General features: G+C 41.8%; 1 protein-coding gene and 3 non-coding genes across 12 annotated transcripts; 3 read left to right on the top strand and 1 right to left on the bottom strand.

Moving 5' to 3' along the window:
- Nucleotides 1-90,965: 90,965 nt before the first annotated feature.
- On the top strand, nucleotides 90,966-91,103 carry LOC119925970. Its single transcript, XR_005449890.1, has one exon. It is a non-coding gene; the product is annotated as a small nucleolar RNA SNORA7 (small nucleolar RNA).
- A 51,446-nt stretch (nucleotides 91,104-142,549) lies between these two features.
- NEDD4L (NEDD4 like E3 ubiquitin protein ligase) lies at nucleotides 142,550-573,572 on the top strand. Of its 9 annotated transcripts, none has more exons than XM_038743601.1 (32): nucleotides 142,550-143,001; nucleotides 257,274-257,347; nucleotides 369,361-369,442; nucleotides 372,232-372,270; nucleotides 375,396-375,449; nucleotides 468,650-468,700; nucleotides 481,562-481,623; nucleotides 481,709-481,811; nucleotides 484,236-484,402; nucleotides 487,336-487,468; nucleotides 490,048-490,224; nucleotides 497,569-497,643; nucleotides 500,098-500,154; nucleotides 509,158-509,289; nucleotides 510,162-510,281; nucleotides 514,198-514,395; nucleotides 518,077-518,202; nucleotides 521,420-521,497; nucleotides 524,675-524,729; nucleotides 527,278-527,336; nucleotides 537,017-537,082; nucleotides 538,388-538,617; nucleotides 543,594-543,715; nucleotides 547,275-547,345; nucleotides 550,211-550,306; nucleotides 553,465-553,538; nucleotides 556,692-556,752; nucleotides 558,396-558,455; nucleotides 560,403-560,510; nucleotides 563,427-563,523; nucleotides 565,064-565,136; nucleotides 569,867-573,572. In XM_038743601.1, the coding sequence occupies exons 1-32, from the start codon at nucleotides 142,954-142,956 to the stop codon at nucleotides 569,967-569,969; spliced, it is 3,051 nt and encodes a 1,016-aa protein (XP_038599529.1). In that variant the 5' UTR covers nucleotides 142,550-142,953; the 3' UTR covers nucleotides 569,970-573,572. The 9 variants fall into 9 exon arrangements, with proteins under 9 accessions (XP_038599529.1, XP_038599527.1, XP_038599532.1 ...); XM_038743599.1 differs by having other exon boundaries at nucleotides 500,095-500,154; XM_038743604.1 differs by lacking the exon at nucleotides 490,048-490,224 and having other exon boundaries at nucleotides 500,095-500,154.
- On the top strand, nucleotides 345,038-345,175 carry LOC119926099. The gene has a single exon (XR_005450009.1). It is a non-coding gene; the product is annotated as a small nucleolar RNA SNORA7 (small nucleolar RNA).
- On the bottom strand, nucleotides 362,165-362,304 carry LOC119926232. Its single transcript, XR_005450124.1, has one exon. It is a non-coding gene; the product is annotated as a small nucleolar RNA SNORA7 (small nucleolar RNA).
- Nucleotides 573,573-576,716: the final 3,144 nt, after the last annotated feature.

Raw genomic sequence — 576,716 nt, 5'->3', positions numbered from 1 at the left:
GTTACATTGTGAGGGTTCCTGTGTTTGCAATCAAAACATTTCTAAGTTTCAAAACTAACTTCCTTATTTTTTTTAAGGCAAACTGCATCATTGCAGACCTACTATGTCTATACAATTTTGTCCTCTCAGTACTATCTGTACTATTCAGTCCTCTCAAGCACAAATCCTTTTCTGAAGTTGTTCTGGCTGGCTGGTTGCTTTTATTTGACTGGCCACTACCTTTCCTCCTCTTTTAGATTTCCTTCTTTCTGGCCCAAATGTTTATTCAGGAAAATGAACAGAAAATAAATATAGAAAGCAGCAAGATGTTAATCTATTTCAAAAGGAACAAAAATAATTAAACAATTCATTCTTCTCTGATGCACAAGGGGCAATGTGCATATTTTATTTCTCTTTTTCTGTCCTTCTCCCACCCCAAAGTAACCCAAGCCTATGCCTTCAAGTCATGACGAGCAAACAGAAAAGTTTAAGGGCCCTTTAGGATCACCTGCCAACATGCTCTTTCCATTAGAAGTTATTTTTTAGTTTGCTTTTCTGAGTCTTATTCAGAAAACAGCATTCTTCCAATGAAGGACAAGTTTGATTAGGCTGGAATGTGAGTAATCCTTTATCGCGTTAAGACAAGGTAATAAAAAAAGAATAGCATTCAAAGTGTTCTACAAAACTCTTAAAAAGATAGAGCACGGGCCTGGGAGCCAGAAGGACTTGTGTTCTAATTCCTGCTCTGCCACGTGTCTGCTGTGTGACCTTGGGTGAGTCATTTAACTTCTCTGTGTCTCAGTTATCTCATCTGTCAAATGGGGATTAAGACTGTGAGCCCCACATGGAACAGGGATCGGGTCCAACTTGATCACCTTATATCTACCCCAGCACTTGTTTATTTATCACAGTACTACCAGTGCTTGGCACATAGTAAGTGCTTAACAAGCTCCATTATTATTATTATTATTAACAACTCTTCCAACCTCCATCTAATGAAACACATTTTATTTTCTATATTGTATGATGGGGGAGACATGGAGGAGAATTTTACAAAGAATGTAACTGCTAGTTTAAATTTGAATTTCATGTTCCATTGAAATTCATCATTGAAACTATCATTGAAATTCATGGAAACCTGACCCAAATGAAGCAGGCCTGAAGTAAATAAACTTCAAATACCAAGCTTCACTTTTTCTCAAAAAGTAAGAAAAAGAAAAAAATAGGAATACTCCTGTAATCAGGAGGAGGGAAAGAACAGATATAAGGTTAAAGGGAAATATTACTATTGTAGAATAATCATGAAGTTATTTTTTGACCTTTTGGTGTGATATTTGTATAAGGCAGCTACCTAGTTGTAGGTGTGCTTGCTCTCCTTGGTACAGTGAAGCTCCTAAATAATGTAAGAAATGTCATTGCTGGGTCAGACCAATGATCCACCCAAGCCAATATTCTGTCTCCAACAGGTGCAATATGATACTTGAAAGAATGTTATGATTTCTCTCTTTTGCATTTGTCCTACAATAGCTAAAAGGACACACTGTCTAAACACCCCTAATTTCCCCCTCTATAGAACTCATTTAGTCTCTAGTAACTCATTATGAACCACCCATCCATGAATTTATCCCAAACCTGCCCACATTTGGGAAACTTCCTGTTGCAACTAGTTCCATATGTTTTATCACCTGCTGGGTGAGAAAAGATTGATCCTTTGCTTGTGACAGTGCTCACTTCATCCTCCCTCCTGCCTGGAATTTCCTTCAGCTTCATGTCTTAAATTTATCCTTGCATGCCTTAACTCTGCCCTCTCCTCTGCCTGGCAAAATTATTTTTCCACCCTTATTTTCACCCAGGCCCACTGCCCTCTCCAGTTGTTCCAGACATTTTAACCCCCTCCTCGGGCCCCCTGTCTCCCTGCCTTACCCATCCCTTGCCCCTAGTGACCTGGCCACCTGATTTATTTAAAAAATTGACACTTTCAGGTGTGAGTGACCTAAAATCACCCCTGCCTCTCCTCAGTCCCTCCCCCTTCCATTGTCCTCTTTAACTCTCCCATCCTTCCCAGCAGTATCTCTAGAGTTGATCTTCTGCCTCCTCTCAGGAGCCACTCAGAAGCAGCGTGGCTCAGTGGAAAGAGCACGGGCTTTGGAGTCAGAGGTCATGGGTTCAAATCCTGACTCTGCCACTTGTCAGCTGTGTGACTTTGGGCAAGTCACTTAACTTCTCTGTGCCTCAGTTACCTCATCTGTAAAATGAGGATTAAGGCTGTGAGCCTCTCGTGGGACAACCTGATCACCTTGTAACCTCCCCAGCACTTAGAACACTGCTTTGCACATAGTAAGCGCTTAATAAATGCCATTATTATTATTATTATTACTCAATCAATCAATCGTATTTATTGAGCGCTTACTATGTGCAGAGCACTGTACTAAGCGCTTGGGAAGTGCAAATTGGCAACACATAGAGACAGTCCCTACCCAACAGTGGGCTCACAGTCTAAAAGGGGGAGACAGAGAACAGAACCAAACATACCAACAAAATAAAATAAATAGGATAGAAATGTGCAAGTCAAATAAATAAATAAATAAATAAATAGAGTAATAAATATGTACAACCATATATACATATATACAGGTGCTGTGGGGAAGGGAAGGAGGTAAGATGGGGGGATGGAGAGGGGGACGAGGGGGAGAGGAAGGAAGGGGCTCAGTCTGGGAAGGCCTCCTGGAGGAGGTGAGCTCTCAGCAGGGCCTTGAAGGGAGGAAGAGAGCTAGCTTGGCGGAGGGGCAGAGGGAGGGCATTCCAGGCCCGGGGTATGACGTGGGCCGGGGGTCGACGGCGGGACAGGCGAGAACGAGGTACGGTGAGGAGATTAGCGGTGGAGGAGCGGTGGTTGCGGGCTGGGCAGTAGAAGGAGAGAAGGGAGGTGAGGTAGGAGGGGGCGAGGTGATGGAGAGCCTTGAAGCCCAGGGTGAGGAGTTTCTGCCTGATGCGCAGATTGATTGGTAGCCACTGGAGATTTTTGATGAGGGGAGTAATATGCCCAGAGCGTTTCTGGACAAAGATAATCCGGGCAGCAGCATGAAGTATGGATTGAAGTGGAGAGAGACACGAGGATGGGAGATCAGAGAGAAGGCTGGTGCAGTAGTCCAGACGGGATAGGATGAGAGCTTGAATGAGCACTCCCTTCACCTGCACATCCAGCCCCATTCCTTAGCATCTTATCAAACTCTTGCCCCCTCCCTTCCTCCCTCTGTAAAAACCATCTACAACTGTTCACACTCTAATGGCTTCTTCACCCACTATTTTCAAACATGCCCATGTCTCCCCTATCCTAAATCAAAAAAACCTTCAGTGATCCCATGACTCCTTCCACTTAGCGCCTCATCTCCCTCCTATCATTCCTCTCCAAACTCCTTGAGGAGTCACCTACACCTGCTGCCTCAAATTCCTCTACTCTAATTCTCTCCTTGATCTCCTTCAATCTGGATTCTATCCCCTTCACTCCATAGAAACAACCCTCTCAAAGGTCATCAATGATTTCCTTCTCACCAAATCCAACGGCCATTATTCCAACCTAGTCTTACTCAGCCCCTCAGCTGCCTTCAACACCTTGGACCCCCCACTACTCCTGGAAGACTGTGAGCCCGTTTTTGGGTAGGGACCGTCTTTATATGTTTCCAACTTGTACCTCCCAAGCACTTAGTACAGTGCTCTGCACACAGTAAGTGCTCAATAAATACGATTGAATGAATGAATGAGTAAACTGACCTTGGCTTCACTGACACTCTCTTATCTTGGTTCTCCTCTTATCTCTCTTGCTGCTCCTTTCAGATTATCTCAGGGGCTCCTCCTTTGCCTCCCACCCCTTAAATGTGGGTATCTTTTAAAGTTCAGTTATGGGTCCTCTTCTTTTCTCCATTTACACCTTCTCCTTTCAAGAACTCATTCACTCCCTTGGCTTCGACTACTACCACTATGCAGGTGATGGCCAAATCTACCTCTCCAGCCTTGCTCTTTCTCCCTCTCTATGGTCTCGCATTTTCCCTTGCCTTCAAGACATTTTTACTGGGATGTCCTCCGGTCATTTCAAGCTTAACACGTCCAAAACAGAACTCCGTGTCTTCCCACCCAAGTCCTGCCCTTGACTTAACCGTCATGTAGATGGCACCACCACTCTTCCTCTCTCACAAGTCCGTAACCTTGGTATTATCCTTGACTCCTCTCTGTCATTCAACCCACGTATTTAATCCATCACTAAATCCTGTTGGTCCCTCCTTCACAGCATAGCTAAAATCAGCCTTTTCCTCTCCATTCATACTTCTACCACAGTAATATAATTACTTATCCTGTCCCACTCAGATTACTGCATCAGCCTTCTTCCTGACCTCACCACTTCCTGTCTCTCCCCACTCCAGTCCATTCTTCACTCTGCTACCCATATAATTTTTCTGCAAAAACATCTAGGCACATCACCCCACTCCTCAAAAAACAACAGTGGTTGCCATTCCACCCCCTTATTGAAAACAGCTCTTCACCATTGGCTTTAAAGCACTCCATCACCTTGCCCCCTCCTACCTCACCTTACTTTTCCTCTTCTAAAACCCAGGCCACACACTTCACTCCTCTGGTGCTAAACTTCTCAATCTCACCTATCTCCCCGCCAACCCCTAGCCCCTGTACTGCCTCTGGCCTGGAATGCCCTCCTTCCTCTAATCTGACACACAAACAATCTCCCCAGCTTCAAATCCTTATTGAAGGCACATCATCTCCAAGAAGGCTTCCCAGGATAAGACCCACTTTTCCTCATCTCCCACTTCCTTCTGTGTTGCTCTGAACTTACTTCCTTTACTCTTCCCCACTCCCAGTCCGTATGTACTTATGTACATATCTGTAATTTTATATACTTGCATTGAGGTCTGTTTCCCCCACTCCAGACTGTGAGCTCATTATGAGCAGGGAATGTTGCTGTTTATTGTTGTATTGTACTTTCCCAAGTGCTTAGTACAGTGCTCTGCACACAATAAGCGCTCAATAAATATGTTCTTCAATCAATCAGTGGGAGACTATAATAGAGGAGAAAACACAAACCTTCTCCTGAGGGACCTTCCAATCCAGTGGGGTATAATGACAGTAGCTATGGTATTTGAAAAGCTCTTACTATGTGACAAGCACTGTACTAGGCACTGAGATAGATATAAAATAATCAGGTTGGCCCCAATCAACAGTCCCATTTGGGCTCTCAGTCTAAGTAGGCAGGAGAACAGGTATAGAATTTTCATTTTACAGATGAGGAAACTGAGGTACAGAGAGGTTAAATAACTTGCCCTAGGTCACAAAGCAGGAAAGTGGCAGAACTGGGACTAGCTGACTTTTTCCACTATCCTCTAACAATTTACAATTTGAACATTTTTTCCACTTTACTTTTTTCTTCAAGACATCTCCCTACATACCTCACCATACTACTTCTGGTGTAATCCACCAACTGGGCCTCTTAATTATACAATATCACCTCACTTTTTAGAGTTGCCGTGTGCTTGTATAGTCTGTAGGGCACAACTAGTTATTGACAAAAGTACCGGTGCCTTATATTGTTAATAGAGAAGTTTTTAGGGTTTGTTTCCTGAAAAGATCAGGGGGAAATTACCCCTGAAATTCCCCCCGGCACCAAGCACCTCCTTTAAATTTACCTTTGTAGACTAGGAATATGGGGAAATCCACCACGTGTGAGTTAGGCCTTTTACCAGTCCCAAATAACCATTACAATTCTAGCAGTTACTATGGTCTAGTGCACTTTCCATATAATCTTGTTGTCTCCCCACTCAAGGCTCAAATGTCTAGTAGAGCACTTGTCTAGCATCTTTGAGCTGGGCAAACCTCCTACCACTTCTGCTCTTCAAGGCAATGCAATTCATGTTACTACTGCCAGTAGCTCATGCCATCTTGCAGTATAGTTTTCTACTTTGCCAACTTTTTAGTACATAATTCTGGACAAGCCCCAGTCTCTTGAAGGGTTTTGGGACAGGTCTATTAGCAGAAAATTACCAGGCCCATGAAACTCTAAATATTAAATGTTTAATTGGCCTTTTAATTTGTATGTTTCATTTGTCAGCATACATAAAAAAGTAAACTAGCCACCCACGGCTGGGTGCATGGAAGGCAGACTAGGGCTCTTGCTCCCTCCCCACCAAAGTCTGGAAAAGCACACTGGGGAAACAGTCTAGCAGAAGTCTGTCTGGGTGTCGGGACTCTGTTTCTGCCTCCTGCAGGATCTTGCTGCCCGTGGAATAGTGAACATGATGGCCTTTCCATGAGATGGGCCTCATAGAAGTGTGGGAGAATTCCTGTAAGGGGGGAGAAAGAGAGAGGAAGAAGGAATCAAAATAAAGAGAAAAAGACAAGCAAAGAGGAAGAGAGAGGAAAAGGGAGGACATATGTAGAAAAAAGGGGGGGGAAAGGGGGCTGAGGGCAATGAGGTTATTGAAAAGAGAAGGAAACAGAGAGACAGGAAAAGAAACACAATGAACAGATATGTGGTCTCTCACACACAGTCACAAAACACGAATGCACCAGACACATTTATTCATTCATTCAATTGCATTTATTGAGTACTTGCTATTTGCAGAGCACTGTACTAGGCTCTTCGGTAAACAGACACATTCCCTACCCACAAAGAACTTACAGTGTAGAGGAGGAGACAGACATTAATGTACATAAATGAATTACAGGTATATACATAAGTGCTTTGGGGCCAGGAGGAGGGGTGAATACAGGGAGCAAGTTAGGGTGATGCAAGGAGTAGGAGAAGAGGAAAGGAGTGCTTAGGCAGGCTTCTTGGAGGAGATGTGCCTTCAATAAAGCTTTGATGGGGTAGTTGTCTATTGGATTTGAGGAGTGAGGTCATGCCAGGCCAGAGGCAGGATGTGAGCAAGCTTCGGTGGTGAGATAGAAGAAAGACAGAGATAGAGGTACAGTGAGAAGGTTAACTTTAGAGGAGTGAAGTATGTGGGCTGGGTTGTAGTAGGAGAGTAGCAAGGTGAGGTAGGAGGGGCAAGGGGATTGCGTGCTTCAAAGGCAATGGTGAGGAGGCTTTATTTGATGCAGAGATGGATGGGTAACCACTGGAGCTTACTGAAGAGTGGGGAACCATGTCCCGAACGTATTTGTAGAAAAATAATCCAGGCAGCAGAGTGAAGAATGAACAGGAGTGGGGAGAAACAGGAGGCTGGAAGGTCAGTAAGGAGGCTGATACAGTAAGCAAGGTGGGATAGGAGAAGCAATTGTATTAATGTGATAGCAGTTTGGATGGAGAGGAAAGGGCAGATTTTAGCAATGTTGTGAAGGTGGAACCTACTGGATTTAGTGATGGATTGAATATGCGGTTGAATAAGAGAGAGGAGTCAAGGATTATGCCAAGGTTAATATTGAATATGTGGGTTGAATGAGTGAGCAGTCAAGGATTACAGACTTGTGAGACAGGAAGGATGGTAGTGTCGTCTCTTAGGCTGTAAATGGTTTTGCATGGAAAATTCTTTTGTGGGTTTCCTAGTGGGCTGCATCTTTTCCCACCTGCTCACTTGTGGGAATACTTCTCAGTGGAAACATGACCTGCAGGGATGAGAATGGGTGTGGCATAAACCATCAACATTATACTCAGGACCTTTCCTCAGGCTCTTGTTCCCAAAGTTTTAGTAATAATAATTGTGGTATTTGTTAAGTGCTTACTATGTGTCAAGTACTGTACTAAGTTCTGAGGGAGATAAAAGACAACTAGGTCCCACAGTGGGCTCACAATCTAAGTAGGAGGGAGAACAGGTACTGAATGCCCATTTTACAGATGAGGGAACTAAAGAACAGAAAAGCTAAGTGACTTGTCCAAGGTCACACAGCAGGTAAGTGGCAGAGCTGAGTTTAGAACCCAGGTCCTCTGACTCCCAGAATAAGGCTCAACTGTGTCTCCAATAGGGCCTGGAATGCCCTCCCTTCACACATCCTCCAAGCTAGCTCTCTTCCTCCCTTCAAAGCCCTACTGAGAGCTCACCTCCTCCAGGAGGCCTTTCCAGACTGAGCCCCCTTTTTCCTCTCCTCCTCCCCATTCCCCCTGCCCTACCTCCTTCCCCTCTCCACAGCACTTGTATATATTTGTACATATTTTGTACTCTATTTTGCTCGTACATATTTACCATTCTATTTATTTTGTTAATGATGTGTATATAGCTATAATTCTATTTGTTCTGATGATTTTGACACCTGTCTACATGTTTTGTTTTGTTGTCTGTCTCCCCCCTCTAGACTGTGAGCCCATTGTTGGGTAGGGACCATCTCTATATGTTGCCAACTTGTACTTCCCAAGCGCTTAGTACAGTGCTCTGCACACAGTAAGCACTCAATAAATATGATTGAATGACTGAATGAATGAGACACTGTCATCATAGTTTAGAATGCTAGAAGAATATCCAGTCACCTTAATCAAGCCACACTGCTTTCCCCCTCCTCCCTTGTGAAAGAAGAGGCAGGCACCTGGAAGACTCAGAAATAGGGTGGCTATTTGACCAGGTTTATACTGGACAGTCAGGTTTTCAGCATATCTGTTCTCTGTCTGGTATAGATTCAGTATCAGGTGGCTTTGGGCTCAGTATTTTTATTTTCAATACTCAGCTTCCCTCTGCTTTAGCTCCTGTTGCTCAGTCCTGTGGCTTGGAAGCACGGACTTGTTTCAGAGAGAGCTTGGGGGTGGGTGGGGGGGAAATGCTGAGATTTGGGAGCAAGTGGGAGCTTCAGGGGTGCCCTCAGAGACAATCTGGCTTCAAGTAGGTTCAGAAGGGCTTCTGTAAAATATTGTGTTTGGTGTCATTAGAGTGATGCTGTTTGCTCAGAATAATGCGTGCACTTGATGATGATGGCACTTGTTAAGCGCTTACTATGTGCAAAGCACTGTTCTAAGCGCTGGGGAGGTTACAAGATGATCAGGTTGTCCCACAGGAGGCTCGCGGTCTTCATCCCCATTTTACAGATGAGGTAACTGAGGCACAGAGCAGTTAAGTGACTCACCCAAAGTCACACAGCTGACAATTGGCAGAGCCGGGATTTGAACCCATGACCTCTGACTCCAAAGCCCGGGCTCTTTCCACTTAGCCATGCTGCTTCGAAGAGGAAGAGGAGGGAGGAGGAGAAAAGGAGGAAGAGGAGGAGGAGACAAGGAGAAACGGAGGAGGAGACAAGGAGAAACGGAGGAGGAGACAAGGAGAAACGGAGGAGGAGAAAAAGAGGAGGAGGTGATTCTCAGTTTTCAGCATTTTGGAAAATTGTCGGTAGTGAGGCATCCTGGTCTCACAAAACATTAATACTAATAGTAATAATAATAATTATGGTATTTGTTAAGCACTTACTATGTGCCAGGCACTGTAATAGTGCTGGGGTGGATACAAGCAAATCAGGTTGGACACAGTCCCTGTCCCCTATAGGGCTCGCAGTCTTAATCCCCATTTTACAGATGAGGTAACTGAGGCACAGAGAAGTGAAGTGACTTGCCCAAGGCCACCAGCAGACAAGTTGGCTGAGTGGGGATTAGAACCCATGACCTTCTGACTTCTAGACCTGCACTGTATTCACTACGACATGCTCCTTCTCTAACCCTGCAACAATCCCATCTGCCAAACTCCCACACAGTGACTTTTTTGCAGCCAAGTTTATGGAATTGAAATTTTGAATACACAGGAAAGAATAAGAGTAGACCACCCATTAGGCAGGGACTTTGACAAATTGGGCAAATTGCCAATGCTGGGTACAAGAGGCATTGCGGGGGTAAGATGCTATGGCTCAGCATAACCTAATTTTAGTGCCGGGAATCAACCATTGACCTTCCTTTATCACCTCGCAAGGCAGAGGATTACTTTGGTATCAAGAGAAAAATCCTTGGGGATGTTTATCTTTTTGAGATTGTGAGTTGGGTTCAGGTGATTCATAGTTTGAGTTAGAGAGGTTACAGGACTTTTTATATGCTGATTGTTAGACTGCTCTCACTTCACAGAATAGACTGAGAGACCATTCAAAAATTGCTATCCATGTGAATATTCCCCGAAGATTCATTTTGGAAGGAAGAGAGAGAGATTCTTAGTGGTTGAATAACATGAAAGTGATTCCTGCTTAAAGGGGAACCATGAGGTAATCTTTCTACATGCTGATGATTGTGATCTCTTACGTGATTCATGTTTAGTGTACTCTTTGATTGTCTTTTATGTATGCAGCTCATTCTTTTAACAAGGAAGGTCTAATGTGCAAATCTATTTTTGTGTATAACTGTGTTTACTGTTGTGCTTATTTTCAGCCAGTCATCATCATCATCATTATTACCATCATCGTCGTCACCCTTAGCCAGAAGTATTTGAATACCCTAGGTGTCCAGAGTATTGTATTAGAGGCCAGGTGAAGGCTTTAACTAAGAAAAAACACAATCCTGCCAAAAAGGAGTTTATCATTTGCAGTGAGTTAAACAATCTGTTGTGCAGATTGTACTACCTTGATCCCATCCCCTGCCAAAGTGGTAAAAAAAAAACCCATTTTGGCCAACATAATGACTACCCCTCTAGATTGTAAACTCACTGCGGGCAGGGAAAGTGTCTATCAACCCTGTTATACTGTACTTCCCAAGTGCTTAGTCCAGTGTTTTGCACACAGTAAGTGCTCAGTAAATATGATTGATTGATTCACTGACTGATCGATTACCCTGACAAATACTCTGCGGAGATAGAAGTACCACACAATTGAGCAGCACGGTTAGGAGGGAGATGCAGTTCATTAATCCAACAAGTGAATGCAGAACCAACAGCCTATATACATATAGCGAGCCTTTGTATTTGAAGAAGATATTTGTCTTATGCTTTCAGGTCATTTCCGACCCATAGCGACTCCATGAATGCATCTCCCCCAGAACCCACCAAGTCCATTTGCAATCATTTTGGTAATGTCTCCGTAGAGTTTTCTTGGTAAAAACACAGAAGTGGTTTACCACTGCCTTCTTCTGCGAAGAAGATATTACAGATGGCGAAATTCACCTGTGACTGTATATAATCAATCAATCAATCGTATTTATTGAGCGCTTACTGTGTGCAGAGCACTGTACTAAGCACTTGGGAAGTACAAGTTGGCAACATATAGAGATGGTCCCTACCCAACAGTGGGCTCACAGTCTAGAAGGGGGAGACAGAGAACAAAACAAAACATATTAACAAAATAAAATAAATAGAATAAATATGTACAAGTAAAATAAATAAATAAACAGAGTAATAAATACGTGCAAACATATATACATATATACAGGTGCTGTGGGGAAGGGAAGGAGGTAAGGCGGGGAGGATGGAGAGGGGGAGGAGGGGGAGGAAGGAGGGGACTCAGTCTGGGAAGGCCTCCTGGAGGAGGTGAGCTCTCAGTAGGGCCTTGAAAGGAGGAAGAGAGCTATCTCGGCGGATGGGCAGAGGGAGGGTATTCCAGGCCAGGGGGATGATGTGGGCCAGGGATCGACGGCGGAACAGGTGAGATCGAGGCATGGTGAGGAGATTAGCGGCAGAGGAGTGGAGGGTGCGGGCTGGGCTATAGTAGGGGAGAAGGGAGGAGAGGTAGGAGGGGGCGAGGTGATGGACAGCCTTGAAGCTGAGGGTGAGGAGTTTCTGTCTGATGCATAGGTTGATTGGTAGCCACTGGAGATTTTTGAGGAGGGGAGTAACATGCCCAGACCATTTCTGAACAAAGACAATCCGGGCAGCGGCGTGAAGTATGGATTGAAGTGGGGAGAGACAAGAGGATGAGAGATCGGAGAGGAGGCTGATACAGTAGTCCAGACAGGATAGGGTGAGAGCTTGAACGAGCAGGGTAGCGGTTTGGATGGAGAGGAAAGGGCAGATCTTGGCAATGTTGCGGAGCTGAGACCAGCAGGTTTTGGTGACGGCTTGGATGTGAGGGGTGAACGAGAGAGCGGAGTCGAGGATGACACCAAGTTTGCGGGCTCGTGAGATGGGAAGGATGGTAGTGCCGTCAAAAGTGATGGGAAAGTCAGGGAGAGGGCAGGGTTTGGGAGGGAAGACAAGGAGTTCAGTCTTGGACATGTTGAGTTTTAGGTGGCGGGCAGACATTAAGATGGAGATGTCCCGAAGGCAGGAGGAGATGCGAGCCTGGAGGGAGGGGGAGAGAGCAGGGACAGAGATGTAGATTTGGGTGTCATCAGCGTAGAGATGATAGTTGAAGCTGTGGGAGCAAATGAGGTCACCAAGGGAGTGAGTGTAGATCGAGAACAGAAGATCAGAGAACAGAATGAGGAGAATATTTGGGGCACACACTCTCAGCCACACTGACTCTTGTTGTGTTGCCATATTTGATACTTGCAGCACCCTGTAACTGTTATTTATATATTTTTCTCATCCCTTTCAAAGAGAGCCACTCCTTTCTTGATAGCAGTACATCATGCTGGTCAAAATTCAACTCCTTGTTTTCTGGGGGAAGCAGCTTTATCCGAGACTTTGTTTCATCTTATCCTTAAAACCTTTCTCTCTGTCTTCCCTGCTTTTGCTTTTCCAATTTCAGTTCTCTCCACAATGGTTCTTTGAGTGTCCTGATGTCACTCAATTCTCTTCAAGTGATCCATTCAGTGTCTTGGTGTCAAGGTGAGGAAGGTTTCAGTGATAGAAAACTATGTCCCAGAATGTTATTGTTCATGACCTTGTCTTGCCAGTTGATATACTCAGCATGGCCATAAATGATGCTGGAGGAACTGCTCAAGGAGCACCTGTGTGTGGTCCAGGTATCACAACATTAGAGAATGTTGGGCAGCATTGCCACTCTGTGGACCTTTAGTTTTGGCTCTGGAGTTGTGGCCACTGCTCTCTGTTTGACAATCTCCCAGGGAATGTGATGGCTTTCTTGATTTGGTGTTCTGTTTCATTATTTGTCATTATGTCATTGTCTGTGTATTGTCCAAGGAACAGAACTCTATAGCAGAATTTAGTTCTTATTCACCAATGTGAATTTGTGGTTGTGTATACATGCTGAACCAGTAGGTACTATCTCCTGCTGCTTTCCTGCCTTACTGAGAGAGGCTAATTGCAGTTGAGGCTGCCATCACCTGCTGCTGTTTGCTGTGCTTCGCTATGGGCTAAACCAATCCATCTATGACTGTGAGTGTTTGTATGCTTGCTGTGTTGTGCTTGTACATTTTTTGAGTGTGCTTCTGTGCTGCATATGTGTATTTGTGTGTGAGCAAGCAAAAAGCAGCACTACCTAGTGGATAGAACATGGGCCTGGGAATCAGAAGGACCTGGGTTCTAATTCTGACTCCGTCACTTGTCTATTGCATAACCTAGGGCAAGTTAACTTCTCTGAGGTTCAGTTCCTTCATCTGTAAAAAGAATTACAACTGTGAGCCCCGTTTGGGCTTAGTACAGTGCTCTGCTCACAGTAAGCACTCAATAAATAGGATTGAGTGAATGAATGAATGACAGGGACTGTGTCCAACCTGATGATCTTGTATCTACCTCATCATTTAGTACAGTATCTGGCACATGGTAATTGCTTAACAAATACCATAGAAAAGCAGGTGTTTGTCTGCCTCCCCTTTTCCTGCCTTTTTCTCTCATCTCTGAACACTTGGATTATTGGTCTCTCTCCCTGGAAACCTCCTCCCTTCTTTCCTCCTTCTCCCTGTCCTGCTTTTGGTTCAAGATATGTTATCATCTTAAGGAGACCAAATGAATGAACCAAAGAGGGAAGGAGGGAGAGAGTATCAGAGGGTGGGGAAGAGTGAGACTGAGAAATGCCAACACATACTAACACACCCAGACAGTATACTATGAGAACAGATTGTGTGGGGTGAGTGGAGCGCGGAATATGCTGGGTGGTAAGATGATGGAGAGGTTAATAATGTTGTGGAATGTCAGGTTTCAGTCCCTTCCGACTGCATTATATATTCAGGGTTTGATCTCTGGCCTCCTGCCAAATAAAGGATTGCTGCAATAATATTATGCCTACCTGTTAAATGCCAGTACCAAAGTGGTGTATTTGTCTTAACTCAGGAGGTAGGGATTAAGAAGGTGCAAGGTCACGGCCAATGATTACCTCACTGTTAGTTCTTATTTGTCATGGGGAGGGTGATCATTAATGTCAAAATCACATGCATGGCTACTGCTGTGGCACCTTGGGTAGAGAAGTGGGCTTCCGCTTCTCCCTCTTTGACTACAGCTAGCAAAAAGCCCTGAATTCACTCTGAAATTTTGCATTTGTCATATTCCTGCATTTCTTATCTACTCAGGTGTCAAGCAGACTGTTTTGATCCAGTTTTTCTTGTTAATTTAAAAACAGAAAGCCCAGGGGAACAATGGGCTATGAGAAGTGAGCACGAGAGGGTCAGCTGTTGCATGTTGTTTGTCATCTAGGCATTTCCACTTGAATCCTTCCTGCTGTACTCTAAGAAACCCTAAGAACAAATGGAGGTGAGGAATCATCCCATGACACCACCTCACTGAACCTTGTCCAGTCTGCTTTAAAGTTTGTCATCGCTTAATGCTTCTTACTAATTGGTTTGCACGTGACAGCATTCATTCTTTCTGAAATTGTCGTGATATGATCCCCATTCGGCACAAAGCAGGGCAGGGCAAATTGACAAAAGTTCGGCAAAAGGACCAAGATCTTGGAAAAACCAGGATAGCAAGACTGCAAGAAAAGGACATATGGCTGACAGGTGGTAGAGTGTGGCCTAGTGGATAGAGTACGGGCCTGGAAATCAGAGGACCTGGGTTCTAATCTCATCTCTGTCACTTGTCTGCTGTGTGACCTTGGACAAGTCACTTAACTTCTCTGTGCCTCAGGTACCCCATCTGAAATGTGAAGGTTAAATCCTACTCCCTCCTACTTACACTAATTCTAATGCTAACCTTCTCACTGTGCCTCATTCTCATCTATCTCACTCCGACTCCTTGCCCACGTCCCACTTCTGGCCTGGAATGCCCTCCCTCTTCATTTCCAACAGACAATTACTTTCCTCACGTTCAAAACCTATTTGAAGATGCATCTCCTCCAAGAGGCCTTCTCTGACTAAGCCCCTCTTTCCTCTTCTCCTACTTCCTGCTGCGTCACCCTGATTTGCTCCCTTTGTTCATCCCCACAGCTCTTATATGTACATATCTGTAATTAATTTATTTATCTTAATGACTGTCTTCCCCACTCTAGACTGTAAGCTCATTGTGGGCAGGGAATGTGTCTGGTTATTGTTGCATTGTACTCTCCCAAGTGCTTATTTCAGTGCTCTGCACACAGTAAAAGCTCAATAAATGCAACTGAAGGAATGAATAGACTGAGTTCCAAGTGAGACAGAGCCTGTGTCTAACCTGATTAACTTATATCTACCCCAGTGCTTAGAATGGTACACAGTAAACGCTTAACAAATACCATCATCGTCATTCTCTGGGCCTCAGTTACCTGATCTGTAAAATGGGGATTAGGACTGTGAGGCCTACATGGGACAGGGACTGTGTCCTACTCAATCACCTTGAATCTACCCCAGCACTCAGTATAGAGCCTGGCACGTAGCAAGTGCTTAACAAATACCACAGTTATTATTATTATTATTTTTTCCCTGGGTCCCAGTGTGTTTTTTCTCTCACTGGCAAAGCAGGCTGTGAACCTTCTTAGCCTGAGGCAACTCTTGCTGCCAGCCCTTATAAGAGCCTAGTTGAAGTGCTGAGAGTGAACTGGCCCAAGCTGGCCCTTACCTCACACTGCCCAGACAACAAAACTGGGGCCTCCCTGCCTCTATAGATGATCTGGGGTCTCCTTCTGCCCCTAGCCCCACTCTTGAAGCAACATAGATTTCTCTCCCTAATAATAATAACAATAAAAATGTATTATTATTATCATTGCGGTATTTGTTAAGTGCTTACTATGTGCCAAGTTCCGTACAAAATGTTGGTGTAGATACAAGTTAATCAGGTCAGACATAGTGCCAGTCCCCCGTGGGGCTCATAGTCTATGAGGGAGGGAGAAAAGGAATTGAATCCCCATTTTACAGATGAGGAAACTGAGGCACAGAGAAATCAGTGACTTGCCTAAGGTCATAGAGCAGGCAAGTGGCAGAGTTGGGATTAGAACCCAGGTCCCTTTTTTCTAGGCACGTGCTGTTGTCACTAGCCCTTGCTGCTTTCCTCTCACAAGTTTATAAGACGAGAAACTCTTTTTCCCCTCAGTCTGACCCCAGAACAAGGCAAAGTTAATAGGGACGGGCTAAGGCTGGACTTCTCTAGGTCCAGGCTTAGCAGACATATGAATCGTGGCTCTTTAGGTAAGTTGGGGACTGCTTTTCCCCTGGCCACTCTCTGAACTCTTCCTTTTTTGGTTCACAATGATTGTGGTATTTGTTAAGCGCTTGCTAATAAAGGAACTAGTAGTCAAGAAATATGCCAAAGATTAATGTTAGGAAGACTTGCTGTGAAGAGCCTGGAAAAAGTCATTAAATGTGCTGATGTAACAATTGCCACAAAAATACAAATTGTTAATTCTATAGTGTTTCCAGTGAGAATGTATGGAACAAAAAGCTGGACAGTGAAAAAAACAGGGTAGAAAGCTCATCGATTCTTTTGAAATGTGGTGTTGGGGAAGGCTTATGTGAATGCCATGGACTGCTTGAAAAACAAACAAATGGATTTTGTAGCAAATTAAGCCAAAGTGGTCTTTGGAAGGCCAAATGTCTCGATTTAGATTAGCATATTTTGAACTTATAATCAGGAGGGCTTAATTCTCTGGAGAAGACACTAATGCTAGAAAAAGTCCAGGGAAAGTGTGGAAGAGGCAGACCAGCAGCTAGATGAATAGGAACCATAACAACGATAATGGAAGGTTATGGATTATGGCCCAAAACAGGACTTTCTGGAGAAAATATATCCAAACAGATGCTATGAATTGGAAACGACTCAACGACACGATAATAATTGTGTGGCAAACACTGTACTAAGATCTAGAGTAGATGGAGAATATCCAGATCATAGAGGCCCACTTCTGGAGCTCACTTGGGGCTTCTCTGTACTCCACTGGCTTCTGACCTAGGTTAGACTTTTGTGACCCCAAAGTTTAGGTACTGACCCAAACCTTTTGGTACAACCGTGCTGTTTGGGGGAACTGGGGAGGGTTCTCTCTCTTTCTCTCTCTCTCTTTCTTTACCTTTAAGCAAAAACTAGGTACTAGGCTCATCAGATACAGGCTCAACAGGTTGGACAAAGTCTTTGTCCCACATGGGGCTCACAGTCTTAATCCCCATTTTACAGATGAGGCAACTGAAGAATAGAGAAGTTAAATGACCTATCCAAGGTCACAGAGCAGACGAGTGGCTGAGCCACAATTAGGACTCAGGTCCTTCTGACTCCCAAGCCTCTGCCTTTTCCATACTGCTTCTCAAGACTCTTTCTATTTTATCTCTCTTTCTATTCCCTTTTTCTCCTAGCTGTAAATAGTTTTGTATCTGTCAAAACTATTTACAGTTAGGAGAAAAAGAGATGGATAATATTAGGTAACAATAGCTAGATATTACTGATAGATTGATTCTCTCCTCAACTGCTCTCCAGACAGGTAGGAATTTTTGCTTCCTGCTAGAGGCCTGGAGGACTTCTGTCCCTGGTGGCCATATCCTCTTGGAAACACCCCTTCTTGAAGTCACACCCTCTTGAAACTTCATTACCCTTGAAATTCAATCATCTCAAAGCTTTGCCTTAAGTTCACCCCAACGTTTAAAATGAAACAGTGGCACTTCTGTGTCTTTTGGTAGTCTTCACTACTAGCTACTTTGCCTATTTTCCCAAACCCTTCAAATCAGACACATTCCAGGCAAACAGATTTGTTCTGAAAGTGCATAGGGCTACATTTTTTTTACTTCCTCAATTTCACACATCTAATTCATTTTTATGACTCCTGAAGAGGATGCTATTTTTAAATCTCTATATAAATGGTGAAGGAACTTTTTCCTCTTCTGAATCATTCCATTAGAAATGTTGAGTCACTGTTACATCCCAGCCCATTATATAGGGAACAAACATAGAGTAGATCAGTATATTCACTTCATTTATTTCATGTATTTATTTAATTTTCCGCACTCTTGCCATTACCAGTTTCATCTATAGTTTTCTTCCTGCTCCCACCGCATTCAAGCAATTCGTGTCGATTTGTTTCCTCCATTAGACTGTAAGCTCCTTTGAGAACAGGACCTGTTTTTTACTTTTATTCTAGTCTCCCAGAACCTAGTATAGGTGCTCTGCCTTCTATAGGTGCTCAATAAGAATTATAAAAGCTAACTCATATGAAACTATACTTAAATAATGAAGCATTGTTTCCCCATTGACTAGCTCACTCACTTCAACATTCCTGTGGGAAGGGATGAGGAAACTGAGGCACAGAGCTGGTAACTAACATGTGCACCAGTGGTCACAAAATGGATGGAAAATCATCACTTTTCTCCAAATCATGTGTCCATCACATTAGCCTTGTGATTTCAATAAGATTTTACATCTATGTAGAACTTTTCAATCATCATTTTCTTCATCAACAACAGTGTTTTAGGAATGCCTTCTATGTGCAGAATTAGACTTATGGGAAACATACAATAGAAGGTAAAGATGTGTTCCCTGTCCTCAAAGAGTTTACAGTTTAATGGCCAGTCAGGGATTACTTCAAGAAGGGTTAGAATTCCCCAAATCAACTAGCAGCTAGTAAGTGAAACTAGGGCTCGAGGCTTCTATTTTCTCTTCTTAACACTACTATTGAGGGCAGAATTAATTGAATATGAATGCAACAGTAATAAACTTATTATAGGCCTCCAGACTGGTAGGAAGAATTTACCTGTAAGCATGTATTATCTGATATTCCAGTACAGTTGTCTTGCTCTCACCAAACAGTCATTGTGAGCAGACACTCTTCAAAGAGTTTATTACAGGCCCAAGGCCATGCAAATTCACTGTTGGCTCCTAATCCATGAAAAGAGACACCTCTTGTTTCTACTTGTAGTTTTCCCCCTTTCTCACACACCTCTGCAACTATATTTTAAATGGGAGCATCACAAAAAAGATAAGCAGGTAAGCAGAGAGAACAGTATCATGGCAAATGGCTGATGGGTCCGCTCTGCACTGTGGTTAAAGCAGCCTGTCCTTTATTAGGATGACTGAATTTGTGGTTACGTGAAGGAGCAGGTTTAAGGAGCTAGATCAATGTGTGCGTGTTGTCAATTAAAGGAATTTCACTGTTAGTCTCATGGTTAGCCTGTAAAACCTCAAGTACTGGTATCTTGAGACGTTAGTGCTGTTTGAGTTGTAGGAATTTCCAGGAGTGACGTGTTAGGGCATGATAACCCTAACCCTTGCCCTGTAGCTAAAGAAATTATGGTCAGTCTAAGGTAATAACTTGATTGCTGGTTAAAAGCAAGAAATTCCCCATACCTGTGATGTTTCATCACCCTAAACATTTGTGTTTCATTCCAGCCTGATAGGTCTTTGTCAGAATGCAATAGTTAAAGACCTAATGCTTCCACTCTCACATTAGGTCATGGGCCGTGAGGTCATGGGCCGTGACGTGAGCGTCCTCGCCAACAGGGAAATTGTCTTCTTCAGTTTTAGGTTCCACGTGGTTTATGCCTAAGAAGCTGAGTAATCAGACATGGTTTTTAACATCATAATTTAATCACATGTCTGAATCTTATTTTCCCCAAACAGCATAACTTTAACCACTGTTTGGGGACAACTTTGCTCTCACAACTTCAAATCAGTCAATATTAAGTTCTGATCTTGTGCTGAGCATCGTAATTAGCACTTCGTGAAGTACAATAAAGGTAAGAGAGATATACAAGAGAAGCATATATAAGAGAAGGTAAGAGAAGCAGCGTGGCTCAGTGGAAAGAGCCCGGGCTTTGGAGTCAGAGGTCATGGGTTCGAATCCCGGCTCCACCACAAGTCTGCTGTGTGACCTTGAGCAAGTCACTTAACTTCTCTGAGCCTCAGTTACCTCATCTGTAAAAATGGGGATTAAGACTGTGAGCCCCACGTGGGACAACTTGATCACATTGTATCCCCCCCAGTGCTTAGAACAGTGCTTTGTACATAGTAAGTGCTTAACCAATGCCATTATTATTATTATTATTATACAAGGAAAAAGCACTGTTGCAGCAAATGAAGAAATTTAACAATGTGGATCTCAATTCAAGAAATTCCCTGGGTAAAATGTTAGATAGAAGGAATAATAGAGTTAAAAATTCCTTTTTAAACAGTGTGGGTCTCCTGGGTCAAAAGTTTTAATCTCTTCAAAGTGTATATATTTTTCCCCCTTTTCCTTTCCTTCTCTGATAACAGATCAGCAAGTCCCTGTCCTGAGTGGGGCTCTAAATGAGGGTACAGTGATAAGGACAGTAGTAACAATGGTTTACATTGCCAAACCAAGCCCATAATGTCAAGACAACTCAAGGAATGAATCTTGGAGGTGAGAGTCCTCAGACTCCTCCTCACTGTTCCAGGTATAAAGTTCTTAGTTATAAACCATAAGCAGCCTTTCCAAGATTGAAAAAGCAGAGGAAGCAGGTCCAGACAAGCAGAGCAGGCCCAGTTCCATGTGACTGTAAAGTAACCCCCAATAAATTCATTCATTCAAATGTATTTATTGAGCCCTTACTGTGTGCAGAGTACTGTACTAAGCACTTGGGAGGATACAATACAATAAGCAAGCACATTCCCTTCTGACACCAAGCTTACAATCTGGTAGGGGGGGCAGACAGCAATACAAATAAATAAATTGCAGGCATATACATAAGTGCTGTTGTGTTGGAAGGGGGGAAAAGCAAAGGGAGCAAGTCAAGGTGATGCAGAAGGGAGTAGGAGATGCCATTCTCTCCTCTTCCCTCACAAGTGGCCTCCTCTCTTGCTTCCTGGACTCTTTCTGGGTTTCCAGTAACGCATAATGGGAAAGGGAGCACAAGACAGGACACACAGCAAACAGTAAGTTCTCTGGGATAGTAATGTATACCTCTTCCTATCTCCGAAGGATATTTTTTTTTCTGTTTTTGTTTTATGGTACTTGTTAAGCACTTACTAAATGCTAAGCATTATACATTATACATTATACTAAGATAGGATAGATACAAGTCAAGTTGGACACAGTCCCTGTCCTGGTTGGGACATAGAAGCAGCATGGCATATTAATAGAGCACCAGCCTGGGAGTCAGAAGGTCATTTGTTCTAATTCTGGCTCCACCACTGGCCTGCGATGTGGCTTTGGGCTAGTCACTTCACTTCTCTGGGCCTCAGTTACCTCATCTGTAAAATGGGGATTGAGAATGTGAACCTCATGTGGGACACATACTGTGTTCAACCTGATTCGCTTGTATTCACCCGAGAGCTCAGTGCAGTGCCTGGTACATAGTAAGGACTGAAGAAACACTGTTATTATTGTTATGGGTTCACAATCTAAATCTGAGGAAGAAGGAGTTCATCTCATTTTACAGTTGAGGTAACTGAGACAAAGAGGAGTTGAGTTACTTGCCTAGGGTCACACAGCAGAAAAATGGTGGAGCTGGGATTAGAACCCAGGTCTTCTGGCTCCCAGCACCAAGCTCTTTCCACTAGCTCATACTGAAAGCATTAGGAAAAAAAAAGGACTATCCATATTGAAATAATTATATATCCTTGAATTCTGTTTCCTCTTTGACTTGACAGTATCCAGGTGTGTTTTATAATCAATCAATCAATCAATCGTATTTATTGAGCGATTACTATGTGCAGAGCACTGTACTAAGCACTTGGGAAGTACAAATTGGCATCACATAGAGACAGTCCCTACCCAACAGTGGGCTCACAGTCTAAAAGGGGGAGACAGAGAACAGAACCAAACATACCAACAAAATAAAATAAGTAGGATAGAAATGTACAAGTCAAATAAATAAATAAATAAATAAATAGAGTAATAAATATGTACAACCATATATACATATATACAGGTGCTGTGGGGAAGGGAAGGAGGTAAGACGGGGGGATGGAGAGGGGGACGAGGGGGAGAGGAAAGAAGGGGCTCAGTCTGGGAAGGCCTCCTGGAGGAGGTGAGCTCTCAGTAGGGCCTTGAAGGGAGGAAGAGAGCTAGCTTGGCGGAGGGGCAGAGGGAGGGCATTCCAGGCCCGGGGGATGACGTCGACCGACGGCGGGACAGGCGAGAACGAGGTACAGTGAGGAGATTAGTGGTGGAGGAGCGGAGGGTGCGGGCTGGGCAGTAGAAGGAGAGAAGGGAGGTGAGGTAGGAGGGGGCGAGGTGATGGAGAGCCTTGAAGCCCAGGGTGAGGAGTTTCTGCCTGATGCGCAGATTGATCGGTAGCCATTGGAGGTTTTTGAGGAGGGGAGTAATATGTCCAGAGCGTTTCTGGACAAAGATAATCCGGGCAGCAGCATGAAGTATGGATTGAAGTGGAGAGAGACACGAGGATGGGAGATCAGAGAGAAGGCTAGTGCAGTAGTCCAGACGGGATAGGATGAGAGCTTGAATTAGCAGGGTAGCGGTTTGGATGGAGAGGAAAAGGCGGATCTTGGCAATGTTGCGGAGCTGAGACCGGCAGGCTTTGGTGACGGCTTGGATGTGAGGGGTGAATGAGAGAGCGGAGTCGAGGATGACACCAAGGTTGCGGGCTTGTGAGACGGGAAGGATGGTAGTGCCGTCAATAGAGATGGGAAAGTCAGGGAGAGGACAAGGTTTGGGAGGGAAGACAAGGAGCTCAGTCTTCGACATGTTGAGCTTCAGGTGGCGGGCGGACATCCAGATGGAGATGTCCTGAAGGCAGGAGGAGATGCGAGCCTGGAGGGAGGGGGAGAGAGCAGGGGCAGAGATGTAGATCTGGGTGTCATCAGCGTAGAGATGATAGTTGAAGCCGTGGGAGCGAATGAGGTCACCAAGGGAGTGAGTGTATATTGAGAACAGAAGGGGACCAAGCACTGAACCTTGGGGAACCCCCACAGTAAGAGGATGGGAGGGGGAGGAGGAGCCTGCAAAAGAGACTGAGAAAGAACGACCGGAGAGATAAGAGGAGAACCAGGAGAAGACGGAGTCTGTGAAGCCAAGGTCAGATAACGTGTTGAGGAGAAGGGGGTGGTCCACAGTGTCAAAGGCAGCCGAGAGGTCGAGGAGGATTAGGACAGAGTATGAGCCGTTGGATTTGGCAAGCAGGAGGTCATTGGTGACCTTTGAGAGGGCAGTTTCCGTGGAATGTAGGGGACGGAAGCCAGACTGGAGGGGGTCAAGGAGAGAGTTGTTGTTGAGGAATTCTAGGCAGTGCGTGTAGACAACTCGTCCAACCTTTCCTTGGTGTTTTATCATCATCATCATCAATCGTATTTATTGAGCGCTTTCTGTGTGCACAGCACTGTACTAAGCACTTGGGAAGTACAAGTTGGCAACATATAGAGACAGTTCCTACCCAACAGTGGGCTCACAGTCTAAAACGGGGAGACAGAGAACAAAACCAAACATACAATCCAAATAAAATAAATAGAATATATATGTACAATAAAATAAATAGAGTAATAAATATGTACAAACATATATACATATATACAGGTGCTGTGGGGAAGGGAAGGAGGTAAGATGGGGGGATGGAGAGGGGGACGAGGGGGAGAGGAAGGAAGGGGCTCAGTCTGGGAAGGCCTCCTGGAGGAGGTGAGCTCTCAGTAGGGCCTTGAAGGGAGGAAGAGAGCTAGCTTGGCGGAGGGGCAGAGGGAGGACATTCCAGGCCAGGGGGATGATGTGGGCTGGGGGTCGATGGCGGGACAGGCGAGAACGAGGTACGGTGAGGTTTCATTTATAGTTTGTTGAGTCTTTAAAGCATTGATCATTGGTAGACTTTTGATGGACATGCTATTCTTCCTTTGGAAATATTATCTAACCTTAGTTTAACAATCAATCAATCAATCAGTCGTATTTATTGAGCGCTTACTATGTGCAGAGCACTGTACTAAGCGCTTGGGAAGTACAAATTGGCAACAGATAGAGACAGTCCCTACCCAACAGTGGGCTCACAGTCTAAAAGGGGGAGACAGAGAACAGAACCAAACATACCAACAAAATAAAATAAATAGGATAGAAATGTACAAGTAAAATAAATAAATAAATGAATAAATAAATAGAGTAATAAATATGTACAACCATATGAACATATATACAGGTGCTGTGGGGAAGGGAAGGAGGTAAGATGGGGGGATGGAGAGGGGGACGAGGGGGAGAGGAAGGAAGGGGCTCAGTCTGGGAAGGCCTCCTGGAGGAGGTGAGCTCTCAGCAGGGCCTTGAAGGGAGGAAGAGAGCTAGCTTGGCGGAGGGGCAGAGGGAGGGCATTCCAGGCCCGGGGGATGACGTGGGCCGGGGGTCGACGGCGGGACAGGCGAGAACGAGGTACGGTGAGGAGATTAGCGGTGGAGGAGCGGAGGTTGCGGGCTGGGCAGTAGAAGGAGAGAAGGGAGGTGAGGTAGGAGGGGGCGAGGTGATGGACAGCCTTGAAGCCCAAGGTGAGGAGTTTCTGCCTGATGCGCAGATTGATTGGTAGCCACTGGAGATTTTTGAGGAGGGGAGTAATATGCCCAGAGCGTTTCTGGACAAAGATAATCCGGGCAGCAGAATGAAGTATGGATTGAAGTGGAGAGAGACACGAGGATGGGAGATCAGAGAGAAGGCTGGTGCAGTAGTCCAGACGGGATAGGATGAGAGCTTGAATGAGCAGGGTAGCAGTTTGGATGGAGAGGAAAGGGCGGATCTTGGCAATGTTGCGGAGCTGAGACCGGCAGGTTTTGGTAACAGGTTCTCCTAACTCTCTGGTTGCTTCTTCTCAGTCCTTTGGAACTTTGAAAGCTTTGGAAAGTTCTCTGGATGCCAGAAGAGCCTAGTAGAGATCACAGTCATTCTTTGAGAAGCAGCATGGCTCAGTGGAAAGAGTATGGGCTTGGGAATCAGAGGACATGGGTTCTACTCTCTGCTCTGTCACCTGTCTGCTATGTGGCCTTGGGCACTTCACTTCTCTGGGCCTCAGTTACATCATCTGGAAAATGGGGATAAAGACTGTGAGCCCCACGTGGGACAACCTGATTACCTCATATCTACCCCGGTGCTCAGAATGGAACACAGAAATCACTTAACAAATACTATTATTATTCTTTGGATGCCCAGAAACAGGTGACTAGTGTAGCTGGCTCTTCTGGGTTAGGCTCAGGTTGTTATGGAAACCCACCTGTTCGTGCTTATATCTTTACCATTCCAGAGATGTAGGGCAGGAAGCACCAGGAAAAAGTGGGGATGCAGGAAAATCATACACATTGCTAAGGAAACTATAGCAGGGTCATCTCCATATCATCCTCGTTACGAGAAATCATTGTATTCCATCCCATACTCTTTGCATAGACCAAGTCAATTCCAATCTCCCTCTCATGGTAGCTGTGGGGAATAAATATGATAGTCATGATGATTTTGTAATTATAAACTGCTGTGTAATGAAATCAAAAGAATAATTGCACAAGCAGGGCATACTAATTATCTGAAGATTAAGAACATTCTATTGAACTAGAGTCAGGGTTTTCATGCCAATGGCATATTCTTTATTCTCTCAGTATAAGTTCCAAAATCCTTTGAAGTTATGACTCACTGCCCAAAATAAAGGAAAGTAATTGTTAAAACCAGTGTTCTATGCTGGGAACACAAAGTTGGACTTTGTGTTCATTGATCTGAGGTAATGATGGGAAAGATAGGATTTCAGAAACTTGCCATGGCTTATGGTTGAACAAAAAACAAAATTATTACTGATTCAAAGAACTTACTACTCCAGACTATTTTATCTCTGCTTTATTCTTTCCTCCAGGGCTCTCTTCTGCTTCTTCTGGGCATGCTTATATATTTCGCCCACTTCAGCCGATCAAATTTGAGGATATCAATATTCTAGCCAAAAACAATTAAATAGTAAAAAAAAAAGATCTGATGGCATTCCTGCAGACATCTACGAGCAAAAAGGGGGGCTATGTTGCTTAGATGATGACTTAGTCTTTTCTTCAACATCAATAGTATGTATTGTGTGCTTACTGCAGAGCACTATACTAACTGCTTGGAAAAGTGCAGTATATTAGAGTTGTTAGACATGATTCCTGTCCAGAAGGAACTTATGAAATAAATTACAGGTGGGAGAAATAGTGGAAAATAAGGACTTGTATATAAGTGCTGGAGTGATTATCAAAGTGTTTAAGGGAATGCTTAAGGTACACAACAAAGTACATAGGCAACCCAGAGGGAAGAGTGAATAGGAGAAATGAAGGTTTAATCAGGGAAGGCCCCTTGGAGGGGGTGTAATTTTAACAATGCTTTAAGGTGGGGGGAATAGTTGTCTATTATATTAGATGAGGGAGAGAGCTCCAGGCCAGACGGAGGACATGGGCAAGGGGTCAGTGGTGAAATAGATGAGATCAAGTTATCTTAATCCTCTTTGACATCTCAGCTGCTTTCTGCACTGTGGACATCAATCAATCAATCAATTAATCAATCGTATTTATTGAGCGCTTACTATGTGCAGAGCACTGTACTAAGCGCTTGGGAAGTACAAATTGGCATCACATAGAGACAGTCCCTACCCAACAGTGGGCTCACAGTCTAAAAGGGGGAGACAGAGAACAGAACCAAACATACCAACAAAATAAAATAAGTAGGATAGAAATGTACAAGTCAAATAAATAAATAAATAAATAAATAGAGTAATAAATATGTACAACCATATATACATATATACAGGTGCTGTGGGGAAGGGAAGGAGGTAAGACGGGGGGATGGAGAGGGGGACGAGGGGGAGAGGAAAGAAGGGGCTCAGTCTGGGAAGGCCTCTTGGAGGAGGTGAGCTCTCAGCAGGGCCTTGAAGGGAGGAAGAGAGCTAGCTTGGCGGATGGGCAGAGGGAGGGCATTCCAGGCCCGGGGGATGACGTGGGCCGGGGGTCGATGGCGGGACAGGCGAGAGCGAGGTACAGTGAGGAGATTAGTGGTGGAGGAGCGGAGGGTGCGGGCTGGGCAGTAGAAGGAGAGAAGGGAGGTGAGGTAGGAGGGGGCGAGGTGATGGACAGCCTTGAAGCCCAGGGTGAGGAGTTTCTGCCTGATGCGCAGATTGATCGGTAGCCATTGGAGGTTTTTGAGGAGGGGAGTAATATGTCCAGAGCGTTTCTGGACAAAGATAATCCGGGCAGCAGCATGAAGTATGGATTGAAGTGGAGAGAGACACGAGGATGGGAGATCAGAGAGAAGGCTAGTGCAGTAGTCCAGACGGGATAGGATGAGAGCTTGAATTAGCAGGGTAGCAGTTTGGATGGAGAGGAAAGGGCGGATCTTGGCAATGTTGCGGAGCTGAGACCGGCAGGTTTTGGTGACGGCTTGGATGTGAGGGGTGAATGAGAGAGCAGAGTCGAGGATGACACCAGGGTTGCGGGCTTGTGAGACGGGAAGGATGGTAGTGCCGTCAACAGAGATGGGAAAGTCAGGGAGAGGACAAGGTTTGGGAGGGAAGACAAGGAGCTCAGTCTTCGACATGTTGAGCTTTAGGTGGCGGGCGGACATCCAGATGGAGATGTCCTGAAGGCAGGAGGACATGCTATTCTTCCTTTGGAAATAGTATCTAACTTTAGTTTAACAGGTTCTCCTATCTCTCTGGTTGCTTCTTCTCAGTCCTTTTTGCAGTTTCCTCCACTGCCTCCCACCCTCTTAGTTTGGGAGTCCCTTGAGACTCAGTTCTGGGTCCCCTTCTATTCTCCATCTACACCCACTCCCTTGTAGATCTCATTTGCTCCCACGGTTTCAATTACTATCTCTCCAAAGTTGATTCCTAGGTTTTCCTCTCAACCCTGACCTCTCTCTCCTCTGCAGTCTCAAATTTCCTCCTGCCTTCAGTCAACTCTGTATGGATGTCCTGCCAACACTTTGGATTTAACATGTGCAAAACACAACTTTTCACCTTCCCACACAAACCCCTGTATTTCCCATCATTGCAGAGAACACCACTATCCTCCCTGTGTAAGACAAGCCCATAACCTTGGCATAATCCTCAACTCATCTTGCTCATTCAACCCACATATTCAGTCTATAACCAAATCCAGTTGGTTCTACCTTCTCTAAAATTCATCCTTTCCTCCCCATGCAAATTGCTACTCCGCTACCTAATCCCTTATCATACCCAGGCTTGATTTTTGCATCATCCTCCTTACTGACCTCCCTCTCTCTTCCCAATCCAGTCCAAATTTCTCTCTGCTGCCTGGATCATTTTTCTAAAAAATAATTCAGTCCATGTTTCCCAACTCTTCATGAACCTCCGGTAATTGTCCAACCACCTCTACATCAAAGACATCTAATTGGTTCTAAGGCTCTAAGCAGTTCTCCTCCTCCTGAGTCGCCAATTTCCTACTACTACCCAGCCTGCACATTTAACTTCTCTAACACCAACTTACTCTCATCCATCTCTTCTGATAATAGTTGTGGTATTTATTAAGCAATGATTATGTGTCAGGCACTGTACTAAATGCTGGGATGGATACAAGCAAATCGGGTTGGACACAGTCCCTATCCTACTTAGAGCTTCCAGTCTCAATCTCCATTTTAAAGATGAGGTAACTGAGGCCCAGAGAAGTTAAGTGACTTGCCCAAAGTTGCACAACAGACAAGTGGCAGAACCGGCATTAGAACTCAGTACTTTCTGACTCCCAGTTCCCTGTTTAATGCAGTATGCCATGCTGCTTCTACAACAACAACAACAATCAATCAATCAATCATATTTATTGAGTGTTTACTGTGTGCAGAGCACTGTATTAAGTGCTTGGGAAGTACAAGTTGGCAACATATAGAGACAGTCCCTACCCAACAGTGGGTTCATAGTTTAAAAACAACAATAACTATCCCTACTATTTCATTATTTCCTTCATTTCGGAGGCTTGTTCAGTTTTTTGCCAGATTACTATTCTCTGATTTGAGGCTCTAAACTGATGAATGGCCCTTGTGGTTGGAGAATGACAAATATAGGTGTAGGCAGTAGGAGTGCTTCCTGTGGAGTCCATTAGGCAGTGATTTCCTTGATCTGATATTTCAAATAGTAAATATTTATCTGCTGTAGAGCCATGCTTAGGGAAGCAGGAGGCCCAGAACAAATCAGCCTGCATGGGGCCTCTGAATATTTTTATCCAGGTGAAATGCAGGTTCTCGTTTAATTTGGGTAGGGACCGTCTCTATATGTTGCCAACTTGTACTTCCCAAGCGCTTAGTACAGTGCTTTGCACACAGTATGTGCTCAATAAATACGATTGAATGAATGAATGAATGAATTTCCATGCTCATGCCTCAAAACAGGGAGGCAGCATGGCTTGCTGGAAAGAGCATGGGCTTGGGAGTTAGAAGTTCTGGGCTCTTATCCCCAGCTCTGTTTTTGGATTTCAGTGTGATTCTGTCCAAGTCACATCACCTCTCTCTGCAAAAGTTTTCTCATCTCTAAAATGGTGAAAAGTTTTTGCTTAGCTTCATTCATTCAAACTTATTCAATTGTATTTATTGAGCACTCACTGTGTGCAAGGCTCTGTACTAAGCACTTGGAAGAGTACAATACAACAATAAACAGACACATTCACTGCTCACAAGGATTTTACAGTGTAGAGGGGGGAGACAGACATTAATGTAAATTAAATTAATTATAGATATCTACATAAATGGTGTGGTGCCAGAAGCGGGGAAGAACACAGGGGGCAAATCAGGATGACTCAGAAAGGAGTGGTAGAAGAGGAGAGGGGGTGTTTAGGAAAGGCCTCCTCTAGCAGATGTGACTTCAATAAGGCTTTGAAGGTGGGGAGAGGATTGTCTGTCAGATCTGAGGAGGAGAACCTTCCAGGCCAGAGGCAGGATGGGGGTGAGGGGTTGGCCTAGAGATAGGAAAGATCAGGGCATAGTGAGAGGTTAGCATTAGAGAATCAATCAATCAAGCAATCGTATTTATTGAGAGCTTACTGTGTGCAGAGCACTGTACTAAGCGCTTGGGAATTACAAGTTGGCAACATATAGAGACAGTCCCTACCCAACAGAAGTATACAATAGTTGTAAGCCATGTGAGATTTGATGATAATGATCGGGTTTGGCATTTAGTCAGTGCTGAATAAATACCATTAAAATGTTACATATCTGCAACATACATGCATATTCTGATGAGGTGCAAGAAATCACACTGGAATATTTAGGTCCCACCAAAGTTCAGGGCCCATAGCAGGGTTATTCCCATTTTCCTTTCCCTAAGGGCAACAGTTATCATCACCCTATAGCAGAACTTCAAACAAATAACTGAGTAGGCAAGGAGCCGCTGTGATTACAGGAAGTTCTAAATGACTTGATTGCTTTCATTGTTTCATTATTAGATTAAAGAAATAAATTTAAATGTATACAAATGACATATGGAATTCATGGTTTGAGTGAATTTACATAAATTTAACAGCATACTGCCCCCTACTTTGTGGTTTTCTATTCATAAACAATATACATACATATGTGCATACATATGTATGTATATCATGCATGCATGTGTGTATGTGTGTGTGTGTGTGCTTGTGTGTATGAATGAATTCAGAATATTTAAGACATGTAGAATAATAAGGAAAGTAGAGATGTTTCCTTGACTTTTTTTAGCTTCTGCTGAAGGTATCCGGCTATAATATTTGGACAGTACTTAGAATAACCGGTTTGATGAGTTTTGCTGACATGCCTTTAGGTAGTTCTTGTTGGAGCACATACCCGTTTTATGATTCTAGTTTTTTGATAATAAAATTACCCATTTAAGGATCCTAATATAAGAATTGTTTTGGTTACTTCTGAATTAGGAAAATATGAATTTGAGGCAATGTGGCCTTATTTCTCACGGATTTAAGGGTTTGTGGGTGCCGATCTTTTGGGTTCCTTATAATTCAGACATTGAAAGCACAAGCATGGCATGTCTAGGTGCCGGAGGGCTAGGAAGAGGAGGTAGGAGGATCCACCCTCAGAGCCTGCTGCTCAAGCCATGTACAGTAGCTGGATTGTGAAGGCCTTCCCACACTGAGAGGGCTGACAGGACAGCCAGCTGCCTGCCTCGGGCAGGAGATGGCCAGGAAGCCCTGGGTGATTGAACTACTGGCCACTCGTTGTCGGAAAGAGGGCAAGAAAAGGGGGAGTGAGAGTAGAGGGGAAAAAGACACCTTGCTCCATTTTTCTTTAGGAATTTCTGCTCTCAGACCCTTAGCTCATCATAGGCCTGAGAAAGAGGCAGGCTTGTATTTCTCTGCCACTTTCACTCCCCTTCCCAGTGCTGTAGTGGGGGTAACGCCGCATGTGGAGAATTGGCTGAAGCTGGAGATTTGTCCCTCGACTGCAGAAATGGGCAGCTAAGGCTATGAGCCGGGCCACCTTGTCGCAGAGCCTGGAGCAGAGATCTCTTAAGGAAAAAAGGGAGAAGGTGTCTACTTCCATTCCTCTCTCCTCCTCTCCTTTATCTCTCTCATTCCTTGCCAACTGGACAAAGGTATTTTCTGTATACTGTAAGCTCTTCCTGAAGACAGTAAGTCCTACCAACTCTGTTGTGTTCAATTTTCCTGAGGGCTTAGTAATAATAATAATAATAATTTTGGTATTTGTTAAGCACTTACTATGTGCAAAGCACTGTTCTAAGCTCTGGGAAGGATACAAGGTGATCAGGTTGTCCCATGTGGGGCTCACAATCTTAATCCCCATTTTACAGATGAGGTAACTGAGGCACAGAGAAGTTAAGTGACTTGCCCAAAGTCACACAGCTGACAATTGGTTTTCTGCTCACAGTAATTGCTCAATACCACTGATTGATTGATTCTCCCTCTTCCCACAGTTCCTAGAAAAGCATGCCTTACCGACTAACCGATCAATAGCATTTATTGAGTGCCTCCTGTGTGCAGAGCATGGCACTTAGCCCTTGGGAAAACAAGCTAGAAACAAAAGACACAGAACTGCCCTCAGGGAGTTTATATTGTAGTAAAGGAGGCCTGTAGACATAAATTATTCTCAAACAGTGGGAGGAGGAGGAAGAAGGCAGATGTTTAGGATTAAACAGCAGGGTAATAACTATGTATAAGTGATTAAACATATACCCAGTGCTGAGGATGGCTGTAGATACATTAGTGCCAAGGGAAGCTGTTTGGATCATGGGGCTGCAAATTAATTGGATACATTTTCTCGGAGAAGATGGAATTTTAAGAGGGTTTTGAAGATGGGGAAAGCTGAAGTTTGGCAGATTTAAAGTGTAATCAATCAATCAATCCTATTTATTGAGCACTTACTATGTGCAGGGCATTGTACTAAGCACTTGAGCGAGTACAACACAGCAGTATGACAGAGACATTTCCTGCCCACAGCAAGTTTACAGTCTAGAGGCGGAGACAGACATTAGAAGCAGTGTTGCTCAGTGGAAAGAGCACAGGCTTGGGAGTCAGAGGTCATGGGTTCTAATCCCGGCTCCACCACTTGTCTGCTGTGTGACCTTGGGCAAGTCACTTAACTTCTCTGAGTCTCAGTTACCTCATCTGTAAAATGGGGATTAAGACTGTGAGCCCCACGTGGGACAACCTGATCACCTTGTATCCCCCCAGCGCTTAGAACACTGCTTTGCACATAGTACACACTTAATAGATGCCATTATTATTATTATTATTATAAATATAAGTAAATGAATTACAGATGTGGGCTATGAGGTTGGGGAGGGTGGGTGATAAAACAAGGGAGCAAGTCAGGGGACATAGAAAGGAGTGGGAAAAGAAATGAGGACTTAGTAAGGGAAGGCGTCTTGGGGGAGATGTGCCTTCGATAAGGTTTTGAAGGTGGAGAGAGTAATTGTCAGATATAGAAAAGGCGAGCGTTCCAGGTCAGAGGCAGTACATGGGCGAGAGGTCGGCAGCGAGATAGATGAGATTGAGGTACAGTGAGTAGGTTTGCATTACTGGACTGAAGTGTGTGGGCTGAGTTGTAGTAGGAGAATAGTGAGGTAAGGTAGGAGGGACCAGGTGATTGAGTGCTTTAAAGTCGATAGTAAGGAGTTTCTGCTCTATGTGAAGGTGGGTGGGCAACCACTGGAGCTTCTTGAGGAGTGGGGAAATGTTTTTGTAAAACAATTGATCTGGGCAGCAGAGTGAAGTATGGACTGGAGTGGGGAGAGACATGCATCAGGGAAGTCAGTGAGGAGGCTGATACAGTAAGCCAGGAGTGATAGAATAAGTGCTTGGATTGATGTGGTAGCAGTTTGGATGGAGAAGAAAGGACAGATTTTAGTGATGTTGTGAAGGTTGAGCGATGTTGTGAAGGTTGTTAGGAAGTTCCAGGCAGGCTACACAATATGGACAAGGGGTCAGAAGTTAGGGAATGGGAGGTGAGCAAAATGCAGTTAGAAGGTTAGCTTGAGACAGCCAAGTGAGTGATCTAGTGAATAGCAGGTGAAGAGCGATGGAATTTGCAGAAATCTGGTGGAGAGCCTTGAAGTCAAAGGGGAGTTTCTACATAAAGTAAAAAGTATTGGGTTTCTTTGGTGTTTTCTGAGAAAGGGAGGATTGTGTGCTGAGCACCATTTAATAAGTTGACCCAAGCAACAGTGTGTACTATAACTACGAGGACTTCACTTTAGATTTCTCAGTATTTGAAGCGCAATAGTGGTGGGTAAGACATTTGTTTCTCACAGTAGATAAAATTCTAATTGTTAAAGATACAGTTTTAATTTTTAAAATTTTACATGTGGGAAGAGCATATGTTCTACTGCCAGTTTGGCCGCTAGACTGTTGTGTGACCTTGGGCAGGTTACTTAATTTTTCAGGGTTTAGGTTTCCTTATCTCTAAAATGGGGATAATAATACCTCTCAGGGATGTTGGAAGGACAAAACGAGATGAGTAGCTTTGAAGCACATAGGAAAAATAAAAGCGCAATAGTAATCTGAAGTGTTATCATTACGTTTCTTGATGGATGTACAATGAACATCTCATCATATTTTCTTTCCCAACTTAACATATTTGAATATTCATGTAGAACAAAATTTCCCACTTAAGGAGTTTTACAATTTTATGGTTAATTAGGCCACATGGGAATTTGGAAGGCTTTTTCATTTAGAAATTGTCCAATATCTAGCCAAAATGCTGAAGGAAGAAGGACCTGGTGGGCAGGGACCGAGTCTACCAAGTCATGTACTGTAGTCTCCCAAGCACTTAATTCACTAAATAGCATTGTTTGCCTGATTGGAGGAAAGGTTTCAATCCCAAGAAGCAGCCTGGCCTAGTGGAAAGAGCACAAGCCTGAACATTTGGGAACCTGGTTTCTAATCCTAGCTCTACCACATAACACAGTAAGCACTTAACAAAAACCATCATTATAAGTGCTGTGTAACTTTAGGTAAATCAAGCCATGGTTTCCTCATCTGCAAAATGGGGATTAAATGCTGTTCTCCAACCTACTTAGACTATGGACAGGGATTGTGTCGAAACTGATGATCTTTTATCTACCACAGTGCTTAGTACAATGCTTTGCACATAATAAATACTTAACAAATATCACTGTTATAGTGGTGATGATTGTAAGTGCTTAACAAACAATAATAATAATAAATAACTATATATTTTACACCCAATTAGATCCCTGTGTGGCCGGGTTAATTAGCTAAACTTCACTTTAAAAGAAGCAGCACTTTCCCAATATGTAGAGCTCCTATACATTGCTGTCTTCTGAGGAAAGTCTCCATTCCGATCCTTCCAGCCAGCAATATTATAATATTCCTGTACTGCTCTTGATATCAAGGGTTATCTCAACATAATCAGTCCCTTGCCTCTTAGACTTTTGACCCTACCTCTTCCAGTGGTGTGAAATATTGTACTTGAATGGATTTGTCATAGGGTTAACTATAGAACATGAGACTGGAAGTCAGAAGGTCATGGGTTCTAATTCTACTCTTCCATACGTCTGCTGTGTGATCTTGGACCAGTCACTTAATGTCTCTGGGCCTCAGTTACTTCCTCTATAAAATGGAGATTGAGGTATGAGCCCCATGTGGGACAGAGACTGTGTCCAACCTGATTAATTTGTATCTAACTGCTTAGAACAGTGCTTGGCCCATATTAAGTGCTTAACAAATACCATCATTATTATTATAATTATTAATTCATTGACTTTGCACTGATAACTTTAATAAGGACTTTTAAAAGTAAAATGTAAATAAAATGGATTAAATAAAATAATTTGAACCTTTTCATGTTGATGATGATTATGGTATTTGTTAAGTGCTTACTATCTGCCAAGTACTGTTCTAAGCGCTGGGGGGATACATGGTAATCAGGTTGTCCCACGTGGGGCTCACAGTCTTAATCCCCATTTAACAGATGAGGGAACTGAGAAACAGGGAAGAGAAGTGACTTGCCCAAAGTCACACAGCTGACAAGTGGAGGAGTCGGAATTAGAACCCACGACCTCTGACTCCCAAGCCCGTGCTCTTTCCATTAAGCCACGCTGCTTCTGAAATAATGATGGTATTTGTTAGGTGCTTATTATGTGCTAAGCACTGTTCTAAGTGCTGGGATAGATGCAAGGTAATCAGGTTGTCCCACGTGGAGCTCACAGTCTTAATCCCCATTTTACAGGTGAGGAAACTGAGGTACAGAGAAGTGATGCCCAAAATTACAGAGCTCCTCCTCCTCCCCTCCCCATCATGCCCCCCTCTGCCCTACTCCCTCCCATTCCCACAGCACTTGTGTATATTTGCATATATGTATTACTCTATTTTATTAATGATGTGTATATAGCTATAATTCTATTTATTTTGATGGTATTGACACTTGTCTACTTGTTTTGTTTTGTTGTCTGCCTCCCCCTTCTAGACTGTGAGCCTGTTGCTGGTAGGGACCGTCTCTATATGTTGCTGATTTGTACTTCCCAAGGGCTTAGTACAGTACTCTGCACATAGTAAGTGCTCAATAAATATGATTGAATGAATGATGAATGACAGGGGCAGAGTCGGGATTAGAACCCACAACCTCTGACTCCCAAACCCATGCTCTTTTCACTAAGCCACGCCGCACAAGACATACTTTAATTTTCTGGAAAAAAATAGACAATCTGAGGAACAGTGTGACCTAGTATAAACAGCACGTTGGTCCTGGGAATCAGGAAATGTAGGTTCTAATTCCAAAATTGCCACTTGCCTGCTGTGGGACCTTGAGCAAATTCCTTAACTTCTCTGTGCCCCAGTTTTCCTCATCAGTAAAAATAGGGATATAATACCTCTCCCCATTAGACTATAAGCCCCATGTAGGAGAGAAACTGTATTTTAGCTTTTTATATTGCTTCTACTCCAGTCCATCATTATCGAGTGCTTACTGTGTACAAAGTACTGTGTTAAGAGCTTGGGAAAGTACAATATAATAAGACTCAGTAGACATGTTGCCTGCCCACAGGGAGTTTAGTTTACGTTTTATAGTCTGTATCTCAGTATTACCCTCTCAGGATTGCACCTGGAGAGTGTCCAAAACTTTATCAGTATCGGCTATGTGAGAGGGAGTCAAACAGAGGCATATGCATTCCATTCCTAGCTTGGGCAGTGGTTAGCAAGTGGAAGGCAATCTGCTACAGGTCAAACCTCACCTGTGCTGGGCAGCAGTGGCACTGGAGAGAGTCGAGGACGGAGACTCAAGTTTACTGTGCGGAAGGCGGCAATGGTAAATCAGTTCCGTATTTTTACCAAGAAAACTCCTTGGATAACACTACCAGACAATTGCAGATGGAGGTGGGGGATACTGTGAGAGACGTGTCCGTGGAGTAGCTATGGGTCGAAGATGACTTGATAGCATAAGACAAGACCCCAGGACTGACCACAGCCCTTTTCCCATAGTAAGTGCTTAACAAATACCTTTTTTTATCATTATTACCACTATCATCATCATCAACAGCCCTCCCTCTAAGGAAAGATTTCCTTGGTTCATTTCTGTCTAGTTGTTTTCTTTTTAAAGCACTGTGATTTACTGGGGGCTTCAACTCTGCTTCCCTTTGAAGGAATTGAACTTAGTATTTTCAGAATGTTTTATTATGCCTTTGTATAACTGAAGATAAAGTGGTGACCTTTGATGTTTTCCATGTGTAAATTTCAAAGTTCTTTTCAGTGGCTGGTTGCCAAAGTGTTCTAAGCCACCAAATTTCAGAGAAGTCTTTCCCAATCAAACAATTTGGCTCTGACCTCTGCCCTCTCCAGTTTGCTGTTGGTGCTTAGCCAACATTAAATGCTGTAGCCAGGTGATTACGATAGCTGTTGATAGAGCTTTATTTCAGACTACTTAGTCTCTTGATGCGGGTGGAACTGAGATGTAAGGATTGAAAAGGAAGTAGGAAGCAGTGTAAGGAGCCTGAGAGTCAGAGGGACCTGGGTATCTAATCCAAGCTCTGACACTTGCCTGCTGTGTGATCTTGGGCAAGTCACTTAACTTGTCTGTGCCTCAGTTCACTCATTTGCAAACTGGGGGTGCAATACCCATCAGTCAGTAATCATATTTATTTATTCATTCATTCATTCAATCGTATTTATTGAACACTTATTGTGTGCAGAGCACTGTACTAAGCTCTTGGGAGAGTACAATGCAACAATAAACAGACACATTCCCTACCTACTGTTCTCAGTCCCACTTAGACTGTGAGCCCCATGTGGGACAGGGACTGTGACCAACAAGATTAACTTGTACCTATCCCAGTGTTTAGAAAAATGCTTGGCACTTAACAAATACCATGAGGGAAAAAGAAAAGAAGAAAAAAGTAGGATTGTCATCCCTGGAGCACCTACTGTCTGGGAATTACATTTCCCTCGAGGCAGTATCCTATGTTTCCCACTCCAATGGGAGTACTGGCCAATCAGCAACCAAGTGAACTGTTTAAATTCAGGTGAGAGCTGTTTCCTGGATTTTCTCTCACTCTGGATCATTTTGTATTAACCTTGCTGAATATCTGTTTCCCGTGTTGACTTGTGAGTACACATACTCAGACCTTTGTATATTTAAGGAAGTTTGTTTGCATACTCTCCTTTGTGGACTCCTCCTCTGCCTCCCATCTATTAACTGTGGGTGTCCCCAGTTCTGGGTTCTCTTTATTCTCCATCTACTCCCAGGCCTTTAGAGAACTCAGAGCCCCCAAGGCTTCAACTACCATCTCTAGGCACATGATATCCACATCTACATCTCCAGCTCTGATTTCTTACCTTCTCTGAAGTCTTACATTTCTTCCTACCTTCAGGATATTTTTATTTGGAAGTACTGCCAACACCTCAAACTTAGCCTGTTCAAAACAGAACTTGTCTGTCATCCCACTGTTTTTCCCATCACTGTAGACAGTACCACTATTCTTGCTAAATTGCTAAAATCCACCCTTTCCTCTCCACCCAAACTGCTACCACTTTAATCCAAGCACTTATCCTATCCCACTTTGATTACTGTATCAGCCTCCTGGATGACCTCCCTGCCTTCTGTCTCTTCTCACTCCAGTCCATGTTATCTACTACGCTGATCATTTTTCTACAAAAACGTCCAGGCCATGTTTCCCCACTCCTCAAGAACCTCCAGTGGTTGCCCCTCTACCTCTACATCAAACAGAAACTCCTTACCATCAGCTTTAAAGTATTCAATCACCTTGTACCTTCCTACCTCATCTACTATTGCTATTCTCCTACTACAACCCAGCTTGCACAGTTTGCTTCTCTAATGCCAACCTACTCAATGTACCCCAGTCTCATCTATCTCCCCACCAACCCCTTGCTCACATGCATTCAATTGTGTTTATTGAGTGCAAAGCCACTGACCCAGGAAAGGTGCCACCTGGAAGCTGAGGCTTTGGCCAGAGGCTGAAATGAACTGGCTAGAAATGGAGTAGCAGGACCATGATCCTGTAGCCCCAGAAGAACTGACGTTTTGGGAATAAGGTAATCTCCTCACTGTACCTCGCTCTCGCCTGTCCCGCCATCGACCCCCGGCCCACGTCATCCCCCGGGCCTGGAATGCCCTCCCTCTGCCCATCTGCCAAGCTAGCTCTCTTCCTCCCTTCAAGGCCCTGCTGAGAGCTCACCTCCTCCAGGAGGCCTTCCCAGACTGAGCCCCTTCTTTCCTCTTCCCCTCGTCCCCCTCTCCATCCCCCCGTCTTACCTCCTTCCCTTCCCCACAGCACCTGTATATATGTATATATGGTTGTACATATTTATTACTCTATTTATTTATTTATTTATTTTACTTGTACATTTCTTTCCTACTTATTTTATTTTGTTGGTATGTTTGGTTCTGTTCTCTGTCTCCCCCTTTTAGACTGTGAGCCCACTGTTGGGTAGGGACTGTCTCTATGTGATGCCAATTTGTACTTCCCAAGCGCTTAGTACAGTGCTCTGCACATAGTAAGCGCTCAATAAATACGATTGATTGATTGATTGATTGATTGATTGCAGACCACTTTACTAAGCACTTGGGACAGTACAATACAACAATAAATAGACATATTCTCTGCCCTCACTGAACTTACAGTTTATGTGGGAGATGACAGACATTAATATAAACAAATTACAGTTAAGTACATAAGTGCTGTGGGGCTGGGAGGCCCACATTCTGCCTCTGGCCTGAAATGCCCTCCCTCTACACATCTGACAGACAATTACTTTCCCCACCCTTGAAAGCCTTATTGGAGGCGCATCTCCTCCTCCTAGAGACCTTCCCTGACTATACCCATTTTTCCTTTTCTTCCACTCCCTTCTGTGTCATCCTGACATACTCCCTCTATTCATCCCCCCAATTCTATACCATTTATGTACATATCAGTAAGTTATTTATATTAATGTATGTCTCTCCCTGTAGACTGTAAGCTCCTTGTTGGGATGGATTGTGCCTGTTATACTGTTGTAGTGTACTCTCCCAAGGGCTTAGCACAATATTCTGCACAAAATAAGCACCTAATAAATACAACTGATGTTGGATGAATATCAATCAGTGGTACACCAGGTGTTTAAAGAGTACAGAGTCCCCTCCTTCCTCTCCCCCACCTGCCCCTCCCCATCCCCCCGGCCTTACCTCCTTCCCCTCCCCACAGCACCTGTATATATGCATATATGTTTGTACATATCTCTCTATTTTATTTGTACATATGTATTCTATTTATTTTATTTTGTTAATATGTTTTGTCTTGTTGTCTGTCTCCCCCTTCTAGACTGTGAGCCCGCTGTTGGGTAGGGACCGTCTCTATATGTTGTCAACTTGTACTTCCCAAGTGCTTAGTACAGTGCTCTGCACACAGTAAGCGCTCAATAAATACGATTGAAGGAATGAATGAATGAATCAAATGCCTAAGAGTTATAAGGGGAAATGAGGGCTGTAGAGGAGGAGATGTGTTTTAATAAGGCTTTGAAGGTGGGGAGGGTGGTGGTCTTTCATATATGTAGGGGTAGGAAATTCCAGGCCAGACGAAGGATGTAGGAAGATGTCAGTGGTGAGATAGAGGAAATCAAGATATATTGAGTAGGTTCGTTTTAGAGGAGTACAGAAGTATGGAGGTAGTAGCTGAGAGGTATGATTTGTCGAGAAGAAAACTAATCAGACAAGTCCTTATTTTGGTGGGGTGACTTTAGAAAGATTGTAGAATGGAAAGGGCTGGGGAAAGGAAAGAGTGGTGATCTTGCAGATTTGGCAGAGAAAAGGTTCTGGGCAGGAGGAAGGGTGTGTACAAGAGATCTGAAGGTGGCTAGTTGAGAAGGAGGCTCATTGAGAAGGTGAACTTGAAAAGAAAGACAAGTGTGAGCTGGAGTGTAGTTGGAGAAGAGAGAAAATGGAGTACCTTTGGTTTAACAGAAACGGTAGGATTTGTGGGATGACACCACAATGTGGTGTGAAAACCTGATAAGCAGCTATTAGGAGCTCTCCAGAGAAGGAGTCTTGACTTGGAACCCTCTATTATCCTGACCTTTACTTCACTTTTCCTGAAAGTCTGTGTTGTGACAGCCCCATCTCAGTGCTGCTTCTTGATGACATCAAAATGAGAAGCAGCGTGGCTCAGTGGAAAGAGCCTGGGCCTCGGCATCAGAGGTCATGGGTTTTAATCCCGGCTCCACCACTTGTCAGCTGTGTGATTCTGGGCAAGTTGCTTCATTTCTGTGTGTCTGTTACCTCATCTGTAAAATGGGGATGAAGACTGTGAGCCCCATGTAGGACAACCTGATGACCTTGTACCCTCCCTAGTGCTTAGAACAGTGCTTGGCACATAGTAAGTGCTTAACAAATACAAACATTATTATTATTATCAAAATGGAAAGAATAAAGTGAAGGTCTGTGAGATAGGCAAAAAGGGAACTCCTGTTGCATTTTGATTTTCTAATCAGGGATTTTTTTTTTTTACTGTCTTCTTTAGTAATATAGTAGTTGGATTCATTTAGTTTTTCTTTCTTTTTCCCCAAGATCCTGGACACATTTTTACATACTGGGAAATTTTCCTTGTATATTAGTCAGTCAATCGTATTTATTGAGCACTTACTGTGGGCAGATCACTATACTAAGCACTTGGGAGAGAACAATATAACAGATACATTCCCTGCTCCAAATAAGCCTACAGTCTAGATGGGGAAACAGACATTAATATAAATAAATAAATTATAGATATGTACATAAGTCCTTTGGGGCTAGGAGGTGGGGGGGATCAATAAAGAGAGCAATTCAGGGTTACACAGAAGGGGGTTGAAGGAAAGGAAATGAAGGCTTAGTCAGGGAAGACCTCAGGGGGAAGAGTAAATGCAGTACTCTTTCCCCTTTCTAATGGTTCATTCATTCAATTACATTAATTGAGAACCTACTGTGGAGCACTGTAGTAAGTACTAGGGAGAGTACAATGAAACAGAGTTGGTAGACAGGTTCCCTGCCCACATCAGAAGTATAGTTCTGTACTAGGAAATAGTATAATTCTGTACTACTTCGGAGAGTACTACAGTAAAAGAGATAATCTTTTCCTCTAAGGAGCTTGCCATATAATGTGGGAGACAAAAACAGATATGAATTATCTACATTCATGAGGATCAGGATGAAAAATTCAAATGGTGTCTTCTTCAGAGTATATTTATTTTGTTCAGCCTTTTGGCTACAGCCTCGGATTCAAGTTTGAAATGAGGATAAGAGGATATGAAATAAAATGAAAAAGTCAACAGCATTCCCCTTCCAGGATTATCCGCCTTCACTTAGGATGCCTTGTCCTTTTACTTCCTGTAAAAAAAAAAATGAATATTACTATCCAATTGCTGTTTTCTAGTCCCAGAGACTTCACTAACAATGTATACCATTTACTGCTTAATACTTGTATGGTAAATAAGCCAGGATTGCTGAACTACTTTCAGATATAAGCAAATGACTGTGAATAAGCCTCTCAGGGCCATGGTGGGGGTTTATAAAGGATTTGGCAGGGTGTCGTGACTCTGTAGGGCTTTGCTGGCTAGCCCACCCCCATCCTCTTCTGGCTGTTTAGTTACCAGTGGCTGCAGCCCAGCTTCTTCCAACTTACTACCTGCCTCCCTCTTCCTGCCCGCAAACGCCCACCACTCCAATGCCTTCGTCTGGAGCCTGGTACCTTCTTCAGTGGATGACTTGCTCCGTGGCCTTGTGGAGAGAGCATGGACCCGAGAATCCTGTCGCATATGCCATCTAGTTGTTTTCACATCTGGACACATCTCTCCCAGAACACCTCGTTCTCCACCTGCAATCGTTCTGGTAGTGTATCCATTGAGTTTTCTTGGTAAAAATGCGGAAGTAATATAATAATTACGGAATAATATGGACGTTTTACTGCCACCTTCCACACAGTAAACTCGAGTCTCTGCCCTCGACTCTCTCCCATGCCGCTGCTGCCCAGCATGGGCGAGTTTTGACTTGTGGCTGATTACCTTCCACTCACTAGCCACTGCCCAAGGTAGGAATGGAATGGGTGTGCCTCTGTTTGACTTCCTCTCCCATAGCCGAGACTGGTAAAATACTGGAAACCCTCCAAGTGCAAACCTGAGAAGGGACCTGAGAGTCAGAGGGCCTGAATTCTAATCCCATCTCTGCCACTTAACTGTTATGTGACCTTGGGCAATCCACTTAACATTTCCGTGCCTTAATTTCCTTATATGTAAAATGGGGGTTAAGTGCCTCTTCCTCCCACTTAACCAGACTCACATAGAACGGGGAATGTATTAGGCCAGATTACCTTCTATCTTTTCTTGTCTTATATCGTCGAGTCGTTTATGACCCCTAGCAAATACATGCTTTCCCAGAATGCCCCTTAGCCATCTGCATTCATTCTGGTAGTGTATCCTTAGAGTTTTCTTGGTAAAAATACTGAAGTGGTTTGCCCTTGACTTCTTCCATGAAATAACTTGAGTCTCTGCCCTCGACTCTCTCCCATGCCACTGCTGCCCAGCACAGGTGAGTTTTGACTTGTAATAATAATAATAATCATAATCATAATAATAATGATAATAATAATGTTGGCATTTGTTAAGCACTTACTATGTGCAAAGCACTGTTCTAAGCACCGGAGGGGATACAAGGTGATCAAGTTGTCCCATGTGGGGCTCACAGTCTTAATCCCCATTTTACAGATGAGGTAACTGAGGCTCAGAGAAATTAAGTGACTTGCCCAAGGTCACACAGAGCTGGGATTTGAACCCATGACCTCTGACTCCCAAGCCCGGGCTCTTTCCACTGAGCCACGCTGCTAGGAATGGAATGGGTATGCCTCTGTTTTACTCTCTCTCCCATAACTGAGACTGGTAGAGTACTGAAAACTCTCCAGATGTGATCCTGAGAGGGGACTTTCGATCTACCCAGTGCTTAAAACTGGGCTTGGTACATAGTAAATGCTTAATAAAGACTTCAATCATCAATATTATTATTATTATTATGTTCAGTCAAGTGGGGAACCTCTGTCCCTGAAAACCTGCTCTCTTGGTTTGCCACTTAGCCATCACCTCCTCTACCTCCCCCAGTTGGAACTCCATTCATTTCCCGGGTGACTGGAGTTAGTGGAGGTCATCGGAGTTTGGGTAGAATTTTTTTTTCTTTCAACATTGCTTAAAATTTCCTGACCAATTGTCTAAAGAGGAAATAATAGGATATTGAAATCTCAGTTGAGTACAGGACTACTGATGCTTCATCTGTTCTACTCCCCAGTCCTCTTTCTTTATCCCACCTCTCACCTTTCATTCAGTAGAAACTCCAGTGGTAGTTCATCATCTCCCACTGCCTATGGCCACAAACTTAAACCCAAATAGTGGAAATTGCAGTAATAGGATGTATTAGGGTGTGTAATAGGGTGAGAAGCAGCGTGGCTCAATGGAAAGAACATGGGCTTTGGAGTCAGAGGTCATGGGTTCAAATCCCAGCTCTGCCAATTGTCAGCTGTGTGACCTTGGGCAAGTCACTTAGCTTCTCTGTGCCTCAGTTACCTCATCTGTAAAATGGGGATTAAGACTGTGAGCCCCATGCGGGACAATCTGATCACCTTGTATCCTCCCCAGCGCTTAGAACAGTGCTTTGCACATAGTAAGCGCTTAACAAATGCCATCATTATTATTATGATTATTATTAAGGGCATACCATTTGTAGAACACTGCACTAACTACTGTAAAAGAATACCCATGGGTGGAAATTAGTCAGGGGACTGACCCTCAAGGGGCTCACACTCTAAGTAAATAAAGTGGGGAGAGGTGACAGGGGCAGACACTGAAGGAGAGGTGAAACAATAAAATACTAAAGCAACTTAAATGACTAGAACAAAAGGTATTAAGGCACAGTACTAGAGGAGAGAATTTCAGGCACAGTAACTGCCAGGGCAGTCATTCCTAATCTTCCCTTTCCTCCCATTCCCATTCAGTGTGATATTATTATATCATACTTTTTATGGTACCCCACATACCCCACTCATCCCAACCCCACTCCACCCAGCCAGAACTGGAAGGCAGAGCACAATACTGCAGATTGCGAACTCTGGTCTCGTCCCTGAGGCTGATGCTGGGAATCCCAACACTCTCTTCCATCCCCACCATGGGAACCCGTGAGTTGAACTAGGGCACCCGTCCTTTGTCCCTACTAGAAAAGCAGCGTGGATCAATGGAAAGAGCACGGTCTTTGGAGTCAGTGGTCATGGGTTCAAATCCTGGCTCCGCCAATTGTCAGCTGTGTGACTTTGGGCAAGTCACAACTTCTCTGGGCCTCAGTTACCTCATTTGTGAAATGGGGATTAAGACTGTGAGCCCCACGTGGGACAACATGATCACCTTGTAACCTCCCCAGAGCTTAGGACAGTACTTTGCGCATAGTAAGCGCTTAATAAATGCTATTATTATTATTATTACTATCTTTTCTGAGGCTCTGCTCTCTCCCCAGGCTCAGACTTCCAGATTCACCCCAGATGCATACCCAGAGCCTGGCTCCTCTCTGCGGGCAGTATTGGCTCGCAGGACAGACACTGAGGTGAGTCAGTCAATCATATTTATTGAGTGCTGACTGTCCAGAGAAAGCACTGTACTAAGTGCTGGGAAGAGTACAACAATAAACAGACACATTCCCTGCCCACAACAAGTTTACAGACTAAAGAGGGAGACAGACACTAACTGACATAAATAAATTACAGATATGTACAAAAGTGCTGTGGGGCTGGGAGGGAGGGATGAAAAAAGGCACCTTGGATGCCCCTGGAGCTCTTAGAATATCCACCCAGCCTCCCAATCCTGTCTTTCTCCTCCCACCAGCCTTCCTTTCCATCCTGTCTTTTCCAGGACTGGGAGATCCAAGTCCAGTGACCATCCCACGTGACAAAGGCCTGAACCTCAGCCTGAGGCCTCGTGGGAGATGAAAACTAAGCTTTGGAGAGGATGTTATAGGAACAAATAGATTTTCTGAAGCTGAGTTTACTTTGAGGGCTGGGTAAAGATGTATAAAGGACATTGATTGGAACTATGTAAATATTTGTCCTAGGACTTACATTTGTACCTCAGATGAAATTAATTGATTAATATTATTTATGATTTAACTGAGAGACAGTGGAAGAGATTTAACACACACATCGTGGGAAAGTCAGATAAATCAGTGTGATAATACATTTATTTTTGTCTGGGTAAAAACATAGCTGCTACTATTAGGTTTTCCAGGGTTCACTAGCTCTATCTCCATCTTACTTATGCCTTAAATACACATTTTTAAAGATTACCTTTTCAGCTTTAGAGCACTTTATAATCTCAGAAAAATGCTACTGCAATTAAACTACACAATGTGCAGTAAACACAGAAAGGCCCCAGAGTTGTGCTTTGTGACTTGCCTGGGTTCCACTTGGCTGATTCATTCATTCATTCATTCAATCGTATTTATTGAGCGCTTACTGTGTGCAGAGCACTGTACTAAGTGCTTGGGAAGTACAAGTTGGCAACGTATAGAGACGGTTCCTACCCAACAACGGGCTCACAACCTTCTGTTAGTAACCAACTCATCTTCCGGGCTTCCTTTCTGCTGGAGGTTTTTTAGACTCAGCCTTGGCACCTCTCACGTTGGCAGTCTGTAACCTGGCACCTGGGAAGGGCTGGGCTTCAGCTTTAGTGATACTCCACCCTCAACGCTTCACTTGGCAGCTGGTGCCCAAGCACTTCTTCCATTACAAATGAAGCTCTCTAAGATTACCTGTGTGACCCTGGAAAAATGACTTATCTGTGCCCTGGTTTTCTTGTTTTTAAAATGGGAATTGTGTGCCTTCTTTGCCGTGGGACAGGGACAGGGTCCAATCTGATTATCTTGTATCTATCCCAATCCTTAAAATGGTGCTTGGTGCGTAGTACCTGCTTAACAAATACCACAGTTATCAATATTATTACTATTTACCACATTCTGGAAGGTCCAAGGGGGATGTGGAAGTGAAGTCAAAGAACAGGAAAAGAAGACAAAGAAGGAGAGAGAAAGGCAGAGACAAAGTGGGGTAGTATGTTATAGTTATTCAGGACTTTCTGCGTGCCAAACTCAGGATAATTAGGTCAGCTGTGGTCCCCGTCTCACAAGGTGGATGCAGTCTAAGTGGAAGTAGACAGATATGATAAAGGAACTGCAGGGCTGTGTAGGAACAGGGTATGCATGCACACACACACACACACAAAAAAAAAAAATCTGAGTCAACACCAGTCTTATCATCCCTGTGGCACTATTACTGCCCCTACTGTTACAATTCACCGTCTCCCTGATTACTGGGGTGGTAAGGTTGACCAACCACTTACAACTCCCGCACCAGCCATGCCAGGTTGTGTTGTAGACATTTTTTTGGTTACCATTTACCGATTTTCAAGTCATAGATACTTGGATTCTGGGTGGGATTTAGTGGAGCTGGGGACCGTGGCAGCAGAATCACTGTAGCAGCAACCAGCAACATCCCATCCCTATTGCTCTTTTCCTGCTGTTTGGAACGCTCCTCAAACTGTACCATGCAGCTCTGGGACACATGTGGAGAACGTGTCTCCCTAGCACCGGCAGAGCCAACGTCTGTCATATGGCAGTCCTGAGGTGGGAGAAAACATGCCACCCCCTTGCAAGGATGACCGCCCCACTGTGTGGACTACTCCAGACAGGTAGTGTGAATGTGATGACTTCATAGGGAAGATTTTGTGAATGGCATTTGTTAAGAGCTTACTCCGTTCTCTGTTCCAAGTGCTGGCATAGATACAAGCTGATAAGGTTGGACACAATCCATTTCCCACGTGGGGCTCACAATCTTAATCCCTATTTTACAGATGAGGCAACTGAGAAGTTAAATGACTTGCCCGAGATCGCACAGCAGACAAGTGGTGGAGCCGGGATTAGAACCAAGGTCCTTTTGATTTCCAGGCCAGTGCTCTATCCACTAGGCCACGCCGGATGTCAACTTGAGTATAGCCGTGTGACTTTGGGCAAGTCACTTAACTTCTCTGGGTCTCAGTTACCTCATCTGTCAAATGGGGATTAAGCCTGTGAGCCCCACGTGGGACAACCTGATCACCTTGTAAACTCCCCAACACTTTGAACAGTGCTTTGCACATTGTCAGCGCTTAATAAATGCCATCATCATTATTATTATAGCCAAAACTAATAATTAATATTGTGTTGAGTGCTTATTATGTACCAAGCATTGAACCAAGAACTGGGGTAATAATAATAATACTGGTGGTATTTAAGAGCCTTTAATGAATCAAGCACTGTACTAAGCATTGGGGTAGATAGAAGAGCATCAGATCCCACTTGGAACTCATTTTAAGGGGAGGGAGAACAGATATCATTCTCATTTTTAATTAAAGAGGATACTGAGGCATAGAGAAGTAAAGTGACTTTCCCAAGGTCACACAGCAGACAACAGGCAGAGCTGTCAACAACTTAAGAATAAGAAAAATAAATCAAGTGATACACAATCTTCTAACAACTTTAATCTTAAATGTGCAGATGTCTAAATTGCCCTCTCAAAAGTTATGAATAGAAAATCCTTGCAGAGCTGTGAGGCTGTCTTGGTACTTGCTGCCTTTCTCCCCCAGGGCCTATAGGGAGTCCTGAGATGGTTGTCTGTCTGTCTGTCTGTTTCACACTATCAGAAGCCAGAGAGTGAAGGCTAGGCTAGTTATTTCACACCTCATGCTCATATGGGTGCTTCAGAAGGTCCTTTGTAAAAGATAAGTTGTCAGCTCCTGTTGAATACGATCATTCAATCAATCCATGGTATTTATTGAGCACTTACTCTGTGCAGAGCACTGTACTATGTGGAATGACAAGTTTTTATCTCCAATGGGATCATTTTACAGAAACCATTGCTAGAGGAAAGCACCAGCTTAGAGCAGGGAGGCTGCCGGCATACCTTGTATTTGCCCTGAATCATTTCCAGGGGAAAAATTCCAAGATCAAAAAAACTGTTGACTCCTTAATGTCAATGGCTGAAAATAGGAACTGATGAAATTATTGCTTAGCCTTGGCCATTAACACTTCTCCACAGAATGAGGTTCTGAAATAACTTGTGGCCGAGAAACATTCTAGTGATCACTGATCCTCCACAGTGTATTTCTTTGTGGCCGGTGATGCTCAGATACATGATCTCTGTCACTGGCCAGAATTCAAGAAAGTCAGTGAAAAGTTACCAGTAAAAATTTTGGCAGGTTCAGCAACCATTTGAGCCTCTCTCTGCCCAGTTGGTTTATTGTGTTCAAAATTGGGAGTGACCCAGAACTAAGGGGAAACTGGTGCTTCCTGAGACCTGATCAGGAATCAAACTTTATCTTGCCATTCAACAGGTCCGAAGGTGCCTCCAGATGTTTCATTCATGCCCTGCAAGGAAATTGAATTTCCATGTTATTTCCTCATTATCTGTGACATCATTAGACCCAGAGCACTGCCTCTTCGAAGGGCACCAGGTGAAAGGTCACATAGTCAGGGAAGCAGTACTGACTGGGAAAATCACTAATGAGTCATTGGCAGGTGTAATACCAACTCCAGATTGCTCACTCAAAGGCTGGTGATTGTCGTTGTCACTTCTCTAAGCCCTCTGACTGTTGGATACCGAAATGTGGGTGTCAGCTGAGGTGAATGTCAGGAATGACGAAACATATCTCCTGGCTGAATTTTTTTTAACAGAATCCACATTTTCTTCCATGTCCCTAAAATTAGTCAGGCAAAAGGAGGATCCTGGGCTACTACATTTAGGCATAGTTAAGAGAGTGCCAAAACATAGGCTGAGTTGCCCTGGTTCATGCCCCCTTGAGACCTCAGTGGACAGTCATTGCCCAGGCAAGCTGGTGACCCTTTTGTCTCCCTTCCTGCTGTTGCTAATTTGCCTTCCCTTAGGGTAGCAGCAAGATTTGGAACGGGACTGGGGGGGGGGTTGGAAAAACCTCAGATACTCCATTTCAGTCACCTAATTGACACGTTGACCTTCAGAATTCCTGGGGTGGACTCTTTGAGGCTACATAACTCCAAAATCATGCGCACCTAAATCTCAAGTAACATATAGTTAGCACCCAACATTAGGTTGCTCCAGTAGCTTTAGAGCTAAAACAAGGAATTTTTCGCTAAAAAAATTATTTAAACCCACACATGGCCACTGTATGTTGTTGACAATGTATGCCTGAGAAGAAAATATTCTTGTAAGGAACCAAGACTTAGGATAAAATTATTGTTCATTTAGAAAAAGTACTTAAATATTAGATGACAGCCTCAAATAAAGATTTTTTTGTTCTGTTGGTGATTTTGATCAGTTCCTAGAGATTGATTGCAGCTGCATGACTTGATCCCTGCTAACTTGCTGTCCTGTATTCCCCCAAATGCTATGGACAGTGCTCTGCTTACAGTAAGTGCTCAATAAATAACATTGATGGATTCATTCATTCAATTGTATTTATTGAGCTCTTAATGTGTGCAAAGCACCGTACTAAGTGCTTGAGAAAGTACAATGCAACAACAAACAGACATGTTCCCTGCCCACAAGGAGTTTACAGTTAAGAAGGGGAGAGGCAGACATTGATATAAATAAATAAATGACAGATATGTACATAAGTGCTGTGGGACTGTGATGGGGAAGAACGGGGGGAGAAACTCAGGGTGATGCAGAAGGGAATGGAAGTAGAGGAAAGCAGGTGCTTAGGCAGGGAAGACCTCCCGGAGGAGATGCCTTCAAATGGCTTTGAAGGGGGGGAGAATTACTGTTTATTGGATTTGAGGAGAGAGGATATTCCAGGCCAGAGGTAGGACATGGGTGAGGGCTCGGTGGCAAGATAGGTGAGATTGAGGCACCATGAGAAGGTCAGCATTAGAAGCAAAGTGTGTGGGCTGGGTTGCTGTAGGAGAGCAGAGAGGTGAGATAGGAGGGGGCAAGTTGATGGAGTGTTTTAAAGTCAATGGTGAGGAGGTTTTGTTTGATTTGGAGGTGGATGGGCAACCACTGGAGTTTTTTGAGGAGTGGGGTGACGTACTGAACGTTCTTGTAGAAAAATGATATGGGCAGCAGAGTGAAGTATGGACAGGAGACAGGACAGCAAGGAGGCTGATACAGTAATTCAGGTGGAATAGGATGTGATTGCATTAATGCAGTAGCAGCTTGGATGGAGAGGAAAGGGTGGACTTCAGCGATGTTGTGAGGGTGGGACCAACAAGTAAATTTCATAATCTTGAGGAGTAGCATGGCCTAGTGGAAAGAGTAGCGGCCTGGGAGTGAGAGGACCTGGTTTCTAATCCCGATTTAACACCTCTTCCCCTTCCTACTTAGGTTGTGAGCCCCATGTGAGTGACTCTGTCTGACATCCTTTACTTATATACATCCCAATGGTTAGAACTGTGCTTGACATATAGTAAATGTTTAACAAATAAAATAATAATTATGAGGAGAGGAGAAAAGAGATTGGTATGAGTGACATTTCCAAAAGATGGTCTATGCAACTACAAATGGTGTAGCTTGGAGCTTGGAGAGAGTCTGAGACTAATGAGGAGACTAATAATAATAATGATATATGTTAAGTGCTCACTATGTGCCAAGCTCTGTTCTAAGCACAGGGGGAGATACAAGATAACCAAGTTGGACACAGTCCCCGTCCCACACGGGGTTCATCCCACATGGGGCTTACAATCTAAACCCCCATTTTACAGATGAGGTAACCGAGGCACCGAAAAGTGACTTGCCCAGGGTCACACGGCAGACGAGTGGCGGAGCTGGGATTAGAACCCACCATGTCCTCTGACTCTCAAATCCATGTTCTTTTCACTAGGCCATGCTGCTTCTCTATCTAGACTAATGCAATAGTCTAGCCATGGCAAGATCAGAACCTGTTTGTCAAAGTGGCAGCAGCTTTAGTGGAAAGGGCAGAGTAGATCTAGCAGGTGTGCAGGAAGAATGGAAGGTTTTGGCAGGTTGTCTATTGAACAAGTCAGCTGAAAGGTGGGGAAGCGTCAAGGACGATACTGAGACTGCGTGCTTCTGAGGATGCTGGTCTTTATTGACTGAGGTTGGGGGAGTTAGGAGAAGGGTGGGTTTAAGGGAAAAAGTGAGGAGTTCTATTTTTTTTTTCAGTTCCATTTTAGACAGTGATTTGTGCTCTGCTCTTCATCTCATTAAAAGTCATTGAAAATTTAGGAGGGTTAGGGAGGACTGATGCTCTGAACACAGTAAGTGCTCAGTAAATACCACTGATTGTTGCTAACCTCAAGTTGGTTTTGTTTTTCTAACATTCTAAATATCCTTTAAGAGGAGTCAGCCCAGACACTTGTACAGATGTGCTTTATTAGGTTGAAACAGAACAGAGGAGGAAAGTGACTGGTAAAGACTCTGGGAATCCTTGTAATTCTTCCGTTATGCTGCAAAGTTCCTTGAAGGCATGGATTGTATCTACCAACTCTATTGTACTGTCTTATCCCAAGCTCTTAGTATAGTGCTCTGTACACAGTAAATAATCCATAAAATTATTTGATTGAATGTGATTAAAGGGCAAGGTTAACAGCGATATCATCTCTAAGAGTTGCCCCAATGGTAATTTATTAATTTATTTTTAATGGTACTTGCTAAATGTTTACTGTGCCACCATAGCACTTATGTACATATCTGTAATTTCAGTAATTTATTTATATTAATGTGTCTCACCCCCTAGACTGTAAGCTCATATTGGGCAATGAACGTGTCTACCAACTTTGTTATATTGTCCTCTCCCAAGTGCTTAGTAGAATGCCCTGCACACAGTAAGCCCTCGATAAATGCGATTGCTTAATTGATGTTCCAGACACTGTACTAAGTGCTGAGGTAGATACAAGACAATCAGGTTGGACACAGCTCGGGTCCCACATGAGCTCACAGTCTTCATCCCCGTTTAGCGATAAGGTAACTGAGGCACAGAGAACTTAAGTGACTTCCTCAAGGCCAAACAGCAAGAAGTGTTGGAACTGGGATTACAGCCCAGGTCCTCTGACTCTCAGGCCTCTTTTCTTTCCACTAGGCCAAGCTGCTTCCCATTGAAATGCCTACGTTTTGCAACAGTGCTCTGCACACAGTAAGCGCTCAATAAATATGATTGATTGATTGATTGAAAATACATTTAGGCAACAGTGTAGCACCAATGCCGTCATCCAGATATATGCAGATTTAATGTCAAATATTTGAATAAGGCTTAATTTTCCTAGGTTCATTCTTCCGCTACCCAGGACCCAACCTCAATTCCACTCTTCTCCATGGCCGTATTTTAATGCTTTTTCTAAAGGTCACTACAAAGGTGATAATCTATTTTATGAATGCTAGGACTTGAACTTCTAGTTCCTCCACATAATAAGAATTAAACCATTTATTCTTTTTTCCCTCTGAATTAATGTTATATTTAGTCTTCCTTCTAAAAAAATTCTCAGGGATCATTTGTTTTCTTTTAGAATATTTTTAGACTGAACCTAAAAACATTCAGCTGATTTGCATTAGTATTTGCTATGGTGTTGTAAAAGACTTTGACACTTTGGCATTGGATATATGTGGTTCTTAGGAAATAATAATGGTGGCAAATCATATTACCCCCCTTCTAGACTATGAGCCTCCTTCTAGACTGTGAGCCCGTTGTTGGGTAGGGACCATCTCTATATGTTGCCGACTTGTACTTCCCAAGCACTTAGTACAGTGCTCTGCACAAAGTAAGCACTCAATAAATACGATTGAATGAATGAATGAATGAATAGGCATTGTGCTCTTGCTGTTTAAAGGGGCACCCCTTTCCAGCTTCTGAAGAGGAGGACACAGGGGTTGGTACTCCAATGTCATCAATTCCCTGAGCATAGCACCTCCCAGCACCTGGACAGTGGGTTCTAGAGTTGGTGATTAGTTAATTGATATTACTGACATAATTGATATAGTCCTTGTCCCACACAGAACTCACAGTCTCGAAGGAAGGGAAGGCAGGTATTTAATTTCTATTTTGCAGATGAGAAAACTGAGGCAAAGGGAAGTGAAATGACTTGCCCAAGTTCACCCAACCTGACAAGAGGTAGTGCATCCCTGTCTTGCTTGGAGATCTCAGCAGACATGTGGATGCTGTTTTTCCCGGCTCTTACTGGGGGGCATGGCTTCTCGTGTTAATTGATTTTCTGATGGTAAAATCAGCCTCCAACAGCCTCTGTTCTGGGAGGGAAGACCTATCCCAAAGACTTATCCTGTAACTCTCTGTGGGCAAGTGGTGTTTGATGGTGCAATATTGGCTCTATATAGGGCCAGTTGATATGCTTACCATTTTTTTCTGGCTGTTCTCTGATGCTCCCTTGAACAAATGTTACTTTCTTAGGATTATATCTTGTATTTTTGCTAAATGTGAAGCTCACAATTGGTCACAGTCCACTTGCGAGCCCAATTTGAGTTCAGTGAAGCAATATCAGTAATGGAATGGCCACCAGGATCCAGATATAAGCACTACTCAACGGTCACAAATCAACTGTTAAATTTCTTATGTTGATGGTTTATTAATAATAACATTACTAATAATAATGGTATTTGGTAAATACTATCTGCCAACAACTGAACTAAGTGCTAGGATTGATATAACATAGACAGACTGGACACAGTCCCTGTCCCAGCTGGGGCCCACAGTCTAAGAGGGAGAGAGTACAGGTATTTTATCCACATTTTTATTGATGAGGAAACGGAGACACAGAGAAGTTAACTGACTAGCCCAATGTCACCCAGCAGACATGTGGTAAACTGTATGGTTAGAACCCAGGTCCTCTGACTCCCAATCCTGTGCCCTTGACACTAGACCACACTGCTTTTACTCTCTCTAGAGTCGTGGTCAAGGTTTGTGGTTCTAAACAAGTCTGTCCCTGAAAATCCACCTTAATCTCCCACTCACTGCTCAGGTTTTTTTCTCCTACTCCTTTCAAATCTGCAGGTCACATTCCTCCCCATCTTCAAAGCCCTACTGAAAATCCACATCCTCCAGGAGACGTTCCTTAACTAATTTTAGGAACGTTCCTTAACTAATTTAATCTGCAGGCTATATCAGCTCAACAGTCTCTAAGTACTTATGGTGCAACTGAATCTACCACTTCTTTTCAAGTCATCCCAAAAGCCACCTTACGTAGATCAATATGAATTTGATTTATCTTTCACATCGATCAATATGAAAACTTCACTTATTTATCAATTACTTTTCTTTACTGTGAATGTTACCAGTTGAACTGTATTTTTCCTCTTGCTTCCACCATGTATTCATAATTTGTGCCTATCTCGCACACTGGATTATAAAGCCTTCAAGGGTAGGTATTGGGAGAATACTTTATTGTACTCTCCCAAGCACCTAGTATAGTTATGCACTCCAGGAGGTGCTCAATAACTATTATGGAATGAATGATTGACTTCCACGCAACTACTGTGATTGTCAGCTGTGTGACTTTGGGCAAGTCACTTCACTTCTCTGTGCCTCAGTTACCTCATCTGTAAAATGGGGATTAAGATTGTGAGCCCCCCGTGGGACAACCTGATCACCTTGTAACCTCCCCAGCGCTTAGAACAGTGCTTTGCACATAGTAAGTGCTTAATGCCATTATTATTATTATTATTACTGGGGAGCTGGAGCAAAATTTGAATACTGACCCTGACAAACTCCCCTCCTAGACTGTAAACTTGTTTGTGGGCAGGGAATGTGTCCATGTATTGTTATATAGTACTTTCCCAAGCTCTTAGTAGAGTGCTCTGCACAAAGTAAGAGCTCAATAAAGAAGAACCAGCAAGGCACAGAGGATAGAGCTTGGGCCTAGAAGTCAGAAGGTAGTAGGTATCCCCACTCCTCCACTCATCTGCTGTGTGGCCTTGGGCAAGTCACTTCACTTCTCTCTGCCTCAGTGACCTCATCTGTAAAATGGGGATGAAGACTGTGAGCCCCACGTAGCACAACCTTATTACCTTGTATCTACCCCAGTGCTTAGAACAGTGCTTGGCACATAATAATAATAATGATAATGACATTTATTAAGCGCTTACTATGTGCAAAGCACTGTTCTAAGTGCTGGGGAGGTTACAGGGTGATCAGGTTGTCCCATGGGGGGCTAACAGTCTTAATCCCCATTTTACAGATGAGGTAACTGAGGCTCAGAGAAGTTAAGTGACTTGCCCAAAGTCACATATCTGACAACTGGCAGAGCCGGGATTTGAACCCATGACCTCTGACTCCAAAGCCCGTGCTCTTTCCACTGAGTCACGCTGCTTCTCTGCTTCTGCTTCACATAGTAAGCGCTTAACAAATACCAACATTATTATTAATAACCGTAGTATTTGTCATAGTGATAGTGCTTATTAAGCATTTACAATATCCAAAGCACTATACTAAATGTTAGGGGAGAATACATGAGTGGCAATTAAAACACAATCCCAATGGTCCTAGTCTCTCATGGGCCCCACAGTCTAAGAGTTTAAGTGGTGAGAAGGGATTGGAGACAGACACACCAGCAATGACAAAACACTAAAACATAACACAGACAAAATAGGAGCAAAATCTTGGCTGCATGGAGAGTCTAAGAGCATGAAGGAGCATGCCCAGAGCAGGGACCCTCAGAGCAGGGAGAGAAGGCAGCTGTTAACACAGTGCTTTTCTTGACCAGAATGGAAGTGTCTGCAAGTGTTCATTCATTCATTCAGTTATAGTCATTGAGCACTTACCTGTGTGCAGAGCACTGTACTAAACACTTGGGAGAGCACTATACAATAAACAGGCATGTCCCCTGCCCATAATGAGTTTACAGTCTAGAGGGAGCTTGTGGGGGCAGGTGTTATCCCTTGCCTGGTGGACACAGAGCATGCCGTTGGTGGCGGGAGGAAATGTAGCAAATACCATTGTTTCATCATGTGCTAAGCACTGTACTAAGCACTGGAATAGATACAAGAAAATCAGGTTGGACACAGTCCCTGTTCCACATAGGGCTCATGGTCTAAGTGAGAAGAACAGGATTTAATCCTCATTTTATAGATGAGGAAACAGGGCCTCAAGGAAGTTAAGGCACTTACCCAAGGTCACCCAGCAGGCAATGTAACCGAGTCAGGATTCAAACCCAGGGTCTATGACTTCCTTTTAGACTGAGAGCCCACTGTTGGGTAGGGACTATCTCTATATGTTGCCAACTTGTACTTCCCAAGCGCTTAGTACAGTGCTCTGCACACAGTAAGCGCTCAATAAATATGATTGATTGATTGATTGATTCCAGGCTCCTGCCTTCTTCACTAGGGCAGGCTGCTGTTGTGATTTCACCAGGTTTCATCCAGGGATGGGAGAAGCAGTGTGTTTGGAAATGGGTTTGGTTAGGTCCTCCCTTGGTCACAACTAAAGAAATGGACTCCCAGTGGATATGGGATAGTTTGGAGGAGCGGATAAGCAGTCAACCTTTTTTGGGCTGGGAATGTGTCTCCTGACTCTGTTATACCTTTATATTGTACTCTCCCAAGCACTTTGTACAGTGCTCTGTAATCAGTCATATTTATTGAGCACTTACTGTGTGTACAGCACTGTACTAAGTGCTTGGATGAGTACAATATAGCAGTATAACAGAACTCATAGACATGTTCCCTGCTCATAATAAGCTTGCAGTCTACAGGGGAAGACAGACATTAATATAAAAAAAATTACAGATAGGTACATAAATGCTGTGTGGTTGAGGGAGGAGTGAATAAGGGCTGAGGATAAGTGAATAAAGGGAGCAAATCCAAATGCAAGGGTGATGTAGAAGGGAGTGGGAGAAGAGATGTGAGGAGGAGATATGTCTTAATAAGGTTTTGAAGGTGGGGAGGGCATTCAATAAATATGATTGATTTTTACTACTACCTACCTTCCATTTTAATATTCCTCTGTAAGTTCTCATCCTGTTATATTTCCTGGGTGAAGCATTCTCCCTAAGGTCTTAAACTCTATTTATTTATTTATTTATTTTACTTGTACATATTTATTCTATTTATTTTATTTTGTTAATATGTTTTGTTTTGTTCTCTGTCTACCCCTTCTAGACTGCGAGCCCACTGCTGGGTAGGGACCGTTTCTATATGTTGCCAACTTGTACTTCCCAAGAGCTTAGTACAGTGCTCTTCACACAGTAAGCGCTCAATAAATACGATTGATTGATTAAACTACTCTGCATGGCAAACAGCAGCTGGATTACTTCGAGGCTGACTACTTACCATAGAAAAGTAGTCATTGCATATACTTCATATCCTGGGTTTTTAACTTTGAATATGCTTCGGGTGCGTTTTGGAGAAACTATTTTGCAGTCTAAATATCTCCTCTGTGCTTGACGTTAAGGTGCATTTTATAACTGTATAGCCACTTGAGGGCCACGTTGGATTTTGGGCTAGGTGCCTATTGGTTTAATTGGAACTTCCTTTGGCCTCTCTGAACAAAATGAAAATGGGAAAAATGGAGGAAGCAGGCAAGTCTCGGCATATATCTAAATACCGAGCAAGGCTTATTTCTGTGTACTCTTTTAACAAATACCATGTCAGAAGATCATTCTTGTTCCAGACAGAGTACGGTGAAAGAAAATGAAGAAACAATTATAGAGGAAAGCAGCAAGTTAATGAAATAATTTTTTGAGAAGCCTGTTTAGCGAGCTTAAAATTTAGAGGACTGGAATTTTTCCCGTCCATAATTGAGTTACTTATAATATTATATAATAAGAACAATAAAGAATCTAGAAGAATGACCCCCAGAGCATTTATGTTTATAGATGATTTTTCACTGCCCTTGTGCCCAGTCTAGTTTAATTTCCTCTCAACCAGTAGAGGGAGTAAAACACCACCAAGAATTCTAAATACTATATTTTCATTTCGTTGAATAATCAGTGGTACTAGCTGTATGATTTTAGATACACATTACAAATAATTTTTTAACATTTGGAGAACCACAGTAGGATTGCTCTGCACACAGTAAGCGCTCAATAAATACGATTGATGATGATTGATCAGGATGCAAAATTTCCCTAGCTCCCATCACATTTCTCTTTGTTAAGGTCTAATTTGGGAGGTCTATTCTGGCTTACTGATTGGGTTAGATAGCGTTGCTAACCCTGAAGGTCTTTTTTGCTAAATTATTATTTGGTTCTATTTAAATTTTCTGTAACTTTACAGCCATGTTGTGCTGCATGAGAAGCAGCGTGGCTCAGTGGAAAAGAGCCCGGGCTTTGGTATCAGAGGTCATGGGTTCAAATCCTGGCTCTGTCAATTGTCAGCTGTGTGACTTTGGGCAAGTCACTTAACTTCTCTGTGCCTCAGTTACCTCATCTGGAAAATGAGGATGAAGACTTTGAGCCCCACGTGGGACAACCTGATCACCTTGTATCCTCCCCAGCGCTTAGAACAGTGCTTTACACATAGTAAGCGCTTAATAAATGCCATTGTTATTAACCATGTTATAAAATTAAATTCATTTTCAGTTCTTACTGTAACAGTAAAAATAGAAAATGAAGTTTAGTACAAACTTGAAGTAGAAATAGAGAATGAATGAGGGTAGTTTACAGTCTTCCAGACTGAAAGCTCGTCGAGGTCTGGGAATGAGTCTGTTTATTGTATTGCACTTTCCCAAGTGCTTAGTACAGTGCTCTGCACACAGTGAGTGCTCAATCAATATGACTAACTGACTGACTGACTGAATGAATGGATGCATTAATTAATGAATAGTAATCCATCCTGTAAAAGCGATGAGGAAAGGAGAGACCATAATAGAAAGAGAACATGTTTTTCAACTTCTGGCTCTCCTGAAGTGACTTTAACTTTTCCAATGTAATCCTCATCTTGTTTTCTTTATTCCCGGTCATTTGGCTACACATTTGATAACACAGTAACAGGCACTCCTTTGTGTTTATTAATCCTTTTTTACCCAGAAATTATTTGGTTTGATGAAAGCCTGCTTAATCTGGCTACTAGAAATGTCCTTTTCCCCATTACACTGGCAAGGTCGCTCAAATCTGAATCGGGCTTTTGATTTGCAGAAAACTGGGCTTTTTGAGAAACCCACACTGGCTGTAGTCTGATGACTAGAATGATCAACAAATATGAAAGTTATTATTTGAAATTATAAAATGTAAATGATAAAAGCCTGATTCCAGACAACTTTTATGTAGCTTCTATTTTTCTATCTAAAAACAAATAATGACAATGGTACTCATCCAAAAGAAGATATTAGCCAGGATTCCAAGCACGACTCCTCTCCTTGTTCCCCACTTGTAAGGGACACCAGTGGTCTCTGGTACTGGATCTACTGGTTAGTTCCCATCGTCTTTTTATCCACCCAAAAGAAGCATCCATTGTATGAACAGAGCTGTATTTATTTCCTGGGCTTCTCACAGATCCTTGACCCCCAGCATAGCGCCACTCTCTAGGCAGGGAATGTGTCTGTTTATTGTTATAGTGTGCTCTCCCAAGTGCTTAGTACAGTGCTTTGGGCATAGTAAGCTCTCAAAAAATACAATTGACTGACTGCAGCAAAGTTTGGGATGAGAAGGGAACAAATTTGGTAGGGACCGTATCTATATGTTGCCGATTTGTACTTCCCAAGCTCTTAGTACAGTGCTCTGCACACTGTAAGCGCTCAATAAATATGATTGAATGAATGAGTGAATGAATTAGAGATGTAATGTGGTACATCCCTAAATGGTAGCAGGATGTCAAGGGGAGGAACCTGGGCACTGCATCTCTCTTTGCTCTTCCCAAGCCAATCTTCTTGTCCTTGACTCTTCTGCTTCCATCCCTTCAATCATGCTGTTTCTCTAGCTCAGAACGTCTTCCCCACATCAGACTGAGGACAGCTCTCTCAACTTTCGAAACTCTCCAAAAATGCCACCTCTTCCCAGAGGCCTTCCCAGATCAATTTCCCTGCACCCCGTCAGCCAACTCAAGTTCTTAAGAATGATCTATATCCGTCTTCAGTATATCCATCTTCAGTACTCTTGCACATATGTCTAATTTAGCTATTATTTATTGGAGAAGCAGTGTGGCTTAGTGGATGGAGCCCAGTCCTTGGAGTCAGAGGTCATGGATTCGAATCCCAGCTCCGCCACATGTCAGCTGTGTGACTTTGGGCAATTCACTTAGCTTCTCTGTGCCTCAGTTACCTCATCTGTAAAATGGGGATTAAGACTGTGAGCCCCTTGTGGGACAACCTGATCACCTTGTAACCTCCCCAGCGCTTAGAACAATGCTTTGCTCATAGTAAGTGCTTAATAAATGCCATTATTATTATTATTATTATCTAGGGAAGCAGTGTTGCTGGGAGTCAGAGAACCTATGTTCTAATCCTGGCTCTGCCACTTGTCTGCTATATGTCCTTGATCAAGCCAGTTAACTTCTCTGTGCTTCAGTTACCTCATCTGTAATCCTCCCTTCCACTCAGCCTCAGAAACTTAACCCAAGAAGTGTTACCCCTTATAAGGGTGACACTTAGAGAAGCAGCGTGGCTCAGTGGAAAGAGCTCGGGCTTTGGAGTCAGAGGTCACGGGTTCGAATCCCACCTCCTCCACGTGTCTGCTGTGTGACCTTGGGCAAGGCACTTAACTTCTCTGCGCCTCAGTTACCTCATCTGTAAAATGGGGATTAAGACTGTGAGCCCCACGTGGGACAACCTGATCACCTTGCATCCCCCCCAGCACTTAGAACAGTGCTTTGCACATAGTAAGCGCTTAACAAATGCCATCATTATTATTATTAAGGGTGGAGAATGTTAGGCAGAATGAAAAGCTATATATGTAGGTATAATTTAAAAAATGTTCTGTTTCAGAAAAAATTATCTGTGAGCCCCGTACCCTACAGGGATTGTATCCACTCTGAATATATTGCATTTGTCCCGGCACTTAGTACAGTGCCTGGCATTTGGAAAGTGCTTAACAAGTACCATTAAAAAAGTACATTGAACTATTTATTTTGACTAGTCCTCTGAGTATTTTTATGTTTGTGTTCTCCATTAGCGTGTCAGCTTCTTTCATTCATTCATTCAATCATATGTATTGAGCGCTTACTGTGTGCAGAGCACTGTACTAAGTGCTTGGGAAGTACAAGTCGGCAACATATTGAGACGGTCCCTACCCAACAGCGGGCTCACAGTCTAGAAGGCGGGCTCACTGTGTTTTCAACCCTTCTCCTTATATTGTACTCTCCCAAGTGCTTAGCACAAGGCTAAATATGACTGAATAAATGAATGGTTCCACTCCCAACTCCGCCACTTGTCTGCTGTGTGACCTTGGACAAGTCACTTCATTTCCTCTACGCCTCAGATACCACATCTGCAAAATGGGGATTAAGACCGTGAGCCCCAGGTGGGACGGGGACTGTGTCTATCCTGACTGCTGTTGAGGGCCAGGAGTGGGGGTGACTGGTCTGTAGCCTGTGAGGCCGGGGGCTAAAAACGGCCGGCGAGGGCCAGCTGGACGTGACTGGAAGCCCCGAGGAGGGGTCTCCCCTTCAGGCCCCCCACACAAGAGCAGCAGACAGGGTGTGCAGATTGGGGTTCTTCATACAAGAGGCTCCCCCCCAACCCAGTTGCCCGTTTTGGGGGCAGGGAACATGAATTCTTTTGTCAGCACTTTCCAAGTGCCCAACTCAGTGCAGTACACCAAGTCGGTGCTCTGTAAATGCTACCACTACTGCTACTACTACTGAATTTCAGTGTCAGAGAAGGCACACCAGGCTGCATGGGCCGTTAACCCGACCCATTACCAGCAGCCCTGTTGGTTCTGCATTCATTTGAAAAGTCATGGCAGGCAGTCAAGAAGTACTAACCAGCTGGTGGCTCCTAAGGTACATGATAGATGGAAAGATTAATAACAATAATGAGGATGGTGTTTTTAAGAAGTTACTATGTCCCGAGCACTGTGTTAAGTATTGCGGTGGAACAATACTCACCCGCTGTGGGCAAGGAACATACCTACCAACTCTGTTTTATGGTAGTCTCCCAAGCACTTAGTAGAGTTCTCTGCACACAGTAAGCGCTCAATAAAAACAACTGAATGAATGGAGGGGGAGTAAGTGCTCAATAAATATGATTGTTTGATTCTGTTAGATTGAAAACAAGGTTGGGGAGAAGGAGGAGTCCACCAAAGTTGCTCTTGGTCTTTTTGTATTGACATGCAGGTTTCCTGTTGTAGAGCTGATATCAATCAGCTGTTTTTTATTGAGAGTATACTGTGTGCATTCATTCATTCAATAGTATTTATTGAGCACTTACTGTGTGCAAAGCACTGTTCTAAGCTCTTGGGAGAGTACAATATAACAATAAACAGATTCATTCCCTACCCATAACGAGCTTACAATCTAGAGATTGTAGAGATTGTAGAGATTAGCCCTACTGAAAGCTCACCTCCTTCAGGAAGCCTTCCCAGACTGAGCTCCCCCTTTTCCTCTCCTCCTCCTCCCCTCCCCATTGCCCCCTCTCCTTCCCTTTGCCCTACCCCTTTCCCCTCCCACAGCACTTGTGTATATTTGTACATATTTATTATTCTATATATTTTATTAATGATATGTATATAGCTATAATTCTATTTATTCTGATCGTACTGACACCTGTCTACTTGTTTTGTTGTCAGTCTCCCCTTTCTAGACTGTGAGCCTGTTGTTGGGTAGGGACTGTCTCTATATGTTGCCGATTTGTACTTCCCAAGCCCTTAGTATAGTGCTCTTCAATCTAATCCTGGCTCTGCCACTTGTCTGCTATATGACCTTGGTCAAGTCAGTTAACTTCTCTGTGCTTCAGTTACCTCATCTGTAAAATGGGGATTGAATCTTCTTTCCTTCCTCCCTTCCACTCAGCCTCAGAAACTTAACCCAAGAACTGCACACAGTAAGCCCTCAATAAATATGATTGAATGAATAGAGGAGGAGCTTGGGAGAGTACAATATAACAGGGTTGGTAAATACATTCCCTGCCCACAACAGCCTGATTGAAGAATTCCCATAAACATAGCTTCTGTCTTCAACACTTGAGATTTTGTTTTAGAACATTACCAGGAGACTTGATGATTTCTGAACCACACCTTCTGAAAATGCTCAACTTCAGCATTAGGTGAAATGCATAGTTTGGATTCTCTTGAGTTTGTTAGTGCCTCCTTATCCCTGGTTTCTATGACCAATAGTATTTTTTTTTCTACAGGTCCTGGTCAGAGATGGACTCACTGTAGATTTTGAGACCCTGCCAGAATTTATATTGATGAGATTTTAGACTCAGGCAGCAGTGGGCTATGGATTTTCAAATGTCATGCAGTAAGAATATCATAATGTAATGTCATATAGCTTAGAGGAAAAGGAAAATTGAGCTTGCATCAGGGGGTTTTCCTGGCTTCCCTGTAGCATCACTTAATAGGGAATGAAAATACGACACCAACAACAACAACTATCGTTTATGTTGTTGAATTAAAGATGATGGCTGATGCCTTTGGTGTCTGATTTTCATTTCCTATCTATCTTTGCAATTGTCTTCCATCCCTCCTCCTGCAGGCTTCTTAGTGGTTATGAAGCTGCAGATTGCCAAGCTACTCCCACCTTGGACACAGACCCCTGTCGCATCCTTGGCTCATCTCCCCAATTTCGGCACATGCTGTAAGCCATTGGAACAAAGCATGATTTGAACTGTCTTTTTAAAGTGTGGCTGTGATGGAAAGCAAGAAAACAAGGCAGAGTTGGCAGCTTTGGAAAGGCATGATGAACCTGAAGATATGATAAGAGAATAGTTGGCAAGCTTGTGCCACTCTTTATAGAAACACAAATATTTTATCGTGTCTTGTTATTATTGCATTTTTAGAGTTCTGATTTTTCATGTCCTGTATGCTCTGATTTCCAGGCTCTGGACCCATGTTTATATTTTTAGATCTAAACTCACCTCTCATACCCTGCTCTTCTAACACCAACCTATTCTCTATACCTTGATCTCGTCTACTCTTCCCCCAACCCCTTGCCCACATCCTCCCTCTGGCCTGGAACTCATTCCCCCTTCCTATCTGAAAGTCCACTCCTCTCCCCACCTTCAAAAATCTCCTAAAATCACATCACCTACCTGCCTAAACTCTTATTACCCCATCTGTCCTTCCCTCACTGTTGACTATGCACTTGGCTGTGTACTCCTTAAGCACTTTGATATTCAACCAATTACACGACATTTATGTACATATTCTTATATCCTACTATTTTTCCAATCTGTAATTTACTTTAATGTATAGCTTCCCTTAAGAACGAATCAACCAACTACGTTGTATTGTACTTTCCCAAATGCTTAGTTCAGTGCTTGGCATGCAGTAAGTGCTCAATAAATACCACTGATTGATCGATCTCCTCCTGGAGGCCTGCCCTGATGAATATCAATTCCACCCCCTTTTATATTCTCCTAATAGCTACTTCAGTACTTCTGTGTAACCCAAAACACTTGAAAATGTAAACCCTCAGTAGACCAGATATCAATCAGCCACTTTTATTGAGTATGTAGTAACATGAGTAGTCAGGATGAAAAGAACTGAATAAATAATTGAAAGTATATTTGAATATGCATATGTATTTACACACATTCCCAACTCTCATGTCTTAGTGCTAAGGATGAGCAACCACTCAATAAAGACCATTAGTTGACTGATTGATTGATTGATACAACTTGCAAAGCTGGGAACTAGCCAGGGACATTTCCCTGGAGTATGTAAAATTTTAGGCAGGCTTTGAATATAGGTCGGGCTGTGGTTCTGTGGATTTGGAGGGGAAAGTAGCTCCAGGTAGAGCACATGCTGTGGGTAGGTGATCTGAAATAGAAGGGTTGAGAGTGAGGTATGTGGCTTAATTGATAGAGCATGGGCCTGGGATTCAGAAGGACCTGGGTTCTAACTCCGGCTCTGCCTCTTGTCTGCTGTGTTACCTTGGGCAAGTCACTTAACTTCTCTGGGCCTCAGTTACCTCATCTGTAAAATAAGGATTAAGAATGTGAGCCCCATGTGGGGACAGGGATTATGTCCAATGTGATTGACTTGTATCTATCCCAGTGCTTAGAACAGTGCTTGGCACGTAACAAGCAGTTAAGTACCATAATCATTATTAAGATGAGCTTGGGGGTAGTAAATAATGCAAGCTAGTGAGCAGTGGATGGAAGAAAGATGACATGAAAGAGGTGGTGGAGAGCTTGAAGCTAGAAGTAAAGAGTTCCTGCTTGGGGCAGAGGGAAATGCATAGCCATAGCTTCTCAAGCTTGTGAGAAGCTGAAAGATGTGTGCTGAACAGTGTTGTGGGAAAAAGAGTTGAATTATTTTCAAAACCATCTGTGATTTATTTTCACATCTGTCTCCTCTAATATAAGCTCTGTAAGGAATCATGTCCACCTACTCTGTTATACTCTCTCAAGCACTTAGCACAGTGCTCTGCACCCTGTAAGTGCTCAATGAATACCACTGATTGATTTATTGATAGCAGCAAATGATTTAGGCTGAAGAGGGGAGAGTTTAGAAGTAGGAAGATTTGTGAAGAGGCTAATATAGTATTTTATTTACTTGTGTTTTATTTCAAGAAAGCTTGAAACAGAATGAAGGTGGCTGTTCGGATTGAAGGGAAAAGATGAGAACGGGACTGGATTTAGCAGTTGATTGAATATGAGAGCTGTAAAACAATGAGGAGTCAAGGATGACACTAAGGTTTCTGGCTTCTGGGACAGGGAGAATGATGATACTATTTATGGGGATGGCCAGAAAGATAGGAGGAGGGACAATGTAGAGTTCAAGTTTAGACAGGATTGAGTTTGAAGTTCTGGCAGGACAGCCAAGTGGAGATGTCCTGGGGGCAAGAGGAAATGTGGGATTCTAGAGTAGGTGAGAAGTCTGGGCTAGACAGGGAGATTTCGAAGTCAACCATTAACATGATTCATTCCTTCATTCATTCAATCGTATTTATTGAGTGCTTACTATGTGCAGAGCACTGTACTAAGCACTTGGGAAGTACAAGTTATCTAACCTTAACAGCCCAAGTGCTGCAGAAGTACTGGCTATGCTGTGAGATACTTTGTCAATAGGTAGCTAATAGTCCAGATTACATCAGCACACTAGGGAATGGGCAGGACCCTTGAACTTTTTTCAATCTGGTGTCATGCTCCCCTACTCCAAGGCAGAAATGTGATAAATTGGGTCTATTATTTTAGCTTTTGACTTTTCGGCTTATACCCTTACAACTCTGATCGCTGTAGATGATCTGGAGGTCTGTTTTTCGTCTTAACATCTTGCTATATAGGGAACAGGGCTCTGTTTGGGAATTGTTTATATGTGCAGTGTGTAGCCAGAAGATCTTACATGGGCTTTCTCTTCCTGGCTTTTGTGTATTGCAAGGATAATAGAATTAGCTAACATTTTGTCTTGGTAAGGGAATAGCACAGAAATCGGTCTGGGCTGACATTATCATTATAAACTCTATAGCTGGGGCTATGTGGGGCTTTCAAAGTGAACTGGTTTGACTCATAGTACCCCATTCTCCTTATACTGTTGGTGGACAAGTAGAGAAGATGTTTCACACAAAACAGAACTGAAGCACGACCTGTTGATAGTGAATCTGTCACTTGACAGCAAGTGACTCATGGACCGTGTCTAAAGCGTGGAGACTCCATGGCATAACGACAACAGAAACGTAAGCAGATCCAGTCTGCTCTCTAACAGCCACAGCAGACACAGTTATCCTAACCAAAGGGAGATGGGGAAGTAACGATTTTTCGTTGCAATTGGGTACAGCTCTTCCTGACACTTTTCCTTTGGGCTTAGCGAGACGAGGACATATCCGAAGCTCAGAGGAGGGAGGAAATATTTTTAGGACACCATTCATCTCAGCTGAAAACTGGGAGTCAGTTGCCAAAGATAGGCCAGAGTATCATACTGCTAGGAAGAAAGGAGTTGCTATTTTTGAGCAAAGGCTTTGTAAGGGGAGAGAGAAATGAAGCAAAAGTGGAAACAATGCCAGGGACTACAATTGAAAAACATGACAACACAATAAGAGGCAGGTTATTTTGTGGGTCCTTCCTTGGTCTTTTCAGTTACAAATGCATTCACTGGTGAATTTCACTGCCAGAGATGTCTTCTTTGATTACCTGGAGAGAGAGGAAAAGAGAGAGGAGGGAGAGAAAGGAGGCATTTGGTCCATGGGATGACTTTGTCCTGATAATAGTAATAATAGTAATGATTAGGATAATTGTGGCATTTGTTAAACGCTTACTATGTGCCAGGAACTGTACTAAGCACTAGGGTAGATTGAAGATAATTGGGTTGGATACAGTCCCTGTCCCAAATAGGGCTCACAGTCGTAATCCTCATTTTACAGATGAGGTAACTGAGGCACAGAGAAGTTGTGACTTGCCCAAGGTCACACAACAGGCAGTTGCCAGAGTGGGGATTAGTAACTCTGACTCCCAGTCCTGTGCTCTTTCCACTACTTCATGCCACTGTTCCTATGTGTCTCTCTTTATTGCTGAATTGTACTTTCCAAGTGCTTAGTACAGTGCTCTGCACACAGTAAGCGCTCAATAAATACGATCCAATGAATACGTCCTGTATGTCCTGATTGTTCGAGATGGTTGTGATTGATCTTGATGATGCCAACTCTTCCTTTCCACTCTTCTCCCTTCTCTGCAAACCGCGACTCCATGCTGCTGGGCTATCCTCACCTGGAGGTAGCAGCTACATGGAGGATTGGAAAAACCAGTCAGGAAATCATATTTTTTGAGCACTTACTGTGTCCAGGGCAGTATACTAGGCACATTTGTCATCTGTGTGACTTTGGGCTAGTCACTTCACTTCTCTGAGCCTCAGTTACCTCATCTGGAAAATGGGGATTAAGACTGTGAGCCCACCGTGGGACCTGATCACCTTGTAACCTCCCCAGCGCTTGAAACAGTGCTTTGCACATAGTAAGTGCTTAATAAATGCCATCATTATTATTATTATGTGGGACAACCTGATTACCTTGTATATCCCCCAGCGCTTAGAACAGTGCTTTGCACATAGTAAGCGCTTAACAAATGCCATCATTATTATTATTATTATTATTACAATATAAACAATATAACAGACACATTCCCTGCCCACAACGAGCTCTAGGACCCATGTTCTGAAGTCGGGACTCCTGAAGAAAACTCCGAGCAGAAACTATTAATGCTAGACCCCTGGCATATGGCCTCCACATGGCTCATCCGCTGGGAGCTTTTGTCGGGGCAAAATGTCAGGCCTATCCCAGTAACCTCCCTGCTAGAAGGAACCTGGCTGAGAAATGAACCCAATTATCTTTATAAACACAGTAATGGACACCCAGTCTGGAGGGTTTTTGTTTGAAAAACAGAAGGGGAAACAAAGGTGAAGAATAGGGTGGAGCCCTGAGAACATTAAGGCACTGCCACACAAAGCTACTGGCACCTGCTTATTCCCTGCCAACTGGTTTGTTTGCCAAAGTAGTCAGGGTCTTTTAGGGGGCATGGGGCCTGGGCTACTTTAGCTGAGGCAACACTGATGAGGAGATTGAGCACAGAGGAGTTAAGAGACTGCCCAAGGTCACACAGCGGACAACTGGCAGAGCCGATTAGTCATTCATTCATTCAATCAATCGTATTTATTGAGCGTTTAATGTGTGCAGACCACTGTACTAAGTGCTTGGGAAGTACAAATCGACAACATATAGAGATGATCCCTACCCAACAACGGATTACAGAACACAGATCCTCTGACTACTACGTCGGTGCTCTTTCCATTAGGCAACACTGTCCTTCATCTTGTTCTTTCTTCTAAAAGGCACCAAGTACTTTATCTCATTCATCTTCCCAGCACCCCTGCCACCTATTACTGCTATCTTTCTTTTCTAGATAGAGAAGCAGAGACATGTGGCTGGTGATTACCTGACTCAGATTCATGGACTCTGAGAATCAATAGAGGAGTTAAAAATACATCTCGACTCTGTAGCTTGGTTAGTTGCTATTATTCCAGTGTTATTTGCTGTGGGTTAGGTTTTGTTAGTGTCTCAAAAAGGCAGAAAATCGAAGGTAAGTAAAATAACTGAATGTGATATTGGCGTTAACATGGAAGGATGCCAGGAGACATGACATCATCAATAACTCTCCCCCTCTAGACTGTAAACTCATTATGGTTAGGAAATGTGCCTGCTATATTGGGTCAGACTCTTCCAAGAACTTAGCACAGTGCACTGCACACAGTAAGTGCTCAAATATGATTGACTGAGCGATAACTATTTCATCTCCCTCTTCAAACAACAAATTCTGGGCAAATCAGCCCAACACTGATTAACTGTTACAAAGGATTTTATCAAGTAACCGGAGGTCACCTGCTAAGGCATCAATGAAGGGACCAATGAAGAGCTTAAGCTAACGGCATTGAAATTTCCTTGAGCAAGGCAGTAGGGAGCCAGTTGTGGCATCATCATTATTGGTACTATTTATCAAACACCTACTATCTGCTGAATACAGTCAGTGAGCCTTTTGCAAAAACTCAGAAAACAATCTGAATTGCCCCTTGAGAAAAGTTTGAGTTTTGTTGATCACCAAGTCAGTCTTCTCACTCTGAAAGAAAAGGAAATCAAGCCTCAAAAAGAAGTGGAAAAACTTGAATGATGACTAGTCAAGCCGTTTGACAGCAGTTAGACGATAGCACATCTATGAGCAATAATAGGTGGCCTGGATTAACGTAATCCAAATAAAACTGTTGACCTTCCTTTACTCACTGACACATTCGACACCCAGCAAGGGGCCAGTAAGAGAGCAAAGTCCCACATATATCATGGCCGATGTATGTAATGCAGTAAGCATCCTCCTATGGAGTGGACCCAGAAATGGGAGTGAGAGTTCCGAGTTCTAAACCTGTCATTGATTTACCTGCATGCTAGGAGGAAAGCAGTGATTTTTTTTCTGGTCCTATGTCTCTTAAAATTGGAAATACAACAACCTTCCACTTCCCAAACCAGCTCCACACTTCAAATAGACCTGTAAAAATAGAACTAACCCCCTCCATGGTTCTCAGAAGGTGGAGAAGAGTATTCTCTACCACATCTGTGGTTTGGGAAGTCTGGTTGTGAGCTTTTCTCCACTGTCTCTCCCAGAGTCCTCAGTCCTTGCTTCTATTCTCCCCTCTGGACCCCTTTGATAGCACAGTAATCCTGAATCAAGTATCTCTCCTTAGGGTAGGGGCCCTTTCAGGCCATATATGATGAGTTTTCAACACTTGGATCAAATTGAGGTTGCAATGCAGCTGTTAGTTCCTGGACCAAATGCAGATCATCTCAGCCTGATCCTCTGTTTCTGCTAAACCTTCCCCATCCAAAACTGAAGTGTTCCCTGGAATGACACTCACCCCTGACCCAGCTCAAATGACTCCCAGCCTAGGATTCGGGCCTCATCCTAGAATGATGAATCTTTAATGTCTACATCAAAGAAGGAGATGAGGCTGCTAATTGTCAATTCATCTTATTTACAGGTAGTACCAAACATAATACGGGATCTTAAGAAAAAGCAAAATGACTTGCAGAGTCTGTTGAAATGAATAAGTAGCAAAAATGTTAGGCCATGAAAAAGAGATGAGCCTGCAGTCATTTATGTGAATTATTTAATCGATTCATACAGGACATAGTGTCACTGCAGGATGAAGCTGCAGCTTATAGAATGCATGCATTCATTCATTAAATCGTATTTATTGAGTGCTTACTGTGTGCAGAGCACTGCACTAAGGGCTTGGGAAGTACAAGTTGACAACATATAGAGACGGTCCCTACCCAACAACAGGCTTACAGTCTAGAAGGGGGAGACAGACAACAAAACAAAACATGTAGACTGGTGTCAAAATCGTCAGAACAAATAGAATCAAAGCTATATGCACATCATTAACAAAATAAATAGAATAGTAAATATGTACAAGTAAAATAAATAGAATAATAAATCTGTACAAATGTATATACACAAGTGCTGTGGGAAGGGGAAGGAGGTAGGGCAGAGAGCAGGGATGGGGAGGAGGAGAGGAAAATGGGGGCTCAGTCTGGGAAGGCCTCCTGGAGGAGGTGAGCTCTCAGTAGGGCTTGGAAGGGAGGAAGAGAGCAAGCTTGGTGGATGTGTGGAGGGTGGGCATTCCAGGCCAGGGGAAGGACGTGGGCCAGGGGTGGATGGCGGGACATGCGAGAATGAGGTACAGTGAGGAGGTTAGCGACAGAGGAGTGGAGGATGCAGGCTGGGCTGGAGAAGGAGAGATGGGAGGTGAGGTAGGAGGAGGAGAGGTGATGGACAGCCTTGAAGCCAAGAGTGAGAAGGTTTTGCTTGATTCGTAGGTTGACACGCAGCCACTGGAGATTTTTGAGGAGAGGAGTAATATGCCCAGAGCATTTCTGTAACAAAGATAATCTGGGCAGCAGAGTGAAGTATAGACTGAAGTTGGGAGAGACATGAGGATGGGAGATCAGAGAGGAGGCTGATGCAGTAATCCAGTCGGGATAGGATGAGAGATTGAACCAGCAAGGTAGCGGTTTGGATGGAGAGAAAAGGGAAGATCTTAGCGATGTTGTGGAGGTGAGACCAGCAGGTTTTGGTGATGGATTAGATGTGTGGGGTGAACAAGAGAGCGGAGTCGAGGATGACACCAAGGTTGCGGGCTTGTGAGATGGGAAGCTGTCAGCTGGGTTCAGGAGGGCTCCAGACTCAACTGGACACATTGGGAAGCTTCGAGAATTACAGTGAGGTTGTTAGCCCTAGACCTGAGCTCAGGTCCCCTTTTTATGGTATTTAAGTGCTTACTGTGTGCCAGGCGCTGTTCTAAGTGTTGGGGTAGATACAAGATAATCAGGTTGATCACAGTCCCTGCCCCACATAGCATTCACAGTCTAAGTTGAAGGGAGGAGAACTTAATCCCCATTTTGCAGATGAGGTAACAGATATGGAGAAGTGAAGTGACTTGCCTAAGGTCACACAGAAGACAAGTAGTGGAGCAGGGGTTAGAACGCATGTTTTCTCACTCCCAGGCCCATGCTTTTTCCACTAGGCCATGACGCTTCTGTTTTGAGATGATGTTCATGAGATCTGTGCAGATCACTTATTCAGAATCATCTGGTCTGCAGCTGGCTTAACCCAAGTTGCTCATTTCCCTTTACAATTGCAGTACAACTGCTCTGAATGGAGGGGACTGTTCTTTATTTTTCTTATTATTATGGTTTTTGCTAAGCACTTAGTATGTGTTCTAAGCACTGGGGTAGATGCAAGCTAGTCAGGATGCTCTACTGCCAATTCAGGTAGAGTACAAGGCCCATCCTGTCCTAAGAATAGTGAGGGGTGCCCAGGCATTTACTTCTTGGGAACCACCCTAACCCTCATGCTCACCAGAATCTACCCCAAGAGGAAGAGGAGCCATGGGAAAACAGCAGTTACTTCTTGGGGAGCTTTTGACCCCAGAACTGCACCATCAACAGAAGTAGACTGGCAGTGCCAGTATTGGAGATACACAGAGCCATGTTGCTTCTCCCTCTGCCCTTCCTCATGCCCCTTCCATCCATTCAGGTGGTAACAACAGGGGTGATGGCTAAAGGAAGCTTGAGGTGGGGTCCTAGCACTCCAGAATCCTACCCTCTTTTCACACACGGGCTTTGTGTAGCCTGGAAAGAGCACTAGCCTGGGAATCAGAGAACCTGGGTTCCAATCCTGCCTCCATCACTTACCCACTTTGAGCCTGGGCAGGGCACCAAACTTCTCCAGTCCTCCGTTCCCTCATCTGCAAAATGGGGATTCAGTGCCTGTTTTCCCTCCCACCATGTGTTTCTGTTAAACATATTAGACTTCCCCTCTAGACCATAAGTTCTTTGTGAGTAGGGAACGCGCTTACTAATTCTTTTAGATTGTACTCTTCCCAAGCACTTAATACAGTTCTCTGCACACTGCAAGTGCTCAGTAAATACCATTGATTGATTATGAAGTAGAGTGGCTGAATGGAAAGAGCACAGGCCTGGTATTCAAAGGACCTGAGTTCTAATCCCAGCTCAGTCCCTTGGAGTTGAGTTCCATCAGCAAGTTGATATCATGCCACTCAGGAAGTCATAGTCCAATGTTGAGTGTGCACAATAGAGCTCTGTGAATTAGAGAACACCATTGCCAAGATGAAGCCACTCACAGTGCTAATGGACATCTAATTACATCTGAGCTCATAGTGTCACACTGGGATTTAAAAGGAAATCTGGGTTGGAGACGAAAAGGCAGTGTGTATGAGCCACACCTTTTTCATTTGGCTTTTCCCAGAGTTAGGTGTGGCTGGCAATTTTTCGCTCCTGACGTCAGATATCGATGACATAGCCATTCTTCAAATTACAATGCCCTCAACTTTATTCGGTGAATCAACGCAAATGGAAGGAAGTGCCAATCTCGTTGTAGACAGACATATCCATTGAGCACCAGACTCCAGTATGGTTACCTCAGATCAAGGAAGAAGTGGGAGGCAGCATGGATCCAAGGACCTTGGACTCTACTCTCCCTTGGGATGAAATAGATATTAGGGAGGCATGTTTACTACTTCAGGATATTAGAGTGCTTTTTTTTTAGAGCTGCGATAATAATGCAGTGGAGGCTGGTGTACATAAGCAATCCCATTCCTGAGTGATTGAAACCCCACCAATTCTGCTTGTTCGGGGAAGGGTGAAATGGATATTCCAGTCTTCCTAATCAGAAAGAATGAGACTGAGGTGGAGAATTATATCTGCGGGAGTTTTCGTAGCACTCTATATTATGATGCTTTAAAGGTGACCATTCTACGTTTGCTTCTGTAAGAATTCTCGGTGTCTGAACCAGAAATAGAGATCAGTTGGCTTGATCTGTTGCTCAGAGCATTTTAATTTTCTTCTCTAGAATTTTAGCCCTCTACATTTTTCATTGGCTCCTAACTTCCCATCCTGTTTCCAGTGCCACAGGCAGGACAAGCTGGGTGATGCATTGATCTGATCTAATAATGGCATTGTTTCTGTTATTCTGATTTGCTACTAGCTACTACACAGGAAACCCCAGTCTGTGTTTACATATGAGTTCTCCAACTGCCCTTGACCCAAGTCTCTCTGTTGTGATATTGCTTTCCTAGACAATTGTAACAAGTCAGGAGGATAATTTATATATTGATACAGGTGGAAGTTTCCATTGCAATAATGATGAACGGTCTAGTTCAGTCGAAAAATAGGAGTGATCAAAAAGCCCATAAGTCAGATTCTTTATAAAAGTAGGCACAAGGAGAATCAAAAGAAAATGTTGTTTCAGCCTGTTAGGAAAAGTGTCAAGGAAAAGATGATGAACTTCAGTAATACAAGCTTCAGAGGTCCTGGAGGATTTAAACAGAGGCCTTCCTGAGACCATATGTTGCATGGTACAAGGCCAAGTGTGTACTGTGAGGGCAGGGGAGATGGAGAGAGAAAGAGAGGTGAGCAAAGCAGAGCAGGAAAAAAAAGGAAGAGAGGAAGGGAGGTAGGTAGAGAGGAACAGGAAATGTGAGTATACAAGAATAGGAGAAGGACACAGAATTATAGCAAGAGGGAAAGGCAAAATCATCAAGTGATCAATGAAAAGAGGAAATGAGCAGAAGCATCAGGAAGGGCAGAGAGAGAAATAAATAGGGACAAGTATATGGAGAGAACAAAACGCAGAAGTGTAGAAGGATATTTTTTGTATACATATGGTATTTGTTAAGCACTTACTATGTGTCAGGTACTGTACTGAGTGCTGGAGTGAGTCCGTTGTTGGGTAGGGACTGTCTCTATATGTTGCCAACTTGGACTTCCCAAGTGCTTAGTACAGTGCTCTGTACACAGTAAGTGCTCAATAAATACGATTGAATGAATGAGTGAATACAAGCTAATCAGGTTGGAGACACTCCCTGTCCCACTTGGGGCTCACTATCTTAAACCCCATTTTACAGATAAGTTAACTGAGGCCCAGAGAAGTTAAGTAACTTGCCCAAAGTCACACAGCAGACATGGCAGAGCTGGGATTAGAACCCAGGTCCCTTTGACTCCCAGACCAATGCTCTATCCACTAGTCCATGTTGAGAAATGGAATGCCCTTTGGGCACCTGGAATTCACCTAAACTTCAGCACCACAGCACTTACAAGCATATCTGTAATATATTTATATTAATGTCAGTCTCCCCCTTTAGACTGTAAGGTCCTTGTGGGCAAGGAACATGTCTACCAATTCTGTCCTAATCCCAGCTCCGCCACTCACCTGCTGTGCGACTTTAGGCAAGTCATTTAACTTCTCGATGCCTCAGTTATCTCATCTGTAAAATGGGAATTAAGACTGTGAGCTCCATGTGAGACATGGACTGTGTCCAATCTGAGTAGCTTGTATTTCTTCCAGCACTTAGTGTAGTGCCTGGCACATAGTAAACACTTAACAAATACCACTAGAAAAAAAAAAAAACTTTGTTTTATTGTTTCTCCCATGTGCTTAGAATAGTGTTCTGTACGTAGAAATCAATCAATGAATACCATTTAATGATTGATTAATAAACACTGATTAATAAATGCCACTGTGGCCTAGTGGATAGAACACGGGCCTGGGAATCAGAAGAGTCTGGGTTCTAATTCCAGCTCTGCCACTTGTCTGCTGTGTTACCTTGGGCAAATAATTTAACTTCTCTGTGCCTCAGTTACCGCATCTGTAAAATGGGGATTAAGATTGTGAGCCCCACTTGGGACAAGAAACTGTATCCAATCTGATTTGCTTGCAATCACCCCAGGGCTTAAAATAGTGCATGGCACATAGTAAGTGCTTAACAGATGACACAATTATTATTATTATTAATAGTATGCATTAAGCTTACTGTGTGCAGGCACTGTTAGAAGAAAACACAGGTGGGAATTAGATACGATCTGTATTCTTTGAGGGGTTCACAATTTGATATGAAAAATTGGAAGGGGGGACTGGAGACAGGTACATAAGGAGAGTAGAAATACTAAGAAAACAGAAAGATATAGTTAAAGGTCTGAATTTCGGGTTCCTTGCAGCCCAGAGTCCAACCATCCCAACCACAGTCACAGTGAATGCCACGACAGCAGCCGCCACAATCTTCCTAAGGTTTTTGGAAGTGGGACTATGCTGCAGCTTCTTTTCCCCATCCAGCCAGGGTGATGGGAAGCAGGCCAGGTTGGATGGAGGAGAGCCGGTAGAAGAGGACACCGAGGGCCCTAGGAGACACGATGAGGGGTGGCAGCTCATCCGGAGGAGTCGCACGACTATCTGGTGGAGAGAGCAACCCGGTGTACCCTCAGCAGAGGTTTAAGAAGCAGCATGGCATAGTGGATAGAGCACCGACCTATGAGTCAGAGGGTTATGGGTTCTAATTCCGGCTCTGCCACTTGGCTGCTGTGTGACCTCGGGAAAGTCACATCACTTCTCTGTGCCTCAGTTACCTCATCTGTAAAATGGGGATTGAGACTGTGAGCCCCACGTGGGACAGGGACTGTTTCCAACTCGATTTGCTTGTATCCACTGCCGTGCTTAGTACAGTGCCTGACACATAGTAAGCACTTAAGTACCATTATTATTATTATTATTTAAACGAGTGGTGGTGCCTAGGGCATACGGGGAACAGAGACATGGGATCTGTGATGGGGGTTGACAGCCAGTACCCGGTGGAGTCCTATGGCCATCTGAGGATTGTGGGCATCATTAAAAGAGAAAAAAGCCAGAAAGATCTTCTTCTGGGCCTCATTTCAGGGAAAGACCTTTGAAGCTCTTGAGCTCAGATGTTTCCAAAGAGTGAAGGGATTGGTGGGAGGAGGAAAGGGAGGTGATGGAGTGTGCAAAGAGAACATTTCCTTCCCATTATCTTCAATATGCATCTATTAGTGCCAATGGCAAGATGCTCATTCTCTAACCAGGGATGCCAGTAATCCTCTTAATGTTGTTTAACAGCAGAGACAGTGGGCATTTTAATCTGGAGATAATCTTATTCTTCATCCCTTACAGACATACATTACCATGATCTGCCTCGTGCATAGCAAATTGTTTCCAGAACACAGAACGTTATTATCCTACACGCGTGACTGATAGTGAAACAATGGGATTCAGTCCACATACATACTTGCTCATTTGTAAAATGGGGATAAGAAAACCTCTCCTTCCCTCTACGAAATGAGATTCATAATGAATTTGGTGAAAAGTAAAGAAAATCTAGAAAGCACTTTGAATTCCTTGGGGAAATACAACTGCAACACTTTATACTATTTTCTCATGATCATTTTCTTTAGGGATTACTGCAGCTATATAGCTGGAGGAAAGCAATGAGACTGATATTTAGTTTCCACTCTAGCTAGGATTTAAAACTCCACCTTTTGAATTCCATTTTCTCTGAGCCATTATTGGCTGTGTAAAAGCGGTAGTCTCATGTAGACGGGAGTAGGATTGCAAGCCAGCTTTCACTGACCTCCTTTGGGCTTGTTACAGCTTCACTCTCCTTTCATTCTCCTTCAGCTCATTTGATTCCTCGACCAGCCCACATTCCGTACCCGCTTTTCTCCCACAGACGCTGTAGCTCATGTGGCTTTCTCCTTTCTAAGTAGTGAAATAAATAAATAAAAGCACCAGCCTAGCTGTAGGAAAGTTCACCTTTTTTTTTGTGTGCAAAGTACTTAGTAATTACTGAGCAGAACAAAGCAGGTTGTCTGAGCCAGGAAAAGGCTTTAAATGACAAATTTGTGTACATTTAGCTGTTGTCTCTGAAACCATTCAATTTTACTGTAATGAAAGGTTTTGAATAGATTTAATTGACTTGCCTGAATTTCACACATTATTAAACTAGTTTGACTTGGTTGTTTCTTTTGAGTCTACTGGACTTGGTTCAGGAAAATCAAGATTTCTCCTGACAGACGACTGCGATTTGGAGACTGAGAAAGAAGAAAGAACATGACCAAGAGCCTTTCAGCTATCCTGCTTGGTCCTGAGACTGGGAGATAGATTTCCCGAGCACCGGATGGAAGAAGTGCACACAAAAGCAGCTGAGCAAATAATGGGAGTTGGGCAAATTAGTTTTCCCTCTGCTGTGCTTTGAAAACTGAGCCCGGTATGCCTTTCCCTGGCCCATTTCATTTTAAAAATCATTTATGTCTGTACAGAATCCCTGCTAAAGCCCATCTGTTCAGAGATTATGTAAGACTACACAGAGTGTGACATGAATTGGTCCCGATGAGCATATGAATTTGAGTACTTAAAATTCTTCTAACGAATCCCAGAACCCTCCAACTTTCATGAGTTGTATACCACTGCCCAGAATATACAGTACTTTTTCCGTGGTGCTTCTGGGTCATAATCATTTTAGGATGCTGGAATCAGTGTAGCGGGTCTAAATGTTTGAACGTCACCTCGGATTTATTGTTTCAGAGACAGAGGGCTTGTTTGATTAATTGGGACGTTTATTTCAGTGGATCATCTTGGATACAGCATCAGCTTTGACAAAGCAATAGCAGAGGCAATCCACAATTCATGTTCATGAACAAATGTGAACTGTTTAGTGTAATTTCTGGAACTGTATTTCTGCTTCTTCCCTTTTAAAAAATGCTCTAGACAATTTACGATTCCATAATTTAAGGTAATTGTTTTTATTTGCAATAGAAAAAGCTAAACTTGTTTTTAAATGCAGGACAGATGGTAGAGAAAGCCCTGTTTTAAAGGTTGGATTCATAAATGTTAATAATTGTGGTATTTGTGATGTGCTTATTATGTGTAAAGGACCATACTAAATGCTAGGATGAATTCAAGATAATCAGGTCAAGCACAGTCCCTGTCCCACAGTGAATTTGCAATCTAATTAGGAGGGAGAACAGATATTTAATCCACTTTTTATATATGAGGAAACTGAGGCACAGAGAAGTTAAGTGACTTTGTCCAAGGTCACACAGCAGGCAAGTGGCAGAGCTGAGATAAGATTGCAGGTCCTCTGACTACCAAGCTACACTCTTCCTAATAGGTCATATTTTTTCCCAGTGTTAACTTCATATTTTGTGAGTGCTGTCATTTAAAGGAAAAAAAAAACAAACGTGAGAAGCAGAAAGGTAAGAGAATAAAAATGAATACAAGACATTTCCCAAAATTTCCACATCATGAGTGTTCTTTTCTCCACTTCCTCTTTCCTTAAATCATTTCCATCCTAAAATGGACTTTTATGTCTGGATTCTTCAACAGGAGACTAAAAGTCTAGAACTAATTATTCATGTTAGAATAATAATTAGAAGCAGCCTGACTTAGTGGAAAGAGCATGGGCTTGGGAGTCTGAGGTCTTGGGTTCAAATCCCAGCTCCGCCAATTGTCAGCTGTGTGACTTTGGGCAAGTCACTTCATTTCTCTGTGCCTCAGTTACCTCAGCTGTAAAATGGGGGTTAAGACAGTGAGCCCCCCATTGGACAATCTGATCACCTTGTAACTTCCCAAGGGCTTAGAATGGTGCTTTGCACATAGTAAGCATTCAATAAATGCCATCATTAGTATTATTATTAATAATAATAATATTAGCAGTCTAACAGTTGGGCATTGTAACAGTGTTTCTGACCTGATTTCCTTGGAAGTCAACTCTCCCTGATACTAAGTAGCATGTGGTCTTTGGTAGTGGTTGTTTTAGATGCCTCCCCATAACAGAAAAAGAAAAGTTCAGGTTGTAGAAGACCAGTTTTCACCTTTACTCCTCTGCTTAGTCCAAAGCTTCATCAGTTATTCTAAGACCTTTCCAAATCTCATGTTTTCCTAAAGTTTTCCGTAAAAACATTCTCCATTCCCCATTTCTCCCATCACATCTTAAAGGACTTCTTCCACTTGCTACAATCTTAACTGGCTTTTCTAGAAGTAAGCTCTTTATGGGCAAGGAACTTGTCTACCAACTCTGTTGTATTATGTTCCCCCAAGTACTTAATACAGTCAGCCAATTGTATTTATTCAATCATATTTATTGAGTGCTTACTGAGTGCAGAGCACTGTACTAAGCTCTTGGGAGAGTACAGTATAACAATATAACAGATACATTTCCTGCTCATAATGAATTTACAGACTATTGCACTCTGCATGCAGCGATTGTTCAATAAATACCATTGACTGATTGCTAAGAAGCAGTGGGGTTTTTTTGGCAAATGAATGTCTTAGATACTTTGATTTTTCTTCTTTTCCTTCTCTACTGCTCAAAATCTTTTTTCATTTTAAAATTTATTGATATTGAATTTTAAATTATTTTTAAAAATCTGACCTATTTTATGTGTCTCTTCAGAAAGAGCTGCCTAATATGACTGGTCATATTCATGTTTTTGCCATTTCTGTTTTGCATCTTAGGGGTAAAATGGAGGACAATTGGTTGGAAAGATGAGGTAATCTTGTACTCATAACTTATAATCAGTCAGATGTCCAAAAAGGCTTTTCCAAGAAGTGCATTTTGAAGGAAGTTGGAACTATATGAGGGAGGTTGTTCTAAATACCGTCTTTGGCTTCGGTATCCATACCAAAGATTTGGTGATTATCTTAAAGCAAAGGTGACACTCCCCATGACTGTATGTCATTCTCTTTCCCTGCTCCTGAGATAGGATTTCTGGAGGGCCTCAGTGCCCCTTCTCTTGAGTCTCTGGCTCATTTTTAAACCTGAAGGTTGAAGAAATGATGCCTTGAATGTAGCTTTCTCTCCCTTTTTTCTCAGCAGGTATGGTGAAGGAAGGTCAGAGCTGCATTAACACCAGCTTTATTTCCCTAGCATAGAAGTAGCCAAAAGAAGTGGCCAGCATGAGAAATACAGTAAGTAGCCTACCTCTGCAGTATATAGCTGCCCTTCACATTCAGAGAAGACATTCATTGATAGTGGAATTCACCTATAAGTGCACATGTGGCTGAAAAGGCCAGTGCAAGATGCAGAGTCTTGGAGATATTGTCCACACAAAAAGCCAACCCCTAGTTACTGTGTCATGTTAGATGTTTTCAGAACCTACCTTTGTTTTCTTTTTTTACTTCCTTATCTCTCATTCTTTTCCTTGAGAAGAGCCACTCCTTTCTTGATAGCTGTACACTATACAGCATTGTCTGAAACTTTGTTTTATTATTAAAACATTATTAAAACAATAATTTTTAAAACATTTCCTACACTATCCTTGCTTTAGCTTTCCTAATTTTGGTTCTTTGTACTCCAGTTCTTGGGTACCATGCTGTCACTCATTCTCCTCAGATGTCCCACTCAGTGTAGCTGTGTTGGGATGAACATAACTTCAGTGGTAGGAGCTTGACTATATGCCAGAACTTCATTGTTCATGTTCTTGACTTGTCATTTAATATTAAGTATGACTCATAAATACTGCCAGGGAACTGCTCGAAGAGCTGAATATGGTGCCATGTGGTGTCCAGATCTCACAGTTGTAGTGAGGGTTGGTCAACACTACAGAGCTGCACACTTTTAGTTTTGTCTGAAGCGTGTTACCATGCTGCTGCCACACTCTGTTTGACAGTCTTCAAGCAGTCTTGATTCCATTTTCTACTTCCCTTTCTATCATTGTATCATTAGGTACTTGCTGCCTAGGTACCAGAATGCTGTCACCGCTTTTAGCTCTGCATTGTCAATAGGAACTACTGGTTGTATGTCATGTAAGCCAATGGGAGAATATACCCCATGTTGCAACAATTCACAATATTCCTACATCTTCTAGGAAGATACCACCGCTGCATCATGGGGTATGCCTTTAATAATTAATATTCTGTCTCTGTTGACATCAAAAACCCCTTCACAATCATTCTCTTCACCAAGCACAAGAGTGAACTTGTAACTGTATTCTGCTAAGCAATGTAAGTTATGGATTTGATTTTTCTAACAGAAATGTCCTTCTGGAATTGCTCAGTTACAGCCTTTACCTTCCAGCACTAGCTGAATGTGGTTATACAGTATTTGTATAATGTATTGAGGAAGTCTGGGCTAGATCATCATTCAACCCTGTCCCTGGGTAGGACAAATTTGACTGAGATTTTGAATAAGAAGGAAATGGCTTGGAAACTCATCCCAACCATATAATCTTGAGAATAAATAAACGGTCCTAAATGAAAAAAACACAAACTCACTACTGTGGCAAAATGAGTCATTTGGGGGAATGGTATTATGCATGGTATTATTCAAATTCCCAGAATCTATGAATTCTTGACACAGGAATTTTTGTCGATGCTATAAGTAGTTTAGCTTTTAATCTAATTTATTCAGGACTCTGTTAATGCAGCAGGGATGTAGGTTGACTTTCAGAAACTGCTATGTATGTAATGGGAGAGGCTCACCAACCAATATCCTGCATCCTTAGGAGAGAGCCAGCTCAGAATGAAATCTGGGAGAGAAGTGTTAGGGGCCAGATAGAAATCCATACAATTATCAGGAAGGGTAGTATGGCATAGTGGAAAAAGTATGGGCTTGGGAGTCAGAAGACCTGGGTTTTCTAATTCTGGCTTTGTCACTTGTTTGCTAGGTAATTTTGGGTAAGTCGCTTAACTTCTTTGTGGCCCAGTTTCGTCATCTGTAATGTAGGGATTAAATACCCTGCTTTCCTTCCCTCCTAGACTATGAACCCCATTTGGGAGAGGGACTATGTCCAACATGATTAACTTACTTCTACTCCACAGTACAGTGGAGTACAGTGCTTGGCATTTAAGTGCTTAATCAATACCAAGATAATAATGATATTGTTATTGTGGTATTATCAAGTTCTTTGTACAGTGCTTGCACACAGCAAGCACTCAATAAATACCATTGCTGATGATATTTTTCTTATTATTACAATAATTATTTAAGAATGGATTCCAGTAGTCTAGGCATGAGATGACCAGAGGAGTCATATTTAGATAATCTCTGACCACTAAGCTGGAAAAGTTCCCCAAACCACTGGAATTGGTGACTTTCTAAGTAATATCAATCATAATGTGGCTAGAAAGCCATGTAGATGAGGATCTTGGCAGAAAACCATGGCTGCTTGACCTCATCTTCCTGAAAACTGGGGACTGCCTCATGGACCACCTGGAAAATAACAAATGTCTTCTGGAGCAAAACAGTTCTGACCAGAACCTAGAAGAAGGGTTTTCCTGTAGGGATGGTGTGGAAATGACAGATCTTATAACTATCATGGAAGAAGAAGGAATAGAGATAATTATTCTTGTTTAAGTTACATTTTAGTTTAATCAGGAGTGCCTAGTCATTTCAGCAGCAATAAGCATAGTGAACATTTAACAAATATGTGAGGGGAGTGGTGTGAAGGTGGGAAAACAATGATCCAAGCCTGGGATTCTTATTGCATTTCATTAAGGAAATCTGGCTGTGTTGAAAATATTGTATTTTTGTCCTTTCCTATATCCCTCTTTACCATTTGCAAGTCCTGTATTTGTACTCAAAATACTGGAATGAGAAGAAAACATATTGCTTATAAAAGCTTGTACCCATGGAGATCTTTTTCAGAAACAGTTCATTCCAGTCAAACAAAATGTCCCTTATAATGATTCCAAGTGTTTTAAAAATAGTAGGGTGCTGTCAAACAGTGGGGTATGTCCAATCCACCTGCTCTAGGCTGAGGTTATATAGCTTTGGTGTTCATTTTGTTAATTTTCTATTTTTTCTGAATTTTGCAACTTTGCCTTTGATCCTGACTCAGAATTGTTCAAATAGCTGAATAATTATCGGTCATTGACCAGTCCTACTAGTGAAGACTGATGATGGAGTATTCCATCGAGAATGATGGATGAGTTTCAGACCAAGGCTCGAGAACCTTTGCAAAGGAATTGATTGTAGTGATAATTGTTTGTGCAGCACCACCTGCACACTTTCATTCCCATCGATTGTGTCCCCTCTGGGGCAGAGGGTGAAACAAATAAGTAGGTGGGCAGGGGTAGTTCACATTGCAAAGTGCACGGTAATTTTTTTATAGGCAGAGCTTATTTATGGCTGAAGGGACCATGCATAGTGCCAATGCTGGCCCTTCATACCACAACACAATCAATCAGTGGCTTTCATTGAGTGCTTACTGTGTGCAGAGCACTATACTAAGCACTTGGGAGAGTCAATACCACAGAGTTGGTAGGCACATCCCCCGCCCACCAGAAGCTTACAATCTAGAGGGGATGCCTTAGTAATAATAATAATAATAATGGTATTTGTTAAGCGCGTACTATGTACAAAGCACTGTTCTAAGTGCTGGTGTAGATACAAGGTTATCAGGTTGTCCCACAGTCTCAGTCCCCATTTTACAGATGAGGTAATGGAGGCACAGAGAAGTTAAGTGACTTGCCCAAAGTCACCCAGCTAAGTGGCCGAGCCAGGATTCGAACCTATGACCTCTGACTCCAAAGCCCATGCTCTTTCCACTAAGCCATGCTGCTTCTCGTAGTAACCATAGCCTTGTTAACCAGCCACATTAGCCAACTGTTTTTCAAGGTTCCTACTGGGCTGACCCATGGCACAGAATACTCTACGTAGTTCTTCACTCAGAAACTTACACCATCATCATCATCATCATCATCAATCGTATTTATTGAGCGCTTACTATGTGCAGAGCACTGTACTAAGCGCTTGGGAAGCACAAATTGGCAACACATAGAGACAGTCCCTACCCAACAGGGGGCTCACAGTCTAAAAGGGGGAGACAGAGAACAAAACCAAACATACCAACAAAATAAAATAAATAGGATAGATATGTACAAGTAAAATAAATAAATAAATAGAGTAATAAATATGTACAACCATATATACATATATACAGGTGCTGTGGGGAAGGGAAGGAGGTAAGATGGGGGGATGGAGAGGGGGACGAGGTGGGGGGGGATGGAGAGGGGGAGCGTCAGAAGACATCTAATACTTGCAGAACTGGGGCTGGACTCTAGGGATCTTTCATTCCCAAAGCCACGATCTCTCCACTTAAACCTGTATTCAAGGTTGAGAGGCGAATTCGCAGAGCCACGTTAAAATCATTTGTGATAAAGCTTGATTTGTAAACCAGGGATTCTTAAATGCAAAAATCAAAATTTTCACCCACTGCTTTCTTATCTAGCCTTCCCTGTTCCTCATCACAGGTTTATGGGTAGGCTCGGATTGTGGCTGGGAAAGGGGAAAATAAGGTGAGGGAGGCTTGGTAAGGTTGCATATCTTGAAAGAGGGATGTGATGAAATAATCATCATTCCCTGAGCGGCCTGGGTAGTGGATGGCCGCAGGCTAAAATGGAAAGATTAAGGAGAGAGTCCAGGGAAGAGAGGAGATGGGGAGACATGTGAGGCCTAATCAATCAATCAATCAATCAATCAATCATATTTATTGAGTGCTTACTGGGTGCAGAGCACTGTACTAAGCGCTTGGGAAGTGCAAGTTGGCAACATATAGAGACGGTCCCTACTCAATAGTGGGCTCACAGTCTAGAAGAATGGAGGTCAGGTCTGAGGGAAGAGACACACTGCAGAGTGGACTCAGGAGCATTTATAAATCAATCAATGTACAACTGTAAAAAGGTTTGAAACAGCATGGCATAATGGATAGAACATTGGCGTGGGAGTCAGAAGGTCATGGGTTCTAATCCCAGCTCCACCATTTGTGACCTTGGGCAAGTCACTTAACTTTCTGTACCTCAGTTACCTCAGCTCTAAAATGGGGATTGAGACTGTGAGCTCCATGTGGGACAGGGCCATGTCCAACCTGATTTGATTGTATCCACCCCAGTGCTTAGTACATTGCCTGGCACACAGTAAGTGCTTAACAAATACAATTATTACTATTATTATTCTTTGTTTTGGAAAAAGCATGAGTTCTATTTTCAGAATTTGGTCCTTAGTTATCACTGTGTATGTAGGTCAAAAGTTGTAAGCAGACACATCCCTAGTGAGGTGCAATTCTGTTTTGCACTGGGCTTCTGAGGAAATGTCCTGTGCTCAGTTGGCTGTTGCAGTATATATATATATATATATCTTATACCCAAGCGTATGTGCACACCCAAACATACTGAGAAGAAGTGTGGCTTAGTGGAAAGAGCACTGGCTTGGGAGTCAGAGGTCATGGGTTCTAATGCCGGCTCTGCCACTTGTCAGCTTTGTGACTTTGGGTAAGTCACTTAACTTCTCTGTGCCTCAGTCACCTCATCTGTAAAATGGGGATTAAGACTATGAGCCCCACATTGGGGCAACCTGATTACTTTGTATCTACTCCAGCTCCCAGAACAGTGCTTGGCACATATTAAGTGCTTAACAAATACCATTATTATTATTATTATTATTATTATTATTATTATCCAAGGTGTGATTAAGGCACCAATGAGGGTAGAGTAGAGAGAGTCCAGGTAGCTCATCCAGGACAAAGCTCCATTTTGCACTCTATTTTTTTTAAGCAGTACTTTTTAAGCACTTACTGTGTTCCAGGTACTATAATAAGTACTGGGGTAGATTCAAGCTAATCAAGTTGGACACGGTCCATGTCCTACTTAGGCCTCATAGTTTTAATCCCCATTTTTCATATGAGGTAACTGAAACACAGAAAAGCAAAGTGACTCACCCAGGATCATACAGCAGACAAATGGCAGAACCGGGATTTGAACCCAAATCACTTCACTTCTCCGTATCTGTTTCCTCAACTGTAAAACAGGATTAAATACCTGTTCCCTCTCTTTTAGACTGTGAACTCTATTTGGAACAGGGACTGTTTCCTACCAGATCATCTTGAATCTACCTTAGTGCTTAATACAGTGCTTGGCGTGTAGTAGGTGTTTAACAAATATCACAAATATTATTATTAGTACTATTATTGGTGGTATTATTAATATATACTAATTGTCCTGGTTTATCTTGACATAGATTTATTTTTTGTATGAAATATTCCAACTTAGTTCACATCATTACTTTTCATTCAGTCATATTTGTTGAGCGCTTACTGTGTGCAGAGCACTGTACTAAATGATTGGAAAGTACAATTCAGCAACATATAGAGACAGTCCCTACCCAAGAATGGGCTCACAGTCTAGAAGGGGGAGACAGAAAGCAAAACAAAACAAGTGGACAGGTGTCAATACCATCAAAAAAATAGAATTATAGGTAAATACACATCATTAATAAAATTAATAGAGTAATAAATATGTACAAATATACACAAGTGCTGTAGGGAGAGGAAGGGGGTAGGGCAGAGGGAGGGAGTGGAGTGATGGGGAGGGGAGTAGGAGCAGAGGATAAGGGGGCAGGTGCTCAGTCTGGGACATTAGTCTGGGATGTTCTTCCTACAGTCTATGTTTGTCTGCAGTGTAGCATCAGAAGAAACACTTCTGTGCATGTATGCAACACCAGTTGGGACACACAATACGACAGCAGAAGTTTCATCAAAGGTTTCAATCGAGAACATAACTAACACAATGTAGAACTGAATGAATTTCATACATTTAAATGTTGTAGTGATAGTCTCGAGCCCAACTTAAATCTTTGTAGAAACACAGAATACAAGGGAAGCTCTACAAGCATGGGTTGAGAGGCATGTAAGCTGTCATTCTTGAGTTTCTCTGCCCTTGTCTGCTCTACACACATTTTTCTTCTTTCAAACACAGTGTACTCAAAACCAGCCATACACAGCATAGCTAAGTGGAGAGATAATGGAACTGAGAGTGAAAAAACATGGTTCTGCTAATTGCTTGCTGTGTGACCTTGGGAAAGTCACTTAACTTCTCTGTGCCTCAGTTTTCTGACTATAAAATGGGGACTAAATACCTGTTCCACCTCCTATTTAGATTGTGAGCCCCATGTGGGACAGAGACAGTGTCCAACCTGACTCCACTGTGGGCAGCGAATGTGTCGGTTTGTTGTTAAATTGTATTCTCCCAAGCGTTAAGCACACTGCTCTGTACACAGTAAGCATGCAATAATATGACTGACTGACTAACTTGTATCTACCCCAGTGCTTAGAACACTGCCTGGCACATGGTAAATAAACCCTTAACAAATACCATAATTCATGTTGCGTTGAAAGAGAAATCCAGGAATAGTTAATCATTCACCAGTGATGACTTCCCACTGGAAATTCATTTGTAATTTCATATTTTAAGTAGGGAACCCTAAACCTTATTCTTGGTTGCTAGCATTGCTTTACTGACCTGCTCAGAAAGTGTTAACAAGTGCTAGTGTTAATTACTAGCAGGTGATGCTTCTATTTTATCTCCTGCAACTCCTTCTTTGATCCTCTACGTTGTCTTTCACCCCATTCACTTCATGGTCATCAGTGATGTATTTCTGGCAAAACCAACAGACTCTACTCTATCCTAATCCTCCTCGACCTCTTGGCTGCATTTGATATTGTGAACCACTCCCTCTCCCTGAAAACACTATCTAGCCTTAGTTTCTCCCTCCTACCTCTCTAGCCACACCTTCTCTGTCTCTTTCATTGACCCTTCCTTTCTTTCACCAACTCCGTAGCTATAGGTGTCCCTCCTGGCTCAAGTCTGGGTCCGCTCAGTCAACAAGGATTCTCTTTGGGTGTTCCTTTGCAACCACAATTTAAATGACCACCTCTATGGAATGACTGAGAAGCCTACTTTACTTTTCCCAACCTCTTTGCTTCTCCACAATCTCGCATTCCTCCTGTTAACAAGGGCATTCTATACAGATGCCTCAACAGCACCTCTAGCCCAATATGTCTGATTGAACTCCTTCTTTCCCTCCCAAATCCTCTCCTCTCCTAACTTTTCCATTGCAATTGACAATACCATCCTCCTCCCCATCTTGCAAGTCCGTAAGCTTGGCATCATCTTTCACTCTTCCCTCTCTTTCAATTCCCATATTCGGTCTTACCAAACCTTTTTCGTTCTTCCTCCGTAACATTTCCAGAATCTGTCCTGTGCTGTCCATCTAAACTACCCCATGCTAGTCCAGGCACTTGTTATATCCAGGCTTGCCTACTGCATGAACCTTTTCACTGGTCACCCTGCTTCCAGCTTCTCCCCTCTCTGGTCTATACTTCATTCTGCGGTCCAGATTATTTTTCCACTTCCTTCTGCACACATCTATCCAATCACCGAAAACCTCCAAGGTTTGCACATTCCTCTCTGCATCAAGGAGATACTCCTGACCACTGACTTTATGGCACTTAATCAACTCCCTCCTACTTACCCTCATTCTTCTCCCACTACACCTACTTCACACACTTACTATTCTTTATTCTCTTGCTCCTTCTGCTAACATTTTACTCACACGCTTCTTCTGGCCTGGAACTCTCTTGATCTTTATTTCTAGCAAAGCACTGCTCTCTCCATCCTCAAAGCCCTCCTTAAATTACACCACCTCCAGGTAGCCTTCCTCAGCACTTCTGCAACACCTAATCACTTGGGTATTAAAACCTCCCACAGGCACTTTTGAACATAATTTTTGCTATATAATTTCCTCCAGTCTGCATTTTATTGTAGTATCTTTTTCTCCCATTAGATGGTAAACTCCTTGAGGACACAGATTTTGTCTACTAATTCCATAATTCTACCATACGCTGCCAAGCACTTAGGACAGGTTTCTACACATTATAGCCAGTCGATACATTCAGCCCTAGTTTTACCAATTATAATAATGATAATAATGGCATTTGTTAAAAACTTACTATGTGCAAAACACTGTTCTAAGCCCTGGGGTAGTACAAGGTGTCCCACGTAGGGCTCACAGACTTCATTCCCATTTTACAGATGAGGGAACTGAGGCCCAGAGAAGTTAAGAGACTTGCCCAAAGTCATGCAACTGATAAGTGGTAGAATCAGGATTAGAACCCACAACCTCTGATTCCCAAGCCTGGACTCGTTCCACTAAGCCACGCTGACTCTCAGTCCTCAGAAACGGTATACTAGATAGTCCCATAAGTACTAATCACTAGAGAAATGTTTTAAAAATAAGCTAATTTCCCAAAGTACATAGTCTCCCTTGATTTTCCTATTATCTTAAAGACAATTATCTGAAGGTAGCAGAAGAATAACCTCTCAGGATGGCACCTGGAGAGTTTCCAGTACTCTACCAGTCTCAACCAAGGGAGGAAGAGTCAAGTAGAGGCATATCCATTCCATTCCTAGCTTGGGCAGTGGCTAGTGAGTGGAAGGCAATCTGCTACAAGTCAAAACTCACCCATATTGGGCAGCAGTAGCATGGGAGAGAGTTGAGGGTGGAGACTCAAGTTTATTGTGCAGAAGGAGGTGATGGTAAACCACTTCCATATTTTTACCAAGAAAACTCAATGGATATACTACCAGAACGATTGCAGATAGAGGTGGGGTGCTCGAGGAGAGATATGTCCATGGTGCGGCTATGGGTCGGAGACAACTTGACAGCATAAGACAAGACAAGCAGAGGAATTGATTTTTATAAGAACAGCGATAACTTTCCAACTCTATATCTACAATTATAACATTTCCATTTCTGAACTTAAGAAATCCAGATAAGACTGTCCCAACTGCACTGTTGAACACCACTGTTCAGTTACAAAAGCACACATACGAAAAACACTAAGGAAGAATTCATAGTCATCTGTGGAACACAATATACTACCCTATTTCAAGAACTTAGTTTTGACATTTTTTCAGTTTTTTTTTAAAAAAACTGATGTGTACTTTTTGCAAGTAATCTGAATATCAATGAAGGTTTTACAAGGCTCAAGAAATGAATTTTTAGGCAGAAAAAGTGTTATAAGATAGTGTGGGTGCAACATTTAAGATTTTTTCACCCAAAGTTTCCTGTTGGTTGCTAGAACAACAGCTTGTTGTTTGATTCATTTGCCCTGAAATATTGGTTTATGATTTCATCAAAAGTGTGAACTATGACTTATGTTTCCAGCTTGCAGTAGGTGGTAGGACGTTTGCCATATCTTTTATGAGAAAACCAGGAAAATTCACCATTTAAGCTAACTCGTCTCTGCCAATCACTCTGGGTGACTTTGAACAAGTCATTAATGCCTCACTTTCCCTAATCATTAAATGAAGATAGCAGTATCTGCCATTACTTATGTGTTAGTCTGTGCTGTATTACAGTCAGTTTTTGGTGAGAACTGTGTGTGTTCAAAATATCCTGAGGGTAGACAAGGGAATTGCAGGGAAGGAGAGGAGAAATTACATTTCCCTGGAAGTGAAGGGACTGACTCACTACCCTTTTGAATCAAAATAAGCGGTGGTCCTGGATGGAGTCAAACCTCAGAGTTCTCTTGGAAATAGAGACAAAAATCTCTTGCTATTTTCTCCTGGTGCTGGTGGAATGAGAAGGGGCTTCATCTAGCTTTGCAGAGAAAGTTTCATACAGTTAAGTTGCTATCCCCTGATTATGCTGGTGGAAGTGTAGGGTAGGCCCGGGAAGTCTGATGATCTATTTTGGGGTTTCCTGGAATTAAACTCAGTTTTATATCTCTATTTGAATTTAAGTCCTTGCATTCTTTTCAATTGTACTTCCAATTAAAATATTTCTTGTTAGCAGACAGGTGCAATCAGAATTTTATAGTCCTTTTAAAGAACTCAGGCAAAGTTACCTTTTGGAGTCTGGCCAGATTCCACATCTCTTTTGTTCCATTTGAATGCTTGGATTGGTAAAGGGCTCCTAATGTTTCTTATTTTAAATTTAGCAAAGTGTCCCCTGTCTCACAAAATGTAAACTTAACACTATCTCTCAGGGATGTTGTAAGCATACACAGCATAGGTAAAAGTTTCTTTAGAGCTTTTAAAGAAGGTATAAATAAATCCAGATGTTATTATTCCACAATTGATAAAGTAGAATCTTTTTTTGCTTCAAAAGTAAGGCAGACTCCATTCCATATTCTCCCACTAGATAAAACTGAGAGCATCACCATCGAGTCAGTTAATGAATGCTATGATAGGCGACTTTACTGTGATTATTGTACAAATTGTTCTGTTGAGTACAGTAGAGTTGGTGGATATGATCCCTGCTTTCAAGGCATTTACAATCTAGTGGATCTCATGGAGTGGCATCCTTTTTGATATCTATTTTTATGTGACATCCATGGCACATATCAAAGAAAGACTTCTTTTTATGTAACTCACTCACATGACATCAAGCTCCTTCCTGAATGGTAGAAGTTGTTGAATGGCAAGGCTGCTTCAGCCAATGGGAGCAGAATCTCGTGGCAACACTGACTTTCCCCAACAGGTCCCAAAGTGTAAACCGAGAGCCCAAGAATGTCCATCCTTTCATCCTGTCCAGAGGAACATACAAACAGCTATGTCTGGAGTGAAAAACCCAATTTGGTAGGATCCTGATTCACTCCTCCTACAGCCCCACAACATTTACCTATATATCCATTTGTAATTTATTTGAATATCTGCTCCCCACTCTAGATTGTAAGCTCCTTGTGGCCAGGGTTTGTCTGTACCTCATCTTTTGTAATGTACTCTCCCACGTATACTAAAGTATAGTGTTCTGCACAGTCAGTGCTCAGTGAATACCTTTGGTTGATTGATTGATTGACCTGAACCCTTGGGGCTGCCTGGCTGATTGACCTGCCCTGTGCCTGACTGGAATAGGGCCTTGTTGTCAGTCAGCAGTCAGTCAATCATATTTATTGAGCACTTACTGTGGGCAGATCACTGTACTAAATGCTTGGGAGAGTTCCATATAGTAATAAACCGACACATTCCCTGCCCATAATGAACTTATAGCCCCTATTCAACATTCATCCTTCTATAAGTCAGGTCCAGAGACGCCCCTTTCAGTTTCCAGGAGTCCCTCATGCCCAGTTCGTCTTGGGAGCTGCTGGGAGCTCATCTGGGTGGGTACATGGACACCCTCTTCATGTGCCGAACCTCACATGTTTACAACATATGCGGTGCGGGATCTGCTTTACAGAAGCTGAGGTATCCCTCCCCACCCCCTCCCATGGGTATAGGTGACCTGAAAATGGTATATTCTTGGGCCATCATTCACTAGTTCAAGTCTGATCAACTTTTGGGGAATAAAGCCTAACATGGCCATTGGATCAGGCCCAGGTTTATGCAGAGGTTTTTTTTTAAATGGTATATTTTAAGCACTTACTATTTTCCAGGTACTGTTCTAAACACTGGGTTAGAGTCAAGCTTATCAGGTTGGACCCAGTCCATGTCCCACATGGGGCTCCCAGTCTTTATCCTCATTTTTCAGATGAAGTAACTGAGACACTGAGAAGTGAAATGACTTGCCCAAGGTCACCCAGCAGACAAGTGGCAGAGCCAGCATTTGAACCCAGATCCTTCTGACCCTCAGGCCTATGCTCTATCCACTAGACCATGCTGCTTTTCAGAGTTCTACATTCTTGATATCAGAGAGTGTGAATTTACCAAGTATTCTCTAACCCTGGTCCATTCTAACACTGGAATAAGGAAAAGCTATTAGCACTTCCACATGTAAGATAGCTTGGGCTTTGTTAATAAATCAAGTGTGTTCCAGAATCATACTGCACAGATCAGAGAAATGAACAAGCGAAGGAATGGGAGTCAGAAGACTTGAGTTCTAGTTCCATCACTTCCAATCCCGTACTGGTAGGGCTAGCTTGGGCAAGTCACTTAATGTCTGTGTGTCTCAGTTCCCTCATTTGTAAAATGGGGATAAAATACCTGTTCTTCCTCCCTTTCAGGCCGTGAGCCCCAAATGGGACAGGGACTGTGTCCGATCTGATTATTTTATAACCAACCAAGCTTAGCACAGTGCTTGGTACTTAGTAAATGCTTAATAAACACCATCATCATCATTATTATTATTTCTTATGGTATTTTAGATACAAGGTAATCAGGTTGGACATAGTTCCTGTCCCATATGGGGCTCACAGTCTCAATTCCCATTTTACACATGGGGTAACAAGCACAGAGAAGTGAAGTGACTTGCCCAAGGACATACAGCTGACAAATGGCAGAGCTGGGATTAGAACTCAGGTCCTTCTGACTTCCAGGCCACTAGTCTATCCACTAAGCCATGCTGCCTCTCAAATAACTATATTACTATAGTGAATCCGTTCAAGAAACTACGTGTAGGGGGACCAGGTCTCCCTCTCATCCATGTATGAGGTTTCATTCATTCATTCAATCATACTTATTGAGCGCTTACTGTTTGCAGAGCACTGTACTAAATGCATAGAAAGTACAATTCAGGAACAAGGTTGGATATCAGTACAGTAACACCCCAAGTTCCATTCATTCATTCAATCGTATTTATTGAGCGCTTACTGTGTGCAGAGCACTGTACTAAGCAATTGGGAAGTACAAGTCAGCAACATACAGTCCCTACCCAACGACGGGCTCACAGTCCAGAAGCACCCCACAACACGTGCAACTCGGGGACTCATGCTTATATTGTTTGCAGACATACTTCCACATTCATAAATTTTGCCCCTGACATTTTATCCGTTTGCTGCAGGATATTTATTTCCTTCCTGCCCCCTACTCTCCCTTCCTGCCTCTACTCCCACCCTATTCCTCTTTCCTTTGCCTTCCCTTTCTCTGACTCTCCCTACTCCCCTGGGCTCACCCGGATCCCATCCTACCTACTGCTCTCATCTCCCTCCCATTCTTACCCTCCTTTATTTCAGGTTGCTTTTCTGTCTCCCTCATGCCCACTTTGAGCTACCTGAGCTACTTCTTTCCTTCCCCTTTGATTCTAATCAGAGCAACTGCATTAGGCATGGAGCAGAGCTAGATGGGGGAAGGTTGAGGAGGGTGACTGGTGAAAAAACCTTTACCTTCTCTCCTCCATCTGGTCCTGAACTGTCCTATCTCCTCCCTTCAAGTTAGGGTGGGGTTGGGTGGCAGGGCAGAATTAGAGGGTTGGCAGTGACAGCCGTAGCAGCTGCTGGAGTTGGAGGTGACATTGAAAGAGGTGCCTAGGAGTCTACCAGTTTGTATTTGTTTTCTCAACTGTGAAATGGGAATTCAGTACCTATTAGTCCTCTTGTTTAGGCTGTGAGTCTTGTATGGGACAGGCACTGTGTCCAACCTGATTATCTACCTACCCTGGAGCTTAATGCAGTTCAGTGAGCACTTAACGAAAACCAGTGTCATTAACACTTTTATTACTTGTAGTTCTACTTTAAACCAAGATGCTGTGGCCCTGCAACCATATTTTTAAGCATTATATTCAAGCAGATAATTATGTTCAATTTTCTAAATCTGAGTTTTGAAGAATCTTGGGGCCTATATCCCCAGGAGTGAACATGATTAAATCATCTTCTGAGAAAGCTTTGTATAAAGAGTTACAGAGTGGTCTGACCCCAGTACTGGGCACCATTCTGACCGCTACCACTGTCTGTCTCTCAGACAGTCTCTTTACATCTTCACCCTCGGGAGGGATTTCTGGGGGTTAAGTAATGCTCTGAAAATGACTGCAGAGGAAAAAATGTTTACAGAATAGAAATGCTAATTTAAAAGGAAAGTTCTTCCTACTTTTGTAGGAGTTTTTTTTCAATGTGCTTGACAAAGCATCTCAGCATCAGAAATCAATTGGTTTTATTAGTGATTTTTTAACTCTAGCATCGAGGGGAGAAAATGCAGTTTGGGGTGCAAGTGGTCACCTCATGCAGGCATGATTTTGAAGGCAGCTCCAGGTCTGCTGTTCCAGGGAGGATGTGGAACCCAAGCCATTCTGCTGTTGCCTTTACAACAGCTGGCATTGCTACTACCCTCTTTGCTTTCATTACTGGAAATTGCAAAGTTTCAATAATATTAGCATATGCTGTTGCTCTTCATTAATGTGTAAGCTTTTCTTTGCCTGCAAATGGTCTCTTCCAAAATGTCCAACCTACAGTTCCTTCTGCCATAGGCTATTTCCCATTGGATTCTGAGTTTATATACATGTCTATCAACTCTATCATGTAGTATTCTCTCAAGCACTTAATACAGTGCTCTGCATACAGTAAATATGAATGATTGATTGATTATATGACACGTCTTACAATTACTGTAGCCCCAACAGAATTAGATCTGTTATGTAATTGAAATGGCAGAGACCTATAAGCAGGAAACTTACTACTTAAAAATCTTCATGGCCTTTCACCTTAGCATATGGCCCAAGGACTTTGAGGAGCCCAAAATCTTCAAAAAGAAAGGTGAGAAAACTGACTCCAGAAATGTCTGTGGAATTTCACTGCTTCCTATTCCCAGAAAGATTCCTGTCAGAGCTTTTTAGTGCAAATGTATTGTGATGAAATTGGTAATGAATAATTGAGTATACAAATGAAAATGCAAATAAAGTATTTTCATATGTTCTAAGTGCTGAGAGTAGGAATAAAATGCTTAAGAGCTAAGGGTGGCTACTTGCTGATACACTATCCAGTCTTGAAGAAGTTGGGATTTTAGGGCAGTACAGAAGATGGAGAGAGAGGAAGGAAGGAGAGTCTCATCACTGAGAGATGAACTGTACTACAGTTCCAGCCCAAATAACCAACTCTGCTAACAGTGATCAATTATAATCATTAGCTATCATCCCCGTTTTAAAGGCGGGAAAACAGACGAACCAAGAGGTTATATGGTTTTCTTAAAAGTCACAGTAGTAAGATTTCTTGGTTCCACTTTTCTTCTTTTAAAGTTCATCAAATTGTATTTTAGCTGGGCTAATTTGATTGGCATGTCAGAGAAATTCTCAGAGAGCTACTCTACAATGAGGTGTCTGAAATTTTTATCATTTAGCCTATTATTCAGTCTTGGGTTTCTTTCAAGACACACTGTATTTGTATTGATCATTTAAATTGGCATTTTGGTCACTGCTGGAATTCTAATGGTCAAATGACAAGAACAAAGATCTTTGAAATGGTGGAAAGTCACAGTAGTATCTGTAGCTTAGAATGTTACCATTAGCAAACAGATTTCATGCTCATGTGTGGAGCTTCCCCACCCACATATGCTGGAGTTTCACTTTGCCAATTCCCAAGTTAGCATGCCAGTTTTGCTAGGACATATGTGCTGTCGGTTAGTATCCTTGCTAGATTTAGAAGTACCAAACTCTCATGCCCTGAGGTTATCAGAACCCGTATTCCAAAATAGTCCCCTGGGAGAAGAATAAGACAAGAAACATTGGCATTGCATTGCTGCTGGCCTTGTTTAATCTCTACATTGTACCTACTTTGTTCATTCAATTGTATTTATTGAGCACTTACTGTGTGCAGAGCACTGTACTAAGCACTTTGTGTCAGGCATCTCTCTCAACCTGATCTCATGGAGCTAATACAGTGCTGACACTAACAGGAACTTTCTTCTTTATATGCTTGTGATTTAGTTTGGGATTTCTGCTTTTGTTGCCACAAACATTTTGAATTCTTGAGGAATGGGAATGGTAATTACAAAATCCATTATGAAAAACCCACCTGGGATTCCATTCTTCCATGGTCTGTGTGTGTGTTTGTTACTGCTTATTTTCGCATTAATTGTTTCAGTCCCACAGCAAATTTATTGAGCATTCAGAGAACTGAACTTTCTATTTAACATTTTTCAAATTTCACTGCGTATTATAAGCTGAACTAGACAACATCTGGTCCTGATGCAGTGGACCGCAATAGCAAAATCCCTTTCTTAAATAAGAACTCCACGTACATCCTTGACTGACACAGGCTGCGGTATATGTAGTTTCTCAGTTAATGTGACATGACATGAATATTTTTCCTAGAAATTTCTTCCCTTAATAATTGCAATTAGCATTTAATTCCCATCGCTTGAGAATGAGACTGATTGGGATCCAACAGAATCAGTGAATGAAGCTGCACTTTTTCTCTAACTCCTTGTTGTCTAAGTGACTCATCAGAACAAGATGATGGCTTAGCAGGGGGTGAGACTATTTGGAAGAAAGAGTTGATGAATAACACAACTAGCAGAGCAGCAGAGGAGAAAAGCCCTTTACCTAGAGTGAGCCACTCCTTAAAACCACATTTATTAAGACTGGGCTTTCTCCCAGGCACTTGTATATGTTAAATAAATGATGCATTCTTGCAGATAGCCATGAGAAAAGGGACAGACTGTTTTGTTTTATTTCAGTCCCTGATAAAAAAAAATAGAGGGTAAGAGAGGATTATAGGAGGCTGGGGACAACCAGAATAATAATAAAAATGATGGTACTTATTAAGCGCTTAATATATGTCAAGCACTGTTCTAAGTGTTGGGGTGGATACAAGTTAATCAGGTTGGACAGAGTTCCTATTCCACATGGGGCTCACGCTCTTAATCCCTATTTTACCAATGAGGTAACTGAGGCCCAGGGACATGAAGTCTGTAGTGGGAAGGGAATGTGTCTGTTTATTGTTGTACTGTACTCTCCGAAGCACTTAGTACAGTGCTTGGCACACAGTAAGTGCTCAAAAAATACGATTGAATGAATGAATTAACTTACCCCAGGTCACACAGCAGATATGTGCCTCAGTTACCTCATCTGTAAAATGGGGATTAAGACTGTGAGCCCCCCGTGGGACAACCTGATCACCTTGTAACCTCCCCAGTGCTTAGAAAAGTGTTTTGCACATAGTAAGCACTTAATAAATGCCATCATTAGTATTATATGTGGTGGAGCCGTGATTAGAACCCAGGTACTTTTGACTCCCAGAACCGTGCTCTAACCACTGAGCCACACTGCTTCTCGACCAGGTTACAGGCTGGAGGAGAAGCATACATTCCCATTGCCAGGGAAATGCCAAAGGTTTGGGATCCCAAGTTTAATCCCTTTGGTGTTTTCCTTTCTTTTAAAAGGATTCCCTGGTCCATTTGAGGCAGAGAAGGCCTCTTTAGACGAATCTCATCATTTACCCACAAAATCACTGCAGTCACTAAAGAACTCCATGGGATACAGGCAGAAACACTCTGGGGAGAGATGGAGCTGGCCTTTCAGGTAACACTGCATAAGGAAAATCCACCTGGAACAATGGCACACAGCCCAAAGGCAGCTAAGTCCAAAGAAAAAGGCACTAGCTTCTTCTGTGGCTGATTGTTCACCTGCAGAGTGGTTTCATGGTGTCTAGAACAGAACGACATTTGGCCTCTTTGAGAGTCGACTATTTTAGCACAATTTGACATTAATCGGGAAAGAAGCCTAGGCTGCTTTCTCTTGCAATCTTGGGTGCTCTGAGACTGAGCTGGAGGGAATCTGTTTGATCAGAGCTCTGGGTTCAAATCTCCGCTCTGCCACTTGTCAGCTGTGTGACTTTGGGCAAGTCACTTAACTTCTCTGTGCCTCAGTTACCTCATCTGTAAAATGGGGATTAAGATTGTGAGCCCCACATGGGACAACCTGATCACCTTGTATCTTCCCCAGTGCTTAGAACAATGCATTGCACATAGTAAGTGCTCAACAAATACCAAAATTATTATTATTATTATTATCTCTTCTTTTTTTGAGCATTTAGACTCACTAGTCAGATCTGAATGGGACAAGGAGAATTTTTAAAAGCCGCTTATCTAATGGATTCAGATTTGGACCAGACAAATCCAACTCTCGGAAGGAAAGAAAAGTCAGTGGAGAAAGTGCCATGAGGACATAGCTAATGCCGTTCCACCCCAGGAACTTTCCCTAATAGTCAGTTCTCCAATAACGTGCGTCTTCTCTCCATATTTTTCACAGAACACTGTTGGGGAATTAGGGAATATTCAACTGACAATGTCTGGCCTTCTGGATAGAACGTGTTGTGAGGCTGGAAGAAATGGCTCGGTGCCTCTGTGCGGTGTCGCTCGAGGCTTTGCTTAATGTGGGGAACTTAAAGAACTTAATCCTCATGTTATAGGAGAACTAAATGAACAGAGATATTCTGTATTCTCCCAGGCCCCTGTGCTATCTGCTAGATTATAACCTCTTCTCTGCTACACATAATATCCTTGAGAGCAGGGATTGGTGTTTACCTACTCTATTAAATTCTCCAAGTGCTTAGTACAGTGTTCTGCACACAATAAGCAATTAATAATTGACTGGCTAATTGCCTGCTTGAATGATTGATAGATTGTCTGCCCAGATCCAGGGTAGGCTGGCACTAATGTCTTCCTTGACTAAGCCCTTATTTCCCCTCTGTACCCTCTCCTCTGCTTCGACTATGCATTTGACTCTGTACCCCTCAAGAACTTTGGTACTCACCCGGCTCCGCAACACCTATGTGCACATCCTTATACTCTTTCCCCTATCTGTATTTTATTCTAGTGACTGTCTCTCTCCAGAAACTGTAAACTCCTTGTGGGCAGGGATCATATCTACCAACTCTGTTGTTCTCTAGCCCACCAAGTGCTTAATACAGTGCTCTACACACAGTAAGGGTTGAATAAATGCCCTTGATTGATTGGTTAATTGATTCCTGGAAAGCAGTTATCCATTGGCAGATTCCCATTTAGTTAGAAGACATGCTTAAGCACTCAATCAGGCAAAAAGACATAAAAGTCTTCATTGGCCAACAGTTTTCAGCCAGTCCCAAAGTATTTTGACCAAATTTAACTTTTTGTAGTGAATTTTTTACCCAAGTAAAAGGAAATAGGACCTATTAGTACATTGGGAATTGGGAATTGGAGATTTTGGGGGGTATGAGCACTGATTTTTTTCCACCCAAATTTGACTAATAGGAATTCCAGGGAAAGACGATTTGACAGCTTCTGGTCCTGAACTTGGAAAAGGTGGCTTGATAATAATTATGGCATTCATTAAACACTTACTCTGTCACAAGCACCATACTAAGCACTGGGTATACAAGATAATTGGGTCAGAAAGAGTCCCTGTCCCATATAGGCACTTACAGTCTTTGTTCCCATTTTACAGATGAGGTAACTGAGGCACAGCAGTTAAGTGACTCACCTAAGGTCACAGCACAGAAGTTAATTGACTTGCCTAAGGTCACACAGCACACAAGTGGTGGAACTGGCATTAGAACCCAGGGCCTCTGACTCCTACACTTGTGCTCTTTCCACTAGGCCAGGCTGCTTGATGGGTTATAATAGAGAGTAGCCAAAAGACCTTTGGAACTGATTGGATTGAAAATGAAGGCGGTGAGGGGATTACCATATAAAGGACAGGGACAAAAATTTTAAAGCTCTGGAACTAAGCTTCCTGCTAGGGCAGATGGCCAGTCAATAAGGTGACTAGGCCAGGAACTGAAGTGAAGCACTAAGTGCCATGGAGATAGGAGGAACCTGGTGAGGTGATCCACTACCCACTCTCTCAATTCACAAATTCGTATTCTCGTTATTCTTAGTACAATCCTCTGCACATAGTACGTGCTCAATAAATACCACTGATTGATTTTATTCCCCTTCTCACATGTCCCTGTGTGAAAGAGACTATCTAGGAAAGGCCTGCCATGATAAAAGGCAGAAGGTGCACCTTCTGAGTGCACCTAAAGAGTGGGTGCAGAGCAATTATCCCGATTCACCCAGCATTAGGTGTGACTCTGTGTGGGTTGAGACAGGAAAATTCTTGGATTCCCCTGGCAAGTAGGAAAAGTGAGTCATAGGGCATACTCTACACCTTTCAGCTCTGCCACCTTTCTCTTTGAATGAGGATTGTGGTAAGCGCCCACATAGATGGGGCTAGAAAGAGCTTACATCAAACATTCACAAACTTGACTTATGCCTTCTCCTCCTGGCCCCTTAACTTGCCAGTTCTTTCCCTACTGGAAGATTAAATGTTTTGTTTTGTTGTCTGTCTCCCCCTTCTATACTGTGAGTCCATTATTGGGTAGGGATCGTCTCTATATGTTGCCGACTTGTACTTCCCAAGTGCTCTGCACACAGTAAGCGCTCAATAAATACAATTGAATGAATGAATTAATTAATGAATCATTAAATGATTCGTATAAAATACCTGAAAGGCAGGTGGTCTTTCCTTATTTTGAGAATGAGGATGTCAAAGCTCAGAAAGCACAGTTATTTGTTTTCTGGACTTATGAAAATAAGTTATTCCCAGTGGATGAAGACCCACTCTTCACCTTTTTTGAGGAAAATGTGGAAGAAATTTATGGGTGGCAGGTAGGGTTGAGATTAGATAGAAGGAGATTACATGTGCTAAATACAGGAATGGATGGCTAAGAGAGGTGGTGGAGACTTTCATGTTCTCTGGAGTTCATCAGGTGCAGGCTACCCTCTCATTTTCTGCTGAAAGCAGAGAAGGGACCATCAGGGTCCTTTCTACCTAGGAGTGAAAATAAACCAAAACAAGTCAGAATTCAATTTCAGTCAAATAAATTGCCAAAATAGTGTTTCTGGTATGAAAACTACTTCACAGCAGAGGTGGATAGCGGTATGCCACTGCTCCTACCTTCTCTGCAGTGGGGAATAGTGGGAGTACTGAGCAGGAGAGCTCCAGTTTGGGAGGGGCTGTAGGCCCTGGTTCTGTTCCCAGCACCTGGCCCCAGTCTCTCTTTCTACTCAGCCACCACACCCCACCTCTCCCAATTTTACTCCATCCCCTTTAGCCTGAGGTTCTGAGTTGCAAGTTTAGTGTTGGCACATATGAGTTTGCAAGTGTCTTTACTGTTTACCCTACCGAGGCAAAAGAGCAAGTTGGAAGAGGAGCCAGAATCCACGCCTTGAATTCCAGGTAGAGGCTAAGCAGAAGAGGGAAGAAACTTGGTAAGTTTCTTCCCACCCCACTGATCTCCATATGCTCCCCGACCCAACTTGCTAGTGTGTCAGAATACTGGAGACCACTCTGATGTCCTCCAAGGAGTTAAAGATGGAAGGTCTGAATGGCTGGAAGCAGTAGCAAAGCCTAGAATTCAGACTGTCTATCAGCCTGATGTGCTGATGTCAGAGGTCTTGGCTAGGCTCTGAGGCAGAGTTAAAGGGATGCTTCTGACAAAATATTAAAGCTCTTCACAGAAGACTTTCTGCTAATGTCAGCTTCATAACCCGGGTTGGGTTGACCCATTCAGATTTGGATCCAAAGCATATTGTTTTCCCCACTGGAAAAAATCTTCCCCAAAATATGCCTGCTCCCTGTAGACTTTTGACGCAAAATCAATGCAAAGAGAAAGTGACTTATAAATGAAAAATGCCAATTTGAAAACTATAAGAAAACACATTGTTCTGAGTAAAATTACCTCCAGGATTCAGATTAATGTTGCTACGCGCTGTAAACTATAAATAAGAATTTGCATTGTGTTTTTCTTAGAGGCCTTTTAAAATGTACTTGATAGGGGAATATTTGTCTGTTTGCATAAATAAGGATAATAATAATAATAATAACTATGGCATTTATTAAACGCTTACTATGTGCAAAGCACTGTTCTAAGTGCTGGGGAGGTTACAAGGTGATCAGATAGTCCCACGGGGGGCTCACAGTCTTAATCCCTATTTTACAGATGAGGTAACAGAGGCACAGAGAAGTGAAGTGACTTGCCCAAAGTCACACAGCTGACAATTGGCAGAGGATGGAACTGCTATTTTAAAATTAGTATATTTTTCATTTCCCAGCATTTTATGTTAACATTTTGTAAATTCCCCGAAATGTATTAATTAGGTACATATAGTTTTACAACACCTCATCTAGATGTACCATTTGATTTCTTCAGAGAAAATTAGCAGTAAAAAATGTCTTTTACTGTAAAGACATAATGGGAAGCATTTGAATATTTGCCAAATTTAGGAAATGCATAACACTTAGGATTTATTGATGGGAGTTCTTAGTTCAACAATGAACACTCACACAAGTACTTTCATTTTGTAATATGCTGTTTTTCTAACAATGGTCTAAATACATGTTACAGTTTATATTTGAGGTCTAACAACCCAAAGAACAAGAGTCTCACTAGTCCTTTTAGTTATGTTCTGGAAGCATTCCAGTTTTTAATACACAAAATTACCCAGATTACTATTTTAGATTATATTTCTTAACCTAAAATATGTTCAATCAATCAAATGGTATGTGCATTAACCTTAATGATAGTTTCTCTGGCTGTTTCTGCTGCTTTGAGAACTTATAGCCAAGTTTAACTCCACTACCACTTGATGCTTGTGGTTTTTGATCAGAAGACCCTGTGGGAATGAGTTAGGGGTGGTTGGTTTTTCACGAATAATTATCAGATTCTGTGAAAGTCCAGTCTAATCTGAAAATGGCAGTTACTCCTGTTTCCCTAACATCACATGAGTTTGAATTACCTCAAGTACAGGCATATCATGTACCGCTCAAAGCAGTGGATAGAACAGAGTCTTCGAAGTCAGGAAGACCTAGGTTCTAATTCCAGCTTTGCCACTTGTCTTCCATGTGACCTTGGGCAAGTCACTTTACCCTCTCAGTGCCTCATTCATTCATTCAATCATATTTATTGACTGCTTACTGTGTGCAGAGCACTGTACTAAGCACTTGGGAAGTACAAATCGGCAACATATAGAGACGGTCCCTACCTAACAATGGGCTCACAGTCTAGAAGGGAGAGACAGACTACAAAACAAAACAAGTTGACATGTGTCAATACCATCAGAATAAATAGAATTATAGCTATATACTCATCATTAATAAAATAAATATAGTAAATACATACAAATAAAATAGAGTAATAAATATGAACTAATATATACAAGTGCTGTGGGGAGGGGAAGGGGGTAGGGCAGAAGGAGGGAGGGGGTGATGGGGAGGAAAAGGTGGAGGAGAGGAAAAAGGAGGCTCAGTCTGGGAGGGCCTCCTGGGGGAGGTGAGCTCTCAGTGGGGCTCTGAAGGGAGGAAGAGAGCTAGTTTGGAGGATTGTGTGGAGGGGGGGCATTCCAGGACAGAGGAAGGATGTGGGCCAGAGGTCAACAATGGAATAGGACAAAGCAAGTTAGCGGGAGAGGAGCAGAGTGTGCGGGCTGCGCTGTAGAAGGAGAAAAGGGAGGTGAGGTAGGAGGGGGCGAGGTGATGGAGAGCTTTGAAGCTGAGATCCTCAGTTACCTCATCTGTAAAATGGAGATTTAGACTATGAGCCGCATGTGGGACAGTGTCTATGTCCAAACTGATTAACTTGTATCAACCCTAGCGCGTAGTACAGTGCCTGGCTTGTACTTTCATTAAGTAAGCACTTAATGAAAACCATAAAAAAAAATTCCTGGTCACAACCACCACCAAGGGACCCTTCAAGAAATGTTTGATGACTTTGCTTTGCACATAGTAAACACTTAACAAACACCATCATTATTATTATCCTATGCATTCATCCGGCTGCCCCCAAAATTCTCGCTAAACACCATAGTTAAATATCAAGACCCTTTTCACTCCTTCCCTATTAGGTTCATAGAAAACAATCGACAATGAATGAATCTTGGAGAAAGCTTTGCCTGCATTTTAGGGCAGATTTACAAGGCATAGAAGAGACCCCTGAGCTGGGGTCAATGAGATACCACTCACTCATCCAGCTTCTAACAATCCAATATTATTGTTTGTTGCCAAAACACACGAAAAATAAATTATGGTCTATGTGTCACCAGCTGAAATTTGTGGTTTAAAAAGCCTTCCACCAATTTTCCAAAAAGCAGATAAACCTAAAAATTAATGATGGAAAAAGATGACCTTAGTAGAGTTCAAAGATGCAAAAAGATGTTCAGAAGGAGTTAGTCTGCTACAAGATACTTTAAAAAAGAAATAGAAAAGACTTGGTTCAGTTTTTCAGTTTGTGATGAGAAACCATCTCCACAGTCAACAAAACAAGCTTCTTCTTTCGCAGCATGCTTAAAAAAGACTCGTATTCATTCAACTCTTCACTTAAAATTTCAAGGATATGCTTTGATTGCCTTAATAAAGATTAAACAATAGTTTTAAGATAAGTATGATTATAGAAGAGAGCATGTAAAATAATTTTCTAAATTACTTCTCTAGAGGTTCCCGAAACAGATCCTAATTAATGACATGTAACTCTATGGGAAAAACATATGCCATGATTTAACCATTTCTGATAAATGACATTTTCAAGTTTCTGATTAACCCCCCCCACACACACAAATTAGCATATACAAAACAGAGTGGTTACACTAGAAACTGAGAAAGTTATTCAGAAGAGTTACTGTTGGAATTTTACTCATCCTACTGGGTCTTTGAAAAACCCAAAGTGAATGGCATAAAAATAACTCTGTTTTGATTTGGAGTTATAGCAGAGAATTTCCAGGCAATATAAACAGCTGTCAGTTAACTAATGGGAAGTCTTAACCCAGCAGACTGAGGTAGAGTTGTAGCTAGATTAAAATCTTAGTTTTCCTTTTGCTTCTCTGGTAACTTGATCATCAGGAGAGAGACTGACAGCATTATTTGGAACACATTTTGTTTGGTACCATACCATATAGCTATCCCAGTAGATCCCAATAGAAGCAATATGGTCTGGTGGATAGAGCATGGGCATGAAAGTCAGAAGGACCTGGGCTCTAATCCTGGATCTGCCACGTGGATCTGCCACGAATCTGTGGTGGGACCTTAGGCAAGTCACTTTACTTCTCTGTGCCTCAGTTACCTCATCTGTAAAATGGGGATTAATTCTTCCCCATGTGGAAGAATTTGGAATGTGGAATAATTCTATCCAACCTGATTAGCTTATACCTACCAGTGCTTAGGACAGTGCCTGTCACACAGTAAGCATTTAACAAATACCACTAATAAAATAGAAAGTGTCTTAATTTTCTATTTCTTCCTTCACAGGAGACTCCCAGGGCTATGCTGTAAATTGATTCTGAGGTTTGCTTGCTCCCACAGCACATGTTTCATGTGCAGTGTTAATTTCTTTGATGTTTTAGCCTATAAATTTTGTAAAGTCAGTATTTCAATCCATACTGAATCTGACTGCATGATGATCCTCACACCATTCAGTCAACAACTATCAATTTTTTAACTCATTTCTTCCTCCTCCTCCTTCCTTTTTAAGGTTTTCCCTTGCTTTGTTTCTGACCTCCTAATGCCTTCTCACTCAACTTTATACACTGCCTGTGGCCAAAAGGATTTGAAAAAGTTTAATTTTCTCTCTATAAATATGTAGCTGGTTCAATACATCCAATCCAATATTGATCCTACTTATCCTGTGAATCCATGAGACATTTCATATTTGGGATTAACTCAGGTTGACAAATGTTTCAGTAATGGAAGGCCCAAAAAACATTAATAAACTGGGAGAGTTCTGACATTCTTTTCAGTGTTTTAAAAGGAGCTCCAGTAAAATCTGTCAAGCTATTTTTTTGCATCACTGTCCATTTCCTTTTAGACCACCTTCATAAAATTTAGGCCCTGGGCTTGTGCATTTAGAGGTGTTTATTTTTATGGCTTTACAACTCTTATAAATGTTGCATATACTTATCAGGGATTACCTATCATTATTTTACATGCCATATGAAAAATGCTTATAAAGTGTCAAAATCCCTTTTGAAGAGTTAAGGTTAAGGGTAATGGATTTGTCCCTTACATGTCATGTGATTCAGTGATATAATTAGTACAATAATTGTCATAAACCATAAACCATAGATGTGGTTTATATTTCATAGTTGGTTGATTTACTAGACAATAGAGTCCTCTGGTGAAGTCACAATTATTAGCTTCACAATACCTCAGTTTATAGAAATCTCTAAGAGGTGAAGGCAGGTATTAGTTATGCCACTCAACTTTATTTTGAAGGCTTTGAATACTTGATTCTTTTTTTTTACCCCATATTCTAGCTTTTTCTTTATTTGTTCAATTTGTTTACATTTTGTTGTTCATTCTTTACAAATTAGTTCATTCTAGTTTGTGATGGATTAGGATTTTATATGGCCTTGCTTGACCTGGATTATATTGATTCTTAATAACCTAACAAATCCAAATTAGATGTGAGGAAAAGTCTGAGTACCATGAAGAAAATGTTCCTAATCCATAAATCAATCAATGGTATTCACTGAGTGCTTACTGTGGGCAGAAGAATTTATAATTTACAATTTGTAATTTATTTATTTATATTAATGTCTGTCTCATCCTCTAGACTGTAAACTCGTTGTGGGCAGGGAATGTGTCTGTTTATTGTTGAACTTTCCCAGGCACTTAGTACAGTGCTCCACTCCACATACATCAAGTGCTTAAGAAATATGTAGCTCAGTGGAAAGATCACGGGCTTTGGAGTCAGAGGTCATGGGTTCAAATTCCGGCTCCACTACTTGTCAGCTGTGTGACTTTGGGCAAGGCACTTAACTTCTCTGCGCCTCAGTGACCTCATCTGTGAAATGGGGATTAAGACTGTGAGACCCACGTGGGACAGACTGATCACCTTGTAACCTCCCCAGCACTTAGATCAGTGCTTTGCACATCGTAAGCACTTAATAAATGCATTATTATTATTATTATTAAATATGATTGAATAATTGAATGAGCACTGTGCTGAGCATTTGGGAAAGTACAATGTAATAGAGTTGGTAGAAGTGATCCCTGCCCACATAGAGCTTACACTGTGCAGGGAGAGAATGGCATTAAAATAGGTTAAGGATAGGGAAAATTGTAGAGTACAAAAATATTTACATATGTACTGTGGGACTGGGGTGAATATCAAAGTGTGTGAAGGAATGCAGTTTACAAAACAGTACGCTTGTAGACAGATCTCTATAGCTGACTATAGCTATAGTCTCCTAGACTGTGAGCCCATTACTGGGAAGGGACCGTCTCTATATGTTGCTGACTTGCACTTCCCAAGTGCTTAGTACAGTGCTCTGCACACAATAAGTGCTCAACAAATATGATTGAATGAATGAACCAGTGCTTAGAACAATGCTTAGCACATAGTAAGAACAATTACCATAGTTATTATTATTATTATTGTTACCTAATAGGGTGTCCATGGGTCACCTTGCCAACTCTTCTCTTTGCAGCCTTTCCTTTTTGAAGGGTTGTTTCTGTACGGATTTATCGGGGGTCTTGGGTGATTTTTCTGCCTTTATCCTGGGAGAGATTTCCAAGTATAGAATTACACAAGAATGATACTTCTGATTACCAACCACTTAATAATTAGTGCACCCACTTAGTAGTCTTTCTCTGAAAGTTTGAATAAAGGATACTTGGAGAAATAGTAAGATGGTTGCCTTTCTTGATATTATCTTCAAAGAGATATCCCAGCTATAATTACTAACTTTTTCTCTAATCTGTGGATTTATTCAATGGACAGCCCCTCCACTCTGGTAGTGTGGGATTTGGTGACCAACTTCGTGTCCACCTTGACCACACACTCCCTTCTTGATTATGAAAATAATGTAATCATATCCCCATTCAGCCTTCCAGTTTCCAAAGTGAAGATACCTATTCTTTTCTGACTTTCTTCACGTGGTACTTCTCCATTCTTCTCATCATCTTAGTTGCCTTTCTTGAACCCTTATTCAGGTTTGATCTAGCTTTCCTAAAAGGTGTGTTTTGGGTGCAGTGCATTTTTTATGGTATTAAGTGCTTATTATGTGCCAGACACTGTATTAAGTGCTGGGATAGACATAAGATAAACTGTTTGGACACAGTTCCTGTCCCTAATCGTCCTCATAATCTCAATCCCTATTTTACAAATAAAGTAACTGAGACACAGAGAAGTTAAGTGATTTGCTCAAGGTCACACAGCAGATAAGTGGCAGAGTTCGAATTAAAACCCAGGTCCCACTAAGAATGTAGGAAAATACAACCAAAGTAAGAGGCACGTACCCTGCCCAGAAGTAGCTTATACTCTAACATAAAAAGATATGGGAGACGGGCAAAAAAATATGGCAAATGGAATTAAACATAGAATTTAATCTGCAAGAAAGCATAGTTTTGTATTATGAAAAAACTTTTTTTGTTTTTTAACATCATTAATGATACACATAATTTTACTGTCATTTTTCAGTGCCACTCAGCAGTAAGCCGATGATTTTAGAAGACAACTGACAATGAATTAAAGATCTTTTTCCTGAATTGTGATTTTTACCTCAAAGTCCATAATTATATAAGTGGATAATTTTTTCCTAAATACATTATCTTTCAGTTCTCATTGACTCATTTGCCCCCTCACTCAACTTTAGGATATTCCTGGAGTTTATCCCTATGTTTATGGAGTTTCAATCGATCAATAAATCATGGTATTTGTTTAGTGCTTACTATGTGAGGAACACTGTTCTAAGCTCTTGGGAGAGTACACTACAACAGAATTAGCAGACACATTCCCTACCTACAATAGAGTTTACAGTCTAGAGGGATGAACCTCTCAGAAGTGTTTAGCATCACCTGTGAACTTGGAGATTCACTGCATAGCCCTTCTTTCTAGTTACTTATAAATAACTCCAATTCTAATGCTGATATCTGAGGGATACTATTTACAGTACTCCATCCCCAAAAGTGTCCATTTCTTCTCTGTCTTTGATCTTTTTGTCAATTTTCCATCTATGGCAGAACATTCACCCTAATCCCATGATTACTCCATTAAAATAAAAAAATCCTTTATGTTGGAAACATCAAAATTTTTTTTATCCTTATGTTTATTGAGCTCCTCAAAAAATTCCAGCAGATTACAAGAACAATTTCCCCATACAGGAAGCATGATATCTTTCCACAGAAGGGTCTATTTTTCTACATTCTTACTTGTTCTAAGATTAATTATAGTTTCTTCCAATTTTCTAGGTACAAAGGTGAGATTCATTAGTCTATAATTCTGAGTCCCTTGTGAAACACTTCTTACAGATGACTTTCACTGGTGATCTGGTAGTACTCTGTCGAGTGGCTGTTTGTAACAGTAATAGGGGTGATAGCAAAAATAAATTATGAATCTGTACCACCTTGACCTCACACACATTACACAAGGAGAGTTATGGTTATCATGGACTTGGCTGGATTATCCCAGGGACAAAAATAAAAATGGGAGAGTTGGTGCAGTGGGTGAGTGAGAGAGGGAACTAGGGATGAAGACTGTGGGAGTCTCAGTCCCTTCCAGCCTTTCATCAGGGCAGCAAGGGTCAGAAGCTGCCAGGATGGGGCCTCTATTCTTCTCCATCTACTCCCCCATGCTGCAGAGCAACTTTCTCTCTCCACAGCCCAGTGAGAGCACAGGCCCTAGGGATTGGCGGCTGCTTTCTGTATGGACTGGAGGCAGAGCCACAGTTCGGGAGGCGCAAGGGCTGTAGGGCTGGGTGGACCCCGTCTGGCTCAGAACCGAGGTTAGCGCTCCTCTAACGGCAATATCGCACCCTCACAATCCGGCCCACCTTCCCCAACAATGCTTAATCCCAGCAAGTTCCCCAACTAAGCAGACCCCCTTTCCTTGTAATATCACCATCTCAACCTTTGAAAATGAAAGGCAGGAGGTGAAACCTGTTTAGTAAGGGCTCAATAACCATTAATGGTCCCTGCAGGAGAGGAAATACCAAGCTAGAGAAAGGTAAGAGGAGGGGAAGGCTTCTGAAGGAGTTTTTAAAGACTGCCCCTACTGTCATCACTGAACTTGCACTTAGAACTCTCCTCCAAATATGAAGACTGGTGCTGCCTTGCCCCTTGGTGAAGGCAGGGTGACAATTCCATCTCTCACTTTTTTTGCCTGAACCTTGTTCTGCATTCTAGGTTGCCTGCACCACTGAGTTAAATGCCCTTGCCAGGAGTCCAGCTACTTCCCCTTCAAGTTTCTTCTGAACTCTTGAATGGAAGCTAGCTTGTATTCATAATTTGTTTACACCTAATGACTCAATTTGGTATAAATCATTCTGTGTGATTACCGTAATTTTATTTCATCCATGTGTCCTGGCTCCTAAAGAAGGCTTTTGAGTTTGGGACCCTACCTAACAATCTCTCTGGTGGAGACAAACTCGAAGAATTCACTCAGTTTTTCAGCAACCTCATTTTTATTCCTGAGTACCCCTTTTGCACTACAATAATCAAATGATTCCCTGCCCAGATTTCTGTTTTCAATTTATTTTAAGGATGTTTCATTATTAGTTCTGCTATCTTGAATGGTTCTTTTCATGTTCCTTTTTAGTCTGTCTTTTCCTGTTGCCTTCTGACCGTTGGGTAGAGACCATCTCTATATGTTGCCAACTTTTACTTCCCAAGTGCTTAGTACAGTGCTCTGCACACAGTAAGCACTCAATAAATATGATTGAATGAATGAATATGGCTTTCCTGCTTTCCTATTGAAGGTAGACTTTCCATTTTTTTAATAGCATGCCAATTTTCTCTGATTTTTTTTATTTGCCAGTTAACCACACAGGGTTCCTCTTGGATCCAGTTCTTTTTTTTTTTTCTGGGCTGCACATTTTACCTAGATTTCCATTTTGTTTTTAAACAGCCTCCGCATTGCTGGCAGTGGTTTCTGTTGAGGCAAACAAAGGTAATGGGGGCTTCAGCTGTGCTCCAGCAGGTTGTCCTTGGTGCAGAATTCTGTGACACGCATTTTTTAATTCAAGTTGAGCATTTACTTTCCTAACTTGAAGAAACTGCCTCATAGACTGCGTTTCAGCCTCTGATTTGGCCTTGCTGTTTTCTATGCCCTTATTCATTTTCACATGGTGAATAAGATTTTTTAGAATAGAATGCAAAATTTGCAGTAAGTAGGTGATCAATCAGTTGATCAATTAAACAGAAGCCTCTATTGAGCACTTATTTGTGTGGATAGCACTGTACTAAACATTTAGGAGAATACAATACATCAGAGTGGGTACGCACATTCCCTTATCCACAACGAGAAGCCATGTGGTTAGTGGAAAGAGCATAGGCATGGGAGTCAGAGGACCTGGGTTCTAATCCTAGCTCTTTCAATTGCCTGCTGTGTGACCTTGGGCAAGTCATTTAACTCCTCTGTGCCTCAGTTTCCTCAACTGTAAAATAAGGATTCAAATCCTATTCTCCATCCTACTTAGACTACGAGTCCCATGAGGGACAGGGATTGTTTCCAACCTGATTAACTTGTATCTACTCCAGTGCTTAGAACAGTTCTTGTTACATCATAAGCACTTGACACATACCATAAAAAACTCCAAACAAAAAATGATCTTACAATCTAGGGGGGCAGACATTAATATAAATGAATAATTTTCAGATATACAGAGTCATGAGCCACTTCACCCACTCTCCATGAACCTCCAATGGTTTCCCATCCAACTCCACATCAAACAGAAACTCTTTATCATCATCTTTAAAGCACTCAGTCACCTTACCTCCTCCTACCTTACCTCACTACTCTCCTACTACAACTCAGCCTGAACACTTCACTTCTCTAATGCCAACCTGTTCACTATACCTCATTCTCATCTATCTTGACACCAACCTCTCACCCTCCTCCTGCCTTTACCCTGGAACACTCTCCCTCTTTGTATTTGACAGACAATTACTCTCCCATCACTTCAAAGCCTTATCCAAGGCACATCTCCTCCAAGAAGCCTTCCTTGACTAAGCCCTCATTTCCTCTTCTCCCATTCCCTTCTGCATCTCCCTTTCTCTTGGATTTGCTCTCATTATTCACCCTTCCCTCAGCTCAGCACGTATGTATATATCTGTAATTTATTTTTATTTATATTAAAGTCTGTCTCCCCTTCTAGACTGTAAGTTCTTTGTGGGCAGAGAACATGTTTGCCAACTCTACTGTTATACTGTACTCTTCCAAGTGCTTAGTACAGTGCACTGCACACAGTGTGTACTCAATAAATGTGATTGTTCATTTGATTGGCCATCACAGAGCAATTTAATGCACATAATCAATGGCATTTATTGAATGCTTACTCTGGGCAGAGCATTGCACTAAGTGCTTGGGAGAGTACAGTACACCAGAGTTGTAACTCACATTCCTTGCCCACAGAGAGTTTACAGTCTAGAGGGAGAGACATAAATAAATTACAGATGTGTACATACATTCTGTGGGATTGGGGATGGGGTGAGTATTAAGTGCTCAAAGGGTACAGATCCCAGAGTATAGGAGACACAGAAGAGAGAAGGAGTCAGGGTAAAGAGGGCCTAATCACAGAAGAACTCTTGGAGATGTGACCTTAATAATACTATAAAGGTGGGGAGAGTGGTGGTCTGGCATATATGGAGGGGAAGGGAGTCCTGGCCAGAGGGAGAATATGGGAAATGAATCTGCAGTGAGGTAGACAAGACTGAGTCACATTGACCAAGCTGGCGCTAAAAGAGTGAAGTGTGAGAGCTAGGCTGTAGTAGATCAGTAACATAAAGAAGGAGGAGGCAAGCTGATTGAGAGCTAAAGTTGATGGTAATGAGTTTCTGTTTGATTTGGATGTGGATGGGCAACCACTGGAGGTTCTTGAGGAGTAAGCAGATGTGAACTAAACTTTTTTTAGAAAATTCACAAGAGTCTTGCCACAGAAAATAGATTTCTTCTCCTTTGGAAAGAGTTTCTATTCAATTTTCAGGAACAAAAACTTTTTAAAAAATTTCAAATCAGAATCAACCATACAAATGTGTGGGTGTACATAGGTGGTGAGGTGCCTAGATCCTGAAAGAAATATTGCCAAAAATAAATGGAATAAGGATCTGCCTCATTTATCTTGCACTTCATAATTAAATTTTCATGAACTGTTGTGTGTACCTAAAGCTAAATGTGCTCAACGTTCACTTATAAACACAATGTGTTCTTGCTTAGTGGAAGAAAATGAACCAGTGGAAAGGACTGAAGAGGTGCAGATTTATTTGAACTGATATGACCACTATTTGTAAATAATTTGTACCTGGAAGTCTCCCCTTGTAAACTGCAGGAGGACAGGTACTGTGCCATTGCTTTTTATTGTTTTCTCCCATGCTCTGCATACAGCAGGAACTGGAAAAATACCACTGATGATGATGAAATAATAATAATAATAATGATGGCATTTGTTAAGAGCTTACTATGTGCCGAGCACTGTTTTAAGCGCTGGGGGTGGATACAAGGTAATGAGGTTGTGCCACATGAGGCTCACAGTCTTAATCCTCATTTTACAGATTAGGTAACTGAAGCACAGAGAAGTTAAGTGACTTGCCCGAAGTCACACAGCTGAGAAGTGGCAGAGCTAGGATTAGAACTCATGGCCTCAGACTCGGAAGCCTGTGCTCTTTCCGCTGAGCCATGCTGCTTCTCTAGGTTGATGTAGACTGATGGTTATATGCCTCCAATTTAAATTAACAGTAGAGAGCTGTTCATATAAACCAATGAGTTGTCTAAGCACCAGCTAGCTCAGATTAAAACCAAAACAAATTTGCTGCTGAAAAAAAAAACTGTGTGGAGCCCTGATTTAAATCCATTCTTGTTGAATGCCCAAAACTTTCATAATGAATTTGTTTTGGCCCCACTAAATTTCGATAATCACTCTTCTACTCTGATTGAATTCAGCATTGGCAGCCCATGAACAAATTCAAAAAATAATGAATCCAATGCCTTCCTTCAGAGGGTTCTGGGAACTTCCTGCCTTTCCCAAATTCTCCAAGGTAGCAAGTTTATTATGCTGGAGACAAGGATAAACTCCATGAGGTCAGGGACTTGTCTTTTATACCCTCAAGTGCTAGTAAAGTGCTTTGGGAACGTTAGGTACTCATACTGATGATGATAAGCCAGAGGGAAATATACGGGGTCTGTTATGGCAGTCTCTGATAAAACCTTTATGCTCAAGATGACTGGAGAGTTTATTCAGAGAATACCTAAGGGTTCACTTTCTGGCTCTGCTGCAGGCTTTAAGGGATATGTCTTCTTTGGGGGCTCTGCAACTTTAGTTTTGCTTGTGCTCAGAGCTTTTGCATTATGGAACACTGTTGACTGTGCAGAGGGGAAGTGAAGGGTAAAAACATTAACCCTACATTCTACATCCCGGCCACTGAAAGCTATGGAGGAATGCCTAGGGCATCCCTCCACCTCTTTATGACAGATGACTCGCTGCACCGCAGGGAAGAGAATGAAAATGAATTATTTATAGCCTCTAGTACCAAATGCACAGTGGGATCTCAGTGGGTATTTGTTGATGATGACAGTGGGGATAATAATACCAAATACTTAAGCCTTTTTTGTCAGATAGTCTAAAAATAGGCATATACATCCAGTAAACTCCTTAAAAATTATTTTTTTAAAAAATATTATGGGGAGTTAGCGGGTTAGGTACCTGGAGATCAAGACATTCAGTGTTCTAATTGCAACCAGAGAAGCAGTGTGCTCTAGGAGAAAAACCACAGGCTTGGGAGTCAGAGGATCTGGGTTCTAATCCTGGATCGGCTACCTGCCTGCTGTGTGATCTTGGGTAAATCACTTTTCTATGCCTCAATTTCCTCATTTTTAAAATGGGGATTAAATACTTGTGCTCCTTCTTACTTAGTCTGTGAGTCCTATGTGGGTCAGGGACTGTGTCCAACCTGATTAACTTGTTATTCAGTCAATTGCATTTATTGAGCACTTACTGTATGCAGATCACTGTACAAAGCTCTTGTGAGAGTACAGTATAACAATATAGCAGGCACATTCCCTGTCTACAGTGAGCTTACAATCTGTACCCCATTGCTTGGAACAATTCTTGACAGCCCTTAACAAATATAATAATGGGAATGATCATAATAATAACCAGTTTGTTGCAGGGCTCTGGGAAAATCATTTAATCTCTTTGGACATTAGTTTCATCTGTGAAATGTGGGGAAAATATTGACTGAATCTTAATATTTAATAAAAAAGGGTTTTAAGGGATTTTGCTAATAAAACTAATTTTAGAAAACATATACAACAATAGTGAGAATGATGATTCATATTTCATATTAGCGTTCTAGGTTTGGTAACTGTGAACTGCTAAGATTAATGAGTGCTTATGCAAAAAAAAAATCCAATTCCAGGTCCTTTATTTCCTGATCTATACAAGATGTGCTTTGTGTAGGGTCTTAACAGCTGGTGTTCAAAGAGTGCTTAAATTAGCTCAAGTCTCTTATTTTCTTCTGGCACCTTGACAAATTAAGGCATAGGTCTCAGTGGCACTCTAGCCAGTAGCAAAAACTCAAGCTTCCAATCAATCAACCAACCCATTAATCGTATGTATTGAACCCTTACTGTATGCAGAGCACTATACTAAGCATTTGGAAGAGTAGAGTATAACAGAGTTAGTAGATAATTTCCCTGCTCTCAATGAGCTTACAATCTAGAGGGGAATACAGACATTAATCTAAATAAATTATGGATATGTACCTAGTTCGGTGGATCTGAGGAAGGGCTGAACAAAAGGTATAAAACCAGGTGGAAGGGTTATGCAGAAGGGAGTGGGAGAAGAGGAAATGAGGGCTTAGTCAGAGAAGGCCTCTTGGAGGAGATGTGCTTTTAATAAGGCTTTATTTCATGGTTGTGTAACTAGTTAGAAGAACTATGGTACTTTTGAAAAGCAAACCATAATACCTTTCCAATTCTTCATTGCAATAGTGTTGGTCCTCCCAAGTTCTAAACCTTTTTTAATCTCTAAACTTTCAACTCCACCTTTGAGATTTTGACTTTTCTTTATTTAATCTAAAGTAAATACTGACTGGAGTGGAGAGTTGATATGTTAAAGGACAGGTAATCTCAGCACTGAATGCAATCAGGTGCCAGGAACACACTTATTGATGTTACATTTTGTTATATTGGTTGTGAAGAAGTCTTTCCTACAGCTGGGTCACTGTGGCAGTTATTCTAGGAGGAAAGTGGAACAGGTGTTTTGACTTCATAAATCAATGACCATTCCCAAAGTCATTTCTGACATTTAATCACCAAATCAAGTGGCATTGAAAGGTTAAGGTAACAATGCAGCTTTCAAAATGCAAATGTGTGGGTTAAACATTTGCAGCAAGCCAAGATCTCTGATGGAGTGAATCTACCCTAGACACGTGCAATTGCAAGGCACTGCAATGGGGGGAGGGAATCCATGTGAAAGCTTGGATTTCTTTAGTGATGCATGCATATCCAAGAATTTTTTATTACTCCTTTATTTTCTTTGCTGTCACCTGACTGATTGAAAAATGATAACATTCCATTTCAGGGAAAGAGGGCCTTCCATGAGTAGTTTGTCCCCCGGAGACTCTGGAGATGGATTAGGTATCACAGGCACTTCCACTGCGGCTGACAGTAACAAGATTTTGGGGAGAGTGGTTTTGGTGATCACCAGTTTAGTATTCATTTTTCCATCTCCACGACTCCCCACCTTCCACAAAGGATATAAATATAACAGCGGCTGGAGAGTTTACCAGACTTTCTCTGACATTCTTTCTTTGGATACTGGCTGGTCTGTTCACTGTCACCCATTGGAAGAGAAAGCCATCTGAAATGATTTGTATCCCAAAATATAGCGAGGGGAGTGAGAGGAGAAACAAGGCTAAGGAGGAAAGAAATAGTAAAAAAGAATCTGGCAGAGAAAGAGGAATAGATGATAATAATAAAGAGTTTGGTTACCAGACCAAACCATAATGTCATAGGATCCAGTTACACATTTTCTTTTGAAGATCCAATCCTCTTCCCTGTAGGGAACTGAATGAAGGGGGTGAAAATGAAATGAAAATCTGGAACCCCAACTTTCCTCACTGAAGTAAAGGGAACTCCAAATGCGTTAAAGACATAGCAACAACCAAAGTAGGACTGTAGAATGAGGAGACTAAATGAAAGATTTAAAGTGCCCAGTATTAGGGTGACTGGTAACATTCTATATTCTAAATATGAGAAATAGACTAAATATAAATACATAGACTAAATACAAATACATAGACTAAATACAAATACTAAATATGGAGAATCTAAATACATTCTAGATATGAGAAGCAGCATGGCTCAGTGAGAAGAGCACGGGCTTGGGAGTCAGAGGTCATGGGTTCTAATTCAGGCTCTGCTACTACATAATAATAATAATAATGGCATTTATTAAGTGCTGCACTGTTCTAAGCACTGGGGAGGTTACAAGGTGATCAAGTTGTCCCACAGGGGGCTCACAGTCTTAATCCCCATTTTACAGATGAGGTAACTGAGGCCCAGAGAAGTGAAGTGACTTGCCCAAAGCCACACAGCTGACAGTTGGCAGAGCCGGGATTTGAACCCATGACCTCTGACTCCAAAGCCCGTGCTCTTTCCACTGAGCCATACTGCTACATGTCTGTTGCGTGACCTTGGGCAAGTCACTTAACTTTTCTGAGCCTCAGTTACCTCATCTGTAAAATAGGGATTAAGACTGTGAGCCCCACGTGGGACAACCTGATCACCTTGTATTCCCCCAGCACTTAGAACAGTGCTTTGCACATAGTAAGCACTTAACAAATGCCTTCATTATTATTCTATCCCCTAATATTCTGTCCCATTTCAACAGTGAGGTTTACAACTAGTTTTAGATTAGAAAAATAAGGGAAACAAGACCCTTGGGAAAAATAGAGAAAGATGAAAGCATGGTCACCTAAAAAATGGCATAATAATGTTATTTATTATGTTGTACAGTGTATTAAAAAGGTGAGGTGTGACATATCTTCTCCTTAGTCCCAACACACAGGTGGTATATGTAAATAAAAACTAGCAAAGAGCCAATAATAGTGATAATAATATTTGTTAAAGATCTTACTATGTGCCAATCACTATACTAGGTGCCAGGGGGAGATACTATGTAATCAGGTTGGACACAGCCCCTGTCCTACATGGGGCTCACAGTCTAAGTGGGAGGGAGAGCAAATATTTAACCCCATTTTAAAGTGAGGAAACTGAGGCACAGCAAGGTGAAATGACTTGCCCGAGGTCACACAACAGGCAAGTGGTGGAGCCAGGATTGGAATCCAGGTCTTCTAACTCCCAGGACCATTCTCTTTCTGCCACACCACACAGCTTCCCCTGTCTGAACTATAGAGCACTCTTTATTCTCTGTGGTATTATTTAGGTTTTTAAATGGTTTGAGGTTGGCCCAATCAAGTGAAGGAAATATACATTTATGTAAAGCCCTTTGAATCTCTCCATATCAGCTGTATTAAATTGAAAGATTTGCACGGGAATAAGGGGATTATAAACTAGTGAAAAATGTCTCATAGTAAAAAAATGGTACCTTGGGTAATATAGGAATAGACTACTAAAGAGTGATGCCTCAGTATTTTAATAAATAAAATCGTAACAGCCACAGGAAGAAAGCTAACTTGCTTCGACATCTCTATATATTTAGCTTGCATGGCCATTACTTCTAAAACTAGTCATAGTTGTGGGAGTCATTTCGCGTAAATATCTAGCTATTATTGGTCATATTTGCAGAGGAATTGATTACTTATAGTCTATGGAAAAACATATTACCACTTTCTGACATATTCTCTCACTATATTTAACATCTCCTGAATCAGGGATGATATTTACATAAACTTGGTTCACATGGGATTCAGGGTGGGCCATCAAAAGGTATCTTCTGAGAGCAGTGGAAATAATTTTGAAATCTATTATGATGCCCAAATCAACTTTTTTGTCCCCTTATTTTTTATCCTTTGATTGTCACTAATATCTCAAGCAATTACATTTCCATTTACTTTGAAGACTTGATTTTCCTATCTGCATCTGGTAAAGGGAGAATTACCGAGTGAAGGAAGAATATTATAAAATAGATGATGCTCAAAGATTGTGCTCAACTGCTTTCAAGCTGAGAGCAGTTATCTGAGAGTTGAAATAGGCAGCAACCAAGAAATAAATGGAATCAAACATTTCCATTCTTACTTGATTGCCATTCACTGCACTGTTTCAACCAGCATATGGCTGGATTCATGACCTGCCGATTCAGTGGCACTCATCAGAAGGGAGAAAAAGGCAACCGTATTTACTAGAACTCATTTTAACATGGCTCTAAATAGAATGCGCAGCATTGGGACCTCTTTAAATTTATTGAGTTAAAGAATCATTGTCCACATGCTTATTAGTAGGGAGTAAATTTTATTATATTAAATTAAGTTTACAATGCTAACTAGTCAGAGGAAGCTTGCCATCAGTGAAATTTATAAATGTAGAAGTTGACACATTTCCTTGATCTTCATTCATAAATAAGTCCCAGAAGCCATACACTTGTATTAAAAAGAAGAAAGGGACAAGCAATCAAACTACTAGAGAGACTATGAAAGGGATTTTCACTATGAAAGGGATTCTCTCTGTTATTGAATAGTTTGTACAGAACTCTAACAGGTCCTTAGAGAAATCGTTTCTCTGGAAATTAGCGCTTAGACAGAGACCTACTGGTTATTTTTCAAACCAAAATGACATGAAAAATTGATGAAGTTAACTTCCAATCACTTTATAGTTAATGAAAATTCATAGTGTAGGAGTAAAAAAAATCAGCTGCAGGCACTTGGCAGGGAGAATGACTAAGTTTGATGACACTATTGGATAATAATGTGGCAGTACATTTTTATCACATTTTCATTCAATTATTTCAAAATGCCATTTAGACATAAGTTTATAACTCTTAAAATAACCACTACATGACACTAGTAAACACTATGATCTCCAGTGATAAACTGAGACAGTGGTTAAGATAGATTTCCTAAATTATATTGTGTTCTTTTCCCAATTCTTCCAGAAACATCATTTGAAAGTAAAACAAAAGATTCATTTCAAAATTTTCCCATGAAAATAACTTTCTGTGTTTTCCTCTAATAAAGTGTTTCCATGGACACGTCCTTAAAAGCCACATTTTATCCTTTACATCCTTCTGTTACTTACACACTAAATTGATCTACAAACATGTAGAGGACCAGTAAAGTCCATTCTCATGGAAGCAGTGTTTGTAGAAGGAAATCAAGCTTTACCTGCTGTTTTAGGAAATGCAGTATAACACCCAGGAATGGAAGGTCATTATTTCACATGGTACTCTGTAATCACACCTTCTCTTCCCAGCTGGCTGAACTTGATTTTTTCCTTTTTCTAAGGTAAATAAACCAAAGAAAACAAATTTTCAGTCAAGATAATTTTGGAATGAAACCTTGAAAACTGAGATCTTTTTAGTCTCAACAGAATTTATCGAGCACCTAATACTATGCTCTTGACCAACATACGAAAGCAGAAGAAGCAACTAGCCTTGCCCTCAAGGGTTTTCCAGTGTAATGAAGGAGACAGTTCCCAAATTGACCAAAAAGGACATAGTGAAGAACAGGAGGTAGATATAAATAATAAAAATAAGAAAGGGCAGAGGTTGGCAGAGAATGGCAGAACTAAAAAGGGCGATAATCTACTGCCCCTACTTGCTCTCCTCAAATTATCTACTTCATTCATTCATTCAATCGTATTTATTGAGCACTTACTGTGTGCAGAGCACTGTACTAAGCGCTTGGGAAGTACAAGTTGGCAACACATAGAGACGGTCCCTACTCTACTTGATTCCTTGTAATCTGGCTTCCATCCCCTCCACTCCTTATCAGTTGCCCTCTCTAAGGTCACCATTGGCTTCTTTCTGGCCAAATCAATGCCCTAATCTCAATCCTAATCCTCATTGACTTCTCAGATGGCTTCACTGACAGTGTCCTCTCCTGGTTTTTCTCCTATCTCTATGGCTGCTAATTTTCAGTGTCGTTTGCTTGCTCTTCCTCTGCCTCAGAGTCTTCTCTGCCTCCGCCCTTGCAAAACTTCATCTTGAACAACTTCTCCCTGGGGATAAGAATTATTTCCCTGATTGACAACTTCCTCTAGACTGGAAGCTCCTTGTGGGCAGGGATGTGTCTACCAGCATGGCTCAGTGGAAAGAGCCCAGGCTTGGGAGTCAGAGGTCATGCGTTCTAATCTCGCCTCTGCCACTTGTCAGCCGTGTGACCTTGGGCAAGTCACTTAATTTCTCTGAGCCTCAGTTACCTGATCTGTAAAATGGGGATTAAGACTGTGAGCCCCATGTGGGACAACCTAATTACCTTGTATCTCCCCCAGCACTTAGAACAGTGCTTGGCACATAGTTAGTGCTTAACAAATACAATCATTCTTCTTCTTATTATTATTATTATTGTTACCAACTTGGTGGTATTGTACTCTCCCAGGCACTTGGTACAGTGCACTGCACACAGTAAGTGCTCAATAAATACAATTGATGATGGGTGATGATAATAATAATTATGGTACTTGTTAAGCGCTTACTATGTGCCAAGCACTGGTCTAAGTGCTGGGGTAGATGCAAGTTCCCCTCACAGGGTCACACCAGGAGAGTTTCCAGTACTCTACCAGTCTCAACTACTGGAGGGAGAGTCAAACAGAGGCATACCCATTCCATTCCTAGCTTGGCCAGTGGCTAACGAGTGGAAGGTAATCTGCTACAAAACTCACCTGTGCTGAGCAGCAGTGGCTTGGAAGTGAATTGAGGGCACAGACTCCAGTTTACTGTATGGAAGGAGGCAGTGGTAAACCACTCCATATTTTTACCAAGAAAACACTATGGATACATTACCAAAATGATTGCAGATAGAGGTGGGGCATCTGGGAGAGATGTGTCCATAGCACTGCTACGGGTCGGAGACGATGCGGCAGCATAAGACAAGATACAAGTTAATTGGGATGGACACAGTCCCTGCTCCACATGGGGCTCACACTCTTCATCCCCATTTTACAGATGAGGTAACTGAGGGCCAGAGAAATGAAGTGACTTGCTCAAGGTCTTACAGCAGACATGTGGCAGAGTCAGGATTAGAACTCAGGTCCTTCTGACTCCCAGGCCTGTGATCCATCTACTTAGCCACGATGCTTCCCAACCCCTAACTGTGGGAGTCCTTCAAGGCTCTGTTCTGTATCCCCTTCTATTCTCCATTTATGCTCACTCCCTTGAAGAACTCATTAACTCCCATAGCTTCAAATTCCATCTCTACACAGATGATTGCCAAATCTATCTCTCCAGGCCCAGCCTTTCTACTTCTTTGCAGTCTCACATTTCCTCCTGCCTTCAGGACATCTCTACTTGGATGTCTGCCAACAACTCAAACTTAACCTGTTCAAAAGAGAAATCATCTTGCCACCCAAACTCTTTCCTCCTCATGATTTCCCCATCACTGTAGAAATCTCTACTATCCACCCTGTCTTGCGAGGCTGTAACCTTGGCATTATCTTCAACTCATCGCTCTCATTCAATCCATATATTCAGACTGTCATCAAATCCTGTCAGTTCAACCTTCAAAGCATCACAGACTTCTGCCCCTTCCTTTCCATTTTTCATTTTTCTAAAAGAAACACTAAGTGTATGTTTCACTACTCAAAATGGTTGCCCATCCATCTCCCTATCAAACAGAAACTCCTTATCATTGACTTTGTCACATAGCCCATTGTACTTTACTTCATTAATTTCCTACTACATTTCAACCTGCATGCTTCACTCCTCTAATGCCTACCTAATCACGGTATGTTCATCTTGTCTTTCTTACTGATGACCCCTGGCCCATATTCTCCCTCCAGCCTGGACCTCCCTCCTCTTCCATATCCAACAAACCACTATTCTTTCCATCTTCAAAACCCTACTAAACTCATATCTCCTCCATAAGACCTTCCCTGACGAGGAAATGAGGTCCTCACTTCCCCTTTTCATCCTTCCTTATGTGTTACCTAGACACTTAGATCTGTTCCCCTTAAGCACTGGGATATAAACCCCACCCCAGCCTCACAGTGTTTATGTATATATCCATCTGTAATTCATTTTAATGTAGGTCTCCTTCTCCAGTCTGTAAGCACCTTAATTATAATGGTGGCATTTATTAGGAACCTACTATATGTCAAGCACTGTTCTAAACATTAGGGTAGAGGCAGCATGGCCTAATGGAAAGAGCATGAGCCTGGGAGACAGAGGACCTGGGTTCTAATCCCGGCTCTGCTACTTGTCTGTTGTGTGACCTTAAGCAGGTGATTTAACTTTGCCGTGCCTTAGTTATATAGGGATTAAGACTGTGAGTCCTATATGGGACAGGGAGTTTGATTATCTTTTATTTGCATCAGTGCTTAGTACAGCGCCTGACACAGTGGTTAGCAAATACATAAACAACATACAAGTTAATCAAGTGGGACTAAGTCCCTGTCCCACATGGGGCTCACAGTCTAAATTACTCCCAGGAAGGGATTGTGCCCACTTTATTGGTGATGGTCAGGAGTTTCATTGCCATTGCCACTGGAATTTTTGGGAATTGGAATTCCAAATTGGCATTGGAATTCCCACTGGAAATTTTTTGAAGGGGGAGTATTGTACTCAAATTAGCATTTCAAAAACAACTGTGGGCAAGAGAGACTGAAGAGAACAATAATAATAATTTGATATTTTCTAAGTGCTTACTATGTGCAAAGCACTGTTCTAAGTGCTGGGGAGGATACAAGATGATTAGGTTGTCCCATGTGGGGCTCACAATCTTAATCCCCATTTTACAGAAGAGGTAACTGAGGCACAGAGAAGTTAGGTGACTTGCCCAAAGTCACACAGCTGACAAGTGGTGGAGCCGGGATTTGAACCCATGACCTCTGACTCCCAAGCCCGTGCTCTTTCCATTGAGCCAGAAGAGAAGACAGGCTGGAGGCAGGAAGCCCAATAAGCAGGCTATTGCCATGGGAGGTCCTGGATGCAGTGCTCTTTTATCAATAGATAATAACAATAATAATAATATTAATAATAATTGTGCTATTTGTTAAGCACTTACTGTGGGCCAGGCACTGTATTAACTGTTGGGGTGGATACAAGCAGATTGGGTTGGACACAGTTCCTGTCCCAAATGGGGCTCACAGTTTTAATCCCCATTTTACAGATGAGGAAACTGAGGCACAGAGCAGTGAAGTGACTTGCCCAAGGTAACACAGCAGACAGGGCAGAGCCGGGATTAGATACCATAACGTATATGAAAGATGATATTTCTAGAGAACTGAGAAATGAGGCTGTTGTCATTCAGATAATTTGGGCTAAAGTGGGATCATTATTAATCAATCAGTCAATAGTACTGGAATTATTCCAGTTGTTGCCTTTCTACCAGACTGGGGAGAAGGAATATCAACGTAATCTGATACTGGTGATTCAATTACCTCAAATGTTGTGCCTGCACAGGTTTAGGCACTTATATATGAGGTTTGCCTAAACAAAAAGGGGAGAAAATGGAATTTTCCTTTTTGCAGATGAAACAGCTGTTGTTGAACTGCAACCCAGGAAAAGGAAGACACAATATAGGAACTGCAGGTGACATCTGTTCACTGGGTGGAAGACATGTAGGAATTAATATAGGCTTCAGTGGATGTGGGGAAGAGGCTACCCATTCAATTGTAAGCTTCTCGACAGCAGGCTGTCAGTTATTTCTTTATAATTCCCCAAGTGTTCATTTCTATGTGGTATAAAATTAATGCTATTAAAAAACAAAACAAAAAACCCCTGTGATCCTTTCCCAACAGATTCATCAGAATTCACCTCTTCAATCTTTAAAACACTCCTAAAATCTCACCTCCCCACATTTCTCCCCATTAATTCCCTACACCGTAAATTGCATCAGTACAACAGCCACCCTCAGTACTTATTTTTCTCTACTCTCAGGATTTAGGTTCATATGCATATTCAATTTTATATTCAGTTATATATCCTGACATGTACTCTGGCTTATTCTTTTTAGTACCTGTATTAACTCTGTTCTTCTTCTACTTCCACTATTTGTAAATCATTTATGCATTATCAGCTCCATTAAATCATAAGATGCTTGTGTACAGGAAATACGTCTTTTGCTTCTGTTGTACTTTTTCTAGCACTTAGTACTGTGCATTAACCTCAGTGCAAATTCAGTAAGTAGAGCGTTATGGCAGGGAATGTGTCTGCCAATTCTGTTGTATTGTACTCTCACAAATGCTTAGTACAGTGTTCTGAACATAGTAAGCACTAAATAAATACCATTGATTGATTAATCAACTGATTGTTTGATAGGTCTTAATGAAGCAAATGAATTCTGCTCACATTCCCTCAAGCACAAGGTGATTAACAAATGACATTGGCGGCACCTCAGCTTGACTAGGCTATGGGAAGCAGCATAACCTACTGCACAGGCCTGGGAGCCAGAGGATCTGGATTCTAATCCTCACTCTGTCACTTGCCTGCTGTGTGACCTTGGGAAAGTTACTCCTCTGTGCCTCAGTTTCCTCAACTTCAAAATAGGGATTCAATAGTTCTGTCTCCTACTTAGACTGTAAGCCTCCTGTGGGACAAGAACCATATCTGACCTGATTATCTTATATCTACTAAAGCGCATAGGACAGTGCTTAACATACAGTAAGTGCTCAAAAAAATACCCCCCAAAATGAGCCATAGACTCTTATTGATTTGAATTAGGTCAGGACAGGGACTTCTGACTGTGATGGACTTTCTCCGGACACTTCCTGATTGACTATAAGGAACAGTTTTTAGTGAGATGCTCATGTCTGCATTCTTGGTTTGGGCGAGGTAGATACCCACTTGACAAGGATATTTACAAATGCTCGAGTTTAGAAGTGTCCTGCTTTATTCTAAAGCTCAAAAAGAAAAATAAAAACAGCTTCAATTCCACCACACTTATGTACATATCCATCTGTAATGTCGGTCTCCTCCTTTAGTCTGTAAACTTCTTGTCAGCAGGGATTGTTTAAACCTATGCTGCTATACTATTCTCTCTCAAGTGCTAAGTATAGAGTGTTGTGCACATAATAAGCGCTTAATAAGTGTCAGTGATTGACTGATTGATGATGGTGCAGTTCACAGGTATAGGGAGAGGGGTAGGTATGATGATGATTATGGTTTTTGTTAAACTCTTACTATGTGCAAAGCACTGTTCTAAGTGCTGGGGGCATACAAGTTGATCAGGTTGTCCCACGTGGGGCTCACAGTTAATCCCATTTTACAGATAAGGTATCTGAAGCACAGAGAAGTTAAGTGGCTTGCCCAAGTTCCCACAGCTGACAAGTGGCAGAGTAGGGATTCGAACCCATGGCCTCTGACTCCAAAGCCTGAGCTTTTTCCACTGAGCCATGCTGCTTCTCAAGTATTCGAGCAAGATAGAAAAAATGAATGTGATCTGCTGAGAAAAATTTAAGCAATTTCAGGCCTGAAACAGGGGCTAAATAACTTAGAGTCTCTTTATCAAGTTGCCTTATCTTGATGTCCAGAGCATGTTGCAGGGTTTTTTTGCATTTATAATAATAATAATAGCATTTATTAAGTGCTTACTATTTGCAAAGCACTGTTCTAAGCACTGTGGAGGTAACAAGGTGATCAGGTTGTCCCACGGCGGGCTCCCAATCTTAATCCCCATTTTACAGATGAGGTAACTGAAGCACAGGGAAGTTAAGTGACCTGCACAAAGTCACACAGCTGACAAGTGGCAGAGCTGGGATTTGAACCCATGAACTCTGACTCCAAAGCCCGGGCTCTTTCCACTGAGCCACGCAATGACAGCTGTAAATTGTCAGCTGGCTTTCTGGGTCTAAATGATGTAATACAATCTGGTTGCTCAGCTGCCCTTCCCGCAGTACTTGAACTGTACTCTGGAGATTTGTATTGTCCGTCAGCATCATTAAGAAGGCTAATATCCTTTTGATCGCTCATAGACATCCATTATCCTTCGTGTGATGATGTCCCCAGAGAATTACATCTTTTAAGTTCCCAAGAAAATAAAGCTTGGAATCTCAGAGACAAATATGATGACTCAGTGTCACAAGGGCGCTAGAGATGGAGTTCCATTTGTTCTTCTTCACCACTGGAGAAGCCTCTCATACTCAGTGTCCTTGCTGAGACGTTAGGGAAGAATACTAATCTCACACAAGTGCAACAAGAAACTTGTAAGAACCAAAAGCAGTTATATTTTCTGAGGACCCCTAGATGGCCCCAAGTGAACGTAGACTCTTCTCTGCATCAGGAGTGTCACGATCTTTCAGAAACCACCACTGCCTCCCAAATTTCAAGTCATACTACGACTTTTTCCTTCTATGAAAACATCGACTGCTCATCATTTGTCAAGATAAATATTCATGAGGGTTGGGGGTGAAACAACCCACAAATATAGACTATAAATTCCTTAAGGGCAAGGATTGTGTCTCTACCAACTGTGTTGTAAAGTAGGAGCTCAATAAATACACTTGAATGATTGACTAAAATCAATCAGAAGCAGCATGGCCTCGTGGGTAGAGTATGGGTCTGGGTGTCAGTAGGATCTGGGTTCTAATTCTAGCCCCACCACTTGTCTGCTGTGTGACCTTGGGCAAATCACTTACCTTCTCTGTGCCTCAGTTTCCTCATCTGTAAAGTGGGGATTGAGACTGGGAACCCCATGTAGGGCAGAGACTGTGGCCAATTCAATTATCTTGTATCTACCCCAGCGCTGAATTCAGGGCCTGACACATAGTAAGCACTTAACAAATTCCACGGTTATTATTATTATCTTATATTAACGTTACCTAATAAGCAGGAATGGAAGTAAGGTGGAATGGCAGTTCAGGAATTGGTCTGTCCCTCAAAAACAGGTCTGCCAAGGAGCAGAATGGGCCCTGACATGAGACCAGTCTCACCTGAGACCACAGAATGTGGCTAAAATTGCATTGTCAAGCAGCCAGTTGGCTACCAGCAGTGCTGTTAGCTCCCACAGAGAGCCGGTATTTTGTCAGTGAGAGGCCAAGGCCACAAGACCACTCAGATTGGGGCTATAGAGAAGTTGGCCTGGGCTTCTGCTGTTCCCACCATTTAGGTGGGCAGAATGTTGTCTCTGGCTGTCCCAAGACCTGTGTTGTCCCCCTTGTCCATACCAGGCTGCAGAGTGAGCCGGGGTCTTGCCATCTCCACCAAAGTGGCTAGAGATGCCTTGAAATGTCCTTTCCCACCACCCCACCGTCATGTGCACATTAGCTGGGCACTTTTAAATGCCTTGGCCCCGTCCCTCATTCCAGTGTGAGTAATTATAATAATAATAATGGTACTTGTTAAGTGCTTACTATGTGCCAAGCAATGTTCTAAGTGCTGAAGTAGATACAAGTTAGGTTGGACACACTCCCTGTCCCACATGGAGCTCACATTCTTAATCCCCATTTTACAGATGAGGTAACTGAGGCACATAGAAGTTAAGTGCCTTGCCCAAGGTCACACAATTGACGGAGCTGAGATTAGAGCCCAGGTCTTTCTGAATTCCAGACCCATTCTTTAGTCACTAAGCCATGCTGCTTAAAAGCTGTCTTGCTTTGAAGAGTCTATTTTTTTCTGCTAGGATTGGTTTTAGAAGTGAGGTTGGCTGTGGCTGCTGAACAGTGAGAGTGGTGGAGGTTTAAATTACACCTGAACTAATTTACCAAAGAAAACCAGGGAAGAGCCCCAAGGGTATATGGGGAATTTCAAACCACAGTTAGAGTTGTTGATTAGACTTTAAATCTGCTATATTTCAGCATTCACCGTTTTCTCTCTGGGATTTATATTCTAGCACAAGCATGCAGGCTCTGTGAATTCTAAACCACAGATACTCTCCCTACCGGATTTGGAGGCACGAGAATACCATTCCTAATTACAAGCTTTGGGTCTTAATTAAATTTCCGCATATGTTGCCCTTCCCACTGCTTATGCTGTCCCTAAGGCTGTGTGTGGAGAGATGAAGATGAGTCTTTTCATCCATTCCTTGTTTTTCACCCACAGACTTAAAATGGCTTAAGTATGTTGCTAAACATATTTAATACCTTGTATAATCAGGCTGTTAAAAAACACAACTTAAAAAGAAACAGAACAAGAGACATTGCGTGACCATGGGGAGTAGGGTCCTGAATCAGACTCCTGACTGCAAGGGATCTCAGGAAATTCCCCTTCTAGACTGTGAGACCGTTGTTGGGTAGGGACCGTCTCTATATGTCGCCAACTTATACTTCCCAAGTGCTTAGTACAGTGTTCTGCGCACAATAAGCACTTAATAAATACGATTGAATGAATGAATGAATGAATCCAGTCCCTTCCCCATCTTACTGCCTGGACTGCACTTTTAACCATCCCTGAAATTGTATTGTTGTATTTGTCATTGTCCTTGGGGTCTTGTGTGTCTTTGTTCTTATTATTTCATCTTTGCTTATATATCCATCAATTCCTTCCAACCTTCTCATTCATTCATTCATTCAGTCGTATGTGTGCAGAGCACTGTACTAAACACTTGGAAAGTACAAGTTGGCAACAAATAGAGACGGTCCCTACCCAACAACGGGCTCACAGTCTAGAAGGGGAAGACAGACAACAATACAAAACATGTAGACAGGTGTCAAAATTGTTAGAACAAACAGAATTATAGCTATAGTGCACAACATTAACAAAATAAATAGAATAGTAAATATGTACAAGTAAAATAAATAGAGTAATAAATCTGTACAAATATATACAAGTGCTCCCTTCCAAATCTCAACAGAAGGGATTCCAGGAACTTCGGACAAATGTTCTAGAATTTCAAAACTCTCATAATCAGGAAACATAAATTCCTTATCCCTGTGCTGTCCTAAAAAAAAGAACAAGACTATCTTCCATAGTCCCTTTTTTTTACATGAGGTTTCATTATTAAGTCTTCCTTCAGCATTTTCTTCCTTTATGCTCAATTGCCTCCCAAGCTACATGCCTAACTACATTGAACACTAGATGACCCTTACGCCTTCAGACCTTGTTCATGCTTAAAATACTACCTTTCTCAGAGAATACTGGAAATTCATCCTACTTTTGATATTGACTTTTTTGGTGGTCTGAAATCACCTAATTTTTCTTCCTCAGTTTCTTCACTGACACCAACAAGGATGTTAAGATTTCATTCCTCTGGCCAAGGGGAACTTAAAATTCACTAGTTGAGTAAAACATTAGCTATCAGTTGAATCATTGTGCTCTTTAGATGAAGGGCAGATTATGGGAAAATTCTAATAAGGACATGGCTCCCCATTACTCTCTCCACCACACTCCCCACCTTCAAAACCTTATTAAGGTCACATCTCCTCCAAGAGGTCTTCCCCATTAAGCCCTCTTTTCCCCAGCTCCCTCTCCCTTCTGCATCCTTTATGCACTTGGCTCAGTGACCTTTGGGTATCTGATATTTGCCCTACCCTCAACCCCACAGAACTTATGGACATATCTATAACATATTCAAAATCGTTTATATTCATGTTTGTTTCTTCTTCTAGACTGAAAGCTCACTGTGGGCAGGCACTGTATACTCTCCCAAGCCAGAAAGCGCTGCACATAGGAAGCCCTCAATAAATTCCATCTATGATGACAGTGACAATGATAAGTATTCAGCATTCTCACAGCTCACAGGCCATGCAAAGAGAAGTAGTAGTAATGGTATTTATTGAATGCCTACTGGGTTCAGTACCTGTACTTTGAAAGTAGACTGTGTTCGGAAAGTACAATGGAAGCCCAAGGCATGTTCCCTGCCCACAAGGAGCTTACACTGCAATAAGGAAAGCAGACATAATGGCGTAGTAGATAGAGTATGGACTAAGAGTCAGAAGGTCAAGGGTTCTAATCCCGACTCTGCCACTTGTTTGCTGTGTGACCCTAGGCACATCACTTCACTTCTCTGGGCCTCAAATACCTCATCTGTAAAATGGGGATTGAAACTGTGAGCCCCACTTGGGAAAGGGACTGTGTCCAACCTGATTTTGCTTGTATTCACACCAGTGCTTAGTACAGTGCCTGGCACATAACCAAATACTATTATTACCATTCTTATTATTATCATTATCATTTACAAATGAGGTAATCAGAATAAACTGACTACAGTCACTCATACCCAGAGCTAAGAATTTCTTGTCTTACAAAGCAAAATGCACAAATGAAAGCACTAATCACGTGCGATTTTGAAGGCCCAACCTGGCCACATCCATAGGAAACGCCATTTACTGTGACCCTGGAAATATGGGCACTGATTGATTGATGAAAGGGAAATGACTCCCTTCCTTTTACAATTTCCATCAGGTAGTTTGTGGTTCAAAATGAGACCTTCTTTCAAACTCATGTAACTTTCTGGAATTGCCCTGAAATTCCTTGATAATTTGTATTTGATTAGTATTAAATTAAGCATTTATCAAGTGTTCATATATGCTCAGCACCAAACTGAGCATTCCAAAGACCATGTCTCTTGTCTCTGCTCATCAGCTGATAGCCTCTTCAAGGGCAGGGACTTGAGTCTTGTTTTTCTTTTATAACTTTCCCAAGAGCCTAATATGTATCCTGCATACAATAGGCTTTTTGTAAATGTTGTTGACTGTGGGCCAAATGATCTTATTAAATAAACCTACAACATGATGATGATGCCTCCCATTAAAAACTGTGGACAAGCCTTGGTCCTGTCAATCAATCATTCAATTCAATGGTATTTGCTGAGTGCTTACTTTGTGAGACCACTTTACTAAGTGGTTGGGAGAGTATAATACAACAGACACATTCCCTACCCAAAATTAACTTAGTCTAGGAGTTTATAGTCCAGAGAGGTTTTGCATGATGCAAATACTTAGATGTGAGCTATATGTCTGATTATAGATTATGGAGGTTAGTTCTAGTTGTTGTGGATTGCCTAAATCCTCCGTTTGTCTAATATGTTTTTCTTTTTGCTCTGTGGCAATAGGTTTGTCTTCAAAAGTCTGAAACCGAATGGAAGATTTATGGCAAGTTCCCAAACGTGTTAATGGAACATACTTTGAGGTTGGCCTTCAGTATATATTTGTACCTTTTGCTCTGGCCAATTCTCTCTCTGTCTCACTCCAATCTGGCTTTAGTCATCTTCATTCGACAGAAACCACCCTCTCAAAAGTCACAAGCAATCTCTTCCTTGCCAAATCCAATGACCTCCATCCTCCATCCTAATCCGCCTTGACCTCTCACCTGCCTTCAAAACTATAGGTCACTCCCTTTTCCTGGAAACATTATCCAACCTCAGCTTTACTGACACTGTCCTGATTCTCCTCCTCTCTCTTTGGCTGTTCATTCTCAGAGTCCTTTGGGAGCTCTTCCTCTGCCTCCCACCCCTTAACTGTGGGTGTCCTTCAAGGTTCAGTTCCGGATCCCCTTCTTTCCTCCATTTACATCCATTCCCTTGTTGAATTTATTCTCTCACATAGCTTCAACTATCAACTCTATGCAGATGATTCTCTAATCTATGTCTCCAGCCCTGATTTCTCTCTCTTTGCATGTCTTGCATTTCCTCCTGCATTCAAGACAGATCTACTTGGATGACCTCAAGTCACTTCAAATTTAAAATGTCAAAAACAGAACTCCTTATCTTCCCTTCCATACCCTACCCTTCCCCTGACTTTTACATCACTGTAGATGGCATCATCATCCTTCCTGTCTCACAAGCTCCTAACCTTGGCATTATGTTTCATTCCTCTCTTTCAACTTACCTATTCAATCTATCACTAAATCCTGTTAGTTTGACCTTCACGGCATCACTAAAATTCACTCTTTCCTTTCCATTCAAACTGCTATCTCATTAATCCAAGAACTTATCCTATCCTACCTTAATTACTCTATCAGCCTCCTTGCTGGCCTCCATGCCTCCCGTCTCTCCCCACTCCATTCCATACTTTACTCTGCTGCTCAGATCATTTTTCTACAAAAATTTTCAGTTCATGTTTCCACGGTCCTCAAGACCTTCCAGTGGTTGCCCATCCACCTCCGCATCAAACAGAAACTCCTTACCTTGGTTTTAAAGCAATTACCTTTCTCCCTCCTACCTCACCTCACTACTCTACTACTACAATTCAGCCCACACACTTCGTTCCTCTAATGCCAACCTACTCACCTTACTTTGATCCTGTCTATCTCACTGCCAACTTCTCTCCCACATCCTGCCTCCCTTTTCATATCCAATAGCTAATTACTCTCCTCTGCCTTCAGAGCCTTAATGAAGGCATATCTCCTCCAAGAGGACTTCCCTGACTAAGCCCTCATTTCCTTTTCTTCCCTTCTGTGTTGCCCTGACTTGCTCCCTTTATTCATCCCCTGATTAGCCCCACAACACTTATCTGTAATATATCTATGTTATTCATTCATTCATTCATTCAATCATATTTATTGCATGCTTACTGTGTGTAGAGCACTGTACTAAGCGCTTGGGAAGTACAAGTCGTTGCTTCAACTACAACCTTTATGTGGATGATTCCCAAATCTACAACTCCAACCCTCATCTCTCTCCCTCTCTGCAGTCTTAACATTCCTCTTGCCTTAAAGACATCTCTAGTTGGATGTCCTGCCAACCCCTCAAACTGCACATGTCCAAAACAAAACTTCTTATTTTCCCACCCCAATTCTGTCCTCCCCTTGATTTCCCCATCACTGTAGACACCACCACCATCCCTCCTGTCTCATTAGCCCATAACCTTTCGACTCGTCTTTCTCGTTCAACCCACAAAATCAATCTTTCACTAAATCCTGTAGGTTCAAGGTTCACAACATCGCTAAAATCCGCCCTTTCCTCTCCATCCAAACTGCTACCAATCTCCTATGTTGCCTTGATTACTTTATCAGCCTCCTTGTTGACCTTCCTCTCTCGTCTCTCCCCACTCCTGTCCAAACTTCACTCTGCCACTCAGGTCATTTTTCTACAAAAACGTTCAGTCCATGTTTTCCCATTCCTCAAGAACCTCCAGAGGCTGCCCATCCACCTCCTCATCAAACAGAAATTCCTTATCATTGGCTTTAAAGCACTCAATGATATGACCCCCTCCTCTTACCTCACTATTCTCCTACTATAACCCAGCCTGCACACTTCACTCCTCTATTGCCAACCTACTCACTGTACCCCGATCTCTTGTCTTTCTCACCGATGACCTTTTACCCACCTCCTGCCTCTAGCCTGGAACACCCTCCATCCTTCAAATCTAACAGACAATTACCCTGCCCACCTTGAAAGAAGGCACATTTCCTTCAAGAGGCCTTCCCTAAACCCTTATTTCCTCTTCCACTCCCTTCTGCATCACCCCTGAACAAAAGCACGGGCTTTGGAGTCAGAGGTCATGGGTTCAAACCCTGGCTCTGCCAATTGTCAGCTGTGTGACTTTGGGCAAGTCACGTAACTTCTCTGTGCCTCAATTAACTCATCTGTAAAATGGGGATTAAGACAGTGAGCCCCCCGTGGGACAACCTGATCACCTTGTAACCTCCTCAGTGCTTAGAACAGTGCTTTGCACATAGTAAGTGTTAAATAAATGCAATTATTATTATTATTGTTTGCCTACCTTTTTCATCTCTCCCTCAGCCCCATAGCACTTATGTCCTTATCTGTAATTTCTTAATTTATATTAATGTTTGTCTTCATCTATAGACTGTAAGCTCACTGTGGGCAGGGAATGTGTCTACCAACTTGGATATATTGCGCTCTCTCAGGCAGTTCAGTGCTCAGCACACCGTTAAGAGCTCAATAAATATATAGTGATTGATTGATTGACCTCACGTGACACATTTTTGAACACATCAGTCAGCAAGTCTGCAAACAGTGAAAATCAATAATGAGAGAACAAAGCTTTGCTTGTTGCCATTTCTGAAAGCATAGAGTGTGGAGAATCAATCAATCAATGGTATTTATTGAGTGTTTACTTTATTCAGAGCACTGTAATTTTGGGGAGAGCAATATAAAATAGTTGGTAGTCTTATTCTCTAACCACAGTGAGCTTACATTCAAGACAGGAAGAAGCAACCATGATCCAGAACTCTGTCATTACAATGAGGAGTGACCTCATGATGTTAGCAAACTTTCAGGATAGCCAAATTTCTGAATCACAGCCCATAAGCCACCATGATTTACTGAGGCGAAAGCCTCTGTGAGTTTGATGAAAACCATGTACTTGTTACGGTTCTGCTCTCTGTATTTCTTTTGCAGCTGTCTAGTGGTTAAAGCTCACATTACTAGTAACACATCCCGATCATAAACCAGATTGACTTTCAGGATGTAATATTTTTCCACTAGCTGATCAGTAGACAGCTCAACATGACTCTGCCTAGAATCTTTCAGAAGTGACCAGGGAGAGCTATCCTGCGATGGTTATCACATTAGAAACAATTGCTCTTTCTCTTAAACACATGGAAAAACTGCCTATCTGAATTTCAGTGGCCCTTCTTACCATTTCCTAATTATGCATTAATCAGTCAATTATATTTATTGAGCGCTTACTGTTTGCCCAGCACTGAACTAAGCTCTTGGGAGAGTACACTATAGCAGAGTTGGTAGACATGTTCCCTGCCCACAAGGAACTTACAGGGCATACATTGGAAAGCATAGCAGGTTGGAAACCTTTCTGGCTACCTTGGGGACAGCCATCCTTGTAACCTTGTACAGGAACAATACTTGAACTAGTGGCTCCTTTCTGCAAAGTTTAATTTGTGGCCTTCAGTACAAATGACTTGGTTGATAGGTTAAAGAAGAAAGCTCCAGAGTATTTATAGCGATATCCAAGTCCTTGGATGTGCAATTGAGAATTTTGTTGAAGTGTTCATCCCACCTGTCCAGGACTATTACACAGTAAGTCAGATATTATGACTCAGTATTTAGGGTGGGATTTATGCGACTGGTCTTTGGTCCATTGACCACACAGACCTCTTCAAAAGATTTCTTGCTCTCCTTGTGATTAGCTGCTGCTGTCTCCAGGACTTCAAATTTCATCAGAAATGATTCTCCTTCCTCTGACATAGATGGGAGTGTTCCAGCTGTTTGGTCTTGCTAGCATTTTCATCCAACCATCTCAATGTTTTCTCTTAGCAAGGGCAAAAACATTTATAAATATGTTGTCCATAGCATTCTGGAATATCAATCAATCAATCATTGGAATTTATTGAGTACTTACTGTGTATAGAGCACTGTACTAGAGTTTAGGAGAGTACAGTGCAACAGAGTTGGTAGACACGTTCCCTGCTCATGAGCTTACAATCTAGAGGTAGAGACAAACATAAATATGTATGAACAGAATACTATGTAAACTCCGGGTCTGTCCAATCAATCCATAATATTTATTGAGTGCTTACTGTGTGAAGAGTACTGCACTAAGCTCGTGGGAGAGTACAATATAACAGAGTTGATAGACACATTCCCTTCCTACAACAAGCCTATAGTTTAGAGCTACCAAGTCTAGAAACTGATCTATTTTGTGGTTAGCTCCCAAAACTAATGAGTGGCTTTATAGGTCAATGACAGTCCCATAGTGACATCAGCTCTATTTTCAGTCTGCTGGCCACAGGATGATGATGAGACAGCATGGTTTCTTCTCTCATAGAACATATGACCATGATATTCTTCATGCTGATGGATGATGACACCATCTATTTGGTGTCAGGGTGATGGAAGTGCAAATATATCCATGTGGTTTTGTGTTTTGCTGGCAGTTGGAATACAGTGTTTAAGACAACCAGCTGGTTACCAACACACATATGTAGAAGAAGAGTACCATTTCTGGTTGTCTCACTTACACCATGCCTACCTAAATTACACCAGGACTTGAAATTGCTACTGTCCCTGATATTGAAGTCAACTAGAATGATGAACTTCCATACTACTGGGGTTAATGAACAGGGGTAATCCTTTCTCTATGATCACAGTTGGTTTCTCTCTCATTTGAATCTAGACTTGGTCTATTCATTTGAAGAGAGATGTAGAAAAGTTGGAGAGACGCCAGAGAAACCCAGCCAGCATTGTTATTAAAGAAATTGAAAATAGGATCCATGAAGACAGAGTGGGTTGGGTTTGTTTAGGCTGAAAAGAAGAAGGCCGAGAAGCATGTTGATATAGCTTCAAGAACTTGAAAAGCTACTATTAATAACATTCTGATCAATTGTTCAATCTCTCTATAGAGATCCCAACACAAGCATTTGAGCTTAAGCTATCTATATCAGGTGAAAGTCTGGCTGGACACAAGGAAGAATGCCTTATGGTCAGACTGATTAAATATTAGTGGAAGCTACATCCCTGGAAATCTTACAAAATATGACTGACAACTATCATTCTTGGATAGCACTGATAGGTCTACATGGGGTCAGTGAGCTAGATCTGATGGAGCTAGACTAGTCAGAGGTCATGGGTTCTAATCCTGGCTCTGCCACTTGTCAGTTGTGTGACTTTGGGCAAGTCACTTAACTTCCCTGGGCCTCAGTTACCTAATCTATAAAATGGGGATTAAAAGTGCGAGCCCCATGTGGGACAACTTGACTACCTTGTTACCCCCCCCCCCCATGTGCTTAGAACAGTGCTTGGCACATAGTAAGTGCTTAACAAATGCCATCATTATTATTATTATGAAGCTCTGTCCAGCATTATGATTATATCTACTAGATTGTATGCTCCCCAAGGGTAGGGATTATGTTTACCAACTGTGTTATACCCTCCTAAGTGCTTAATTCAGTGCTCTGCACACAGGACATGTTCAATAAATTCCACTGGTTAATCAATCAATGGTATTTATTGAGTACTTACAGTGTGCTGAGCACTGTACTAAGCACTTGGAAGAGTAAAAATACAAAGTGTTGGTAGACACCTACACTGGCCACAGTGATTAATTGATTGATATGAGAACTGATGGTATTAGGAGTTTTAAAAAGTTATTTAGTTGTGCATTTTGAACATCTCTAATACCTTTAAAGAAAATGTGCAATGTCCTCATTGTTAATAATAATGATGGCATTTGTTAAGTGCCTATTATGTGCCAAGCACTGTTCTAAGCACTGATCAATGTGCTGCAGTTGACTGCTGTAGTTTTGGCAGGGCTCGTCCTGAAAAATAGATGCTCATCTGTGTTCAAAGTATGTTAGATAAATCTGTTTAATACGTAATAGTTAAGTGTTAAAAAATGAATGGATTGTTCATTTTAGAGCTAGAAAAACTAAATCCTCAGATGTGTTTAGTGAAAAACATTTTAAGACTGGTGGTAGCTTCACTATGTTCCACCTCCTTGGTTATTGCAAATTCTTAGAAAGGTGTTAAAGTTTTTAAGACAGAGGTTGATGAAATTCCATCATAACTCAGTATTTTAGGAGACATTTGCAAACATGGAATAAGAGAACTTACATTGTCTGGACTTTTATAGGATTTTAGTTGTGTGGGGAGAACTGAGAAATCATCTCCAGCTGTGATGGAGGAACAACAGCTGAGATGATTTTCCTTTATGCCCCCTAAGTGTTCTCTTGCAGCACTGGGTTTCCAAAAAAAAAAAAAAAAATGAATCTACTGTTAATCTCTAGGATGCCTGAAAGGACTTTTGTTTTTCTTCAATGCCTGTACTGTTACTGAGCCAAGTGTTCCCAAAGGTGTGAAAGGAGTGAAAGTTCAGGAACATGGGCTTCGGTAACATGAAAAGTGCCGTTGTGGTGCGTAACGATCTGTTGTGTTTACACCTTTATGCTATGCAGTCTTACAGAGTTGAATTTATCTGCCCTCCAAAATATGGGATATTGGAGCAATTAAAAAATATACATAAGCATCTAACACTTCTTGAAAAGTGTGCCTGAAAAATACCGACTTGATGTTTCATCTCACATATGCTGACTTTACTCATCTAAAGCTTCTCCTGCCTTTTCGTACATTTGAAGCATTAGATGAACCGTTCGCTAGGCAACGAACCAGGTGCCGCGTGGAAGAGTTCGGGCTGCTAATGAAAACTTTACCGTTCGCGTCTGCCAACGGCGGCCTTAATTTGGGATTTGGTATTTAATAGCGGAGCCCCAGAGGATCTGCCTGTATTTGGGGAACAACGCGTCTGTTCTAAAGAGAGGGTTTGGGTTGTGGAGTGGGCGTGTTGTGCTGTGCGTGGGGTTTTAAAACTCGAGGCCGTCACGGGCTCTACTGACTTGCAGCCGCGGCGGGGCGGTGTCTGCTCGGCCGCGGATCAGAGGGGGGGAAAAAGAAAACCGCTCCAGAGGTGGACAATGGATTTCCCGGGAATGCCAGGAATTATTTAAAGGGGACAAGAAATCCGTTGTGAACGCGATTAACCAGCATCGAAGGCGCTAAATACAAAGACGGGGGGCGTTTCCTCCCCCTGGAAGAGAAAGCCTTTTAGGTCATCCCCTGCCACTGCAAATACCTCTTTTTTTCTCCTTTCCCCACCCCACTGGAGCCAGGGGAAGCAGAGCCCCTCTCTCTTTGGGGTTGCCTCCTGCCCCCTCCACGCAGCCAGCAGCACAATAGTGTAGCACCCAGGCCGGAGGACTGGGGAAGGATTGAGGTTGGCAGACAGGGGGTGGGGGGGGAAACCAAACCAACCTAGCCCGACCGCCTTTCCTCCCCCAAGGCCTAAAGCCTGTGATTGGCCTGGTGGGCGCTTCTGCCCGCCCTGGGGTGGGTCTCACCAGCTGGCCTGGGGGAAGGGGAAGAGGGAGGAGGAGGAGGAGGAGAGTTAGGGTGAGAAGCGAGAGCAGGAGGAGGAGGAAGAAGAAGAGAGGGAAGGAGAAAAAGAAGGAAGCCAAAGGAGGAGGAGAGGCGGTTAGGGTGACAAGCAAGAGAGCTGGCAGGAGGAAGAAGGGAGGGAAGGAGAGAGGGAAGGAAGCCAAAGGAGGGAGGAGGAGGAGAGGCGGGTTAAGGGGAGAAGGGAGGGAAGGAGAGAAGGAAGGAAGCCAAAGGAGGGAGGAGGAGGAGGAGGAAGGGAGGGAGGGAAGGAGAGAGGGAAGGAAGCCAAAGGAGGGAGGAGGAGGAAGGGAGGGAGGGAAGGAGAGAAGGAAGGAAGCCAAAGGAGGGAGAAGGAGGAGGAGGAGAGGCGGCTTACGGGGAGAAGCGAGAGCTGGGAGGAGAAAGAAGGGAGGGAAGGAGAGAAGGAAGAAAGCCAAAGCAGGGAGGAGGAGGAGGAGGACGGAGGGAAGGAGAGAAGGAAGGAAGCCAAAGGAGGGAGAGGGCAGAGCTGCAGCAGTCTGTCCCGCGGGTTTCCCTCTCCCGAGTGGACCCGGGCAGGACCGACGCCCCTGCCAACTGCTCGGAGGAGGAAGGGTGACTTGAAAGCGTCCTCCCCGCTTTTCCCTCCGCCTCCCCCGGCACCCCGAGGAGGAGGGGGACCCCGCCGGGGACGGGGTCTGCCCCCAGGACAGCGGGCTGAGCTTGGGCAGGAAAAGGGGAGGGGGCGGGGTTGGCCCCGGCTTCCCCACGCTTGGGGAGAAAGGGAAGGAGACGGAGGCAGGGGGGCTTCGGGAGGAAAGGGGAAGCCCGGGGGGTCCCCGCCGCACCGTCCTGACGCCCCCCGTTTTGGGGTCCCCTCGCCCCCCGGGCTCCATGGCGACCGGGCTGGGGGAGCCAGTGTATGGACTTTCTGAAGACGAGGTAAGAAAATGTTTCTTCTGCTACTTCGCCCCTCTCTAATAATAAGAATAATGGTGATGTCGGTGAAGAAGCGCTTACTATGTGCCAAGCACTGTGCTCAGCGTCAGAATAATGATGGTGGTATCGGTTAAGCGCTCACTATGTGCCATGCACTGTGCTGAGTAAGAATAATAATGGTGGTATTGGTTAAGTGCTTCATATGTGCCAAGCACTGTGATAAGCGTAAGAATAATGATGGTATCGGTTAAGCGCTCACTGTGCCGTGCCGTGTGCTAAACGTAAGAATAATAATGGTGCTATCGGTTAAGCGCTTACTATGTGCCAAACACTGTGCTAAGCGTCAGAATAATGATGGTGGTATTGGTTAAGCGCTCACCATGTGCCATGCACTGTGCTAAGGGTAAGAACAATAGTGGTGTGGGCTAAGCGCCCACCATGTGCCATGCTCTGTGCTAAGCGTAAGAACAATAGTGGTGTGGGCTAAGCGCTCACCATGTGCCATGCACTGTGTTAAGCGTAAGAATAATAATGATGGTATGGGCTAAGTGCTCACTATGTCATGCACTGTGTTAAGCGTAAGAATAATAATGATGGTATGGGCTAAGTGCTCACTATGTGTCATGCACTGTGCTCAGCGTAAGAATAATGATGGTATCGGTTAAGCGTTCGCTCTGTGCCAAGCACTGTGCTCAGCGTCAGAATAATGATGGTATCGGTTAAGCGTTCGCTCTGTGCCAAGCACTGTGCTCAGCGTCAGAATAATGATGGTGGTATTGGTTAAACGCTCACTATGTGCCATGCACTGTGCTAAGCGTAAGAACAATAATGGTGGTATCAGTTAAGCGCTCACTAGGTGCCATGAACTGTGCTAAGCGTAAGAACAATAATGGCGGTATCGGTTAAGCGCTCATTATGTGCCATGCACTGTGCTAAGCGTAAGAATAATAATGATGGTATGGGCTAGGCGCTCACTATGTGCCATGCACTGTGCTAAGCGTAAGAATAATAGTGGTGTGGGCTAAGTGCTCACTATGTGCCCTGCACTGTGCTCAGCGGCAGCATAATGATGGTATCGGTTAAGCGCTCGCTGTGGTAAGCGTAAGAATAATAATGATGGTATCGGTTAAGCGCTTACTCTGTGCCAAGCACTGTGCTCCGCGTCAGAATAGAGATGGTGGTATTGGTTTAGCGCTCACTATGTGCCATGCACTGTGCTCAGCATAAGAATAATTATGATGGTATCGGTTAAGCACTCACTACGTGCCAAGCACTGTGCTCAGCTTCAGAATAATGACGGTGGTATTGGTTAAGTGCTCAGTATGTGCCATGCACTGTGCTAAGTGTAAGAATAATAATGATGGTGTTAAGCGCTATGTGCCATGCACTGTATCAAGCATCAGAATAATAATGACGGTATTGGTTAAGCGCTATGTGCCATGCACTGTACCAAGCATCAGAATAATAATGATGGTATTGGTTAGGCGCTATGTGCCATACACTGTGCTAAGCGTCAGAATAATAATGGTATTGGTTAAGCGCTCACTATGTGCCAAGCACTGTGCTAAGCGATGGGATAGATATAAGGTAATCAGGTTGGCCCACGTGGTGCTTACAGTCTTCACCCACATTCTACAGATGAGGAAACTGAGGCCCGGAGAAGTGAAGTGATTTGCCCAAGGTCACACAGCAGCCAAGGGGCAGAGCCGGGATTAGGGGGTTGGGGGAGTCGCCCCACGGCATTTATCTGTGTATCCATAATTCTATTTATATTGATGTCTGTTTACTTGTATTGGTTTCTGTCTCCCCTCTCTAGACTGTGAGCCTGGTGTGGGCAGGGATGGTCTCTTTTTATTGCTGTGTTGGACTTTCCAAGTGCTTAGTAATAATAATAATGATGATGGGATTTGTTAAGCACTATGTGCAAAGCACTGTTCTAAGCGCTGGGGGGGGGGGGATACAAGGTGATCAAGTTGTCCCACGTGGGGCCCACTGTCTCAATCCTCATTTTACAGACGAGGGAACTGAGGCCCAGAGAAGTGAAGTGATTTGCCCAAAGTCACACAGCAGACAAGTGGCGGAGCGGGATTAGAACCCATGACCTTCTGCCACCCAGGCCGGTGTGCTATCCTCTATGGCAGTGTTGCAGATCGCCACCTCCTCCCTGGGTTTGCTGGGTTGGGGGAGTCAGGGAGTGAGTGGTCCTCTACACCCTCCCCCTGGCCAAGGGAAACCCCCTGGGCATCGGCCCTGGCAAATGGGGGGCTGTGACTTTTGACGTTGTTGGGTAGGGATTGTCTCAATTTGTTGCTGAATTGTACTTTCCAAGCGCTTAGTCTAGTGTTCTGTGCACGTGTAAGTGCTCAGTAAATGCGATTGAATGAGTGAATGACGGATCCCCCCCGCCCCCCTGCTCTCTGGCCATTGGCATGTGCCAGCTCGTTTTCCTAATAATAGTGATGACATTTATTAAGCGCTTTCTATGTGCAAAGCACTGTTATAAGCGCTGGGGAGGTTACAAGGTGAACAGGTTGTCCCACGTGGGGCTCAGTCTTCACCCCCCTTTTAGACTGTGAGCCCACTGTTGGGTAGGGACTGTCTCTAAATGTTGCCAATTTGTACTTCCCAAGCGCTTAGTACAGAGCTCTGCACACAGTAAGCACTCAATAAATACGATTGATGATGATGATCCCCATTTTACAGATAACTGAGGCACAGAGAAGTTAAGTGACTTGCTCGAAGTCACACAGGCGACAAGTGGCAGAGCGGGATTTGAACCCATGACCTCTGACTCCAAGCCCGTGTTCTTTCCACTGAGCCACGCTGGTTCAAATGTTGCCGATTTGTTATACTTCCCAAGCGCTTAGTACAGTGCTCTGCACACAGTAAGAGCTCAATAAATACGATTGAATGAATGTCCAGCAGAGGTCAGGGGTCACGGCAAGGGAAGCCTGGGATCGGTCACTTGGAAGGGCCGGTTTTGGGGTCTGCACAAAAGCGAGGACCTCGATTGATCCGGGTGCCAATAGCAGCTGCTTTAGTTCACTCTATTAACTGTCCCTTTTCCTATTTAAAGACCTAGAAAACGAACCTTGATCTTTACTAAAACAATTTAGAAAAGTGAAACAGTCCCGAAAGCTGCTTTAACCAGTGATCAAGGCTTCGCTTAGCATTGCCAGACAACTCTTTCCTCCCCACCTGTGGTCGATCACTGCTCTAGCCTTGCAAATTTTACTCTTTTATTTTGCAAAAGTTGTGGGGGCCGGTGGGGAAGATTATGTACATATCCGCAATTTAGTTTATTTATGTTAATGTTTGTCCTCCCCTCCCCACCCAGACTGTACGCTCATTGTGGGCAGCTAAGGTGGCTATCAACTCTGATATTGTTGTCAATAAGCACTAAGTACTTAGTAGAGTGCTCTGCAAACAGTAAGCGCTCAATAAATACAGTTGATTGATTGATATTCCAGGCAGCCAGGGACGGGCAAAAGCTGTTTGGAGAAGTAGGAGAAGTTTTTCCCGTCTGTCTGTGTAGGTAGTCAGGTTGGAGAGGTAAATTTACAAAACATGGAGCATTACTCAGCAGGGAAACATTTCCTACAGTAGTTGCAAATTACGTGAAAACTTCTTAGAAATATTTAGCCATAATTGATGTGTCTCTTCCACTATCATTTCCCTTCTTTTCCGGAGAGAAAGGGTGGGGTCAGTTAAGGCTGTCATCCTGAATTTATGTGCATAATGGTCTCGCATAGCTGTGGTTGGGAGGCATTTGTGGAGACACAGGAAGGCAAGCGCTAGATAAGAAATCAAAGGAATGTTGTTTGTTTATGTTTACTTTTGTGGTTTTGAGCCTGTATAATATTTGTACAAGCGTAATGAATATCTTCACAGGAGAATCAACGTTCTAGGCATGTGTCTTTTTTGTAAACTCCGGCTTCACTCTATCTAGGAAAATGTGCTCTAAGAAAGTTTCAGTAATACCTGGTCGCCCCTTGTGTGGATGAATGTAGAATCATTTACTTTTTATTCGATTAACCCACATAAACAGCACAAACAAGTATCCTTTTTCCATGTCCGGTATTTGGGACTCTGGGCCCATCTCCTTTCTTTCATTCCCTCAGATTCTCTCCTCCTTCCCTTTTCCCTCCTCCCTTATTAAGTATCAGTAGAAAGGAGGCAGTGTGTCTCCGGACGTGGTGAGATATAGACATTCTGGAACAAAGAGCCAGGCTTTGGACTGAGGTATCGTGAAAGATAAAAGCTGCTGCAGTTCATTCTCACTTTGGATTTTTAAAATGATATACCCTTTAAAAATACCTCTACTGTTGTGTGCTATGCGTTTTGGGCGGGGATTTATTTTGGGAATTGAGTAGCTGTCACACTGCTGGGGGGGCGGTGTGTGTGTGTTTTGGGGGTGTTCAGCATGCTTTGACATCGAAGTACTAATGCCAAAATTCAACTTTTTAAGTACCAAATTTGCCAACCTTCGTTAAAATTCTAGTGTTAAGCTGTTTCTCCTTCTGCCTTGATCAAGCAAGAATATACAATAGATTTGAATCTATCAATCTATATATATAGATACATTCATGCACATTCTTGGCATCTGTCTGGAGAGCCACTATCTTGTATGTAATTTAGTGTTAAGCTCTGTGTTGAGAAAGGAATACCACTTTGTTACCTCTTAGGGTTTGTTGTTTAATTTTTAATCCTTTAATGGAATTTCGAGATCTTTACTTCACTGTGACTGTTTTTTTTTTGCTTTTGCTTGAAAAGAACAAAGAAAGAAAAATCTCCCCAATCTTCCCCTCGCTTCTTTCTTCCTTCCAGAATAAGGGGAAAAAAGAGCATAGCTGACATACCTAGCCCATTTCTTTACTATTTAATTTAGAGCCGAGTTTTTATGTAGCCATAGTGTATTTAGAAAATCAAGGAATGCTTCTTCAAATGTTAATGGCATTGGGTGGAGATTGAGGCAGTGTTGCTAGTCTATATTCTCAGAATCCCTTAACCAGTTGTTATGGAAAAAGAACAGATTTAGGATTTAAATGAGTGTTCAGTAGAAAAATGCCAAGTTATCTTCACCACCAGGTTTTCTCTGCATATTAACAATTGTGTGGTATGAGGCTATCAGTTTTGTGCCAGTACCATTATGTGCACAGTGGGCACCCAATATATTTTCACAGATGGTCATGTCTGCCATGATTTACAAATTTTACTTGAGTTAACTGACTTGAGTGGTTTCAGCAGAGTGGTGAAGAGTCCTCCCCGGGTCTGTGGTAGAGTGGGTCTAGAAAAGGTGCAGTATTCAAAGGGATGAGTTACAGTTTGGGTCAGTGACATGGCCTAGTAGACAGAGCATATGCCTGGGAGACAGAAGGTCATGGGTTCTAATCCCAGCTCTGCCACTTGTCTGCTGTGTGACCTTGGGCAAGTCACTTTACTTAATAATAATAATGGCATTTATTAAGCGCTTACTGTGTGCAAAGCACTGTTCTAAGAGCTGGGGAGTTTACAAGGTGATCAGGTTGTCCCACATGGGGCTCACAGTCTTAATCCCCATTTTACAGATGAGGTAACTGAGGCACAGAGAAGTTAAGTGACTTGCCCAAAGTCACACAGCTGACAAGTGGTGGAGCTGGGATTTGAACCAATGACCTCTGACTCCAAAGCCCATGCTCTTTCCATTGAGCCATGCTGCTTCCCCCAGGTACTTCTCTGTGCCTCAGTTACCTCATCTGTAAATTGGGGATTAAGACTGTGAGCCCCACATGGGACAGGGACTATGTCCAACTCGATTTGCTTGTATCCACCTCAGTGTTTAGCTTAGTGCCTGGCACATAGTAATCACTTAAATACCATCATTATTATTATTATCATTATCATTATTATCTGTTTATTTTTGTTAAACTTCATTTTAACAATGATCTCTTTTGCTTTAGTTCAAGGGGATGGTTGTTGGAACCAGTTCAAAGTGGTTGATTAAAAAATAATCCCCAGATTACATTTTTCTTTTTTTAGGTATTTTCTCTGAGCTTGGATTGGATAAAGACTTGAAATTTTAGTTTAGGTTCAGTTTTGACCAGGAAGAATCAGTTTGGACCAGCTTGCATTTGACAAGTTTACCCTGATGCCTTTTTTGGCTTGGGTGGCTACATTTTGGCCTGGTTTTCTTCTGAACAGAGAGAGCGTGCAGTATTTATCAGCAGAGGTCTTTCATCTTTCTGCCTTCAGATTCCATCCAGTTAGAAAGATGCCTTCAAGAAAGGGTTTTTGTTCTGGGTAACACTTAAATGGATTTAAATGAGGTGGGAATTTACAGACCAGGCATTTGCTCTCCTAAGGCGAAGTTGAGAAATCACTATCATTGACAAGAATTGAAAGATGCTGAGCACTGTAATAGGGGTCCAAGGATCTTTTTCACAGATGGAAAATGATTGTTTTTCTGGAACACTTGAGTGAGGCAGAGCGAAAACATTGAAAATGAATGGTGGCAATTTCCTTAACTTTAGCATAAAACAAACTTGTAGAACAAACAAAAACCAATCATGTTTTTTTAACTCTACTGTACAGTAAGCAGGCAATAAATGTTATTGATTAATTGATTGAAGCAAGGAATCCCAAAAGAATAGGGAAAGAATGTATATAAAATGGCCAGATTTATTTGTAAACCAGTACTTTCAAGGAATGTTTGTACCAACTTGGTTGTATTGTACTGTTCCCAAGTGCTTAGTATAGTGCTTTGCATGTAGTAAGTGCTCAATAAATATCATTGATTGCTTGACATTTTGTTTAGTGGAGAGTGTCATTATGTTTCCATTGACTTACAGAAGAATATGAAGAATCACAACATTCAGTTCCTGCATGTCCACTCCAATTTCTCTCACCCCTACCCTTCCAAGAGTTTAGTGCTATGTAAGTATTGCATCAGTAAAGCTGTGCTGTTGAGTTCATGCTAAGTTAGGTCTACATTAGCATTAACATTAGGTCTACATTCATAGGTCAGAAAAGCATTGAATTTTATGTTCAATACTTGATTTTTCAGATGACAAGCATTCTTTGTATATTATCTTTTAAAATATGGTGGAAAAATAAGCTTGATGGCCTCAGTTCAGTTTCCTGAAATGAACTAAAGTGTTCTAACTTTTTTGATCGTGTAGGATTTAACAGGCTTCCATTTCATTCCACTGGAAACCAGTGCAGTACAGGTCATCAGACGATGAGTAAGGTGGTTTTGTGTACTATACACTGGATATTGCCTTGACTTTTCAAGGACTCTAAATTTCTAAATGAATTCTGGCTTTTACAGTAATAGTATAAAGTCCTAAGTTTGCCTTGACCCATCTGCGCTTGAAGTTTTTATTTTCTCTAAAACAAAGAAATAGTGGTGGTCTTCCTCACAGGATTTCTTGGTTTTTGTAGCATGAGGAAGAAATGCTATCATGTCCTGAGTTGCAAGCAGTCAGGTTGATGAGTTTGGTGGCAAGGTAAAACTCTGTAATAGGTGCAATTTGACAAACTAGAAAATCTTGGTGCATAAGCAAGTATAGATTATAGCCAAGTAGTAAATAAGTGCTAAATTATTTGGGTTGCCTTTTCTGTGTTAGGTACATCATTGTGCTTAAGGCAACTTGCCACTGTGATTTTTTTTTTCAAACCAGTGTTCCATATATTTTGAATCACCTTGAGTACTTACAAGTGCCCAGGCTTGATGGTTGATGCCCAGATAATTTCAACCCTTTGCCATAATCTAAATTTTGCCTCGAAACAAGAAGTATTGAGGAATTTTTGAGCAAGCAAACCTTCACAGAAAATATTATTCTTCATTCATTTTATTCTTCTGATTTCCATGTGATAAGGACTATTTAACACACTGATACTATGGGGAAAGTATAGGAATAGATTGGGAAATTTAGCAACAGGGGGTTATTAAAATTGAAAGAAAGGAAGCTTTCTTCATTATTGGCCAACATTCATAGATTCCCCAAATTTTTCCCTAGTCCTATGTGCCTTCTCTAGCATACTCAAATTACCTTCTCTTTTAGCTATCTGTCTGCATGGGTAGTGTATGGATATTTGCTCCCTTTTGTTCAGTGAACAGTGATAATGCGGGTTACCTTCCCAGGTGTTAGTAGTGCCTTTCTGGTTGCTTCGTTTTGCATCACAAGGTATGAGCAGTTCTTTGAGAAGTCCCTCCTGTAAAAAGAAGATTCAGTGCTACTCACCTCTTTGCCAGTATGAACACAAGAATTGCCCTCTTCTCTTTGCCCCTTCAGAATCAGGGTCCCCTCTCTTACCAACCCTGCAACCCTCACATCATTCCACTTGTGTTGTTCTGGGCCTCCTTACTAGCATTCCTGTAAAAACATGAAGCTGAAATTTGAGTTCTTGGGAGACATAGGTGGCATTGTGATGTTCAATGAGAGCTAATTAGGAATAATCACCAATAATTTCAGAAGTAATGGAAAATTATGTGAGACTGCAACTGTAATGTTGGGCATCTGTTGTGGTCTGAAAAAGCTCTGTCGAGCTTTTTTTTTTTAATAAGTGACTTGTGGTTAACGAGGGTTAGGAGTTTAACAAAAAAAGCCCAATAGACCGGCAGCTGTCTTGATGTTAAATTGGACAGTAAGATTTTTTCTGCTGATTTCCCCTCTTGTTTTCGTTGATGTGAGGTGGTAGTGGAAGGCTAATTCATTCAATTGTATTTATTGAGCTCTTAATGTGTGCAGAGCTCTAAACTCCTTACCCTCAGCTTCATGGCTCTCCATCACCTCGCACCCTCGTACCTCACCTCCCGTCTCTCCTTCTGCAGCCCAGCCTGCACCCTCCACTCCTCTGCTGCTAATCTCCTCACCGTGCCTCGTTCTCGCCTGTCCCGGCGTCGACCGCCAGCCCATGTCATCCCCCGGGCCTGGAATGCCCTCCCTCTGCCCATCCGCCAAGCTAGCTCTCTTCCTCCCTTCAAGGCCCTACTGAGAGCTCACCTCCTCCAGGAGGCCTTCCCAGACTGAGCCCCTTCCTTCCTCTCCCCCTCGTCCCCCTCTCCATCCCCCATCTTACCTCCTTCCCTTCCCCACAACACCTGTGTATATGTATATATGTTTGTACATATTTATTACTCTATTTTACTTGTACATATCTGTTCTGTTTATTTTATTTTGTTAATATGTTTGGTTTTGTTCTCTGTCTCCCCCTTCTAGACTGTGAGCCCACTGTTGGGTAGGGACTGTCTCTATATGTTGCCAACTTGTACTTCCCAAGCACTTAGTACAGTGCTCTGCACACAGTAAGCGCTCAATAAATACGATTGATTGATTGGGAAAGTACAATACAACAATAAACAGTAACATTCCCTGCCCACAAGGAGCTCACAGTCTAGAGGGTGGGAACAGTCATCAATACAAATAAATAAAATTACAGGTTTGCATATATATATATATATATATACACACACACACACACACACACACACACACACACATAAATGTGTGTGTGTGTGTGTGTGTGTGTGTGCTGTGGGGCTGATCCATGCCCTGTTGCCACAGGTATAGGCTCTTTGTCCTAAAAGTCACCTGAAGGAATTATGAGAGCAAAAATCCCAACTTGCAAGATTCCAAAGAGAAAATAGGAAATAAAGTACCTGTTTGTTCCTTAGCTAGTGAGCTTCTCCAAGACAGTTTTAAAAGAAAGATTTCACTTGTGTTGCAAATTTTTCTTTTTGAGAACCATACTCTTTCTTTATTCCACCCTCCTGCTCTTTTGTTCAGAGAGTGGAATGAAAAGGAGTAACTTCTATCAATCTACAGTAACTGTTAATCTTAAATGTGCTTTAATCTGCACCACTCTTTTCAGGGATGTTTACAACATTTTCTTCAGTTTTTTTTAAAGAATCCAATCCTGAGAAATTGCTCTCTATCCTCTTACATCGTTCCTTTTTGTTTAAAGTCCTCAGCATATCTCTCTGGGGCCTGGTCATCTAGAAGAGAGTTGAAAGAGAAATGTCTCAGGAATGAGATCTGAAGTTGGAAACACTTTACCAATCTATGAATGTATTGAGCACTGATTTTAATACAGGTCGCTTATTAAAAACTGAGGCGAGAACCACAGAACTAAAACCTATATTCCCTGCCCTTAAGGAACGTACAGTCCAATGGGGGAAGAATAAGGATATAATCGGTCCACTCGAGGTGGAGCTTTGCTCAAAATATATCATCATCATCATCATCATCAATCGTATTTATTGAGCGCTTACTATGTGCAGAGCACTGTACTAAGCACTTGGGAAGTACAAATTGGCAACATATAGAGACAGTCCCTACCCAACAGTGGGCTCACAGTCTAAAAGGGGGAGACAGAGAACAAAACCAAACATACTAACAAAATAAAATAAATAGAATAGATATGTACAAGTAAAATAAATAAATAGAGTAATAAATATGTTCAAACATATATACATATATACAGGTGCTGTGGGGAAGGGAAGGAGGTAAGATGGGGGGATGGAGAGGGGGACGAGGGGGAGAGGAAGGAAGGGGCTCAGTCTGGGAAGGCCTCCTGGAGGAGGTGAGCTCTCAGCAGGGCCTTGAAGGGAGGAAGAGAGCTAGCTTGGCGGATGGGCAGAGGGAGGGCATTCCAGGCCCGGGGGATGACGTGGGCGGGGGTCGATGGCGGGACAGGCGAGAACGAGGCATGGTGAGGAGATTAGCGGCGGAGGAGCGGAGGGTGCGGGCTGGGCTGTAGAAGGAGAGAAGGGAGGTGAGGTAGGAGGGGGCGAGGTGATGGACAGCCTTGAAGCCCAGGGTGAGGAGTTTCTGCCTGATGCGCAGATTGATTGGTAGCCACTGGAGATTTTTGAGGAGGGGAGTAATATGCCCAGAGCGTTTCTGGACAAAGATAATCCGGGCAGCAGCATGAAGTATGGATTGAAGTGGAGAGAGACACGAGGATGGGAGATCAGAGAGAAGGCTGATGCAGTAGTCCAGACGGGATAGGATGAGAGCTTGAATGAGCAGGGTAGCGGTATGGATGGAGAGGAAAGGGCGGATCTTGGCAATGTTGCGGAGCTGAGACCGGCAGGTTTTGGATGTGAGGGGTGAACGAGAGAGTGGAGTCGAGGATGACACCAAGGTTGCGGGCTTGTGAGACGGGAAGGATGGTAGTGCCGTCAACAGAGATGGGAAAGTCAGGGAGAGGGCAGGGTTTGGGAGGGAAGACAAGGAGTTCAGTCTTCGACATGTTCTCATTTTGTCAACACCACTTTAGCAAATAATCACAATAAAGGACAATCTTCCAAGTTCTCAGTTTCAAGTTTCATAATTCCAAGAGAATGACTTGGCTCCTTTTGTTCAAAATACGACATTCCAAAATTAAGAAAAAAAAACCCAAATGTGAAGAGGAAACCCCTTTTCAAGCTAGATTTCTCTTTGCACGAAACCTCTTGTCACTCTTCAAGCCTTCCCAAGTACTTCTCTCATCCAGATGCTGCTCCTCCCACCCAAGTTCAAAAACTGTTGAGGCAGAGAGCCTAGTAGTATAAGCCCTGGAGCTTCCTAACCATCAACACTTCCAAAGACTCTTCTCTTCTCTCTCCTGTGCCTGACTGCAGGAGTTTCAATTCTCTTTGCTCACACCCTTAGACAGAACCCAGCCCAGGATCTCCGTCTGCTCTAGTGCTCCGAGAAACTGATTAACTCTTCTCCCAGTTGGCAGAGCTTCATTGTTTTGTCTGCAAAGGCAATGGAAATCCAGCTTCATCTTCTCTGAGCCCTTTGCATGGGCCAGGGTTTTTTCTTTCCTACAGTTGCTCTGCAAGGTAGCAGTGCCTCTTTCCAGACCCTGGGAAGATCAGGTTCGGTTCAGAAGCACATGGTTGTGTCCTTTATATTGTATTCCCTCAAGTGCTTAGTACAGTGTTCTGCACGCAGTAAGCACTCAAATACGATTGACTGACTGACTTTATAGTGTCTGTCAACTCGGGGAGATTTTGGCCATGTCAGTATTAAGAACTTTCCGCATATAAATGGCTTTGGCATAACAAGAGTTTTCTTTATGGCATTTAAGTGCTTATGATGCGCCAGACACTGTACTAAGCCCTGGGATAGCTGCAAATTAATCAGGTTAAACACAGTCCATGTCCCACATTGGGCTCACAGTCTTAATCCCCATTTTCAGTTGAGGTAACTGAGGCACAGAGAAGTTAAGTGACTTGCCCAATCCAACACAGCAGAAAAGTGTCATAGCTGGGATTAAAACTCTTCTAACTTCCAGGCCCATACTCTCTCCAAGCTCTATCCCCTAGGCCATGCTCTGCTTCTATGTTTATTCATTATTACTTATTATTCTGTATTTACTTATCATGCTGAATGTGAACATTGGGATGGAACCCAGTATTATGTCTTCAGAATTATAGGGTGAGAGAAGCTAAAGGGCAGATTGAAAAATAATGACATGAACCAGGGAAGAGAGATTCATTCTCATTCATTCATTCATTCAATCATATTTATTGAGCGCTTATTGTGTGCAGTGCACTGTACTAAGCACTTGGGAAATACAAGTTGGCAACATATAGAGACAGTCCCTACCCAAAAATGGGCTCAGTTTCTGAGCCCCCTCCTTCCTCTCCCCCTCCCCACCCCCCCGCCCTACCTCCTTCCCCTCCCCACAGCACCTCTATATATGTTTATACAGATTTATTACTCTATTTTACTTGTACATATTTACTATTCTATTTTATTTTGTTAATGTGTATCTAGCTTTACTTCTATTTATTCTGATGACTTGACACCTGTCCACATGTTTTGTTTTGTTGTCTGTCTCCCCCTTCTAGACTGTGAGCCCGTTGTTGGGTAGGGACGCTCTGCACACAGTAAGTGCTCAATAAATACGATTGAATGAATGAATAGAAGGGGGAGACAGACAGCAAGACAAAACATGTGGACAGGTGTCAAGTCATCAGAATAAATGGAAATAAAGCTAGATGCACATCATTACCAAAATAGAATAGTAAATATGTATAAGTAAAATAAATAGAGTAATAAATCTGTACTAACATATACAGGTGTTGTTGGGAGGAGAAGGAGGTAAGGTGGGGGGGATGGGGAGGAGGAGAGGAAAAAGGGGGCTCATTCTGGGAAGGCCTCCTGGAGGAGGTGAGCTCTCAGTAGGGCTTAGAAGGGAGGAAGAGAGCTGCTTGGCAGATGTGGGGAGGGAGGGCATTCCAGGCCAGGGGGAGGACGTGGGCCGGGGGTCGATGGTGGGACAGGTGAGAATGAGGTACAGTGAAGAGGTTAGCAGCAGAGGAGCGGAGGGTGCGGGCTGGGCTGTAGAAGGAGAGAAGGGAGGTGAGGTAGGAGGGGGTGAGGTGATGGGGAGCTTGAAGCCGAGAGTGAGGAGTTTTTGCTTGATGTGTAGGTTGACTGGTAGCCACTGGAGATTTTTGAGGAGGGGAGTAACATGCCCAGAGCGTTTCTGCACAAAGATGATCCAGGCAGCAGCGTGAAGTATAGTCTAAAGTAGGGAGAGACAGGAGGATGGGAGATCAGAGAGGAGGCTGATGCAGTAATCCAGTCGGGATAGGATGAGAGATTGAACCAGCAAGGTAGCGGTTTGGATGGAGAGGAAAGGGCGGATCTTGGCGATGTTGCGGAGGTGAGACCGGCAGGTTTTGGTGACAGGTTGGATGTGAGGGGTGAACAAGAGAGCAGAGTCGAGGATGACACCAATGTTGCGGGCTTATGAGACAGAAAGGATGGTAGTGCCATCTACAGTGATGGGAAAGTCAGGGAGAGGACAGGCTTTGGGAGGAAAGATAAGGAGTTCAGTCTTGGACATATTGAGTTTTAGATGGCCAGCAGACATCCAGATGGAGATGTCCAGAAGGCAGGAGGAGACCCGAGCCTGAAGGGAGGGAGAGAGAGCAGGGGCAGAGATGTAGATTTGGGTGTCATCAGCGTAGAGATGATAGTTGAAGCCGTGGGAGCGAATGAGTTCACCAAGGGAGTGAGTGTAGATAGAGAACAGAAGGGGACCAAGAACGGACCCTTGAGGAACCCCTACAGTAAGGGGATGGGAGGGGGAGGAGGAGCCCGCAAAGGAAACTGAGAATGAACCGCTGGAGAGATGAGGAGAACCAGGAGGGGACGGAGTCTGTGAAACCAAGATTGGATAGTGTGTTGAGGAGAAGGAGGTGATCCACAGTGTCGAAGGCAGCTGAGAGGTTGAGGAGGATTAAGATAGAGTAGGAGCCATTGGATTTGGCAAGAAGGAGGTCATTGGTGAACTTTGAGAGAGCAGTTTCAGTGGAGTGTAGGGGATGGAAGCCAGATTGGAGAGGGTCAAGGAGAGAGTTGGCATTGAGGAATTCGAAGTAGCGGGTGTAGACGACTTGTTCAAGGAGTTTGGAAAGGAATGGTAGGAGGGAGATAGGGCGATAACTAGAAGGTGAGGTGGGGTCAAGATAGATGGATGCATTCCTTTCTAGAATCCAAGGATATTCTCAATAGGGCATGAGGTCAGGGCTTGGAGTCAGATAGGAGGAATAGATAAGCTAGTAGTTTAATCTTGGCCAGGCTCAAATTTTCTGGCTCGTTATCGATTTATAATTTGAAAGTTCTAAGGGCTGCTCCACTTCTTAAATCCTCAGATAATAATGTTGTGAAATTAGGATATTATTATGGTATTTGTAAAGCATTAACTATGTGTGAGGCACCGTACTAAGTGCTGGGGTGGATACAAGCTAATTGGGCTGGATACAGTCCCTGTCCCATGAAGGACTCAGTCTAAATCCTCATTTTACAGATGAGGTTACAGGCCCAGAGAAGTGAAGTGACTTGGCCAAGTTCATGCACCAGACAAATGGCGGTTTGGGGATTAGAACCCATGGCCTTCTGACTCAACTCCCAGGGCCATAGTCTATCCACTACGCAATCCACTATACCAAGCTGCTTCTCGTGCATTTGGAAATGATGTTCCCAAGTGAAAACGAAGAAGCATTTTTTCCCCTCTACCATAATTAATGTACAGAAATATTTTAAGTATTGTTTGAGGAGGGAAGAAAAAGTAACGTCAGAAGATAGTTTTTCACAAGTGGTGAATCATTTGGAGTGAACTTTCTAACTAGAGAGGTAATTTTTTTTTAAAGTTTGCTTTTAGATTAACAAAGCTACACCGTAAAAACCTTGTCTTAAACTATAGAAGATTTTGGAAAGTATATATTGGTTGTATCTTTGAATCTTAACCCCATATGGGTAGGTGGGAGTTGGATATCTTAACAACCAGTTTTTATCATCCTCACCGCTATCCAGTGCCAGGTTTTTCTAGGATTACAAATTTCAAGATCTAGCCAGTGGAGGGCACTCTTAAAGTGTCAAATTCAAATATAAAGGATTATTTTTTTCTTCCTTCTCTGGGAAGAGAACCAGACACAGACCTACAAGTATTTACGGGACAGAGAAATAGCTAACTTCATCAACTTTGTATTGTAGTCTGCTGCTACAATACATTACATGAGACTGTTTCACTCTTTTGGAAACATTTGTTTTACTTTTTCTGCTTATGTTACCCCTCTTGTAGTGTACCATACCAAAGTGACTTGAGTATCATGCCATCACTCTTCCCACACATCCCGCTCAGGGAAACAGCATTTGACCTTGCTTCTGTATAGGATTTTTTTGGTCTCTCACTGAATCACTGTATCGTGTACTGCACAATCTGCTACGTCTGAAAAAAATGCTTTCAGACGTAAACTCAGTGTAAATTCAGTAACATCAGTAAGGAGGATATGTTTCTTTTTTTGGCATGACCTTGGATACAGCTTGAGGAAATCACTATTGCTGTCAGTAAAAAAAAAAATCCTTCTATTAGTTTCTTCCAAACCGTAAGAATATAAGATTTTCCTCGTGTTTAGCCTTGTATGGAAATGGGAAAATAATATAGGTTGGTTGCTGGTGGAGATGTGTCTGCAGTATTGTATTTGTAGAATTTATAATGATAATGATGGCATTTATTAAATAGCACTTACTATGTGCAAAGCACTGTTCTAAGTGCTGGGGAGGTTACAAGGTGATCAGGTTGTCCCACAGGGGGCTCGCAGTCTTAATCCCCATTTTACAGATGAGGTAACTGAGGCACAGAGAAGTTAAGTGACTTGCCCAAAGTCACACACCTGACAATTGGTGGAGCCAGAATTTGAACCCGTGACCTCTTTCCACTGAGCCATGCTGCTTCTCTGCTTCTTTATGTTTTAGGCTACTATATTTGACTTTTAACAGGCTGGGAAACTACTATTCCAAGTAATACACCAAATTGGTAAAGGTAAATATGCCTACTGAGCTTCAACTAAACATGCCTGAGACCTAGGAATACTAAATTCACCAAGATATTTGAAGCGGTGATCTTAAGTCCCTGGCATCTAGGTTCAAGTTTTGGGTGGTATTATTTCTCATCCTAGGGAATAATAGGAGAATGAAAAGTAGGGGTATTTAATTAAGAAAGATTATCTTTGTTGAATTGAGATGGTGAGGATAGAGGAGATGTTGATCCAAAGGACATGTTGGGTTGAGGGGCAATGAAACAGTAACCTGTTTTACATGAGAAGATGATGACACATCAGTAGATGAGAGATATGAGAAAAGGAGGGTAGGGTGGGAAGAATCTTCGAAAGACTAAGAGCAAGTTCAATCCTGTGGAGCAGTGGAGTTGTGAAAAGTGGAAAAATTCAATAAAGTAGGGAGAACAGACCTGGAAGTTAAAACTCTTAATTACGATCTGTCATAGGAGAAAAACAATTTTCCCATATCCTTCTAAAAATATGTTTTTGAAAATAGTACAAGAGCCAGATTGGAAATGTTTTGAGGCACTTAAATTTCAGAATTATACAACAGGTGTGGACTCTGCATTTTGGTTAGCATAGGATGACAGTGGAAAGACAAAAGATCATTGTAGAAGAGAATTACATCTTCTTGGTGCGTTTCTTGGGTGCTCAGGAGACCGGGGAAGAGATGGACAGATGGGTAAATTAGGTCAGAGCAACAAAGAAAATGCCCAGAAAAATGGAATGAAAATACCAGTAGAAATAGTTTAGAGAAATGAAGAATGGAAAGAAGCAGAGTGAATTTTGAAAAAACCCAGTAGATTAAAGGATTTTTGGTTCAGAGGAGATCCTGAGGTGTTTTCATATTTGTCCTTGTTTTCTTAATATGCTTTTCCTGCATTTTAATCTCATGCGCCTGCCACCAACCACATCGCATCCTCTCTTGAATTGAAAGCCCCTAAAGGGCCAGCAATTGGTGTCCAAATTATTACTCATGTACCTTTCTCTAGTGCTTTGTACACTGTGCTGCACATAAGGATTGCAATAATATGCAGCAGCAGAAATACTCAGGAGACTCAGAGTATGGAGTTGGTCACAACTGAAGTGAAAAGAGAATTGAGAAAATTACCGAAGGAGCAGATAGAAACAGTAATGGAATTAACAGCCAAACTGGAAGTGAGAAGGCAGAAGTGAGAATCAGTAGAGCTGTGGCTTTGGGTCAGGGAGGTGGAGCTTTGGGAACCGGGGGTGGGTTAATAAACCAATCCCAGCTGAGCTTTTCTTGGATTGACAGTCTTCTCTGACTGTGGAACTGGGGTCGGGGGTTGGGAGAGAGGAGGAAGTGGGCTAAATGTAGCTTAAAATATTTTTCCTTTGATTTAGCTTTATCTGGAGGAGAAAGCTAAAACAAAGAAAGAGCTTAGGCCTCATTGAGTCATATGGGAGACTGACCTCACCATATCAGGTACTGTGGCTGGGCTTCTGTTAGGCAGGACCACAGACTTTTATAAATGATAATCATAATAATGATAGCAATTATAATAATAGTAAGCTTGAGGGCTCACAACAGAAACAGTGATATTAATAATAAGCTCATGGGCAGGGAATGCGTCTACCGACTCTGTGATATTGTTATATTTCACTTTCCCGAGAGCTCAGTAGAGTGATCTGCACACAGTTTGTGCTCAGTAAATACTAATGATTAATGATAATAGTGGTATTAAAGTGCTTATTACATGCCAAGCACTGTGGTAAGCACTGGGGTAGGTAAGTGATAATCAGGTCCCATGTGGGCTCACAGTCTAGGTAGGAGTGAGAGTAGGTATTGAATCCCAATTTTGCAGATGAGGGAACTAAGGCACATAGGGGTTAGATGACTTGCCCAAGGCCATTCAGCAGGTACATGGCAGAGTTGGAATTAGATTCCAGGTCATTTGATTCCTAGGCCCTTGCTCTTTCCACTAAGTCAAGGATGGAGAACACTAGAAGGAGGTGGTTTTTTTGATAGTGGTAACCATACAGCGGTGTGGCAAACATCCAGTCTATCCACCCATATAGTGTAACAACTGGTCTTCACTTTCTTGCCATCCCTGCTTGCTCCTGATCTTATTACTCTTTGCTCTCAGATTGCAATCCAGTTTTGTTTTGTTTTGTTTTTTGAAGGGAAACAGGAGACATCTCCAAAAGAGAATTCCTCTTCTTTCCATCCAAACCCTGGTGGATCAGTGATATTCTCTGAGGACTTACTGTGTGTAGAGCACTATTCTCAGTGCTTAAAAAAGCACAGTACAATTGGTAGACATCCTTGCCCACAAGAGACTTACAGCCTAGAGGTGGGGAGACAGACATTAAAGCAAATTACAGAAAGGAGAAATGGCAGATGCAATGATATGTACATAAATCCTATGGAACTGAGGGTGGGGTGAATATTGGTGGCCTAAGGGCTACAGATCTGAGTGTGTAGGTGAGGGGAGGATGAATAGGGGAAATGAGGACTTAGGGAAGGCCTCTTGGAGAATACGTGTTTTAAGATGGATTTGAAGGTATGTGGAGTGATGGTCTGTCAGATTTGAAGGGGGAGGGACTTATAGGCCAGAGGAAGGACTAGGGCAAAGGGTCAGCAATGCGGTAGATGAGATTAAGGTACAGAGAGTAGATTAGTGTTAGAGGAGCAAAGCATGTGGGTTGGGTTGTAGTAGGAGATCAGTGAGGTAAGATAGGAGGGAGAAAGCTGATTGAGTACCTTAAGACTTTCCCTTCATGGTAAACAACATCATCTTCCCTGCCTCACAAACCAATAACTTTGACATTATTGTGAACTCATCTCTCTCATTCAACTTGTTTCAGTCTGTCACCAAATTATTTTGGCTCTATCTTCACGATAACTCTAACGTGGCTCAGTGGAAAGAGCCCGGGCTTTGGAGTCAGAGGTCATGGGTTCAAATCTGCCTCTGCCACTTGTCAGCTGTGTGACTTTGGGCAAGTCACTTAACTTCTCTGTGCCTCAGTTACCTCATCTGTAAAATGGGGATTAAGACTGTGAGCCCCACGTGGGACAATATGATTACCTTGTATCTACCCCAGAGCTTAGAACAGTGCTTTGCACATAGTAAGCGCTTAACAAATACCATAAAAAATCCACCACTTCCTCCCCATTCCAACTGCGACATGCTGATCTATATCCTGCTGTGACTACTGCATCAACTTGCTTGCTGACCTCCCTGCCTGTTCTGTCTCCCTCTCCAATCCGTACCTCACTCTGTTAGTCAGCTCATTTTTCTAAAAAAAATTTAATCCACTTCACTCTTCAGAAACCTCCATTAGTTGTCTATCCACCTCCGCATCAAACATAAACTCCTTACTATTGGCTTAAAACAGTTAATCACCTCACCACCTCCTATTTTACCTCACTTATTTCCTATTACAACCCAGCATGCTTACTTCACGCCTCTAATGCCAACCTACTCACTGTACCTCGATCTTGTCTGTTGCCACCAATCTCTTGCCCATGTCCTTTTTTTTAACAGACCACCATTCTCCCTGCCTTCAAAGCCTTATTAAAATCACATCTCCTCCAAGAGACATACCCTAAGGACTTATTTTCCCCTATTTCTCCTCCCTTCTGCTTCACCTGTGCACTTAAATCTGTACTCTATAGGTATTTGATAGTCACTCCACCCCATGCCCCACATCTCTTATTTACATAGTCTGGGAGCTTCCTTCCTTTCTTCCCTTCCTTCCCTTCCTTCCTTCCCTTTCCTTCCCTTTCCTTCCCTTTCCTTCCCTTTCCTTCCCTTCCTTCCCTTTCCTTCCCTTTCCTTCCCTTCCTTCCCTTTCCTTCCCTTCCTTCCCTTTCCTTCCCTTCCTTCCCTTTCATTCCCTTTCATTCCCTTTCATTCCCTTTCCTTCCCTTTCCTTCCCTTCCTTCCCTTCCTTCCTTCCCTTTCCTCCTTCCCTTCCCTCCCTCCCGGAAAGTACAAGTTGGCAACATATAAAGACCGTCCCTACCCAACAACAGGCTCACAGTCTAGAAGGGGGAGACAGACAACAAAACAAAACATGTAGACAGGTGTCAAAGTCATCAGAACAAATAGAATTAAAGCTATATGCACATCATTAACAAAATAAATAGAATAGTAAATATGTACAAGTAAAATAGTTATAAATCTGTACAAATATATACACACAAGTGCTGTGGAGAGGGGAAGGAGGTGGAGGGGGGATGGGGAAGGAATCATGTTTACCAACTTTATTGTCTTGTTCTCTAGCAAGCACCTAGTACAGCGCTCTGCATACAGTAAGTACTCAATAATTATTATTGATTTGCCCTAGGGATCATTACAGCCTAAGTAGTAATAAATAATGGTGGTATTTTTTTAAGTGCTTACTCTGTGTCAAGCACTGTACTAAGTGCTGGGTTAGATGCAAGGATAATCCAGGTTGGACACAATTCCTCTCACTCCTTGAATACAGTCTAGAAAGCTTATGAGTAGTGGCGGTCTCCCACATCTCATATCCGTTGCAGCCAAATTGTGTGTTTGATAATGATGGGGAGAGTGTAAGGGAAGGAAAAGGAACGAGGAAATGGAAAGTGATTTTTCTCAGGAAGTACCTCTGGAAATTTGGAGAAAGCAGCTGGGGATCAAGTTTTGTTACTGGCTAGGTTGTTGGCGGCTTTCAATAGAATAACTGTTCTTGCTGGAAGATAAATGTCTCTATGTAAAATCCTAGCTGACTCCCAGAGAAACATTTACTCCAGTCATTAAGGAGGATCAAAATATTTTCTCAAAAAAAAAAATAAATTGACCAGAGTCCTGGAGGCAATTTCCTTGATGACTGACCATACCCGAAATATGCCTGAGTAGAAATGTTATCTGTGCCAATGTTTTGTGGTTTGGATGCAAAAAATAGGCCTTTTGTTAAGTTAAACACACCACAAGTGTGCAAACAGATTGCATTTTGCAGCAGAGTCAGCCTGTGGTACTGTGTTAACATTGAGTAATTTAAGTTGTATAAACTGTCATTTAGAGTTGGAGGGTTTGGTTTATATGCCAGTTAAATGCTGTAACAGGCAAACCATAGATTTGTCACTTTGTGGATGTAGTGCCCCAGCATTTGCAAGTTTTGTGTGACAAGTATTTTTTTAGAGGAAGGCTACAGTAGATTTGAAAAACTAGTTATGTTTTAGTAGCCCATGATGTGTCAAAATACAGGCTTTGGGATTAGAGTTGCAGTGTGGCCCAGTGGAAAGAGAGTCAGAGAGTCTAGGAGTCAGAGGACCTGGGTTCTAATCCTGGTTCCGCCACTTGTTAAGTAATTTGTCAAAATGGGGATTGACTGTGAACCCCACATGGGACATGAACTCTGTCCAATCTGATTATTTTGTATGTACCTCAGCATTTAGCGTGGTGCCTGGCACATAGTAAGTGTTTCATAAGGATTCTACAAATGCCACATAAAAATAGAGACTGAAAAAGGAAAGCTGTTTTTTTCAGGAGCAATTTTTGGCGAGTCACATTTGTCCCATTACTTCAACCTCCCTCAGAATTATTATTTTGTGAAGCAGCTCCAGAGCCCTCTTGAGGTTAGTCAGGTAGAAAAAAATGATGGGTGAGTTGAAGAAAATATCTCCTGCTCCCCTACATGGTGAATGCCTTGTTTTAAAATGAAAGACCTCTGAAGCCCAGGACTGTCTTTTGCATATCCTAACAGGAGTCAAGCATCCTGCTTAGTGAATGGAGTTTAAATAGTATCAGAAGCTCTTTTCACAGCCAAAAGAAAACCTATTCTTCCTGAGTTTTTCATGTCCTGGTAATTAAAAGAACAGACTTAATTTTGGTTGCAGGCTGGATACCCACAACTAGTAAGGAGCATGGGACTTGGGTGTTCAGTTTGTGTTGAGAAAAGGGATCTATTATGCCGGCTTAGAAACGTAATATCATAGAAATCAGTGACTACACAATCTTAGTGTATAGAATAGAATCCTACCTTTATTAATGACCCTCTTTGTGACAGCCTCTTTGAGCTCCTTTTTTCTATGTAGAAAAATAATAAAATTAGCTGATATCTACTTTTCAGGAAATATTGAGGATCAAATAAGTTGACTTAGGAAAATGTTTTGAGCTCTCTAGAAGGCATTTGAACACTGGTTGAGTTTGATACGCTATGAATTAGTTAATGAAAATCCTCCAAAGTAGTACTACATTCTGATTCCAGGCATCTGTGATGACCCAGATTTCCTTAGGGCTAAAGTCTAATCCCTGGTTATTAATTGGGCACTCTAACCATTAACACTAGAAGATGGTTTGCTACATCATAGTATTCACTGCTTTCCCCAACTTTAAAAGCCCTCCTAAAATCCCACTTCCTTCTGTAAACTCTACTTGATTCATCCACAATACCCATTATCATCAGCCCAACACTCACCTTCAGCTCTTGTATATGTACGTATGTTTTTATTGCATATTTTATTTATATATTCATCAGCACATTCAATTATTTATTCAGGTGTTTCATCCTATGGTGACATTTCCTTGTTATAGTTATTTTTCCATCGACGTTCTGTAAATATATTTTTTTTCCTCTCTCCTCTACTCAATACTGAAGGTCCTTGAAGGCGTGGAATTGTCTTGTCACTCTTATGCTCTCCCAATTTCTTAGTACAGTGCCTAGCAGTTAGCAGGCCCTCAAAAAATGCCACTGGAAATTACTCCACTAATCTAAATGTTCCCTTGGTGTGGTGTTAATGTGGAAAGAGCACAGGCTTGGGAGTCAGAGGTCTTGGATTCTAATCCCGGCTCCACCCCTTATCAGCTGTGTGACTTTGGGCAAGTCTCTTAATTTCTCTGTGCCTCAGTTACCTTATCTGCAAAATGGGGGTTAAGTTTGTGAGCACCCAAGCTCTTAATACATTGCTCCGCACACAGTAAGTGCTTGATAAATGTGTTTGATAAGATCCCTCCCCCCACCCACCCACCCAACATACTGAGTCCTATCTTTCCCCCTTCTGGAGCTCCCAGAGGCCCAACAATGCATTTTCAGAGGAGCAGTTAACCCACTGTACCTATGAACTGTTGGTGTGATTGATGAGAAGAAGCAGAGGCTTGGGAATCAGAAGCATCTGCATTCTAATTCTGTTTCCTCCACTTGTCTGGCTATGTAAGCTTGGGCCTCAGTTGTCTCCTTTGTAAAATGAGGGTTAAGACTGTGAACCCCCTGTGGGGCATGGACTATGTCCAACCTTATTAATCAATCAATCAATTGTATTTATTGAGCGCTTACTGTGTGCAGAGCACTGTACTAAGCGCTTGGGAAGTACAAGTTGGCAACATATAGAGACAGTCCCTACCCAACAGTGGGCTCACAGTCTAGAAGGGGGAGACAGAGAGCAAAACCAAACATATTAACAAAATAAAATAAATAGAATAGATATGCACAAGTAAAATAAATAAATAGAGTAATAAATGTGTACAAACATATATACATATATACAGGTGCTGTGAGGAAGGGCAGGGGGTAAGATGGGGGGGATGGAGAAGAAGAAAATGCCTTCAGAACAGAACCACATCTACGCAATATTCAATGGCAAAATGGCAACTGCTGCAAACTCGCAAACACCGCAGAGTATTAGAAGGGAACAGACCACAGATTGTTAGAAGGAAATCGGCGTGGCCTAGCGATTACCGCGCAGGCCTGGAACTCAGAAGTTCCTGGGTTCTAATCCCCGCTCCACCTCTTGTCTGCTGCGTATCCTTGGGCAAGTCACTTTTGATTCATTCAATCGCATTTATTGTGCGCAGAGCACTGGACTAAGCGTGTGTAGCTTGTATCTACCCCAGCGCTCAGTATAGTGAGTGCCTGACACATACTAAGCATTAACAAGTGTCATAAAAAACAAAAACAAAAAAGAAACTGGGCGCTGTATGAAGCAGCTCACAAGGTGCTACTCCTATGAGCCCCCAAAAGAAGATAGGATGCCTCTTTATTATGTTTTTTTTAATTTCTGGCCACAAAAACCAATGGGTGTTTTGCATATATGTGAGCTTTATTTCCTTTTGTAAGAAATATGTATTTTATTAGCCCTTAAAGGCGAAGTGCAGGATTTCACTTTTAAATTCAGGTAATTTAATGGAGGAATGTTTCGTGAAAATGGCATGAAATGGAGGCAGTTTTAGCTTGTTAACTCTCATGATTCTGTAGCTGCCTGGAAGTAATTTTGGAAATATGTATGTTTGATTTGAGGCAAACAGCCTCTCAGATTACAGGTCACCACAATGAAAGATATTGGGTCACAAACCATTCTTCTACTATTTGAATTTTTTTTAAAAAATTAAGCCATGCTCCCCTCCACTCTCCCTTTGGAACAGATGCCCTAAGAATTGATGATGCCGTCAGGTTTGTGAAGATGTTATTCTACTTGCAAGATTGTTATTTCCATTGGTCTGTTTGCCTGAGGTCCCATCCCTTAAACCCAGAAAAAATAACAAAATAATAATGGCATTTATTAAGCATTTACTATGTGTCAAGCACGGTTCCAAGCACTGGAGTGGATACAAAATAATCAGGTTGGATACAGTCCCTGTTCCTCATGGAGCTCACAGCCTAGGAGGGAGAAAAGATATTTAATCGCATTTCACAGCTGAGGGAATTGAAGCACCGAGAAGCTGTGACTTGTCCAAGGTCACACAGCAAGCAGAGTTGGTAGACTTGGGATTAGAACCCAGGTCCTGTGACTCCCAGGGCCGAGCTCTTTCCACTAGGTCATGCTTCTTATTACTAACTTTCCCTGCCAATGATTCATAGCCTTAGTGAGTAGTATTGTGAAGAGTTGTTTCTCCTTCAGTTAAATTTTACCTATTAAGCATCCTTGTATATTTAGTATTAAAGCAGGGGTTGCTTTCAGTATCAAATGTCTTCTTATGTCTTCTTTCTCACTTAAAATTTTAAAGGCCTTCTAGATCCTTCCCCGTCCTTGCAGGAAAGCAAGTTGGCTATAGTATTTATTAAACACTTAATTTGTGCTAATCTGATCAGACTGTCTCCATCCCATATAAGGGTCATCATCTAAAATGAGGAAGGGGAAGAATAAGTTGGTAAAGGAACTAGTGAAAGGCGGCACCGATCAATCAATCGTATTGAGCGCTTACTGTGTGCAGAGCACTGTACTAAGAGCTTGGGAAGTACAAGTTGGCAACATAGAGACAGTCCCTACCCAACAGTGGGCTCACAGTCTAGAAGGGGGAGACAGAGAACAAAACCAAACATATTAACAAAATAAAATAAATAGAATAGATATATACAAGTAAAATAGAGTAATAAATATGTACAAACATATATACATATATACAAGTGCTGTGGGGAAGGGAAGGAGGTAAGATGGGGGGGGATGGAGAGGGGGACAAGGGGGAGAGGAAGGAGGGAGCTCAGTCTGGGAAGGTCTCCTCTAGGAGGTGAGCTCTCAGTAGGGCCTTGAAGGGAGGAAGAGAGCTAGCTTGGCGGATGTTGGGAGGAAGGACATTCCAGGCCAGGGGGATGATGCGGGCCAGGAATCGACGGTGGGACAGGCGAGAATGAGGCACGGTGAGGAGATTAGTGGCAGAGGAGCGGAGGGTGCAGGCTGGGCTGTAGAAGGAGAGAAGGGAGGTGAGCTAGGAGGGGGCGAGGTGATGGACAGCCTTGAAGCCAAGGGTGAGGAGTTTTTGCCTGATGCGCAGATTGATTGGTAGCCACTTGAGATTTTGGGGGAGGGGAGTAACATGCCCAGAGCGTTTCTGGACAAAGACAATCCGGGCAGTGGCGTGAAGTAGGGCTTGAAGAGGGGAGAGACAGGAGGATGGGAGATTGGAGAGGAGGCTGATACAGTAATCCAGATGGGATAGGAAGAGAGCTTGAATGAGTAGGGTAGCGGTTTGGATGGAGAGGAAAGGGCGGATCATGGCAATGTTGTGGAGGTGAGACCGGCAGGTTTTGGTGACGGCTTGGATGTGAGGGGTGAAAGAGAGAGCGGAGTTGAGGATGACACCAAGGTTGCGGGCTTGTGAGACAGGAAGGATGGTAGTGCCGTCAACAGTGATGGGAAAGTCAGGGAGAGAGCAGGGTTTGGGAGGGAAGACAAGGAGTTCAGTCTTGGACATGTTGAGTTTTAGGTGGCGGGCAGACATCCAGATGGAGATGTCCTGAAGGCAGGAGGAGATGCGAGCCTGGAGGGAGGAGGAGAGAGCAGGGGCAGAGATGTAGATTTGATCAATAGTATTTATTAAGCACTGTACTAAGGGCTTGGAGGAGTACAATAAAACAGAGTTGGTAGACCTCTGCTCACAAGGAGCTTTCGGTCTGGTAACAGTAATCTAGCTTTTAGGTAGTGTTGCTTCACAAAGTCAAATGAATAAAAGCAGACTGTCCCCAAGGGAGTTACTGCTTGCTCTACCCCACCAGTTGAAATGGGGCTGCAATTTTAAAGGGGTAAGGAGGGGAGGATTGGCCCTTACTTTCCAACTACAGGCCTCTGTGGCACACAATTGCCTGCTCTCTGGGAATCTTTTGCACTCCACTAGAACTTGACTTTCTAAGCTAAGATTTCCTCTAGTCATCAGAGTAGGCCTTTAGTGGTCATTCTAATTCTTTCCCTTGGATTGGGTTGGAGCAGTCCCTTGTTAAACTGATGAAGAAGCATCCATTTCCATTGCCTAAGTGCTGGTGGATCACTTAGCACACTTTTGACCATTCTATTGCTTGTGGTTCCCTCTTAGTACCGGTGGTCTTGCTGGATGGAGAGAGGAGGGATTTTGGCTTATCCTTTGCAACAGAGTTTATAGTCTACCTTTTAGAGTTCAGAATTCTACAGTTTCCAACCTTTTTGCTCCGTTTTTGCTTGCCATAGAAGCTGTGGTTCATAGAACATTGAACTCTTGCCTGAGGCCTCTTGATCACAGCACATCACTTCCCTGAATTTAGTTTGGGGTCACTAAGGATGGTAACTTAGAAACTCTCACGACTTAGAAGGACAAACAAGATAGCTCACTGATTCACTGCATGTAGACCAGCTGAAAGGCCAAAGAGTGGTTGTTGGAAGTCCCTTCTATATTACCGTCAATGGTATTTACTCTGTGTTTACTGTGTACAGAGCACTGTACTAAGCACTTGGGAGGGTACAGTACAACAGATTGGCCGGCCCATTCTCTGCCTCAATGAGCTTACAGTCTCTGTAATTAGGAGGTGTGAGTCTATTGCAGACACTGCATCTCCTTGAGCAGTTTCTAACAGCCAGCATCCCCAGTGTACATGACATCAAATGTCTAGTAGGGAATACCAGCACCAAGTTTTTGGAAGGGATCCAGCCTACATGCCCTTGGAAATGTGGCTATACTGGGTGGACCATCAAGGAAAATGGGAGACAAGGAAAGATTGCAAGCCTCTTGAGCATAATGCTTTGCACATAATAGGGTCTCACTAAATGCCATTGATTGGTTAATAAACAGCTGCTGCTAAGTGAATAGGCCTGAGCTTATGCCCATATACAGTGAGTACAAAAAGAATGCTTTAAAGATAGAATGAAACACACCTTTAATTAGGAGACATAGCTGAGGAGTGCAGGACTATCCAGCCAACCATGTGGCATTGAATAATGGGAAGGGTCTCTTTTGAAGTAGAGGATTCAGGAGAATTATGCTCGTGAAAGGCCAACTGGTAAAGCCAATTGGAAGCAGCAGCATGGCATAGTGCATAGAGCACAGGCCTACTCACAAGCTACTTCAAGGCCAGAGGGAAATCAAGCGTTCCCTTTTTGTAGAGGTACTGTGTCTTTGTGCTTGGGTTAGTATTTGTAAGAAATCTTTTCAGATTAGCAACATGTTTCTATTTTACAAGTTTGTTTTCTCTCAGTCCCTTTCTATGAGGCATCTGAAAAACTCCTGAGACTTGGCGAACTGTTGTATAATGGAAAAACATTTCTAATCAAGTTATTGAGTAGAGGGACTGTCAGAATCTATGGAGAGGTTTGACCAAAGTAGTGGCAGAGGGGCAACAGAAGTCATTGTGACCAGTTTATTTTGAATCCTAACAATGCCTGAAATGTATTGGAAAATGATTCATTCATTCAGTTGTATTTATTGAGTGCTTACTGTGTGCAGGGCTCTGTATTAAGCACTTGAGGGAAAGAGGGTTTGGGTTCCACAGTGTTCTTACATGGATCTCGAATCTACCACAATGAACTTGTGTTCCAATCCTAGGAAATTGAAGCAGTGTTGCCTAGTGGAAAGAGCAACAGGTGTGGGAGTTGGAGGGCCTGTGTGCAAATACTATCTTTGCCACTTGCTTACTGTGTGACCTTGGGCAAGTGACTTAACTTCTTTGTGCCTGTTTCCTCAACTGTAAAATGGAGATTAAATACTGGTTTTCCTCCTGCTTTGATTGTGAGCCCCATGTGGGACAGGGACTGTGTCTGACCTAATTAACTTTACATAGCCCAAGGCTTAGAAGAGTGTTTGACACATTAGTAAGTGCTTAACAAATACTATTTTTTTAAAGGAATTCATCTGTGGCATTTGGCTGATCTGACTTGCAGCAAGACAGGTTTCTCTTGAAAAACTGGAACTATAGACTACCTCAAGTTTTCAGCTTCCCCACCTGAAGTCAGGGGGAGAATTTAAAGCTGTTGGAGAAGGAGAGGGTTGAAGGGGAGAATGGGGTTTCCTATTTTTTAACATGATTGGCTTTGCTGTATGTAACTTTTTCCTAAGCAAGATAGCAATTAATTCGGATACCAAAATAAATTGGGTATATTAATAGGTACATTTTGGAATGTGTTCTTTTTTTTTCAAAATATTGACAACCAAAGTTAAACTAGCTTGTTTATCTTCTTTACAGCACCTTGGACTGGCCTTCCCCATGTGGGTTAAGCTACTTATCTTGTTATCAAAACATAGACAACAAAGTTAAACTAGCTTGCTTATCTTCTTTATAGCACCTGGGACTGGCCTTCCCAATGTAGTTTTAGTTACTTATCTTAGCATTTTTAAAATTTTATTTCATTAGTTTGTAGTGCACTGTTATGGTTCTATGTACCTGTCTTTATCCACTTAGATTGTGAGGGGGCAGTGTCTGAATAGATGATTTTGTTCATCCAGTTCTCCTAAAATGTGAGGCAGCAGAACTTTGCAAGAACACAGCCTCTAAGAAAAGTACTGCACCACTGAATCTAAATGAGCTCATGTTGTTGGATGAACATTCCCAACAGAATTTTAGCCAAAACATGGAGTTAAAACACACTTAAGGGGAGAACTGAGTGTACTTATCTGAGTGCTTGGCACATAGTAAGTTTTTTTATGGATTTGTTAAGTGCTTTCTATGTGCCAGACACTGTACTAAGTGCTGGGGTAGATAAAAATTAATCAGGTTGGACATGTCCATGTCATACATAGGGCTCACAGTCTTAATCCCCATTTTACAGATGAGGTAACTGAGGAACAGAGAAGTTCAGTGACTTGCACAGGGTCACACAGCAGACAGGTGGCAGTGGCAGAATTAGAATCCAGGTCCTTCTGACTTCCAGGCTCATCCTTTATCCATAGGCCACGCTGCTTCCCCTAATAATCAATCAATAGTATTTATTGAGCGCTTACTGTGTGCAGAGCACTGTACTAAGCGCTTGGGAAGTACAAGTTGGCAACATATAGAGACAGTCCCTACCCAACAGTAGGCTCACAGTCTAACTTAATAACTAATAACTTAATAACTATCATAATGACGACATGCCTGAGGCAGTATCTAGCCCACAGTGATAGGAAGAACACTAAGAATGGACACTCAGAGGTGAAGTTCAGTGCCATGGAAAGAATATCTTATTGACATCCAGACAACTACTATACCAACTGATCCAAGCATTTAGCTTTTTCTGCCTTGACTACTGCAGCAGCCTACTTCCTGACCTCCCTGCCTCCTGTTTTTCCCCACTCCAGTCCAGACTTCACTCTGCTGCCCAGATAATTTTTCTAAGAAAACACACAAGTATTTTCAGTGGTTGCCCATTGACCTCATCATCAAACAGAAACTCCTTACCATTGGCTTTTAAGCACTCAGTCAGCTTACCTCACTAAATTCCTACTGCAACCCAGTGTGCTCACTTCACTCCTCTAACACCAATGTACTCACTGTATCTCAATCTTGTCTATCTTGTCATTGATCCTTCTCCTGCATCCTGGCTCTGGCTTGGGCCTCCATCCCTCTTCATGTAATTGTGGTATTTATTAAATGATTATTCATTCATTCATTCAATCATATTTATTGAGTACTTACTGTGTGCAGAGCACTGTACTAACTGCTTGGGAAGTACAAGTTGGCAACATATAGAGATGGTCCCTACCCAACAATGGGCTCACAGTCTAGAAGGGGGAGAGAGAAAACAAAACATGTAGACAGGCATCAAAACCATCAGGATAAATAGAATTACAGCTATATGCACATCATTAACAAAATAGAGTAGTAAATGTGTACAAGTAAAATAAAGTAATAAATCTGTACAAATATATACAAGTGCTCAAGCACTGTACTAAGCAGTGGGTTAGAAGCAAGATAATCAGGTCCCACATGGGGCTCACAATCTTAGTAGGAGGGAGAATGGATATTGAATCCCCTTTTTGCTGGTGAGGGAACTGAACAACAGAGAAGCTAAGCGATTTGCCCAAGGTCACACAGTAGACAATTGGTGGAACAGGGATTAGAACTCAGGTCCTCTGGCTCCCAAGCCTTTGCTCTTTCCACTGGGCCACACTGCCTCTCCTCATCTGGCTATCACTCTCATCATCTTTGAAGCTGTATTAAAATCACAATTCCTCTAAGAGGCCTTCCCCGACTAAGCCCTCATTTTCCTTAATTCTTCTCTCTTCTGTGGCACCCTTACACTTGGATTTGTACCAAGCGTTTAGTACAGTGCAGTACATACAGAAAGCATTCAATCAATATTCAACCCTTTTTTCAGCGCTCCAGCACTTATATACACATCCACAGTTTATTGTAATGTCTGTCTTCCCCTCTAGATTGTAAACTCCTTATGGGCAAGGAGCGTTCCTACCAACTCTGTTATATTGCACCGTGCTCTGCACACAGTAAACACTCAAAAAATACAATTGATTGATGGAAAACAAAGCTGGTCTAGGGTAAGGAGAAGAAACCAAACTATACAGGTTCCTTGCTGGCACTATTGAAATGCCCTTAATCACCTCTTTCTCCCTTATTTACCCACTTTCTCCTCCCACTACACCCTGTTTGCATTTTTCTTCCTCCCAAGCTAAACTATTCATTTTGCCTCTTTCTTGTCTCTTCTTCAGCAGACCTCTTCTCTACCTTCACATCTGACACCATACTGCTCTCATTGTTTTCAAAACCCTTTTGAAATTACATCTCCCCTACGGAGGTCTACGTCCATTAATTTTGAGCCCAGGAGGAACTTATATTTAAACAGGGGAGAGGGACACTAAAATAAATTAGGAGGAGGAGGAGGGGGAGGGGGAAGCAACCAAGTGCACAGATATTTACGTAAACGTTACCAGGACATTGACGGGTGAGATGACTATTAACATAGGTGATTTGGAAGTGCTGAAGCGTGGAGGAAATAGAGTGGGGAGATGAGTAAGCATATAAGTACTCCCTCCAATAGCAATTATATACATTCCCTATAAACCAACTCTTGTACATATACACTTATCCTTCTACCTCCTTATCTATGATTTACTGTAATGTCTCCCAAGGATCATGTTTACTAATTTTTTGTACTCTCCCAAGTGCTTGCGCAGTGCTTTTTACAAAGTAGGCACTTCATAAATGACATTGATTTAATTTATTTTTAGTCAAGTTAGAAGGAAATTTTAATGGACTCTTTTGGCTAATTTGGGGGACTTAGATGAGCTCAATTATTTGAAGGACCAAAAGGATGCTTTGCTCTTTTTTTTTTTTCCTTGTGATAGATTGATCCTCTGGCATGCCTCTTGAGTAGTCTGTAATTTTCTATTATTGCCATTGCTTCATGGGTTTCTTTCTCTGATTTCTGATCTCCTAATGCGCTTCTGCTAATCCTTCTTATCTGTAACCACAAGATTCTTGATGATTAAACCACTGTAGTAACCACCACCCTCCCTCCTATCACTGAGGGTCCCTGCTCCCAGAAGACTCCATGTACACAGGTATAGGAATAACAGATGCTTTTGCATTCTTTTGGATTCCTCCATCCCAGCTGAGACTTCGAACCTATTTTGTATATTTATTTGTATTGAGTTTTACTGTTTCATCATTCCTGATGTGTATCTCATCACCCCTTCACCCTGTTTATACCCCCAGATTGTGAGGGACAGGGATGGTGTCTTCTTCCCACCTTCGTCTTCTCTCTCAGTGTTTTACACACAGTATACAGTGTGGAAGCAGCAAGGCATAGTGGATAGAGCACGAGCCTAGAAGTTAGAATGTCATGGGTTTTAATCCCGGCTCTGCCACCTGTCTGCTGTGTGACCTTCGGCAAGTCACTTTACTTCTCTGGGCCTCAGTTACCGCATCTGTAAAATGGGGATTAAGATTGTGAGTGCTATGTGGGACAGGGACTGTGTCCAACCTGATTTGCTTGTACCCACTCCAGCGCTTAGCATGGTGCCTAGCACATAGTAAGCGCTTAACAAATATCATTCATTCAATCATATTTATTGAGCACTTCCTGTGTGCAGAGCACTGTACTAAGTGCTTTGGAAGTACAAATTGGCAACAGAATTAGTAAAACACTTAATAAATACTACTGTCACTAGTGCTGATCTGATTTTTCAATGTATAGATAAACCCGCTGAAAACAAGGCTGTTTGCTTGTTCTAGGAGAAAAGCAGCATTATATTTCTTCAAGACGCAGTGACTTTTTCCATGATGGTGTCATTCAGCTCCCTCATCTTAGTTAAAAGTCATTATTACCAGATACAAATTTGACTTTGTGGACTTTGGGCTTTACTGTTTGAAAAATTCTTAGAAACAAAACCCATCTACCCTTTTATTGCTGTTGCTAGGGCCGTCTGTGTTCAGAAGAGGCTGAAAGAGTCGGCTTTGCACTGTGAGCCATGTGGGGGAAGTCGGAAATGAATTAATGTCCAAATCTCTTGTGATAAGATCCAGATTTTATCCATTTTGGTAAATTTTAGGGGTCAAGTATCCACAAAATTTGACAAAATTCCCTTCATTTTGGTCCTTTAAAATGCACAAGAAAAGGAGAAAAAGACTATGAAAACCCTACAACTAGGTATTTTGTCCCAAATATTCCAAGATGATGTTTCAGATGGTGAAATTAAGCCACGGTTGCATCTGGAACCAACAGTCCCGATCACACTGTACAACCACACAACAAGGTTGTCCTCTTTTGTGTGGTCATATTTATTTTTAGTAGTAACATTTATTAAGCACCTACTTGGTCTGTTGCTCTGTACTATATTCTTGGAAAGTACTAATAATGAAGTGACACATTTTCTACCCAGAAGGAGCTTACACTCTAATGGTGGAGATGAATCATAAAAATATTTGCAACCCATTTTAGTCATAATAGTAATAGTACTTGTCATGATTTTTGCCTCATAGCTTTCTGTTCAAAATGAGCCAGTTCTCAGGGCAGTCAAATTTCCCAAGCAATTGCCATGGCATAAATAGCAGGAGTAGAAGTACTGGTATGTATTTAATGATATTTAAGTGCTTACTATGTACCAGGCACTGTGCTAAGCACTGGGCTAGATAGAAGGTAGGCAGGTTGGACAAAGTCCATGTCCCACATGGGGCTCACAGTCTTAATGCCCATTTTGCAGATAAATGTTAAATGACTTGCCCAAGGTCACCCCAACAGACAAATGGCAGACCCAGAATTAGAACTCAGGCTCTTCTGACTCCTAGGCCTGTGCTTTCTCCACTGGGCCACACTGCTTCTTGAGCACATTCTAAGTAGGAAAATAATAACAAAAAAGCCTGTAAAACCATTCCCTGCCCACAAGGAGCTTATAATACGCAGCTTTTGCAGATGCTTTTGTAAGTTGTTTGGCAACTGAGAAAGGTAGACCTCTCAGCATAGCTCCCATCATTTTTTTGCAGCATGTGAGATACATGAGCTCATGTTCGCTATACCACTCCGTGATCTGAAACCACAGTGCAATTACAGGAGCTCGCAGTAAATGAAATGCTTCAGTTATGGGTCCAGTAGGGCTCTGTTGAGGATCTTTCCAACAGTGGAAATCAATCAATCAGTGGTATTTATTGAGCACTTAGTACTGTGCAAAGCACTGTACTCAGCTCCTGGGAGAGTACAATACACAACAGATACAGTCCCTGCCCATAATGAGCTCACAGTCTAGAGGCGGGGACAGACATTAATATACACAAATAAATACATTGCAGATATATACATATGTGCTGTGGGGAGGGAGGATAAATGAAGGGAGCAAGTCAAGAGGATACAGAAGGGTGTGGAAAGACATATGAGATGTTACAGTGGTTGCAGTCTGTTCTTTGACTGTGCGTGGCCAAATGGTGACAGTGGCAGTTCCTCAGGTCTCTATATTATGAGAAAAAGCAGTCTCTGTGTTTAAGGAGTTGTCCTTTCCATGCTCAGCATGTGCCATGAGATCCAAGTGCTTTGCCATTTCTCATGGCTTTACTTCCATGGCGACTTCCTCAGGAAATGGGACAAGTGCCGTGTCTTTACATATTGGTGTGCTTGCTATCACTGCAAAGCACTGGTACTCATTCATTCTGTCATTGAGTGCTTACTGTGTGAGGAGCACAGCACTATGCGCTTTGGAGAGTACAATATAATAATAAACAGAATCATTCCTTACCCACAGTGAGCTTACACTCTAGAACTGGTGCTGTAGAGGATAGTGAAGGGTTGGGCTAGCGTTTCCAGATTTATATTTGTCTGTTACAAGTCTGAAGTCCTCTTCACTCTTGAAAAACACTGTAGCAATATAGTTTCTTGAGTGCTTGGTGATCTCTTTGATTGGGCTGTGGTCTATAAAGCCTTGGATAGCTCCCATTTTTGGCATCTTATTCCTTGTTGTATTTCCTTTTAACTTTGTATGTCACCGTGTAGGTTTTTATATGCCTCTTTTTGTCAGAACAATCTTCCCCCACCCTTAATAATAATAATAGTACTTGTTAAGTGCATATTACGTGCCAGGCACTGTTCTAAGCACTGGGAACGATACAAGTTAATCAGGTTGGACACAGTCCTTGTCCTTCTTGAGGCTGACACTCTCAATCCCTACTTTACAGATGAGATAATTGAAGCCCAGAGAAGTTAAGTGATTTGCCCAAAGTTACACAGCAGACATATGGCAGAGCTGGAATTAGAACCCAGTTCCTTCTGGCTCCCAGGCACGTGCTCTATCCATTAAGCCATGCTGCTCCTCTTCAGGTGGTGATCCCCAGGACCATAGACCATGACTATAGACTGTAAGCTCCTTATGTGCAGAGAATCAAGTCTATTATGTTCTTCTCCCCCAAGTGCTTAGCACAGTGCTCTGCACACAGTAAATGCTCAATAAATACCATTGACTGACCAGTATATAACCAAGTGCCTCAGAGCAGCTACAGAAGCAGCAGGTCTGATCCCTGCAAGGAAGACCTTTCTGGGCACCACATCAATCAAGGAGCACTGTAATAACAAGTACTTGGGATACCCTGGCTAATTGGATTTGATGAGGAATAGGGAACAGTACCCCTTCTAGACTGTGAGCCCCTTGTTGGGTAGGGACCATCTTTATATGTTGCCGACTTGTACTTCCCAAGCGCTTAGTACAGTGCTCTGCACACAGTAAGCGTTCAATAAATACAATTGAATGAATGAATGAACAGATGTATCGTGGCATTAATTTTCCTTGCCCTTTCTCGGAGATCGAGTGGGAAAAGGATGTAGGGTGGACTAGTTCTCTCCAAGAATCTGGCTCCTCTAGCTTAGGCTTGCTTGGTCCCTGGGCCGATCTGGGAAAGAGGGATAGGTGGTCCTTGCCTCCACCATTCTCACAGTACTTTCCTGGGCTCTGAGGGTCTTTTGCCCCTCTGCACGAACAACAGGAGAGGCTGAGGTGAGGTTATGGCTCATAGGCAGGGAATATGGTAACCTGTAGAGTTAGATTGTGGAGGGTACTTATATTGAAAAACTGTGCAAAAAGGAAACTTTTATGAAAAGTGGGTGAGCCATACCTAAACTTTAGGATGGAATGTAACTTTCCACTTTGTTTTATGCAGAAAGAGGTCAAAGAGGAAGGTGAGGGGCATTGTACATTTGCAAATTGAAGCATCAGAAGCAGCATGGCCTAGTAGATAGAGCACAGGCCTGGGAATCAGAAGGACTTGCGTTCTAATTCCAGCTCCACCACTTATCTGTTCTGTGGCCTTGGGCAAATCACTTAAGTTCTCTGTCTGTTACCTCATCTGTAAAATGGGGATTAAGACTGTGAGCCCCATGTGGGACATGGACTGGGTCCAACCTGATTAGTTTGTTTCTACACCAGTGCTTAGTACAGTGCCTGCCACATAGTGAATGCCTAACAAATACCATCAATCAAAAGAATGAGTTCCACTTTCCTCAAATGAAGTATTGCGCCTCTTTTCTCAAGTTCTCAAAGTCTTCTCTGTTATTCAAAGAGGAATCAATTGGCTGATTGAGAACTGTTGCAAGTTTCTCCCCACCAGTGTTCTCCACTCCTGCCATCAATCACAACACCAAATAGTATTACTTTTACTACTTCCTCCCACACATTTTCAGAAGTATATATATCTGTCATGAATGTAACTAGATTATCTTTATGACATATAGGAGTTTAGGGAGGTTCGTCTGCTCTTTCAAGATCCTGGCTACCGTAATAATTGTGGTATTGTAAGTACTTATTATCTGCCAGACACCGTACAAAGCACTGGGGTAGATGCAAGCTAATTGTGTTGGATACGGTCTGTGTCCCACATGACGCTCACAGTCTTAATCCCCATTTTACAGAAGAGATAACCGAGGTACAGAGAAGTGAGGTGACTTGCCCAAGATCACCCAGCAGACCTGCGGCGGAGCTGGGATTAGAAGCACAAGTCTTCTGACGCCCAGGCCCATACTCTTTCCACTAATCCATGCTGCTTCTCATATCATGGTAGACCTTTGGCAGTATTTCCTGCAGGACCTTACAGGAGCCTAATTTATTGTTCTTTCTGATACTCCTGACATTTCCACTTTCACATAGACAGATAGTTATGTGGTGATTGAGTCACCCTAACCCAACACCCATCCTTAACATTTAGGTTTTATTCCTATCCTTAGCATTAATGTGCATATGTGATTTTATTTATATTTTAATTCGTTGATCCAATTATTTATTTCAGTGCTATCATTGGACTCCTACTGCCCTCTGAAGGAACAGTTAATGTTCCTCTTTCTTTTTCATCCTCCTGCTTTCAGTATTTAAAACTTTGGCTTTCCCCTATTGCATTGTAAGGTCGTCAAGGCCTATGTCTCTTGCGTCTGTTGATTTTCTTATTTAGTACGTTTCCCATTTGCTGGTGCTCAGTAAATCCCGTTGATTGTAGTCAGGTGATTATTGGATGTGTTCCTGTAAGATAAAACATGCTCTGGGTTCTTTTCAAAGTAAAAATGCATATAAAAATGCCATCCCCTGTTTTCATGATCAGTAGCAATGATACTGAAAGCAAAAGTAAAGACCTCAAGCCTTTTCTTTGGTTCCTGGTAAAGGCTCCAAATCATTTTGTATTTGGCATTTTTCAGCAAGCCTGAAAAGGGATTTTCTGAGGAAGGGCTTGAGATGTTTGGTGACCCTCTCTCAAGTGCTAGTTCTTAGCCTCAGAGTGTGGTGGAAGCCTACTTTGATGGGACTATTTAACACAGTAAGTTGCTCTTGAAATTTGTGAGTTTTAATATCTACTTGGGAGAACCATCCAATTCAACCTCCACCTTAAGGGTATTTCCAAATATTTTAATTAACCTCAGTAGGGAAATTTGAAGGGTACCAAGCTGTTCTTCCAGTTGGCAGTAGGGAATTGAATTAGGCAATATTGTTGAGTTTGTCAGTGAAAGGGAATATTTTACTGGCATTCAAATTCATGGACTTCTGCTCAGTTTAATGCTTTCTAGAAGATTATACCACTTGGGAATATTAGTAGGAATACATAAAGGCCATTGTCAACAGCATATTTCTAGCATTATAATTAATTTCCAGGAGCAAAGATATTGCTTAGAGGGAAAAAAAATAGTAAATCTTACAGGAATGCTATGAGCCATTTGTAGCTGCAGTGAATTGTGCAAGAGAGCACAGGACAATAGCGTGGCCTCCTAAATGGATTTAACATTTGCAAGTAAATGGTAATCTTTAGTAATTTTTGAGGCAAATGGGGTTTCCTATATTTCCATTTATTTCATATAGGAGATGATTGCAATATCTCTTTGGTGGACGGGGATACATCTACCCAATCTGTTGTATTGTACTTTCCAAGGCTTTTAGTACAGTCGCTGCACATAGCAATAATTCAATAAATACCATTGGTTGATTCACTCTGTCCACTGAGTGACAGTGTTGGGGATCCAGTTAGCTATTCACTGTTGACATTTCTTTGGATTGGCTAACTTGGAAGTGGTAACTAAAAGTAATAACTAAAAAGAACACCTAAAACAGGGCATTTCAGCAGTAAAAACCTCTCTAGGGTAGAGACCTGAATGGGCACCATGTTTGTTACTTGTGTGCATCCTACAACCCCACCAAAGCACCCATTTAAACTACCCCACACCCACAAAAAAATTCTTCTTCATCTGCAGCTTGAATGCAGGTACTCAAGGGGTGAGGCAGGTATACTGAGGGCAGATGGTCTCTCGTAGGTTTTCCCCAGTGTTCCAGGCTGATTAGAACCCTCCAACCTATTTCTTTTCACTCTCTAAGAGTCTGTGGAGCTCACAATTGCCTCCTTTCCCAGGTTGGGGCTGGAGGGTGGAGCTGGGGCATTATGCTTCAGGTTAGGTCCCCGAAAAGATGCTGTATTTCCATGCCACCATGACCATTGGCATCTTCTCTCCTAGGTGACAGAAGAATGATGGGGTTGAGAGGCCAGGGATGATGCATTGATTATTGGAGAATTTGGACCATGTAGCCATTTGAAGTTCCAAGGTGTGAACTTGGCACTGTTAATTAGTGTCGGTTCTTTGTAAGAACTACCCCTGATAATAAGGAAACACGTTATCCTAGTACCCCACATTTTCAGGTGTAGCTCAAAGTTCTAGCATGTGGTTTTCCTTGAGCTAACAACAAGTCACCTGTATGTACGGTGTGAAGAGCTTGGGGTTTCCCTGCCTGCATTTTTGAGTAGTGTTGGAGCAGTCCAGCTTCGTTCTAGGGGCTGGGGTGCCATCACCGTCCAGTCCTGACACATCCATGGCTTCTCTCTGAACATGGAGGGAGGCAGAGGTAGGAAGAAGAAGGCATAATCCTGACCTTCAGCCCATACTGAAGGTCATATCTGTAATTTATTTATTATGTTTGTCTCAACTGTTAGCTCGTTGTGAGCAGAGAAAATAATAATAGTAATAATAATAATGATGGTATTTGTAAAGCATTGACTATATGCCAAGCACTGTTCTAAGCATTGGGTTAGATATAAGATTACCAGGTTGTCCCATGCGGGGTTCACAGTCTTTAATTTCCATTTTACAGATGAGGTAGCTGAGGCACCGAGAAGTGAAGTGACTTGCTCAAAGTCACACAGCTGACAAGTGGTGGAGCCGGGATTAGAACCCACGACCTCTGACTCCCAAGCCCTAGTTCTTTCCACTAAGCCATGCTGCTTCTCACCACCTGTCTGTTCAGTCGTATGGTATTATTTCAAGTGCTTAGTGCAGTGTTCTGCGTACAGAAAGCACTCCATAAACGCCATTGCTTGATTATTCAAACGTACTTGTCCTTGCCCCCCGTTACATGGACAGTTTCAAGATTTGCAGCAATAAATTCTATAAGAAGCATAGATACAAACTCTGATTACTTTAAAAATCTAAAATATGTAATTTTCTATTGTCTTTAATTCACTTATTTCCATCTTTTCTTTCTCTTTTGTAATGAGGATAAAGGTTCATAGGTGTGGCAACTTAATACTAAGTCTCAACTTAAAGGAGAATTAACCACTTTTCTTATTTGTAGAAAATTTCCTTTTAAGAAAAGAGACTATTCATTTTTTTTAAAAAAAATAAAACCCATATATTAGGTATTTGACTTGATTTTGATGATCCAAAAATCAGATTTGAATTACGGTATTTCTTCTGTTCCCAAGTTATGCTATGGCTTGGAGACATTGCAAAATAAAACTCCGTTGATGGCTTTGTCCCCTTGCAGAACTCAAACTTTGGGTTTGGTACCAATATGAAGATAAATATGAATCAAGCAAAAACTCCTCACTTTTGGCTGCAAGGCTCTCCATCACCTCACCTTGCACCCGCACCCCCCCCCCCCCCGCCACCTCACCTCCCTTCTCTCCTTCTACAGCCCAGCCCACACCCTCTGCTCCTCTGCCGCTAACCTCCTCACTGTACCTCATTCTCACCTGTCCCGCCATCGACCCTTGGCCCATGTCCTTCCTCTGGCCTGGAATGCCTTCCCTCCGCACATCCGCCAAACTAGCTTTCTTCCTCCCTTTAAAGCCCTACTGAGAGCTCACCTCCTCTAGGAGGCCTTCCCAGACTGAGCCCCCCTTCTTTTCCTCCCCTCCTCCTTATCCCCTCCCCATCACCCCCACGCCCTCCTTCTGCCCTATCCTCTCCCCCTCCCCACAGCACTTGTATATATTTCTACATATTTATTACTCTATTTGATTTGCACATATTTACTATATTTATTTTATTAATGATGTGCATATAGCAATACTTTTATTTATTCTGATAGTATTGACACCTGTCTACTTGTTTTGTATTGTTGTCTGTTTCCCCTTTTAGACAGTAAGCCCGTTGTTGGGTAGGCACTGTCTCTATATGTTGCCAATTTGTACTTCCCAAGCACTTAAATACAGTGCTTTGCACACAAGTAAGTGTGCAATAATTATGATTGAATGAATGAATGAATTGAGGAGGCTGATGTATTAATTGAGGTGGTATATAAGTGCTTGGATTAGCATAGAAGCAGTTTGTCTAGTGTGAAAAGGGTAGATTTTAGCATTGTTTTGAAGGTAGAACAGACGGGATTTGGTGACTGAATAGTGGGTTGAATGAGAGAGATAAATCAAGGATAATGCTAAAGTTATGGGCATGTAAGATGGGGAGGATGATAGTGTTGTCTACAGTGATGGGAAAAACATGTGGAGGACAGGGTTTGGGCGGGAAGATGAGGAGTTATGCTTTGGACATGTTAAGGTGTTTGTGGGTCTTCCAAGTCGGGATGTCCTGAAGGCAGGAGAGAATGCAAGACAGCAGAAGTGGAGAGAGATCAGGACTGGAGATGTAGATTGGGAAATCATCCAAATATGTATAATCAAAGCCATGGAAGCGAATGAGTTCTTCAAGGGAGTGAGTGTAGGTGGAGAATAGAAGGAAGTCCAGAACTGAGTCATGAGGAACTCCCACAGTTAGGGGTGGGAGGCAGAAGAGGAACCCACAAAAGAGACTGAGAATGAACATCTAGAGATATAGGAGGAGAACCAGGAGAGGACAGTGGCAGTGAAGCCAAGGCCAAAGAATTTTTCTAGAAGGGGGTGTCCACAGTGTTAAAGACAGCTGAGTCGTTGAGGAGAATTAGAATGGAGTAGCACTGGATTTGGCCAGAAGTATGTCAATGATGACCTTAGAGAGGGCAGTTTCTGTGGAATGGAGGGGATGGAAGCCAGATTGTAGGGAATCAAGGAGAGAAAGTGGAGGCAGTGGATTTATTGCCTTGTCTTTAGAGTCCTGCTGTTCCCTGCCAGCCTCAGCCCTTATCTGTTTATTCATTTGTATTTATGTATATCTACCTCATACTCCTAACTATGGCTTTCTTGTCAAATTGGGAACTGTCTCATCTATTACCTGGTAAGCCCTTGAGGACAGCAGTAACTTCTACTTTTATATGTCAGTCAAGACTAATTAGGTCAAGAGCATAGTTTAGTGCTTTGCAAACTGTAGGCACTCACTAAATATTGTTGACTTTAAAAAGATTTCAGTTTTCAGGGTTTCATCACAAAATTCTTAGATTGGAAGCAATCAAGGAGAGAACTGAAGAAGAAGGGGAGACAGTGGGTGTAGACAACTCATTCAAGAAGTTGGTTAGATCCTAACTAAAATATGGCCACTATCCAAGCGTGTTCACACAGTTCTCTGCATCAGGTTTAGGATGGTTGCTTCTCTCATTGCTGCTGTTCCAGATATCCTGCTGCTGCTATTTTCTGGATGCTTCCATTAGTCTGTTCTGGCTTGGCCTGTGTGCGCCTGGTTGAAAGTGGACCTCTGGTTGGCCCAATAATGACCCTGCTGCTCATCATCAGCATCATAACACCAAAGGCACCAGCTTAGCAGGGAACAAAAAAGGCATGGTCTAGGGACTGGTTAGGTGCTGAGGCATTTTTTTTTTCCAGTAGAGCAGTTTCAGAATGCTCCCCTATGCTGAAATCCAAATTTCTTTTCAGTAGTCATGTCCATATCTGTGATTGTTTCAAGCATTTCAAATTTTAGACTTCGTAGTTGTGGTATTCTCCCCACCGAACCCTCACATCAGGGTTCAGCTCTTATGTTGTTTCCTATTCAGTGACCAAGATTATTCTAGTGTGGTGGTTGCAGCATTCCCCCATTTTTCTTTCTGCAATTTCCATTTAAAAGTAAGAGTTTCACAAGTGAGGAATTTTTAGGTGACTTTCTGCCATTGAAGCAAATATCTTTCCCTTGCCATGTCAAGATTAGCATGGTCTATCATTCTCATCAATGATATTTACTGAGTGTGTGTTATGTGCACAGCACTGTATTAAGTGCTTGGGAGAGTACAACAGAGCAGGCAGACACATTCCTTGCCCATAAAGAGCTTACAATCTACAGTCTAGTAGGAAGCAGCATGGCCTTGTGGAAAGAGCACAGATTTAGGAGTCAGAGGCCCTGGGACCTAATCCCGGCTCTGCCACTTACCTGCTGTGTGCTCTTGGGTAAGTCATTTAACTTTTCTGTGCCTCAGTTCCCTCAAATGCAAATGGATATTCAATACCTGTTTTCCCTCCTACTTTCTCTGCGAGCCTCATGTAGGGCCAGATTATCCTGTATCTATCCCAACATTTAGTACAGTGGTTGGCATATAGTAAACATTTAATAAATACTATTATTATCATTATTATTATGGACATTTCTACCCTTATTCAGAGGCAGGCAGGGATCTTGGGAGAAAGACTGGTAGCTTCACTGAGGTGGGGGCTGCTCTAAAATGGGAATGGGGGGACCCTCAGTGCTCTCCTTTTTGGCGTGGTCATCTAGTCCCTCTTCTACTTCCATTTTTCTCCTTAAGTCTTATTTTCTCCTAACATCTCTCTCCTTGTGGTAGTTTCTTGAACTCCTTAAATGAAAGGCATTGTAAAAATGAAATGTAATAATTTTAGATTAAGAAATCTTAGATGAAACGGGCTGCGTAAGTCTTCAAAAATGTCAACAGGAAATGAATAGACTTAGCAGTATTCTTTCATTTGCTCTATTTTCGCCTGTTTATCTCTGTAGCAAGCTGGAAGGATTAAATATAGGACTCTGAGAAAATCATTGTTTTATGTGCCCAGTGCTTAAAATTCACATCTCCAGTCCTGTTCACTGCACAGCTGTGTTTCATTGGGGGGTTATGGCCTTTTCTGATAGTGTGAATGATTGAATTTATTACAAACCTTTAGGTAATACATAGTTTCTGAATGCAGTTTTTGTTCAACTGGGATAATTTGTGTTTTGTGTCCAGAGTGCCGGGTGGTAGAAAGAGCAGATTCTTTGTTTTGTGTAATGAGGGCTGAGGCTTCTAATAAGTTTTTCTCAGTCTAGTCAGTGTCAAGTACCAGCTGAGTAACAAGTGACCAAACTGCCTCATTGAACTGGGCCTATCACCCTCTTTTCACAAATTAGATTTTCACATACCCAAATCAGTTGATTCATGTTGACATCGTAGTAAATCACCTTTATTCCCATTAAAGATATTTATAATGCAAGGCCTTTCTCCCACCCCCATTTCAGGTTGTTAATTTTATGTCTGGCTTATTTCTTTCCTTGAAATGAACCAAGTTTTAGAGGATGGATAAAACCTTAAAAGAAAGGATGGTTCTGAAAAAAAATGAATGACCCTTAGCAGAAAACATGGCTCTAAAAACTTGCCTTTTGCTGCATTAATTTCATCATCATGTTTCTCTACTGTTAATTAAGTGGGTTTTTTGGCAGAAGCTCTGCAGTTGAACTAATGGAAGGAGCAGTGCTTTGGGAACCAGGAGACCTCAAGGCGGATGCGGGATGGGTGAAGATGTCTGATCTACCACTGAGGGTGTCTCACGAGGTGAATAGGCCCATCACGAATTTCAAAAATTCCTGCTGGAGCAGCGAAGGACTTAGCAACTACTAAGGGACTGCTCCGTCATGGCAGTATGGTATAAAATGGGTGCATGCTGTGGCCACTTTGGCCATAAATGGATCCTGCATATAAAATACCTTAGGTGTGCACTTTGCTGAGTGCTGCACTCGTGCCAGCTTACATGCTGGTTGCACTGTGTGCCCCAGCAGGACCGAGAAAGTGAGAGCAGTGCTTTGTAAACTACTGTCACTGAAATCAAATACTCTCTTTAGGTTCTCAGAGCCGAAGTCCCATCACTGAAGCTAATTTGTCATTTCTGTTGGGATACTCATCTTCTAGTGATTGTTTTTCAGAAGTATTTCATAGTCATTTTATTCTGGGGGAAAAATGTATATTGCATCAACATTATCTACACAGTGATGATATTATTCTAGTGATAGTCTCTTAAATTGTAGAGGTACTTATTCTTTTCTTTAGCACTTCAATGAATTCAGATACCAACTCCTTGGTGGGTAGATTTTTTTTTTCACTACTTGCCTGAAGGTTTTTATATTTGTTATTGTACGTGGTTGTTTCAGGGAATTGTACTGTGACAAGGACAATATTGGAAGAAACTGTCTGCATCCTTTACTAGAATTAATTCTTCTGGTCAGGTCTTTCTCGGTATCCTTCATTGTTAGCTGGAAGCTCATTCTGGGTGTTTATGTTTATCTGAGTCATTTTAAAACTTAAAGGGATCAAGTTTTGAACAGTGTGGCCTAATGGAAAGAGCACCAAACCGAGAGTTCTAATCATGAATCCACCTTTGCCTGCTGTATGTCTTTGGGCAAGCCACTTAACTTCTCTGGACCTCAGTGTCTTCAGCTGTAAGATGGGTATTCACTACCAGTTCTCCCTCCAACTTAGACTGTAAGCATCAGGTCAGAGAGGGACTGTGTCCAACTTGATTGGCTTGTATTTACCCCAGTGCACATAGTAAGCATTTAACAAATACCATGGTGATACTACTACCAATAATAATTACTTACAAACTTTTACAAGGGAGACAGAAATATCCACTAATTTTAAAACTTGTAAGCCCAGAAATTGTCTTAACTCTTGGCTTTATGTTGGTGACTTCCCAGAGATCACCGGTCACTGGGTGTTTCAGGACAAATTTGTGTAAAGGGGACAGACTTTGAGCTGTAGATTAGAAAGCACCTTTGACAGTAGTAATGCTGCAGAAAAATGGCTGAGGCACTGAGGACCTTTGGCTCATGACTCTGGATCTGTAACTTCTTATCATAGCTGTTTGGTGACCCTGGCTCTGTTAAATGATAAAATAAGTTCATAATCATCCTAATGAGTTACTAGCGGGAAGGTTAGAGATGTTGGAAGGTACATCTATAGATGATAGGGTGAATGCCAGTCCTCCTCAGCCTTCCCTAAGGGCTTTGGAGAATGCAGTAAAAGCAAAAAATAGTGTCCTCATACTGAAAAGACTCAGAACCCAATGGAGGAGACCTAAACACAGAAATTTTTTTTCAAATGGCAAGGAGGGCAACCACACAGTTTCTTGACACAGAGACAGAATACAAGGCTGAATGGATCTAGCCCAGTAATCATATTTTTTAGGTTCTTAACCTAGTAGACAATTGCTGGGGTTATTTCTGATGTCTGAGATCTCTTATTTTAAAAAAATTGAAAAAAATCAGCAATAAACCAAAATAAAGCACCCACTTATCAAAAGATCAAATAGGTTTAAAGCTATAGCCCATTAACATGTCAAAAATTGAAATGGTGTCTGGTACCTTTTCAATATTTAATTTTTTTTATCCCCCCAATATCAAACTAATCTGGAATGGGCTTTTACCTTCATCAGGATAACTAAATGATTAATTATCATCGACCTTCCTGTTTTTCTCTGAGGAAGAAATTTGAGTATAGTTTCTTCTTATGTTTTAAGCAGTAAATCCACTTTAGCAAATCATAATCTATCAGGGGAGCAGACAGGTAGGAACTGTGGCAAGAGCAGGATTTGATTAAATTCATTCAAAAAGTTAATCAGTTGTGAAGAAAACTCCCTGTTTGTAATCAGTCAGTAGTATTTACTGAGCATACACTCTATGCAAGCAATATGGTAAGCACTTAGGAGAGTACATTAAAAGTAAAATCATTACTTACTGTGTGCAGAGCACTCTCCCAGAGTGCTGCTTGGGAGAGTAATTTATAAGAGTTGGTGGGCACATTGCCTGCCCACAGTGAGTTTGTTGCCTAGAGGGAGACTGATATTAACATAAAAATTGTGGATATATACATAAGCCCCTCTCATAGTCTCATCTGGAGAGTTTCCAGTACTCTACCAGTCTCGACTATGGGAAGGAGAGTCAAACAGAGGCATATCCATTCCATTCCTAGCTTAAGCAGTGGCCAAAAGTGGAAGGCAATCGTCATCATCATCAATCGTATTTATTGAGCGCTTACTGTGTGCAGAGCACTGTACTAAGCGCTTGGGAAGTACAAATTGGCAACATATAGAGACAGTCCCTACCCAACAGTGGGCTCACAGTCTAAAAGGGGGAGACAAAACCAAACATACTAACAAAATAAAATAAATAGAATAGATATGTACAAATAAAATAAATAAATTAATAGAGTAATAAATATGTACAAACATATATACATATATACAGGTGCTGTGGGGAAGGGAAGGAGGTAAGATGGGGGGGATGGAGAGGGGGACGAGGGGGAGAGGAAGGAAGGGGCTCAGTCTGGGAAGGCCTCCTGGAGGAGGTGAGCTCTTAGCAGGGCCTTGAAGGGAGGAAGAGAGCTAGCTTGGCGGATGGGCAGAGGGAGGGCATTCCAGCCCCGGGGGATGACGTGGGCCGGGGGTCGATGGCGGGACAGGCGAGAGCGAGGTACGGTGAGGAGATCAGCGGTGGAGGAGCGGAGGGTGCGGACTGGGCTGTAGAAGGAGAGAAGGGAGGTGAGGTAGGAGGGGGCGAGGTGATGGACAGCCTTATAGCCGAGGGTGAGGAGTTTCTGCCTGATGCGCAGATTGACTGGTAGCCACTGGAGAGTTTTGAGGAGGGAAGTAACATGCACAGAGCGTTTCTGGACAAAGACAATCCGGGCAGCAGCATGAAGTATGGATTGAAGTGGGGAGAGACACGAGGATGGGAGATCAGAGAGAAGGCTGATGCAGTAGTCCAGACGGGATAGGATGAGAGCTTGAATGAGCAGGGTAGCGGTTGGGATGGAGAGGAAAGGGCGGATCTTGGCAATGTTGTGGAGCTGAGACCGGCAGGTTTTGGTGACGGCTTGGATGTGAGGGGTGAATGAGAGAGCGGAGTCGAGGATGACACCAAGGTTGCGGGCTTGTGAGATGGGAAGGATGGTAGTGCCATCAACAGAGATGGGAAAGTCAGGGAGAGGGCAAGGTTTGGGAGGGAAGACAAGGAGTTCAGTCTTCGACATGTTGAGCTTTAGGTGGCGGGCAGACATCCAAATGGAGATGTCCTGAAGGCAGGAGGAGATGCGAGCCTGGAGAGAGGGGGAGAGAGCAGGGGCAGAGATGTAGATCTGGGTGTCATCAGTGTAGAAATGATAGTTGAAGCCATGGGAGCGAATGAGGTCACCAAGGGAGTGCGTGTAGATCTGCTACATGTCAAAACTCACCTGTGCTGGGCAGCAGCAGCAAGGGAGAGAGATGAGATCAGAGACTCAAGTTTAGTATGTGTAAGGGGGCAGTGGTAATAATAATAATAATAATAATGATGGCATTTAAGTGCTTACTATGTGCAGGGCACTGTTCTAAGTGCTGAGGAGGATACAAGGTGATCAGGTTGCCCCATACGAGGCTCACAGTCTTAAACCCCATTTTACGGTTGAGATAACTGAGGCTCAGAGAAGTTAAGTGACTTGTCCATAGTCACACAGCTGACAAGCGGCAGAGCAGCGATTAGAACCCATGACCTCTGACTCCCAAGCCCAGGCTCTTTCCACTGAGCCAAGCTGTAAACCCCACTCCTGTATTTTTACAAAGAAAACTCTACGAATACACTACCAGAATGATTGCAGATGGAGGTGGGGTGTTCTGGTAGACATATGTCCGTGGCGTTGCTATGGGTCGGAGATCACTCAATGGCATAAGAATATACGTAAGTGCCTCGGGATGAGGTACATAAAGGAAAGGTGCAAATCCAGGTGCATGGGTGATGAAGAAGGTGAGAGAGTGGGAGATGAGAAAATGAGGGCCTAGTTGAGGAGGCCTTTTAAAAGAGGTGTACCTTCACTAAGGCTTTGAAGGTGGGAGAGTGATCAACTGTCGGATATGAGGAAGGAAGGTATTCCAGGCCATAGGCAGAACATGGACAAGAGGTAGTAGGTGAGACAAACGAGATCAAGGCACTCTAGTGAGTAGGTTAGCACTAGAGAAGCAAAGTGTGCAGGGTGGGTTGTAGTAGGAAAGCAGCGAGGTAAGGTAGGGCAAGGTGATTACATGCTTTAAAGCCAATGGTAAGGAATTTCTATTAGATGCAGAGGTGAATGAGCAACCATTGGAGGTTTTTGAGGAGTGGGGAAGACGTGCACTGAACATTTTTGTAGAAAAATGATCTGGGTAGCAAAGTGCAGTATGGACCCCCGGACCACATCCTTCCCCTGGTCTGGAATGCCCTCCCTCCACACATCCGCCAAGCTAGCTTTATTCCTCCCTTCAAAGCCCTACTGAGAGCTCACCTCCTCCGGGAGGCCTTCCCAGACTGAGCCCCCTTTTTCCTCTCCTCCTCCCCATCCCCCTGCCCTACCTCCTTCCCCACAGCACCTGTAAATATGTTTGTACAGATTTACTACTCTATTTATTTTACTTGTACATATTTACTATTATCTATTTATCTATTAAATTTATCTAAACTTTATTTATTTTGTTAATGATGTGCATCTAGCTTTACTTCTATTTATTCTGATGACTTGACACTTGTGTACGTGTTTTTTGTTGTCTGTCTCCTCCTCCTAAACTGTGAGCCCGTTGTTGGGTAGGGACCGTCTCTATATGTTGCCAACTTGTACTTCCCAAGCGCTTAGTACAGTGCTCTGCACACAATAAGCACTCAATAAATGTGATTGAATGAACTGGAGTGGGGAGAGACAGGAGGCAGAGAGGTTAGCCAAGGTTGCTGATATGGTAAGCAAAGTAGATAGGACAATCAATGCAGGATAGGATAAGTGCTTAGATTAATATAGTAGCAGTTTGGTTGGAGAGGAAAGGGCAGATTTTTAATGAGTTGTGAAGGTTGAACCAACAGGATTTAGTGACAGATTGAATATATGGGTTGTATGAGAGAGAGAGGAGTTGAGGATAATGCCAAGGCTACAGGCTTGTGAGATAGGAAGGATGGTGATACTGTCTACAGTGATGGGAGGACAGGGTTAGGGTGGGAAGATAAGGAGCTCTATTTTGGACATCTGAAAGGCAGAGTCCCTGCTCTCAAAGAGTTTATAATCTAATTGGATTGTATGTGTCTCTCAAGTAAACTAAATAAAAGGCTTGAGAATCAACAGCTAGTTCAGAAAAAATATGTGCATAATTCTTAATTCCATAGTAAGTGGGAATGAACACCAATTAATTTCTATCTAATTCTCTTATATTGTGTGTCTCACAAGGAACAGGGACTGTGTTTAATTTCCACATGTGTATTTTCTCCCAGCAGTGCTCTGGACACAGTAAGTGTTACTACTACTACTGTCTATCAGATTTAAGGTTTTTTGTCCTGGACAAGTTGGCTGTAGTGTACTTGTAATGTCTGGTCTGCTTATATGTAGGATTTTTTTGAAATGGTATTTAAATGGTTACTCTATGCTAGGTACTGTTCTAAGAACTGGGATTCATACAAGATAGATCGGTCAGTCTGTCACATGCAGGGCTCACAGTTGTAATCTCCATTTTACAGATGAGGTAACTGAGACACAGAAAAGTGAAATGATTTGCCCAAAGTCACACAGCAGACAAGTGGCGGAGCTGAGATTAGAAGATAGGTCCTCTGACTCTCAGCCCCAGGCTTGTTCTACTAGGCCATGCTGCTACTTTTTTTGAAGCTTCTTTCAAAATCGGCTCTAATTTAACATGCTGACGATCATTCTGAATGTTCTCATTAGTTGAAGTTAATTGGGGACTGTAGCGGATGTTGGAGAAACAGTGAATTAAATTCCCTCCTCTAAATTTTCCGGGGAATTGAAGCAGTGTCAGTTTCGACAACGTATTCTCCTAGTTTCTTAAGGGTGTGAGTATATTCATAACCAGAAAAGAGGAATTGGAATTAGGATTTCAAGACTTTTGAAAGCATCTGCCATGTTTCCAAATATGAAAGAATGAATTGTGATCTCATTGTTTTTTCTCCATTAATAATTGGCTAGATGGAGGGAAAGGTCATCCTGAACAGTGGTGTTCAACAGTGCAGTTGGGACAGTCTTATCTGGATTTCTTAAGTTCATAAATGGAAATGTTATAATTGTAGATACAGAGTTAGAAAGCTGTTGCTGTTCTTATAAAAATCAATTCCTCTGTCTTATGCTGTCAAGTTGTCTCTGACCCATAGCAACACCATGGACATATCTCTCCCAGAACGCCCCACCTCCATCTGCAATCATTCTGGTAGTGTATCCATTGAGTTTTCTTGGTAAAAATATGGAAGTGGTTTACCATGGCCTCCATCTGCGCATTAAACTTGAGTCTCTGCCTTTGACTCTCTCCCATGCCGCAGCTGCCCAGCACAAGTGAGTTTTGACTTGTAACAGATTGCCTTCTACTCACTAGCCACTGCCCAAGCTAGAAATGGAATGGATATGCCTACACTTGACTCTTCCTCCCTTGGTCGAGACTGGTAGAGTACTGGAAACTCTCCAGGCGCCACTCTGAGAGGTTATTCCTCTGCTACCTTCAGATAATTGTCTTTAAGATGATAGGAAAATCAAGGGAGACTGGGTACTTTGGGAAATCAGTTTTTTCTAGTGATTAGTACTTATGGGACTATCTAGTATACCATTTCTGAGGATTTAGAGTCAGTGTGGTTTAGTGGAAAGAGCCCGGGCTTGGAAGTCAGAGGTCATGGGTTCTAATCCTGATTCTGTCACTTGTCAGCTGTGTGACGTAGGGCAAGTTACTTAACTTCTCTGAGCCTCAGTTCCCTCATCTGTAAAATGGGGATGAACTCTGTGAGCCCTATGTGGGACACCTTATACTACCCCAGTGCTTAGAACAGTGTTTTGTACATAGTGCTTAACAAATGCCATTATTATAATTATTATTGGCAAAACTAGGTGTGAATGTATTGATTGGCTATAATGTGTAGGAACCTGTCCTAAGTGCTTGGCAGCATGTGGTAGAATTATGGAATTAGTAGACAAAATCCATGTCCCCAAGGAGTTTACCATCTAGTAGGAGAGAAAGACACTACAATAAAATACAGATTGAAGGAAATTGTAAAGCAAAAAGTTATGTTCAAAAGTGCCTGTGGGAGGTCTTAATACCCAAGTGATTAGGTGTTGCAGAAGTGCTGAGGAAGGCCACCTGGAGGTGGTGTGATTTAAGGAGGGCTTTGAGGATGGAGAGAGCACTGGCTTGCTAGAAATAAAGGGCAAGGGAGTTCCAGGCCAGAGGAAGGGTGTGAGTAAAATGTTAGCAGAAGGAGCAAGAGAAGAAGGAATAGTAAGTGTGTGATGTAGGTATAGTGGGAGAAGAATGAGGGTAAGTAGGAGGGAGTTGATTGTGTGCCACAAAGTCAGTGGTCAGGAGTTTCTGCTTGATGCAGAGGGGAATATGCAAACTTTGGAGGTTTTCGGTGATTGGATAGATGTGTGCAGAAGGATGTGGAAAAATAATCTGGATAGCAGAATGAAGTATAGACCGGAGAGGGGAGAAGCTGGAAGCAGGGTGACCAGTGAAAAGGCTTATGCAATAGGCAAGCTTGGATATAACAAGTGCCTGGACTAGCTTGGGGTAGTTCAGATGGACAGCACAGGACAGATTCTGGAAATGTTATGGAGGGAGAACCAAAAAGGTTTGGCAAGATCGAATATGGGAATTGAAAGAGAAATAAGGGTAAAGGATGATGCCAAGCTTACAGACTTGCGAGATGGGGAGGAGGATGGTATTGTCAATTGCAATGGAAAAGTTAGGAGAGGAGAGGATTTGGGAGGGAAAGGAGGAGTTCAATCAGACATACTGGGCTAGAGGTGCTGTTGGAACTTTCGTATAGAATGCCCTTGTTAGGAGGAATGCGAGATTGTGGAGAAGCAAAGAGGTTGGGGAAAGTCATTCCATAGAGGTGGTAGTTTAAATTGTGGTTGCAAAGGACCACCCAAAGGGAATCTTTGTTGACTGAGTGGACCCAGACTTGAGCTGAGAGGGACGCCCTTAGTTACAGAGTTGGTGAAAGGAGGGACAGGCCAATGAAAGAGACTGAGAAGGTGTGGCTAGAGAGGTAGGAGAGAAAAACTAAGGTTAGATAGTGTTTTCAGGGAGAGGGAGTGGTTCATAATATCAAATGCCGCCAAGTCGAGGAGGATTAGGTTAGAGTAGAGTCTGTTGGTTTTGCCAGAAATAGGTCACTGATGACCATGGAGTGAAGGGGGTGAAAGATACTGTAGAGGGTTAAGAAAGGAGTTGTAGTAGATAAAATAGAAGCATCACCTGCTAGTGATTAATACTAGCACGTGTGAACACTTTCTGAACAGGTCAGTAAAGCAATGCTAGCAGCCATGAGTAAGGTTTAGGGTTCCCTAGTTAAAGTAAGAAGTTACAAATGAATTTCCAGTTGGTAGTCTTCACTGGTGAATGATTAACTATTCCTGGATTTCTCTTTCCACACAACATGAATTATGGTATTTGTTAAGGGTTTATTTACCATATGCCAGCCAGTGTTCTAAGAACTGGGGTAAATACAAGTTAGTCATATTATTGCGAGCTTACTGTGTACAGAGCAGTGTGCTAAATGCTTGGGAGAATACAATCTAACAACAAACCGACACATTCGCTGCCCACAGTGGAGTCAGATTGGACACTGTCTCTGTCCCACATGGGGCTCACAATCTAAATAGGAGGAGGAACAGGTATTTAGTCCCCATTTTATAGTCGGGGAACCTGAGGCACAGAGAAGTTAAGTGACTTTCCCAAGGTGACTCAACAAGCAATTAGCAGAGCCATGTTTTCTCACTCCCAGTCCTGTGCTCTTTCCACTTAGCTATGCTGTGTATGGCTGGCTTTGAGTACACTGTACTTGAAAGAAGAAAAATGTGTACAGAGCAGACGAGGGCAAAGAAACTCAAGAATGACAGCTTATATGCCTCTCAACCCATGCTTCTAGAGCTTCCCTTGTATTCTGTGCTTTTACAAAGATTTGAGTTGGGCTCGAGAATATCGCTGCAACATTTAAATGTATGAGATTCATTCAGTTCTTCCATATTGTGGTAGTTATGTTCTCGATTGAAACCTTTGATGAAACTTCTGCTGTCGTATTGTGTGTCCCAACTGGTGTTGCATACATGCACGCAACTGTTTCTTCTGATGCTATACTGCAGACAAACATAGACTGTAGGAAAAACGTCCCAGACTGAGCCCCCCTTTATCCTCTGTCCTACCCCCTTTCCCTCCCCACAGCACTTGTGTATATTTGTACATATTTATTACTCTATTAATTTTATTCATGATGTATATATATCTATAATTCTATTTATTTTGATGGTATTGATGCCTGTCTACTTGTTTTGCTGCCTGTCTCCCCCTTCTAGACTGGGGGCCTGTTGTTGGGTAGGGACTGTGTCTATATTTTGCTGAATTGTACTTTCCAAGCGCTTAGTAAAGTGCTGTGCATACAGTAAGCTCTCAATAAATATGTTTGAATGAATGAAAGAATGAATGAACGTTCTTTAATTTCCCAGAGGTATTCTATTCACAACTCATAGTGAAAACCAGCATTATGGGGAGTACTGTATATATACAGTATATGATTGACCTACAAGATACAATTTAATGTAAAAATAAATGAGGAATCAGGAAAATGGGGGATAGTAAAGAGGAAGGGTTTCTGATGTTGGAGGAAAGTCTCGGACTATTGAAGTTTGTGTGGAAATCCTGGTTTTCATGAAATCTGCTTTGGCTCCATCCTATCTATTCAAATGTCTTGTTTTCCTCCATTTAGCCCTTTAGTATTTGTTCCCAGAGGAAATTGAGCCACTTAATTTTCAGTCCTTGTATTTAATTTGACCGTAGAGGCAACCACACCATGGAAATGTAGAGTAGGAACTCATGGATATATAGAAGGAAGGTATATAATACCTTATGTCTGTAGTGTCCCTCAAGGAATTCATTTCTACTAATTTTAGAGTATTCTTCCAAGGGCTTAGTACCATGCTCTGCATAGAGTAAAGGCTTGTTATATACTACTGATTGAAATACAGTTCTGCCACAGACTCAGAAGTACCTAGGCACTACCCTGACCATTTAGAACTGCTAGCACCAGTCTTATACAAGAATTAAGATTTCTAAAGAAGGAAAGAATTTACATATCATTCTGATAGAAGTTAAGGATGGAAATACCATGCTGTTCGCACGAGGATTTTTTCAGGGAGAGCACTTGAATGGATGGACTATCGACTTGATCCAGTAATGGCATGTTTTAAAGTTCTTCTGGTTTGCTGATAAAATGCATATTGCTTTTTTAAAAGGCCATCGCAACATGCCACAACCAGCACTATTGACCTTTCAGGCAAGGCAGAGGTTCATTGAAGCCCAGCTTCGGGAAGCTCTGCCTTGCCTGAAAGGTCAGTAATAATAGTGATAGTATTTGTTAAGCACTTACTATGTTCTAAGTGCTGGGCACTGTTCTAAGTGTCGTATTGGCCAAGAAGCACAAGATGAGCTTTATATGGATGGATTCCAGTCTCGAGGCTGCTAAATCTAGAAGTTAAATCAGGAATTGCCATTCATTTTTGGTTTTCCTTTAAAATGCCAAAGCAGAAATGCTTAAATTATACTTTGGAGTGTTTGGGTTCTGAGATCTTTTTTGTTTGATTCATTGATTGAATTATGCTTTCATTAATGCAACCCTGTAATTTTATGAGTGAATATCAATATCTTTATGAGCTTAGGATTCTTTTACATTTACCTTTAACAAACCTGTAATTTTATGAGTGAAGTTCAATATCTTTATGAGCTTAGGATTCTTTTACATTTACCTTTAACCACAAACAGATACACAAAGTTCTCCTATAATGGTGGGGGGGCGGGGGAGGGTTGCATTGTTCCAAAGGCTGAGTTACGGAAAACTGGCATTGTCCAATATCAACTTTGCCTCAACTTTTCCTTCTGCCTCCAGATGCACTGTTTAATTGAGCAACAACATTATAGTTAAATCTTACAGCAGAGCTGAATGTGTCATTAAACTTCAGTCTCCGGGTCAGAAGTCATCTTCCACATTCAGGTTCATGTTACTATCCCTTCAGATGTCTGTGTAAGGCTTATTCCCATCCATGTTTAGTTCCAACCCCGGCACTGTTCCAAACTGAAATGGGAATGTTCTTTGTAGGCTTCTCTTTGCCATTAAAAATGAGGTTAGTAACAGTCAATGCTATTTTATCTATTTCATCTCTACACAAGGAAACAATAGTATGCTTAAGTGGAGAAGGAATAAACTCCTTCTGTGAAATAGTTGGATACTTTGGGGGTACAAAATAATAGGAGCTTTCTTGCTGAAGAATAGGAACATTCTGATATTCTCCTGACTTCTATCTACTTCCAATCAATTTTCACATATGGACAAAGTATTCCTCAGCCTTCAACTCTGATTCAAGAAAGCTCACTCCCTCCAGAGCAAGAGCCAGGTCCTGAAAAATGTGTGTAGGCCAAGGTAAGGCCGTTTTTATGTTTTTAATGGTTTTTAAGTGCTTGCTATGTGCCAGGCTCTGTACTAAGCGCTGGGATAGATATGAGATAATTAGGGTGGACACAGCCCTTATATCCCACTTGGGGTCTTAATCTGCATTTTACATATGAAGTAACTGAGGTCACACATCAGGCAAGTGCAGCAGCTGGGATTAGTACTTAGGTCCTCCTTGACTCCCAAGCCCAAACTCTATCCCCTAGGCTACGCTGCTTCTTCCAATATTTATGTAAATTAGGTTTGAATAATCCAACCAATTTTAAGAGTCATCAATTTTGATAGTCAATTGGTCCAGGAGGAGGTGATAAGGAAGATGAGATAAGTCTTGAGAAGAGAGTGCTAAAGTTCTGCAAGCAATCTAGGTGGTTTGACCAGGCAGTGTTTCTATTATGAGTCACAAGAATATGGGCAGCTTTCCAAACTAATCCATCAGTTACATTATTACCATTAGAAATGATTACCAACATTTGTAGAATGAAATATTTTGAAATCCATTGCCAATCATCTTCCAAAGTGTTAACCAGATCAGAGTAGGAGATGAACTCTGCATAGCCCTGATTTTTTAATCATTTCCAACTTTTCTGCTGGCTGAAACTGAGTGGATTTAATATAGTTTTGATGGCTTTTTGTGGTACTTTGAAACATTTATCCTCAGTGAGCCTGCACCTCCAGCTGAGGGACATGAACCATATCTAATTTCCATCTGTGTGTTTGATCTCTCACAGTGTTTAATAAAACACTACTACTACTCCTAGAATAACTCTCCCTTTTCCCCCCCTTCCTCTACCTCAATTTCAGTTAGGGCCATGAGAACTTCCTCTGTTCCTTCCCACAAATGGGCATGTGAATGGAAATTCTCTCTCAGTCCACTTGGGTGGTATTAAAGAAGAAGCATAGAGATGCTTCCACTTTCATATGTCTAAATTGTAGGATTTGATTCAGGAAAGGTAGAGTCAAGAAGTAACATTGCTTTGCTCAAGTACTGCAGTGATTTTTAAGATCAGCAATAAACACAACCTTATGACAACAATGCCTAAAGAGTAAGTTCGGTCCTGTATCCCTGAATATTATTCTCTGTGCTGAGATCATTGTTTCTTCCTGTTCTGTTTAGGGTTAAAGTTTCAGGTGCTAATTTAAATCAGCACCCTGTTCAGGGACAGGAAAAGGGCCAAGCCTTAATTTGCAATCCAGAATGTTTTGCATTCTTGGTAATTTGCCACCAATTTAGTTTTCATCAGTTTTAAATTTGAATGAAATACATTTTGAGTGCTGACGTCAACCACATGGACCCTGAAAGTGTATCTTTATTTAAGTGTAATCAATCACTTTTACATTCTTTAGTTCGTAAACAGCCTGTTTCTCCTTCATACATTAGGAATGATGTATGAACAATTGAACCAATTAAGACATTTTGTCATTTCAAAGAAAGGCCAGTGTGGAAATACTTTTTCACAGGATGCCCTATTGTTGCCCCATAAGTGTTGAAGGTATTTTTGTTTTGCCAGATGTATTAGGTGTAGCCACATGCCTTGTTCAATCTTAAGATTTTTAGTGGTCTTTTTGTGATTGAGCTTCTTAATGTGAATTTAAGGGTAGGCACAAACTATTGAGACTATTGTACTATTGAGACTTCCAATTCCTTAGCCCAAATGTGGCAACTAGCTCAGTGCTACTTGTAACGCTTTCCTGTTTCAGGTTTTAAAAAAATTGTTTAAAGTTTTAAAACGTAAATTTGAAAGTAAAATGCCTGTTTTAACAAAGCTCATTAAATGAAGCATAGAGTGTGATCATATATGTTTGCAAGATGTTTTGCATGTTAAATAATAGGACCTCTTAACTGGAGAGTGTGAAAAAGGTCATGAACGAAGAAAAGGTACAGGGGCACCTTCCAGGTTATAATAATAATAATAATAATAATAATAATAATAATAATAATAATAACATCTGTTAAGCGCTTACTAGGTGCAAAGCAGCAAAGCATTGTTCTAAGCGCTGGGGGTGATACAAGGTGATCAGGTTGTCCCACGTGGGGCTCACAGTCTTAATCCCCATTTTACAGACAAGGTAACTGTGGCACAGAGAAGTTAAGTGACTTGCCCAAAGTCACACAGCTGACAAGTGGCAGAGCCGGCATTAGAACCCATGACCTCTGACTTCCAAGCCCGGGCTCTTTCCACTGAGCCATGCTACTTCTCAAGGTTATGAAGGTTTTGATCATCAAGAATATTGAGGCAGCATGACCACAGGCAGCGAGTAGTTAAACCATACTGGAAAAAAGAAGGGCTCCTAGGCGATTTATCCAAATGTCATATAAAGGCCTTAAATGGAGCTTGGTTACCCTGCACCCCTGAACCTATAGAAGTAAGCAGGGTAAGTGGAAAGAGTATTTATTCAGCACTTACTGTGTGCAGATCATGGTACCAAGCACTGGTAGAGAATGCATAGGTGGGAATTAAACATGGTCCTGTCCCTCCAGGAGGCTCATAGTGTAACCTAAGCTTAATCTAAATTTTATTATGTGTATGAGGATTTCAGGGTCTTCCTGGATATTGTGATGACTTCACTTGTCCTCCATTTTTTTCCATCATGGTTTTGGCAGTCAACAGGGACAACATTCCCATAGATAAAGTAGAACTCAAACCATGCAGCTTAAAACAGATGTCCAAAGAGGTTCTTGTGATTCAGAAAATTGCAAGACTGTATGTGGTTATCGTCATTATTATCAATGGTATTTATTAAGCACTTACTGTGTGCAGAGCACTGTACTGAGCACTTGGGAGAGTGCAATACAAAGGATTTGGTAGACGTATACCTGGCTCTCAACATGGCAGATGTCAAATATTACTACAATTATGAGAGGGTTTCCCCACATACTTTATTTTTAATGTTGCAGTGAGACTATATCCATTTAACCTTAAAAGAACCAATCACTTAAATGGTTTGGTTCTTAAACCCCAGCATGAGAAACACTCCCTGTTGCACATGAGGCTCACAGTCTAAGTAGGAGGGAGAAAAGGCATCGAATCCCCTTTTTTCACATGAGGAAACTGAGGCACAGATAAGTTATGTGACTTGCCCAGAGGTTACACAACAGGCAAGTGGCAGAACTGGTAATAGAACCCAGGTCCTGTGACATCCAGGCTGTGCTTGTTCCACTGGGCCATGAGAGAGGGACTGATTATGAAATTAAGGGCACTAAATATAGGAATTCATTTGCAAGTATGTTATTTTCTTATTCCTTGTGCCAGCTCCATATGGAAAATGAGGATGATTATTACCACATTTTCTCAATCTCAGCCTTGCTCATCACAGGTGTAGAGAGGGTATCTGCTGAGGGATCTTTGAAGCAGCAGGGCTCAGTGGAAAGAGCCCAGGCTTAGGAGTCAGAGGTCATGGGTTTGAATCCTGGCTCCGCCACTTGTCAGCTCTGTGACCTTGGGCACGCCATGTAACTTCTCTGTGCCTCAGTTACCTCATCTGTAAAATGGGGATTAAAACTGTGAGCCCCATATGGGACAACCTCATCACCTTGTATCCCCAGTGCTTAGAGCTGTGCTTTGCACATTGTAAGCGCTTAACAAATACCATTATTATTATTATTACCTCCTCCCATCTGTAGCTCAGTAAAAGTCTCTGCTCCTCTTTCACCACAACACTCAAACTAAAAAGTTGGCACCCATGCTATAGACCTATTATTTTTGTCCCTTCTTTCTCCCCTGAGTGTAGTATATTCGTTAATTTATGCCCACTGCCTCATCAGTTAGACTGTCTTCAAAAAGTGTGATCCTTTCTTTGGCTTATGTAGTATGTTCTCCAGGCACTCAGGACAGTGCCCCTCACACAGTAGGTTCTCAATGAGTAATCTTCATACTTAATATATAAGGTTAATGTACTGGTACTGATTAGACTGATGCATCCTGGTTCTGGTTTCCAGATAATAATAAAGTAGAGCAAAGGAGAGTCTATATATGATTTCTAGTTATACAGCAATCTTTTCTCCCATACTAGTTTGCTGCCAATATTCTCAACACAAAACATATCTGTGTGTGAGTATAGATGTGTGTGTGTATTTTTAAAATACAGTGCTACAAATGGGTTGCCCTTTGCACTGTCCAGTTTAAGTTGTTAATATTCTCTTCAGCCCAGATCACTCTCCTTCTCTGCAGTCTCGCATTTTCCTCCTGTGTTCAGGCCATCTCTACTTGGATGTCCTGCTTGAAACCTCAAACTAAACATGTCCGAAACAGAGCACCTCATCTTCCCACCCAAACCCTGTCTTTCTCGTCTTTCCCATCACTGTGTACATCCTCCCTGTCTCTCAAGTCTGTAATATTGGCATTACTATCGACTCATGTCTCTCATTCAATCCATATATTCAATCTGTCACCAAATCCTCTTAGTTCTACCTTGATATCATGGCTAAAATCTGCCCTTCCCTTTCCTAACTGCTACTTTGCTGATCCAAGCACTTACCCTATCTTGCCTTGTTGCCTTGACTATTGCTTCAGCCTCTTTGCTGACCTCCCTGCTTTTGTATCTTCCCACTACAGTTCTTATTCACTCTGTTGCCAGATCATTTATATATATATATATATATATATATAAAAGTTGTAATCTCCCCACTCCTCAGGAACCTCCGATGATTGCCCGGCCAGCTCAGCATCCAACAAAAATTCCTTCCCACTGGCTTTAAAGTACTCAATAATCATGTCCCCTTCCATTGAGAAGCAGCCTGGCTCAGTGGAAAGAGCATGGGCTTGGGAGTCAAAGGTCATGGGTTCAAATCCCAGCTCTGCTGCTTGTCAGCTGTGTGACTTTGGGCAAGTCACTTAACTTATCTGGGCCTCAGTTACCTCATCTGTAAAATGGGAATTAAGATTGTGAGCCCCACATGGGACAACCTGATGATCTTGTATCCTTCACAGTGCTTTGCACATAGTAAGCGCTTAACAAATGCCAAAATTATTATTATTATTATTATCTTACCTCAATTATTTCCTACTACAGCCCAGCCTGCATGCTTCATTTCTCTAAAGCTGACCTACTCACTGTGCCTCAATCTCATCTATCACTTTGCCAACCACTTGCCCCCCACATGTTCCCTCTGGCCTGGAGTTCCCTCCCTCTATGCTTCATTTAATGAGCTTCGTTAAAATAAACATTTTACTTTCAAATTTACAATTTTTTAAAACTTCAAACAACTTTTTTGAAACCTTAAACTGGAAAGCAATGTAACAGACCACCACTCTCACCATCTTCAAGAGGCTTTCTCCAACTAAGCCCTCTTCCCTCCTTTCTCTCCCTTCTGCATTGCCTATGCACTTGGATCTGAGATAAGGGATCATTTCTGCTGACTCTATTGTATTATAAACTGCTAAATTCAGTGCTCATCACACAATAAGCACGCAATAAAGACCACTGATTGGAAGTCATAGTGTGAAAAGTTGAAGGTGCTGTTGCTTTGACAATTGCTGTTGCTTTAATAGTTTTACTGCTGTCCATGGCCAAGAATTGTCTAAACATGGTAAATTTGGTTTCCTTGATTTAATAATAGCAATAATAATAGTAATGGTAAGGGGTAACTATGGGTGAAGTACCTTCCCAAGTGCTTAGTACAGTATTCTGTATACAGTAAGTACTTAATAAATATGGTTGAATTGAATCAAATTACTTTACTAAGCTTTGGGGTTGATAGCAGGTAATCAGGTCGGACATACTCCCTGCCCCTCACAAGGTCATATTCTAAGTATAAGGGAGAACAAATATTGAATTCTCAGCACCTCAGTTTCTTCATCTGTAAAATGGGAAGTTAAGTGTCTTGCCCTATATGGAAGGCAAGTGGCACAGCTGGATTAGAATCTTGGTCCTTTGACTCCCACGCCTGTGTTGTTTCCACTAGGCCAAGCTGCTCCTGCTTTGGTGTGTGATTTTTAGCATCTCACTATATTCTCTTGAAGACTGCTAATACAATACTTTTTAGTTTTGATTTGGACTATTTTTTTTTGGCTAGTATTGACCAAACAAATGAAAATATAGCCTCCACCTACCAAAGATATCTGTCTGCCCCCTTCCTATTATGTGTTTGTGTGTGTGCGTGTACACACACAATGTGGTGGTGGGAGGAAAGTGGGTGAGACTTCCTTCTGAAGTATGGGTGAGTAGTAATTGTCACGGCTACTTTGAACAATTGGTCAGTTGAGTAAGACCATGATAAACAGCAATTCTGCAAATTGGCTTTCCCTCTCTCTGCCTAAGGTAATAGTTTCCATACATTTTCTCCTGCAGTTAAATAATTTGGCCTTTTTTCATTTTGAGCATTATATTAATTCCCAACTGTACCTTTCTTCCTCCAGAGTTCGAGTTTTTTTTTCCCTCGTAACAAGAAGCCATTTTACTATTTCTTGGCTTAGTCCTTCCTGCATCATTACTAGGCAATAGATGTATTTGGCATCTGTCTGACTGTTGAATGGGTGCCCTCTTTAAAGGAACTGGAGCATAACTTTCCACAATGGCCAGATAAAACAAACGCCTCTTAAATCCCAGAATCTACTCAATGGGGAAGGTTGGAAAGGATAGCACCCATACAACACAGTCAAAAAGAAGCCAGATACACCTGTCACCTAGCAGTGATGCGGAGAAGTGATGCAACGAGAAATAACTTTCTTATTATGAGGCAAAGTCAGTTCTGGATTTTTTGTCTGTTGTATTTTGTTGCTCACTTCTGATGAAATGAGCATTTGATCTCAGAGAGATCTCATCCTACTCAGGTTAAGTGAAATAAAAATAATAATAATAATAATAATGGCATTTGTTAAGTGCTTGCTGTGTGCAAAGCACGGTTCTAAGCACTGGGGGGATACAAGGTGATCAGGTTGTCCCACGTGGGACTCATAGTCTTAATCCCCATTTTACAGATGAGGTAACTGAGGCTCAGAGAAGTTGTGACTTCTCTGTGAGCCCAAAGTCACACAGCTGACCAGAGGCAGAACTGGATTAGAACCCATGACCTCTGACTCCCAAGCCCGTGCTCTTTCCATGGAAAGCAGTTTTGTTGACCACAGTTAATTGGAGGATAATAGATCCTTTGAAACCTGCAGCTAATAGAAGAGGGTGGGGTTCATTTGTTTTGGAATGTACAGAATTCCTTTTTTCAATTGTCAGAGATAATTCTACTCATTTGATAGAGATAAGATAAGTGTTGTGTTGTCTTTTTTTCACAGTAATGGGCTTTATGCCATAGTTCTCCTTGCACCCTCCCACACAAGCCACTGGATAAAAGTTGTTTTCCAAATTTATAAAGAGTGGTATTTTTTGATTTGTGGTTGCTCATGATTCTATGTGTATTTGTATAATATAAGAATTCATATACAGGCCTTGATAGGGTCCTCATGTCTTGGATTTCCTGAGGACAATAACCCTGGGATTTTGAACTATTCAGGTGTTCCATCTGAGATATCATGTATTTCCTGGATTTTAATCAATCATTTTTATTGAGCACTTACTATGTGCAGGGCGCTGTACTAAGCACCTGGGAGAGTACAACACAACAACATAACACATATTCCTTGCCCACAGCAAGTCTAGAGAGCGATTTTACCTCACACAGCCTCTTTGTTCCTAGGTGGTATTAGAGAGGAGAAAAAGATCTTATAAACCCCCAAATCCTTTGTGAGATTTTAGATAATGATGTAGTTTTAGAACATTCAGAGGTTCTGTTAAGTCTCCTTTGTCCTATGTTAACACACTTGATTTTTATTGTACAGGTGCAAAGAATCTGGTTCAAAAGATTTAGGAGATACTCAGTGATATTCATGAAAGGCTAGTGAATAGCACATAGGTTCAATTGCAGTTTAATTCAGAAAACAATGTTGCCCAACAGGCAATGGTTACCAACTTGCGTCAGATTCATTTTGAGATTAAACTATTTTGGAGAACGGCAGAGCAATTTAAAGCCATTGTGCATTTTCTTCAGGGTGTGAGGGTCATCCTTGGGTCTTTTCAGCCATACTTACACGTGTTCTTAAGATCTTTTGACAAGGGACAAATATTTAGACAGACATACAGAATTTGGTTCAGACTGATGGGTTTTGTTCTTTTAATTGCAGGTTTCTGTACCTGACTGATAGATTATCCTAGTCGCATAGGATGGGCATGAGAATTTAGCACTGACTCACTTCTCACAAAAAGTAAATGCTGAAATCATTCTTTCTGAAACCAGTCTTAGACCAAGTAGCATATTTTCAGAGGTGCTGGGAGTTTAATGGAAGGATGTTTGTGAGGTGCTCTGTCATTGAAATCCCCCCACCTTTGAGAGTTCCCTGCTTTAGTGAACATACTGTCACTTAGTAAACCTCCCTTCAGTGTTTTGCATCAAGTAGCATTTCAGTGAATGCTATTGAGTGATTGAGTGCCCCGTGGGGTTCTTTTTAGAACTAGGTTTGACCTTTGGGGTCAAGATGGTTCATCATCATCATCATCAATTGTATTTATTGAGCGTTTACTGTGTGCAGAGCACTGTACTAAGCGCTTGGGAAGTACAAGTTGGCAACATATAGAGACAGTCCCTACCCAACAGTGGGCTCACAGTCTAAAAGGGGGAGACAGAGAACAAAACCAAACATACTAACAAAATAAATAGAATAGATATGTACAAGTAAAATAAATAAATAGAGTAACAAATATGTACAAACATATATGCATATATACAGGTGTCGCGGGGAAGGGAAGGAGGTAAGATGGGGGGGTGGAGAGGGGCACGAGGGGGAGAGGAAGGAAGGGGCTCAGTCTGGGAAGGCCTCCTGGAGTAGGTGAGCTCTCAGTAGGGCCTTGAAGGGAGGAAGAGAGCTAGCTTGGCAGATGGGCAGAGGGAGGGCATTCCAGGCCTGGGTTCCTTGGGAAGACAGTCTAGCTAAGACTGTGAGCCCCTCGTGTAACAGGGACTGTGTCCAACCTGATTAGCTTGTATCTCCCCCGGCTCTTATAATAGTAATAATAATAATAATGTTGGTATTTAAGCACTTACTATTTGCCAACAGTGGTTCTAAGCATTGTGGGTGGGGGGAAATACAAGTTTTTCAAGGTTGTTCCACGTGGGGCTCATAGTCTTCATCCCTATTTTATAGGTGAGGGAACTGAGGAACAGAGAAGTTAAGTGACTTGCCCAAAGTCACAGCAGACAAGTGGTGGAGCCAGAATTCGAACACATGACCTCTGACTCCCAAGCCCGGGCTCTTTCCACTGAGCCACGCTGCTTCTCTGTGCTTCTCTGCTTCTTTTATTTTAGCAGTTAGCACATAGTAAGCTCTTAACAAATACCATTAAAAAATTGGACATGGGTTCTAATCCTGGCTCTATCACTTGTCCATCTCTTGTGACCTTGGGCAAGTCACAACTTCCCGGGGCCTCAATTACCTTATGCTAAGCGTTTAGTACAGTGCCTGGCACTGAACACTGGAATGAGTTATTAAATGAGATTAGGCTCTATCTTTCAATGGACGTCCTTAAATCAGGATGGATTCTTCTTGATGAGGGATAGGTTAAGGAGTGGTCCTGCTTAAAGGCATGGAAGTGAATTGGTTGACCTCCTAAAGATTCCTTCATGTCCTACGACTTTATGATTCATGGTGGGCTAGGCACATTGCTGCTCCAGGATCTGCTGCCCTGAGGTGCCCGAGATTTGCATGGCGTTTGACACAATAACACTAGCGGTCCCTTTTGCTTGGGTGATTGGTAGGTGTAATAATAGTAATAATGATGATGGCATTTATGAAATGCTTACTATGTGCAAAGCACTGTTCTAAGTGCTGGGGAAGTTACAATGTTATCAGGTTGTCCCACGTGGGGCTCACTCAATCCCCATTGTACAGATGAGGTAACTGAGGCACAGAGAATTTAAGTGACTTGCCCAAAGTCACACAGCTGACAAGTGGTGGAGCCGTGATGTGAACCCATGACCTCTGACTCCAAAGCCCGTCCTCTTTCCACTGAGCCACGCTGCTTCTCATGTGCCCTTTTCCATTATGCAATCCATTGTCCATTTGCATTTTTTTTTTGTGGAAGACTGTAAAAAGTAGGGCAGTCATAATGTGACAATTTAAAGGAACTATAAGTTCTCTGAATTTCTGTTCTGAATAACACGGTTTTCCTAATATCTAAACCACAGGTGATTTTTCAGTTGTACAAGCTTTCTTGTTTCATTCTCTTTCATATCATAGATACATTTATCACAGGAAATTATTCATGTTTAGAATATGCATGTTTATAGTTATTCTTGGTAGTCAGAAGACATTCTACATGGTGGATTCATACCCATATGTGTGGCTTTGTTTTAAAAGACATACTTGAAAGAGCCTCTGTTCCGCTCTGTGTCCATGTAGAGCTTGATATGTTCTCGCTGAGCAGATGGGTAGACCTGAAGGATGAATCATTTAAAGGTAGGACCTTATGTTTGCCTGCATTTCAGATGGCATGAAGATGTACAGTATTTGTTTGCCAAGCTCTTAGCTTTGCTTGGCTTATAATTTAGAGAGTTAATTTTTTGTCCAAACCACTGTTCATACCAGACATGAAAGGTAGGAAATGGAATCATTGAGTTGGATAAGGGGACTTTGTAACTGAGTATTAATAGAAGATATGCTGCGAGAAGCAGTGTGACTCAGTGGAAAGAGTATGGGCTTGGGAGTCAGAGGACTTGGGTTCTAATTCTGGCTTTGCCACTTATTAGCTGCATGACTTTGGGCAAGTCACTTAACTTCTCTGTGCCTCAGTTACCTCATCTGTAAAATAGGGATTAAGATTGTGAGCCCCACGTGGGACAACCTGATCACCTTGTATTCCCCCCAGCACTTAGAACAGTGCTTTGAACATAGTAAGCACTTAACAAATACCATTATTATTATTATTTATTATTATTATTATACACCAGGCAAAAATGTCCCACTAGTTTTTCAAATAGCTCTTGTTCACCTGGTGATTCAAGGGTGGGGATTGGGTAATAAGAGAGTTCTCTTGGATACCACGAGAAAACCTTCAAAACAAATCACCTTTCTGGGAAAACTAGTAATCATATGCTGGCTAATGAGACTGTTAATCATTTCCTTTCTGATTTTACACTTGGTGTCTGTCAGCATTTAAAAGCTATTCCTAAAAGCTTCAAGTGTGAGGTGCAAATCATTCCATAATAACCAATAAAATCCCCAGCTGTTGGTAGTTCAGTGTTGTGGTCCTAGATAAATGCATGCAAATCTTATTCATATATTTATTCAACCATATTTATTGAGTGCTTAGTGTGTGCATTGTGCTGTACTAAGCACTTGAGAGAGTACAGTGCAACATAAATAGACACATCCCCTGCCCACAACGAGCTTAGAGTCTAGAGTATTTGTGTACATTTTTATCTGTTTTGGATCGCAAGCCAGATATCTGGCTGTTCAACTGATCTTCTGCATTTGAATTGAAGCACATAAAAATGCTTAGTAAATCCTTTTTGAAGTTAATAAATTGGAATTCCTGTAGAAAAGTATATCAGTTTGTGCATTCGTGTGATAAGAAATGTATTGTTCCCACCTGCAGGGAAAGTGGACAGCCCTGCTTGAGTTTTCAGATCACCATTAAGGAATGTTCTGCTACAAAATGTCCACATTCCTTTATTACTGACTATCCAGCCTTCACTCTTAGTAATTACAATTCCTGCTCTGTGTGAATGTCATAAATTGCTCTATGATATTTTTGAATTTCATTTCTGCATATTTTTATGATGCAGAAGGATGTGCTGGAGTGCCCGAGTTGCTCACATTTCATTTTTGTTTGCGGGAGTATACACAGGGCCTCGATCAATTATATTTATGGACAGCTTTACTAAGTGCTTTGGAGAGTACAATGCCTGTAAGCTCAGAGCTCAGTTATGGGAAGGAAATATGTCTACCAACTCTGTTGTATTGTCCCACGCATTTCATATGGTGCCCTGCACACAGTAAGCACCCAATAAATAAGAAATAATTGAAACAAAAAAATAGAGCAGGTAGGTGCATGATTCCTGCCTACAGGGAGCTTACAAACTAAAAGGGAAGATAGACATTAAAATAAAGTATATAGGTGGTTATATACATAAGGTGCTATGGGGCTGGAGGTAGGATGAATATCTAAAGATTTAAAGGCCACAGGCCCAAATGCATAGGTGACCCAGAAGGGAGGATGAATTGAGGAAATGCAGCCTGTGTCAGAGGAGACCTCTTGGAGGAGATGTGATTTAAGTAGAGCTATGAAGATGAAAAGAGTGGCCGGCAGTCTGTAACACGTGAAGGGGGTGGAAGTTTCAGGCCAAAGGGAGGATGTGGGCAAAATGTTTTTATTTTATTATTTTTATAGTTTTTATTAGTAATAATAATAATAATGGTATTTGTTAAGCACTTTGTGCCATGCACTGTTTTAAGCACTGGGGTAGATATGAGATAATCAGGTTATCCCACCTAGGGCTCACAGTCATAATCCCCATTTTACAAATGAGGTAACGGAGGCACAGAAAAGTTAAGTGACCTTCCCAAGGTCACACAGCAGACAAGTGGCCAAGCAGGATTAGAACCCACGTCCTCTGACTCTCAAGTCCGTGTTCTTGCCACTTGACCATGCTGCTTCTCTCGGTGGTGAGAGATTGGGGTACTATATATAGGCTGGTGTTAGAAGAGCAAAGTTTGTGGAATAGATTATAGTAGATCAGTGAGGTAAAATAGGAAGGTGTGAACTGATTGAGTGCCTTAAAACTAGTGGTTTCTGTTTGGGGAGATGGATGGGCAACAATTGTATATTTCTGAGAAGTGGGGAGATTTGGTCAAGATGATGTCCCAGGAAACTCATCAGGGCAGCAGAGTGAACAGCAGAGACCTGATTTTTCTTTTTAATGGTATTTGTTAAGCATTTACTATGTGCCAGGCACTGCACTAAATACTGGGGTAGATACAAGATGATCAGTTTGGATTCCACATGAGGCTTACAGTCGTAATCCCCACTTTGCAGATTAGGGAAATGAGGCTCAGTGAAATTAAGTGACTTGCTCAAGGTAGCACACTTCCCCCCTTGAAAGCCCTCCTGAAAGCTCACCTCCTCCAGGACACCTTCCCAGACTGAGCCCCCCTTTTCCTCTGGTCCTCCTTCCCTCCCCATTGCCCTGACTCCCTACCTCTGCTCTACCCCCGCCAACCCCACAGAACTTGTGTATATATTTACATATTTATTATTCTATTTACCTTATTAATGTTGTATATATCTGTAATTCTATTTATATTGATGCCGTTGATGCCTGTCAACTTGTTTTGTTTTGTTGTCTGTACTCCTCCTTCTAGACTGTGAGCCTGTTGTTGGGTAGGATCTGCCAAGCTAGCTCTCTTCCTCCCTTCAAAGTCCTACTGAGAGCTCACCTCCTTCGGGAGGCCTTCCCAGACTGAGCCCCCCTTTTTCCTCTCCCCCTCCCCATCCCCCCTGCCCTACCTCCTTCCTCTCCCCAAAGCACCTGTATATATGTTTGTACAGATTTATTACTCTATTTATTTTACTTGTAGATATTTACTATTCTATTTATTTTGTCAATGATATGCATCTAGCTTTACCTCTATTTATTCTGATGACTTGACACATGACCACATGTTTTGTTCTGTTGTCTGTCTCCCCCTTCTAGACTGTGAACCTGTTGTTGGGCAGGGACCATCTCTATGTTGCCAACTTGTACGCCCCAAGTGCTTAGTACAGTGCTCTGCACACAGTAAGCGCTCAATAAATAAGATTGAATGAATGAATGAATCTCTATTTGTTGCCGAACTGTACTTTCCAAGCGCTTAGTACAGTGCTGTGCACACAAGTGCTCAATAAATACAATTGAATGAATAATAATAATAATTGTGGTATTTGTTAAGCGTTTATTAGGTGCCAAGCACTGTTCTAAGTGCTGGGGTAGATACAAGGTAATCAGGGTGTCCCACGTGGGGCTCACAGTCATAATCCCTATTTGAGGTAACAGAAGCGTAGAGAATGAATGCAGCAGACAAGTGGCAGAGCTGGGATTAGAACCCAGGTCCTTCTGACCCCCAAGCCAGTGCTCTGTCCACTAGGCCACGTTGTTTCTAAGCTGCCTGATGCAATAGTCAAGGTGTAATAAGCAGATACCTGTGAATTTTCTTTAGTTCAGTTTGCCTTCATAGCCTATTCTTAGATTGCTATTTGTCTTGAGAACCTCTAGGCACAAAACAGACAAAAAACAAACACTTTTCTTGTTCTTGGAATGTATAAGTTCAACCATGAATATGTTGAAGCCATGAGAATCCCTGTTCATCTGAATATTTTTCTAAAGGCCGACCTTTTGCTTACTTGGCCAAAAGCACCTCTCTCTAGTAAGTTTCCCATTGCCTCCTGCCTTTTTCATGTAATTAACCCATTTGCAAAGTTTCTTCATTGGTATTCCTGCTGCATTGGTGGGACTGTTGAATGACTTCTCACAATCTCATATATACGTGCTGCTCAGGAGAAGCAGCGTGGCTCAGTGGAAAGAGCCCAGGCTTTGCAGTCAGTCATGGGTTCAAATGCCGGCTCTGCTCATTCATTCATTCATTCATTCATTCATCCAATCGAATCAATCAATCGTATTTATTGAGAGCTTACTGTGTGCAGAGCACTGTACTAAGCGCTTGGGAAGTACAAGTCGGCAACACATAGAGACATTCCCTACCCAACAGCGGGCTCACAGTCTAGAAGGGGGAGACAGAGAACAAAACCAAACATACTAACAAAATAAAATAAATAGAATAGATATGTACAAGTAAGATAAATAGAGTAATAAATATGTACAAAAATATATACATATATACAGGTGCTGCGGGGAAGGGAAGGAGGTAAGATGAGGGGGATGGAGAGGGGGATGAGGGGGAGAGGAAGGAAGGGGCACAATACAATACAATCGTATGTATTGAGCACTTACTGTGTGCAGAGCACTGTACTAAGCGCTTGGGAAGTACAACTTGGGCCAGCTGTGTGACTTTAGGCAAGTCACTTCACTTCTCTGTGCCTCAGTTACCTCATCTGTAAAATGGGGATGAAGACTGTGAGCCCCCTGTGGGACAACCTGATCACCTTGTAACATGCCCAGCGCTTAGAACAGTGCCTTGCACATAGTAAGCCCTTAATAAATTCTATTATTATTATTATTTAAATGCTATTATTATTATTCTTCTTATTGGTGTCTTTTTAAAAAAAATAAAATTTAAACAGGTACTTTTTTTTTGGAGGAAAGTCAAAAGCCTGGTCTTAGAGGGTAGATTTTATTCAGACTACTCCAGGAACCCTCAGGAAAGTTTGAACAAACAAACAAACAAAAAAACTTACTATGCACAATCTTGATCCACCAATCCCTTCATAAATTCCGTACTGTAATCCTCATATTGTATTTATTCATCCATGAAACTTTGAGTGTATACTCCCCCTGGTGGATGGCCACTGGTTGTTAGGACTATATAAGTGAATTCTGGGCTGAACTGGAATTACCCAAATTTAAGAACAAGCCATTGAAACCACTTTTAAAAATTTGCAGTTTGGAGTTATTTACATTCATTCATTCATTCAATCGTATTTATTGAGCGCTTACTGGGTGCAGAGCACTGTACTAAGCACTTGGGAAGTCCAAGTTGGCAACATATAGAGACGGTCCCTACCCAACAGCAGGCTCACAGTCTAGAAGGAGGAGACAGATTTCAAAACAAAACATATTAACAAAATAAAATAAATAATAATAATAATAATAATGGCATTTCTTAAGCGCTTACTACGTGCAAAGCACTGTTCTAAGCACTGGGGCAATTACAAGGTGATCAGGTTGTCCCACAGGGGGCTCACAGTTTTTAATCCCCATTTTACAGATGAGGGAACTGAGGCACAGAGAAGTTAAGTGACTTGCCCAAAGTCACGCAGCTGACAATTGGTGGAGCCGGGATTTGAACCCATGATCTCTGACTCCAAAGCCCGGGCTTTTTCCACTGAGCCACGCTGCTTCTCTAGAATAAATATGTACAAATAAAATAAATAAACATGTACAAACATGTATACATATATACAGGTGCTGTGGGGAGGGGAAGGAGGTAAGGCGGGGGGAATGGGGAGGGGGAGAAGAAGGAGGGGGCTCAGTCTGGGAAGGCCTCCTGGTGGAAGTGAGCTCTCAGTAGGGCTTTGAAGGGACACAGGCAAGGGGCAAGATTTACAGTGGGAGCTGTATCTCAAACGCTGTTCATATTTAATAACGTAGTATAACTGTTGCTAATAATTTTGGTGTGTGGTAGGAAATGTTCTTGGAGTCACTGCTGTTGTAAGTTTTAAATGATTGTCCTGGTTCCTACCCTAAATCCTACTACTGGGAACATTTCTGTCTTTATATGTTACCAACTTGTACTTCCCAAGCGCTTAGTACAGTGCTCTGCACACAGTAAGCGCTCAAAAAACTACGATTGATTGATTGATTTCTCACCCTCTATTTTAGCTTCTCTTCTGCTATTTTTATATGGGGGGGGCTAAGCCCTCATTTCTCGTATTAATTATTCTCTCTCCCTTCTGTCTCTCCCTTTATATTAAAATGGTATTTAAGTGTTTACTTTGTGCCAGGCACTGTACTAAGCTCTGGGGTGGATAGAAGGTAATTAGGTTGGAACGCACAGTCTCAATACCCATTTTACTGATGAAGTAACTGAGGAATGGAGAAGTTAAATGACTTGTCAAGGTCTCACAGCAGACAAATGATGGAGGCAGGATTAGAATCCAGGTCCTCTGACTCCCAGACACGTGCTCTTTCCACTAGGCCATGCTGTCTTCCTTGCACTTTCATTTGTACCCTTTATTCACCCCACCTTCAGCCCCTCAGCATTTATGCAAATATCTGCAATTTACTTTAGTGTTTATTACCCCCTTTAGAATTCAAGGTGCTTTTAGGCAGGGAATATGTGTACCAACTCTGTTTATATTATAATCTCCCAAGCACTTAATACATTGCTCTGCACACAGTAAGTGCTCAATCAATACGATTGATTGATTGACTGATTGAGCACTTACTGTGTGTGGAACACTGTACTAAGTGCTTGGGAGATTGCATTAGAACTGAGTTGCTAGACTCATTCCGTGCCCATAAGGAGCTTTCCCTCTAGAGGGATGCTAATGATCTATACATTTATTTAACAGAGAGATGTGGATTGAAATGGTGTTTTGCAATGAGAGAAACCCTGGCCAAGGGAAACCCCCTGGACATTGGTCCTGGCAAGCAGGGGGCTGAGACTTTTGATGTTGTTGGGTAGGGATTTTCCCTATTTGTTTTGGAATTGTACTTTCCAAGCGCTTAGTACAGTGCCCTGCACATAGTGAGTGCTCAATAAATACGATTTAATGAGTGAAACACTATATAATAATGATGGCATTTATTATTTGGAAACTTATTACTTGGAGATATAGTACTCAACTATATGGAGTCTCCAAGTGATTTGAAAATAGAGACCAGTAGAAAAATGGTGATCAGTAGTTCATTTCTGCTCCAATTTAGGAAGGGAATCTCATTCAGTTTCATCCTTGCATTGTTGTGGCAGAAAATATTGTGACAGAGAAGTACTTTGGTGTGGCATTCTGTATGAGAATCAGGGAAAAATATCTCTGCTGAAAAAGCGTGCAACATGAACATTAGCTTTCTAAGGTGGGAATGTTTATTTTCGCATCAGTTAGCAGGCCTCTAGATAACTTAGTCCACCCAAAGCATTGTGATCTTCTGAGGCAAGGATTTGCCTTTGCCCAGAGCAATTCAGCAAGTTTGGAGCAGAACCGGGCTTAGAAGTCATTGTTTAAACTAAACCTAATGCGTCAATCCATGACCCACCTGACTCAATCTTTCCCTTTATCTAAGGGAGATCCTCCCTACCTCCCCCCACCCCTTCAGTGCTTTAAAATGAAACTGAAAAGAATTTCAAATGACATCCCTATCATTCATTCAATCATATTTTTTGAGCGCTTACTGTGTGCAGAGGTCTGTACTAAGCGCTTGGGAAGTACAAATCGGCAGCATATAGAGACGGTCCCTACCCAACAACGGGTTCACAGTCTAGAATGGGGAGACAGACAACAAAACAAAACAAGTACACAGGTGTCAATACTATCAAAATAAATAGAATTATAGCTAGATACACATCATTAATGAAATAAACGTAGTGTGTACAAATAAAATAGAGTAATAAATATGTAGAAATATATACAAGTACTGTGGGGAGGGGAAGGGGATATGGGGAGGGGAGAAGGAGGAGGGGAGGAAAAAAGGGGGGGCTCAGTCTGGGAAGGCCTCCAGGAGGAGGTGAGCACACAGTAGGGCTTTGAAGGGAGGAAGAGAGCTAGTTTGGCGGATGTGTGGAGGGAGGGCATTCCAGGCCAGAGGAAGGATGTGGGCCAGGGGCCGACGGTGGGACAGGTGAGAACGAGGCACAGTGAGGAGGTTAGTGGCAGAGGAGCAGAGAGTGTGGGCTGGGCTGGAGAATGAGAGAAGGGAGATGAGGTAGCAGGGAGTGAGGTGATGGAGAGCCTTGAAGCTGAGAGTAAGGAGTTTTTGCTTGACTCAGAAGTTGACAGGAAACCACTGGAGATTTTTGAAGAGGGGAGTGACATGCCCAGAGCATTTCTGCACAAAGATAATAATAATGATGGCATTTATTAAGCACTTACTATGTGCAAAGCACTGTTCTAAGTCCTGGAGCACTGTTCTAAGCACTGGGTAATCCGGGCAGCAGAGTGAAGTATAGACTGAAGTGGGGAGAGACAGGAGGATGGGAGATCAGAAAGGAGGCTGATGCAGTAATCCAGTCAAGTTAGGATGAGAAATTGAACAAGCAAGGTAGCGGTTTGGATGGAGAGAAAAGGGCAGATCTTGGCGATGTTGTGGAGGTGAGACTGGCAGGTTTTGGTGACGGATTGGATGTGTGAGGTGAATGAGAGAGCGGAGTCGAGGATGACACCAAGTTTGCGGGCTTGTGAGACGGGAAGGATGGTAGTGCCATCTGCAGTGACGGGAAAGTCAGGGAGAGGACAGGGTTTGGGAGGGAAGATAAGGAGCTCTGTCTTGGACATTTTGAGTTTTAGATGGTGGGCAGACATCCAGATGGAGATGTCCTTAAGACAAGAGGAGATATGGGCCTGGAGGGAGGGAGAGAGAACAGGGATGGAGAGGTAGATTTGGGTGTCATCAGCCTAGAGATGATAGTTGAAGCCGTGGGAGTGAATGAATTCACCAAGGGAGTGAATGTAGATCGAGAACAGAAGGGGACCAAGAACTGACCCTTGAGGAACCCCTACAGTAAGGGGATGGGAGGGGGAGGAGGAGCCCGCAAAAGAGACTGAGAATGAACGGCCAGAGAGATGAGGAGAACCAGGAAACGACGGAGTCTGTGAAGCCGAGGTTGGATAGCGTGTTGAAGAGAAGGGGGTGGTCCATAGTGTCAAAGGCAGCTGAGAGATCGAGGAGGATTAGGATAGAGTAGGAGCCATTGTATTTGGCAAGAAGGAGGTCATTGGTCAGTGACACTATCGGAATGTCCCTGGAGGAGCAGGTGATCTAGGGATACATTTACCATACTCCCCAGTGCTTCTGGGTTCAGAGTGCTGGCATAATTTCTTAGAGGTTTTTTTTTTTTTTTTTTAGAAAGTCTGCCTGAATGGAGAGAGTTCCTTGGGGAGTAAATGATGTACATATATCTGAAATATGAGTGAAATTGCATTTAACGGACTGAATAAATGATCCTAATATATTTGATTGTAATAGTGCTAAGCAAAGAGATGGGTGATCTTCCACAGGAAATATTCCTCAATGAAGCCCTGTTTCTCAAAGCTCCCTCTCGATCAGTCAATCAATCATATTTGAGTGCTTACTGTGCAGAGCACTGTAATAAAAGCTTGAGAGAACAATGTAACAGACAAATTCCCTGTGCACAACGAGCTTACAGTCTAGAGGGGAAGACAAACTTTGATATAAATGTTATATAGATAAGTGCTGTGGGCCTGGGGGGGCGGTGAATAAAAGGAGCAAGTCAGGACTGCAGAATGGAGTGAAAGAAAAGGAAAAGAGCATTTAGTCAGGGAAGGCCTCTTGGAAGAGATGAAATAAGGCTTTGAAGTGGGAGAGAGTAATTGTCTGTTGGTTATGAAGAGGGAGAGCATTTCAGGCCAGAGGCAGGACGTGGATGAGAGGTTTGTGGTGAGATAGGGGAGATCGAAGTGCAGTGAGTAGGTTGGCTCTGTGACCTTTGGGCTTTTGATATTCACCCAACTCTTAACCCCACAGCACTTACATACATATCAACCAATTATATATCACAAATTATTTATATTAATGTTGTCTCTCCCTCAAGACTGTACGCTCATTGTGGGCAAGGAACATAACTACCAACTCTGTTGTAGTGTACTCCCAAGTGCTTAGTGCAGTGCTCTGCACACAGTTAGAGCTCAATAAATAAATAGAGAAGCAGTGTGGCTCAGTGGAAAGAGCCTGGGCTTGGGAGTCAGAGGTCATGGGTTTGAACACCGGCTCCGACATTTGTCAGCTGTGTGACCGTGGGCAAGCCACTTAACTTCTCTGGGCATGTTACCTCATCTGGAAAATGGGGATTAAGACTGTGAGCCCCAAGTGGGACAACCTGATCACCTTGTATCCACCCCCCCAATGCTTAGAACAGTGCTTTGCACATAATAAGCTCTTAACAAATACCATTATGATTATTATTATTAAATGCCATCGGTAATAAAGATAAATGGTTAAAGGAATTAATCATTTATTGAGTGGTTGGTGTGTGCAGAGCACTGTATTAAGCCCTTGGATGAGTACAATATAACAGAGTTGGTAGACACATTCCCTACTGACAGTGAGCTTACGGTCTAGAGGGGAAGACAGACATTAAAATAAGTAAATTATGAATATTCACATAAATGGTGTGAGGAATGACTTGTTCAAAGGGGAGGAGGGAGTGTGATAAGTATTGTTCAGAACTGGATACACAAGATGGTCCAATTGGTGAATTATCTAGATTGCTCTGATAACTGGAAAATTTAGCAGTACTCATTGATTGCCCTCTGTATGTGGGGAGCACTATACTGAGCGGCAAGAGGATTTACAGAAGAACAGCTCCCATCGCAATCCCTGCCTTGGAACATTTACAAAATTGACCATGGATTTGTCACGACCCTGCTGTCCTTAGTAAGACCATACTTTCTCCCCATGTTTTTTAGTAATAAAAGCCATTCAGGGCAGCACTGTTACCAAAATATATTTTGAAGTCAGATTTGGATTTATAAAAATCTGTAAAAATGACTTCAACCCAAGCAGCCTCCACTCCTGCTACCGCCCCACCTCAATTGATCAATCACCTGCCTTTGTTGCCACCACCCACTGTCATCCCCATGCCACATTTTGGAGGAGAGCAGGGCAGCAAAGTGGCAGTAGCAGAAGTGAAGCTTCTTTAGCTGGAACTGCAGTGTTGAATTTCATGGGTGTTTGTCATTTGAAATGACTTTTGAGGGTTTGAAGTCCTCTAACCTTAATAGCAGAAGTTCTGATTTAGTCTGCTTAAAAAAACCTGATACACCCTCCTAGTAAAGACATTCACAGAATTCTAGAGTTAGAAGTGGGTTCATCTGTTCCAATCTCCTGTCTCCAAGGGGAATGATTAAACTTTCCAGGTCAGATATTTGTCGTCTTTATATTATTAGTATTATTAATAATAGCATTAATAATAATGGTACTTAAGTGCTTCCTATGTGCCAAGCACTGTTCTAAAGACTAGGTAGATGCAAATTCATTCATTCAATCATATTTATTAAGCACTATACGGTGTGCAGAGCACTGTACTAAGCACTTGGGAAAGTACAATACAACATTAAACCCTGACATTCCCTATGATGATGATGATGATGATGATGGCATTTATTAAGCGCTTACTATGTGCAAAGCACTGTTCTAAGTGCTGGGGAGGTTACAAGGTGATCAGGTTGTCCCACGGGGGGCTCACAGTCTTAATCCCCATTTTACAGATAAGGTCATTGAGGCCCAGAGAAGTGAAGTGACTTGCCCAAAGTCACACAGCTGACAAGTGGCGGAGCCGGGATTTGAACCCATGACCTCTGACTCCCAAGCCCGGGCTCTTTTCCATTGAGCCACGCTGCTTCCCTATACACAATGAGCTCACAGTCTTGAGGTGGGGAGATTGGACACAGTCATGGGGCTCACACTATTAATTCCCATTTGACAGATGAAGTAACTGAGGCTCAGAGAAGTTAAATGACTTGTCCAAGGCCACACAACAGAGATGCGGCAGGACTGGGATTAAAAATTCTTCAAAGATGGATCTCCATGACTTTCTTTGGTGTCTCACTCCTATGTGTTTTACACTGACAGTCAAATGCTTGCATACATTCTTAATATCTCAGGTTTTTTTTTTTTCCCAACTTGGGTCAACAATTCGTCACCAATCAGTAAATAGTTCTCCTCCCACACTTTTGAAACTTATGGTGTTTGTCTAGTGACACAACTGGGAAAGAAGATTTCTCCAAGGGTTTAGGAGCATGCCAGATTGGAGAGCAGTCTGGTCTCATCTGAGCTGATTTAGCTGGAGGGTGTTGGTTGGATTTACCAAATGCCCCATAGATACAGGACTACAGGACTGTTGAGATCTGGTGGGAGGACATGTAATTTCCCAGACTTGAAGACATGAGTCCTAACTCTTCGAAAGAACAGAGAGATGGTGAAGCTGATTGCAGCCTGAACCCAGATTCCCGGGATTTAGCCTAGCATGGTCTCTGGACTCTGGTGCTACGATGGCTCTAGCGTTCTGTTGTCTCCCACTTTAGGTACTTCTCTGTTGCTCTCTAATTTTTTCCCTGCTATTGCCCAACCCCTAGCCCATGTTCTGCCTGTGGCCTGGAACACCCTCCCTCTTCATATCCGACATTAGTCTCCCCCACTTCAAAGCCTTATTGAGGGCACACCTCTTCCTCCCTCCCAAACTAAGCCCCTTTTTTCCCTCTTCTCCCACTCCCTTCTACATAGCTGACTTACTCCCTGTGTTCTCCCCCCACCACTTCCCAGCCCCACAGAGCTTATGTACATATCTGTAATTTATTTATTTGCATTGATGTCTGTCTTCCCCCCACTAGACTGTAAACTCATTGTGGGCAGAGAATGTCTCTGTTTATTGTTATATTGTACTCTCACAAGTGCTTAATACAGTACTCTGCTCACAATAAGTGCTCAATAAATATGATTGAATGGAAGAATGAATGAATGTAGAGGTGTGGACTAGGTACTTGGGAATAGCCAATGAAAGAGGGCTGTAACTGTGATATTATAACAGTTGTGTTATTTGTGAAGCACTTATTGTGTGTCTAGCACTGTATTAAGAGCTAGGGCAGAGATGATGTGAGCCCACTGTTGGGTAGGGACTGTCTCTATATGTTGCCAATTTGTACTTCCCAAGCACTTAGTACAGTGCTCTGCACACAGTAAGCGCTCAGTAAATATGATTGATGATGATGATGATGTGAGCATATCAGACGAAGTCCCTGCCCCAAAGGATGCTCTCGGTCTAAGGGGGATGGAGAAAAGGCACCTCATCTCCATTTTTTATGGATAAGGAAACTGAGATGCAGAGAAGTTAAGTGACTTGTCCATGGTCACACAGTTGGCAAATGACATCCGTACCCTCAGGAACATGCAAACTGATGGGGGAGGCAAACACAGACTATGGATATCAGGAATAAGAGATGAAATAGTTTCAAATGTGAACAAAAGTAAGCAAGAAAATGAATTTGGAAAAAATATATCATCCATGAGTATGCTATAAGGCTATAAGTATGCTGATGAGAGGAAGTGACTGATATAGGGAGGATTATTTGGGGAATGCCTCCTGGAAGAGGTTGGTTTGCAGGAGGACTTCAAAGTGGCAAGAATGTGCTTGGTGGATTTGAAGGAAGAGGAAATTCCAGTCAGGTGGAAGGGTGTAGCACGGAGTCATTGATGAGACAGCCAAGAGTGAGATACTATTAGAAGGTTTGTTTGGGCAGAGTAAAGAGTGAAAGGTGAGGTGTGGTTGTGGGGAAGGGATAAAAGAGAACAGAAGGTTAAAAGAGGTGACTTCATGTGGAGAGCCCTGGATACAGTGTGGAGATAAATAGGTATACCCATTTTACAGGTAGCCGATCTGAGGCATAGAGAGGAAAATGCTAAGTGGTAGCTATGGTAAGGAAACAACTTACCATAGGCTTTAAAGGACTCAATCACGTTGTCCCCTCCTACCTTATTTCCTAGATTTCCTACTACAACCCAGCCCACACATGCCAAACTACTCACTGTACCTCGATCTCGTCTTATCTCACTGCCATCCCCTTGCCCACACCTCCTTCTTCCTATCCGACAGATAATCACTTTCCCCAGCTCCTTAACCTTATTAAAAGCACATCTACTCCAAGAGGCCTTCCCCGACTAAGCCCTCATTTCCTCTTCTCCCACTTCCTTCTGTATCACCTTTGTGCTTGGATTTTCACTCTTTATTCATTCATTCATTCACTCATTCAATCGTATTTATTGAGCGCTTACTGTATGCAGAGCACTGTACTAAGCGCTTGGGAAGTACAAGTTGGAAACATATAGAGACGGTCCCTACCCAACAACAGGCTCACAGTCTAGAAGGGGGAGACAGAAAACAAAACATGTGGACAGGTGTCAAGTCAAAAAAATAAATAGAAAGAAAGCTAGATGCACGTCATATTCACCCCCTCTCAGCCCCATGGTACTTAGGTACATATCATTAATTTATTTATATTAATGCTTGTCTCCCCCCTAGGCTGTAAGCTTGCTGTGGGCAGGGAACGCGTCTTCCAATTCTGTTTATAGTAATAATAATAATGGCATTTACTAAGTGCTTACTGTGTGCAAAGCACTGTTCTAAGCACTGGGGAAGTTAAAAGGAGATCAGGTTGTCCCACGGGGGGCTCACAGTCTTCATATACTCCCAAACTCTTGGTACAGTGCTCTACATCCAGTAAGCACTCAATAAATATCCTCAAGGGTCAGTTTTCGGTCCCCTTCTGTTCTCTATCTACACTCACTCCCTTGGTGAACTCATTCGCTCCCACAGCTTCAACTATCATCTCTATGCTGATGACACCCAAATCTACATCTCCACCCATGTTCTCTCTCCCTCCCTCCAGGCTCGTATCTCCTTTTGGGTTAAGGACATCTCCATCTGGATGTCTGCCCACCATCTAAAACTCCATATGCCCAAGACAGAGCTCCTTATTTTCCCTTCCAAACCCTGTCCTCTCCCTGACTTTCCCGTCACTGTTGACGGCATACAATCCTTTCTGTCTTAAAAGCCCGCATCTTTGGTGTCATCCTCGACTCCGCTCTCTCGTTCACCCTTCACATCCAATCCGTCACCAAAACCTGCCGGTCTCACCTCCGCAACATCGCCAAGATCTGCCCTTTCCTCTCCATCCAAACTGCTGCCCTGCTGGTTCAGTCTCTCATCCTATCCCGAATGGATTACTGCATCAGCCTCCTCTCTGATCTCCCATCCTCCTGTCTCACCCCACTTCGATCCATATTTCATGCTGCTGCCCGGATCATATTTGTGCAGAAACACTCTGGGCATGTTACTCCCCTCCTCAAAAATCTCCAGTGGCTACCAATCAACCTACACATCAGGCAAAAACTCCTCACCCTCGGCTTCAAGGTCTCCATCACCTCGTCCCCTCCTACCTCACCTCCCTTCTCTCCTTCTACAGCCCAGCCTGCACCCTCTGCTCCTCTGCCGCTAACGTCTTCACTGTGCCTCATTCTCGCCTGTCCTGCCATCAACCCCTGGCTCCCGCCATCGACCCCTGGCCCACGTCCTCCCCCTGGCCTGGAATGCCCTCCCTCCGCACATCCGCCAAACTAGCTCTCTTCCTCCCTTCAAAGCCCTACTGAGAGCTCACCTCCTCCAGAAGGCCTTCCCAGACTGAGCCCCCTCCTTCCTCTCCCCCTTCTCACCCTCCCCATCCCCCACGCCTTAACTCCTTCCCCTCCCCACAGCACCTGTATATATGTTTGTACATATTTATTACTCTATTTTACTTATGCATATTTACTATTCTATTTATTTTATTTTGTTACTATGTTTTATTTTGTTGTCTGTCTCCTCCTTCTAGACTGTGAGCCCGCTGTTGGGTAGGGACCGTCTCTATATGTTGCCAACTTGTACTTCCCAAGCGCTTAGTACAGTGCTCTGCACTCAGTAAGCACTCAATAAATATGACTGAATGAATGAAATATGATTGATTGTAGAGTACGATGTTGCGGCACTGCACTCTGTTGCTTAATTCTTAAGGACTGTGAGCTGGCCCTGTGGAGCCTTGTGCAGGCTGATATTGACCTTCTAGTTCTTTTCCTATTTTTTATGATATTCGTTAAGTGCTTACTATATGCCTCGCACTGTACTAAGCACTGGGGTAGATACAAGCTAATCAGGTGGGACAGAGTCTATGTCCCGCATGGAGCTCCCAGTCTTCATCCCCATTTTACAGATGAGGGAACTGAGGCACAGAGAAGTTAAGTGACTTCCCCAAGGTCACACAGCAGACTAGTGGTAGAGCCAGGATTAGAACCCATCTCCTTTTGACTGCCGGGTCCATGCTCTATCCATTAAGCCATGGAAGAAGTATTTCAGAGGATAGAGAAAGTGGGCTACATGCATATTCAAGTATTCCCTTATGTTTTGGCTGCTTCTCCTATTCAGTGGGAGGCAAAGACAATCCAAGAGAGGAAATTGCAATATGGATTTCTTTTAAATATTTCTGCGTCTGGAGTCATGGCAAGCTAGAGCTTTCTTAGCAATTTAGTGAGGCTAGACCCTGAATTCTTGGAGGAAAAACCAAGATTTTACTTGGGAGGATTCGACAATATATTTTGTTTTGGGATCCCCCTAAGTGGCCTGGGTGGCATTTTAGTGCTTGGTGCTGGAGTGTGAGTGGTGATGTGTTATTCCAGAATTCCTGGAAAATTGGAAACAAGAACTTAACAATGCCAGAAATGCATAGCAGAAAATGTGATTTTGGTCAGCATTTTTCACCCAATAATAGTATATACTATTCATGTACTGTTTGCTAGGCACTGCACCGAGCACTGGAAGAATTTCAGAGACCATAACTCAGATTCAGTCTTTAGCCCACAGATGCTCACAATCTAAAAGTTGAGGAGGATAGATGTGTGGGGGAAAAAATATCAGGTATATGCAACCTTTTAACAATTCTGTCAATTCAATTAAAGATAAATATACTGAAATAGTCCAAGTATTTCTGTCATAACTGAATATCTTTCTACTTGCCATATACTGGCTTGACCACTGCATAAACCTCCTCACTAATCTCCCTGAGTCCAGTTTCTTTCCTCTTCAGTCCATTATTCACTCTGTTGTCCAAATCACTTTTTTGTCTAAATTTTTTTTCCTACAATTTCTGCATGTCCCTCCCAACTCTTCAGAAACCTTCATTATTTTCCCATTTCTCACAGCGTCAGAGACTCCTGAGCTTTGGTGTCAATGCCAAATCATCTCTCTCTCCCCACTGTTTATCCTTACTCCTGCCCCATTATGCGCGAGCTTGTCTTTGTTTCTGCTCACTGTGCCTTGTACTCATCTCTCCTATTACAACGTCTTCCACACACCCTCCCTTCCTTGAACTTAGTCCCCCTTTATGTCCAACACCCCACTGCTGACCCTATCTTCAAAGCCCTTCAGAAATCCCATCTCTTCCAGGAGGTCTCCCCTGATTAATCTCTCATCTTCCTACTGTTTTACCCCCTTCATGCCACTTCAGCATCCCTTCCATCGTATTTCCTTCCCCTCTACTTCTCCCTTTTCCTCCCTCCCTCCTCATCAGATATCCCCCTCTCAACCTTTATTGAATACCCTACCCTCTGGAGGCTCCAGCTTCCCATCTCACTTTAAGTCTCTGAAAATGATTATTTTAAATCATGGATAAAAAACCAATCAGCTACAATTCCTGTCTTTCCTCTGTTTAGTCCAGTTGTCCAGTCCAGTTACTTCTGTTAGTTAACCCATTCTCAACCTTGTGGGAACACGTAAAGGGAAGGCAAAATGTCACTAATTTAATTTGTATTTCTCAAGCATCTAGTTCAGTGCACCATAGCAAGTGGCTGTACAGTAAATGCTGCTGCTGCTACAACTACTAGAATTATGATTATTACTTTGAGGAAGATGTGTGATCAATCAGTTCTATTTATTGAGTGCTTAACTGTGTGCAGAGCACAGGACTTAGGGCTTAGGGGAGTACAGTGTAACAGAGTTGATAGACATGTTCCCTGCCCGCAACCACAAAGAGCTTACATTCTAAAGTTAGAGATGTAGTTTCATTGAATATGCCTGAAATAGTGTATGTGTGTGGCCTGAGCCTTCTGTCTCTGACCAAATTGCAAGGGAGCTCTAGAAGAAGTGTGACTTAGTGGATAGACCATGGGCCTGGGAGTGAGAAGGACCTGGGTGCTAATTCCGGCTCCGCAATATGTCTATTGTGTGACCCTGGACAAGTCACTTAGCTTTTCGGCGCTTCAGTTACCTCATCTGTAAAATGAGGATAAACGTATGAGCCCCGTGTGGGACAAGGACTCTGTCCAGCCTGATTAACTTGTATCTCCCCCAGTACTTAGAACAATCAATCAATCAATCGTATTTGTTGAGCACTTACTGTGTGCAGAGCACTGTACTAAGCGCTTGGGAAGTACAAGTTGGCAACATATAGAGACAGTCCCTACCCAACAGTGGGCTCACAGTCTAGAACAGTACTTGGCACTTAGAAAGTGCTTAACAAATACCATTATTATTATCATTATTATTAGCTCTGTGGTCCTGGACCCCTGCCACCTCCCTTCTGTCATTCCAGTGCCAGTTAGAGAAGCAGCGTGGTTTAGTGGCAAGAGCCCGGGCTTGGGAGCCAGAGGTCGTGGGTTCTAATCCTGGCTCCGCTACTTGTCTGCTGTGTGACTTTGGGCAAGTCACTTCACTTCTCTGGGCCTCAGTTATCTGTAAAATGGGGATTATGACTGTGAGCCCCACGTGGGACACCCTGATTACCTTGTATCTACCCCAGTGCTTAGAACAGTGCTTGGCACATAGTAAGCACTTAACAAATACCACTATTATTATTATTATTAATATTATTATTATCCACCACCAAGTGTCCTAAGTCCTGCCCCCATGGGGAAACAGCCTTAATAAAGTAAAATATTGAGGCAAGACTTCTCTCTACTGCCTTCAGAGGCTGATGCAGAGAAGAAGGTATGATTCATTCGATCATATTTATTGAGCTCTTACTGTGTGCAGAGCACTGTACTAAACATTTGAAAGAGTGAAATATAACAATAGACGGTGACATAGCTGGGCTGTTCATCAGACCCTTCCTTAGTGACCACTGTTTCCTTTGCAGAGAGTAGTTGATATGTGGATTTACCTGTTGATATGCTACTTATTAGTAAGTTTTCCCTTTTAATTTGTGAGTTACTTGGGGATGGGTACAGTTTCTATTTTTTTCCTGTACATTACCAAGTGATGATGCAAATTATTTTCCCCTCTTTACCAATGTCATGTTTTAAGTATGAACTATTTCTAGAACCTTTGAGGACATTTAACGTAACTGACAATTTTCTATAATTTCAGACCATTTTCCAGGTTGAAACTCGAATTGGTTGTGAAAAATGTCGCATACTGTTTTGTCAAATTTCTGAGTTTATCAAGGTAGTGGATTTTAGTTCTGAAATGAGAATCGTTTCGCCTAATTTTGATTTTTCCATTTATTTTTGAATTCTAAATGAGACTGAATGGTTCACTTTTCAGTTTTGATGGATAGTCAACAACTGGATGATTTTCTAGTACTAACAATAAGTATGGTTCTTGTTAAACACTTAGTATGTGCCAGACACCGTTCTAAGTGCCGAGAGAGATACAAGTTAATCAGGTTGGACACAGTGTCTGTCCCACATGAGACTCACACTCTTAATCCCCATTTTACAGATGATGTAACTGAGCCCAGAGAAGTTTACTTACCCAGAGTCTCACAGTCCCATCATCAATCGTATTTATTGAGCGCTTACTATGTGCAGAGCACTGTACTAAGCGCTTGGGAAGTACAAATTGGCAACAGATAGAGACAGTCCCTACCCAACAGTGGGCTCACAGTCTAAAAGGGGCTCACATGAGATTCACGCTCTTAATCTCTATTTTACATGTGATGTAAGTGAGGCCCAGAGAAGTTGACTTGCCCAAGGTCACATAGCAGACATTTGGCAGAGCTGGGATTAGAACCTAGGTCCTTCTAACTCCTAGGCCCATGCTCTATCTATCAAACCATGTTGAGCTTGCTACTTGAAGCTCTTGAAATGAAGTAGAAGAACATCTACCGTAGCTAAAAAGATAATTCTCTAGCATGCTGTAACCAGAGACATAGACTCAAAGTTGTGGTGAATGACGATGGCATTTATTAAGTGCTTACTATGTGCAAAGCACTGTTCTAAGTGCTGGGGAGTTTACAAGGTGATCAGGTTGTCCCACGGGGGGGGCTCACAGTCTTAATCCCCATTTTACAGATGAGGGGACTGAGGCCCAGAGAAGTGAAGTGACTTGCCCAAAGTCACACAGCTGACAAGTGGCGGAGCCGGGATTTGAACTGATGACCTCTGACTCCAAAGCCCGGGCTCTTTCCACTGAGCCACGCTGCTTCCCCGAATGGACAAGCTGTCCGCTGAACAATTTTAAACTTCAACCTTAGTGAGCACTTTGCTGCTCCCTACAACTATATTGAATACATCCATTATAGGAGGGACTTTGGCATTCCAGAAGAAGGGTCTGAGGCTTTACTCCATCCTTCCTTCCCATTCCACCGGTCCTTCTCATTCAGGGTCTGGAGCCAACAGAAGCAAATGACAAACACCTTTTAGTACATTGAAAACATTTCAGTTGATTATTAGTACATTTTAGCCACGCTCAGTAGGTCCTGCTTTTAGGAAGTTCTGGTCTCCAAATTCGTCTCTTTGAGGCCTTTCCTGACTATGCCCTCATTTCTTCTCCTCCATGTCCCATTCCCTTCTTTGTTACCCTTGCACTTGGATTTGCAGTTTTTAGTCACCACCCCCTCAGTCCCACAGCACTTAATTATATCCATAATTTATAGTAATGCCTGTCTCTCCTTCTAGACTTTCAGCTCTTTGTGGGTGGGAAAGTGTATTGTATTGTACTCTCTCAAGTGCTTAGTATAGCGTTCAGCATACAGTAAGTGCTCAATAAATGCCATTGATTGAAGTTGTTGTAAGTCTTCCCAGGTTTTGAAAACGTTTAATTTTTCTTTACCACCTTCTCTACAGATTGTCCCCTTCTTGACGGGAGAGACTTATTTCTCTAATTTTTTCAGGTCCTTTTCATTCATAACCTGAGCTGCCCATTTTTATGAATGAAGTTCAGAGGGAGTTCTTGGAGTTCAGAGAGCAGATTTTGTTCATTCTCCTTAGTTACCCCGTGGGATCACTTTTCCCCCATAGGTAAACCCTGGGTTTGAAAAAAGTGGTTTTTCCCTGTGTCTGAAGCTTTTAAGGAATATACGCACTGCCCTCCCCTGGTAAAATCTGGAAAGAACAATCCAGGGAAAAAAACTACCCTTGCTAGAGTGCTCGTTAGTCATTGCTTGTTGAGTCAGTTTATGTGTTTTGAGGGAGAGACTGATGCAGTTAAGATAGACAAAATTCAGTCATAACCATCCAGAAACTATTGCTGATCATGAGATATTAATTTTTTTATCCCCGTCCAGCTGCAGTGGGCAAATTGCAAGCTAAAATACGAAACCTCTTCAGTTCCGCCTAGATCAGGGTTTCCAGGTTGATTTTGGTTGTTACTCTGTCTCACGTTATTGTTTTTCATCAGTGATATGATCTAGGACACAGCAAACCTTCTCCTTAGTTTTACCGGTGGAGTGGAGGGGGTTGGGATTACAATTCAAAATGACCTGAGGAGATCAATCAGTGGTATTTATTGAGCACTTACCATGTGCAGAACACTGTACTAAGCACTTGGGAGAGTACAAAACAAAAGAATTAGTAGACCTATTCCCTGCCCATAGTGAGCCTCCAATCTAGAGGAAATGATCAGAAGTAAAGTGAAGTTAGAGACAAGTACTGGAAAATCACAGTATATATCACAAATACTAGCAAAGGGCACGTGACCTAATAGAAAGAGAATTGGGCCTGTGATTCAGAGAATCTGGGCTCTAATCCCAGCTCTGCTATGTGCCTGCTGTGTGACCTTGGGCAAGTCATTTAGCTTTTCTGTGCCTCATTTACCTCATCTGCATAATGGGAATTCAGTACTTATTACCCTTCTTTCTTGGATTGTGGGCCCTGTGTGGGACAGGGACTGTGTCTGACCTGATTATCTTGTATCTTCCCCAACTCTTAGAACAGTGCTTGACACGTAGTAAGCACTTAAGAAATATTATTATTATTAATAAATGTAATGCATGATCTAGGGTTCCTGCTGTTTCAACAGATGTTAGCCATATGAAGTGTTTTTTTTAAGTACCTCCCTCGACTGTAAACTCCTTGTGGGCAGGGAACATGTCTACCAACTCTGTTGTATTGAACTCTCCCAAGAGCTTAATACATTGCTCTGCACACTATAAACACTCAATAAATATGATTGAGTTTATTAAAAAAGATTTTAAGATGTTTAAATACGAGACAGACCTCAGGTAATACTTGCATTTTGATCGCAGCTGAGGAAGGTTGAGAACTAGGAGAGGGTTTAGAGGAGAGTCACAAGGTGATTAAAAGACTGTAATTAAAGAGGCTAAAGGAAATGGGATTATTTAGTCTAAGGATCATCTGCTCTGACTGCCTGGAATAGACCAAAAGGAATTAAGGTGACCCTTCAGAATGAGAGATTGATTTAGTTAGGTGAAGGAAGAATGTCTGACTCTATTGCGGTGGCAGGGGGTGAAGTTCCCTGCAGAAGTTTTTAAGTGAAGGGAGATTCTGATATATATGAGCTGACTTACGTGAGGTTTTGCCAGAAATGGAGTAGACAGTCCCCAAAGAATCCTCCCCAGCTTTATAGAACAAAGGTGCAGCTTGGTGGCCTGATATTGTGACTTTTTGCCAAGTGTGTATAATTTATGCCCTGGGAGAAGGCATTTTAAAGGTCCTTTCCCTTTAAGGAAGTTGGCTGTGATTTGTTCATTAGAGGTAAAAGGAAAATACCAAAAATCTTTATCTTTAAACTGTTGGGTAGAATAATGTTGATGTCTGATGTCTCTTTTGATTCTACAGTGGCTTTGCTGATTTATTTGTCCATATTCACAAGTGTGATTGTAAAGTCTCATGTCAAACTTAGTGGCAGTATAGTCTGACTGCTGGTTTACTTGGACTTTGTTATTAAAGAGTCTGCCATAGCTCAGGGTCTGAGACAGAAAACAACCTGATGGCATCTATCTTTTGCATTTGTTTTGCCCCCACCACATCCTTTGTTACTTTGGCGATTTTATATTCCCTCCATCCTTGGAGATACTCTCCCTATTGCTCCAATAATGTGAGAGTGCTGCTGAAATACTAAATGGTTATGGTTGATCCAAGAAATACCAGTCTAGGTCCCCATCAGTATTTCTGCAGCACAGTTTTTTGAGGAAAAGGGCCATCTGAGGTGCTTTGATCCTTTCCCTAAGAGAACAGTTTCTAGAGTTATTTCATTCTTGACCTTTTGGTTCCCAGTGCCCTAAGACTACTGGTTGACAGATACAATTGTGCATGTACAAGGGAAATCTAAGGGAATATAATATATATTAATATAATATAAATACTGTTTTGTGTAACATACATTAACATGAATGGGAGATGAATGGCAAATAATAATAATGATTGTATTTGTTTAGCACCTTCTATGTGTCAAGCACTGTTCTAAGCGCTGAGGGAGATATAAGGTAATCAGGTTGTCCCATGTGGAGCTCACAGTCTTTAATCCCCATTTTACAGATGAGGTAACTTAGGCACAGAGAAGTTAAGTGACTTGCCCAAAGTCACGCAGCTGACAAATGGTTGAATCGGGATTAGAACTCAGGACCAGTGCTCTTTCTACAGAGCCATGCTGCTTCTCTAAAAGGAAATCATCAAATCAATTGGCCAGGGGTAGGAGGGAGAGGAGCAGGAAATTAGATTCCCTCACCAGAAGGAGATGTCCAATTAATTTTGGGTGGAATTTAATGTTGTGCAGACCCAATGTTGAGTGGAAGAACTTGTTTTGTGCAAGACCTAAATTTAGGTAAGCTCACTGTGGGCAGGAAACATGTCTACCAACTCTGTTATATTGTACTCTCCGAAGTGCTTAGTATAGAGTTTGAACATAGTCAGCCCTCAATAAATATGAATGGTTGATTTAGGTGGAACAGACCTTTGACATGTATGGGGAAGGCATAGCTTTGTGACAAAAATGTAGTACAATCCTAGGTTAGTAGAGTGCTGCTATCGAGAACCGGTGAAAATCAAGTGTTCTGCAGTTTAAAATCAAGGAAAAAAATTGAAAAATTGTGTTGTAAATTGAGTTGGTCCAAGAGGGTGACAGCATAAAAGTGCAGGGTGTCGGATGACAGCTCAACCTTTTTGTATGCGTGGCGATTGATTTCCCCTGCATTCTGGCAAAGTAAATACATAAAGAGATCTTTTCCTGTGGGAAATGAGCTTCTTGAAATTTGTGTGTTGGTGTAGAATCCAGGAAGCGTGAAAGAGAACAATCCTAGAGGCATCTGTATGACACAAAAGGTAACTGTAAAATGGATTGCTTCAGGCAAGTAACAGGAAAATGTTTTCCTAGATGGAGACAGCTATTGATGTCATTTTCAATTAATTTTTCAGTTTTTAAAGATGCTTGTGCATCACTTTCCTGAACAGGTAACTTTCCAGTAGTCTAAGGCAATCTGAGATGTCCCCGATGGAAAATTACCACGCTCACCTTTGCCTTCCAGCCCCTCCCTCCTAGTTAGAGACTGGGTGAAGGGAGGGCAGTCTCCCTCGTAGAGTGGACATAAAATATTCTCTGGCGAAGAATTAAAGCTGCTGTCCTTTCACCTGGTTACCCTGGAAATGGAAATTTACTGCTCAAGTAGGCCTGGAACTTCCGCATACTGCTTAGGCATTTGAATTTTCCAGCTGCTTAACTCTCCCATTTAAGGTTTACTCTATCTTTCTAAATGAGACATGTTGCATTCAAGAAGTAGCAATGCCATTTGGTAAGATTGTTGGGGGTGGGAAGAGGATTTGCTTAATGTGTTGTTTTTAAAACCTCTGCTAATTCATCTGTAACCACAGGGTTTAATGTTACATTCTGAAACTCATTAAGGTGCTTTATTTACTTCTAACATGGAAGAGCAGTTTTTCAGGGTAGGGAGAGAAATTATGTGTAAATTTAGAGATTTTCAGTGTGTACTGTAGGAGCAAGTTGAAGCTGTTCCAGTGGATGCTATTGTTAAAATGTAAAGATTTTAAATGATTTCTTGAGAACTTTGGGGATATGAAATTAGCTAATTCTTGTTTGCCATTTGTAAGGAGAAAATGAAAATTAATGGAAGTTTTCTTAAATTTTAGTGACTACACTTCACAGTCAAGTTGTGTGGTACACAGTGTTTTTGTTACAAATTCTCGGTTGCTTTGTGGTGTTCAGTATTCATCTGTGAGTTTGGGGGGGTTATTCCCACAGAGGAAGAATTATAGGCTTCTTTTTACCAGTAAGCTTGTTTGAGCAGGTAACATGTCTACCAACTCTGTTATTCTGTACTCTCCCAAGCGCTTAGCAGTCTACAGTAAGCACTCAGTAAGTACTATTGATCTATCCATGGTTTTTAGTATTCATACTCAATAGTTTGTATATCACGTTGGCTACCACCCTGTACATTTGGTGGCCAGTCATCTAGTTTCCTGTCAGTAGTAGCCGGCTTCTCAAGGCATTTTCACTTTTGTACTTCACTGTATATATTATTCATTTGCTCTGCAAAGATTATAGTTTTTAACAGTTTACAGTACCCAGCACTGAACCATATAGTTGGTACTAGTGAACTTCAAATTTTCATCAGTGCGATCTGTGATCGATAGTATTGTGATTTTCCTTGAACAGCATTAAAAGAAAACTAGTAGAATTTATATTTTAAATGCTATTTGTCAAGTGCTTACTTAGGTGCCAGACAGTGTATTAAGCATTAAGGTAGATACAAGATACAACCAGGTTGGACGCAGATAGTGTTCCACATGGGGGTCACAGTCCTAATCCCCGTTTTAAAGATGAGGTCACTTAGGGTCAAGTTTAATGACTTGTCCAAGGTCAAAAGCAAGCATTTGACAGATCTGGGATTAGAACTCAGGTCCTCTGCCTTTCGGGCCCATTCTTTTTTCACTAGGCTATGCTTCTTCTCCTTAAACGTAAAAAAAAAAGAATCTAATTCTGCATTTATTATGTTTAGTGCAGGCTTAGGCTTTTTTGAATTACCAGGGGCCTCCTTGAATTTCACTTGAAGTGACTGAGCTGCAGTGTAGCTAAGCCCCTCTGTCCCATTTTGACTTTGCCAAACATCAGGACTTTCCCAACCACAGAAATCCTGAAAGAAAAGCTGCTTTTAATTTATGGATTTTTAGGTTGACTTGCAGAGTTGCCACAAAGACTTGATGAATATCTAAATTTAACACAGCAGGCTTAGTTTCAAATTAGATAGGAACTGATAATGCTTATTGTGGTTGGTTGAGTGATTTTATTATTTTAATGGTCAGTTGAGCTCCTAGCATTTGTCATACATTTATTGGTAAATGCCAGAAAATATTACTAAATGAATGGTTTTAAAAATCAGAGGAATGAAACTCAAAATGCTCATTAGTCCATGTTTTGCCAGATAGCCAGTGAGCATTTGTTAACAATTTCTAGATAATGACATGTTTAAATCCACTGTAAATTCACCTCATTGAACTCACTAGCATTCCCCATGGTTAATGTAGCTTGAAGTTATTTCTCAGACACTATGACTGTAGTGCTATGTATTGCTGTAACACGGAGCCCTTGATATTTTTCAGTGCGACTAGAATACTGAGCCATTGTAACAGCCAAGATCAGGGTGGCTCAAGGAAGGGCACAGAGGCTAGGCATTTGGTGGGGAATTTTTTTTTTTTGCATCACAAATTCCTTATAGGAGAAAGGTGATGAGTCATTTTTTGAGTAGTGTGATCCCTCCTGGACTTGCAAGTGCTGTTGAAAAGCTATTTGGTTATTTCAGTGAAGATAATTACTTCCTATGAAATGTTGTTTAGTTGAGGGAGGAGGTTGACTATGAAATTGGGAATATGAAAAGCCTGCTTCCCAGTGGTAAGACTCAACTGGGACAAAGGCACACAAAGAAGATATTTTACCCGAGGCAGTACGTAAAAGTTATACGGGCATCTGGAAAAACTTAACTGCTTTATACTATATTGTACCCTCCCAAGCATTTAGTACAGTGCTCTGCACGCAGTAAATGCTCAATAAATACGATTCTAGACTGGGAGCCCACTGTTGGGTAGGGACCATCTCTATATGTTGCCAACTTGTACTTCCCAAGCGCTTAGTACAGTGCTCTGCACACAGTAAGCGCTCAATAAATACGATTGATTGATTGCTTGAATGAATGAATAATTTCCCTGGGTACAGGCCACTGGAGTATAAACTTCTGCTGAATTGCTTGCCTGAGCTTGTTCTTTTAATAAAGGAATTGACAACCAAAATGCCAATATGCAAGGAGGTCTAATGGAAGTGAATGGGGCCAGGTGCTGGTGGACCCCAAGACAAAACTGTATCCACAGGGCAGCCTAAGTGGTGACTTTGAGGGGCGGTGTCAACATGGTCTGGTGGAAAGAACACTGGTTTGGGTGGCCAGGACTTGAGTTCTATTCCCAGCTCTGCTGCTACCTTTCTGTATGACCTTGGACAAATCACTGAACTTCTCTGGGCCTCTGTTTCTTCATCAGAGAAACAGAGATAGTAATAATGATGATGATGGCATTTATTAAGCGCTTACTATGTGCCAAGCTCTGTTCTAAGTGCTGGGGAGGTTACAAGGTGATCAGGTTGTCCCATGGGGGGCTCACATTAATCCCCATTTTACAGATGAGGGAACTGAGGCCCAGAGAAGTTAAGTGAATTGCCCAAAGTCACACAGCTGACAGTTGGCGGAGCCGGGATTTGAACCCATGACCTCTGACTCCAGAGCCCGTGTTCTTTCCAGTGAGCCACGCTGCTTCTGTTGTGAAGATAGCATTATATGAGTAATGTGTAAACACTTTACCAAAGTAATAGTGCCCTGTGAATGTTGAGATAGTAGAATAGTTGCCTCTCGAGCTTTCTGGGTTGCTACTACTCCCCACTGCTTTAGTAGAGAAGATGGTTAGAAAACAGTGGTGAGGAAGCCGGGAAGTTGAGTTCTGCTCTGTGGAATGACCTCTCCCATTGGAAGTGGTATCATGGACGTGGAAGAGTCATTTCTAGACCATGAGCCCATTGTTGCATAGGGATCGTCTCTACGTGTTGCCAATTTGTTCTTCCCAATCACTTTGTACAGTGCTCTGCACACAATAAGTGCTGAATAAATATGACTGAATGAATGAATCATCACCGTGGAACTGCTTGTCTGTCTCCCAGCCACAATTAGAGCGGGGCTGGTCAGTTGTCAGCCCTTGTTATTATAAATCATGGAGTAGTAAAACTGAGACGTGCTTGAGCTGTCGTCAAGTGTATCCCTCCCATAAGCAGGCAGGAGTTCTGTCCACCCGTAAGAGATTGTTGTAAATCTCTTTGATTACTGCAGTCTCTTACAAAGAACATCCCATTGGAAACCAAGCCTAGGGGTGAACTTTCAGGAAATGTTTTTCTGTCTAACCCATAACTTTGATTCATTCATTCATTCATTCAATCGTATTTATTGAGCGCTTACTGTGTGCAGAACACTGTACTAAGCGCTTGGGAAATACAAGTTGGCAACATATAGAGATGGTCCCTACCTTGATGCTAAGCTTAAACCCATTTCCTGAAACTGTACCTATGGGTCAGAACCTAGAGCAGTGATTTTTGTTAAGAACATCCTTGTTGTATTTAAAAAGGATTCTCTAGGTTGTGATTTTGTTGTGGACAGGGAATGTATCTACCAACTCTTATATTCTTCTAATTGTACAGTGCTCTGCATGCAGTAAGTGCTCACTAATATGACTGATTGTTCCCCCCCCCCGCCCCAAACCATCCCTCAATCCTAGAAACCCAGGCTCTTTATTAAAATTTAAATTCTACTTATGAATAGTCTATTTGAATGTTTTTGGTTACATTTTGGAGATATTGGATGTTTGTTATATAATTATTAATAAAATGCTATTTAAATCTGTCAACCAGCCGGCATTATTAAAATTCTTAAAGAAGAGTCTCAGTTGTGACTCGGAGGAAAAAAGGTTAGGCACCATTAAACCAAAAATTTACAGTTCCTTGTGCCTGAAATTAAAGAATTAAAGTAATTCTCCACCTGGTTTGTTTCAGATATGAATTGTAGGAATTTATAGAAAATTAAAAATAAGAATTATTTGGCTGTAATTTCCAAAACATTCACGAATGTCCACAATATTGTTGGGTTTTGATGGTATTTAAGTGCTTATTATGTAACAGGTGCTGGGGTACATAAAAGTTAAACAGTTGGACATAGTCCATGTCCCACATGGGGCTCGAATTTAGGTGACTTGTCCAAGGCCACAGAGCAGACAAGTGGCAAAGCTGGGATCAGAACCGAGGACCTTCTAACTCCCAGGCCTATTTATTACTCTATCTACTAGGCCATGCTGCTCTTCAGCCTTTGGTCATTATTGCAGCAAGAAAGGTGAAAAAAGGAGCATTAATTTTGTTGAACCTTTCAGAGTCAATAGGAAGCCCTCCCCCATCTTGCATACTTTAAACCTCTCAGCATAGGGTTCGCAAGTTCATCTACTGTGCCCTGAGTGCTGGACTAAGTGGTTGGAAGTGTACAATAAAGTCTCTTTCCTCACTTCTATAAAGCTGTATTTTAGAGCACATTTCACCCCTCCCTAACTTTCCCATGCCTCTCCCCAACCTTCCCCTGTCTCCATTCTCCACCCACCATTCTCCAGTCTTCAGCCCCCAACTCCGTCTTAGCTGTTGTTCCTTTCAGCTGGATTTTCTCCTTCCTTCTCACCCAATAGTAGAGTAAGCCAAGAGTAACAGAGTAGTGGTGCGGCAGGGGCTTGTTAACAGCTATCTCCCTCTTTTGCACAGTTAGTGGTTGTCCTTGGTTGAACACTGTGTTTTTAATAGGCCAAATAGGTGGACTGGGAGAAAATATGTCATTCCAGAGCTTTTCTTTGTTCACAGCTGCCCTAGACAATCAATTTAGAACCAGTCCCAATCCCGTGCTCTCATTAGGTTTGGCAGTAGACACTTCTTGAGAAGGGGAGAAGTTGAGTGGGCATACCATTCACGTATATGACATTAACAGACTGTAAGCTCCTTATGGGCAGGGAACCTGTCTACCAAATCTATCAAATCTACCAAATCTATCAAATCCTGGCTCCACCACTTGTCAGCTGTGTGACTTTGGGCAAGTCACTTCACTTCTCTGTGCCTCAGTTACCTCATCTGTAAAAGTGGGATTGACTGTGAGCCCCAGGTGGGACAACCTGATCACCTTGTAGCCTCCCCAGCGCTTAGAACAGTGCTTTGCACCTAGTAAGTGCTTAATAAATGCCATTATTATTATTTATTATTATTATTACCAACTCTTTTGTATTGTACTTTCTCAAATGCTTAGTGCAGTGCTCTGCACACAGTAAGCCCTCAGAAAAATGCCACTGATTTGACATGAGGTAATGGTTAGAGCATGGGCCTGGGAGTTAGAAGGTCATGGGTTCTAATTCCAGCTCCGTCACCTGTCTGTTCTATGGCCTTGGGCGAGTCACTTCACTTCTCTGTACCTCAATTACCTCATCTGTAAAGTGGGGATTAAGACTGTGAGCCCCATCTGGGACAGGGACTGTGTCTAACCTGATTTGCTTGTATCCACCCCGGCGCTTAGTACAATATAAAGGCACACAAGATGATATTTTACCCGAGGCAGTACATAAAAGTTGTATGGACATTTGGGAAAACTTAACTGCTTTATACTATAATATATATATGTGTATATATATATATATATATATATATATATATATACACACACACACAAATATATTAATATGTATTAACTATTGAGTTAATCATTGCTTGATGTCAAAACTGTACCAGGGCCTGCATATAGTAAGTGCTTAACAAATACCTCAATTTTTAAATCAATTTCCAAGGGAAAGCTGGGTCACAACCTTCAACCCACGAGAGGAAGAATTCCTATATCTTGATGGTTTTTATTCAGTCATTCGTTTATTCAATCGTATTTATTGAGTGCTTTCTGTGTGCAGAGCACTGTTCTAAGCACTTGGGAAGTACAATTCAGCAACTAATAGAGGCAATTTCTGCCCACAATAGGCTAACAGGGACAGGATAGCTAAACACTAAAGAAGGGAGGTGGCGGTACTATCTAGGAACCGCTGAAGTACTAATAATGATGGCATTTATTAAGCGCTTACTATGTGCAAAGCACTGTACTAAGCGCTGAAATCTTAAGTTGTTTCAGCCTTTAACATAAGGGCTGAAAAATTAAGAATTTTTATGAGTATTTGGAAAATAAGCTTCTGCGGTGAATGGATTCTGTACCTGTTTTATTTGTAAATCTCCTATGACTTTATCATAATTCAGCATCAAAAGTTGCAAAGTGCTCCTATGGTAGCAGCTTTCCAAAAAGGGAAAACTTAGGGATGGAAGAAAGGCCCTGAGCCGATCAAAAACCAGGCAGCTTCCAATAGCAGGAAGGTGTGACTGAAGAGGTTAAATTGGAAGAGGGAAGAGGTTTGTGTTTGCAGTGCAACCTCTCTTGGAGGGTGTCTTGTGGATTGAAAAGGAAAACAAGTCTGTAGACTTTGTTAATCATTGCTTGATGTCAAAACTGTACAAGGTCCTGCTCACAGCATTAACCATTAATTCCAAGTCTCAGAAATGAATAGAATTGAGAATTGTTTGTCGGAGAGATTGGTTTTTCATTTGCGTGTGCCCAGTGCTCCAATCCTGATCGACCATCATAAATGAATAAAACAAAAAATGAAGGTATATAATGCTCCTCATTACTTTCTTTATCTGGTTAGCTCACAGAACCAGGAAATAAAGTCAACAAGAATTGAAAGAGGATAGGGAAATATATGCAGAAGAAATATGAATAGAGCTAGAGATTCATTCAATAGTATTTATTAAGCACCTGAGGCATGCTGAGCACTGGGGAGGAGTGGAAGATATTACATATGTTCACTGGTTCATCTGAAGAGAATTAAACACCAGTAGCTCCCCCTTATCCTACATGTTAAATGGCTTGGGGAAGCCAAGGGAATCAATCAATCAATCATATTTATTGAGCACTTACTGTGTGCCAAGCACTCCACTAAGTGCTTGGGAAATTACCATATAGCAGTTGGTAGACATGTTTCCTGACCACAATAAGCATACAGTCTAGAGGGGTGAGCTTACAACCTAAAGGGGAAAAATCAATCCATCAATCATATTTGAGTGCTTACTGTGTGCAGAGCACTGTACTAAGCATAGAGTACAATATGACAAGAGTTGATGTTCCCCGCCCACAAGTAGTTTATAGTTTAGAGGAGGAGTTTACAGCCTAGAGGTGACTCAGTTATGGAGGCACCCATTCCAGGGAGTTGAGTGATCTTTGACATGCAAAATGTTTGAAGAGATGAAGACTTAAGTTTGGAAAAAATGAGAACATTGTATTTCAGATTCTGTAAAAAAAAAAAAGTAGATTCCATAATGATAAAAATACAAAGCTATATAATATTTTAAAATATTTCTCCTATTTTATAGCTGTCATCAAATCATATATAATCATTCCCTCTTTTTTTTGAGAAAAAGAAAGCAGCTTCTCAACTCATTCTGTTTCAAATAACGTATGTAGCTTAAGTATTGGAGTTGTTTGTGCACCTCCTCACAAGTAACACACACAAGTAACATTGAGAGAGGTTCTCTTCTTATTGTAAAAGTTAAGACCTGATTCCAGCTAAAAAAATAGCAGTAGGGCAGAGTTGAGCTATTATTTATTGTTTTTGAGCTACTATTTGTGTGCCAATAGGAAAATTTTTGAAAAAAAAGTCCCAGAAGCCTGTTGTATTTTGCTCAAAGTATATGTCTAAATAGCAATAAACTATGTAATAATAATATTCTGAGGTTGTTAGCTTCTGTTTCCACATGATTGAGCCTCATTCTTATTGTCTGATTTGGTCATGTGTGGTTGAAGTAGGTTAAGCTTCAGAAATAGTTTATGTTCCATATTATATGGTCATAGCTTGAAATGATAATTTTTCTTCATTTTTCTTGTACCTTGTGAACATGAATACACCCAATTCTTTCATGATGTTTCCACTACACTCTTTTTATTCATTCATTCAATCATATTTACTGAGCACTTAGTGTGTGCAAAGCACTGCTTTTATAGATCATTGTAAGGATGTTAGGGAACGTGTCTCTTCGTAGATTTTGAGTTCTTAGGGAGGCAGAGGCTCTGTCCAAATCTTATCTGGGAATTTTTACCTATTGCTGAGTAGAGCACTTATTACTGTTGCTATTAATGCAGTTGTGAGGGCAAGGGTATTTTGGGCATGTATGTGGCGCCAGTCTCTCTCAATAGAACATGAACTCTCCTTGTCACTGAGTTCTTCAGAAACATAACTCCTGATTTTTAGGGGAACTGAGTGTTTTCTCTCTCATATTGTTGTTATTATTCTGATTACTCAATTTATCAACAGTTCTACGGCTCTCTCACCCTTTAGAATGAAGCTTTTTGTTGGCTGGGAATGTATTTTGTGTATCTACTGTACTTAAGCACTCAGTGGGCTATTGAATAGTCATTACTGCTAATAAGAGAGAGACATTTCCTTGCACTTTTAAATGCTTAAACTATGACCTTGTTTTTGCTTTGAACAACTTACCCCTTACGTTTATGCACCATTGAATAATAAGAAAACATAAACTGACATGTTGAGCATAGAGTACTTGAAGCAGCATGGGTCAGTGGAAAGGGCACGGGCTTTGGAATTAGAGGTCATGGGTTCGAATCCTGGCTCCACCACATGTCTGCTATGTGATCTTGGGCAAGTCACTTAACTTCTCTGAGCCTCAGTTACTTCATCTGTAAAATCGGGATTAGGACTGTGAGCCCCACATGGGACAACTTGATCACCTTGTATCCTCCCCAGTGCTTAGAACAGTGCTTTGCACATAGTGCTTAACAAATGCCATTATTATTATTATTATTATTATTATTACTTGTAAGATGTAGGTTCTAATTTTGCACATAGGAGACTTATTTTCTATAGATTTATTCTTGCTTCAATCAATCAATGCCATTTACTGAACACTTACTGTGTACAGAGCACTGGACTAAGTTCTCTGGAGGTTACATTTTGATTGTCATTAAACTGGATTTGATCTGTGTACATTAGATTCTGAAAGACTTCTTTATTACACTACTGCTGTGCATTTTTCATTCAATTGTATTTATGTATTATTGAGCGCTTACTATAACAATAATAATAATAATGGTATTTGTTAAGCACTTACTATGTGCAAAGCACTGTTCTAAGCATTGGGGAGGTTACAAGGTGATCAGGTTGTCCCACAGGGTGCTCACAGTTTTAATCCCCATTTGATAGATGAGGTAACTGAGGCACAGAAAAGTTAAGTGACTTGCCCAAAGTCACACAGCTGACAATTGGTGGAGCCGGGATTTGAACCCATGACCTCTGACTCCAAAGCCCAGGCTCTTTCCAGTGAGCCATACTGCTTCTCCATGTGCAGAACACTGTACTAAGTGCCTGGGAGAGTACAGTACAACAGAATTAACAGACACCTTCCCTGTCCATAATGAGCTTGCAGTCTAGAGGGTTTGACAGACATATGAATGAATAAATAATTTATATCTAAAGAAAATAGTAATAATAATAATGGTATTAAGCACTTTCTATGTGCAAATCACTGTTCTAAGTGCTGGACAGGTTACAAGGTGATCAGGTTGTCCTACGGGGGGCTCTCAGTCTTAATCCCCATTTTACAGATGAGGGAACTGATGCACAGAGAAGTTAAGTGACTTGCCCAAAGTCACACAGCTGACAATTGGTGGAGCTGGGATTTGAACCCCTGACTTCTGACTCTGAAGCCCGTGCTCTTTCCACTGAGCCATGCTGCTTTTCCATGGATGGAATGTACATAAGTGCTGTGTGATTGGGGGTGAGGTGAATCTCAAATATCCAAAGGTCATCAGAACAATAAGCTGAAGATGATGGTAGCTAGGAAGACTTTTAAAATGTTCCCTATCCTGTGGACTTGTTAGAACAGTAGGAAAGTATATAGAAGGGTAGTGAATGACAATATACAAGGAATGTCACCAGTAATTCTGGAGGAAAAAAAGAAACTTTGAGCATAAATGCGTTTTATGCCCTTAAAGCAAAAATCTGACAGTTTATTCATTTGATGGGTCTAACCCAGTTACTCATTTTCAAGTTATAAATGCAGCAGATTTGACTTAAGAAAGGAGAATAAAATCCAGTGGAAACTGAAAGGGACAAGACGTTGTTTGTGGTGATTGTGTATCCATAAGCATCAATGTCTTTAAGAGAGACCTAAATGCTTTGTTCACTTAGTGCTCCTTTTCTGGCCCCTTGCTATTTTGGTGGGCCTTGTCAGATGTCAGTGAATCCTCGCCACCTCCCCTCTCACCCCCAAATCTATTAAACAAACAGCCCTCCCCACATTCAAAACTCTTCAACCCACCTCCTCCAAGATGGTCTGCCAGATCTGACAGATATGGGCAGGTTGAGGAGTTTGAGGCAGTAGGAAGGACATGAACACTTGATTGTAAATTCCTTGAGGGTAGGGATGATGCCTACCAACTCTATAATATTGTATTTTCTTCCAACATTTAGTATAGTGCTCTGCACACAGTAGGTGCTCAAAAAATAGCACTGATTGATTGAACAGGAGTTCAGATGTAACAGTTGAGAATGAGAGCGAAAGAAGGTGAGTTGGACAGAAATGCAGACAGCATGCATGCTGATGTGTATTTGAGTGTGAGAGAGTATGCTGGTGGTTAAGGGTTTGGGCCTGATGAAGAGAGGAATGAAAAACCATTGAAGGTGTTTGAGGTCACATTTCAGAAAAGCAATCTAGTCATTAGAGTGTAGTATGCTCTCCAGAGGTAGATGCTGGAAGAAGGGAGGCCAGTGAGGAGGCTGATACAGTAGTCTTGTCAGGCTGTGACCAAGGTGTGGATCAGTTTGGTGACTGTTTGGAGGGAGAGGAGGAGGCTCATCTGGAAAATGTTGCCAAGGAAAAATGAATAGTATTTACCAACTGACTGACAACCACTCCCTCTACCTTTAAAGCATTACTAAGGTCACATTGCCTCCAAGAGGAGGAAAGTCTTCTTTTCCCCAGCTTGCTCTCCTTTCTGTGTTGTCTACGCACTTCAATCTCTGACCTTTGGACACTTGATATTCACCCCACCCGCAACTCCAAAGCACTTATGTGCGTATTTTTAAATTATACATTATGAATTAATTATTTATTCTTATTAGTGTCTGTCTCCCCTTCTAGACTTTAGGCTCATTATGGGCAGGGAGCACGTCTGTTAATTCTCTTGTACTCTCCCAAGGGCTTAGTATGGTGACCTATACATAGTAAGCGCTCAATAAATGATTGATTGAAAGAGAGCAAATAGTCAAGGATATTAAGGTGTGAACTAAAGAGATGGGGCGGTTAGTGTTTTCAACAGGGAAGAAGACTGGGCAAAATCACTTTTAGGAAGAGAGAGGAGATGAGAGAGGAGTAGAGGGAGTATATTTTGAAAGCAGATGGGAGATCTTTTCCTGAGTGATGACTTTGTTCAATTCCAGCCAGGATGAGAAGCCTCCTTTTCTCGGGTCAAGCCAGGGAAAGGAAATACCGAGAAGAGAATTGGTTCACCCTGCCTGCTGCCCCACTGTGATGTAATCCGGATCTAACCATCACATATCTTAAATTACCTTTTCACTTTTTATCATCTGCAAGTGGAACCTCAGTAATGGAACCCCCTTTCTCACCCTAGGTTTATGGTGAAATTGAGAGTCCCACTTAACTGCAAGGCAGAAAAAACCCAAAGTAGAAAAAAAACTCAGAACTGACATAAATCTTCATGCTAGGGAATTGGTTGGGATTATTATGACAAATCACTGTAAACTCATTGTGGACAGGGAATGTTGTGTCTGTTATATTCTCTTAAGTGCTTAGTACAGTGTTCTTCATGCAGTAAGTGCTCAATAAATATGATTGATTGGTGGACTGACAATTGAGCATTTACTGTTTGCAGTGCACTGTACTAAGTGCTTAAGAGAATACAATATAACAGACTCATTCCCTGTCCACGATGAGTTTACAGTGATTTGTCATAATAATCCCAACCAGAGTAGGTCAATACTAGAATAGTAGTATACTAGAGTAGGTCAACTGTGAGCAGTCCATGGCAAATGGCTTTATGGGGTGGAAGATTGAAAAGTCAAGCTAGAAAAGAGGATGAAAATATTAAAGTGTGTTTTAAAAGACTGGAAATATTTCAGTCAGCAAATCCTGGTGACCCGGTGACCTGTAGTCCACATTATTTAAAGTTTAGGCGGGGGCTATTGCAGGACTACTAGTTATCATTTTTGAGGATTAGAAATAGGCAAACGTTCTATTTTTCAAATGTAAGAAGAGGGCTGATTTTGGTAATTCCAGATTTATCTAAAGCATCGATGCTTGGGTAGGTAATTGCACAAATGATGAAGTCATCAATTTGAAACCACCTATCAGATGAAAAGATTTTTGGGAAAACACCCTATGCCATTCTGAAGAACAGATTGGGCCAGATAAATTTAATTTCCTTTTATCTCAGTGACAGATTACACAGATTGAAAGAAGCGATAGATGCAATCTGTCTAGTGGTTTTCTTTTTTTGTAAACCATCTAATCCCATCTGCAGTGGCATTATCAAGGAGAGAAGATGGGAGTGGGTGATAGTAGCAGGAGCAAGTATCATCTGTTGAACACACACCATGTTCAATATTCTGGACTAATTGGGTAGGAAGTAGAAAACACTGTGACTTCGAGGGGAGTGCACAACAGGTGAATTGACCACCCTTTGGGGGAGACCCTCAGGGGCTTGATGAAGACCTGGGGTGAATCCATCAAATGGTGGCCCACAGGCAGACGTGGATGAGAAGCAGCATCGCTCAGTGAAAAGAGCCCGAGCTTGGGAGTCAGAGGTCATGGGTTCTAATCAGCTGTGTGACTTTGGGCAAGTCACTTCACTGTGCCCCAGTTCCCTCATCTGTAAAATGGGGATGAAGACTGTGAGCCCCACGTGGGACAATCTAATTGCCTTGTATCTCCCCCAGTGCTTAGAACAGTGCTTGGCACATAGTAAGCTCTTAACGAGTATCATAAAAAAAAAAAGTTGGGAAGGGTGATCTCCTATCAAGAGACCTGAAAGGATCACCTCCAATAGCAGCCTAATTAACGTGTGCCTACCCCAGGGCTCAGAGTAGCATTTGACACATACTATAACACATACTATAAAAAACAAAAAACAGAGCAGTGTTCTGTTTCCAGCTCAGGAGCCTACCCCAGGCTAGGTGCGGAGTCTCTCTAGGAGTCAGAACTACTTTGGAGGCAGGTGATGGGCTGGAGCAGTCCCTCCGAGAAAAGCACTGTGGGAACCACCACCTGCCCTCCTACCACCCAGGGTCACAATTCCTGGGAGTTTGGGAGGCGGGGGGAGGGGGGGGGTCCATGCATGCCGAGCCAGAGACAAAACTGTTCCCACATGTTCTCAGACTCTGCTGCCATTACTGCCAAGACTGTGAACACGTTTTGCCTATTTGTGTTTAGTTTTAATGTTTCATCAGTCCTAATGCGTCGCCAATCCCATCTCCCCACTTAAACGCTTAGGATTGTGAGCCCCAAGAAGGACAGGGATTGTGTCTAATTCCCACCTGTGTATTCTCTTCTAGTGTTTAATACAGTGCTCTGCACCCAGTAATACTCTTAACTACTGCTTGTGGGGAGGAGGAAGGTGTTGGCAACCACTCCGGGTCCCAAAGTAGCACTAACTAACTACTAGCCGTTCTCCTCTCCATCTCTTTTCCATTCCCTGCCTCCAGCTCTCCAATCTGCTCTGGCTGGATTGTGTGGGTGGTTCTGCTGCTGCTCTGCCTCTCCGCAGTTTCAAAACAGTGCTCGCATCTAGTTTTGTGTGGTCTCTTGTGGTGTAAGACCAGCAGGATCCACCTTCTTGAATGAGTAGTGTATGTGAGCCCCTTCCTTCCTCTCCCCCTCGTCCCCCTCTCCATCCCCCCATCTTACCTCCTTCCCTTCCCCACAGCACCTGTATATATGTATATATGTTTGCACATATTCATTACGCTATTTATTTATTTATTTTACTTGTACATATCTATTCTATTTATTTTATTTTGTTAGTATGTTTGGTTTTGTTCTCTGTCTCCCCCTTTTAGACTGTGAGCCCACTGTTGGGTAGGGACTGTCTCTATATGTTGCCAATTTGTACTTCCCAAGCACTTAGTACAGTGCTCTGCACATAGTAGGCGCTCAATAAATATGATTGATGATGGTGTGAGCAGTTACTACATCTCCCAGGTTCTACTTCAGCACCAACTTGGCCCCCAGAAATCTACACTGTAGGTTCGTTGTGGGCAGGGAATGTGTCTGCTTATTGTTATAGTGTACTCTCCCAAGTGCTTAGTACAGTGCTTTGCACATAGTAAGTGCTCAATAAATACAACTGAATGAGTGATTGAATAATAATAATAATTATAGTGTTTGTAAGCGCTTATGCATTGGGGTGGATACAAGCAAATGGGGTTGAACACAGCCCCGTCCCACGTGGGCCTCACAGTCTCAATCCCCATTTTACAGATGAGGTTACTGAGGCACAAAGAAGTGAAGTGACTAGCCCAAGGTCACACAGCAGACAAATGGCAGAGTCAGGATTAGAACCTTTCACCTTCTGACTCCAAGTTCTATCCATTATGCCATGTTGCTTCTCTACACCTTGTCGCTTCTCTGATTGAATGAGTCAGTTCGAGGGCTGGCGGAGCCTTTGCTGTTGTCCAGGGCTCCAGAGGGGGCTGCACAGGTTGGGGGAAGCAGTTGGGAACCACAGGAGCCCTTAATCCAGGGTCAAGCAGTTGGGTTGCCCAGCAGCCATGGGGGAGGGATGCTGCTACAAATGAAGGTGTCCTAGAAGAAGGTGATCAGGGTGACTGCTGTATGAGAGAATGTGCTTGAGAGGTGGGTGTATCTTCCTGTCTCACTTTTCTGCATCTCTGTTCATTCACTCATTCAATCGTATTGAGCGCTTACTGTGTGCAGAGCACTGTACTAAGCGCTTGGGCAGTACAAGTCGGTAACATATAGAGACGGTCCCTACCCAGCAACTGGCTCACAGTCTAGAAGGGGGAGACAGACAACAAAACAAAACATATAGACATATAATCTGGCTATAGTACAGTCAACAGCAATTTCACGAAGGGAACTTGAAAGCATGTTCTCCAAAGAAGCTTATGAGACTAGAAAACATATCTATTTACCTCTTCTTTTTTCACATGATTGACACTCATAAAGCACTGAAGCAACACATCTTTAATTTCTTGACTTTCCTCCAAATCGTAATCAAAACAAAGCAATGCTGGATGGATGTGCCACACCCGACATATATCTGCACCTGTTTCACTGGTGAGACTCGTTCTTAGAAATACAATCAAAGCATTTTTTCCCAACTCTTCTTTGGCATCCAGGCCTTTATCCCACCAAGTCACACAGAGATGCTGAATGACTGTCTCCCACCTTTACCCTGATTTGGGGCCACTGTCACTGCTCTAAGTAGCCCACTATCGGCAAGAAATAATTTTGTTCATTTCAGTGCCTTCTGTATTCTATTTAATATTATTATTATGGCATTTGTAAAGTGTTTATTATGTGCCAAGCATTGGAGTATATACAAACTAATCAGGTCCCACATGGAGCTAAGTACTCATTCATTCATTCAACCATATTCATTGACGGCTTACTGTGCGCAAAGCACTTTATTAAGAGCTTGTGAGAGTACAATATAACAAAAAGAAACATTCCCTGCTCACAATGCCCTTTCAGTCTAGAGGGGCAGATGGACATTAATATAAATAAATATATAAAACAGATATGTACATAAGTGGAAGAAGTGGAGAAGCATCGTGGCTCAATGGAAAGAGCTCGGGCTTGGGAGTCAGAGGTCATAGGTTCAAATCCCGGCTCCACCAATTGTCAGCTGTGTGACTTTGGGCAAGTCAACTTCTCTATGCCTCAGTTACCTCATCTGTAAAATGGGGATTAAAAGTGTGAGCCCCACGTGGGACAACTTGATCACCTTGTATCCTTCCTAGTACTTGGAACAGTGCCTTGCACATAGTAAGTGCTTAACAAATGCCATTATTATTACATTGCCAAGATCCGCCCTTTCCTCTCCATCCAAACTGCTACCCTGCTCATTCAAGCTCTCATCCTATCCCGTCTGGACTACTGCATCAGCCTTCTCTCTGATCTCCCATCCTCGTGTCTCTCTCCACTTCAATCCATACTTCATGCTGCTGCCCGGATTATCTTTGTCCAGAAACGCTCTGGGCATATTACTCCCCTCCTCAAAAATCTCCAGTGGTTACCAATCAATCTGCGCATCAGGCAGAAACTCCTCACCCTGGGCTTCAAGGCTCTCCATCACCTCGCCCACTCCTACCTCACCTCCCTTCTCTCCTTCTACTGCCCAGCCCGCAACCTCCGCTCCTCCACCGCTAATCTCCTCACCGTACCTCGTTCTCGCCTGTCCCGCCGTCGACCCCCGGCCCACGTCATCCCCTGGGCCTGGAATGCCCTCCCTCTGCCCCTCCGCCAAGCTAGCTCTCTTCCTCCCTTCAAGGCCCTGCTGAGAGCTCACCTCCTCCAGGAGGCCTTCCCAGACTGAGCCCCTTCCTTCCTCTCCCCCTCGTCCCCCCTCCATCCCCTCATCTTACCTCCTTCCCTTCCCCACAGCACCTGTATATATGTATATATGGTTGTACATATTTATTACTCTATTTATTTATTTATTTATTTTACTTGTACATTTCTATCCCATTTATTTTATTTTGTTGGTATGTTTGGTTCTGTTCTCTGTCTCCCCCTTTTAGACTGTGAGCCCACTGTTGGGTAGGGACTGTCTCTATGTGTTGCCAATTTGTACTTCCCAAGCGCTTAGTACAGTGCTCTGCACATAGTAAGCACTCAATAAATATGATTGATTGATTGATTGATTGGAAGGAAGACTAGGTAACGAATTCTCATTTTGCAGGTAAGGGAACTGCGGTCCAAAGAATTTAAGTGACGTGCCCAAGGTCACACAGCAGATATGTGGTGGAGCTGGGATTGGAATGCAGGTCCTTTAACTCTCAGGTCCCTTCTCTTTCCATTAGGCCATACTGCTTTATCCACTAGGACTCAGTCATTTGCAGCCATATTTAAAGTGACCCGTGCATCAGCGTACAGCCATATAAGCTGCCCATACTGAAGAGTGAGTGTGACCGGCCTGCATAGCGGTGTCGTTTTACATAGGAAACGTGAATAACAGGCAATTAAATGTGGCTTTTATGCCTCCCAGATCTATTTTTGGACTTCCACGAATTAAAAATAACATGATGAGAGAACATGAAAAGTACAGAAGTCATCCAAACTACATCATTTTTCACCCTTTAAATATATTGATGATTAGAAAAATATCTCTGGAGGAAAAGCAAGATTTGTCTGAGTGACTTTGGATAAATGCATTAGGAGAAACAAGCAGGTACCAGGCAGAGATTGTGCTAAAGACAGAAAATGTCAACAAAAGGTCAGGCTTCCCAGGCATCTGATAAGCATTTATCTGTTACAGTCACACACCTTGTCACGAGTTTGTGTTTCTTTACAGAATGACACTAATCCTTATCTTTCTTCAAACTCTTTGCTTTGAGGATGGCCTGATAAGATAGGCATTCACTTCAAATCCATGGAGGGCTCCTCCCATTTTAACTGTAGATCCAACGCCCTGTCTCAGAGGGGTAGCTAGTAGTTTTCCTCCCAGGGCAAGTTCCAACATGGAGACTTCTCTTCTGCCACTTTCTACTTATCTATGTCTCTCTCTTGATGTCCTTTCCTCTTCATTCTCAGCCCCACTAGCCCGAAGGGGTTGTTGCTTTTCTTAGCCCTTTTCTGAAAGCAGCAGATCCACCTGCTTGTGATTTCCCTCCTTTCCCCCGTGAAGTGAGAGGTATGTGGAGAGGGAGAAAGAGTTGTAAAGAAAGGTTTTTTCTGCTCCATGAGTTCTGCTCTTGAAGCCATTCTTCCATCACATCAGGATGGTATTGACCTTCTTTCTTTTCTGTGATGTTGTTGTTTTTCTTTCCTCATACTTACAATTCTCTTCTGTCTCCTTCCCATTTTTTATTTCTCTGTTGTGAATTTCTCTTTTGTGCCAGTGTCTCTTGCTCAGTTCCCTTCTCCTCTTGCTGGGTCCTCTCTGTGCTTGCCTGCTTTAATTATTTGATTATTTGTTATTCGCCAATCTTCTTGCTCTGCATTTGAGCATCATGGTGTGGTGGATAGTGCTGTCCCACATGGGGCTCTCAGTCTTAATCCCCATTTTACAGGTGAGGGAACTGAGGCCCAGAGAAGTGAAGTGATTTGCCCAAGGTCACACAGCAGACAGGTGGCAAACCTGGGATTAGAACCCATGACCTTCTTACACTCAGGCCCGTGCTCTAACCATTATGCCATGCTGCGTAGCTGACATAGAGACACGGCATATAGGAAGGAGATGAGGGCTTTAGTCAGGAAAGACCTCTTGAAGGAGATGTGATTATTAGGAGGAGTTTGAAGGTGGGGAGAGTGGGGGTCTGTTGGATAAGAAGGAGGAGACTTTCAGGCTCATTGATTGTGGAGATTGAAGGCTTGAAGGATTGAAAATTGTATCTAATTTTTCACTAATTCCAGCAGGATATTCCTTAAGGACATCAGCCTTATTGGTTCAGTTCATTGTTCAGTCCCACTCTGGATCCATTAGGCTCTAAGCTCCTTTAAGGCAGGTATCATATGTGATGAAGTGATCGAGTGGTTAAGACCTCTAATTCATTGTGTCTAGAGAAGCAGCATAACGTAGGGGGATAGAGTACTGGCATGGGAGTCAGAAGATCATGGGTTTTAATCCCTCCTCTGCCACTTGTCTGCTGTGTGACCTTGGGCAAATCACTTTACTTCTCTGTGCCTCAGTTACCTCATCTGGAAAATGGGGATTGAGATTGTGAGCCCCACATGGGACAGGGACTGTGTCCAACCCGATTTGCTTGTATCCACCCCAGCGCTTAGTACAGTGCCTGGCACATGCTAAGTGCTTAACAAATGCTATTATTACTATTAATATATTGTATTCTTCCAAGCACTGAGTACAATGCTCTGTATACAGTAAGTGCTCAATAAATACCACTGATGATTCTATTACTGTGCTTGGAAGAAAAGTATGATGGTTTCCCTGAATTAAATCATGTGTTACTATGCAGGCTAAAGATGGAGGCAGTGATGCACAGGTTTGTTTGTTTTTTTTTTTTTTTTTTTAAAAAAGAGGGAACCTGTGTTCTTTAGTTACAATTTAGCTCTGCTGTCTGGATTTCAGGAAGCCACTTTTCCCTGTTCCCAGCTTTAGCCTGAGAAGGAAAACTCTTGGATGGAACTATTTGCTGGAGGGGATAAGAGGGCAAAACCCTACGAAAATGGGCTCAGAATTCTTTGCATCCCACTTACCATCCTTATCAAAACTTGGACTGGCCAATTGCTGGATAGGTTTCTGTTTCTGGTTCCACCACTGCTACTCTCTGAATGGTATTGTATCCTAGAGCCATATATTTAAACTTAGCTTCTTAATGTCTTTTGACCTATGAGTAATTAGTGGGTTTTGGTTTTGGCTACACATGTTTATTTGCAAGTGGGTTGAGTTCTGCCATAGCCATGTGTTTTCATTCCATAATAATAATAATAATAATGTTGGTATTTGTTAAGTGCTTACTATGTGCCAAGCAGTGTTCTAAGTGCTGGGGTAGATTCAAAGTTGTCCCATGTGGGACTCACAGTCTTCATCCCCATTTTACAGATGCGGTTAGTGAGACACAGAGACGTTAAGTGATTTGCCCAAGGTCACACAGTAGACATTTCATATTTTGATGAGAATATTGGTAGGGAGTTAAGGAACATTCATCTGACAGCATGGACGTGTTTGGATACAGGATGTAGCGGGATCAGGAGGATTGGCTACTGTGTTTGAGAGCAGCATAAGAATGGGGATGTATTACAATGTGAGCTTTCTTAAATGGAACATTTTGCTAGAAGGCAACCCTCACTTTACAGGAGAACCCCAGTCTCTACTTCAGAATCTCAGTTCCTTAAGACCAGAGCCCATCTACTTTGCTTGTATTAGTACTGTACCTCACATTTGTACTAAGCAAGCGCTAAGTACAGTGCTCTGCACATAGTAAGTGCTCAATAAATATGATTGAGTGAATTTGAAAAATAACTTTTAAGAAAATGGTAATTGGAAAGAGTACAGTACTTGAAATCAGGTGGCCTGAATCAAATTCTTGCCATGCTATTGACCTTCTGTGTAACTTTGGGCAATTGCTTGACTATTATGTGCCTATTTATTCAGCGGTAATATGGAGATAAAGATTCCTGTTTTCCCTTTCCTAGATTGTGAGCTCGCAGTCTTAATCCCCATTTTACAGATGAGTTAACTGAGGCACAGGAAATGAAGTGACTTGTCTGAGGTCACCCAGAAGACAAGTGCTGGAGGCAGGATTAGAGTTTAGGTCCTTTTGACTCCCTGGCTTGTGTTCTATCCACTAGGACATTGTGCTTCTCTGCTTCTCCTTGTACCAGGACTAAATCAGAAGGGCTGAGTCAATTAGTTCACAAGCCACCGTCTTGGGGGTTGAGTTAGGAGGCAGCACATATTTCCGTACAGAATGGTTTTCAGCTTCTGCCAACTCTGATTCTGGTAGTAGCAAAGCTGTAGTTTCAATTCTAAAAAGACAAATGCAATGCAAGTGTTTAGCTTCAAAATACAATATGTACTGGATGTGGAGTGCTTTGTTGGTGAGATAAAATTGCCAAGTTGAATGCTCACTAAAAAAAAAAATACTTGCTAATAACCTCTGTGTGTCTACAGCAAAAAAAGACAGTGAAATAGGTCAAGCTGGATTAATTTCAGCAAAGGTATTCAAAATGAAAACACTTCCAAGTATTGTTTATTGCCGTATAAACCTTTTGCTGAAGCTTGAATTGCCAACACATGAGCTCATGTGTTTGAGAAGGAGTGGGAATGAAAAACCATTAATCTCAGACTGTAAGCAAATTGAGTGTGGTGTTAGCCTTTGAAAACAGTTACCTTTTAACCTCTAAAGTAGCAATACTTCAGTAGTTAATGATCACCCACTGGGTGCCATGCACTATCGCTAATCACTTGGAAAGTCCAAAACAAGCAGGATATTTCCTTGTCTCCATGGAGTTTACAGCTTCCAGGGAAGAGAGAAGTAAACATATTTATAGATTAATCAAAAGAAACAATTGAATGTACAATTTAAACATATATACCTAAGTGTTGAAGATAAATGTAAGTAGAATATGGGTTTATATTGTATACTCCTTGAGGGCAGGGATCGTGTCCACCAATTCTATTGTATTGTAGACTGTAGACTCTAGACTGTAGCTCATTGTGGGCAGGGAATTTGTCCATTTATTGTTATATTGTATTACTCTATAAATATGTAAGTGCTTAGTAAATGAATGAATGAATAGTACTCACTACTGTGTTTTGCATACAGTAAGCACTCAATAAATACCATCAGTGGATTGATTTTTATTACTTGGGATACTTGAAATTAATTGAAGAAGGCATATTAGAGAAAGTGGGTTTTCAGAAGGGCTTTGACTATGGGAAGGGCTGTGGTTTGATGGATTTTGAGGGATTGTGGGGGGAGTTCCAAGCCAGGAGTGATCATGAGTAAGGGGACAGAGGCACTAGAGTTGAGATGCATGGTCAGGATACCTTGGAATAAACAAAGAGGCAAGTTGGGGTGGATTGTAAAGGTGTAACGTTTTAAGTAAGACTCTATTTTTCTTATGTCTTTCTTTTGAAAAGGGGGAGTCGCGCATCCTCAGAGTAAAAGTTGTTTCTGGAATTGACTTGGCGAAGAAGGACATCTTTGGAGCCAGGTAAGCCCTAAATTTGATAATTTCAGACAGGAAACAGGATACAGCATGGGAAAGTAATAGGAAGTTACAACCTCACCTTTCCTAGGCATGTTAATAGAAAAGCTTCTCGCTTATTTTGTGTCAAACAGTAATAGTGTGATTAAATATTGTCACAGTATCGGATTGCAGCCCTTGTGTCATTTTGGCCACCATTTTCCTGACAATTTCTTGCCACGCCTTGGGATTTCTCTCTCTCCAACTGTGCTGCCTTCATAGGATAGTTCTTACAGGAACTGGGAAATTATATACAATTTCTGCTTTTCTAGAGGTTAATAGCATTATTTGGAAGTCGTTATAATTTAAAATTAAACATCTTCACTCTTCCAGTGAATTTTGCCTTTTGAAAATATGTATAATGTTCAGTTGTATTAGATTTGCAGGTAAAATTTGAAGCAGAAAAAGGTAATGATCCTGCAGCTTTAGCAGGAAAGATCTTCTTGCTATTTTGAGAGAAAGGTTTTCTTGAAACAATATTGAGGGCAACATAGGGGAGGAAAATAAGAGTCTTGATAATGTAACTGCCTTCTAAATAGTAGATTTGGTCTCCTTAGTCTCTGAACAAACATTTCTCCACATTTTTGATAGAGGCATATTAAGTTTGGGTTATAATTTAAGAACTCTGATTAGACACTGATGAGGAGATATCCTGAGTTTGTTTGAAATACAGGGCAGAAGGTGTTGAGATTGTTGCATCCTACCGACGGTTATAGAAGTAGGTAGTGATGACAGTGAGACCCACCAGGTATCATGTAAGCCCAGTGTGGGCAGAGATTGTCTCTATTGCTGAATTGTATTTTCCAAGCACTTAGTACAATGCTCTGCACACAGTAAGTGCTCAATAAAAACAATTGAATAAATGAACGAATCTGTACCAGTTAATACCGGCTTAACCTATTGCATCAGCTAGGGCTCTGCAGTCCTTGATTTGTCCATCATGATACTTGTTGGATATAGATGTGACTAGTAAATTTTGTGATCCTTACATACTCTTGTTTAAATTTGCTTTCCTCTCCATATCCTTTCCTTTCCCTTTTCCTTCCAAGACCCAGCAGAGCAAAATAACTACATCTAAGAAGCGTCTGTCAGCCTTTCCATTAAAATCGATGGTGAAAAGATGATGTGAATGTTAGAACGCCCAAGAAATCTGGCAGGAATATCTCCCTTGAGCAGTCTATCATATTACTAATTGTCAATCACTGACAAATAATAATGATGATTTATTATTACTAATTGTCAATCTTTGACAAGTACAAATCATTGATGTCAAAAATTGAAATTCAGTCATTGACACACTTATTTATTACCAAACCTCATTAAGCGTAATTGTACTCTGATGACTGGACTTCACATCTGCCCTTGGCCAACACCCTCCCTCTACATGAACCCTTGGATTGAACAGAGACCATTGTCATTTGGCTGGAGACTAATTCCGTGTGAAAGATGGTTGGTGAAAGACTGCCGATGACCTTATAATTGATTTGGTTTGTTGGTAATTACTTGACTACAGGAACCATTTCATCCTTTTAATCTTTGTCTCCTAAAGCCATTGACTATGCTTACGAATAGAAAAATGTGTTCTTCTTAAAAGTCTCTGCTCTGGCTGCGCTGTACAGTGAGCTGTGACAGATGGGTCAAGATAATACAGTCAGTTCTCTCTTAACACCTAATTTCACTGGGTAATTTGGTTGGAACTCTGTCAGGGAATTAGCAAATGTTCTTACAGTATGTGCATCTGTCTGGATATAGCATGATCCACCAGACCTTGCAATTACCCCAGCCCCAAAGAACCTATGTACATATCCTTATACTCTTCTACTTCCCTTATATTTAGAGGCAGTGTTGTCTAGTGAATAGAGCATGAACCTAGGAGTCAGAAGGATCTTCATTCATTCATTCGTATTTACTGTGTGCAGAGCACTGTACTAAGCACTTGGGAGAGTACAATACAACAATAAACAGACATATTCCCAGCCCACAACGAGTTTACAGTTTAGAGGATCTGGGTTCTAAGCCTGGCTCTGCCACGTATCTGCTCTGTGACCTTTGGTAAGTCACTTGCTTCTCAGTTACCTCATCTGTAAAATGGGGATTAAGATTGTGTCCCAAGTGGGACATGGACTGTGTCCAACCTGATTAGCTTGTACTACCAACCTGATTAGCTTGTACTACCGCAGCTCTTAGTACAGTACCTGACACGTAGTAAATGGTTAAAAAATATCATAAAATATATTACCATCTGTTCCTGTAGATTGTAAGCTCCTTGTAGGCAGGGATCATATCTTCCAACTCTTTATGTAGTATTTTTCCAAGCAGTTGGCACAGTGCACTGATTACAGTAAGTACTTGATAGATATCACTGATTCATTAGGTGTAATATTGGAAGGAACGATTTTACCCATATGCTTGCAACATCACTTGTGGTGTGAGTACTACTAATGTGAGGTTTTTGTAGCACAATGTTCTCCAGGAACATATCCTTCATGTTGTAGGGGAATAATAATAATAATAATAATTGTGGTGTTTGAGTATTTACTATGTTTCCACACACTATACAAGACAATCAGGTTGGACAGAGTTCCTATCCCAATCCCACACAGAACTCACAGTCTAAATGGGAGGGAGTGCAGATATTGGATCCCCATTTTTTATTTATAGAAACCGAGGCATTGAGAATTTAAGTGATTTGCCCCAGATCACACAGCAGGCAACTGGTGGAGCCAGGTAAAGAACCGGAGTCCTCGGACTCCCTGGCCAAAGCTCTTTCCATTAGTTTACACTGCCTCTGAGTGTTTTTGCCTTAGTTTGAAAGCTGAATGGTGTTTTTCCTACTCCTCTTGAGAGTTTTCATCCAGGTTTTCGCTCAATCACCTAGCCTTTCTGACTCTTAGTACCTCTGTGCACTGACTGAGCAAATAGCTATCCCACAAGTGTGCTTTTAAGAGTAAGACAGTTGATTGCTAGTTGTTAAGTCCTAGTAGTTCAGCAATAATAAAGGTTGGAAAGAGATGCCGCATGTGTTCCACTTGCTGTTGGAATAGGGTTGTAGATTTTCTTCCCACAGTTGTTTCCTTGTATTGTCACCAGTGGCTTGGGTTCAGTTTGTGTAAATGTTTAACCAGGGTATGTGCTATCAAGCAATTTATGGACTTGCTCATTTTACAATAGGAGCCTTGTGTCATTTTTTTTAAAGTCACTGTAAAGACAGAGACGGAATGCAGCCATGAACCTGTTTTGCAAAGAATTATTCAAACTGCCTGAGCCTTTGGGCTTCCAGAGTAGCAGCATGGCCTAGTGGAAAGAGCATGGCCCTGGAAGTCACTGGCCTAATCCCCACTCTGGCAGTTGTTTGCCATGTGACCATGGTCAAAACCCTTAACTTCTCTGTGCCTCACTTTCATATTTTAATATTTCATGTGTCATGCCTTAACCTGTAAAGATTTCATCTTTCTACACTTAAATAGTACATTATCGGGCTTTGGTTAAAGTCTTTTTGCCGTATCATGATCAGGATCATCATTTATAGTCACTAAATTGAATCATGAAGATTCTCTAAAAAAAATTGAGACATACTCTAATTACATACTGTTCTTCAGATGATTGCTAAATACTCTTCCTTGTGATCATTTCAGGTATTTCTTTTTAAGTATTAGCACCTCGTTTTGCCTGATTCAGGGTATCAGTGTCATGACACATAAAAATTCCTGGTTCAGGGACTCATTATTTTTTAATGATTCATCTTTCTTAGAAGAAATTGGTAGGAAACCTTCCCTTCTAGGCCAGTGGAGAGTGTTTCTGTCCTCACCATTGTCATCATCCTTATCACTATCAGTAACCTAATGGATGCTATTGTAAGTGTATGCAAAATATTGGCTTCAATCAGTTTTTAATGCTTCTTCATCCCTATTACTACTTTGGCAGTGTTTTCAATCCACCAGTCAGATTTATTAAGTGCTTACTGTGAGCAGAGGAGCATATTAAGCACTTGGGAGAATCAAATGCAACAGATTCAGTAGATATTTCCTGCATATTAAGCACTTGGGAGAATCAAATGCAACAGATTCAGTAGACATTTCCTGCCCACAAGGAGCGTACCACCTACAAAGTTTAAGTATTTCTGCTTTGCCTTCTCTTTTATAGTTTTCTTTTTCATTTTACATGTAAGAGAACTCCTCCTTTTCACCTCCTTTCTAATTACCTAAGAAATGCAGCTCATTTTGGCAGTTCCCTGGAGCTGGGAGTCCCTGAGCAGGGCAGCCAGCTGCTAAGATACAGTCCTGTTGGGACACCACCCTTACACCCCACTCTCTGACCCTGGAGCCTTTGCACCCACAAAGCCAAGGTTCATTTTAGCCCCCCTTTTTCCAAGCAGCTGGTCCAGGCCATACTCAGTGCACTGCCCTTGGAAATCCCCAAGAGCTTGGCTCAGCTCTCTTCCCTCAGGCCAGACTTTCACGAGGTTTCCCTGACGTTCAGGGTGATCGGCGGTGGGGGTGGGTGGGACTGGAGTGGCAGCTTCCACACAAAACTCAGAGCAAAGTTCCTGCAGGATGGTGGGTTGCACTAACTAAAGCCCACATTTCTTGAGCCCTGTTTGGGACTGCTTCTCCTAGACCTGGCCGTCATTGGCCACTCAGTGAGCAGCCTCCCTAATGAGATGAATTTATTAGGCTGGCACAGAAGACAAATTACCATCACACTCCTGGAAGGGTTTTTCCTTGTTATGCTGGGCAAGTTTTGTTCTGCGTCTGACATATGCCAGTGTGGTAGAATTCCTGAATTTATAGCCTTGCATCTGTTATCTTTCTGTACATCTCCTGCTTGCCCCACCCATCCCCGGATTGAAAATAGGATTTTACATTAGAGAATAAATTCTAGTCCTCTTATGCCCTTTTTTCCCTCCGCTTTCTTCAATTCTTCCTTTCCTTTTTCTTTTTTAATTGCCTTTCCTTTCTAATTTCATTCTTTTTGTTTTTCCTTGTTTCTCCTTTGCCTCTTTTCAAAGGGAAAGAAAGGGAAAAGGGTATTTCAACTGAACACATTTATAAAATTGGGCTTCAAGGATCATCAAATTCTAGCATTGAAACTGGACTACAAAAAGCCAGCAAGACTTATCTAATCCTCTCCTTCACATTCACTTTAACTGTATACCAGTTGAAAACTGGACTTTTTTTTTTCCATTCCACAGGTGCTGAATTTATCTTGGTCAACCTTTTTTGGAAAACAACACTTTTCACATAGAGCGAAGTTATTAAATGCAAAAAGCATGAACTACAGAATATCCCTTCAGTCACACACACACACACACACACACACACACATTAAAGGTTCACAGAGGTACTGAGGGGGCAACTGGAAGAATATAAGTTGGAGATATTAGAGATTACTAGGGGAAATCCTCCTGGATAAGATGTGATTTTTTTCAGGATTTGTAAGACAGGGAGAGCAGTAGTCTGGCAGATGTGAAGGAATAGGGAGTGGCAGGCATGGGAAAGGGAGTGTGCAAGAGGTCGGTGGTGCTAGAGGTAATGAGGCACAGTGAATAGACAGGCTTGAGAGGAATGGATCATGCCAACTGGGTGTAATGAGAAAAGAGAGTGGATAACTAAGAGAGAGAGAGAGAGCGGATTGCTTTAAAGCTAATAGGAATTTTTGCATAATGCTGAGAGGCATGGGTGGAAATTTAGGTTTTTGAAGAGGGAGGAGATGTGTCAAGTGACTTTGAAAAATAACCTGGACAGCAAAGTGAAGGATTGACTGGAAAAGAAAGACTGAAGGCAGGGAGGTCAGCTGATGCATTTGTCAAGCCGAGACATAACAAGTTCAACAGCCAGCAAGATGTTTGTCTGGCTCATTCATTCATTCATTCATTCATGCAATCGTATTTATTGAGCGCTTACTGTGTGCAGAGCACTATACTAAACACTTGGACAGTACAAGTTGGCAACATATAGAGACGGTCCCTACCCAACAGTGGACTCACAGTCTAGAAGGGGGAGACAGACAACAAAACAAAAATATGGAGAGGTGTCAAGTCATCAGAATAAATAGAAGTAAAGCTACACGCACATCGTTAACAAAATAAATAGAATAGTAAATATGTAAAAGTAAAGTAGAGTAATAAATCTGTACAAACATATATACAGGTGCTGTGGGGAGGGGGAGAAGGTAGGGCGGGGAGGATGGGGAGGAGGAGAGGAAAAAGGGTGCTCAGTCTGGGAAGGCCTCCTGGAGTGAGTTCTCAGTGGGGCTTCTAAGGGAGGGGAGGGGAGGATGGTACTGATCCAAGAAATGTTGTGCAGGAAGAATTGACAGATATTGTTGACAAACTGAATGTGGGGGGTTGAAAGAGAGGGGTCGGGTAATGCCAAGATAATGGGTTTGAAGGACAGGGAAGATGGTGGTGTTGATGACCGTGATGGGGGAAGAGTAAGGTGGAGGCAAAGATTTTGGAGGGAAGATCAGCTCAGTTTGGATATATTGAGCTTGAGCTGCTGGCAGGGCAACCATGTAGAGATGCCCTGGAGCAGGAGAAAATGCAAAATGGCAAATAAGGAAAGAGACCTGAGTTAGTGAAGTACTTGGGAGTCATTGTCAGAAAGATGGTAGTTGAAATTGCGAGAGGGGATGAGTGAGTGTAGAGAAGGTGGCAGGGAACGTGCCTACCAACTCTATTATATGTACTCTCCCAAGTGCTCAGTACACTGTGTTCTCTGCATACAGTAAGTTCTCAAATATGACTGAGATGGGGAGCCATGATTGAATGAATGAATGAGGGATATCTACAGTTAGGATGGGGGGGGGCGGAGGTGCAGGTGGAAGACTCTGAGAGGCATTGGCCAGAGGTTAGAAGAGAACAGTATCAGAAAAAAAACCCCAAGGTTAGATAGTGTCTTAAGGAGAAGATTGTGGTCTACTGTGTAGGTCCCAAGAGCTTAGTACAGTGCTCTGCACACAGTAAACACTCAATGAATACAGTTAACTGGTGGAATGTAGCCAAGAGGTTGAGGACAATTAGGACGTAAGAATCCAGTGGATTTGGCAGGAAGGAGGATTTGGAGAGAGCAGTCTAAGTAGAGTGAAGAGGCAGTTAGCAGATGATGGACTTGGGAAGGGAATTGGAGAAGAGGAAGTGGAGGCAGCAGTGGAATTCAGTGGTGCAAGGAATTTATTCAGAGATGGGAGGAGGGGGGTGAGGTAATAGTTGAATAATGAATTGGGATCCAGATAATTATTTTTTCAAAAGGGGAGACATGGACATGTTAGAAGCTAGAGGGAGGGATCTATCAGTGTAAGTGGTTGAAGATGGCAATTGGAGGCTCACCCCAGTCCCACAGCATATAATACTCTAATATTTCTCTTATCTATACTTTATTTTAATGTATGTCTCTGCTGGTATACTGTAAACTCCTTGTGGGCAGGAATTGTATTTACCAACTCTGTTGTAATGGTACTTTCCCAAGTGCTTAGTTCAATGCTCTGCACACAGAAAGTGCTCTATACATACCATTGCTGATTGACAGTGATGGAGGGAAGAAGAGTGGGTTCAAGTGTTTTTTAGGCGATGAAAATGAAGTGAGGAAAAGGTAGATTTTGAAAGCAGATGGGAGGTTCCACATGAAAGCTGGTGAGATGGTCAAGAAGAATGCGGTGGGGGGAGATAGGGAACTAGTTATGATCTAAGGAGGTTAGGGGGAGGTTACCAATTTGACAGCAAAGTTATTTGATGGGACATCAGGGTGACAGTGATTGGAAATAGAGGTGCACTGTGAGTTTCAAAAAGGAGTAAAAAGGTTTGGAATTGTTAATGGGAACCACAGCCTTGGAAGTTGATGAGGGAGGGGAAGTAATGTTACTGAGGGGAAGAGAGGGCAGAGTTATCGGAAGTGAGGATGAATTTGAAGCGATCCGGTTCACCTTTGGGCCTGGATTCCTGCTAACAGTGCTGCATACCATTTGGGCAGAAATGGATGAAGTCTACTCTGGAGGTGATCCAGGGTTAGGGTTTGGTAATGGGAAGTCGAAGGAATTTTAGTTTGATAGAGAAGTGAGTCAAAGAATAATGAATCAATGTTTTTTTAGTGAGAATTTACTGTGTGCAGAGCACTTTACTAAATGCTTGGAAGAATACAGACAATAGAGTTGATAGACATGAACCCTGCCAATCAGGAGGTTACAATAACATAATTAATTTGGGTCCCTGGTGAATGAAACCATTCTTCTAAAAATGCAAATTATTTTCATAGAATCTGAGTGTAGGAATTAGCATATTTTCATACTTAAGAGTGAATAATTCAGTTTGGCTCTACAATGAACAAGATCCAACTGCTGGTATGAAAAACAAATGACCTTTAATTTACAGAATATAGCTGTCTTCATGCCACTGAAGGTGAAGTTTTTGTGTGTGTGTGTGTGTGTGTGTGAGAGAGAGAGAGAGAGAGAGAAAGAGAGAGAGAGAGAGAGAGAGAGAGTGCACACACCGTGGAAACCTCAGTCTCAATTGTGTACGTTGATTTACAGTAAGTGGTGAATAAAAGGTAGTTACAATGATAGAGGAATTGTGTATCAACTACCCCAGCACCGAGCACATAGTAAGCCTTTAATAATTGCCCTAATTAAAGTGACTTATGACACAATTGGTACTTTGGTTAGGATCAAGATTGCCATTCATTTTTGTTCAAGACTAGTTTACTGTTACTGTTCAAAAGTAGCCATAGAGAAACTGGCCATATAGTATCTGCTTTAAACAGTGGTACATTGTTCACTGAGAAGAAGTGTGGCATAGTGGATAGAGCAAAGGCCTGGGGGTCAAAAGGTCCTGGGTTCTAATCCTGGTTCCAACACCTAATCATATTTATTGAGCTCCTACTATTTTGGGAGCACTGTATTAAGTGCTTGGGAGAGTACAACATGGCAGTATAACAGGCACAATCTCTGCCCATAATGAGCTTGCAGTCTAGAGAGGGAGCCAGACGTTAATATAAATACATAAATTGCAGACTAGTACATAAGTGCAGTGGGGCTGGGGTGGGAGAGGGTGGTGAACAAAGGGAGCAAGTCAGGGCGATGCAAAAGGGAGAGGGAAAAGAGGAAATGAGGGTTTAGTCAGGGAAGGCTTCTTGGAGGAGATTTGCCTTCAATAAGGCTTTAAAGATGGGAAGAGTAATTGTCGGATATGAAAAGGGAAGACATTTCAGGCCCAAGGCAGAATGTGGGCGAGAGGGCAGCAGTGAGATGCGCTTAGAACAGTGCTTTGCACATAGTAAGCACTTAATAAATGCCATCATTATTAGATAGGTACAGTGAGTAGTTTGGCATTAGAGGAGTGAATTGTGCCGGCTTGGTTGTAGCAGGAAACAGTGAGGTGAGGTAGGATGGGGCAAGGTATTTGAATGCTATAAAGCGATTAGTAAGGAGTTTTTGTTTGATGTGGAGGTGGACGGGCAACTGCTGTATAATGGGGATTAATACTGTGAATCCCATGTGGGACATGGAATGTGTCCACACTGTTTAGCTTGCACCTACCCCAGTGCTTGGTGCAGTGCATGGCACAATTTAAGCACTTCAAAAATACCATTAAAAATAAAAGCAGTGTAAATGTAGAGTTTTAAATGAGCAAGCTTGGAATTAATTTGAAGCCTTGAACAGCATATTATTCCCTTAACAGATTCAAAAAGAAACATGATAATTAACAGTTTGGGAGTTTGTGTTTAAAAATAGAATCAAGCAAGCACATATGTTTTGAAATATTACAGTCGATTTTTTTCCTTTACTTTCCCATTCACTTTAAAATATGTTCTCAGTGCAAGTAATGTTTTTAATAATAATGATGGTATTTGTTAAGCACTTACTATGCGCAAAGCACTGTTCTAAGTGCTGGGAGGATGCAAGGTGGTCAGATTGTCCCATGTGGGGCTCACAGTCCTAATCTCCATTTTACAGATGAGGTAACTGAGGCACAGAGAAGTGAAGTGACTTGCCGAAAGTCACACAGCTGACAGTTGGTGGAGCCGGGATTAGAACCCGTGACCTGACTCCCAAGCCCATGCTCTTTCCACTGAGCCATGCTGCTTTTCTAAAGCTTTTAATTAAAGATTCTGAAACTTCAACTTATGACATTGTTACAACTGTGGAAGGAAGAATTCTAACATCAACAATGGTAATGTAAGACACACCTAACCCATAAATGATGGAGGCCTACCTAACATTTTCCCTTAAGCATCATCATCATCATCAATCGTATTTATTGAGCGCTTACTATGTGCAGAGCACTGTACTAAGCGTTTGGGAAGTACAAATTGGCAACATATAGAGACATGTGAATAGGTGTTACGTACTAAATCCACTCCAAAGATTGTTTGCATTTCTTGCCCTATGACAGATGTATATTAATTTAGTTCCTCCGTAGCAAGTTGATTATCGTTTAAATTCATGACTGGCAGTATTTTTTAGAGGGAGCAATAACTGATCAGCAGTGATACTTATCAAACCTATTGAAATCCTGCCATACCAGGTAGTTCCATCTTAATAGTTTGGGAAAAACTGCCAAGATCCAGTGAGTTTGTGGGCCAAGTGCTTTGTATGCAACAAAAAAGAAGTATAATTTGAGTCCTGTGCTTGTAATTTGTAGGAAGAATAGGTTTGGAATCATTCATTCATTTAATCATATTTATTAAGCACTTATTGTGTGCAGAGCACTGTACTAAGCGCTTGGGAAGGTACAGTACAACAATAACAGTGACAGTCCCTGACCATAATAAGATCATGGTGAATCTATTTTTTACAAACGACAATGCTGCCCCTACCCCCAATGCTAATGTTCAGTTGTATTTATTAAGTGCTTATTCAGTGTGCAGAGCTCTGTACTAAAAGCCTGGGAAAGTACAATACAAGAGTAAAGAATGGCAATCCCTGCCCACAATGAGCTCATAGTCTAGAACTGGGGAGACAGACCTGAACTTTAACTTAACTCTAATCCTAGCCCTCACCATATGGGTCAATGGCTGTACCACACTCCTGTTCAGTGAGGTGATTGCAAGCTTAAACTTCGTGAAAATGTTTTTTGACTTTTGACTTTTTACAGTAGATTTTTTTTTCCTTTACTTTCCCATTCACTTTAAAATATGTTCTCAGTGCAAGTAATGTTTTTAATAATAATGATGGTATTTGTTAAGCACTTACTATGCGCAGAGCACTGTTCTAAGCGCTGGGAGGATGCAAGGTGGTCAGATTGTCAATCGATCAATCAATCAGTCATATTTATTGAGCGCTTACTGTGTGCCGAGCACTGTACTAAGCGCTTGAGAAGTACAAGTTGGCAACATATAGAGACAGTCGCTACCCAACAGTGGGCTCACAGTCTAAAAGGGGGAGACAGAGAACAAAACCAAACATACCAACAAAATAAAATAGAGTAGATATGTACAAGTAAAATAAATAAATAAATAGAGTAATAAATATGTACAAACATATATACATATATACAGGTGCTGTGGGGAAGGGAAGGAGGTAAGATGGGGCTCACAGTCCTAATCCCCATTTTACAGATGAGGTAACTTTTGACTGTGGCGTGTCTTACGACACTTTTCCTCTTGATTTTCTTGCTCCTTTAGGGTGCCAAAAATGAAACACAGGATGTCACTGGCTCACTCCAAAATTGCATGGTATTTTTCCTTTTTTTTTGACCAACCTCCAAATCCCATTTTCCAAAGTCTTCTCTTTAGTCATCTACCTCACCTAGTGGGTTTTATCAGTCTGCCTTCTTGATTTCACTTAAATCAGTAAAAACTCATTTGATATTTATAAACCACTTTACTTACTGCTAGAGAAGCAGCGTGGCCCAGTGGAAAGAGCCCGAGCATGGGAGTCAGAGGTCGTGGGTTCTAATCCCGGCTCTGCCACTTGTCAGCTGTGTGACTTTGGGCAAGTCACTTCACTTCTCGGTGCCTCAGTTCCCTCATCTATAAAATGGGGATTAAGACTGTGAGCCCCACATGGTTCACACCTGATTACCTTATATCCCCCTCCCACCCAGGGCTTAGAACAGTGCTTGGCACATAGTAAGCACTTAACAAATGCCATTATTATTATTAGTGTGAAAAATTAGCACCTAGATTTAGCCCTATGGGAAAGGAAATCCGAAAGGCCTGCAAATATCGTGCTTTTATTGTTATATTTTTGAGAGTTTCAGCTCCCTCTGGTGACCATTTTTCTAGGTGTAATTTTATGCTCTGCTTCATAACTCAGAGCTAAGAACTTGTTCAAGGAAATTGTAGAGTCAAATTCGCTTGCCTGTTGTGGTGGGGGTTATATTATCATTGTTGGATGCTAAAATTTTTTTAAAGGAATAACAATCATTGCATGCCTTTTGCTATTGGATACCAAACTGGATAACCTAGTTTCTTTTTTCTAAACAAACCTTCCCCTCTTGTGAAAGAGCTGAGGAAAATACATATTTTTCAATAATTTAGAGAATAAAAAGATTTTTTTCAAATTATAAGGAATGACTAATTTTAGTGAAGTTATTTTTATCTTAAATAGAATGCATTTCATTATCATAATAATAATAAAAAATAATGATGGCATTTATTAAGCGCTTACTATGTGCAAAGCACTGTTCTAAGCGCTGGGGGGATACAAGGTCATGAGGTTGTCCCACGTGGGGCTTACAGTCTTCATCCCCATTTTACAGATGAGGGAACTGAGGCTCAGAGAAGTGAAGTGACTTGCCCAAAGTCACACAGCTGACAAGTGGCGGAGCCGGGATTTGAACCCATGACCTCTGACTCCAAAGCCCGGGTTCTTTTCCACTGAGCCACGCTGCTTCTCCAACATTATCAGTAATGTTAAAACAATTCCCTTCTTGTAGTCTGGGGCAGCTAAGTTATTTTTATTGAAAATAGTTATGCCCAATAGCCAAGAAGCCAAATAAATAGTGTAATTGAAAAACTGAAGGGCTAGGAATAGCCAGGAAAACATAATGAGGTTGATAAACATAATGTCATGTGTACGGAGGAAAATGTTATAAAAATATTCAGAGAAACTGATAATGAATGTCAAAGAAACAATGGATTGGATATCAAATATGGTCGTCATATTGTTGTGGCAGTCAAGATGTAATATTCCCTCAGGCTGGATTTGAAGTGACATTTTACCTGAAGACAGGAAACTCTTTTCCTTCAAGCACATATGGAATTTTCTTTTATAAGCCATTGTAATGGTGATAAACCCCTGAAAAACTTATAATAATATCAAATATTCAAGGCTTAAAATTGAAGTGAGGCTAATTCCAAGTGGGAATTTGGCTAATCCTCAGGCTTTGAATTATAAACTCATTGTAGGCAGGGATCTTGTCTGACAACTAGGGATTGTTTCTAACAATGCTATTGTACTCTCCCAAATTCTCAGTAAAGTTCCCTGCACACAATAAGAACACAAAAAATACCAGTGATTGATTTACTTTTACTGCCTCCACCTTCCACTGACTCCTTATACTTTCCAGTTTATAAAATTCCAGGACCAAAATGTCTCCAGTAAGTCAATATGTGCTATTCCTGGAGGCACAGAAAGCCTGATTAGAAAACTGGAGGCACAGAGAGAAGACAGTCCGTGTTCTGAAGGAACATTCACTCTGAAGCAGAGTCTAAACTGAGAAACTGACAATCTACATAAATGCAAGAGTGTATTGGGGGGAATGATGACCATGGTGGATTGGAGAATGGTGAGATTTATCTTCAAAAACAAAACTGAAATGTTAAATGGTGAGAGGAGAGAAGCTGGCAAAAGAAATGTAGAGTGAAGAGTTAGGAATTTAGAAGACCAGTGGCTGGGGGCTTGGCAAATTTGACTTGAAGGGTCTTTGGAATGACGCTTTTTCATTTTCAATAAATTTTTGACTAGACCGGACAGATTTATTTTGAAGCCATTCATGTAATAATGTAATATTATTACATAATTATAAGTCCATGGCAATCAACTGGACTTTGTTAAACACAACAGGGTGAAGGACAACAAAAGTTTTCTAGAGTAGGTGGAGCAGTGGATTTCATTTAGAAGATAGCCTATCACAAATGGAGCTACAGCCTGGGTTTGCAATCCTTGGTTAAAGAGAAGTGAGCTTCTCCTCTCCCACAAAATAAACACACACAGAGATCTCTCTCTCTCTCTCTCTCTCTCTCTCTCTCTCTCTCTCTCTCTCTCTCTCTTCCCCCCCCCCCCCCCCCCCCACTTTCCAGGGTACTATACCCACCCCTTTGATTTTTTTAGATTCCAGCTGAAATATGTATCAGGTTCTAATGCTGACTGAACTTGGATTAAGTATTCAATTAGCGTTTTCATATTGGAACCTCCCCTTCTGTGGTGTGGAGGTGGGTAGACTGTGCTTTGTTTTATATTAAGTTTTTTGGTCAGGGTGAGATGTCCATAAATGGACCATTATAATATTACCTTTATGAATAGGTGTTTTTATGAGGAATAATCTAAACACACATACACACACACACATGTTGAGAACAGGTTAAAAGCAAATAAAGAAACTCATCAGTCCATAATAATTTTAGCCACGCTTCTCATCTTCCGATATGTCATAGTAAGTGCACCACAGTACTAAGTGTAAGTTCCAGGTGTAAATAATAGTAATAATAATGACGACATTTATTAAGCGCTTACTACATGCAAAGCACTGTTCTAAGTGCTGGGGTGGTTACAAGGAGATCAGGTTGTCCCACGGGGGGCTCACAGTATTAATCTCCATTTTACAGATGAAGTAACTGAGGCACAGAGAAGTTGTGACTTGCCCGAAGTCACACAGCTGACTAGTGGCAGAGCCGGGATTTGGACCCATGACCTCTGACTCCAAAGCCCATGCTCTTTCCACTGAGCCACGCTGCTTCTTGCAGATTTACTTAAATTTTTCTTTCAATAACACCACCTTGTCCCTACCTCTTTATTTGGGATGTTTTGCTAGCAAATGAGATCATTGTATAGTGGTGTGTTTAAGATTTGGGAAATCTTACAGAAATACTTTGAAGGAGGAGCAAAAGTGAAAGCACTCCTCTGATGAAGGCATTTACAAAGTACATGCGGTGTTATGCAGTTTGGTTGTGATTTGAACTACCAATTTAAATAAGACACTTAATCAGCTAGTATTGTTTTGATAAACATTCTGAGATGAAACTCAGACACAGTATTAACAATCAATATTAACTTCAGATAAATTTTGTGTATAGCAGGATTGCCCCCGGTTCCTCCCCCTCCTCCTTCCCTCACCCCCAACGATCTGGCCTCCTACTTCATTAACAAAATTAAATCCATCAGGTCCGACCTCCCCAAAGTCTCTTCCCCCCTTTCTCCAACCCCCCGGCTCTCAACATTCTCTGCCACTCTCCCATCCTTCCCAGTGGTATCCTCAGAGGAACTCTCCTCCCTCCTCTCAAGTGCTACTCCGGCCACCTGTGCTTCTGACCCCATTCCCTCTCATCTTATGAAATCTCTCGCTCCATCCCTTCTCCCCTCCTTAACTTCCATCTTCAACCGCTCACTCTCCACTGGTTCCTTCCCCTCTGCCTTCAAACATGCCCATGTCTCTCCCATCCTAAAAAAACCCTCTCTTGACCCCACCTCACCTTCTAGTTATCGTCCCATATCCCTCCTACCATTCCTTTCCAAACTCCTTGAACGAGTTGTCTACACGCGCTGCCTAGAATTCCTCAACAACAACTCTCTCCTCGACCCCCTCCAGTCTGGCTTCCGTCCCCTTCATTCCACGGAAACTGCGCTCTCAAAGGTCACCAATGACCTCCTGCTTGCCAAATCCAACGGCTCATACTCTGTCCTAATCCTCCTCGACCTCTCAGCTGCCTTTGACACTGTGGACCACCCCCTTCTCCTCAACACGTTATCTGACCTTGGCTTCACAGACTCCGTCCTCTCCTGGTTCTCCTCTTATCTCTCCGGTCGTTCTTTCTCAGTCTCTTTTGCAGGCTCCTCCTCCCCCTCCCATCCTCTTACTGTGGGAGTTCCCCAAGGTTCAGTGCTTGGTCCCCTTCTGTTCTCAATCTACACTCACTCCCTTGGTGACCTCATTCGCTCCCACGGCTTCAACTATCACCTCTACGCTGATGACACCCAGATCTACATCTCTGCCCCTGCTCTCTCCCCCTCCCTCCAGGCTCGCATCTCCTCCTGCCTTCAGGACATCTCCATCTGGATGTCCGCCCGCCACCTAAAGCTCAACATGTCGAAGACTGAGCTCCTTGTCTTCCCTCCCAAACCTTGTCCTCTCCCTGACTTTCCCATCTCTGTTGACGGCACTACCATCCTTCCCGTCTCACAAGCCCGCAACCTTGGTGTCATCCTCGACTCCGCTCTCTCATTCACCCCTCACATCCAAGCCGTCACCAAAACCTGCCGGTCTCAGCTCCGCAACATTGCCAAGATCCGCCCTTTCCTCTCCATCCAAACCGCTACCCTGCTAATTCAAGCTCTCATCCTATCCCGTCTGGACTACTGCACTAGCCTTCTCTCTGATCTCCCATCCTCGTGTCTCTCTCCACTTCAATCCATACTTCATGCTGCTGCCCGGATTATCTTTGTCCAGAAACGCTCTGGACATATCACTCCCCTCCTCAAAAACCTCCAATGGCTACCAATCAATCTGCGCATCAGGCAGAAACTCCTCACCCTGGGCTTCAAGGCTCTCCATCACCTCGCCCCCTCCTACCTCACCTCCCTTCTCTCCTTCTACTGCCCAGCCCGCACCCTCCGCTCCTCCACCACTAATCTCCTCACTGTACCTCGCTCTCGCCTGTCCCGCCATCGACCCCCGGCCCACGTCATCCCCCGGGCCTGGAATGCCCTCCCTCTGCCCATCCGCCAAGCTAGCTCTCTTCCTTCCTTCAAGGCCCTGCTGAGAGCTCACCTCCTCCAGGAGGCCTTCCCAGACTGAGCCCCTTCTTTCCTCTCCCCCTCGTCCCCCTCTCCATCCCCCCGCCTTACCGCCTTCCCCTCCCCACAGCACCTGTATATATGTATATATGGTTGGACATATTTATTACTCTGTTTATTTATTTATTTATTTATTTTACTTGTACATTTCTATCCTACTTATTTTATTTTGTTGGTATGTTTGGTTCTGTTCTCTGTCTCCCCCTTTTAGACTGTGAGCCCACTATCGGGTAGGGACTGTCTCTATGTGATGCCAATTTGTACTTCCCAAGCGCTTAGTACAGTGCTCTGCACATAGTAAGCGCTCAATAAATACGATTGATTGATTGATTGATTGATTTATACAAGATTGGAATGAAAAAAAGTTAAAGATTTAATCTAGCTAATCTAATCTAATTTAATCTAAGTCAGATAGCTAGCCCCCTTTGGCTGTAGCTAACCTCCCACAAGCACTGATTCAGGGTTATAGAGTGAGACTTACCCATGTCCACAGTGTGAAATTTCGAGCAAAATCAGGACCCAGCTCTCAGCAGAAGGGACAGTAAGAAAATAAATTCTTGAAAGGACTCTCCAGAAAAATTATGGAAGCTCGATACCACTGAGATCAAAGGCTTTGGATACTGGGAAATGTGGAGACTCGGCTCCACTGTCTGTTAGGAAACACAGTTTTTACTTTAATTTCCAGCAGTTCCCTTGCCCAGTCTGAATTATGATTGGATGCTATGAAACACAACATAGCTCCAATAAGTGAACTAGCTGATTATCTTGCAATACACCCCATCTAAGTGAAATAATGCACACATCATCGGGCATAATGGTCTGGTTTGAAAGCAAAGATAAAATGTCACTTTTCCTAAATGGGTAACGTTCTCCTAAATTAATCCTTTTAAGAAACATCATATTGGTTCCATCCAAAAGTGCCATTGTAACATCTGGGTGTTCAAAACAATGCAGTAAAAGTACTTGAAAAGAGCCTGTGAAATTTCCTTTCTCATTGGAATGCTGCCTGGCATTAATAGTTCCTGCATTCACCCATCTATTGCTCTTTGGTTGGTTACACCTATTTGCTTTCCTGAAAGTAAAGATAACCAGGTACACTGGGGAGTTTTACAACTTCAGTAGTTTCCTGTTTTTTACCTTCCTTTCCCTTTTTCCCCTGCTTTTTATGTGTTCATATTATTAACTTTATACTGGGCTTGACTTCACTCCTCAGGTCCATAATTCAACAATTATGGCATTTATTAATTTTTTACTATGTGCTAAAAGTTGGAGCAAATACAAGATTATGAGATTGGGCATAGCCCCTGATTCAGATGGAACTCACAATGAATCTTACCCCCATTTTATAGTCGAGGAACCTGAGGTAGACACAGCACAGCCCACACAGTTTGCTCCTATTGCCAACTGCTTACTGTACTTCAATCTCATACTGCCAACCCCTTGCACCTGTCCTCTCTCAGACCTAGAATTCCTTTCCTTTCATATCAGATGACCATCATCTCCCCATCTTCAGAGCCCTACTAAAATTGTATCCCATCCAAGAAGCCTTCATTCATTCATTCATTCAACCATATTTATTCAATCAATCGTATTTATTGAGCGCTTACTGTGTGCAGAGCAATGTACCAAGCACTTGGGAAATACAAGTTGGCAACATATAGAGACGGTCCCTACCCAACAGCAGGCTCACAGTCTAGAAGGGGGAGACAGACAACAAAACAAAACATATTAACAAAATAAAATAAACAGAATAAATATGTACAAATAAAATAAATAGAGCAATAAATACGTACAAACATACATACAGGTGCTGAGGGGAGGGGAATGAGGTAACGCTGGAGGGATGAGGAGGGGGAGAGGAAGGAGGGGGCTCAGTCTGGGAAGGCCTTCCCTAATTATCCTCTCATTCCCCCTATTCACCCTCCCTTGTGGGTGAACAGCCAACATCTAGATGCTTGGATCTGTATCTGTTAAGCACTTTGATACTCCTACAGAGAGCACGTAAGTGCATTTATACTCTTATGCTTCTCTTCTCTATAATTTAAGGCCTGTCACCCCTACCAAGTTCTAAGCTCCTTGTGGGTAGTGGTCATTCGTTCATTCAGTCATATTTATTGAGCACTTACCGTGTGCAGAGCACTGTACTAAGCACTTGGGAAGTACAAGTTGGCAACATATAGAGACGGTCCCTACCCAAAAATGGGCTCACAGTCTAGAAGGGTCCTGTCTACCAACTCTAGTGTTTCATATTCTCCCAAGTGCTTGTTACTGTGCTCTGCACATAAAAAGCGCTCAATAAATACTATTGATTGTTTAAAAGTGTATTGATCAAGGTCATGCAATAGGCCACGGTAACATCTAGTGCTCAGATCTATGTGCCCTGACTCTCAGGCTTCTCTTCACTAGCGTATGCTGCTTTCAGATTTTATTCAGGGAATGTATCTACCAACTCAGTTGCACTCTCCCAAGCACTTAGTATGCTACTTTGCATGCAGTAAGTGCCCAATGAATACCATTGATTGATTGATAATTCTGGGTAGCAAACCTCTAGTTACTGGTATTTATAGTAAGTATATCTAGTATAGTATAGTGTATCTAGTATATAGTATATAAAGTAGATATCTAGTATAGTATATCTAGTACTGGTATTACTGGTATCTAGTTATTGAGGGGGTAACTAGAGTTAGGTAACTAGAGTTACCCCCTCCTTCCTCTCTCCCTCCCCACCCCCCCTGCCCTACCTCCTTCCCCTCCCCACAGCACCTGTATATATGTTTGTACAGATTTATTACACTATTTATTTTACTTGTACACATTTACTATTCTATTTATTTTATTTTGTTAATGATGTGCATCTAGCTTTACTTCTATTTATTCTGATGACTTGAAACCTGTTCACATGTTTTGTTCTGTTGTCTGTCTCCTCCTTCTAGACTGTGAGCCCATTGTTGGGTAGGGACCGTCTCTATATGTTGCCAACTCGTACTTCCCAAGCGCTTAGTACAGTGCTCTGCACACAATAAGCGCTCAATAAATACAATTGAATGAATGAATGAATGGTATGGTAACTAGAGGTGGTGTGGAATTAGTGTTATTGCTGGATGCATCCTTCTAGATTGACGGATTCTCTAGCTCTCCTGTTTCTCATGCCATCCACTGCAGAGAACACTCCTTTGGATGACTCATGAAAAAAGGACTACTCTTTAGAGTAAGTAATTGAAATTATCAATAATGCATAGAAAGCAAGGCCAAAGAGACAAAAATATATTGAACATCCACCATCTCATTGGCTAAAATAAGTAGACTAAGCTGCTGTCATTTCTTTAGTGAAGTATCCCCTACTACCTTTCCTTTACCTTTAGTAGCTTTCCCACACCCTTCCCCCCGCTGAAAACTTTCATTTGCACTATTTACACCCGGGCTTCTAACCAATCAGATTTTGTCTGGAAGTTCTCCAAAAACTAGGTAAGTACAGTTGATTTTTAAGAATCAAATCTCACCAGGGCCCCTGGGTCATCTTAGATTTCCCGTGTGCTGGCATATGGGCTAATATTTAATGCAGATTTTAGGATCACTGAAGATCCTATTCCAATCTCACTGTTTTTGTAGATCAGGAACAAATCAGTGGTATTTGAGCATTTACTGTTGGGCAGAGAACTTTAATAAGAGTTAGAAACACAATTCCTGCCCTCAAGAAGCATTCAATTTACAGAGACTCTGTGGAGGGGGCTGAAACCAGATTACAGTTGGTCAAGGAGAAAATTGAGGAAAAAGGCTCAAGAAATTTGGAAAGCTATGGTAGGTGGAAGGTGGGGTGAGAAACTCATATTTTATTCTCTAGGCACCTCATGGAGCAGGTAGAAAACGTCAGGTGAGGTGGGAGGAGATAGAAGAGGTGTAGAATAATCCCTGTTCATGGACCTGAGGAATGTTTGTTCTCTTTATAGCGTAACAAAGTTTCTGATAAAGTTAAAATATAGTTGTGATTAATTCAATCGATGTAAATTGCTTCTAAAGTATTACCAAGCAGTTATTTTATAATCTAGTGCCCATCTGTCCTATATTCTTGTGTAATAAAGGTTATAGTTAAGGAATGAGGGGAGCTTCTTAAGAGGAGTTGCTAATCCACTTGGAAGAAGTCTGTGGATTTCATTCATGTTTGAGCAGGCTCTCTAGCATGGACAGTGAAGGGGTTTTGGGGAGACCTGCCACCTCCTTGAAATTTAGCCAAGTAAACATCAGTCTGTTGATGAAAGGCAACCTTTGTAAACCAAAGTAATAAAAAGGAGATTAAGAGTAATAAAATTCCAGACTAGGGATTTAAATTCAGTGATCTCATTAGAGACACACTTCATTCATTGTTTCCCAGTGCAGATTTTTTTGCAAAATTGACCCACTTTGGCTTTAAATTCTTCATAGGTATGCTGTATGTTCTACTAAACATTAAAATATTTCAAGTAATCTGATTAATGTCCTGAGCCACAGAGTACCCTCATTTAGGAAGTGCATTACTTGCTGATATATAGTCTTAATGTTTTAAATTTTCCTCAGGCTTTATATGATAATGCCTTTTCACATATCCCTTTGTATTTCTCCCTTTGCCCCAGTGTGTGTTTAATTAATTTTCCAATTGAGAATTTCTATTTATCTTTTGTAGATGCAAGTTCAGCATCTTGTTTTAACTTGAGCATAGAATTTGATTAATTTTGTAGGAAAACAAACTCTTTGGGTGTAAACTCCACTGGGAAATCATAGTAACAAAGGATAACTTTATCATTTTCAAAACACTCGGTTGTTCCATAACACATTTCAAATAGAATGTCGTTGGTTATTATACTCTTCCAACTCAGTCCATTATGTTCAGTCCAGTGCTGTACCCATAGTAAGCCTTCTGTAAATATTGGCGAATTGATTGAAAATTTGGGAATAGTTTTTTAACAGTATACCTGGGTGGAACATGATACAAGGTTGGAAGAAATGGTTGTGCACAAAGAAGTAACGATTAAGGAGAGTATGCTATAGCATGAGTTTTTCCTTAGTGTTGGGTTCAAAGGTGTAGCACTAGTTTGGTCTTTTGGCTTGGGCAGATTGGGCAGGGAAACATTATTGAATCACTGTCAACCTTTGAAAGATCGTGAGATTCATTGTCAACTAACTAGCATACCTGTGGATATCCTACTGATAGTGTTACTGTAAAAGCATCATTTCTTTTTCTTCTTTTGGGTGTCAGCTCCCCCATTCCTGCTCATATTTGTGCTTCTGTAGAAAGAGACTTTTCCCAGAATCACTTCAATCTTTGGTGCTTCTTCTCTGAAGTTGGCATTGCCCTTCCCAATAGCAGTCCACATTTCTTTTTCTCCACTTCTAGGTGTCTCCTAAATGTACTTCCAGAGAGGTACATGCAAATGTATTAGCCTCCTGACATCATAACTTTTTACCTTTTTAAAAAGAAGGTTAAACTATAAACTGAGAGCTTCCAATTATTTCCTTATTTTTCCTCCTGAACTTCCTACAATCATATCTATTTTTTTTAATTGCTTACTATGTACAAGGATCTATTCTAAGCACTGGAGTAGACACAAGGTAATCAGGTTGGACCCAGTTCATGTTCCACAGGGGCTCACAGTATTAATCCCCATTTTATAGATGAGGTAACTGAGTCACAGAGAAGTTAAGTGACTTGTCCAAGGTCAAACAATGGACAGTTGAGGGAGTCAGGATTGGAACTCAGGTCCTTTTGACTTCCAGACTCATGCTCTATCCACTAGGCCACACTATTGTTATTGTTTCTATCATTACATTATTATTTAAATCCAATTCTGTACCTCTTAACATGATACCTTGCTATGTATGAGTTAATCTTTCTCTCGTTTGGCTCTTTTAGTAGAAAATATTTAGTAGTCTAGACTGTCTTACATAACTGCCCTCCCTTTCCTTCCAAGTGTTTTTATTTCATCGAAGTTTCCAGTAGGCGTTGTTTGTTTCCATTACTCTTGGTTTTTGTCATTCAGTTTTTTCTTTAACTTCCTGCAATATCAATTAATCAGTGTTATATTTTGAGTGCTTACAGTGTGCAGGAGCACTGTACTAAGCGCTTTATGTTTCCTCTACCTCAGTGAGACTATTCTCGAACCTTCTTCTAGACTGTGAGCCCATTGTTGGGTGGGGACCGTCTCTATACGTTGCCAACTTGTACTTCCCAAGCGCTTAATACAGTGCTCTGCACACAATAAGCACTCAATAAATATGATTGAATGAATGAATGAATGAATGAACCTGACAGTCTGTTCCTTAATGAGACTAAGGGTTTACTTTCTACCAGGAGGCATCTCTTCTGGTCCTGGGCTTTCCCTTTTAAGTCTTCCAAGCAAATGTCTTTAATTCTGGTATCCATCTGCTCCTTAGCAACCAGATGTACACCTAGCATTCATGATTCTTGTATCCTTCAGACTGTAAGCTCATTGTGGGCAGGAAAGTGTCTACCAACTGTATTGTATTCTCCCAAGTGCTTAGTATAGTGGACTGCACACAGTAAGCACCCAATAAATACCACTGATGATGATGATAATCCAATTAGAATTTAATCAAATCACTCAAACATTTGGAGATCAAGGAAACTGCTAAGAATAGCAGAGCGAGTAGAACATTTAGAAAATTGGTAAACACTAGAGATAATGAATTTTATGGTTGGTGTGTCTAATTTTAAGTGGTAGAAGATTATAGGAATGGAAACTATCTAGAGACTCAGAGAGAGAGAGAGAGAGAGAGAGAGAGAGAGAGAGAGAGAGAATTACAGCAACAGAGGGGTAGAGCCTAGAATTTATTTTGTGAATGGATTTTGATTAGTCAAATTAAATGAACTAAATTCAGTGTACATTAATCTTTTCGAGTTGTTACATCCAACCTAATACACAGTGTTTAGACATGATCAATACTATTTCTTTCCCATTGTAAATGTGCACATAATGTAGCATTTCTTATGCTAAAATGAGTTCATATTCAGAAACTGCCTTCTGGCTTGGAGTCAGGGATGACCTTTTCTCATTCAACACTTTTTTCATCAAGAGTTGCTGTGGGTCTAAAGAACATAGGGCATTTTCATTTACCTCTCTGGAGCACCCAGTGAAGTTGAATAAACAAACTTTGAAACAAAGTTCTACAGGTTAAAAAAAAATCCTTGGTCCTGTATTTAATGAGGAATCAAAGTTCATAAATTTTCTCTGCAGAAACATTGTCTTGATTGCCTACTTTTGTGTTTCCTCACAAAACCCATATTTGCAAAGTTTTTTCCTTTCTAATTACTGATTTTTCTTTCAATACATTTTTTTTCCTTCACATAGGAAGAATGGGAATGGGAGTCTACTAATAGATACTAATTCTAATCCCAGCTCTAATCCTTGCCCCTTGGGCACGTCACACTTGTATCCCTCCATTTCCTCAGTTATAAAGTAAGAATAAAACCATTTCTCCATTTCTTCTACATGATGAGAACTGTCTCACACCTGGTTATCTTGTGGGTATCTCAATTTTTAGGACAGCGGTTAACACATGGAAAACATTTCATAAATACTATAACTATTATTTTTTAAATGCAATACTTACTGTTTTCAATTCACCCCTGAACTCCAAATTTCCAGTAGGATATGCTGCACAGGATTTATTTGATAAGCAAGCCGACAACTTTACAGAATATGAGGTAAAAGGAGGAGAGAGAAATAGCTCAATAAAATATAGTGAACTCATGTCTGAGAGCTAGTGGCTCTAGTTTGCCCCCTTTTAAGATTCTGAGCTAAGTGTGGGACACAGACTGGGCTTCATTTCTTTAACTTGTAAATATACTTTGCACATATTAAGCCCTCAATAAATATCTCTACTACTTCTAGGATGCCTTAATTCAATAACATTACAAGTAGTAACAGTATTTATTAAGCACTTACTGTGTGCAGAGCACTATGCTAAGCTCTGGGAAAGAATATGCAGAACTTGGACCCTGTCTCTTGAAGTACTCAAAATGTATAAATATAGTTGGGAGAGGACCAGAGGCAGGCACGTTGGAAGCACTTAAACAGTAAAATAGCATAAAGAACAAAGGCAAAAATAATACACAAAATCAATCAATCAGTGGTATTGAGTGATTCTGTTGTGCAGAGCGGTGTACTAAGCACTTGGGAAAGTACAACAGGGTTGGTAGACACTATCCCTGCCCACAAGGAGCTTTCAGCATACAGGGGAGACAGACATTAAAATAGATTAGGGATACGGGAAATAGAGTATAAGAATATTTGTATATGTATTGTGGGGCTGGGGTAGCAAAGTGCTTAAAGGGTATACAGCCAAGTTTATAGTCAATGCAAAGGGGAGGACATATAGGGAAAATTAAGGGGTTAATCTGGGTAGGCCTCCTAGAAGGGTTTTGAAGTTGGGGAGAATGGTAGCTTGTTGGATACAAGGTAGGGGTAGGGAGTTTCAGAACAAAGGGAGGATGAAGTGTCGAAGGTGGAATGGAGAAGACCAAGGTACAGACAGTATTATTGGTGTTAGGGGAGAAGAGTGTGAGGATTGAGTTAGAGGAGGAGGTCAACTGTACCCCATTCTGTTGGAAACATTATCTAACCTTAACTGCATTGACATTAATTAGATGCCACAAAATAAAAACAAAAGTCAGTAGGGATCTATGGCTAGAGAAGCAGAATGTCAGGCTCCTCAAGACACACAACATTCCAAAGCCTCAATCAGTCAGTGGTAATGAGTGTTTAAAATGTACAAGCACAGTACTAAGCACTTGAAAGAGTACAGTACAACAGATTTAGCAGACCCGTTCTCTGTCCCCCCATTGTGTGGAGGGGACAATAGCCACAGCAATGGCTGCTGCAGCCACTAGCCTTCCCGGATTTGTTTGAAGCCTCGTGTTGCAGGTGCTGTTCTCTTTCCCTCCAGGATGGTGGAACGCAGGATGGCCTAGAGTCTCCTTGATGGGGTAGAGGGGGGATGGTGCCAGTTCCCCGGGAAGCAGCATGGCAGGCACACAGAGTCCACTTGGTGGTGGTGGAAACTGAGAGTATGTGGATACAAGATGCTTTGCTCATCTGTGGCGGTGAAGAGGGGTCGATAAAGTGCAGTAGCCGCTCTCATACCTGGCCCAGTGCACACCGAGTATTTCAGTGGACAGGCAGAGAGTGCCTTGACGACAGCCTTGGAGGGATGCTGTGGTGGGAGAGGAATACGTCTATTACATTCATGTTTCCATATTCCTTTTACATTATAGAGTTATATAATGCTGTATTCTCTCTCTCAGATGCACACACAAACATCCATACAAGTATATGTGTCCTATGCCCTACCGGGTCTTCTTTAAGTTCAACTGAAATGAAAATCCTAACCCTTTTTTAGGGGTCAAACTGAGGACTTGTAATGCAATATGTTATTTTCAAGTCAAGTTTTTTAAGTGCTCTGATTTTTAAAAATCTACTTTTAGCTTAAAAAGAACCATTCAAAAATTGGTTGGCACTGCAGGTGAGTTGTTCACAAAGGGATCTAAGTGCAAGAATATAGAATTAACATTTTCAGATTAACGAAACTCTTTTCTCTCAAAGGAAGTTACTATATTTTTCCAATTGCAGCTTAATCTCAGGAAAACTGTTCTGCCCACGTGTAACCACTTAAATGCATGTGCCTATTTATAATTAGTGCTACATTACAATTTCTAGAGAATTCCAAGCTAGATTAATTTTACCCATTATCACTCCTATACACAATTCCCCCTTTTAAAAGAGGGACAATGTTGCACTGGAATCAATGAAAACCAGAATCTAGCTTATTAAATTTTTCAATTCCTCATATTCTTCTTTTTCTCCTATCTCTTCCCTAATTTTTTAATTTTTTTATGGAACTTAAGTGCCTACTATGTGCTGGCACTGTACTAAGTGCTGCGGTAGATACAAGCTAGTCAGGTTGGACACAGTCCATGTCCCACAAGGGGTTCACAGTCTTAATCCCCATTTTACAGATGAGGTAACTGAGGCCCAGAGAAGTGAAGTGATTAGCCCAAGGCTAATCGTATTTATTGAGCACTTACTGTGTGCAGAGCACTGTACTAAGTGCTTGGGAGTGCTTGGGAGGTACAAGTCCCACTTTGATTACTCTGTCAGCCTCCTTGCTGGTCTGCTTTCTCTCCCCATTCCAGTCCATCCTTCCCTCTGCTGCCCGGATCATTTTTCTAAAAAAAAATGTTCAGTCCATATCTCCCCACTCCTCAAGAACCTCCAGTTGTTGCTCTTCCACCTCCACATCAAACAGAAACTCGTTACCATTGGCTTTAAAGCACTCAATCACCTTGTCCCCTCCGACCTTACCTTACTGCTTTCCTCCTACAACCCACATACTTCGCTCCTCTAATGCCAACCTACTTACTGTACTTTAATCTTATCTATCTCACTGTTGACCTCTCACCCACATCTTGACTCTGGCCTGGAATGCCCTCTCTCTTCATATCAATCAATCAATCAATCGTATTTATTGAGCGCTTACTGTGTGCAGAGCACTGTACTAAGCACTTGGGAAGGTCACATTGGCAACATATAGAGACGGTCCCTACCCAACAGTGGGCTCACAGTCTAGAAGGGGGAGACAGAGAACAAAACAAAACATATTAACAAAATAAAATAAATAGGATATGTACAAGTAAAATAGAGTAATAAATACGTACAAATATATACATATATACAGGTTCTGTGGGGAAGGGAAGGAGATCTCCCCATCATCAAAGCCTTATTGAAGGCACATCTATCTCCTCCAAGAGGCCTTCTCTGACTATGTCCTCATATTGTCTTCTCCCACTCCATTGTGCATCATTCTTGCACTTAGATTTGCACCCTTTATTCACCCCTTCCACAGCCCGACAATTATTATATACAAATTTGTAATTTATGCATTTATATTAATGCCTGTCTCTCCCTCTAGACAATAAGCTCACTATGGGCAAGGAACATGCCTACCAATTCTGTTATATTGTAATAATAATAATAATATTTGTTAAGCGCTTACTCTCTGCCAAGCCCAGTTCTAAGCACAGGGGTAAATACAAGGATATCAGGTTGTCCACGTGGGGCTCACAGTCTTACAGACAGATGAGGTCACTGAGGCACAGAGAAGTTAAGCGACTTGCCCAAAGTCACATAGCAAAGTGGCAGAGCCGGCATTAGAACCGCAAGACCCCTGACCCCCAAGCCCGTGTTCTTTCCACTAAGCTACGCTGCTTCTCTCCCAAGAGAACTCTCTCCCAAGCACTTAGTACAGTGCTCTGCACACAGTAAACCCTCAATAAATATGATTGATCGATTATAATTCCATCTGCTTCCTGGGTCAGAGAGCTGCTGAATGGGAATTTACTTTTGAAATTAGGGAAGGCTTTTGGAATAGCATAGTGAACATTTAGAAGTTAATTGTACTACCTAGCATCAGATTGAGGAACTGGGTTAGATTTGTATTCTAGGAATGCTTTTTCTGTTGTGGTTTGGAAGTTTGTAGGTTTTCAGTGATTGGAGGAAATTAATCACTTCAGGGAGGCAGAGTCCCACTGCAAAGAGCACAGGTCTGGGAATCAGGAGACCTGTGGTTCTGGTCTCAGATTTTCCATTGCCCTACTGTGTTATGTTGTTTAAATCACTGATCTCTGTGGGCCTTCATTTCTTCATTTGACATAGGGATTACAGTACATACTTCTGCCTTCCCCCCAAGGTTCTTCTTCACTCTGACCCGCTTAGTGCCATCATTTCCACAGCACCAGAAAGGACTTTTCACCTTTTCTTTGAGAGCCTTCAGATCAATTTTTATCATTTTTTTTCCTTCTCTCCTATCTTTTGTTCTATCACATGGCATATTGTTTCTCTATCTTTCCTGCAGTCTCCCCCTCACCCTTTAGTCTCTTTCTCTATTTCCATTTCTCTCTATTTCTGACAGCAGACTCTTGATTCTTCAGGGTTTCATTATCAAGGTGATAGATTATGCAGGCCCTTTGTTTCTCTTCTTCCTCTCTGCTACCAGCCTAGGATCATTTAGTTTGGAAAAACCCAGGTTGAGAAAGAACGTGATTAAGACTACAAAATCATGAAGAGCATAGAAGGTGACAGTGACACTTGATCACAGTAGGTTCCAAACAAACCAAAGGAAACACTTCTCCACCACGATAGTGTTATGCATATGGAGTTAGCTAATACAGGAGTTTGTGCAGGCTACAAATATCAGCAGGTTCCAAAGGACTTTGAATAAATTGATGGCTGTGATGTTCAGAATTGAGTAACTGGAGGGAATGTTAAGACCATTGAAGGAAAAGTAGGAATGCTGTGTTATCCATCCCAAACCATCACTGGGTGTCAGAGTGTAACCATTGAACAGTTACTTCAAGTGTCCTGTTGTCACTGTTGAGGGTAGAATTTGGGGCCAATGGACTATTGGTCTGATCCAATAATGGCATTGTTCATGTCCTTATTGTCTTCAATTGAGCATTTAACTGCTTATTAGCAGTTGGAAGAATGGGTGCAGGGAACCAAAAAGTCACCATCTGGATTCTTTACAGGTGTGATTGGAAACCTTCAAATCTTGTCAGAAAATTCCTGGGAGATCAGCTCAAAAAGCTTAGGAGACCAAACTTGTTATAGGCAGGGATTGTACTGCTAATTCTGCTGTACTGTACATTCACAAGCGTTTAGTACAGTGCTCTGCACATAGTAAGCACTCACTAAATACCATTGATTGACTGATCACCATCATCACTCTTGAGAAGTGTGCACTTTTGCTGATGACTGTTCTTTGGAAGCAAAAGGCATGGCTTTCTACTGAGAATCCCTACATGTAGTCATACAATTTCAGTGACCAGAGAGAGCTGAATGCCACTTAGGCAGCACACTATCCAATGCTGCATGGATTGACAAAGTAAAAAATCAAACGAAGGAAGCCGGTATGTTCTTTGGGAGGTGGCCGGAGTGCTTAACACAAAGATATGATAACAAATTGAAGTTCTTCAGAGCAGTTTTACAGTGTCCGACCTTTTATCTGCCTGACTGTTCACGACTGTCACAACTGCTTTCCCAAGCACTTTGATTGAGTGTTGCCTTCCTGTCATTTATCATCAGTTAACCAAGGCAGAATCACAACAGAAGGCACCGGTTACATAGCCTGAAAGAAGTGAAGCTGTGCCTGCTTCGTTATTTTGCTTCTCCTGTAGCATTTAACGAATACTGTTAGTTGTGAGCACTGACATTAGCATTAATTATGGTTGCAGAATTGTTTTAGCAATAGGTCTGTATCAGCCATGCAGATAAGTATGGTATCAAAAATAGACCACCCTGAAAAATGACCTATAAATCCACTCTCTCACTTTGCATTCCCCCCTTCCATCTCTGACTGTTTAGACCGCAGTATCCAGAGAGAAAGAAAAATCAATTAATCTTTGTTGTAGAGCTGGATGAGCCTTGAAGTGGACAAGTAAAACTTGTTCATAAAAGGAGATGTCATCTAAAGAATTATTAAACATAAGCAAACATGTCTTGCCAGGATAATTCACAGTTAACTTCTGTCTTGTTAGAGATTTTGGCTAGTCCTCATGACAAAGCCCATGCCATTGTTGATTACCTTCTACATAACCCTTGTATAATCTCCAAAGGACTGAATTTCAGACATCACATCAAAAAAATCTCAAAAACAAAGCCACTCCTATTTTAAAAGAGAAGCATCTTTCAAAGTCACTAGGACAATACAAAATTGACTGATTGAAGAAAACTGGTATTGTTAACCCACCCTGTTTAATCTGTTGGTGATAGAGAAGGGTGAGATCTGGATGAGCAGTCCTAATAATGATTTAAGCACTTATTCTGGGGAAGTAGCATGGCCTAGTGGATAGAGAAAGGGCATGGAAGTCAGAAGGACTTGGGTTCTAATTCCAGTCTGCCACTTGTCTGCTGTGTGTTCGTGGGCAAGTCATTTAACTTCTCTAGGCTTCAGTTACCGCATCTGTAAAACGGAGATTAAGACTGTGAGCCTCATATGGGACAGGGACTGTGTCCAACATGATTAGCTTGTATCTACCCCAGTGTTTAAAACACATAGTAAGCGCTTAACAAATACTATTGGATTGTCAGTATTATTGTTAATAAGCCCTATTCTAAGCATTGGGGTAGATAATAAAGGAGGAACTGAAGGCATCAGAAAGGATCACACTTCCCTTATTTGGGGAGGGTGAGAGAATGATTAAAAAAAAAATCCTCCATGTGTGGCCTTTACGATAGGTTGTAGCTAGATTACAAGGTCACACTTTTTGTATATAAAAAAAAAAACCAAACTTTTGAATTACTGTGTAAATGGAGCAAACAGCCCCTACCACTTAAATGAGAACGTGAGATGATGGAGGGAAAGAATGTTATACACCTGACTAATGTCCATCCCAACCCTGAAGTAATTTGGATTACACAAAACTGGTAATGAAAAGAGTCATGAAATAGTATTTATTTCACCTATTCGAATTTTTCAAAATAATCTAGCTGTTTCATTTTTATTTCATCTTGTGACTCACCGCTGGCATGCATTTCATTTCTCAAACAGTGGCAAAAAAGGTGATTGAAACCTAGTTGTAGATCGATAGTGTATTCTTAATCATAGGCACCGACATTTTGGGGGCCGTGAGACTGTGGCGCTATGGACTTGGCATCGTGGGAAAAGTGCCATTAGGTTCCCACAGCTCTCGGGATAGCTTACTCACTCCTTGGATTTGGCAAGGTATCAGAGGTGAAGGTGGCTTTACTTTTTACCCTCCAATGGCTGGAGGGTAAAATTAATAAATAGCTTTAATTCTATTTGTTCTGACGATTTTGACACCTGCCTACATGTTTGTTTTGTTGTCTGTCTCCCCCTTCTAGACTGTGAGCCTGTTGTTGGGTAGGGACCGTCTCTATATGTTGCTAACTTGTACTTCCCAAGTGCTTAGTACAGTGCTCTGCACACAGTAAGTGCTCAATAAATACGATTGAATGAATGAATGAATACAAATTATCTGGTCAGCCACAGTCCCTGTTCCATATGGGGCCCACAGTTTGTTGTCAAGTATTTGCTTCAAGACACTGTGAATGAGTGCAAATTTCCTCAATATTAATACTGATAACAACAATAAAAAAATAATTTTTGGAATTAAGTGCTTACTCTGTAACAAGCAGCCTGGCTTCCTGGATAGAGTTATGGGCCTGAGAGTCAGAAGGACCTGGGTTCTAATCCCCGCTCCACCTCTTGTCTGCTATGTGATGTTGGGGCAGGTCACTTAATTTCTCTGTGCCTTAGTTACCTCATCTGAAAAATGGGAATTAAGACTGTTAGCTCCAGGTGGGACAGGGACTGTGTCCCACCTGATAAACTTGCATCTATCCCAGTACTTAGTACAGTGCTTGGCAAATAGTAAACTCTTAACAAATACCATAAAAAGAAAGGATTCTAAGTGCTGGAGTAGAAAAAATACAATAGAATGAGATCAGAGAGAGTTCCTGTCCCATGTGGGGTCCACAGTGTAGGGAGGGAGAATATCCTTTCACACTTTATCTAGACTCTTGCCCTCTCCCTTCTTCCCTCTTTAACTTCTGCCTTCACCTGTCACTCTCCAATGACCTCTTACCCACCCCTTTCCAACGCGTTAATGTCTCCCTTATCCTAAAAGACCCTCCCTTGACCCCATGACTCCCTCCAGTTATCTCCCCATCTCTCTCCCACCATTGCTCTCCAAACTCCTTGAGCAAGTTATCTGCACCTGTTGCCTCTAATTCATCTCTCCAATTCTCTCTTTGACTCTCTCCATCCCCATTACTCCACAGAAAGTGCCTTCTCAAAGGTCATTGTTTTCTCATTTACCATATCTAATGGCCTCTTCTCCATCCTAATCCTCTTCTACCTCTCAATTGCCTTTGACACAGGACACACGCACCACACCTTTCTCCTGGACACCTCATCCAGCCTTGACTTTCCTGACACTGTCCTCTCATGGTTCTCTTCCTATCTCTTTGGCCACTCATTCTCAGTCTCTTTAATGGACTACTGCTCTGCCTCCCACCCCCTAACTGTGGGAGTCCCCCAAGGCTAAATTCTGGTTCCCCTTTTAATTCTCAAACTGCATGCACTCCCATGTCTTCAACTACCATCTCTATGCAGATGATTCCCAGAACTCCACCCTCAGTTCTGAACTTTCTCCTTCTCTGCAGTCTAGTATTTCTTCCCGTCTTCAGGACATCTCTACTTCAATTGTATTTATTGAGTGCTTACTGTGTGCAGAGCTCTGTACTAAGTGCTTGGGAAGTACAAGTCTTCAAAGCCCTACTGAGAGCTCACCTCCCCCAGGAGGCCTTCCCAGACTGAGCCCCCTTTTTCCTCTCCTCCTCCCCATCCCCCTCCGCCCTACCTCCTTCCTCTTCCCACAGCACCTGTATATATGTTTGTACAGATTTATTACTCTATTTATTTTACTTGTACATGTTTACTGTTCTATTTGTTTTGTTAATGATGGGCATCTAGCTTTATATCTGTTTATTCTGATGACTTGACCCTTGTCCACATGTTTTGTTTTGTTGTCTGTCTCCCACTTCTAGACTATGAGTCCATTGTTGGGTAGGGACCGTCTCTATATGTTGCCAACTTGTTCTTCCCAAGTGCTTAGTACAGTGCTCTGCACACAGTAAGCGCTCAATAAATATGATTGAATGAATGAATGAATGAATACAAGTCGGCAACATATTGAGACAGTCCCTACCCAACAATGGGCTCACAGTCTAGACAGGGATACCTGTATGACCTGCTGACACCTCAAACAAAACAGAACTCCTATCACTTTCCCATCACCTTAGCACCACCGTCCTCCCTGTCCCACTAGCCCATAACTTTGGCATTATCCTCGACTCATTTCTCTCATTCAACCACACGTTCAATCCGTCACCAAACCTGTCAGCTCAACCTTCGCAACACTGCTAAAATCTGACCTTTCCTCTCCATCCAAACTGCTACTAACTGCACTTATCCTTTTCTGCCTCTACTAAGAACTGCCTCCTTGCTGACCTCCTTACCTCCTATCTCTCCCTTCTTCGATCTATACCTTATTCTTTGGCCCACATCAATTTTCTAAAAAAAAAAATGCCCTACTCCTCAAGAACTTCCAGTGCTTGCCTATCCTCCTTAATTCATTCAGTCATGTTTATTGAATGCTTACTGTGTGCAAATCATTGTAATAAGTGCTTGGGAGAGTACAGTATAACAGTAAACAGACTCATTACTTGCCCATCAAACAGAAACTCCTTACCATTGGCTTTAAAGCACTCAATCACCTCACCCCCTCCTTTCTAACCTTGCTGATTTCATATTACAACAAAGCACTTTGCTCCTCTAACACCAAACCTACTCAAAGTTCCTCGTTCTCATCTATCTCACTGTTGACTTCTCACTCACTTCTGGTCACTGACCTGAAACTCCCTGCCCGTTCAAATCCAACAGACCATCATTCTCCCCATCTGTAAAGCCCTATTGAATTCACATATTCTCGTCAGTGGAAGAAGCAGCATGGTCTAGTACCTAGAGCACAGGCCTTGGAGTCAGTATAACTGGGGTTCTTATCTCAGGGCTGCCACTTTGCTGTGTGACGTTGGGCGAGTCACTAAACTTCTCTATGTCTTAGTTTCTGCATCAGTAAAATGGGAATTAGACTGAGTCCAATGTGGGACATGGACTGTGTCCAACCTGATTAGCTTGTTATATACCTCAACACTTAGTATGGTGTCTGGCACATAGTAGGTGCTTAGCCAATACCCTTAAAAAAATCAGTTATTTAGTGATCACTTTATTTGTGCTGAGCACTGTACTAAGCCTTGAGAGAGTACACTACAACAAAATTGGTAGACATATTCCCAGTTCATAATTAGCCTACAGTCTAGTTTCCTTCAAGAGGCTTTCCCTGACTAAACTCTCATTTCCCTTACTTTTTCTCCCTTGGGTGTTGCCCTTGAAGCACTTGGATTTGTACGCTTTATTCATCCCACCCTTAACCCTACCACACTTATGTATATAACCGCAATTCATTTTAATGTCTGTTTCCCCCTCTATACTGTAAACTTCTTGTAGGCAGGGAACATGTCTACCAACTCTGTTACATTGTACTCTTCCAAGTGCTTAGTACGGTACATACATACACACTCTACATACCGTGAGTGCTCAATAAATAGAATTGATTGACTGAGCAGGTATTTATTTACCATTTTATAGATGAGGAAACTGAAGCACAGAGAAGTTCGACACTTTGTCCAAGGCTACACAATAGGCATATGGCAGAGTTGGGGTTGGTCTCCAGACTCCAGTACTATGCTTTTTCTACTAGGCCACCCAGTGCATTTTCCCCTGACTTGTTGATGCTAATAGTTGGAAAATAAATATTCAATTTTTTTAAAAGATTAAGAAAGCAAATAATAATAATAATGATAGCATTTATTAAGCGCTTACTATGTGCTAAACACTGTTCTAAGCACTGGGGAGGTTACAAGATGATCAGGTTGTCCCACGGGGGGCTCATAGTCTTAATCCCCATTTTACAGATGAGGTAACTGAGGCACAGAGAAATTAAGTTACTTGCCCAAAACCACACAGCTGGCAATTGGCGGAGTCAGAATTTGAACCCATGACCTCTGACTCCAAAGCCCGTGCTCTTTCCACTGAGCCACGATGACAGTAATATTCAAAGGCATTTGAAGATTAGCCACACCACATTATATTAGCCTCTTTAGCTAATTTGCAGATGTATCAATGAGGCTTCCCGCAAGAGCCAGGAGAAAAGAGGATGGAAAGAAGACAGGAAACCTGCTAGTGGAAAGTTCACTGATCAGTTTCTGGAAGGGACAGAAGAGGCATTTTGTGGGGGTAGTGAAGAGGGCTTATGGAAAGTCTCTTTTTAAACAAAGAACTACTAAAAGTAATTAAAAGAAAACCGGATATAATAGATTTGTAATCAAAACAAAGGAATTGATTGGGTTTTCCTCTCTCAGGAGAGCTTTTCTTTCAACTCACTGGACATGGCGTAAAAATAAAGGGAAAAGTGTGTGTGTGTGTGGGGGGGTAATTCTTGTAGGCCAGGGGCTGTTTAGATATCATCAGTCTACACAGGTTTCTCACCTGGCTATCGTGTGGTTTTGCTATTAAGTATTGTGGTGTTATTTGACTGGCTGGGCCGTGCAGCAAAGCTCTAGTTTCCACTTCTTTCAGTGACTCTAGAATCCATAAAATTTCTCATAGAATCATTGGCCCTGCGGCCAGCAAAAGGAGCTGACTCCCTCTGCCCTACATTTGCATTTCAGTAAGTTCCTGATTTAAGATATACAAGCAGCCACTTCCAGTCTAGACAAGCTTAACACAGCACCAACTGGCTTAGCTCTATGGTGTCTGCCTGTTTCTCTCTCTCTCTTTCTCTTTCTTTCTCTCTTTCTCCCCCCCGCCCCCCCCCCCCCCCCCCCCCCATCTTATCTTACCTGGGAGAGATAAAGCTTGGGAAGGCATTGGGCTGTTTTCACTGCAAGGTGTTTCTTTTTTGGGGGGCGGGGGGGATAGGGACTGTTACACAGTAAAATCTGGAAGAATGAATGTGTCTGGCTTGCAGTCGAAAGGCTGAAGCTGGCAAGAATTGGGATTTACCTGCACACACGCCATTGCTGAGGGCAGCTTCCTAGTCACCTGCATCAGGGAGTAGCCTACGCACTTTAAAAGCTTTCTCCAGTCTGGTAAGTGCTTCAGTTTTCTCAGTTAGGAAAGCTTAAAATCTCAAATGACAGATTTAAAACCCTGTCGGGATTCTATTATCCTTATTGCCACATTTAGCTTGAATACGGATTTAATGTGGTGTGTTTTTTCCAATGAAAAGAAATGGTCCTTTTGTGAGCAGCTCACCCTGTATCTTGTTTGAACCCTGCTTCTTTTCAGGATCATGCCTGCGACAGAATGTTATTATTCAGATGATAGTGTCAAGTATTTTTTTTCTTTTCTGTAGGGGGGTGTAAATTGCTCCATTTGTCATCTGAATGACTGATGGATTTAAAATAGGCCCTGTGAAAGGAGCTGTCATTTTGAGATCTGAAAATCCTGTGATACATAATCACCACAGGGTGAACTAAGGACAGGTAGAGCTATATTCTTTTTAATTTGCTCGGGACCTTTATTAGGTATTGAACTTAGTTTTAAGTTATGTGTTATGATTTTAAAAGAAGTGAAAATTTTAAAACAGCTGTGAGATGTCTTAAACTGTATTTTTAAAATTGTTTTTAAATTGAATTTCACAAACCTACTGGGAAATAGAAACCTTGGTCTTAAAATTTTCCTGCTCTGCACCCAAAACATTGCAGAACATTACTATATCACTTTTCGGAGCCATTTAAGTACATGTAAATATGTGAGCTCATCCGGATCGCTGGTTTCCAAGATGAATTTATATTACCGGATTGCCATATGTGAACAGCAGTCAGGTCATTGGATCCTATGCTAGGTACTCACCTAGTAAAATATTCCTGCAGTTTTTTTTTCCGCCATACCTACCCCATCCAGGATGCATTCTTCCCTGAACATCTCAACGTTTCCCTTCCCCTTCTTGCCTAAAAACAAAGAAATACAAAATTTTAAAAAAGGAAATTTAGGCGTCTTCTACGAGTGGGACAAGAATTAATTAAAATCACAGTTGAAAAGTTATGGCACTTGTGAATTGTGTTGAAAAGCCAGGAAAGGCAAATTTCAACCTTGCATTTGCACTTGTGATTTTCCTGAATGTAATTTTTTTGCATTTAATATAATCATGTTACTAATAGCTTTCCAAAGGATTGTCTATAATGACAGCCCATCTCTTTTAATAGTTTTCTGAGAGATTGGTATAGAGAACTTGGCATTTTGCCATTGCCTAGAATGAGGGTTTGTGCTTTGATCTGGAGATCATTTTGAAGTCCTTTCCCCCCCCCCACCCCCCCACCCCGGGAATTTACTTGGGGAGAGTGGGTGCGGGTGGGGGGAGCTGGAACCAATAGAATTCATAGGTCACTGGATTATATTGAATTCAACAGCTATGTTTGCTTGTTTACATAGGTATTTTGGGGAAGGAAATAATAATCCATTTATTTATGATTTTTTTCTAAGTAATTTCCACTAACTCCTTCGAATATACCATAGATTTTTTTTTTGGTCGTTTCTGTCCTGAATGGCTTTTATTCAATTGGAGCATTGAAATTCACAGTTCAAAGTATTGTCCTTCAGTGGCACTTGCCTCTGTGGTACAAAACACTGTGTGTGATTTTTTTTTTTTACTTTAAAACAGGAAGTGGTTTGATTTCTGGAATAATTTAGAACATTTATTAGCAGATATTAATAATAATTTATTAAGGCATTGAAGAACACAGACTTGAATTTGGAGCAGATAGCATTTTTGTACATCGTAGATCTTTTTTTATCTGTTTCTCATTATGATGGATAACAGGGTATCCATCAGGGTCTGTAGGTTTGGGGCCTGCTTGGGAAGCCTGTGGCCAAGGGTGTTGCCAGTCAGATTCAGCCCACACACTTGCCCACGTCCTGCCTCTGGCCCTGAGCACTCTCCCCATTCATATCCAACAGACAGTCACTCTCCCCATCTTCAAAACCTTACTGAAGGCACATCTCCAAAAGGTCTTCCCCAACTAAAACCTCATTCTCTCTCTAGCACATCTCCTCCAAGAGGTTTTCCCTGACTAAACTCTTTTTTCCTTTTCTTCAGTGTCCATCTGTGTCACCCTGACTTGCTTCCTTTATTCATCCCCCTTCCCAGCACCACATTGTTTATGTACATATCTGTAATTTATTTACTTAATGTCTGTCTTCCTCTCTGGACTGAAAGCTCATTGTTGGCAGGGAATGTGCCTGTTATATTGTACTCTCCCAAGCACTTAGTACAGCACTGTGAACACAGTACGCGCTCAATAAATATGGTTGGCTGACTGATTGACTCCCTTCTGCATCACCCTTGCACTTGGTTATACACTCTTTATTCACTCCTCCCTCAGTCCCACAGCACGAATGTTTGTATCTGCAATAGCTCGTTGTGGGCAGGGAATGTGCCTACCAGCTCTGTTATATAGTTCATTCATTCATTCAATCATATTAAGTACTTACTGTATGCAGAGCACTGTACTAAGCTCTTGGAAAGTACAATTTGGCAACGTTCCACAGCAGGTTGGTACATTTTGCTCTACGGAATGTTATTCAGGTGGAATCCTTCAAGATGATCTGACAAATGGGTGTTTTTTAATGACTACTAATCAATCCATTTCACCTTGTGACAGGATGCCTGGTTTTCTGAGTAGGGGTAGGCACCGGGGAGCAGGGAAGCAGGACTTTACTTGAAGCCCGGAACAGGGAAGCAGGACTTTCCTTGAAGCTCAGGATGAAGAAACTCAGGCCAACCACTGTCCTGGCTCATTTTCCCAGCCTCTGGAATAGGGGAAAGGAGGAAAGCATGTTTTCCTCTGCTGTTCTGGCTCATTTTTCCGGTTTCTGTAGTGGTGGCCAGAACAGAAGAAGCAGGAAAATGGCTTTTTCTCTGCTGTCTGGCTCATTTTCCTGGGCTCCGGTTCATCAGCAGAAGACGGGGAAGCAGGAAATTGTGTTTTTCCCTGCTGTCCTGGCTCATTTTTCCTGGCTGGTCCCTCAGCAGGGGTGGGGAGACCCCGGTCCTGGCAGCCACATTTGGGGCTCTTCCGGCCAGTGGCAGAGCGCTGCTCCTCCTGCCGCCTCCACTGTGGGAGATTCTGTGGATGAAGGGAAACATAGAAAACATGCATGTATGCGGTTTCCCACTGCTGGTCCAGGGGATAGAGAGGCCACTCCTGCAGAGAGTGGTCTGTCTCCTCTCTCATCAGCCCTTTTCCCTCGCTTCAGATCAGGAAAGCAGTGCAAACTGAAGGTGCTGTATGCCAGCTCTTCAGGAGCTGCCTGAGGTCCATCTTCCCATGGGGTGGGTGGAGGAGATGAAATTAGAAGCCTCAGGTGATTCCCACTGGCCATCCCAGAGGGACTCTGTGAATAATAATAATTAATAGATGTGGTATTTGCTAGGCACTACTGTGGACCAGGCACTGTATGTACTAAATGCTGCAGGGGGTCGGGGGGGTGGAATACAAACACATTGGGTTTGGACACCGTCCTTGTCCCACACTGCACTCAGAATCTTAATCCCCGTTTTACAGTTGAGTTGACTTTCCCATCTCTGTTGATGGTACTACCATCCTTCCCATCTCACAAGCCCGCAACCTTGGTGTCATCCTCGACTCCGCTCTCTCATTCACCCCTCACATCCAAGCCGTCACCAAAACCTGCCGGTCTCAGCTCCGCAACATTGCCAAGATCTGCCCTTTCCTCTCCATCCAAACCGCTACCCTGCTCTTTCAAGCTCTCATCCTATCCCGTCTGGACTACTGTATCAGCCATCTCTCTGATCTCCCATCCTCATGTCTCTCCCCACTTCAATCCATACTTCATGCTACTGTCCGGATTGTCTTTGTCCAGAAATGCTCTGGGCATGTTACTCCCCTCCTCGAAAATCTCCAGTGGCTACCAATCAATCTGCGCATCAGGCAGAAACTCCTCACCCTCGGCTTCAAGACTGTCCATCACCTCACCCCCTCCTACCTCACCTCCCTTCTCTCCTTCTACAGCCCACCCCGCACCCTCCGCTCCTCTGCCGCTAGTCTCTCACCAGGCCTCGTTCTCGCCTGTCCCACCATCGACCCCTGGCCCACGTCATCCCCCGGGCCTGGAATGCCCTCCCTCTGCCCATCCGCCAAGCTAGCTCTCTTCCTCCCTTCAAGGCCCTACTGAGAACTCACCTCCTCCAGGAGGCCTTCCCAGACTGAGCCCCTTCCTTCCTCTCCCCCTCGTCCCCCTTTCCATCCCCCCCATCTTACCTCCTTCCCTTCCCCACAGCACCTGTATATATGTATATATGTTTGTACCTATTTATTACTCTATTTATTTTACTTGTACATATCTATTCTATTTATTTTATTTTGTTTGTATGTTTGGTTTTGCTCTCTGTCTCCCCCTTTTAGACTGTGAGCCCACTGTTGGGTAGGGACTGTCTCTATATGTTGCCATCCTGTACTTCCCAAGTGCTTAGTACAGTGCTCTGCACACAGTAAGCACTCAATAAATATGATGATTGATTGATTGAAGTGACACACCCAAAGTCACACAGCCTACAAATGGCGGAGCTAGGATTAGAACCCATGACCTTCTGACTCTCAGGCCCGTGTTCTAGCCAGTAGACTATGCTGCTTCTGTGTATGGGGCAGGCATCAGACCAGCGTCAAACATGCCCTTTGACTCCCAAGGGGAGGTCACAATGTGTTGGATAATAGTTCAGGCAGGAAAGTATGGATTTGAGGTGGACAAGGTTGGCCTGATAAATTTATTTCCACCAGCAGTACTTTGGGGCTTGCACAGGGGAGCGAAGGAAGTAAGCTTGTGAGCAGGGGATGTGTCTACCATCTCTATTATAGTGTATTCTCGTAAGAGCTAGTACAGTGTTCTGGCAAACAGTAATTCCTCAATAAATGTGATCAATTGATTGCTCTAGGGCCTTGGGTTAGTGGTAAGAGATTGGTGAAAGAATAGGGAAGTGAGCCAGTTAAGTATAGGATGAGGTGTTGAGGTCGTCAGTAGGGTCGTAAGGGAAGGTTTGGGTATGAAGACTAAAATGGGGCGTGATGACTCGAGAAAGTTGGAAGGGGTCAAAAGTTCTCTGTTGGGGAACAATAAATACCCGTTACTGATTGATTGGAACGGCAGAGATTTGTAGGGAGGGTGTTTGTGAGGAAGAAGGCATGCGAGGTGATGGACAGCCTTGAAGCCCAGGGTGAGGAATTTCTGCCTGATGCACAGATTGATTGGTAGCCACTGGAGATTTTTGAGGAGGGGAGTAACATGCCCAGAGCGTTTCTGGACAAAGACAATCCGGGCAGCGGTATGAAGTATGGATTGAAGTGGGGAGGGACACGAGTATGGGAGATCAGAGAGGAGGCTGATGCAGTAGTACAGACGGGATAGGATGAGAGCTTGAATGAGCAGGGTAGCAGTTTGGATAGAGAGGAAAGAGCGGATCTTGGCAATGTTGCGGAGCTGAGACCTGCAGTTTTCGGTGAAGGCTTGGATGTGAGGGGTGAATGAGAGAGCAGAGTTGAGGATGACACCAAGGTTGTGGGCTTGTGAGACGGGAAGGATGGTAGTGCTCGCCCCCTCCTACCTCACCTCCCTTCTCTCCTTCTACAGCCCAGCCCGCACCCTCCGCTCCTCTGCCACTAATCTCCTCACCGTGCCTCGTTCTCACCTGTCCCGCCGTCAACCCCCAGCCCACGTCATCCCCCTGGTCTGGAATGCCCTCCCTCCCCACAGTACTTACCATGGTCTGGGCACGGAGAGGCTCCTCTGGGCGTTCTTTATGCTCCTTCATCCCGGACACGCCCGGTAGGATCCCCTCTGGGGGAAGCAGTGTGGCCTAGTGGTAAGAGCTTGGGCTCAGGAGGCAGAGGACCTGAGTTTTTTCTTTTTTTTTTTTTTGATGGCATTTATTAAGCGCTTACTATGTGTGAAGCACTGCTCTAAGTGCTGAGTTCTACTCCCAGCTCCGTCACTTCACAAACTGAGCCCCCTCCCTCCTCTCCCCCTCCTTCCCCTCTCCATCCCCCCCACCTTACCTCCTTCTGTTCCCAACAGCACCTGTATATATGTATAGATGTTTGTACGGATTTATTACTCTATTTTACTTGTACATATTCTATTTATATTATTTTGTTAATATGTTTTGTTTTGTTCTCTGTCTCCCCCTTCTAGACTGTGAGCCCACTGTTGGGTAGGGACCGTCTCTATATGTTGCCAACTTGTACTTGCCAAGCACTTAGTACAGTGCTCTGCACACAGTAAGCGCTCAATAAATACGATTGAATGAATGAATGTGAGGAGGTTGAGGTCAGATAGAGGGATTTCAGATTTGGTGAGGGAAGAGATTCTACATTGACTAGAGATGTTGGGTAGGGACCGTTTATGTTGCCAACTGGTACTTCCCAAGTGCTTAGTACAGTGCTCTGCACACAGTAAGTGCTCATTAAATACGATTGAATGAATGAATGAATCAGACTGTGTATCCAAGTTGGTGAGTGATAAGTGGTGGAGCAGGAGGTCAGTGGAGTTGAGGAATGCTAGAAAGCGGGCAGTGGAAGGTGTCGTCAGGATCATCCACATGAATACTGATGTCCCCAAGGATCAGTGTCAGGGAGCAGAAAGAGAGAAGGAATGTGAGAGAGGGATCAAAATAGTTCAGAAAGTTGGAGGAGGGTCTGGGGACAGTAAATGACAGTGACTAGTAACTGGAGTGGGTGTGGAGGAGGATGATTTGGGCTTCACAGGAAGAGAAAGAGACGGATGGGGAAGATGGAATTGTGCAAAAGTGGCATTGGGGAATGAGAAGGAAGCCCACTCCTCCTTTCACAGTGAATATTAGGGAGTGAGAAAAGATAATTCTCCTCTGGAGAGAGCAGCAGGGGAGACAGAGATGGAAAGGATGGTGGTGTCATCCACTGTGGTGGGAAATAGAAATTTAGGTGGCGGAGAGGATTTGAGTAGGATGATAAGGAGTTCAGTTTGAGATGTGAGTCCCAATACAAGACCTCCTCCTTTCTCTTTTTTCCACGGTCCTCTTTTGTTCTCACTGAGGCTGTTTTCTCTTTCATGTGGACTCCCTTTACTTTTCCATCTTCCTTCCAGCTACCCACCATCCTTAGACCATTCATTTATACATCCCAGATCACGGCGGGGTTGTTGGGGGAGGGGGAGAATGCAGGGGGGAAATGTAATAAAGTGTTTTGTTTTTTGCATTCTGCCAACAATGAGTAACCTACTCTGTGAATTACTTTAAAAAATCACATTATTTTCCAATTAGCCCTAACTCTGTGTTTTATGGTGAGTGAAGAAGGCCACTGGAAGGAAGGTCAGAGGGTTCATATAGCAGCTAAGTGTAGAGCAAGAGTTGCATTTATCCCAAATCTTGAGAACCAGGACAGTGGGAAATTTTGCTAATCAACTCATAGGCCAGGTTTATTTTATGTTGCCTTCCTGTTTTGGCTACACTATTGGAATGGTTTCTAGTAATAACATAAGGAGGAAAATGGGCAACAAGTTAAAAATTGGATTTAAAGGGAAGAACAGAGGAATATTTTCTACTTTGTGAGCCCCATGAGGACCAGATTGTCTTATGTCTAACCTTGTGCTCAGTATAGTGCTTGGCACGAAGTAAGCTCTTAACAAACACCACTATTATTATGATTTATTAAACAATACTGGAATAAAAGCATACTACCAGAACTGGCAGAAATGGAAAATTTGGGGAAACGACTTCAGTGCTTTCTTTAATGTAGTTTTCCTTAATCCCTTTTGAGCTACCATTTCTGTATTAAATCTAATTTTGTAAGCATGCCCTACTGTAATAAGGCATACTTACTCTTCAGAACAGAAGAAGCACAAGGGAAAGCAACGGACCCATGAGGGGAAAAAATTGCCAGGGCAGCCATGGGATAGAAGGAAATGCAAGTCAAATCAAAGAATAGTGTTCACTAGCCTAAGGGGCCTCTCACGCCTCTTTCCTTCCACATCATCTTGTTCCTGCTGCCCTTCTCCTAAAATGACCCCAACCTGATCCTTAGGCTATGGCTTTATGTAAATGAATTATTCTATTGGGAAAGTCCCATCTTTTGCCAAAGGGTCACCTTGGTTAATTATTTTCGTGATGTAAGTAGTCCTGTGCAGTAATTTGCATTTGGTCATGTTGGCACAATACAGGTTGAACTCTGTATCACTCCATGAGTTCATGTCAACCTACTGTTGAAAACTGGGCACAGCTTGCAAGTACCTTAACCTTGCCTCTTCTCTTTTTTTTAATTTTTTTTAATGGTATTTGTTAAGGAGCAGCATGGCTTTGTGGGAAGATCCCGGGCTTGGGAGTCAGAGGTCATGGATTCTAATCCCGGCTCTGCCACTTGTGTGCTGTGTGACCTTAGGCAAGTCACTTAACTTCCCTGTGCTTGTTACCTCATCTGTAAAGTGGGGATTAAGACTGTGAGCCCCACGTGGGACAACCTGATTACCTTGTGTCTACCCCAGTGCTTAGAACAGTGCTTGGCATATAGTAAGTGCTTAACAAATACCATTATTTTTATTATTATTAAATGCTTACTATTTGCCAGGCACCATTCTAAGCCCTGGGGTAGTAATTGGGTTGGATACCATCCCTGTCCCATATGGGGCTCACTGTCTTAAAGGGCAGTGTCCAACATGATTAGCTTGTCTCTCCTCAAGTGTTTAGAACAGTGCTTATTATTATTATTATTATTATTATTATTATTATTATTATTATTATTATTAATCCTCATTTTACAGATGAGATTGCTGAGGCACAGAGAAGTGAAGTTACTTCTCCGAGGTCACATATCAAATAAGTGGTGGAGATGGGATTAAAACCAAGGTCTTTCTGATTCCCAGGTGTGGTATCCATGAAATATGTTGTGTGTGTGAAGAGCAAAATGTTTCTGTAGACATTTAGCAAAAGGAATTGTGATGCAGACTTCCTTGCTGGTTTGGATGTTCTGCAGTCATTATGCTTAGTTCAACGTCTTACATCTTGTACTGGCATTTCTCATTGAAAGTATGCCTTGACATGAGCATTTGGGTGATACTGTCACATATGTGAGGAATAGGATTTGGCTGCAGAAGGAACTCTGTTGGTTCAATTTATGATATTGCACTTTGTAAAGGTAGGATGAATGCTAATATAGGATGCCAGAGGTTGAATTTAGTGACCTGACTTGACAGAACTTTACCTATCCCACTTTTTTCTATGTCAGGGGAATTCCTTCAGTTTCTGAAGATTTCTTCCCATTTTTGGCCTGGGTTTGCCTTTGAAAGTGACAATGTAATAATAATATTAATAATGATATTTGTTAGGAATTTACTATATGCCAAGCACTGTACTTAGCACTACAGGTAGATACAAAATAATCAGGGCAGGCACAGTCCCTAACCCTCATGGGACTCTGTATAAGTAGGAGAGAGAATAGGTGAGGAACTGAAACATAGAGAAGTTAAGTGACTTTCCCAGGACCACTCAACAGGCAAGTGGCAGCGGTGGGATTAGAACCCAGATCCTCTGGCCCCCAGGCCCATGCTCTTTCCACTAGGTTGTACATTTTCTTAATATCAGAAATATATTTGTTTGCCTCTCAACTTGTCAATTATTTAATTGCTCAACTATTTGATCTAGTTTCAAGATAATCACTGGTATTTATTGAGCACTTACCATGCGCAGAGCACTGCACTAAGCTCTTGGGAAAGTACAGTACAACAGAGTTGGAAGACACATTCCTTGGCCACATAGACCTTACAGTCTAGATGAAGAGACAGATATTAAAATGAATTGCAAATATGTATAAAGTGCTGTGGGGGTGGGGGTAGAGTGAATAAAGGGTATAAATCCAAGTGTAAGGTTGACGTGGAAGGGAGCGGGAGTAGAGGAAATGAGAGCTTAGTCAAAAAGACCTCTTGAGGAGATGTGATTTTTAATGAGGTTTTGAAGGTGGGGAGAGTGCTAATATCTAGGAAACTTAGTTGATCATTTGCTTGTAAGTTATCTTAGTAGAATTTCTTTTACAGAACTCATATTCTGCCCTAGAAACATTTTTTCCACCCCCTCCTCCTCCTTCCCCCAGTATATTCACAGGCCTTGATGCAACTAAAATTTGCTAGATTCTGCGAACACATTCATGCCAAGTTGACAACACCAAGAAGACTCACAAGTTGCTTCCTAATGTTTTGGATCTAAAGCTGGCCTAGATTTTATAGCTATTGCTGGAGTCTCTTTTTCAGGTAATGTGTTGCATTATACTCAGCCAGTTTGTCTGCTGGTTACAGAATCACGTGCTTGCAGATAGCACCAAAGAATTAGACAGAATCTCTTGAAGAATTCTAATCGAGCTTCTCATTCTGGGCAGGATAGCAAGCACACCTAAACCTATTCAAGCACTAGAGCAGGGCCCTGTGAGCTGTGATATAGGGGCGGCAGTGGACGGCTGGAAGAGAGAATATGTGCTCTGTAAACAGTGATTATGATGATGATGATTGTGATAGTGATATTGACAACAATAATGCATTCATCCTGTTGATGGAAAAAGGTAAATAGCTATCAAAATTTGAGCAAAGGACTAATGCATATTCAGAATCTCAATATCACTTCTGTAAAGGTTCTTCCCTGCCTATTCATGAATCCATAGCTGTGTTTTGATGTTGGAATGGTAAGGACAGGCATTTGGTCAGAGTTTGGATCCTCTTGAGATTTATTGAAACTTCATGACCAAACCACCTACTTTTAAACGTATCATTGATCAAGTTACCTTATTTAGGCACCAAAATAGTATCATCTTAAAAAACTTGAGCTCACTGTTGGGTAGGGACTGTCTCTATATGTTGCCAACTTGTATTCTCAAACGCTTAGTACAGTTCTCTGCACACAGTAAGCGCTCAATAAATACGGTTGATTGATTGAACTTAGGTGGGCATCACTTCAATTTGGGGTGTAATTATTTAGTTGTTCTTCATGATTACCATTAATAGTATTTATTGAGTGCCTACTATGTGCAAGACACCTTGCCCTCAAGAGGCTTACAGATTAATGGAGGAGATATGCAGACCCCAAATTATTTACAAATGGTTGGTAGCAGAGATGCAGCTTGTGGTAGCCAGAGTATGGGAAAACAAATTGAATTATTATGTGAATGAATAAGCAGTACCTGGGTCCATCCCTCTTTAAGTGAAAAGCAGACTGTAATCTTCCTAAGAAATGATGGCCTACCATTCTTTTTACCTCTGGTGAGGTTTCTAGTTGTTATTTCTTTTTGGACTGTCCAATGGTTTCATATCAGGCAGTTTTTCCTAGAGTTCTTCCTGTGAGATTTCACAGGGTTTCCAGCTTCCTCTGATTCTCTGAAATAAATGGTTGCAATTTATGAAAAATCAATCATGAAGTTTTCCCAACTAATGAACATTGAATATTTGCTTTCCTTTTTTAGGGACCTCAGTAATAATATAACTCAGAAAGGGAATTGGACTTAAAATCTCATTTCAGTTGAATGTGCCTATCATGCTACCATATTTAAATATTTGCTCCCATTACTATTTGAGGAATTGGAGCCCAAAGCCCACACATTTTCTGTGCTCATGTCTTCACTCCTCTTCCTAGACTACTAATCTGCAAGAGAATGCAGGATTTTCTGGTTCAAAATCAGAACTAATCCAGTTATCTAATCTCTATGTACCAACTCCAATCACATGAGGTATGAAAGCAACAATTCCCAAATTGTCAGGCTAAAGAGGAGCTTGAAGGGAATCTTGCAAAGGAATGCCAAAGTTAGTAAAAAAAAAGATTAATCAAATATAACAATAGCAGAATGCCATTTAATGATAATAACAATAATAATTATAGTATTGAAGCACTTACTATGTGTCAAGCATTGTTCTAAGACCTGGGGGTAGATACAAGATAATCAGGGCTCCCATGGGGCTCACAGTTTAAATAGAAGGGAGAACAGACAGTGAACCCCCACTTTACAATTGAGGAAACTGAGGCACAGTGATGTTAAGTGACTTGCCAGCAAGTTGGCAGATCCGGGATTAGAACCCAGGTCTTCTGACTTCCTGACCTGTGATTTTTCCACTATAGGGAATTAGTGGGGCCACATGACTATCATGGGGTAAATGTTTTTATTTTTTATTTTTTTAATGGTATTTGTTAAGTGCTTTCTATGTGCCAGGGACTGCACTAAATGCTGGGATAGGAACAAGTTAATCAATCTGGACATAGTCCAAGTCCCGCATGGGGCTAACAGTCTTAAACCCCATTTTACAGATGAGAAAACTGAGGCACAGAGAAGTGCAGTGACTTGCCCAAGGTCACACAACAGACAAATGGTGGAACTGGGATTAGATCCCAGGACCTTTTGACTCCCAGGCCTGTGCTTTATTGACTCAACAATACTGCTTGTCAAGTTTCATTCTTTGGTGAAAAGGATATGGCCTAGAGGCTCAGTGAGTTTTTACTTCATCATTTTCACCTGCCTGGATGTAGTTTCACCAAGGAGCAAGGATTGTGTCTACCAACTCTAGTGTATTCTTCCAAACATTTAGTATAGTATGCAGTAAATGCTACTGATTGTTGGAAAAGTCATCTTCAAACTGCTACAGAGGAATGTCAATTGGGGGTTTCCTGTAATCATGTTTTTAACTATAGTAGGTGAATCAGAGGAGGTGGATCATATTGTATTGACTATACTGCATGTATGATAACTAGAAGCAAATTCTCAGGGGCAGATGATATCTACCTGAAAGTTCTGCAATAACTTGAACCAAAGTTGTTGAATGCCTGTCGAGTGTGTAAACTGTTTTTACAGATGACCACTGTATCAGAGTAGTAGTAATATTTACTGTTTACTGTGTGCAGAGAACTGTGCTAAAAGCACTGGGAAAGAATAGACAGGAGGGAAATAGACACAATCTCTGAGAGCAGATAGCTGGCCAATGTGGCTTTCATCTTCAAGAAGCATTCCAGAGGTGATCTTGTGGTCTAGTGAATACCATGTTGACACGTCACTTGGTTCCTGAAAATAGTGTCTTAAGTTGGAATGTGAGTAGGAATTGATTTTGCCATAGGAACAATGTTGTAAATGGAACATTGGCTCTTGAATCAAGGTCAGATACCCTATTTTTGCCTAAATTACCCAGAATTGTATATTGTCGATTGTATATAAATAGTGCAGCTACATACCTCATCGAAACTTTAAAACAGAGAGCTATAACGTTCCATTAGCCCTACTACAAACAATCTGAAATGCAGAGGTTAATTTTAAACACCTAAACCAGGGGCTGAGAATCTGGAGTTCACGAGTCTGTCATGGCTCTTTTTGATACCAAATGTGGCCTTCAGGCATAAGCATCTTCTCTGAAGGTGAACTTGGCACCATGATGTTGACCCCATTACCTTCTCTCTCTCAACTTTCTGGGTTGGAAGTAGCTTGACCCAATTTCTACCCCTTTGAGTTGGGAAAGAGAGGGAGCAGAATTCAAAATGTTGGCTCCATTTGCCCGCTACTTGCAGGTCATACCGTTCCCCCACATCCTGTGGGCCAGTGGGATTGGGATTCCTGCTGCTGCTCTCTCTCTCTCTCTCTCTCTCTCTCTCTCTCTCTCCCTCTCTCCCTTTCTCCCTCTCTCTCCCCCCCCCCTCCCCAACCTGTCTGTCTCTCCCTTCCTCCCTTTGGCACCTGCATATGCACCAGTGGCTCTAAAGTGGGCCATTTGATATAGACAATGCTCACCTGTCATTGCCCCCATGGGCAGTAGTTAAAAATTATAATAATTGTATTGTTTAAATGTTTATTATGTGACAAGCACTGTATTAAGTGCTTGGGTAGATACAAGGTAATCAGCCTCCATCTCACATGGGGCTTACAGTGGAAGAGGAAAGAAGAACATGTATTGAACCCCCCCCCCATTTTACAGATGAGAAAACTGAGGCACAGAGAAATTCATTCATTCAGTTGTATTCATTGAATGCTTACCGTGTGCAGAGCACTGTACTAAGTGCTTTAAAGTACAATACAGCAATAAATAGGTAATAATAATAATAATAGTGGTATTTGTTAAGCACTTACTGTGTGCCAAGCACTGTTCTAAGTGCTGGGGGTAGATACAAGGTAATCAAGTTGTCCCACGTGGGGCTCATAGTCTTAATCCCCATTTCCCAAATGTGGTAACTGAGGCCCAGAGAAGTTAAGTGGCTTGCCCAAGGTCACACAGCAGCCAAGTGGCGGAGGCAGGATTAGAACCCACACCCTCGGACTCCCAAGCTCACGTTCTTTCTAGTAAGCCATGCAAATCCCCATAACTTGCCTCAGGTCACACAGCAGCTAAATGACGGACCTGGGATTGAACCCAAGTACCTCATGTGCCAGAGTAGCAGTGGTTAGCTATTCGCCAGTCAGACTGGTGTCGGTTGGGGTGAAAAGACTAGCTCCTGCACTAGACACCACACCCCCTCCACATGACAGAGTAAAAGACTCACCCCCCCCCCCCGTGTGAGCGAGGAATGGAGAGGGAATGATTGACATACGCTGCAGCATGAAGGATGTGATCAGGGCTAACGTGGGACTGTTCACCGAATCCTTTGGTCCCTGAATGAGGTGCTGCCCACTGAAGCTGGAAAACCACAGATTCAAAGCAAGCTAAAGGAAAACCGTATTCACGCAATGAGTGGTCAGCAAACACTCAGCCTCCTGACTGCCTAATTTTTTGTTCGAAAACTCTGAGTGATTAATTTTAAAGCTGTAAACTTGTTAACTATAGTTTTTACGTAAAAGTTGGGTGAAAATTGCTGGCCGGTTAAATGGGTTCTTTATTGCCTTCTGTTGTTCTGTAGCAGACCAGCTCCCCCAACCCTCTCCCTTGCCACCCTGAGCCTATGCTCTCCCCAGTACACTTGGCTCCAGACTTGATTATCAGTGTACCAATACTCTGCTTTCCCCACAAATGTAACCCAACTTTAGGGGAGATGTGCCATAGACAACAATCGGCCTAGGTGTATTGAGGGATGTCTAGGATTAGTTCATTTTTCTGCTCCTATTCAAGACTTGTTTTCCGTTGCATTGGCTTATTGTGTAAACACTTGAAGAAAGAATGTTAGGGACAGGCTGGATGCCTGGTGGCCCCGGGCTGTTCGCTTTGGCTTGTGTCCCCGATTCTAGAATTAAGCTGGGTCTGTTCCTGTCAAGGGGGTTTTAAGAACTGAAAGTAATGATAAAGACATTTTAAAATAGTGGACTAATTAATCTCCGACTCTATGCTAAATGCTGGAGTAAAAAGCAAGGTATTCATCAGACACCATCTCTCTCATCATCTTCTCACAGTTTTAAGAAGGAGGGAGAGTGGAATGACTTATTAGTATTTACCAGAGAGGAAAACTTTGGGACAGATCGGTTAAGTGACTTATCTGAAACCATCAGTCAATCACATGGTAGTTATTAAGTGTTTACTGTTTGCAGAGCACTATACTAAGTGCTTGGGGAAAGTGTAATTCTACAAAGTTGGTCGATACAAACCCTGTGCAGAAGGAGGGTACAGTGTCCAGGAGGAGACAGACATCAAAATAGATTAGGGAGAAGGGTAAGAAGGGTAAGGGTAAGAGTAGGGAAGTATTTAAGGGATACATATCCAAGTTCTTAATTAATGCAGAGGAGAGGGCAAATAGAGGAGAGGGCAAATAAGGTAAATAAAGGGCTTAGTTTGGGAAAGCCTCTTGGAGATGTGATTTTAGAAGGGTTTTGCATGGTGGGACTGTCAGATATAAAGGCGGAGGGAGTCCCAGGCCTGAGGGAGAATGTGGGCAAGGGTTCGGTGGTGGAATAGAAGAAAAATAGGTACAGAGAGTAAGTTGGTATTAAAAAATAGAATGTGCAGCTTGGGTTGTAGTAGGAGATCAGCAAGGTTACGTAGGAAGGGGTGAGCTGTTGAGTGCCTTAAAGCCAGTAGTGAGGAATGTCAGTTTCATGCAGAGTTGGATGGACAGTCATTGAAGGATTTTGAGAAGTTGGGGCATATGGATAAAAGAGTTTTTCAGAAACCAGAGTGAAGTATGGACTGGAGAGGGAACAAATGAGATGCAGGGAGATCAGCGAGGAGGCTGATGTGGTCATTATGATCAGAGTGGGTCATTATGAGTGCTTGGATCGGCATGATAGTTTGAATGGAGAGGAATGGGTGGGTTCCTCCTATTGAACCAGTAGGATTTTGTGACAAATGGAATGTGAGAATTGAATGAATGGAATCAAGGATAAAGCCAAGATTATAGGGTTGTGAGCTGTAGGATGATGGTATTGTCTACAGTGAAGGAAAAGTTGGGGAAGTACAAGGTTGGGTGGAAAGATGGGAGGTTCTGTTTTGGACATGTTAAGTTTGAAGTGTCAGTGTGACAACCAAGTAGAGATGTCCTGGAGGCAAGAGGAATTGTGAGACTGCAGAGAAGGAGGGAGATCAGGACTGGAGAGGTAGAAACAACTTGAACTCAAAAGCACAATGAATAGGTACATTTCCCTGTGGGAAAGCCTTGCAGTCGGAATTCATTCATTCAGTTGTATTTATTGAACGCTTACTGTGTGCAGAGCACTGTACTAAGTATTTGGAAGTACAAATCGGCAACATATAGAGACGGTCCCTATCAACAGCGGACTCAGTCAAGAAGGATCTATGAAGCCATGTGGCTGTCACCTTAGGAAGTTGAATAAGATCAGGAATTCTTATCCAGACAGTCCAATGCCTTCCTTTAAAAAAAATAATGTTTCCTGAAAATGTACCAATAGCATCCAAATTATTAACATTGATGGAAGGAGGCCACTTTTTGGATTTCCCATAATTAAATTAAATACACCATATGGGGTTTTGATATCCTGGCTAAATTAATTCTTGTGAGTCTGAGACTGTAACTAGCAAAGCAACTGTGAAAGCTTGCTTTCCTCGAACAAAAATATTCTTGCTCCATAAGCTACCCTGATCTTTTTTTAGTGTAATAAGCCCTTACCATCAGAGTTAAAGCACTCAATCACCTTTCCCCTTTATTTTACTTAGCAGCTATCCTACTACAACCAGCCCGTACATTTTGCACCTCTAATGCCAGCCTCGAGCTCATTGATCTCATCTCCAGCCTCTCACCCATGGCCTGCCTCTGACCTGGGATGCTGTCCCTCTTCATATCCGACACAATCACCCTCCCCACCTTCAAAGCCTTATTGAAGGTGCATCTCCTCCAAGAGCCTTTCCCATCTAGACCGTCGTTTCTCTTCTCCCACTCCCTTCTGCATGGCCCTTGCTTTTGGATTTGCACCTTTTATTCACTCGTTCTTCAACTCCACAGCACTTATGTACGTATCCATAATTTATTAATTTATATTATAGGGCTGTTAGCTCATTGTGGGCAGAGAAAGTGTCTACCAACTCTGTTACATTGTATTCTCCCAAGCACTTAGCGCAGTGCTCTGCAAACAGTAAATGCTTAAGAAATACGATTGATTAAAAGTGAATTTTTAAATGATCTGGTTAGCTTTATAATAATAATGATGGCATTTGTTAAGCGCTTACTATGTGCGAAGCACTGTTCTACAAGGTGATCAGGTTGTCCCACGTAAGGCTCACAGCCTTAATCCCTATTTTACAGATGAGGTAAGTGAGGCTCAGAGAAGTTAAGGGACTTGCCCAAGACCACACAGCAGACATGTGGTGGAGCCTGGATTAGAACCCATGACCACTGACTCCCAAGCTCATGCTCTTTCCACTGACCCATGCTGATTCTCCTTGAAATCAACTGCTTCTCAAAGATGGTGACTTCTGTCACTGGCTGAAGTGTGTTAATGAGATGATTTATGATTTAAATGAGGCCTTTCTGAATTGCTGTGCTCAACCATTTTTATTCATTACCTTGTCATATGAAGTTTCAGCATCTCACAAAATCTAGAAGTGATTCCAGGTACGTCATTACCTTCTGCTATTTGAGCATTACACCACAGAAGGCAACAGCCTACCCATCTCATTCTGTTAAGATTCAAATTCTCAACTAAACTTGGATAGTGGGATTTAATTTTGCGGTGAGATGATGCAGTTAGGATAGCAGGGTGGATAGTGAACCAACATATTTTAGAAGTGTGGCTGTTAATGCTTGTCCAACAGAAGAAAGAAATGGCACTAAGTTCACCTGTAACATGAGGTTACACTCCTAATAAGCTCCACATTAAGAAAATCATGTATTATAGTGTGCCTTTATTGGTGTCTTGTGGATTTACTCAGTCATTTCTTCTGACATCACATCACGTTTTGTTCAGGTAGACTTAACTTCTCTGTGCCTCAGTTGCCTCATTTGTAGAATGAGATTAAGACTGAGCCCCACCTGGGATAGCCTGGTTATCTACCCCAGTGTTTAGAACAGTGCTTGGCACATAATAAGCACTTAACAAATACCTTAATTATTATATGTTATTGAATGAGCGGTCCCTAATTCCTTCTCCTTGTGCCTAGTGATAGCACATGTTACGGAAGAACTGAGCATATAAAGGAAGGTAAGTTTGGTCACCTGAAGATATGTAGAGAAATGTTCTTGATAGAAATTAGACATTGTAGTTTTAATCAAAAGGGACTTCTGTAGTGAAAAAGATTTAGGAGCTTGTAACTTGAATGGGGAGGGATCCCGGAACGAAATCATCTATTTATTCAATGAGGTTCTTGTAATACAGTGAATAAATAGTAACTTAAATCCTCCAAATGTGTGTTGTCTAAAAGATCAGGGAATGCTTAGTCCTTTGTCAGAAGTTTTTTAATCTCTCATCAGGCCAGATATTCAGGAAATTTCCTGCTTTTAGGAGGAGAAAAATGATGAAAGACATTTTTCATGTATAATATAGGAAATAATTTTAAATAACATTCGTGTGTGTCTGTGTATATATATATATATATATATATATATATATATATATACAGAAAAATACACACACACACATATTGCGGTGAGAAGCTGCATATATATATATATATATATATATATATGAGAAGCTGCATGACCTAGTGGATAGACCACGAGCCCGGGTATCAGAAGATCCTAGGTTCCAATCCTGGATCTGCCACTTGTCTGCTGTGTGACCTTGGCCAAGTCACTTTACTTCTCTGTAATTCAGTTATCTCATCTGTAAAATGGGGATTTGGACTGTAAGCCCCTTATGGGACATGGACTATGTCAACCTGATTAGCTTGTATCTACACCAGCGCTAGAACGGTGCCTGGCACACAGTAAGTGCTTAACAAATACCATAAAAAATACTAAACTCAAACATTTTGGATTTAGTAGAGAAGGTGGTTGGTTTAGTTCTCAAGCATCTTCCTTAAATCTCCTGAAATTTGTCTCACAAAGCTTTGTGCACGATACAATGTTTGTTGTGTCAGGGAGACATACCCAGATCGCTGTCTCCACTCAACACAGCCACAGACTTTTCTGACTCTCTTTGGAAACCTTTTTAGAACATTAGGCATAATTACTGTAAAAAAAAAGATCCCTTTTTAAAAATCCATACTATACACAGAAGTGAAGTGAGCTTTATGTCATCTTGTTGGTTAACATTTTAGTGTGTGGTGATTGCTATAGTAATTCAGAATACAGTGACTGGATTTCTGTGAAGCCGGTCATCTATGGGAACTGGGATCAGAGAGTGCCGGGTGGTGGAGTCAAAGAGTCTGGAAATGTTTGGGAAAGAACTGGACGTATCCAAAGATAAGGATATGAAATAGACTGGGAGAGAGAGAGCGGAAAGTAAAAAGGAAGTAGGGGGTGAAAGGAAGGAAGAAAGAAGATGGCCAGATATCTGGTTATCTTTAGCAGGACCAAAGGGGAGGGGCACATAGGGGGCCAGCGGGAGATGGTAGGGTGGAGAAAAGGAAAAAAAGGGGCAAGGATAACATCTCCCTCTTTCCCTCCTTGTTTATAGCATCTATCTCACTGTAGTACCTAACTGCACTTCAGGAGCCTTCTCCATTTCCACCTGTTTGCCTGTGACAGCAGGACCCCATTGTTGTTTCCTGGGAAATGGAGGATCTGGGCATCAGGGGACTACCACCAAGTTACAAGTGATGGGCTCATCCCTGCAGGCATGATGGTTCAGGTAGTGGAGACTCCATCGCTGTGCTTTGGGTAACTGGAGTCTTGCTGCTGTGGTCCCAGCATCGGTGAGGTCCTTACGATTCAGAACACGTGATAGGATGCGATGGCAGCAAGGTCTTTGCCTGCCTGACTGTGGCAGTGGGGCTTCCACCATGGTGGCCCAGGTGGTGATGTCTCCTAAGAGTAGTAGCTCCTGAGTTCCAGGTAACTGTGCCATTATTGACATTCACATGGCTGTCTTAAGTTTTGAGGCTTACAGGATCCTGCCTGTGGCAGTTGTTGACTCGTTCCCTTTAACACCCCCTTCTTCTCTCCTCCCCTTCCATCTCTTTTCTGGTTCCCCCCACCCCTTCTCAGTTCCTTCCTTCTCCTTCCATCCATGACCCCCTGTGTCAGCTGTGACACACAATTTCAGCTGACTACTCCTTTTATAATTTTGGAGGGCATGAAAAACCGAAAGCCAGAGGCATAACAGAGTCAGACCCTGAAATTTGAAGACTCTTCCGACCGAATCTGGATGTCTGTTCATCTTAGTTCAGAAGCCACTGTTTCCACACTTTCAAAGTTCTGAGCCAAAGGACTATCCATGTTTTGGTAATTACCTTGTTAAATAGGGGATACTATTTACTGGGAGATTATAAAACTAATTCTAAGAGGGTGGAGATATTTAATCCTCGTGGTAGGGGTGGAGCTTAGCTCAACTCCCTTTTCCACCAACAAGGATTTCTTTTTGGCTGTCTTTCACATGAGTCACCAGTATAAGTAGCAGCTCTTTGAATTCCTGCTCAGTGGTGTTAAAACTTGCTAGATTTCCGGGAGTATCAGTGGAGCTGTGCGTCGTCCTTGCTCTGAAACAAGAAAGTAAAGAAAGCAAGGAAAGTAATCAGGTGGACTCCTAAAACAGATTCATTGCAGTCATATAGGAGTCGTCGTATTTAAAATTTTTGGATAAAATAGATTGCCGATTTTGTCAGAACTTGAAGAAAATGAAAGGTAAGAACAAAGAAGTGATTGTACTTCTGTAACTTAACGTCTTGGCATTTGTCTGAGAGCTGTTGGTTGTTCCGATATTTTTGTAAACGCAGTTTAAGAAACTTTGGAATGATAAACAGGAGGGCTATCCAAATGTTTCAATTATAAAGTTCTTTTTTTCATTCCTCACAAGTATTTTTTGTAGTTGATTTTGGTTCATTTTGGAAATGAAGTGTGGGCCAAAGATCAAAATTTTTATTTTTACCGAAATCAAATGCTTTTTGCAACCACCTTCATGATGTCATCTTTTCTTTTAAACCCGGATTTTTTTCCACCTTCTTTATAAAGGTAGTTTTTGGAATTGTATAATGCAATCATTTATTTCCATACTTCCCTATTGAAAACTAGGGAAATTGAAAGCTGGTAAGTTATGTAAATATTGTTGCCTTAGAAATTCATGGTAGGAGTGGCATTTTTCTTCCTTTTCTATTTATAATCTTCTATTTCTCCTCCCTAACCGGCAAGGCAAGGGAAAAACTCTGTCCAAGACTAACTTAAATTTCACCCAGAGAAGAGGAGAGATTTTACATTACCTAATTTTTTTCCAGATTGAAAAGCTTAAAAAATGCTATTTTTTTTGTCAGTGATAGTAATGAAATATGGATTTATGACAGTTATATTTGCCTTAATTTTTTTCATACTTGGTATATTTTGCACAATTAAAAATAAATTCAGGTGATGCTAGGAGAATACAGTTACAGCCTAGAAAATGAACAATCCATGTCCCAGACAAATTTTCTCCTTTTAATCTCTTTATATCTACCTGTCTCCACGCCCTCTTGCCAGTATCTAGTTCTCCACTTCCGTGTTAAAACTTAATTTTTCTGGCTTTTCCCTTCCTATATTTTCATATGTATAAATCCAAGAGACAGTCATATTTTTAGAAATAACCTGAATTGTATATTATTTGTTTGTTAATACCAGATTCTGGTTGAAGCCCTTTGGTGTGTTTGTGATGTCACCTCTAAATTAAAATGTGACTGCAGGTTTAGGATGGCAAAACACAGCAATAAAATCTATGACTAGGATTTAATAAAGTCTGGAACCAAGTCATCTAGACCCGAAAATATCTATATATGTACACTGAATAGAATTTCTCTTTGTTAAAAAAAAAACAGCACAAGAGGTTAACTCAGAACCTAGATTGTATCCTCCGGCTGCTGAGGCTTGCCAGCAGAGAGCAGGAAGGTAAACGAATTCTGTTGTGGGAAGGTTTTCCTCTGAACAGAGCATACTGAACTTTCGTCTGACAGAATCACATGAGAAGTTGGATATCTTGGTGCAAACAAGAGGCAGGGACAAAGAAACACTTTTTTGCTTTTCTAGCGAGAGGTAGGCGACCCTTTGAATACCATCTAATTTTATTTCTAATAGTAAACCTATGTTCTATAGCTACACATATGGTGTTTTATATCACTCAGATCTGTGATCTTGGGTCATTTGATATTTGCCCTATCGCCAACCCCAAAGCACGTATGTACATATCTTTAAATTATTTCTAATAGTAATAGTAAAGCTATTTCTAACAGTAAAGCCATTTTCTATAGCTACACATATGATGTTTTTTATCACTCGGATCTGTGATCTTGGGTCATTTGATACTTGCCCTATCTTCAACCCCACAGCACTTATGTACATATCTTTAAATTATATATTACAAATTACCTATGTTTGTCTCCCCCTCTAGTCTGTAAACTCATTGTGGGCAGCGAACATGTCTCTCCATGACTCTGTTGCATTGTACTCTCTGCACATAATAAATACCACTGATTGATCGATTGATAGCAAACTTACCACATCATGCAGTCAAATAATAATAATAATAATAATAATGGCATTTGTTAAGCGCTTACCTTTGTGCAAAGCACTGTTCCAAGTGCTGGGGTGGGGGCGGGGGGGGGGGAGATAAAAGGTGATCAGCCCCATGTGGGGCTCACAGTCTTAATCCCCATTTTACAGATGAGGTAACCAAGGCTCAGATAAGTCAAGTGACTTGCCCAAAGTCACACAGCTGATAAGTGGAGGAGCTGGGATTGGAACCCATGACCTCTGACTTCCAAGCCCGTGCTCTTTCCACGGAGCCACACTGCTTCTCATCTCCAGGTAGCTGAAAGGAGAGCATTAAAATGTGTTTGACATTTTTTCCTAAATCTTCAAATTTCAATTTGCCAGTTATTTCGGGCAACAAATTTTGCTGACAGGGTAACATCGTTTCGATTCTCTACTGTTCACAGCTTTGTATGTTTCCTTAGTCACCTTCAGTGCATTGTCACTGTTGTATTTGGAGAAAAATAGGGGATTTTGGATGGATTAGGAAAGACTAATTTGGTTTCAAAGTGAAGGTCTTTGACCAAGATGTGCCTGTTATTAGTCAGTCACCAATTGCAGGTAATGCCCATTCTGTATAATAATGATGGTATTTGTTTAGCGCTTACTATGTGCCAAGCACTGTTCTAAGCTCTGGGGTAGATACAAGGTAATCAGGTTGTTCCATGTGGGGCTCACACTCTTAATCTCCATTTTACAGATGAGGTAACTGAGGCCCAGAGAAGTTAAATGACTTGCCCAAAGTCACACAGTAAACAAGTGGTGAACTCATGACCTCTGACTCCCAAACCCATGCTCTTTCCACTAAGTGAAGCTGTATCAGACGTTGCCATCTCAATCCTCTTCTAGGGACCGAAGTCCCAGAGGACTGTGGATCTTTTTGATTCCTTTTGAACACATCTAGAGACTCTGCCCGCTTAGGCTCTTGTGGAGTATGGATCATGTGTTATGTTTTAATCCTTCTTTTTCCCTATATGACCTTCTTTTGCAGTCTGGCTAGAAATTGTTTGGAGACAAAGACACTTGGGGTGGGTATTTTTCCAGGATGGTATACTAAGAAATGAAAAATCAATCAGTGGTATTTATTGAGTACTTACTGTGTGCTAGAGCACTGTACTAAGCATTTGGGGAAGAACAATACAACGGAGCTGGTAGACTCAATTCCTGCCAGGAGGAGCTTACAGTCCACATTTTAAGGACTTTCAAATTAAGCCAAATAGTTTTCCTCCTTATAGTCCATTTATAGTCAGTGGTTTAACTGGCCATCTGAACCTTAAAAATCCAGTTTTTGGAAAGTTGATGTTATTTGCATTCTCCAAATATGCAGTCATGGATTTGGTAATATTTACTCACTAAAATTGTATTATGCGTATTATATTGTCTTGGAAAAAAACAGTTCTTAACTGAAACCTTTTAAACCTTTGAAACTCCTTTTAAAGTTAGAGCTACCTGGATTATTCTCTTGGTATCACTAGTTCTACAAAGGGTTACTTGGAGTACAGTCATCAGTCAATCATTCAGTGCTTTGAGCACTTACAATGTGCAGAGCACTGCACTAAGTGTGTGGGAGAGTACAGTACATCATCATCATCATCAATCGTATTTATTGAGCGCTTACTGTGTGCAGAGCACTGTACTAAGCACTTGGGAAGTACAAATTGGCAACAATCAGAGGTAGCAGATGTGTTCCCCGCCCCCAGTGAGTTTATGGCCTAAAGGGGGAGACAGATATTAACATAATTAATTTATAAATATTTGCTGGTGTCTACTTTGTGCTACTGAATACAGAAGGCAGGCTATAACTGCGGTATTGTCCGGTCTTAAAAGGTCACTGTTTCATCCATCCATTTAGGCAGCTAATTGACCATGCCATAGATTTCCTATTTGTACTGAAAGATGATACTGAAACTGACATCAACCTCATGGTGTTAGGAGACTTGAACACTCATAGATTGCCCTTCCTGTAAATTGTCAACACCAGTTCAGATGTCATTCAAAAGTGTCATGGGATCCTTGCAGGTAATCATGAGGTGTTCTCCATCTGCTCTACTCATACCTCAAATGTTAATCACCCAAGAGATTGTTATTGGAAGAGTGGTTAAAGCTTTATCACCTCCTTGACAGATTCATAGAAAAAAATATCTTTGACTCACTCCTTTCTAAAAAAAGGGGTAATTCCGTGGGAGTATTTCTGAGGCACATGAAACCTAAGGGCTTTGTCTTATTTTTCCAATGGAATTAGGTATCACTTGTCCTATTTGGGGGAATTCCTGATCCACTGCCATCAAAGAATGCCCACCTATGAAGATGTACTGAGTCAAATAATCCTGTTTCCCAATATTCCTGCTCCAGTGTTTCATGAGTTGCCTAAATATGGGATCTACAAAGGCAGAAGATTAAGAAGGTCACATTTCCTCTAAGAGGCTTTCTTTTCCTCTGAGGCTCTCCTCGACTCCCTCTCCCTTCTGTATCATCTGTGCACTTGGATCTGTAATCTTTTGGCACTTGATATTCACCCCACCCACAGCGCTTATGTACATAGCTGTAACCTATTTATTTATATTAATGTCTGTCTCCCCCTCTAGACTTTAAGCTCACTGTGGGCAGAAATGTGTCTGCCAACTATGTTGTGCTCTCTCAAGCACTTGTGCTTCGTATAGTGCTCTGTTTATTATGGGCACTCAGTAAATACCATTGATTTGTTGATTATTCAGGCACAGGCTAACAGTAGATTTGGATATTACCATGTTCTCTGCAGTTTAGTGCTCTGGCGCTATAGGCTTATTTCTTTGATTTCTCCCCATGAGCTACTTGATCCCTCAACCTGAATTGATGGCTAGCCTGTAGGCCTTTGCATGTAGCAGGAGATGTAGAGGGAAGAGTTCTTTTAAAAAAGATCTCAACTTGAATACTCTAGTGGCAAACACAGCAAGCCTAGGGATGGTAATATCCTGGAAGACAAGGTTATTGTACTTCATTTCTGTGCTAGTTTACCTAGTGCCCACTATAATAATAATAGTAATAATAACAATAATAATGATAATGGTACTTGTTAAGCACTTACTATGTACCAAGCACTGTTGTAGGTAGGTACAAGTAAATGAGGTTTAACACAGTCCCTGTTCCACATGGGGTTCACACTCTTAATCTCCATTTTGCAGATGAGAGAACTGAGGCACAGAGAAGTTGTGACTTTTCCATAGTCACACAACAGATACGTGGCAGAGCCGGGATTAGAATCCAGGTCCTTCTGACTCCCAGTCCCATGCTTTATCCACTAAACCACATTGTGTAGTATGCAGTGCACAGTTGGGGCGCAGTTATGTGGTTGACAGTGATGATTTATTTGTTAAATTAAATACTCTCAATATCTCTCTTAATCTCCTGAGTTTTCTACACAAATTCCAGACATCAGTCTTGACCACTTCTCAGATGTGTTTACTGACTGTTCTTTCTCTTTTCACCACTTGTTGCCTGCCTGACCCCTCTCTGCCTGCCCACACTCAAACTATGTCCATAACTAAGCTATCTTTCCTCCTTCTCCTCCTAAATTTCCTGTCTGTCAATAACACCACCAGCATTTCTGTCCCTGAAGCCCACAGAGTTGGTATCATCCTTGACTCTTTTCGGTCCTTTCATTCTCACATTCAGCGTACTTCCAAATCCTACCAGTATTGCAGTATCTCTTGGATCTGCTCTTTCTTCAGCCGTCCTGGTAAAAGTTCTGAGGCTAAACTATTGTATCAGGATCCTTACTGGTCTCTCTGTCTCCAACTCCTCTTCCTACTATCTAGGATACATATTGCTTCATGGACCTTCTTCTTGAAATGGGTCTTGGCACATCTCTCCACTCCCTCCTGGCTTCCCGTATTCCCCAGCATCCAGTAAGAACTGTAAACAAGAGGTTGCAAGCTCTTTGTGGGCAGAGATCGGTTCTACCAACTCTGTGGTATTGTGCTCCCCCAAATACATAGTGCAGTGCTTTGCACACAGTAAAGCACTCAGTTAATACCACTGATTTTGATGCAAGACTCTGCATTAACTAACCCCACCATTTTCACTGTCATATTCAAAGCCCTACTGTTTTCCCACTTCATCCAAGACATCCCAAATCAATTCCCAGCACCTCAAATCATTTAAACCCGTCAGCTATTTCAAGGATCAGCTGTTATCATCATCATCAATCGTATTTATTGAGTGCTTACTATGTGCAGAGCACTGTACTAAGCGCTTGGGAAGTACAAATTGGCAACATATAGAGACAGTCCCTACCCAACAGTGGGCTCACAGTCTAAAAGGGGGAGACAAGAGAACAAGACCAAACATACTAACAAAATAAAATAAATAGAATAGATATGTACAAGTAAAATAAATAAATAAATAGAGTAATAAATATGTACAAACATATATACATATATACAGGTGCTGTGGGGAAGGGAAGGAGGTAAGAAAAGGGGGATGGAGAGGGGGACGAGGGGGAGAGGAAGGAAGGGGCTCATTCTGGGAAGGCCTCCTGGAGGAGGTGAGCTCTCAATAGGGCCTTGAAGGCTGTTATGTTATGTATATATGGCTATTCAATTGTACATTCAGTCATTTACTTTGCTTACTCTGTATATCCGTTTCCTCCATCAGGTTATAAGCTCCATGTAAGTAGAAAATGTGTCACTTCTGTGTTTTGTACTCCCCAGCTGCTTAGTGCAATGCATTGTGCCTAGTGGTTCAATCAATCATATTTATTGTTCACTAACTGCATGCAGAGCCTTGTACTAAGTGCTTGATGGAATACAGTATAACAATATAACAGACATATTCCCTGGCCACATCAAGCTTATGTTCTAGCTAAATTAATGCTATTGCTACTATTTTTATTTGTACTACTCATAGAGATGAGCTGGCTTTTTATTTATTGGTAAATATCTGAAATCTAATTTTAGACACCATTGGAAAAAAAATCATTTTCTATACTCTAAAATGCAGTCAAACCATATTTTATCCTGCCTGAGGTAACCTTGGGAAACAGGCTTATTGAAGGCCTTTAGTTCAACCCAGGTGGAGCAAGTGTATTATCAATCTGTAAAATCCTCAGTCTCTCAGAGGTCAAGAAATAGTCAGTTAACATTTTATTTAAGAATATCTAATTTTGATTTAAAGCTATTTAAAACAGCAGCCCACATACTTGACCTACCTGCATACCAACTTGACTGTGTTGAGCAAAGAATGCTGCTCTATGTCTGTGGGTAGTGGTGAAGAGAATGCTCATAAAGATGATTAGTCAGTACTATTTATTGGGCACCCATAAGGTGCAGACATCTACCAGACTTATGGAAAGAGCACAACACTGGAACATAGGAGTCATTCATTCATTCAGTTGTATTTATTGAGTACTTACTGTGTGCAGAGCACTGTACTAAGCACTTGGGAAGTACAAGTTGGTTACATATAGAGAGGGTCCCTACTCAACAATAGAGTCTTAGTCCTAATCCCAAATCCCTTATTTCCCTGCTCTGTGACCTTCGGCAAATCACCTAACTTCTCTGTGCATCAATTTCCTCATTTATAAAATGGGGATTAAATACTTGTTCTCCCTTCCCCTTTGACTGTGAGCCCCATGTTGGACAGGGTCTGTTTCCAACTTGACTATCTTGTATAATAATGATGGCATTTATTAAGTGTTTACTATTTGCAATGCACTGTTCTAAGTGCTGGGGAGGTTACAAGGTGATCAGGTTGTCCCACGGGGGGCTCACAGTCTTACAGATGAGGGAACTGAGGCAAAGAGAAGTCAAGTGACTTGCCCAAAGTCACACAGCTGACAATTGGCGGAGCTGGGATTCGAACTCATGACCTCTGACTCCAATGCCTGGACTCTTTCCACTGAGCCACGTTGCTTCTCTTGTATCTACCCCAGTGCTTAGCACAGTGTTTAGCAGTGTTTGTCACATAGTAAGCACTTACATTATCATTACTATAGTTATTAGTATTATTACCATTGCTGTTTATGACCAGGTAAAGGCAGGATGACCAGAGGTAGTTACAGTTATGGGGTGGAGTGAAAGAGTAGTTTCTAATGACTGTAAAATCAATGAATCCATCAGTGGTATTTGAGTGCTTACTGGATGCTAGCACTGAGTACTAGTGCTTGGGACTGTATAATAGATCCAATAAATCAGTGGTATTTACTGAGCACTGACTGTGTGCAAAGCACTGCGGTAAGCATTTGGGAGAGTACTGTATAACAGAATTGGTAGACATGGTCCCTGCCCTTTAGGAGCTAACAATGTTAATTGTCAACTAGAAAATTACAAGTCAAAGAGAAGTTAAATTAGCATGTTTCACTTCTTTCATTTTGACTTATAAAAAAGTGCTTAGTGAAGTGGTAGACAATTGGATTAACTGGACATATCAGTGCATCAATCACTGGTATTTATTGAGTACTTATTCAGTACAGAGCACTGTACTAAGCGTGTGGGAGATTACAACACAGCAGAGTTGGTAGATACGTTTCCTACTCTTAAGGAGCTTCCAGTGTAGAAGGGGAGACAGGCATTATTCATTCATTCATTCAATCATATTTATTGAGTGCTTACTGTGTGCAGAGCACTATACTAAGCGCTTGGGAAGTACAAGTTGCCAACATATAGAGACGGTCCCTACCCAACAGTGGACTCACAGTCTAGAAGGGGGAGAAAGTTCTACTGTGGCAGATATTTAGCTCACATGCATTTATAAATTCAGCGTGATCTGTCAAACAGTGACAGAAAGCCCAGTCATTTCACTTTTAGACTGTGAGCCCACTGTTGGGTAGGGACTGTATCTATATGTTGCCAATTTGTACTTCCCAAGTGCTTAGTACAGTGCTCTGCACACAGTAAGCGCTCAATAAATACGATTGATTGATTGATTGTCATAGGCCCATCAGCTTCACTGACACCTAAAAGACTTGCTGTCAATCATATTTACTGAGTGCTTACTGTGTGCAAAACACTTGGGAGGGTACAATATGACAGAATTGGTAGACACGTTCGCTCCCCACAATTGGTAATATCAGTGGGTCCCTGAACCTAAAGAACTTAAGCCAAAGAGAATCTTGCATCATTCACTGCCCCCAACCCTTGTCCCAGAGCCTTTGTCTCTGTGATTGTTGTTTGATATTTCCCCTAATGTTTTATATGTGTGTGGGAAGGAAATTCTGGAATAATTGGTGGTAGGGGTTTTTAGGCTTAGACTACAGAAGTGTGTGACATTAATACGGGAACCTAGCTCTGAGAACCAATCTTGAAGGCTAGATGCTTTGGTGTTCCTCAATCTACTCTTTAGCTCTACTGTCATTCTGTTTTTCTATATTTGTAAATTGTTGGTGAAGTTTAATTTGTCATTCATTTAATGATAGGATTTATTCTCTGGTGCTTTCTTTAGTTATTTAATTTTATTTACTTTTAGCTAGGTAGAAAGAGATAAAAAGCATTTTTTGTGTATGCAGGGGGAATTGTTTCCAATCATTTGTCAATGCCACTTGAGTAAGATTATTTTTTAGTGGTATTTAAGAACTTACTATGTACCTGGCACTCTACTAAGTGCTGGGGTAGATAGAAGATAATCCAGTCAGACACAATCCATGTCCCACATGGGGCTCACGGTTGTAATCCCCATTTTATAGATGAGATTACTGATGCAAGTGACTTGCTCCAGGTGACACAGCGGACAAGTGGTGGAGCTGGGAGTAGAAGCTCCACCCTGGCCAGTAGTCTTTCCAGTATACCACACTGCTTCTCTTTAAATAGCCATTTTGACTGCCGTTTTGGCACAGTCCCTTCACTTTCTTAATGCAGAAAATACACACAAATTTGAGTGGCCTTTTCTTCATGAAGGCAGTTTTTCAACTCAAAAGTTAAAGTTGTTGAAGGATTATATAACCAGGACTGCGTGAGAAAGAGAGACAGAGAATGAACATGAGAGGTGTGCGTAGGGTTCGATCTGTGTGACTGGGAATGTGAAGTGATGCATTGTCCCAGTGGAATTTTATGACTTTCAAATCCATTTTCCTGTATGAAACAGGAGTAAAAGGTTAGTCATGCTGGAGAGGAGTAGAAGTCATGCTGGAGCTTGCATCTTGCTCCCGGCAATAGCTTGCCTAAGAAAGTCACAAAACAAAGAATGAGATACAACAATTCAGCGGTGGGCTATGGAATCATGCCACCATTACCCGTGGGTGGGAATGTGAAATGGACTTCCTGACTTCCACAGTGAGATCTGATTAGACCTACCATAGCTACCTAACCAAGAATCTTATCCTCGACATAACCACTTAGCCTCTTTGGTAAACAGATGTGTGTTTGGGGAGCGGGAGGACAAATTATTGTTATTATTTCTATATTTAGACAGCTCAAAAACATGTTGCACGCTCTTAAACGGTGGCTTTCCAAACAGCTCTGTGAAAGAGTAACACCTATACATTAGAGATAGGGTGTCAGTGGAGGAAGTGGAGAGAGAAAATGGTGAAGGAACTGGGGAATCAAAACAGGGTTAAAAAGGTGAAGACAACAGTCTTGGTACTAGGTTCAGGTTTTCTGATTTATTGGTATTATCAGAAGAGGAGAGATGCTGGTAATCGTCTGATGGGTAATGGTAGAGAGGAGGAAAGTGGGGCTCCATGTTTTGAAAGGAAATCTGGCCAGATTTGATTAATAGATGAGTCCATGGCCAAGAAGTGTATGACATTTTGTGGTAGGATAAGGGAACCAGCCTAAGAAAAGGCAGCTGGGTGGTTGCCAGGTTGGTTTGATGACCATCTGCCCAGCTTGTGATTCCTTGGATGGACCTGAGAATCCTGGCAAGAGAGACAGGTAAAGTGCTGCCACATGGATGATGTCCAATGAGTTGACCAATCCCAGCATCTCAGAAGGATAATCTCATATGTTTAAAACATTGCCCGAGTGCAACACTTCTGGAATGCTTCCTTCCAGCACCCCTGTAGTACAGAAATCAGGTCAGCCTGGGCCTGGCCAAATATAAATGGTGGTTGGACTTATAATAGGCCTCAGGAAATTGATTGGATTGTACTTGTGCCAGCTTTTTTTATGTTTCTGTGAACACTTACTATGCGCTAGGCATTATACTAAGCTCAGGGTTCGATACAAGATAATCAGGTTGAATACAGTCCATGTCACACTTCGGATTCACAGTCTTATTACCCATTTTCAGATAAGGTTAGTATGTCTGCTTGTAGGAAACCTGAACACTAAAATATAAAGGGAAGCAGCATGACCTAGTGGGAAGAGCTCTGGCTTGGGAGTCAGAGGTCAAGGGTTCTAATCCTAGCTCTTCCACTAGGCTGCTGTGTGACCTTGGGTAAGTCACTTTACTTCTCTGGGCCTCAGTTACCTCATCTGTAAAATGGGGATTGAGACTGTGCGCTCCAGTTCTTAGAACAGTGCTTGGCACGCAGTAAGCACTTAACAAATACCATCATTATTATTATTATAAGAGGTCTGGGCTTGATTTCTTTTTAAATAGTGGTGGAAAAGGTTTAAAGGAAAAAAGGTAACCTTCACAACCAAATTTTTTCATGGTTCAGATTGATCATGGTTGTTTAACTGGGATTGGATTTGATCTGATATGTATAGTGGCTCAGTGGAAAGAGCCCGGGCTTTGAAGTTAGAGGTTGTGGGTTCAAATCCCACTCTGCCACCTGTCAGCTGTGTCACTTTGGGCAAGTCACTTAACTTCTCTGGACCTCAGTTACCTCATCTGTAAAATGGGGATTAAGACTGTGAGACCCCCGTGGGACAACCTGATCACCTTGTAACCTCCCCAGTGCTTAGAACAGTGCTTTGCACATAGTAAGAGCTTAAGAAATGCCACCATTATTATTATTATTATAGGTGTTTTTCAGTACAAAAAAATGTTTCCAAAGCTGTAGAGAGTTCTGCAAATGGGAGTAACAATAAATTTTCAGAAATATTGGCCAACGGAATAATTAGTTAAAGTCTCTGGATTATTCACATACGGTGGGAGTTGGGGCTTTTATTAGGATAATAGTGGCAGGAGGAAAACTTTTCCTGACAGAGAAATGTTTAAAATTTTTTTTATCAATTTTCCAATATTGTTTAAATATTTTCACTCTGAAAAGTCTGGCCAAAGTATACTATGAAAGCAGGCTGTGGAAAAACATTTTTCTCAGATTGTCATTGTTTTGGAGAACCACAACATGACTAGGTATGAGGAGTGGATTGGGAGAGGGGGAAAAAAAGAGTATTGCTCTCCTTTGTATTCCAAAGAATATGCTATCGGTCATGAAATTTATGTCTGGGCACGTGTTTGACTGCAAAGGCCTTTTTAGGATCTTAACCCCCAACCAAATTATACAACACAAAACTGTTCTTTCTTGGGCAATTTAGGCATTCCGTAAAGCTAATTCAGCAGTACTCTGGGTATGATCTTGCTGAAAGTTGAGAGTAATGACATGCCTTGAAAATATGCTGTAAATCTGATTTTTTCAGTCAGTAGTATTTATGGGATGTATACTGTGTGCGGAGTACTGTTTTAAGCACTTGGGAAAGTACAAAAGAGTAGGCAGGATCCCTGCCCTTGAGAACTTCCAATCTCACACAGGAGAAGGTACTTGAAATAATTTGCAGCCAAGAGGAAGAAATGGGAAGTTTTTGAGTTGGTGATTATATGTTATGGAGCGTAAGTTGATATGTACACTAGTGCTATGAAGCGTTTTGTGTATCTGGTGCAGAAATGTTGAAGTGGGAATTGGAAGTAAATATCCTTGGAGGAAGACTTCTTGGACATATGATTCCTGAAGAGCATTGACCACTGGGAGAACTGTGCTCTGATGGATTTGAGAAGCGGGGACTTCCAGGGCAGGGTAAAGGTGTGAGCAAAGTGTCAGAGGCAGAAGAGATGAGAGTGAGGCAGTTCATAGGTTAGTTTGAGAGGAATGAAATGGGCGAGTTGAGATAAGATTGGAGGAAAGCATGGATAGATAGGAGGGAAAATTCTGATTTAATGCCGGAAAGCCTTTCTTCTCTCTGAGGATGGTGATGAAGCCGGCGTAGTTGAGATTCCGGGAATTGCCTTAGTTTTCCATATGTTGAGGAAAAACTTGTGAAAGTGTTTCAAGGAGGGTGTTCCTTCCATACTTGTAGCTCTAGGTGGATATGCTGAACCTACTAAAAAAATGAAAAACATACCAAACTTTAATACACGACTTTTGAAGGTTTAAGTACTGGTACCTAATAAACAAGTTTGTTTGCCCCAAGGAGATTTTCTGAAAATCTAAGGATTCTGTCACTGTGAAATAGCCTGGTGTGGTACAGTGCTGTGCACGTAGGAAGTGCTCAATCGATACCATTGTTGATGATGTTGTGTCACTGTTCCAGGTGCTACTGTTAGGCCTTTCCCCATCACACACAGAGTAAGGCAAGGTGGTATAAGGCATGCATAGTCTACCATGAATAAGGACACGACATCAGACTTGGTAGTTGGTGTTAGAATATTCTGTATTTCCTCCAGGATGCTCTTCCATCTGAACTGACTGAACATCTTCAGGTGTTCTTGAATCAGTCAGGTCATATATGAGCTTTATATTCTGATGATTTACTCTAGGAGCACCCATTAAAAAATGCTGCACATGATTTTGATCAACTTTGCAGATGCCACAGAGAGCTATGGGCTAACAGTAAGCTTGAAGAAAACTGAGGACACACCCTTTCTATACCAAGGAATCCCTACACACAATCATAAATTTCCATCGGGCACCCAAGAGATAAATCCTATTAATTCTGTTCACTATGGAACATATCCCACAAAGATTTGTGGATAAAGTAAAAATCCCATTCCAGAAATCCAGTTCATACTTTGGAAGATATACAGAATGTGGAGCCAATGTTTCCACTACTTTGAAGGACTGCAGATGTTCTTTACTCAGAGTTAATGACCATCGAAATCATATCTGTCATCTAGCACAGTTGCTATGTGGTAAAACTGAAGTAGGTGGATCATAGGAAAATAGAGCAGAAGAAACATCATAAAGATACAGTATAGTACAACCTAAAGAGGCATGGCGTAGATATGGACTACTCAGAGTAATTGGCAGTAAGCACATCTGCTTTGCATGAGGCAATTATTATTTGCAGTACGGGCCCTTGAAATTCAGGGAGCTTGAAATAGCAAGAGGTACTTTGTGCAGTGGCTGCCACCAACTAGCAGAGGACAACCTCTGTATGTGCATAAGGTAAAAGAGGTTTTTCAGTCTCCTATTGCATTTTTCAGTCTTGCTAATACCCATCGGTAATATAACTAGGAGTGTCTTCTTTGAATGCGGCAGATCTGTTGTCTCCAACAGAGGATAGGTTATCACTGTGCCCCTTCAAAGCCCTCTTTTAATAATAATAATGGCATTTACTAAGTGCTTACGATGTGCAAAGCATTGGTCTAAGCACTGGGGAGGTTACAAGGTGATCAGGTTGTTTCACAGGGGGTCACAGTCTTAATCCCCATTGTACAGATGAGGTAACTGAGGCACAGAGAAGTTAAATGACTTGCCCAAAGTCACACAGCTGACAAGTGGCGGAGCCGGGATTTGAACCCATGACTACTGATTCCAAAGCCCGTGCTCTTTCCACTGAGCCATGCTGCTTCTTTTAAACCTACCTCCTCCATAAAGCAATTCCTAACATTTTCACTGGTCCTGGTTATGACATCCAACAGCTTCCACAAGCACTTCTGGATATATTGATGTGAACAATAATAATAATAATAATAATAATGGCATTTATTAAGCGCTTACTATGTGCAAAGCACTGTTCTAAGCGCCGGGGAGGTTACAGGGTGATCAGGTTGTCCCTCTCAGGGCTCTCAGTCTTAATCCCCATTTTACAGATGAGCTAACTGAGGCCCAGAGAAGTTGCCCAAAGTCACACAGCTGACAATTGGTGGAGCTGGGATTTGAACCCCTGACCTCTGACTCCAAAGCCCGTGTTTTTTTCACTCAGCCACGCTGCTTCCATTTATTTATTCATTTTTCTGTAAACTTACTGTTCCCAGTTGAACTTCTCTGGTTTCCCTTCTGCACCCACTTGGTATGCACTTTGTGTGCCTGTCTCCCCTACTGTTAAATAAGTTTTCAAGGGCCACTCTCCCATGTGCCTTGTGCCATGATCTCTAGACATTAATTGCCTGATAAATACTATTGAAAGAATGAGGCAATATGAGAAGCAGCATGGCCTCGCGGATAAAGCATGGACCTGATTCTAAAAGGATTTAAGGTTTTAATCCAAGCTCCACCACTTGTTTGCTGTGTGACCTTGGGCAAGTCACTTCACTTCTCTGCCTCACATTTCTCATCTGTAAAATAGACATATGGACTGTGTCCAACCTGATTAGCTTGTATCTACCGCAGCACTTAGCACAATGCCTGGCACATAATAAGTGCTTAAAAAATACCATTAAAAAAAATCAGTTGGGCCTGTTTCAGGTCTGACTAAAGATTTGACTTTGGAGAGATAATTAACAGTACAATATTGGTAAATTGATATTTTGGAAAATTTGTGAATGTCATTTTTAGTCAATACTTTTGTCTCCTGCTGAATGAGAGGAATGGGGTGGAGTTTGGTTTGGGTAGGTCACTCCAAATATTTGACTATTCAGTAAGCAGGCACTTAGGCTAAGAGACTTTAAACACCACCATTTAGCCTGAAAGGCTTCCAAGTGGCCATAAATATTTCATTTTATTCAAGCTTTTCGTCACCTACAAATGTCAGTTTTTGTTAGGTGGTTGCATGAGACTTAGCTCTAAAACCTAAATTGAGCTTTAAAGTGAATGGGCAAGATTATGAATTTTTATAAGGTTTTTTGCTGTTTTCAGCTCGTGACATAATTTTAAATAGTAGACTTTTTTCCAGAAGGTTCAGTTTGAAGAATATTGAAATAGAAAGCTGAACACACATTTCAGAAAGAATGATTTTTAAAATGCACTTGGAAAAGGCACTTGCAAAAGAAACTATAAGGGGAATAAAGTGTGTTCAAATGAAAGAACTGAAAACACTGAGGCCAGGGCGGTGCCAGATGTGTGAATAGCTTCCAAATGGAAACTAAGGCTATTGAAGTTGTAAATGTTAATACATTCAAACTTCTCACAGATGGAAAATATTTAGGCTATTAAAGCAAAAATGAAGTATTTGAACAAACATTTTACAAAAGAATTGAATTGGAACTGGTGAATGCTCAAGGTTTTGGAGTGCTTTGGGGGTTTTTTCTGACAAAGGAAAAACAGTTACAGCTATATAGTACTTGTTTTGAACTTTAAATTGCTTCAACTTCTTGGACATTTAAGTGCAAATTCGAAGCAAATGAGCAATTTGAGGGTTTTAAGATTCGAGAATTTCTATAGCCATTTCTGTAATTTCAAGCTAAAGCTCTTTTCCTTATTTGGCATTTTATGATAATAATAAAAATTTCCCCAACTGCTAGGGTGATTTGGATTTCACAGATGTATAAGCACAGAACATTTGTTTTGAGTCCAGGACCCATGGGAAGAATGGATTAGAGGAAAAGGTGCTTACTTTCCCTTACTTTCAGGGTAAAGGTTATTTTTTGAGAACAGGTAGGACATTTTCTATAGCTCTTTTATGCTAAAAATCCATCCATCATGTAGTGGTTCCATTTAATAATCACAATTTAAGCTTTCTACTAGTAATAATAATTGTGGTATGTGATAACCTACATGCCAAACTCAGTACTAAGCGTTAAACTACAAGATGTTCAGGTAGGACACAGTCCCTGTCCCACATGGGATTGACTGTCAAAGGCCTTTCTCCAGTATATTCTTCATCTCTCAAGACAGCAGGATTATATAAATGCTGAGGGTAGAATAGAAAGCTTGTTTCAGTGGATTGTTCTTTTTCATCTGAGATATTGAAGCTGAGAAGGTGAAATGTCAATTACAAAGTACCCTTGGAGGTAGTGGAGGTAGGCACATGATGATGATGATGATGGCATTTATTAAGCGTTTACTATGTGCAAAGCACTGTTCTAAGCGCCGGGGAGGTTACAAGGTGATCAGGTTGTTCCACGGGGAGCGTACAGTCTTAATCCCCATTGACAGATGAGGGAACTGAGGCACAGAGAAGTTAAGTGACTTGTCCAAAGTCACACAGCTGACAATGGGCAGAGCTGGGATTTGAACCCATGACCTCCGACTCCAAAGCCCGTGCTCTTTCCACTGAGCCACGCTGCTTCTCGATCAGCTGTTGCTGCTTCTCCAGTTTATTAAGCATCTTAGTGCTTTCTAGTTGATAGAATAACATTGCCCTCTCCCTGCTTGCAACAGGAGGGGAAATATAATAATCATAGTAGTAATAATAATAACAATATGAGTGATCTCAACCAGGCCACTACACTACAGAGCAGCTGAGGGGTTGAAGGAATTTATTTGCTACTCTTTAGCAACTGCAAGCCATGATAAGATGTCCCATTTCTTGGTGGAGGGGAACAAAAGGGAAAAAGAAATGGTTGGCTGAGATATCTGCATCTCAACCAATGGGGAGAATCACTCAGTGGCATTTATTAAACACTTGTGTGTGCAGAGCACTGTACTAACTGATAGGGAGAGAACAATGCAACAGAGTTAGTAGGCATGTCCCCACCCACAATGAATTTACTGTCTAGAGCTTACATAGAGAGGGAAAGAGAGTCATATGGGGATTGGAGAGGTTAAGGAGGGAGAGAAGGTTGCTGGGAGCCTGCAGTGATAGGGCCTCTGTACTACAGAGCGCAGTGATGGGATCTTTTGTGCACAGACAAAAGTGGTGGGAAACTATAATATCCATATACTTAAGAAGAGATCACAAGCCTGGCCCAGAGAGAAGATGGCAGTGGTGATATAGACTTCTCTTCTTCCTCCTCCCCTTTTCCCCTTTCCTCTGTATGCTCTCAACTGTAAGCTCACTGAGAGCAGGGAACGTGTCTACCAACACTATTAATAGTTTACCCTTCCAAATGCTTAGTACAGTGCACTGCACACAGTAAGCACTCAGTGAATATGATTGACTGTAATCTCCCTGTGGGCAGGGAATGTGACTACCGACTCTGTTATCTTCTACTCTCCCAAGTGGTTTTACAGTGCTCTGCACAAAGTAAGAACTCAATAAATACAATTAATTGATTCTCTGTATTTGGTTCTCCCCTCCCTTTCTCACTCTCTCTTTCTTCCTCCTTTTAACTTTATAGTTTTTCTTTACTCCATTTCCCCTTTCCATCTCCCTTCTCCATCCTCTGTATTTTCTATCCTCTCTCCCACACTAAGTAACCAAATTTCTGATATTTTACCAAAGGCAAGGATGGTTGCTCAGTGCCCTAAAGAATTCGAGTCACTTGTCTGCCAGCCCCGTAATGGAACTTAAGTGTCTTTGCTGAAGTTTGGTGAGCCAATACAGAGGTTAAGTGTGTCAATGAGGGCTCCTCGACTCCCTTCACAGATCCAGAGCTGTCATGGTCCATGTAAACAGAGGTGCTGCTGAAAGCTTTCAGGAGGGAGGCTGGGTGTTTAAAGTAAAAGTTCTGGAAATATAGGTGTCCAGTGCCTTAGCTATGGAGGCACGGGACACCTTTATGTCCCAAACTTTTCCTGGGAACAGACCAGTTGAAAACTGGACAAAAAGCCATTCTACCAGTGGGCCCTAATTCTATTTCTTCATGGTATTCGTTAAGTGCTTATTATGTGCCAGGCGTTGTAGTAAGCTCTGGGTAGATGCAGGCAGGATATAGTCCATTTCTCACATGGGGCTCACAGTCTTAATCCCCATTTTACAGATGAGGTAACTGAAGTACAGAGAAATGAAATGCCTTGCTCAAGGTCACACAGAAGACAAGTGGCAGAGCTGGGACTACTACCTAGATCTTTCTGACTCCTAAGCCCCTGTTCAGGCCTTTAGGCCACCCTCCTTTATTGGTTTACTTTGGCTCTTACCTCCATGCCCAGGTGCTAGAGGCCTCCCAGGAATGTGGGGCTTCCTGCCACTCCAGGCCACTGGCCAAGTTGAAATTGTTGCAACTTCTCAGCTGCATTTGGAAAAACTACTGAATCCTTTTGTCATAAACTCCTGTTTTATTTGTAATTTGGTGAAAGTAATTAATAGCTTCCCCAAACGTATGATTTTGTAAGCTATAACTATGGCATTGATTGAGAGAACTTGGGAAAAAGTTAGCAATGTGTGCTGCATAGGTCGGAACAAACTCATTTTAAATAAAAGCCATTAGCACCTTCAAGACATCTAGAGGCGGGCGAAGGTGCTTAAAAAGAAATCAAACAGACCTACAGATGGTTAGGCATGTGGTAACCTAGAGATCTTCTTGCAGTGTCTCATCCACTGTAACCTGCAGAAATGGAGCTCTGCAAAACCTGCATTTGCTCTCCCTCCACCACAAAATTACAAATTTTAAAGGGATTTTACTAAGACTTAAAAATTATATTCAAAGGTAGCTTACTCCTGCTTTCCATTTTGATGGCTCTTTTTCCTCCCAATAATTTTAGTTTATTGACTATGAATGATTAAAGAATGCGTTTTTATTTCAAGGCAGAAAGTTAAATTTTCTACGCTATGATGATGATGGTATTTGTTAAGCACTTACTATGTGGAAAGCACTGTTCTAAGCGCTGGGGGGGGATACAAGGTGATCAGGTTGTCCACGTGGGGCTCACAATCTTAATCCCTATTTTACAGATGAGGTAACTGAGGCACAGAGAAGTTGTGATTTGCCCAAAGTCACACTGCTGACAAGTGGCAGAGGTGGAATTAGAACCCATAACCTCTGACTCCCAAGCCTGTGCTCTTTCCACTGAGCCATGCTGCTTCTAATGTACTTAGGTTACCTTCATCTCTTCAGGTCTTTAGTTCAGGCCAGCTCTTAGCTATGCCTGCAGGGGTGTTTGTGGATGTTTTGGGTACATTTGTTGATGCTGCTGCTTTGGCATCAAGTTTGGACCCGTTAAAGCAGACAGTCAACATGGGTAGTTTAGTATAAACACAGATTTTTTAACCTGAAGAAAAATGATAAATTTTTCATCATTCAATATTTTAGCACAAACCAGCTGATTTCAGCATAAGTAGAAGATTTTAGTGCGGCAAATTCTATTTTTCCAGTGAATTCTACAGTAGATGGGTCAGTTCTGACAAAGAGGAATCAGAGTTCCTCTTGGACACAAACTGGCTTTGAAATATCAATATCTGTTTAGAAGTTTTAACTTACAGTCAGCTTATATAAAGAGGATATGTTATTTACCTGGAAAATTGGGCTCACTACTTAAGAGTCTTGAATTTAGATCCTGAATCGCCCCCCACCCCAGGTTGTCTTTTTTTTTTTTTTTTTTTTTTTTTTTTTACACATAAGAGAGAATTCTGAAATACTTACCTTCCTGGATACTTTGATATCTTTGCATAAAAAGTGTTTCAGGCTCATATTTTAGTTTTAAAAGCTTCATTTTTCTCTGCCTATTAAAGCTAATGGTTATATTCTCCTGAGTGTCTTTATTACCCTTCCTAAGAATCCTTTCATTAGGAAAAAACAAGCAGCATGGCCTAGTTGATAGAGCATGAATCTGGGAGTCAGAAGAACCTGTGTTCTAATCCAGGGTCCAACATTTGTCTTCAGTGTGACCTTAGGCAAGTCACTTAACTTCTCTGTGCCTTGGTTACCTCATCTGTAAAATAGGGATTAAAACTGTAAACCCTAAGTAGAACATGGACTGCGTCCAAGCTGATTAGCTTGTATCTACCCCAGTGCTTAGTGCAATGCCTGGCATGTAGTAGACACTTAACAAATGCCATAAAAGGGAAGAGGTGAAAGCAGTGAGATTTAGTGGAAAGATCATGATCCTGTGAGTTAGAAGACCTGGACCCTAGTTTCAGCTTCGCCACTTGCCTGCTGCGTGACTTTGGACGTCACTAAATTTCTCTGTGCCTGCATCATCATCATCTATAAACTGAGGATTCAGAACCTGTTCTGTCTCCTATTTAGACTGGCACTCCCATGTGGAACAGGGACTTTGTCTGACCTGATTATCTGTTATCTACCCTGGCACTTAGTACAGTACTTGGCATCTCCTCCTGCCTTCAGGACATCTCCATCTGGATGTCTGCCCACCACCTAAAACTCAACATGTCCAAGACTGAACTCCTTGTCTTCCCTCCCAAACCCTGCCCTCTCCCTGGCTTTCCCATCACTGTTGACGGCACTACCATCCTTCCCGTCTCACAAGCCCGCAACCTTGGTGTCATCCCGACTCCGCTCTCTCATTCACCCCTCACATCCAAGCCATCACCAAAACCTGCTGGTCTCAGCTCTGCAACATTGCCAAGATCTGCCTTTTCCTCTCCATCCAAACCGCTACCCTGCTCATTCAAGCTCTCATCCTATCCCGTCTGGACTACTGCATCAGCCTCCTCTCTGATCTCCCATCCTCGTGTCTCTCCCCACTTCAATCCATACTTCATGCCGCTGCCCGGATTGTCTTTGTCCAGAAATGCTCTGGGCATGTTACTCCCCTCCTCAAAAATCTCCAGTGGTTACCAATCAATCTGCGCATCAGGCAGAAACTCCTCATCCTTGGCTTCAAGGCTGTCCATCACCTCGCCCCCTCCTACCTCACCCCCTTCTCTCCTTCTACAGTCCAGCCCGCACCCTCCGCTCCTCTGCCGCTAATCTCCTCACCGGGCCTCGTTCTCGCCTGTCCCGCCATCGACCCCCAGCCCACGTCATCCCCCTGGCCTAGAATGCCCTCCCTCCCCACAGTACTTACCGCGGTCTGGGCACGGAGAGGCTCTTCTGGGCGTTCTTTATGCTCCTTCTTCCCGGACACGCCTGGTAGGATCCCCTCTGGGGGAAGCAGTGTGGTCTAGGGGTTAGAGCTCGGGCCCAGGAGGCAGAGGACCTGAGTTTTTTCTTTTTTTTTTTTTTGATGGCATTTATTAAGCGCTTACTATGTGTGAAGCACTGCTCCAAGTGCTGAGTTCTACTCCCAGCTCCGTCACTTCCCAAACTGAGCCGCCTCCCTCATCTCCCCCTCCTTCCCCCCTCCATCCCCCCCACCTTACCTCCTTCCCTTCCCCACAGCACCTGTACATATGTATATATGTTTGTACAGATTTATTACTCTATTTTACTTGTACATATTCTATTTATATTATTTTGTTAATATGTTTTGCTTTGTTCTCTGTCTCCCCCTTCTAGACTGTGAGCCCACTGTTGGGTAGGGACCGTCTCTGTATGTTGCCAACTTGTACTTCCCAAGCGCTTAGTACAGTGCTCTGCACACAGTAAGCGCTCAATAAATACGATTGAATGAATCCCCCAATCTAGCTCTCTTCCTCCCTTCAAGGCCCTACTGAGAGCTCACCTCCTCCAGGAGGCCTTCCCAGACTGAGCCCCCTCCTTCCTCTCCCTCTCGCCCCCCTCTCCATCCCACCATCTTACCTCCTTCCCTTCCCCACAGCACCTGTATATATGTATATATGTTTGTACATATTTATTACTCTATTTTACTGGTACATATCTATTCTATTTTATTTTGTTAATATGTTTGGTTTTGTTCTCTGTCTCCCCCTTCTAGACTGTGAGCCCACTGTTGGGTAGGGACTGTCTCTATATGTTGCCAACTTGTACTTCCCAAGCACTTAGTACAGTGCTCTGCACACAGTAAGCATTCAATAAATACAATTGATTGATTGATTAACAGATACTGCTATTATTAAATACGAGAAGCAAGTTCTCTAATAGTATGGTATGTAAAACTTTATGGAAAAAAGTACAAAATAGTAAATGCAAGAGTGCTATAATGCTCCAGAAAGTGCTGAAATAATAGCTGGGGAAAAGTTAACAGGGAAAGCTTCCTGAAGGAGATGGGATTTCAGAAAGTTTGGAAGATGGGGAGGACTGTAGTCTCATGGACTTGGAGAAAGAGGAGGAAGTTGCTGGCAGGAGAAAGAGTGTGAGCCAGAAAGTGGTGGGAAATACGACAGTGACACACAGCAAGCTTGTGAGGAATGGAAAGTATGAGTTGGAATATAGTTGGAGAAGTTAGTGGATAGGTTAGAGGGAGAGAGCTGATGGAGTGCTTTGTAACCTATGGTCAGGAGTACAGATGAATGGGTGTCCATTGGAGAGCTTTGAGGAATGAAGATGAGTTCAGAAAGATGATCTGAGAAGCAGTGTGGCTCACTCGAAAGAGCACAGGCTTGGGAGTCATAGGACATGGGTTCTAATCCCCGCTCTTCCACTTGTCAGCTGTGTGACTTTGGGCAAGTCACTTAACTTCTGTGCCTCAGTTACCTCATCCAAAAAATAGGAATTAAGACTGTGGGCCCCACATGGGACAAGGTGATTACCTTGTATCTACCCCGGTGCTTAGAACAGTGCTTGGCACATATTAAGCGCTTAACAAATACCATCATCAGTATCAGAATGACGTATACACTGGAGAAGGGAGGGATTGGAGACAAGGAATCAAGTGAGGAGAATGTTCCTAGTAGTCAAACAACAAGTTCCTGGGTGGATTTGGATTTGGTTGGAGAACAGGTGGATCTTTGAAATATCACGGAGGAAGAATGACCAGGATCTGGGGCAGACTCGATGTGGGATGAGAGGGAGGAATCAAGGCTAATCACCAGATTCTGAGCTTTGGAAACAGGGAGGGTGGTGGTAGTGGTGTCAACCGGGTTAGGAAAGTTAGTCTGAGTTTTTGAGAAGGAAGAGGAGGAGTTGGGACATATTGAGCTTGAGTTGCCAGCAGAACGTTTATATGGAGATGCCTTGCAGACAAGAGGAAATGTGAGGCTGAAGGCTGAGGGAAGGTTGAGCCTAGCAAAGTAGATTTGGTAATCTGCATAGAGGTGGTAGCTGAAACTGTGGGAGCAGATGAGCTCCCTGAGGGACTATAAAATGAAAAGATTAAGCAACCCGTAACAAAATCCTGAAACACCCACAGTTTTGGTGAAAGGCAGAAGAGGAACCAGGAAAAGAGCAGCCAGAGAAGGAGGAGGAAAACCAGGAGAGAACTGTGCTGGTGTTATCAGCAGTAGGGTGTGGTACATAGTATAAAGATCACTGAAAGGTCCAGGATTATGATGGAAAAGGGATAATTATATTGGTGAGGAGCAAGTGCTGGTTGACCATTGAGGTGACCATTGAGATTCACTCCAATCTCAGTGGAATGAAGGAATTCTAGAGCACATTTCAGAGAGTCAGGAATAGAGGTGGATCATAGGAAGTAGAGGTAATGGGGGTAAACTGTACGTTAGAGGAGTTTAGATGACAGTGGAAATAGGGAAATGAGGCAATAGTTGGAATTTGCAACATGCATTCATTGCTATTGTTCAGGTATGTTATGGGTGTTTGTCACAAGTTGGTAGCTTTCCTTTCTTCCCTCCCCTTTCATATTGGACAGGCCTAGGGTTAGATATATTTCAATCAATCATATCTATTGAGTGCTTACTGTGTTTAGAGCACTGTATTAAGAGCTTGGGAAGTACAGTATGACAGAGTTGGTAGTCATGTTCCCTGCCCACAACGAGCTGGCAGCCTGAGGGGAGATTTATTTGGAACATTCAAAAATACTTCATTTTCAGTGTGGATTCATCTCATTCATTTATGTCATCTTGTAACTAAAGGACAACTGTATCACAGTTGATAAACAGGGCTGGAAGAAATTACATTAGAGAAGCAGCGTGGCTCAGTGGAAAGAGCATGGGCTTGGGAGTCAAAGGTCATGGGTTCTAATCCTGCCTCTGCCACTTGTCAGCTGTGTGACTTTGGGCAAGTCACTTAACTTCTCTGTGCCTCAGTTACCTCATCTGTAAAAAAATGGGGATTAAGACTGTGAGCCCGACTTGGGACAACCTGGTCACTTTGTAGCCTGCCCAGCGCTTAGAACAGTGCTTTGCACAAAGTAAGCGCTTAACAAATGCTATCATTATTATTATTATTATCTTTTATTTATTGAATGAACTGTTACTTTTTCAGTGCAATTACTCTTTGTTTTTCCGGTTGGATAATTAAGCGTATAAGCTCATTCAAGGAATGTGCAGTAACATAATCCTGAGCTTAAGCACTCAGTTGAAAGATGCCTACTTTACTTTTCTGTGGGGACATGGACATTTCTTTTAGGTTAATATGCCATCACTGTATCCAATCTCTTGTGCACTCACCTTTCACTTGTAGAAAGACTAGAAATGAAAATCACCATGAATATGCAACTTTTCTTACCCTTAGTGGCTAACTAGTACTGTGCTCAGTGTAGCCCATGCATTTCTATTTAAAAAGAAAATTATTGAAAGCTGGAAAATGTCAATTCCAGACAAGTCGGCTACAGAATGAAATAACCTGACTATCGTAAGACCTCTTGTAAAGCTGCTCTTTTTAGGAATGGCTCAATCAATCAAACAACGGTATTTATTGAGCGCTTACCCTGTGCTTGGGAGAGCACAGTACAACAGAGTTCCCTGCCGACAATGAGTTTAGTCTAGAGGGGGGAGACAGACATTAATATAAATGAATTGCAGATGTGTACAGAAGTGCTGTGAAGCTGAGGGAGGGGTGAATAAAGGGTGCAAATCAAGTGCAAGAATGGCACAGAAGGGAGTGGGAAAAGAGGAAATAAGGGCTTAGGGGTGACATTATGGAGGAGAGAGTAGGTTGGCATTAAAGGAGGAAGTGCGCAGGCTGGGTTGTAATAATAATAATGATGGCATTTATTAAACGCTTACTATGTTCAAAGCACTGTTCTAAGAGCTGGAGAGGTTACAAGGTGATCAGGTTGTCCCACGGGGGTTTCACAGTCTTAATCCCCATTTTCCAGATGAGGTAATTGAGGCATAGAGAAGTTAAGTGACTTGCCCAAAGTCACACAGCTGACAATTGGCGGAGCTGGGATTTGAACCCATGCCCTCTGACTCCAAAGCTCGTGCTCTTTCCACTGAGCCATGCTGCTTCTGAGGCAAGATAGTAGAGGGCAAGGTGACTGAGTGCTTTAGGTGATTCTGTTAAACTACTAGTCAGGTTGTATACTAGACAGTACAGTTTTCAAATGGCATGTCCCTCAGCTGACAAGTGGCAGATGGCCCCCAGGGTGTAGGCCATGAACTTCACCCTCTACTGTTTTACAAACAAGAAAGGTATGTAAGTAGCCCGATCTGCCACTCTTTGCCCCCACACCGGGACCTCCTGAGCTGCAGCAGGGCGTGGGCATTTGTTGTAGATTGTGCATCTTGAGTGAGAGCATCAGATCTGATCTCCCCCACCCCAGTGTGAGGGACTGGTCGTGGGCTGGTGAGACTGGAGGCCTGGGGTTGGTGGGGGGGATGCAGGGCGGTATAGGTTAGACTCTGTCATGCCAGCATATCCTGGGGTCCTCAAGGATGAAAATGGGCAGGGATCTGAAGAATCTGCCAATCAGTGTGGCATAGTGGATAGAGCACAGCCCTAGGAGAGTCAGAAGGACCTGGGTTCTAATCCCAGCTCCACCACATGTCTGCTGTGTGACCTTGGGTAAATCATTTCACTTTTGGGCCTCAGTCACCACCCACAGATACACTAGATACAGTAGAGTAGATACACTCATAATGTGGGGTCATGTTCTTGACTAACTGCGTTAAGGGAAACGTGTGCACGCAATTGTTTTTTCTAACATCGCACCCACGTCCCATCTAGATTGATGTGCGCTGCCAGAATAACAATGGCATATTCCAAAGGGCATAGTGCAAACACGTGCTATGGAAGAATTTGGTGTGATTAGATTGTGGAAATCCGAAGTAAGAACTTGCCAAACCTGCCCAGAGTCAAATATTGCTCAGTAATTTTTGAAATCTATTGGGTAAATCCTTCAACTGTTTCTAAGAAAGCGTGTTTTGATGCGGACTCTGATTAGTCACCGTTTTTAGAGTGTTTTGCAACAGTTTATTTTCTAGGTCCAATCATTTAAAAAAAACACTAAACTAGTGGAAAGAGCACAGGCTTGGGAGTCAGAGGACCTAGGTTTTAGTCCTAGCTTTGCCACTTAACTGCGGTGTGACCTTGGATAAGTAATTTAATTACTCTATTCCTCAGTTCTGTCATCTGCAGAATGGGGATGCAGTACCTGTTCTCCTTCCTACTTAGACTGTGAGCCCCAAGTGGGATCTAATTATCTTGTGCCTACTCCAGTGCTTACTACAGTGCTTGGCACGTCGAAAGTGTTCTACAAATACAAAAAAAATTATTATTATTAATTATTATTAGGCCCATATTAACTTCCACCAAGGCATAGCTTTTACTGATTATTTCAGGTTTTCTCTAGTTAGAATTCCTTGAAGCGTATTTCAACACAGAAGTAAACTTTTTTTTTCTCATTCCTGCCCCCAAAGGCGAACTTTGTCCTGTGGCCTTTACTGATGCCAGCTGGAATGTTTGTAAATACTTTGCCTGATTAAACTTGCTTTATTGTGCAGGAGGAATTTAGAGGCTGAAGTGTTTTTTTCAGAAGTCATCCCATCCCAGTCTATCTGAGAAAAATCTGCCAATGTCTATTAAGGATTGTTTTCTTTGTCAGAGATAAACCATTTAACCTCTTCTCCCAATGACATGTTTCCTGTATTAACTCTTGGAATTTTGGAATAACTCAGAGAATAGCTGGATATGTGTGAGTGGGTCAAATTAGAGACAAACATAACATTCCCATAACGCTGTTGCTACTAAAAAAAAAAAAAGGGATCATTTCTTACCAGATTTCCCTGTATTTTGTAGCTAGCATATTCACTCAGCAGTTGCCTTTGGGGTGCCACAAGGTAATTCAGAGGTCCAGATCTGAAGTTGAGGCCGTAGGCCTAAAGTATACCTATAGCACATATTTAAAGTTACAGGTCTTAGATGCTGAATACAGTATACAAATCTGCCTGATATTTTCTGTTTGGGTTTTGTAAAGGTGAGAATGTGTGTCAGGTCTTCAGGGCTACAACCATTGATTAAGATTTCTTAACACCTTCCTCTCTGCCTTTCATAACAGCGCTTAGAGCAGTGTTTGGCATACAGTAAGCATTTAACCAAAACCATGAAACAACAACAAAAAAACCCTCTTCTTAAGAGTTCATAAGCCTTGTAGTTCTCAAAATAAGGGTCAGTCACCTTCCTGTTTAGTATTCTTGTAAGAGAACTCCATTGCGCTTTCACACCAATCAGAATCTGTTCTTGCAATCAATCAATCATATTTATTGAACAAATACTGTGCACAGCACTGTACTAAGTGCTTAAGAGAGTGAAATCCAAAAGAGCTCGTAGACACATTCCCTGTCTCTAACGGGCTTACAGTCTAAATAGGGAGGCAGACATTAAAATGAACTATGGCAATGTATTAAGTGCTGTGGGGCAGAGGGAGGGGTGAATAAAGGGTACGAATCCAAGTGCAAGGGTGACACAGATGGGAGAGGGAGCAGGAGAATTGAGGTTTTAGTTGGGAAAGGCCTGTTGGAGGAGATTTGATTTGAATTGTATTAAGGAGAAACCTGAAATGATCCGTGGACCACAACAATTTCTGTTGAGAAGAAGTTTATCATATTGGAAAGACCATGAGCCTGTCAGTCAAAGGCCTTTCTTTCTAATCCTCGCTCCGCCATGCACCTGCCATGTGTTTCTGGGCAAGTCACTTCTCTGTGCCATAGTTTCTTCAACTTTCTTCCTCCTGCTCAGAAATAATGATGGTATATGTTAAGCACTTACTATGTGCAAAGCACTGTTCTAAGCACTGGGGGGATACAAGGTGATCAGGTTGTCCCACGTGGGGCTCACAGTCTTAATCCCCATTTTACAGATGAGGTAACTAAGGCAAAGAGAAGTTAAGTGACTTGCCCAAAGACACACAGCCGATAAGTAATGAATCTGGGATTCGAACCCATGATCTTAGTCTGTGCACTCCATATGGAACAATGACTGTCTGACCTGATTATTGTATTTTCACTCCAGCACTTAGAAAAGTGTTTGACATGTCTTATGCCGTCGAGTCATTTCTGACCCATAGAAACGCCATGGACACATCTTTCCCAGAACGCCCCCATCTCCATCTGCAATCGTTCTGGTAGTGGATCCATAAACTTTTCTTGGTAAAAATACGGAAATGGTTTACCATTGACTCCTTACACGCAGTTAACTTGAGTTTCCGCCCTTGACTCTTTCCCATGCCGCTGCTGTTCAGCACAGGTGTGTTTTGACTTGTATCAGGTTGCCTTCCACTCACTAGCTACTACCCAAGCTAGGAATGGAATGGATATGCCTCTGCTTGACTCTCCCTCCTATAGTTGAGACTGATAGAGTCCTGGAAACTGTTCAGGTGTGACCCTGAGAGGGAGTTTGACATGTAGTAAGCCCTTAACAAATATCATTACTATTGTTATTGTTAGTTTTGGTCTGACGATGTCTGATCCAGTGAAATCTATCAAAAAACTTTTCTTTCGACGTGCTGGGGAGGGCAATTGTATATTAGTACAATTGTGCAGCTACTCAAAGGCTTAGGGGATAAGGAGGCCTATTTAATGTGGCTGGTTAGTCCCCGAAGAGTATGTTGGGGGGGGGGGGGGGGGGCTCTGAATTCCCCAACCCTGTATTCACTTCTTTTTCTTGAGTGCTGATACTACCAAGTTGAATTCTAGTTCTCTGCCCATGTGGGTTAGCCATAGAATTATAGTTTGTTGCCTAGATTGTCCCTGGCAGTGCAATGCTGGAGGCACTGTTGATGTTTTAAGACTTAATTCCCTAAAGTTTTCCCCTCATAAAGGAGGTAATTTGGGGGATGGAAGATTTCTCTTGGGCAAACTAAATTGGCCTTCCTATACCAGGACCTAGTAAAGCTATACAATGTCACTCCATTCTTGGCCCACGAACTCATGGGCAGCAGCACTGGAACACTGATTGAAAAGCTTTATCCTAAACCAGTTTTACAGACTCCACATTTAAATTTTCAGCTGCCTAAGATGGGATTTCCCCTCTCAGGGTCGCACCTGGAGAGTTTCCAGAACTCTACCAGCCTTGACTATGGGAGGGAGAGTCAAGGAGAGGCATATCGATTCCATTCCTAGCATGCTCAGTGGCTAGCGAGTGGAAGGCAATCTGCTGCAAGTCAAAACTCCCCTATGCTGGGCAGCAGTGGCATTGGAGAGAGTCGAGAGGGGAGACTCAAGCTTACTGCGTGGAAGGAGACAATGGTAAATCACTTCCTTATTTTTACCAAGAAAACTCTACAGTTACACTACCAGAACAATTGCAGGTGGAGGTGGCGTGTTCTGGGAGAGACGTGTCCATGGCGTCACTATGGGTCAGAGACAAGTCGATAGCATAAGACAAGGATGAGAGTAGGTCTAGGTAGCCAAAGATCCCAGCTAAGTAATTTTGTCCCTTCAGAAGAAGAGATGTGTGTCTTCAGTAGTTGCCTTTACCTTTCTTCCAATCAGGGGTATGGATGAGAGGGGAAATGCCAGAGGTGGCCATTGTGGAAACTGGTGCATCCCTGATGCTGGACTACGTATGTTTTGAAGTAATGAACTCAATCACCTGGACCTGTCGAATGAAGTATGTCATCATCATCATCAATCGTATTTATTGAGCGCTTACTATGTGCAGAGCACTGTACTAAGCGCATGGGAAGTACAAATTGGCAACATATAGAGACAGTCCCTACCCAACAGTGGGCTCACAGTCTAAAAGGGGGAGACAGAGAACAAGACCAAACATACTAACAAAATAAAATAAATAGAATAGATATGTACAAGTAAAATAAATAAATAAATAAATAGAGTAATAAATATGTACAAACATATATACATATATACAGGTGCTGTGGGGAAGGGAAGGAGGTAAGATTGGGGGGATAGAGAGGGGGACGAGGGGGAGAGGAAGGAAGGGGCTCAGTCTGGGAAGGCCTCCTGGAGGAGGTGAGCTCTCAGTAGGGCCTTGAAGGGAGGAAGAGAGCTAGCTTGGCGGATGGGCAGAGGGAGGGCATTCCAGGCCTGGGGGTTGACGTTGGCCGGGGGTCGATGGCGGGACAGGCGAGAGCGAGGTACGGTGAGGAGATTAGCGGCGGAGGGTGCGGGCTGGGCTGTAGAAGGAGAGAAGGGAGGTGAGGTAGGAGGAGGCGAGGTGATGGACAGCCTTGAAGCCCAGGGTGAGGAATTTCTGCCTGATGCGCAGATTGATTGGTAGCCACTGGAGATTTTTGATGTCAACGAGATACTCACAGGGGACTGTTGCATATGTTGGCTGTGGAGGAGAGAGAGAAGAGGGAAGTTACTCTATCATGTTAGCTATGTGGAATGGGCAGTTTTCAAGACTTTCTGCATTTTGTTCAGGTCACAATAGAATGGAAATGTTGAAAAACTGGTTGAAATGTGGAGACGTCTGTATTGAAACTCCACCTCCCCCTATTTTCTGGGTGGATATGATACTACACAGAAGAGGACTTATTGTCCACATTCAAAAAGACAATCACCCTTTCCCTTATTTTCTATCTTGTGTATGGGCAATGTAGAGTGTGTGTATGTAATGAATGTACTATTTGCTTTGCCTGTCAAAGGTTGAAATCATATCAATAATGGTTTGAATGTGTATTCTGAAGCACCATGGCTTAGTGGGTAGAGCACAGGCCTGAGAATCAGAAGGTCATGGGTTCTAATCCAGCTGCCACTTGCCTGCTGTGTCACCTTGGGCAAGTCATGTCCCTTCTCTGTGCCTCAGTTCCCTCATCTGTAAAATGGGGATCATCAATCGTATTTATTGAGCGCTTACTGTGTGCAGAGCACTGTACTAAGCGCTTGGGAAGTACAAGTTGGCAACACATAGAGACAGTCCCTACCCAACAGTGGGCTCACAGTCTAAAAATGGGGATTAGGACTATGAACCCCACATGGGACAATCTGATGACTTTGTATCTAACCCAGTGCTTAGAACAGTGCTTGACACATAGTAAGCGCTTAACAAATACCATAATTATTATATACTGAGTGTTTTAAATTGAAAAGGATAATTTAAGAGGATTCTGAGATTTTGAATGTTCAGCTTGTGCTTTGAAAAAATATTTTCTGTTTGCATCTTTTTAAGCATTTTTTCCTAAAATGTTTACACCAGTTTTGGGAATAGAATTCATCTGATCAGCTGTAGCATCAAACAGGAATGATGACTAGTTAAAGACAGTCTCTTTCTTTGATCTATTTTACACACATAGTTAACTTGGATAAATAATCAGTGGAGAATGCTTATCCTTGGAGTACTTTCCTTTCTGAGATATCAATCAAAGATATTAATTGAGTTCTTGCTGCACAGAGCATTGTACTAAGCGCTTGGGAGAGTCCAGTACAACAGAGTTGGTAGACACAGTTCACTTTTTTTTAATGTTATTTGTTAAGTGCTTACTATGTAGCAGGCACTGTACTAAACACGAGGGTGGGTACAGGCTAATCAGTTTGGACATAGTCCATGTCTCATATGGGGCTCACAATCTTAGCTCTCATTTTGCAGATGAGGTAACTGAAGCAGAGAAAAGTTTAGTGACCTGCCCGAGGTCACGCAGCAGACACGTGGCAGAGCTTGAATTAGAACTCAGTTCCTCTGACTCATAGGCCCGTGCTCTATCCACTAGGCAATGCTGCTTCCCTGCCCCAAGGAGCTTGATATAGCTCTAGTTAATTGACAATTACGTACCCATGACCTTTAATTTAGTACCTGGTCTAAGGTCCAGTAATTGCTTTTGCTGGTCAAAACAGAATCCTTTCTGGGAGGTTTTTAGGTCAGTCCAGGACTCATTTGACACTTGAAATGCCCTTCTCTACTAAACCTTTGGTTCTCAAATGTGGCATTCTTAGTTTTCACATGAGTCCTGGACAAATATGGAAAGTTTACCTGCTTCAGCTGGGTGACAGTCTCATAATTATTCAAGAAAAATAGCTGAAAAATTCCAATTTATTAAATGAGATTAAACACAAATAAATCAACTTGAATTAACTATATTGAATTAATGGCCCTATTAACTCCTCTCCGTCTCTGCTAGTGCCCAATTGTATTTAAGGAGATGAGACCATTAAAAATGTGTGGGCTATAAATTTTCAGCAATAATTAGGACTTTTTTTATAGCTCTAGATGCATGTGGTTTGCATTCAAAGTATTAATGTCTGTTTCACCCTCTAGACTACAAGCTCGTTATGGGAGGGGAACGTGTTTGCTAATTGTTGTACTGTACTCTTCCAAGTGCTCCGTATGGTGTTCTACACTTAGTAATCGCTAAGTAAATGCAATTATTTCTCAAAGTATGCATAGTTTTCCACTGGATGTACAAATGCAGTATGGTTTCCAGTACAGTCAGTTTGCAAAGAGCATTGTGTTACAGAAAATGTCTCAAGACTATGCATGATGTGACTGAAGTTGCAAATATACACAAAATGTTTCTTCTGATGTCGAATTTAATTATATCTGGACAGAAGTGTGTTGTGAGAATGTTTCCTTAATTCCTCAGTAGCATTATATGCAAAGCATGTTAATATTAAACTGAACATTTACCTCCATATCTTTGAAGAAAATAAAAGCAGCGTGGTGTAGTGGAAAGAGGAACTGAGTTCTAATCCTGCCTTTTCCACTTGTCTGCTGTGTGACCTTGGGCAAGTCATTTGATTTCTCTGTGCCTTAGTTATCTAATCTGTGCCATTATTTTATTAATTTTTAGTACTCACTAAAGAGTAATGACGGATAGTTTACATGAAAATTGGATAATTTTTAGCATGCATGCTATAAAGAGAATCATGTTGTCAACTGTGAAGAAAGATCACCTTACCTTTCCTATTTTGATAAAATTTAAGTTGACACAGAAACTAGGACTTTTCAATCAATTTTTCAGTTATAATTCTGAGAGCAGAGCACTGTACTAAGCACTTTTTTATGGTATTTGTTAAGTGCTTATTATGTTACAGGCCCTGTTCTAAGCACTGCGATAGATGCAAGCTAATCAGGTTGGATGCAGTCCATGTCCCAAAAGGGGCTCCCAGTTTTAATACCTATTTTACAGGTGAGGTAACTGAGGCACAGAGAAGTTGTGTCTTGCCCGAGGTCACACAGCAGACGTGGCAGACCCGGGATTAGAACCCAGGTTCACTCATTCACTCAGTCATATTTATTGAGCACTTACTGTGTGCAGAGCACGTACTAAGCTCTTGGAAAGTACAATTCAGCAATTGAGAGACAATCCCTGCCCATACCAGGTGAGGTTCTTCTAACACCCACACCCGTGCTTTATCCACTAGGCATTTGGGAATGTACCATCTAACAGCTGGTAAAAATGTTCCCTGCCCACAAGGAACTTATAGTCTAGAGGATTTTATTTTACTATGATTTGTATAGCCCCCCTTTTCAAAATTATACCCATAATTTATACGGTAAAAACAAGAAAGAGGTGCTTGAGGTAAGGCATTCAATTAGCTCTCCCCCATCACTTTACCTCACTGATCTCCTATTATACTGCAGCCTCACACTTCATCCCTCTAATGCCAACCTCCTCACTGTACCTCAGTCTTGTCTATCTCCCTGATGACCCCTGGCCTGCAAATAAATCCCTCCCCCTTCATATTTGACAGACCACCTCATTTCCCATTTTCAAGGCCTTCCTAAAATCACATCTTCTCCAAGAGGTTGTCCCCTGAATAAGCTTTCATTTCCTCTTCCTCGCCCTCCCTTCTGTGTCACCTATGCACTTGGATCTGAACTCTCTATGCACTTGATAGTCACCCTACTCTCAGTTCCACAGCACTTATTTTCATATTCCTATACTCCACCATTTCCCTATCTGTAATTTATTTTAAAGCTTGTGGCACCTTCTAAGCTGTAAACTCTTTATGGGCAGAGATTGGATTTACCCACTCTATTGTATGTTCCCAATCAATCATATTTACTGAGCTCTTATTGTGTGCAGAGCACTGTACTAAGCGCTTGCTAGAGAGTACAGCAGAGATAGTAGGCTTGTTCCCTACCCACCACGAGCTTTTACAGTCTAGAGACTGTAAGAAAATTTCCCAAGCAAAGTTCTCTGCACACAGTAAGCGCTCGATAAGTCCTACTGATTGATGGATTTGCGATGCTTTGTATCTGTCAACTCCTCTAATTCATATTGCTCAGTAAGAGGTGCCACATCAGATATAGACTTTTCTCCCATGTCATCCTAGGAAATAATTAGGATGGGACAGGATCTTTCTCTTAAATGCTCAAAGATATAAATTTAGAGAGTTTGAAGGAAGGAGAAAAAATGTCAAGGAAAACACAGAGAGAAGAGAACTATAGAATGGCTATATTCATTTATATTATAAATATTTTATATGTACGTATAGACATTTAAAATATGTTCCTTCTCTTGGCTTGAGTCTAACTAGCAAATGTCTTGTGCTCAAACCAATGGGATTGTTTGAATCATCTCCGAACACTCCACTCATTCAATAATTATGTTTAACAGGCATGGCCTGTTTAATTTTAGCTTTTCAAATGAAAACAAGGGAAAAGGAAAACATTGTTTACTGAGTGGCAGAGAGCACAAATGGTACAGCAAAATATTTCTGCAACTTAGATTGTATTTACACAAATAGAATGAGTGGACTATATAAAATATAAACATCTGAAGTCTGGGATTGACAAGCCATCTCAGTGGTAACTCGGAGAAGTGAATAAGGAAAATGCTAGTTGAGATGCCTCGGACTCCAGACAGAGGTTCTTTCTGTCAGTGTTGCCCTCTTAGATACTCAAGGGAAATATGACTATTCCAGCTTTATTTTTCAATCTGCTAGTGCACACCAAATTGTACATCATATAACCCAGCTACATCAAAGTGGAAAGATGTTCTTTGGAGTCAGAGGTCGTGGGTTCAAATCCTGGTTCCGCCAATCGTCAGCTGTGTGACTTTGGGCAAGTCACTTAACTTTTCTGTGCCTCAGTTACCTCATCTGTAAAATAGGGATTAAGACTGTGAGCCCCCTGTGGGACAACCTGATCACCTTGTAAGCTCCTCAGCGCTTAGAAGAGTGCTTTGCACATAGTAAGTGCATAACAAATGCCATCTTTATTGTTATTATATAAAAAAAGTGACTTTTCCTCAATTGCTGTTAGGATTTGATCTGACATTTTTGGGCTATATTAATTATCAAAAGGCAAAAGCTAAGCGGTCAATCATAGCCAGTGCCCTTATTGGGGCTAATCTCTGGAGAAGGAGTGGGGATAACCCGAACTGTGAATACAGATTGAGTTCCAGATTAGCCTCCTGGGGCAGGTCCCATCTGAGTATCAGGGGGAGGCAGCCCGAGGTCTTTGGGATTGGACACAGTTTATTTTGCACAACATAGAGGTAGAGGTGAGGAAGATGAGAGGAGGAGATCAGGCTCATGTAGAGTTTACACTGCTTAATGTGAAACGTTTGTAAAGCAGCGGCGCCCAAAGGAAAGAGTGAGGACCTGGCTTCCAATTCCGGCTCTGCTACTTGCCAGCTGTGTGACCTTGGGCAAGTTGCTTAACCTCTTTGGGCCTGTTACCTCATCTGTAAAATGTCGGTTAAAACTGTGAACCCCATATGGGACAGAGACTGCAATTATCTCATCTACCCCAGCACTTACTATAGTGCCTCGCGTATAGAATAAACTTAACAAATGCCGTTAAATCGACAACCAAAAACAGTAATGCATGATCTTTACAGAATATCCAAAGTGGATTAAAAATTGGAAAATACTTAAAAATACTTAAAAACTGTCATACTGTAGTCAGAATTGTATACTACCATCATCATCATCAATCATATTGAGCGCTTACTGTGTGCAGAGCACTGTATTAAGTGCTTGGGAAGTACAAGTTGGCAACATGTAGAGACAGTCGCTACCCAACAGTGGGCTCACAGTCTAAAAGGGGGAGACAGAGAACAAAACCAGACATACTAACAAAATAAAATAAATAGAATAGATATGTACAAGTAAAATAAATAGAGTAATAAATATGTACAAGCATATATACATATATACAGGTGCTGTGGGGAAGGGAAGGAGGTAAGATGGGGGAGATGGAGAGGGGGACGAGGGGAAGAGGAAGGAAGGGGCTCAGACCAGACACAATACTTGAAAACAGGCATTTGAAAGTACACAATCTCCTCACTGAATCTGCACCCTCATCTGATGAGGAAAAAATACGGTCATTATAGGTGGGTGATGGAAAGGTGTTTACAGGGAGTCTCCAGCATTCTCAGTACCAAGCATTAACTGATTAATTAAACTATTAATCACTGATATTTATTGAGTGCTTAACGTGTACAGAGTAAACACTTGGGAAAGTACAGTACAGTTGGTACACACAATCCCTGTGAATAAGGAGCTCACAAACTAGTAGGTAAGGTAGACAATAAAATAAACTTCAGATAAGAGAAGCAACAGAGTATAAGGATCTGCACACAATTACTATGGGGGTGGATTGTGTTAAAGAGAGTTTGGAAGCAGCATGGCCTAGTGGAAAGAGCACGGGCTTTGGAGTCAGAGAACCTGAGTTCTAATTCCAGTTCTTCCAGCTGCTTTTTATGTGACCTTGGTCAAGTCACTTCACTTCTTTGTGCCTCAGTTACCTCATCCGTTACTTATATTGCTAATAATAAGAAGAAGAGGAAGAATATTTTATTTGTGAAGCACTTACTATGTGTCAAGCACCGTATAAGGCCAGAGCAAAAATAAAATAAAGTTGGACACAGTTTAAGTAGAAGGAGGAACAGGCATGGAATCCCCATTTGACAGTTGAGGAAGCAGGCACAGAGAAGTTGTGACTTGCCCAAGGTCACACAGCAAGCAACTGTCAGAGCTGTGATTAGAATGCAGGTCCTCCAACTCTCAGGCCTGTGCTCTTTCCACTAGGCCATGTAGTTTGTCAAAATGGGCTGTATTGTGAAAAGGCACATCATGGGATACATTATTATTTTTTTTTTGATGGCATTTATTAAGCCATTACTATGTGCAAAGCACTGTTCTAAGCGCTGGGGAAGTTACAAGGCGATCAGGTTGTCCCTTAGGGGGCTCACAGTCTTAATCCCCATTTTACAGATGAGGTAACTGAGGCACAGAGAAGTGAAGTGACTTGCCCAAAGTCACACAGCTGACAATAGGCAGACCTGGGATTTGAACCCATGACCTTAAGGTTTCATGTGGTTGATTTTGTTCCAGAGCCAGCCAAATATAATGGTTATGTGATTAAGTTGTTTTAAATTGTAGTTCAATCAATCAGTGGCATTTATTGACCACTTACCATATGTAAAGCACAGGCTCAGTGGAAAGAGCACGTGCTTTGGAGTCAGAGGTCATGGGTTCAAATGCTGGCTCTGCCAATTGTCAGCTGCGTGACTTTGGACAAGTCACTTAACTTCTCTGTGCCTCAGTTACCTCATCTGTAAAATGGGGATTAAGATTGTGAGCCCCCCGTGGGACAACCGTATCACCTTGTAACCTCCCCAGCACTTAGAACAGTGCTTTGCACATAGTAAGAGCTTAATAAATGCCATCATTGTTATTACTATTATTCCCTGACCAGAATGACCTTACAGTCTAGAAAGGAGGAGCTTAATATAAAGAAATAATTCACCGATATGTACGTAAATGTTATGGAGCTGAGAGTGGGATGAATACCAAATGCCCCGTGGGTACAGATTCTAGTGCATAGATGACACAGAATGGGGAGGGGTCAGAAAAAGAGGACATAATCTTGGACGGCTTTAAGCATTTAGTACAGTGCTCTGCACACAGTAAGCACTCAATAAATACAATAAATACGATTGATTGATTCTTGGAGGACATATGACCTTGATACAACTTTGAAGGTGGGGAGAGTTGCGGTCTGTCAGGTATGAAGGGGGAGGGAGTACCAGGCTATAGGCAAAAAAGATGTGGGCGAGGGATCGGCGATGAGAGAGACGAGGTTGGCATTAGAGGAATGAAGCGTGTGGGCTGGATGGTGGTGGGAGATCAGTGAGATAAGGTAGGAGGGATCAAGCTGATTTACTGTTCTAAACCCGATGTTAAGGAGTTTGTTTGATGCAGAGGTAGATGGGCAACCACTGGAAGTTCCTGAGGAGTGGGGAATATGGACTGAATGGTGCCCCCTTCCCTTTATCCCTTCTCCACTCTTTTCAGGTCTTTCCAGCCTCCTGTGCCCCTGAGACTCACCCACCAACCCCTCTTTAGTCCCCTTCCCATTTTATATCTTGTTTGTAAGCCAGTGACTCATAAGCATCCCACTTGAGCCCCACAGTGCCAATGCAGCCAGTAAGAGAAGGGCAAGGAAATGTTAACCAGGTCCCAGCTGGCATGGGAAGCAGTGTGACTCAGTGGAAAGAACACGGGTTTGGGAGCCAGAGGTCATGGGTTCTAATCCTGGCTCTGCCACTTGTCTGCTATGTGACTTTGGGCAAGTCACTTAACTTCTATGTGCCTCAGTTACCTCATCTGTAAAATGGGGATTAAAGCTGTGAGCCCATGTGGGACAACTTAATCACCTTGTATCCCCCCAGTGCTTAGAACAGTGCTTTGCACATAGAAAGCGCTTAACAAATACCACCATTATTATCATTCATTTATTCAGTCAATCGTATTTAGCGCTTACTGTGTGCAGAGCGCTGTACTAAGCACTTAGGAGAGTACATTACAACAATAAACAGACACATTCCCATTCTTCCAGGGGCCAAATACCTTCCTTGATTCAATCCTATTTATTGAGCGCTTACTGTGTGCAGAGCACTGTATCGAGCACTTGAGAGCACAGTACAACAAAAACCAGACACATTCCCAATCTTCCAGTGGCCAGTTACTTTCATTCATTCATTCAATGATATCTATTCTATTCTATTTATTTTATTTTGTTAGTATGTTTGGTTTTGTTCTCTGTCTCCCCCTTTTAGACTGTGAGCCCACTGTTGGGTAGGGACTGTCTCTATATGTTGCCAACTTGTACTTCCCAAGCGCTTAGTACAGTGCTCTGCACACAGTAAGCGCTCAATAAATACGATTGATTGATTGATATTTATTGAGTGCTTGCTGTATGCAGAGCACTGTACTAAGCTCTTGGAGAGTACAGTATAATAATAAACAGACACATTCCCTGTCCACAATGAGCTCACAGTCTGGAAGGGTGTGCCTCAGTTTGGCAGTGATGCCTGGCCCCTTGCCCCTCTCTCTTTAATTCCAACCTTCTGTCCCCCGAAACGTTAGCCTGGGATTCATCCTCTGAGCATTCACCATCTACTGGTCCTCCTTTGGGCTCCCGGGACCCCAACGGGCTCAAGTCCGTAAGTAGAGCGAGCTGACAGCCCAGGCCCTTCACCCCCTCGCCTCCTGTCCTCCCCATAGAGACTCTGTGTGCAGCATGTAGGTTCCTCAGTTTAACCACGCCTCTGTCCCCATGGTGATAGAGCTGGTCACTGCCGGAGACGTCAGAGGCAGGAGCGGGGCTCCGTCTGCTGAGGAACACAGGAGGTGTATCGGGAAAGGAGAAGAAACAAGTCAGAGGTGGGCAAAGTGCTATGTCGGGGGCAGGAACTGGATCCAACCGAGCTTGTCTTCCCACTGTCTAGGATGAGGGGGTGGACGGGGACCCAGGTGAATGGGTACCAGGAGGTATCCCAGCCGGTTTCCTGATAGCGGTTTTCCATCCCTGCCCTGCCGACAGTGTTGATGTACGTGGCTCAGGCGACACGCTGCATCCCTCATTGAAAAATAGAAATTGGGGGACAGCTTGGGGGAAAAATCAAGGGAGATGCTGAGCGCGGCATCTGGTTCTGTGAGTTAAACTGCTCAGAACAAGGGAAAGCAGGGGTGGAGCAGGGTAAAGAGAGGAAGGCCAGGAAAGGGATTCGGTTTCCTGACGGTGGCTGAATATAACCTTGGGGGTGAGGTTTGTGAATCCTGGAGTCCATCAGCAATTAGTGTTTGATGATTTTCCAGATTTTACCTATTGTGGCGGGGGTTTGGGACCCGGACCATGCTTGTAGAACAAGAGGGCGCAATGTTAGAGAATGGATAGGTTTTTTAAAAAAATTTCTGTCCTTCAAATGCAGTGCTACCGAACAGTCTTCCGTGGGGAAAAAGGCAATGGAGGTATTGGAGGAAGAAAAATGAAAAACAGAGATAGTGATTTTTAAGTAGGTTCGTAATGAAACTTATAACAATTAAAAGTATCAAGCTTGTGAGGATTTCTTGCATGAAACGTCAGATCCATTGTGTTTGTCAAAGTTTTCCAGAGGACGATTCAAGCGAAGGAATCAGGGTAGCTGATCTGAGACTTTGACTTAGTTATGCCCCAGCCCTGACTTACTCATATTTTATTGAGTGCTTACTGTGTGCAAAGCACTGTACAAAGCGCTTGGGAGAGTAACTATAACAAGAGACTCATTCTTGCCCACAGCAAGCTCACAGTCTAGAGGACTTATGCTTTCATCTTTGTGAAGGACACTGAAAGAGAGGCCTGGTGGCCACCATATTCCTGAGGGGAGACACTACTGCTGCCATCTTTCTGAAGGCCACTCCATAGGTCCCCTCTGCCATTATGCCCTGAGGTAATGGCGTGTTTTACTGTCTAAGCTAGTCCTGTATGAACCTGACCAGAGTAAAATAATTCTAGTAACTAAAAGTACACCATTTTAGTGTTCTAGGAAATACACTGCATTTTGGTGTTGTCTCAGAGTTTCTTGCATCATAGGGTTGACATTTTCTGGCATTCTCACCAATTATTGCTCGTATAATAACGATGGCATTTGTTAAGTGCTTACTGTGGGTGAAGCACTGTTCTAAGTGCTGGGGGCAGGGGCATATGAGGTGATCAGGTTGTCCCACATGGGGATCACAGTTTTAATCCCCATTTTTACAGATGAGGTAACTGAGGCCCAGAGAAGTTAAATGACTTGCCCAGAGTCACAGAGCTGACAAGTGGCGGAGCCGGGATTGGAACCCATGACCTCTGGCTCCCAAGCCTGTGTTCTTTCCACTGAGCCACGCTGCTTCTCGTATGATTTACAAATCCTCATTTTTTGAAAAATCATTGGTTTCCAAGTGATCCGCACGCGTCTGATGAACTTGAGCATTTACTATAATCCATTGAGCTAAATCACTTGTCATATATTACAATGACCACGACTCCCTCTCCTCACTCAGTTTGAAATGTGTGCTGGTTAAGGAATGTTATGGACTTCTTTGGACTTTTTGATCAACGATGTTCATTCAATCGTATTTACTGAGCGCTTGCCTGTTGGGTGCAGAGCACTAGAATAAGTACTTTGGAGATTTCAAGAAAAACAGAAAATCTGACTGCCCTCAAGGACCTTATTTTCAGAGAAGCTTGCAGTCTAGTGCCTGAGTGACTTGAGACGGTAGATACATGATCAGTAGTCCTTTGTGCCACCCAAATGCCTTTGGTGGGTTTTTTGCTGCGGGACAGGGAATTTGTCATTTTCTTGTTGTATTTATGAGAAGCAGTATGGCTCAGTGGAAAGGGCAAGGGCTTTGGAGTCAGAGGTCATGGGTTCAAATCCCCACTCCGCCAACTGTCAGCTGTGTGATTTTGGGCAAGTCACTTAACTTCTCTGTGCCTCAGTTACCTCATCTAAAATGGGGACTAAAACTGTGAGCCCCCCGTGGGACAACCTGATTACCCTGTAACCTCCCCAGTGCTTAGAACAGTGCTTTGTACATAGTAAGTGCTTAACAAATACCATTATTATTATTATTATTATTTTTATTATTACTCTCCCAAAAGCTTAGTAGAGTGCTCTACACCCATTCATTCATTCATTCAATTCAGTCGGATTTTTTGAGTGCTTACTGTGTGCGCAAAGCACTGTATTAAGCATTTGGGATAGTACAGTATAGCAATAAGCAGACACATTCCCTCAGTTTACAGGCTACAGTAAGCTTACAGTCCTACTGCACGCAGTAAGTGCTCAGTAAATATGATTGACTGCCCATGCTATTTTTGATTCTGCCTCTTTCACTAGTGGATCAATCAAAGGCTTTGCCTAAGAAGAGCCATCCCTCCTCCCCTTTCTGTTCAATACTTGGCAGCTGTGTCATCCAGGTGCTGTTGCCTCTGCACTGACCACACCGATACCACATTGCATGAGGTTTAACATGTCTGTGAATTGCTTCTTCTGACCACACACTGTTTGTGGGAGCCCCACTTTAACTTATCTATCAGCACGATTTGGGGATTCCGCCTACATTTATTTTGTCATCGTTTCCTTTGAAGCCGCTGTGGGCTGCGGAAATCTCAGTGCTTGCAGTTTGAATCCATTTCAGGGCCCTGTGATTAATTCTACCCCACCATTTGATGCTAAGAATGGTCTTGCAGATGATGCTGAAGGAAGTGCTGAAGAAGTAGAACATGTCATTTGTGGTAGGCTCCAGGTTTTGAAGCCAAATGAAATGTTGGACAATCGGTACAGCCCAACAGTTCCTCACTTTAGTGTAGAGTTCAGTGCCAGACTGATGTTACACTCTTTCTGCCAGCCTCCAAGAACCAGGTGGTCCTTGTTGATCTGGCTCTCTCTTTTTTGACAGAGCATCAGTAGCAGAGTAATAATAATTATAGTAGTGTTATTTGTTAAGCATTTACTATGTGCTGAGCACTCTACTTATCTCTGGAGTAGATACAAGATAATCAGGTTCCACATGGGATTCACAGTTTAAGTAGAAGAGAGAACAGATATTGACTCCCATTTTCCAAATGTGGCACAGAGAAATTAAATGACTTGTCCAAGGTCACGCAGCAGATAAGTGGTGAAGCTAGAATTAGAACCCAGGTCCTGTGATTGCCAGGCCTGTGCTCTTTCTAGGCCACATGGAAGAATGACATATTGGCCGCGGAATAAAATTTAAAATGTTTTGAAGAGTCCAACTTATGAAAGATGTACTATGCTAGTTAAAGGTGTTGAGCTACACATGAAAGTCAAGGGATAATCGTCATTACAGCGAATGATACATGCTTAATTTCTGCAAGTTTTTGTACTGAGTATTGAGAATTATGATTCAGACAAGGTCTCTGGCCCTCAAGAGGTTTACAGTCTAAATGCTCAAGGGCTAGGGAACCGAGCAAGTTCAGAATGAAGCAGCGCTTTAATAAACTTAAATGCAAAGCAACAAGCATGACAATAATAACAGCACAGAAAGAAGTCATGCATTACTGTTTATTCACCCTAAAGACTGTAAGCTCACTGTGGTCAGGGAACATGTCTACCAACTCTATTTTATCGTAATAATAATAATAGTAATAATGTTGGTATTTGTTAAGTGCTTACTAGGTGCCAAACACTGTTCTAATCGCTGGAGTATATATAAGGTAATCAGGTTGTATCTGATTACACGTGGAGCCCACAGTCTTCATCCCCATTTTACAGATGAGGTAACTGAGGCAGAGAGAAGTGAAGTGACTTACCCAAGGTCACACAACTGACAAGTGGCAGAGCCTGGACTAGAACCCACGACCTCTGACTCCCAAGCCTGTGCTCTTTCCACTAAGCCAGGCTCCTTTTCCTACTCTTGTACTCTTCCAAGCACTTAGTACAGTCCTCTGCCCACTGTAAGTGCTCAGTAAATAAGACTTATCGTTGTAGGAAAGAGTACTCAGATTTCTCAGCTTAGCCTCATTGTTTCATTCAGGATTGTCTCATGTCTAAGCAGTCACATCCATCCCAACACTTGAGCAGTTGTGACGGAGTTTGTCTCATAGCTGTGGAACAAGGCTTCTCCCTGGCAGTGGTGAGAGAGGGAGAGAGATGCCCACCCCCAGCCCCGAGAATTTTGATGGAAAGGAGCTGAGGTCTTCCTGACCCTTTTCTTAGCCATGGAGATGAATTCTTTTTGGCCCTTTCGTTAGCCACGGAGCTGAGTTTTCCCTAAGCTGTTCTTTAGTCATGTCATGGAATATTGAGGACACTGAGAAGTAGCATGGAGTAGGTGGAAAGAGCATGGGACTGGGAATTAGAGAATCCAATTTATAATCCTGGCTCTGCCAATTTTCATTCATTCAATTATATTTATTGAGTGCTTACTGTGTAAAAAGCACTGCATTAATCTCTTGGTAGAGTACAATATAGCAATAAACAGACACATTCCCTGCTCATAAGGAGCTCACAGTCTAGATGAGGGGACAGGCATTAATATAAATAAATAAAACCTACATATTCAGTCCATCACTAAGCCTGTCGATTCCACGTCTACAACATCGCCAAAATTCATCCTTTCCTCTACATCTAAACTGCTACCACATTAATCCTTATCCTACCTCACCTTGATTACTGCATCAGCCTCTTTGCTAACCTACCTGCCTCCTGTCTCTTCCCACTCCAGTCCATTCTTCACCTGGATCATTTTTCTTTAAAAATGTCCAGACCATGCTTCCCCACTCCTCAAGAAACTCCAATCGTTGTCCACTCACCTCTACGTCAAATAAAAACTCCTCACCATTGGCTTTAGAGCATTCAGTCCCCTTGCCATTTGTCTACTGTGTGACCTTAGGCAAGTCACTTCACTTCTCTGTGCCTGGTTCCATCATCTGCAAAATGGAGACGTAATTGTCTGTTCTCCCTCCTACTTAGATTGTGAGCCCTGTGTGGTAATTATTTATTTTGTATTTTCCATTCATTCATTCAATCATATTTATTGAGCACTTATTGTGTGCAGAGCACTGTACTAAGTGCTTGGGAAGTACAAGTTGGCAACATATAGAGACGGTCCCTACCCAACAGTGGGTTCACAGTCTAGAAGGCGGAGACAGACAACAAAACAAAACATATTAACAAAATAAAATAAATAGAATAAATATGTACAAGTAAAATAAGTGGAGTAATAAATATATACAAACAAATATATATATACAGGTGCTGTGGGGAGGGGAAGGAGGTAAGGCGGGGGGATGGGGAGAGGAAGGAGGGGGCTCAGTCTGGGAAGGCCTCCTGGAGGAGGTGAGCTCTCAGTAGGGCTCTGAAGGGAGAAAGAGAGCTAGCTTGGCGGATGTGCGGAGGGAGGGCATTCCAGGCCAGGGGGAGGACGTGGGCCGGGGGTCGACAGCGGGACAGGCGGGAACGAGGCACGGTGAGGAGATTAGCGGCAGAGGAGCGGAGGGTGCGGGCTGGGCTGGAGAAGGAAAGAAGGGAGGTGAGGTAGGAGGAGGCGAGGCGATGGACAGCCTTGAAGCTGAGAGTGAGGAGTTTTTGCCTGATGCATAGGTTGATTGGTAGCCACTGGAGATTTTTGAGAAGGGGAGTAATATGGCCAGAGCATTTCTGCACAAAGATGATCCAGGCAGCAGTGTGAAGTATAGATTGAAGTGGAGAGAGACAGGAGGAGCACTTCGTACCTTTCTTGACACAAAACACTTAAAATATCAGTATTATTATTATTTGTACATTTGATCATGCAAAATTCTCATCTTGTGTATTAGTCATCTGTCTATTCAGTTTCTGGCAGGTAGCAACCAATTCCAGGTAAGTTGGGCAGCAGTTAAGGACTGAGGCTTGTACTTACCTCTGAAATTAAAAGAACTTGGTGAATTGATAATTGACCAAATGATGTATCCGGGTATCTTAAATACCTACGGCAGGGATATGACAGATCTATAAGATGGTAAACATGATGAACAAGTGTTTGGGTGTAAGCAGTGAAGGAGGAGAAGGATTTTTTCTTTTGATGGTGTTTATTTACTTTTAGGATGATTGCTAGTGATAAAGTGATGAGTAACAGGGTGGCATTAATGAAAGAAAACAGACCATTGGATAATATTTGAAGTACAATTAACACCCTGCCAGTGGTGAGTTTCCTCTCAGATCCTTTTCAACTAAACTTTATACTGAACTCACTCATTCACTTGTCTTAGGCCGTTGAGTTGTCTCCGACCCACAGCGACTCCATGGACACATCTCTCCCAAAATCCACCACTCTCCGCCTGCAATCATTCTGATAGTGTAGCCATAGAGTTTTTTTGGTAAAAATATGGAAGTGGGTTACCAGTGCCTTTTTCCACGCAGTAAACTTGAGTCTCCGCCCTCGACTGTCTCCTGTGCTGCTGCTGCCCAGCACAGGTGAGTTTTGATTTGTGGCAGATTTCTTTCCACTCACTAGCCACTGGCCAAGCTAAGAATGGAATGGGTAGGCCTCTGCTTGACTCTCCCTCCTGTAGCCAAAACTATAGTAGAGTATTGGAAACTCTCTAGATGCGATCCTGAAAGGGGACATATTTGCTACCCTTTTTTAAAAAATGGTATTTCCTAAGCGCTTACTCTGTGCCAGGCACTGTACTATGTGCTGGAGTAGATACGAGATAATCCAAGTTGGACACAGTCTTTGTCCCATATAGGACTCGCAGTCTTAATCCCCATTTTGCAGATGAGGTAATTGGGGCACAGAGAAGTTAAGCAACTTGCCCAAGTCACAAAGCAGACAAGTGGTAGAGCCAGGAATAGAACCCACTAGGCCACACAGCTCCTCTCTCTGCTACCCCTTCACCGATCTCATACCACGAACCCACAGCCCTGGATCACCTCCACAGTCTGTTTCATTCACTTTCACTCCTGCGCTTGAGCTGCAGATCACTTGTGGCAGAAAGCCAGATATCAGGCCCACTTTGTCCACCTCAGATCCATCCTTGCCTGTTTTAATTCTGCCCAGCAACATTATTTCTCCATCCTAATTGACTCCCATGCCCATTGCTCTCACCAGTTGTTTCAGATTAACTCCCTTCCCAAGACCCCATTCCCCCACCTCCCCCACCCACTTGATTGAGAAAATTGAATCGCTCTATAATCTCTCCTGTTCCTCTCCAATCCTTCCCTTCTCATGCCCCTTCTACAAGCCACCCATTTTTCCCAGCAATGTCTCAAGAAATGTCCCACTTCCTATCAAAATCTATCCCCTCCACCTGCACCTCTGACCCCCATCCCTTCGCACCTTATCAAAACATTTGCTTAATAACAATAATAATAATAATAATGGTATTTGTTAAGTGCTTACCATGTGCCAAGCGCCACTGTTCTAAGCGCTGGGGTAGAAACAAGGTAATGAGGTTGTCCCACATGGGGCTCATAGTCTTAATCCCCACTTTACAGATGAGGGAACTGAGGCACAGAGAAGTTAAGTGACTTACCCAAAGTCACATACCTGACAAGTGGCAGAGCCGGGAATAGAACCCATGACCTCTGACTCTCAAGCCCGTGCTCTTTCCATTGAGCCATGCTGTTAAGAGTGGCCTAGTGGAAAGAGCGAGGACTTGGGTTCTAATTCTGACTCTACCACTTATCTGCTGTGTGACTTTGAGCAAGTCACTTAACGCCTCTATACCTCAGTTTCCTCATCTGCAAAATGGGGATGTAATACATGTTTTCCCTCCATCTTAGACTGTGAAGCCCATGTGGGACCTGATTATTTTGTATCTACCCTGGCACTTAGTAGAGTGCTTGGCACATAGCAAATACCAATATTATTATTGCTATAATTGTTGATAATATTAGCCACCTGGTTTCAGGATTTCTGCTGAGCCTGTCCACCATGAGAGATTTTCTGGGTACTTTTTAAGAAAGAAACAGTCCCCCTCAGTGGTATGCTTCTGTCAGGCATTCCTTGCTTTTGGCAGTTTCTTGCACTCACCACAGTGAGTTGTGGATTGGGCATTGCCGGGGTAAGGGGTCTCTCATTTTTCTGTGATATATGATGGGCTGGTGACTGCTTATCAATAGTTTATTGCTATGGTTTATTTTATTTTTTAAAGCATGTCTTCTGTCCAACCCATTACACATTTAAATACCCTTCGTGCAGTCATGTAGGAGTCTTGTCTTGGATTTCATAGTGAGTGTGAAAATATTTTTTAAAGCCACGGTAAAGCAAAAACCTCAGATGATGTAACTAGGAGAAAGTAGTAGGAGCAAATAGCCAGCTTGGTGAACAGTAAATAGTAGTGAAGTCACTCTTTTGATCAGAGGCTTGAAGAAAAAGTGGCGCCAAGAAAATAAAAAGACTTCAAGGTACTACACGTGGCAAATGCCACCACTCAGCCAGTAGCTCTCTATATTCATTCATTCCTTCAGTTATATTTGTTGAGCGCTTGCCATGTGCAGAACATTGTACTAAGCGCTTCAGAGAGTACAATACAACAATAAACAGACACATTCCCTGCCCACAACAAATTTAAAGTTAAGAGGCCAGGAGACAGGCATCAGTACAAATAAATAAATTACAGATATGTACATAAGTGCTGTTAGGTTGGGGTTGGGAGGAGGAAGAAATGGAGCAAGTCAGGAAGATGCAGAAGGAAGTGGGTGAAGAGGAAAGGAGGGGCTTAAACTGGGAAGGCCTCTTGGAGGAAATGTGTCCTCAATAAGGCTTTGAAGTGGGGGAAGAGTGATTGCCTGTATATGACCCCAATGTGAAAGTGATTATCATTCCTTTATACATTGATCTTATCAGCCACATTCACACACTGGATAAAAAAATCTCACCTTCAGTCAGGGGTGTGCATTGGATTTACTACTTTCACAGTAACAACAGCATCACATCCAATCACACAGCTCATGGTACTATCCGGCCCCTCCTATTTTCTTGGTGACTAGATAGTGCTTATTAGGAGGGAACAACAAAAATATGTCCGTGACGATGATGGCTGCTTCTTTTGGAGACCCACTCCCTTAGAGAACTCATTCGCTCCCAAGGCTTCAACTGCCACCGCTATGTGGATGAGTCCCAAATCTGTGTCTCCAGCCCTGATCTCTCTCTCTCTTTAGTCTCACATTTCCTCCTGCCTTCAAAACATCTCTAGTAAGCACTTAACAAATACCACCATTATCATTACAGATTTAGAATTTCTTCTTGCTGCTTACAAATCATACATGTTGCCCTCAAAATATAATTATCAATCAGTGATATTTTGAATATATACTATGTGTAGAACACTCTTCTCAGTGCTAGGGAGAGTATAATAAAATATTGCTAGTAAACACAGTCCCTCTTCTCAAGGAACATACAGTCTAGTGAACACAACAGCTTTTGGGTATCTGGGAACAAACGAGGAGCAATGCTGATTTCAAACTGAAGGGAGAGCCTGTTTATACAAAAGCAAATTAAAAAGGGGGGCTCTAGGTGTTGAAGGAAGTGGATAGGAGAAGGTCTTCTGGTCAGTTTAATACAGCAAGGATTCTATAATTCTATTTGTTCTGATGATTTTGACATCTGTTTACATGTTTTGTTTTATTGTCTGTTTCCCCCTTCTAGACTGTGAGCCCGTTGTTGGGTAGGGACCATCTCTATATGTTGCCGACTTGTACTTCCCAAGCGCTTAGAACAGTGCTCTGCACACAGTAAGTGCTCAATATATACGACTGAATGAATCAGTGAATGAATCTCTGCTTGGATGACCTGCCATCACCTTAAACTTAACGTGACCAAATCAGAACTCCCTATCTTGCCACCCAAACCCTGTCTGCCCCCAGACTTTCCTATCACTGATGATGGCACCACCATCCTTCCTGTCTCACAAACCCATAACCATGGCAGTATCCTTGACTTCTCTCTCTCATTCAATCTATCACTAAATCGTGTTGATTCAACCTTCACAACAGTGCTCAAATCACCCTTTCCTCTCTATCCAAACTGCTACCATGTTAATCCAAACACTTACATATTCTCACCTTGATTACTCCAGTGGCTACCAGTCAACATATGCATCAGGCAAAAACTCCTCACTCTCAGCTTCAAGGCTGTCCATCACCTCGCCTCCTGCTACCTCACCTCCCTTCTCTCCTTCTACAGCCCAGCCCGCACCCTCCACTCCTCTGCTGCTAATCTCCCACCGTGCCTTGTTCTCGCTTGTCCCACCATCGACCCCCGGCCCATGTCATCCCCCTGGCCTGGAATGCCCTCCCTCCGCACATCCGCCAAGCTAGCTCTCTTCCTCCCTTCAAAGCCCTACTGAGAGCTCACCTCCTCCAGGAGGCCTTCCCAGACTGAGCCCCCTCTCTCCTCTCCCCCTCCTCCCCCTCCCCATCCCCCCGCCTTACCACCTTCCCCTCCCCACAGCACCTGTATATATGTATATATGTTTGTACAGATTTATTGCTCTATTTTATTTGTACATATTTACTCTATTTTATTTTGTTAATATGTTTTGTTTTGTTCTCTGTCTCCCCCTTCTAGACTGTGAGCCCACTGTTGGGTAGGGATCGTGTCTATATGTTGCCAACTTGTACTTCCCAAGCGCTTAGTACAGTGGTCTGCACACAGTAAGTGCTCAATAAATACGATTGAATGAATGAAGGAATCAGCCTTCTTGCTGACTTCCCTGCCTCATGTCTTTCCCCACACCAGTCCATACTTCACTCTGCTGCCCAGATCATTTTTCTTCCAGAATATTCAGTCTATGTAACCCCACTCCTCAAAAACGTCCAGTGGTTACCCATCCACGTGGGCATCAGAGACTCCTTACCATCTGCTTTAAAAGCACTCAATTACCTTGCCCTGTCCTGCTGAGAAGCAACATGGCCTAGTGGATAGAGCACGGGCTTGGGAGTCAGAAGATCATGGGTTCTAATCCCAGTTCTGACACTTGTCTGCTCTGTGACCTTGGGGAAGTCAGTTCCTTTCCACTGTGCCTCATCCGTAAAATGGGTATGCAACTATGAGCCCCATGTGGGACAGGGACTGTGTCCATTCCAATTTGCTTGTATCCACCCCAGCGTTTAGTACAGTGCCTGGAACATAGTAAGCGCTTAACAAATACCATTATTATTATTATTGTTACTGCATCCCAGCCTGCATACTTTGCTGCTCACCTAAATCTTGTCTTTCTTGCCACCAACCTCTTGTCCTCATCCTGCCTCTGGCCTGGAACACCCTCCCTCTTCATATCCAACAAATAATTACTCTTCCCCCCTTCTAAAACATATTGTAGGCACAGCTCCTCCAAGAGGCCTTCCCTGATTAAGCCTTCATTTCCTTGTCTCCCACTCCCTTTTTTATCACCCTGATTTGCTCCCTTTATTCCCCCACACAAATCACTTAGGTGCTTATCTGTAATTCATCATCAATCGTATTTATTGAGCACTGTGTGCAGCGCAATCTGTAATTGATTTATGTATATTAATGTCTGTCTCCCCCTTTAGACTGTGAGCTTGTTGTGGGCAGGGAAAGTGTCTGTTGTTATATTATGCTTTCTGAAGCACTTAGTACAGTACTCTATACACAGTGAGTGCTAAATAAATACATAATGATTGATTGAGACCTGTTTTGTTCTGTCCTAATCCTCACTCTTACTCCCTTCATCATTTGTACGCGGTCCTCCCATCCAGTCCCCAAATCTCCTTATCAGTTTTGAATATATAAGGCACAAGATTCCCACTAGATGTCAACACTGCCCACTTCCCTGTTTTCCAGGCGTGTACACCTGAAATAAGCTTCTAGTTCATGAATTGAGTTCTGATTCCTTTAAGTGCCAATTTTGCTTCATGGAAAAAAAGCATCCAAGAGAGTCTTGGAAAGGTCCGCTGAGCTTGAATAAAGGAATATAATAATAACAATAAATAATGAATTGAATAAATATTAATAATATAATAACTATTATGATTATGGTACTTGTTAAGTGCTTACTACGTGCCAAGCACTGTTCTAAGCACTAGGATAGATACAAGTTAATCAGGTTAGACACAATCCCTGTCCCCCATGAGGTTCAAACTCTTAATCCCAATGACATCAAGTGGTATACATACCTGCACCTCTTCAAACAATTGGCCGTATTTCTTGAGTGCTTGCAGTGGCAGGGAGAGTACAATTTAACAGATTTGGTAGACATGTTCCCTGCCCACAAGAAGCTTACAATCTACAAGCATTGAAAAAAAATATGGATATGTACGTAAGGGCTGTGGCGCTGAGGTGGGGTGAATATCAAGTGCTTAAAGGGTACAAATCCAAGTTCCAGGGCAACACAGAATGGGGAGAGAGTCAGGGAAACTAAGGCTTAATTGGGGAAGGTGGGATTTTAGGAAGATGTGATTTTAATAAGGCTTGAAGGTGGGGAAAATGGTGGTCTTTTGGATATGAAAGCGGAGGGAGTTCCTGGTCAGAGGCAGAAAATAGCTGGGGTCGGCGACGAGATTGAGGTACGTTGAGTAGGTTGGTTGCTAGTGGCGCATTTGTGAGCATGTTGGGATGGAGTAGGAAATCAGAGAGGTAAGATAGGAGGGAGCAAGATGTCTCATTTGTCCTCATTTATAAAATGGGGATCTCAAGCCTGTTCTCCCTCCTACTTAGACCGTGAGCCCCATGTGGGACAGGGACTGTGTCCGACCTGATTAATTTGTCGTTACCTGAGTGCTTAGAATTTTGCTTGTCTTAACAAGTGCCATAATAATAATCGAATTGTTTTTCCTAGCTATTAGGTGAAATACTCATCTCAGGCAATCACTATTTTAGAGTTTTGGAAACTTTTAATTTCCCTGTTTAAAAAAAAAATGGTCTGCAAGTCTAGCCACTAGGGGGTAGATGCCCATCTCATAGTGGCATTATTAAAGTTCATGCCATGTATTTGCATTTGAATAGTTCTAAACTTGATATGTTGTTTTCAAAATATTAAAACTATCAAAACTATCAACATAAGGCTAACTTGTTTTCTGAAAAAATTTTTTTTTAGGATTCAGATTAAAGCAAACTTTATCTTAATATGCAGTGTTCTTCTTTTTTTCTTTTAGATGCCTAAACATAGAGAAATAATCATGTTTTTTCTTGAAAGATGATTGAAAACTGACAAAGTAATGATTTCTTAATGAAGCAAGAATTGTAGTGAAAGATAACCATTCCAGTTTTTTTGAGAGTTGTCAGGTTGACCTCAAGCTCTTATTTTTAGCTTGGTTTCTATTATGGAGTTGGAGTTACAGATTAAGTAACTTCTTTGGAGAAATCAGTATAGATAATCCTGGTTGATAGAACACGTTCTTTGCACAGACCAGTTTCATGTTAGGAGTTGCTTTTGTAGAATATAGAAAATTCACAAGTGGTGACCTTTTAGCATTAATTTGTTTTTGCTTTAGATAACCTATAATCACTCAATCATATCTATTGAGCACTTACTGTGTGCAGAGCACTGTACTAAGCACTTGCAAGAGTATATACAATAGAGTGGGTAGGTGTGTTCCCTCCCCACAAGGACCTTATAGGCTAGATGAAGAGAGAGACATTCATATAATGTGTAATGTGTGCTTTAATGCAAGTGAAAAGTATATTCCCAGTAAACATGAAATATTTTCTTGCAGTGACCCGTATGTGAAACTTTCGCTGTATGTAGCTGATGAAAATCGAGAACTTGCTTTGGTACAGACCAAAACCATTAAAAAGGTAAGTAACCTTTTATTTGGATCAGCATGAAAAGATGTCATGATACATTATTATTATTATTATTATTATTATTATTATGACTAGCAATACTAATACTAATGAATAATGGCCAAGGGCTCTGGCTGTAGGGAAGTTCATGCCATGAGTTCAAACATGACAAATTAAATCTACTAGATGAAATTTTTACTCTATCTTAGTTTTGTTCGATGTCTATGGGGTTCAGATTTTTTCAAAGTAAACTCTGAAGTAAGGAATTCTTGCATTAAAAAATTGAACACCCTGTAATAAAACCTGTGTTCTTGTAACAAATGGCCTTTTTACCATATGAGATCAAGTTCCCACCCGCCCCAATTATCTTTCTAAAGCAATTTAAAAATATTTAGACTTTAAAACTCAGGTAAATATATATAGTTTTTTTCATAAATCGTGCCATTATTCTGGTCAAGCTTTAGGAGTTATAAAACATTTCAAGCCATGGAAATTAAATAACTGTGTGATTACATGCACAGTAAACAAATCGTGGGATGTCACCTTGGGGCTGCCTGGTTGGTACATATATTTGCCCCCCAGATATATTCCTGAATGATGCCTGTCCATTTTTAGTAAAACATTATTTTTGTGTCTAGTTTATCTTGACTGTGACTTGATAATTTTTCTTGTCCATTCCTGTTTATCTGAAAATGACTTACTCCCCCTGCCATCTCCTGATGTGTCTGACTACTTCATATTATACCTGTATTACCGGCTGCTAGTTGCCCTGGGCAACATGAAACATGGCTTTAAGCTAGTTGGAGGTCATTTCGTGATAGGAACAATGACCTGGCATATGTGTTTTGTATTACGTCCTTGTGGCTGGTATTTAAAATCTGTTTTCAAAACAGTAGAAGATATTTGGATTAGTTGGAAAATTCCTGTGGAGGAGGACGGTGGCCATTGTTTTCAGTATTATTAGCTGTCATTTGCTCAAATATCAGCACGACAACAACTAACCAGTGCAAGGAGCACAAGTACGTCCTGTTTTGTTATGCTCTCAGATACCTTTCTCTCTCTTAGACAAAAACAGTTTGCTTTTTGTGGTGAAGGATTGTTTGCTTCTGAGGGTGTTTTTTTCCCCTCCCCACCTCCATTTTTTACGATAGAGGGTTAAGTTCTTTAGCGGTGGCTGCTTCCTTCTGTTTGCCTCCTGGGTAGTCGACTGCCAACATCCTGGTTAGTATTTCTGTACTGTACTCAGTTTTCACGAATCCCTCTCATCCTCATTCTCCATCCCTCTGTTGCTCTCTCCTTCATGCTGTGCATCACATTGCATTTCTCATTGTCCTTCAGGTCTCTGTCTTCCTTTCCTCTCAACGTTTGTAGAATTCATGCCCCAGGAACCACATCTTAATGCAGTGAATGTTAAATTGAGGCCTAGATAACTAACCTCTCTCTTTGTGTGTGTTTCTCTGTCTCTTTCTCTCCTTTTCAAGAGAGAAGCATTAAACTTTGTGTGATAGGATTTAATACTTGTTATTGAACCCGTGAGCAAAGATAAGTGTTAGAATTTTAATGCTAGTTACGTGACCCCTTTATTTAGCCGGAAGATATGTTTCTGTAATTTATGGCACAATATGTGGAGCTTTGTCATCATCTTCCCTTTTCTCAAAACCCGGATTTTGTGGCAAGGCGATTAATCGAATAGATGCTATTTGTAATGCCTAGCTCTTTGGCTAATGGTGTATTATCATCTAATCATGTTCGTTCCATCTCAGATTTTTGTAGAAGTCATCCTTTTGGGTATAAAGGTATTGTCAATTGAAAATAAAAATGACATTCCCCATAAGGAGTTCAGAAGTGGTGTTTTTCGAAATCTAATATAATTTCTCATTCCTTAAAAATGATGCTGCTTATTTGCTGAAAACAGTGCAAAAGGGCCACTGAAAGTTTCTGCTTGTTCTCCCTTTGTTTTGTATTTTAAAAATAGAGCTAGTGCTATATGGGCCTGTTTTGTTTGGTTTTTTTAGTTTGTCTGTGCTGCTGAAGCCCTGGGTACACATTCTCCATGATACTGAGTTCTCATGTTTTATATGCTTCATTTTAAAAATTTGTAGTGTGTCAAAATTTATCTGCATGCCGCCTCCCTCTCCCTCCACCAAGCCTTCTTTCCGTCACACACACACACACACACACACACACACACACACTCTCTCTCTCTCTCTTTCTCTCTCTCTCTGTCTCTCTCTCTGTCTCTCTTTCTCTCTCCTTTGCTTTCTGGTACCAGTGGATAGAGGGCAGAGAATACATATCTTAATACAGCCAAATGTAGATAAAAATTGTCATTTGTGTTTCAACAATGATATGGGTTTATATTATACAGAATGACATCTTTATGTAGCTCCCTGATCTCCCTTCTAGTGTTAAATTTCTATTTATAGTTTAAAGTCTATTTCTGGATCAAATTGCTCAAAAATACACTCCTACAGACAGCTTTCTCTGTAAGATATTTTTCAGTCAAGTGTTGCATGGTCCTTTTAGACCGTGAGCCCACTGTTGGGTAGGGACTGTCTCTATATGTTGCCAACTTGTACTTCCCAAGTGCTTAGTACAGTGCTCTGCACACAGTAAGCGCTCAATAAATACGATTGATTGATTGATTGATTGATTCTTTTATTGCCATTTTGATGATTCCTTATACATAATGCTTTTAGTAAGAATGATCATATATGAACCTATGATTTCAAGTGTCATAAAAACTTGTGCCAGCTTAAGAAATGAGACATTGTTTATAAATAAATTATTTTTTTTTACAGACACTGAACCCAAAATGGAATGAAGAATTTCATTTTAGAGTAAGTTGTTTGTTCATTTCTTGTTTGTAAAAACTTGTCCCTAGTGTATGAGAAGTAAAGTTTCTGTTGCTAAATATTGGTCAAGAGAAGGGCATTGCTTTGATTTTCAACTGTGTTAGGTATTATTTATTTTGCTTGATACCATTTCAAGCAGTCTCTTATGAGAGTTTCCCTCATCTCTGAAAGAAGGGATTGAGTAAGCAGAGCCTTGATTTGTTGGTCCCCAAATTTGGTATTGTTTTAGGTCTGAGAGAGTTGAGAGTAGAATGAAAAAACTGTTGTTGTTTCAGTTAGCCAATTTTTTTTTATCAACTGTAAAATATTATAAAAAAAAGATAAATTCGAATTTCAAAGTAATGTTTAGAAGCCCATTTTTGGCCATTTTTATCTTGGCTCAATCCATTAGTTGTATCTAGTAATTTAATTTTTTGTGTATACTTTGGGTTTCTGTAAACTGAAAACCAAATTCTGAACAAATTAGTTAATGTGCTTGCTTTTAGCTTGGAAGATAGACAAAGGGATAAGGAAAATGGATGGCAAAAGAATATCTTCAGATAAATTCATGATTTAGGGATAGATCATTTCCATTCTCAATGAATATCCTTTCTAGAAAATTACTTATTCATTATTATTATTTGAATAAGGTAAAATCATAATGGTTCACATTTAATATTTTTAACAGCTGCTTAAGGACATGTCTGAGTGCTGGGAATTGTTAAACTGTAATATCCTTGTCTGAGTATGCTTATTCCGATTTAGTTGGTAGACATTTGTCTAAAATACTGGAAACATTAAACCGCTCAGCTGCAAAATTGAAAGATCATAAATAAAGGATTATATTTTTAAGAAAGGAAAATGCTTATGAAAAGAATTATAATTCATGTAGTCATGATATTTTAGCATTACTACTCCTTCACAACATTCTCTAAAATGTTTGTTTTTTTCATTTACTAAATATACTAAAAAAATTCTGTCATGGAATGTGGATTATCCAAGAATTGTCTTGCTGTGTTAAATTCAGTGTGACTGTCTCCAGCACTTTCCATTCCAGCCACAATATGATTTGAAGTGTGCAAATCTCTTATTACCAGAACTTTTGTTTGTTCATGTTACATTTCCACTTCTGAAATACGACATTGGTATTTAAATAGTGGAGCCCATGGCATTCCATTCATAATCGTTACCAAGAAAAAAGATAGGTCTTTAATATTAATGATAAATTTCCAAACTAAATGATCTTCACAAATTAGCAATAGAATTAAGAATGTCTCCTGAATGCAATCTAATGTATTAAGCACTTGAGTCGGACTGAAGTAGGAAACTTAATTCGGCGAGTGGGACCCTGATTATCTTATTTCTTGAAATGCTTTAAGTTCTTTCAAGTTAAAATGTTGTTTAAATTAAGCTGAAATTGATCAGCATTTTGATAGAGCCATTTAGTGGCCACTGTCCCAAATTTCCAGAAATGCTGTTATTCCGACCAGAAGGGTAACCGAGAATGGGCAAAGCTATTGATGTTCAGGTCTCAGACACACTTAAAGTCCTTCTCAGATTTGATTTTATAATTCATGTAGGTCACACATATGGATATCAGAATTTAAACCCTTCCTCAGAATCTTGTTTCTACTGCCATCCCTGATCTTGTTGACATTGTATTCTCCTATAATGGAACGCCTCCCTGTTGATTGTTGAGTCCTTTTATTTTCTTTTCCCAAATTGTAATTTATATTTTAGGGGGGGGGTCCCCCCTTTTCCATTTAAAGAGATTTGGAAGTAAGTTAAATTGTTTTTGCAGGATGATTATATTTATCAGTCTCCGTTTGCCAGCAGACCCACAAGAAGGAAAATAAGGAAATTTACATTTATCACTCTCACAGCATAAATTCTGAATTTAAGTGAGCAAGTGGGGGTTTGTAGTTCTGGTTTTAGTGCGAAACCCAGGCACTCTGCCAATTTAAAATTTCCTGTGAAAGATTCAAGGCCTAGGATAGCCATTCATTCAGGTTTATGCCAGTCAATCTGTTCTTTTTTCCTTTTAAAGTTGGTCTGTCCTCTGTCTTGTATGGTTATGGGAACAGTATTTTTATTTTAGGCATCCAGTCTCTCTCTGCCTGGACTTCTGCAACCAAGTACTAAGGGCTCGAAAGTGGCACCAGTAGTCCGAGAGACCCTGGGGGGGAAAACAAGAGAACTTTGGAGTGAGGGTGGCAGGCTGGGTTTCCCCTTAGAGAAGTGCTCTAGGTTTGGCTGAACTTTTGCAGAAAGTTGCATCAGGTGTCATTAAGTAACATCATCATCATCATCATCATCAATCGTATTTATTGAGCGCTTACTATGTGCAGAGCACTGTACTAAGCGCTTGGGAAGTACAAATTAGCAACATATAGAGACAGTCCCTACCCAACAGTGGGCTCACAGTCTAAAAGAGGGAGACAGAGAACAAAACCAAACATACTAACAAAATAAAATAAATAACACTGCGCGTCCTACATTATGCATGCAATTGTTGGATACGTTAATGTCTTCGGTAGTCTCCAGTATCCGTGGAGGCCAATAGTGACCACATTAGCGGGGTCCCTTGCCCTCGTGTCTTCCTTAGCATTAAGCAAAACCCCAAATCTCAGTTGTACCTCCAGTTGCTATGAGTTTTAGATGGAGGAATGGCAGTATATGAAAATGGAGAGCAGAGAAAAGAGATCACTGCCATGGGTACATGTCAAAGAATGTCCAAAGCACAGTATAAAAAGGGGCAGTGTCCTAAAAATTTTATCCTTCACATTGTGAATCGGTCAGTGGCATTTATTGAGCACCGACTAAGTGCAAAGCACTCTATTAAGGGCTTAGGAAAGTAGAGCAGAAGAAAGACCTCAAGGAGTTTACAATGTAATGGGCTTTAAGATGTTTTAGGAAGAAAAATGTCAGAGTAGTAGAAAATGAATTTTCCAGTTCCCTTGATTGTGGAAAGTGAAATTGTTAAATATTTTAGTCAATTTAATAAGCTGTGTTAAGGAAATTCTGTTCAATCTTTCTGGTGTTTTTGCTGTATCTCTGTTGGTTTTTGTTCAGGGGAAATATTTAAGCTGTTGAGATAATGAACTGAAATTTTACTGTGTATATTCCCCTAGGTGAACCCAACTAATCATAGACTCTTGTTTGAAGTGTTTGATGAAAACAGATTGGTGAGTGTGCGTCCTTATTTCCTACTCTGGTTGAATTTTTTCAAAATAAATGAAATCTCACATTTCTTTTCAACTGTTTTTTGCTATTATGCTTTTATACATAACATATAGTTGATATCAAAGGGATTTTAAAAAATCATTCTCAATTCCTAATTTTAAACTGATTGCATCTAAATATGTAGAAAGGAAAAGTTCTCCAAGAAACTTTTAAAATTAAAAAATAAAATTAAAATATACAGTGATTGAACCCACTGAAGTCTTTTGTGCTCCTGTTTGGCAAATGACCTGTAGATGAAGAGGTTTAGAACTAATCATTGAAAACAAACTTCACTGACTTTTAAAGTCTAAACTTGCGTATCTACACTGTCTTGTAAAAACTAAAGTACGTACGTATATTCATTAATGCCTTTATGACTTGTAAAAGATGGCTTTTTGAGAAATATCCTTTACTACAATGAAGATCTCATGATGGGAATGTGCATTGGAGAGAGTAGGTGATTAAAACAACATTAATGTCCAGCAGAAATGTCAAAAAACAGATCAGGTCACTATAATATGGAAGAAATTGCCTCAGACAGGATTTCAATTCACAAAGATGAATGCTATGATTTTAGCCATGGGAAAGTTGAACCTTTATGGCAACCTCCTTCTTAAAGCTTCCCTTGGATCTCAATTTCCTGAATGATTATGGTGCACAATTTGGGACTACATCTGAATGTAATGGTGAGTTACAATTACAATGTATGCAATTAGGATTTTAAGGTCATTTTCCCCAAAATCCAGCTTCCCATTTCTTTATTGCAAAATTGTTTCTTTCACTGATGACCTTATGACTCTTCATCGGCAGTGAACTCCAAGAGCATCATTAATTGGATGAGTCATCATCAGTCATATGATATAAAGTAAAAAGGAAAAATTAAATTGACATACCTGTGACCACATAGGGGCTGATTTTCCAAAAGAATTCATATGACATGAATACATCAAATAATGTTGTTTGTTGAGGGCATGCAGTGCATTGTACTAAATGCTTGAGCAAGTACAATAAAATAAATAGATGCGGTCTAATGGCTTTACAAGTGCAGTAGATTTAGGAGACTTGATTCCATATGTGCAATGCAAACTCTAAAAACTCTCTGTATAGTGAGTATACAATAAAGTAAGAATATTATACGTATGAGTTTTTCCATTTGTTCTCCATGGCTGTGTTTTACAAGTGGATAGCTCTGGAATTGACTTAGGCTTTGGGGAAGGTCAGCTACCTGCTGCTGCATTGAAGACCTCTTGGTGAAGGAGGTGGGATTAGAAATTATTTCAAGTATGATTATCTAAGGGTGATTCCTCTCAGAAGAGAATCATTCTGTTTTAGTTTTTCATTTGGCTGTATCTAGGAAAGGAGCAGATTTTTTAGAGAAGAAAAATGGTTGTACATTTGGATGTCTTGATTAGATCAAGTATAGAATTGTCACAAAAAGTGGATTAAGGAGTATGGCCTAATAGAAGAGCACAGATCTGGGAGTCTGAGGATTTGGGTTCCAATCCCAATTCTGCCCGGGTCTGCTGTTTGACCTTGGGCAAGTCACTAACTTCTCTGTGGCTGTTACCTTATCTGTAAAATGGGAATTCAATCCTACTTCCTCCTACTTAGACTGTGAGTGCCATGTGGAACAGTGACTGGGGCGAACCTGATTAACTCGTGTCTACCAACACATAGAACAGTGCTTGGCACATAGTAACCATTTAACTATTATAGCCTCGTAATTATCATTATTATCATCCCAACTGCACCAGTTGCCTGCTGTATGACCCTGTCATTTAATTTCTTTGTGCCTCAGTTTCCTCAAGTGTATAATGGAGATGCAATACCTCCTACTTTGACTGTGAGTGCATATGGGTCAGGAGTTGTTTATGATCTGATCAACAAAAGCAGCATGGCCTAGTGGCAAAAGCACTGGCTTGGCAGTCAGAGGACGTGAGTTTTAATCCTGTCTTCACCACTTCTCCGCTGTATTATCTTGGGCAAGTCACCTCACTTCTCTGTGCCTGTTACCTCATATGTAAAATGGATTAATCAATCAATCAATCAATCGTATTTATTGAGTGCTTACTGTGTGCAGAGCACTGTACTAAGCACTTGGGAAGTACAAGTTGGCAACATATAGAGACGGTCCCTACCCAACACAGTCTAGATTAAGACTGTGAGCCCCATGTGGGACAGGGACCGTGTCCAACCTGATTACCTCGTATGTACCCCAGCACTTAGAACAGTGCTTGGCACGTAATAAGTGCTTAACAAATACCATAATTATTATTATTAACAGTGCTGGACACAGTAAGTGTTTGACAAATATCTTTAAAAAAAAAAGGGGGGCCTTTTCCTATAATGGCAATACCTCATTTAGTCACTAAAACCCTGAAAAACATGAACATTTTCTGACCATCCATACTCACTGAAAGTCTAATTTCTAGAATGTTGCATATGTAAAGTTCATTTTGATTAGCTTATTTGGAACATTCTACTTTAAAATACCATCACCTGGGTTTGCACTGGAAATTTATAGTGACGTTATTGTGTAGCAAATGCCCATGCTTGTTGGCTCATAGTTCAGTAAAGACAATAGAGGTTTGTACTGGTCCTTGGCAGCTTTATCATTAAACAAACCAGCTTCCATTTCTCTTGTAAGTGGTCATTTTGGCATTTGAAAACATGTTGCTGGAAAACACACTTGAAGGTCTGAACTTGGGGTTGATCCTCCAACCTCCCCTCCCAACCCCAACCCCTGCCGCCCCCACAGTGTTTCTAGAATTGTTGTCAAAGCTGTGCTTGTCACCCTCTGCCCCTGGGCTTTTCCACTTGCTTTGGTTTTCCTCAAAGACAAATCTCTTTGTTAAATAGCTGGTGTGCTGGTTAATGGAAAATGATAAGTTAAAAAAGACCACCACGTAAATGCCTCTTTAGAAATTGTGGTTCTGAGTTACAGCAAAGCTGATGAGTCTTTTGTGTCCAGGCCATCTGTGTGCCTTCCTAATGAGATTTTTTGGCTCCTAGCAAACATTGCAATATTCCATTTTGGCATCCACACTGCGGTAATATTGCTAACTTTTTCTCATTGGAATGCATCCAATTCTGAGAGCAGTTTTTCTTTACGGTGTTTAAGTTAAATAAGTACAGAACCATACATGCACCATTCTTGGATTTCCTTTAGCCTCTCTTACCTGCCTTGTGGAAAAGAGAGAATTTTTTCCAACCATACCCTTCCATTCTGCTGCTTTCCTTGTTGGGGGTAATTTTATAATATATAATATTTCTCTCTTTATTTCAGTTTTCAAGTAAAGAGGATCAGTGTAGTAGTAGGTTACGCAGCATTAAGTGTGGTAATATTTTCAACTGTGGCTTCCACCATCCACCCCGCCCAAACAGATATTGTGTTCCTTGTAGACATGGCCTAGTTATTTAGCATTAAAAGGAAACTACCTTGTGTAGTGAGTAACTACATATGGAGTATATTTTATTGGTTTGCATGCCATCCTGATCATCTGGCGATGTCCTAAAAATCATAGGAATCAAAGAAAAGTTGGTTTTTATTGAGGGAAGGACTTTGGTCGTTGTTTCATTTTGGGAATCAGGGTTGACGAGGGTTCATGAAGTGAAAGGGCCTTTTGTTTTTTCATAGCAGCCTCTGTGAGCGTGTGAATTCTTATTTTCATTTTTGTTGGTTCAGAAGTGCCCTGTGAATGTGATGTGGGTTGAGATTTATAGCAGCGCCGAGTGTGTTTGCTGCCTTAGTCAGCTGTGCGAACTCTCCCGCTGGGGCTGCTCCTTTCTGATGGAAAAGGAGCAGCTGTGAAGGTGCTGTTTCAGGCTCTGCTGTTCAGAAAAAAAAAGAAAGAGAGAGAGAGAAGGCGGGGGGAGAAAAAGTAAGTCCACAAGCTGGCATTGGAGAGGGGGAACTGGATCATGTGACTCTAACCATCCTACCCTATGTCACAGTGTTTAAGAGCGCTGACTGCTCTTATCCAATCACGCCTGGAATGCTGCTTGCCACTTGGGCTATTTCTGCTATCTGTCGCTATCAGGGCTGCAGTCCTAACAGTTTGGCAGATGGGACACTTTTTCTTGGAGTTTTTGTCTTTGATTTTCAACTTCTGGCAAGGCCCGAATTATTGCTGTTCTCACTCTCCCTTTCTCCCCTCCTGTTAAACCATGGCCCATCGGCTACGGTTTTGTTTTGGTTCCGGTCGAAGCAATACGGCCCCAGAATCAGAGATCCTAGACCGAGAAAGAGAAGACGACTTTTGCATGGCATTCCACACTCTGCCACGGAGAAATGGTCCTCACGCTTTTCCTCGACATGGAGCGGAATACGGGAACGCAGGGCTGCAAGAAGGAGTGGGAGCACTAAAACGAAGTACTTCCATGTTTATTCCTCAGCTGTTGAATAACATCGACGCCCGCCCTACGAGAAGCTCGTCTGTGCAGATCTCCCTTCAGCGCAAAGCTCTGAACGGACATACCGACAAGTGTGGGGCCCAAGAGCCTCCTGAGGAGGCCCTTCCGTGTAAGTTTTCAGACTTCAGGGAGCATTTCACGTTACCTGCGCGAAGGCCTCCTTCGTCTCCAAGCAGCCCGCGAGGATCCCCGGAAGGGGACAACCCGGAGAGTTCCTCCTCTTCCAGTCTGGCGGGGGATGCAGGGCAGCCAGTCAATGGAGCCAGCTCTGGCAGTCATAGGGTGTTTCATCCAATTCCTTCAGATAACCAGGATGAGACTGCCCAAGGAGCAGAACCAAGTGAAGCCACTTCGGGTGTGAACGTAAGTGGAGTGAGAATTCAACATCGTGCCTCCAGTGTCGATATGCATCAGTTTAGGCTGCTGCCTTTTGGGGCTGACTGTCCGAATAATCCTCCTGCCTCTGAACCGAGGCGATGGTCTTTGCAGCACGTACCCGACGTGTCAGCGACTACCGGGAAAAGGTGTTTTGTTTTCCAGCTGCAACAGCCTCAAGCAAACACTCTGAGCCCCGGTGGTGATTGCAATTTTGGTTTCACCGGCACCAAGGGGGACAGGTTGGTTAGGTATCCCCGGATTAGGCTGGAGAGGAGCACCTCTTATCCCGTCCAGCCGCGACCGCTACAGATAGCTCCCACTGAAGATGCCATAAGTTCAGCAACTCTTAGTAGTAGCAGTAATGGGCCTGAAATCCACAGAAGTAATTCAGTAGAGAGGATCCCACAGGGACCAGGTTGTATGTTTAAGATCAGGCCAGATCAAAACTCAAGGCAACAGCATTTTAGAATTCTTGTCACCCGTGGCTCTGAAGAACCCGAGCGAGCCGCAGGGGAGGGTAGTTCTGGAGATCCTGCCACTTCGGTAGCAAGTGCTCCGGTAAGTTAGCTGCTGCTGTTCCCTCTGTTTTCTGTTGGCGAGCAAAACGAAACATTGTATTTCCAATGAAAATTATTTCCGGGCTGTTAAAAGGTGCTTTGTGCTCAAAACTTCTGGTCTAGAAAGGTTCTTTCATTAATTCTAATCTTAAGTTACCCAATTTTCTCTTGGTGTGTGGAATGAGGTTTCGTTGGGATGTTGGTCTTTGTAAGAGTAATTAAAATGCACAGAAATTCTTTATAGGGTGTAGAAGAGAAGCATCATTCTCTTTGCTTTATAAAAGCCTTCAGAAACCCATTATTTCATTGTTATTGTGTTTTACTGAAGTATACCCTTGTTCTCATATTGAGTACATAGAAATAGTTTTGCCTTTCAGAATTTCAGCACAATTCTACACAAATCAAAGACCCCATCAGTAGCGAGACTGTTTACAGCTTCAACCAGGGATGTGTCTCTTCATTAGAAGTAAAAATGAATAAATAAGTAAATAAATGAATTAAATCAAAATAATGGTGGAATGGCTCAGGACCATCTCCCATATAAGCAGTTAGATAAATAACTTGTAGTTTCCTAGGTTTTTTGTAGATGTGGTGGCTTGATTCTCATTTAGTAATCATGTATGGAAGGAGAAATGCTGGATGTCTGGTTGTTGTTTATTTTGGAGGCCAAGTGACTTTATGGGCAAAGCGTGGGTAAAACTTTTAGGTGAATCATTAATGCTTAAATCGCATTGCAGTGCAATTTAACACTGCCCACTTGAGTCTCTAAGCTTGACGATGCTGTATATAGAATCGTAAGTACCCTGTCTCCAGCTGTGAAAACAGATTCACTAGAACAGATTTTGGCCTTTATTGCATGTGTGTGTTCTTGTTCTCTGGTGCTCTCACTTTCAGTGAAATTTAGCCCAGAAAGACAGCTGCTAACTTCAGCAAGGCCATATGATGACTCTGCAGCTTTCATGGTTTCTTTTAAAACAAGTGGTATGAAAAACTTAATCAGATTTTTTTTTTTTTACCGATAAGCACAAGCCACACTGGACTTAAGTGTTTTCTGAAGAACCTCATCAGAGCATTTCACATTTGGTTTTGATTTGTGTGGCTCCATCAAACATATTTTTATGCTCTTAAACGTGGATACCATAGTCTTGAAATAGCAATATTTAAAAAGATGTCTTCTAGGTGTTTCTAGAACAGAGTTAAATTGAACTTAGCTCGTTTTAGGGTGGCTTCATGTAAACTTGAGGTCAGCCCTCCACCACTTCCTGAGCTAGAGAAATGGGGGAATTCAGTCCACCACAACCTTGTTATTCCATGTGCCTTAATGCAGTTTTCCCCCTTCCCTTTCCTGTTTTATTATCCGTAACTTATTTTGCCAAACAGCTGTGTCCCGCTAATTCTGTTTAACCTGAGGAAGGGACACTCTCAATATCATTCCTAACGTTCTTCACTACCAAATGGTGGAAGGAACTTGGGGCAGAAATGTCCAGTGATAGTTTTCTCCCAAAGAATGAATCTGTCTGTCCCTGGCAACAAATCTCAATTTGGTAGTTTGGGGAAAAAAAGTCATCTTACCATTCTATAATGATTAGGAAACAGAATGTGTAGCCCAAACGGCCATTAATGATAGTAACTCAGCTTGGCCAAGTCTTTTGCTATGAAATTGTTTCCTGCTTCAGGTGCTTGAAGCCTACTAGTTTTCATTCGTCCTTTATTCTTGAGTTTCTGGTCCATCCAGAAGTTTCCAAGGCATTTTAAAAGCCAATAGAAAGACTTTTATTTAGATGAGCTAGACAATTGAAATGGACTCAAGCAAGTATCCTTCTTTTAAGAAATGAGTTTACCAGTGAATTACCCACTTTGTAGTCCCTGTACTATCATTATTGTTTGGGCTGGTTATATTTACTGACGAGTTAGTTGTGTAAATGTGCTTTTTTAAATCTATCTCCTAGGAATACAGAAAAGTTCTCCCTTCCCCATTAAACCAGTCAGTGTACGTTTGATAGATATCGGTCATGGGTGCTAGAGGGTAAGCAGCAGCTGCGACAGCCTTATTTATCTTGAGGGAAAATATTCACGCGGGCGTCTTCAGTCCTACTGCCACTGAGTGTTTATGACCTTTCAAATATCTTCTGTTTTAGTCAGAAGAGTTTTTATTACAAGGATGTATTTCATTATGTGATTGCATGTACTATTAGGTAAAAACAAGTTCAGACCATCAATAAAATCTGTGAAGTGGGCTTTTACACAACTCTTTTTCATTTGGTGATCCAGTGGAGGATTCCTTTAGGCTGTGGTCTAGTATTTCAAGTGCAGTATGCAAGGCCCTTCCTTTGGGTTTGCAGTGTGAATCATGTTTGTTTCAAAGCCAACATCATCTGAAAATTTTGCTGTGACAGGCTTCACAGCCTTTTCTAAAAGGGAGCATCATGACTGTTTTGTAACAGAAGTGTTGTGATCTAGTGACAAGTTTCTTTTTGGCATGGATTTTGGAATGTCCAAAATTGTAAAGGATCTGTGTAAAAATGGTAACTATCGCCCTTGTCTTGAAAAAGTCTTAAGTCTTGAAAAAGTAGTTTGTTTTGCTTACAGTTTATCTTCTATCTACTTGGCTTGATGTCATCACTCTAGAATTAACTTTGAGAAGTGAGTTTCAGATTTTTTCTGTATGTAAAGACAGCTGTTGTTAATAGTCAGTTTTGCCAGTGGTAAATGTTCAACTTAACATGGATATCAGTTTGACTTTACAAAAATTAGTTTAACTTTTTACAAGATTGAACCCTGCAAAAAAAATCTCCTTCACTATGATCTACATCCATGGCTACTGTATATTTGGAAGCTACAATTGTAATACCTATAAAACGGCCTCTCATCAGTAATATTTTAGAACCAAAAGTTTCCGTATCAACCTTCCCAAACGACCTTTTTAAAATAGTCACGAAGAATCATCAACAGTATTGTGCCAGTCCGCGCAGAGCATCAAAGTAGGTCATGGACAGGCAAAATACTGCCCACGGGCTGGATCTCACCCACCCACCTTGGCCCGTGGACTCAAGCAGTTGATTGGCAGAAGCGGCTGAGCTTCCACCCTCAATGGCATCAAACCATCCCTGAGCTTGCTGCAAATGGAGTCGGCAATGTCCCTGCATGGGGCTGCTCTGAGAGCAGTGTCACACAGGGTTGCTGGATGGATCCGTGGCAGGTTCAGAGGCCGTTAGGAACTGCCCTAGTCAGAAGTGCAGCTGCTTCCATCTCTTTAAAATCTCTCAGCCCTATTGGAAGTGTGTGGCCCCCAAACACTGCCTCCCCCCCTTCCACTCTGCAAATTGGTGAACAGCTCTTGGGCCCAAAAACTTGCTCACACTTGCACTTGGTACTGTGGGATATGAGTGAATAAGGCATTCATAACTCTATTTTGAGAGTTTTCATCTAATGGTGGAAGACTTGGTTGTAGCTCTGTTAGACTGTAAGCTCCGTGAAGGCAGGAATCAAGTCCACCTACTCTATTGTCCTCTCCCAAATGCTCATTTGAGTTCTCTGCACACAGTAGGCACTCAATAAGGATCATTGATCCACTTGGACAAATTATAAAAAACCTGAACCAACTACTAGCTAAATTGTGCATGTGTTAGATAATAGTAAACTTAGAGTTGACATACCGTGAATGAACCATAGGGTTTACAGTGCTGTGCATATAAATTGGGGCAGCTGAATTGGATAACATGACCGCGGTCCGGGCACTTAATCAAGAAAAGCCTGAAGTTGCAATGAGATTTTTGTAGAACTGTGAAAGAGGGAAGGCGCGTGGTTTGAAGGGCACGATTTCGGGGAGAAAGAGTCTTGCTCAGGAATCCCCATTTAGGGTGTATTGGGGAGAAAAGAGACATTAGGTATGTTGGAGCCAGTTGCTGGAGATTTTTGATGCTCTCCATCTAGAATTTTAATTGATCTAAGGGATAATAGAGAGGAGCACAAGTGTTTCTTGCCTGTGTTGGATGAATTTCATGATTTGTGCTACTCTCCGTTTGATGAGGCCAGGCTGGCTTCAGGGGACATAAATATTTCAGGAACTAGGGCTGTGATTGCAAGATGGCTGATGGTCGATTGAACTGTGATTGCACAAGAAAGAGTGTCCTAATACAGTCTTGTTTGTTCATTAACCTTTAGTTATGGTATCCCATTCAATATTCTTTCAGAAAAATACTCTCTCTGAAAAGTCCCAACCACTTAAATTTATACATCAGAATATCTGAATAACCTGTATATATGTATATATCTTTGTACATATTTGTTACTCTATTTATTTATTTATTTATTTTACTTGTACATATCTATTCTATTTATTTTATTTTGTTAGTATGTTTGGTTTTGTTCTCTGTCTCCCCCTTTTAGACTGTGAGCCCACTGTTGGGTACGGACTGCCTCTATATGTTGCCAACTTGTACTTCCCAAGCGCTTAGTACAGTGCTCTGCACACAGTAAGCGCTCAGTAAATACTATTGATGATGATGATGATCTAACGGCTGCATCATAAGCTTTTGGTTTCGTTAGATCAAGAGTCCTTTATCCTCTTTACAATTTTTATTATATCCTTTGAGGATTACAAAGTGTGGATAATTGAACCTTTAGAAATTACTGTTTCGGGGTAAGGTTTCTCAGACCTGAATCCCCAGCTTTTTATGTAGACTACACATTTGCTCCTCTTTCTGAGACATTTTGTGTGAGAAACCCATGATTAATAAGTAATAGACTGTATCCGTTTAATTTTTAGCAAAAAGACTCACCCAGGATATCAGCCAATTGGGAAGAAGGAAAAATAACTTAAATCTTTTGCATTCCAAAATTCACGATGACAGAGGCAATAATAGGAATTCATCACACAAATGCATTAACTTGAACTGTCAACAGGGACAAATTATGTGTGTTCCTGAATTGACTAGTTCATTTTGGAAGGGAGAACTATGAGAAGAACATTTTTTTAAAGAACCCAAGGTGAGTTAAATCATTTTAAAAAATGATTTGGGAATTAGAAATCTGGTTAAATTGGATAAAACTGTAAGCACCTATACCATAATTATTAATTATTGTTTTATTCTCCTCTTATGCCCTCCCCCCCACTTATTTTTTCTGTTTTTAATGATACTTATGATGTGCCAGGCATTTTACAAAGAAAGCACTGAAGTAGGAACAAGTTAATCAGGTTGGACACAGGCCATATCCTACATAGGGCTCACAGCCTTAATCCCTATTTTACAGATGGAGTAACTGAGGCACCAAGAAGTGAAGTAACCTGCCCAAGGTCACGTGGCAGACAGGTAGTGGAGCTGGAATTAGAATACTTGTCCTTTTTATTCCCAGGCCCTTGCTCTATCCACTAGGTCACACTGCTTCTCGTGCTACTTGTGACATATGTGGACGGCAGGTTTTGTCCCTGTTTCAGAAACCAGTGGAAGCCGAGGCACAGGGAAGGAGTGAAGAAATCACAGGGCTAGCGAGGAATTAGACACCTGATTTCCAACCTATGTGGTCTGCCTCCTAAGACATACTGCTGGGCCTTCCAGGTATTGCAAAACAGAAAATCGATGTTCCAAGATTGTTTGTTAGGGCATTTTAAAAATGTAAAATACTTTTTTTCTATTAATGAACATCTTACAAAAATAACAAATGGAACTGGGTGGGCCTCAAAGTGATCTAGTTTATGCCCGAGTAACACAACAGCCAGAAAAACCTAGGAGGTTGTGGTGGCTGCTGTACCTGCAGAGGTCACTGAGGCCACGGCTTTGACTGTGGACTCTGAGCCTCGAGGAGCCAGAAATTCTTCTCCACTAGCCGCAGTACCCTACTGAGCATTTTGTTGTGCTTATGTTGGCTTAGTGGTTTGTTTCAGGTCCCATCTGTCTCCAGGCTCTCTCCCCCCTTTTTATTTTCAGATTGGGAGCTCCCTGAGGGACCGAGACCACGGGCTTGGGAGTCAGAGGTCGTGTGTTCTAATCACGGCTCCGCCACTTGTCAACTGTGTGACTTTGGACAAGTCACTTAACTTCTCTGTGCCTCAGTTACCTCACCTGTAAAATGGGGAGTAAGACTGTGAGCCCCACGTGGGACAACCTGATAACCTTGTATCTACCTCAGCGCTTAGAACAATGCTTGGCTCATAGTAAGTGCTTAACAAATACCATCATCATCATGTCTAATCACCCCCCCCCCACTCTCCGTGTACTCTTTCTCAGCTCTTACAATGCTTAGCACACAGTAAGCATTTAATAAATGCTATAACTACTACAACTACAAAAGTATTCATTCTATCTTCTAAGAAATTGATGTCAAAGTTCCCCTACCCTTACAGTTAATAGTAATTGTGGTATTAGGGAAGTTCTTACTATGTGTTAGGTACTATACTAAGCACTGAGGTAGAAAGAAGAGAATTGGGTTGGGCATAGTCCCTGTTCCATATGGGGATCACAGTCTTAGTGCTGTTCTCTACTTAGTTCCCATGCCCAAACCCAAGTGGGCTCTTTATCAATATATATGTAATGAATGAGTCTACAATAATAGAAATTCCAAACTCTTTCCAACTCAACCTGAAATTTTCCTAGAGTACCACAAAACCTCTTCCATTGTGATCTAACTTCATGTTTTCTTCGGTCCTTTGATAGACCCAGGAAATATGGAACAATTTCTCTCCCTTGAATAATCTTAATATGTGTTGATTTTTCTTTCACCTCTTTCCTTTGGGCTGATCAACGTCTTTTATTATGCATGCCTTTGAGATCAGCGTAGCTAATGGACAAAGCCCTGGGCTGGAAATCAGGAGACTCACATTCTAATACCAGCTCTGCACCTTGCCTTCTGTGTGATCTTGGGCAAGCGACTTAACTTCTCTGTGCCTCAGTTTCTCTTCTGCATAAGAGGTGAAACACCTGCTCTCCTTCACTCAACCTGTGAGCCCTATGTAGGACAGGACTGTGTCTGGTGCAGTTGTATTGTATCCACACCAGCACCTAGCCCAGTGTTTGGCAAATAGTAAGCACTTATATACCACAATTATTGTTAGATCATGGATATTTTGGCTTCCCCTTCCCCGCCAACATCAAAATTTCTTCAAGTTTCCAACATGTGCACCCAGTTCAGGAAACCCCAGATATCAGAATAAGTATTTAGCGCTTAGAACAGTGCTTGGCATGTAGTATGCGCTTAAAAAATACCATCATTATTATTAGAAAGTTAGGATTTCTTCTTGCTGCTTACAAATCATATACGTTGCCCTCAAAATGTAATTATCAATCAGTGATATTTTTAGTACATACTGTGTGTAGAACACTCTTCTAAGTGCTTGGGAGAGTGTAATAAAATACTGCTAGTAAACACGATCCCTCCCCTCAAGGGACATACAGTCTAGTTGGGTAGGGACCGTCTCTATATGTTGCCAACTTGTACTTCCCAAGCGCTTAGTACAGTGCTCTGCACACAGTAAGTGCTCAATAAATACGATTGAATGAATGAATGAATGAATAGTGAACACAACAGCTTTTGGGCATCTGGGAACAAACAAGAAGAGCAATAGTGATTTCAAACTGAAGGGAGAGCCTGTTTATACAAAAGCAAATTTAAAAAGGGGGCTCTAGGTGTCCAAGAAAATGAGTAGGAGAAGGTCACTAATACTCTTCTGGTCAGTTTGTTAAATACAGCAAGGATTCTATAATTCTATTTGTTCTGACGATTTTGACACCTGTCTACATGTTTTGTTGTCTGTCTCCCCCTTCTAGACTGTGAGCCCATTGTTGGGTAGGGACCGTCTCTATATGTTGCCGACTTGTACTTCCCAAGCGCTTAGTACAGTGCTCTGCACCCAGTAAGCGCTCAATAAATACGATTGATTGAATGAATGAATGATTTCAGGCTCCTCCCTTATTAGGTTTGGGTGGGGAGGATCAAAATGCTGTGGGGGAAATATAGCCAGAGAGTCTCCACTGTTGCCCTAGGGAGAGAACCTGAAATTGGAGGATAGTCCATCCATTGGGAGAGCTAAAAACACAAAGCCTTATCATCATCAATCGTATTTATTGAGCGTTTACCGTGTGCAGAGCACTGTCCTAAGCGCTTGGGAAGTACAAGTTGGCAACATATAGAGACAGTCCCTACCCAATAGTGGGCTCACAGTCTAAAAGGGGGAGACAGAGAACAAAACCAAACATACTAACAAAATAAAATAAATAGAATAGATATGTACAAGTAAAATAAATAAAAAAATATGGGTCAAGCTAGGCTGTATCTGGGCAGGTCATTCCCCCTGTGGTCTTCTGTGGGTGTGCTCAGAAGTTTACTGAGTTCTCATGTTCTGGTTTGGAGCCAGGGTCTGGAGTCTTGGGCCTGGAATGAAGCATCACCTTGACATGGTTGCTGTTCTGCTTTAGCTGCTGGAAGTGTGGTAGGCACCTCCTCAACTGCAGCTCCAGCAGCACGGCTCAGTGGAAAGAGCACGGGCTTGGGAGCCAGAGATCATGGGTTCTAATCCCCGCTCTGCCACTTGCCAGCTGTGTGACTTTGGGCAAGTCACTTAACTTCTCTGGGCCTCAGTTACAAAACCAAACATACTAACAAAATAAAATAAATAGAATAGATATGTACAAGTAAAATAAATAAATAAATATGGGTCAAGCTAGGCTGTATCTGGGCAGGTCATTCCCCCTGTGGTCTTCTGTGGGTGTGCTCAGAAGTTTACTGAGTTCTCATGTTCTGGTTTGGAGCCAGGGTCTGGAGTCTTGGGCCTGGAATGAAGCATCACCTTGACATGGTTGCTGTTCTGCTTTAGCTGCTGGAAGTGTGGTAGGCACCTCCTCAACTGCAGCTCCAGCAGCACGGCTCAGTGGAAAGAGCACGGGCTTGGGAGCCAGAGATCATGGGTTCTAATCCCCGCTCTGCCACTTGCCAGCTGTGTGACTTTGGGCAAGTCACTTAACTTCTCTGGGCCTCAGTTACCTCATCTGTAAAATGGAGATTAAGACCGTAAACCCTACGTGGGACAACCTGATCACCTGGTATCGCCTCCCCCAGCGCTTAGAACAGTGCTTCACAAATAGTAAGCACTTTACAAATGCCTTCATTATTATTATTATCATTAGAGCACCTGCCCGATCCACTGCATCCCAAATTGCTGTTGGTGCTTTTATTCCCCCCATTTTCCTGGTTTTCTTGCTTTACGGGGTTCCAGCTCAGCCATACGTTGTGCTCTGGAAATAGTTCAGAAATTTTCCTTGCCCAAATTTTCCAACCTACCTTAAACTGAGAGCTATTTTTCTGGCCTAATGAATCTTAGATAGTATTATTTCTGGTTTTTGCTCTGATAAGCTACTTAGTTCTTGAAGAACAAGAGCACTACTCTTGTAGTTTTTCTTAATTGAAGTTTTGAATAAGCGTTCTTGAAATGGAACTATTTCTAATTAAAAACTTTTGAAGCAGATTCATGCTGAGTCCTTATAACACCTCATCATTGTACATCATTCTTAATTTCCATAGCATTTTTACAAAAATTATCTCATATCTTCCCCAAAACATTGAAGGGCGCAACTTCCTCGGATAGCTTTATTAGGCATGGGATGATTAAATACAGGTTTTATTCCAATTGTGTTTAATTCAGCATCTGAGTAAATATTCATGAGAAACAGCATAACTTCAAATTGTTTTAGGGGATTTTTGTATTATTGAAATTTTTTTCCATTTCTCAAAGGCAGGAATGATGTTGAATTAGTGGGTTCAGTGTTTTCGAAGGCATTTGCCTCTTTGTACTCTCCCAAGCACATAGTAGAGTGCTCTACACAGTAGGCACACAGTCAAAACTAGTGATTGAATTTTTCCCTCTAACTGAAATTGTTTCAAATGATTTAGCCTCTTCAACTGATTGACTCCAATACTTGCTGTTGTTTGGGTTTCTTTTTTCATGGAACTAAGTCATCCATTTGCCATACCTAAAATGCTCAGTGAAAGAGATCATAAAATAAACAGATTTTGCTTCAGGGGCTGTCTGCCCTGTGGTTAAAGATGTATTAACAAGAAATATGTTTGTATTCGGGGAAAATGATGCCAGATCTCTCCAACTAATGTGTACAAGGTTTGATTTGTTTTTTCTTAATTTTGAGAACAATGGTATAATTGTTATACGCAAGTCTAGGTTTCTTTGGGATAACCTAAAAGTTAATTTTGTTCTGGGGAAAGAACTACTTGTCCTTTCTAATCAGAGAATCTACTAAAATTTGGCTAGCAGCTTTAAACAGCCTTTAAAGAATGTTCCTTAGGGTTGTGTATTTGGTTAAGTGTGCATATTTTAATCAATCTTATTTGTTGAATGCTTACTATGTGCAGAGCACTATACCAAGCACTTGGGAGAGTACAATAGAACAACATAGCAGACACATTCCCTACTCACATTGAGTTTACAGTTTAAATGGGAAAAGAGCAATATAAATGAATAAATTTCAGATATGTACATAAGTACTCTGGGGCTGGAGTATGGGTGATGAGTAAACGGAGCAGCAAGTCAGGGAGATGCAGAAGCGAGTGGAAGAAAAGGAAAAGAGAATTTAGATAAGTGAAGGCCTCTTGGAGGAGTTATGGCTTCAGTAAGGTTTTGGGGAGAGAGTAGTTGTCTCTCAGATTTAAAGAAAGAAGGTGTTCCAGGCCAGAGGCAGGACATGAATGACAGGATGGCGGCAAGATAGATGAAAGTGAGGTACAGTGGGTAGGTTGGCATTGGAAGACCAAAGTGGGTGGGCTGGGTTGTAGTAAAGCAGTGAGGTGAGGTAGGGGGGCAAGGTGATTTGAGTGCTTTAAAGCTGATGGTAAGGAGTTTCTGTTGAATGCAGAGGTGATTTGGCAACTCCAGGAGGTTCTTGAGTAGGGGAAGCATGGGCTGAATGTTTTTGTAGGAAAATCATTTAGGCAGCAGAGTGAAATGTGGACTGGAGTCGGAAGAGACAGGAGGCATAGAGGTCAGCAAGGAGGCTACTACAGAAATCAAGGCAGAATAGGTTACATGCTTGGATTAACATGGTAGCAGTTTGGGTAGAGAGGGAAGGATGAATTTTAGTGATGTTTGGTCTGACAGGATTTAATGTTAGATTGAATAGGTGGTTGGAAAGAAAAAGCAGAGTCAAGGATAATTCCAAGGTTATGGACTTGTGAGATGGAAAGGGTGGTGGTGCTGTCTACAGTGATGGGAAAGTCAGGGGAAGGACAGTCTTGGGTGGGAAGATAAGTAGTTCTGTTTTTGACATGTTAAGTTGAGGTGATGGCTAGGACATCCAAGTAGAGATGTCCTACTTTCCCTTAAACATTAAAGGTCAGGCAATGCTAGAATACCCAAGGAGCATTTTTCAGTAAATGGTAGCTGGAGAACTGTATGAAAATGGATAAAAGACCCAATGAGTTGTGACTTCAAACAATGTGGCATAGATATGAGCTGTGAGGAAACAGTGATGGCAGAGGGACTGATCTGACCTTCAGCAGTAAGGAATGGCATGACCTGTTACAAAGGATTAAAATTGAACGATGTCACACCATTGAAAACAGAAGTTACCTTCTGAACCGATCAGCTTAAACTTTTGATAAATTGTGACGTGTGTGTGTGTGTGTGTGTGCGCACGCGTACCGTTCAATCAGTCAGTGGTATTTAATGGGCACTTAATGTGTGCAGGGCACTGTATTAAGCACTTGGGAGAGTACAATATAACAAGAGTTGGTAATCATGTTCCCTGTGTGTGTATGTGCACGCAGTTTGCAGGTTCTCAAATCTGATTGTACATCAGTCTTTTTGAGTTCTCAAACCTGTTACTTGCCTTAGTGACCCAGCTATATACTTAAGCATGGGTCAGCAATCTTTCTTGCAGGAGAGGAAGCAAAATTAAAACCTCTGAACAATTGCAGTGCAAAGAGCCAATTGTATGACTTAGGGGAAGGAAGAAAAATAGCAGAAGGAGGGGGGAAAGGGATGAAAGGGTCAAAGAACCAAAGATTCTTGGTTATTTTCATATGGGAAGTGGTCAGATGGGTTCCAAAGCACCATGCTCTCAGTTATTGAGAAGCAGCGTGGCTCAATGGAAAAGAGAATGGGCTTTGGAGTCAGAGGTCATGGGTTCAAATCTCGGCTCCAACAATTGTCAGCTGTGTGACTTTGGGCAAGTCACTTAACTTTTCTGTGCCTCAGTTACCTCATCTGTAAAATGGGGATTAAGACTGTGAGCCCCCAGTGGGACAACCTGATCACCTTGTAACCTCCCCAGTGCTTAGAACAGTGCTTTGCACATAGTAAGTGCTTAATAAATGCCATTATTATTATTATCATTATTATTATTATTATTGCATCTCTTCACTTCTCCCCACTTCTACCTCTGCCAATGCAGCCCTGGACCTGGTATACATGGGGGTGAAAAAGGCCCTGTTTTTCTCCAGCACCCGGGAGCATGCCCTAAGTTCGGTGATGCCCAATGTAGGAGCTGTTTCTGCAGACAAGTGGCAGTGCCAGAATTAGAACCCAGCTGCCCAAGTCCCAAGTCTGTGTTCTTTCCCCAGGCCACACTGCTCTTCATTATAAAGAATAAGAGTCCTGTGATGTTCTTACGTCAGATAGCTTAGAGGCTGTAGTGGTGTTTCTCTCAGCAGTATCTGGAGCTGAAAAATCAGTCGTGCAAGAGAGAACTTGCCTTAACTCTTTACCTAGAAAGAAACCTTGTCAATATTTTGGTTTTAATGGTAACATATTTCCAAATCCAGAGTTTCCTCATTCTTTCCTTCTTTTGTAATTGGCAAAATGTAGTTCTCTCTAAAGTGCCCTCTGGTTTTATTTCACTTCACTGCCAAACCTAGTAATAATAATAATAATAATAGTATTTGTTAAGCGCTTACTATGTGCAAAGCACTGTTCTAAGCGATTTGGAGGTTACAAGGTGATCAGGTTGTCCCGGGGGGCTCACAGTTGTTTTTTTATCCCCATTTTACAGATGAGGTAACTGAGGCACAGAGAAGTTAAGTGACTTGCCCAAAGTCACACAGCTGACAGTTGGCAGAACTGGGACTTGAACCCATGACCTCTGACTCCAAAGCCCGTGCTCTTTCCACTGAGCCATGCTGCTTCACTGAACCATGCTGCTAGTAGTCAGAACTTCAATGAGAACTTATATTAGACTTTATTGACTCTGCAGGAACCTACTGGAGGGTATTTGCTTATAAACCATTAGCATATGGCATATCACAAAAAGCCAAAATTAAATATACCAAATCAGAAAAACATCAGCACTTAGTTGTTGGAGGCTTGTGACTCTTCCTCCCCCATTACCTCTAAGTAGTTTGGAAAACAGTGTTGTATGTGAGGAGAAGGTACACAGACAGCACCAACACCCCAGTGGCAAGGACCTGGGCCTGGCCAGGTAAGGGATACAAAGGCCACAGCCCAGCTACTAGTTCCTCAGCTGGGATCTCGACCACCAAGTGCATTCATTCATTCATTCATTCATTCATTCATTCATTCGTTCATTCGTATTTATTGAATGCTTTCTGTGTGCAAAGCACTGTACCTTTTGCAGCAGGAAAGGAGCATAAGGAGCTGGAAACTGTAAGCTCGCTGTGGTCATGGAAAACGTCTACCAATGCTGTTGTGCTCTTCCAAGTGCATAGTACAGTGCTCTGTACATAATAAGCATTCAGTAAATATCATTGATTGATTAATCGTCCATGAGAGCCAGCCAATCATACTTCTTGAGCGTTTACTCAGTGGAAAGAGCCTGGGCTTTGGAGTCAGAGGTCATGAGTTCAAATCCCGGCTCTGCCAATTGTCAGCTGTGTGACTTTGGGCAAGTCACTTAACTTCTCTGTGCTTCAGTTACCTCATCTGTAAAATGGGGATTAAGACTGTGAGCCCCCTGTGGAACAACCTGATCACCTTACCTCCCCAGCGCTTAGAACAGTGCTTTGCACATAGTAAGCGCTTAATAAATGCCATTATTACTATTATTATTACTGAGTGCTGGGGAGAGTACAATATAACAAATAATATAGCAACATAACAATAGAATAATAAATAGACACCTTCCCTGCTCACTACGAGCTTACAGTTTAGGGGACGAGCTGTTCAGTAACTCTATGCTTTCAAATTGAATTTGTGATTTTCTCAGCCTCCTCTCTGATCTCCCATCCTCCTGTCTCTCCCCACTTCAATCTATACTTCACGCTGCTGCCCGGATCATCTTTGTGCAGAAACGCTCTGGGCATGTTACTCCCCTCCTCAAAAATCTCCAGTGGCTACCAATTAACCTACACATCAGGCAAAAACTCCTCACTCTCGGCTTCAAGGCTGTCCATCACCTCACCCCCTCCTACCTCACCTCCCTTCTTTCCTTCTACAGCCCAGCCCACACCCTCCACTCCTCTGCTGCTAACCTCCTCACCGTGCCTCATTCTCACCTGTCCCGCCATCAACCCCCGGCTCACGTCCTCCCCCTGGCCTGGAATGCCCTCCCTTCACACATCCGCCAAGCTAGCTCTCTTCCTCCCTTCAAAGCCCTACTGAGAGCTCACCTCCTCCAGGAGGTCTTCCCAGACTGAGCCCCCTCCTTCCTCTCCCCCTTCCCCCCTTGCCCCACCTCCTTCCCCTCCCCACAGCACCTGTATATATGTCTGTACATCATCATCATCATCATCAATTGTATTTATTGAGCGCTTACTGTGTGCAGAGCACTGTACTAAGCGCTTGGGAAGTACAAGTTGGCAACATATAGAGACAGTCCCTACCCAACAGTGGGCTCACAGTCTAAAAGGGGGAGACAGAGAACAAAACCAAACATGCTAACAAAATAAAATAAATAGAATAGATAGGTACAAGTAAAATAAATAGAGTAACAAATATGTACAAGCGTATATACATATATACAGGTGCTGTGGGGAAGGGAAGGAGGTAAGATGGTGGGATGGAGAGGGGAACGAGGGGGAGAGGAAGGAAGGGGCTCAGTCTGGGAAGGCCTCTTGGAGGAGGTGAGCTCTCAGCAGGGCCTTGAAGGGAGGAAGAGAGCGAGCTTGGCGGATGGGCAGAGGGAGGGCATTCCAGGCCCGGGGGATGACGTGGGCCGGGGGTCGATGGCGGGACAGGCGAGAGCGAGGTACGGTGAGGAGATATATCAGAAATATTAGCCGTATCGCTGACAACAAGGAGAAACCCCAGGCCGATGGGGTTCGGGACAGGATTTTACCTGTACAGATTTATTACTCTATTTTACTTGTAAATATTTACTATTCTATTTATTTTGTTAATATGTGTTGTTTTGTTGTCTGTCTCCCCCTTCTAGACTGTGAGCCCGCTATTGGGTAGGAACCATCTCTATATGTTACCAACTTGTACTTCCCAAGCGCTTAGTACAGTGCTCTGCACACAGTAAGCGCTCAATAAATATGATTGAATGAATGAATGAATAATAACTGTGGTATTTAAGTGCATACTGTGTGCCAAACACTGTACTAAGCACTGAAGTAGATACAGTACAGCCTCTCTGCTCCACATGGGGTTCCCAGTCTGAGTGAGACAGAACAGATATTTAACCCACAATTTTCAGAGGAGGAAATTGAGGGACAGAGAAGTTACGTGACTTCCCCAGGATCACTCAGCAGGGAAGCGGCAGAGCCAGGCTTTGAACCCAGGTCTTCTGACTCCCAGGATTGTGCTCTTTCCACTAAGCCATGCTGCTTTAGTATGTAGGCATGTACACCACTTTAAAATAGTTTGTATTTCAAGCATCACCCAAAATTGAGCCAGCACCCAGTGGGGTTGTCCTAGAGCATGGTTTTCACATCTGTTTTGACCAGCATCTCATGTTGTACTGCTTGTCCTTGGGTCAGTTATGTGCTGTCTTGTCACCACACGGGCTAGGAACTTGAAACAGACCGGCAAGGCCCCTTTTCAGTGAAAGCATACAAAAAAGGCAAAAGAGAAACAGTACTTTTAAGTAGCATGTGGGGAAAAAGCAGCAGTAGAACTAAAATCAAATGTCCTAGATACTGGAGTTTCTGTTTCTCAGAGGTAAAATTTATGTGGGTATAATTGCCCGGGTAGTAGAAAAAGACCCTTTTTTTTTTTTTTAACTCCATTGCTGTTGTTGAAGACTATCATACTGTTTCTCAACTGGTCTTCATTTAGGAAAAGAGCAGAAGGTTAAAAAGAAAGAGCCCCACTTACCATACATGATTTTTAAAAGCAAGGGAGAGGAACGAATATGGAAAACAACGCTAAGCTTGAGTTTCATTTCCATAGTTATAGTACTTCCTTTTTAGTCTAACATTGATGCTATAAAGTCCAGTCCAGCTTCCAACCTAAAAGTTCCTCAGTCTCAAGAGGTAAGATCCCTAAGGCAATGCAATTCCACAAATGACTTGAGTTATGTATGAACTGCCACTCGCCTCCCGAAACCTTGTCCGTTACACAATCCATGTTAAACCTAATTCAAGAGCAATAATGCAGTGTTTTATTAGGGAAGAAAGTGCCTATTACTGAAGAGGAAAAATTGACATGAAAATTATTCAGCACCATTTCTTTAGGTGTACATACATACATAATTTGAGTTTAAAACTGACTCTGTGGTCACAGTTGTTTGCTTTGGGGAATAGCAGTGTGGTATAACCATAATTACAAGCAGTTCTCTTGTTCACAGAACTGTAGCATAAATCAGTAAATCAGCGATTAAGATTTCCTATATAGGCTGTAAGTGCCAGCCAATGAATGAGACAAGGCAATTCAAGTAGCCATTGATTAAGTAGAGCTTTCTTATAGTTGTATATATCTAAATTTAAGAATAGTTCATCCTTATACATCTTTCATTCCTGTCAATCCAGAGTTCAGAGCTGCAGAGAAGTACTTTAGGGACCTATTTCTCTACTTGTGTTGCCCTAGCTAATCTGCATGATGAAAATTAATTTAATGTTACCTAATGTTAAGAATGGCCTTTGTTTAAATCATGGCTGCATAAAAAGATTTCAAATGGAATGTTTAAAGATTGGTACTCGTTTAGTGTGTGTGCGTGTGTATTGTCCTGCATAATTGAAGTCATCTCTGACTGTGAAGTGTACCTATGAGTGTATGTGTGGCTCCTTTAATATATGTATTTCACAAGATAACTGTACAGTGGGGAAGTCAATTTTGTGTTCTAAATTTTATATGTGTTGAGAATCATATAGAGATCTATAATATAGCACTGTCATTCAAATAAAAGAAATGAAAGGCTCTGCCTCTAGCCTTTGGATACAACTACTCGAATCTGTTAAAGTTTGTGCTACTCTGTGAACCATATAGCTAAGAAGCTTTTTTTTAAGAATATACTGTTGGTTTCTGTGGTTCCATCTTGACATTCTAAATTAAATCTGCTAATTAATATGTAAATCAATACAAAATTATTTGTGCTCTGTCAGCTTATCTTCCTCATTAGATTGTCAGCTCCTTGAGAGCAGGGAAGTTAAGTGTACTTCTCTGTGTCACCAAAGCAACTGATCCTGTATCTGCAGTTGAGTATGCAGTAAATAGCATTAATGATGATGAATTATTTCACTTTGTTAAGCATTTACCATGTGCCAAGCACTTATGGTAATGTATTGTTAACTCCAAATTTGTAACACCAAAATTGTTAGTGGTAATTCATTCTTCCCTCCCCCAACTAACAGTGGCAAATGCACAAGGGAATGATGTGTGTAAGCAAGCCAAGATTATCCCTGCCATGACATCACAAAATATTGGAAAGCCTCCTAGTCAATAAAAATTGCTCTTTTTGCAGCTGGGGTTCGGACAGTATGGGTGGACACTGAAAATGGATACCAAACAGCCAAAAGAGCATGCCTTACATCAGGAATGCTGGGAAACATAGGGACATCATACGTACCATTTTGTAAAAGTCTAACCAAACCCACCCAAACTTAGAGCGTTTCTCCAGGAGGATCCTTTCCCCCCCTACTTGCTCCAGAGCCTTTGTGTTCTCTTCCCAGGTCTCTGTGTACATGGGTGTTGTTTGTGAACCACATAACTTGGCTGCAGAAGCCAAAGTGGAAGAACACTGCGTACTCAGAAATAAAATACTTGATAGAAAGACATCTATTGCTGTGTCTGAGCCAGCTAGGGGAGAAAAGCAGCATGTTCTAATGGATAGAGCAATATCTGGGAGTCAGAAGGTCCTGGATTATAATCCTGGCTCTGCCAATTGTCAGCTGTGTGGCCTTGGGTGAGTCACTTGACTTCTCCGTGCTTCAGTTATTTCATCTGTAAAATGGGAATTAAGATTGTTAGCCTCATGTGGGACAGGGACTGTGTCCAACCTGATTAGCTTGTGTCTATCCCAGTGCTTGACATATAATAAGCACTTAACAAATGTCGTTATTATTATCATTATTATTATTATTATTACTGTTGACACCAGCTGAAAGTGAGGCTGTTTGGTATAGCACTGAAAGAATGGCTTTTCTATTTAAAATCTGCTGCTCTAGTCAGTCCAGAGGTAACTTCCTTACGGGCAATGATAGTTTAAAAGATTTGAGGCTTATTAAATCACAGTTCATTTTATATTACCCAAAGTATCGTACTTTGGTCTCTAGCACAGACAAATTTCAAATCTATTTAATAATAATAATAATCATAATGGCATTTATTAAGTGCTACTATTTGCAAAGCACTGTTCTAAGCGCTGCGGGGGTTACAAGGTGATCAGGTTGTCCCATGGGGGGCTCACAGTCTTAATCCCCATTTGATACAGATGAGGGAACTGAGGCGCAGAGATGTGAAGTGATTTGCCTAAAGTCACACAGCTGACAATTGTCAGAGCCGGAATTTGAACCCATGACCTCTGACTCCAAAGTCCAGGCTCTTTTCACTGAGCCATGCTGCTTCTCTAGCCGTGGTAGACCAAAGAAGCCCATAGGCCAAAATAAACCTGACAAGAAATCTGGTTTTTGAAAGAGGCCCTGGTACAATGCAGAAGGCAGCTGTGAATAAACTCCTAAATTCCCAGCAAGTCACAACATTGAAAAAAGCTGCACGTCTTAAGCTGTGGAGTGTGTTTCGGTAGGTCATCATGACTGGACTTAGATATATTGCAGTGTTCTGAGCCTCTCTTCCCTCCCCTATTTCTTCTTTGAAGAAAGCAGTAAGGATCCCATGGACCAAAATAATTTCTCCCTCTTGAGTTAGTGAAGCACTGAGACCCTTTCAAGCAGACCAATAATACTTTGCTGCATAGATTGCGCTTATGTTATTGTAATGTACTTAAAATTGCTACGTGTAGCAATCCCAGATTTATTAGGCAGCAAGTTATGGATATGATTTTTATGTAAGGGACTTCTATGAAGAAATACATACCAGCTTTCAATAGTCACAAGGAAATAAATGCAGTCAGTGAAGCATATGGCAATTTGGCTATTGCTCCACTGGCTTGAAAAGCTGATGATAATCCAACTAGCCTCCGTGTCAGTTTCATTTTGTATGTTGGAGCAGACAGAGGAATAGATTAATAATAAAGGTTTAATGAATTAGGGGCAAATTTCCATGTGTTTGGAATTGTCAGTCAATTAGGGCTTCAATTAGGGCTTCACTAGGAATGTAGCTCACTGTAATGAATTAAAGGTATTTGTATGTTATAAAATTAGATAAGATTAAAGATTAAATTTTAAGAAAATCATGAGTTATATGCCCCATTTAAAATAGCGATGGTTAATGTAAACTGTGTTAGCACCGAAGCATTTCAAAAAGGCTTAATTCTGAATTTTTTTTTCATTCAGAGGTATTCATGGGGTAGTTATTGTGTGAAGAGCACTGTAGTAAGCATTTGCGAGAGAACAGTGAAGGTAAAGTGTGGTCCTTACTTTTGAGGAATTTACAGTCAATCAGTCAATAATATTGAGTTCTTCCTGCATGAAAAGAACTGTATTAAGTTCTCGGACAGTACTATGGAGGTAGAAGATATTGTGGCTCAGTGGAAAGAGCATGGGCCTTGGAGTTAGAGGTCATGGGTTCTAATCCCAGCTCTGTCAATTATCAGCTGTGTGACTTTGGGCAAGTCACTTAACTTCTCTGTGCCTCAGATACCTAATTTGTAAAATGGGGATTAAGACTGTGAGCCCCCCGTGGGACAACCTGATCACCTTGTAACCTCCTCAGTGCTTAGAACAGTGCCTTACACATAGTAAGTGCTTAATAAATGCCATCATTATTATTACTATTGAACATCTTATATTGTAATGCGGGAAGAGTGGCTGACAAATTATGTGGAAGTGGGAGAAAAAAACGTATTTGGTAGTAATTATTTTATTTTTTTAATTTATTTTATAATATTTATTTTATTTTGTTAGTATGTTTGGTTTTGTTCTCTGTCTCCCCCTTTTAGACTGTGAGCCCACTGTTGGGTAGGGACTGTCTCTATGTGTTGCAAACTTGTACTTCCCAAGCACTTAGTACAGTGCTCTGCACACAGTAAGCGCTCAATAAATACGATTGATGATGATGATGATAGTAACAAAATTTGGAAAATAGATGTGTTAATTCTGTGGTTGGCTCTTGGGTTATCATGACTAATGGCTGAGAAAGATAGTTGGGAAAAGCCTGGAAGGGTGGAATTTCTGAAGGATTTTGAAGATGCGGAGGACTATTGTGGCAAATTGGGAAATGGAGGGGGTCCTAGGCCATTAGAAGGACTTGAACAATGGGTCTGAGACATTTAAAAAAAAATGGAGACTTGAAAAATATCATTTTGCATTTTCTCTCTCCACATTCATTTTTCTGATTTGAATAACATTAAATATTTGGGATGTAGGAATGCTAATGATTTTCTATGTATCTTAGAAGTAAAAAAAAAAAACTGAATTTCCAGAAGAAGGAGAAGGAAGGTCCTTGGGAAATATCTATGATTACCTGTCTATTTCCCATCAGAAATAGTATTAAGGTAGGTTTCCCCATAGGTTCCTGTGCTGTGAATATTGTGTATGCTGTCATCATTTAATGAGGCAGCCAAGTAGTTTAGCCATGGTAAAGGCTGAGCTTCATCCTTCAGGGAAAATCAGACTTTTAGAAATTTGGCCTATAAGCAGATTTAAAGCCTTTCCACTGACTCTTAAAAGCTTCATCTGGAACTGACTTGTTGCAGAGAAGAATGTTGTAAAGGTCCACCCAGTGGATGGAAAATTAAAAAAAATTTACGTCCAGTGTCTGTTATGTTGCTTTGTCTTAAAGAATCGATCACAGAGCAAAATGATGGGCCAAGTGTGCATGAATTATCACCAGTGTTACCCCATTTGGGGGATCCAAGGCCCATACTCTTCAGGCTAAGAATGGATGAATAAATTGGGAGGCATTCATTCATACATATTTATTGGGCACTTACTGTGTGCAGAGCACTGTACTAAGTGCTTGGAAAGTACAGTTTGGCAACAGATAGAGACAATCCCTACCCAACAATAGGCTCACAGTCTAGCAGGGGGAGGCAGACAACAAAACAAAACAAGTAGATGGACATCAACAGTATGCCATCTACTCTCCCCTAAAGGGATTCCAATAAATCAAAGGTATTTACTATGTACAGAACACTGTACTAAGTTCTTGGGAGGGTATAGTACGATAGAATTTTTAAAAAATGATAATTGTGGGATTTGTTACACGCTTACTACATGCCAGGCATTGTACTAAGCACAAGCACTGGGGGTGAATACAAGCAAATCAGGTTGTACCCTCTGCCCCACAGGGCTCACAGTTTTAATCCCCATTTCATAGGTGAGGTAACTGAGGCATTGAGCCCACTATTGGGTAGGGACTGTCTCTATATGTTGCCAACTTGTACTTCCCAAGCGCTTAGTACAGTGCTCTGCACACAGTAAGTGCTCTATATGTTGCCAACTTGTACTTCCCAAGCGCTTAGTACAGTGCTCTGCACACAGTAAGCGCTCAATAAATACGATTGATGATGGTGATGGTGGTCACCCAAGCCAGTTTCCATAATAATAATAATGATGGTATTTCGTTAAGCGCTTACTATGTGCCAAGCTCCGTTCTGAGTGCTGGGGTGGATACGAGGTAATCAGGTTGCCCCAGTCTTAATCCCCCATTTTCCAGAGGAGGGAACTGAGGCACAGAGAAGTGACTTACACGAAGTCACACAGCTGACAAGTGGTGGAGCGGGATTAGAACCCATAACGTCGGCCTCCCAAGCCTGGGCTCTTTCCACTAAGCCGCGCTGCTTCTCAATCTTTGCAGACTCTTTAGGTCAGGCAGCGGACAAACGGCAGCAAACCTTGTGACTCCCAGGCTGGTACCCTAACCCCATGCCATACTGCTTATCCAGCGATGGTTATCTACCTATGTACTGAACGCTCGCTCGCTTTGTGGAGAGCCCCGCACAAAACGCTCGGGAGGGTACACCCCGACAGAGTCGGTAGATGGGGCCCCTGCCCACAAGGAGTCTAGAGGAGGGGTTGGGCGTTAAAAACAGATTATTGGATTGGTTTCATCACACCCCGCAGACAAACGTTTGCAGTCAATGCCTGCCAATGACAAAGGAAGTAATCATCTCTAGGAGGCGTGAAGATGGAGCCATCTAGTCCTCCTCCAGGAGGCCTTCCCAGACTGAGCCCCTTCCTTCCTCTCCCCCTCGTCCCCCTCTCCATCCCCCTCATCTCACCTCCTTCCCTTCCCCACGGCACCTGTATATATGTATATAGGTTTGTACATATTTATTACTCTATTTATCTTGTACATATCTCTTCTATTTATTTTATTTTGTTAGTATGGTTGGTTTTGTTACCTGTCTCCCCCTTCTAGACTGTGAGCCCGCTGTTGGGTAGGGACCGTCTTGTACTTCCCAAGCGCTTAGTACAGTGCTCTGCACATAGTAAGCGCTCAATAAATATGATTGATTACTCTATTTGTTTTACTTGTACATATCTATTCTATTCTATTTATTTTGTTAGTATGGTTGGTTTTGTTCCCTGTCTCCCCCTTCTAGACTGTGAGCCCGCTGTTGGGTAGGGACCGTCTCTATGTGTTGCCGACTTGGACTTCCCAAGCGCTTAGTACAGTGCTCTGCACACAGTAAGCACTCAATAAATACAATTGATTGATTGATTGATTAAGTGATTTGCCCAAGATCATGCAGCAGACAAATGGCAGGTCAGGGTGTAGAATCCAGGTCCTTCTGACTCCCAGGCTTGTGCTGTATCCACTAGGCCATGTTTAGTAGACACATTCCCTGTAATAACAAACTTACAGTCTAGAAATGAAAAATAATCATTTTTCAGCTCCAGCTATATGACCAGTCATTCCTGCTAAAGAAGGATTTCTAGGAATCTGTTTGGCTCAGACCCTCAAATTCTTTCTTGAGCTGGTGGAAATCACAATAATGCCTCCCTTCTGAGTAATCCTACTGCTCCAGTTCTTCAGGAGGATAAACCAGCCTACACTTGAATCAAACCCCTAAGCAAAACTACATACTTATATGATCCACTCCTTCCTTCTGCCTTGGTCATTCCCAGTCTAATTTCCAGCCTCTGCAGCCACCCAAGAGTTGAGAGGGGTGTGCTGTGGGTGACCTGTGCTGTGGGGAAGCAGCTTGGCTTAGTGGTTAGAGCATGGGCTTAGGAGTCAAATGATCGGGAGTTCTAAAGCCTGGCCCCGCCACATGTCTGCTGTGTGACTTTAGGTAAGTCACTTCATTTCTCTGTGCCTCAGTTAACTCATCTATAAATGGGGATTGAGTGAGTCGCACTGTGAGACAAGAACAGGGATTGGGTCCAACCGGATTAACTTGTATCTATTACAACTCTTAGAAGATTGCTTAGCACACAGTAAGCACTTGACAAGTACCATCATTATTATTATTACCTTTAATCCAAAAAGCTAATTGGCACCAAAGCAGTAGCTGCATTTGGGTCTGCTTTGCTGCTACTTTAGGGTACAAATGGTTCCCCAGGTGATATTGACATTCCCCCAGGAAATGCTGGTTGGTTCTCTAATTTGCTCATGTACACATGTACCATGGTGAAGGTTGCGAATGTAATTTTAAAATTTCTGCTTGTGTAGTTTCATACCTTATTTTTCTTCTCAATTGTCTTTTAATGCCATATACTTTCCTCTATATGGAGTAATATATACTTTTGCAAATATTATTGACAGCCTGAAAGACAAACAAATGGATTTTGGAGCAAATTAAACCAAAGTGGTCTCTGGAAGGCCAAATGACTCGACTTAGATTGGCATGTTTTGGACACATAATCAGGAGGACTAATTGTCTGGAGAAGACACTAATGCTAGGAAAAGTCTAGAGAATATGTGGAAGAGGCAGACCGGAGCTAGATGGATAGAGGCCATAACGGAAGAACCGTTAGAAAGGTTGTGGATTATGGCAGAGGACAGGACGTTCTGGAGAAAGTAGAACCATAGAATTGCTATGAATTAGAAATGACTCGACGGCACTTTATAATAATATGGAGTAAATCTCAATAAATACCTTTATTAATAATAATAATAATGACATTTATTAAGCGCTTATTATGTGCAAAGCACTGTTCTAATTGCTGGGGAGGTTGCAAGGCGATCAGGTTGTCACAGAGACTTTAGGATTAAGAACCTGCTTGGAGTTGATGATAGTGAGAGTGGTTTGTACACCACCACTTCCACTTTTTCATCCCTATTAGTCACGTTCCAACTGGGGCAGTGAGTGTAACAAGGGAGTAGGTCGACAGGGATGTTAGCACAGTACAAAGAATTTCACACACTAATTTTTTCGGGCCAATGCCATTCTGCAGTGCCATAGTCCTGCGGGCAGTTGCCTGGTAACTTCCTGTGAGGTACCTGCGCTTAGAACAATGTGTTGCACAAAGTAAGCACTTAACAAATGCCATCATTATTATTAGTCAAGGGGATCCTTCAGTCAGCAGATATTACCCAACTTTTAACTGTTTGAGTACCCAATGGAGGTGACTGGTTAGGGAGCACTTACAATTTGTTCAAGGGGAATTTGGGTATTTTCTTGGAAGGTAGGTCTGAAATCAGGTATTAAAGGAAAAGAAAGGTTTATTAGAAAGATTGGGGTTTCTAGAGGAACACACTAATAGTTCAAAAAGGATTGTCAAATTTAGGAACAGTGGATTGGTGACGGTTTGTTGGTAAGAAAATCGTCACCTTGATGCATCTCTAACCCTGAGGATGGATATCCTAGAAGTTAACGATCACATTGTTCTTCAAAGTATCTCTTGTTTCAGTTCACGTAGGCAAGATTCTAGGCTACGTAGACCATTGGTCTGTCCCATTTTGACATTGTTTGTGCTCTCTAATGTATAAAAAGTTATTATTAGACAATGTGATGGGAGCCATATTTTAAAAAGTGAAACCCATATGGAACAGAGACTGTGTCCAACCTGATTATCTTGTATTCACTCAATCATATTTATCTACCCCAGTGCTTAATACAGCAACCCTAGCACATAGTAAACACTTAACAGGTATTAAAAATGGGTCAGCACTTGTAGAAGTAGCGAGATACCAAAATCCTGTGGAAAGAGAAAGTAATAAAGCTGCTATTCAGTCTGATTCTTTTCTGTAATACTGTCTAATGGGTTCCTCTGGAAAGATGACAGTTTTGTTTCTACATTATTTCTACAAATGTATGAGATTTGGGGTAAAAGGAATAGGTTTTACAAAAGGGCTGTCCTTACCTTCCTCAATGTTCTCCTGTCTAGTGTCAGAATTCTCTCCCAGCTGCCCTTAAAGAATAAAAATCAGAATCATCTCAGAGTTTCCAATTGTGCTTACTGTGTGCAGAGCACTGTACTAAGCACTTGGAGAGTACAGTACAATAGAGTTGGTAGACAGGCTCCCTGCCCTTTAGGATTCAAAGCAGCATGGCTTAGTTGAAAGAGCACAGATTTGGCAGTCAGAGGACGTGGGTTCTAATCCTGCCTCCACCACTTGTCTGCTGTGTGACCTTGGGCAAATCACTTAACTTCACAGTGCTTCGGTTACCTCATCTGTAAAATGGGGATTAAAAATGTGAGCCCCACATGGGACAACCTGATTACCCTGTATTACCCCAGTGTTTAGAACAGTGCTTGGCAAAGAGTAAGTGCTTAACAAAAGCCACAATTATTATTATTATTGTTGTTATTATTATTATTAGGATTTTACACTCTGAAAGATTGTGCCTGAGGAGTCTGAGGACTCCTCCCTCCATGAGCTGCATTTATTTACTTCTGTTTTAAATTGTTACCTTGGATTGTTGATTTTGCAATTTGTTGTTCTTGTATTTCATTGTTATCATCTTAAACCCCATTTAGATTGTGAGCCACTGTGTGATTTGGATGGTCTATTTTGTGTACCTTGTAATTACTCCAGGTGTAGAACCTTGATGTTAAATACTCTTAGTGCTATCTCATATTCTGAATAGGTGTGAAGCCATGATTTGCCACATCAATGTACCGCACTGTTTCAGAAAAAGGGAAAAGTGTCCTATCAGATTATCTTGTATCTAATAGATTAGCCCAATGTTTTTGCACATAGTAAGTGCTTATTAAGTAATCATTATTTAGAAGTGCAAGACCCCTTTTTTTGCTTTGAAGTCATTTTTAGAAGCTTTATTCTGGGAGAAACTTTTGAGAAGTGTTATGAAAGGGAAAGTCAAGCATGCAAGGATTGAGCAAACAAATGCTTCAGAGATCCACTTAAGTGCATCCTGGGGCAGTCACATTGTTAGAGATAAGAGAAGCAACAGCGACTGGTGGAACTAGTGGGTGTGATATTATCTGGAGCTCAGTTTGTGCAAAACTAATGTGCTGTTTTTGAGAAATATCAGCCGAGCCGCAAAGCTGCAAGCCCCAGTTGTTTGCTTAGACCAGTTCTGGACCCAGAAACTTGTGTTCATCTGTTTTACCAGTTCACAGAGTTGATAAACTAGGTGTTAATCACTTTTCCCTAGTTATTGGTGGACTGACCTAGTTTTGTTGGGCATGTAAACAGGTAAATCCCAGAGGTGGTTCTGGAGCCTTCATTTTACACTTTGGGTAAGGATCATTTTGACTGAAGAGAAGATTGAGTAGAATGGGAGTGATGTGGCTTAATTGAAAGAGCATGGGCCTTGGAGTTAGAGAACCTCCCCTCCAATCCTGGCTGTGCCAATTACTTTGTGTGAACTTGGGAAATTCACTTCACTTCTCAGTGCCTCGATTCTCTCATCTGTAAAATGGGGAGTCAATGCCTGTTCTTCATCCTACTTTAGACTGAGGCCCCTGTGGGGCCTGAATATCTTTGTATCTGCCCTCGAACATTTAAGTAAGCACAAATAATATAGTATATAATAATAATAATAATGGCATTTATTAAGCGCTTACTATGTGCAAAGCACTGTTCTAAGTGCTGGGGAGGTTACAAGGCAATCAGGTTGTCCCACAAGGGGCTCACAGTCTTCATCCCCATTTTACAGATGAGGTAACTGAGGCCCAGAGAAGTTGAGTGACTTGCCCAAGGTCACACAGCTGACAATTGGTGGAGCTGGGATTTGAACCCATGGTCTCTGACTCCAAAGCCCGGGCTCTTTCCACTGAGCCACGCTGCTTCTCTGTATTACCTTACTATATACTGTAGCATATTATATGCATGTAGTAAGCACTCAACAAATGTCATAGTTGTGAAGTGGAGGTCAAACAGGAGGCTTCAGCAGCTCAGATGTGAATTTGAGGTCTTGCCGGTGTGTGTGTGTGTGTGTGTGTGTGTGTGCGCGCGCGTGTGTGTGTGTGTGTATGCGTGCACGCGAGTTAGGAAATTACACTGTCAGGAGCACCATCTTTATGAAATAATACCACTTAGAACTACCTGTAGTGCAAAAAGTGTATCAAAGTCTGTATTGAGCACTTGTGCACACAGCACTATCCAAGCAGTTGAGAAGTAGGAGGAGGTGTCGGTTTCCTTCTCGCCCCCCAATGTCGCTTTCGCACTATCCCTCCTCCCCCTTCCCTTTCCTTCCCCTCCTTTGAAGCCCACATTATTCGCCTCTACCACCCCCTCCAGATTCTTGTAGCCGTCATCTACCGCCCTCCGGGCCCCACTTCCAACTTCTTTAACGACTTTGACCCCTTCCTCACATTCCTTCTCTCCTTCTCCATGCCCACTCTGATCCTTGGAGACTTCAATATCCACATGGATATCCCTAACGACTCCTCTGCCGCCCGCCTTCTATCTCTCCTTGACGCTGCCAACCTCTTCCTCCACCCCACCTCACCCACTCACCAACTTGGTCATACCCTCGACCTCATCATCTCCTACCGCTGCACTGTGTCCACCCTCACCAACTCTGTGATCCCTCTCTCTGATCATAATCTTCTCACCTGCCTCCTCACTCACACTCCTTTCCCCTGTAAATCCGTATTACTCCCTCACAGAGATCTCCGCTCTCTGGACCCCACCCATCTTTCGGAACGCCTCACACCCCACCTCGCCGCCCTCTCCTCTCTACCCAGTCTTGATGATCAGATTACTGCTCTCAACTCTACCCTTTCTACTCAGCTAGACTCGCTCGCTCCCCTTTCCCTTCGCCGCTCTCGCACCACTAACCCACAGCCCTGGATCACTGCCACTGTCCGCCTCCTTCGCTCTTATGCTCAAGCTGCCGAACGCTGCTGGCGAAAGTCTAAACACCATGCCAACCTCGTTCACTTCAAGTTTATCCTTTCCTGCCTTAACTCAGCCCTCTCTTCTGCCAGACAAAACTATTTCTCCTCCCTTATTGACACCCATGCCCATCACCCCCGCCAGCTCTTCCGTACATTCAACTCCCTTCTCAGGCCCCCGGTTCCTCCCCCTCCTCCTTCCCTCACCCCCAACGATCTGGCCTCCTACTTCATTAACAAAATTAAATCCATCAGGTCCGACCTCCCCAAAGTCTCTTCCCCCCTTTCTCCAACCCCCCGGCTCTCAACATTCTCTGCTACTCTCCCATCCTTCCCAGTGGTATCCTCAGAGGAACTCTCCTCCCTCCTCTCAAGTGCTACTCCGGCCACCTGTGCTTCTGACCCCATTCCCTCTCATCTTATGAAATCTCTCGCTCCATCCCTTCTCCCCTCCTTAACTTCCATCTTCAACCGCTCACTCTCCACTGGTTCCTTCCCCTCTGCCTTCAAACATGCCCATGTCTCTCCCATCCTAAAAAAACCCTCTCTTGACCCCACCTCACCTTCTAGTTATCGTCCCATATCCCTCCTACCATTCCTTTCCAAACTCCTTGAACGAGTTGTCTACACGCGCTGCCTAGAATTCCTCAACAACAACTCTCTCCTCGACCCCCTCCAGTCTGGCTTCCGTCCCCTTCATTCCACGGAAACTGCGCTCTCAAAGGTCACCAATGACCTCCTGCTTGCCAAATCCAACGGCTCATACTCTGTCCTAATCCTCCTCGACCTCTCAGCTGCCTTTGACACTGTGGACCACCCCCTTCTCCTCAACACGTTATCTGACCTTGGCTTCACAGACTCCGTCCTCTCCTGGTTCTCCTCTTATCTCTCCGGTCGTTCTTTCTCAGTCTCTTTTGCAGGCTCCTCCTCCCCCTCCCATCCTCTTACTGTGGGAGTTCCCCAAGGTTCAGTGCTTGGTCCCCTTCTGTTCTCAATCTACACTCACTCCCTTGGTGACCTCATTCGCTCCCACGGCTTCAACTATCACCTCTACGCTGATGACACCCAGATCTACATCTCTGCCCCTGCTCTCTCCCCCTCCCTCCAGGCTCGCATCTCCTCCTGCCTTCAGGACATCTCCATCTGGATGTCCGCCCGCCACCTAAAGCTCAACATGTCGAAGACTGAGCTCCTTGTCTTCCCTCCCAAACCTTGTCCTCTCCCTGACTTTCCCATCTCTGTTGACGGCACTACCATCCTTCCCGTCTCACAAGCCCGCAACCTTGGTGTCATCCTCGACTCCGCTCTCTCATTCACCCCTCACATCCAAGCCGTCACCAAAACCTGCCGGTCTCAGCTCCGCAACATTGCCAAGATCCGCCCTTTCCTCTCCATCCAAACCGCTACCCTGCTAATTCAAGCTCTCATCCTATCCCGTCTGGACTACTGCACTAGCCTTCTCTCTGATCTCCCATCCTCGTGTCTCTCTCCACTTCAATCCATACTTCATGCTGCTGCCCGGATTATCTTTGTCCAGAAACGCTCTGGACATATCACTCCCCTCCTCAAAAACCTCCAATGGCTACCGATCAATCTGCGCATCAGGCAGAAACTCCTCACCCTGGGCTTCAAGGCTCTCCATCACCTCACCCCCTCCTACCTCACCTCCCTTCTCTCCTTCTACTGCCCAGCCCGCACCCTCCGCTCCTCCACCACTAATCTCCTCACTGTACCTCGCTCTCGCCTGTCCCGCCATCGATCCCCGGCCCACGTCATCCCCCGGGCCTGGAATGCCCTCCCTCTGCCCATCCGCCAAGCTAGCTCTCTTCCTCCCTTCAAGGCCCTGCTGAGAGCTCACCTCCTCCAGGAGGCCTTCCCAGATTGAGCCCCTTCTTTCCTCTCCCCCTCGTCCCCCTCTCCATCCCCCCGCCTTACCGCCTTCCCCTCCCCACAGCACCTGTATATATGTATATATGGTTGTACATATTTATTACTCTGTTTATTTATTTATTTATTTATTTTACTTGTACATTTCTATCCTACTTATTTTATTTTGTTGGTATGTTTGGTTCTGTTCTCTGTCTCCCCCTTTTAGACTGTGAGCCCACTATCGGGTAGGGACTGTCTCTATGTGATGCCAATTTGTACTTCCCAAGCGCTTAGTACAGTGCTCTGCACATAGTAAGCGCTCAATAAATACGATTGATTGATTGATTGATTGAAGTATTCAAGAGAAACATATGCTCCCTGCTTTCAGAGCTGAATATCTCGAAGGTATTTTATCTGTTTAAGCAAGAACATCTTTAACGATAGGACATTTCATTTATTATCTTTATTTTGTGTTTTTCCACCTTTGACTATTTCCATGTAGAGCTCCTAACTTTTCTTAGTGGAAAGAGCATGGGCTTGGGAGTCAGAGGTCGTGGGTTCAAATCCAGTCTCCTCCACTTGGCAGCTGTTTGACTTCGGGCAAGTCACTTAATATCTCTCTGCCTCAATTACATCTGTAAAATGGAGATGAAGACTGTGAGCCCCACCTGGGACAACCTGATTACTGTGTATCTACCCCAGGGCTTAGAACAGTGCTTGGCACATAGTAAGTGCTTAACAAATACCATTATTATTATTATTACTGTCATTGGTCAGGATTTGGGGTAGTATCAAAAAAAACCAGTTGATGTTTAGAAAGCTCATTCGATTGTTGGTTCACTAGGGAAAATCTCTAAATCAAATCAGATCTATTGTCAGTCACTATAAACTGCAAAAGTGGTTTAGGAGAAAGTGCCTAGTCTTTAAATAAAAACAGGTCTCTTGTTTCCTTGTCAGAATGCTGTAATTTTGAATTCTGTCCATCCAAGGTGGCTATTTTGAGAGAAAAGGAAAACAGACAAAAATACATGATGAAAAATGTGATAAAAGGTTAAAAAAATAGTTATTCTTTACTCATTTTGTTTGAAAAGGTGTTAAGCACCTAAGGGAGAATTTGTCTACTGTGTGATCTTGGGCAAGTCACTTCACTTCTCTGGGCCTCAGTTCCCTCATCTGTAAAATGAAGATTGAGAATGAGCCTCACACGGGAGGACCCATTTTGCTTGTATCCACCTAGTGCTTAGTTCAGTGCTGGCACACAGTAAGCACTTAACAAATACCACAATTATTGTTATTATTGTTGATAACATCTGGATAGAAAACCATTCTGATGCTGGAAGAAACAGTTGTGATAGCATGTTGTGTGGCATGGTCAAGGAGTGTGTACTATAGTGGGAGTTTCCCTGCCCACTAGGTTAGTTGGGATTGTTTACTACACAATTTTACATTATAATTTTGGGAGTCACCAGAGTTCAAAAGCTTGGTAGCCATAGATCAAAGTGCTGCTAATCACTTGTTAATGGCAGGAGAGCCGGGCTAATTTGTAATAGTGAAGGGCAGTAAACCTTATAAGTAGGTAGATCTTAATCACTGCCTGCACCACTGTGTTATAATAATTACATTTGTCTCTTTGTGTGCCCCCAGTTCATCCAAGTGTTTGTCTCCTTGGACTGAAAAATACACTGAAATCAAGCAAATGATTTGTGAAATTCTCTATACATAACTTGTGTACATCTTTGCTCTTGTGTAAAGATAATCAAGATAATGAATTTTGTAACAAATATTGTAAATATTTTGTCTAAAGATACTGTAATAAACCTCATAAAATGCATAACTACTGAAATATTTTTCTTGCCAAGCTTTATTGGTGTATTTGTTGATCTTTTCAATTATGGCACGTCATTAGCTTGCAATACCACATTATAACAACCTCAGCTAAGCTAAAGCCAGGATCCAGTCCCTGTTTGAAATTTTGCATACATGCCAGTGTATATATGGGTGGTGGTACATTCTTGAATTGATTTAGATAATATAGGCTGGAACAGAGTATAAAACGGATCACCACTTTGCCTGTTTTAGAGATTTGTATGCTACATAGAAAATAATGAGTGGTTCACTTAAAGATGGAAACATTAATGTTTCTGCTTCTGGGAAAAGACAGAAACACAGAGAGAAAATTCAAAGAACATGCATGCATCCAATCCAGCTATGCTTCAGATTTGAAGTGTAGAAAGCATAATGAAACAAAATGAATGAAGATCGACCAAACCGATACTTTTATTGAAGTTAAAAAAGCTGCGGCATGTGGTAGGTGAAAGAAGGGAAGCAAGTCAAGCTACGAATTGATTACTGATTCACCATGTGATTAGAGTTAACTGGTTCTTCAACTCACCTTAGAATTTCCTCCCAGGAGGCAGCTTGATCTCAAATGAAAGCCAAACTAAATCAATCAATCAATCAATCAATCGTATTTATTGAGCGCTTACTATGTGCAGAGCACTGTACTAAGCGCTTGGGAAGTACAAATTGGCATCACATAGAGACAGTCCCTACCCGATAGTGGGCTCACAGTCTAAAAGGGGGAGACAGAGAACAGAACCAAACATACCAACAAAATAAAATAAGTAGGATAGAAATGTACAAGTAAAATAAATAAATAAATAAATAAACAGAGTAATAAATATGTACAACCATATATACATATATACAGGTGCTGTGGGGAGGGGAAGGCGGTAAGGCGGGGGGATGGAGAGGGGGACGAGGGGGAGAGGAAAGAAGGGGCTCAGTCTGGGAAGGCCTCCTGGAGGAGGTGAGCTCTCAGCAGGGCCTTGAAGGAAGGAAGAGAGCTAGCTTGGCGGATGGGCAGAGGGAGGGCATTCCAGGCCCGGGGGATGACGTGGGCCGGGGGTCGATGGCGGGACAGGCGAGAGCGAGGTACAGTGAGGAGATTAGTGGTGGAGGAGCGGAGGGTGCGGGCTGGGCAGTAGAAGGAGAGAAGGGAGGTGAGGTAGGAGGGGGCGAGGTGATGGAGAGCCTTGAAGCCCAGGGTGAGGAGTTTCTGCCTGATGCGCAGATTGATCGGTAGCCATTGGAGGTTTTTGAGGAGGGGAGTGATATGTCCAGAGCGTTTCTGGACAAAGATAATCCGGGCAGCAGCATGAAGTATGGATTGAAGTGGAGAGAGACACGAGGATGGGAGATCAGAGAGAAGGCTAGTGCAGTAGTCCAGACGGGATAGGATGAGAGCTTGAATTAGCAGGGTAGCGGTTTGGATGGAGAGGAAAGGGCGGATCTTGGCAATGTTGCGGAGCTGAGACCGGCAGGTTTTGGTGACGGCTTGGATGTGAGGGGTGAATGAGAGAGCGGAGTCGAGGATGACACCAAGGTTGCGGGCTTGTGAGACGGGAAGGATGGTAGTGCCGTCAACAGAGATGGGAAAGTCAGGGAGAGGACAAGGTTTGGGAGGGAAGACAAGGAGCTCAGTCTTCGACATGTTGAGCTTTAGGTGGCGGGCGGACATCCAGATGGAGATGTCCTGAAGGCAGGAGGAGATGCGAGCCTGGAGGGAGGGGGAGAGAGCAGGGGCAGAGATGTAGATCTGGGTGTCATCAGCGTAGAGGTGATAGTTGAAGCCGTGGGAGCGAATGAGGTCACCAAGGGAGTGAGTGTAGATTGAGAACAGAAGGGGACCAAGCACTGAACCTTGGGGAACTCCCACAGTAAGAGGATGGGAGGGGGAGGAGGAGCCTGCAAAAGAGACTGAGAAAGAACGACCGGAGAGATAAGAGGAGAACCAGGAGAGGACGGAGTCTGTGAAGCCAAGGTCAGATAACGTGTTGAGGAGAAGGGGGTGGTCCACAGTGTCAAAGGCAGCTGAGAGGTCGAGGAGGATTAGGACAGAGTATGAGCCGTTGGATTTGGCAAGCAGGAGGTCATTGGTGACCTTTGAGAGCGCAGTTTCCGTGGAATGAAGGGGACGGAAGCCAGACTGGAGGGGGTCGAGGAGAGAGTTGTTGTTGAGGAATTCTAGGCAGCGCGTGTAGACAACTCGTTCAAGGAGTTTGGAAAGGAATGGTAGGAGGGATATGGGACGATAACTAGAAGGTGAGGTGGGGTCAAGAGAGGGTTTTTTTAGGATGGGAGAGACATGGGCATGTTTGAAGGCAGAGGGGAAGGAACCAGTGGAGAGTGAGCGGTTGAAGATGGAAGTTAAGGAGGGGAGAAGGGATGGAGCGAGAGATTTCATAAGATGAGAGGGAATGGGGTCAGAAGCACAGGTGGCCGGAGTAGCACTTGAGAGGAGGGAGGAGAGTTCCTCTGAGGATACCACTGGGAAGGATGGGAGAGTAGCAGAGAATGTTGAGAGCCGGGGGGTTGGAGAAAGGGGGGAAGAGACTTTGGGGAGGTCGGACCTGATGGATTTAATTTTGTTAATGAAGTAGGAGGCCAGATCGTTGGGGGTGAGGGAAGGAGGAGGGGGAGGAACCGGGGGCCTGAGAAGGGAGTTGAATGTACGGAAGAGCTGGCGGGGGTGATGGGCATGGGTGTCAATAAGGGAGGAGAAATAGATACACCCTAAATAATTTAGCTGTTGACAAGAGTAACATGGGTCTTTCAAATCCATTATAATATTTCTTAGCTTTTGCCTCCTGTCCTGATGTCCATATTGTGAATATCTGTGTTCTGCTTTTCTCATTTAAACTCCGTCAACTTTTCATCTGACCTTTTGTTTTTCTCTCCTCTAAACTTTAGCCTAGAGCTTCACTCATTTCCCTCCAATCTTTAAGCTATCTAATGATAATTAGGTATTTACTCTGGGCCAAGCACTGTACTAAGCACTGGGGTAGATGCAAGATAATTAGGGCCCCTTTCCAACATGCGGCTCACAGTCCAAGTAGAAAGTAGATTTAATTCTCATTTTACAGATGAGGTAACTGAAGCTCAGAAGTGGAATGATTTGCTTAAAGTCATACAGCAGACAAGTGGAAGAATGAAAATTAGAATCTAGGGCCTCTGACTTCTGGGCTTTTCCCACTTAGCTGCTTCTCTGAGTTATCTCATCTGTAAAATGGGGATTGGGATTGTGAGCCCCATGTGGGACAAAGACTTCTCATTTACTGGTGAGAAGAAATTCTTCTTCATTGAGCATATGTGGATATTAACCTGATTAACTTGTATCTACCCCAGGGCTTAGAACAGTGCCTGGCACATAGTAAGCGCTTAACAAGTACCATAATTATTATTAGTCTCTTCTGCCCACAGCTCCTTGTAGACAGGAACCGGGTCCACCTATCTATTGTATTACATTCTCCCAAGTGCAAATTTAAGAGCTCTGCATATAGTAAGTGCTCAATAAATACAAGTGATTAATTGCTTGACTATTACCTCTCCAGTGTACTGTGAAATCCCTCTATGATAACCTCATATGCCCTCCTCCAAAATTTCTTGGAGGAAAATGCCTTTTCCTCCACCTTTCCTAGGTGGAGACGATAATAAGCAAAGGGCAATATAAAATTAATAACTCCACAAAATCATCTATCTTGAAGCCCAAACTGTAAAAACTAATTCAGAAGAAGGTAGCAGTATGACCTCAATCCCTTGGGCGATAGATTAACATTAACTTTTAAAGACTATTAAGAGGATAGGATTTAATTTGATTTTTTTCCCAGCAAAATATTCAACATAGTAGTTTACATTCCATGGTGACTTGTTGCTTCATGTATACATTGTGCTGTCACAACCAGAAGCAATTCATAGCTAATATTAAGAATGTTGCACTCCAGCTGGTTTTTCCAGTCATGATACTTCTGAAAATGGAATGAACTATATTAGTTTTTTGTCCTGTAACTGTCATTTATTCATGCATTTAATTTGATTATAACTTTGCCTCATTGAAGGTGGAACTTTAAGTAAGTGGAAGTGTGGATGATAGTTCTGAGCAAATTTTCCATTAAAATGACCAATGAGCTTAAGACTCATTAATCAGTTATTTACTAATTTTTAGTCTTGTGAAACTTTCTCCAATCTAAGTAAACAACTGGCTTTACGGAAAAACCTATAAGGACAATGGGTACTTTTGTGAACTATTTTTGCCTGAAAGACCATTTGATTTTGGCAGTCATGCATGCCATATAATCTGCTGATTTTATAGCATTCATTTCTTATATCTTAAAAAAATTATGTGGAAAAATGCTTAACCAAACAATAGTGTAATCGTAGCACACTGCATTATGGTTTGGGGAGATAACTTTTCAGTAAATTGTCATTGCAAAGTTAACACTATTTTATCCAAATTTTAAAAAGTCACACAGAATCTTTAGTTCTGAATTATTAAAGGAAGTAGAGAGAGTAAATGTGTGGGTTATGTCTACGAAAAATGCAGTCACCGATTTTTAAAATCAAGTGAAATTTTTATTGTGTGTTGTGTAGAAAAGCCTCGCTATATTTTGCCAAACCTACCCAAGTCCTAGAATATACAAGTTCTCTAGCAGTCATTATAATTTCCATTTTCACCTCTCATAATTAAACTATATACATATATGCAAATTTATGAACTAAATCACCCAGTATGAAACACCAAAGTTACTGGTGGGAAGCAAATGTGGATGGCTTTATAGCAGATGGACTGAAGCCTATTAAGTAATTTGCAATTAATGAATACTCCATGCATTGTAGCAGTTGCACTGCTTCTTTGCCAAGACCTAGCATTTAGCAATTATTGCTGACTTAATTTACAAAGTCCTTTATTTGGATTGCAGACACTTCTAAATTTGGTTCAAGCCATTGGTCATGATGAAGACTACCCAAGTGTACTTTGGATCTTAGAACCCTTCCGTCCAATACCTCTTTAATACCTGTTTTAAGTTTAGAAAAGCAGCATGGCCTAGTGAATAGATTATGGACCTGAGCGTCAGAAGGACATGGGTTCTATTCTCGGCTCTTCCACTTGCCTGCTTTGTGACCTTGGGTAAGTCACTTAACTTCTGTGCCTCAGTTCCCTCGTTTGTAAAAATGGGGATTAAGTCTGTGAGCCCCGTATGGGACATGGACTATGTTTAACCTTGTACCTCCCCCAGCACTTAGAACAGTGTCGGACACCTAGTAAGTGCTTAACAAATACCATTAAAAAACAAAAAAACATTGACAAGATTTGTATTCCTAGAATGTAGAAGGATGGCCTTTTATTAATCTGATCGAATGCCAGAGATTTAGGGAAGTGTCATTCCATGGTATGGGTTGCTACAGTTCACTCCTGTGTGTACCCATTTAAAGTTGGGATTCTCATTCAGAAGAATCCAAATGAGCCTCCCTATGACGGATGGTTCTGCAGATGAGAAATATCAGTTTGATTTATTCATTATTCCAGCCGGATATAAAATTTAAAAGCCATTGATAATTTGAGGGGCCTAGGTTTTCATGATAAAGTAACGGCTAACTGATTACCTTGATACCCTTATTGTTTCTTTATTTTAATCCATTTTGGTTTTCCTTTAAATTCTACAAAAAGTGAGTGTGAGTGTATAGACAGTAAACTCATTGTGGGCAGGGATGTCGCTGGTTATTGTTGTATTGTACTTTTCCAAGCGCTTAGTACTCTGCACACAGTAAGTGCTCAAATACAATTGAAAGAATGAAAAAATGAATGAATAGGTTGCTCATATGCAGTGTCACTACTGCTAAGGCAGAAGGTAATTGTTGGTTTATCCTACAGTTTAAGAATGGTAGTGGAACAAATTAAATTAGTCATTTGACTTTTAACCTTTACATAAAAGTTGTTGGGTAGGTTGCAGAAATTCTGGTGGCCATGATCTGCTTTTCATTTTGAGATTTGAGGCTTTGAAATATGGTTTTGAGGTTTCAGAACATGAGATCTATATTCATTTCAAGTGATTCTTTTTCTCCAATTGAGTCTTGTATACCTGGGTAAAAAGTCACTTATTCTTCATTTCCCTTTTTCTATTTATACATTTTCATCGTATTTGTTAAGCACTTCTATGTACCAGGCACTGTTCTAAGAACTGGGGTAGATACAAGCTAAACAGATGGACATAGTCTATGTTCCACATGGGGCTCGCAGTATTAAATCCCCATTTGTGAAGCAGCTTGGCTTAGTGGAAAAAGCACAGGCTTGGGAGTCTGAAGATGTGGGTTCTAATCCCGGCTCTGCCACTTGTCTGCTGTGTGACTGTTGGCAAACCACTCAACTTCTCTGTACCTCACTTACCTCATCTTTAAAATGGGGATTAAGACTGTGAACCCCACATGGGATATCTGATTATCTTGTATCTACCCAGCTCTTAGAACAGTGCTTGGCACATAGTAATCGCTTAATAAATACCATAATTATTTGAGAAGTGAAGTGAGTTCCCAAGATCACACGGCAAACAAGTGATTGAGTCAAATTAGAACCCAGGTCCTTCTGACTTCCAAGCCTGTGCTGTATCCACTAGGCCATTCTCCTTCTAATTATTCATTTTATCATACTGTCATCCTAACAGTAGTTATAGTAAAGGACTGTATTGAACACCCACTGGGTGCTGTGTACTTTACAAAGCTCTTGGGAAAGTACATCTGAATTTTCTGTCACCAAGTGTGGCTCAGTGCAAAGAGCATGGGCTTTGGAGTCAGAGGTCATGGGTTCAAATCCTGGCTCCACCAATTGTCAGCTGTGTGACTTTGAGCAAGTCACTTAACTTCTCTGTGCCTCAGTTACCTCATCTGTAAAATGGGGATTAAGACTGTGAGCCCCCCGTAGGACAACCTGATCAACTTGTAACCTCCCCAGCACTTTGAACAGTGCTTCACACATAGTAAGTGCTTAATAAATGCCATCAGTATTATTATTATTATTACCCTACAATAAATACAATTGATAAACTGCATATGTGGGTTGAATCAATCAATCAATCGTATTTATTGAGCACTTACTGTGTGCAGAGCACTGTACTAAGCGCTTGGGAAGTACAAGTTGGCAACATATAGAGACAGTCCCTACCCAACAGTGGGCTCACAGTCTAAAAGGGGGAGACAGAGAACAAAACCCAAACATACAAACAAAATAAAATAAATAGAATAGATATGAACAAGTAAAATAAATAAATAGAGTAATAAATATGTACAAACATATATACATATATACAGGATGAGAATGAGAGAGAAGTTTCAAGGATAATGCCGAGGTTATGGGCTTGTGAAACAGGAAGGATGGTGATGCTGTCTACAGTGATCGGAAAGTCAGGGGGAGGACAGGGTTTGGATGGGAAGTTAAGGAGTTCTGTTTTTCATATGTTAAGCTTGAGGTGACAGCAGGATATCCAAGTAAAGATGTCTTGAAGGCAGGAGGAAATGAAAGACTGTAGGGAGGGAGAAAGAACTGGGCTGGAGATATAGATTTGGATATCATCCACAAAGAAGTGAAGCCTTGGGAGTGAACTGAAGCTGTGGGAGTGAATGAGTTCTCCAAGGGAGTGGGTGTATATGGAAAATAGAAGGGAATTCAGAACTGAACCTTGAGGGATCCCCACAGTAAGTATGCGGAGGCAGAGGAAGAGGCCATGAAAGAGACTGAGAATGAGCGGCCAGAGAGATGAGGAGAACCAGGAGAGGAATACATCCACCACTTCTGTCCAGTGATCCCAGTGGTAACTTTAATTTAGGAAGGTCTCTAAATTTGTACACAACTCTTTTCCCTCCCTTTCCCTCCCTCTCTCTTTCCTCCCCTGACTCCCCCAAACACACACACACACACACACACACACTTATACTCTTGAATTTCCATCTCTTCAAGCTCCCTTATTGTGCTAGCAAATCTAATTAGTTTCCTAACATGTCAATGTCATCTCTTCATTTGGAATAAAATTTGTTTCTTTTACTTGCCTTTTTATTGATAACTATGAAAGTTGTTCATTGCTAAATTCATGACTGCCAAAAACCAGAGCATGGGGAAGGGGGGAAAACATCATTTATTTTCAAAAGTAAAACAAAAAATATTTTCCTGAAAAAACTTAGTAAATCTCCTATCAAAGTGTTAACTCCCTGATAAGGAAGTCTATCAGGGATGCAGCTGCATTTAACAGTTTTGGAAGAGATCAAAAGTTGACAAGGTAACAGCCGTGTGCCGTTGGAACTGGACTTTGTGAAGAAGCACAGCATGAAAACCATTTTTCAGATGTCTGCTCTACAAATTGGAAATTGGAAAGTAAAAAATAGGCCAAAAGAATTTGCACAGAATGAATCAACATCTTGGTTGGGTTTTTTTCCCATTATCTTGCCCTCGAGCCATTTGAATTGGTTTGAAATTTATTTTTTTTACCACCAGTTCTCCAGAGAGACTTTATTATGGACGTTTCACTATGCCTCTTTACGCATTTTGTATTTTGCAGGCACAAAAAGCTGAGTGAAGAGATTATATTAAGTTACTTTGAGTATGCTTTAAATTTTAATTAACTCTTTTGTTAGTAAAACAGTTTTTGTTGTGCCTTTGCTTTGGGGATGATAAAACATAATGGTAAAGCTTGGCTTATTCATTCCAAAATGCAAGTAATAGTTCAATAGAAAAAAGGTAAAATTCAAAAGGCTCTTGTACAAGAAAAAAAGAGGCAGTGTTGTGGGGTTGGTTCCGGCCCTGAATTCATTAACAGAAAAGCATGGTCTTGAAAATTACAAGGAAATAAGCTTTGAAATCAAATTATGGTAGAACTTCACTAATTCAAGCTTGACTAATCAGCCTACCCAGTAGTTCCAACTAAAATCCCTCTGTTTTCTCCATTATCTCTCAGAATATTCAATTGCACTCACTACTTGGAGAGTTCCAGTCTCAATGGCTTTTATTACTATGTGCAATGCAGAAAATTTCAAGGGTTTCTTCAAGTACTGCTGGCAACAAGCTCATAAAAAACTAAGCGGTGCTTAATACAGTGCACTGTACACCGTAAGTGCTTAATAAAGATGATTGATTGATTGAAGTGCCATGTGCCATATTAGTCTCTATATAAATATAAGAAATGATCTGCAAAATAGGCTAACCTTATCATTTTCTGATTTACTGTTTATTTAGCATTCTCAAAATGTACTAATTAGATTGACTTTCCTAGCCCCTGAAGCCATATTGAGAATAAGTTGGTGAGCTCATTATGAGCAAAGTATAATAACAATGGCATTTATTAAGCACTTACTATGTGCAAAGCACTGTTCTAAGTGCTGGGGAGGTTACAAGGTGATCAGGTTGTCCCACAGGGGGCTCACAGTCTTAATCCCCATTTTACAGATGAGGAAACTGAGGCACAAAGAAGTGAAGTGACTTACCCAAGGTCACACAGCAGACAAGCAGTGGATCCGGGATTAGAACCCATGACCTCTGACTCCAAAGCCCGGGCTCTTTCCACTGAGCCATGCTGCTTCTGTGAAACAGCGTGTTTGTTATATTTGTTATACTGTTATATTGTACTTTTCCAAGCGCTTAGTCTATGCTTTGCACACAGTAAGTGCTCAACAAATACAATTGACTGACTGTAATTTATTAATATCATCATTTCTGCTGTAACATGTGCATTCATGGTCTAGTAGATAGAATATGGGCATGGGAATCAGAAGGACCTGGGTTCTAGGTCTGGCTCCACCACCTGTCTGCTGTGTGACTTTAGTCAAATTACTTAACTTCTCTGTGCCTCAGTCACCTCACCTGTAAAATGGGGATTAAGTGTGTGAGCCCCAGGTGGGACAGGGACTGGGTCCACCCTGATGAACTTGTATCTACCCCAGTACTTAGACGAGTTCTTGACAAATAGCAAATGCTTAAGTACCATAATTATAATTACTATTATGATGATGATGATTTGAAATACACTGCTTTGCACACAGTAAGTGCTCAATAAATACCACTCTTTGATATAGCACTGTAGAAGTGTTCGGGAGCGTAGTTGGCACAATGGATTTAGTGTTGGAAAAACAATACCTTGGTCCTGAAAGTGGTAACAGTCAAGATGAAATGCTTCTACACTTCCTAGACTCTGCCTCAACCTTCTGTACCATAATTTGTGTTTCTCTGTGTTTTTGCGGCTTCCAATGCACTCACTTATGCCATAATATGCATTTTTAAAAATCATCTGTAGTATTTTTTAATTTAAGTTTTTTTTTAATCAATCAGTAGTATTCATTGAGCACCTACTCTACGCAATTATGGTACTAAGTGCTGGGTGAGTCCAATTTAATAATAGACACAAGTCCTGCTCTCAAGGACCTCTTGATCTCGGGGTGGAGCAAGCACTAAGATAAATTACAGGTAGGGAGAAGCAACAGTTTAACACTTGGAATTTAAGCGCTCTTTGGAGGATAGCACTGTTATGGAATGAAGGAATGTTCTTCTGACAAGTCAAGTCTGTTTGGACTCAGTGTTGCACTACTGGAAAAACAATTGCTTATCTGAAAGCATGCAGTGTTGGCAAGAATGCAACGCTTATAGAAGAACTGGGTGTATTTAGTAAAAATGAGTAGCAAGAGTATAGAGCATCCTGCTTGTGGGTAGTACAGTATTAGTATAAGAATTATCAGTAAGCATGGTGGCATTCAGCTAGGTTTACTGAATCATATGACTTGATTTTTTTCCCCATAATATATTCTTCAAGAGCCCAGGTATTCATTCATTCAGTTATATTTATTGAGTGCTTACTGTGTGCAGACCACTGTACTAGGCTCTAGAGACAGTACAATACAACAGTAAACAAAGTATCATAATACAGCAGAAATGAGTATACCTATAATATATCTAGACATTGTTCCGGAGCATAAATATGAATACAATCAATCAGTCATATTTATTGAAAGTTTACTGTGTTCAGAGCACTGTGCTAAGTGCTTGGGAGAGCACAGCACAACAATATAACAGACATACCGTGCCCACGACAAGCTTACAGTCTGGCGAGGGAGATGGAAATTAATATAAATAAATTACAGGTGTGTACATATGTGCTGTGGGTCTTGGGAGGAATGGTGCATCAACATTCATATGCAGTAGAATATGTATAAATGTATTAAAGCTAGCATTTTAAGGTAGTTTTTCTTTTAGCTATAGTTTTGTTTTGTTTCAAAAGTTAATGGATTTGAAATAACGCCTGTGATCAGAGGCAACTGTCAGACATTTGTGTAAGTTATCGTTATCATCACCAGCATTTTTTGAGCACATACTTTGAATAGAACACTATTCTAAGATCTTTGACAGTACATCAGTGGTAGATGAGATACCTGCACCTCAAAGACCTTGTTATCTAGTGGGAGAGGGCTGGACACAAATGAAATTTAGAATAATGATCCGGGCAATAGAGTTAAGTACGGTTTGGAGCCAAGAATACTGGAGAAATGGAGACACAGATGTACAGATCCTTTAACTTTTCCTTCCTCCATCTGTCACTCTCTCTGTAGTAATCCATTACGGACTTCTCATCCAAGAATTCATCCAAATCTCCCTTGAACCTACTGATATGTTTGGCTTCCACAATTTTCTGTGGTAATGAATTCCATATATTTGCCACCTGCCATATGAAGAAATGTTTGAATGTTGAAAGTCACTTTCAAAGTTCAGTGGGTGGCTCCTTACTATGGAATTGTGGGATATGGGTTCGAATCCCAGCTCCGCCACTTGTCAGCTGTGTGACCTTGGGCAAGTCACTTAACTTCTCTGAGCCTCAGTTCCCTCATTTGTAAAATGGGGATTAAGACTGTAAGCCCCACGTGGGACAACCTGATCACCTTGTCTCCCCCCCAGCGCTTAGAACAGTGCTTCACACATAGTAAGCACTTAACAAATGCCATTATTATTATTATATGGTTAAAAACAACTGAACATTTTCTGTCCAACTTTTTTCATCATTTTGTAAGCTTTATCTTTGTAGTATTAGAACTACACCAATTGTCAGCTGTGTGACCTTGGGAAAGTCATTAACTTCGTGGTGCCTCAGTTACCTCATCTGTAAAAGGGGGATTAAGACTGTGAGCCCCACGTGGGACAACCTGATCACCTCGTATCCTCCCCAGCGCTTAGAACAGTGCTTTGCACATAATAAGGGCTTAACAAATGCCATTATTACTAGTAATATTTATTAAGTGCTTACTGTAGGCAGAGCACTGCATAAAGCACTGGAAAACTATATGAAAGTGTGAATTATACACAGTCCCTGGCCTTTGAATGGTTCACAGTCTGAGAATATGTGGGGAGAGGGGACTGGAAACAGACACATAAGGAGCGATGAAGCAGTAAAACACTAAAACAAAGACAGATGCACCACAAAGGCACTCCAAAATCAGTAGGGTGCTGTGGTTGGAAGAGAATTTCAGGCTCCTCATCAAAGGCACACCGCAGCAACCGCTATAGCATCTGCCAGCTCTCCCCAGGTTTTGTGGAGACCTCATGTTGCAGGTTCTTTGCTCTTTCCCGCTAGGATGGTGCAAGACAGGATGAGATGACAATTCCTCAGTGGCACAGAGGAATGCCGGTGGAGGGGGGACTCCGAGGCCGGACAACAGTGGCTTTTATCCCCACAACCCAGGGCACATAACATGTTGGAAAGCGGAGGCCCTTGATAGAAGGGAAGGAAGATAGCAGTGTTCGTGATGCTTCTCTTGGCCACGGTGGAGAGGGTCCCAGAATGTGCAGAGAGGCAAGGCCAGAGTTACTGGAGGCCCAGAGAGGGTTGGTGACTTGTCCAAGGTCACACAGCATGCTGGGGCAGACCAGAGACTGGAACACTCATCCTCTAACTCTCAAATCCTGCTCTCTCCTGGCTATGTCCTCCATTTAACCGTTCTGGTTTGAGCTTCAACAGAGAGCAGCTGTGCCGTGGAAAGAAAATATCTCTATTTAGTTTAAAATACCATAAGGCTGCTACATTTGTACAGAGATACTGGTCCCTCATGGCAAAATGGATGCCAGGGAAGTCTGACCTGGAATACCTTCGCCCCTCAAATTCAACAGACACCTCCTTCGCCTCCCCACAGCACCTGTATATCTGTATATATGTTTGTATGTATTTATTACTCTATTTTATTTGTACATATTTATTCTATTTATTTTGTTAATATGTTTTGTTTTGTTGTCTGTCTCCCCCTTCTAGACTGTGAGCCCACTGTTGGGTAGGGACCAACTCTATGTGTTGCCAACTTGTACTTCCCAAGCACTTAGTACAGTGCTCTGCACACAGTAAGCGCTCAGTAAATACGATTGAATGAATGAATGGTTGCTTCCCTCAGTCATGGTGGAGAATCCAAATCTTTTCTCCATTTGAAAACATTTCCTTTGTTCATCTTGATTTCCCTTTTCAGTGATGTTTCTGATGTTTCTAAGATGTGGTGGTCATAAATGCAGACCGTAATTTAGGGGTGGGTGTCAAGCTAGGCCTTTGTTTTTTAATTATTTGCCCTTCCCACTAACATGTTGATACCCACCAGGAGACAGGACTGAAATTAGTGCTGAGAACTGTAAATAGCAAATGTAAACCATGCAGCCAAAGATGGAGCTTTTGTTTGGAAATAATGATCTCGCAGTTACTTTGATATCCTTGTGGATATTATCATACCACTTTCATTCATTCATTCAATTGTATTTATTGAATGCTTATGGCTTGCAAAGCACTGTGCTAAGTGCTTGGGAAAGAACAATATAACAACAGACACATTCCTGCCCACAGCAAGTTCACCATACCAAACCAAGGAGAACTCCAGTCGCTTTAATCTTTAATATAAATTAGTATATTAATAGCACATATTATTATGTATTGATAATAATAATAATAATAGTGGTATTTGTTAAGCGCTTACTATGTGCACAGCACTGTTCTAAGCATTGGGGGGATACAAGGTGATCAGGTTGTCCCACGGGGGGCTCACAGTCTTCATCCCCATTTTACAGATGAGGGAACTGAGGCCCAGAGAAGTGAAGTGACTTGCCCAAAGTCCCACAGCTAACAAGTGGTGGAGCTGGGATTTGAACCCATGACCTCTGACTCCAAAGCCCGGGCTCTTTCCACTGAGCCACACTGCTTCTCCTGATATTGTGATTGTGATTGCACAATATAGGTATTGTGCATTCATTCATTCAATTGTATTTATTGAGTGCTTACTGTGTGCAGAGCACTGTACTAAGCACTTGGGAAGTACAAGTCAGCAACATAATATAATTGTTGGTATTGTATATGAAGTAATTTCAACATAGCTTGTGTATTTTGCACATATATTTTATATAACCATAAATTATTTCACTTATATTAACGTCCGACTCCCCATCTAAACTGTAAGCTCATTGTGGGTAGGGAACAGGTCTACCAACTCTGGTGGATTGCACTCTCCCAAGCACTTAGTACAGTGCTCTGCACACAGTAACACTCAAAATTTATCATTAATGATGATATACATATATCATCTCTCTCTCTCTGTCTCTCTCTCTCTATATATATGTGAAGCAACATTCATGCCTCTGAAGCTAACTCCTAGCTATACTTTGCTGTCATTTCTCCTGTTTTCCAGCCACTTCTGCCTGTGTGGATCTCTGTCCCACCCTAAAATCCACTAAATTCATCTCTCCCCAACTGCAAAACCCTCCTAAAAAACTTCACTTCCTCTAACCAGGTCTTTTCTGTTTAAATCCAACCCCTTCTGATCAGGGCATGTAAGCTTGTCTGTAGACTGCAAATTCATTATAGGCTGGAAACGTGTATGTTAATTCTGCTGTGCTGTACTCTCCCAAGCACTTAGTACAGTGATCTGCACATAGTAAGTACTCAATAAATTCCATTGATTGATCACCTTTAGTGCTTAATCATATTAGTTCATTTATTTCGTGCATGTATTCACTAATCCGTTTTTACTTTGCTTTTGTTGTTGCCGACTGTATTTGTTTTCCTTTTGTTTTGCATTTTATAGTATCCTATCTGTGTCTGCCTGGGTATCCCCATTTAATAGTAACTTTTTGGAGGGCAGGGACTGTATCTACTAGTTTCTTAGGAGCAGTGTGACCTAGTGGAAAGAGCATGGGTTAATTTCTTAACTTCTCTGTGCCTCAGTTTCCTCCTCTGTAAAATGAGGATTAAATCTCTGTTCTCCCTTCTGCTTAGACTGTGAGCCCCATGTGAGGCAGGTTCTGTGTCCCCCATGTGAGGCAGGTTCTGTCCAACATAAGTAACTTGTATCTACTGCATCGCTTAGATTGGGGCTTGACATATATATAGTAATTGCTTACCAAATACCACGACTGTCATTGTTATTGTTAACATCCAAGTGCCCAATATAGGTATTCTGCACACAGGTGCCCAATACAATGTGGTCTTTGGAAGGCCAAATGACTCGATTTAGATTAGCAAATTTTGGACAGATTATCAGGAGGACTAGACTGTGAGCCCGTTGTTGGGTAGGGACCGTCTCTATATGTTGCCGACTTGTACTATCCAAGAGCTTAGTACAGTGCTCTGCACACAATAAGCGCTCAATAAATACAATTGAATGAATGAATGAATGACTAATTTGCTGGAGGAGACACTAATGCTAGGAAAAGTCCAGGGAAAACATGAAAGAGGCAGACCAGAAGCTAGATAGATAGAAACCATAACACGATAATGGAAGAACAATTAGCAAGGTTACCGATTATGGCAGAATATAGGATGCTCTGGAGAAAATATTTCCACAGAGTCAGTATGAAATGGAAACAACATGATGGCATTTGATGATAATGCTAGTGATACATAATTATATAGGAAAAACCTACCTATTTATATGACCTATGGTTGTCTTCAGCTCCTGTCAATCATTGGTGTTTATAGCACACCATACTAAGTACTTGGGAGAGTACCAGAAGAAAAACTCCTTGCCTTCTAAAAGCTTGCAATTTATTGGTTGAAACAGGCAGACATTATTTACTTACAAATAGTAAGAACAGGAAAAATTAAGCTGTAATAGGTAATAGTATGAATACATCAGGGTGAAAATTTGGAATAAAAAAGTCATAAATAAACATGACATTTTAAATAGTCATTCATTCAACTGTATTTATAGAGTGCTTACCATGTAAGCAGAGCACTACACTAAACACTTGGGAAGTACAATTCGGCAACAGAGATGATCCCTACCCAACAACAGGCTAACAGTCTAGAACCGGGGAGACAGCCAACAAAACAAGTAGACAGGCATCAATAGCATCAAAATAAATGAATAAAATGATAAATATATACACATCATTAATAAAATAAATAGAATAATGAATATGTACAAATATACACAAGTGCTGCGGGGCATGGAGGCAGGTGGAGCAGAATATGCACACATATAAAAGACTAAGGAGTGCTAGCCATGGACATTTGATGAGACTTGTGGGTATTGGGAATTAATCAGAGATGAGTTCCTGGAGGAGGTAGCGCTTTAGATGGGCTTTGACTATAAGTAGAGCTGTGATAAGGAGAGAAGGTATTGTAACTCCCCCATGAAAAAGAGATTTCTGCCAGTTTGGTATGTATAAAGGAGCATTTAAGAAAAGAGAGAGAAAAGAGATGAGCATATTCATGACTGTTAAACACACGAATGAAATGGCATCGTATGACTACTAAATGATGAAACTGGTGGTACAGTATCCTCCCACCCTAACACCCAAAATAACTGTCATATGAAAAAATTAATGAAGTAACACTAACCTCATTGTGGACAGGGAAATTGTCTGTTATACTATTGTGTTGTATTCACCCAAGCTCCTAGTACTGTGCCCTGCACACAGTTAGCAATCAATAAATATGCTTGATTCATTGATGCATAGATCCTGAATTCCCGACTTATGTTCAGGCCCCTAAGGGACTGAGAATTGAATTTGAAGTCTGAAGAAGTGTGAAACCTGAACACTTGCAGCCTGAGAACTACATTTCCCAGAATTCCCAAAAGGTCCTTAGTTCGTTGCCCAATCATGTGGAGATCCTTACTAATCAACAAGTCAGGAAAGAACCCTGCCAGGCTCTCTCTCCCTTCCTGTTTGTTGGACATTCTCCGGTATCCTAGCTGACTATCCTACCTCTCATTTTGCTTGTGAGTATACAGTCAGGACTTCTGCATATCTAAAGAAATTTGCTTGTATTTATAATAATTTAAAGATACATCAACTGATTCATATCGTTCTTTCCCCCCTTTCTCTAGGTGCGCTTTCAACTAAACTCTCTAAGTTGTGTGTGGTTGGGAAATGTCTGGCACTGTGAACTTCCTCATGTTCCTTTCCCAGTAACCATGGCAGACCAAGTTACATAAATACCACAAAGAAAGTAATTGCATTCTTGGGGTTTGGAGTCATGACTTGAATAACTCAGAGTCAGTCGATCCCCATCACACCTACATAGGTTTTTCCCCCCTGAATTCCTGCCACTCCTCCAGTCCCTCGTACCTGTTGCCCCATTTATTCCGTATTCATTCTTTTCATCTCACGTGTGGTTATCATCATTAGCGCCAAGCTTCCCTCCTGCTGAGGGAATTGTGGCTGCAGAAAAAAAATCTGTTCACCATCACACTTTTTGCCAAGTAGTAGTAACAGTGTTTCTTAAACATCACATAATGATCTGGATAGACCATTAGTCTGGACAAGTAATGCCATTTCTCCTATCCTCAAGGTAACCATTGCAACTCCGTTGACACTATTTCTTGTGCAGTTTGAGAGAGACATTGAAATACCTTAGTAAAAGAATGAGTTGCCAGGGCTTTTACTACAGGAAGCTTAATTTCTGTACTCTTTATACATATATATGTACATAATAATCCATGTTTGCAGAGACACCACTGGCAGTGGAATTCACGTATGTCAAGTACAGCTGAAAAAGCCAAAATGGGATTCACAGTTCCGGTCACATTGTGCCTAATTTCATTCAATATATTAAAACCAATATCATGGTTTTGGTAGTAAGGATCAGCGACTTGTTAAACCACAGAGTTCCCTCCCACTTTAGAAATAGCAACTTTGGATTTCCATTAGAAAGAAGTGAAACAGTAACTAGTCTTTACTGTAACACTTATTCAAGGATCATTAATAAATACTTCGTGCCCATAGTTTTAGGTTTTATAGTTTCCTTGAAATTCTTATGTCCAATATTTTGAAATACAAGGTAATCTGTCACTTAAATATCACAAGTCAAGTTCGAGAAAATACAGTTCCCATTCTTGTAATGATATTGTTCTGACAATTGAAAATAAAACTACACTTTTTAAAGATATTTTCTTTTTTAAGCAAGGAAACTGATATTTGGGAGAAATAAATTCTAGCCCATTTCTACCACCCCTTTCCATGCCCAACATACAGCTTTAAATTATGGTGTTTGTTAAGCACTTATTATGTGCCAGGCACTGTACTAAGTGTTGGTAGATACAGGATAATTAGTTTGGGCACCATCCCTGTCTAACGCGGTTCACAGAGTAAATCGAAGGGAGTAGAATTTAATCCCTAGTTTATAGATGAGGAAAACTGAAGCACAGAGTAGCGAAGTGACTTGCCCAAGGTCACACAGCACTCAAGTCGCAAAGCTAGGATTAGAAACCAGATCCTCAACTCTCAGGCCCTTTGTCTTTCCAATAGGCTGTGCTGCTTCTCAGTTTTCTTCTCAGCTTTGCTAATTTTCTTCTCAGTTTCCTTCTCCAATTACTAAAATTTTCAAAATTTAAGAATAATTCATCTTCCCTCCTTGTAAATGGTGACTTTTAAGAATTGTGTTATTTTACCTAATTGGGTTTAAAAAAAATCAGTTGTGGATTATTTTGGCTGAACATTTATAGAGCCTACTAGAAATGAAAGTGTATAATAAGAAAGCTGCCCCTCAAGCAAAGTGACATAAACGGACACTGCTATAATAAGTGTTTGCGACATATGAGATGCTCTTGTTTGCTGTGATGCTTGTTCAATGAAGTGATATATAAAGATAGCTAAATGCTGGGCTGGGTAAGCACCTATGTCTGTACTAATCTCAAAGTGTTTGTGGAAGCAAATGCCATAGTGGAAATGTCTGTGGAATGCTGGCTCCTGTTTTCCTTTGCTAAAATGTTCAGCAGAAGATCGTTCATTATTACTGAATGTTGCAGTGAATGCACTCAAGCTGGATGTGATGTGAGTCTATATTTCATCCCAGTGTGTAGGAAATCTATTCAATTGGATTTGTTCCTATCCCATTCTCCGGTCAGTAAATTTTGGGAGCAAAAATATTGAGCATCTTGAAATTAAACTTCATTAAGTGCCTTTGAGATTTACAATTCCTGTGCCTCTGTCTTCAGGTAGAAGAAAATTGTCCATTTTGGGGAAATGCATTAAACTTTTCAGGGTTGCTGTGTGGGAGGAAATGAACTAATCTAATATTAATGTCTGTCTCCCCGCTAGACTGTAAACTCGCTATGAGCAGGGAATACATCTGTTTGCATTGTTTACTGTACTCTCCCAAGCACTTAGAATAGTACTCTGCACACAGTAAGCACTCAATAAATATGATTGTATTGTCTTATGCTGTCGAGTTGTCTCCAACCCATAGCTATGTCATGGGCACATCTCTCCCAGAACACCCCACCTCCATCTGCAATCATTCTGGTAGTGTATCCATAGAGTTTTCTTGGTAAAAAATAATACAGAAGTGGTTTAACAATACCTCCATCCACACAGTAAACCTGAGTCTCCACCCTCACCTCTCTCCCGTGACACTGCTGCCCAGGGCAAGTGAGTTTTGTCTGGTAGCAGGTTGCCTCCACTCATTAGCCACTGGCCAAACTAGCAATGGAATGGGTATGCCTCTGCTTGACTCTCCCTCCCATAATCAATACTGGTAGAGTAGTGGAAACTCCCCACATGCGACCCTGAGAGGAAATATGATTGACTGACTGATTGCTAAATAGAACTCTAGTGCCAAAGAAAATGAAACAGTTTACATTTCTCTAACCAGTAGAATCATGTTTGTTGCTATTATGTTTTCAACAATTCTGTATTAGATGAACAAACTTTATCGGGCTCAGTGAATATATATGCCCCTGGTTCTTAAGAAACCATAAACAAGCACCTATTGAGAATAATGTACTAATTAGATGTTCGGTAAACTAGATATATATGCCCATACCAACCTAGACAAATAGTCAAAGCAAAGAAAAATTAATATTCTATTTGGTTGTATTCAACCTGAGCATTAATTTCAACCACGCAAGTTTATGGGTCTGAAACCTTGTTGGTGATTTCTTTTGCTTGCTAAATCATCCTGTTAATAATAATAATTATTATTGTGGCATTTATTAAGCGCTTACTATGTGCAAAGCACTGTTCTAAGCACTGGGGAGGTTACAAGGTGATCAGGCTGTCCCACGTGAGGCTCACAGTCTTAATCCCCATTTTACAGATGAGGTAACTGAAGCCCAGAGAAGTGAAGTGACTTGCCCAAAGTCACACAGCTGACAATTGGCAGAGCAGGGATTTGAACCCATGACCTCTGACTCCAAAGCCCCTGCTCTTTCCACTGAGCCACGCTGCTTCTCTAGCAGCGAGTCCTGTTCATTGTAGACAGAGAATGTGTCTACCAACTCGGTTATATTGTACTCTCCCAAGCAGTTGGTACAGTGCTCTGCACACAGGTGATCAGTAAATATGATAAATTGGTTTCTGTTGTCTTGAAATTTTTGTTTCAGGGCCAAGAATTATTTTGCTAACTCCAGCTCTGTAATGGTAGTGCTTTTGAGGGAAGCAGCATGGCCTAATGGAAAGGTCCTGGGAGTCAGAGGACCTGGGTTCTAACTCCTACTCTGCCAGTTGCTTGCTGCGTGACCTTGGGAAGTCACTTAACTTGTCTATGCTACAATTTTCTCAACTGTAAAATGGGGATTAAATCCTACTCCTACCCCCTTAGAAGTGTGTCAGGCTAGACACAGTCCCTGTCATTCATTCATTCATTCGATCGTATTTATTGAGCGCTTGCTGTGTACAGAGCACTGTACTAAGTGCTTGGGAAGTACAAATTGTCAACGTATAGAGATGGTCCCTACCCGACAACGGGCTCACGACCCTCACAGTCCCATGTGGCTCACGGTCTATCTACCTCAGGACTTAGAACAGTGCTTGACACATAATAAGAACTTAACAAATACCAAAGAAAAGTGAAAAAATCTAAGCCCCAGACATTTGGGGCTTTATGAGTAAAACCTGCAAATCTCCTATAGAAAAATTTGGTGGTCAGAGTGGTCAACTCTGTCTTGAACTTCTAAGTGGTAAAGAAAGATCATTTTTACAACGGAGTCGAATGGCTTTGGACATTCATTTTCGAGCAAACTCAGGAATAGCCTCAGAAAGTCACAAAATGTCTCTAGAAACATGTCCAGTAGCACTGTTAATATTTAACTTCTCCTTTATGTGTTGACACTGATGACTCTACCTTAAAGCAGTCCTTGGGTTAGGTGTGGTTGGAGCCAGAATGGTGAGCCATTTCTTACCTAAGAACTGTTTAGGTGGTAATGCCATAATCTATTCTGACAGACTTCCTGGAGCTGAGGGCTCATTATTAAAAGCATTTACTTATGTTTCTCCCTGATGGTGAGTGATATTAGAAGGACCTCTCTTGATACCTACAAAAAACCCCAGCTGTGATTCAATGCCTAAAATGTGTTGAAATTCCAAATTTTGCACCCCTACAAAGCAATTTTGGATAGGCGCTTAGTATCCACTCATTCAATCATATTTATTGAGTGCTTACTATGTGCAGAGCACTGTACTAAGCTCTTGGAAAGTACAATTCAGCAACATCTAGAGACAGTCCCTACCCAACAACAGGCTCATAGTCTAGAAGGGGGAGCGAGACAGCAAAACAGAACAAGTAGACAGGTGTCAATATCATCAAAATAAATAGAATTGTAGATATATGCGCATCATTAATAAAATAGAGTAATAAATGTGTACAAATATGCACACGTGCTGTGGGGAGGGGAAGAGGGTGGGGCAGAGGGAGGGACTGGGAGCGGTGGGGAGGGGAGGAGGAGTAAAGTATAAGCGGGGGGCTCAGTCTGGAAAGGCCTCCTGGGGGAGATGAGCCTCAGTAGGGCTTTGTTTGGCGGATGTGTGGAGGGAGGGCATTCCAGGCCAAAGGTAGGACGTGGGACAGGGGTCAACGGAGGAACAGGCGAGAACGAGGCACAGTGAGGAGGTTAGCAGCAGAGGAGCAAAGTGTGTGGGCTGGGCTATAAAAGGAGAGAAGGGAGGTGAGGTAGGAGGGAGAGAGGTGATGGAGAGCCTTGCAGCCGAGAGTGAGGAGTTTTTGCTTTATTCGAAGTTTGATAGGCAACCACTTGAGATTTTTGAGGAGGGGAATGACATGCCCTGAGTGTTTCTGTACAAAGATAATCTGGGCAGCAGAGTGAAGTATAGACTGAAGCGGGGAGAGACAGGAGGATGGGAGATCAGAAAGGAGGCTGATGCAGTAATCCAGTCGGGATAGGACGAGAGATTGAGCCAGTAGGGTAGCGGTTTGGATGGAGAGGAAAGGGTGGATCGTGGCGATGTTGTGGAGGTGAGACCGGCAAGTTTTGGTGACGGATTGGATGTGTGGGGTGAATGAGAGACCGGAGTCAAGGATGACACCAAGGTTGCAAGCTTGTGAGTCAGGAAGGATGGTAGTGCTGTCCACAGTGACTGAAAAGACGGGGAGAGGACAGGGTTTGGGAGGGAAGATAAAGAGCTCAGTCTTGGACATGTTGAGTTTTAGATGGTGGGCAGACATCCACATGGAGATGTCCTGAAGGCAGGAGGATATACGAGCCTAGAGGGAGGGAGAGAGAATGGGGAGGAGATGTAGATTTGGGTGTCATCAGTGCAGAGATGATAGCCGAATCCATGGGAGAGAATGAGTTTACCAAGGGAGTGAGTATAGATGGAGAACAGAAGGGGACCAAGAATTGACCCTTGAGGAACCCCTACAGTAAGGGGATGGGAGGAGGAGGAGAAGCCCACAAAGGAGACTGAGAATGAAGGACCAGAGAGATAAGAGGAGAAACAGGAATAAGCACTTAATAAATATAATTGAAGTGAATTACCAAAGAGAAGACAATATGACACTGTATTTTCTGAATACAGCTCCATTTACTTTCTGAATTACGATAATAATATAATTACGGTAATAATATATAGCTGGAGAAAGCAACATAAAATAAAACAGAAAATTATGTTCTTTAGTCCCAGAGCTGTTTGATCAATATTTTTGTTAAAGTTCTGAAATGATGGGGTTTTTTTTTGTATTTCCTAATTGCTTTTGAACATATGGAAATTACTGGAAAGTGTCTGCCAATTGTTGTGTTGTAGTACTTAGTACTGTGCTCTGCACACAGTAAGCACTCAATATGATTAATTATTGATTCTTTACCCCTATACGTTTACAATGAAACAAGGTGGACAGTCACGTCGATTTTTTAAAAATTTCTTCTTGACTGTTGGGAGTTGTCCTTAGGGTTAATAATAATAGTAATAATGATGATGGCATTTGTTAAGCACTTACTATGTGCAAAGCACTGTTCTAAGTGCTGGGGGGGGATACAACGTGATCAGGTTGTCCCACTTGGGGCTCACAGTCAATCCCCATTTTACAGATGAGGTAACTGAGGCTCAGAGAAGTTAAGTGACTTGCCCAAGGTCACACAGCAGACATGTGGCGGAACTGGGATTCAAACCCATGACCCCTGACTCCAAAGCCCGTGCTGTTTCCACTGAGCCATGCTGCTTCTCTGAGGTTAGTAGGGTTAAGGTCATTATCATTGATCCTAAAATATAAATGCACTAGGATTCTCATCCACTGCTAAGTCATGTGAGTATTTTAGAGGAATCTGCTGAATAAAAGTAAAAAATGTGCTTGCACTAATAGCACTTGAACAAAGCCCAGTTGATTAATATATTGTAAATAACCAATAAGAATATGTTTTTAATCGAGGAACAATTGCATAGTTGGCTTCTTCATTAGCTGGTTGCATCATATTTTTTAATAAAATGATTTTATGAAGCTTAGCTATGAAATTTATTTGGATCTCTTGGTGGTATTAGAACTGATATAGTAAGTGTACTAGCCAGACCGGTTTCTAATTGAAGGTACAGATTATCTTTCCAAGTGGCAACATATTCTCTTTTCAAATGACAATGGTACCTAAGTGATGCATATTAGGTCATTATAGCATGTTTTAGGTAATAGTCAAAGACAGTGATTTTAACAATCTGAGAGATTATATAATCAGTCATTTACCCCTTTAAAGGTGTACAGAAAGTGTGCAATATTAGCCCAAGAATAAACTGTATCTTACAGAATAAATCAGTAAAAAGTGTAATTAGATCAATCAGTAAACGATATTTATAGAGCCCTTACTATGTGCAGAGCACTGTATAAGCACTTGGGAGAGTACACTACAACAGGTAGCAAAGACGTTCCCTGCCCACAGTGAGTTTACAGGAAGGAAAACAGAAATTAATATAAATGCATAATTTATAATCTATAATTTAAGGATATGCCCATTAGTGCTGTGGGGTCCCAGACAGATGGCGTAGATGAGAAGGGAGCAAGGAAAAGAGGGTTTAATTGGAGCAGGCCTCTTGGAAGGAGGTGTAACATTATGTGAAACTGAACTTACTCTTTTGACTCATCGTCATGTTCAGTGGTGGGCTTTCATGCCTTGATCAACTTAAAAAAAAAATGAGTCGTTTTCCACAATTATTACTTTTGGTATTAAAAGTGCTGATAATATGAGTTTTTACATACAACATTTGTCATCTCTGACATTTACACCCATTCCATTCTAACCTTTAAAGTAACCTTTCACAGTGGCTCAGGAAATAAAACATTAAACATAATAAGCTCATTAAACATTATGGAAATCCATTGCATCTTCTCTGTTGGCTGCTTCTCCCAATTTAGCTTTGGACTCAGGTAAATTAGAAAGCAGTCATAGTCCATAGCAAACTCTCTTTACAAAACTGACATTTAGCTATTTTGATGGGTCAAGTTTTAAATTTGTAAATTTCAGAAGATAATAATAATAATAATTTTTAATTTTTAAGTGCTTACTATGATTTTTGATTTTTAAGTGCTTACTATGTGCCAAGCACTGTTCTAGGCATTGGAGTAGATACAAGGTAATCAGGTCAGATACAGTCCCTGTCCCACTTGGGGCTCATTGTCATAATCCCCATTTTACAGATGAGTTAACTGAAGCACAGAGAAGGTAAATGACTTGACCATGTGACAGAGCTGGGATTAGAACACAGGTTCACTGCCTTCCGGGGTTGTGCTCTTTCCACTAGGCCATGTTGTTCAGTGGTTAAGCAGCGTGGCTCAGTGGAAAGAGCCCGGGCTTTGGAGTCAGAGGTCGTGGGTTCGAATCCCAGCTCTGCCAATTGTCAGCTGTGTGACTTTGGGCAAGTCACTTAACTTCTCTAGGCCTCAGTTTCCTCATCTGTAAAATGGGGATTAAGACTGTGAGCCCCCTGTGGGACAACTTTATCACCTTGTAACCTCCCCAGCACTTAGAACAGTGCTTTGCACATAGTAAACGCTTAGTAAATGCCATTTTTATTATTATTAAGGCATGAGCATTCTCAGATTCGGTGCCTGGGACAGTTTACTAGTATGATGCCCTTATGATTGATCGACTGGTAAAGGAGAAGCAATGGAAAAGGAGAGGAGAGTTAAAAGGCTCGTCCCCTCCCACCACCAACCTCTAACCAATGGAGTGGGAACCGCTAAAGTTCCCTTCCACCTCCTGGTGACCTCGAGGGTCTTATGCTTCCTTCCGCCGACTCCCTTATCCCCAAGAGAGATGGTGGATGTATGCAACAAAGAGATGGAGTGTGATAGTCTGGGTTGTGTGGGCAACTTTTACCAATCAGTCACTTAGTCCATTGTGTTCATTGATCAGTTTAATCTGTGTTGAGCCCTAGGCTAAATGCTTGGGAGCAAACAGTGTTAGTAGGTGAAATCCTGGTGGCCCTCATGGGGTTTTCAACAGTGCTTTACACACAGTAGACGCGTAATATGATTGAATGAATGGTGGAGACAGACACTATAATAAGGTAAGAGAACACCTTAAAGTTTAAAGTTATCTTTAGAAAACGGGCCTGAGAGTCAGAAGGTTATGAGTTCTAACTCCAGCTCCACCACATATCTGCTGTGTGACCTTTGGCAAGTCACTTCACTTCTCTGTGCCTCAGTTACCTCATCAAGAAAATGGGAATTGAGATTGTGAGCTCCACGTGGGGCAGTGCATCAGTTACCTCATCAATAAAATGGCAGTTGAGATTGTGAGCTCCACGTGGGACAGTGCGTCAGTTACCTCATCAATAAAATGGGAATTGAGACTGTGAGCTCCACGTGGGACAGTGCGTCAGTTACCTCATCAATAAAATGGGAATTGAGATTGTGAGCTCCACGTGGGACAGTGACTGCATCCAACCTGATTTGCTTGCGTTCACCCCAGTGCTCAGTACAGTACTTGGCACATAGTAAGGGCTTAACAAATACCATTATCATTATTATTATTATTATCTATGTAAGTGCTGGCAGGGTTAGGGGAAGGGTGAGTATGAGTACCCATGTGCTCAGGAGGTAAACATTTAAGTGCATAGGAGAGGAGATGAGTTAGCCTCTTGGGAAAATGTGACATTAACAGAGATTTAAACATGAAGGGGCCAGTGTCTGCTGCATGTGAAGGGAAAGCACTGTGTTCTAATCCTAGCTCTTCCACTTGCTTCCTCTGTGACCTTGGGCAAGTCACAACTTCTATGTGTTCAATTTCCATTGCCTGCAAAATGGAGATTCAATAATAATAATTATGATAAGTGATTACTATGTGTCAAGCATTGTCCTAAGAGCTGGGGTAGATACAAGTTAGTCTGATTGAACACAGTGCCTGTACCACATAAGGCTTTCACTCTTAATCCCCATTTTTCAGATGCGGTAACTGAGGCCCAGAGAAGTGACTTGCCCAAGGTCACAGAGCAGACATGTGGCGGAGACAGGATTAGAACCCATGACCTCCTGATTCCCAGGCCCGTGGTATATCCACTAAGCCACGCTGCTTCTCCATTACCTATTTTCCCTCCTACTTGCCTGTGAGTCCCATGTAGGACAAGGACTGTATCCAGCCTGACTAACTTTTACCTACTCCAGTGCTTAGAATAGTAAGTGCTTAGGAAGTACCATAAAGGGGGAAGAGGGAGAATTGATGTCCTGGCAGAAAGGAAAACATGAGGGAGGGGCCAATATTTAGAGAGATGAAATCGAGGCCCATTGAATTATTTACTGTTAGGAAGGTGAAGTATGTCATGGGCTGGGTTGTAGAGGAGAAAGAGGGAGAATATGTAGGGGAAAGAGAGCTATTTGAGTGCCTTAGGGTCCCTCCATCCTCCGCCTCCCCTTTCCCCATGAAGAAGCAATCCGCCAGAGTCCCCCTTCATGGGAAGGGCAGGGCCCCCCTGGATGTCAGACGTGGGACAATTTTTCTTTGTGGGGGTGCTTTCACTTTCTGCATCTGAACTGAAAGTGTCTAACTTTTCCCTCCTGCACAAAAGACCAAGTGGTATGATTCTGAAGCAAAAAGAAACGGTAGCTCTTTCAGAGACCAGCCATAAAAGTGGCATGGTTTCCTACCCAGGACATGTTCGTTGGTTTTAAAAATGGTTTAAAAACTGAACCTGCCCAGTTGACCTCTGAGATATCCCCAAAGGCCTCTGAAAGGGGCAGTATGGTTTTTATTTTGGGGAGAGTCTGATGACGTCAAGTAGCAGACCCATGAGAGTGTAATCCAGGAATGCTGGATTGTAAGAGCTTGTTTACCTCAAACCCCCAAACAAGTGAAGTTGCTCCTCCCTAAATAACTGACACAAGGCATTCACCGCTCTTCCTGTACAGCTTCTACTGCTCTCCTCTCAGGTTTCTGTCCTTTATGATATTTGTTAAGCACTTACTATGTGCCAGGCATTGTTCTAAGCACTAGGGTAGATAGAAGGTAATCAGATTGGACACAGTCCGTGTCCCAAAGGGGACTCACAGTTGTAATCCCCATTTTACAGGTGAGGTAACTGAGGCCCAGAGAAGTTAAGTGATTTGCCCAAGGTCATACAGCAGACAAATGGCAGAGCTGGGACTAGAACCCAGGTCCTTCTGACTCCGAGGCCCGTGCTCTATTCATTAGGCCAAGCGGCTCCATGACATAGTGGATAGAGCATGGGTCTGGGAATCAGAAGGTCATGGGTTCTAATCCTCACTCAGCCTCAAGTCTGCTGTGTGACCTTGGGCAAATCACTTCACTTCTCTGGGCCTCAGTTACCTCATCTGTAAAATGGGGATTAAGATTGTGAGCCCTATATGACAGGGACTGTGTACAACTTGATTAACTTGTATCTACCACAGCACTTAGAATAGTGTTTGGCACATTGCAAGTGCTTAACAAGTAACATAATTATTGAAAAGCAGCATGGCTTAGTGGAAAGAGCATGGACTTGGGAGTCAGTGGACGTGGGTTCTAATTCCGGCTCAATCACTTTTCTGCTTTGTGACCTTGGGCAAACAACTTAACTTCTCTGTGCCTCAGGTACCTCATCTGTAAAATGGGGATTAAGACTGTGAGCCCCACGTGGGACAACCTGATTGCTTTGTATCTACCACAGTACTTGGCATATAGTAAGTGCTTAATAAATACCATAATTATTATTATTATTACTCTCCCATCATTTAGTACCATGTTCTTTGCACAGAAAGCACTCAGACACTATTGATTGATCCTTATTTTTAGACACTGCGGTGGAGTGGTGACTCCATCACTAGTTTTCATACACTAATCCATGGCTTTAAATCAATCAATCAATCATATTTATTGAGCACTTACTGTGTGCAGAGCACTGTACTAAGCGCTTGGGAAGTACAAGTTGGCAACATATAGAGATGTTCCCTACCTAACAGTGGGCTCACAGTCTAGAAGACTTTAAACTACCAAACCCTCTAGCTCTGCTACCTCCCACGAATATGTGCAGCCCACTTAGACATAATGTTCCTGTTTAGCTTCTCCGTCCTTGAGCTTAACATCTTAGCCTTATCTTGCCTCTCTTCCAGTTTGTATTAACTATGCAAGTATGTTTTAAGTTTATTTTTAAGATTCTGAACTTCTGAGTTCCATTGCATTATTCATTTTGTTAAATTTCAGGCCCTAACGGCTCTCCTAATGTATTGTGGAAACCAAAGACAGGATTAGCATAGCACATAAATCAGACCTATAAGTTGAAAGTTCCTAGTTAGGTGCAGATTTTTCTATTCATATCTTAGCTTTTGATGCCAGCAAGCATTAAAATAAGCACTTCAGATTTATCTTTGAAGGGATCCCTTTCTTCCAAACTCAAGGATTTTGTTTGATTAGGCAAGCTTCATTTACATTTCTGCCTTTAAGGAACTGGAGAAATTAGTCAAAATGAGCTCCTTTGGTGAAATGATAATGGATTATTACTAATGTACTTCTCAAGGCAGGGACCTTCTTTCTTATAATCCCCAATGACCTAGCATGATACTGTGCACAAAGTGGGTGCTTAATAAATTCTTGTGATGATGAGCCACTCAAGAATAGTCAGTTGTTCTGAGTGTGCTATGTACTCACATTCCTGACTTCGCTCTGCTCAGAACCATTACTAAAATAACTTCTAGATTAGTGAGAGAAATCTTACTGCCAAGGAGCTAAGCAGCTCAAAAATACCTAGAGAAGCCACTAAAATGATAGCTTCTCCAAGACTTCCACAGCTATCCTCAGTTCTGCAGTGAAAAGTCTGATCTTGCAACTTTTCTTGCAGAAACTTGTACTAAGAGATGTACACCCAGTTCTGCCATAATATGTGTTTTCACTCCATGTTTTGACTAGAGCACTCTTCCCTGATTAATTTCCCAGCACCCATATGGCATGTAAACTAAGTGGCCAGTGCTAACACTCTGTGAACGTATTTATACCCTTCCTCAATCCACGTGTGTATATTTGTATTCAGTTTTACATCCAATTGTTTATATTCCCTACATCTGTAAATATATTCACATCCAAGCCGTCACTCACATCCAAGCTGTCACCAAAACCTGCCGGTCTCAGCTCCGCAACATTGCCAAGATCCGCCCTTTCCTCTCCATCCACACCACTACCCTTCTCGTTCAAGCTCTCATCCTATCCCGTCTGGACTACTGCATCAGCCTTCTCTCTGATCTCCCATCCTCGTGTCTCTCCCCACTTCAATCCATACTTCATGCTGCTGCCCGGATTGTCTTTGTCCAGAAACGCTCTGAGCATGTTACTCCCCTCCTCAAAAATCTCCCGTGGCTACCAATCAATCTGCGCATCAGGCAGAAACTCCTCACCCTGGGCTTCAAGGCTGTCCATCACCTCACCCCCTCCTACCTCACCTCCCTTCTCTCCTTCTACTGCCCACCCCACACCCTCCGCTCCTCTGCCGCTAATCTCCTCACCGTGCCTCGTTCTCGCCTGTCTCGCCATCGACCCCCGGCCCACATCATCCCCTGGGCCTGGAATGCCCTCCCTCTGCCCATCCGCCAAGCTAGCTCTCTTCCTCCCTTCAAGGCCCTACTGAGAGCTCACCTCCTCCAGGAGGCCTTCCCAGACTGAGCCCCTTCCTTCCTCTCCCCCTCTTTCCCCTCTCCGCCCCCCATCTTACCTCCTTCCCTTCCCCACAGCACCTGTATATATGTATATATGTTTGTACATATTTGTTACTCTATTTATTTTACTTGTACATATCTATTCTATTTATTTTATTTTGTTGGTATGTTTGGTTTTGTTCTCTGTCTCCCCCTTTTAGACTGTGAGCCCACTGTTGGGTAGGGACTGTCTCTATATGTTGCCAACTTGTACTTCCCAAGCGCTTGGTACAGTGCTCTGCACACAGTAAGCGCTCAATAAATACGATTGATGATGATGATGATATATTTGTCTGCATTGGAGTGTAAACTCTGTGTGAGCAGGGAATGTACCACTTTATTCCATAATTTCCAAGTCCTAGTTTAGGGCTGCATACCAATTAGACATGCACAGCCTACCACCACTACTTGGGGAATGTTCTCCTTTTTTTTTCTTTTTTTTTTTCTTTTTATTTAATAGTATCTGTTAAGCATTTACTGTGTGCCAGGCAGCATACTAAAGTACTGGGGGAGATACAAGCTAATCAGTTTGGACATAATCCATGCCCCACGTGGACAGTCCTAATCCCCATTTTACTGATGAGGTAGCTGGGGCACAGAGGAGTTAAGTGATTTACCCAAGGTCACACAGCAGACAAGTGGCAGAGATGGAATTAGAACCTAAGTCCTCTGACCCCAAGGCCTGTGCTCTTTCAAGTGGGTCACACAAAGGGTGTCTATTTGGTCTTGGCGTGCCATGTTATCGATGAACCTACTTGTTTGCAGGCACATGGTGTTGGAATGGGCGACTTCTACAATGTGAGCCTTTCCTTAATGTGAGGTCTTGAAAAACTCAATCCTGGCATTATAAGAGAACTGGGTTTATATTCATTCATTCATTCAGTCATCCCTACCCCTAATAGAAACTTCTGCCCCCTGGTAATTAAATTGATTCCCATCTGCTCCCAAGCATTTTCTAGCTGTTTGGGACAATTCACTGGGCCCCTCCTGGTGCCAGCATTTGGCTAGGAACAGATGATTATTTGCCCATTGGGGTCATGAAACAAATCATGGTCCAGGATCCCAGAAATGGGAATTTTCAATTCTGTCCTCTTCAGCAGTCAATGATCTTTTTGAAGCATTAAAGAAACCATTTAGGGCCATAAACCATATTCTCCCAGGGCCATTTGTCCTTCTCAATTTACTTATCCAGTGTGTTCCCCATCCCACTGCCTTTCTGACCCTGAGATCATTCACAGCTCCTGGTAACATTACTACTATTTCTTGCTCAGTTCAAAGCTATTTTAATGTCAGAGCCAGAAATGGGCAGGAAGTGGGTGTATGTAGAAAATTGGTTGTAATTAATGCTTTTTCATTCTCCACTTAGCCAGTGTTAGATGCCCAATAGATATTAGAAATGTTTAGTCCTCAAAATGGTTGATATGTTTTCTTTTGATAATAGCAAAAGTATTGAATTATTTTTCACCTGTGCTTTGGATTAATGGGGAAACATCATTTTGTTGTGCTCAGTGGCAAGAGCAACATCTCAGAGACCTCAATCTTGCAGAGCCCTTATGGATAGAGAGATGGGACAGTACATGCAGAAAGGATCTCATGCTTTCACTTGTTCAGAGTGCACAAACCCAGTGGGTAAAAGGCTGACTCTTTCTGCTTGGGAGCAGTGGAAGGTGGTCCTGGGTACCCAGTCAGTCAATCAACCAGTGATATTTATTGAGAAGCAGCGTGGCTCTTCTCAAATAAAAAGAAAGAGCACAGGCTTGGGAGTCGGAGGTCATGGGTTCTAATCCCAGCTCCGCCACTTGTCAGTTGTGTGACTTTGGGCAAGCCACTTGACTTCACAGTGCCTCAGTTACCTCATCTGTAAAATGGGGATTAAGACTGTGAGCCCCATGGTGGACAACCTGATCACCTTGTATCCCCCCCAGTGCCTAGAACAGTGCTTCACACATAGAAGCGCTTAACAAATACCATCATTATTATTATTATTATTGAATGCTTACTGTGTGCACAGCACAGTACTAAGCACTTTGGAGAATGCAATAAAAGAGAGTCATCCCAGAGATAACAAGGCAAGCACAAGATAGTTTTTTTGATTTGTGCAACTCCCTTTCTTCCTTGACATCCCTGCCGTTCTTGCACAGCTTCCCTCAAGTTACCTTCACAATCAATCAATCAATCAATCAATCGTATTTATTGAGCGCTTACTATGTGCAGAGCACTGTACTAAGCGCTTGGGAAGTACAAATTGGCATCACATAGAGACAGTCCCTACCCGATAGTGGGCTCACAGTCTAAAAGGGGGAGACAGAGAACAGAACCAAACATACCAACAAAATAAAATAAGTAGGATAGAAATGTACAAGTAAAATAAATAAATAAATAAATAAACAGAGTAATAAATATGTACAACCATATATACATATATACAGGTGCTGTGGGGAGGGGAAGGCGGTAAGGCGGGGGGATGGAGAGGGGGACGAGGGGGAGAGGAAAGAAGGGGCTCAGTCTGGGAAGGCCTCCTGGAGGAGGTGAGCTCTCAGCAGGGCCTTGAAGGAAGGAAGAGAGCTAGCTTGGCGGATGGGCAGAGGGAGGGCATTCCAGGCCCGGGGGATGACGTGGGCCGGGGGTCGATGGCGGGACAGGCGAGAGCGAGGTACAGTGAGGAGATTAGTGGTGGAGGAGCGGAGGGTGCGGGCTGGGCAGTAGAAGGAGAGAAGGGAGGTGAGGTAGGAGGGGGCGAGGTGATGGAGAGCCTTGAAGCCCAGGGTGAGGAGTTTCTGCCTGATGCGCAGATTGATCGGTAGCCATTGGAGGTTTTTGAGGAGGGGAGTGATATGTCCAGAGCGTTTCTGGACAAAGATAATCCGGGCAGCAGCATGAAGTATGGATTGAAGTGGAGAGAGACACGAGGATGGGAGATCAGAGAGAAGGCTAGTGCAGTAGTCCAGACGGGATAGGATGAGAGCTTGAATTAGCAGGGTAGCGGTTTGGATGGAGAGGAAAGGGCGGATCTTGGCAATGTTGCGGAGCTGAGACCGGCAGGTTTTGGTGACGGCTTGGATGTGAGGGGTGAATGAGAGAGCGGAGTCGAGGATGACACCAAGGTTGCGGGCTTGTGAGACGGGAAGGATGATAGTGCCGTCAACAGAGATGGGAAAGACAATGCCACCAGTGCTTACTACAATTCTCTACAAACAGGAAATGTCAACCCACTCTGTTATATTGCACTCTCCCAAGTGCTTAGTACAGTACTCTGCACACAATATAATAATACTATAATACAATGTGCTTAATAAGTACAATTGACTGATAAGTATTTAATAAATACTACTACTACTGCAGAAGCAGCATGGCCTAGTTGATAGAGCATGTGCCTGCTAGTCAGAAGGTCATGGGTTATAATCCTGGCTCCACCACAAATCTGCTCTGTGACCTTGTGCAAGTCACTTCACTTCTCTGGTCCTCAGTTAACTCATCTGTGAAGTGGGGATTGAGACTGTATCCCCATGAAGAACAGGGACTATGTCCAACCCAATTGGCTTGTATCCACCCCAGCATTTATTACATAACAAATGCCACGACTATTATTATTACTATTATTAGAATCAGAGGAGGGATATGGGGAGGGGGTAGTCTCTGGAGCTGTCAGCTTTCCCCATAGGATGGGAGAAGGCTCCGAAAGGATGAATCCATGAAGATAGCTGAAGGATGAAGATAGCCAGGAACCTTGCAAGCATAAAGGAACTGAATCCAGCCTAGGTCAATCCTTCCAGTTGCTGTAGCTCCTGCTATTGAGCAAGGTCTGAAATGTTCTATAACCCTGTAACTGTGTACGTATCTTTCCCTCCTGAAGATGCTGCTAACAGTGAAATTCACCTGGGCATGTGTTTGAGGCAGAAAAGACCTATGGGAGGACAAGATCTTGTCCATACTGTACACACACTTAACAGTACTAATAGCAAAAGACTGGTGCTTGCTGGGAGCTAGGGCCAGTCCAACTGTAGGCATCCTCCAAACTTGAGGCAGTCCTTAGGGATATTACTGAATCCTGGAACCCTTCCTACTCATGCTTTCATAACTTCTGAGGCAACTTTGGGTAGAAGAAGGGACATGGCCTGAGGTGAGAGATGTTTAGAATCTCCTAGTCAGTATCCTAGACAGTATATTACAGTATCAAATGGGCAAATAGAACAGTTTAGTTGTAAATCCATGTGAATGTCGTGGAGATTTTCGAGAATGTCTGTGTTCCTTTCATGGTAATTCACTGTAATTTTCACTCCTAAAGAATGTTCCTAATTTTAGGAATCCCTTATTTGTATGACTGCCCAATTACAAGAGAGTCTTCCATGGTCTTAGGAGCATTTTTGGTTGATAAACAATTATGTATTGGAGGGCTTCTGCAAAGTATAATATAAACTGGGACTGATTACCTGGACGAGGTCCTGAACCGTAGCAAGTTGACAAAATCTCAACCTGGTTGATTTATTTTACCTAAATTTAAGATATTTTTTATGTCCTTCCTTATGAGAAACAGTGTGGCCAAATGGATAGAGCACTGACTTGGGAGTCAGAAGAACCCAGTGCTTGGCACATAGTAAGCGCTTATCATTATTAATCCCAGTTCTGCCACTTGTCTGACCTTGGGCAAGTCACTTAACTTATCTATGCCTCAGTTACCTCATCTGTAAAATGGTGATTAATATTGTGAGCTCCATATGGGATATGGACTGATTACCCTGATAAGCTTGTATCTACCATAGCCCTTAGTATCTGGAACATAGTAAGTGCTTAACAAATACCATTAAAAAAAGAAAAGCTATTAAAATAATTGGTCAAAGCCAATTCCACACAAATTCTGTATTTTGCTGTTTATAGGCCAGTGTGGCCTTTTTTAAAGAAAGGTTATTCAGAGGCAAAGGTACATACTTAGATGGTGAGTGTCATACAGGTTGGTGACAAACTGGGAATGGAAATTAAGAGGCCTAACACCAATACTAATTGTTCAAGCACTAAGTCACTGTATGTAAGCAGTTGGTGAAGTTTTATGGGGTTAATGAAAATCCTTGGTTTTGTGTAGAGTTTCTCAGGTATGTGCTGGTAGGTAACCTTTGTTTTCTAAAGACTTATTGTCAGGCCATAATTTTATACCAAATCTAGAGCAGAATTCATTATCATTTGCAGCCGACTTGGCACTGTGACTCAAGGACACTCTCATCAGCATTCAGCAATTCCTGCCTCAAAAACTTTCAATGATCCTGGTAGTCTGAAGAGCTGGAAGAATTTCTCAGTGCCTCCATCAGTCTGCCAATCAGTCATATTTATTGAGTTCTTCCTGTGTGCAGAGCACTTTATTAAGCGCTTGGGAGAGCACAGTTTTACAGAGTTGGCTGATACATTCTTTGCTCAGAAGCATATTCTAACTTGACCTTTCAGTTCCCCTGTTGCAACCCAGAGCATAGGGGCACAGAATAAATTGACTAGGATTAAACCTATCAAACCCTTCCTCTTCACTCTGAAGATGAGGATGACCCAGGAAGGACTATCCATTAGATCTAATGGATCTAATGCATGGATAATGAAGATGAATAAAAAGGCCAGTCTGACTTTTGTCAGATTGACAGAGTATAGTACAATAGTACGGTTAGATTGTGACACTGTAAGCTCTTCAAGGGCAGGGATCATATCTCTTCCGTAAATTGTACTTTCCCAAGCTTTGTGGAGAAGCAGTGTAGCCTAGTGAAGGAATATGGGCCTAGAAATTAGAGAACCTGATTGCTAATCCCAGCTCTTCAGTTTGCTATGTGATCTTGGGCAAGTCACTTCTGGGTCTCATCTGTAAAATGGGGATTCAATACCTATTCTCCCTACTATTTAGACTGTGAGCCCCTTGTGGGAAAAGGACTGTGTACGATCTGATTATATTGTATCTGTCCCAGGGTTTAGTACCGTGTAGGGCAAAAAGTAAGTGCTTAGCAATTAACACTATTATTATTCTTATTATCAGGACACCAAAATCCATATCAATTTAGAGAAGTAAAAAGCTAATATTTTCTTGTTTGACTGGCCGAGTCCTAGTACAAAAAATTCATCTGGTTCCATCAGTTTCTCCTGGGTCACCCAAGAACCACAGTCAGCATCAGATAACAAGGCAAGCTTATCGAAAACATGGTTCTCAAAGTCATTTCACCAGCACTGAGAAAAAAAGCTCATAGCAAATGGTTGCACTGCAAATAACTCGGAATAGTTGGGAAAACACTGCAACCAGGCAGCAATTTGAAGAGGGTTTGCTGTACTTGAGCCTAATGACAATTGGGATACCATGAGGTAAGCGTAAAGAGACAGATGCTGTAGAGAACATGCATATCAGCACAATAAAGGTTTTTAATTGCAAGCACACAATGCAAAAGGGAATGTCAGTCCCCTGTCTGTCTTTTCAGCCTGCACAGATAGACTCTTGCAGGCAATAGAAAACAAAGTGGGGGGCGGGGGGGGACAGACAGACAGGCAGAAGCAGACAGAGAGAGACCGAGAAAGAAAGAGATTGTATTTATATGCCTTTATGTCTATCTGGGAAACTTTAAGGGAAGAGAAACTTGAGATGTTGGCCATTTTCATAAAAAAAAAAAAGCCTTCAGTCTGTTGGAATACTCATGCTGTGTTAAGCTCCAAAATGAGTTCTCATCTTTTCTATTGAAATCTAGATTTACAGGATGAAAAATATGAAGGGAGGAAATCAGAAACATAAATAGAATCTGAAATCCTAGAATTCATTTAGGTTGTAGGATTTTTCTCTTTGTGAATAGTTCTTGGTTGTAGGATTTTTTTTTAACATTTTCCAGGGATGCATTCCTTCTTGTTTCCCAGCTCGAGCTGAACTTCAAAATGAAGCAAACTCTATCTTGAATGCATTGGTTTGAGACCATTATCTTGGCTCATGGAAATAATTTGCTTCTTCCTATGGCATTTCACTTTGAACATAAACTAGTTTTTTAATTGGTTCTCACACCTAGGTTTCTTTGATAGCATTTACTCGGGGGTCATGTATATTTTGACTGGTCTGCTCTCCCGGATAGGTACAAAACACATGGTTTTCTTCAGATTTAATTTAAAATAAATAAATTGTTAGGTTGTTGACAGATAATAATAATGAGTCATAGCATGACTGGGCATTACTTAGCTATTATGTTTAATTGATGACAGCTGCCTTCTAAATATGATTTTTAATTTAATGATGTTTATATATGCTCTTCTACAGTACTTTTGAGGAGGCTGAATGAACCATATGGAAGAAGAAATCACTGCTCTGGAGTTTATAGTTTAGTTTTATTAAAATCCTGGACTTAATTATGGGCTAACTTTTGATAAGCCAATCTCCCAAATTAACATGTGTCATATTTCATAATCAGTCCATCAATCAATCAATTGTATTTATTGAGTGCTTACTGTGTGCAGTGCACTGTACTAAGCACTTGGGAAGTACAGGTTGGCAGCATATAGAGATGGTTCCTACCCAACAGTGGGCTCGCAGTCTAGAAGGGGGAGACAGAGAACAAAACCAAACATATTAACAAAATAAAATAAATAGAATAGATATGTACAAGTAAAATAAATCAATAAATAGAGTAATAAATATGTACAAACATATATACAGGTGCTGTGGGGAAGGGAAGGAGGTAAGGCAGGGGGAATGGAGAGGGGGAGGAGAGGGAGAGGAATGAGGGGGCTCAGTCTGGGAAGGCCTCCTGGAGGAGGTGAGCTCTCAGTAGGGCCTTGAAGGGAGGAAGAGAGCTAGCTTGACGGATGTGCGGAGGGAGGGCATTCCAGGCCAGGGGGATGATGTGGGCCGGAGGTCGACGGCAGGACAGGTGAGAACGAGGCACGGTGAGGAGATTAGCGGCAGAGGAGTGGAGGGTGTGGGCTGGGGTGGAGAAGGAGAGAAGGGAGGTGAGGTAGAAGGGGGCGAGGTGATGGACAGCCTTGAAGCCCAGGGTGAGGAGTTTCTGCCTGATGCGTAGGTTGATTGGTAGCCACTGGAGATTTTTGAGGAGGGGAAAAATATGTCCAGAGCGTTTCTGGACAAAGATAATCCGGGCAGCGGCGTGAAGTATGGATTGAAGTGGGGAGAGACAAGAGGATGGGAGATCAGAGAGGAGGCTGATACAGTAGTCCAGACGGGATAGGATGAGAGCTTGAACAAGCAGGGTAGCAGTTTGGATGGAGAGGAAAGGGCAGATCTTGGCAATGTTGCGGAGCTGAGACCGGCAGGTTTTGGTGACAGCTTGGATGTGAGGGGTGAACGAGAGAGCAGTGTCGAAGAATAAGCACATTGCTACCTAATAATAATTTTAATTTTGGTATGTTAAGTGCTAACTATGTGTCAAACATTATGCTAAATGTAGAGATAATTAAGATAGTCAGATCAGAAACAGTCCCAGACATTTATGGGGTTGCAGCTTCAGGGGGAGAGGGAACAGGTATTTAATTCCCATTTTGTACCTGAGGTAACTGAGGAATCGAGTTCAGTGACATACCCAAGGTCACTCCACAGGAAAGTGACATAGGCAGGATTTAAACCCAGATCTCCTGACTCCTAGGCCTGGGCTCTCTCCACTAGGCCATGCTGCCTCAAAAAGTGTTCTCACCTCTGTTTTTCCACAAGAATACACATTCCTCTTTGGAACAAGAACAGCATGTTAGTTCAGTTTACCTTGCTCATATAATAAATAACTCTGATAATTTTCCTTCCCAGAAATCCAGACTATTTGGACACAAAATCAATCAAAGAAGTAAAACTGTGTGCTTGGTGAATGGAAATTTAGTGTCAGTATATTGGGTCTGTATACATAACAAAAAGTGCTATTAGTAATTAAAGCAAAAATGAACTGTTGAAGTTCTCCAAATTTTTGGAAAGGTTCATTCTTCCCAGCTCTTGATCAGTAATGGAGGTTGAGATCAACAGTGATCAGCATTGCCTTACCTAAAAATTCACACTTTTATTTGTGACCAAATTTTGTGCTTTTGCAAATTTTAAAGTGGGCAATGTAGTGGCCAGTAATTGCATTCCCAGTTGCTCCTTTAGCTTCGGTTGAGACCACCTGCTTTTGTCTGTGAGAGAGTCTAGCTCATAAATTCAGTCTGACAGAATTGCTTTCCCGAGAAGTATACTTGAGAATGAAAACTCCCATGTTCAAAGTTTAATCGTGTAGAATGTAGCACAATCTATTTAATAACAACTGGCAACGCTGTAGGTAACTCTAACCCAATCTTTAAATGTTTGTAGAGTTTTTAAAAATCGTCTATTTTTAAATGCATCCTATTTCTCTCCCTCAAGACAACAGAAGCATAGTTATGTGTAACGTCACAGGAACAATCTGTGTGATTAGAAGTTCCTGAATGGGGACATATCTGCATTCCTCACGGCTCCTAGAATTGAGGAAAGCATTACAAAGTAATAAACGTTTAACTGATTGCTTAGTACATGCATCACAAGGAAAATTTTCCCCATGACACAGGTTTACATGCATGTGGGAACATTTTTCAGTACACGTGTTTTCACCATATTAAGCAGACAACAAAGTGCTGGGAGAATTACACACCTGATATTGATATAGTCTTTGCTTTTGAGGAACTTATACAGTTTAACGGAGAAAATGATGCCTAGAATGAAAACTCGTATTAATGTTAAATAACAGTAAAGCATTTGTAACAAAACTTTCAGTAGTCAGGACAGCCCTTGCTAAGTGTTTCTCTTCCAGAATCAATCAACCAGTCTTATCTGTGGAGCGCTTACTGTGTGAGACCACTGTACTAAATGCTTGGAAAAGTGCAATACAACAGAGTTAGACGTTCCCTGTCCACAGTGAGCTTACAGTTTAGAGGGGGAGCACCACTCCTATTGGTCCAAGATTTTTCTCATCACCTCCATAACTGGGGCCTGAATGGAAAGGCAGAACTAGCGCTGGTTAGAAGGCTTTTTGGTAGTACTTTTCCTTAACCTGTGACAAAACAGAGGAAGGTTTTCTGTTGGGTGAGGAAAATCCCTTGGCCTTTTGGGTGCTGGTAAGGTTGCTCATCAGCATGTTTAGGTCAGCACTGTCTCTAGAGCAATTTATGTAAACATTCAATTAGTACCTTGATTGGTTTTTGTAATTTATCCAAGTTAAGTTCATGAAATTTTCTCCTTGTGTTCAAGAATGGTGGCATTCTCACTTAAGGTGGCATAATAATAATAATGATGGCATTTGTTAAGTACTTACTATGTGCCGGGCACTGGGGTGGGTACAAACAAATCAGGTTGGGCACATGGGCTCAGTCTCAATCCCTGTTTTACAGATGTGGTAACTAAGGCACAGAGAAGTTAGGTGCTTTGGCCAAGGTCACACAGCAGACAAGTGGCGGAGTAAGGATTAGAACTCCTGACCTCTGACTCGCAGGCCTGTGCTTTCTCCACCAAACCTTGCTGCTTCTCATAGTTGCAAACCATGAAGTGACTTTGAAAGTGGATCTTTATCCAATCTGCCAGAGTAGAATTTCTGTTCATCTCTGGTTTTGTAACTGCTTTGGCTTCTCAGAAAAGCATTTTGGGCTTCCCCATTCTCAGTCAGCATTTATCCTATGCATGTGGGAGCATTTCTTAACACAAGTGCTTCTATCATATAAAGCACTGAACAAAAGTGCCGGGAAAATTACACAGCTGATAAAAGCCATATTGCATTTGTGGTTGTAAGGGATTTTTGCAAAAATAAGATTTGGTAGCTTTTTTCCTAACTAATAGAAAGGTCAATTTCTGAGGGACAGATCACTGAAAATGCACCACAGTCCTTGAAGAGGACTGATGTGTACAGAATGGAATTTTAGGAAGATGTTCCAGACAGCTGTGTGTAGGAAGGTCTGAAGAGAAGAGAGGCTGGAGTTAAGGAGATCAATAGGAGATCAATAAAGGAATGCATTTGGGAGGTGATAAGGATTTGGGCCAGAGCAGTGGCCATAATCCCGGGGAGCAAGGAATAGATCAAAGAGATACTGGGGTGGGAAAAACTGGCAGGACATGACGGGTGAAGGCAAAAAGGACATTTTTTGGCATATTGGATTTAAATGGCTGGCCAAGCATCCACATGAAGGTGTTCTGGAGACAGGAGAAAATGTGAAATTTTAAGGGAAATGAAAGCCCAGGGAAATCATCCACATTTCCCTTCTGTCCAAAGGAAAGAAATATTCTCTCTCTGTGCCTCCTTGAACTGAATTACCTTCCGCTGTCAGTGTAGTCATTTCCCTTCCTTTGTGCCTCAATGTAAGAGCAAGAGGGGGAGATGTGACCATGAGAAGCTGTGTGGCCTAGTGGAAAGACCAAGGGCCTGAAAATCAGAACATGGGTTCTAATCCCAGCTCTGCCACAAGCCCGCTGTGTGACCTTGGACAGATCACTTCTCTGTGCCTCAGTTACTTCATCTGTAAAATGGGGAATTAATACTGTGAGCCCCATTTGGGACAGGGACTGTGTCCAAACTGATAACCTTGTATCTACCCCAGGGGTTAGAACAGAGCTTGGCACATAGTAAGCACTTAATGAATACCACTGTTATTATTAATTATTGCCAAAAGTGTTTGAAGAATGGGAACCTGAACTGTGCTTGGAGAAGGACAGTCGCAAAACTCTTCATCCCCTAAAAATCTCCCTTCTCAGCCTGAGGCTTAATTGGCCAGTGCACAATCCCCTTTGGGTATGTAGCCAATGCTTGCTTTTACCTTGCCACTTGGATACATGGAGCAGAGACATCACAAGAGCAAACTGCTTGGGGTTTTTGAGCATAATTTAGAAGTGAAAAATTTTACACCCCTGAACATGAGTCTGGCTTTCCTCTCTACATGCCATTCTGCTGCCTGCCTGAACTAATGATATATTCTAGAGAGGACATAGCTACTGCTAAAAGGGCAGTGACATTTACACAGGGATTGAGCGTCTAAAGGGCAGCACATGTCTTCTGTTTGTTTGCCAAGGCTCATATAATGACCAGGTTGGGGCAGTCCAGTCATTCTTGGCAACAGCGTTCAGTTCATTTCTGCAAGCGAGCAGGCTCAGCTCTGTGTGAGAATCCAGGAGTGTTGAAGTTTGGGGGGGCGCGTGGGGGCAAAAGGCAATATATAACTACATTTGTTTCCACAGTTGCCAGTGTGTGAGAGAGCATGACACATTCTTTCGGCTGGCTAGTTGGTCCTTGGGGATGATTTATTGGTTTCAAAGGCCACTGGGAGGAATGTGTCCATCAGCTGTGTGTCAGGAGGAATGTTATTGTAAAAGCATATAAAAAATAATGCCAGAAAAGCTTGAGCAAATATGTTTTCAGCTCTCTTCAAACCAGTGTCTGTTGGCCTGGTGTAGGGGTGGTGATGATGGCACCTATTAGGGCACTGCAGAAATCAAGTTCTAAGATCAGGAAGCGGGATGCACTCCAAATTTGTGTGTCGGCTCATTACGGGCAGGGAATGTATCTCTTGATTTGTGCTTCCCGTGTGCTTAGTACAGTGCATTGCACCCTGTGGGCACTCAGTAGATACTATTCCTGCTACTACTCACTCCTTTCCACAAGGGAAATTATTAGATCTTTCCAGAAGTGACAGTAATGAGCCTTACAGAAAATACTACTTTTGATAGATTTAAGGATCTTTGCATTTTAACTTGAAGTATGTTCACAAATGATCTGAGAAATATAAATTATTGTGCTATGAAGCTGGAAGCGTAAACAGCTACCTGCTTTTAAGTGAACTTAGGAATGAGATCTTGGGTCTCTGCATTTATTTTCTCTCCAGGTAAAGTGGAAAATTCATCTTTTGGGTTATTACCTTTTGGGAAGCAGTGTGGCCTAGTGGAAAGAGCGTGGACCTGGGAGTGAGAGGACCTGAGTTTTAACCCTGGCTCCATCATTTACCTGCTGTGTGACCTTGGGTAATTAATCATATTTACTGAGCGCTTAGTATGTGCAGAACATGGTACTAAGTGCTTAGGAGGGTACAATACACCAGAATTAGCAGACACATTCCCTGCCCATAACAGGTTTAGAGGCGGAAACTGACACTAATATGAATAAATAATTTATAATATATAATATACAGATATGTACTTAAGTGCTGTTGGGTTGGGGGTGGGGCGAATATCAAGTGAAGTTGAAGTCCATCAAAGTTTAAGTCCATCGGTGATGTGAGTCCCCTTTTTTCTCTCCTCCTCCTCATCCCCCCCACCCTAATTCCTTCCCCTCCCCACAGTACCTGTATATACGTTTGTACAGATTTATTACTCTATTTATTTTACTTTTATTTATTTTATTTACTATTCTATTTATTTTGTTAATGATGTGCATCTAGCTTTATTTCTATTTATTCTGTTGACACCTGTTCACATGTTTTGTTTTGTTGTCTTTCTCCCCCTTTTAGACTGTGAGCCCATTGTTGGATAGGGACCATCTCTATATGTTGCCAACTTGTACTTCCCAAGTGCTTAGTACAGTACTTTGCATACAGTAAGCACACAATAAATACGATTGAATGAGTGAATGAATGAAATGAAGAGGGAGCCGAAGAAAACAGGGCTTAATCAGGGAAAGCTTCTTGAAGGAGATGTGACCTTAGTAAGGCTCTGAAGATGGAGGGAGTGGTGGTCTGGCATATATGGAAGGGGAGGGAGTTCCACGAGTCCCTGGATGACATGGGAAATGGTTTGGCAGAGAGATAGATGAGATCAGGACACAGTGAGTAAACTGGCACTGGAGTAGTGGGGTGTGCGGGCTGGGCTGTATTAGAATAGTGAGGTGAGGTAGAGTGTGGCAACCTGATCAAGTGCTTTAAAGGCAATAGTAAGGAATTTCTGTTTGATGCAGAGGTGGATGGGCAGCCATCGGAGGTTCTTGAGGAGTGGGGAGACATGGACCGAATGTTTTTGTTGATACATGATTCATATAGCAGTGTGAACTATGGATTGGAGTGCGGAGAGACAGGAGGCCAGGAGGTCAGCAAGGAGACAGATGCATTAGTCAGTGAGGGTAGGATAAATGCTTGGATCAGCATGGTAGCCGTTTGGATGGAGAGGAAGGGGCGGATTTTAACAATTTTGTGAAAGTAAAACCCACAGGATTTGGTGACAGGTGAAATATGTGGATGGAATGAGAGAGATGAGTCGAAGACAACGCCAAGTTTATGGGCTTGGGAGGTAGGGAGGATAGAGTTGTCATCTGCAGTGATGTGAAAGACAGCAGAAGAACAGGGTTTGAGTGAGGAAATAAGGAGTTGCATTTCAGACATATTTAATTTGAGGTGTAGGCAAGGCATCCAAGTAGATGTCACTTCTCTGGGTATTAATTTCCTCATCTGTAAAATGAGGATTAAATACCCGTTCTCATTCTTAGACTGTGATCCTGTTGTTGGTCAGGGCCTGGGTCTAATCTGATTATTGTGTATCTAGCCCAGCGCTTAGTACAGTGTTTGGCACCTAGTAAGCACTTAATAATAAATACCATTCTCATTAGGAATAGTAGTATTATCAGAACAGGAATACGGTTTGAAAGTAACTATTAGTCTCTTGACCAGTTATTATTTGACATTTCTTTTTTGGAAACAAAGCAACAAAACATTGCTTTAGTTGATCTTTGAGTCTTGAAGAAACTGAAGATCTCAATTGTGATTGTGTGTGTGTGTGTGTGTGTGTGTGTGTGTGCGCGCGCACGCGTGCATGCAGGTACATGTGCCCTTTGTATTTAAAGATGATGGCTACTAACATTGAGATCCCACCCTGAGTGCAGATGTGGCTAAAAAGACAAATGTGGTACTGACACACCCTACTGCATTGTGCACAGGGAAAGACAGGTCCTTGTCACAGTAGTAACTTTATCCTACATAAGGCCTATTTCTGTTTTCAACTTGGGCTCCTTTCACCCCAATCATGATAAACTCACTGCTCTGGGAGAGCAACCCCATTCCCAATTCCTGTCCATTAGACTGGTCTATCTGCAGTCATCTCCCAACAATCCACAGTTTGGTTGCTTCCCCACGTTTTTAAAGTGACATTTCTGCCCTCCAGGGTGGCGTGTCCTGTCTTTCGGTTCCCCGAACAGCAGCTGTTTGGCCTCCTGCTGTCATCCGTTCTTTTCACATGTCCCCACCCATTAGGGCTGTGTTGCTGAGAAAATTGCCCCAGTGCTGGTGAATTGGCTATGTTTCAGGACCCCACTGGGGTTATCTTGACTAGCCATTTGATGTTGAGTATCAGTGATAGATGATACCGATGAAACTGTTCATGAAGACGGCTGTGTCATCTGTAGTAGGCCTAGACCTACTACACAGTCATATAGAGGTCGGACACCAAAGTGTGAATTGTGATGTAGTGTTACGGTTACAATTCCTGTGTGGTAAAATAGCACCCAAAGGAAGCAATCATTAATCAACAATCATTTGTCTTGAATGCTTACTGTGTGCAGAGCACTGTACTAAGCCCTCGGAGACGATGAAATAACAGAGGCATGAGGCTCTTGAGAGGGAGTGTCTTGAGAATGCTAGACATAAAATGTAGGAGACATGCAAAAATTAAGTTTCTTGTGTAGGATTTACTTTTCCCTTTTCTTTTCCGCAAATATAGTGTGACACAATTTGCCTTACATGTTCAGACAGGATTCCCACTGGGAAATTCTTCCACCTCAACAGTTTATGAGCATCATCAAAAGTTTTCGAGAGTCATTCAGGAATGGTTATATGGAGCTAGAAGCCCAAGTCTACCGGGGAAGTTTTTACTTTTTGTTGTTGTTGTTATTCAAGAGTCATTGGGAGGTAACCCAACTGTAAGTCCTCGTGCTGTCTTTGTCTTCTCAGTGTAGGATTAAGGAGCTGGCTTCAGTTATGTGATCTCATAAGAGACTCCATAAGGGAAAAATGGATGCATCCAAGCATGGACCTGGGTTCCAATCCCGCCTCTGCCAATTGCTTGCTGTTTGATCTTGGGCAAATCACCAAACTTCTGTGTGCCTCTGTTTCCTCAACTGTTCTACCTCCTCCTTAGACAGTATGCTTTACCTTAGATTATTAAAGGCTGGACTAGTATGTGGGAAAGATGCATATTTTCATGAAATATTTTACTTAAGAACTGTTTAGTTCTGCCTTGCAAAACACTGGCTGTTTTGCTTATAGGCTGTGCTTTGTCAGGAGAATGTGAATTCAGAAGATCACTTTATTATAGCAGTTGCTTTATTTGTATTGAATGTCACTGGGTAGTCTCAGTAAAATAACTCCTGTGCGTGATTTTTCTGTAGTAATACACAACAAAAGCCAGGGATTCCAGGTGGTAATAAATCACTCTATAATTCGGAGGTTGCGTACAATCCAATTTAATTTGCTCTTTGTGAGTTCCAAGAATACTGGGTAGTGAAGGGTCTAATGTTGAAGATCAGGTGGGTTAACTGAATAAAGCGTTTTTCTCCTTTTGTGAGGAAAGATATCCTTCTTACTATATCTGGCCAGTGGGATGGTCTTTGAAATGGTTTTCTAGAAAATAGGACATTGGGTAGTAATCATTTTTTCAGTGTTTCTTTTTAAAGGCAATAGTAAAAGTCACATGTATCAATTATTATTTAAACAACTGAGCCATGTCTGGTAAGCCATTCCAAAAATGACACCCATTTTATTATCTCTACTCAAGCAATGAAGCTGGCTCTAAATGAAAGGGATTGAAGTAAAAGTGATGTGGGATGGTTTCCATTTGATGAAGGGTGAGGGGCAATTGAAAAGCATACTTAGGCATATGAACATTGAAATCAGTGTTCTGGACAGTTATATTGTTGCCCTTGATTTATCTCAAATGTGTTATTGATATATGAATTGTTTGGCTCTCTAATAATGTCATTTCATTTTCTCGGTATCAACCCCATCAGTGCCCCTTTCTCTCATTTATCTCTGGGAGCTCCACTTGAATGTGCTGATTACTAGGGGAAAAAACAAGCAGCTGAGACTTTTGAAGAGAATTATTTGGATTCATTCAGTTGGTATGAATTAAGTGCCTATCGTGTGAAGAGTATGGTACAAAGTTCTTGGGAGAGAACAATTTTTTAAAAATGGTATTTGTTAAGCGCTTACTTTGTTGTCAGGTACTATTCTAAGCATTGGAGGAGATAAACGTGAATTAGGTTGGATACAGTCCCTGTCCCTCATGGGCCTCTAAGTAGGAGGGAGAACAGGAGATCTGAGGCAGAGAGAAATTAAGTGACTTGTCCAAAGTCACACAGCGAGCATTTGGCAGAGCTGGGATTAGAACCCAGGTACTCTAACTTCCAGGCCCACTATCAATTTCCTTGCATTGTAATCTCACAAGGTTTTACCACAGTGCTTTGCACACAGTAAGCACTCAATGAATCTGATTAATTGATTGATTGATAGGCCACACTGCTTCTCAGCAATAAAAGTAAAGCACACCCATCCCTGACCTAAGAGTTTGCCATCTTTACCTACATCTAGGAATAGCTTGAATTGAAAGCTGAACTACTTTAGCATTTTGAGCATCTATCTATATCCTTTTTCTTGGTCTTTTCATAACCATGCGTTCATATCTATTTTATTTGCTAACTAATAATCTGTCCTTCCCTTCCCATTCTCTTCCCAGATTGAGTGGGCGTCAATTGGGTGGGAATTAGAAATCTGACGTTAGAAGCTTGACTTAGGAAGTTTTGTCACTGTTCATAGCAGCGTACTGATTTGATTGTTGAAGTGTCTCATCCCTGTTACCTTCCCTACTCCCTGCCTCTCCCAAAGGTATATCTGGAGTATTCCAGAATGGCTGCTTGGCAAATAAGAGTCTTGACAAACAAACCATAGACTGTCTTAGCTTTTAGGTATTCACAGCCCCCCGCACAGCTCTTATATAGCCTTATACTTGATTGCTTCCCTTACCTATCAACCAGTTATATTTATTGGGTGCTTACTGTGTGCAGAGCACTGTACTAAGCACTTGGGAAAGACAAATATAGCAGAATTGATACACATTCCCTGTCCACAAAGAGTTTACAGTCTAGAGAGAGAGAGACATACATTAATATGAATAAATTTTCAATACGTACATAAGTGCTGTGGGGCTGAGGGAGAGGTGAATAAAGGAAGTAAATCCAAGTGCAAGAGTGATGCAGAAGGAAGTGAGAAAAGAGGTGATGAGGGCTTAGTCAGGGAAGGTCTCTTGGAGGAGATGTAGCAAAGCCTAGTGGATAGACCTTGGGCTTGGGAGTCAGAAGGACTTCTAATCCTGTATTCCTCACTTGTCTGCTCTATGACCTTGGGCAAATCACTTAACTTCTCTGTGCCTCAATTACTTCATCTGTAAAATGGGTACTAATGAGCCACATGTGGGACAGGGACTGTGTCCAACCTGATTAGCCTGTATCTACCCAGCACTTAAAACAGTGATTGACACACAGTAAATGCTTAGTGAATACCATTATTATAATTGTACCATCTTTCTACTTCTAACCTCCAGTGGTTGCCCATCCTCCTCCACATCAAACAGAAACTCCTTACCATAGACCTTAGAATATTCGATCAGCTTACCCATTCTCACCTTACCTCGCCGATTTCCTGCTACACCCAGCGTGTCCACTTTGCTCCTCTAATGCCAGCCAACTCAGCATACCTCAATCTCATCTTTCTCATCATGCTGACCCCAAGCTCACATCCTCCCTCCGACCTGTAACTCCCTCCCCCATCACATCTGACAGTCCACCATGCTCCCCACCTTCAAAGTCTTCTTAAAATCACATCTCCAAGAGGTCTTCTCTAACTAAGCTGTCCTTTTTCCCTACTCTCTCATCTGCATCACTTCTGAACCTGGATTTGTACCCTTTCTGCACCCCTCCTCACCTTCAACCTCATAGCACTACTGAAATTTATCTTAATGTCTATCTCCTTGGTGGGCAGGGAGCATGCCAACCAACTCTGTTGTATTACACTCTTCCAAGCACTTAGCACATTGCTCCAAACACACTCAGTAAATGCAATTTATTGGCTGATTGAGCAGTTAGACCAGACACCATTATCTTTAGTCATGGCTGCCTCTTGTCCATCCTGCTGACATAGTTCCCTCCTGCATATTAGGAAAAAATGAATTTGGCCCTCCTTCAAAGTAACTATCTAATAGTCTCAAGAGAGTAAAGTTGTCATTATCTTTTTCATTTAGAGATTTGGATACAGTCTCAGTCGTTTTGGCAACACAAAAATGTTTTGGATCCACGAAGCACCACCTCCTCTGATCGGATGTAAAACACCTGTTAAAGCCAGTTGGCTTCATACAATTCTTGTTCTAAACTTGACAGACTCTTCAATGTAGTGGGTGATTTGGTCATTCCAGCTTATTTTTATAAACAATCTTATTTCAACCATGCAAGCAATGCCCTTGATGTCCACATATGTAAAACAGATAAGGGACACTTTTTGCTTTTAAATCCAGTCAAGAGCTTCTTCCATCATTAGCAATATTATAAATTGTTGATAAAACTGGGGTATAGGGAAAAATATCCTAAATACGAAGTTTTAAAAGTATGGTATAATAATAATAATTATATTTATAGTATTTGTTAAGTACTTACTATGTGCCAGCTGGGGTAGATAAATGTTAATCAGGTTGGACGAAGTCCCTGTCCCATGTGGGGCTCACAGTCTTAATCCTCATTTTAAAGATGAGGAAACTGAGGCTAGGAGAAGTGACTTGTCCAAGGTCACACAGCAGACAAATGGTGGAGCTGGGATTAGAACCCAGGTCCTTCTGACTCCCTAGCCTGTGCTCTGTTTACTAGGCCATACTGTTTCTAGGGAATTCAGAGAAGGTGATTTTGCTTCTAAATTTAAGGCTAAAATAACAATTTTGAATTTGGAGGTTGTTTTAACAATAACCTCACGTGTTTTGAGGGTCTGGGAAGGCTCATGACAGTAATATGGAATAGAGGTTTCTTCAGTTTCTCATCAGCATAATCTAAAAAGTGAATCCCTGAGTTATTTGGGGGCTACATTCTCCGCCAAGTATTGGTAAAAGTTTTTTTGTTTTGTTTTGTTTTTTTTGGGTCATGGGCAAAAAAAAAAAAATACTTGGGCCAGCAACTTTTGAACTCAGTCCAGAGTATGAGGTAAGGTTGAATGAGCAGCTTAACATAAGACTTCAATATTTATAAACTGGACTTAATTGAAGAGGGAAGCAGGAGTCCTCTGAGCAGTAATCCTGAACCAAGATGCTTTTTCTCAGTCTCTTTCCCCTGCACTCTTGAAAAACAAGTACAGTATTTCTTTTTATTTATGTGAAACTCCAAAATCCCATCAGGATATTAGCCTCTTTTTTCCCTTATGCACTAAGAAGTGTGTGTTATTCCAGGGCAGAAGAGAGAGACTCATTCTGCTTTACCCTTTCCTACATTTTCCCTGAGTTTCAGGTTTAGCTTTGGATGCAGGGGCTAAAAGTGGTTTTGGACTTGAGAGTTGCACTCTGAGCTACACAGCACCAGCCAGGAGTAACCTTTCTACCCATGACTCCTCGGTGGGGAAGGAAGAACTCTACAAATGGGAACAGCAGCCATTCCTAGAGGAAACAGCAATGAGCCTAGGAGTCAGAGGACCTGGGTTCTAATTCCGACTCTGCTACTTGCCCACTGTGTGACTTTGGGCAAGTCAGTTAACTTCTCTGTGCTTCAGTTTCCTCATCTGTAATGTGTCCAATGTGATAAACCTGTATCTATTCTAGCGCTTAGAATGCATAGCATAGTAAGCACTTAATACCATTAAAAATGTCAGCTGTAAAGTACACCCTGTTTTGATATAGGCCTTGATGGTCATCCAGTCATGCTCCCTCCAGTGTGTGGGTGTGTATGTTCATGACATTTCACATGTACTCGGTGCCACGGTCATGTTTGTGGAGTGGAAAGAATTCTCCACTCGTTGGGGATACCAACACCAGTCTGATCATGGTTCATTTATGTAAGCCCCTCTTCAAATTTGGACTCAATTCATTCATTCAATTGTATTTATTGAGCGCTTACTGTGTGCAAAGCACTGTACTAAGTGCTTGAGAGAGTACATCATAAGAACAGAGACATCCCTGCCCACCATGAACTCACAGTCTAGAGGGGGAGACAGACAATACAAATAACTAAATAGATAAATGATTAAATTATGGCTATACACGGATATACATTACAGATTACAGATTATACAAATTACAGATATATGCATTCAGTTTCAAGTGTACCTTCAACCAGGACACATGTATCTTATAAAAATGCATGTCAGTATGAGATGGCTTGTCATGGTGAGACACCTCACACTGTTACTGCTGAATGTGATGAGACTTTCTTATCTACCGAGTGGCTATCATGCCTATTTTGAGGTCCTTCCTCTGACAGCACCTTGTGACTTTGAATAGTTATTTTCATGTTACATTGGTAACATTTCCTACTCCTTGTCATTCTGAGCGTAGATCAATCAGTAGTATTTATTGAGTGGTTACTGTGTGCAGAGCACTGTACCAAGCGTTTGGTACCCGGAAGGAGCCTGCAGTCTACAGGGAGAGACAGACATAGAAATGGATTAAGGATAGGGAAATAATAGAGTGTAAGAATATTCACAGATTTAGATACAGATTGCAGTGGAATACATGGATTGAAAAAGCTGTATGCAGAGGGTACTCTGAAAGCTTTCTGTAATTTCAAGATTAAATTTCCATCCAGCAGTTCTGTTACATGGAGGTTAGGAGAAATCATAGCCAGATCCTTATGAGACCCTGGAGGTAATAGCTGTAGATTGAGCACAACTCTATTTTCATAGATAAAGTGTTCAAAGAGGTCCCACGCAGCTCATGAGTACAAATCTAATTTCCAGCAGCATTGCTTTCTAACCAAAGGACAACTCTTTTAATACCTAGTAATAAAAATAATAGCTACTGTGGTGGTGGTGAAGCACATGCTATGTGTCAAGCTCTGGGGTAATAATTATGGCATTTGTTAAGTGCTTTACTATGTGCCAGGCACTGTACTAAGCGCTGGGGTGGATACAAGCAAATCAGGTTGGACACAGTTTCTGTCCCCTGTGGGGCTCATAGTCTCAATCCCCATTTTACAGATGAGGGAACTGAGTCCAGAGAAGTGAAGTGACTTGCCCAAGGTCACATAGCAGACAAGTAATGCAGCTTAGATAGTCTGTCATAAGTCCCTATCCCACACTGGGCTCACAATCCTTGTCAGAGGAAGAACAGGCATGAAATGATGAAGAAGCTGAGGCAAAGAGCTGTTAAATGCATTGCCTCAGGTCACATAGGTGGCAGAGCCAGGATTAGAACCCAGGTCCTCTGACTCCCAAGCCTGTCTTATTTTCATTTGGTCATGCTACTTCTCGAATATCTAAATTACCTTACGTTACATTAGATTTGCCTTGGAAATTCTTGATAAATCCTTTCTTGGGGATTCATTCTGACTCCTAAATGATCTTCTGCTAAATCCCTTTCCACTGAAAGATTTCACACACACTCCACCTAATTGTCCCTGATTGTCCACTTTTAGGATATTCCATTCCTTCGATTTTCCAGCTACCTTCTTGGACCAATTTTGATGCCCAGCTGTTTGTGGGCTTCTATGTATGCTGATTTTCTGTATACATCTTGATAAATGACTGTATCAGTCATAGCTGTTGCTTTAGGGGAACCTGGAATATTTATGGTTTCAAAAGACCTAATTGAAGAAAGACAAATAAAATTAATTTCTTGGCTGCTGGTACCGTTTATATAACTGGAGCTAGTCCAGCAAACCCGTCACTTCAAGAAAACTCAGTCCTGGGTTTCAAAGCTAGTTTCCTGAGTCCCTAAATCATAGCCTTTTTGATCTTAAAGGCTGTTGTTCAAGTGACAAGGGCATTGTCCTGGGTCTCCTAGTGTTCCTAAACCGGAGAAGTGTTATCATTAGAGAAGGGATGAATAGCATGAGAAATAGAATCTCCATTCAGAATTGGGATCTATTCCAGATTCCAAGCATACTACAAGGTCTAATTCCAATACTAAGCCAGCTCACTGGTCTCGGGGCATCCCTAGGTTGTACAAATCTGTCTCTTTAAAGATGGCAAAGGGGACGACATTATAAAGTCAATTAAAATTTAATCAGAAAAGAATCACGTAGAAGAATGTTCTGCCCAGCAGCTGAAAGATAACATCCAGTTTTCACTCTTGTTGGCAAGAAAAAAGTGAAGTAGGGAATTCTTATGCCAGAAGAAAATTGTTTTATTAATCCCAGACATGCTGTAGATTTTTTTTTCTCAACTGAAGAAGCTCTCCCAGGCCCTTTAATTTGTCCTTGTAATTAGAAGGAAGGAAGAAAATACAGAGAATAGCAGGGAAGTAAAAGAAAGGGAACAAAAGCTTAGTTTTGAAATTTATAAATCAAGTATGTTTCGTTGTCTGTTTCCCCCTTCTATACTGTGAGCCTGTTGTTGGATAGGGACCGTCTCTATATCTTGCCAACTTGTCCTTCCCAAGCGCTTAGTACAGTGCTCTGCACACAGTAAGCGCTCAATAAATACGATTGAATGAATGAAAGTAGCAATTGTAGTCATCTATAGTTAAAAAGCAGCATGTCCTAGTGGAAATAGCACAGCTGGGAGTCAGAGGTCCTGGGTTCTATCCGTGTTCGGCCAAATGCGTGCTAGGTGACCTCGGGCAAGTCACTTACTTTCTCTGTGCCTCAGTTCTTCTGTTCTCCATCCTACTCAGAGTGTGAGCCCCATTTGGGACAGTGGCTTTGTCCAACTTAATTAACTTGTTTCTACCCAAGTGCTTAGAGCAATGTTGGACACGTAATAAACATCTAACAAATACCATAAAAAAAGAAAAAAGAAACCCCCCCATGTGTGGTTTTGTGCTAGCGGCTGAATAAGGTGAATTGAAAAGATAAGGTTCCTGCATTCTAGGCATTTACAGTCTAAATAATTTGGGGTACTGAAACTTTTTTTTCCATTATTCTCTCATCTGTATATTCGGAGATTGTCGACATCCCTTATGTTTTGCTAGCAAGAAGGGGAAGAACTACTCGGAAAACTATGGGAAGCAGCATGACCTAGTGGAAATAGCACAGGCCTGGCAGTCAGAGGACCTGGGCTAATCCCAGCTCTGCCAGTTGCCTGCTGTGTGACCTTGGGCAAGTCACTTAACTTTTCTGGGCTTCAGTTTCCTCAACTGTTGAATAGAGATTCAATACCTGTTCTCCTTTCTACTTAGACTGTGAGCCCCATGTGTGACAGGACTGTGTCCAACCTGATTGATTTGTCTCTACCGCAGCACTTAGCACATGGTAAGGGCTTAACAAATGCCATAAAAAAAAAATCCCAATTCATGTAGAAGAGAAACTATCCAGGTTAGGGCCATTCTACTACATTTACCTTGTTTAGAATTCTACCTCTTTGTTGTCTTCAGTAGTCCTGACATGAATCAAAGTGTGTGAGATTGGGTTGCTAAATACTGGCCATGCTGAACTCCCTGGGGCCAGCTGCCCAAGATTTGTAGAATTGCCATTTTTTTTTTTTAATGATCTTTCTGCAGTAGAAGAATTAAATTGCTGGTCCGGGGTGAAAACTTAATTCTATTTCTCTGTTTTACAGACAAGAGACGACTTCTTGGGGCAAGTGGACGTGCCTCTTAATCATCTACCGGTAAGATAAGTTCAGTGTCTCAAGCATGTCACAGCATAAGGAATGGTTTCTGAAAGTGACTTATCGTCATCCTAGTTCTGTTTTTTAAACTAACTGGCAAATGACAGAAGTGAAAATGGACAAAACCACTGTAGAATCTGTGCTGTGTTTCATGGTAGAGTTAACTCTCTTGTAACTTGGGGGTCATGTTCTTGACGAGCCTTTTAGGCTAGAGAGAAAATATATGCAATTACATTTTTGCTCTGGTGTAGTGTGGGTGCATGCAAATGTTTACTGCATCGGTATCCAGGTAGACGTGTATTCTCAGAACAATCCTTTACCTGGAACATATAAGGAAAACGTGTGTTATGGAATAATTAACTGTGTAAGGGAAGCAGTGTAGCCTAGTGCACAGGCCTGGATCTAATTCCAGCTCCTCCAGTTTGCCTGCTGCATGTCCTTGGGCAAGTCACTTAACTTTTCTGTGCCTCAGTTTCCTCAACTGTAAAGGGAGACTCTGACTGGTAACCCCATGTCAGACAGGGTGTGTCTAATCTGATTAACCTGTATCTACCCAAGGTCTTAGAATAGTGCCTGGCGCATAATACGTTCCTCAACATATATAATAATAATAATAATATAATGATGATGATGATGATAAATGATAATAAGCCACATGAGTTAAGGAGTAAGGATTGAACCCAAGGTTTGTATCCATGGATTCACTCAAAGGTCAAAAACATATCATTGAAAACAAATTTGACTGTATGTGGAATTTTTAGATCTATATATTTTTGTGTAAATCTTAAAACCAAGATTACCATTTTTAGGGGAGGATAAGAGCCATGTTTATTTATCCCATTCCCCTTTATCATCACCTTCCAAATTTTGGTTTCACATAAAGCATACCTTTTGCCAGTTGTAGAAAGGGAACAATAAATGTAATGGTCTCTCACATATACAGTAAACATTAATGTGTGTTTTTCCAAGCTATTTTGAAGGTAAGAATTACCTAAGTACATCCTCCTATGTATGTGTGTTTGTGTGGGTGTGTGTGGGTATATGAGAGAGAAAAATTGCCTCAGGATTTCTCACATGCTGACCACCAGAGAGTTTTGGTGCCCCCACCTGAGAAATACTAGTCCACAGCCTCCTCCAGGAGGCCTTCCCAGACTGAGCCCCCTCCTTCCTCTCCCCCTCCTCCCCCCTCCATCCCCCCCGCCTTACCTCCTTCCCTTCCCCATAGCACCTGTATATATGTATATATGTTTGTACATATTTATTACTCTTTATTGATTTATTTTACTTGTACATATTTATTCTATTTATTTTATTCTGTTAATATGTTTTGTTTTGTTCTCTGTCTCCCTCTTCTAGACTGTGAGCCCACTGTTGGGTAGGGACCGGCTCTATATGTTGCCAACTTGTACTTCCCAAGTGCTTAGTACAGTGCTCTGCACACAGTAAGCGTTCAATAAATACGATTGAATGAATGAGGAATTTGGGTTCTGAGGGAGTGGGAGGGAAGAGGAGGAGGAAGCTGGCATCAGCAGCAATAACCGCAGTGTTGGAAGGAGATAAGTGAAAGGAGAAAAGTGAATCAGGTGGTAGTGCCCTGTGACCTTTCATACTGTTTCCAATATCAGAGCAGTCCCCTGCCACTTCACAAGTGGTCACACTGGACTCAAAGAATCTAGGCATCTGACAGGTTGGGAGAACAGTGGGAAAGCATAATGAGCATAGAAGAGAGGGTTTAAGTCTTGGGAGAGAGAAGAGGAGCGAACTTAAAGGGAAAGTGTACCAGCTCTGTGTGTTGTACTCTCACAAATACTTTGTACAGTGCTCTGCAAACAGAAAGTACTCAGTAAGTACCATTGATTGATTAAATGGAAGAGAAGGGGAGAGGTAGGGGTTTGAGTGGGTGAGAGGAGATGGGACTGGGCAAGATTGAAAGGGGAATGAAGAATTTAGACATTTGTTCTTTCTCTCTCTCTTTTGCCTTTTATATTTGCATATGCGTAAATGTTTCTATTTCTTCCATCATCATATCATTGTGCAATAGTGCATAGTGCCAGCCAGCTTGCTGTGCCTCAGTCTCATTAATCTCACCGCCAACCTCTTGCTCATGTCCTCGTGGTCTGGAACTCCCTCCCTCTTGAGATCTGACAGATTATCACTCTCCCTTCCTTCAAAGCCTTATTGAAGGCACAGATCCCTCAAGAGGCCTTCCCCGACTAAGCTTCCATTTCCTTTTCTCCCTCTGTCTTCTGCATCACCCTTGCAACTTGTATATGCACTCTTTATTCACCCTTCTCAGCTCCACAGCCCTTGTGTATATATCCTTAATTTGTTTATTCATATTAATGTCCACCCCCCCACCCCAGACTGTAAGCTCGTTGTGGGCAGGGAATGTATCTACCTCTTAGATACATTGTAGATAAAATGTATCTATCTATCTCTTATAGTGTACTCTTCCCAAATGCTCATTCCAGTGCTCTGCAAACAGTAAGCCCTCAATCAGTCAATTATATTTGAGTGCTTACTGTGTGCAGAGCAGTGTACTAAGTGCTTGAGAGAGTACAATACAAAAGAGTTGTTATTAGATTGGTTGCTTGATCATCATCAAGGGTATTTAGTGCTGGTAGACACGTTCCCTGCCCACAGTGAGCTTACAGTCTAGAAGGGGAGTTAATATAAATAATTTATAATATATAGCATAGAAATGTACATAAGTGCTGTGGGGCAGATGGAGCAAATATCAAAGGTCCAAAGGTCACTGATCCAAGAGCATAAGAAATACTGAAGGGAGAGGGAGGTGGGAAAAGAGGGCTTCTTGGAGGAGATGTGAACTTAATAAGGTTTTGATGAGTGGTCTGGCACATAAATAAGAAGAGGGAGGTCTAAACTAGAGGGAGAATGAAGGAAAGTGGTCATCAGCAAGGTAAGTGAGATCAGGCCACAGTGAGTAAGCTGGCACCAGAGGAATGAGGTGTTCAGACTGAGCTGTAATAGGAGACCAGATAGGTAAAGTAGAAAGGGGAAAGCTGAGTGAGTGCTTTTAAAGCTGATGATAAGGAGTTCCTGTTTGATGCAAAGGTGGATGGGCAACCACTGGAGGAATGGGGAGACATGACTGAATGTTTTTTTATAAAAATGATCCATGCATCAGAGTGAAATATGGACTGGAATGTAGAGAGACAGGAGGCAGGGAGGTCAGGAAAGAGGCAGATGTAGTAGTCAAGGCAGGATAGGGTAAGTGCTTGGATCAGCATAGTAGCAGTTGGGATAGAGAGGAAAGGGCAGATTTAGCAATGTTGTGAAGGTAGAATTAACAGGAGTTGACAATAGATTGAATATGTGGGTTGAATGAGAGAGGTGAGTGGAGGACAAGGGCAGGTTTATGGGCTTGTGCTTGAGGGAAGACAGCGGTATTGTTTACAGTGTTGGGAATGGTACCTCAGTCTCCCCACCTTGCATTTTTTTATTACACTTTTTCTCTTCTTTCTCCCCTTAGTCTTTAGAAACTCAGACCACTAACCACAGAAGTTTAAGGAACAAAATGTTTTAAAAAATACACCACCAGCAAAATTGTATTTGAGACATAATGTGTGTGTGTGCATAACTTGTTCTTCATTGAATATCCTTCTGCCCCCCTTCACCCTCCCTGTTTCTTATAGAGAAGCAGCGTGGCTCAATGGAAAGAGCACACGGGCTTTGGAGTCAGAGGTGATGGATTCAAATTCCGGCTCTGCCAATTGTCAGCTGTGTGACTTTGGGCAGGTCACTTAACTTCTCTGTTCCTCAGTTACCTCATCTGTAAAATGGGGATTAAGACTGTGAGCGCCCCCTGGGACAACTTGATCACAATTATTATTATTATTGTTATAGGCAGGGTGGGCTCCTTTGGATCCTGGGTCAAGGGGCTAAAATGGGGGGGCGAAGGGGTAGGAAGGGGGGCACTGCACTAGCCGCAGAAGCAGCATAACCTATTGGATACAGTCTGGGACTGGAAGTCAGAAGGACCTGGGTTCTAATCCAGGTTCTGTCCCAGTCTTTGGTAGTCACCCCACCTTCAGCCCCACAGCACTTATGTACATATCTATAAATTATATGCATTAATGTTTGTCTCCCCTTCTAGACTGTAAGCTCATTTGGGCAGGGAACCAACTGTTGTACCCTGCCAAGAGCTTAGTACAGTGCTGTGCACGTAGTAAGTGCTCAATAAATACCATATGGAAGGAGATGAATGGCCACTGGAGCTTTTGGAAAGTGGTCAGATTTGTACTGAGTGATGTTTCAGGAAAATAATTGGCATAGTGGCGAGGAGCACAAACTGAAAACAAATAGACTGAAAACTGGGAGATAAGTGGAGGAAACCTCGGCAGTGAGTGTATATTATTGATGAGAAGGATTTTAGACTTAATTTTTTTCCCTTTTATGTGAAGGTCAACTTAGGTAACACAATAATAGAGAGGCATGTCACTGATATTTCTGCCTAGTAGTTTAAATTAGTCTTTACTCGAAATCTAACAAAATCCTGAGCTATTTCATTAAAACTAATGGAACAGAAATCATGTTGTGTTGGTGCCATGTAAATGCCAGCAGCCCCTATTATAAAATGGAGTCTGCCAAACAGATACACAGTGAACTACTCTGCATTGGCCGATTATAAAATGACCCTGTAGCCAATTCACTGCTCACTGTGCAACCTGAGGAGGAATTGGACCTATTTAAAGTGTATGCAGTTGGGTTAACTGTTCGTGTTCAGCAGTTCAATGGGAGCATCTCTCAATTGCTTTATATAAATATTATTAAATTAGCCAGGAAGCATTCTAAAAACTCTTAGCATCGCAAATTAGCACAGTCTAGTAGCTGGACGACCCTGGTTTGAGTCTGAGCTGTGCCACTCACCTACTGTATGACCATGGGGAAGTCACATAATTGCCTATACCTCAGTTTCCTCATCTGCAAAAGAATGATAATACTACCCTTTCTACATACTTCACAGAGTTGTGTGAGGGCTGAAATGAACTAATTAATATGAGAAAACTTTGGGAATAAAAGAACTATAGAAAACCGAGGTATTATTATTTATAGGGGGCCAAATCTGGAATTTCCTCCTTCAGGACTCTAAATGGTACCCTTTGTGAGTAAAATCACAACATGGGGAAGGTTGCTGATTTTACATATCTTTCCATATATTACTGTTTAAAGGTTTCCTGATTATGGACTTGTTTTTTCCATCACTACACAACTTGTCACTGTAAATAATAATAATAATAATAATAATAATGACATTTATTAAGCGCTTACTATGTGCCAAGCACCATTCTAAGCACTGGAATAGATACAAGGCAGTCAGGTTGGACATAGTTTCTATACCACGTGGGGCTCACAGTTTTGATCCCCATTTTACAGATGAGGTACCTGAGGCACAGAGAGGTGAAGTGACTTGTCCAAGCTACACAGCAAAGTGGCAGAGCCGGGATTAGAACCCAGGTCCTCTGACTCCCAGGCCTGTGCCATTTCCATGATGGTCTTTTGGTTACAAAGAAGGAGCAGCCTCGATTCACAGCTAGGCCCATCATGGTCCACTCCCTGGCCAGCTCCCCTTTCTCTTTCATTCATTCATTCATTCATTCAATCATATTTATTGAGCACTTACTGTGTGCAGAGCACTGTACTAAGTGCTTGGGAAGTACAAGTTGGCAACATACAGAGATGGTCCCTACCCAACAATGGGCTCACAGTCTAGAAGGGGGAGACACAAAACAAAACATGTGGACAGGAGTCAAGTCATGAGAACAAATAGAATTAAAGCTAGATGCATGATAAATACGGTTGATTGATTGATTGACAGATGCGCATCATTAACAAAGTAAATAGAATAGTAAATATGTACAAATAAAATAGAGTAATAAATCTGTACAAACATATATACAGGTGCTGTGGGGAGGGGAAGGAGGTAGGGTGGGGGGGATGGGGAGGAGGAGAGGATAAAGGGGGCTCAGTCAGGGAATCAATCAATCATATTTGAGCGCTTACTGTGTGCAGAGCACTGTACTAAGCATTTGGGAAGTGCAAGTTGGCAATATATAGAGACGGTTCCTACCCAACAGTGGGCTCACAGTCTACAAGGGGGAGACAGAGAACAAAACCAAACATATTAACAAAATAAAATAAATAGAATAGATATGTACAAGTAAAAGAAATAAATAAATAGAGTAATAAATATGTACAATCATATATGCATATATACAGGTGCTGTGGGGAAGGGAAGGAGGCAAGACGGGAGGGATGGAGGGGGGACGAGGGGAAGGCCTCCTGGAGGAGGTGAACTCTCAGTAGGGCCTTGAAGGGAGGAAGAGAGCTAGCTTGGCGGATGTGCGGAGGGAGGACATTCCAGGCCAGGGGAATAACATGGGACGGGGATCGACGGTGGGACAGGCGAGAACGAGGCATGGTGAGGAGATTAGCGGCAGAGGAGCGGAGGGTGCAGGCTGGGCTGTAGAAGGAGAGAAGGGAGGTGAGGCGAGGGAAGGCCTCTTGGAGGAGGTGAGCTCTCAGTAGGGCTTTGAAGGGAGGAAGAGAGATTGCTTGGTAGATGTGTGGAGGGAGGGCATTCCAGGCCAAGGGGAGGACGTGGGCCAGGGATCTTCCTCCCCCTTGCCATTTCCCCCCTCTGCTTTCCTCCTCGTGGGGCAAAAGTAATATCCAACTGCCTATCTGACACTCAGTGGAAAAGGTAATGGCAACAGCTCTTGCCCTAAGTTGCTCCTGCCCCACCAGGCTCAGGGAGGATTATCATATTCTGACTGGGGGTTCCAGACTGCCTTCTGGATCACTTTTACCACTCCTACCTCATCAATCTGGGAGCCTGCTGCATGGCTGCTGTTTGGGAGGGTACAGACAGATACTCAGTCCAACTCCAGCTTGTCTGGACTCTGAAGCCTGGGCCTGAAGTCACCCAGGGGTGGCAGTGAAGTAGGGAAATAAGGCTAGGAAATGGCAGCATCCTAATCACAGTCAGTTGTTTGGATGTGTAACAATTTTAGGGACCCGGAAACAAGCCGGAAGATGGAGTAGAATGAAATTATCCAAAAAACATGACTCATCTTTGCACTATTTAACCACCATTTATATTACGCAGATACTTAAAAGTTAGATGTTAGGTGTGCCTCATACAGATTTGGTTTCAAAATCAATTTTTCGTGTCATGGATATGACTTCCAATCAGTGCTATATTTATGGCTATAGATTCATGACCCCTAAAAGCTTACCTGAAATGCAAATGGACCAGTGTGCTCCCATTTCTTAGTAGGCTGGCATATGAACAGCTTTTTTGCGGAGATATGCTGAATGGTAAGCACTTTGGTATCCCTCGTCTGTTCTACATGGTCTTCCCTTCCACCTCTTGTCGGCCAGTGGAGGTCCTGGCTAATCGGGTGTCCTTATTCGGCCTGTCATATCTTTAAATGGGATTCCATATCAGAAGAATGTCAGGAAGAGGAAGTAACATTAGTAGGGAGTGGCAGGGAGAATGGGAAGATAATGAAAAGTAAACTGATTATCTGAACGCCACTTTGAATTTCAAGACTATTTTTAGGATTGTGGCAAAAGGAATCCACTCTTTTCTGAATCCATCCTTACTAGTAATAACAATTGTATGTTTAAGTGCTTACTGTGTGCCAAGCACTGAACTTAGTGCTGGGGTAGATAAAAGATAATCAGGTTGGACCCAGTCCCTCTTCCTGGCCCACATGGGGTTCACAGCCTGAGACTTTCCTCATCTGTAAAATGAGGCACAGGGAAGATAAGGGATTTTCCAAGTTCCCACAGCAGACAGGTGGCAGAGATCAAATAGAATCCAGGCCCTCGAATGCCCAGGCTGGTGGTCTTTCCACTCACTTGTCATGCTGCTTCTCAGTTCAGTTACTCTCTGAGAAAAACCTTATTAAAAGCACATCTCCTCCAAGAGGCCTTCCCTGACTAAACCTTCATTTCCTCTTCTCCCACTTCCTTCTGCGTTGCACTTCCATGTGATTTGCGCCCTTTATTTCTTTAGCCCTACAGTATTTATGTACCTGTCTGTAATTTATTTATATTCATATCTGTCTCTCCCTCTAGACTGAAAGCTCATTGTGGGCAGGGGACATGTCTACCAACTCTGTTATGCAGTACTCTCCCAAGCCCTTAGTACAGTGCTCTGCACACAGTAAGCACTCAATAAATGCCATTGATTGATTCAGTACTATAGACAAAAGAATTTTCCCTATTCATGGAAGGCACAAATTAGGAGGAATGAGATAGGGAAACATGAATTGTACTAACTTCAACTTCTTAAAATTTTAAGAATGGAAAGCCAAAAAAAGAACACTGTAAGCATTCAAGGAGTATCCTGGTTATTTTCATATTCTTTCTTGCTGTTCAGAGTGGAAAAAACTATGTGTCAACAAATGGAGAAATAGATGAAGCTGCTGGTTTCCATCTCTTGAACAGTAGTTCAGCATAGGCAATTTAAGTACCACAATAAAAATGAAATATAAACCATAATGTAATCACCATATTCACATGTATGCCACATGCCATGAAAAATGCAAAGGCCTCTACATTATTTTTGATCGCTGAGTTGGAAAAAGAGGACTATATTTGAGATTAATATTCCTGCAGTATTTTAGCCAGCAAGGAAGCAAGGAGTGTGAAACACAGCTGAGGCTATTTTGCAAGTTTTCTGTTGCTGTGCATTCCTAAAGTCAACCTTTCTCTCATTATTTTTCTCAGTGAATTCAGGAAAACTGAAGCTCCCATTCTAGTTCTTGGCTAAGCATGATGGTTTTAAGGAGTTGAAAAGCTCAAGTTTGAGGGCACAGGAACTTGTGTATATCAAATGTCAAAAATGAGCATTGGGAGAAAGGCAGGGTGGTTTTCAGACTGTCTGCTATAACGGATTTGACCGGTATGCATGTGGGGCCCTAAACAATTAGCTGTCTTATCCACATGCCCCTGGTAAGTCAGTAGTGAAAGAATGGACTCAGATTTCCCAAGAGAACTACTTTAATCTGAACAGTCATATATTTGGTTGTTTCCAAGTGGATTATCATTGGCAAGAGGAGAATGCATTTTTGCAAGTTTTGTTTCCCTGTCCCTTTCCACTTTCAATCATATTTCCACATCTGGGAGCCCAAGGCAGGCATGAGATGCAGAGGTCTGACAAGAAGGAGAGGAGAATGGCAGGGGGCAAGAGTCCCATGACACCAATTGCATGAACTAACTTGCAGAAAAGATGTGTTCAGTGAAACTGAGACACAGCCTGGAAAGTGGTCTGGGCCTTCTTTTGACCTTTTCAGTGAAAAACAGTCAACTCCTCTTGGTGGCCCTCAGTTACTGGGTCATCACATTCTCAGTTGCGAAGGCTTTGTAGGTTTATTTTTTTAATGATCCTTGTTTTAAGTCATTTCAATCTAAGGCATCATATTGTATTACATTGAAAATCCAATTCTGTAAACTAATTGGGGAAAATAACTGTTCCTGGCAGGCCAGTAGGAAAAACAGTTGACTGCATTTGTTTTAGAAGCTTTGGGGTTCAATACACGAGCCACTGGGGAGGAAAATGAAAAAAAAAAAAAAACAACCAAAAAACAAAAACCTTGTGCTTTGGCAAATGTTTTGAATGGAAAAACAACTCTCTTTAGCAGTTGACTAGCTGCAAAGTGTTTGGCCTAATTGGGATCTTGGCTTCTCCCTTGCCTGTTCTCCAGTTGTTTGCACTTTTAGGGATAGAGCAGAGACAAAAAAATGAAACTTAAATTTGTGTAACTTGCTACTTGTTTCAAATCCTATAAGAGGATTTGGGGGTAAGAAGGTTGAAATTATTGGCATAATGTTTGAAGAAAAGCTAGGAATTTCAACTCTCCCCAACCTCCTCTGTCATAGATGACTCATTGGGTTCAGCCACATGACTGCTTTGGATCACTTAAGTATTGATTGAATGATGTGGCCATTGTAGAGTAAAATGCATCCATACAGCTGGAATAGACTAGCTTAGAATATGCATTTTGCTTTGTGCTGTATGTTCATAGCCTGATTTTCAACAGTTTATAGAACTGGAATTAAATAGAAGAACTTTCTTTTCCGATAAATTAGTCCACCCAATTTGTGCAAAGCATTCCAGTTAGCTCAGTTGGTTAGAACAAGGTGTTACTAACACCAAGGTCACAGGTTTGAGCCCTGTGAATCTGTCTTTTTGTCTTTTGTAAACATTGTGGCCTTATGGAAAGAACAGGTTCCTGGGAGTCAGGAAACCTGAGTTCTAATCCCAGCTCTACCACTTGTCTGCTGAATGACCTTGGGCAAGCCACTTAACTTCTCTGTGCCTCAGCTTCCTCATCTATAAAATAGGAATTGAATATTTGTTTTCCCTTCTACATAGACTGTGAGCCCCATGTGGGACAGGGACTGAATCTGACTGAATTATTTTATGTCTTCCCGAGAGCTTAGAAGAATGTTTGACACAGCAAGTAATTAACAAACACCAAAGTTGTTGTTATTACTAAATGTTTGGGGAAAAAATAGGCACTGACCCTGCCCTCCAGAACTTACAGCCTAAATCAATTGTATTTATTGAGCACTAGTTGTGTGCAGAGCACTGTACTAAGCACTTGGGGGACCACAATATACAGAGTTGGTAGATACGGCCCCTGCGCACGTCAAGCTTGCAGTCCAGATGGGGATACAGACATCTTTATAAATAAATTTTGGATATGTACATAAGTCGGTGGGGGTGAGGGAAGGATGAATAATGGTGCAAATTCAAGTACAAGGGTGACACAGAAGGGACTGGGAGAAGCAGCGTGGCTCAGTGGAAAGAGCATGGGCTTTGGAGTCAGAGGTCATGGGTTCGAATTGTGGGTCCGCCACATGTCTGCTGTGTGACCTTGGGCAAGTCACTTAACTTCTCTGAGCCTCAGTTCTCTCATCTGTAAAATGGGGATTAAGACTGTGAACCCCACGTGGGACAACTTGATCACCTTGTATTCACCCCCCCCCCAGCGCTTAGAACAGTGCTCTGCACATAGTAAGCACTTAACAAATGCCATCATCATCATCAAGTGAGGGCTTAGTCTGGGAAACCCTCTTGAAAGAGATGTGGTTTTAATAAGGCTTTGAGACACATATTCAGAAAAAGTTAACCACTTAAATTTAATATTTTTACTTAACCGTTGCAAGCAGTAAGAAAGAACAACTTCCGGAAACTAGATTGCATACATCGAGAACTCTCTCAGTTCAGTCTTCTGTACATCTTTTAAATTTTCTGATGAGCCATTACATTGTATTTTGCCTTCTAAAGATTCCTGAGTAATAGTAATAACTATGGTATCTGTTAAGCACTTACTATGTGCAAGTCACTGTACTAAGCGCTGAGGTGTATACAAGAAAATCGGGTTGGACAAAGTCCCTATCCCACATGGGGCTCACAGCCTCAATCGTCATTTTCCAGATGAGATAACTGAGGCCTAGAGAATAATAATAATAATAATAATGGCATTTATTAAGCGCATACTATGTGCAAAGCACTGTTCTAAGCGCTGGGGAGGCTACAGGGTGATCAGGTTGTCCCATGGGGGGCTCACAGTATTAATCCCCATTTTACAGATGAGGGAACTGAGGCCCAGAGAAGTGAAGTGACTTGCCCAAAGTCACACAGCTGACAAGTGGTGGAGCCGGGGATAGAACCCATGACCTTCTGACCCCCAGGCCAGTGCTCTATCCACTAAACCATGCTGCTTCTCTGAGTATACCATGTCCACCATCCTCCACTTCTCAACAGGTAGTGCTATCATTCCTTGGTCAATCAGGAAGGGTAGAGGTGACCCTAGTCCTCTGGCACCCCAGGAACTGGCTCTCCATGTGATGGAAGCCCAGGAAAACCTTTCAACCATAAAATAAAGAAGGCAAAAGATATTGAAGCTACCAGTTCAAAAATGGAGCTTCCCTTTTCTACTTTAGAGAAATGACAAAAAGCCTCAGGGAATTGCTATTGATGCATTTGACAGGCACTGCAAAATGGAAAACAATTTTTCAGGCAGTTCCCTATTTCTAATGACAGATGACATTCTAACTTGCCAATTATAATGAAAAAATAGTGTTGGATGTTGAACCTCCTGTAATGACTGTATGTTTCGTTCCCTTGAATCTTAGTAAACCCCAACTTGAACTGCATGGTGACTTAGGGTTAGTGATATAGTTATTTGGTGAATTTAATTAGGTACTGAAATTAAGGCCTGCTCAAAATCTTACCTCTGTACATGGGAATTTTAGCAGGCATTTTGCTTACTAGAATATGGTCTTCTGGTGTTCATTTATTTTTGTTTTTATGGTATTTGTGAAGCACCATGTGCCAGGCACCATTTAATCATTGAGGTAGGTACAAGATAATCAGATCGGAAACGGTCCCTAAGGCTCACAATCTTTATCCCCATTTTACAGATTAGGTAATTGAGGCATCAGCATGTTAAGTGACTTGTCCAAGGTCACACAGCAGGCATTTGTCAGAGTCAGGATTTGAACCCAGGTCCTCTGTCTCCCAATCCTGTGCTCTTTCCACTAAGCCACACGGCTTTTATGGGTGCTGTTGAAATTTATTTGACCTCCATCACCCACCCCAAAGGTGATGTGGACAGAGATATGTAGTGGATTTCCATTATGTGAGAGTACATCGTAAACATTTTGTTGAATGCAAGCATTGAGGAGGCTCCCTGATTTAAAGCATGGCCACATTTCAAAGGCAAAAGTTCTTAACATGAAACCCAGTTAGGTGGATCAAGATTCCTCTAAAAGTTGTGATTTGAGTACTCAAGCTTTGTTTTCATTTCCTATCTGTAGACAGAGGACCCAACCATGGAACGACCCTACACCTTTAAGGATTTTCTCCTTAGGCCAAGGAGGTGAGGGTTTTTTCTCAAATCTTTCTTTGAGAAAGATTTCATTTTCAGTGTCCTTTTTCTAACTTGGTATTTTCTTGTTACCTAGTCACAAATCTCGGGTAAAGGGCTTCTTGAGATTGAAGATGGCCTACATGCCGAAGAATGGAGGACAAGATGAAGAAAATAATGAACAAAGGGAAGATATGGAGGTAGGCCACATTAGTTCAAGCCCTAATCGTTTTCCTCATCTTATCACCTCCCGTTCCTCTCTATTATCTTTCATTATAAGCACAGTCAAGGTGCCAAGTCTTAAGATAAAATTTCATTAGAATATAGACTATAGTTTATAGTCATTGTAATATGCATTCAGTTCTTCTATAATGCATATTGTCATGAGTCCTTTTTGGATAAAATACTGTTGAGAAATTAGGGAGCATTCCTCCTATAATGCGCCCGGAAATGTTCGATGTTGTGCAAGGGCCTGCTTCAGTCAAGGTGGGGTTACTTTAATCAGAGTTTTATGGAATGGAAGTGTTCTTCGGGAAAGCATTATAGAAAACTGACTCTGTCTTGAGAAGCACAGAGACTGTGTTCAAGGACATCAGCTTCTGAAAAACCTACATAGAGTGCGTTCCTGTCATTTCAGGAATTTTTTTTTTTTTGGATGAAGCTTTTTGCATAGGGTTAGAAATCAGTAGGCCACAGTGGGTGAGATCATGAGCAGTGACAAATCCTTCCTTTTGGAGGAGGAATTTTGAGACCGCTGTTAAAATTTGCTAAATTACTGCACTACTCCAGTGAGGGATTCTATCATGGTGAGGAAGATTCAAAATATTTTAAAAGTACCTAAATTATCCAGAGAAGGGAGTTTGATTTGGTTTTTGTTTAGTTTTTTTCAGAGGATTGGTATCCATATCCAGTATTCCCTTTTTTCCCCACAGTCCCTTTTTTCAGGTCTATTTCTTCATGATTTTTACTTGGTCCCAAAGGCCTCTTGCGGTTCTCAAATCACGGATCCTTTTTCACCTTTGCAAACAACATTAACTTTTCAACTTTCATGCATTCTTCACATTTTTTAAAATAAGCTAGTATTGTGTAACATCTGCCTTTAAGGATTTTTGAAATCCAACTTCTTCATTTAATTCTATTAGGTTTTGGCTTTATCCCTTTTTAAATCCCTTCTAGCCCTTGGGATTCATGCAGGGTGGATAAAAACATTTAGAAGGTCTATCCAAGTTTCTTTTTCATTTGGCGTAAACATGTTAAAATGCATTAGACAAGGCTTTTTTCTAGAAAAACCATTTTGAAACTGATGGTCTTGATGCATTTTTCATTGTTACTTTCTTGGCTGGATTGACTTTCCACTTGTCAGTCACAGCAGTTACCTTGTGCTCTGCCACATATTTTCAAAACATTGTCTCTGCCTTGTTTGGACAGTAAAGAATTCATTTAGCTCTGACAATGGATGTTAATTAAGGCTTAACGATTGTTTGCTTTTCCATTTGGGTGCAGCTGTCACAAATACATATGTGGGTAATGTTGGTTGTGGGAAAGTTTTCATCCTTCAGCCTAGATAGTCAAGTTTCTGGCAATTGAAATCATTTCTTTCATCCCTGCATAGATGTGATAAATAGATCATACTAATGGAAGCTCTGAATTTCAAAGCAGCACTAGTTCACCAGCATCATTGCATTTTAATTACAATTTTTTACACATTTATAACCTTAAGAGCAGTAACCAACATATTTCCAATTTTACAGCGACTTTACTGAGGGACATTAAGAAGGGGCTACTTACTGTCTAAAATATGTCTGGTAAAAATAAAATTTTAATTTTAATACAGGAAAAAACAGTTTTTATGAAGGAAATATGTTTGGAATTAGTTTAGACAAAAAGGGTTGGGAGGAAGAATCTAAAAGTAACAAGCCAAACATGGTTCAGGAGCTTTTGAACATCCTAAAGTCCTCTGAAATATGCAGTCCCCTTGGAATCATTTGACCAGCTCATTGCCCGTCTTCCTCTGCATCGAACAGAAAATCTGCAGCCATGAACAGAGTACAGTGATCTGCGCACAGTAAGCACTCAATAAATATGATTGATAGATTTACTGATGCCCCCCAGAGAGTTCCAAACCAATCTGGTCCCAACCTGAGGGTAGAAGCAGATTGTATTTGGGATTCTTGGGGCCAAAACCATGAGGCGACAGGCTGTAAGCTCCCTATAGGTTGGGATCATGTCTACAAACTCTGTTGTACTCTGCTGTACTGTACTCTTAAAAGTACTTAATAATACAGTAAATTCTAAGCAAGTACTATTGATTGATTGATTTAAAAGTAACCAGAGTTGTGGCTTGGCTGTGATGGCATTACATTCAGGGTCTGAGGGAAGAGGGGCTAGAGGATGCACCTGCGAAGGAGGAAATTACTTTAGGTGACTTTATCAGGGGAGCAGCATAGGACCTTAGGACAGAGATGGTCAATTCACAGTAAGATTGAAGTGTCAAATAGGATGGTGCAGTATTTCACCCCTTAAGCATTGATGACTTTTTCCGGGTGCCGTCATCATTGTCATTCTGTGTAATTCCAGCTCCAAAAGAATCCACTTTTATCCATCCATTTGCTTTTGTTCAACAGCATGGGTGGGAGGTTGTTGACTCCAATGACTCAGCTTCCCAACACCAGGAGGAATTGCCCCCACCACCTCTTCCCCCGGGCTGGGAAGAGAAAGTTGATAACTTGGGGCGAACTTATTACGTCAACCACAACAACAGGACTACCCAGTGGCACCGACCAAGTTTAATGTAAGTCTCTCCCTGGTGACGGGAAGTGTCATCAGATTGTCCAAAAGTAGGACTGATTCTGGCATCTCTTTGCCTAAATGATCTCAATACAAATGATTTCTGTGACTCTAAAGTTCAGATGATCCCAAACCCCGTCATCTCCATTAAAGCAAAGTATCTGATCACATTACAATTCCTGCATTCTGAAGTTTACTACCAGTACCACTTTTTACATTTAAAAATGTGATCCATAGAGGAGTTAATTTCACAGATACACATCCATATAATTAGAATGAAAATTTGTTGTGATTGTTCTGAATTGTTCTAGGCGTAATTATACATGATTTATTTTTCTGGTCCTGAGTCTCATTGAAACTTTTTGTTTCAACAGTGTTAGGGAAGACTAGAGGCCTAGCCTACTTTAACAGGTCACGCTGTCCCTGAACATGAATAGTCTTGTTTCCTTTTTCAAAAGCATAATTGAAATAACTACCTTGCTCTTGTCATTTAAAGATATCTTTATTTTTTTTTCCTTTGGCCAGTAAACATTGCTGGGCCATATCATATCATTCCTACAGATTTAGTGATAAGCAAATCAGTGAGGAAGACCTTTGGTCACACTATAGGTAAAATTAGCTTTGGGCATCCTTACATGCCAAGATTGGAAGAATCTTATGAATATAGCCCTAAAATGGTTCCCAGTGAAGCCAAGCCACTCATCTCACTAGACAGTGAAATGTGATAATCCATGGGGTTAACCGTGAAGATGCTAATGTTGAGTTTAAATGCCTTGTCTGGAATTAAAATGTCTTTGTTCTCTGAAATCAGTGAAATATAGACCATGTGATAATAGGTTGTAATAGTTCCTGCTTAATTTGCAGTGCTTCACCCAAGGTCAAGGATTTGATATGTCATAATTGTAATATATCTCTAAAGCCACAGTGAATTTCAAACACTGTTCATTCAGTTTCTCCAAAACCGTCTTTAAAGACGTCAAGGCTGTTAGGGACTTTGGATAGTTCTGGTTGAAGGCTTAAAAGCATGACATACTCTTGGTCATAAAATATACCATATTATAGTGAACACTACATCTCAGATTCCTCATTTGGGAACTCTAATAACAGAGAAGTAAAATTTTTTACACATTCATTAAAAAGTTAAATGCTTTATCTTCAAAACCTCTTTCAACTTCCTTAGGCATACTGTAGTTCTCCAAGGTAAATCCAAACATCTATTCTATGAAACATTCAGGCAAGTTGTCCATATTTTGTACATTGCTTCTTAATTTTAGAATGTGCTATGAAATTTGACTAGACACAGACATGCAAATACCAAATTATGTGGCACTATTACAACACAGTTTCTTTCAAAGCATTTTAGTTGCCTTGTTTAGCAGTCTAATTTATGCTCATGTTATTCAGCATTAAGTAGATGTTCATTTAGTTTATCATGAGTTCAACAAACTGATTTTCATTAACATAGCTGTGCAGAATACTTTTATTCTCAATTGGTGTTTTTTACATTTCACTGCTCTAATGCCAACCCACTCATGTGTCTCACCACTAACCTCTTGCGCACAGCTTTGGAGTCAGTGGTCGTGGGTTCAAATTCCGGCTCAGCCAGTTGTCAGCTGTGTGACTTTGAGCAAGTCACTTCACTTCTTTGTGCCTCAGTTACCTCATCTGTAAAATGGAGATTGACTGGGAGCCCCCCGTGGGACAACCTGATCACCTTGTAGCCTCCTCAGCGCTTAGAACAGTGCTTTGCACATAGTAAGCGCTTAATAAATGCCATCATTATTATGATTATCATTATTATCCTCCTTCAGGCCTGAAACTCCATTCCCTTCATATTCAACAAGACCACCACTTTCCCCACCTTCAAATCCATATTAAAATCACATCTCCTCCAAGATAATTTCCCTGACTAAGCCATTGTTTCTCTACCCTATTCAAGAAGCATTATAGTTTAATGGAAAGAACACCGCTCTGAAAGTCAGCAGATCAGGATTCTAATCCCAGCTCTTCCACCTGCCTGCTGAGTGACCTTGGGCCAGTCACTTAACTTCTCTGTACCTGTGTCCTCATCTGTACAATGGAGTGTCAATACCTGTTCTCCCTCCTACTTGGACTGTGAGCCCCTATAGGACAGGAACTGGCTGACTGAGTTGATTATTTTGTGTCTACCCTAGTGTTTAGTAGTGCTTGGCAAATAATGAACACTTAATAAATGTCCCATTTTATAATCATTTTTGGTTACTACCTAAACTATAATGTTAGGATTTAATTGGAGATTACTATAAAGCTAATTTCATTTGGTGATTTTGGTTGTCACACTGAATCCTCCTAACAAAATGTGGATGAGATCCAAGTTAGAAGGAAAATATGGCGACAGTGGAGATTATGAAACCCTTCAACTACAGACCCTTCTTCAAATTAGGGCAGTTACTAACAACTCCATCATCTCTGGCTGCCTCAGGAAGCTGAGGTGCCCTTGGGTTGTTGGTGTCTCAAGCAAGAGCATTAGCTTGGTCCTCTTCAGGCATTTCACTCTATCTGTGAGTTTAAAAACAATATCTTTAATGAAATATGAGGAGTTTTTTTCAACATTTAATCAGTTGAGGATTGAGGCAATCTGATAGGATTCAACTTCTCTACTTTCTAACGCTCTCTACTTCTAAACTGTTCTCATTATACATTGAGGATTTCTGCTTCCTTTAGTGCCAACCAAGCTACTTCCCCAAGCTCATTGTTTCCCTCAGAAATTATATTTTGTGAGGGGTAGAAAACCTGATGATTGCTTTTCAGACTGTTTTATTTGACTGGAAGGAGCTAGCAGAATTAATCATTTAGTGTCCAACAGAATGCAAATGTTCAAGGTAAGTACATAGAATAAGAAATTAACCCCAAACTATAATTATCCTGTATTTTCCTCTTCCCTCTGTCAATGCCCAGTGACGTGTCTTCTGAATCGGATAATAATATCAGGCAGATAAATCAGGAAGCAGCACACAGACGATTCCGCTCTCGTAGACACATCAGTGAAGATTTAGAACCTGAACCTGCAGAAGGTGGAGATGCTCCTGAGGTATCTGTCACACCATGGAATTGCTTCTTTCTTTGTGCAGTCCACCTATTTATTTGGGAGGCCTTGCGTCTAGCTCTGGGAAGCGTTTATAGTTTTAATTTGTGGCAGAATTCCTGTGCTAATTGTTCTGCCAGTGTCACTGATGCTAAGTAATAATTCAAAGTAAGCCTTTGCAAAATGTAACTGTGTACCTCTTGGTGTCAGCCCCAGTGGGACATCTTTTTGAACTGGATTCCCAGCTTTTTTTTTATCCCAGACCTCTTTCCAACAGTTTCCAATCATGTCTGAAAACAACAAAAATGGTGCCTTTGTGACCTGTTAGCCCTTTACAGCCTTTCTTCTAATCTTCAGTCCCCTACTAAAATCCCTGCCCCCTTTTGGCTCCCACACTATCAATTGAAATATTGATACCTTTGTGTGTATGCATGTCAAGATTTTTTTTTTAATACATGCAAACATCTACGAATTTATGCTGTTTGGTTAAGTTAGGCACTTCAAGAGGCTAGCGGTCTTCATATTTTCAGAGTATTGGCACGTATCGGCTGTGCATTGTTGGGTTTCATTTCACTGGGCAGATCACTGTGTTGAGACTGCCTTGGGGAACTTGGGCAGCTCAACAGGCAATGGTATATATGCGGCACACACTAAAAATGTGATGCCCATGCACACATACCTGTATGTACACCTGTGCGTGCACACACACACACCATGGTATATAGAAAAAAAATCAGTTTTATGCGTTATGATGGATCTGTTGCTCGATGCTTCCACCATGAGTTTGTCATCAATAATGTCTTTTTGCCTCTAAATTCACATCACTGCTTTGTTTTTTTCAATATTTCGTTGTTCCATGATTGTCTTTTTTCCTCTGTTTCTACAGTTGTGTCTTTCAGAGTTCTTTCAGGTCTTTAATAATAATAATAATAATGGTAATTGTTAAGCCCTTACTAGGTGTGAAGTGCTATCCTAAGAGCTGGTGTAGTTTCAAGCCAATCAGGTCAGACACCATCCTTGACCCACATGGGACTTATAGTCTAATTTATTTCAATTTATTTCAAGTCTGCCTTTCTGAATTTATGGGTTAATGTGCTCCTATTTGTGTGTGAGTCTGAATGTATGTGACTGGGTTAGTGTGTAAGCGTGATTGGATGATTTACGCTTGCAGGTGTGTGTAGTTTGAATAGGTCTGTTTGTAGTAGCAAGTATCTCAATTTTACTATTGTTGTAATGTGTATTGGGGAAGGGAGATCATCCAGAAGATCGGTTAAGCATTCAGTAAATTCCATTTATTTATTGATTGAGTATCTCTGACCATAGAGAAGGTCTCTCATTGATGAGAATGGCATCTGCAGAAATGAGAATTCCTTCACCTTCACACCAAGTGCCTGGTTTGGCCACCTATCCGCTCCTTCTTCCTAAAAGAAGGTGCACTCTCCCCAGTGAAAAATGCCGCCAGCCTTTGGCAGCAGAAGTCTCTCCATTCAGAGTTGCTTTGGGGAAGTGGAGATCTTTGTGAATTTAGGTTGGGTGGCCCAATAGAGGTAGCTAATGGAGGGAGTTTGGTGTCACCTGATTTAGCTTCTCCATATCCTTGGTATGCAGATGGTCATGGTGCCAGGGCACTTCAGGTATAGTATTTCATGTACTCTCTGTATATGTGTGTATATCCATCAACATTGTTGAACAAGGGATTTTAGAACCAAAATGTAATTAAAAACTGGAGGTGATCCAAAATCTGATTCAGTAGGGTATTATTTCTCTATAAGTTGAGTACCTTGATCACAAAAATTTTAGAGATATTTTCAGCATTTCCTTTTGTTTTCCTGGACCTGAGAGAATCCTTTCATAAATTTCAGATTCAGGAGTTTGAGCAAAGACCAGCTTGATTCAGAGACCAGCCATTGCTTTTACCAAGTTGATGAACCATATTGCGAATATTTTTGACGTGGAGCAGAACTTTTCTTTTTTTTTTATTTTATAATTTAATTCAAAATCCCACGGTATTAAGAGCACACTCCTGGATAATGTAATTTCCAAATGAAACATACTAACGACTATAAGTGCATAGTGATAAAGGATAGATTCTATCAAGTCCCCTGGTCTTTGTAGGTAACTGTTTAAAATTTTAGAAATATGCTTAGTTTATAGGCAGTTACTAGTCCTAAGAAATCTGTCTATTTACAAATGAGATTTTAAAAGTGAAGTGGAAAGCTAACTTCACTAATAAACCCGAACTTTGTTTTTAGCATTCTCCATAGATACTTTTGATTTTTACACAAATGTACCTTCTATGAGTTCAATAACTATACCTAAAATAAATTTGCATCTTTTTGCCTATCAATTTTAAAATTGAGGTGTGACAGTGCATTATAAATTCTCCAAGTCATTGTCACAAATGCCAGTAAATGCTCCTTCCAGAGGTGAGAACCTCTATTTCAAAGCCTCTTTCTCATGCATTTCCCACCACCTCTGCATTAATATATGTCGAGTTACTATCATATGGTAAATAACTCTAAAATCGAGCCGGGGGGGAAAAAAGCCCTCACTGGCATTTACCATAGTTTCTTCTTTCTTATAAGCCCTGGGAAACCATCTCAGAGGAAGTGAACATAGCCAGTGACTCTATGAGTCTGGCACTGCCACCACCTCCTGCTTCTCCAGTCTCTCGGACCAGTCCTCAAGAGCTGTCAGAGGAATTGAACAGAAGACTTCAGATCACTCCGGATTCTAATGGGGAACAATTCAGTTCTTTAATTGTAAGTTGTTCTGCTAAAACCCAGATGAGTGGTTCTAAAATCTTTCATTATGGCCTGTTGTCTCTGTGCTGTGAGAAGTGTGTGTGTGTATGTGTTTGTGTTCAAAATTTTAGAAATTAACTAGACAGTTCTTATTTACTAAACTTCTCATTGCTGGGGAAAAGTAGGTTCGGCACCCACCAAATTATCCCAGCCGAACAGATAAGATTCCATCTTAAGTCTCACAAACTTGGTTACCGATTTGAACACTTCACAACCCTCGCTTGCAAAAAATCATACCTCATAGCTAAAATATAATTGATTAATAATATCCAATGACTTTTATGAATTAGTGGTGTCAATGCCCAGTGACGTGTCTTCTGAATCGGATAATAATATCAGGCAGTGTGTTTTTAAATACTAGAGAACACTGGTATTTCAAACAACTCTCGCATTTCATTAATAGTCATGCATTCAGAGTGTGTGTCTAGTATCCAGAAAATGGATATGGTACTTAGAATCTGATTTCTTAAAATGGTTCAAATTGCCTTCTCAACATTATACAAACATGCTAAAAATGTCAGCTTAATCCTAATGAAAAGGTTACCCCAGCAGCTAGCTCACCTGTGCAATTGATGTTTCTCTTGAACAATTTAAATGTCCAGTGCCAAAGAGAAACTGGTCTTCTAAAAGGGGAATTTTTTTGCAAGTCCATTAATTTACCTCTTCAGGGAGATTTCTCAAAATCCCACTATAAATTATTGTTGCCTGTTATGTCTTAGTTTTTCATTGAAATTTAAGATTAAATTATTAACCTGGAAATTTACAAAAAATTACAGAATTAAAACTTTAAGGTAGAATTGAGAAAAAGCACCCTAATCCTGGCTTAAACACAACAGCTGCCCCCAATTTAGTATGTTCAGCAGTAGTCCTGACATGTTGAACCTTTTCTTTCTGGACAGGAAAATATTGCAGGGTAATGAATTGCCCTGAGGTTGAAGATTACTGTTCTTACTAGCTCAATTCTCTAGCCAAAGAGTATGCATTCTAGCATTCAAGATCACAGAACCTTATGCAATATTCAGTCTTACCGGACTTTGTGTATTTATTTTTGATGAGTAAATAATAATGAATGAGGCCCCTCCCTCCCCTATACGGCTTTCAGTGGTTCCTCGTGGTTGTGGGAAGAGTTTGGCTGGAATTACTGATATGCTCTCAAGAATGTAAAAATTTAGGGTCCTTGTATGAGGAAGTGGGAGCTGTAATTTCTCTTTATAATGTCTCATATTTTTGAGTGTACTAGAAAACGAAGATGCCTTGGCAAAAATGTGTGTGGATTCCTCTACTAGAAATGGCACCTTGGAGACTGTGATTGTAGTGAAAGAATCCATTATTAAAATAGCATTTCAAGTAAACTCTCAGGATTGAGGGAAAATATGGAAGGATGCTATATACTCAGAAGCACAGATTTATGTTTAAAAAATTGGGGACAAAAATTGAAGCAGCCCTTTTCCACCATAAGCTGTTTGGTTATTCTTATCACGAGGTTAATGAGGGTTTATATTGAAATTGTTCCAATAGTCGTATAAAGAAACCACACAAAAAAGGGATTAAAGAGGTGCCATTAATTTTTAGAGTTAAAAGGGCCAGAGAAGGAAGATGGCCCTTAAGAATGGTTTCAAATAATCAGTCATATTTATTAAGCGCTTACGGTGTGCAGAGCACTGTACTAAGCACTTGAGAAAGTACAGCATAACGAAGTTGTCGAAACACATTCCCAGCTCCCCAGGAGGCTTACAGTCTTGAGGTAAAGTCTACATAGTCTGTAGAACAGAGATGGAAGAGTTATTGGGAAACAACATGAGTATTTATGTTTTAAGGTCCTTGAGGGCAGGAATCTTGTCTAGCACCTCTATTATGTTATACTCTTCCAAACATTTAGTTCTGCACTCCGATTACAGTAAGCACTCAAATACCATCAATTGATTGATTAAAGTCATACATTAATTCCCATTAGAAAAATAACCAGGTTAATCTATTATATAGAATTCACTAGAGTGACATTTTTATTCTTCCAAATTCAGTATCTCACGCTTTTAATATAACAGAAAAGCTAAGATTCCTTATTTTTATGGACAGTTGTCATCTTATTCTGAGGTGGAACTCACTAGTCCGAGGAAACACATTTCGAGCCAAAAGGTTGCATCATGCTGTCATTTAAAAGCAGCCTATCAAAGTCAAGTAAAAATAGTTTATCTTTAAGAGGAACTTGTAGGAAAGGGTAGAGCATTGCTTCTCCCCTTCTAATTCCATGATCACCCTGCCGCCATTTGAACTTTACATACATCATATAATGCTGACAGATTTCCTTAGAATCAATGTTTCCTGCTGACAGCTGAAGAGCCACAGCCGTGTGACTTGAAGCAGCAAAATCACTGAAGCTTTCAGTCCCACTGAAACCCTCTGATAATGAACAAGCAGAAGTGTGCCTTTCCCATTGTTTTATGTCTTCCATTTTTTTCTTATTTCCCCCTTTCCATCCACACTATTTTCCTTAAACACACTCCGAGCTTCTACCATTTCATCTGATGAAGGGCAGAAGAAATTAAGTGTGGATTGCATGTAATCTGTGCATTCCTGTTTGCAGTCATGAAAATAGGTATTGACAGTGTGCCAGGATCTAAAAGATTAAATTATGGGCATAAGAGATAATATGAATGAGGCAGCAGTTCTGAAATCTATTTAGTACTTTGGGCCACTCATTTCTCACTGATTTTTCTGTGGAGAACCTTTGTGCAAGTAGGAAGTTTCTTTTGTGGGAAGCCTAGAGGTAGGAGATAGGGATTCCTACGAGAAGGAATGAATCAAATTGATATTCTTCAAGGCCCCCAGTCTACCACTCTGTCTACCTTCAAAACCCTCCTAAAACCACAACTCCTCCATTAGGCCTTTCCTAGACTAAGTTTCTTATTTTGCCCATATGCCCTCTCCTCTGAGTTGACTGTGTACCCCTTAAGCATTTTGATAGTCAGCCAACCCCTCAATGCTTAGGTAGTAATATTCTTTACTATTTCCCTTATCTGAAAGTCTGTATAAATGTCTGTCTCCCCCTGCAGACTATAAGCCCTGTGTAGGCAGGGATCATGTCCACCAACTCTGTTGTGTTATGCTTTCCCAAGTGTTTAGTACAATACTCTGCACACAGTAAATTCTCAGTAAATACCTTTGATTGATAAGTGTGGAAAAAGTCTATGCAAATGTGAAAGCTGCATGGGAGTCTGGCAGGCCTCTTTTCTGGATGTCCTATATCAATCAATCAGTGGTATTTATTGAACACTTACTGTGGGCAGAACACAGTAGTAAATGCTTGGGAGAATTTTTTACAGGGTATTAGAAAAAAATCCCTGCCCACAAGGACCTTACAGACTAGCAGGGAGACAGGCATTAAAATAAATTACAGATGGTATATGCATAAGTTCTGTTGGGGTGGGTTGAAAATCAAAGTGCTTAAGGGTTACAGACCAAAGTGCATAGGTAATGCAGATGGGAGGGTCAATAGGGGAAGTGAGGACTTAGTGAGGGAAGGCTTCTTAGCGGTGTTATGATTGCAGTCATATATAGAATCCATCATGCTTAATTTCATTGACTCTACCTGAGAAGATGGGCCCTGAGACTACCTGCCTTAGTGAATAGAACATGGGACTGAGATTCAGGAGACCTGATATCAGCGCTGCTGCTGGCCTTCTGTATGAAAGCTTGGTTAAGTCACTTAACTTGTCTGTGCTCTAGTTTCTTCCTCTGTGAATTAGGTATATAATACCTGTTCTCCCTACCACATAATAGATTGTGAGCCGCATGTGAAACAGGGATTGAGTCTGAACTAATATTCCTGTATTTTTTATGGTATTTGTTAAGTGCTTACTGTGTGCCAGACACTGGCGAAGATATAGGATAATCAGGTTGTGCACAGTCCCTGTCCCACATAGGGCCAGCAGTCTTAGTTCTCATTTTGCATATGAGGTAATTGAGGCACAGAGAAGTTAAGTGATTTGCCCAAGGTCACACAGCAGGCAAGTTTCAGAATCGGGATTAGAACCCAGATCCTCTGACTTCCAGGCCTGTGCTCTTTCCACTAGACAGGGCTGCTTCTGCATTTAGCACAATGCTTAGCATACGACTAATTCTTAAAGAATAACATTACTAATAGTGGAGTTCACCCACCTGAAAATGGAAATATAAAGCCTCCGAATGTAAATGTTTTTCTAGATATAAGCATACCGATTACAGGAGGCTGGAGTTTATTTGATGCTGGTTGATATTGTTTCTACTATATAAAATTATACCTTTAAATGAATAGGAAACATCGCCATCATCATAATCATGGTGGTATTAAGTGCCAACCACGTACTTACTAAGCATCAGGATAGATACAAGTTCATCATTTGGACACAGTCCCTGTCCCTCACTGAGTTTACAGTCTAAGTAGGAGGAAGAACAGTAATTGAATCTTCATTTTATAAATGAAGAAACAGGCTTAGAGAAGTGAAGTGACTTGTCCAAAGTCACACAGCAGTCAAGTGGAAGAGTTGGGATTAGAACTCAGATCATTTAACTCCTAGGCCCATGCTCTTTCTACTAAGCCATACTGCTTCAGCTATACCCCTTATCCTAGACCGTAACCACTGCTCCTCTTTTTTAAATGCTGGGATAAAGTACTGCCTGCTCAAAGAATAGATTTGGGTTTTCTGGCCAAGAATTACCACCAAATTTTCCTCAATTTTCTTTTGTTTTCCTGCATAACATCCCTTGAGTTTTTCCCCATAAAAGATGCCCCCTTAACTGACATGGTCAAATTTACTTCCTGGGTCAACCTGTGGCACTAAGATGGAGAGGGAAAGCAAGGGGTAACATTTCCATCTCTTTCACTTTCATTTCCTCCTACTCTCACTCTTCCAGCCAACTGAGAGAAGAGCTCTAATGTGTTTCTGTCTAGTTTATAATGGTGGAGACAAGTCTGGAAGAAGATGCTTTTGATCATCTTTAATGGCTTCTTTAAATTCCACAGCCATAGGGGCAGAAAGTAGTGGAGCGATGACCAAATCAAAAAGCCTCTACTCCCTTCTAATTCTCCATGACCTCTCAGCTGCCTTCAACACTCTGGACCACCTCCTTCTCCTGAAAACATTATATAAACTTATCTTCACTGACACTGTCCTCTCTTTGTTCGTCTCCTATCTTCCACTCCTCAGTTCTTTTTTCAGGCTTCTCCTCTGCCTCCCACCATCTAACTGTGGAAGTCTCTCAATGCTCAGTTCTAGGTCCCTTGTATTCTCTATCTATACCCATTCCTTTAAGGAACACATTTGTCCCCACAGCTTCAACTACCATCCATATGTGAATGATTCCCAAATTTACCTCACTGTCCCTATCTTCTCTCCTTCTCTGCAGTCTTGAATTTCCTCCTACCTTCAGGACTACTGTACATGGATGTCCCACCTCAAACTTAACATGTCTAAAACAGAACTCCTTATCTTCCTAGCACAATTCTGTTCCCCCTGCAGTTTCCATCATGATTGACAACACCACTATCCTCTCTGTCTCCCAAGCCTGTAATCTTGGTATTATCCTCGACCCATCTCTCTCATTCAACTCACAATCTGTCACTAAGTCCTGTCAGCTATGCCTTCACAACATCACTAAAATCTGGCCTTTCATCTCCATCCAAACTGCTACTATGATGATTCAAGCACTTATCATGTCCTGTCTTCACTACTGCATCAGCCTCCTTTCTGACCACACTGACTTATATCTATCCCCACTCCAGTCCTTACTCCACTCTGGTTCCCAGAGTATTTTTCTTAAAAAAAAAAGTTCAGAAACCTCCCAAGGTTACTCATCCACTTCCACATACAGAAACTCCTTACCAATGGCTTTAAAGAATGCAATTCATTCAGTCAGTCACATTTATTGAGCACTTACTGTGTGCGGAGCACTGTACTAAGAGCTTGGGAAGTACAAATCAGCAACATATAGAGACGGTCCCTACCCAACAACGGGCTCACAGTCTAGAAGGGGGAGACAGACAACAAAACGAAACAAGTAGACAGGTGGCAATAACATCAGAATAAATGGAATTATAGCTATATACACATCATTAATAAAATAGAGTAATAACTATGTACAAATATACTCAATCAACTCTCCCCCTCCCATTTTATTCATTCATTCATTCAAAGGTATTTATTGAGCACTTATTGTGTGCAAAGCACTGTACTAGGTGCTTGGAAAGTACAATTTGGCAACACATAGAAACAATCCCTACCCAACAACGGGTTCAGTCTAGAACAGGGGAGACAGACAACGAAACAAAACAAGTGGACAGGTATTAATAGCATCAATATAAGTAGATAGAATTATAGATATATACACATCATTAATGAACGGAATAATAAATATGTGCAAATATACACAAGTGCTGTGGTGTGGGGGGTAGTAGAGGGAGGGAGTTGGGACGATGGGGAGGGGAGAGGGAGCAGAGGAAAAGGGGGGCTCGGTCTGCTTATTTTATAGTACGTCTCAGCCTGCACGCTTCACTCATCTAAAACAAACTTACTCGCTGTACTTTGATCTCATCTGTCTCACTGCTGAACCCTTGCCCACATCCCCGCTCAGGCCTGGAACTCTGCCTTCATATATGACAGAGCCTTCAAAGCCCACCTTCAAAGCCTTAACAAAATCACATCTCCTAAAAGAAAAGCAGCGTGGCTCGGTGGAAAGAGCCCAGGCTTTGGAGTCAGAGGTCATGGGTTCAAATCCCAGCTCTGCCAATTGTCAGCTGTATGACTTTGGGCAAGTCACTTCACTTTTCTGGGCCTCAGTTCCCTCATCTGTAAAATGGGGATGAAGACTGTGAGCCCCCCGTGGGACAACCTGATCACCCTGTAACTTCCCCAGCCCTTAGAACAGTGCTTTGCACATAGTAAACACTTAATAAATTCCATCATTATTATTATTGTAAGAGGCCTTCCCTGACTATGCCCTCAATTCCCCTACTCCCTCTCTCTTTTGTGTCACCCATACCCTTAGGGCTGTATCATTTAAGAACTTAATATTCACTCGACCTCCAGTCCCACAGCATTTCCATAATTTAGCTTAAGATATGTGTCCCGCTCTAGACTGCAAGCTCCCGGCAGACAAGGAACCAAATATCTCAGTCGTGTTGTATTTTCTCAGCATTTAGCATTCTCTGCCCACAGTAAGCACTCAATATAAATACCACGGATTGATTGTCTAGTTTGAATGATTGAAAAAGATGAGATCTAGTTTTGCTTCCATTTCTAACTCTACATATTTATCTTTTTGCAGCAAAGGGAACCTCCTTCAAGACTGAGGTCATGCAGTGTTACAGATACGGTCGCTGAACAGGCCCATCTTCCCCTGGTAATCCAAAACAAACCTTCATTTATCACATTGCAATATATCTATGGTTTTTAATCCTTTCCGTTGTCAATTGCATTTCTTCCTGGGGAAATGGTTTCAAAACGTTGTGGATGAATACATTTTTGCCCTGAGTCTGTGGAAAATTTTGATATTCCAAATTATTGTTGGCCAAGTCAAGAGAGTGGTGTAGTCCAAGCTATTTCGGTAAAATCTACTAACATAAATTAATTCAGGCTCAGATTTAGATTTATTCATTTATACTTTGGAATGGTACAACTTATTAAATAGATGTTTGTTGGCAGTTCACATGAGTAATTCCCCTTTTCTTTGAAAGGAGATGCATTCAACCAAAGCTATAGATTTAAAAGTGAGAATGATTTTATTACCATAAATCTAAGCATTTCATTTTATTGAACATGCATTATAAAGAAAAACCACAAAATGAAAGAGAAATCATTTTAAACAGGAAGAAATCCCTAAGTTATCAAATTAATGTCTTTTTTATTCTGAACTAATTTTCACATTCTTTCCTCATATCAGTCAGAATGTACTATGCCACCTCTATAAGGCAGCTCTCACAAGCCAAATAATTTGACTCTCAGATTTTCAGGGCATAAGGCATACTGCATTTATATTCATGAATCAGTAAAGTGGGATGAACGTCATACCCTTGAGTACACAAATCATAGGCTGGTTAGAACTGGCTTGTGGAGATTGGAAAAAGCAGAAAATGAAAAATGTATGAATAAAAATTAAAGCTGAGTATTTTGGGTTTTTGCATTTAAACGATGAATAAGGATTTGCACACTTAAGTTGGTATTTGGCCACCCAGCATTCTATTATTGTCATTCCTAGGGATCTAGGACTATTCAATTAGGTGATTAACTTTTATAAAAATATATGTGTATAATAATAATGGTATTTGTTAAGCGCTTACTATGTGCCAAGCACTGTTCTAAGCGCTGGGTTAGATACAAGGTTATCAGGTTGTCCCACATGAGGCTGACAGTTTTAATCACCATTTTACAGCTGAGGTAATGAGGCACCAAGAAGTTAAGTGACTTGCCCAAAGCCACACAGCTGACAAGTGGTGGAGCTGGGATTAGAACCCATGACCTCTGACTCCCAAGCCTGGGCTCTTTCCATTAGTCTGCATCTAGACACAACTCTGCATTTTTGTGGTTATCATTCACTGGTACTGTTCTACGAAAAGGAAAACAGTCATACTTTTTGATCTCTTTGACAATGCGCTCTAGAAATGAGTTCTATTTGAACTACTTTTGAAGTAATCCATCAGTATTTTTGTTGAAAGAGCATGTGTCTGTTCATCAGGAGTTAGGGGTCTAGTCTCAGCTCAGACTCTGGCTTGCTATGTGACCTTCAGCAAGTCATTTATCCACTCTGGAAACCTCAGATTCTGCATCTGTAAGATGGGCATAGTAATATCTGCCTCTACCTCACGGGCGTGTGAGAATAGAATGAGGTAATTAATTTGAAAGCACTGTGGAAAATGAAAGTGCTTTTAAAGTTTAAGGTGGTATTGTTAGTGGAAAAAATGTTTTGGTTTCAATTGCCTAATCCAGTATTCTTTTTTACTACTGGTCTGATTGCCAGAAATTATCCTGTGAAAAATTCTCTACATAGTTCCATATATTTTAATTTGCCTGTTTGCCACGTATTTTAATTTTCACAAAATCCTGTAGACATTGGTTTCATATATTTATTTTATGTGGTGGCCAGAATAGCAGACTAAGGTGTTACTGAAATATAGGATGGTGGTGGATATTGAACAGGGCAAAAAATGGGTATGCAGCTGTCTTTCTGGGATGGTGTCGGCATTGTTCAACCTGGAAGCAGGAGGGTGGACTTGAAGAGGTCCTTTCAGCTTCTTAGTCTGGGATTCTTCTGTGAAGTGACCATTGCTTTTTCCTTTCCAAATTGAAGTGCACTTTATTTTCCAATGGACTTGCTATCTTAGAAACTGCTGATTGGGACCTGACTTTTCTCTTTTCTGGCACTTAACCAAGTAACCACTCACTGATCTTCAGAAGCCTCCCATTTGGTTTTTCTGATTTTTAAAACCAAGAATTTATTAGCCTTGTTCTGGCTGAGGGCCAATGTTTATGTCACTGATAGAAACTTTCCTAAAACAAGGAAAAAAGATTGTTCTCATTTGGTTGGCTGGTGGAGGTGGATGACTTGTAAATTCTAGAATGCAATTCTCCTGGTCCTTGGAATTTAAAGTAAAGAAAAAGGCCGATGCCACTTCCATACCTGATCATCAGTGATTGATTGCTTCATTTTACTTCCAGATAGCATTGATTTATTCAAAATTCTGATCTCCGGCCTGACTGCAAAGTAGTCAGACAAGTAGCTCTGAGTCCTGATTCATGAAGATGTCAGAGCTGTCTAAGCAAGTGTATTTAACTGACATTAATTATCATTTAACAGCAGAGTGTCCCAACTAGGAGAGCTCGTTCTTCAACTGTCACAGGTGGTGAGGAGCCAACGGTAATGAAATTCTTTATCAGACACTCACAGCAAAAAATGTATGGGTTGGATTTATATATATTGTACAATAAATGCTTAGTTTTCTTTTTCCATACATCCTCTGTAAGATTAGCATCATGGTTCTGAAACTGGGGGTGTTTTATATTTTTAACTCATTTCTCTGCCATCATTTTAATGTTGAGTGAATATGAGCTATTGGTGGTGTCATATATAGCTGTTTCTGTATATTGGTGGTGTCATATATTGCTGTTTCTATAGCTATATAGCTGTTTCTGCCACTCTAAATGACTAAAGCATTGAAATTTTGGTTTGAATATTGGCATTAATATAGCTAATAAAATAATCTATCTCTAATAGTACTATCCCTTCATTAAAGTTGTTTGGCTTAGAATAGCTAAACAGCAAGCTTTATTGGTGTTCTTCAAGAAGCAATCTTTTCATCTAAACCACTCCTATTTCTAAGTACATTATTCAGTTTTGCCCAGACATGATTTTATGTGCATTTTGGCTAGAAAATTGCTAGGGAACTAGGGCATTTTTATCTGACAAATGAAGTCACTGTGGTGTTGGAAGAGGTGGTGTGTGTGCATGTTGGAACTGGTGAGTACTACAGCTCAGGGTTTCCTTATTGTGGGGTTTTGCAAAAAGGCAACTCCCGTGGTATAAGTGAATTAGGCGCATATCAGAAACAGGTTGTTTCTAGTACCAGGAGCTGCTACTCAGATCACTTGTGGCCTGATCATTTTGGCCTTACCATTGTTACTCACATTATATTACTTTGTTGGCAGAGGAGAGTTATTCCAGGTGATGGTTATTATGTGACTGGTGGTTTTCTACAGAGCCTAGTCATCTTAAAACAAATTGTTAATCAGTTACAAAGTTAATATTTAACATTCAGCATTTTCCGGATGAAAAGTTAAATTGGCTTTGAGAATTACCCTGGTTGAACCAAAGTCTGAGGCTATATAATTTATGTGTAGGTCCAGTTTCAAATGAGATGGTTTCTCTTTTCAGGAGAAGCCAAGAAACTGCAAGATCCAAAAGTGTGTCTTCCCTTTTGCACAGTTGATTTTGCTATGAAGAATGGAGTATAGTAGTTAATAAGAGAATGCCTGCTTGGAAAAGATAGCAGAAGTCAACCTTGGATTCTTTCAAAATCTTTTGTTTCCTTCAAAAATGTTCCCCTTGCCTGCAACTTTCACCAGCTCTTAGCCAGTCAATATGATTTTCTACCTTCTCCAGTATATTTTCTTCCTTGGTGTTTATTCAGCGAGGAGTACAATGATGTATTTGTTTCTTATGTAGATATGGTCGAACTAATCACATTACCACATTTCTTGAAATTAATTACAGATTTGCTAAACAAAATACTTGACTGAGCCATCTGAAATGTCATTCCAACTTTGCTCTTCTCCAATCATCCCTCTGACCCTGACTTGGGGTTCCTGCTGTCCCACTGTTCTCGGTTTGTCATCTGGTGGTAGGAACAATAATGGCCAGAGAAGGTTGAGGTCCAGGGAACAGTTAATAAAATGAATTTCATGGGATAGAGGTCAGGAAGAGGGTTTTCTGGGTCCACAGTGGTCACACTGCTGTAAGTTCCCAAGGAGAGAACATTCTCCCAAGGAGAATGTGTGTGTCCCCTTACTTAGGAAGCAAAGCAAGAACTAAAAAAAAGAAATATCCACTTGGAGGAATCATCAAGTTTTCCAGAGTAGCTCGGCACCTGAATTTCTGTGGCTACCTTTGTTAGATTAATGGTGAAACAACATGCCCCTTTCATTACCCATCCCTAACCAATATGACCTTCCCTTTCTATCCTCTGGTAGCTCTTTATCCAGTCTAATCAGATTAGTCACAGCAGATCTATTCCTTGCTCCACTTTAGGTACCTGGGTTCACTCTGAATCTGGAAGATTTCATTTCTTGTCAGTTGTTTCCTTCTGGAGGGCTTCTCTGACAGTTCTCCTGCTATTGGAAGGTCTAATTCCTTGTTGTTCATTCCCTTATTTACACAATAAAAATCTTGCTAAAACTGATTTTTTGGAAATAGAAGACATGCTCAGCAGGGAAAAAAATTCAATAATTCCCTCCTTTCTTCAGGAAAGGCTTTCTAGTGAGAGTAATTGAAAGTTGTCAAATCTGTCTTCCCTTTCTTTGTTTGACATAGCTCTATTCTTGCTCTGGAGAACTAAAAAGAATAACTGTAAATAATATTCCTCCCCTTTAAGGATTAAGAAGGATGCTTAAGAATGTAGGAGTACAGTACTGAGCTTTGTGGGAATTGCGTCATGAGACAAAAAGGAGAGCTTTTATCCTGATATTAACAATATTTAAAAGCTGTATGTCTACATGGGATTTTCAGTAATAACAGTAATCCCAATTTACATGGGATAGTCCAACCACATAACTCCTACTTTAGATGCCTTGACAAATCTAAAGAAAACAAGGGCTGGCTGAGGTGTATACCTTATGATTGTCCATGTGGACATTCATCGTGTTGCAGAGGAGATGAGGGGCTCTTTGAGGAGAGTGGTTGCATGGACACTCAGCAAGCCCTGGATGTGTGTTTCCAGGGTGGAAGACCAGTAGCAACTCTGGTGGCAGGGCCATAATCATAGAACTTGCCAGGTGGGCCAATAGATATATAACCCTGAAGGGGCTTTTTGCCCAGGAGCAGTGTTATCATAGCAATCTGGGCTCTATTGGTGCTGGTTGTAGGTAAACTAACCATTCCTGGGCCTGTGTCTCCTGGGCATTAGAGATAGAGGAGGTGGGGCAGAGGAAACAGGTTAGCACATTTCCTTACCCTTATGTCCATACCTTTTCTTCCCAAATCTCTCAGTACCTGCCATTTTTTCATCTTTTTCCCTCTCCACTCTGAACTTTTCTCCTCCTGCCTCTCCCAATTTTGCTTTTACCATTTCTCCTTTACTTTCTTTTTTCCATTTCCTTTTTTGTCTTCCTGTTTTCCCTCTACTCAGTTTCCCATCTCTTATCCCCCTTGTCCATTATCTTTTCTTACCCCCCTTTTCTCCTCTTGCTATCTTTTTATTCTGCCCTCATCATACTTAAGATATCAATCAATCAATCAATCAATCGTATTTATTGAGCGCTTACTATGTGCAGAGCACTGTACTAAGCGCTTGGGAAGTACAAATTGGCAACACATATCTTAAGATGAGATTAAGATATCTTAATGTTAAACTGAACTAGAAGTCTAAAAGGAGTTGTCCTTATTTCTGTATGTGTTTAGAGACTTGAGATGACCAGAGTAGGCCCAGTTCTCCTTTCTAGTATTGGAATTTGCTTGATTCTTCTTCAGGGGCCCATATCCCTCTGTCCTTTTCCATCCTCATGATTGTAAATTGGGCTGTATGTGAAGAACATATGCTGTCCTCTCCCAGACTTTCCCATTTCCCTAGACAACACCATCATCCTCCCTGACTCACAAGCCCACAACCTGAAGCACTTAGTCCAGTTCTCTGCACACAGTAAGTGCTTAATATGATTAAATGAATGAATGAACCTTGGCATTACAACCCAGATATTCAGTATCACCAAGCCGTGCAGGGTTCAAGCTTCTCAATGTCTCTAGAATCTGTTTTTTCTTTTCCACCCAAACTACTACCATGCTTATCCTAGCATACTTACCTCACATGACTACTGCATCAGGCTCCGTACTGACCTCGGTATATCCTAATGATGAAAATAATTATGGCATTTAACTGCTTACTATGTGCCAAGTACTGTTCTAAGTGCTGGGGTAGATACAAATTAATCAGGTTGGACACCATCCCTGTCCCTCATGGGGCTCATACACTTAATCCCCATTTAACAGGTGAGGGCTGAGGCCCATTGAAGTTAACTGACTTGCCCCGGGTCACACAGCAGACATACCTCATTCTGCTGCATGGATAATTTTTCTAAAAAAAATCTCTGTCCACATCTCCTTAGTTCTCAAAAACCTCCAGTGGTTGCCCATCCATCTCTGCGTCCAACAGGAACTCCTTAACACTGTCTTTAAAGCACTCAATCAGCTCTCCCCCCTCCCAACTTAACTTAATGATCTCCTACTATAACTCAAACCATACTCTTCACTCCTTAAGCCCCAAACTATTCACTGTACCTCAGTCTTGTCTTTTTTGCCACTGACCCCTTGCATCATGCCCTCCCTTTGGCTTGGAACTTCCACCCACCTCATATCCCCCAGACCATCTTTCTCTCCATCTTCAAATCCGTACTAAAATCACATCTCCTCCAAGAAGCCTTCCCAAATTCAGCCGTTGCTTCCCTGTCTAAGCCCTCCCTTAAGCAGCATGGCTCAGTGGAAAGAGCATAGGCTTGGGAATCAGAGGTCATGTGTTCTAATCCCTTCTAGTTTTCAAGCAGGTATCATCTATACCTACTCTTTTGTATTGAATTCTCCCAAGTGCTTAGTATAGTGCTCTGCACACATCTCCCAAATACCATCCATTGATTGACTTAGCCCTTTTATGTAGCAGCAAATAATTTATTCTCCTCCTCTCTTCTTCCCTTTCTCCATTACTCACCCTTCCTCCACTGATTATTTGTTGCCCGAACTTTCTTTTAGTGATTTAGCAAAACATCCCCCTAGCCACAAACCCTGAAAGCAAGTGACTTCCATTTTGATTGTTTTTAACTTTTCCCTTTTACTACTTACAACCACTAGGACCTCCACACGGTTGCTATCACTACTAATTATTTTTGAGAACCACAGTTCGGTTTTCATTTCCTTTGGAACAGTAGCATTTGAAACATGCAGTGAATCACAATCACAGGAAAACAATGCAGAAAAATGAATTATTAGTAGGGAATTATTTTGCAGCTACAAGCCAATTATGAGTTTAATTTCAAGTCCCTAATGGAGGTTCAAATGGTTGAAATCAGCTAAATTATCAGGCTCAGTTGCTGTTCATCTTAGATGAGTAGCAGTACTCCAGGCAGGTTGAAGCTAACCCGTTAGATCACCACACATGCATGCTTATCAGATTCTGCAGTCAGTTTCCCTTCCTCCCATTATTATTACTCAGAATGCTTGAACTAAGTTTAAGGAATCCAGATCTCAAATCCATTAGTTCATCATTACAGGTATATATTGAGTGTCTTCTGTGCATAGAATACTGTACTAGGGGCTTTTGAACAAAAGGTAAAAGTCGAAGATATGGTCTCTGCCCTCAAGGAATTTAGTCTTTCTCATTAAAACATTGAGAGATTACTAATTACAATTGGAAAACTCCTTGAGATTAAATGACATTGTTTCATGAGTCAGGTATTTCACAATCTACGTTTTTGTGAATAATTTCATTTATAGCGCATTTAGAGGGACATTTGAAATTTGAAAAATTGATTTGCTGAATTTGATAGAGAAGCAGTGTGGCTTAGTGGAAAGAGCCCGGGCTTGGGAGTCAGAAGTCGTGGGTTCTATTCCCGGCTCTGCCACTTGTCTGCTGTGTGACCCTGGGTAAATCACTTAACTTTTCTCATGGGTTCTATTCCCAGCTCCGCCACTTGTCTGCTGTGTGACCCCAAGTCACTTAACTTTTCTGTGCCTCAGTTACTTCATCTGTAAAATGGGGATTAAGACTGTGATCCAGCCCCACATGGGACAACCTGATTACCTGTAGCTACCCCAGCGCTTAGAACAGTGCTTGGCAAATAGTAAGCACTTAACTAATGTCATCGTTTTTGTTTTCCATCTACCAGGTGCCAAATTCCTGTTCCTAAACTCTCTCACACACCCCTGCCCTCTGTTTCCCCTATTTATCACACTTTTACCTTCCTTGGTTTAAGGTTGTTGTTTTTTTGGCCTCTTCCCCTTCCTCCCATTCCCTGAGCCCCTCTCTACCTCACTTTCCCTTTCTGCCTCTGATACTATAACTTGAGAGCACTAGAACAGAATTGGGGAATGGGGGAATGTAGTGACAGAAGTCCAGAACCCCTGAAGCCATGGACTGGAAAAAAAAAGTCATTTCTAAGCCACAACTGCAGCCTCCCAGACCCCCTTTGCTTTCTTGCTTTTTCATTTAATGTGGCATGCCACCAGGCCCCTAAACTAGGCTGTTTGATTTTCCCACTTCAAGTGCAAAGAATTTTAGGCAAAATTAAAGCCTGTCTGCACAATGAACCACAAGGCCTCTTTCAATTAAACTGTTGGAATGTTAAGTTCCAACTGTTTTGTGTGTAGTTACATCACATTTTTGAACATGATGAATATGAGTGAAACATCTTGTCAACTGTAATAAGCTGCCTGGTCTCCTGTTCTAATACCCTGTAGGTTGGATTAAAGAAAAAAAACTGATCCATAATATACCCTCATTTACCAACAAAACCTAGTTCAACAACAGAGGTTGAGCAGTCTCTGTAAAATCTTTCTCACATAAACACATCTGAAAATTGTTTGGATTCATTGTTTTATAGTTTCATTTAATAACTTGGAAAAATCTCTCAGATGGCATCTTATACTTTTGTAGCAAATATGTGTCAACTAAAATCAGCTAAAGGCTTAAGTGTCTTCATTAGTAGGGAGAATTCTTATCTTGATTCTGGAGTTGTGAAGTGTTCCCAGTTAGGAAATATATTTGATGCAACCAGAAATTCTTTAAGACAGTCTCTAATGCTTCCATTGTCATTCTGATCTCAAGCTTTCACCAGCATCTTGCAGTGTACTAGAGCTAACAGCAATTTGTAAAATTTTGATCTTGAGTGACACTTGTGAAGCAGCAGTGGGCTTTAAGGAAGAGCCACATTCTTGAACCCTCACTTCCAAAAAAGTTTTATCCTGTGGAATTTCAGTATTCAGTGAAGACTGCCAATCCAAGAACTGTACTCTGTGATAGGAAGTAGGGCAGATTTTCTCTCACCCACAGAATCATTAAGCCAGGTTAACCCACTTTTTTATGTCTGAGCGTCTTTGCAACTCTATTCTTGCTATAAGTAATGGATTTTTAAGTTTAGGGCATAACTCCTAGTTCTGATTAGTTTTAAATTGATTTCAAGTGCATATCATCCCTTCTGGCCTAAGAGATCTGTCCTCAGGGGTTGAAAAAAGTATAAATTGGAGAGTTTTGAGAAACTTCTTAATCTATCTCTCCATCACTGACCTGGGAGCCAAGATTGTAGAACCTGTTGTAATTAATATAGTTCAGTGGCTCTGCGGTTTGTTTTTGCATTAAAATGGAGGTGACAATATTGTTAACTCACATGGATAATGTAAGATTGAAAAGACAAACTAAAATTTTAAAGTTATTATGGATGTATGTGTGTGACTCAGCTGAACTGATTTTATTTTAGGTAGTAAAAAGCATCTGATGCAATGTTATTCAAAAAACCAAGACTTGATGCCATGGCTGCCCTCAGCCCTTGGATTCGTCATAAAGCTTCAAGCTGAATTATTGGTTGCAACCATTAGAGTTCTTATGTGTTAGGTGCTTATGCTCACAAATTTGAAAAAGTCCTCTTACATACATGGGCAGTTTGTTCAGTTAACAATGCATAATCTAGGTCTAGTCCTTAGAGATCTTACTTTCGAATGAACCTCCTAGTGATCTATGTCAGAACATGAATAGAGGGATCATTGATTTAGCTTTTGGAATGTATGGATCACAGTTTTGGAAGGAGGCCGATTCGATTGAGACCTTTCATGTTTATCCAAGATTATTATTTGTCTCTTCATTGAAATAAAATTTCATTTGTGGAGTCAGAAAAAAAGATCACAGTGGGCAAGATATCTCAGGCATGCTTTGGAAAAAGGAGAAATAAATAGCCTTTGAGGAGTACATTTTCATCAGGAAGTCATTTCTTCAGAGAATAATCTTGCTTTCCCTTTGTCATGTTCTCTGAATCGCTGAATTAGTTGCCTCATGGGCTGAATTAATTCTTCTTTAGAACATGGTGCCCAGTATGCTCAATAGCCTCTTTGACCTCTTGCAGAAAGTTTCCTAAATTACTCAGCACCCTTCCATGTTAATATGAGCCTTGCCTTTTCCAAATAGAACACACGCCAATCTCCTAATTAACACCAAGTCTCTCTGACCTTCTCCTTTACCAAAACTTTGGGGAGATTTATCTGTGTGCAATGGAGGCCAAAAGACTTGGAGGAGGAGAGAAGTGCTAATACTTTAAACACAGAGAAGCAGCATGGCATAGTGGAAAGAGCCTGGGCTAGGGAGACAGAGGACCTGGGTTCTAATCCCAGCTCTGCCACTTGTCTGCTGTGTGACCTTGGGCAAGTTGCTTAATTACTCTGTGCTTCAGTTACCTAATCTGTAAAATGAGGACCGTTAGCCCTTATGTGGGACAGCGGCTGGCCAACCCAATTATCTTGCATCTACTCCTGCATTTAGTACAGTGTCTGATACCACAATTATTATTGTTATCAGTTTCATTAGTAAGACAAGCTTGCATTTCACAGCCAGACTGTACACAGCCAGAATGTGCTTAGCACTGTTCTTCAAGAATTCCATTGCAATACTGTTGGCCATTTTGTGGTTGGAGAAAATTAGGCAGCAGAGGTTGGGAAACATCTCCATCTTGGATACCGAGAAACCCCTGTCATCAAGAAGCTTCGGGCATACCCAAAAAGCTTGCAAGGTGTGGCAAGGAACATTTGACTTTGGGGAGAACATTAACTTGACAGAAGAATCTCTAAACTGAGCAACTTTGATTGCACCCTAACTCTTCCTACAGTCACACAGCCTTGACCCATCAGTTGCAGTTGGCTGCAGGGCATGAACTTGTTTCTGAATTTAGCCCATGTGGCTATGTAGCTGTGTGGTGTAAATCGTCTGAGCCATAGGGTCTGTGAATCTGACGTGTTAAGGCCAATCAAAATTGGTGCTCTTTTAAGAAACATCATTCCAGTATTGATTCTGCTTTGTAATATATAAACTGTGTAGCATTCCCTGGGGTTGTCTAGGAGAAAATAATGTTTCAAGCTGTTCAGAGACAAATTAAAATAATGGCAATTTCTTGCATGTAACAGCCATCAGTAGCCTATGTACATACTACGCCGGGCCTACCTTCAGGCTGGGAAGAACGGAAAGATGCCAAGGGACGCACGTACTATGTCAATCATAACAATCGAACCACAACTTGGACTCGACCTATCATGCAGGTAGGAAGATTGCCCTCTGACATGAAATTTCAGGCAACAGAATTTTAAAATGTCCCAAATTCAGCCATTGTCTCAAGGTTTCTTTCAGTGTCCTTAAAATCTGTCCTTTGCATTGATGAGGTTATAAGGAGAACTGTATTTCACTCCCTAAAAATATTTCCATTTCAGAGTAGTAAAATGCCTCTGGGAACATTTCTGCCTTGTCACCCAAATAGAACTGCCCTTGGCTGTGTTGTTTTAGAAGGTTAAATTACAGCATGGTCCAGAGGAAGGAGCATTGGCCAGAAAGTCAAGGAACTGGCTTTTGACTCCTTTCTTGGCCACTAGCCTCTCTGTGACTGACCCTGAAGAAGTCACAACCTCTCCAGGCCTCAGTTTCCATATCTGTAAAATGGGGAATATAAATCTTGCTTGCCCCTACCTCACAGAGATTTTTGTGAGAAGAAAATGAAATGAATGATGTTCAAGCACTTTGAAAAAAAAATGAATTCAAGGAATTACTATGCTAAGGACTTTGAATTAAGACTGTGAGCCCCACGTGGGACAACCTAATTACCTTGTGCCTTCCCCAGTGCTTGGCACATAGTAAGTGCTTAACAAATGCCATCATTATTATCGTTATTATTATTATTAAAAGCAATCCCTCACAGTGTGGAGTTAATATCTTTGAGGCTGTTGCTTAATCTAGAATTTTTTTAAATTTCTGTTAAATGTTTTTACCCCTCCTCCCCCTAGTATTATTTTGAATGGTTTCCTGTAGGCTTTTGAAGTACGTTCAATCTTTTGTTGCTGCTGTTATTGTTGTTGCTTTCGGTTGCACAAGTTAAAGAGGGATGTGGAAGGCTCCTAACTTGTTTTTGCCTCTGGAATAGCTTGCTGAAGATGGTGCGACCGGGTCAGCAGCAAACAGTAACAACCACCTAAGTGAACCACAGATACGTCGGCCTCGTAGCCTCAGTTCACCCACAGTAACTTTGTCTGCTCCCCTGGAGGTGAGAAATATTTCTCATCTAACAAGGAATCTCTTGTATCCTCTGACTTTTCTTTCATTCTTCCTGCTGCCCTCAGCTTTCTCTCCAGTCCTGCAGCCAGCCTCATTCTTCTTGTCCCAGTTAGTTGTCTGTGTTATGGTGGTGGTGATGATGGTGGAGGTTGTGGTTGTTGGTGTTGTTTCTGTGCAACTTTCATGCAAACTTCTCTGTTTCACTCCAAAATAATTCTCATGTTCACTTGACTAGGATTTGGTCCTGGGAGAGAGGGGTCATTTTCCAAGCTTGAATTTCACCTATCATTGCTGTGTTTCATGTACAATACCCACCTGTCACATGCAACATGCATAATAATTCTTTCCAATGCCAAAGGCTACATCCCATGTTGTATTTGCTGTTTTAATCGCAGTAAAAGGCAGTTTCTGTTTCTGCTAGGTGTAGACCCCCGTTTTTATAGTGAAGAATTCAGAGTACCTACATTGGGATTTTTCATGTTAAAATCGTGGAGTCATAACTGAACATCTGCTTGAGGTGTCATCCTTCTTTATAAGTTGGACACTTCCCCTTCAGTTTCCCAGTATATCTGACACTTATAAAATGACGGTAACCAGTTTTTACAGTTCCCTGTAGAATAAGGTGCATATTCACTCAAAATAGCAGGTGCTTTCGCATAGTACACTTCAGTCTTCCATGTTGGCAGATTACAGATAGTGGCACCACCACCTCACCCATACAGATTGTGAACATGTTTTCTTCATAGGTCATGAAGTCATAGCAACCCCTAGTACAGAGTCATGGGTCCTTAGGAGGCACCTAGTTCAGTGTTTGCACCTCGTGGGTACTTAAGAAACAACCACAGTCAAACTAAATTGATTCGGTTAGAATTGGAAAGCATTTACTTGGACAACCACGTTTCAGCTTCAGAGAGAATCTTTTCAGTGAGGCTGGTAAACAACATTTAAGGTAAATGAGATAAAAACGCATTCATTTTCCAGGTTTTGCATCTCAAGCAAATTGTGTCTCCAGGGAAAAACTATCGAAAGTATGTGGTGTGGCTGGTATTTGAAATTGTATGTAGGAGAGGATATTACTCTCCTCTTAGAGGAGACTGGGGAAAATGGCCAGGTGCTGCTTTTGGACAGCGTGGTCTTTCTGTCTTAGAGTACCAAATGATGTTCCTGGGAGAATGGATGGATGAGAGATTTAAAGGCTTCTGCCCTCTTTTCTCAGTTCCTTTCCACTTCTGTTCGTGTTCTTCCTTCTCCTCCCCAGTTGCCCCCCTCTCAGTGTTATCCAATTAAATGTTATCACCCTCTAAACCAAAAGCACACCCTCTAGACTGTAAACCCCTTGTAGACAGGAAACATGTCTACGAACTCTGTTCTGTTGTACTCTCTCAAGTGCTCTGTACAGTGCTCTGCACACAGTAGGCACTCAATAATTATGAATGATCCGATGAATTAAAAGTGTCCATGTTTATCCTGATAGCTGGGATTTGAATCATAGAATCCTAGCGCTGGAAGAAACCATGAGAAGTTGGCTTGGTCAGCTCCCTTACCTTTCGGCAGATGAATGAATGTTCAAAACATACAGGAAAGATGCTGTGGGTGGGTTACCCCACAAGATTTTCCTGAAACTAGTGCCTTAATCCATGATAACATCCAGGTGTACCTTGTAAGGGTCTGCAATATGTTCCAAGGAAAATTTAGATAAGGTGCCCAATCAATTATTTGATGGTTGTAGAAGTTGCCCAATAAACTATTTGATAGTTGTATTTTATCTTACACAATATCTACTGATCACTAATCATCCAGTCAATCTTTCTGTGTCTCCCAACCACATCAGCAGGATTCTTGTCTCAGTAAGTCTCATTCAGCCAATCCGTACACCATCTCAAAATAGTAATCTACTTTTCCCATTTCATACTCTTATTCTGTTCTTATTTCTATTACTAATCTCTTGCATGAGTCCTTGTTAAAATAGGTACATATGAAAATAAATACCTATTTGTATGTTTTGGCAGGAATGTATGTGCATACGTGAGCACGTGTTTTGGTTAGAGTTATCAGATTTATAACTGAAAAAAACCATATTAACCCAATCGTTGCTCTTAATTTCACTATTACATATTCATTCTATTTTGACTTGGTCCCAGTTATACTCCATGGAGCAATTATTCATCTTGGAATTACGGATTTTATATTGGGAAGTGATCACATTGTCTTGGCAGGCTGTAGAATGAGTCAAGCCAGGAAGAGTTACTCAGTCCTTCTGGAAGATTGGTTCTCACTCTCATGGTCCCTCATAGTGGAGAATAGCAACTTTGTGTTCCTTTTCACTCCTGCAGTGGGACCCTCTTGCTCCTTTCCCATTTTCTTATCTCCTTTAAAAGGTCCCTCAGTTTTCTTTTGCCCCTTTGTGAAACTGCTGCCTCTTCTTCCTCCTGGGTGCTATCTGCATTCTCTCACATCATCAGAGTTCCTGGCACTAGGTTTCCGCTTGAGTTTAGCCCATCTTTTAACCCTTTTCCGAGGTCCATTTGTCCCTTTTCCTTCCCTCCTTTTCCTCTTCCAAGTTTATGCCAGCTGTTCAGAGACCTCAAACAGTTTCCCCTCCAACTCCCAACTCTCTATTCCTTTCATTCTGTTCAAACTGTTTCCTTTGTGCTGCCATCTGCTCTCAAGAATCCTGGAGAAGTGGTAGGGAGCTATTCAGTTGAGGCCATTGAGGGTATAAGGAGGCCAGTGGAAGCATAATTCATTTCATGTTCACCACAGCTTCTGGAGGTAAATGAGGGGCGGACAAAGGTGGGGCCCCGGAAAGACAGAGCAGCTGCAGTTGCTGGGAACGTCCGCGGAAAGGATCTGGCCCTAAGCCTCCAGCAAAGTGGCAGAGTCTGTGCCACCCTCAGATATCCTGAGAAGCAGCATGGCTCTATGGGAAGAGCAAGGGCTTGGGAGTCAGAGGTTGTGGGTTCTAATCCCGGCTCTGCCACTTGTCAGCTGTGTGACTTTGGGCAAGTCACTTCACTTCTCTGTGGCCCAGTTACCTCATCTGTAAAATGGGGATTAAGACTGTGAGTTCCACATGGGACAACTGGATAATCTTGTAGCTATCCCAGTGCTTAGAACAGTGCTTGGCACATAGTAAGCGCTTAACAAATACCATTATTATTATTATTATCATTATATCCTCAGTCTGGAGTGGCAACCACAAGCCACCCCTGTTTTACCTAGCCAATTTAGGGCTGCATACTGCAGTGAAAAGATGGAGCATGGGGGCAAAAAAGGAGCTAGGATTTTTACAGTGGAGAACTTCTGGTAGTGGACAAGCCTCAATCAATCAGTGGGATTTATTGAGCACTTACTGTGTACAGAGCACTGTACCAAAAGCTTGGGAGAGTACTATGCAACCAAGTTAGTAGACATGTTCCCTGTCCATAAGGAGCTTACAGTCTAGAGCTAATAGGTCAGGAAACGTCCATGTTTGGCCTTTTATCTCAGTTGGAAACTTTCCCAGGACTCATCAGAGTCCAGCTGAAACTACTGTGGAAGCAGTCACATGTTTAATGGGCTTCCCTGACTACAAACACGTTAGAATCAGAGCCTGAGTCCAAGCCTTCCTTCCTTCAGTCCATAAGCTTACAAGCACCAAATACACTGATTGGTACTGTTCTGCACACAGTATGTGCTCAATAAATGTTATTGATTGATCGATTGACTTACTGTGATGATGGCTTGGTATTCTAGCTCCACTGTAGGACTCAGTGCATTGCAAGCAGCCAAACCTGTTGCCAATCTCTGACTTTCCATATATCCCCAGTCCAACTGTGCCAACCAAATAGGACACCCACCTAACCATCAAGGCAGCCCAGCGCCCAACACTGAGTCGAGTTCTCACAATTGATTTAATTCCATAGGGTGCCAAAGATTCGCCCGTTCGCCGAGCTGTGAAGGACACTCTTTCCAATCCACAGTCCCCACAGCCCTCACCTTACAATTCTCCAAAGCCTCAGCACAAAGTGACACAAAGCTTCTTGCCACCTGGTTGGGAGATGCGGATTGCTCCAAATGGCCGACCCTTCTTCATTGATCATAATACAAAGACGACCACATGGGTAAGGCTTTTTTTTTGGAATATCCTTTCCTACTCTTCGCAGTTAATTCATCAGAGTGTGCGTGGTCCAAATATTCCTTCTCAACTACAGTTGGTGTCATCACCTTAATTATTATAATCTGGTGATCGTGTTTCTTTTCCCTTGGCCAGAGCTTTTCCACTGGAGAGATAGGTGCTGATTCTGCATGGCCCACCAGGTGATGCTTGGCCTAAGCCCCTTAAGTAGACTACTGTGGTGGTTGCTAGAGTACTGTAGACACATCTCTGTGTCCCTTTGAGGTTAAACTCTTTTACTCTGTCACTGTGTGTTGTTTTAGATCTTCATTCTGGACCTGTCACCAGTCCCTTTCTGCCTCTTAGAGAGGCTCTAGTGCAACAGAAGTGGCCTCTAAAAGCAGTTCAGAAGCAATGCCCGTCATCAATAAGTTGTTGATGGCAAAATTCCATTGCAGTATCGTAATTTTCGTTTATCGGCAAAATTTAGAATATGGCCAATTTAACTTCATTGTAGAGCAGTTTGAGTACTTTTGAAGATAGGTCTCTTATCAACCTAACAGAGTAATAAAAATGGCTTGCTATAAAAAAAACTAATCTAATTCTAGAAGTCTGGACTCATTTTCTGTGTATTTTTAGTATAAGTGAAGGGAAGATGATTTCCACATATTTGTCAGCTGACCATGAATTAGAGACCATGCTGTCTGTTCCAAGGGATTAAGCAGTTTAACTTGCCTGTTTTTCAGATGTTCTCTAATTCCCCATTTCCCTTCATTTTTACTATAAGCATCAATCATGAAAAGTGAATTGCAATCAAATGTGGCATTTCTTTGGGTGTAACCTTGAGTGAGTTCTTATCTGTGCTTTTACTTTCTTTGTGAATCTGACTATTCATATATTATTTCAGTCTTCAGTTTAACTTATTCCACATGTTTCAGAATGATGAATGATAACCTTAGTATTTGGGGGCAATGAAATTGGTTTATGGGTGAACTCTTACTTAAAATTTCAAGTGAATTCCTTTATTGAAAACTCAATACAATAAATACTGGTCTTCATTATTTATTGGCTATTTTCTACAGTTACGATTTAGGTGACACCAGACAATTTTCCAACTTTTCAGACCGTTTAGCTATTTTCCTGAGAATGTTGGTAGTAAACTCTCATTGCTGTCTGACCAAATCAGTGTCACAATTGTTTCAAATAGTTCCCTGGTTTCCTAGCCAGCTATCTGATTAGAATGTTACTCCAAGTGTTGGCCGGATGTTTCATCTGGGCAAGTTAACTGAAACTGAACTTTGGGGTTCTTTTTTTTGGTTTTTGTCATTTTTTTTAAACAAAGTGGTAATTCAGCCAAAATGCTGAATATAGTTTACCTTGTTTAAAAAGTTTAATTCAATGAGTGTTTTCACAAATATTCACTCTATCTCTGAGAACTTCTTCATGCTCACCAGAGCCCACCATCAATTTTAAGGAAAAACAATTGAATTCAGGAATTGAAAAACCTAAAAGAATGGCCTGATAGAAGCTTTAATCCAGTCTTTTTCCATCCCCAACTTCACCTCTGCCAGAGGTATTGACAGCACCTATACATTATCCCCTGCCCACCACCCCCAGGTGTAGAAGGTGGAATGTCACCTGATCTCCCTGCCCAGAGACTCTGATGTGGCCTCCAGGCCAAAATGGTGCTCACCTTTGACCTAGAACATTGTCTAAAGTGACAAATATCTCTTTGTATTTCCAGACAAAGAAACCTACCAGCTGAGTTCTACTTCTAAAGTTTCAAATCACCATTCAGTTTACTTTAAGGATCTTAGATACTTTCAAATGTGTGGCATATTTTTTTTTTTTTTAATTTGGGGCACCTGCCCTACAGATGGATATATGAGAACATCTTCTTACATTTGTTTGGGTAAAAGGAGATTTTTGTGACTTTTGAAAACGTGAACTATTGGCTGTGATGTTTTTGTAGTCATAGTAAATAACCCTGTTGTAATTTTTAAAGTTAGCCTGAGAATTACATAGTCAACCTGGTTATTAATTTACCTTTGCCATATTTTTCAAATCTATTAAAATCCAAAGCAAATGTGATACTAAGCTGAAAAGTAGTGTCCCTGTTTTCTAAATGGCATGGAGTTGATTCATTTTAAACTCTGTTTAACAGAGTTAAACTCTGTTACATTAGTGTAGTGTGTGTTGGTTTTCTTTTGAGGCTTCTTATTTCCTTCTATTATTGTGACAGTAAATCCTGAACTAGAAATTGGAGCCCCAGAAATTGGGGGTGGATATAGAAAATGGGTGGATTAGTGTTGAATGGATTAGTGTTTGGAGCCACTGTGCCTTGCCAATGTAAGCTATGATTTTAGTCATTTGAATTACCTTAGTAATCAAATACTCTAGCCTTTCACAGCCTTTCATATCCCCACTGCAGTCACACTTGCTGTTGAATATATTTATTTAAAGAGCATAAGCTTTGATAAGTGAATGAAGCCCATCTTTTTCTGCTGATTTTCTTTTACACCCGGATACTCCCTCCTTCAGCAATTTACAGAGCTACTTTGCGCAAGCTAATTTTCTGTTATTTAAAGCATATATGTTTGCTTTACGTATATATATACACACTATATGCACTATAAAAAATTATGTATATATTTATTGTTGTGAAAATCTCCGCACGACCATCTGTCCGACAATATATACACACATATATATAATTTTAAGTTCCATGATTAACAAGGAAGTTCCGCAGATGACAGTGTTTTCAAAGTCTGATCAACAGTAATCATATTCTTCAACACAACCGCATTGTGTTTCCAAAAGAAAGACCTTCAGACCGGTTCTTCAGTGGAAGAATGACTTTGAGTTGTGTGTTTGTTTTGACAAAGGTAAGAGGGAGACTCTTTGGAGATCATTTTCAGGCCATTTTCAGGCATAACCATAGCTTTCATTAATCCTATTTTCTTGTGAAAGAAAGAGAGAGAGAGAGAGAGAGAGAGAGAGAGAGAGAGAGAGAGAGAGAGAAAACCGAACTTGAACAGTACAGCTATTCTTGGACTCCAGCATTTCCACAGAAGAGAGCAAACTGGTATGGCAGGTTAGTTGGGATACTGAAAACAACCACTCTTCTCTTCCAGTGGGGCCACATTGATGGCTCTCATAAAGATTCAGTGGGAACAAAAATATTCAAAGAATTTAGGGCAAAGCTTCACCTACTTCAACTTTTCTTTCAACAGAGGTGTGCCATCTCCCGTTTGAGGGAGAAGGAATAAGTAATTATAACATAAAAATTGAATGTGCTGTGATGGTGTCCTTGGTAAGATAACTGGAATATGGTTTGACAGCAGCAGAAGAGCTCTGCTTTTTGTTTTCTTTGTTCTCTTTGCTTTGTCTCTAAACTGATGGCTTATTTGCATTGTTAAAGACTCCAGCTTCCCTAAAAGTTTTCAAGGCTGCATTCTTCTCAGCTCTTTTTTCCTCTAAGTGATGTTCTTCTTTCCCCTTCTCATTACTTTATTTTATTCTCTATATTTGGGGCCAGAATAATCTTCCCCATCTTACTAAACACCAACCAGTTTTTGGTTTCAAAAAGCAGCCCCAGAAGAAAACTTTTATGGTCCTCAAAATTCACAAGGGCATATGAAGTTCCTTTTAAAAGAAATTTAGCTCTCATTGGCTGTCTCTTCCTCAGCTGATACCCAGCAGAGTACTGATCACACGGAGCTGTACTGATGTTGAAGTTACTGGTGAAGAGGCAGAGAATGGGGGCAACCAGCCATGCTCTCTGCTCAGTTCGGTTAGAAACACAGCATCAAAAGCAAGTATCATTCAAGTGAAACAAAAAAGACTGGAAAGTGTGGAAAGTATGGCAGGAGCATCCAACAGTCTTATGTTGTAACTTTTAGAGGTCTTTGGTTTTATACGGAGGAAAAAAAAAATGTGTGTGTACTGCCTGGAGCATTTGTGATTGGCCTTTATGTTGCTTTACTGTGCCAGCCATTTCACATATCTCGGCATTAGCGTTTATCTTACTGCTTCTTTGGTTTGGTCCCATTTGTCCCCGTTCATTTGTTATCATCAGGTTATACCATTAAGGCGATTAAATATCGTGCACGTCTGAGGAGGAAAAAATCCAGTTTGAGTATATTATTCCAAGGCACAATTGTTCTTCACAGGAGCTACATATAGGACCGGCTTTCGCATAGTAACAATTGCTGAATAGGACACGCCATATAGGTGAAGACTTTAGTTTTTCTCAGTTTTCAAAGAGACTTAAAGAGGTTGGGAAATAGTCCAGCAGTTTACTCCTGTCACTGGACTTCAACAGAAATCCAACTGCCAGAGAAAATAGCCAATTCATTTGATTGACTTCATGAGTGCGGAAATCCCCCTCAGGCCGCTAATTGACTGAAATCTTCCCAAAATATACTGGCACTGTACTAAGCTCTGGGGCAGATACAAAATCATTAGGTCCCACATGGGGCTTACTGTCTAGCAGGGAGAACAAGCATTGAGTCTAAGGCAAAGTTTAGGAGACAGTGAGGCAGTGGTTGCCCTAATGTTTGAGCCTTCCCTCTGCTCTCTTCTATCCAGCTGGGAAATTATTTGTGAATGAGGAGTGATAATCTCCTCTTCCTCTCCTTAGCCTTATTCAGCTGGGAATAGAAGGAAAGAACACCATTCCTGCACTGGGTCAACTAAAATAATTCCAATTACAACTTGGCATCTAGGAGTTGGGGCTCATAGAGGAGAAAGATTCAGAAGTCTTTTAGTTCTATGGTAGGATGCCTCGAAAATGATAGGCATTCAGTAACTACTGTTGATAGAGATAATACTAAATTAACAGACTCACTTGAAGTTTGGGGCATTGTTTGAAGGCTACTTAGATGTATGCATGTGATATAAAAAGTATACAGTAAAGGCAGCAGTAGAAAGGAGAATAAAAGTCTTTGACCTAGAAGTAGAACAGAAATATGAAGTGGTCTATGTGTAGGTGGTTGCCCCAGATTTTTTCCCTACATTAAGAAGTTTCCACGTTGACTATGCAGATTTTGTTGTAACTTAACTCTAGCATGCAACACTAAGGAAATGCAGGTAACAGTATGTGTACCATTGATTGTCCTTTTATGTCTGGCAATGATTATCATGCTTCATTGCCAGTTTTGGTTGTAAGTTGTAACATTATTGCATTCATTTGATTTGCATCATGAGACAAAGCTTTGCATCATCAGTTTTCCCGTGCCAGTACTACCAGGTGATGTGGGTGATTTTGCTGTTTCTCTACTTGAAAAAAAGTGCTGAAAAAGGTTACAGTTAATGGTTTAGTAACTGAAATGTTAAAATGATTAAATGTTGTCTGTTATATTAAGTCCGGGTTCCCAGGCGGAGGTGTATCAATTCCCAAGATTAAAAATCCCCCAAGTGACCCTTTGTTCTTTATTGTCTCAATCAATTGCATCATTTCTAGTATTCCAGCAGCCCATTGACAAATTTAAGAATTTTCTGTGTTCAGCTGGCTGTCCTTTTAGTGGGAAATCAGAAATTGTAAGTGGAACAGGAGCACACTCTCTTTCCCCACATTTTACAGGATGCCTGCTTGATTTGTTCTTCCTGGGTCCTTCTGTATTTATGGGGTTTCAGAAATCTTTTCCAAAAGTACGACAGAGGAGGACTCTGGTGATTCAACCTGCAACATTTGATGGAGCCTTTAGGGTCTTATCTTGAAGTATATTAATGATTAGTAATATGGGAATAGTAATAATAATGTTGGTATTTAAGCACTTTCTATGTGCCAAGCACTGTTCTATGCGCTGGAATAGATACAAGGTTATTAGGTTGTCCCACGTGGGGCTCACAGGCATAATCCCCATTTTATAGATGAGGTAACTAAGGCTCAAAGAAGTTGTGACGTGCCCAGAGTCACACAGCTGACAAGTGACAGAGCCAGGATTAGAACCCATGACCTCTGACTCCCAAGCCCAGGATCTTTCCACTAAGCCATGTTGCTTATTGACAGAAACCCCCTCCTTTGCTTTAAACCCTAACCTGCCCGTACTCCCCAAAACAGTGTTGTTTGGAGAGGGGAAAATGTTTAATGTTTTGTAAAATGGTTAGCGTACTCCAAGGGAGTGAGAGGGACATTCAGAAGCGTATGGGGAGAGATTCTGCCTCACAACAGCAGCCAGTGGTGGCTGAAGGAACTTTGATGCTCCCTCTGAAATGTGGATAATAATTATGGTGTTTCAGCACTTACTATGTGCCTAGCACTGTACTAAGCTCTGGGGCAGATACAAAATCATTAGGTCCCGCATGGGGTTTACTGCCTAGGAGGGAGAACAACCATTGAATCCCCATTTTACAGATGAGGAACTGAGGCCCAGAGAAGTGAATTGACCTTCCCAAGCTCACCCAGCAGGCAAATAGCAGAAGCAGGTTTAGAACCCAGATCCTCTGACTCCCAGGTTTATGTTCTTTCTTTCCACTAGGCCACGCGGAGACTAGCTGTCGATGCCCATGCAGGTGGCCAGGGGGAGGTATTCATTCAATTGTATTTATTGAGTGCTTACTTGTGCTAGTTAGAGATGTTCCTTCTTTAGTCAATATGAGATTAGAGGAGAGAAACACACATTGACTCTTTTCCCCCTGCTGGCTGGTGCCTTCTGGGAAGCAAAAGGGAGAATCAAGCTCAGTGAAACCTCATGGATACCACATCCTTCCTTTTGGGCTCGTTGTCTTATAAAATGCAGAAGTATTGGTACTGTGGTTTCAGGTGTTTTGCTTCTCTACAGTCGCCAGCTTGAATTCAATTATACCAAACTGAAATGTAATATAACACTTTAATCGCTAAACGAATATTGGGTTACTAAAGGTTTTTAAAGAATAGAAGTCCACCTAGTTTTTCCAAATGAAGATAGACGAAGGCTTCCATTTGGACTGACTGATCATTCAGAATGCTTTAGTACCAAAGCTATTCCTTTCTGTCACTTGAACTCATAGTGCTATTTGATCTTATTTCCTTTTCATTTTCATTGCAGGAAGATCCACGACTGAAATTTCCAGTACATTTGCGATCAAAAGCATCTTTGAACCCTAATGATTTGGGCCCTCTTCCTGTGAGTATTAGTTCTTAAACCTGAAATGCCATGTAAGTGCAGCCCTGACTAGAAAACATGTGATTCCCTGTTTACACAAACCTCTCCCAGATTCTGTCCTCACTTTTATATACTGCTTCTTGAAATTGTTTTCGAGATACTTATGTGGCAATGGTGGAGTATAGGTCCCACCGCCAACAAGGAAGGTTTCCGAGTTGGTCAGCCATTTGGGAGAGCTTAAGTATTGTCACGTACCTTTGTAATTGGTATGTGCGAAATGACATATCCTCTGCCTCCCAAGACTCAAGCCCGGGGCAGTTTGTCATCTCTTAGCAACAACCCAGAGGCTTTTGTGGGTTTTCTTTTCAGTCCCCGAAAAAACAAGTGTAAATCAGTGGGAGAAAAATCATCCATTTATTGAGTGCCTACCATGTGTAGAGGACTGTATTAAGCTCTTGGGAGAGTAAAATATAATAGTATCGGTAGACACATTCCCTGCCCACAGTATCGAGACAGCATGTAAAGTGTGGAAGGGCATGTCAGCCATGGGACAGTCCCAAGGGAGCTTAATGGAGTGGGAAAGCTAGTGAAAGATCAGGTCATGCAGAATTCAGCATGGCCAGCTTCTGGCTGGAGGAGAGCCAGCTCCCCGGAGCCAAGTCTCACTCTGCCACCTCCTCTGAAGCACCTCCAAGCCAGCTCTCTCATCCCACCTGCCGATCCTGGAAGAGAGCAGCAGGACTGATGTAGATTTAGTCACATTCTTAATGAACGTCTGAGAATTTATAATCACCTTTCTTCGAGCTGATAACTAGTGGACTCAGTTGCTTTGCTGTACCAATCAAATCACTTTGGATTTTGAAGACAAATTTTGGTAGCAAAAACATGGGGATTTATCATCATCATCATCAATCGTATTTATTGAGCGCTTACTATGTGCAGAGCACTGTACTAAGCGCTTGGGAAGTACAAATTGGCAACATATAGAGACAGTCCCTACCCAACAGTGGGCTCACAGTCTAAAAGGGGGAGACAGAGAACAAAACCAAACATACTAACAAAATAAAATAAATAGAACAGGTATGTACAAATAAAATAAATAAATAAATAAATAGAGTAAAAAAATATGTACAAACATATATACATATATACAGGTGCTGTGGGGAAGGGAAGGAGGTAAGATGGGGGGAATGGAGAGGGGGACGAGGGGGAGAGGAAGGAAGGGGCTCAGTCTGGGAAGGCCTCCTGGAGGAGGTGAGCTCTCAGCAGGGCCTTGAAGGGAGGAAGAGAGCTAGCTTGGCGGATGGGCAGAGGGAGGGCATTCCAGGCCCGGGGGATGACGTGGGCTGGGGGTCGATGGCGGGACAGGCGAGAGCGAGGTACGGTGAGGAGATCAGCGGCAGAGGAGCGGAGGGTGTGGGGTGGGCTGTAGAAGGAGAGAAGGGAGGTGAGGTAGGAGGGGGCAAGGTGATGGAAAGCCTTGAAGCCCAGGGTGAGGAGTTTCTGCCTGATGCGCAGATTGATTGGTAGCCACTGGAGATTTTTGAGGAGGGGAGTAATATGCCCAGAGCGTTTCTGGACAAAGATAATCCGGGCAGCAGCATGAAGTATGGATTGAAGTGGAGAGAGACACGAGGATGGGAGATCAGAGAGAAGGCTGATGCAGTAGTCCAGACGGGATAGGATGAGAGCTTGAATGAGCAGGGTAGTGGTTGGGATGGAGAGGAAAGGGCGGATCTTGGCAATGTTGCGGAGCTGAGACCGGCAGGTTTTGGAGACGGCTTGGATGTGAGGGGTGAATGAGAGAGCGGAGTCGAGGATGACACCAAGGTTGCGGGCTTGTGAGACGGGAAGGATGGTAGTGCCGTCAACAGAGATGGGAAAGTCAGGGAGAGGGCAAGGTTTGGGAGGGAAGACAAGGAGTTCAGTCTTCGACATGTTGAGCTTTAGGTGGCGGGTAGACATCCAAATGGAGATGTCCTGAAGGCAGGAGGAGATGCGAGCCTGGAGAGAGGGGGAGAGAGCAGGGGCAGAGATGTAGATCTGGGTGTCATCAGCGTAGAGATGATAGTTGAAGCCGTGGGAGCGAATGAGGTCACCAAGGGAGTGCGTGTAGATCGAGAACAAAAGGGGACCAAGCACTGAACCTTGGGGAACCCCCACAGTGAGAGAATGAGAGGGGGAGGAGGAGCCTGCAAAAGAGACTGAGAAAGAACGACCGGAGAGGTAAGAGGAGAACCAGGAGAGGACGGAGTCTGTGAAGCCAAGGTCAGATAGCGTGTTGAGAAGAAGGGGGTGGTCCACAGTGTCAAAGGCAGCTGAGAGGTCGAGGAGGATTAGGATTTATCAACCTACATCTCATCATTCTGGGAACAAGAATTGATCTGGTACTTGCAGCGTGGCTCAGTGGAAAGAGTACGGGCTTGGGAGTCAGAGATCATGGGTTCTAATCCCGGCTCCACCACTCGTCAGCTCTGTGACTTTGGGCAAGTCACTTAACTTCCCTGTGCCTCAGTTCCCTCATCTGGAAAATGGAGATTAAGACTGTGAGCCCCACGTGGGACAACCTGATCACCTTGTATTCCCCCCAGCGCTTAGAACAGTTCTTTGCACATAGTAAGTGCTTAACAAATACTATTATTATTATTTGACTGTAACCCTTGCACTTGGATTTGTACCCTTTAAGCACTTGAATACCCTCAGGTCTACATAGCATAGGTTCTTATCCGTAATTTATATTAATGCCTGTGTCCAACTGGATTGTAAACTCCTTTTGGGCAGGAAACATATCTACTACCAATTCTGTTATATCATACTCTAAGTGCTTAGTACAGTGCTCTGCATGCAGTAAGCACTCATTAAATACCATTGATTGATTTGTCTTGGGGTAGTAATTAATTCATCAGTAACAGCAAACCTCATGCAGCCTTTCCATAGGAGTTCACAACATCAGCTCAAATAAATGCAGAACCATTACCCCTTTTTCCTACATTATTTTGTGGCCAGGTCAGTGGGGCAAGCGACAATGTTCAATGCCTAGCAGTACTTAATGTCAACTATGAAGCATGTCTTTTGTGATCACTTTCCTATGAAAACTAATCTTTGTGAGAAAGTTGGGAAGGAGGTACAGAGGACATTTATTTTGAAGCAGTCATTGATAGCTAACACTTCTTTTATCTTTTTTATTGTGTGTACCAGCCTGGTTGGGAAGAAAGAATTCACTTGGATGGACGAACGTTTTATATAGATCACAGTAAGTAAGCCTGGAGTTTGTGAGAGCTATGTAGGGATTTCACCCAAAGAGAAGTGATTTTAAAATTATAGTGAAAGCTTTATAATTTTACTCTTCATTTAGGAAGCCAGGTGTTGTTATGTGGAGACATTGATACCAGAGACATAGTGCCCTCCTACGGTACTGTACATTCACCTAGAGTTTGCATTTAGTTGGCTCCTCAGCTTTTTTCCTATTTGATCTTTAATGTTTTCTTTTTTTAAATTTTTTGGAATCTTTTGCTGTTGATGCCATGGCTCGTGCATTTATTAAATTAAAATACACTGTAGTAATAGAAAATAAGATTAGAAATGATGATTTAGCCACAAGTCTCTTTGTAAGCAGTGAGAACATAGTGAAGTTAAAATAAATCCACTGCCTTAAAAAGTCTTGTGACGTATGCCAATTCTGACCTTATTTTCTATCTGTAGCATGTTTTATTGCACCCTACACTTTAATATATATCCAGTTCTGTCACTGAAGTTCTAGTGAAAGTGGATGTTTCATTGTAGACCTTTCTTAAACGGCATCTTGGGAACTTGTGTGGGTGGGTGGGTTGTATGTTCGTACATGTGTGTGTGTGTGTGTGTGTGTTTACTGTTGATTTGAAAGTAAAATCACACTAATGTTTGCTTTTAGCAATATAACATTATTGTTATAATATAATGTAATATAACAATATAACAGAATGTGTCTGTTATAGTGTTGTGTTAACTTTCCCAAGCACTTAGTACAGTGTCCTTAAGTGCTCAATAAATACAATTGATTGCTTTAGCTGGACTTGTTTGTGATATGGTCCTGTCAGGTAATAGTCTTTTCCCAGCCCTCACTGTCCCTTAAATCCTCCTGGGCAACGTAGGAAAAATTAAAAGCCTAAATTATGATAGCAATTTGACATTGCTTTGACTTTCATTTTCATTGGGTATCAAACTTGTTAACTAGCATTCAGAGATTCCAGAGTTATACATTATCTTACCTAAAAAGAAGAATTAAGAATATTAGAGGTGTGAAACACATACGTTTGAAACAAAGGCATTATTGATTTAATAGGAAAACTTTTTTAAATGGTATTTGATAAGCACTTACTATGTCCCTACCATTGTAGATACAAGATAATCAGTTTAGGCATTGTTTATGTCCCACGTGGGGCTCACAGTCTTAATCTCCATTTTACAGATTATGTAGCTGAGTCACAGAGAAGTTGTGACTTGCCCAGAGTCACACAGTAGTCAAGTGGCAGAGCCGGAATTAGAACCCAGGTCCTCCAACTCCCAGGCCTGAGCTCTTTCCATTAGGCCATGATGCTTCTCATTTTTTTTTTTTTGAGAAAAAAGATGCCTAACCAGAACTGAGTGCTAGAGTAGTGCTTGAGGAACAGATATTAAAAATGAAATATGGGGCAGAAATATCAACCAAGGATCCTAAGCTACAAGAAGATTGGACATTGAGAGTTAGGTTGTGGTCTTACCCACAGACAGACATACTACAAGAGGATAGTAAACTCAACTTTGAATTTTCTGCCCCCTCCCTCCCCAACAATGGCTTCTTCGTGAAGTTTCTAGGGAGTGCAGTTCTTCTTTATTTTGAAGGTGGTGTGAATTTGGTTAAAAAAAACCTGTATGGGGCAGTGACAGTTGAAACATAAAAACTGCCAACATAGCCTAAATTATTATTCCTTTGCCCCAAACTATTTCATACACCTGGTTTTAACCTGCCTTAAAAGTAGGGGTGAATTGTACTCCAGGTTTATATCTGTTATATCACCATGGCGGGAGTGTTCTACCGTTTTTCCTTTTTTCTCCATGGGCAGCCCTAATCTAATTCTCATTTCTGGGCTGCCTTAGTTATTATGAATTGTGAGTGAATTGTCAATTTTAAAATTGTTAATTGGAAATCAGTTGTACAACTATACCAGCAAACAAAAGTATTTGAAAGCGGTAAAGAGTGTGTGTGTGTGTGTGTGTGTGTGTCTGTGTGTGTGTGTGTCTGTGTGTCTGTGTGTGTGTGTTTGTGTGTCTGTCTTTTGGGGGACTAAGACTTTTGGATGTTTTGTTTCTAATAGTGAAAATCACAATCAAGTTATAAGCCCCTGGAAAAACAGGAGTTTATAATCCAAAGATTGACCACCACTTATCTGATATGAACAAATGATCTACTTTGGTTTTGCATTTTTGATGGAATGTTTCCAATCTAACAGTCTGCTGAAATTTTGATGAGTGGGTTGTATGATACTCTTCTAACCCAAGATTATTGGTTGTATACATTTAAGGGGTTTGGGCTGGTGGCAGGGAGGAAGGTGTGAGGTAAGGCACGTGAGTATTGAGGTGTCTAATACAGTGTTCTCTTGAAGCATCATTATCAGTCAGTGGTATTTATAGAGCTCCTACTGTGTACAAACACTGTCCTAAGAGCTTGTTAGAGTAAAGTTGAGTAAGAGAAATGCTCCCTGCCCTCAAGGAGCTTCTCATTGTTATGAAGTGTGCTGTGGTTAAACTAATTCTTTGACTCTTTTTTTTGTATTCATTTGCAGATAGTAAAATTACTCAGTGGGAAGACCCAAGACTGCAGAACCCAGCTATTACTGGTCCAGTGAGTATCACTCAAATCCCCACTTATTCTCTTCAATCTTTCAATCTCTTCAAAACACTCACTTCTCCCAGTAGGTTATCTACATTGTCCTTAAAAGTCAATACATTGCCGCAAATTGGTTTAAAGCATAGGAACTACTACTATTGAGTACCTACACTGTGCAGAGCATTATTCTAAACACAAGGGGACAATAGAAGAAGATATGGTCCCTGCCTTTGAGGAACTTGGTGCTTTTTTCACACCTTACCAAAATTGTAGGCTCATTCTGTTGCTAAAGCCAGAGGTGAATTCTTCAATTCATAGTTCCTCCAGTTCATTCCCAATTGTGGTGACTCTCAAATTCACCTGGGCAACACCTCATTGTTTCCCTCCGTACGAAGAGATTTCACAATAATGTGCGTAGCTGCAAAGAAAGAATAAGCCCTGAAAGAGCTTAAAATACAGGTAGGGGGAAGAAGAACATAGACCAAAAAAAAACCATGAAAGTAAGACAATACCTCCATCATTCCTGTCTCACACACTTGCAACATTGGTGCGACTCCTCTCTGTCCGTTACCTACCCCATTCAATCTGTCTCTACATCCTGATTGTCCTTTCTCTGTATCACATCTCCTCCCCATTCCTCTCCCTTGCCATCACTCCCCTTATTCATGCCCTCATCAACTCAGGGCTGCATTATGGTACTAGCCTCCTCACTGGTCTGCCTGCCCCAAATCCTCCATTGTCAATCCATCAGTAGCATGTATTTTCCTCAAATGCCTCATGAAAACTCTCGAGTGGCAAATCAACAGATCAGTTGGATCCTTTTTACCTACTTGTTTTCTTCACCTTATCCCCATCCTGTGCTCTTAACTCAACCCATCAAAACTGTCCTTCACTCTTGACTCTATTTTGTCCAGTCCATTGCTCACCCCTTCCCCCTTGATTGGAACATGCGTCTCCTTCAGCTCCCCCAAACCACATCCCTGCTCTCCTCCTTTTCCAGAAGGTATTGCCTAATTAATCCTCCTTAGCATCCATGGATAGAGCCAGGTTTTTTATTATCATTTTATTGATTTATTTACTTGTGTTTGTCTTATATTCTCTGTCAGTGTCCTGTTGTATATTAGCATATGAGTCCACTTATAATAATAACTGTGATACTTGGGTGCTTACTTTATGCCAGGCACTGTATTAAGCACTGGGATGGATACAAGCAAATCAGGTTAGACACAGTCCCTATCCCAAGTAGAGCTTGCAGTCTCAATCCCCATTTTATAGATGAGGTAATTGAGGCACAGAGAAGTGAAATGATCCTCCCAAGGTCACACAGCAGATGTGGCAGAAGTGCGATTAGAACTAACAACGTTCTTACTTCCACTATGCCATGCTGCTTATCTCCCGTACCAGTATATAAGCTCTTAAAGGATGGATCATGTCACTTATTAAATTTATAATTATAATATTTTTTAAGTCCTTACTATGTGCCAGTCACTGTACTAAGTGCTGGAATTTATGGTCACTCCAAGTACCTCGAACAGTGCTTGACATACAGTAGTGGCTCAAAAAATGCTGATGATGATGAGGAGGAGGATGACCAAAGAAAAAAATGGGTTAGTGCCAGGGACATAAAAACATTCAAGAGTTAGGGAATCTGGTTGATCCCAAATTAGGTGTGGTTATTCTGGCTTGACTTCTCGGAGGAAGTAGGACTTTAATAAAGCTCCGTGAGTGCTCAGGAGGGCTTTGCAAGAAGGGAGAGATGCGGTTTGATGAAAAAGTTTGGGAGGAATTTCAGACAGAGTGATTTGGTAAGATCATTGCCATGGGTGGCAAGAGTAATAGATGAAAAATAACATGGAATTTAGCAGCAGCCAAAAAGGGCAAGATAAGCAAGAAACCAGTTTGTAAATGGTTCTGAAGCCCATGATCCCAAGTAGTCATAGAGAGAGTCTGTAAGAATTTTGAGAAGGGTATGTGAGGGTCTATGCTTGAGACTGTGATCCTTCCTTCTGTGCATGAAATAGAGTGGGTAGACTGTGAGCCCACTGTTGGGTAGGGACTGTCTCTATGTGATGCCAATTTGTACTTCCCAAGCGCTTAGCACAGTGCTCTGCACATAGTAAGCGCTCAATAAATACGATTGATTGATTGATTGATAGGGAAGGGCCTTAAGGCAAAGCATCTTGCAAAGAGGCTGTTGGGGGAATCCTAGCAGGAGGTGCTATGGACTTGTGCTAGAATTGGGCTGGCAGGGTGAAGAGGAAGAGATGGATCCTGGCCTAGTTTCAGATGTTATGGAAGGTCAGCAACCCTCTCAGTGTGGTTCAGGGGGTTGGACCGGCTTCTGAATGATGTCATTCTATTACACTGTTGCAGCATAAAATGATGCCATTGTACGGGTTGTGGGGGGTGGGAGGGGCAGTGAATTCTTCCCTGCTCAGATGGCCAAATGTTGGAAGTTGGCCTTCAGTGGACCCTGTCATATGGCTGATGGACAAATTGCCAAAACTGTCTGGAGACCTCATTTTAATCTCTGCTTAAGTGCAATGAATAAAGCTATGTCCATAAGGTTATAAACTCCTTAAAGGTGGGGACTGTCTTCTCCTAGTGACCCTGTACAGTGCTCTGTAGCTAGTCCTTGCTTGGGAAATAATGGTTAAACAATCAATTGGTAGTATTACTGAGCATTTATTGTGTGTATAGCAGTGTACTAAGTGCTTGGGAACATACAATGCAATCGATGATGATGATGATGTTGTGTTCTTTGCTGCCTAAGAACCCTTCCGATCTTTAAGCTTCCCAGGCTAAAATTAAACCTTGAGTGGTTTAGACAGAAAACCAGTACAGACCTTATTAAGGATGCACAGCCAGACCTGGCAATCTTGGCTGGCTTTTAAGTCAACAAGCCATGTCTCTGAATGGAGAGAAAATCAATCCCTATCAATTGGCCTACTACAAAAAACATTGTTTTTCTCCCAAGAGTTGCTTGTCCTGTTCCCTTTGGCAGGAAGAGTAACCTTTCTTGCTTGAGGCCTTAAAAGCACTGAGAGTCAAGTCAAAAGAAGTGGATGGTAGTTGTGGTATTTGTTAAGTGTTATGTTATGTGCCAGGCACTGTACTGGGCACTGCGGTAGATACAAGCTAATCAAGTAGGACACAGTCCGTGTCCCACCTGGGGCTCAGTCTCAATCCCCATTTTACAGATGAAATAATTGAGACACAGAGAAGTGAAGTGACTTGCCCAAGGTCACAAAGTAGACAAATGGCGGAGCCAGGATTAGAATCCAGGTCCTTCTGACTCCCAGACAAGGGCTCTATCTATTAGGCCATGTTGCTTCTCTAGAGGATGGCTCCTGGAGGGAGCCTGGGTCACACAGAGGTGCAAAGAGGCTAAACAGGAAAAAAGGGAGACAAATAAAGGAGGCAGAAGTTTGATTTAATCCATTTGTACTCTCTGGAAATGTGGTTTAGATAATAGTAACATCAATTATCCACCTCATTAGTATTCATTACCATATAGAGAACCATGTTCTCCCTGTCATCTAAGTTAAAGACTATTGTAGTTTGAATCTCAAAAACATGTTTTTTGTAGGTGGAACTTATTTGACAAGATCATTTTATTTGTCTGTTGTGCTTCATTTTGTAAATTTATCTCGGGAAATTCTAAATAGACATAGTCCCTACTCCCTGATGATGTAGCTTAGACTGATAGCTAAAGTTTTTTTATTATATTTCTTCAAAATGGTAAAAGGAAGAATAATACAGACGTGAACATATTAGAATAAGTCCCATCATTTCCAGTGATTATTTATAGGACTTTTTTATAAAAAATTGGCAGATCTATTTTTAATTTTCAGTGGAGATTTTTGCATGACCTTGTCAAAGAAAAAAGGCATTATAATTGTGTTCCGAACAGAAGCAAACAAATCATCATGTTTGCCCTTCAATCCAAGAAAAGTAGCTGCGTACAGTCCTGCATACTCCCCATCCAAAGAGTGGAGGCATACGCAGTGAATAAAAAATCGACATCCTACATAGGAATATGAAAGCCACTCTTGTTCTTCGGTTGTAGGCACACACTAAACAGAAAAGATAATGTGTTGGAGGAGGATAATGATTTTTAAGCTTTTCATGCATCATTCCCCTCAAGAAGAGAACAGAAATAGCCCAGCTTCCTAGTTTCCACCCACATTGTCAACATCTACCAGCTTTATATCCTCCATTCTCAGGCATACGGATTCAGGCAAGTGAGGTGTGTGTTGAAACAGGCCTCCAGGAAACCTTATGAAACAATCAATCCATCAGTGTATTTATTAGCATTTACTGTGTGCATAGCACTGTATTAAGTGCTTGGGAAAGTACAATATAGCAATATTGGCAGATGTGATCCCTGCCCACAGGAGTTTACAGTTCATGAGAAAGGCAAACATTAAAATAGATTAGAAATCAGGAAAATAGTAGAATATGAGAAAATATAGCTTAGAATTGTGGGGCTGGGGTGCATATCAAACCACTTAAGGGATTGAGTATCAAAACACTTAAGCAAGAAGCAATTCTGGCCTAATGGAAAATGTATGGGCCTAGGAATCAGAGATCCTGAGTTCTAATAATAATAATGGCATTTAAGCGCTTACTGTGTGTCAAGTACTGTACTAAGTGCTAAAAAGGGGTAAATATAAGCAAATTGGGTTGGACACAGTTCCTGTCCCAAGTAGGGCTCACAGTCTCAATCCTCAGTTTACAGATGGGGTAACTGAGGCACGGAGAAGTAAAGTGACTTGGCCAGGTCACACAGCAGACATGTGGCAGAGCTGGAATTAGAACCCACTACCTTCTTACTCCCAGGCCCATGCTCTATCCACTATACCATGCTGCTTCTCATCCCAGCTCTGCCACCTCTCTGCCACTTGTGTGACCTTGGACAAGTCACTTCACTTCTCTGTGCCTGTAAAATGGGGATTAAGACTGGGAGACCCCCTTGTGGGACATGGACTGTGCCCTATCTGATTAGCTTGTATGTACTCCAGCGCTTAGTACATTGCCTGGCACATAGTAACAGATACCATCCCAAAATGGGGGTGGGAAGGTACAGGCAAGTTCATAATTGATGCAGAGTGGAGGGTGAATAGGGAAAATAAAAGGCTTAGTTTTGGAAAGGCTATTGAAGGAGATGTGGTTTTTAAAAGTGTTTTGAAAGTGGGGAGAGAGGTGGACTTTCAACTGTAAAGGGAGAGGGAATTTCAGCCCCAAGGGAGAATGTGTACAGGGGTTTGATGGCAGGATAGATGAGATCAAGGAGAGAGTAGGTTGGAATTAGAGGACCAGAGTGCATGGGCTGGGTTGTAGTAGGAGGTCAGTGAGTTTAGGTAGGAGGGAGAGAGCTGATTGAGTTCCTTAAAGCTTATGGTTAGAAATTTCTGTTTGATGCGGAGGTGGGTGAGCAACCATTGGAGGTTTATCAGCCTGGGGAGATATGGAATGAATGTTTTTTTCAGAAAAATGATCAAGGCAGCGGAGTGAAGTGTGGACTGGAGAGGATGCAGGGAGGTCATTGAAGAAGCTTATGCAGTAGTCAAGTGGATCAGTGTGGGGGCAGTTTCAATGGAGAGGAAAGGATAGGTTCTCGAGGTATTGTGAATGTAGAACCGACAGGATTTTGTGACATTGAATATGTGGGTTGAATTGTAGAGATCAGTCGATAACGCCAAAATTCTGGGTTTATGAGATGGGGGGATGGTAGTGCTATCTACAGTGATGAGAAATTAATCAGTCGTATTTATGAAAGACATGGGGAAGGCAGGGTTTGGTTGAGAACATGAAGAATTTTGTTCTAGATATGTTAAATTGGATTTTTCAGCACAATATAGAAGTAGAGATGTCCTGAAGGCAGGAGGAAATACAAGACTGCAGAGAAGGAGAGAGGTTAGGGCTGGAGAGGTAGATGTGGGAAGCATTCATGTAAAGATGTTAGATAAAGCCATGAGAGCAAGTGTGTTTTCCAAGAGAGTGGGTGTAGATGGAGAATAGAAGGGGACCGAAAACTGACCCTAGAACACTCCCACAGTTAGAAGATGGGAGGCAGAGGAGGAGCCAGTGAAAGAGATTGAGAATGAGCAATCATTGAGAGAGATAGGAGAGCTAGCAGAGGACAGTGTTGGTGAAGCCATGGTTAGATTATGTTTCCAGGAGAATGGGGTGGTCCACAGTGTCAAAGGCAGCAGAAAGGTCAAGGAGGATTTGGGTGGAGTAATGGCCATTCAATTTGGCAGGAAGGAGGTCATTGGTGACCTTTAAAGAGGGTCATTCCTGTGGAGTGGAAGAGAACAGAAGCCAGGGATTTGAGGAAGTGGAGACAGTGAGTATAGACAACTTGTTCAAGAAGTCTGGATAGGAATGGGTAGAAGAGAGGAGAGTAGGTAACTTGAGGGAGCTGTGGGGTCAAGGGAGGGCTTTGGTTTTTTGTTTTTGTTTTTTAGGATAAGCATACATTGGCATGCTTGAAAGCAGCAGGTAGAAAGTGAGTGGTTGAAGATGGTCAGGGAGGAAAGAAGGGAAGGGATAATTGCTTTGATAAGGTGAGAAGGTTTGAGAAGCACAGGTGAAGAGGGTAAAACTTGAGAGGAGGCAAGATATCTCTTTTTGATAAACTGTGGGGAAAGGTGGGACAGTTGAAGAGGGAGGTGGAGGAGGAAGGAACCTTAGGGGGTCGGGGAGATTTTAGGGAGCCCACACCTAATGGTTTCTTTATCAACAAAGTGCATTAGGTCATTAGGGACAAGAGATGGTAAGGCTGAGGAGATGGGTTTGATCAGAGCTAGAAGTGTGGAACAGCTTTCATAGACAATGAGCATAGGAATCAATAAGGATAAGAGAGCAGAATTAAAACAGGTGAGGAAGAATTTGAGATCAAGGTCAGTCTGGTTTCTAGATTTCTGCCAGCAGCACCCACACTTCATGCAAAAAATTAGAAGAAGTGTACTCTGGAAGTGATCTCTCCTTTAGATTGTAAGCCCGGTTTGGGCAGGGATTGTCTCTGTTGCTGAATTGTACTTTCCAAGTGCTTAGTGCGGTGCTTTGCAGGTCGTAAGCACTCAATAAATGTGATTGAATGAATAATAATAATAATAATGATGATGGTATCTAAGTGCTTACTATGTGCAAAGCACTGTTCTAAGTGCCGGGGGGGGGGGGGGTTACAAGGTGATCAGGTTGTCACACATGGGGCTCACAATCTTAATCCCCATTTTACAGATGAGGTAACTGAGGCACAGAGAGTTAAGTGGCTTGTGCAAGGTCACACAGCTGACAAGTGGCAGGGTTGGGATTCAAACCCATGACCTCTGACTCCCAAGCCCACACTCTTTCCACTGAGCCACACTGCTTCTCTATGATTGAGAGCCATGAATGAATGAATTCATGGCTGGGGGTTGGTGGCACAAGCTTAGCGATGGGACAGAGGAGCAAGGGAATTGAATTTGCTTGAGAGGGCAGAATTGAGGGTGTGGATTTGTTTGTTGAAAGAAGGTAGGGAGACCAGATAGAGCTTGATGATGACTTTAGAAATTTAGATGGAATCAAAGATCAGAAGTCTAGGGGAGGAAGCCGGGCAGATTTGAGGGGAGAGAACGGAGATCAGGAAATTGTGTTCAGAGAGTAGAATTTCATATTTCAGAAAACATTTCTTTTTTTCCTTTGATATTGATGTTTTTTATTTAATTAATTTCTTTGAAGTATATGCTTTCCTCTACGGACAGAAAATCACCTTTATTATGGTAGCATCCATCTCTTTTTCCTTTTCTACTCTACATACTTAGTATGTCAATTTTCTTTAGTTTCCTTTCCATCAGGATCTTATAAAAAGAACCTAAGTGTGTTTTGGACTCTGGATAATTGGTGAAGATAATTCACCCTTCTTTTCCTTGGCTAATGCCAGAGGAAAAAGTCTTTGTTCTGTTCTTGTGAAGTAAAACTCTTATGCAGTCCTATTTTCTTTAAATTGTGCTTGCACACAGCCTGTACGGTTGAACTTCGAAACTTTTGCTTGTTTATCCTACTGCTTTCACAGTGTATTAACACTAGGTATGTCTAATCCCCATATTAGATTATAAACTCCCTTTTTTACAAGGAATGTGGCTTTTGCTTCTTTTTGCACTCCCCTAAGCACTTAGTGCAGTGTGTTGCACTCAATAAATGCAGTTGTCACTATCTCATGCAATGGTTTAATAATAATAATGGCATTTATTAAGCACTTACTATGTGCAAAGCACTGTTTACACACAGGTGTTCATTAAATGCTATTGAATTTCATGAGAAGCAATGATGCAGTTAGAGAAGCAGCATGGTTTAGTGGAAAGACCACAGGCTTGGGAGTCAGAGATCGTGGGTTCTAATCCTGGCTCTGTCACTTGTCAGCTGTGTGACTTTGGGCAAGTCACTTAACTTCTCTGTGCATCAGTTACCTCTCTATAAAATGAAGATGAAGAGACTGTGAGCCCCACGCGGGACAACCTAATTACCTTGTAGCTACACCAGTGTTTAGAACAGTGCTTGGCACATAGTAAGCGCTTAACAAGTACCATCATCATCATTGCAGCCACCGATGATGATGAGCTGGAGGAGAATGTAAAGCAGAAGGAGATCAGCACAGGGGGTGTGGGCTGGAACTCTAGTTCTGAACTAGAAGTGGTATTGTACACTCAGAAATGGTATTGCACACCCAGAAGTGGACTTCAGTGCCCACCCCAAAGCTAGAAGCTGGCATGACAAAAAACATTTTGGCAGACTGTCCATTCTGGTATTTCTGCTGGGGATGCCTAATCCTACTATGAAGTATCTAAATTCTAAGAGTAGAAACGGTATATGTTTATGAATTTCAAGCATAAACATTTTGGACCCTGAACAGAGCATAACAGGGAAGGATTTGTACCAGCTAAGGAGGAAAATTAATCATCCTAATAAATGACAGCTTTACAGTCAAGTGCCTGTTCAACTAAGCATGTTTTCCTTCAGACACTTTTGGAATCCTAAAAAGGATTCAGTCTTGCTAGGGAAAGGAACTTCTGCCCCTCTAGACTGTTTTTCCCCTCCCAGACTGTAAGCTCCCTGTGAGCATGGAATGTGTCTACCAATTCTGTTGTATTGTACTCTGCCAAGTGCTCAGTTAAGTGCTCAATAAATACCATTGTTTGATTGTTTGATTGCACAACATACACAGGAGAAAGTGTCTGTCAAACTGATGAGTCTGATTCGTATATACTTCCCATAGTACCCCAATCTCATACTCCAGCCCAAAACCTGGTTGATAATAATAACAATAATAATAATAATAATAATGGCATTTGTTAAGCGCTTACTATGTGCAAAGCACTGTTCTAAGCGCTTGAGGGGATACAAGGTGAATTTCTCTGTTTCTACCTGCACAACTATTCCAGAGTTCTTGAACTCTCAGATAACACTAAGAATAAATGTCCTGTTTAAAATGACTGGTCTAACATGTAATATTGTTCTCTGTGAAACTTAGAGTGAGAAGATAGCTGTAATTTAAGGTTCATGATGTATAGTGCATGGCACACAGTATGTGCTTAACAAATACCATTATTATTATTATTAGAAAATGTATATTCTGAATGTGTGTTCAATAATGTTATAAAAAAACATGATTTTCATCCATCTGAACTTCCTACATTTCTCTTTTTCAGGCTGTTCCGTATTCCAGAGAGTTTAAACAGAAATATGACTATTTTAGGAAGAAGTTAAAGAAACCAGTGAGTAATCATCTCTCTCCAGAGTTGGCGTTGATTACTAAAGGCAAAGTACCAATTAATCTCTGAGTAGACAATAAGCAATCTATACTGCATTACCGTTATCGTCAGTTTTGATATCAAGGTTAGGTAGCTGATTCAGCGTGATCAAGGTGGTTTCCCCAAAATAAAACTTTTTCTCCAATCTACTTCATTTTTTTTTTTGAAAGTGAGCTAAAAGCAGATATCCGAGTGAGTGATTCAGAAAGGGTAGAAAAACTTGTTCAAATGCTCCATGTCTTAAGCCAAGAGCTACTTTCCTAATTTGTTGTTATGGTATCTGTAAAGTGCTTCCTATGTGCCAGGCACTGTTCTAAGCACATTTAATTAAAGATAATTAAATACACTATATTATAATATTATAATAATAATGTTATAATAATATTATATATTATTTAATTAGATACAATTATATTTATTATAATATTATATTGATATATGTTCTATAATATATTAATATTATTTAATTAATTGATAATTAGCATATTAATATTAATGTTACTTATTATTTAACTAGATATGCTTATGATAATTTATTGATATGTGATTGTATTATGGTTGTGTATTTAATTATGATGCAATTATAGTATTATTATAATAATATTATATATTATTTAATTAGATATGAATTAAGCAGGTTGGACCCAGTTCTCATCCCACATAGGGCTCACAATCTTAATCCCTATTTTACAGGTGAGGTAATTGAGGCAAAGAGAAGTGAAATGACTTGCCCTGGGTCTCACATCCTGCTAGGATTGATCCAGGATTAGAACCCAGATCCTTCTGACTTCCAGGCCTGTCCTCTGTCCACTAGGCCACAGAGCTTCTATTGGCCATCTTTTAGGAATCCTTCTAGTGGGGAGCGTAGTACACCCCTTCCTTCCTCCCTGTCTTGTTTTGGTGAGTCACGGCCTCTTATGTTGCCAATCCATGGAGTAATCACTGGAAAAGATTTCTTTAAAAAAGAAAGTGGAACAATTTTTGCTTCCATCCAAACTGGCTTTTTTAATGTGCAGCATTAAATGTGACTCAGTATGAATGAATGCTAAGTAATCTGTTTACTTCCCATCTTACCCTGGAGAGGATTCCTTTCTGAGAAAAGGAAAAAAAAAAAACCAAAAGAGAGAATTTGAGCTGGAAACTGTTTGATTCCAGAGACTCTGCTGATGTCTCTGCTCTAAATACTGCTTTTTCAATTAAGTACTAGAATGTTCTTGCCAGATATTACCACAAACCATTTCTGTTTACTTTTTTCTTGTGTGTGTTTAGGCTGATATTCCAAATAGATTTGAAATGAAACTCCACAGAAATAACATATTTGAAGAATCATACAGGAGGATCATGTCAGTGAAGAGACCTGATGTACTGAAAGCCAGGCTATGGATTGAATTTGAATCTGAAAAAGGACTAGATTATGGAGGCGTGGCCAGAGAATGGTTCTTCCTATTGTCTAAGGAAATGTTCAATCCTTACTACGGTCTCTTTGAGTACTCCGCAACGTAAGTATGGAAAATTAGGCTAGAATCTCTTCCTTGGCAGGGTGTAGGTTTAGTTGATCTTAATTCTGGTAGAAAGTTGTTAATCTGCTGGAGATGAATTAATCCTGCTGGGATCAACTCATGAACTATGAGTTCATAAATAATTCTAAATATCTCTAGTAATTTGATGTGCATGATGAAAGCATTTATCCTTGTCAGTTGTGATCAGGTCACTGAAAAATTTTCACTTGTAATGTTGTTGATTCAAGGTGAGGATTCTTCAGGGTCAGCAATTAGACACTGCTGTTATTTTATGAACAGGAATAACCTCTGTGACTTCACTGTTTAATGTCAAGTTGGAAGGACTCTGCGTTCAGAGTTATGGATCCAAGCTCTTCACCAACCTCAAGTAGTCCCTTCCTAAGAACCATTTCTCTTGGATTTAGTATTCCAAATTAAAATGTGCAGCAATTAAGAGAATCTAACATAAGGTTCAGTGGCCCTTAGGAGATGTAAGACATTGACCACAATTGAGTTCATCCTAGCCTGTCCATCTCCTGAGGCAAAGTTCACCAGAGATTGGAGGTGCTTTGGATCCTTAATGTAATGACTGTCACAGTCTCTCAGAGGGTTTTCTGCTTTAGATTTAAATAAAATAAATAGAGAAGCATCATGGCCTAGTGGATAGAGCATAGGCCTGGGAATCAGAAGGTCATAGGTTTTAATCCCAGCTCTGCCATTTGTCTGCTGTGTGTCCTTGGGTGAGTCACTTAATTTCCCTGTGCCTCAGTTGTCTCATCTGTAAAATGGAGATTAAGACTGTGAGCCCCTGTGGGACACAGATGGTGTCCAATCCAATTATCTCTTATCTACTCCAGCACTTAGAACAGTGCCTGGCACATAGTAAGCACTTAACGAATACCATAATTATTATTATTAGAAGACTAAATTCTTCTAATGTTTCCTTTTGATTGGGCCCAACTTCTTGAGAGAGGTGTCAGGATAGCAGTCTCTGGTAGACCAAGAATGGGCTTTGGTCCAGTTTTAATAGCAGACAGTTGTTTTTCAGCTGGTCTGTCCCCTGTCTGGTAAGAATACAGCAACGTGAGACCTTCACTTCTGGTATTTTTATTTAACATGCCCACTGTCCCTCCTCCTTGGCTTATATCACTGGTTCCACACTCAAAAGTGGCACCAGTGTTTATAAGCACCTCCAAGGGGTAATGTCTCTGAAATAACATAGAGGGACAATTTCCTCCAGTTACACACTCTAGGTTCTGGGCATTTCTGCAAAGTTCTAAAGGATGTTACATTTATGGTACATAGTTTATGTAATCCAAGCAACCTAAATCCTTCCTTCCAGTTTGGCAAAGCATTCTCTTGTATTCTCTAGTATCATCACAGGCTATCCTACATAGACCCCAAACCATTGCTCTAGAGAATTTAGTCTTGTAGCAATCATAATTATGGTGTTTGTTAAGCACTTACTATGTGCCAGGCACTATTCTAAGTGCTGGAGTAGATAAGAGATAATTGGGTTGGATCCCATCTGTGTCACTCAGGGGCTCACAGTCTTAATCCCCATTTTACAGATAATAATAATAATAATGGCATTTATTAAGCGCTTACTATGTGCAAAGCACTGTTCTAAGCACAGATGAGAGAACTGAGGCTAAGGGAAGTTAAGTGACTCACCCAAGGTCACACAGCAGACAAGTGAAAACCCATGACCTTCTGACTCCCAAGCCTGTGCTCTATCCACTAGGCCATGATGCTTCTCTTTTTATTCTGCTACTTCTCTACTTAGCTATTCCATAGCTTGGTCCAAATGATTTGCTTCACTTAGGTAGTCTCTTTGAAAGCCCATTATGCAAGCATTTCATTGTATGGAGTTTCCTTCTCAAATGTCTTCCTCCTGTCTCTTGTTCAGACACTTTGGAAAGTAATAATGTGGTAGGGTGAGTGGTAATGGTTGGTTTTCAAGCATTCATCCCTGTTTCCATTAGGAGATATGTCAATCCAAATCCTCCCCTTTCCAGATTACCATTGCTATGTGAAAAAGTGTAATCAATTTCCTCCATATGTGTAAGTGTAGGGTGGGGCAACAGCTTTCCCACAAAACAGAAAGAAGGCAGGGATGCCATCAAGAATCCCTATGCTGTCAAACAGCACTGAACAATTTAGAGGAAGCTTATGTAGGTCTCCAGCTGTGCAACTGCCACAATTTGTTGCACATGAGGTCACAACTGAACCTTTTAGGTCTGGCTAAAGTTCTGGCACTAGTCAGTGCAGGTAAGGAAAGGACCAGAAGAATGACAAAAGCCAGTGTACCCAGGGGACTGATTTCACTTACATTTTGTAAAAGCTACTGGAGCATACTGTAGGAGTTTAACTTCTCTGCCAATAGTGGAAGAGCCAGGAAAAGGCAGGTTTTTATTCAGAGGGAACTCAGGAAAAAGTCTCACTGGTAGAGTAGATTTCTGCTTTGCTGTTCTGTTACTCTGACCTGGAATCCACTTAGAAGTGATTCTCCATGAGTTTACATATTTCTCTCTGTGTAATATGTAGAGGTTACATATTTCTCTCTCTATAACCTCTACACATGGTTAAAGGGTTTGGGTTGGTTTAACTTTTGGTTACCTCAGTTAAACTTATTTCCCCAACTGCCCCAAGAAAAAGTTTTAGGCTTTCCTTTTGCCTAAACATATGGGGAGTGACAAATCAGGCGATCAAGCTGTGTATTTGCAGCTTTAAATCTCAGTGGTTTTAAATATAATTTGGTAAATTTCAGTCTGTGTATTTGAAATGTGTAATACTGATTAAAACTTGGCTTTGGCTATTTATCATATTGGGAATCTGGTTCATCCATGATTACTGAAGCCATTGCAGAGTTTGAAATAAGATATTTAATAATAATAATAATAATGGCATTTGTTAAGCACTTACTGTGTGCAGAGCACTGTTCTAAGCGCTGAGGGGGAATACAAGGTGATCAAGTTGTCCCACACACTCACCGTCTTAATCCCCATTTTACAGATGAGATAACTGAGGCTCAGAGAAGTTAAGTGCCTTGCCCAAGGTCACACAGCAGACATGTGGCAGAGTCAGGATTTGAACCCATGACCTCTGACTCCAAAGCCTGTGCTCATTCCACTGAGCCACGCTGCTTCTCCAGATAATTGATACTCTTAATCAACTTAACTTAAGTATCAACTTAATTGATACTCCAGATACTTGCTGGATTAATTTGCTAACCTTGGATTGCTGGTGTTAAATAGCATAGTGGCTGCCATCTCCTGAAGCTTCTGCTTCTGCGATGAACAATTTGACAGCCAACATGGGGCAAAGGAAAAATATGTGGCAACCAAAATTCCTGGAGATTCTGTGTAAACTCAAGGGGGAATTGCACCAGAGTCTGCTTCAAATGCATAGGCTTGTTAACCTGGAGTGTTCACCTTCCAGCAGGCTGGCCGTAGAAGTAAGAAAGTGCCAACTGTAGGAGAATGTTGAACTTCAACCTTAAATTAAAAGAGAGAAGTTGCCACTTCATTAGCTCCTCCAGAGAATAATAAGGGAAGCATCCCTATCCAATTAGGCTCCAAGAGCCCTCCCCTGAGAAACTGGCCAGCTCTAGAGATGACAAGCAGCTAAAACTCCCCTCTGTGTAACTGCATCTATGAACCAGCTTAGAATTGATTTAGCCCATTGTCTTCCCAAAGGCAGTTTATGACAACCCAAAGAGTCAGTGAGCTGATTTTTGATCTGGCTAGCGTGTTAAGGGCTCTGGAATCAAATCCCCCAGGAAACTTGGAAATTTGACTTCTGAACTTTTGAGAGAATTAATGAGGCTACAGAAATCAGACAGAGCCGGTCAGAGTCTGGCATGGCAAAATGAGTGAAACCCTTTGAAGTGGAGGGAGAGGAAAGAGGACATCAGTGACTCCTCATATTCATGTTCAGTGGGGAAGAAATTCCAGCTGCAGTATTCTTCAAGGGAATACTATTCCTGACCTGCCCCTACCACCATTGAAAAGTGCCTTTTGTCAGGAATTCTAAACCCCTTGCTTCTATCTCAAAGTTCCCAAATGCCTGTTTCAATGTGCATTAAAAGAAATGTGGTGGGTGCCTGCTGAGCTGCTGGTACATAGTAATAATTATTCTGCTTCCTGGGGAAACAAAGTAAGGGTGTGTTTTAAGGCCCTTGAAAATGCTAACGAGATAGTAGGGGTGTATTTTAATTTCCAGGTAATCTATAATATGTGGATGTAAGGCATCTCTTGCTAGTTAGAGAGGGGAAAAAAACCTTATAGTGAATTATAATTTTCCACATATTGAATAATAAAAATTGTGGTTATGTTCCTGACAGCTTTTTGGGCTAGCTGCTTTTCATACTTCAGGTTCTGTAAATCTTCCGCTGGCTGCTTTAATCACACTTACAGGGGAAGAGGAAGTGTGACACTCAGAGAGCATCTCTCCTTACCTCTTCCTCTGCTCCTGGATTAGGCATTCATTTGAGACTAAAACTCCACAGGTGTTCTCACAACCGGGAATGAATAGAGATCAGCCAAGCTTGAGTGTTATTCATGTAGAGCCAGCATGAGATAAACCCTCTGCAGGGGTTCTATTAGTGGGTATAAAGAGTCCTGAGTCCCATCCTGAGTCAACCAACAAAGCACACCCTGAAATAACTCCTGAGGAGGAGCAGAGGAGCAGGAGACTTTCCAGAGACCAAAGCTCAGCAGGATTCCTTTGGGAAATTGCTTCCTAATCTTTCAGCAGCATCTATATGAATAATTCCAACTGGAGCAACTCTTAGATCTGAATAATAGTGAAGTTTGGCTGCAGACATTGAAGAAGAGAAAGAAATCAAAATCAGAATCCCAGTTACATTTTCTGATCTGGCTTGCATTATTTAATGATGCTTTATATATATATATACATATATATATATATATATATATATATATATATCTTATATCCTCTTTTCTCCCTACTAGGGACAACTACACACTTCAGATCAATCCCAATTCAGGCCTTTGTAATGAAGATCATCTGTCCTATTTCACTTTTATTGGAAGGGTTGCTGGGCTGGCAGTGTTTCATGGGAAGCTCTTAGATGGTGAGTTATTGAAAAATGTTGTCATAATAAAGAATTGCTGTGCTGCTGTTGTATCCTGTTAAATGTTTTCCTTTCCTGCTTATGGATTCTTTACACCATAATTCTCAGAAGTGGGATAAATCTCCATTTTTGGTGGGCTTATAAATGAAAGTGCTGTCTCCCAGCATCATTTTAGTTTGATATTGTAGGCCCTGAACCCAGTTAAAAAAAAGAAAAAAACTTTAAGTACAGAACATTCAGTATTTGAAGTCTATATTTTTCAGATATTTGTATTCACATAAATAGAGGCTTCCTATTTTCCATGTGTGTTGTTTGGGGTGGTGTTCTTTGTTGAGCTATCTAGTCTATAGTCTACTGTGAGAGCTGCTGTTATCTATCACTTTACCAACCAGTGTTCCGGTAAATACAGGAAGTGTTAGTGGTCAGAATATATTTGAATTTTTTTTCTAACCATAGGGAGGAGGTGGATACAGTCAAGCTGAATGAAAGTTCTGTCAGGGCTGTTTTAGACAGGGCAAGATAGGCAAGATGTGCCATATTCCAAGAACCACCAAATTCTTCCATAGGGTCTGGAAGGCATATGCAGAAGCAACATGGCCTAATTGATAGAGCATGGGCCTGGGGTTCAGAAGGTCCTGGGTTCTAGTCTTGGCTCTGCCACTTATCTGTTGTGTGACCTTGGGCAAGTCTCTTCACTTCTCTTTGCCTCAGTTACCTCATCTGTAAAATGGGGATTAGGACTGTGAGCCCCCTGTGGAACAGGAATTGGAATTTTGTCCACCCAATTTGCTTTGTATCCACTCCAGTGCTTAGTATAGTGCCTGGCACAGAAGTAAATGCTTAACAAATACTATTATTATAATTATTATTATTATAATATTCATGAGATGCAGTGCCATCCAGAAATTCCAAGTAAACCAAAACTCCGTCAATCCCAACAAGATTTTTCCAGACCAAAAATATTTTAATAATAACTGTGATATTTGTTAAGCACTTACTATGTGCCATCTGCTGTTCTACAATGCTGGGGTAGTTATCATTTAATGAGGTCAGACCCAATCCCTATCCCACATGAAAATCATAGTCTAAGTAGTGGGTAGAAAAGGTATTGAATCACTATTTTACAGTTATCTCATCTTTAAAATGGTGATTCAATGCCTTTTCTACCCACTTTTCTCACCATTTTACAGATGAGAAAACTGAGGCACAGAGAAGTCATGACTTGCCTAAGGTCACACAGCAGGCAAGTAGCCAAACCAGATTAGATATCAGGTCATCTGACTCCCAAGCCCATGTTCTTTCCACTAGGCCATGCTACTTCTCTTCCAGAAGGAACTGGCTCGTCCAGAGTTGGGCAGTCGACTGATGGTATTTATTCAGCATTTATTTTGTGCAGAGTACTGTACTAAGTGCTTGGGGGAGTGAAAAGAGTAAGTAGACTTGATCCTTGCCCACAAGCACTCCGCTTCAAGGGTCTCTGAATCTAATCTGGTCCTCGGGGTCTAAATCAAACTATGCAGTTAAGGAATTGGGTCATTGGTACTGATATGAAGTGCTGGTTCAGAATGAGGTAGATTGCTGTTCCCCAAAAAGCTTCAGACAGAAGGAAGGATTTAAAAATCAAACATTAAAGTAGTGTGTGCTCTGCACACAGAGCAGATTTTTCAGCACTTTAACACTGTATAACACCCCCTTCTTGAAACACTATGAAACACTATCCAATCTAGGCTTCCCTGACGCTCTCCTCTCCTGGTTCATCGCCTATGTCTAGGACCACTCCTCTTTAGTCTCTTTTGCAGACTCCCCTCTGCCTCCCACTCTTAAGCAGAGGGGTCCCCTCAAGGCTTAGTTCTGGGTCCCCTTCTATTCGCCATTAACATCCACTCCCTTGGAGAACTCATTCACACCAAGGCTTCAACTACCATCTCTATGAGGTGATTCCCAAATCTGTATCTCCAGCCCTGATCTCTCTCCTTCTCTGCATTCTCACATTTCCTACTGCTGTCAGGGCATCCCTACTTGGATGTTTCTCCGCTCCCACACATCAAATTTAACATGTTCAAAACAGGACTCCTCATCTATCCACCCAAACTGTCCTCCACCTGTCTTTCCCATCCCAACACCACCATCCTTCCCATCTCACAAATCTGTAACCCTTGACTTATCTCGCCCATTCAATCCACATAGTCAGTCTGTTACTAAATCCTATTGGTTCTTTCTTCACATCAGGAAAATCTGCCCCTTTCTCTCCTTCCAAAATGCTGCTATGCTGATCCAAGCCCTTTTCATAACGCAGCTTGATTTGTGATAAGCCTCCTCGCTGACCTCCCTGCCTCCTAACTCTGACCACTCCAGTACATACTAAATTCTGCTGCCAGATCATTTTTCTTTTTCTAAAAGAAGTTCAGTCCATGTTTCCCCACTCTTCAAGAACCTCCAAGGGTTGTTGATCCACCTCTGGACCAAACAGAAACTCCTTATGATCAGCTTTAAAGCACTCAGTCAGCTCACCCCCTCATACCTTACCTCCTATTACACACTTAAGTCCTCTCCAAATTACAGTATACTGATCTCTTCCTTCTCACAGCTGATCCCTTGCTCATTTCCTCCCTCCGACATGGAACTCCCTCTCCATCCATATATGACAGATCACCACTCCCCCTGCTTTCAAAGCAGTATTAAAATCCCATCTCTTTCGAGAGGCCCTCCCCAATTCAACCTTCTTTACCTGATCCCATCTGTATAGCCCTTGCACTTTAATTCATTCAGTTGTATTTATTGAGCACTTACTGTGTGCAGAGCACTGTATTAAGCCCTTGGGAAGTACAGGTCGGTAACATATAGAGACGGCCCCTACCCAACAACGGGCTCACAGTCTAGAAGGGGGAGACAGACAACTTGTATCTGTACCCTTTAAGAACCCCACCCTCAACCCCACAGCACTTACGTACATATTTGTAATTCATTTGTTTATATTGATGTCTTTATCCCGATGTAAACTGTAAGCTCCTTGTGGGCAGGGAACATGTCTGCCAAGTCTACTGTATTGTACTCTCCCAAGCACTTAGTACAGTGCTCTGCAAACAGTAAGCACTCAATAAAGATCACTGATTGATAGTGAATGAAATGTAATTTGAGTGTCTGAGGGTGAAAGTAAAAAAGGCTTGGTTTGGGTGTACATGAGTTCAATGTCATATATTCAGAGGGATAATGTAATAGTGGCTCTTGGTTAGCAACTCTGAGTTTCACTGCTGAAGTGCTTCAGCCTTCCAGCTAATTATCAATTCTCAGAAAATACCTTGTTCTGCAATGTCAACTGTTTTAATCATATATTATTTACTTTCCCCCCTCATTTTATTCTCAGACTTAAAATGGCTTGTGCTATGCTCCTTTGCTGAAATGCTGAAAATTAACAATAACAAGAACTATTATATTTAAGTTATGCAGTGCTCCTTTCTTGCCTTAATTTCAGCATATTCTACATTTTCTATTCAGTTTTATTTCACATTGCTAAACTGAGTCAGCACATTTGAAACTAAATCCTGTTATTACATTTTAGGATTCTTCATTAGACCCTTTTACAAAATGATGTTGGGGAAGCAAATAACCTTGAATGACATGGAGTCAGTGGTAAGTAAAGAGTTAGTATATATTGTGGGTTTTGGCAAGGTTCTCTTTGGCAAAGTAAAGTTCATGTTTCTAGTAAACCAGAGTTCTGTAGGTACAATAATAATGATGATAATTATGATACTTGTTAAGTGCTTACTATATTCCAGGCACTGTACTAAGCGCTGAGGAGGATACAAGCAAATTGGGTTGGACACAGTCTCTGTTTTGCCTAGGGCTCACAGTCTTAATAAGACCTCAATAGTGGACAACACACATATCTGGAATCTGATAATTTCGTCCCCTTCTCCTTTACTCCGTCTTTTGATATGAATTAATGTCATTACTACATTTTAAAATAGTATGATGGCATAAACAGCAATAAGCTGGTGGGAGAGCTTCCTGAGGTTTTTGAACAACATGCTAATGAGACAAAAATGACTTTGAAAAAATACATCTACAGATAATCCCAAACTCTTATTTTAAATTGTCTTTTCACTTTTCTTTTTGGTATATTAAGTGCATACTATGTGCCAGGAACTGTACTAAGCAGTGGGGTAGATCAAGCTAATCAGGTTGGACAAAGTCCCTGTCCAGCATAGGACTCACAGTTTTAATTCTTGTTTTATAGATGAGGTAATAAAGGCAAACAGAAATTAAGTGTCTTGCCCAAGGTAACACTGTAGACAAGTGGCAGAGCTGGGATTAGAACCCAAGTCCTCTGACTCTGAGGCCCATGATCTTTTCACGAGGCCACACTGCTTCTCTCAGTTTCTCCTCAAACAATTTTCCCCAAGCTCTGAAAAAGTTGCAGAACAGAATAATTTGTTTCACCTCTCTTTACCATCTGATAAACTGAGAACTAGCTAATTCAATAAAGGAGTAAGAGAAAGGAAGCAGTGTGAAAAAGTACATGCAACGGTAATCAGGCAAGGAATTCTCTGGGATCCAGACCCCATGTTATACTTTGCTCTTTCATTCTAAATAGGCCTTGAAAGCCAAGAAGGAAACCAATTCTCTGTAAGAGTTCACTCACTGCCTTTTTTCCTTTATGTCCCCTAGACTTTGTACACATTCCATGATCCACATCCTCCACCCCTTTCAACATCTCGGGGAAGCAGCGTGGCTCAGTGGAAAGAGCCCGGGCTTTGGAGTCAGAGGTCATGGATTCAAATTCCTACCCTGCCAACTGTCAGCTGTGTGACCTTGGGCAACTCACTTAACTTCTCTGTGCCTCAGTTACCTCATCTGTAAAATGGGGATTAAAACTGTAAACCCCCTGTGGGACAACCTGATCACCCTGTAACCTCCCCAGTGCTTAGAACAGTGCTTTGCACATAGTAAGTGCTTAACAAATACCACCATTATTATTATTATTATTATCTGCCCTTCTGCAGGGTCAAATTAAGCATTCAAATGTCCCTCTTCAGTTTCTTATTGTTTCATTTTAGCTTGAGACGTGTTCTGAATGCCTAGGAGCTATCACAGCCTGTACCTTTCATTCCGTGTGCAAAGCCCACTCCATCCATTTACCCTTGTTGTCATTATTGTGGCTCTTTTTGGTGCTGTTAATCATATATTGAGTGAAAGAGGAGAAAATGCAATTGCTTCTTATTGGTATTCAATAGCAAGCATCCTGGCTGGCTTTTCATCTTGGGGCATGTTAATTAAAGAGCAGCTGCCACTGCAGCATACTACTTAAAGTGTTGTTGAAATGCTTGCTACATGCTCAATCTTCTAGTTGTTACCGCTGGTTTTCCTTTGGCCTGTGTCTTTCAGAGGAAAGAAAAATCCGGTTGCACTTGGTAACCACTAATTTTCAGGAGCATTTTGACGTTAGTTTTTTTGGTAAATACTGTCATCTTTGGCAAGTAGGCTGGTGCTACATCTCTTCCTCTCTTAAAGCCTGCTACTGTTGTTAGCTCCTTCTCCCATTGTGGGACTTTTGGGATATGCAGTTATGATGGAATGTTTGGCAGTGAAAATAGTGCAGCTTGTGGGGTTGGAGAAGAAAGGTGGGAGTGTGAGACTCATAGCCTTTTACTATAGAAAAAGACAGCTACAAAATGGCTGGCAGGCTGAACTTTCTGTTTTCATTGAAAACCTGAATGTCAGGATATCATCTGAAACGTAGGCGCCTGTCCTTCCTTGGTGGTGACCAGTAGAGTGAAGAAGGAGAGAACCATGTCCCATTGTTCTGATTCATCCATACTAAAACAGTTCGGGGAAGTAGCATGGCCTAGTGGAAAGAGCCCAGGCCTGAGTGTCAGAGGACCTGGATTCTAATCCCAGCTCTTCCACATATCTGCTGGTGTGACCTTGGGCAAGTCACTTAACTTCTCTGTGCCTCAGGTTCCTCAAGTGTAAAATGGGGATTGAATATTTGTTCCCTCTCCTACTTCGACTCTGAGCCTCACGTGGAATAGGGACTGTGTCCAACTTGGCTCATTGGTATCTTCCCCAGTGCTTAGAATAGTGTTTGACACATAGCGCTAAACAAATACAGTGATAATGATAAAATAATAATGAATGGAGCAAACGCCTACTTAGGTGAGGAATTTCAAGCATTAGAGCACGCCTCTGTATCTATGCAAAGGTTGACTTGTCATTTAGCTGGAGGTGAAAATGATCATTTTTCATTTCTAGACTGCAAACTCATTGTGGGCAGGAAACATGCTGCTAACTCGTATTGTTCTCTCCCAAGTGCTTAGTACAGTGCTGAACACATAGTAGGTGCTTAATCAGTACTATTGATTATCTTTTAAGGTTGGATTGCTTGTTCTGACTTCATTTGGACACAGTCACCCTGATTATTCTGTATGTGCATTAACCTGTTTCACTGTCAAATAATCAATTTTCTTCTGCCAATTACATCCTTATTTTTTCTAGGACAGTGAATATTATAACTCTTTGAAATGGATCTTGGAAAATGATCCTACTGAACTGGATCTTATGTTTTGCATAGATGAAGAAAACTTTGGACAGGTATGTTTGCAATCTAATTATCAACGGTTCATCTGTATTTAAAGTTATGTGTTCTTTTTCCCATGTCAAAATGTGTTTCTTTTTAGTTATTAGAACACTCAGCACCAGGGCCCTGCTCCAAGAAGTTTTGCCCTAGGGAAATAATTTTGTAAATTATAATTTTGTAAAACCTTCGGTCTAAAAGAATGGAAGCCACAATAATCAGCAAGGATAGGTGATTTGATCTCCTCTCGTGGGCTGTAGCTGAGTCTGTGACTTTTTTTATGACATTTGTTAAGCACTTACTGTGTGCCAGGCACTAAGTAAGTTCTATGGTAGATACAAGTTAATCAGGTTGAACACAGTCCATAACCTACAAGCATGGTGGTCTAGTGGATAGAGCACAGGCCTGGGTATCAGAAGGGCCTGGGTTTTAATCCAGCCTCTGCCACTTGTCTGCAGGGTGACCTTGGCCAAGTCGCTTGAATTCTGTGTGCCTCAGTTCCCTCATCTGTAAAAGGCAATTAAGTCTGTGAGCTCTATGTGGGACAGGAACTGTGTCCAACCTGATTATCTTGTAACTACCCCAGTGCTTAGAATAGGAACTGGCACATAGTACACACTTAACAAATACCATAGTTATTATTATGGGGCTTATATTGCTTAATCCCATTTTACAGTTGAGGTAACTGAGGTACAGAAAGGTTAAGTGACTTACCCAAGGTCACACAGCAAACAAGGGTGGAGCTGGTTTCTAATTCATTAGAACCCAGATCCTTCTGACTCCCAGGGCTCTGCTCTATCCACTAGGCCACACTGGGTCTTAGTAGGATAACTTGACTGACAGACTTCAAATGTATTGATCAAAGGTGTGACCTTGAAAGGAAGTCCAAAAGGGAGTCAAAAACAGATTTTTATACACGTAAGCTGCAAGAACTAAGGAAGTTAATCCTCAAGGCTTGTCCATGTTGTGGGAAAGCATCTGACTGACAAATACCATTTTTTAAAAAATCACATTTTCCTCAGTCAGAAAAAATGGTACTGGCATCTAAGCAGAAAATTCGAGAGCAGTATTTAATTCAATCATATTTATTGAGTGCTTACTGTGTGCAGAGTACTGTGCTAAGTACTTAAGCATTAAGCGCTAAGCATTGCCATTTTATTTACAATCAAAGTGATCTGGAACTCAGTGGATGAGTTTCTGATTGTTTTTTTTTCCCCTCAAAGGTATTTTAGGCCTAGTGGGGAAAAAACTAAAGAGAGTGTATTTTGTTTATGAAGAAAATGCTTCAGACGGGAAGTTTGAGTAGCATATTATGTATGAAAAGCAGGACTAAGCTCTATCTGTCTGAGAGTGCAAATTATTTAGCCGAGTTTCTTTGAGATTGGGTAGGGCATGCAGAACTTGAAGGCTAGGTATCGGAGTTGTAGAATTATAGTCTTCCTTTTTTGGGGGTTTAATTTACCTTACACTGTTTTATCACTATATACACAACACACACATATGTGATAATGATATATATGCACATACATATGTGTGTGTGTGTTTTATCCCATGCGTATATTTTACTAAGTCCACTACCAGAATTATATGATGAAGAATTTTATGGGAAAGAGAATTTATAGTTTGATCCTAAAAGACAACCATAAATGTGAAATAAAAATTTGACTCTATCTGCCAGTCAATCCTTCCTGGTCTCTGCAAGTATTGCCTATGCAATTTAAATTTGGCCTAATAAAGAGAGAGGGGTCACATTTTCCTTAAATAAGGGATGTTAACTGCCATTACGAATTAGAAAGGAATTTTAGCATATGAAGCAGATGCTCTTATTGTACCTACCAGGAATATTTGCAATTGTTTTTCTTGATTATTTTCTCCTCGAGCTGTGAGTGTAAGGACTATAAAATGAGACCATTTAAGCATGGGCTTAGGGGAGGCGGATTCCTAATGTTACCTATGTAGAGAAATTGAGACCAAAGATGCACTCATGACACTGACCTCTTGAGCCCCCGCCCAATTTCACAGCTAATGCTTCTTACTCTCTCTGTTTCCACATCCATCTCTTCCCCATCTATAAAAATTCTTGAAGATTGTATTTCTTCCCAAAGTTTCAATTCAGGCTATTTTTATTAAGAACATAGGTCCCACAGTTAATGTTTCCATTGAATTTGGTGACAGGCATATTTTCTGGCATATTAAATTTTATGTTTGGCACATGAAGGCCACTTTAAATTTAGTTTTTAAATCTGTACTTTATCTTGACTCTACAAGTAATTTTACCTGTGGTTTGTCAGCATCATTAGCTTTTGTGGCTGAGAGATCAATGAAACAATTTACATATTGAGTGCTTTCTGTGTACAGAGCACTGTACTAGGTTGACAGGGGAATAATCAGTCAATGGTATTTATTGAGCTCTTACTGTGTGCAGAGCTCTGTACTAAGCGCTTAATCGTGGTACAATACAATAGAGTCAGGAGACAGGATACCGGCCCTCAAAGACTGTATATTCTAGATATATTCTAGATATGAAAATAAATTACAGATAATGGAAAGCAGAAGAGTATAACCATAGTACTTATAATTAGTGCAGTAGAGGTAGCCCTGATAAATTTGTATAGTGAGAAAGATTATTTCCTACATTTTCTATGTTCTAGTTCCTATGTAAAGAAAAAAGCTGTTCTATGTTGAGAGTGGCACACAGCTTTGCAAGGAAATCATAATTTTTCTTAAGTACAAAATGCATCTTTTTTTGGGGTTGTGGTTGTAGAAATATTCAACATGTGGGTAATAAGATGCATTGATATTTGGCACACTTGATTCTTGATAAAGTGTTTTTCCTCTATAAATATAATTAATTGCTTTCTAAATGAATGGTGGATGAGAAATGTTACGGCTCTGCGCTTGCCAATTACTAATGAAGTATGTGCATAATTTAAACATAAATTACCAAGGAATAATTTGTCCTTAATGGTAGTATCTTTAAATATAAAGCATCTTGATACTCTTTGTAGACTTTCTGGCACATTTTATTTTTAAGGGCCATTCGAAATTACACATAGACCCCACTTGTTAGGATATTCATCCCCAAAAGATTCCCATTGGCTTTGTTTTTTAGTTGTAAGTTTTCATTCTTTAAAGTTAAATAATCATTTTTTACCCTTTATTTTTGAAACTGCAGACATACCAAGTGGATTTGAAACCCAATGGATCTGAAATTATGGTAACAAATGAAAATAAAAGGGAATATATTGAGTATGTATGCATTTACTTTGCCTATTCTTTACCTAAATACCTTGTATCTGACGTAAATGAAAGCTATGTCATTTCTTTTTCCCAGAAAAGTATTTCTTCTCTTTCTTCAGCTAACTTTAGTAGCAGAACACTCTGGGTTGAATTTTAGCTTTGACCTTTCCATTGCCATTACGAATTTAATGGACTGAGCATAAGTGCATATGAATGGTACAAGAATGATGCATGGCTGCCTATTTTGGTGTATGCTCATTAAGCAGAGTATTTGAGTATCCAATGTAGTTTTTTTTAATATAATTTTGAATGTCGCATGGACAACCGATAATAGAGAAGCCAGTTGTACAATTTCCAAAACATCCTGTAACTTTCCCACCTTATTTCATGAGAAATACAGATTGTGGAATATTTTATTGATTATCCTTCACTGTGAATAGAAAGAAATCAGACCATTCAAACAGACATAATTAACAAAATAATTGATTCTTGTTGGTCCATGACCTATTTCAAAGAACTTAAGATTTTGTAATATGTCAGGGTTTTAATTAATATCTTGACTAAGGATAAATTATTTTGGAAAATCTTTTAAGAATTCTAATGCCCTGTCACCTTGGAGGTTTAGTTTGGAAAAATTTTTTTAGACAATTGATTTTCTCAGATGGTGAGTGCTATAAATGCATAACTTTGCAGGTTGTCTTACTTGAAGCATCATGAATGATCCAGAAATGGGTGTTAAGGAGCTGTATGGCTGCCTGAATTTATTTTTCCACCAAATACAATATTTTTCAAACCAGGCAATTGTCTGGTGTCTGTTTAGGATTTCAAAGATTTATTGTAGGTATCTAAATCTCATGCCCTTAGGAATTGTCATCTTTTATATCTTTTAAATCTTGTCATAACCAAACAAGCTCTTTGTATAATGAGATTAAAAGTTGTGGTGCATGAAGCTTATTTGTCATCAGGTATGCAACTATAAAGAATAAGATGCTTGATTGGGTAGTGTCTTATACACATGCTTTCGTATTTACACTTTGCAAATTTGCAAGCTGCAATTTGCAAATTCTAATTTTTTAAATAGGTGAAATCCTTGATTTTACATTTTTAATGCTTTGTCTCATCTTGATCCTTGGGGCGCTGAGGCCAGTGGAGCGGTGTCACAGTCAGGCAGTGGCCCTGGCCCTGAGTATTCCATTGTGACAGTAGGAGCCCATTGCATTTCAAGAGAGAAAGCCAGATTGCATTATGTTCTCTAGCTCCTTTCCATTTGGAGTCAGTGACAAGAGACAGCCAGGGAAATTTGTGTTTCACTCTTTGCCAGTACAAGGATATCAGTACTCTGAGTTCACACATGGCCTTTTTTTAAAAAAAAATAGTATTTTTAAATGTTGAGTACTTACTACTTGTCAGGCACTTTACTAAGTGCTGGAGTAAATGCAAGCTAATCAGATTGGACAGAGTCTATGTCCACATGGGGCTCACAGTCCTAATCCCCCCTTTTCCAGATGATGTAACTGGGGCACAGAAAAGTGAAGTCACTTGCCCAAAGTCACACAGCAGACAGTTGGTGGGATTAGAACCCAAGTGCTTCAGACTCCCAGGCCTGTGTTCTATTCACTGAGCTATGCTGCTTCTTGAAGCCCTCTTTAGTCAGAATCAGAGTTAGATCAAAGAAATGGTTCAAATAAAGAGTACAAAGTATCACCGTTGAGTCCTGTATTATAATAATAATAGTAATGGTGGTATTTGTTAAGCACTTACTATGTGCAAAGCACTGTTCTAAGTGCTGGGTGGGTACAAGGTAATCAGGTTGTCCCATGTGGGGCTCACAGTCTTAATCCCCATTTTACAAATGAGGGAACTGAGGCACAGAGAAGTCAAGTGACTTGCTCAAAGTCACACAGCTGACAAGTGGCGGAGACAGGATTTGAACCCATGACCTCTGACTCCAAAGCGCGGGCTCTTTCCACTGAGCCATGCTGTTATGAACTCCAAAAATCCAGAAATGTCCTTTTTTGGGGTGTAAACATAGTGCATGCTCTAGCATTAACTTTGAAATTCCTGGAAACCATTTTTTGTCATTGGTTGTGCCCAAGGGTTTTTATTTGAGGGGGGAGAATCACAATTCACAGATTTATTAGAAACCCATGGCAATGTTGGGAATTAATACAGTGTGATGTATTAAAACAATTTTAGCATCACCATCACAGGGTTTGGTTATTGCAGTATTGGTGTAGGTGTAGCCTTTGTGTTTGTATGTATGTAATTGTCTTGCCTAATTCATATACACATCAGCTTGTAGATGGATTGTTTGAATCTTATTTTCCCAAAGCATTCATTTATTAGTTCACACAATTTTTATTAGTCCATACATTTGCTGATAGAGAACTATAGCAGCCAGTGGAAGTAAGTAGCAGAGTCTGAAGAAGCTGGTGATTAGATATTAAATATAACTAAAATTCTTCCTAGCCTACCACCAGATTCAGTTTAGGCCAAGCTTAATTCATAGCCAACCAACCTAGGCTATATAGGCCTGGAGGGATTATATCGCCAGTACTATGATGAAATATAATTAAATTGGAGTACTGATCAGCATCATTTTAAAGAAAAGATACTAGATGTTCATGTTATCTTTACTCCATAGATATGAGTGCATTTGCAGGTCACTTTCTCTGGCTGCAAAGTTGTTAGTAAGACTGGAAAAAAAGTAGACTTTGGGTCATTCCTCACTGTAATCTGAAACAGAGTATTTGTGGCAGAGAAAAACAAATAAAATATGCATACTTTGGTTTTGATTATATTTCAGAAAGACTTCTCTCCTCAGCCATCAACAGAGTTCTTTTCCTCTACATTGCTTTTTGGTCCAAGAGGGGTTTGGATAAATCCATATATAAAGACCTGGTATTATAAGGCTTGAGAAGGTTAAATAGATAAATCCATGGTGGGTCTTGAGGAAAAAATTAGAGTATTAACCCTGAGGATGGATACTCAAGCGGGCACCTGCCTTGTAAACAAAACAATGACTGACTGGATGGGACTGAAACCCAAGAATACCATTGTTCATGTTCTTCATATGTTCTTGGTTACAAATTGTTTAAGGTGAAAATAGTGAAAAGAGACAATGAAGTGGTTAAAAATTATCTGTTTATTCTTTCAATATAGCCTAGTCATCCAGTGGAGATTTGTAAACAGAGTCCAGAAACAAATGAATGCCTTCTTGGAGGTAAGTTGCTTATGAAAGTAAAGCCTTTTTGTCATTATCAGTCGTATTTGAGTGCTTAGTGCTTGCCGAACACTTGGTAATGCTTGGAAGAATGTAAGTCTTCTGTAGAGGGAGAATGGGACGGGACGGTAATAGAGTCCTAAATGAACTAAGGTGGAGGTTGAGGGGACATGACTTGACTCTTCTCCATCAAATTAAGTCTTTCTGTATTATCCTCCCAGAACTTGCATTCTGAAGACAAGAGAGGATAACACATTTTCCTCCACTCCTTCAGTCCCTTCTGAAATAGCTCAAACATGCATTTCACAAAGCATGCAGAGACATGTTATTAGTGTGTATAGGTTTTAAACAAAAATTTTGGGAGATCGTTTGTTGATTATTCCCTAAAGGAAAATAATGTTCTAATGGACTCTGAAGACTAGGAAGAGGACATCTGAAGAATAATACTGATATTGGTATTAAGTGCTTAGTATGTGTTAAACCAAGGGTAGGTACAATGGACAAAACCCTTCTCTCACATGGAGCTAAGTGTAAGAGGGAGGGAGAACAGGCATGGAATCCACATTTTACAGATGAGTAGACTGAGGCACAGATATCAAGTGACTTATCCAAGGTCACAACAGAAAAGACTAAAACTAGAAATAAACTCAGTCTCTTAACTCCCAGTCCTTTGTGCTTTCCACTGGGCCATGCTGTGCCCCAGCGTGAAGACTCAGTAGTGCTCTTGAAGCTCCAAGGAGAGTACAAAAAAAGCCAAAGACACAGGGCTGAGCTTTGGATCACGACCTGTTGGTCATTTGTTTCACTGATGTCTTTCTACTTGTCATGCACCACCAGTCCCCTTTTTTTAACAATCCAGGTAAAGGCTGATAGTGTTTGTGTTTGCATCCCGCTAGTCTTCCTGCTTTTAGAGCAACTTGGGATTTCTTCTTGACACTGTGAGACTCCAGGTCCTAAACTCATTTTTAAGCCCATTAGAAGGGAACTCAGTCAGAGAATGAAGAAGTTACAGCAATCTGTTTTTTCTTATTTCCACTCTCTATTACCAAGAGTGGAATTTTCCCTTTTTGAAGGCATTCTGAATTTTTATGATGCTTACCTAAGAAGAATTTAACCAAGTTTGCTTCCTGGAATGATGGAAGGGGCAACAAAAACAAGCAATAACTATTAAGCTTAAATGAAGCTTTCTTTTGTTCCACTTGACATGTTGCCTAATTAAAATTAATATCTTAATTTTAATAAGGAATTGAAGTAACGGGGCTTGAAGAGAAAGCCAAGAAAATTCAGGGATCTCTTTTAGTCCCACTGATAGACAGTGTGGTGTGTTGTTTTTTTTTAATAGAAAGTTTTGTACTAGCCATGTTTCACTACACTTTTAGGCCATTCTTAATTATTAGTGTTTATCTGTTTTGATCAGCAACCTGCATCATTGCTACCTTTTGAGAATAATGAAAATTCTTATAACCAAACATTCTAAATTCAGGTTTTTCATGAATTTTAATTTTCCAGAAAGTGGATATGGTTGTCATGGGAATTATAGAGTCACATGGAGCTTTCACTTGTACATAGATAACTAACTTGCTAAAGAACAGGGGTGGAATACTTTTACACAGTCTGATTGTACTCTCTTTTTGTATTTTCAGGGATTCACAGAACTGCTTCCTACAGATTTGATTAAAATTTTTGATGAGAATGAGCTGGAGGTTTGTTTTTTGAATTTGGAATTACAGCGCTGTAACTGTTTTATGTTACATTTTTTCCTAGTCTTGCCTTTAATATATTAAAATATAAAATCATTAATATAATTTCTCTTGGGGAAAAACCCAGTTGAATTGCTATTCTTTTTTTCATATTGAGGGATTTAGGACAGAATAAGGTTACCTTGTTAAGAAAGAGTAACATGATGAAATGGTAATAAGTATGTCCTAACTGCATTAAAATAAAAAAATGGGACCTAGAAATGTAGAAGATAGCTTCATGTGGTTGTTGCTGTGTTTCCAAAGTCTTTAAGTGCTACAAAGGACTTCCCAACCCGTGGCAATCCCAACACAGAAATTTAGCAGACTAGTCATAGAGGGGGCTCAATAAGGGTTTTTTTCACCATATGGAAGGTATAGTGGTTAGGAAGATGGCAACTTCACTGACTAAGTGAAACAATGCCCCTGAGCGAGAACTCGAAGTACTCCATTCTGCCTATCCCATCTCCAGAAAACAGAGCATGCCCCTCTTAAAGTAGTAGTCAGCCAAACACCCCCTCTCACATACATTCAACTCAGCATATACACAGTGTGCCATTTATTGGCCCAATATTAGCACCTTATATCTTGACCATCTTTTTGAATGGTCGTAAGCTTTTTTCTCCTGTGAGCTATGTCCTCATGATTACTTAACATGCCGTACCACATTTCTTCATGTTAAGATACCCAATGACCAAAGCCACCAATTTTTCAGTCCCTCTTGTCTCCCTTCAGGGCAGACAATTCTGGGTTTGGCTTAGACAAAGGGCAAACTTCTTTCTCCAGACACAGCCACATGCACATCTCATTCATTTATTCATTCATTCATTCATTCATCTTATTTATTGAGCCCTTACTGTGTGCAGAGCACTGTACTAAGCACTTAGTACAATTCAGCAACAAAGAGAGACAGTCCCTGCCCACACCAGGTGCAGACTCTCTCTCTCTGTTTCTCTCTCTCTCTCTCTCTCTCTCTCACACACACACACACACACACACACACACACACCCTTCTCCATTGAGTCAGTCTGCACAAACTAGACAATACAGAGAATAAACATTAGTGGGTTCTGTATTTATCCCTATTTTGTTAGCTGAAATCTAAGCAATAAGGTTCACCTAAGGAATTCTCCATTTGACCACAGTTTCAAATTCTGGTGTGTGTGGACTTCCCAAGTCACTGTTGCTTTCTAAGCAATTAGAGGTGATGACCAGTTGACCCCCACATTTTAAGTCAGTTCCCAAAGCTAATGCATAAGGCTTTATTCAGGTATATCAGAAGACTAGTTTACTTCCAAACCTCCAACAAATAATATCCATCAAGATGTTCAAAATTCACTTTACCAGGCAGAACACTGGCTTGTTTCTACTGTGATAAGCTATGTCAAATATATGTCTATGCTAGTGTCAGTGGATCCAGTTATTTTCCATTAGCTGAATTATAGTGATGTTTATTTTAAAACCTCCCAAATGCTTAGTACTGGGAATATACAAGATAATATTGTGGTGTTTTTGAGTGACATCAAAAGTCAGAGCAACTTTGCACACAAAAGTCAACATCTACCCATTTAGGAAAGTGAAAGAGATGGTAAGGAGCATGTTTGTGGGTCTTTGTGGATATTTATGAGTATCTACTCAGATGGGGAAGGGTATATCGCTTCTGCCTATTAACTGCATATCTACTCATCCTGTTAAAGTAAGCTAAGAATGTTGCTAGGAAATTAACCTACTGTATTTGCTCCTTTGACAGACTGGGAAGAATGAGTTGAAAACATTTTGTTGTGCTTGGTTCTTGGGTGTTGTTCTCAGCCTTTTGTATAATACCAGAGCTAATGGAAGAGGGAGAGAAAATGTCATTGATTGATCAATTTTAAGGTCTTCCTCCCATTTAAACCTGATCAATTGTCTCAATAGTTGCTCATGTGTGGCCTTGGAGATGTTGATGTTAATGACTGGAGACAACATGCTATTTACAAGAATGGCTATTGCCCAAATCACCCAGTCATTCAGTGGTTCTGGAAGGTAATTATCCAATATCACACTGTGCCTCCATTGTTACATGAGAGATGACTATAGTACTGATTGCAGGTGACTACGTGTTCAATCTTTCTAAATAAGGTCTGTTGTTAGCGCTCATATATATACTCCATGATGTCCTTTAAGTGAACTGCACTTGTATTATTTTCATTTTACTATTTGTATTTGAGCATTGAGTCATAAGTCCTTAGTTGTCTTGTGCCTTTGGAGCAGAGCGAAATAAAAGGGTACGGTAAATGCTACAGCTGTCGTTGACCACAAGTAGAGGGCTTATTATGGAAGGTAGAAAATTTTTCTTAATGGATCAGCTTTGAAGGACCATCCTTCCAAAGCTGTAGGGAATGCAGGTGAGAGCCAAATTTGTTTGGGGAAAACAAAGAAAGGAATGTATTTTGTATATAAATATTGGAGCTAGCCCAGTGCAGCCATAAAAATCATTAAACTAGTATCTCATGTTGAACCCAGCATGCCTTTGCTTGGAAGTCTAATTCTGCCTGAAACCTATATTTACACAAACTCTGTACCGAAAACTGCGTTTTCTCTTGACTCAGCCTTGTATTGTGAGGAAAGTGAAGCACGATTCAAGTTCCCTGGTGTTTTACCAAAGCAAAAATATTTTCTTTAGCAGCAGCAACATGTGAGAGCCAGCTGTGTACAGAGCTCAGTACTAATCAGAACCATAGGAATCGGTGAAAGGGTAGAACATGTACTGGATTTATTTCCTCCCCACCCCCTACCACAAAAGAAACTTAAGGAGAAAAGGAAATCATTTGGACTTCGTGCTTTTCGTGTCTTAATGTCATTGTCATTATTTGTTAAATACCAGCTAAAGTTTATAGCTGGGTGAAGTTACTCACCTACAGCAAGCCAAGGGCTGTGGGAGGAACAGAGATTTCTCGAATCTTAGTCCAGGGTTTCTGGATTTTTAATATATATTGTCACTGTGGTTTAAATTGTACAGGGTATTTTCTTTCTTTCCTCGTACTTATTGAAATTGCAGAGCCATGCCAACTGCATAACTAGATGATCAATCACCCTTCTCTCCCACATGTAAACACTCCTCTTGCTTCAGTGCCAAACTGTTACATGCTATGGGACTTGTAGAACTCTTTCCCATTTTCAATTTCTGTGACTTTTCATTCCAGTGTTCTGTGATTTTGATTGCTCAGGAAAGGTCAGCTATATGTTAGGGTAGGTGTGCCAGGTGGGTAGATAGTAGGGGAGGGGAACAGAGTGAGAAAGATGCAGAGTGGCAATGCAAGCTCTTTAGCTTTTGAAGGTGGGCCCCTACCTCCAGAAACAATAGCCTACATGTAGATTCGGGGTGGGGGGGCAGTGAGTGGAGACTCCAGCAAGATGGCAACTGGAATAGGGAGTAAGATGACTATGTGAGCCACTCTAGACATTGCAGTGGTGTAATGATAATAATGATGGTATCTGTTAAGCGGTTACTATGTGCAAAGCACTGTTCTAAGCACTGGGGAGGATACAAGGTGATCAGGTTGTCCTATGTGGGGCTCACAATCTTAATCCCCATTTTACAGATGAGGTAACCAAGGCACAGAGAAGTTGTGACTTGCCCAGAGTCACACAGCAGACGGAGTTGGGATTAGAACCCATGACCTCTGATTCCCAAGCCCGTGCTCTTTCCACTGAGCTATGCTGGTGTACTGGAGATTGTATGTCAGGAAAAGAGAACCAAGCTCTGTACGGTTGTGAGGAAATTAAAATATTCATGTTGGTCTTGTAGTTTTCCATTAGAAGATGCTTCATGGTAACACCCATCTGTGCCTCTATTTACTGGTTTTGCTGACACCTTATTTTTTTAAATTCGACTTTAGGAAAAATTATCTGTCATTTAGACGTGTGAAGTTTACTTCTACCATTAGAAGTAAATTAGAATTACCATGAGAAGCAGTGTGGCTTAGTGGGAAGAGCACAGACTTGGGAGTCAGAGGTCGTGGGTTCTAATCCCAGCTCTGCCACTTTTCAGCTCCTTGACTTTAGGCAAATCACTTCACTTCTCTGTGCCTCAGTTACCTCATTTGTAAAATAGGGATTAAGACTGTGAGTCCCACGTAGGGCAACCTGCTTACCTTGTATCTATCCCAGCGCTTAGAACAGTGCTTGGCACATAGTAAGCGCTTAACAAATACCATTGTCATCATTATTATTATTATTACCAATGAGCTTGTTTTTTTATATTGACTTATTTTGACATATTGGCAGTTTGGAGAGATACTGGGAAAATTCCCATGCCGAGAAATTCCTTCCCCTTCATATCTGCCAGAGGACAACTCTTCCCATCTTCAAAGCCTTTCTGAGAGCTTGTCTCCTCCAGGAGGCCTTCCCTGATTAGTCTCTGTTCTTCCCATTCAGTATCCTTCAACTTCCACATCAGCATTTCTGAGTCACTTAAGTGTTAAAATTCTCACAATCCTTGTAGCATTTATATTCCTACCTTAAATATTCTGCTAATCTACTTGTAATTCATTGGTATGCTCCTAGAGGATAGGATTGTACCTTGTAATGCTAGTGTACTTTCCCAAGTACTTAGTACAGTGCTCTCTATACATTGTAGGCTCTAAAACAGTGCAATTGATCATGTTGATTGAGTGCTGACAGTTTGCAGGGCAATGTACTAAGCGCTTAGGAGAGTACAGTATAATAAACAGACACATTCCCTGCCTACTACGATGTTGTAGTCTAGAGGACTGATTAATCTCTTGCCAAGATTAGGGAGGGTGTTGGTTTTGGGGCAGTCAGCAAAAATAAGAGTCTTAGAGTCCAGCTTTCTGTTACCATCAAATAATGAAATTATATTTTGAAAGTCTGGTTTATTAGCAGCATATGTCACGTTGTCATATTGGGAATGTAATGACCTTCTGCATCTGTTTGTAGGCAGTGTTATTGATGGATGCTGAGAAGCGTATCCGGTTACTGCAGTTTGTTACCGGCACCTCTCGAGTACCTATGAATGGGTTTGCTGAACTTTATGGTAAGCTAAAGGGTATGCTGTATTTGGTGAAATTGTCATTTAGCCAATCCCATGAGAAAGGAAATGCATTTGAACAGGAGGCTTTGTTGCACGCGAATTGCCCTGAGGGCCTTCAGAGACCTTGTTGAGACTTGAAAGACCTTCATTCTTGAGAATGTGTTCTGTTCAAATTCTGTGAGCTGAGATTTCAGTGAGCAAGCACATTCTGTATAAACTACCAAAATAACAGCTTATGGGGTGAATATTGGTTTTGAAATGTCTAAAATGTGAGTATTCTACCAAAATGTGGTCAGATTCAGGAGGAGTGAATGTAGTGTCTCTGGCCAGCGTGGCCAGTGGAAACAGCGAGGTCCTAGGAATCAGGGATCTAGGTTCTGATTCCACCCTCACCACTTGCCTGCTATGTGTCCTTGGGCAAGGCATGAACTTTTCTATGCCTCAGTTCCTCATCTCTAAAATGTTAATTAAAATACTTGTTCTTCCTCTTCCTCAGACTGCCTCCCCTATACGGGACAGGGGCTGTGTCTGATCTGAATGTATTTTATCTACCCCAGCACTTCAGCACTTCTTGGCAGTCAATCAATCAATCAGTTGTATTTATTGAGCGCTTACTGTGTGCAGAGCACTGTACTAAGCGCTTGGGAAGTATAAGTTGGCAACATATAGAGACGGTCCCTACCCAACAGTGGGCTCACAGTCTAGAAGGGGGACACAGAGAACAAAACCAAACATATTAACAAAATAAAATAAATAGAATAGATATGTACAAGTAAGATAAATGGAGTAATAAATATGTACAAACATATATACAGGTGCTGTGGGGAAGGGAAGGAGGTAAGGTTGGGGGGATGGAGAGGGGAAGAGGGGGAGAGGAAGGAGGGGGCTCAGTCTGGGAAGGCCTCCTGGAGGAGGTGAGCTCTCAGTAGGGCCTTGAAGGGAGGAAGAGAGCTAGCTTGGCGGATGTGGGGAGGGAGGGCATTCCAGGCCAGGGGGATGATGTGGGCCGGGGGTCGACAGTGGTACAGGCGAGAACGAGGCACAGTGAGGAGATTAGCGGCAGAGGAGCGGAGGGTGCAGGCTGGGCTGTAGAAGGAGAGAAGGGAGGTGAGGTAGGAGGGGGCGAGGTGATGGCACTTACTGAACTCATAACAAGTATAACAGTTATAATTACATTATGTATCCTCCTCCACTCAACGAATCGGGATGCTTTGGCATGCATTTCTTCAGACTGATTGTTCCTCTGTACTGCATATTAGAGGATTCCTTTTCTTTTTCATGGAAGTAGTGGGGTTGGCACCCATCCCTAAGCTTGGACTGGCAAAAACCCAGGCAGCCTGCATATGGGCCCAAGATTCTGACCCTGCTGAAGCCAGCTTTATCCTAGTGTTCTTTCTCACGATTCCTTTTCTGCCCCAGCTTCCCTAGGTGGGCTATCTGTTAGGGCTCTGAAGATTTAAGTTATCATTTTTCATGAATCATTTGTCTGCCTCAAACTGCCTTTCATTCATTCTTGTGGGCTGCATTTTCCTTTCTCACCTAGGTTCAAATGGTCCTCAGCTGTTTACAATAGAGCAATGGGGAAGTCCTGAAAAACTGCCCAGAGCTCACACATGGTAAGTAGGAAAAACTCAGTAAGTATTTTAAACTGGTAGTTAGGTGTATACCAATGATCAAGCATCAAATTCCCCATTAGAGGCCTAGATCAAAGAACTTAATTTTCTGTCTAGCTTCCTACAAAAGGAAATAAAATTGACAGTTTACTGGCCGGTGTATCAACTTGTGAGCAAACCCAGCAGAGTAACTTTGTCCAAGGTAATACTTCTGATCCATTATTTTTTCCCTTTTTTACATTCCATCATCTCTTACCAGTCGTAGTAGTAGCCAGTAGTAGTATTAGTGGCATTTATTGAGTACTCACGGAGGGCAGGGCACTGTATTCAGTAAAGAAGCAGTGTGGCTTAGTGGAAAGAGCCCGGGCTTGGGAGTCAGAGGTCATGGGTTCTAATTCTGCTCCACCACTTATCAGCTGTGTGACTTTGGGCAAGTCACTTAAATTCTCTGTGCCTCAGTTATCTCATCTGCAAAATAGGATTAAGATTGTGAGCCCCAGGTGGGACAACCTGATTACCTTGTATCTACCCCAGTGCTTAGAACAGTGCTTGGCACATAGTAAGCACTTAACAAATACCATCATTATTATTGGAGAGGAACTGCGAGAGACTGGATGACTGCTAGGGGACCATCCTGCTGAAAGTGAAACACACAGATCAGTGGCTGGGAAAATTTCCAGCCTCCATCTGATCATTCATTCATTCATTCAATCAATCGTATTGAGCGCTTACTGTGTGCAGAGCACTGTACTAAGTAAGCACGTGGGAAGTACAAGTTGGCAACAGATAGAGACGGTCCCTACCCAACAGCGGGCTCACACTCTAGAAGGGGGAGACAGACAACAAAACATATTAACAAGATAAAATAAATATGTACAAATAAAATAAATAAATAGAGTAATAAATACGTACAAACATATATACATATATACAGGTGCTGTGGGGAGGGGAAGAAGGTAAGGTGGGGGGAGGGGGAGGGAGGAGGGGGAGGGTGGGGAGAGGGAGGAGGGGGCTTAGTCTGGGAAGGCCTCCTGGAGGAGGTGAGCTCTCAGTAGGGCTTTGAAGGGAGGAAGACAGCTAGCTTGGCGGATGTGTGGAGGGAGGGCATTCTAGGCTGGGGGGATGACATGGGCTGGGGGGATCTCCCTCTTGACTGTAAGATCCCTCTAGATTGTAAACTTGCTGTGGGCAGGGAATGTGTCTGTTTATTGTTATATTGTACTCTTCCAAATGCTTAGTAAGTGCTTAACAAATACCTCGATTATTGTTATTACAGTGCTCTGCACACTAAGCACTCAATAAATATGATTCAATGAATGTTTCTCTCACCCTTGTAGAGGGGAGAATGCTGTTACCCTCAATTCTCTGAAAATAATCCAAAATCATGTCACACAGTAGGCTATGCTGAATAATACTTTTTTTTCATTTTTCTCGGCTGGCACCCAATAATCCCTGGATAGTCACCTCACCACGAGCCCCACAGCACTAATGAACATATTCTTGAACTATCCCATCTCCCCTATCTTTAATTTATTTTTTATGTCTGTCTCCTCCCTGGACTGTAAGCTGTTTAAGGGCAGGGATCATCTCTACCAACTGTTTGTTGTATTGTACTCTTCCAAGCGCTTAAAACGGTGCTCAGCACATAGTAAGAAGCATCATGGCCTAGTGGGTAGAGCATGGGCCTGGAAGCCAGAAATTCCAGTGCTTAGAACAGTGCCTGGCACATCATCATCAATCGTATTTATTGAGCGCTTACTGTGTGCAGAGCACTGTACTAAGCGCTTGGGAAGTACAAATTGGCAACATATAGATACAGTCCCTGCCCAACAGTGGGCTCACAGTTTAAAAGGCACATAATAAGTGATTAACAAATATCATTATTATTATTATTATTAAGTACTGGGGTTCTAATTCCAGTTCCAATATTTGTCTGCTGTGTGTAATGCTGAGCAAGACAATGACATTTTCTGTGCCTTAGTTACCTCATATGTAAAATGGGGGTTAAGGCCGTGAGCCCTTCGTGGGCCATGGGCTGTGTCCAACCTAATTAGCTTGTATCTGCCCCAGCGCTTTGTTCAGTGCCTGGCACATAGTAAGCCCTTAATAATTACCATTAAAAAAATAAAGTACACAATAAATGATAATTGATTGTGTTTTTTTTAGTATATATTATTTGTTAAGCATTTAGTATGTGCCAGGCACTGTGCAAAGCACTGGGGTAGATACATTCTTTTCGAGATGGACATAGTCCCTGTCCCATATGAGGCTCATAAGGTTAATCCCCAGTTTTCAAATGTGTTAACTGAGGCACAGGGAAGTTAAGTGGTCACGTGGCAGACAAGTTGTGGAGCTGAGATTAGAACCCAGGTCCTTCTGACTCCCAGTCCTGTGCTCTGTCCAGTAGGCTACACTGCATCTCTTGATTGCATGAAAAACTTCAATTTTCAAGTTAGTTTAGAGACTTCCTTCTGCTTCATAAACTTGTGGTTCATACAGAACCATACCAGGACAGTGGTTGGTATCATAAGGTAACATGCAACAACGTGGTTCACAGGAACTGGGCACAATTCTCTACTTTTCCGAAAGTCATACTTCTCAACCACTCTAGAAATAACAGAGATGGAGAATTCCATGGAGAAGTTGTTACCAAATGAACTTCCTCTAACTTTCCTCTGTCTAGACAGTATAGTCATAAGGTATAGCTTCCTCCTAAGCTTTACCAAATCAGTAGAAAATCACAACAAAAAGGGCCGTGGTTAATGGCTACAAATGAATGAATCAGTGGTATTAGAAATAGTGTGGCTTAGTGGATAGAGCACGAGCCTGGGGGACAAGAGGACCTGAGTCCTATTCCCTGCTCTGCCACATATCTGCTCTGTGATCTTGGGCAGTTCATTTCACTTCTCTTGACCTCCATTACTCCATCTGTAAAATGGGGAATAAGAGTGTGAGCCTCATATGGGACAGGGACTGCATCCAATCTGATTAACCTGTCCCTACCTCAGCACTTAGAACAGCGATTGGCACATAGTAAGTGCTAAACAAGTACCATAATTATTGAGTGCTTGCTCTTTGCAAAGCACGTACTAAACTCTTGGGAGAGTAGGGTATAGCAAAACACAATCCCTGCTGTCAGGGAACTTTCAGTGTAGTTGAGGAGACAGACACTAAGTTAGGGGAAGTAACAGAGTATAAAGATACGGACATAAATTCTTTGGGGTGGGAGCGAATCCCACTAGCTTTGCCTCTCGAGAGTGGAACTTTAAAACCAGCTCCCAAATGGTGACATCCTAGACTCTTACAAAGTCCCCATTGTGTGATGTTACAGAAAACCCACTGAAAGCACAGAAAGCCCAGCAGAGCCAATATGAAAATCAGCTATATGCAGCTGAATTTTTTTTCTCTCTGAAGGACTGATATTACACAACATGTCATTTATTTTAGTGCCTTTCTCCTCCACTAGACTGTGAGTTGTTGCTGGACATGTGTCGTGTCTACCAGCTGTATTCTGCTCTCGCAAGCATTTAGTACAGGGCTCTGCACAAAGCACTCAAATACCATAGATTAACTGAGAATACTAGGTGGATATAGTCTATGCATTACACTCTGAGCAATGGATAACTGTCCTTTAAAGACATTTTTCATTCCAATGCTTTGGTGCTGCTGTTAGCCACTACTGAGGCTGTAGTGAAATTGTATACATTTCCCTTGCTATCTTATGTTTTTTCAACTCTGATTTTAATATTCCATACTCCATTTTGGTAGATAGGATTGACTACCCCTTCTTTTCTGTGGCTGAGCATAATAGTACCAGTGATTTCAAGCCAGCTGTGCTTGTATTCCCTACCCCCAGCGCTGGGGCCTTGCTGATACTGTATTAGAAGTTCATTAACATTACAAGGGCAGTTTAATTGTGATTATGGTAATGATTGGCTGATGCAGTAATAGCCCAAACCACAATGGGATTTATTTAAGGTGGACTATACAGCACTGAATATATGGTAACCACTAATTTTAGTTAGCTAATTTTCCTTGTAATTTTCCTTGTAACATGAACACAGTATAGCCAGCAATCTTGGGAGCCTTTAAAAAAAACCCCACAAACCTTCATAATTTTCAACCAAATCTTCAGAAGCTGCAGAGTCTCTACTGTTTTTGTCCCAAAAGCCTGTATTTTGTCCATCCGTGGGTACTTCCAAGAACCTAATTCGTATGGTTGGGAAGGAAAGGCTGGCTTTCCAAGGAAGCTGCCTCCATGAATGTTTTTTAAAGTCCCCAACTTTACGTTACAAAGTCTGACCTAGGTCCAGGATAATTGAACCCTCATGTTTTAAAATGCTTGATTGTTTGAGTTGTACATTGCTGAATGGTCTTCAATATCACTTTCCTTTCCATTGATGTAATTTGTGATCCATAACTGAAAAACTTTGCTTTAACATACTGAAGTTCATTAGCTCTTCCCTGTCATATGTCAGTTACTTTCTGCTTAATTTTTGACACTTTGTGGGAAAATTTTCTGGTTGCGGACATATCATTCTCTTGACAATGCCTCTGGCATTGGTTGGCTTCTGCACAGTCTGGCAGTTGCTCATGCCAGGCTGAGAAGAGGGATGGATGGTGATGATTGCGAGAATCCTTGGTTTCGTTAAAAATTGTCGCAAGTATGGAGGATGATTGTTTCAGTGAGGTAGAGTTTGACAGATGTGGGTATCTTTTTTTTTTCATTCCAGCTTTAATCGCCTCGATTTACCTCCATATGAATCTTTCGAAGATTTAAGAGAGAAACTTCTCATGGCCGTTGAAAACGCCCAAGGATTTGAAGGGGTGGATTAAGCAGCCACTGCTTTTTGGGATGTTCATCGAGCAAGTTCTGCTTGCACTATTACAATTGCCTAATTGACATAAGCAGTGACAATGGCAGAACAGTTGCACAATATTGGTTCCCGGAGCAAACTCTTCTACAGTACAGTTGCTGATGTTCAGAAGTTGGAACTCTTACCCGTGGATAATGTTTCTGCAATTTCCACCACCAATTATCAACTGGTTGATGTGTACACTAATAACATTTCAGGAGGACTTATTCTATTTATGTTGTGCCTCTGTAGGCAAAGCCCTTAATAAATATTTTGCATAATTTCTAATGGCAATGAATGAATGGAATTAATCACTTTACAGGTATAGTATTACAGCTCATGTTTACTTTGAAAAATAATTTAGACCTATTTCCAAATTTTTATTTCATTACAATTAAAGATATCATATACTTGGAAAATTGAGCTTTTTTTTTTTAATTTCATGCCAGAGTTAATGCCAGTGACGTTTTCATTTGGGAAATTCATTGAAGTCTTGTTTTCCCCCATCATATTCAAAATAGTAGACCAACAATTTTCAAAGCAGTTTATGCAAATATGGTAAGAGAAAATATCATATATGTTCATCAGACACAATGATATTTTTTCACACCTCAGATGATTGATACCAACTGAATATTGTGTTTTTGTATATTAGCATAATTGCTGCAAGACAAAGACTCATAGACATAGCAAGAAAATTTTTATGTTGACTTAAAAGGAAGTAGATCATTATTCCTTTAGGATAATTATGTACACTATGACAAGTTGGGGGACAGGGTTGGACAATTGTGGTTAAAAAATGCTAACCCTTGCCAAATACTGTATAGTACTTCTTCTATTATCGTTCCTCTTTACTGTTTGTAGAGGATGCATTTTAAATGAAAACTGGCACTGCTTGATTTGAAACTGTGGAAACCGAATCTCTTTTGTCTCCGATTTGTATGCATTTGCTATCGGTAGCTAAATAACCAATTTTTTGTTCTAACTGCACCAACTCTGAAGGCACTTTATGTAACACATGGCAGTCATATGTTTGTTTTTTTTTATCATAAACATTTAATGTGATGATTATTCCTTCTCGCTGCACATGTCTTTCTGGTGCAATATCTATATCAATTGTGGATGTGGCTGCTGCTGATGTGTAAGAGACCCAGATGTAGAGCTGAACCTGCAGACCTGTTCTCACCGATTGTTTTGTGATTTTTATTCAATCACCAGGATTTATTTAATATACACTTTATCTAACCAAGTTTTGTTACCTGTGACATGTTGCATGCTTAAAATCTATATAATGCCTGATTTGTATCTGTTGTGTGGTAGATTAAAGGTGAAAGCGAAGACTTGTATCTGATCCACTTAAGTCAAGCCTTTAACCTAGTTAGGCTTGAGGGTATCCGTGGGAGCAATTTGAATCCGTTTCGCTTTCAAGTCTTTGCCCACAGAATTGAGTTGGGGTTGTTTTCCAGTCAACTCCTCCCTCCCTCCCTCCCTGTCAGTCACAAGGGTGGTGCTGGAGTTCAAGAACACCAAAGTAACTTAACCCCTTGTTGGTCTGGGCTCTGACTTTTTATTTACTGGCGCACAAGGAATCGCTTGCCAGGATGGCTAAGGTAGAAGTTGCTAGAGGCCTGGGTTTCATTGCTATTTACTGTAGCAAATAAAGGTTTGCTCTTATCCCTCAGTGGGAAGAGCGACTAACAGTCACCAAATGCTTCTTTTCCCAGTGTCACCTGGGTTGTGAGGCATACCTTGTGTTTTGAGGTGGATTTCAACAGTGTTGTGAGTGTTGGGTGGGGGACGGCGCTCAAAGATCTGCAAGTGAATGTAGATTTCTGTAACTGCAAATTGTTGATCCCCTTTCTGTATTGGTTTCTTTTTTAAAAATTTAGCTATGGTGATCAGAAAGGTGAGGAAGCTGGACCTAGGGAAATCATTAAGGCATATAGCCCTTCTCTTCACTTGTGGGTGGGAATCTTGACTTCTTTTTACTTTGCAAAGGGATAGATTGAACGTCCCTTTTGACATGAAATCCCTGGTTTATGGATGCTTTCTTTTTAAAACTCAGCTGGAGCCTGAGTAGCCGGGTGAAGATTTGGGAGGATTTTTGAGAGTTTTGGAGAACTGCAATGCCATGTACCAGACCTTCTGGGATCCAGGAGTTTTTTCTAGTTATGGAATATTTAGTCTTTTTAAAAAAAAGGCAAAGTAGCAGCTAGATATAAAATAAGTAAGGCAAGATTTTATTCTCAAAATTTTCTGTCCTCTGCAGGGCAAAATAAGAGGAGAAATTCCAAAAGACACTGATATTTCTAACCAATTCCAAAGAGGCAGGAAACGGGTGGAGGAAAGGCCCAATTCTTATGTCTCAAGAGTAACCAGGTGGCATTAATATTAAGTATTTCAAAGCCAAAAATAAATACTGTATTTTTCATGCATTCACAGGCTCCATTAAGAGTGTGGGTTTTTTATTGATCCCACCTAGAATAATCATTTATCTGGTTTTGCTATCTTCCTAGTCTGCATTATTGCTTTAGGGGATAATGAATCTGAAGTGACGGTTGAGAAAATAGATGAGTGAAAAATAATACATTGGGTCTGAATTCTGTTCACCAGAAGTCCCCGTCACCTCTAGGAACTTGTCTTTGAATTTCCCTCGTGTTCCCTCCCCAAAGTTACATAAGCAACATGGTTGTTACAGCCACTCTATAGTTTCTAAGCAGAATTGACTTGATTCCGGTGTCACGAGTTTCCTGCAGGAAGTTCAGACCAGTAGGTAGTCTTGTGAAGGCAGTTTTCAACTGGCTTTAAGAAGAGACTCTCGAAGGTTGAAAGTTCTTTGTCATTGATCATTTTTTATGTCTTTTGATATTTTCATTCTTTAACTTTTACTGGCCTTGGGCTTGGAAATTCTGCTTGCTGGACTAAGTGTAGGAGTATGGTTTCACTGTCGTGATGTTTTTACTCTAGTTAGCGTTTCATCCTGGGTCAGTGTCTTTCCTTCCTTTTAAGTGCTGGGATTGGGTTCATTTGCCTTGATTTATTTTTGGTAGTTCGTCCCTTTCCAAGTCACAGAACAGTTAAAAGCTCAATATAGTGTATATTCCTAAAGTGTTTTAATATATCCAGCGGAAATCATCATCTGCTGGTCAGATGGCAACAGATGTAAGCAGGCTGGTTTATGAATCACCCCAAACTCTTTGACACCAAGTCAGGTCCAACCCAGGACTTGTGATCATTTTACCATTTGAAGTTGGTAAATGTGGTTTCTGCAACTGTCCCACATTGTTGTTTAGCTTGTGGGTCTGTAGTGGCTATCTTAGATGGCACATCATTATGCTACACAGATTACTTGGATTAAATCCAGGTTTCTATCTGTAATGAAGGAAACATTTTGTAGTTGGACCTGGTGTTTTATTGAAGATGTTGCATCTTACATGGAAGTAAAAACAAATCTACTGAATTAGCCTATTTTTTATTCCTCTCCCGGATGAGATATCTCTCCTTTAACTCATTCCCTGCCTTTCTCTCTCTTTCTTCCACGCTCTCCTCATTCATCCTCTTTCCTTTTTCTCCCTTTCTTTCTCTTTTCTCCCCTTTCTCTCACTCTGCCTCCCTCTCCTAGTTTTTCCCCCTTTCTCTCTGTATCCCCCTCCATTTCTGTATTTCATCCCCCTCCATTCTTCTCCTTCCTTACCCTCTTTTCTCTGTCTCCATATGTCCTCCCTTCCTTCTTTCCATCTCTCTCCTCCTGTTCCCCTCTTTCTTTCTCTTCTGTCCCCCTAACACCCCCACCCCCTCCAAAAAAAAAAAACCTCTGCCCATAGTACTGCAGGGAAAATAGGTTGGGAAGGAGAGAAAAGAGAACAGGGAGGCTCCTTTCTTGCATTATTTTCTTATTGTCCAGTAGAGGATGCTGATGTATTGAGTACCTGCCCATCACCCATTCCTACCAAAAGAAAAGCCTTCTGGATAGATTACATTTGTCATGCCTCCCGTTGATCATGATGATGGAGCTCAGTGTCAAATACTCAAACCTCAGGCCTGGTGTCTAAGAACTACCCTTTTAAACTCCCCTTGGTATTTTAGATTTTTAAACCAGGAATTAAATGTGATTACATTTTGGACCATATTTTTTTTTATTTCTATAAGCCTTACCCACTTTCACCGAGATGGACTCAAGGGGCAAGCGAAGAATGGCAATTATAAAATGGAATTGTATAATGTTATGTAGTCAGAGGTCAGATTTCTGCTTTCATCTGACACTTGTATGTAAGGGTAACACACTAAAAGCAATGCATGATTGAAATGCATGAAAATAAAATCTTAACATTTGTATGGAAAAACAACTGGAACCCAACCCAGTGTGCCATATCCTCTTCAGGCCTGTTCTACTGCAGTCCAGATTGACTTTGGATGTTGCAAAGCCACCATAACCATGTCTGCATAAGATCTGGTTCTTTTAAGTACCTTTTTAAGACTAATTTTAAACCAAGAGGTCATGTTTTCCTTCAGGTTAGCTTCATCAGACTTTGTTTTTCCTTGACTACTAGTCGGCAGTATACAGTCTGTGTACACATATGCTGTAGTGTGTGTATGTGTATATTTTTCTAGCTTTTTTTTTCTAACCTCTTTCTTGGGTAATCTGGTTTTAGCCAGAAGTAAGAGTTTATCCCTTCTGAGGCTTACTCCAAATCCCCACCATGAAAATTGTGACACTGAGAACCAGAAAGAAAGTTAAGGAAAAGGTATTGATATGTCCTTTGTGAACTTAAGATCTGTATTCAAATTAAACTTGAGACCCAAGTGACTTCTCTAAGGTGAAGAAAGTTTCAAACATTCCAGGTGAAATCCCATTGTTGGTTAACTTTTTATTGTAAGCCACCTCCTCACGTGAGGCTATTTGATAGAGCAAAATGTTAATATAATCAAAACATTTTTAAAGGCAACTTACAGCGTCCACTTCACAATCCAAATAGTTCTCAAATACTTGGATTTGATGCACAATGGGAAAAAATTTAAGTTAATAGCCACTTGTTTTCCCACTTATTTTCTTAACGGAACAGAAAGGAACTTGTAGATTGTTTTCCTTATCAAAAGAGATCAGTGTGATAAAATGAAGTTGTAAAGAAATGATGCAACTTGTCAGATATTTAATAAAGAATTACGGAAGCTGGAACATTTTATACTACAAATATATGGTTTTTCTGGTTGACAATTGTAGTCTTTTAAAATGCTTCACATTGTGTTTGAGATGTTTCGTGTGTCGAAGTTTGTAAAGTTTGTATCTATCTCAGTCATCTCCCGTAAATGTTCTGTGGCATCAATGAGAAAATGTGTGTTTATTAGTCCCTAATGAGTTTCTTCAACTTTTAAAGAAAGTGCCACTCTGAATGCTAGTCTGTCATCTTTTATCACCTTCTCAGAACTAAGCATTTGTTTATTGGGTTAAGGATGCAGTAGTAGACCAAAACTACCCCCACTTTGTATATACTGTTCTGGGGTGGAGCATTAAGGGAGTGGGGCTTAAGGGGATGAAATGGAGAAAGGGAAAATAGGAGCAAGAGAGAAGGAGAAAAAGGAGAAAGGAGTGAAGGAAAGGAACAGAGGAGGGGAGGAAGATGAAGGTAAATGGGCTCTGCAGACTGGGTTTCTTCTATCGTAATCAATTTCCTCACACAGGTTCTCAATTTAGAAATTTTTCTCAGGACCCAGGCCTATTCAGCTGGAGACTCCTATCATTGTTTTCACTCTACTGAGTATCTAAATCAGTGCTATGTATTAACACACAGTAGGTGCAGGGAACTAGGATTTAGTCTGCCTCCTGCACTGTCACTCTTCGTGTGCTCCTGATTCCACCTTTATTCCCGGGAAGCTGGAGAACTGCTCTTGCCCCCTGGCACTTACTTGACCAATTTGGCTGACCTATCCTTGGTGCTGCTGTTGCCTGCCAATGTCAGGAGCAGGTAAGCTGCATGTGAATGGAGAGCCTGACCCGTGGACATGGGGGCAAGGGATGAGAGCTACTCCAGTATGCCCTGCATCCCAGTAAGGATAATGGGAATCCCACAGGTTCATTCAGTTCATTTAATTGTATTTATTGAGCACTTACTGTGTGCAGAGCACTGTACTAAGTGCTTGGGAAGTACAAGTTGACAACATATTGAGGTGGTCCCAACCCAACAGTGGGCTTACAGTCTAGAAGATGTGCAGGCCGGGGGCCAAGTCCTGCTGGAAGAGGGCAAGCGGTTGGCTGCCATCTTGGTTCCACCTCCTGACCCTTTCTGACTCAAGAGTAGACTAATACCATTCATTCATTCATTCAATTGTATTTATTGAGCGCTTACTGTGTGCAGAGCACTATACTAAACACTTGGGAAGTACAAATCGGCAACATAAAGAGACAGTCCCTATTCAACAATGGGCTCACAGTCTAGAAGGGTGAGACAGACAACAAAACAAGTAGACTAGCTAATCTTCCAACCCACTGAACTGTGGGGATAGCGCTGAGACCCCAGGAATCCTTATCCTCCAGAGTGGGTGCCTGTCATTGACTAACACTGGAAGAAACCCCTTAATCCAGGATTTGGATATCCCTTTTCAGGTGTACTGAAAAAGTTAATCAGGTTGGACACAGTTCCTGTCCCATATGGGGCTCAAAGTCTTAATCCCCATTTTTCAGATGAGGTAACTGAAGCACAGAAAAGTGAAGTGACTTGCCCAAGGTGTC

The sequence above is a fragment of the Tachyglossus aculeatus genome, chromosome 3, assembly GCF_015852505.1.
Source record: "Tachyglossus aculeatus isolate mTacAcu1 chromosome 3, mTacAcu1.pri, whole genome shotgun sequence".
In the NCBI taxonomy this organism is placed as follows: Eukaryota; Metazoa; Chordata; class Mammalia; order Monotremata; family Tachyglossidae; genus Tachyglossus; species Tachyglossus aculeatus.
The sequence above is the reverse complement of the archived record's forward strand: the minus strand, read 5'-3'. Positions and strand labels throughout refer to the sequence as shown.

What these genes read in the sequence shown, in the direction of transcription:
- NEDD4L (XM_038743598.1), top strand. Translation starts at nt 379,654, where the DNA reads ATGGCCCATCGGCTACGGTTTTGTTTTGGTTCCGGTCGAAGCAATACG. An exon ending in CAGGTGGTGAGGAGCCAACG is followed by an intron (nt 500,155 to 509,157) that starts GTAATGAAATTC and finishes TGCATGTAACAG; the next exon opens with CCATCAGTAGCCTATGTACA. An exon ending in ACCCAGCTATTACTGGTCCA is followed by an intron (nt 527,337 to 537,016) that starts GTGAGTATCACT and finishes TCTCTTTTTCAG; the next exon opens with GCTGTTCCGTATTCCAGAGA.